General features: G+C 41.4%; 74 protein-coding genes, 2 long non-coding RNA genes and 1 other non-coding gene across 103 annotated transcripts; 41 read left to right on the top strand and 36 right to left on the bottom strand.

The window, feature by feature from the left end:
- Positions 1–15086: 15086 nt before the first annotated feature.
- Positions 15087–18269, top strand: LOC129597736 (corticotropin-releasing factor-binding protein-like). The gene is made up of 7 exons (XM_055495399.1): positions 15087–15397; positions 16130–16205; positions 16278–16435; positions 16599–16806; positions 17041–17228; positions 17441–17564; positions 17715–18269. Exons 1-7 carry the CDS (start codon positions 15323–15325, stop codon positions 17858–17860), a joined length of 975 nt encoding a protein of 324 aa, XP_055351374.1. The 5' UTR covers positions 15087–15322; the 3' UTR covers positions 17861–18269.
- A 428-nt stretch (positions 18270–18697) lies between these two features.
- Positions 18698–21321, top strand: LOC129597735 (hydroxysteroid 11-beta-dehydrogenase 1-like protein). The gene is made up of 7 exons (XM_055495398.1): positions 18698–18742; positions 18796–18802; positions 19013–19104; positions 19455–19493; positions 19832–20144; positions 20293–20430; positions 20914–21321. Exons 1-7 carry the CDS (start codon positions 18698–18700, stop codon positions 21141–21143), a joined length of 864 nt encoding a protein of 287 aa, XP_055351373.1. The 3' UTR covers positions 21144–21321.
- Positions 21322–25368: 4047 nt separating this feature from the next.
- LOC129597729 (protein phosphatase 1 regulatory subunit 3B-like) lies at positions 25369–29007 on the top strand. The gene is made up of 2 exons (XM_055495391.1): positions 25369–25961; positions 27334–29007. Exons 1-2 carry the CDS (start codon positions 25851–25853, stop codon positions 28312–28314), a joined length of 1092 nt encoding a protein of 363 aa, XP_055351366.1. The 5' UTR covers positions 25369–25850; the 3' UTR covers positions 28315–29007.
- A 939-nt stretch (positions 29008–29946) lies between these two features.
- On the bottom strand, positions 29947–33600 carry LOC129597732 (trans-1,2-dihydrobenzene-1,2-diol dehydrogenase-like). The gene is made up of 7 exons (XM_055495396.1): positions 33205–33600; positions 32813–32924; positions 32405–32568; positions 31927–32179; positions 31496–31623; positions 30450–30606; positions 29947–30307 (listed from the first exon to the last, which is right to left on the bottom strand). Exons 1-7 carry the CDS (start codon positions 33310–33312, stop codon positions 30210–30212), a joined length of 1020 nt encoding a protein of 339 aa, XP_055351371.1. The 5' UTR covers positions 33313–33600; the 3' UTR covers positions 29947–30209.
- Positions 33601–33946: 346 nt separating this feature from the next.
- LOC129597750 (protein transport protein Sec61 subunit alpha) lies at positions 33947–37005 on the top strand. Its single transcript, XM_055495417.1, has 11 exons — positions 33947–34105; positions 34180–34247; positions 34432–34497; positions 34595–34673; positions 34851–35092; positions 35158–35311; positions 35399–35559; positions 35687–35884; positions 36051–36242; positions 36316–36463; positions 36527–37005. The coding sequence occupies exons 1-11, from the start codon at positions 34099–34101 to the stop codon at positions 36640–36642; spliced, it is 1431 nt and encodes a 476-aa protein (XP_055351392.1). The 5' UTR covers positions 33947–34098; the 3' UTR covers positions 36643–37005.
- On the bottom strand, positions 36579–39468 carry LOC129597751 (ruvB-like 1). The gene is made up of 9 exons (XM_055495418.1): positions 39015–39468; positions 38768–38854; positions 38440–38572; positions 38259–38339; positions 37939–38096; positions 37732–37881; positions 37406–37668; positions 37142–37336; positions 36579–36974 (listed from the first exon to the last, which is right to left on the bottom strand). The coding sequence occupies exons 1-9, from the start codon at positions 39153–39155 to the stop codon at positions 36815–36817; spliced, it is 1368 nt and encodes a 455-aa protein (XP_055351393.1). The 5' UTR covers positions 39156–39468; the 3' UTR covers positions 36579–36814.
- Positions 39469–40679: 1211 nt separating this feature from the next.
- LOC129597731 (sodium-independent sulfate anion transporter-like) lies at positions 40680–44144 on the top strand. Of its 2 annotated transcripts, none has more exons than XM_055495394.1 (5): positions 40680–41587; positions 41668–41878; positions 42012–42174; positions 42406–43007; positions 43134–44144. In XM_055495394.1, exons 1-5 carry the CDS (start codon positions 40907–40909, stop codon positions 43823–43825), a joined length of 2349 nt encoding a protein of 782 aa, XP_055351369.1. In that variant the 5' UTR covers positions 40680–40906; the 3' UTR covers positions 43826–44144. The 2 variants fall into 2 exon arrangements, with proteins under 2 accessions (XP_055351369.1, XP_055351370.1); XM_055495395.1 differs by having other exon boundaries at positions 42406–43002; positions 43134–43336.
- Positions 44145–44776: 632 nt separating this feature from the next.
- On the top strand, positions 44777–65133 carry LOC129597687 (ras-related protein Rab-11B-like). Its single transcript, XM_055495333.1, has 6 exons — positions 44777–44988; positions 63546–63608; positions 63778–63921; positions 64024–64076; positions 64276–64469; positions 64591–65133. Exons 2-6 carry the CDS (start codon positions 63585–63587, stop codon positions 64806–64808), a joined length of 633 nt encoding a protein of 210 aa, XP_055351308.1. The 5' UTR covers positions 44777–44988; positions 63546–63584; the 3' UTR covers positions 64809–65133.
- LOC129597686 (uncharacterized) lies at positions 48544–50094 on the top strand. Its single transcript, XM_055495332.1, has 2 exons — positions 48544–49985; positions 50049–50094. The coding sequence occupies exons 1-2, from the start codon at positions 48583–48585 to the stop codon at positions 50050–50052; spliced, it is 1407 nt and encodes a 468-aa protein (XP_055351307.1). The 5' UTR covers positions 48544–48582; the 3' UTR covers positions 50053–50094.
- On the bottom strand, positions 58372–62261 carry LOC129597685 (uncharacterized). Its single transcript, XM_055495331.1, has 2 exons — positions 58541–62261; positions 58372–58476 (listed from the first exon to the last, which is right to left on the bottom strand). Exons 1-2 carry the CDS (start codon positions 62167–62169, stop codon positions 58473–58475), a joined length of 3633 nt encoding a protein of 1210 aa, XP_055351306.1. The 5' UTR covers positions 62170–62261; the 3' UTR covers positions 58372–58472.
- A 1070-nt stretch (positions 65134–66203) lies between the features above and the next one.
- Positions 66204–67505, top strand: LOC129597756 (ubiquitin-60S ribosomal protein L40). The gene is made up of 4 exons (XM_055495424.1): positions 66204–66399; positions 66499–66585; positions 66836–66938; positions 67312–67505. The coding sequence occupies exons 1-4, from the start codon at positions 66297–66299 to the stop codon at positions 67403–67405; spliced, it is 387 nt and encodes a 128-aa protein (XP_055351399.1). The 5' UTR covers positions 66204–66296; the 3' UTR covers positions 67406–67505.
- Positions 67506–67507: 2 nt separating this feature from the next.
- On the bottom strand, positions 67508–71474 carry LOC129597755 (TOM1-like protein 2). Of its 2 annotated transcripts, none has more exons than XM_055495422.1 (11): positions 71275–71474; positions 70908–71097; positions 70346–70430; positions 70198–70285; positions 69933–70079; positions 69734–69868; positions 69375–69653; positions 69217–69295; positions 68760–68966; positions 68282–68469; positions 67508–68080 (listed from the first exon to the last, which is right to left on the bottom strand). In XM_055495422.1, exons 2-11 carry the CDS (start codon positions 70987–70989, stop codon positions 67904–67906), a joined length of 1467 nt encoding a protein of 488 aa, XP_055351397.1. In that variant the 5' UTR covers positions 70990–71097; positions 71275–71474; the 3' UTR covers positions 67508–67903. The 2 variants fall into 2 exon arrangements, with proteins under 2 accessions (XP_055351397.1, XP_055351396.1); XM_055495421.1 differs by having other exon boundaries at positions 67508–68083; positions 71275–71472.
- A 1413-nt stretch (positions 71475–72887) lies between these two features.
- LOC129597704 (uncharacterized) lies at positions 72888–75239 on the top strand. The gene is made up of 3 exons (XM_055495355.1): positions 72888–73026; positions 73454–74130; positions 74206–75239. Exons 2-3 carry the CDS (start codon positions 73472–73474, stop codon positions 74915–74917), a joined length of 1371 nt encoding a protein of 456 aa, XP_055351330.1. The 5' UTR covers positions 72888–73026; positions 73454–73471; the 3' UTR covers positions 74918–75239.
- Positions 75240–78411: 3172 nt separating this feature from the next.
- On the bottom strand, positions 78412–81212 carry LOC129597722 (uncharacterized). The gene is made up of 4 exons (XR_008691605.1): positions 80777–81212; positions 79617–79713; positions 78778–79546; positions 78412–78676 (listed from the first exon to the last, which is right to left on the bottom strand). It is a non-coding gene; the product is annotated as an uncharacterized LOC129597722 (long non-coding RNA).
- On the top strand, positions 79350–91214 carry LOC129597721 (transcription factor GATA-4-like). 4 transcript variants are annotated; one of them, XM_055495379.1, is made up of 9 exons: positions 79350–79944; positions 82451–82666; positions 83994–84536; positions 85056–85325; positions 85938–86045; positions 86129–86166; positions 86289–86414; positions 90074–90434; positions 90549–91214. In XM_055495379.1, the coding sequence occupies exons 2-9, from the start codon at positions 82474–82476 to the stop codon at positions 90554–90556; spliced, it is 1647 nt and encodes a 548-aa protein (XP_055351354.1). In that variant the 5' UTR covers positions 79350–79944; positions 82451–82473; the 3' UTR covers positions 90557–91214. The 4 variants fall into 4 exon arrangements, with proteins under 4 accessions (XP_055351354.1, XP_055351351.1, XP_055351353.1 ...); XM_055495376.1 differs by having other exon boundaries at positions 79359–79944; positions 90522–91214; XM_055495378.1 differs by having other exon boundaries at positions 79369–79944; positions 82451–82657; positions 90522–91214.
- Positions 91215–95112: 3898 nt separating this feature from the next.
- On the bottom strand, positions 95113–100208 carry LOC129597719 (ATP-binding cassette sub-family F member 2-like). The gene is made up of 10 exons (XM_055495372.1): positions 99747–100208; positions 99283–99678; positions 98912–99126; positions 98116–98168; positions 97898–98060; positions 97807–97842; positions 97454–97600; positions 96820–96932; positions 95787–96207; positions 95113–95489 (listed from the first exon to the last, which is right to left on the bottom strand). The coding sequence occupies exons 1-10, from the start codon at positions 99901–99903 to the stop codon at positions 95415–95417; spliced, it is 1776 nt and encodes a 591-aa protein (XP_055351347.1). The 5' UTR covers positions 99904–100208; the 3' UTR covers positions 95113–95414.
- Positions 100209–100799: 591 nt separating this feature from the next.
- LOC129597718 (exportin-7-like) lies at positions 100800–104868 on the bottom strand. Its single transcript, XM_055495370.1, is given in 14 exon segments — positions 100800–101154; positions 101274–101425; positions 101559–101686; positions 101788–101827; positions 101829–102045; positions 102145–102283; positions 102354–102568; positions 102633–102823; positions 102969–103128; positions 103268–103415; positions 103552–103721; positions 104249–104374; positions 104540–104723; positions 104803–104868. Coding segments are annotated over 13 exon segments (1908 nt in total). The 5' UTR covers positions 104703–104723; positions 104803–104868; the 3' UTR covers positions 100800–101095.
- A 616-nt stretch (positions 104869–105484) lies between these two features.
- On the bottom strand, positions 105485–115337 carry LOC129597717 (uncharacterized). Its single transcript, XM_055495369.1, is given in 16 exon segments — positions 105485–105738; positions 105795–105971; positions 106374–106506; positions 106588–106754; positions 106882–107073; positions 107133–107279; positions 107348–107377; positions 107380–107414; positions 107521–107752; positions 107854–108172; positions 108543–108646; positions 109352–109687; positions 109887–109982; positions 110060–110136; positions 110820–111303; positions 114814–115337. Coding segments are annotated over 16 exon segments (2757 nt in total). The 5' UTR covers positions 114935–115337; the 3' UTR covers positions 105485–105631.
- A 1507-nt stretch (positions 115338–116844) lies between these two features.
- Positions 116845–122497, bottom strand: LOC129597707 (limb region 1 protein homolog). The gene is given in 13 exon segments (XM_055495358.1): positions 116845–117502; positions 118091–118163; positions 118294–118401; positions 118404–118450; positions 119285–119436; positions 119510–119683; positions 119753–119817; positions 120016–120093; positions 120184–120310; positions 120811–120911; positions 120969–121108; positions 121475–121614; positions 121881–122497. Coding segments are annotated over 13 exon segments (1518 nt in total). The 5' UTR covers positions 121965–122497; the 3' UTR covers positions 116845–117273.
- Trnam-cau (transfer RNA methionine (anticodon CAU)) lies at positions 118832–118904 on the bottom strand. The gene has a single exon. It is a non-coding gene; the product is annotated as a tRNA-Met (tRNA).
- Positions 122498–126623: 4126 nt separating the features above from the next.
- Positions 126624–133232, top strand: LOC129597769 (electrogenic sodium bicarbonate cotransporter 1-like). The gene is given in 17 exon segments (XM_055495438.1): positions 126624–126812; positions 126872–127067; positions 127152–127317; positions 127835–127961; positions 127963–128271; positions 128600–128848; positions 128919–129184; positions 129366–129540; positions 129603–129736; positions 130106–130715; positions 131128–131379; positions 131459–131587; positions 131654–131764; positions 131829–132005; positions 132126–132257; positions 132338–132603; positions 132930–133232. Coding segments are annotated over 16 exon segments (3282 nt in total). The 5' UTR covers positions 126624–126812; positions 126872–127024; the 3' UTR covers positions 133066–133232.
- Positions 133233–134404: 1172 nt separating this feature from the next.
- Positions 134405–141096, top strand: LOC129597738 (atrial natriuretic peptide receptor 1-like). Its single transcript, XM_055495402.1, has 23 exons — positions 134405–134989; positions 135167–135208; positions 135402–135426; positions 135508–135827; positions 136159–136202; positions 136310–136348; positions 136420–136503; positions 136602–136742; positions 136840–136890; positions 137007–137192; positions 137419–137557; positions 137822–137915; positions 138061–138175; positions 138265–138411; positions 138476–138652; positions 138960–139314; positions 139471–139792; positions 139855–140074; positions 140251–140398; positions 140492–140540; positions 140619–140668; positions 140767–140887; positions 141026–141096. The coding sequence occupies exons 1-23, from the start codon at positions 134617–134619 to the stop codon at positions 141054–141056; spliced, it is 3273 nt and encodes a 1090-aa protein (XP_055351377.1). The 5' UTR covers positions 134405–134616; the 3' UTR covers positions 141057–141096.
- Positions 141097–141615: 519 nt separating this feature from the next.
- On the bottom strand, positions 141616–147789 carry LOC129597693 (beta-alanine transporter-like). The gene is made up of 3 exons (XM_055495339.1): positions 147018–147789; positions 146271–146880; positions 141616–143661 (listed from the first exon to the last, which is right to left on the bottom strand). Exons 1-3 carry the CDS (start codon positions 147258–147260, stop codon positions 142691–142693), a joined length of 1824 nt encoding a protein of 607 aa, XP_055351314.1. The 5' UTR covers positions 147261–147789; the 3' UTR covers positions 141616–142690.
- Positions 147790–148690: 901 nt separating this feature from the next.
- Positions 148691–152195, top strand: LOC129597694 (transmembrane 9 superfamily member 3-like). Its single transcript, XM_055495341.1, has 4 exons — positions 148691–149456; positions 150155–151171; positions 151263–151373; positions 151683–152195. Exons 1-4 carry the CDS (start codon positions 149073–149075, stop codon positions 151929–151931), a joined length of 1761 nt encoding a protein of 586 aa, XP_055351316.1. The 5' UTR covers positions 148691–149072; the 3' UTR covers positions 151932–152195.
- Positions 152196–153289: 1094 nt separating this feature from the next.
- Positions 153290–158449, top strand: LOC129597720 (uncharacterized). Of its 3 annotated transcripts, none has more exons than XM_055495373.1 (4): positions 153290–153620; positions 154033–155839; positions 156508–156660; positions 157775–158449. In XM_055495373.1, exons 2-4 carry the CDS (start codon positions 155014–155016, stop codon positions 158080–158082), a joined length of 1287 nt encoding a protein of 428 aa, XP_055351348.1. In that variant the 5' UTR covers positions 153290–153620; positions 154033–155013; the 3' UTR covers positions 158083–158449. The 3 variants fall into 3 exon arrangements, with proteins under 3 accessions (XP_055351348.1, XP_055351350.1, XP_055351349.1); XM_055495375.1 differs by having other exon boundaries at positions 153290–154150; positions 154416–155839; XM_055495374.1 differs by having other exon boundaries at positions 153290–154258; positions 154416–155839.
- Positions 158450–160168: 1719 nt separating this feature from the next.
- LOC129597689 (serine/threonine-protein kinase 4-like) lies at positions 160169–164069 on the bottom strand. The gene is made up of 5 exons (XM_055495335.1): positions 163827–164069; positions 163654–163756; positions 162503–162994; positions 161650–161729; positions 160169–161455 (listed from the first exon to the last, which is right to left on the bottom strand). Exons 3-5 carry the CDS (start codon positions 162981–162983, stop codon positions 160529–160531), a joined length of 1488 nt encoding a protein of 495 aa, XP_055351310.1. The 5' UTR covers positions 162984–162994; positions 163654–163756; positions 163827–164069; the 3' UTR covers positions 160169–160528.
- An 8558-nt stretch (positions 164070–172627) lies between these two features.
- Positions 172628–184822, top strand: LOC129597695 (serine/threonine-protein kinase D1-like). The gene is made up of 4 exons (XM_055495342.1): positions 172628–174100; positions 178865–179442; positions 182388–182925; positions 183992–184822. Exons 1-4 carry the CDS (start codon positions 173038–173040, stop codon positions 184348–184350), a joined length of 2538 nt encoding a protein of 845 aa, XP_055351317.1. The 5' UTR covers positions 172628–173037; the 3' UTR covers positions 184351–184822.
- Positions 184823–185124: 302 nt separating this feature from the next.
- On the bottom strand, positions 185125–188562 carry LOC129597692 (terpene synthase-like). 2 transcript variants are annotated; one of them, XM_055495338.1, is made up of 9 exons: positions 188242–188562; positions 187987–188055; positions 186874–186959; positions 186757–186803; positions 186439–186657; positions 186097–186239; positions 185925–186030; positions 185623–185737; positions 185125–185535 (listed from the first exon to the last, which is right to left on the bottom strand). In XM_055495338.1, the coding sequence occupies exons 1-9, from the start codon at positions 188338–188340 to the stop codon at positions 185505–185507; spliced, it is 915 nt and encodes a 304-aa protein (XP_055351313.1). In that variant the 5' UTR covers positions 188341–188562; the 3' UTR covers positions 185125–185504. The 2 variants fall into 2 exon arrangements, with proteins under 2 accessions (XP_055351313.1, XP_055351312.1); XM_055495337.1 differs by having other exon boundaries at positions 185125–185504.
- Positions 188563–188764: 202 nt separating this feature from the next.
- LOC129597691 (uncharacterized) lies at positions 188765–190484 on the top strand. Its single transcript, XM_055495336.1, has 4 exons — positions 188765–189050; positions 189157–189335; positions 189639–189743; positions 190303–190484. Exons 2-4 carry the CDS (start codon positions 189159–189161, stop codon positions 190306–190308), a joined length of 288 nt encoding a protein of 95 aa, XP_055351311.1. The 5' UTR covers positions 188765–189050; positions 189157–189158; the 3' UTR covers positions 190309–190484.
- A 1066-nt stretch (positions 190485–191550) lies between these two features.
- On the top strand, positions 191551–193845 carry LOC129597724 (trimethyllysine dioxygenase, mitochondrial-like). Its single transcript, XM_055495384.1, has 2 exons — positions 191551–192422; positions 192756–193845. Exons 1-2 carry the CDS (start codon positions 191853–191855, stop codon positions 193575–193577), a joined length of 1392 nt encoding a protein of 463 aa, XP_055351359.1. The 5' UTR covers positions 191551–191852; the 3' UTR covers positions 193578–193845.
- On the bottom strand, positions 193708–195470 carry LOC129597726 (6-pyruvoyl tetrahydrobiopterin synthase-like). Of its 2 annotated transcripts, none has more exons than XM_055495387.1 (5): positions 195239–195470; positions 195051–195130; positions 194580–194659; positions 194309–194379; positions 193708–194165 (listed from the first exon to the last, which is right to left on the bottom strand). In XM_055495387.1, exons 1-5 carry the CDS (start codon positions 195298–195300, stop codon positions 194066–194068), a joined length of 393 nt encoding a protein of 130 aa, XP_055351362.1. In that variant the 5' UTR covers positions 195301–195470; the 3' UTR covers positions 193708–194065. The 2 variants fall into 2 exon arrangements, with proteins under 2 accessions (XP_055351362.1, XP_055351361.1); XM_055495386.1 differs by having other exon boundaries at positions 193708–194130.
- Positions 195471–195500: 30 nt separating this feature from the next.
- LOC129597725 (RNA exonuclease 4-like) lies at positions 195501–197863 on the top strand. Its single transcript, XM_055495385.1, has 4 exons — positions 195501–195952; positions 196044–196585; positions 197032–197225; positions 197311–197863. Exons 1-4 carry the CDS (start codon positions 195767–195769, stop codon positions 197661–197663), a joined length of 1275 nt encoding a protein of 424 aa, XP_055351360.1. The 5' UTR covers positions 195501–195766; the 3' UTR covers positions 197664–197863.
- A 457-nt stretch (positions 197864–198320) lies between these two features.
- On the top strand, positions 198321–201980 carry LOC129597710 (adapter molecule Crk-like). The gene is given in 6 exon segments (XM_055495360.1): positions 198321–198541; positions 199278–199391; positions 199984–200158; positions 200628–200681; positions 200684–201139; positions 201505–201980. Coding segments are annotated over 4 exon segments (801 nt in total). The 5' UTR covers positions 198321–198541; positions 199278–199391; positions 199984–199996; the 3' UTR covers positions 201634–201980.
- Positions 201981–204404: 2424 nt separating this feature from the next.
- Positions 204405–212310, top strand: LOC129597705 (protein Wnt-5b-like). Its single transcript, XM_055495356.1, has 9 exons — positions 204405–205265; positions 206002–206121; positions 206378–206652; positions 209083–209121; positions 209202–209455; positions 211202–211260; positions 211361–211572; positions 211919–212007; positions 212099–212310. The coding sequence occupies exons 2-9, from the start codon at positions 206024–206026 to the stop codon at positions 212195–212197; spliced, it is 1125 nt and encodes a 374-aa protein (XP_055351331.1). The 5' UTR covers positions 204405–205265; positions 206002–206023; the 3' UTR covers positions 212198–212310.
- Positions 212311–213708: 1398 nt separating this feature from the next.
- Positions 213709–238393, top strand: LOC129597752 (unconventional myosin-XV-like). The gene is given in 56 exon segments (XM_055495419.1): positions 213709–214360; positions 216425–216544; positions 216629–216792; positions 217014–217077; positions 217203–217318; positions 217527–217601; positions 217731–217934; positions 217999–218062; positions 218128–218241; positions 218405–218683; positions 219128–219186; positions 219333–219459; positions 219554–219736; positions 219900–219944; positions 220045–220248; positions 220517–220674; positions 221582–221752; positions 222699–222772; positions 222775–223033; positions 224021–224105; positions 224238–224397; positions 224765–224898; positions 224961–225059; positions 225129–225203; positions 225441–225652; positions 225810–226052; positions 226325–226605; positions 226930–227282; positions 227489–227695; positions 227769–227931; positions 228063–228242; positions 228904–228992; positions 229076–229454; positions 229717–230402; positions 230639–230774; positions 230840–230967; positions 231030–231275; positions 231429–231479; positions 231591–231726; positions 232936–233054; positions 233610–233666; positions 234003–234169; positions 234338–234429; positions 234634–234683; positions 234743–234815; positions 234883–234959; positions 235207–235289; positions 235648–235873; positions 236135–236212; positions 236290–236386; positions 236493–236668; positions 236746–236814; positions 236924–236988; positions 237053–237242; positions 237301–237585; positions 237945–238393. Coding segments are annotated over 56 exon segments (8577 nt in total). The 5' UTR covers positions 213709–214345; the 3' UTR covers positions 238080–238393.
- On the bottom strand, positions 238389–239819 carry LOC129597754 (AN1-type zinc finger protein 1-like). The gene has a single exon (XM_055495420.1). It carries the CDS (start codon positions 239570–239572, stop codon positions 238817–238819), a length of 756 nt encoding a protein of 251 aa, XP_055351395.1. The 5' UTR covers positions 239573–239819; the 3' UTR covers positions 238389–238816.
- Positions 239820–239986: 167 nt separating this feature from the next.
- On the bottom strand, positions 239987–241758 carry LOC129597757 (polyubiquitin-B). The gene is made up of 2 exons (XM_055495425.1): positions 241262–241758; positions 239987–240996 (listed from the first exon to the last, which is right to left on the bottom strand). The coding sequence occupies exons 1-2, from the start codon at positions 241626–241628 to the stop codon at positions 240221–240223; spliced, it is 1143 nt and encodes a 380-aa protein (XP_055351400.1). The 5' UTR covers positions 241629–241758; the 3' UTR covers positions 239987–240220.
- A 1038-nt stretch (positions 241759–242796) lies between these two features.
- Positions 242797–256962, bottom strand: LOC129597758 (laminin subunit beta-1-like). Its single transcript, XM_055495426.1, has 22 exons — positions 256824–256962; positions 256046–256601; positions 251987–252510; positions 251613–251875; positions 251233–251496; positions 251018–251138; positions 250753–250941; positions 250382–250561; positions 250266–250315; positions 249748–250023; positions 249145–249552; positions 248900–249086; positions 247804–248397; positions 247021–247488; positions 246628–246819; positions 246372–246552; positions 246073–246257; positions 245753–245988; positions 245512–245694; positions 245044–245396; positions 244125–244443; positions 242797–243428 (listed from the first exon to the last, which is right to left on the bottom strand). Exons 3-22 carry the CDS (start codon positions 252321–252323, stop codon positions 243129–243131), a joined length of 5286 nt encoding a protein of 1761 aa, XP_055351401.1. The 5' UTR covers positions 252324–252510; positions 256046–256601; positions 256824–256962; the 3' UTR covers positions 242797–243128.
- LOC129597760 (WD repeat-containing protein 6-like) lies at positions 256598–262215 on the top strand. Its single transcript, XM_055495428.1, has 9 exons — positions 256598–256953; positions 257662–257750; positions 257888–258096; positions 258196–258357; positions 258632–258785; positions 258852–260565; positions 260699–261265; positions 261799–261890; positions 261966–262215. Exons 1-9 carry the CDS (start codon positions 256830–256832, stop codon positions 262203–262205), a joined length of 3351 nt encoding a protein of 1116 aa, XP_055351403.1. The 5' UTR covers positions 256598–256829; the 3' UTR covers positions 262206–262215.
- Positions 261708–264135, bottom strand: LOC129597761 (PRA1 family protein 2-like). The gene is made up of 3 exons (XM_055495429.1): positions 263402–264135; positions 262866–263083; positions 261708–262550 (listed from the first exon to the last, which is right to left on the bottom strand). Exons 1-3 carry the CDS (start codon positions 263590–263592, stop codon positions 262384–262386), a joined length of 576 nt encoding a protein of 191 aa, XP_055351404.1. The 5' UTR covers positions 263593–264135; the 3' UTR covers positions 261708–262383.
- Positions 262297–274555, top strand: LOC129597734 (uncharacterized). Its single transcript, XM_055495397.1, is given in 10 exon segments — positions 262297–262438; positions 264312–264846; positions 269822–270388; positions 270756–270803; positions 270897–271054; positions 271425–271703; positions 271706–272554; positions 272610–273184; positions 273250–273291; positions 273350–274555. Coding segments are annotated over 8 exon segments (2997 nt in total). The 5' UTR covers positions 262297–262438; positions 264312–264846; positions 269822–269855; the 3' UTR covers positions 273863–274555.
- On the bottom strand, positions 274403–281167 carry LOC129597759 (DNA-directed RNA polymerase II subunit RPB2-like). Its single transcript, XM_055495427.1, has 13 exons — positions 280820–281167; positions 279947–280200; positions 279427–279759; positions 279210–279368; positions 278291–278959; positions 277758–278041; positions 277416–277682; positions 276487–277183; positions 276200–276418; positions 275738–275845; positions 275377–275651; positions 274929–275124; positions 274403–274842 (listed from the first exon to the last, which is right to left on the bottom strand). Exons 1-13 carry the CDS (start codon positions 280833–280835, stop codon positions 274753–274755), a joined length of 3567 nt encoding a protein of 1188 aa, XP_055351402.1. The 5' UTR covers positions 280836–281167; the 3' UTR covers positions 274403–274752.
- A 1421-nt stretch (positions 281168–282588) lies between these two features.
- LOC129597702 (uncharacterized PE-PGRS family protein PE_PGRS54-like) lies at positions 282589–287028 on the top strand. The gene is made up of 3 exons (XM_055495352.1): positions 282589–282914; positions 284025–285106; positions 285174–287028. The coding sequence occupies exons 1-3, from the start codon at positions 282784–282786 to the stop codon at positions 286859–286861; spliced, it is 2901 nt and encodes a 966-aa protein (XP_055351327.1). The 5' UTR covers positions 282589–282783; the 3' UTR covers positions 286862–287028.
- A 219-nt stretch (positions 287029–287247) lies between these two features.
- Positions 287248–288737, bottom strand: LOC129597748 (dolichol kinase-like). Its single transcript, XM_055495415.1, has 2 exons — positions 288270–288737; positions 287248–288053 (listed from the first exon to the last, which is right to left on the bottom strand). The coding sequence occupies exons 1-2, from the start codon at positions 288555–288557 to the stop codon at positions 287556–287558; spliced, it is 786 nt and encodes a 261-aa protein (XP_055351390.1). The 5' UTR covers positions 288558–288737; the 3' UTR covers positions 287248–287555.
- Positions 288738–289427: 690 nt separating this feature from the next.
- On the bottom strand, positions 289428–290436 carry LOC129597728 (ubiquitin-fold modifier-conjugating enzyme 1-like). The gene has a single exon (XM_055495390.1). It carries the CDS (start codon positions 290186–290188, stop codon positions 289682–289684), a length of 507 nt encoding a protein of 168 aa, XP_055351365.1. The 5' UTR covers positions 290189–290436; the 3' UTR covers positions 289428–289681.
- A 146-nt stretch (positions 290437–290582) lies between these two features.
- Positions 290583–292684, top strand: LOC129597711 (haloacid dehalogenase-like hydrolase domain-containing protein 3). Its single transcript, XM_055495361.1, has 3 exons — positions 290583–291212; positions 291416–291616; positions 292246–292684. Exons 1-3 carry the CDS (start codon positions 290853–290855, stop codon positions 292525–292527), a joined length of 843 nt encoding a protein of 280 aa, XP_055351336.1. The 5' UTR covers positions 290583–290852; the 3' UTR covers positions 292528–292684.
- A 14905-nt stretch (positions 292685–307589) lies between these two features.
- On the top strand, positions 307590–311464 carry LOC129597706 (nicotinate phosphoribosyltransferase-like). Its single transcript, XM_055495357.1, has 11 exons — positions 307590–308080; positions 308184–308354; positions 308648–308858; positions 309061–309191; positions 309308–309423; positions 309486–309691; positions 309750–309890; positions 309995–310160; positions 310534–310725; positions 310816–310998; positions 311118–311464. Exons 1-11 carry the CDS (start codon positions 307912–307914, stop codon positions 311193–311195), a joined length of 1764 nt encoding a protein of 587 aa, XP_055351332.1. The 5' UTR covers positions 307590–307911; the 3' UTR covers positions 311196–311464.
- A 512-nt stretch (positions 311465–311976) lies between these two features.
- On the top strand, positions 311977–313473 carry LOC129597697 (uncharacterized). Its single transcript, XM_055495344.1, has 3 exons — positions 311977–312422; positions 312620–312893; positions 313043–313473. The coding sequence occupies exons 1-3, from the start codon at positions 312076–312078 to the stop codon at positions 313247–313249; spliced, it is 828 nt and encodes a 275-aa protein (XP_055351319.1). The 5' UTR covers positions 311977–312075; the 3' UTR covers positions 313250–313473.
- LOC129597698 (uncharacterized) lies at positions 313394–316388 on the bottom strand. 2 transcript variants are annotated; one of them, XR_008691603.1, is made up of 5 exons: positions 316040–316388; positions 314881–315091; positions 314012–314136; positions 313516–313733; positions 313398–313454 (listed from the first exon to the last, which is right to left on the bottom strand). XR_008691603.1 is itself a non-coding variant. In XM_055495345.1 (4 exons), exons 1-3 carry the CDS (start codon positions 316080–316082, stop codon positions 314013–314015), a joined length of 378 nt encoding a protein of 125 aa, XP_055351320.1. In that variant the 5' UTR covers positions 316083–316388; the 3' UTR covers positions 313394–313733; position 314012. The 2 variants fall into 2 exon arrangements, 1 of the variants encoding a protein (XP_055351320.1); XM_055495345.1 differs by having other exon boundaries at positions 313394–313733.
- Positions 315706–317846, top strand: LOC129597699 (uncharacterized). The gene is made up of 4 exons (XR_008691604.1): positions 315706–315801; positions 315942–315997; positions 316453–316602; positions 316832–317846. It is a non-coding gene; the product is annotated as an uncharacterized LOC129597699 (long non-coding RNA).
- Positions 317847–320315: 2469 nt separating this feature from the next.
- On the top strand, positions 320316–323123 carry LOC129597696 (uncharacterized). The gene is made up of 3 exons (XM_055495343.1): positions 320316–321504; positions 321591–321727; positions 322288–323123. Exons 1-3 carry the CDS (start codon positions 320701–320703, stop codon positions 322637–322639), a joined length of 1293 nt encoding a protein of 430 aa, XP_055351318.1. The 5' UTR covers positions 320316–320700; the 3' UTR covers positions 322640–323123.
- Positions 323124–323294: 171 nt separating this feature from the next.
- On the bottom strand, positions 323295–332796 carry LOC129597723 (uncharacterized). 3 transcript variants are annotated; one of them, XM_055495383.1, is made up of 17 exons: positions 332479–332796; positions 331325–331731; positions 328451–328732; positions 328153–328231; positions 327687–328030; positions 327133–327408; positions 326222–326362; positions 325843–326131; positions 325539–325728; positions 325214–325412; positions 324963–325062; positions 324757–324896; positions 324467–324684; positions 324112–324213; positions 323963–324050; positions 323672–323818; positions 323295–323586 (listed from the first exon to the last, which is right to left on the bottom strand). In XM_055495383.1, the coding sequence occupies exons 2-17, from the start codon at positions 331565–331567 to the stop codon at positions 323482–323484; spliced, it is 2943 nt and encodes a 980-aa protein (XP_055351358.1). In that variant the 5' UTR covers positions 331568–331731; positions 332479–332796; the 3' UTR covers positions 323295–323481. The 3 variants fall into 3 exon arrangements, with proteins under 3 accessions (XP_055351358.1, XP_055351356.1, XP_055351357.1); XM_055495381.1 differs by lacking the exon at positions 332479–332796 and adding an exon at positions 331908–332108; XM_055495382.1 differs by lacking the exon at positions 332479–332796 and adding an exon at positions 332001–332063.
- A 2304-nt stretch (positions 332797–335100) lies between these two features.
- Positions 335101–336156, bottom strand: LOC129597749 (uncharacterized). Its single transcript, XM_055495416.1, has one exon. It carries the CDS (start codon positions 335995–335997, stop codon positions 335170–335172), a length of 828 nt encoding a protein of 275 aa, XP_055351391.1. The 5' UTR covers positions 335998–336156; the 3' UTR covers positions 335101–335169.
- Positions 336157–337156: 1000 nt separating this feature from the next.
- Positions 337157–341300, bottom strand: LOC129597764 (beta-alanine transporter-like). Of its 2 annotated transcripts, none has more exons than XM_055495432.1 (7): positions 340921–341300; positions 340231–340758; positions 338941–339298; positions 338530–338693; positions 338435–338468; positions 337582–338360; positions 337157–337368 (listed from the first exon to the last, which is right to left on the bottom strand). In XM_055495432.1, exons 2-7 carry the CDS (start codon positions 340501–340503, stop codon positions 337315–337317), a joined length of 1662 nt encoding a protein of 553 aa, XP_055351407.1. In that variant the 5' UTR covers positions 340504–340758; positions 340921–341300; the 3' UTR covers positions 337157–337314. The 2 variants fall into 2 exon arrangements, with proteins under 2 accessions (XP_055351407.1, XP_055351406.1); XM_055495431.1 differs by having other exon boundaries at positions 340949–341300.
- Positions 341301–342063: 763 nt separating this feature from the next.
- LOC129597762 (proteoglycan 4-like) lies at positions 342064–349826 on the bottom strand. Its single transcript, XM_055495430.1, has 16 exons — positions 349567–349826; positions 347417–347529; positions 347283–347334; positions 347049–347196; positions 346941–346969; positions 346809–346880; positions 346474–346551; positions 346338–346405; positions 346183–346266; positions 345867–346115; positions 345617–345723; positions 345385–345562; positions 345227–345325; positions 345039–345138; positions 342987–344929; positions 342064–342832 (listed from the first exon to the last, which is right to left on the bottom strand). The coding sequence occupies exons 2-16, from the start codon at positions 347514–347516 to the stop codon at positions 342369–342371; spliced, it is 3771 nt and encodes a 1256-aa protein (XP_055351405.1). The 5' UTR covers positions 347517–347529; positions 349567–349826; the 3' UTR covers positions 342064–342368.
- A 96-nt stretch (positions 349827–349922) lies between these two features.
- Positions 349923–351630, bottom strand: LOC129597768 (pre-mRNA-splicing factor 38A-like). Its single transcript, XM_055495437.1, has 3 exons — positions 351326–351630; positions 350854–351268; positions 349923–350763 (listed from the first exon to the last, which is right to left on the bottom strand). Exons 2-3 carry the CDS (start codon positions 351250–351252, stop codon positions 350236–350238), a joined length of 927 nt encoding a protein of 308 aa, XP_055351412.1. The 5' UTR covers positions 351253–351268; positions 351326–351630; the 3' UTR covers positions 349923–350235.
- Positions 351631–352005: 375 nt separating this feature from the next.
- Positions 352006–354895, bottom strand: LOC129597767 (uncharacterized). Of its 2 annotated transcripts, none has more exons than XM_055495435.1 (7): positions 354406–354895; positions 354061–354197; positions 353632–353741; positions 353422–353563; positions 352854–353342; positions 352536–352787; positions 352006–352415 (listed from the first exon to the last, which is right to left on the bottom strand). In XM_055495435.1, exons 1-7 carry the CDS (start codon positions 354537–354539, stop codon positions 352246–352248), a joined length of 1434 nt encoding a protein of 477 aa, XP_055351410.1. In that variant the 5' UTR covers positions 354540–354895; the 3' UTR covers positions 352006–352245. The 2 variants fall into 2 exon arrangements, with proteins under 2 accessions (XP_055351410.1, XP_055351411.1); XM_055495436.1 differs by having other exon boundaries at positions 352007–352468; positions 354406–354891.
- Positions 354896–356032: 1137 nt separating this feature from the next.
- On the top strand, positions 356033–359679 carry LOC129597766 (uncharacterized). The gene is made up of 2 exons (XM_055495434.1): positions 356033–357754; positions 358336–359679. The coding sequence occupies exons 1-2, from the start codon at positions 356460–356462 to the stop codon at positions 359360–359362; spliced, it is 2322 nt and encodes a 773-aa protein (XP_055351409.1). The 5' UTR covers positions 356033–356459; the 3' UTR covers positions 359363–359679.
- Positions 359680–362177: 2498 nt separating this feature from the next.
- LOC129597765 (mucin-5AC-like) lies at positions 362178–366384 on the top strand. Its single transcript, XM_055495433.1, has 5 exons — positions 362178–363242; positions 364091–364223; positions 364335–364748; positions 364815–365664; positions 365922–366384. The coding sequence occupies exons 1-5, from the start codon at positions 362307–362309 to the stop codon at positions 366382–366384; spliced, it is 2796 nt and encodes a 931-aa protein (XP_055351408.1). The 5' UTR covers positions 362178–362306.
- A 385-nt stretch (positions 366385–366769) lies between these two features.
- LOC129597700 (protein monoglycylase TTLL8-like) lies at positions 366770–371841 on the bottom strand. Of its 5 annotated transcripts, XM_055495346.1 has the most exons (10): positions 371442–371841; positions 371200–371369; positions 370980–371120; positions 370382–370616; positions 369878–370284; positions 369724–369797; positions 369363–369631; positions 368905–369275; positions 368647–368797; positions 366770–368360 (listed from the first exon to the last, which is right to left on the bottom strand). In XM_055495346.1, the coding sequence occupies exons 2-10, from the start codon at positions 371245–371247 to the stop codon at positions 367084–367086; spliced, it is 2973 nt and encodes a 990-aa protein (XP_055351321.1). In that variant the 5' UTR covers positions 371248–371369; positions 371442–371841; the 3' UTR covers positions 366770–367083. The 5 variants fall into 5 exon arrangements, with proteins under 5 accessions (XP_055351321.1, XP_055351324.1, XP_055351322.1 ...); XM_055495349.1 differs by having other exon boundaries at positions 370967–371120; positions 371250–371841; XM_055495347.1 differs by having other exon boundaries at positions 371250–371841.
- Positions 371842–373955: 2114 nt separating this feature from the next.
- On the top strand, positions 373956–381241 carry LOC129597703 (histamine H1 receptor-like). 2 transcript variants are annotated; one of them, XM_055495353.1, is made up of 6 exons: positions 373956–374569; positions 375508–376199; positions 376265–376303; positions 377570–377752; positions 379192–379453; positions 379885–381241. In XM_055495353.1, exons 2-6 carry the CDS (start codon positions 376014–376016, stop codon positions 381012–381014), a joined length of 1800 nt encoding a protein of 599 aa, XP_055351328.1. In that variant the 5' UTR covers positions 373956–374569; positions 375508–376013; the 3' UTR covers positions 381015–381241. The 2 variants fall into 2 exon arrangements, with proteins under 2 accessions (XP_055351328.1, XP_055351329.1); XM_055495354.1 differs by lacking the exon at positions 373956–374569 and having other exon boundaries at positions 375229–376199.
- Positions 381242–382531: 1290 nt separating this feature from the next.
- Positions 382532–385191, bottom strand: LOC129597730 (uncharacterized aarF domain-containing protein kinase 5-like). 2 transcript variants are annotated; one of them, XM_055495392.1, is made up of 6 exons: positions 385047–385191; positions 384584–384864; positions 384413–384476; positions 383837–384344; positions 383187–383612; positions 382532–383067 (listed from the first exon to the last, which is right to left on the bottom strand). In XM_055495392.1, exons 2-6 carry the CDS (start codon positions 384829–384831, stop codon positions 382580–382582), a joined length of 1734 nt encoding a protein of 577 aa, XP_055351367.1. In that variant the 5' UTR covers positions 384832–384864; positions 385047–385191; the 3' UTR covers positions 382532–382579. The 2 variants fall into 2 exon arrangements, with proteins under 2 accessions (XP_055351367.1, XP_055351368.1); XM_055495393.1 differs by lacking the exon at positions 385047–385191 and having other exon boundaries at positions 384413–384496; positions 384584–384722.
- A 263-nt stretch (positions 385192–385454) lies between these two features.
- Positions 385455–387612, top strand: LOC129597709 (vacuolar protein sorting-associated protein 26B-like). The gene is made up of 2 exons (XM_055495359.1): positions 385455–386142; positions 386522–387612. The coding sequence occupies exons 1-2, from the start codon at positions 385842–385844 to the stop codon at positions 387226–387228; spliced, it is 1008 nt and encodes a 335-aa protein (XP_055351334.1). The 5' UTR covers positions 385455–385841; the 3' UTR covers positions 387229–387612.
- Positions 387613–388723: 1111 nt separating this feature from the next.
- Positions 388724–398409, top strand: LOC129597716 (protein dispatched homolog 1-like). 2 transcript variants are annotated; one of them, XM_055495368.1, is made up of 9 exons: positions 388724–389037; positions 389184–389558; positions 393411–393486; positions 393579–393610; positions 393752–394064; positions 394762–395541; positions 395604–395680; positions 395783–396530; positions 396699–398409. In XM_055495368.1, the coding sequence occupies exons 5-9, from the start codon at positions 393788–393790 to the stop codon at positions 398108–398110; spliced, it is 3294 nt and encodes a 1097-aa protein (XP_055351343.1). In that variant the 5' UTR covers positions 388724–389037; positions 389184–389558; positions 393411–393486; positions 393579–393610; positions 393752–393787; the 3' UTR covers positions 398111–398409. The 2 variants fall into 2 exon arrangements, with proteins under 2 accessions (XP_055351343.1, XP_055351342.1); XM_055495367.1 differs by lacking the exon at positions 393411–393486 and having other exon boundaries at positions 393487–393610.
- Positions 398410–398579: 170 nt separating this feature from the next.
- Positions 398580–401848, top strand: LOC129597712 (uncharacterized). The gene is made up of 3 exons (XM_055495363.1): positions 398580–399180; positions 399564–400114; positions 400753–401848. The coding sequence occupies exons 1-3, from the start codon at positions 398761–398763 to the stop codon at positions 401504–401506; spliced, it is 1725 nt and encodes a 574-aa protein (XP_055351338.1). The 5' UTR covers positions 398580–398760; the 3' UTR covers positions 401507–401848.
- A 598-nt stretch (positions 401849–402446) lies between these two features.
- Positions 402447–404186, bottom strand: LOC129597714 (uncharacterized). Its single transcript, XM_055495366.1, has 5 exons — positions 404019–404186; positions 403388–403594; positions 403251–403301; positions 403059–403175; positions 402447–402829 (listed from the first exon to the last, which is right to left on the bottom strand). The coding sequence occupies exons 1-5, from the start codon at positions 404050–404052 to the stop codon at positions 402711–402713; spliced, it is 528 nt and encodes a 175-aa protein (XP_055351341.1). The 5' UTR covers positions 404053–404186; the 3' UTR covers positions 402447–402710.
- Positions 404187–405481: 1295 nt separating this feature from the next.
- LOC129597713 (uncharacterized) lies at positions 405482–408386 on the top strand. Of its 2 annotated transcripts, XM_055495365.1 has the most exons (4): positions 405737–405882; positions 406193–406296; positions 406374–406436; positions 406902–408386. In XM_055495365.1, exons 1-4 carry the CDS (start codon positions 405870–405872, stop codon positions 408231–408233), a joined length of 1512 nt encoding a protein of 503 aa, XP_055351340.1. In that variant the 5' UTR covers positions 405737–405869; the 3' UTR covers positions 408234–408386. The 2 variants fall into 2 exon arrangements, with proteins under 2 accessions (XP_055351339.1, XP_055351340.1); XM_055495364.1 differs by having other exon boundaries at positions 405482–405882; positions 406193–406436; positions 406902–408384.
- Positions 408387–423167: 14781 nt separating this feature from the next.
- Positions 423168–426612, bottom strand: LOC129597737 (homeobox protein Hox-B7-B-like). The gene is made up of 4 exons (XM_055495401.1): positions 425326–426612; positions 423894–423956; positions 423699–423792; positions 423168–423621 (listed from the first exon to the last, which is right to left on the bottom strand). The coding sequence occupies exons 1-4, from the start codon at positions 425957–425959 to the stop codon at positions 423495–423497; spliced, it is 918 nt and encodes a 305-aa protein (XP_055351376.1). The 5' UTR covers positions 425960–426612; the 3' UTR covers positions 423168–423494.
- Positions 426613–430210: 3598 nt separating this feature from the next.
- LOC129597747 (vitamin K-dependent gamma-carboxylase-like) lies at positions 430211–435400 on the top strand. 3 transcript variants are annotated; one of them, XM_055495414.1, is made up of 9 exons: positions 430211–430302; positions 431120–431259; positions 432275–432390; positions 432560–432976; positions 433144–433225; positions 433293–433456; positions 433721–434004; positions 434103–434595; positions 434967–435400. In XM_055495414.1, exons 3-9 carry the CDS (start codon positions 432384–432386, stop codon positions 435182–435184), a joined length of 1665 nt encoding a protein of 554 aa, XP_055351389.1. In that variant the 5' UTR covers positions 430211–430302; positions 431120–431259; positions 432275–432383; the 3' UTR covers positions 435185–435400. The 3 variants fall into 3 exon arrangements, with proteins under 3 accessions (XP_055351389.1, XP_055351388.1, XP_055351387.1); XM_055495413.1 differs by lacking the exons at positions 430211–430302; positions 431120–431259 and having other exon boundaries at positions 431938–432327; XM_055495412.1 differs by lacking the exons at positions 430211–430302; positions 431120–431259 and having other exon boundaries at positions 431938–432390.
- Positions 435401–435949: 549 nt separating this feature from the next.
- Positions 435950–438577, top strand: LOC129597727 (protein DENND6A-like). Its single transcript, XM_055495389.1, is given in 5 exon segments — positions 435950–436186; positions 436309–436797; positions 436799–437227; positions 437376–437855; positions 438088–438577. Coding segments are annotated over 5 exon segments (1716 nt in total). The 5' UTR covers positions 435950–436087; the 3' UTR covers positions 438307–438577.
- A 313-nt stretch (positions 438578–438890) lies between these two features.
- LOC129597740 (U3 small nucleolar RNA-interacting protein 2-like) lies at positions 438891–441016 on the top strand. Its single transcript, XM_055495404.1, has 2 exons — positions 438891–439845; positions 439992–441016. Exons 1-2 carry the CDS (start codon positions 439284–439286, stop codon positions 440891–440893), a joined length of 1464 nt encoding a protein of 487 aa, XP_055351379.1. The 5' UTR covers positions 438891–439283; the 3' UTR covers positions 440894–441016.
- A 253-nt stretch (positions 441017–441269) lies between these two features.
- Positions 441270–442680, bottom strand: LOC129597746 (28S ribosomal protein S34, mitochondrial-like). Its single transcript, XM_055495410.1, has 3 exons — positions 442198–442680; positions 441888–441930; positions 441270–441769 (listed from the first exon to the last, which is right to left on the bottom strand). The coding sequence occupies exons 1-3, from the start codon at positions 442369–442371 to the stop codon at positions 441381–441383; spliced, it is 606 nt and encodes a 201-aa protein (XP_055351385.1). The 5' UTR covers positions 442372–442680; the 3' UTR covers positions 441270–441380.
- Positions 442681–442859: 179 nt separating this feature from the next.
- On the top strand, positions 442860–445579 carry LOC129597741 (succinate--CoA ligase [ADP/GDP-forming] subunit alpha, mitochondrial-like). Its single transcript, XM_055495405.1, has 8 exons — positions 442860–442931; positions 443138–443226; positions 443680–443789; positions 443977–444093; positions 444269–444481; positions 444542–444835; positions 445093–445281; positions 445357–445579. The coding sequence occupies exons 2-8, from the start codon at positions 443181–443183 to the stop codon at positions 445381–445383; spliced, it is 996 nt and encodes a 331-aa protein (XP_055351380.1). The 5' UTR covers positions 442860–442931; positions 443138–443180; the 3' UTR covers positions 445384–445579.
- LOC129597742 (polyglutamine-binding protein 1-like) lies at positions 445491–447348 on the bottom strand. Of its 2 annotated transcripts, XM_055495407.1 has the most exons (4): positions 447212–447348; positions 446985–447115; positions 446674–446917; positions 445491–446359 (listed from the first exon to the last, which is right to left on the bottom strand). In XM_055495407.1, exons 2-4 carry the CDS (start codon positions 447040–447042, stop codon positions 445825–445827), a joined length of 837 nt encoding a protein of 278 aa, XP_055351382.1. In that variant the 5' UTR covers positions 447043–447115; positions 447212–447348; the 3' UTR covers positions 445491–445824. The 2 variants fall into 2 exon arrangements, with proteins under 2 accessions (XP_055351382.1, XP_055351381.1); XM_055495406.1 differs by having other exon boundaries at positions 446985–447256.
- Positions 447349–450368: 3020 nt separating this feature from the next.
- Positions 450369–452739, bottom strand: LOC129597745 (charged multivesicular body protein 6-A-like). 2 transcript variants are annotated; one of them, XM_055495409.1, is made up of 9 exons: positions 452532–452739; positions 452310–452423; positions 451718–451827; positions 451563–451650; positions 451416–451502; positions 451257–451322; positions 450841–450921; positions 450690–450753; positions 450369–450622 (listed from the first exon to the last, which is right to left on the bottom strand). In XM_055495409.1, exons 2-9 carry the CDS (start codon positions 452373–452375, stop codon positions 450570–450572), a joined length of 615 nt encoding a protein of 204 aa, XP_055351384.1. In that variant the 5' UTR covers positions 452376–452423; positions 452532–452739; the 3' UTR covers positions 450369–450569. The 2 variants fall into 2 exon arrangements, with proteins under 2 accessions (XP_055351384.1, XP_055351383.1); XM_055495408.1 differs by having other exon boundaries at positions 452310–452440; positions 452532–452736.
- Positions 452740–452807: 68 nt separating this feature from the next.
- On the top strand, positions 452808–457685 carry LOC129597739 (sarcolemmal membrane-associated protein-like). The gene is made up of 10 exons (XM_055495403.1): positions 452808–453029; positions 453683–454058; positions 454351–454558; positions 454621–454805; positions 455137–455519; positions 455636–455861; positions 456018–456128; positions 456209–456266; positions 456326–456769; positions 457032–457685. The coding sequence occupies exons 2-10, from the start codon at positions 453873–453875 to the stop codon at positions 457400–457402; spliced, it is 2172 nt and encodes a 723-aa protein (XP_055351378.1). The 5' UTR covers positions 452808–453029; positions 453683–453872; the 3' UTR covers positions 457403–457685.
- On the bottom strand, positions 457591–459979 carry LOC129597688 (ATP-binding cassette sub-family F member 3-like; the record flags this gene model as incomplete). The annotated part of the gene is made up of 8 exons (XM_055495334.1): positions 457591–457819; positions 457893–457952; positions 458296–458640; positions 458699–458873; positions 458937–459013; positions 459258–459458; positions 459611–459746; positions 459888–459979. Coding segments are annotated over 8 exons (1242 nt in total), but the record flags the coding sequence as incomplete, so codon positions are not given.
- Positions 459980–459984: the final 5 nt, after the last annotated feature.

Below are 459984 nucleotides of genomic sequence, written 5' to 3'. Positions count from 1 at the left end.
GTCCCCAGCTCAGGTATCATGCAATGGCACTTCAGATTGGACAGGATGACCAGACGACAGAAGTCTGGAAAACCATCCTCGACGGCAAAAGAAACCCTCCAAGCCATCTATGGACGGATAGCCAATGGAATCAGAATCCCACCGACTTAGATCCAGTTCGGAAAATTAACGATCTCATAGCTCACATAGGGCTAACTGAAGATCTTACTCGGTACGGTTTGCCCACCAGGGTGGACAAACACCGACTCCGAACAGCCATGGATCAGGTGAAGACGGCTGTCTTAATGGAAAAAATCTCCGACCTCACGACGGATAACGTCAACCAGACGACATTACCAGGGAGCCATGGGACTTCACCAATATCGTCGCCTCCCCACTACCACGGGTCGATGGCGACTCAACCGCCGAATACACAAGTGTTCGACCCGGCGTCTGCGGACGCTCGAAACACTGGAACGGAGACGGGACGAAGCGGTTAAACAGTCCAACACAATTAGGGAACGGATGCAGAACCTCCCAACAAGCGGGCCGACCATCCCCAGAAGTTCCAAGTTCTGCTGAATCAGTACAAACAAGTGTCTGACATAGCCTTACGGAACTCGATAAACTAATTCAGGTTGAACAACACATGATTCAACTAACCGCTACACCGCGATCGGCGAACCACACAGGCCTTAGCCACACCAGCTGTAGACGGCGAAAGACATTCGCTGACGCAAAAGCCGCCGTGGAGGAGGCCAAGCAAATTCTGACAAAGGTATACGAACGTTCCCGACAAGGCTTGGAACGCTTCGCCTTGCAGAAGATAAACGACTTCACAACTCACATAGAGTTAGTCGAAAATCTGATCGAAGCGGGATGCCACAGACGTTGGCGCACCAACAGCTGGTACAGCCAGGAGTCAATTATTGTCGAAACTTAATGCCGACAACCGGGCATTCTAACCTTACCGTCGACGACGACCACACAGGCCGCAACGTCGACATTACCAATAAACGAAGCCAACGCCGACCAGCCGACTCCGACACGGAGACTTCGGACGCATTACCGTCGACCTCATCGGCCATGGAAATGCACTCGGCAATGCGGAAAAGCCGCAGGGAAAAGATGGCTGGAATAATAACCGACGGGTGGAATCTACTGGAACACCTCCAGCGATCCTTTGTCAACGAGACACCGTCCGATCCTGAAACTCTTAAAGTGGCGAGACAGAAAATGAACGACCTGATGGCCTACCTGAAAAGGCGGACATCCTCATGGGTAAAGTGAACCAACCGAGGCCGACGAACGGCAACTCAGGTCGGTAGTCGAACGGATCACAGAGATCCTCGACGCGGAACCGGCATACTCTAAGCGGATTCGACTCCATCGCCCACCTCGCCGAGCAGCACCGACTACGACAGCGGTGATGACTCTAGTCGGCACGACACCGATGGAAAACCCAATCGCCAACATGGACATAATCACCCAAGCGGGACAGGATTTAGCCGATATCTTCTTTCACCGACTCAGTGGAACCTTAACGGAACAAGAGGAAACCGACCTCACCCGGATCGACCGAGCATTACGACTCGAGTTGGATTGGGCCGATACTCTAGGCTCATGGGAAATTCCACCGCCAGGTCCGAACCGAGACCGGCTTATCGAGGCACTTCAGTCGGTGATCGACTACGTCAAACAGTACTTGGCTAACCCGAACAAAGCGGGAGCACCAGTACCAGCTCGGGAGAGAACACCTTCCCCAGTCCCATCAGTTGGACTCGACGTCGAACTTCCATTCACCGAAGTAGTTGAACAAAAAGAAGTCAACATCGGTGAAGTCGAAGATCAATACCGAGAAGCGGTCGAAGTTATGGAGAAGCTCGGAAAACAACTCCGGGAGCTCGACCCTAACAACGCTACGGAGAAACAGATGCGTGACGCCTTGGACCAGCAGTATACTATCTGCTCAAGGCGGGTCGAAGATTTGTGGAAAGTCCTGAAGCTAACCCACAAGGGTTCAGCCGACCTCCACTCAGTCACAGCCGACTACTTCACAGCAACCGCCCGAGCCCACAATGGTCGAACAGCGGGCAGAACTTGATCAGAGGTTGGCTCGTGCTAAGAAGATTGCTGCCGACTTACAACGACAAGTCGACAGTATGGACGGAACAGATCCGACCATCCGCAACATACGGACAGCAATCGGAGATCAACTTAAGATTTCCCAGATGCGTCCAAGACATAGAGGCGGAGTACGACATGCTCCGACGCAAATGGATGACGGATAAGACACGTCAGGAACGACTTGAGATACCGGAAGGAAACGCAACAAGGCGCATCCGGTTCACCAGCCGAACACTTCGAGTCAGCCGACCTCGACAGCAGCTCGGATTCAGCTCCAGCCGACCTCAACAATGAGTTTGGCTCAGCGAAACCGATGGAAATGGCCGACCGGCCCATGTCTCCGGCTACAGAAGCTCGGATCATGGAAGCCATACCGGACACGGACGAGTTGCCGAGTACGGTCGCGCCACATATAGTCAAATTGTTGGCTCCAGTAGCGGAACTCATCACAGAGATGAGAGCCCGCAGAAATTTTTGCGTCGACAACAGTCAGGAAGCAAACGACTTGGATCGAGACATCCTGGCCTGGGAAATAACGCTCGGTTCATACGACGACTTTGTCATCCGGACGCCCCAAACGACCAGGACTCGACAACACCTGATTCGTACTACATCATGGTTGGAAACCAGGGTGAACGAGTACGAGGAAGAGAAGAACGGGACGAACAGAGTCGACCAGCGTGGCAACAAACGCCATGGCTGAAGGTCGGTCGTCTCGGATCACAAAGATCGGTTCGACTCAGTCCGACTTCCACCTCCAGCCCCACCAGCCAAACCCGACCTTGAATGGATAAAAGCAGTCAACACACAGTTACTGCGAGCGGACGCTGTTATAGTCGAACTCCGAAAAATGATGGACGAAACCGACCAGCAGGTCCACAGTATTGTCAGATCGACATCAACCTCGGACACTTGGAGAACAACACCAAGGAAGCCCGATTTATCCTTCGACCAACAACAGTGTGGTCGGCTAAGAATCAGGAACGGCTGCAAACATTGGTAGCCATGATTCAGTCTTTCGTAGACGACTTCTACAAACGGAAGGAAGCGGAAGAACAGAAGAAATCGAAGAGACCGCCATCCGCCAAAAGCCAAAGGTACAATCGGTCAAACCGACACAGGTAGTCCCACCGGTGAGTCACCAAGACGAGCCGATGGACGAAATACCAGTACCACCACTTGAAGGCGACGATGAACCGATGGATACTTCGGAGGAAGTCGGAACAACAGAAGTAATCCGACCTAAGCCCTGGAACGACCTACGACGTTACCTGGGCTCTCACAAAGAGAACCACAGAGTGAACGAACACCAGATGGTCGGCTTATCCTCCAACCAGGCGGATCGAACTCACCAAAGTTTGCACGGAAGCCAAAACAGACGGATAACGTCGAAGAGCATGGACCACGCAGGCGGCTCTTCCCGTCGAAGTCGCCATCACCAGTCCCAGTCAGGACCAAGGAACAACTCTTGGAAATCCTGAAGGCGACTCCGTCTTCCCTACCACCGGCCGAAGAGAAGCCGAGCCCGTCGCGGAAAGTGATGGGAGCAAAAGCCTTGTTTACTCCGGCCGTCCATAAGAAGCTAGTCGGCCAAGCCAAAACGCTGGACCTTCAACGGATACTCTACGAAGCACAACTTCAAGGAGGTATCCGAGATCGGACCATGACAGAAGAGCAACAGACTCAAATGGCCCAGAAGATCCATGCTACCATCCAGGATAGAGACAAAGTCCTGAGAAGGTTGGTTACTCTGAGATGCGGAAAGCAGGAGTTACGACAACTCCGCTGGATACGAACATGATCCAGACGATTCAGCGGCTCCGCAACGAGCATCAACCCGGGCGCTACACATTGGAGATTCAACCTCGGCCTGGAGAAGAGGTTACCGAGAAGATTCCGATAACAATGTCGGATAGCAGCGAAGATGAGGAGAACGCGGACAACATCGACTCCGACGACTCCATGCACCAAAGGCAGCGGCACCTACGAAGGGATCTATACCGAAACGAGGGTAGATCGCCGGTAAAGCAGATTTCGCCGACTCGATCAGCATCCCAGCCGACTAAGCTGCCAAGTCAACCGACGACTGAGAAACCACCTAGGTTCTCACCTCGGAACACCCCAACGAAACCAAGAAAACCGAAGAAGCGATGGATACAACATCCCCTTCGGAAGCGCGAGTCGGAATTACGGTCGAAACGTCACCACAAGGGACGAACCGACCTCCGTTCACTCTGGTCCACGTCTAACAATAGACGAGTCTCGAACGAACGAGTCGACGACCGAGTCGGGTAACATACCGACCAAACGGAGTACGGCCAAGGAGAAACCACCTCAAGACTCGTCGCGGGAATTTCATGACGACCTAGCCTTACAACACGTAAAGGACTTGACGAGGTTGGAACAGGACGTCTGCATCGACATGGCGTACCCAGAGGATAGGGAACTCTGGCATTCGCTGAGAATCCGACGTGCCAGTATAGTCGGAAACACCACGGAAGCTCGGCGTGACCACGACCGACTTACCGAGAAGATGGCCGACGTGATGAAACGAATGGGAGAACACTACCGGGCGGAAGAGTCGACCTAAAGCCCTACAAGAGGCTACGCCGACTCAGCGTAAAGTCACCGCCCGGAACCCAAGTCGACTAAGAAGACGGTACAACCACCCGTCGTCAAAATAAAAGTTCCCCCTCCGATTAGACAACCTTCTGTCCAAATTGACGATGATCTCGACGCAAGGGTCATCAACTCGGCTAATTCCGCGAAATCCCACAAGGATAAACGGAAGGCTAAGAAGGAAGCAGCAAAACAGTCTGCCAAGCCGCAGCCGACGGAAACCCAAAAGAAACCAGTCAAGTCGGAAACCAAGGAGCCGGCCAAACCGAAGTCGGACTCCACGGTTAAGACGCCGAAGCCCAATCCGGCCAAGCGGCATAAGTCATCCGACGACTTGGATATTTCGGATGCCGGCCCACAAAGGACCGAGCAGAAGGAGAAGGCTCAAGAACCGCACGACAAGGAGGCGGTCGAACGGAAATTTAAGGAAGTCATGGAACGAACCGGCACAAAGCCGGCTAAGACTTCAGGAGGTCGGCTACGAAACCCACCAAACCACCGACTCCGCCTGAACAATCTCAGCCTTCAACATCCAAGCAACAGTCCGATGTAGAATCCGACCAGGCCTCGGACATTGAAGATAAGGATTCAATCTCCGACCACGGAGATGGGGATCCCTATGAAGGATTTAAAGGCGACATGAAAGAAATGTTTAACCATGGAGCGGACACCGACGAATCCCAGTGGCCAGCTCCAGACGATGTACGCGAGCGTCTTCCGGACGAACAGCCGGAGGACCCGGTCGACACATTAATCCGCACAGTCCGCGTACATGTCGAAGTCGTCCGTAGTATTCGGAGTGCCAAGGAAAATGGCAGGGACATCTACCAATCCCTGGTACAAGACTTGTCGAATAACATACAAGTCGAAGGCGAAACCGGAAAGTGGTTAACGCATCAACTCATGATGCAAATCGTCGCCTGGACCCTCGATTACGGATTAGCAGTCGCCGTCCACCGACAATGGGGACGGATGGCCGAAATTATCCAACCGGACCTCATCAAATCACTTAAAGTGCAGCGGCAAGAACGCAGACGACACACCGACTAGAATTGCGCGGTGTATCGGATACATTCGGAACCCCGCGGATCGACTCTGGTCCAAATTGCCCGTGTATACAACGTGATGTACATGGACAAGAAGGGAACATCGATGAAATTATCACGTATAGGATAGGCGAACGAATCGCGCTCCTGGTTCGAGCAACATACTCTCCAGACGACTAACGCAGAACGCGACGTGCCAGTTCGGTATACCGTGCCAAACTTCATACCGGAACAACATCGGCGTGAATTTAACCTCCGGATGTCTTACGTCAACACAGACAAGCCTCCGGCGGGCACGGAACCGACCGAAGAATACAGTGAATCCAACGAACAACCGTCGGCTGACGCAGCCACTTTGCTGCATATAGCTCGTACGGCTGCACAGTCGTCACAAAGACGAGTACAAGCCTTAACCCGACCTCGAGCACCGCACGAACCGACAACATATGTCGGCACGGCATCGGCTCCGGCGGGACGAGCAAGCACAGCCAAACCAACTAGGAGTGCGAAGGGACGGTTCATACCGAAGGACGTACAGTCACTTCCACCGTCCTCGCCTATGGAAATTTCGCCGGAACCAGAAGACTCGACCCAACAGAAGGGAAAGTCGAAGTCGACTAAAACGAAGTCGACTAAGCCGGCTAAGAAAAAGGAACCGAAGTCATCCGAGCTGATCTCGTCATCCGAGGAAGAAACCGAAGACGATGACGACGACGACGAAGATTTCCGAACACCCGGAAATGGATCGCCGAAGGATGACGACGACGACGACGATGGAAACGGTAAACCTCCACCACCGTCGAGCTCGGCACCTCAACAGCAGGCCGAACCGGAGATACCGGCTAAACAACCTGAAGAGAAGGATAGCGGCGACAAGGCCGACGACTCCAAGAGTAACGAAGACGATGGCGGAGTATACGTCCCTCGTCAGTACGGTAAACGAGTACCACTGACGCCCGACTCCGACCACCAACCACTTCGCTCGGACTTTCCATGAGGATATGATAGAAGTCCTACCAGACGACATTCCCCACTGGTCAACGTTAGGTTGAAGTATACCGGCATTAAATCGGCTGAAACCCAAGCCGAGTGTCTCGGAATATGACGCCGGATGGATGTACACATTCGCCGCTCTGAAGGCCTTGGCCACACGTGGACCAAAGTTCGCCACACCAAGAATCGCCTTCAAACTCCTCCAACACTGGAAGGTAGATGAGACGGGCGATTGGCGACAACTTAGCCAGAAAAACGTGCGACATTACTGCGACCTCAGGATACCATGCAGGGAAGCTGATACGTACATACACCAGCGGAAAGCGGATGTACTACGAGTTCCCACCGGCTAAGAAAGACCCGGCTCCTTCAACATATGAAGGATGGATACACGCTATCCAAGCGTGCATGGAAATGTCCTGGCACCCCGACGGACTTACCCGCGGAGAAATACTCCACCAACTCATAGCGCGGTTTGAGTTCCAATGGACATCAACGGAACCGCAGCTGGTCGATCCCAAATACAAGCCCAAACCGGACACAATTGCCGGACGGAAAAAGTACTCCCTGGACGACGAACTAGAATTCGTCATATCGAAGGCACTCTACCAACAACAATTTGCCACGAATACCGATAAAACCCAGGGCGGTCAACGGTTTATCGCCTTAAATCCATCAAATCATCGACATGGACATTTACCGAAGGAACGACCGACCTCGGCACAATCGACCGAGTTGGCCGACTCGCACCAAGCAAGTCGGCTCGGGTCGCCAGAAGTGCCTACACGGGAATGAGGAAACGCAGAACGCGTTGGGGGAAAGGCATAACCGACCTCCTCCCATTGACACCACACAGGCGTCATCGACCAACAGAAGTCGACTTACCTCATTAGACGACCACAAAGGCGTCTTGGACCAGTTCGAGAACCGACCTGGCCCGACCGTAGTAATCATAGGGTGTAAATTATAGGATGCAACCGAGAAACGGTTTGCTGACTTTTGTTTTAACAGACTCGTACGGAAGAGCCCCGAACGGAAGCCTTTACGGTGGACTGCCAACAGTGCATGGATAATGCGACGAGGGACAACAACAGAATGCCCTGCGCGCTGTGCATCGTATCCTTCACGAACGAACGAATTTCCGGCACCGGAGCGCAACACCGAGCTCAGGCGGCGGCACTTTACTTAAATGTTGTCGCTGGCAATTTGAGCGCATACCGGTACTTGGCCGGCAGAGAATACCTGATTAATCAACTGGAGTCATATGAACAGGACAATCTGGCTACAATTCAGCGACAACGAGCTCGCGACCCGAGATGGGAAGAAACTCGACCACCAGTCCTAACAAATAGGCTGTTCGAGTACCGTCAGATGTTGGACCTGCAACGTCAACTTGACGACCAGAAGAAGATAAAGGAGGTCGATAGGAAGATCGCCACAATGCGAGTCCATCCACCACCGACCGATTTCGAACCGGAAATAAAGATTCGGGTACAGACACCCACACAGGGTCTCCCGACAGTCGGAGAATTAACTCCTACAATACGCGATGTCTTCGTCGGAGATCCGAACCGACCGATGACCGGCGCATCTATAACGATGATGATGAATATGCCGGACGGAACTCAACAGCCAGTTACCTTCACACCGGCAACTCAGGAACAGTTGATGGCAATCCCACACAGGGCAACGCCAGTGGTCACACAGGCCCGTCCAACTGTTTCTCAGCAGATTCCTCAATCCGGAATCCCTGGAAATCGCGCTCAACAGCAGCGCCGACCGAGCAAAAACCTTGCGGGACATGATCTTAGACACCGGATCGGCCCAGTTGACCTTCGAGACAGAATCGAAGCGCAACGAGCCGTTATCCATGAAGCGGGAAAGGAGCCAACCAGAGCTCCACCAGGGAAACGTACTGGATCTGGAGAAACAGGGATCGGACTTACGGTCGACTTAACAAATAAGTCGAAACGTAACGTCATCCCACCTGAACAACGGCCGGAAGCTCAACAAGCAGAACCACCGGCCGAAGTCCAAGCTGAACTGGCAGCTCAACAGGAGCAGATGGACGTCGACGTAGCCGACCAGATGGCACAACTGCCACAAGTGGAAGTGCCGATCCGAGAAGACCCTCGCTATGACCGAGCTCGACAACAAGGAATCGAGGTCGTCATGCCACCCTACCGAAAGGACGAACCACATTATGAACGTCATGAATTACGAGGAACGGTTACCGACCACAAATCTGGCGGATGGTGAAAACCTTCGTCAATTCCTCGTCCGATCCGGATATCAGGCGCTGTTCGAACAGCATCAATGGCGGTCTGACTTCAACATGAACGCGCACACAGCGCCGAATGTTGAACACCCGTACACCAGATCGAATGCGTTGCCGTCGATGACCGACCAGTCTTGCTGAATGTGCCATTGTACAGGACAGGAACACGATGCGAGCCAACTAGGAGCTCAGGAATACTCCATGACGAGTTGGAGAGTGTTGCCCAGTTCGTCATCACGGACGCACACCCAGCCTTTGTAATCACCGCGGCTCAGGCAGCACTGGATTTAACCCAGCATCTTCCGGAAGGAGAAGTCGACATGGCCCAGGACGGAGCCACGGCATTCCTGCGATTCATTCGCAGCTCGACTCGGCAATTACTTTTGCCATTACACCCTGTACGGACTGTACCACAATGAAGCGATACCAGCGGCTGTGGAGACCCTCGTAGCCCAACTCGGCACACCGATGAGAAGTGTTATCTAGCTGTCTGGATGCGTGACTTGCTGTACACCCACGAACGGTATGCGACAAAGTATGCCTTTCGTGAGGATCACATAGATCCCAGCGACGACGCAACCGATTCATCAGCTGGTACCGCGAGAAAGACGCGCCTAGCGGATTTAACTCGTCGCCCTGAACCTTGGATGTCGGATGACATAGCACCCGGCGCACGACCGTATGCGCTGCGGCTCCGCAAACAAGCGGCCAAGGAATCGAGGAAGAGCAGGGCGGAGCGCCCAGGCCAAAACAGATGAGACTGACGAGATGTCTCAGCGGAGTGGCCCGCTTGCAAACCAAGGGACCCGAATATACGGCCACATAACCGACCTGGCGGACGACGATGAAGAAGAAGATTACTTCGGCGGCAAACTGTCAGTTCCACTCAGTTAAGATCGAGTTCCCACTGGAACTCGATCCCCCATTGGAATAACTTCAAGGAGGCATGGCCGAGAAACGGCACGGTCGAGAACCGACCTTCCGACTGAAACAGTCAGCTGAGAAACAGCGCCGCGACCGACTTCGGAATGGACACTTCTCTTTAGTTCTTTTTTTGGAAGATGACTAACCATGTACGCGGACGTCAACGATTTTTGCCAGAAAGCCGACTACACAAGTCGGCCGGATTCTTTGGTCGGACGGAAACGCGTGGTTAGACCGGGTATTTCGGCTCTTTCACCGTACCGGTACGTCCCCAAAGTCCTGGAACGAGACGCAACGACCCCAGTTCCCAGCTTGCAAAGACAGATCGTAACCACATCTGCTAACAAAGCAGATCGTCAACCACGTTCTGCGACCATCGGAGCCAACAGAAGCCCCAATCCGTTACATGGAGTTACTCGGCCAACCGACTCGGAGAAGAAACCGAGAGGATTACGCTAACATGGCGCGGAACACGTCGCTGCGCGTTCCGCCATGTTTGCCAAGCACCGTGGCCAACTTCGGAACCGGGTAGCCGAGCAGCCTTCACCATTGTAAACAGCGGAAATCCTCGGCCGAGCCGCCAACAGCGCAGGAAGACTCGGATTTGACTAGGTACGGGAGCCGACCACAAAGGTCGACTTCGTACTTTGCCCATAACTTGGAACATAACGGATACTGCCGCGCAAGTCGACCACAAAGGTCGGTTGTGCAAGCCGATACAAAGATCGGTTTTGGAGACTGACAGTTCGAACCGCAACGATGCAGATCGTTAAAACCACGATTCGCACCTCTGGTCGACCACAAGATCGACTGAGTATGGTAGCCGACCAACAGAAGTCGATTATGGAGAATGGATGGAAGCTGGCAGTAGTCGCGTAATAATTCAACGGATTCTCCGTTTGAATCCAGACCTACAGGCTCTGTACCTGGAGATCAACCGCAGTCTCCCGGACGACATCAGGTAAACCAGCCGATTAACCGGTGACCACGACTACGCGCGCCTTGAACGTGCTGCCATTCCTGAAGAGGAACAGCGACGGTGATTTGGATACTGGTGTACCAACGACTCCGCCGCGACCTGCTTCCCCATGTCTCCAATGGAACATCCTAGGCAGACCGTGATCATGCGGCCGCAACAAAGTAGCAATCAGCGGCAAAGATCGTGAGTCGCAGCGGCTAGCGTTGTAAGCGAGGCGCAGTGCATGATAAGACGCAGTGCAGCCAACCGGCCAACAGATGCCAGAAACTCTACCTCACAGGACTTGGCGACCCAGAAGCAAGCAATTCGGATTGACCGACCTCAACAGTAGCTCGGATCCGACCTGGAGTTCACGTCAGAAATCACAGAAGGAACGGAGTTGTGTTGCCGAACATCCCTCTGCCAGTCCGAACTGACCGAAGGATGTCCTGACACCAAGGACCCGGCCAACTGTAGCCGAACGCACAGAACTCCTAAAATGAAGTCGACAACCATCAGATGGAGGTCGGAAGTAGGCGACAACAAGTCGGAAAATCAACCAGAAGTACGAAATCGACCTCCTAGTGGAAGAATTTAGCCTTTCGTCGGATAAAACACCAAGTTTTTCCGACTTGAGGAAGTCGGAAAATAGCCGACCTCCGAACTTGGACATGGATATCCGACCTCAAGCTGAAGTCGGAAGTGACCGCACAGAAGCTGGAAGGATACGACAACAGGTCGGCAAAGGCATTTAGAAGTCGAGAATCGACCTCCTAACGGAAAAATCCGACCTTCGAACGGATGAAGACTCAGTTCATCCGACCTTCCGAAGTCGACCACAACCAAATACAAGTCGGAAATCGGCAACTTATTCAACATGACGGAAGAAGAATGACAACTGTCTGCGGTGGATGAATTCGACTTGAAGGAACTGTTTAGCCCCACATGGGCATGTTATTGCAGGTTAACCCTAGTCGACCAATGACGGATAGGACAACCGACCTCGACAGAAGGTCGGATAACAACGGAACAGACTGGATGGAAGTCGACTGGACACTTCCATCGCTGAAACTCATAAATTCCGACCGGACCTTCGAGCCAGTTCGACTCGGATAGCCCCAAACTAGGCTCGTGGTAGCAGATTGAACGGTTGTAACCGACCACTTTTGAACGGAACCGCTGTACATGACGACCACACAGGCCGCATGACTTACATACAGCTTTCTCCGACCTGGACTTTAAGAATTCGGAACATAGCCGAATTTCCCCAGCCGCCGGTCGACTTACCGGTAGGCCGACCTTGGTCAAACCGACCTCGGTCCTATTCCCCATTCAGAGAGGATGCCTCGGCATTTGCAATTGCAACAGTGCCTCTCTATCCCTGACGGACGGATACGAGTCGGAAGTAAGTGTTTAACCGTGCTTATCCGACCTCGGTGAATGTAACCGGTCACAACGGGTAACCCGGGAACCGATGCCCCGGACCCAACTTACCGGATGAGAGTGGACAGGAGACCCCGTGGACGTCATCCTAGTCGGAATAGGACCCCCGGACAGATTTTTGCATTTTTTTTTAGCATTTTTTCCTAACAAACGGAATTGTATTTTTCTAGTTCGATCTCTTTGACAGATCTGTTTTGTAACCCCTTTTGCTCACTGGAATTGTGATTAAACTTTATTTCATACTTTCTTTCGCGCTGTATACAACTTTCATTACACTTTTCTTTCACATTGTTCTCCGTTGCCAACAGAAGCAAGAAGCCAGCCAACAGAAGCAACACCGGTCCAACGAAACGCCCGAGCGGCTTCCGGATTTTTCGGCCGTGAGTGGCTTCCACTCATGGGTTCGGAAGTGAAGAAGGGACGGTCGACCAGACACCGGACTCCCACTGACAGAGGACGCGTACCAGCGACCCACATTGGGTCCGACTGGAGAGTTGTGCGGTACTGGTGCGGTACCGAGTCGGAGCATCGTTCGCAGGAGCTCGGACTCCCGCCCAGAGAGGCATGTCAGAGGCACATGACTGCGCCTGGTGCATACGGCCCACCATGGACGTACTTGCACTCATGCTTGCCATATCGCCTCTCTCGCTGTACGTACGTGTGCTGCTGCACTGCACTCATATCCGCTGAAGCGGATATATGCGGCGCACACGCTGAGCATACTTGCTCTCTCGTCCCTCTCTCGCTGTATGACTCAGCGTACGCTCGCGTTGGATTGAGTCCAGTCTGCGCATCATCACACAGCTGATGGCACACAGCACGTGCTTGCCGCCAGTTGCTTCTTTCACGCCTTGACGGACGCTCAAGAGCCTTTTTAGCATTCACTTGCTTGCTTAGCCATCGGTGCTTGGTCTTGCTTTCCCTGCTATTACGCAGCATTGCTCCCTTTATTTGTCAGTAAAGCACACTCGTGATCTCCTCGCGCTTGCCTGTTACATTGGCCAAGATACAGATGAAAATGAATAAACAAATAAAAAAAGTTGCTCCAGTGTCTTGGACTACGCGTACGCAAGTTTTTTTAAAGTAATGTTTGCACATAACACACTGAATGAAATGGATAATACAAGGAAAACTTTAGTAGCGTGAACAGCAGAGACGTTTTTACGAGCTACTTGCGTGACAAAATAAAGCAAGACGTGAAACATGTGCCACATAAAAGATTAATAAAAAACGTCCAGTTTTACGCAGGTTAACAAATTTTATTACGAGTATACATGCACGGGAAGCATATACAGAAGTGTGCTGTCAGCCTGTCATAGAATAATGTCTTCGCCAAAACGGCACTTTCACATGTTTATCTTTGCAAAGAAATATTGTGTTACATGGCTCCACTAAATTAAATAATCTCTTCATTCATCCAGAAATACGAGCGGATCACGATTAACACTTGCGCACGCGCACAAAAATGTAACGGCGACTCTTGGTAACCAAACCCAGAGTGCTGTTTAGGCGCATTTTGTAGTCCGAACCGGCGGTAGTTATCGATAGTTAAGCCGCTTTCCAATAGGATATCGTTTCTTAAATGTCGTTATAATTTGATCACATAATTACACTTTAAAGCCCGTAATCCTCCAAAGGATTCACATTTCTATTTACAGTGAGAATACTTAATGAGCCACGGGATTGCATCATTTCCCAGTTTAGTCATACACAATATAGTGAATGTTTTGGGAATTCTTGCGCACGCTATTGCTTCAGTTGTTTTATGCCAACGCGCTCGTAATATTGTTTGTTGTCAACATTGTATTTTACACAGTTGATGATTACTACTTTGTTTAAAATTAAATGACGGGTAACCCAAATCACAATTCCAATATATACCGCCTGCATTAGTGCACCTGTACAATATTGTGACAAATTTATATGCATTTGAGGCAATCGATTTACCGAGACTTGGCATTGTTGAATTAACATTTCTGCTTTGGTAGTGCATTAGAACTTTTGAATATTTAATTTTGCTTGCATAAATGATTATGTCTGCAATCTGTTGTAGGGATAGCTACAATATAGTCTATGGTAAAAACCAAAGGTATACAATATGTACATATGTATCGCACGGGCACGCCCGGTTCAGCAAGATCGAGAAAGTATGCAAATATTAAAAAGCGGTATAACTTTAGATGGAAATATAATAACAATCAAGTTGCATAATTTATCAGTAATCAGTTTCGAACGTCATCGTAAAAAGACAAACTTTAAGTTATTCTGGAAGCCGTGAATGATCTCAGCATCAAGTGGCTGTCCATATACAGTTTTTTTTGGCAAATTCAGCTTGTTTGTCTTTGTTTTCATAACTTCGGATTAATTTGTGTCGCATGTGTGTTTTACAACCTCAATCGGAAATAGTTATGAGAAATATTTGCCGAGAAAATTTGTTGTATGAGATAATGCATACAATGGCCATTCACGATCACATTTTCGATACGAGTTATGCAATATTGCAAAAAGGTCACCACTTTAACCAACTCATCTGCACTTTGTAAATCGGCTGAATAGTACGTAGTAGTGGGACTATAGTGGATGATGACGTGAGTTGAAAGGGAGAAATCAGACAAGGGGCGTCATACATATCGCCTATCCAGCCAAAAGTGGGATGAACCCGGATATCAATGGACCGCGTTCGCCGGCTGTTTCCCATATATAGTGTCGTCCTGATTACAAGTTGCATGGTTTTAGTGGCTAATATGCACGGAGTTTTGATTTCGAACAAGTGTGCACAGTTTTTCGAATAATGTTGCCGCAAAGTGACACAGGCTAGTCTGAAATATTAATTGTAATGTGAAAGATTGGTTTTCTAATAGACATTCATAAAAAAATTGGTTTTGCTCTTGTACTGCTTGTGCTACCGTTGCGGTGAAAATTTAAGATCGAGATAGTATCCTCGATTTTTAAAGGATGGTAGCAAGTTCGTGCAGTTTGTTGTTATGCTTTGTGGGAGGAATATTGCAATATGGGTACAGTTCTGCAGTGGTAAGTTCTCTTATAATTACTTTGTCACATTAATGTAATCAGCAAAATTAATACTAAGTTTTTACATTTAATTCTTACTAATACAATTAATATTTATGGTATTTTGTATTTGAACGCTTACTTAATGAACGCGTTATCGTAATTACGTATTTTTAAATGTTTTCGACAATGCATACAGCGGAAGCAGGAGCGGTAAACTTAACTGCACTTACCTTATATACAGAGTAGTTTTAATTAAAACACGTTCTGATAATTTATTTCTGGACAGAGTTTTAAATAGCGGTGATAACGAAAATTCGCAAGAAACATTTCTTTCCATTGTGGCGTCAAACTACTGAAAAGCACTTTGTGCGCTTTTCGGATGCATTTGAATGTTAAAGTACGATATAACCAGCTCTCTTTTGATTTAAATGACCCGTAGTTCAAAATCGTATATTTTATTATGATTAATCACAAATAAAAAATTGTGCCAGCCCTTTTTAAATATTACAGCGATTTGTTTCCACGTAAAACTGTTTCAACTTAAATATATATTAAACTCTTTCGGCGATTGATATTGCAGTTAATAAAAACATATATCTGCGAATTGCCGTTCGTATTGTGGTCGCTATAAATCATCCGCATTACCTCATACATACAAATCAATCTCACTCATTACTGCAGACTTGCAGTTCTCCAGATGTTTATACAGACATATCAACTGCTAAAACGGAATATTTTTCGCTATTGTAGTTGTTGAATTTTTACAATCCTGAAAGAAATGCGGCTGACTTGGACAAGCTTTTGGTACTTAAAGAAGCCCTAACAGGTGAGGTAACAATAGTTAATCGCTTGGACCATCCTCCAATTTGATTGTTGACAATTTCTTCTAAATCATCAGAATGTGTGGAGATGAAGAGCGAACCCGGCGTGTACAAGGTAACGAGTACCGGCGAACAGTTGGCCTGCGGGATTTTTCTGGTGGGTGCCTTGGATGCTCAGGTGGCGATAGAATTTCTCGAATTTGACGTGGACTGCAAAGATGATGCTGTGGTGGGGGTAAGTTACCAATACCAAGAGAGGCACCAATGCGTTTAAAAATAATAATACCAGGAAAGGCAACGTACCATGCGTAAAGCGATACGAACCGATACAGAGAATCTTCGAAAAATTACCGGAGCAATTAATCTCACAAGTATATAATAAACTTGACCTTTCCCAGATCCTGGACGGATGGGAACAGAACGGGGCGATTTTCCCGCCGGTGGAAGATTTGGGAGCGGATGGGCCGCGTTACCTTAAACATTGCGGATCGGATCAACCAAAGTCCATCTTCCGATCTTCCGGCAATATGGCATTGGTGCAGTATCGCCTACCTTATCCAGGATCCACTTTCACTATCCGTGTATCTTACTCAAAAAATCCACGCCGTATGTTGGAAATTAACTTGAGATAGAGCAAGATTGATATACGTAACATGGTCATTTGAAGTACCGCGACAGCTACAAACATACTAGCATGTTGACACGTTCTGTTTTTATTATTTTCTATTAGTGTGTACATAGAACGATTACTACAATATTATTTATAGCATACGTACAAAATTTTAATTTTGTATGACCAAATTGTTTTTTATGCTAATCTTTTTTTTATGGACATTGCAGCTTGCAACGCCATCGTAGTGTCGCCGGAAGGAAAGGCTGCGATTTCCAATCGAGGTTTAGCGGAAAACTGCAGTGTCCTTTCCATATATCCTCAACGATTCGCTTTCGAATATATGGACATTGGAGTCAGTCCTGTGCTGAAGAATTTGAAAGAAATTATCATGGAGCCCGAATTACGTAGCGCAAAGGTACATAGACTATTTTGTTCACTTGCAACAAATGCTGGAGAAATTATCAATTATGCAGTCATATATGTTATGTATAATTTACAAACATATAAATATTCGTATATCCTGCATATGAAAATAATTGCTGGAAAATGTAAAATGCTTTTCTTTGACAGATTAAGATTTTAATAGGTACATCCAAAAGTTGTTATTCAATATACAGTAAATTTTAGTGCTCCATAAAATCCATTGCGGTGAGCGAAAAACGGGATTACGTGGAAATTCGAGGTGGACCCAGTTTCGACCTGACACATATGGTGCCTTTTAAGGCGCAGTGTGGATTCAGCCTCAACACCGGTACGCATATGAACTGTAAACGTTAATATAAAAAGGTGCATGTCGAATTCGAAACGGAAACGGAAAAGAGAAATTCCATACTGATCGTTAAGTTGCGCAGCAAAGTTACCAAACATATATCTGGCACATGCAACTTATACGCTTTTACAGCCAAAGAGAGCACTTCCATAATGTGCGGAACAACAATGGTGCGGCTGGTTTCCAGTGGCCAGTATTACAATAACGTGCTGTTTGTTCATGAATTACTGGAAGAAGACAAAATTGATCCCGACACCTTTATTTGTGCTGCGCTATGATACTGCTCCGCTTTCCTGTTGTCTCCGGAACTGTGCGCGTCTGTGACGTCACTGGATAAATGTGTTTTGATCGCGCGATATGCGTCACATCTGGGCTGCAGTATAGTCAACGCGGCGAATGGTCGGAGTGGCAACACTGGATCTGTGGACATTGCTAAAGAAATTTTTTAGTCCCTTTTGTTTAATCTGCTTTATAATTTTGCTTTTCGATAAAAATGCGGGAATAATTGTGCAGTCCATGACAAGTACTAAGATGTTATTCGGGGCAAATGAAGTGCGCATGGGAATCGATATCCGGCATACACCTATAATAAGTGCTAATGAAAAAAATTTTTCTTGTTGCTGGAAGTATATAGATATAACGTGTACATGTGTATTGTACAAAAGATCAGCGCTTACTGTACAGTTTTGTATCCGAGCACTGTAAATAATGTTAATGTAAAGTTGTAAACAGCTCCTTGCAAACAAAATATAAGACAAACAGAACATATTTTTGACATTTTATATTAACAGTAACATTATAGCATCTTTTTTAATGCATGGGAAACATTCCAGTGAAACCGTCACCAACAGGACTAGAAATAGTCGTAGTCGTCTTGTATCTGGCCATGGCATGGCATATTCGGTTTTGCCGAATGCCGAAGCATCGCAAAGCTGAACCGGTTTAGTACTTGTACAATGATCATAATTACACAACATACAGTACTTTATGGACAGTACTATGCATTTAGGTAGGTGTAAACTGCAGTTACCCAAATTCAAATTTCAATATTAATTTTTGGTTTGCAAAATCATCGTTGACTCGTGAGCGGGGAGTGATATGTTCGAGGCTCAAAGATGTTCAAGAACTGCACAAGTGCTTTTATAGCCGCAGCCGTTATTGTATGCGGAATCGGTTACTTTCTCGTTCTTGATGCTCCACTCGAAAAAGGTAGCTGATCGGTAAGTTACTGCAGTGTTAAACTTTCGCATTGTGCATCTGGATGTTCTCTACGATTCTACCATAAATTTTCACGAACTTCGATTACTTGACTTGTAATTTTGAAAACCTTAACGATTCAAAAGAACGCCATGAGACTGCAAGTTTTAAATGAGGTATGGTAAGAGGTTTAAATGAGGTATTTATACCGGTGTATTTGCACTTTTTTGTAGAAGAGCTCGCGAATAAAGTCGCCATTGTTACTGGAGCATCGACGGGAATAGGCGAAGAAATTGCTTATCTGTATTGCCAGTCTGGAGCATCGGTACGATGATCATTGTAGAATTTACAAGAATTGTAACGATCGGTACGGTGTTGATGCACCGATCACTTAATTTGTACATCAATTTGGAGATACCCCAAAAACCGGCTGCCCCAAACCCCATAAACTGATGGAATAACGGTTTGTTATAAGTAGCAATTTTGCTGTTCCAGAACAAAAACTATTTCGACCCGAATCGGTATCAGTTAAAGATAGTATTACATTTGTAATTTAATATCAAGTTATCGCATAATTATTGCTCTTCGTGCCACCTTGCCTGGGTGCATACTCTGACTGTTATAATGTTATGCATTTACTTGTCTGAGTACAATTAGTGCGACTGTTTTTTACAGGTATTCATTATTTCCAGAAGGCAACATGTGCTGGAAAAGGTTGGCATCATTAAATTTTCTGATATACTGTTAAGCATCATAGCATCATAATGAATAAGTATCATGGATTGAAGAAGTTCTGTTGGAAGGAAAAGATATAGAGTAGACACGAAAAATAATAGCGCATCGAGGAAACCTGCTCCACGTAACTCACATAATTATTTCTAAAGTGGACTAAGCGGAAATAAAAACAAACAGCATTTCACAACATACAGGGTTCCGTATATATTTTTAAAATGTTGGTCTATATGACCATAGGCCATTGCGTAAACAATTCTTTAAAATTTCGGCTTATAAACTATAAAAAATTGAACTGCATTACTTTTTTATGTTAATAGGTGGCGAAGCGATGTCTGGAGCTGGGCGGGAGACAAGTGGCAGTGTACGCAGCCGACATGGGAGTTGACGAAGACATCCAAGCAATACCTCAAGTTTTCAAGAAGCACTTTCCCGAATCTCTCGTCGATCATTTGATACTTAATCATAAATTAGAAAACCAGATCGGCAGTTGGAGGGGAACAGCGGAAAACTTGACCCAGCTTTATAATATTATCAATGTAAACTTTTACGGATACGTCAAAATTGCTTCTCTGATGCGACCATTTCTGGAGCAGTCGGCGGGCAGTATTGGTGTTGTGTCTTCCGCTAGCGGTAAACAGTGATAACGTAACAGTTTTCTGCGATTCGGAAGTCATAAATATTTTTAATATTTGACCGACATGCCCTTTAAACGGCCTCTTTGATAAAAATACTTTAGGTCAAGACTTTTGAATGTAAATTCTGATTTTGTTTTTAACAGGTCGCTCTAATTCGCCTTACATAATTTCTTATTCCTCATCCAAACATGCGCTGGATGGATTTTTTGCCGGCTGGCGCTTGGAGTTGGAGGCCGAGCGATCAAATGTTTCGATAACATACTGCACACTGGGGCTAATAGGTATGCATATTTATATTTTATTGACTAAAAGTATAAAACGCTGTTAAAGCAATTAATAACATTTGCGTATTAATTTGAAACTTCGCTATATTAAACAAGTTTAATATTTGTAAAATAGTTATCGCACAACGCCCAAAAGCAGCTTAACAATAAGTTGTATTGTCCAAAATGAGCAAAGCGTGCAAAGTTCTTATGTATAATAAATATATCAAAATAATAATAATGCATGAGTATTATACAGAATTCTGTTCTGTGCGTATAAGTACTTATGAGATGAATGTTGCATTAATCTTGCTGATTATAATAATTAATACTGTCTTGCGCTTGCCCTGATTTCAACCATTTCGTTGCAATATTAGTCTGGTTGTTTAAGAACTGGAAACGTGTCTGTAATATTGTAATATTTGTTAAGTTTTGTTCGCATGAATGGAAACAAGTACCTGTACGATAGTGTACTAATGCAGATGTTACTGTACGTTGCAGAAACTGAAAACATGCGAAAGGAAATCAACAACTTCCGGTTCGAGAACTTCAACCTGATGAGTGCCGTCAGTGCCAAAGACACCGCAACAGCCATAGTTATGGCCACTGTTCGTAGATATCGTGAACTATATTTCCCATGGTTCGAGACCAAAATACCGCTATTATTCCGTTACTGGTTCCCCGTTACGCTTGATAAGATAACGGCGTTTTTATTAAAAGCAAAACAGTAGCCTGTTCATACGGATCTTGAACGTTTTTCAAACTTCATGTATTTGTACTCGTATTGTAACTTGCAAGACTGGTTGGCGCTGTAACAGTGTTAATTGTTACCACTTTGCAGCCATTCTTCGTACGTTAATTTGATCCAAAATATTTCTCTCTTGTGATTATACGAGTATCAATACGCTGCAGTGGTCCCAACGACGGCGTCCATCCATCACTTTCATAATTATTTTCACGTAATCAATGCATAACATATCAAAATTTGGCATGATAAGAAAATTTGCATTCTTTATTTTTTTATCAATATCAAACGCACAAAAACAGTTTTGTTACTGTATTATGGTACAGTAGTTGAAAAATTCACGTCAACGGAAATACAAACGCTTTGCAGAAACAGGCATACATTTGACTGTACTTCCAAAAAATGGAAAAATTGTAATAATGCATAAAGACCGTATTGTGTCATTATAGTGATCTAATCTGGCACCAGGAAGTATAAAACATGTTTACCTTTTATATATCAACACTTCCATCAGCCGGAAGTGCTGATAGCATAGAGCGGACTAGCTGATTGGGATCTCCTAACTGTCGTACTTTTTCACTGTTTGCCGGCATTACTGGCGCAATTGTGGTCTGATTCATACCATCGTTGTTAACGTTGATGCTGGCTGCGGCATTATTCGCCACGACTGCCGTTGACCCCGATACCGGCGTCAGTGACCCCGTAGAACCGCTTTTGTGGACGCTGGTACCATTAATCGGCACTCCAAGCCGAACTAAGACAACGGAGCCTTGCGTTAATGCACGCGAACCCAGTGAGACACCCATACGGCGCAGTGTACCATGGGAAACCGCCCGCGGTACGGCAGACCGGACAGGACTCATTGGCAGCATCGACGGCATGGATCCCGCAAACGGTGAATTATTCATACCGGTCATATTCGGGTGAGGAATAAATGGCATCGGCGGCATGCCGGCCATGTGAAACGGAGGATGTCCGAATCCGTTTCCCATGGGAGGCACGCCTGGGAAAGGGTGGTGACCATAGAATGGTGGAAGAAATCCCGGCCAGTGCATCGGTGCACCGAACCCCGGACCCTGAGGAATGTCGTGGTTTTCTTCGATGTTGTCAGTATGTGATGAAGACTCAGGAGCGCCTTCGTGCGGTGTTCCTTCCACGATGTTGTGACCGGATATTGGAGCATCTACATTAATATTACTACTGGAGACCATCGGCACGTGGATTGGCGTGCCGGTTCCGGGAGGCAGTGGGTTGGGTGGCTTCACCGGAAAGGTCGCATTGAGTATCGCAGCCGGAATATTGGTTGGCGTCGGATTAGATAAAACTAGATCCGTTGGCTCCGTGACCAGCATCAACGTGGTTTCCGGTGATGTGTGTGAGCCAGAATCAGATGTATTAGCCACGAAAAGATGACCAGGCATGTTGCCGGTGAAGGGCGGTGTCGGCATTGGGGGTGCTTGTTGCGCCAAGACAAAACTCCCAGATAAGAATAGGACAAGAAATTTGGGTAGAATACCGATGATGTCCAACATTCTGCCTAATGAAAGTGTGCTAGCGCTGGTGCCGAATTTGCAGAACCAACTTTTTATCAACGCCAATTTAGTACTTACTGTAGACTTACAGCTACGGATAAGGTGGTCGCAAAAGAAAACTGACCTTTCGCAGTTATAATTATGAAGAATTATATGTCACTCACAATCAGTGGCCGTTTGCCTTACATTTTAATAGTCTAACAGAATGGAGTTGCACCTTACCGTAATGTGCATAAGTCATTTGCATAACTTTTGCAGAGTTTTCGAAGTAATCTTAAGTTTATGCTGATTAACAACAACATGTGTTTCCAGTTGGCACTGTTTTTTTGAGTATTTTCGGAAGACGACAAGTGCGTTGCACAATTCTTTGCTGTTAGGACAATTTGCAATTCTACCTAAAATATTTTGTGTGTCCAGTTACAGAATTGTGCAGCTGTGTTTATAAACATTAAGCTACATTATTACCTGCTCATTATTACCTGCTTGTGTAGAAGCAACGAGCAATGACAATAACTAATCCTGATGCTGCTTGTCAGAGACATGCTAACATGCCATAACAGGAGGGATTGAGTACTTTATTATGTAGTAAAAATATGCAAAGAAATTTATTTCAAGCTGCGGGCATGCAAGCTAAATTAACATGGAACATTCATTCATATAATAAACCATATTATAACATACAGGCATAGCATAGCCTACTTTTCGTTGGAACTACAACTTTTAACTTTTCATTCTCGACGTTTTTTGGTTGAGGGCTTTATTCGGTGTGCAATGCCGGAATAACAAAGCGCAAGGAATTTAACGTTGATAATTGCTGTAGAATCGTAGATTCATCGAGCAGTGAAGTTAATCGTGGCAACGGGCACGTGCACGTGCATCAGTATATACAATACACTATGTACAGTAGTCGAACACAGTGGCACGTTAACACATTTTTTTTGCGATAAAAGTATTTGCTAGTCTTTTGCTGACCGCAAACGCCATGGTTAAACAAATTCTTGAACATACAACCATTCAACATATTGTGTATTAACATATTGTGTATATGTTAATATATTGTGTATATGTTAATATATGTTAATATATTGTGTATATGTTAATATATGTTAATATATTGTGTTAACATATTGTGTATATTGTGTATTAACATACATTTAACATATTGTATATATTGTGTATTAACATACATTTAACATATTGTGTATATGTATTGCATGTACGTCACACGGTCCACACCCCACATTTACTAATTCCACCAAATCAGATAATTATGGTTCCATGACATAATACTATGCACTTCTTGCGTACGAATACTCGTGTGATCTGCTTCCTAAAACGCAAGGCAAGATTAAACAGCGTATATAACTATATATAATGCGCAGTTTATTCTAAATTTTATTATGGTTTTTTTAGCTGTATACCATTGCCCCTCGTAGTAGTTTTATTTTTTCCATTGATTGAATTTTCATTTAAATATTAGAAGTAGTAATTTTGTCCCGGTCCGTGTTATCAGATCTCTGCAGAACACCGTGATTGCTCTAAAGACCCCATAACAACATTTCAAGTTTTTAACCTAAAACCAAGCAGACAAAATTAAGATAAACTGCTGTAGATCTTATGTTGGTAACTTATTTACATAGATAATTTATGATCCAGGGCTGGTATAAATGCAATATTTCCCTGCACTACTGCTAAAACGATGATGCTGCTTAAAAAAACTAGCCACTTTTAAGTAATTTTAAGCACTGCATTTGCTTACCATTAGTTCACTTTTCCGTCTGTTTATCAAAGTTGCGGCGAACACTGATAACGGTTTCGGAAGTACAATAGACAGGGTAAACCAGACTCGCTAAACAACCTCAACCACAATTTAATGGTATTACCGTATTACTGTACTCGTATCATACATACTACAGATATTTCTAGCAAAAAATACCTCTGTTAGCATTCACCTGTGTTAGTATTGACAGCTTGGTACTCGAATTTCAAGATTCTATGTTCATCTGCCATTTATTCATTTTTTTATTGATGCATAATTAAAGTGGTTGAATACATTTCAGGATTTTTATTAATTATAATGATGCAGCATGCACTGCAGCACTGAAGTGCTTACTACTTACGTGCTTACTGTAAAAGGTAGCACGCAAGCCGTATCACGGAAACAACGTTAACAAGATAGCAAAAATATTTCCCTGGTTTTGAAAGCAGCAAACAAGTAATTAAGACTTTATCCGCAAAAAAGGGTTTAATTATTAGATAAACTACATAACTGATAAATACACATGGTTCCCATCAGTCCACGCCCAGGATGCAACCAGCCCGTACATGTATTCCTACGAGTAGTGTACTGACTACTGATTGTAGCGTGACCCCATCTTGTAACGTACAACAAAGTGGCGTCAGGTTATTGAAAACTTCAAATTTTCATTAGAGACGGGAAACATTACTTTATTGACTAACACAAATCATTTCAGGACACCATTTCTAATCAGGAAGCTGAACCCGCAGAACACGCGCAATGAATCTTGGCCATAACAGCGTATCACGCCCGGTCAGTTTACTGCTGAAATGTCCCGGCCACACTTCAGTGACACTGCCATACCAAACAGCATCACGATGCATGCACGATCGTTTCACGTGCGCAATATGCAGTCCGCAGCAGTCGACACAACAAAACTGCTTATTGGTGGGCGCCTATATGGTGATGAGAATCCGCTAAAGGGATTTTTATTATGACGAGAGACGAGTCAAACCATTCGTTTCAACTGTGGCATAAACTTGTACAATATGCGGACACATTGAAAAGACCGTGTTCCTCGAAACGGATTCTTTAATCTATCATTTGTCTGCGACTTTCTTAATTTTGAACCCTTGGCCTATGCCTGTGAATATCCTTATCTTTGACTTTTATTTATTCCACACGGCATGATTTTCTCTCAGTGTATCCAAGAAGCCTTCTACTTGTTTTATCGTGGTTTTAATTTTTAGTTAAAAACGTTTTCAATTTAAAGATAAGTGTGTCTATAAACGGCATGCGGTGTTGTTGCCTGATTACATAATTTGGGCGCTAAAAGCGTAGTGGCATTTGTGCACTGCACTTGCTCAGGGACTGGTGGTGTTGAAATTTCCGTGCCAAGTCTACCGTTTTTCGGGTAACGGGAATGCCATTCCCTGCAACGGGTTACGATATTTACATGGTCGGTCCTCTAAAATCATCTACTGCTGCTCAGTTTCCTCCGTCGCACCACTACAACTACATGCTCGATTTCCAGGTATTGGCAAAAAGCACTTTTATTAATGAAAACCTACTCAGTAATTGTAATCATATTTCTGCATAATTGATGTGTGTCAGTCATTTTTTTCGTTATTCTGTATTCGTGCAATAGGCACATATCTGTATTACATAGGCACGTGCATATCTACGCTGCTGTGCATTTTACAGTTTGTAAACTATTACATTTTAAATGTAAGTTAGTAAGCAGGTAAATCTTGTAGAAAACCGTTGGCGATATATGACAACACTTTACATTTAGTTTCAGGTTTTTTTTGTAAAACGTAAGTAGTTTTGTGTGGCTTTGTATAATTTATTATGGTAAGGTGATTTCCAAAATTCCTTTCAAAATTCATAGTTGCAAAAGTTGAAAAATATTGTGACAATTCGTCAGAATGGTAATCCCTGAATACGTAGCTGAAAATATAATTGTAACCATCGATTACGTAGCTTAAAAGTAAGAACATTCTGTTTGATTCTGGATTTTACATGATGTGGGATTCTGCTTACTACTGCATTCTCTAGCCTATTTATTGATCACGATTTTAGCATAAGTCATGAAGTGCTTCAAGATCAGTTATTGCCTTTTCAGCGTGTTAAGAGGTCGTAGCTAGAACAACCTTGTGGCTTGTAGCAAGCAGCTTGCACTGGCCATGGGCTGTCTGGTTCGTCACAAAACTGCTAGTTAACCAGTTCTCATTGATGTACGCGCAAAAGCGGCGTGAGCTTGCACGTGATGGTCACTGGTCACTGGTCAGCCACTGCACCGTTTGCATTTGATATCGTCGGCGCCGGCAAACACATACTGTACGCGTCGACTTCGAGCGAAAGTTGCTACGTAGTACGTACCAATGTACCATACATGAGTCTATGATTACCGGCTTTTTTTCTCTGGAATTGCACCGGAATGACCGGACATCCGCGCGGGATCTGATTTTAGCGACCGGAAGGAACGCCGGTTAACCGTACTGGTTAATGGCTTGAATTTGCTGACATAGGCGTAGGCTGTAGAGTGCAGGCTTCGGAGTCGTAAATAACGATCACGCTCCGAATGAATGATGCGGTATTTTTCCCTGTACTGTACATATTGGCAGCCGCAATCAAGTTTAAACCGGCAGCGTCACTGTAGTGTACTAGGGGGTGTCTAAACAACAGTTGGGGAATCCCCGAACAGGGCCAGGCTGGATAGCGCATCGGGGATACGGAACTGCAGATGTTGGTACTTGTTAGCTTCTAACTCACCCCGTTTTTAAAAAAATAAACGTCTATTTTTTATCCGCTGCTTGTATTAATCTTCTTGACTGAATGTTAAAAGCGAAACACTGCTTAATGCAATTATGCAAGTTCAAGAAAACATTGATTTTCTAATTTAGGTTGGATCTGCAAATGCCCGGAATCCTTACCCACTTCGCTCGCAAACCGGGGAGAAATCTCCCGTAGTCGCCCAGTCGAACAACAGCACCCAGTCGATCCTCAGTGGCCGGAGGAGCCCGCGTGTCGAACGTCTGGACCGGCTGGATTCGTTGGAGGACGGTTTGACATCCGGGGAGTCCGACGATAATGAGGTGCCCCCCATAACCCTCATCCTCAGGGAGCCCCCGCGACGGGGTTTCCGGCGGAAGAACCTCACCACCACCAGCACGCCCATCCTCAAAAACTACGAAAACAAGAACAGAGCGAGGAAGACGGTGCGCTTCGCCGATGATGTCGGGCTGGATCTGACTAACACGTTTGAATTCGCTGAAGAGGAGGATGATGGTTACTGGGAACCGGAAGCGGAGCCCCGTGTTGACCTGTTCGGCTCGTCTGCCAAACCACAAAATGCTGATGATCTGGTGGTGGAGATATCCGAATGGCAGGTGAATTTCAGCCAGCCGGCCGCTGATTATATGGGCTTTCGGGAGAAACTGGAGAGTAATGTTGTCGCGCTGGAGAATGTGATAATCAAGCAGAAGTCAGAGAGTTTTCTGGGCACCATCAAGGTGAAGAATGTGTCCTTCAAGAAGGATGTCTTTGTGCGATGCACATTCAACGGCTGGCAAACATACTCCGATTTCCCGGCGAAATATTGCAGTAGTAGCACGGACATCTACGATACGTTTAGCTTCGAGATTGCAATTCCGGAAGAGGCCGAGCAGCGTCATTTAATTGAATTTTGTGTGGCATTGCGAACAGATGGAAAGGAGTACTGGGATAGCAATCAGGGAAAAAATTATCAGTTGATTACGGGACACATGAAGCACAAACGCACACTGGAAAAGCATACAGATGCGTACAGGATTGAATCGCCCAGCAAATCTTGGGGCGAATTCGCCAGCTGGAACCAGTTGGAAAACCATCAACCGTATTGGTGATTTTCTGTTTATGTGCGCATTTGGAGCTGGAGCGGAATAGAAATGCCGGCATTGATTTTCGGTGATCAGATCGTAATTTATTCTTTATATCGGCCAAGGATGTGTTTTGGATGTTTTGTACAGTTTTCAAGTTGTACTCGTTTAATTGTTCGGATCTTTCAAACACTGACGTATTTATCGTTTTACATAATATGATTGGCATTGCAACTCAAACAGCAGGAATGAGTTTGCTGTGTGGCAAAGACCGTTCTTGCTCATCGGATGTTCTCTTTCATGGAATCTGCAGAAATTATTTGGCTCAAAACGGTTACAGTATTTCCTCCCGGGGGTGGATCCGTGTGTAATGGATGCGTTCTGCTTTCGGCACATCGCAGATGCAAACTAATGGTGCTGTCCTCGCTGGCAATACTGTACAGTAATAGTGCGAATAACCTTTTGTCCTTCACAAGGTCTTTGCTCTTTAAGACTTTTAGCTGTATAAAATTCTTGATTTTTGGCACTTTTTGCGGATGTGTTTTCGCGATTGGATGCTCTGTGATATACCGAACGTTTTCATGCTTCTTTGGCTGATTGTACCACTATTTAATATAACGTTTGTGCGTTTTTAATATGTGACTCTGTTTTAACGTTATTATGTTCTAATAATAACTCACCATGAGCATTATTGGATGAATCAAAAGACATCGTCAATTGGCTTGGTGTTCTGTGCAAATTGTGGATGAGCGTCAAAAAATGTTTACCGAACTTCTTTCATAATCGCATGATCATGCAGCGTTCAGGCTGGCGAGGCGTGGGAGACCCAGATATAATTTTAGCGTTTTGAATTACGCCAGCAATTACTGTTTGTGTTCTGGAACAAGTTTCGAGTAGCCGACACGAATATGTGCATTTGGCAAAAATATGGCACGACTACGCAGAATAGTTTTATTGCACATGCGGTAGACTGTCGGCGCTGATCAGCAGTGAAACACTCGTCGTGCTGGCTGCCATCGAGCCGGCTCGACGACAACTTTTGTACCGGCGACATTGCTCCGATCACGCCGTACACTGGTGTCGGAAGTACACCGTATCACGTTGCGGGCAAGGAGCCTTCACCTTACAAGTAAATTTTCAGACAGCTTGAAACGTGTGGTGTAATGTCTTAAGTAATGGTTCGCATACGACGAAAGAAGTCGTCGTAAACAGCGGCAGGTCCACGAGGCAAGTTCACCTTGTTGCCGACAAGATAAAATGAACGATAACAAAGGGCACCTTATCAGGCTGTGGTCGAGTGAATTGAGCCATTTTGTAACAGATTCTTCACCCCTACATTGGCACGACTCCATTATCAAAAGCTAACGTGCAAGTAACGCCATGCTATTTCCAAGGAATGAACTAAATTATGCTCCCATAATCCACATTCCATGGTGTAACGCAAAGCGGAAAATTTACTGTATAAGTTATTAAAGCTTTAAGCAGAACAAAAAAGGCCATAGCGCTTCTCTGCTCTGTTGTCATCTTTGTAAGTTTCTTAATTTAATATGCTCAGAACTGCAGTATCTGAATACGATGTTAAAAATCGAAAGAAAAACTGTATATATATGTATAAAGCCTACTCGGCAGTATCTCTGATAAGCCGCTAACACCATTACGTCACCATTTAATATTTTAATGTAACTAAATCTTTAACGCACAGTACTGTATGTGGTCACATCAAATTTACCAATCGCAATCAAATAAAAATGCAGAAAAATCAGTTCTATAAAAACAAATCAAGAATACACAGTCTGCAACCCAATCCGATTTCCCAAAAAAATCAGAAAACAAATTCTGCAAATAAAAAATCAGTCCGCTTTTATAGAAAATATTCCGGATTCTGTGTGTGCTCTAAGGAAGGCAAGAATGGAGCAAGTTCATTAATCATAATTCAACCTTATCTCTTTGCAAATGGCATCAATAATTTCGGCACTCAATAAGGAATCAGCTTCGGACATGAGAGGACTTTCTGTTTTGCCTGCAAACAAGTCGGATTAACAGGAGAATAAAACTGAAAACGGTATCGCTCTTCAGTAATGAGCCCGCTAGGAAAAACCAAAAACTATTACACAGCAGATGAAATCTTGCCGATTGATTGGCCAAACCGCTCAACACTTTACCTGCTAAAATGCACCGACGAACTTCATCAGCTTCAAATGCCAAACCCGACGAATTGATGAAATTAAGCGGAAACTTCTCATCCACAAAAGGAAGTTTGTAGTGAAATTCTTCTGATGGTGTTTTAAGTTGTGTTGGAGCCAGAAAAGGAGCGCCAATCTGCAACAGGAATTGGAAATTTAATTATACAATTAAGCAGATAGCAAATTAGCTTCATTTCAAGAAACGTGCTACAATCGGTTTACAACTGAAATGAACGAGCACTGGTGTTCAAATGGGAGCGTACAGGAAAATAATTTTTGTTTGCAGCTTCCAGTTAATAACACATCCTCAGTTATACTCAAAATCAAACAATATCAGATTTGCGCTAGTTTGAAATGGAACATGCTTATCGCATGTTTGCCTTATTATACTATGCAATAGAGAGAACTCTGCGGGTTCGACTGCCGGTTCTGACTTTTACAGTGATAATATTTTTATTCTGCAGTTTCAACCGCCATCGTCTTTCTTGTTTACACTTCATCCGAAAAAATAATAAAACAAATACAGGCAGATAGTTAAAAAATCTACTCAGTCACAACATCAAGCAAAACAAAACTATTACCCGACGTGTATTTGACGATCATGGCAGTGTTTTCTTAGAAATAGCGACAAAATACACAATTATAACTTCTAAAGCACAGATTGTTCGAACCAGTAAGCCGATTACCTCCGGGGAAATTTAACAGCATTTTCCAAAGTAAATTTCGTGCCGGAACGAAAAGCTGTCATATATCTTGCTCAAAGTAATCATCCACAGGCTATTTTTTACCAGTGGATATTTTTTTGCAGTTTCTGTGCCATCAGAAACAAAATACATCTACGATCAACATGTCTTAAAAAAATTTACGCTAAAGTTTCTGAAGGCAAAGCAGATAAAAGTGGACCGATGGCACGAAACATCCCTCTTACAGCAACTCCGCATCTAGTTTTATAAAAGTGCAAAATAAACCTAATGGCTCAACAGCGGTCTGCGAGCCCGAACAATGTGCACTGGTTACTTACGCACCTCAATAACTAAACCCTCCTTTCCAACTATTCTTGCAGTGGACTCCAAGTCCGTCAGCATCGACACCAAAAACTGAGCGATTGCGCCATCATCGTACTGGAGCGTGATGGCTGTAGTGTGATCCACGCCTGCAATCATACCGTATATTATGAATGGTCATTTATTTCATGTAATTACAGTTCCTGAATCAACATTTTATGGAGAGCGTTATTTTATGGCGTCATTTTATGGTGACGAGAGTGCACGAAAACTGTGACGAAATCAAGTTTCTTGCTGCCCAAAGAATAACGTCATTTTATTGCAATACGTTAAAATGACTACTAGAAGCATATATCCAGCGAAATATTTTCGATAGCAAAATGTATTACAACTATTAAAGCATGAATTAACTCTCTGAAAATCGATATATATGCGGTAAAGACGTCGCTCACCCGACTCGTTAAAGGTCGCCACTGCTTTTACGGTAGCTGGTTTCCGGTCTTGAAAAACTAAATTAGCCAGCTGCACGACGTAGCAGCCGACATTCAACAGAATTCCTCCGCCAAGGTCGCGTTCTGCCAGGTTCGGGACGTTTGGAGCATGAAATCCAAAGTTAGCCGTCAATAACTGGACAGGACCGATAGACTGTTTCAAGATTTCTTCACGCAGCTGCTTGTAGGCGGGAAAACACCTTGTCCAAATCGCCTACCATATAAACGGGAATGAGTGTTTTGTGCAGACAGAACTGATAAATTCTTGTTTAGAAACAACAAAGAAAATTCAGTATAAAATGTAACAAAAAACGATATGCCGCTTCCTGCAAGTTTTGTTATGAGCGCAGAACAAAAAGGAGAGTACTTACCGCATACATATCTCCACAGTACATTTACCAAATTCAAGTACCACTGCACCAGTGCTATTTTTTCATACCTCCATTAGAAATTTGCCCTTTTTCCGTGCATAATCAAAAAGCTCTTTGCTTTCAGCCAATCTCAAAGTCAACGGCTTTTCACACAGCACATGCTTGTCATGCTGCAGCATCATCAGGCATAACTTCTTGTGTTCCGTGTTAATGGCGCCGATATAAACAACATCTGCGAAGAAAAAATAAAAATACAGTCAATAGACATAGGTACAACATGGGTACTGACTGCACAGCTCCAAAAACCAAAAATTAATTTTATCAAGGGGAGAACACGATCGACACGGTCCATTTTATTAGTCAGAATAAAATCTGTTGTATGAGCTATAAAACAAGACTAAATCTTTACAGGTGCAAGTGTATGCGCCAACCGCAAACTTGAAAATTCCAAATCTAACCAAACAGAACGAACATACCGACTTCCGGATCTTTTGCCAACGCTTCATATGAACCATAAAATTTTCGAATACTCAATCTAGATGCGAATTCTTGCGCTTTGAATTCATGCCGCGAGGCTACCGCAACGACCTAAAAAGATAAACAAAATAGATGAGCAAAACAAGAACACCAGTGCCCAGTGGCCCACCACGCAAACATGCTATTTTGTATCCTTAATTACTGCTATCCAGAATACTCTCAAAACCTCGCAAACAGGCGTTAATTACTTGTAAAGAAGCTCAGGACAAAATTTTTTTATTCAGCTTGAACAACTCCAGTGTTACCGGAAAAGAACTGCAAATTGTTAATCCAACAAATGGACTCGAAACTGCAGCACACACCGATTAGAGACGATCAAACCTTTACCTACCTCGTGCTCATCCTTAGGAAGTGTCATCATCGCCACCACAAAATCATTGCAAATGCGTCCAGAACCAGCTATACCCCAACGCAGTGTCTTATTTGGAACGGGAGACATCTCTTCTTTGCTGCGACTTACTGTCTTACAGCATTAGCAAAACAAAAACAGGAAACCGCGAAAACTTTCTAATATCAGGGCTCAGACAGAAACTGGTTTACAGTTTACTGTTCAATGACTAAGGACAGCCACAAGATTCAAGCTCAATTCCTGCAAAAGTAAAACAAGAAGAATCGAAAAGATCCGTTAGGGTAAACCAATATAATGACAATATTATGATTTTTGAATAAATTTTACAGCTGTACTAAAAAATAAAAATATTTTTAAAAGTCAAACGCAAAAATTGGTTTTGCAAACAGCAAACTGCAAAATGCAAAATTGTAATACAACGCCGGAAGTTGCGTCGAAATTGTCGTTTCGCTTCGCTCTGCGGGCGGTTGCCTAGGATTGTTTCACCTTCCGTTCCTACTCATCCACCTAGGCGGTCGGAATAGCAACAACATGACAGCACCCGACAAATCAGTTCCGCAATGCGCGTGTCTTTCAGGGCAAAGTCTACCCTTGAAGGCGTGGTTACCAGTTGAACAAGCAGCCACTAGAGGATTTAGTTTCTTTCTTCTCAGCCAATCGGCTATCGATGCTGACATCGGCCACGTAAATGTGAGTTGGAAATACGCAGGCCGGCTAAGCTGCCGCAGTCAAGGTATGTTTACCAAAAAATGGCCATGCTTTGAGTTTGAATTATTTTATAGCGATCTTTTTTACGAAACTTTAGGAGAGCTCGATCCTCCTGTTTTAAATTAATATTTACACCTTTCATTCCACTGCTGCATACACGACAACAAAATGCCAAGTAAGTACTTCGATCATATGGAGGGAACATATGCGTCTGCTGGTGCATCTCTTGATTGCACGCTGTCCTTGCAGTCAAATTTCTGGAGATTATCAAGCCGCTTTGCGGGATCCTTCCTGAAATTGCAAAGCCCGAGCGCAAAGTAAGTTATTTTTTTCATCCGAAACTTAATCATAGGAAGAAATTAGGTTAACAGGAATCCATAAGGGTAATCAGTGCTATTCACTCGTAACCATGCCTGTCTCAAAGTGTTCCGTTCCGGGCGGTTTGCGTTTTGTCCGTGTGTTCATTGAATCCTTCCTAATTTTGAATTTGTCGTTTTGTAGATCCAATTCAGGGAGAAAGTACTATGGACGGCAATTACGCTCTTTATTTTCCTTGTCTGCTGTCAGGTTGGTATTTGTTTGAAACATAATACAAAAATACGATGCAACATACTTTAGCGTACGCCATACTGTATTTAGTGTATTACATTTACTTTTTACGCAGATTCCTCTGTTTGGAATCATGTCATCAGAGTCCGCGGATCCTTTCTACTGGATTCGTGTCATTCTCGCTTCCAACAGAGGTATATTTGCAGTTGCTAAATTTACTTTCATATGTTAAGAATACTCTGATTTGTCTCTCAATTATAACTTATGTAAAATTATCGCAGTCCAAGAAGTTAGACGTTGTAATTTGTCGTCTGACGCTTCACTTATTGCGGTTCTGGTGTCCGGTCTTAGTATTCTGCACACTTTTTAAGGTACACTGATGGAGCTGGGTATCTCGCCTATCGTGACATCGGGTTTAATTATGCAACTGCTGGCCGGTGCTAAGATCATCGAAGTGGGCGACACTCCGAAAGATCGCGCACTCTTTAACGGAGCGCAGAAGCTGTTTGGCATGGTAATCACCATCGGTCAGGCCATTGTCTATGTGATGACGGGAATGTACGGTGAGCCCAGTGATCTCGGAGCGGGTATCTGCTTGCTGATTGTCATACAGGTACGGAAGTCTACATGTCCACGAGTGCGCACTTCGCACAAATAATCATATTCCTCCTCTCACAGTTATTTATCGCCGGTCTGATCGTGCTCTTGCTGGACGAGTTGCTGCAGAAAGGCTACGGTCTCGGGTCGGGTATTTCTCTGTTTATTGCCACCAACATCTGCGAGACGATTGTGTGGAAGGCATTCAGTCCCACAACTGTTAACACCGGACGCGGTAAGTTGAAACTGGCGCCCATACGCTGCATATTTGTGCGTAGTAAGTTCTCCGCCAGAGTTTGACAAAATCCGATGAATTCTGCAGGAACTGAATTCGAGGGTGCCATCATTGCTCTGTTCCACCTCCTGGCCACCCGCAATGACAAGATCCGTGCTCTGCGTGAAGCATTTTACCGTCAGAATCTTCCCAACCTGATGAATCTTTTAGCCACTATTGTCGTCTTCGCGGTAGTGATATACTTCCAGGCAAGTACTCTTTGCTTCGAATTTTGCCGTAGCAGTGTAAATGATGCAGCTCGAGCTTGAAATGATGCGAAATCATAAATCGAGGGGAATAGTTAACAAGTTTACTAATACATTGGACCGCTTGCAGGGTTTCCGTGTGGATCTTCCCATCAAATCGGCTAAATACCGTGGCCAATACAGTTCCTATCCCATTAAGCTTTTCTATACCTCCAATATTCCTATCATCCTTCAGAGTGCGTTGGTGTCCAATTTGTATGTGATCTCGCAAATGTTGTCCAGCAAATTCGGGCAGAATTTCTTCGTCAGTCTTCTTGGAGTGTGGGCCGTAAGTACTTTCTGATTTGACGTTGACTTACTCCTGCGATTTTTTAACATGTAATTTTGAGAAAATACCTATCCCAATCTGATTTTTCCATCATTTATTTTGCGTTTAATTTTCTTTTTTATTTCCGAACATTCGATACAGATGTGTTAGCTACGTGGTTTTACAGGACGTTGGCGATAGTGGTCCAGCAAGAAGTTATCCTATTGGAGGATTATGTTATTACTTCTCTCCACCAGAAAGTCTTGGTCATATCGTAACGGACCCGGTGCATGCAGTGATCTACATCATCTTTATGTTGGGATCTTGTGCTTTCTTCTCCAAGACCTGGATTGACGTTTCCGGTTCGAGCGCGAAGGATGTAAGTTATTTATTCTCGGTTTTTAGATTGTGTAGGCATCAAGAATCTGATAGTATGATAATCTCACTTACAGGTGGCCAAACAGCTGAAAGAACAGCAGATGGTGATGCGAGGACATCGTGAAAAATCTATGATTCACGAACTGAATCGATACATCCCTACGGCTGCTGCATTCGGTGGTCTGTGTATTGGAGCTTTGTCCGTCATGGCTGACTTCCTGGGTACGTCGACTGCTGTTACTGTTTAATTTCGGACTAGTCCAAATACATGTTTGGTCTTTTTAGGTGCAATCGGAAGCGGCACTGGAATCCTCTTAGCCGTGACTATTATTTATCAATATTTCGAAATTTTTGTCAAAGAACAGAGCGAAATGGGTGGCATGGGCGCTTTACTGTTTTAAACTTGAACATTGTATGCTGGCTATTTTTTAGCAGAAAAAAACATTTTGTTCTTTTAATATGTAACCAGTTTGACAATTCCCGCTGTAAAAAAAGTTAATTTTTAAATGCCACGGCCCACAATTTACTTGGAGCTGATAATGGTTTTCTATTGTACGTATTTATGCAACTTCGCTACATCATATATTTTTCCTTCTTCTCGGCCAAAATACGGGCAGACGTTTTGGCGTCCAGGAACAAGCTGGCAACAGTTTGAATGCTCTCCCGTCCGATGGTGTCGACTCCCTGCACCTGGGCATGCAGTTTTGCAGGAGTAATAAGCTGAACGGCATATCTAAGGAAAACAAAATTATGAGAAACATTAACGGACAGTTAGTTTCAAGTACTGCGCCTAAATTTCCGATATGAAGTTCCAAACTCTCCACAAAATGAAGTACACAGAACGTACTACACGGTTTAATACACAGTGAGGAATAGATATAGTACCACTGCCGAACTTACCGCAAAGAAGCAGTCGTTCCGATTTCTTTCAAATAACTCAAAGCATCATCCGTTATATTGGCAGCTTCAACGTTAGCGCGAATACGAAGAATCTGTGCTGTCTCGTCCGGACTGTAGGCTGTCGTGCGGATAATCAAGATACGATTCAGAAGATCCAGTGGAAGCCCATGAGGAGAGACAACACCATCAGTACCCCTACAATTTTTTAAAAATTACCCGGTATGTGACCACTGGTCAGAACAAACTGCTGAATGCATCACTTACCGCACTTCACATTTGCCGCGGTTGCTAGCAAAAACAACAATAGGAGAGATCTGAGATTCCAGTGCACGATGGAGATAAGTGAAGCATTCCAAATCTAACATGTGGATTTCATCAATGAACAACACCCCGGGAATTAACTCAGCAATTCCTTGCTCGATGTAACGATCGACCATTTTGTCAATTTCACGACGGAGTTTCTCGGTGATTTCTGTCTTTTTGGGCTTGCTCAATGCACCCAACATAGCGACAATATCATTCCCGCCCTAGAAGAGCACGGTGTATTACCTTACTGCATTCCAGCACCGTTATAAAAACCATGCACCGACCTGCGGTCGCGCATTTGCAGCGTCGAGATCATGCAGCGTGACGTCCTGTACAACTTCCTTGCGCTTGTGGACATCGCCTTTTGGTAAAGGAACATATTCTTCCGCTTCCAAGTCGAATTCAGTGGCGTAGACATCGCATCGACCCATGCGCTAAACATAATACAGGATAAATTTTACTCTGCGATGCAAGAAACGCTATTGCATTACCCTAACAGCGCCAGTGTTGGACTCAATATATATGACATCCCCAATGGAAACTCGCTCTTTTTGAATACTTTCATAAATGGAGGGATCCAATTTCAGCTTTTTCACACCTTTGGCGGTCTTCAGGCTGACTTCCACATGCTGCACAGTCTTTGCATAGCCTACAAGCAGAAAAATATTCCCATATTTTGTTGAAATAGCAGTTTACGACTCCCTATTAACTAATTCTGTGGAGTTTAGCAGCAAGACCAAAACCGTTTAAGTTAGCAAAAAAAAGCAAGGCAAGAGAGAGCGAAACTAAATTTCCGCTGTAAAACACATACCCACGGGATTATCGCCTTCAAAAGGTACCAGCTCCGTAACTTCACCTTCGTAGACCTCTTTCACTTCTTTAATTCGCAGCCCTGAAGAATAAATCGTTACAACATAAGACAGCATATCGAGAAAAACAAAACGATGCACGCTTGATCTCCCATCGTGAAGCAAATTGCAAGTCCAACCTACCGATAGCTCTACGAAAGTTCTCCATGAGAACCTCTGTTTTCTTCACTTCTGACGAGAATACTTCACTGCCAACCATTGGACAAAATGGCACGCGAGAGCCAAGTTCTTGGGCGATGGCCAAAGCAATGGCCGTCTAAAGAACACAGCCCGAATAAATTAGGTGAATAAAGAGTTATAAAATCACAGAGCCACATTTTATGTGATTACATTTATTACAAGCCCACACTGGTATACGCACAAGTATATCAAAACATTCCCGACGACTGCAAGCGAATAACCAAGATTTCTAAAAATCTTTCTGGTATTTCACGAGCATAACAAAACCTACCTTGCCAGATCCCGGAGGACCAGCCAAGAGAACAGCACGCCCGGCTAACTTTTTCAATTTGATCAACTCCACGACGATGCCAGCAGCCTGTAGGAATAACGAGCAGAATTACAGTACAGCGATGTTGACTACTGTTACGACCATACCATTATTGAATATTGATTAAGTGCAATATTCATATAAGTCTCGCAAAATGAAACCACAATAAACAGAAACCACTCGCAAACAGAAAGCACAATAAAATTACTTCTCTAGCTTTCAGCTGACCCACGAGACCTCCGCCGCTTTCTTTGGGGATCCCGTTCTCATCCAATCCAAGTCCCTTGACATGGCTGTGAGCCGCAACCCGCTGTGCTTTAGTTGTACTGGTCACTTCTTCGATCCTCATGGCTTGGCTAACAACTTAACAAGCAGCACGACGGAGCTCGGCTCGCCACTAAGTGATCAGAAAGTGACTGAAAGTCTAAAATGGAAACCGATTTGAACTTCGCCTATAGAGAAGTACTGCTGGACTGCTGATTCGCTCCAATCCTGCAAGAGAGCTGCAACAATCAATCGGAGAGCGGTCACAGACTAACAAACTGAAAAGCGGCAAATGTTGCCAAAAATTATGCACTAAAACACGCAAAACATCTGAAATCCCGATGTTCCAAATCTAAAGCCAATCGAAGTTTTGGAAAAAGTAAAACAGATGTACATCTGTTCGAATCCAAAAACGACGGGTTCCAGAAAAAGTTCTTAACAGCGGACAATACTGGTACGTAATCTACACCCGGGGGTGACAAGCGGGCAATGAAAACTTACTGTATTCTTAAAGTTTTATACTTACAGTAAGTACTCGTTACTGTTGAATTTTACTAGTACCTACCGACCTGACCTACGTATAGAACTGTAACATAAATAAAAAAAATGAAGAATTCAAATAAAAGTTCGTATAAAAATTTAATTTGTATCTGGAAAGCTGGAAATATTGTCATTTGTTAATGTCATCTTTCCGCAGCAAGCGCCGCTGCGGCACAGCACAGCGTTTGTTAAAAACGACGTTGCTAGAACCCACAACACGCCTTTACTATTAAACGTCTGTAATCATGTTGCGAACTCTCGAACAGAACATTGTGCGTTAAAAAGAAACGAAAGTATCTGCACAGCTCGATATTGTAGCTGATGATTACTTTTTAGTTTTTGGGTTACATGCATCCCTCTTGCGAAGTTTTCGGCACCTACGCGTAATTGATGTGATGTTCATCATGCGGCTTTTAATTCGCTGCATCAGGTATTGGAAGAAGCATAGTCGAAGTTGGAACAGTAGCGAGAGCCGCTTCACTTATTTTTGATTTCCTAAATACTTTATGTAATTTAAGATGCCCGTATAACTGGTACAGTTCGCATGCACGCGTACATCAGTATGCAGTCAGGCGATTGTGCGACTCAAGTACATACTAAAATAATAATACTGTTGAACAAAACAACAGTAATACTGCTCAATCACAATATTTTATGTCCGGAGACAAAGTTTTAATTTGTTTCTAATCCTTTAATTGTTGGATTTAATAGCGACGCTTTGTTAGCCTCATGACAGGATAAGATCCGCCAAATGACAATCATCTACATTTTTGGACAAACTTTACCGGTAACGCGATAAGCAAAATAGCGCATAGCTCCAAGGGACAACTTGTAGTGTCATTAAGCAGTAATAGGCTTTTCTACCTGTGCAGTACGTATGCGAATTTAGTGTCGTTTTTATATAGAATTTCTTGCACTGCAAGCCATACAGTCAAATAATAAAGTCTGTAACCTGTAATCAGAAACCGATGAATGGTTTAGTGAATGACACCTTCTAACAATTAGGTGTATCAAACTACTGATGAGTGCGCTCTAAAATGCCATTTGTATTCGTACCGGAATCGAAGGTTTTAGCGTTAATGCTAGAAATGTTGTTTGACATTTATTTTTGCAAAAATCCTATGTTCAGATGTTCCTATGACCGCTACCGGCGCCATAACTAAGAAAGCCGTGTAGTGTAAACAATCTTTTTTGGCTGCTTTTTGTCTGCTTTTGTCTTTTTTGGCTGCTTAAAGATAAATCTTCATTTGCGATAAAATATTCAGCACGCATAAATCAAGTCGCTGCAACTAGTTGATGCTCTACGCGTACAGTAAGTTTTTGGCTTCAGATTCTATCAGGCTACAAAAAAATTTTGCCACCAGGACCGCAATATCTTGCGCATATGCGCGTGATTACGGATCAGTAAACGACATAATGTTTTCGGTCGTCGGTGACCCTGCTACTGCGAACCAGCGAGACGTCCATGTTGATAAACAAGCCGGAAGCGTCCCTTTTCGAGAAATCTGCCGAGCGCTTTCTCTGTCATCTTTGAACATAGATGATGCGAATGAACCGGATCGTACTAGAACCGATGAAAAAGCAGATAATTCATTCGGTGGAGGAACGCCGTGCGAAAATACCATAGTCGTCCTGGAGAGTGCAGGCACTAGTGCCAGTTCAACGGCAGAACTCGAATCCGTGAGACGTCGATCGTCACATTCAGATAATCCCAGCGCCGAACTGGAATGGACCCTGAAGAGCACAGAAGAACTTGTCATCTCCGCTGGTGATCCCCTGACATTCGCGGCTATTAAAGCCATTCTGTTGAGGAAGTGTAATATGAAAGCATGGCGACGGCGTTTTCCCATAACACTGTGGTTACCGAAGTACTCTTTGCGAGACTTCAGTGGTGATATCATTGCTGGCGTGACCCTTGGGTTGTGCGTTGTGCCAATGTCATTGGCGTATGCTGCCATCGCCGATGTTCCTTTAGAAGTACGTACGTTAGTTAGTAAAATGAACATTATTTGCGCTTTAATGCAAAACAAAACGCAGAAAACAAAACGTCGTTTTAGTATGGATTAAATGCGGCTTTCATCGGGTGTTTTATGTATACCATCTTCGGGACGGCGAAGGACGTATCTCTTGGACCAACCAGTCTCCTAGCACTAGTGACAGGTGTTTCGATGCCGGCTGGCATTACGATTTCGGAGCGAGCACGATATTCCATTCTGTTCTGCTTTTTTGGAGGATTATTTCAGCTTATTCTAGGCTTTCTTAATCTCGGTAAATTATAAACACATCGTGGGCTTTGGGTAAATTACAGTGTAAGCAGATTACACGACGTTGATGACCCCAGTGCGAGCGCCGTTTGCGTTTGGAGCATATAAGTAATGTTTTTAAAAATTCTTCATTCCAGGGTTCCTCATAAATTACATTTCTGATCCTGTCATAAGCGGATTTACTACGGCCTCAGCCTTCCTCGTAGTTTTTAGCCAAGTCAGAACTATTACAGGATTTCGGTCTGTGTCGTCGGATAACCTTCTTGGAATGTCGACAGATTTCACTGTCAGCAAAATCAAGTACGTAAGCTGCATGGACTCTATCGACCTTACCAGTCGATTTAATTTTGTCCTCGTACTTTTACCGCGTCGGCAAAACAGATTGATTTCGGACCGCTGATATTTGTTCAGTTGGTGGCTTCAAATTTTTTTTACAGTTTTAATATCGCAAAGTGTAACCTGCATTTAATTACAAATATCGGAAGTGTCGCTTGAATATGGAAACAAACTTTCTGTTTTTTATTGTTTTAGCGGATGGGATGTCCTCGTCGGGGTGATTTCATTGAGCTGGTTGCTATTGTGTAGTCAAGGTTCACGGCTTCCTCGCACTCCACAATGGAAGATTTCATATCGCACATGGCAAATTGTTCGTAAAGCAATACGGATAATTGCCGAGACGCGTTACGTTCAAGTAATTGTGATAGCCACCGGCGTTAGTTATCTTCTCAGTGTAAATGGCCGCAACGTTCTCAGTGTAACCCGGGAAGTTCGCGGTGGCGTGCCCATGCTGAAAATGCCCGAATTCGCTTGGGGGAATCACACCGTCATGGAGACGTTCTTAACCGCTTTGCCCGGCATCCCGATGATCGTCCTAGTAGGCAGCCTGGAATGCATTGCGGTAGCCAGAGCACTGGCACTGCATTTTCACTACCGAATCGATTCCACGCAGGAATTCGTTGCACTGGGCGCGTCTAATATGTGCTGTGCATTTTTTCATGGAATGCCGGTGTCGGGAAGTTTCGCTCGGTCAGCCTTCAAAGCGCAGTTGGGTGTTCGGACAACCATGGGAAGCACTTGGACCGGCGTATGTGTACTGTTTACCATAACACTATTTTCGCCGGCTCTAAAGTATGGTAAAGCAAAAAAAGAATTTAATTACTTAACATTTACAAGTTAGTAAATGTGTACGTATACTATAATCTCTCAAAATGTTTAACCTTACCTCTTACTGCTCACGCTTATTTTTCCGTTTCATCTAGTACCACGCGCATCATTATCGGCTATGCTCATTGCCAGTATTTTGGTTTTATTTGACTTCAAAATATTCAAGGATTTATGGCTATATCGGAAAGCGGAACTATTCCCGTTAATAACCACCATCAGTGTCTGCTGTTTTGTCAGCCTGGGATTCGGTATACTTTGTGGGGTAGCAGCGTCTTTTCTGGTTCTGTTTTATCCCATGGCTCGTCCACGCGTGTTAGCGCACGTGGTAAAATCGCGATATGGCTGGCCCATGACCTCGCGGGAAAAGCAGTACCTGAATGTGGACATCGCCATTAAAAGTCCAGTTTTGTTTCCGGGTGCTGACACTCTCTGCGATTTTATTCAGAATGATGTCTTTAAAGTAAACCGGACCGAGCCAAAAATGTTCCGACGAGGAAGACCACAGCGGACAGGTTCTTCGGAACAATCTTCGTACATTAACGAAGTGGTAATAGACGGAGCCCACCTGAAAGATTCTGATTATTCAACGTTGAAAGCAATGCAGTTTGCCGTCACCGGTTGCTGCAAAGAGCCCAATACCATTGTTCGATTCGTCAATACACCCGCCAAAGAATTAGCTTTCATTTTCCCGAACGAACTCCGGGAATTATCAGAATGGAGACAGAAATATGCACATGTTCGTCGGGGTGCACTGGAAAGCGATGCGAAAGACGCGGCGCCGGTTTAAAACGGTAGTGAACACGCTATTGTGGTCCGTCACGGCGTCACCAAAGAACTGCAAAACGGATATACCTATAAAGTATTCAAATTTAAAAGAGAGTACATAACTGAAGGCAAAACATCTAGAGTCGGTATTACTTTTTGTGTTTGTGCGGTTAATGGCTTGTTGTCATATATTATAATATGCTTGCATTTTCTTAATACGCAACCACGTACTTCTGTATCATATATAGCTTTGAGGTGATATGTATTTGTAAAAATTAATAATTTAATGCTTAAAACAGACAGAAGTTGACTCATTGACTTGATAGAAGTCGATGATGAAATATACAGAGGCTGTAAAGGTCAACTGGTTGCTGTTTTTTATGCGTACTAACGGGTTAAGCTGCTTTTGTACTCCTCGAGACAGCATGAACCATACATAATATAGATATAACAACCGCTACAAAAAAAACCAAAACAGCCAAACAACAGGACCTAAAACAATCTTCGTATTACAACTTCCTTTTAGCCTCCTGTAGACATGCAGTGATAATTATACGAGTATAATTACAACACGCATTTCGACATGCACGAGTTTTTTTGGCATCGTATACCTAGTGCTAACGATCTTATAGTTATGTGGATACAGTATGTGTTACCTAACTCAACAAATACGCATCGTGCCGCCACAATTAGTAAATGTGCGATATACCATAATTACCAGTGATTCAACGACAAACGTCATAGCTGTTCGTCTAATCGCCATACGCAGTATCTGTTTATGATGAGCGAGTTAGCAGCTCAAGAGCTCACATCGAACTCCTTTGGCCGATTGGAAAAATCCTTATCTTATCATTTTTTCGTGTAATCAGTAAAAACACTGTTCTTTAAACTACCGACGTCTGCAGCAAATAACCTTGCGTAGTAATGCGTACAGTCTAATTAGAATGCATCTGTCTGTACGGTCTACCAAATTTTCTAAGTGCAGAAACTGATTTACAGATAATTGCCTTCTTGGTTGAAAATGTACATTAAAGGATAACAAATACATGGCTTGTGCTTGTTGTAATAAAGTAATTTTATACTCAACAGACACTGGCTAGTGCAGTGTCCAGAGTCAAATTACTGCAGCTGATGGGTTTTTACTAAAGCAGAATTGCAAACACGTTCTGCGTTTTATTTAAACAGGTCAGAAGAGTAACGGGTGATATGGAATAAAATCTATTTTACATATTTTATCTAATTTTTATATTTATTACGTAAAATAACTATCTAACTTATATTTTATTACTACTTTTGCTCTTCTCTGAGTTAAGATTGTGTTTTAATATGAATGCTCGTGATTTGACATATGTCTTTTACATAGGCATCTCATTATGCGCAAGTTTGGGTGAAGATTGTGTTTTAATGATTCTCGTACACATGTTTCCTTGGCGTCTGATCTGTCAAAACATGCTCATTCCTTAATAACTCACAACACACAGTTTCTTTAGATATCTAACTGCTGGTATACTCTCATGTCGTATCCTAGGGGGTACAGATTACTTACAAACATCTGAACATTTTGTTTCTACCTACTCATATTATTCGTACAGTTCTGCAACATACTCATTTCTAAGATACATCTGACTGTTGTATGTATGCCAGTTTCCATAAACATCTCATTGTCCGCAAGTGTGTAAGGCCCAAAACGTTTTTACAGTGCGTATCTTTCACAAACATCTGACGAGCTGCGTGCACTTTTGTTGCACGTTATTTGTTTGATTGTGCACAATTTTCATGAACTTTGCGATTTTAGCACACGTATCGCAATTGTCATCTGTGATCTGTCAGTTTCTGTAGACATTTAACCACGCACACGTCCATACGCTATTCTTCGTGCCTCTAAGTCTCGACATTTCTGTCGACAACTGCATTTCTATCTGAACGGGCGTCGTACAATTGCCATATTAAACAGTACACTTGCACTGAAGACTCTAAAACCATCCATCAAACTGCATGTTCTGCCCTTTGGCAACTTAGACTACACAATTTTTCATAGGAAACTGTAAAAAAGTTGCAGTAGATGTGAAGCTGCATAGCTTATAGTAAAAGGTATTTAGCACGCTTTGTATTCCATTCTCGTCTCATTGATTGTTTTGTTCCTAAAGGTTTTCTTTTTTTGTTTTCGAGCTAAGCATTTATGTGTTAACTGGATTACTGGCCGTTACCCGCCATTTGCTATTGTTGTGCTTGCGGATTACTAATCGCAGGTAAGCAGAAACCATGTTTAACTTGGATGAAGTTTTGCGCTTTTATGCCGAGTTTCTGCAACAATGGTTGCATGAAAACTGGCCAGAAAAGGCAGAAGGGCTGTTTTCTCTCGATGCAATTGCCAATCTGTACGGGAAACAAAAGCTCATTCGTGAATACCGGGAAGCTAACGCCATACAGAGCGGTGGATCAAGGGGACTGGAATCCACAGACTGGACAAAGTACTTTACTCTGGAAAAGATCAACGAAAAGCAAACAAAGAAATTTTCAACATCGGAAATCACGTATCGCGTTAAAATCGAAAACCTCAATATGAAATTCGATCCTGTCACCTCAATGGAAGCAATGCCCAAAGTGTTCGAAGCTATATTCAGTGTCATTACGAAAGAATTCGGACCAGACGACAGAATCGTCATCCTTCTCTCCAGTCATACACTCAACCGCAAAGCTGATCTTCATATGAAAAGGTTACAAGATTTCAAGATTGACGACCTTATGGATATGATGGTCATGATTAATTCAAGCAACTCATTCTGCATCGACGAAAGTTTTCAAATTACAATTGTTCGGACCGTAATACCGGCTGGTGGAAGAAGAAGAAAACATATCCATACTACGGTTGACCGAAAACGATTCAGCTCGTCTATTGTTACAGTGACAACAGGAAACAACCTTTGCTTACCTGCAGCATTGGCGCTCGGTCATTTCAGAAACACTCATGATGTCAGCGGCAAAGACAAGATGAAATGGAAAGCTTTAACTAATCCTAGAGGGCGTAAGTTGGAAAAAAACTCGCGTGTCAGTTGGTCCAAGATGCGGGTCTCACTATTGGAAAAATGTTTGGGTTGGAAGATTTGCCGGCTTTTCAACGCGTTTTAAAGTGTCAAGTCAAGGTTATTTCTGTGCAGGAAGGAAACACTCTTATCGCTCAAGTGCCGGAGAAGAAGAAACCGGGAATGAAGCAGATTTACTTAATGTACGATAAAAATCATTTCGATCTGATAACTAAACCATCTGGATACCACATGCAGAGTTATTATTGCACAAACTGCGATCAAGGATACGGCCGAAAGACAGATCATCGCTGTGAACAGAGATGCAACATGTGTTATCGCAGTAAAAGCGATTGCAAGGCCAGTGACCCAAAGTTATGCCCCGATTGTGGACGAACTTTCACCAACAAAGAGTGCTTTGATGTGCACAAGACTTTACGAAAAAATGGAAGGACGCTTTGCGAGGATCTTTTCATCTGCTCCAAGTGCAACAAGTTTGTGAATATGCTCAATCGCCCGGATCAGGTTCATAACTGTGACGAAATGTACTGCTCAACCTGCAAAGACTGGGTGCCTCAAAATTCGCATAAATGTTACTTCCAACCTCTTGAACCAGAAGAATTGGATGCTAATCCGAAGTACATTTTCTTTGATTTCGAAACTTACACGTCGGTCGATGGTACTCACATTCCAAACTACGTCGTCGCGCAGTATTGCTGCGGAAAGGAATATCGTTTTCCTCCTGATGGTACTCCTCTAGCCGGTTATGATGTCATCGCAAACTTTTGCAAATGGCTTTTCCGTGAAGAGCATCGTGGCTACACGATAATTGCGCACAATCTGCGAGGATACGATGGACATTTCATTTTGGCCCACATGATAGACAATAACTTGAAGCCGGACATTCTTTGCCGTGGTAGTCAGCTGCTGAATATTCGCTACAAAGCTTTGGACATGAACGCCGTGGATACGCTTAACTTTGTGCAGCTGGCTTTGTCTAAATTTCCTAAAGCGGTCGGTCTTAAATCTGATGAGAAGAAAGGTGACTTCCCTCACAAAATTAATCAGCCGGAAAATTGGGATAAAATTATTCCCTTCCCAAACCCGTCTTCTTACGGTATCGAAGCAATGTGTGCCGCCAAGCAGGTCGAATTCTTTAAATGGTATACAGGCGAAAAAACAAGAAGCAAGGACGTTTTGACTTTCGGCAGCAGTTAACCAGCTACTGTTCAATGGACGTGTCAGTTTTGCGGAAATGTGCCTTAAAATTCCGAGATGATTTTATGGCTCTAGCGTGCATTGATCCCTTTAAATCCGTAACCATTGCTTCAGCTTGTTTGAAATTTTTCGAACTTTTAATCTCCGGAAGGAAGAAATCAGGAGTCATTTCAGCTCACGGTTACCAAACCAACAGAATAACCAGCATGGAAGCAACTCAGTGGCTGACCTGGGTTAACAAAACAGAAGCTGATTGGCGAATCGAGCATGGGCGAAATGGAAAAGAGAAACGTATTAATGATTATTTTGTGGACGGCTACGATCAAGTTACCAACACGGTTTACGAATACAACGGATGCGTTTTTCATGGACATCCGGACTGCACCAACGCAAATGACCGTTCACCTTTTTCAAACAAGACTATGCAAGAAGTTTACGAAGAATACCGGATCAAAGTTTGTTCTATAAAAACAACTTTGTGGAAATGTGGTCATGCCAGTGGCGCGAGCAGTTAAAAGATCCAAGCATTCGGCAGTATATGAACGATATGTCCCTCCGCAGTCCTCTTCAACCAAAAGAAGCATTTAAAGGCGGCCGTACTAACGCAAACAGGCTACTTTACGAATGCGGTCCGAATGAGAAGATCCATCACTATGATATCGTCTCTTTGTATTCTTATGTCAACAAGAATTGTGTGTATCCAATCGGGCATCCGAAAATTATAACAGCAGACTTTAAGGATATAAGCGAATATTTTGGATTTGTAAAGTGTACAGTGCTTGCGCCGGGACAGTGCTTATTTCCTGTTTTGCCTGCAACTATAAATGGAAAGTTAATCTTCGCACTCTGCAGTAAATGTGCAGAGCTTCGGCAAAACGATTTTTGCACGCATGGCGACAAGGAGCGATTGCTGGAAGGTGTGTGGACTACTCCCGAACTGCATCATGCGATTTTACGTGGGTACAAAGTTGTTGCTGTTCATGAAGTCTGGCATTGGGAAATACGGAAAGAAAAATTGTTTGAAGACTTTGTTAACACATTCCTCAAAGAAAAAATTCAGGCAAGTGGATGGCCAAGTAACTGCACCACTGAAGCGGAACGGTTGGAGTTTGTCATAAAAGTGAAGGACGTGGAGGGTATTGAACTGGATTCCTCGCAAATCGAAGACAATCCAGGCCGAAAAGCAGTTGCAAAGTTGATGCTGAACTCATTCTGGGGCAAATTCGGACAAAATGACAATCTTCATCAGACGAAAATTTTCTTCAAGCCGAAAGATTACTATGACTTCCTCGTATCAAAATCTACCTGGATCCACAATGTCCATATCTTCAGTCCTGAATGTGTCATGGCAACTATTTCCAAAATCGACGACTATCTAGAAGGATCGTACACCGCCAATATCCCTATCGCAGCCTTTACGACGAGTTATGCCCGGCTGAAACTTTTGGATATGCTTGAGAAGTTAGGTGAACGAGTACTTTATTTTGACACAGATTCCGTTATTTTTGTTCAGCGGTCAGGCGAGTGGCAGCCACCAACAGGTACGATGCTTGGAGAATGGAGCAATCAGTTAGAATCGGGAGAGAGTCATATTGTCAAGTTTATTTCTCTGGGGCCCAAAGTTTATTATTACGAAACAGATACAGGAAGGATAGAAAGTAAAATTAAAGGCTTTACTCAAAATGGATATACGGAGAATATCCTAGCCGATTCTGGGGAAGGGCTGGTTCAAACAGGCCAGAGTATGGACTACAACCTTTGGAAATCGCTCTTGAAGAATGATGGCCAAACGGTGCGCGTTGTCTATCCCGAAACCATCAAAAGAAATGTCAACACTCATGAAATCAGCACCGTTCAACTGACGAAAACTCTCAGGCGAGTATACGATAAACGGATGCTGTTGGATGATTATAGTACTTTACCGTTTGGAACTCGCATGGAGTAAGTTAGAGTGTTCTTTCTGTACTTGTACAAAAAAAAATTCGCACTATTTTTTTTTGCCAGCTAGCGCGCCATATTCGAAGGGATGCGCAGGGACATGATGTCGTTGGAGCAAGTGTCGTAGTTTTCGATTTTGCAGTTTGTAACTGTTAGCATATAATAGGAAGCCAAAAAAAAAACATTTACATAAAAAAAGCAAAAAAAAAGAGGGCGAATGCCCCAAATCTGTACCGGCTTTAGCTTGTCTGCGGCCAGGTTGAAATCGTTATGGCTTTGGGCTTCGTCGCTGAAACAAAAGCCGCTAGCGGTAATATTTGGTGCTGCTGTATTATGGTGTTATATAACTGCATGGAAGCAACCACAAAATATGATGAAACGGGGAGTAAATTGGCAGTGCAAGGTACTGCATCGAATATACTAGAAGAATAATGTGAGATACCAAAATCGGAAGAATGGTTAGCAAATGCGACCAGATGATGCGCGTTCCGTTCATTGAGCTTGTATTCAAATCGAAACATATGTAAAAATCTACGGGAAACTCATATGAAAAACTTCCGTTTTGCAACATTTCGCTGCAAAAACTTGTAGTTTTCCGTAGTCAAAAAAAACGGAGGCTTTCGTTTTGGGATTCTCATTGACTTAACATACATTTTCGTAACTTTTAGGGAGTTTTTCGTTTTCACTTTTGGGAGTTTTTTGCTTCAGTTTCTTTGTTTTGTAAAACTTCCATTTCCGCACTAGCAAAGAAATAAATATATTGACTTACTTTCACGCTTTTTGAAGAACGACAATCCATCTTACGCACATGTTCAAAGTGACATTTCTAACTTGCATGTTTGCCGTGACATTTTCCAACTTCGTTGCATGTTTGCCGTTACATTTCCAACTTTGTTGCATGTTTGACATGACATTTTCAACTTTCTTGCATGTTTGACGTGACGTTTCAACTTTATTGCATGTTTGCCGTGACATTTCCAACTTTCTTGTATGTTTCACGTGACAGTTCTAACTTCCCTGCATATTTGCCGTGACATTCCTAACTTTCTTAGATGTTTCACGTGACATTTCTAACTTTGTTTCATATTTGACATGACAATCCCAACTTTCTTGCATGTTTGCCGTGACATTTCCAACTTTTCTGCATGTTTCCCGTGACATTTCTAACTTCACTGCATGTTTGCCGTGACATTCCTAAATTTTCTGCATGTTTGGCGTGACATTTCTAACTTCACTGCATGTTTGCCGTGACATTCCTAAATTTTCTGCATGTTTGGCGTGACATTTCTAACTTCACTGCATGTTTGCCGTGACATTTCTAACTTCACTGCATGTTTGCCGTGACATTCCTAAATTTTCTGCATGTTTGGCGTGACATTCCCAAATTTTCTGCATGTTTGGCGTTGCATTTCTAACTTTTGTTGCATATTTGACATGACAATCCCAACTTTCTTGCATGTTTACCGTTACATTTCCAACATTGTTGCATGTTTGCCGTGATATTTCCAACTTTGTTGCATGTTTGGCATGACATTTCCAACTATGTAGCACTTGTGACGTGACATTCCCAAGTCCCTTGCATATGTGACACGACATTTTATGCTTTCCCACAAGTCAAGTATAATATTTTTGGCTTCTTTAAATGTTTTGGTACGGCACTCTGAACTTCCAACAGGTTTAGTGTGATATGCTCAAGTTTTGCAATCGTTTCTTTTTTCGATATGAATTAAATGCATGTTTGGCGCAAGTCAGCTGATTACACATCAGTAGGTTACACTAATGATGGGAACGGAATGCACACCTGGCGTCAGTTAGACGTTGGAATGCGGTGATTATCGCAAATGTAAGGGGACACCGACAGTAATCATGGGAACGGAATGCATGTTTGGCGCAAGTCAGCTAATTACACATCAGTAGGTTACACTAATGATGGGAACGGAATGCACACTGGCGCCAGTTAGAAGTTGGAATGTGGTAATTATCGCAAATGTAAGGGGGCACCGACAGTAATCATGGGAACGGAATGCACGTTTGGCGTCAGTCAGACAATTACACATCGTTAAGTTACACTAATGATGGGAACAGAATGCACACCTGGCGTCAGTTAGACGTTGGAATGCGGTGTTTATCGCAAATGTAAGGGGACACCGACAGTAATCATGGGAACGGAATGCATGTTTGGCGCAAGTCAGCTAATTACACATCAGTAGGTTACACTAATGATGGGAACGGAATGCACACTTGGCGCCAGTTAGAAGTTGGAATGTGGTAATTATCGCAAATGTAAGGGGGGCACCGACAGTAATCATGGGAACGGAATGCACGGTTGGCGTCAGTCAGACAATTACACATCGTTAAGTTACACTAATGATGGGAACGGAATGCACACCTGGCGTCAGTTAGACGTTGGAATGCGGTGATTATCGCAAATGTAAGGGGACACCGACAGTAATCATGGGAACGGAATGCACGGTTGGCGTCAGTCAGATAATTACACATCGTTAAGTTACACTAATGATGGGAACGGAATGCACACCTGGCGTCAGTTAGACGTTGGAATGCGGTGATTATCGTAAATGTAAGGGGGGCACCGACAATAAACATGAGAACGCAATGCATGTTTGGCGCAAGTCAGCTAATTATACATCAGCAGGTTACACTAATGATGGGAACGGAATGCACACCTGGCGTCAGTTAGAAGTTGGAATGTGGTAATTATCGCAGTTGTATGGTTACACCGACATTAATCATGGGAACGGAATGCATGTTTGGCGCCAGTCATATAATTGCACATCGTTAAGTTACACTAATCATGGGAACGGAATGCACACCTGGCGTCAGTTAGACGTTAGAATCTGGTAATTATCGCAAATGTAAGAAGACACCGACAGTAATCATGGAAACGGAATGCTTGTTTTGCGCAAGTCAGGTGCATTCCGCTCACTTTTCCTTATGCCTGATGCGACATTTTAGACTTTCTTACAAGTTTGGCGTGACATTCTCAAGAGTTTCGAAGTTATGCTATCATGTCTGGCACCAGTGCAGGTGCACTCCCATTCTCTTGCTTATGCTTGACAAAGCTTTCTTAACTTTCTTACGTGGTCGACGCGACATTCACAACTCTCGTACATGTTTGACGTGGCACTCCCAACTTTCTTACATGATTGATTGCTTTCTTGCATGTTTGACAAGGCATTCACCACTTTCTTGCTTTTGACATGGCATTCTTAATAATTTTGTTATACATGACGCCAGCGTAGTTACATCCACAACTTTCCCGCATGATTGACGCGACATTCTCGGGAATTTCGTTGCTATGTCAACATCCCAGTAAAGGCATTCCCACTCACTTTTCTTTATGCCTGGCGCGTCTCCACAAGAGTGGCGCGACAGCTTGAAGTCTTTTGTCGTTATGTCAATAAGCTTGGCGTTAGTTCAGATGCATTCCCACTGTCTTTGTTATGTCTGACGCGGCATTCTCAGCTTTATCATAGGCTTGACGCAACATTAATAAATTTCTCACACGTTTTCGCGCGTTATTCTCGACTTTCTTATCACTGTGACGCGATATTCTAATCTTTATACATGTATGACTCGACATTCTCAATTTTATCTCGTGCTGGGCACTGCAATTTCACATGTTTTGCCACGACATTCAACTTTCCAGTTTGTGCATTATGTTTTGGAAACGTTCATGATGATGCATACTGTGTACAACTTTGCCATTCCTGTAGCAAATTTTTTTTTTTGACCTTTCATGACCCTTTTTGCATGATGTCTGAAGTCGCAACCGATTGAGCATTTGGCACAACTTTGCATCCTCAACATTTCTACACAAAAATGTATAGGTGACCTTTCCGTGACCTTTCTGCATGGTGCCTGAAGTCGGAACCCATTGGGTATTTGGCACAACTTTGCATCCTCAACCTTTCTACACACAATTTATAGGTGACCTTTTTGTGACCTTTCTGCATGATGTCTGAAGTCGGAACCCATTGGACAATTGGCACAACTTTGCATCCTAAACATTTCTACACAAAAATCCACAGGTGACCTTTCCGTGACCTTTGAACATGGTTTCTGAAGTCGCAACCGATTAGGCATTGGTACAACTTTGCATCCAGAAAATTTTTATGCAGAACTTTTTTTTTTGTGACCTTTTTTTAACCTTTCTGCATTGTGTCTGAAGTCGGTTTTGTTTGTGCATTCAGTATAATTTTGCCTCCTCGACAATCCTGTAGTAAAATTTTTGTGCGACCTTTCCTAAATTTTTTTTTTCATGTCTGAAGTCGGTTTTGTTGGGGTATTCAGTACAACTTTGCATCTTGAACAAGCCAAAGTAACACTCTCAAACCAAATTATTTGCGTTTTTTATTATTTTCAATTCGAACTTTGTTCAAAATTTGCCTCTGGTCATAATTATCAAAAAGATCGAGAGGCCAGCACTGAATCGAAACAATGGATGATTACGGCAACGTCAAAGTCTGCGATGCTATGGGCCAGGAAGATGTTGACACTAAAGCATGTGAGTTAACTCTTTGTTCAAAAGGATTCAGACGTTGCCGTAATCATCCATTGCTTCCATTCAGTACTGTCCTGCTGAAAACGCGACAGTACTGAATGGAAGCAATGGATGATTACGACAACGTCTGAATCCTTTTGAACAAAGAGTTAACTCACATGCAAAGTTGTGCCAAATACCCAATGGGTTCCGACTTCAGGCACCATGCAGAAAGGTCACGGAAAGGTCACCTATACATTTTTGTGTAGAAATGTTGAGAATGCAAAGTTGTGCCAAATGCTCAATCGGTTGCGACTTCAGACATCATGCAAAAAAGGTCATGAAAGGTCAAAAAAAAAAATTTGCTTCAGGAATGGCAAAGTTGTACACAGTATGCATCATCCTGAACGTTTCCGAAACATAATGCACAAACTGGAAAGTTGAATGTCGTGTCAAAACATGTGAAATTGCAGTGCCCAGCACGAGATAAAATTGAGAATGTCGAGTCATACATGTATAAAGATTAGAATATCGCGTCACAGTGATAAGAAAGTCGAGAATAACGCGCGAAAACGTGTGAGAAATTTATTAATGTTGCGTCAAGCCTATGATAAAGCTGAGAATGCCGCGTCAGACATAACAAAGACAGTGGGAATGCATCTGAACTAACGCCAAGCTTATTGACATAACGACAAAAGACTTCAAGCTGTCGCGCCACTCTTGTGGAGACGCGCCAGGCATAAAGAAAAGTGAGTGGGAATGCCTTTACTGGGATGTTGACATAGCAACGAAATTCCCGAGAATGTCGCGTCAATCATGCGGGAAAGTTGTGGATGTAACTACGCTGGCGTCATGTATAACAAAATTATTAAGAATGCCATGTCAAAAAGCAAGAAAGTGGTGAATGCCTTGTCAAACATGCAAGAAAGCAATCAATCATGTAAGAAAGTTGGGAGTGCCACGTCAAACATGTACGAGAGTTGTGAATGTCGCGTCGACCACGTAAGAAAGTTAAGAAAGCTTTGTCAAGCATAAGCAAGAGAATGGGAGTGCACCTGCACTGGTGCCAGACATGATAGCATAACTTCGAAACTCTTGAGAATGTCACGCCAAACTTGTAAGAAAGTCTAAAATGTCGCATCAGGCATAAGGAAAAGTGAGCGGGAATGCACCTGACTTGCGCAAAACAAGCATTCCGTTTCCATGATTACTGTCGGTGTCTTCTTACATTTGCGATAATTACCAGATTCTAACGTCTAACTGACGCCAGGTGTGCATTCCGTTCCCATGATTAGTGTAACTTAACGATGTGCAATTATATGACTGGCGCCAAACATGCATTCCGTTCCCATGATTAATGTCGGTGTAACCATACAACTGCGATAATTACCACATTCCAACTTCTAACTGACGCCAGGTGTGCATTCCGTTCCCATCATTAGTGTAACCTGCTGATGTATAATTAGCTGACTTGCGCCAAACATGCATTGCGTTCTCATGTTTATTGTCGGTGCCCCCCTTACATTTACGATAATCACCGCATTCCAACGTCTAACTGACGCCAGGTGTGCATTCCGTTCCCATCATTAGTGTAACTTAACGATGTGTAATTATCTGACTGACGCCAAACATGCATTCCGTTCCCATGATTACTGTCGGTGTCCCCTTACATTTGCGATAATCACCGCATTCCAACGTCTAACTGACGCCAGGTGTGCATTCCGTTCCCATCATTAGTGTAACTTAACGATGTGTAATTGTCTGACTGACGCCAAACGTGCATTCCGTTCCCATGATTACTGTCGGTGCCCCCTTACATTTGCGATAATTACCACATTCCAACTTCTAACTGGCGCCAAGTGTGCATTCCGTTCCCATCATTAGTGTAACCTACTGATGTGTAATTAGCTGACTTGCGCCAAACATGCATTCCGTTCCCATGATTACTGTCGGTGTCCCCTTACATTTGCGATAAACACCGCATTCCAACGTCTAACTGACGCCAGGTGTGCATTCTGTTCCCATCATTAGTGTAACTTAACGATGTGTAATTGTCTGACTGACGCCAAACGTGCATTCCGTTCCCATGATTACTGTCGGTGCCCCCTTACATTTGCGATAATTACCACATTCCAACTTCTAACTGGCGCCAAGTGTGCATTCCGTTCCCATCATTAGTGTAACCTACTGATGTGTAATTAGCTGACTTGCGCCAAACATGCATTCCGTTCCCATGATTACTGTCGGTGTCCCCTTACATTTGCGATAATCACCGCATTCCAACGTCTAACTGACGCCAGGTGTGCATTCCGTTCCCATCATTAGTGTAACCTACTGATGTGTAATCAGCTGACTTGCGCCAAACATGCATTTAATTCATATCGAAAAAAGAAACGATTGCAAAACTTGAGCATATCACACTAAACCTGTTGGAAGTTCAGAGTGCCGTACCAAAACATTTAAAGAAGCCAAAAATATTATACTTGACTTGTGGGAAAGCATAAAATGTCGTGTCACATATGCAAGGGACTTGGGAATGTCACGTCACAAGTGCTACATAGTTGGAAATGTCATGGCAAACATGCAACAAAGTTGGAAATTTCACGGCAAACATGCAACAATGTTGGGAATGTCACGGCAAATATGCAAAAAAGTTGGGAATGTCACGTCAAACATGCAACAAAGTTGAAATGCAACGCGAAAGTTAGAAATGCCAAACATGCAGAAAATTTAGGAATGTCACGGCAAACATGCAGTGAAGTTAGAAATGTCACGGCAAACATGCAGTGAAGTTAGAAATGTCACGGCAAACGCAAACATGCAGTGAAGTTAGAAATGTCACGCCAAATATGCAGAAAATTTAGGAATGTCACGGCAAACATGCAGTGAAGTTAGAAATGTCACGGGAAACATGCAGAAAAGTTGGAAATGTCACGGCAAACATGCAAGAAAGTTGGGATTGTCATGTCAAATATGAAACAAAGTTAGAAATGTCACGTGAAACATCTAAGAAAGTTAGGAATGTCACGGCAAATATGCAGGGAAGTTAGAACTGTCACGTGAAACATACAAGAAAGTTGGAAATGTCACGGCAAACATGCAATAAAGTTAGAAACGTCACGTCAAACATGCAAGAAAGTTGAAAATGTCATGTCAAACATGCAACAAAGTTGGAAATGTAACGGCAAACATGCAACGAAGTTGGAAAATGTCACGGCAAACATGCAAGTTAGAAATGCCACTTTGAACATGTGCGTAAGATGGATTGTCGTTCTTCAAAAAGCGTGAAAGTAAGTCAATATATTTATTTCTTTTGCTAGTGCGGAAATGGAAGTTTTACAAAACAAAGAAACTGAAGCAAAAAACTCCCAAAAGTGAAAACGAAAAACTCCCTAAAAGTTACGAAAATGTATGTTAAGTCAATGAGAATCCCAAAACGAAAGCCTCCGTTTTTTTTGACTACGGAAAACTACAAGTTTTTGCAGCGAAATGTTGCAAAACGGAAGTTTTTCATATGAGTTTCCGTAGATTTTTACATATGTTTCGATTTGAATACAAGCTCAATGAACGGAACGCGCATCATCTGGTCGCATTTGCTAACCATTCTTCCGATTTTGGTATCTCACATTATTCTTCTAGTATATTCGATGCAGTACCTTGCACTGCCAATTTACTCCCCGTTTCATCATATTTTGTGGTTGCTTCCATGCAGTTATATAACACCATAATACAGCAGCACCAAATATTACCGCTAGCGGCTTTTGTTTCAGCGACGAAGCCCAAAGCCATAACGATTTCAACCTGGCCGCAGACAAGCTAAAGCCGGTACAGATTTGGGGCATTCGCCCTCTTTTTTTTTTGCTTTTTTTATGTAAATGTTTTTTTTTTGGCTTCTATTATATGCTAACAGTTACAAACTGCAAAATCGAAAACTACGACACTTGCTCCAACGACATCATGTCCCTGCGCATCCCTTCGAATATGGCGCGCTAGCTGGCAAAAAAAAATAGTGCGAATTTTTTTTTTGTACAAGTACAGAAAGAACACTCTAACTTACTCCATGCGAGTTCCAAACGGTAAAGTACTATAATCATCCAACAGCATCCGTTTATCGTATACTCGCCTGAGAGTTTTCGTCAGTTGAACGGTGCTGATTTCATGAGTGTTGACATTTCTTTTGATGGTTTCGGGATAGACAACGCGCACCGTTTGGCCATCATTCTTCAAGAGCGATTTCCAAAGGTTGTAGTCCATACTCTGGCCTGTTTGAACCAGCCCTTCCCCAGAATCGGCTAGGATATTCTCCGTATATCCATTTTGAGTAAAGCCTTTAATTTTACTTTCTATCCTTCCTGTATCTGTTTCGTAATAATAAACTTTGGGCCCCAGAGAAATAAACTTGACAATATGACTCTCTCCCGATTCTAACTGATTGCTCCATTCTCCAAGCATCGTACCTGTTGGTGGCTGCCACTCGCCTGACCGCTGAACAAAAATAACGGAATCTGTGTCAAAATAAAGTACTCGTTCACCTAACTTCTCAAGCATATCCAAAAGTTTCAGCCGGGCATAACTCGTCGTAAAGGCTGCGATAGGGATATTGGCGGTGTACGATCCTTCTAGATAGTCGTCGATTTTGGAAATAGTTGCCATGACACATTCAGGACTGAAGATATGGACATTGTGGATCCAGGTAGATTTTGATACGAGGAAGTCATAGTAATCTTTCGGCTTGAAGAAAATTTTCGTCTGATGAAGATTGTCATTTTGTCCGAATTTGCCCCAGAATGAGTTCAGCATCAACTTTGCAACTGCTTTTCGGCCTGGATTGTCTTCGATTTGCGAGGAATCCAGTTCAATACCTTCCACGTCCTTCACTTTTATGACAAACTCCAACCGTTCCGCTTCAGTGGTGCAGTTACTTGGCCATCCACTTGCCTGAATTTTTTCTTTGAGGAATGTGTTAACAAAGTCTTCAAACAATTTTTCTTTCCGTATTTCCCAATGCCAGACTTCATGAACAGCAACAACTTTGTACCCACGTAAAATCGCATGATGCAGTTCGGGAGTAGTCCACACACCTTCCAGCAATCGCTCCTTGTCGCCATGCGTGCAAAAATCGTTTTGCCGAAGCTCTGCACATTTACTGCAGAGTGCGAAGATTAACTTTCCATTTATAGTTGCAGGCAAAACAGGAAATAAGCACTGTCCCGGCGCAAGCACTGTACACTTTACAAATCCAAAATATTCGCTTATATCCTTAAAGTCTGCTGTTATAATTTTCGGATGCCCGATTGGATACACACAATTCTTGTTGACATAAGAATACAAAGAGACGATATCATAGTGATGGATCTTCTCATTCGGACCGCATTCGTAAAGTAGCCTGTTTGCGTTAGTACGGCCGCCTTTAAATGCTTCTTTTGGTTGAAGAGGACTGCGGAGGGACATATCGTTCATATACTGCCGAATGCTTGGATCTTTTAACTGCTCGCGCCACTGGCATGACCACATTTCCACAAAGTTGAAGCCCCGAGCTTTTATAGAACAAACTTTGATCCGGTATTCTTCGTAAACTTCTTGCATAGTCTTGTTTGAAAAAGGTGAACGGTCATTTGCGTTGGTGCAGTCCGGATGTCCATGAAAAACGCATCCGTTGTATTCGTAAACCGTGTTGGTAACTTGATCGTAGCCGTCCACAAAATAATCATTAATACGTTTCTCTTTTCCATTTCGCCCATGCTCGATTCGCCAATCAGCTTCTGTTTTGTTAACCCAGGTCAGCCACTGAGTTGCTTCCATGCTGGTTATTCTGTTGGTTTGGTAACCGTGAGCTGAAATGACTCCGATTTCTTCCTTCCGGAGATTAAAAGTTCGAAAAAATTTCAAACAAGCTGAAGCAATGGTTACGGATTTAAAGGGATCAATGCACGCTAGAGCCATAAAATCATCTCGGAATTTTAAGGCACATTTCCGCAAAACTGACACGTCCATTGAACAGTAGCTGGTTAACTGCTGCCGAAAGTCAAAAACGTCCTTGCTTCTTGTTTTTTCGCCTGTATACCATTTAAAGAATTCGACCTGCTTGGCGGCACACATTGCTTCGATACCGTAAGAAGACGGGTTTGGGAAGGGAATAATTTTATCCCAATTTTCCGGCTGATTAATTTTGTGAGGGAAGTCACCTTTCTTCTCATCAGATTTAAGACCGACCGCTTTAGGAAATTTAGACAAAGCCAGCTGCACAAAGTTAAGCGTATCCACGGCGTTCATGTCCAAAGCTTTGTAGCGAATATTCAGCAGCTGACTACCACGGCAAAGAATGTCCGGCTTCAAGTTATTGTCTATCATGTGGGCCAAAATGAAATGTCCATCGTATCCTCGCAGATTGTGCGCAATTATCGTGTAGCCACGATGCTCTTCACGGAAAAGCCATTTGCAAAAGTTTGCGATGACATCATAACCGGCTAGAGGAGTACCATCAGGAGGAAAACGATATTCCTTTCCGCAGCAATACTGCGCGACGACGTAGTTTGGAATGTGAGTACCATCGACCGACGTGTAAGTTTCGAAATCAAAGAAAATGTACTTCGGATTAGCATCCAATTCTTCTGGTTCAAGAGGTTGGAAGTAACATTTATGCGAATTTTGAGGCACCCAGTCTTTGCAGGTTGAGCAGTACATTTCGTCACAGTTATGAACCTGATCCGGGCGATTGAGCATATTCACAAACTTGTTGCACTTGGAGCAGATGAAAAGATCCTCGCAAAGCGTCCTTCCATTTTTTCGTAAAGTCTTGTGCACATCAAAGCACTCTTTGTTGGTGAAAGTTCGTCCACAATCGGGGCATAACTTTGGGTCACTGGCCTTGCAATCGCTTTTACTGCGATAACACATGTTGCATCTCTGTTCACAGCGATGATCTGTCTTTCGGCCGTATCCTTGATCGCAGTTTGTGCAATAATAACTCTGCATGTGGTATCCAGATGGTTTAGTTATCAGATCGAAATGATTTTTATCGTACATTAAGTAAATCTGCTTCATTCCCGGTTTCTTCTTCTCCGGCACTTGAGCGATAAGAGTGTTTCCTTCCTGCACAGAAATAACCTTGACTTGACACTTTAAAACGCGTTGAAAAGCCGGCAAATCTTCCAACCCAAACATTTTTCCAATAGTGAGACCCGCATCTTGGACCAACTGACACGCGAGTTTTTCCAACTTACGCCCTCTAGGATTAGTTAAAGCTTTCCATTTCATCTTGTCTTTGCCGCTGACATCATGAGTGTTTCTGAAATGACCGAGCGCCAATGCTGCAGGTAAGCAAAGGTTGTTTCCTGTTGTCACTGTAACAATAGACGAGCTGAATCGTTTTCGGTCAACCGTAGTATGGATATGTTTTCTTCTTCTTCCACCAGCCGGTATTACGGTCCGAACAATTGTAATTTGAAAACTTTCGTCGATGCAGAATGAGTTGCTTGAATTAATCATGACCATCATATCCATAAGGTCGTCAATCTTGAAATCTTGTAACCTTTTCATATGAAGATCAGCTTTGCGGTTGAGTGTATGACTGGAGAGAAGGATGACGATTCTGTCGTCTGGTCCGAATTCTTTCGTAATGACACTGAATATAGCTTCGAACACTTTGGGCATTGCTTCCATTGAGGTGACAGGATCGAATTTCATATTGAGGTTTTCGATTTTAACGCGATACGTGATTTCCGATGTTGAAAATTTCTTTGTTTGCTTTTCGTTGATCTTTTCCAGAGTAAAGTACTTTGTCCAGTCTGTGGATTCCAGTCCCTTGATCCACCGCTCTGTATGGCGTTAGCTTCCCGGTATTCACGAATGAGCTTTTGTTTCCCGTACAGATTGGCAATTGCATCGAGAGAAAACAGCCCTTCTGCCTTTTCTGGCCAGTTTTCATGCAACCATTGTTGCAGAAACTCGGCATAAAAGCGCAAAACTTCATCCAAGTTAAACATGGTTTCTGCTTACCTGCGATTAGTAATCCGCAAGCACAACAATAGCAAATGGCGGGTAACGGCCAGTAATCCAGTTAACACATAAATGCTTAGCTCGAAAACAAAAAAAGAAAACCTTTAGGAACAAAACAATCAATGAGACGAGAATGGAATACAAAGCGTGCTAAATACCTTTTACTATAAGCTATGCAGCTTCACATCTACTGCAACTTTTTTACAGTTTCCTATGAAAAATTGTGTAGTCTAAGTTGCCAAAGGGCAGAACATGCAGTTTGATGGATGGTTTTAGAGTCTTCAGTGCAAGTGTACTGTTTAATATGGCAATTGTACGACGCCCGTTCAGATAGAAATGCAGTTGTCGACAGAAATGTCGAGACTTAGAGGCACGAAGAATAGCGTATGGACGTGTGCGTGGTTAAATGTCTACAGAAACTGACAGATCACAGATGACAATTGCGATACGTGTGCTAAAATCGCAAAGTTCATGAAAATTGTGCACAATCAAACAAATAACGTGCAACAAAAGTGCACGCAGCTCGTCAGATGTTTGTGAAAGATACGCACTGTAAAAACGTTTTGGGCCTTACACACTTGCGGACAATGAGATGTTTATGGAAACTGGCATACATACAACAGTCAGATGTATCTTAGAAATGAGTATGTTGCAGAACTGTACGAATAATATGAGTAGGTAGAAACAAAATGTTCAGATGTTTGTAAGTAATCTGTACCCCCTAGGATACGACATGAGAGTATACCAGCAGTTAGATATCTAAAGAAACTGTGTGTTGTGAGTTATTAAGGAATGAGCATGTTTTGACAGATCAGACGCCAAGGAAACATGTGTACGAGAATCATTAAAACACAATCTTCACCCAAACTTGCGCATAATGAGATGCCTATGTAAAAGACATATGTCAAATCACGAGCATTCATATTAAAACACAATCTTAACTCAGAGAAGAGCAAAAGTAGTAATAAAATATAAGTTAGATAGTTATTTTACGTAATAAATATAAAAATTAGATAAAATATGTAAAATAGATTTTATTCCATATCACCCGTTACTCTTCTCAGGTCGAATCAGTTTTCCCGTAAATATGAACAGAGAAGAGGATGGACATGATTTTATTTTTAAAGGTTAGTGCGCGAAAACTCAACATGCAACATTTAACGTTAATGCAAGAAAGGCTTATAAATCAGAAGATTTTTGATTCCTTTCAAGAAGTTCCATTTGAGATACTTACAGACAGTTACAGTTAAAAAGGAGAAGCAACGGTATTTGTGTAACATATTTCATTTATTGCAGTTGTACTCGTCGGGGGATTCCGGGGTGGGGAAAACGAATCTGTTATCGCGGTTTAGCCATAACGAATTCAATCATGATAGCAAAGTTACTATTGGTGTGGAGTTCTCAATACGATCCCTTAAAATCGCCGGGAAATCCGTCCAGGTGATAAAGGCATTTTTCATCAGTTACTTGCTGGCCTTGTCCACGTTGAATCATTAATAATGTAATAAAGCTGTGTACTACGGCGATTTTCTGGATATATAGGCGCAGATTTGGGATACTGCCGGTCAAGAACGCTTTCGAGCAGTTATCAATGCGTAAGTAAGATCCGGTATAAAAGGAACTGTTGCAATGCACGCACGAAATTACGCTGGTATGGAAAAATTTTATGGAACAGTGTAACTGCTATTAAATTCACCTGGGTTGGTGTCATTGTAATATACTTATCGGTTAGTCGGCACAATTTGTCGTGTACCTAATACTATAATTATAATATCGATTTTTCTGTTTCTTTAGCTATTATCGAGGTGCAGCTGGAGCGCTGCTAGTGTATGATATTACAAAACGCACAAGCTTTGAAAGCGTAGAGCGATGGTTAAAGGAGGTTTGGGACAATGCGGATCAAAATGTCGCCATTATGTTGGTCGGAAATAAAAGTGATTTGCGACACCTTAGAGCTGTACAACAGGAAGAAGGGAAACAGCTTGCTGGTGAGACTTTAATTTCCCACCTTCATAAACCAACTGACTTAGTACTGTAAATTTACCAGAGCTTTACGACTGCTTTGTCCATAATTTAATAGCACTATAAACATGAAAACGAATATTGCAGAAAGGCACAAACTCTCCTTCATTGAGACTTCGGCGTTGGATTCGACAAATGTTGAAAACGCATTTCTGAACACCGTGACAGACATTTATAACAGGATGGTATCGGGCCAGATCCATCCGAAAAATGGAAACCGGAAGTCCGTTGGGAGCGATCCCAACAATAGTTTCATTTCTCCACAAGACGGCCCAATAAAAAACAGTCAACAGTGCGGCTGCTAAAGTGTTAACATCAGCGTGGAATTTTTTATGAATGCTTGAAAAGGTCGTTCTAAATTTGTTGGAAGGGTATGTAATAGTACTATGTATACTTCAAACATCAACGTTGACGTTTGAGCGTTAACGCTCACCGTAGGTCCGTTACACAAGTCTTACTACTACATACTAAGTCTTAACGTTTCTTAACATTCAGTTTTCAACCCGGAACTGCGAAAATGTCAGGATTAGCCAACCATGTGTAGTTTTTACTTGTCTACAAAATATTTTGTACTGTCTTAGGCACCGGTATACGGTTACATTAAAGTCCAAACTCTCCGCGCTGCAGTTTCATTGGTCACTTCGGTTCGGTGGTCTTGATGTTGTCGTGTTGGTGATCTAATATTCTTTAAATAAAAAAACCATAAGAAATTAGATTTTTTATAGTAATATCGACAAGTCAACCCATCAGAAAGTAATATTATTTTGACCAGAATTGACCAGTAGACTTAGGTATGACTTCTTCAGTACTGCATAAATACAGTACCCCATCACAATCTGCACAATATTATGATGCTTTATTAATAATAATATAATACATTTTTACTTTTTTAATAATCTCGTTCGTTTTCTTACGTACGACACAAATGTTTTTTTTAATAATTTTTTAATAATTTCAATTTTTAATAATTTTTACTTTTTTAATAATATTTTTTAAGTTTTAATTTTTTAAATTAATAATCTCGGCTCTAAAACGTATTAAAGAACGGTACTAACAACTAACAAGTAGAAACGATATTATTTTTATTGATACCGGTACTGTACGATACTACGCACGACGCACGTAGTACGATGGGTACAACGGATATTGACGATTCTCGCCCGGATGGCGCCCTGTGGCGGTTGGGAGCCGTGCGCCTAAGGCGCGCCGGGAAGTCATCGTAGGCCCATAACAACAAGTGCTTATCCCGGCACTTTTTAAACAGCGCGCTTTCGCAAACTATGATGTTTGTTAATTGGGCAGGTACATGAAAATTTACAGTAAACTATCCTCTTCAAACGAGAAAAAAACGTGTGATAAAAATATTTACGATATTCTTAAATTAAGCGACAGTGCTATTACCACGGTATCACACCACCGCTCATATGACAGCACACGAACAGAAACAGAGCGAATGCGTAGTTCTCCTGTTGGCGCACCGTAAAATCCCTGTATGTTAGTGACGTCAAAATGACACACTGCCAGTCTGCATTCTCGGCGAGAATCACGAATTAATCGCACAGTGGTGTAGCGCAGCGCGACATACGCTCTGACCGGCTCGGCTCGTGACCAGCACGAGGTCACGTGGCTGTCAACACAAGCATTACGTTAAGCGGTACCACGTGATCGCTAACGAAATACGATCTCACTTCTCGTGCCGGAAAATTATTTACGTAGTTTCTCAGAGCCTCTTTGGCTGATTAGCGGAGAATCCAGAATCTGTATTCAATTTTGGTTTTGTAGATTCTTTTAAAATGCAGATTTTCGTGAAGACCTTAACGGGGAAGACCATTACGTTAGAGGTCGAACCCTCAGATACAATTGAAAATGTGAAAGCGAAGATCCAGGATAAAGAAGGTAGGTAGCGGACCATGGGTTCCACATCAAAGGGCTAATGGAGTACCTCAGTATTCCGCATACGCTACGGCCTACCCGAGTATTGTAATGATTATGCAGGAATTCCTCCGGATCAGCAGCGACTGATTTTTGCTGGTAAACAGCTGGAAGATGGGCGAACATTGTCGGATTATAACATCCAAAAAGGTAGATTGCGATTCATGCAGACCTTGCGCCTGAAATCAGATTACCTGTGTCACTTCTAGCTTCACCCACTAATTTCTCGACAGGCTTAAAGTAATAAAATAATATAACCCACTCTCGTGCCGTATAATATAAATATCGAAAATATTCTTTTATTGCATGTCGTGTTCTGGCGGAACTCGGACTGTGTAGTGCGTACACTTACAGCATTACCAAATGTAAAATGTTTACAACTTGATTTTCTTCTCTATAGAATCAACCCTCCATTTGGTTCTCCGTCTTCGTGGAGGAATTATCGAACCAAGTCTGAGAATGTTGGCACAAAAGTACAACTGCGACAAAATGGTTTGCCGAAAGTAAGTTGTTAGATCTAGTCTGTCGGTAGACAAACTCTAATCATTGCGCATAACGCTATAATTATTAGATTTGACTAAAGTGCGCTATTGCGGTCGCTCTCGTAGGGCACTGTGCATTATGGATGTTTTTTTTTGTTTCTTCAATTTGCTCATACAATTCGCATTGCGGAAGTTGTTTATGGTTTGAAAATTGTTAGACCTGACTAGCGTGAGTGGCTGTCACCCTGAGAATGTGAAATTTGTGGATATCAGAATGCCACGATGTTGGTTTTAATGATTCCATATCGATTTTACTCTAGTTGTGCAATAAATTTTTTATTGTTTGGTTTGGTTTATGTTTAAGCATTTTGATATAATGCCTTCTGTATCTTAGGTGTTATGCGCGTCTCCATCCTCGCGCAACCAACTGCAGGAAAAAGAAGTGTGGTCACACCAACAATATCCGCCCAAAGAAGAAGCTGAAGTAGACTTTTGGTTTTGCATCGGGACCGCTAATGTTGTATCCTGCTACGGGCAAAATTGTAACATCTGATTAACAGAACACAAAAATAAATGGTGAACACGTTCGGTAGTGCAAGCTTGTTTTATTGGTATTCACAATCGCGATAGCGTAGGTAAAAGAATCATCTAGGATGCATGGTGCAGTAGAGAAATCGGAAAACCGGAATTTAGCAAGAATTAGGAATAAAAAACATCTACATTTTCTTCAGTCACGAGCCAGAAATTCAGAGCTGCCAATGTGCAAACGATAAAAAGGGAAGAGCAGTGAAATGTCTAGACCAAGTTGTCAAAATAATTAAAACATGGTAAAAATTGAAGATAATTAATCTACCAAGCGGCAACGGGCAAAACTGAAAGATATCGAGCAAAACACACATACGGGTCATCAAATTAATTACAGAAATAGAACTGATACTTGAATAATTACTGCAACCAGAGTCAGACTCGCTGATCCAATATTTGAATTACGAATCCAAAAGGTGGGAGGTTTCGTGCTTCGGGGCTTGTTCACTCGTGGCTCTGTTATTTGTATTAATGCTGGGAAGTTGTTCAGCCGCGGCCACACGGGACTCAAGGAATCGGTCAAACTCCGCACTGGTCAAAGTTGGGCGTTCTGGAGCTTGTGAAGGACCGCGAGCTGCCTGCTATAAAATTTTAGTTTGCCCGGGCCTTCCAAAAAGCGTACAAAAATGAATCCATTGTTCATGAAAGATCGGTTAATACAGAATTACGTACATATTACGCGAAAACAACAACGCGATTATACGCGCTTTGGTCCCTTTGACTGTCGCCTGTCGGCAACTACAAAACTGCTTCTGTAGTTGGCTAGAGTTTAGGTTTACCTCGGGCTGTGATTTTAGCCAGTGTTCCATTTCTTCCAACTCAGTGTCTTTAGGCAACTCGGACGTTGGTGTGGGTGTTGTGGCTTGTTGGGAATGAACAGCAACTCGGCTCTGAGCGAAAGCACCAAAATCAGCAGCCGGATCTTGATCTGTTGCCGGCGGTTGCGGCTGTGGTTTTCTTCCAATCGCTAAAAACGCAAGAACCTACTGATTGCTTATAAAATTTATAAAATAAAAAGGCATCGTGAGCTTAACACCAGTTTTACCTTTGCCTAACCGACTTAACTTAACATAAGCATACCATATTACTGACATTCTCTGTTATTACTTAATCGCATTCAAACTGAAGTATTATCCAAGATTTTGATTATCAAAACATAACAAATGCACATTTTGTTTCTGATCATAAAACAACTGTCTAACTGATCGTAAAGCAACTGTCTAACGCTGTTCGCGAGAAAGTACTTCTTCTCCTCACCCATTGAGCTCATCTGGTTCTGCATGTCATTCAACTGGCTCCTGTTGCCTTCCGCAAAGTCAATAAGCGTGGATGGTTCAAAAGACTGCTGCGGAGGCTGCGGCAACGCACGGGACTGCACAGAGGATGCTCCTTTGCGCTGGCGTTCGTAGCGCTCATACCGCATGAATAAAGCATTCATCTCGTCGTTCACGACCAGCAACTCTCCTAGACAAACAAACATATGATACCAAATAAGCGTCTCAAGTGGCGCAGTCAAGTATAAAAGCGATAGCACTAATGCATAAAAAGCCTAAAAAGCAAAATTTTTTAAGCAGAAGGAAATCGGATTACCAATAAGGTAAACAGTACCAAATAGTTTTACTGTACTTAATTTACAACATTGTGATAAAAAGGAAAACAGCTGCAGTCCCTACAAACTCCCAAAACTGGTAAGTACAGTATGTACTATCTTTACCGGTCACTTCCTCGTTGCTAACCGAAGTCAGCAACTGGACGACGCGATCCTGCATAGAACGCAATGTCGTATGGAGATCCTAAACAATATTAAAGTTGGTCAACATCCATAAACACAAAACGCAGAACTAAACAAAAACACAAAATCAAAAATAATACCATAAGTAACTGCAGATCCTCGGGTTCTTCTTGGCCTGGTTTCATTTCACCCAACATTTCCGAAAAGACCTGCATGTTGCTTTTAACAATATCCACTTCTCCTCGCAGTTTAGCCAGTTGTTCGGGCGTCATATTGACCGGTCCAGCACTGAACGATACTGCTGCACTTTCTTGGAGTCGGGTTTGCTGCGGGCCTTGCGGTTGCATTTGTTGTTGCTGTTGCGTATTGAGCGACGTCCTGCGCGGTGTTTGAACGGTCTGTGGTTGTGGGGCAACGGTCTGACAAAAACACAAGTGGTTAAAGCGCAGTTTCTGCGGCAATTATTATAGTGGAAAGAGACTGATAGAAAATTATTTACCCGCTGTGGCGTAATTATCGGGGCCATGGTTTCCAGATCTAACACCGGGAATTCCACGCCTTTACCTTTCAACTCGTTATACACTTCAGTAACACCATGCAGGTCTGGAGAATTGCGAAAAGTCTCTGCCCAGTTCTAAAACAATAGGGAATTCTTGCAGATAACGTCCAAAAGGCAGAAAACAGCCTCACTTCCAAACCTGTATTAATCCCAGCACCCGCTCCTGCAGAATCACCGGTGGCTCGAATTTTGGCCCAATAAGTTTGACAATCTCCGAAATGTAGTCTTTGCTGCAGATAAGAACATGGAAACGCTTTCCACAGTTTTTGACACACGTTTCCAACACCTAGTAAGATAAAGACGGGTTACTGCTAAAAAAATATGGCATTTTTCAAATCTAACTACTTATAGAAGTATAACTAATAACATAAAGCTTTATAAATGGGTAGACATGTTATGTTTACCGTTAAAGTTAGCAGAGTCGCCTCGAAATCCTTGGTTTGCACAGTATTGTTAAGTCTCTTTTTAATGGCTCTGGCAGCATCTTTTGCCCTGGTTAAATTGGAAAAAAGGTCAAATAAAGAAGAAAGCGAATTAAAAAATAATGCTCACGATTCTTCGTTTTCGTTGACAAGGTCGCATATTTCCATAAAGAGGGCCCAGTTTTCGGCTCCCAATTTTGGATCTGTCGCTTGTTCTGCAAGAGCATCCCAATAGATCGAACGTTTGCCGATCGCGAATCGGTGCGCTCAAAATATTTGAATTCATTTTTGGTTACACGCAAACCGGTAACGGATTAACCTTATTTTTAAGATTTAAATACTTAAATCGATACCGTACGTTATTTTTCAAATAAATAAATAAGCATTTAAAACATACTGTATACCAATGTTCAAAGGTACGTATTCCAGTACACAGTAGCTGAACAATGTATTTACACGTTGTTAAGAGTAAATTTTAAGAGTAAATTTTGAGGATGAAACAACATAGAAGTACCAGCGAATACACTAATGAACAACAAATGAAAACACAAGTATTGTGAAACTCAATATTCAAAATCGACGACGACAGTTTAGATGTAACAAAAGCGACGCTGAAAGTTCGATGCTAACCCAGACAGTATACTGAGTACAGAGTTATCCATTACGAGACAACACAACTGAAAGTTTCTTACCGATCCTATGTCCCACTTCGGTGGCAAATGGGTTCCCCGAGAAGAGGTCTGTAACTGTATCTTTCAAACCAGCAACAGACATGATGCTAGCAGCTAGTTGTAATGCTGTGATTCGCTAAAAGCTGTAGCCAAGTGTTGTCTCTTCGAGTTTCCCACAAACACACAGCCAACACAATCCAGCTAAGAAGCTCTAAAACAACCAGAGAACTGTCAAAAGAAAACACCCACAACGAATTCAATATTACACAAGTCCAAAGCCCAAGATGTTCAGCGAAAGAGTATGGATTCCGGATTAGTAGTTTCTGGTAATCGCACGGGCCTTGTTTTATCATTTATATCACACTATAAACCACATATTACGACTCACCTAACCGTATTACTGTAAGGACACTAAGGGTAACGAATGATAAAAGGTCGCAGAATTGTTTTAAACGGTTTTATGATTTTGGAAGAAATTAAGACGGAGAAAAACAACAAGGTAAACAATCAAACTTTCTAAAACAGCAAACTGCACTACGAGTACAGTAATCTTGAATCGATCATCCATGAGACTGTATTTTGTTGCCTCTGCGTAGCCAGTGTGCTACGGTCTGCTGCCTCTTCATAAACCGTCCGCTGTAGCATGGAAATACCGTAATTTGTTATTTCCTTGACTGTCGACTCTGAGGCGTTTGTCAAGTTATTTACCTGTACTTGTGGCAACCGCCATTGAATTTTTGTGGAATCATTAAATTTTGTAACGAGTACTCAGCTGTACTCAAATCAAATCTTTACTGATAGGAAAAGCTTAAAAAGCCACCACAGCTGACCAAATGACCTTTACACGTGGATTAATTATAAATGTTCGTTCAAACACACTAAGAATTTTCATACTTCCTCTTAGTCAACCATGCTTCGTAGTGTGAATCCTTTGTGTTAAAACTTAAAACACATTGTTGTCACTGCACCAATATATATAACGTGGTTTTGAACAAAACAGAGGATAATGCTCGAAGTACAAAGTAGTATGTACAAGTACCCATTTTGAGCATGCGCAGTGCCTCTTATTTTCCCTCCATCCAAGAAGATTCAGAAAAATAACTATGTTCCTGAGCCCCAGGTACGTACGTAGAAACAATAGTTCTCGCTCGAGAAAACTTTTCGTATTTCGCCGCTTGCACGCTTCATATTTTGCTCGCGCAACCGGCTTTAACCTTTCAGTCGGCAGACTGCCGGCTATAAAGTACGTGTTAAGTACCAGTCCAGATAGCCGGATATGTTTTGCACAACGTACGGACGCCGGACAGCCTCCGTGCGATGACATGCAAGTTGTAGCAATTCAAGCTATCCAGTTCTTGCAAGTCAGTCGCTTCTCGCTTCTCAACTAATTTCAACTTTTCAGTTGCGGTCTTGTTTTCATCGCTTGAATTATAGCTATTAATTTCAGTTAATTCTGAGTTTTAGCATTTTTGTTCGTATTTTCGTTTGCAGTGTATACGACGTTGGCCTGATATTATTTTTATTGATTTCGCCAAAATGGATGCGGATGGCATGAAGACCAAAAAGCTGAAGACATCGCATCAGGAAGGGGAGAATCCAACGGAAATCCAGCTGCAGCTGCGAATCGGTGGCACAACACTGTCCGTGGACAAAGATGCCCTCATCGAAGGATCACCCTACTTCGCCGCCATGTTGGGAAGAAATTTTCAGGAGAGCGACTCTTCCAGTATCGAGCTACGGCAACCTGAGAACGTCCATCTAGAAACGCTGGTCAAATTGGTGAAACACCTGAGCAGTGGACGCCACATTTACCATTTGCCCATTGAACGCAAAGACGCCCTCAAAATGTGGATCGCCGCCAAATATCTGCAGATGGATGAAGCCGTCGCCAAGGCGGAGACGATCCTGCGCGAGATAATGGCCCTACCGGAGAACGTGTACCGTCTGTGGCGTCTGGCTCGTCGTGACAAGCTCCCGGATGTGGAGAGACTGGCCTTTGAAGGGATTCTCCAGCAGCTTCCCCGTCGCTCCGAGTTTGCCAATTCCGAGATGTTTCTCCAAAGCACTGTGGAAGAGCTAGGTCACTGACATTTTAACACATGAAGCGTACACTCCACAATCAGAAACCGCGGTTTATCAGGTTGGTGCGTTTTCTTTCTAACAAGAAGCAAATCTTCGAAGCAGCCACCTGTCCGAATTCGTACTACTCATTATTTTTATTGAATGATCATCTGCTTAATATTGTAATATTTGATTGAATTATTATCTGCTTAAATTTGATATCTTTATTGAATTATTATATATTTAAATAGTAACATTGTTTTTTATTTGTGGATCATTAGCTGTTTAACGTGAATTATTTGGTTTAATAATTTACAATGACCAGTTTCCTAATAATATCAATAAAATTAATAATATTGAAGTTTAATAATAACTACTCCCGTTGAGGAAAATTTGACAGGATGAAGTAGTGTTGTATGTAATACTGAAAGGATGGCTAATGGTAGCAATATCGTCATAATCACCCTCCACTCGTATATAATTTTATAATTTTCTTTTTTTTGCAGGCGGTAGTGCGCTGGTATATGCACGCTGAAACCGAACGCAAGCAGCACCTACAACAACTGTTGGATCGATGCGTGGTTTGGGGTTCCATTGACATTGAAGCGTTGATAACTTCCAGTTCCACTACTGGGCCTTTGCATGAGGAATTAACTCAGATTCTGGACGATCGACGTATCGGCTTGACGGGCGGTGGAGCGTTGCTGAAGCGTGCGATTCCCAAAGACACTATTTTTTACCATATGCGCGAAGGACACCCGCATCTGCTCCTCCGCTTCGACTTCACCCGTAACGAACTGACCAAGTTGGATTCCCCGCTGCAGGCGACGCTGGCCAAGTGTTGGTGGAAGATCAAAGCCAGCGGATTTGCAGTGGCCGTCGGCCGGGAGCTGATCGTCGGTACCACGGATGCGGATAAGAATACTGATACGGAGCCGGATACGGATAAGAATGAGATGATTGCCATGGACTGCACCAATGGCGCCACCCGCACTCTCATGGTGAACTCACCTTTCAACGGCTGCATCTGTGTGGTGGCGGTGGGCAGCGAAGTGTACGGGGCTGCGGGTAATCATCCTTTCAACTGGTACTGCTTGGATGTCGCCTCCGGAAGAATTCACCGAGCTTCCCAGTTGCCCTTACACAGTTTTGAGAAATATACCATGACAAGTCATTACAACCGGTAAGATTGTGTGCAGCAAAGTTTGTTCCAGTTTTGTACATTTTAAGTGTTCTTATGCTGAGTTTCGGTTTACAGCGCGTCGATGGAGGCCTACCCCCTTCCTCACGGCAGGATCTGGTTCCAGTCCGTCGGCTCCTATTTTCGAAAGCACGATCATCATACGGTGAGCATGGTGGAGATGTACGACATCCACACGAACAAATGGAGGGAGCTTACGCAGTGGATGGATGAAGGAAGGTTCCATCATCGCTGCGGTACGGTTGTATTCCAAGGAGATCTGTACTACACGGGTGGATGCGTGGATACTAAGGATCCGCACGACTGGGAGGAAAATGGAAAGGCAGTGACTGCTTGCTATCGCGTCCCGCTAGACCGCTCCTGGGAACATGAGCGCATCGCGGACCTGAACGTCGCCCGTTATAATCATTGTGTTTTCATCAAGGACGGCCAGATTTGGGTGTACGGTGGAACGACCCACGTCGGCGGGAACAATCAGCGGAAACGGGCGTTGACGTCTTTTGAAGCGTACAATATCGAGGATAACGAGTGGAAAGTGGTGGAGGTGGCCATGTCGAAGGAGCTGCAGACGGAAGTGGCCGGAGGGAATTTCGCACAGAAAACCGTGTGTTTGCCACTGCAGTATCACACTCCTAAGGTGTGCGACGGCCGTGAGTGCCAGCGTCGTTACGAGGGCGACGAGTATGAATATTATTATGGGGAATCCGACGATCCTGACGACCCCCCGTACACTGGCAGAAGCACATGGCCGGCCGGTTTGGATGAGTAATTGTTGTGCTTTAGACGGCTTATTTCGTTTCTCGAAGCTGATATTGTTCTCTACGTCATATTGACATAGTGTTATCTGCGGAACGTTTTGCACTTTATTGTACATACTTACCGCCGTACGCGGGTTTGTTTTTCATATTTTTAGTTTATACAGTTTATATGATTTAGATAATCTACATTTTGGTATATGTGCGCGAATCGGACCGTTCATACGTACGACCGCGGAACCTACCGAGTACTGTGCATGCGGATTGCATGCAACTGACCACTGGGTGCATTGAAAATATTTTACGGCACATTCTATACAAACTTCACGCTATAAAAACCGTCGTGACGTTAATTTACCTTTGATGAACTGTAAGAACTTGGACAGCATGCACAGAGAACTGCAGCACCCAGAAATGCAGAGAAAATCGATCCACCATAATTTGCGGCTTGTAAGTCGTGTATGGAATCAGTGAAGAGTCCACCCGCGGATCGAAAACTAACGGTTTCCCAGCCAGAATGGGGCCTAGGAATGGCTTGTCTATGAGGAGTAGCAAGATGCCGGACGTTATCACACTCGTGTCCGGGGAGCTAGGGAAGCCACAGTAGCTGCGGACGTTAACAATGTGGACAGTGGACACTTAATTTGGCGACTCCATAACTTGGCCTCACCACGGTGAACGCCGGGTCTCCAGCGGAACAGGCCGAAAGGGGCAAGTTAACATAACATAGCTGGCTGCAGCCCAGATATAACCTTGTCGCCGCAGCATTTGAAAGTTATGGACCTTAGGGAGACGGGACCAAGAAGCTCGTGGAAAAGAAGCGGCATCACAGCCGCAACTGACCAAAAGCGCGCAAATGATTTTTCTTCGCCAGCCGAATCCAACGAGGAAACGCTGTTTGTCTTATATGGGAACTCTACCCGACCAAGATAGCATCGAAGACGTGTTTTTATTGTAGGGTTTTTTTGGGTGATGTGGTGATGTTTTTAATAATCATGTAACGATGTTTTCGATTTCGTTCGATTTGCCGTTACCAGGGTATTGCGAGTTGTCTTGACTCCAATTTCCAACAGCATCAAGATGGTAAACTTCGTATAAGTTCGTTCGTTTTAAATCTGGCCTAAACAACCTGGCGCTAAACAACTGGCCTAAACAACCTGAGTGTCACGAATTCGATATCTACCTACTGGAGAGTGGCAACAGCAATATTTATGCCAGAAATTGCTAACTGACTCTGAGACTGCAAAATTGCTGATGTGCTTTTGTGTATTCATAAACCAAATTATTTGGTTATAAATTGTAAGCTACGAATCGAAAAGGCAGCCGTATATACCGCATACATAAAAACATAACTTTATAATTATAGATGTATTGTTTATTGTTAAAGCTGAAATGTCGACGTCGTTGATATTTCACGGTAACAAATAAAATAAATAAAGAAAGATAAAGTAAAATAAGTGAAGTAAAGTCAAGTAGTGTAATTATGACTAGTAACAGTGCGGTTTCCTAGCAGACGTTTTATGAATTTAGCATGGCCAAAACCGAATTCTAGCTAGCGCCTGACGCTTCGACTGGATATAATAATAATAGTATAATAGGTGAAAAATAAGTATATAGGAAATAGAAAGTTGAATGCCCCGATCGTCCGTAGCGAATACAAAAAATAGAGATAAAAACTAATAAACTTGACACTGAATGAAATAAAATTAGTATAATTGGTTCTGATTCCATAGAAAATTTTGTACTTATATCAGTTGTACTTTATATATATCAGTAAATTGTTGCTACGGCGTACATGTACAAGTACATATTTACGCTTGACATAATTATTACACGGACTTAGTCCGAATGAATTCGCTTACATTAAGGAGGAATGCTTTTGCCTACAGCAAACTACAGTATTCATATATCTGGTAAAGACAGTATCTGGTAAAAACAGTATTCGTATATCTGGCAGACACTTGGCATAGCCATTTTCGAGGCTTCAAAAGGTTTTTCGTCTACAGCATTATAAATTACTGAAATTCTTTTACAAACAGCACGAAACTTTGCATCTAATTACGCCGAAGAAAGTTGGCGAGCTCAATTAAATACGAAAATACTACAACTTAACAGCATTTATGGACCAATAAAGCATACCAAACCAGCACTGGTTGCATGAACATGTACAATGTACACTGCATCAGCTGATAGAATAATGCTTTTATGAAGATGACTTCACGATTATTTTTTATGCACGGCACTTCTTGTAGTGGTTATTAACAATGCTTATCATAGGTCATTAACGATGATAAAGGAGCAACGTGTCGCAGTAGTGTAGTGGCGAAATGGCAAGTGGCCTTCCCTCCAAACGAGCATCGCGCTGTCGCGTGCCGCATGGTTCATCTTTAATCTGCGTATCCAGATAAATATTGGGCTGATTGTGAGTCAAGAAGGATCCTTTACATCCGAATGCGATTCCGCTGTTGTTATACAAACACCGCCAACAAAGTCAATGAAAGTGTCATCGATTAATCCATTCTCATAAGAGTCAAAAGAATCGAGCAGAATATGTTACTGCTGAATGAAAAGAAAGATTATAATGCTGTACAGTTCGCTTTATTCCCCTGTCGAAATGTCGAGCAAAATAAGCGTCGCTCGGTCATGTATTCCCGATTCATCTGATCCACTTAGAATATGCTTCAGCTGTTCGGCTGCTAAGATCCCATAGACTAACGCAGTGAATCCGACTGAAATGGCTGTCGTGATTTACATTTGGGCAATGCAAACTTCTGTGTCCCACAATTTTCATGGACGATTTATCCAAATTGCCTGATTTTATGATACCACAATTTCTATGGAATGGCTATCAATGACTTTATAATGCCCTATGATATCGTAATGAGAATCAGAATGTGGAACGCTGTACAAGCCAGATAAAACCGCAACTTTTGATCGGCGCGCGTTTCTTTGTAACATTCATAATGTTATTGCTTTGTGGTGATCGGGGTGAACGCTAAGCAGTCGCCATCAGGATGCAGAGATGTAGATATGAAAACTTCCAGACACAAAGCTGCTGATATCATTATCTGCTGATATTCGACACATTGATTCACGAATTGCGGGATGCACGTTGTGTATTAGATATTTACAGATACCTATATACGTAGTATGGGCGTTTCCGGCTGTAGTCCTGTTTATGTAAATCAAGTCAGAGCGACTTTTCTACCCGCAAAGGTCACGTTCATTAAATCATCTATCTTTGATAGTATACAAAAAAAACAGTACATGTATGTGCCTTTAATCGAGATTTTTTCAAATATGAAAAACTGTTCATGTTGCTGTAGTATAATATTTTTGTTTATTCAAACAGCCCTTCATACGTATTTCAGAATCCCTTTTAAATTATGCACGTAACCGTAAGCTGAAGCTTGCTTTGATTGTCTTGCCTACGGAACGCGTGGAAACTCGATCCGTGCAGAGCGAGATAGGTCCTCAATGCTGAATATTTTTATTTTCTGCACTGGTCAGTTTTTTGTCCACTATTTGCAGTGTCCTGCGTCCTTAGTACAAATCAACTTTTGTATAGGTTCTCAAGTATTTTTTTAACTGTCGTATATCACAAAAATTTTAAAAAATATTTAAACCGGTACAATGGCATTCGTCGGTACAAACTATCAATTGACTGATAAGTTATTAGTATTTGAATTATGACGCACGCCGTGCTTAATCACTTCGGGCAACCGAAATCTTTATTTTTATTCTTTGTCCGGGGTGCTGTGGCTGTTGCATTGCTGTTGGTAAGTGAATAAAAGAGCAAATTTTAGATTCCCACATCGATAGTGAAAGCAAAAAAGGAATTTGACGCAGATATTTGTGCCTCGATGTTACTCACGTTAGCAGCGCCGGAAATGTTGGTCAGCTGATTACTTATTAGTCGATAGGTTATTACGCGGGCATCACTCTGGTGTTTAACGCTTATCCGGAGCTTCCCGAAAACCGCTAACTGCCAATTTCGGCATCGTCAATGCATGTAAAATGTCAGATCGATTTCTGTTTTGTTGTTCGTTATTACTGCAAAATAATCACATGCGCGATTGCGAGAATATTTTTGTAGTTAAATTGTATTTAGTAAGTTGTTATCATCACCATTAACCATTGGCCAGACGTAACTTGGCCAACGTTAACTTTTGCCAGACTAACTACAAAGCGGACCAATTTGTGTGATATATGCTGCAAGAGATATCCAGATGAATTTTCCAGATAGTACAGAAAGGAAGCGCAGACTTAATCAACCGATCTCTTTTTCGAAATCTGTGGCTCAAATCAGAAAAGCATTTTATCGTGCACAACAAGTGGCGGAAAGTTAGCACAAAAATGCGGCGAAAACAAAGTACAATTTCCGTTAGTGTTGTGTACTGTAGCTTGTGGACCGCATGTACAGGCTGCTTCGCAGTAATGACGAATCAGAAAATGGTCACGATTTACTGCTCTCCCTTATTCACAGAGTAGACCACTCCTTATTCCGGTCATGTGCCGGGTTACTCAATATACGCAGCGGACACATATTCCCGGTCCGGCGTTGCGCGTGGGCGTAATCTAAAACGGTAGCGGATCCGCCAAACGGCAGCCGTGGCCGACGTACGCGTTTCTTATTCGTCCATCTGTATTTACGAAATCAGAAATGTTTTGTTATACTTTGGGGTGAGATATAGTGTTAGATGAATTAAGTACTGCGCTATCTTTCGTCGCTCATCCAAATCTCATCACATCTCGTCCAGCCATAACGAACAACAGTTAAGATCCGATCGCATCGCCGTCGAATATCGTGCTACAACATTCTTTCTGCCTTTAAAATTAACGGGAGATCTAGCAATTTTACAGCTTGCAATCTGTATATATTCATCTTGCCGTATATTTGGCTTCGCCGGCTACGCGTAACGACCTCCATATCTCTACGAGGTTATTTTAATCATATGGTATCTGGTTCGGCACGCAAATTTTACTGGCAATCAAGTATCCTATCTCAATCTTCACAAGATCCGCGATAGCATATTATCAGGTAAGATGAAGGCGGAGATTGCCGCCATCAGCAGAATCTCAGCTTATTTTTACTAATCAGCTAATTATCTAGTTAGCACGCCTACGTAGCTAATAAAATCCATAGAGACAAATCTGGTAGCAATTCACTACTAACTTGTAATTACCGTTAATAAGTAACGTACGGTAATATTGAATGCTGCTGTATAGCGCATTATATGCTATTTGACTTATGCTGTATTCTATGTATGTTTATGAATCCACATATATAATTATACTTCTATGCCCAATTGCCCAATTGCCCAATGCTGTGTATACAAGAACGGCTCAAAAAACATAGCACGCAGTGATACTAAAGCAATCCCCAAAGTTTCTTGAGCAATATTTCCAAAGTGAAAGTTCGTAACTCAGGACCAAGATATTTGTCTTGATGCTTCATCCTTTATAGAAACATACCGGTACAACAATGTTGATCCGAAACCCAATTGCCAGTTATACGTAATAAAAATATTATGATACCGTTACAGTATCATACGTCATAAGCTTTATGACAAAAAGACGGGCTACGATTTATCATGCCGAACTTGAACTGTAAGTTTGTAGCCTTGCGGTACTTCAACAGTTTAGCTCTATAATAGTTATCTTCGTGATACAATACATCAAAACCATGACCTTTGAAAATAATACGGTTTACTAGCCAATTCAGCAGGCAAGCGCACCGTCAAGAACTCATAACATTGCGTATCGAAATCATGCTTATGGCCATCATGCAAATCTGGCTACGCAAACAAAATTTACTCTCTACACAGCAGAATTTTAGTGCATCAGTCTGCAATTTTATATTATTAGTATACCTGCGATTCCGGCAAACATCTGACAATTCCCTAACCATACTTCGTCACACAGCAGGCCTTATGTTATCCATGGCCGTTGCTTACTGGTACATCAGTGAAAGGTCATTAGCTTTTTCGGCCGCTTTGTATGTGTTCCTCTAAAATAAAAATGGGTATTAGTTCACTTTATCTACAAAAGTAGTGAGGTTTCTTAAAATAAACACGAACGATGTGTACACATGGTAAGCACAGGTATTATATAGATATAAATGGGATTACGAAAGGCTATATAGTGGCTTCAGATAATTGCTGGCGACGTGTTGCTTGCAATTCGTAATAGGAATAAAGGTCATGTGAAGCACGTAATTTTTATTAGCATACTAAGTCGATCCATGCTGTTAAAAAGTGTTAAAGTGTTTAGCATGTACATGGTCGATGTATTTTTTTCAACTTATGATTAAAAGAACACACGGATGCAGTAATTTATGCCACAGTATCGGTACGCGTATGGGTTTGATCAATTTTTTGCAACTTCTTTGTTCTGAAATTAAGTCGCCATTCTGATCTAATTTGCTACTACTCAGTTTTTATATCGTGTTTTATGTTTGCAAAATTTAGTCAGCTCTATAAGCATATTTTAATAAAAACTTTCCACTGAAAAATCAAGGAATTATTAGAAGTATTTAATTAAATAATTACAAAACTGACAGCAGATACATACAATTTCATGTGCGTACAGTACGTACTGTGCTTAATAAGTTTGTACGTGATTCGTTACGATTAGTCACAAACATAAGTCTAGGCCTACCAGAGTGATGATAAGAGTCGCATCTGTGTACCTATTCGTACAGGCTGCCAGCTACAGTTGCAAGTTGATGCAGCGCGCATGCAAGCAATATTCAGGCCAAAGATCCTTTTATTCGTAGACGCTACAGCAGATGCCGCACATCATTTGTTAAGTTTGATTTTGCACTGAACACGGAACCCGACCTTATTTTCAGTGTGACTGGAGCGTTCTCCCTTTTTTTTTAAAGAATCTATTTATTTTGATTTTTTTGCAAATTTATAATATTTATTGTTGATGGACTGATGATATCAGTTGATACTTTTTGCAGGATGTTTATTGATCGGTAAGATTGATCGCATTCACTAGATGCGTTACTGTATCTTTTTTAAAATGTTCCTAAGGACGTTTGTTACTACGTGTTTTTTTCACGCTTTTAACTTAACTACTTAAGCACTCTTTTGCCAGCGTACATTCACCACGATATTTTCATTATTCCTAATAAGAATCCAACAAACTTCGTCTAACTTTGTACATTTTATTAATGAATCCTTGGGCGATAAGATTGATAAGAAATGGGTTCTTGCAATGATTCATGAAGCCATATTGTACGCGATTCGGAACAGCGCGATCTTAACTGCTCCGAATTACGTCTGTACGATAAAAGGCGCTAATAGTAAATCTTGATATTTTTATTGCTGATGGTATGATTATCATTGATCATTTGATGGATAATTGATTAACCACAGGTATCATTCATAAAAGAATAAATAGGTGATGGCAATCTGTGCCATAATCGACAAACGACCGCATCTTGCCGCTGATTCATCCATGATCGTTTTGCACGATTCAACATGAGGGCATAGAAAATCTTAATGGCGTATTTTTATTTACTTTTTGCTGTTCTACAGAAAACACTGCTCTTCCTGGTGAAATGGATCGTTGGTACGCGGACAACTATCAGCAGAGCGGTATGTCAATGCATGGCGCGCCGCTGAACATGGACCCCGACCTGATGAGCGAAATGTACTCCTTTTCCCATCCCGGTTTGGATCAGAATTATCTGCGCTTCAACACACACGCCATGCATTCTGCCGGTTATCGCTCTTGCGTTCCGAGTGAGTCATGTACGAGTTGTACCGCACCAGTATTGCACCGTACACGCTGTACACTAGATACCCATAGGTCACCGCTTTTTTTTGTACGTACTTTACGGTTTTGTGTACGACTGTATTTAACCGCCGTACGTACCGCCGACACTGACGCTAGTACTCGCTGCGCCGTTACGCAAACTTTAAAAGCTGAACATGGTATTGTACTTAAAATTAATTAAAAAATCACTTGCTTTGTTTTTTGTACTCTACGTAGGCTCTGTAATCACAAGATAGATACGTATTTGGAGAGCTAGAATCGCACACGTTTGCTGCAGGTTGTTTACATGTCAGATTCTTCACAATTATCATGACTGAATTTTTTCCAGCACAAAATTAATGCAAAACAAGTCTGTCGCGCGTCGCGACTTGATTTCATCGAATCGATGTTACTTTAGCGAGAAGGTGAGAAACGATAGCGTGCTGTTGCTGGTCGCGCTGATTAGGTAGTCTTTTGTGTTGTGCATAATTATTTTGACCCTGTCAGTTGTGCAGCAGTCTTGGTAGACTTGAGCACAGACAACCGTTTTCCTTATTATTCCGTTTTGTTTGACAAAGTCAGAGAAGATCGTGTGGCCAGGAGAAGTATCTGTCAATTAAAGAAAACAGTTTTTAGCTGTTTTGCTTTTACAATGCGCACTGGGCAGCTGATGCCTGCATAATCAGTGTAGGTTATGTTAATAGCAGTGTCAGATTCTGTAAACGATATTTGATATGGCGCAGATTCCGCCAGATCTGTGTCAAAACTATCTAAAGGGTGGGCTGCACGAGATTGTGAATGTGTCGAAATTATAGACACCGCTCTCGATAATAACACGGCGCTGCAAGTGCATTAACCATTTAACTGAAATATTGTTCTTCTTATTAATTCTGTTAGTAAAATCAAAGTGCAAGGTGTATTATTATTTTTAGTGTTTACCTGTCATGGTATTCACACGAAAGTCTGGCTTGTACATGTAGATTATGGGCAGTTGGGCACTATGTTACAGTACAGTCATAGGTTTTATCAGACAATCCATGTGGATTTATTTTGTTGCAGCTAAAAATGGCGAAGAAAATTTAATATTTACAACGCCAGCATGATTACAGTTGCTGTTTGAATTTTCTTTGAAGTAATTCAGGGGGCTGTAAAATTACTTAATAGTTAATTATTAGACCATGCTTCTGCAAGTGAAATTACAGTACGTATCTGCATACGTAAAAGCTAATCAAAATTCGTCGTTGTTACGATAGAATGGGATAAACAGTGTAACCCTGTGGTTTGCCTATCAGGATAAACAGTGTTTGTTGCCTATCTGTGCAGATCAAGCCTTTTCAACAACCCATCATGTATATCCCACTTCATTCCATTCCCCGGCGTCCACCTTGAATCCATATTTTTCCCCGGACAGCAAGCCCACGTATCCCAACACTTCGTGCATGATGTCGGCTGCCGGCACTTCGGTGTGGGCCTGTCCCAGTGTAGGTTACGCCACCAAACCTCATTCCTCCCCCACCCACATCAGCCCGCAGACCTCGGTTATCCAGACGGCCGGTACCGTGCCGAAACTGCACACCCACAAGACCGCCAGCGATATTCCATCCCGTGCGGACGATGCCAAAGTGAAGAGCGAAGACGAGCCCAATTCCGGGGACATTGACCGCCACAAAGAGGGCAGTCCCCTTCTCGACAAGATGCCGGAATCCCAGGAGGATGACGCTGAGCAGGTTAGCCGGCTGGCGCCGATGGATGCCGGCACAGCAGCGGACACGGGCCTGTCGCCGGCGGAGCAGCAAGACACAACATCAACACAGGGATCGAATATCCTCGCAGCATCCCTGCAGGCGGCTGAAGGAGGGCTTGTAGGTAAGGAAGACTAATTAAAGTCAGCGCGGTTTAGTGCACTTGGCGCCTCATTTATGAATTAATCGCTTACCCAGGCCGGTACATGCCGCATTGTGTATATTGCTAATTTAATGAGGCGCGCAGCGACGTTGGTGCGGCTTGTGTTGGGTTTCCGCCCGAAGAAACCATATCGGACAAATTAGCAATCAAGTTGGATGGCAGGTCTATCTAGGTTGACGCGGCAGCTGCTATGCTCAAAATGCCGCATACACTCCAACTGTCAGAACGGAGTTCCGCTGGCAGGCATCATAAAAAAACATTTAACGAGCCCAATCGGCGTGAGATCTGCGCCGCCAAACAACCACTATTTTATGATCTGTGCGATATGCCGATTGGCCGTTTGTTATTTGTTGCATCCTGCGACAGTAGCAATCAGCTGTCTGTCTGCTTTTAGTGTTACATAAGCTCAGCGACTTCCACTAATTGGTGGCCGTTACGATTACCTAAAAGTTTGTACCTGATCAGGGTAATAATTTGCAGTTGTCGGCGGATCAGAAGACGAACAAGGTGGTATACCGGTGGCCGCGTCGGATGAGGCCAGTATGTCCTACGAGCACGATAATGTCCAGTCACATTCCCAGCGGATTTCGCATATTCCATTGCGACATTCACCTTATGCGGCACAATCGGCCAGTTCACTGCGCTACATGCCCAATTATCCTACCCCTGAGAGCAATAATGCCGTACCGACGCCAAACATCAACTCAACCAGTCAAAATAGTCGCCGAGGTCGTGGCAGGACAGTATCGGGTAAATAATTGTCGCTTGCGTTAACGTTAGCATCGGCGCTCTCGAATTACCCAGAGTAGCCGTACAATGGACGGTGCTCGTATATAGATCGGATCAGGCTTAGCGCGAGATAGACTGATATAATTATTGCACCAGAATACATGATTAGCTTCATTATTGCCAAATTAGCAGAATCCTTATGCAGTATCTGTATAATAATGTCTTTTGGAGAAGCCGTGCTTGGTTCCTGCCTTTTCAGTTTACATACGCGGTTCTGTTTTCATTCAGATGCTTCAGATAGCCGCAGGTGGAGACGACTGTAATTTTGCCACGGTTTTTATAAGGGCATATAAAAGTATCATTAAAAGTCGATTAACGCTAATGGACTGTTAATTGATGCATTGATTAATTTCTCGTTTAGGAAATTACCAATCGTAACTTCTCTGCCTATTTATTCTTGACATCTTAACATTTTTTGGTTTTGAAAACCTGTGTAAAGCTTATACTCCATCCACAAAAATTTCTGTTAGCAGCGAGGTCAGCCGTAGAATAATGACTTTACACGTTTTGATCCGCTTATTTAGAATAAATCCATAAATCTCCTGCTGTAATAATGATTTGTGCTGTTCATAGAAGGCCGACAATGTGTCAATTGTGGTTGCGAGCAGACACCGCTTTGGCGTCGCGACGGGAATGGACAATACTTGTGTAATGCATGTGGACTTTACCATAAAATGAATGGTAGGCATCATATGTATTATCGTCATAATACTTGAGCTGACTAAATGCCAAAATCCATAATTTGACGCACGTTTCCCCTGCAGGCTCAAGTCGGCCGTTGATCAAGCCGAAACGTCGCTTGGTAAGTTTACCCGGGCCATCATGAGTGAGCCAAGGAAATAAGTCGCCATAGCGTTTTGTGCGCGAGATATGCGGTAACCTTTTATGCGCTTTGCTTTGACAGTCTGCCGGTCTGCATTTCAGGTGGCATCCAAACGCACAGGAACGGCGTGCGCCAACTGCAAAACCGACAAAACCACCTTGTGGCGCAGAGATTCCAAAGGCAATCCGGTCTGCAATGCTTGTGGTCTCTACTTCAAACTGCATGGGGTAAGTTGTTTTTCCATCCATCAACACACGGGGTTGACGGTGTAGTTAGTGCAGTAGTCGCCAATAAGGACGTCAGCCACCGACTGGCAAATGTCGCTTTGTGTATTCGGCACGCTGCGTTGTGTCTGGGTGGGCGCGTATCTGTTAGAAAAAGCTGTCAGTTTTCCTCTATTTGAAAAAAAACGCAGCGGTGCTATTGTGCACCTTTTTGTTATGTCTGCTACGTAAATTTTTTTATACTTTTTGTTAAGAATTTTTTTACCCCCTTATTTAATCATTTCACAAAGCAAAGTAATAATGTTGACGTAATGTTTATACAAGTGGCTGAATATTTGTGGTTGAGATAAGATGATTTAAAACGTCTGATTCAGTCGATTAATTTTTATGACCAGTTTTACTCCGATGTAACTGTCGCGTAAAATTTTCTGGTTTGGTAAGAGATTTTAAGTTGCCGGTTGTGGGGAAAGTATTTATTCGGCATAATTGATTTATGGTATTGACTCGGATCTCCTCGCTCTGACTGCAGTGGTAATGGTGACGATAATTTAGGGTTTAATGATCGCCGGGGTCGGACTTGACCAGCTGTGCTTATTCGGCGCAGTGTCTGTGTAGTTTTAATCAGGGACAGTGTGCAACTGCATGCAGGAATGGAAAGTCAGAGATAATGAGGCGAATTAAAAAAGCACTAGGCATGACGTACTGTGTCGGAGGGAAAATGTGGTCGGAAAAGGAAAATCTGGTGGGCAGACAGCTCTCGCGGCTGGGCTGTCTTATTGTTGCTCATTTGTCTGGCGACAGCTGAATTGTTATCCCCGCAAAGTTGTGGTACCTGTCGAGTGGCGGCTCAGCATGTGGCCGCATCAATTGGCTATCATTAGACAGCAGGCACAGCTTGTACTAACGATCTGGGTGGGGTACCGTCGTCGCCCCTTGTGTGCGAGCCGGGCGACTTTCCGCCTGACTTTTAGCGGGTATGTGTGTGCGTGCGTATTTCTGGCCGCCACTGTCAGCCGATAATATAATTCGTCCCCATCTCGGATTCCCTGTACTTGTCAGTTTTGTCTGTCTCCCGGTTTGAAAATGCTGGACATGAAACGGCGATTCATTCCCGTGATGAATGACTCAATGTGCAAGCAGGCAGAAGGGTATGCGATGCACTTTTGTAGTCTTGCGGCACAAACTGTTGTAATTATGGAGGAGGGTAGTAATAGTTTTGTGGCTGGCGAAATGCATTAAATTTTAAAATGGCCAGATTGACGCTTCCGCATACTGGCAGCTAATGATTCGGAAAATCCATTATGCGATAGAAAGCCACAAGTTTTCGCTTGATGATCAGATGGTTGTTGGGACGATACCTATGAAGTAATGGTGGTTCAATCCATTCAACAGGCTTTCTTTTCGTTCGCAAAAATAAATCACTGTTATGACTAATAAACGAAAACGTGTTTTATCCGCGATGAAGTGCTCTACGTACCAGTTTAGCGCACTGCACTGAAAATCGTTTCAAATTTCTGATGTATTGTGTACGATGTGCATTAAATTTTGTGTTACTTGATTGTATTGTGGAGCAGCGAAGCAGATTTCATAGCAGCTCAGGTTGGCTTTTCACGTATCTTGTCAAAAGAGGCGTTGCAGCCAGCCCCGCATTATTTTCTAATTAGTCGTTTTCCGTACCTAATTATCGGTTTGTCCGTGCTGTTCATTAGGATTAAAAATGGCGGAACAACTTTTGTGAAAACTGACCCCAAAGTAGATTATTCATCTGAGAGTTCACGGAGATTACCGTACGTTCATATATTTGACAATTCTGATTTTGTGCACTAAAGGTGACGGTCTGTTTTATGTGTGTGTGCAAAACTTGTAGCATGACGTACCCGCAGTAATTTAATTTCCATTATGGATACTTTTAAACTGCCTTTGGTTGTCTTTTCGTGGCGTTAAATATTGAGGTCTTTTCGAATTAAAATCTGTATATCTCGTACGGGAAATAATAATGTTTTAATGTTTTAGTAAGGGTCTGATGCGGCTGATATTATGTTTTGATTGTTCCAACTTCTAAGATAAATTCGGCGATGATCTGTTTATAGCGTCAACACAGCGACTACCGCGTGCACGAGATCCGATAACCAGTCTGCCGGTAAACACTGTTATCGTTTTGAGAAGTTTCTGTAAATTAATGATCTGTGGTAGTTCATCCGTTTGTCGTGTTATCTGATGTGCATGAATGGTAATGTGCTGATGGATCCTTCGGTCAGCAGCCAGCCAGTGTGGATGTCCTCCAGTGTTGCTAATTATGTCTGGTCACTGTTTCGAGTTTCTCTGCTTGTGACAATTATCTGGCCACAAACAGTGTAGCCATATCTGGCCTTCGTCAGATGACTTCCGATTGAAATTGAGCAGCAGTTTATTTACTACCGGCAGCATCGCAGACTGGACTATGGCTCATTGCCAGTATTCGGACTTTCAATACTATGCGCCGGCCTTTTTATTAGTGAAGAAGTTATATTGGGTTATTCACAATATTTTTTATATATTTAATTTTTCCTTCGTTCGTTCTGTTAAATGGCTACGATTGAGGAAGCCCATTTTACTATGGCTTTCGCATTAAAATGTTTTATATATTTTAACTTGCATCGTCTTATAAAATTTCTTTGCTTTTTTGCACGCTAATCAGACTGCAGTTTATTGCAATAGCTTACCATAACTGTCCATAAGTAAGTCTTGTGGACAAGTAAAATCTGGTACAAAATACATATTCCATACCGAAACAGCTTACAGCTATACGCAATTACGGAATGATTAGTAGTGAAATCGTTATCGAATTCCAATCGCTGGTTAGAAAGTGCCTGTAGCGAAGAGTCTTGTCGTAATGCAAGCCGGAAAATACGCATCCAGGCAGTTCAGTACTGTGAGTCTGAGGACTACTCCAAATGGAAGAGCGATTATCATCCATCTCGCTTATCACGACCATAGGAGCAAGTAAAATATTTGGCAATGATGTTATTAATACAGAGAAGATGGACGGCAGAAATGTAGAATGCAGTCAGCTCATAATGTATGCACTTTTCTTCGACGCCCGGAATTTTCTCTAAAGTCAAGCGTAGCTATTCGGTAATTATGGACTGTCTGTCCGAAGCGTCAGCCGGATGAATTAGAAAAGATACTCTGAAAAATGCAGTTAAGTCTCTGGCGGAAAAGCTTTGCTAATTTAAGCGATACGTCGAAGACGGTGATTGAAATTATTGTCTACTACAGACTAAATACTGCAGCATAGTAATTTCCAGCTTTACAAACGCGTCAGAAAGCCAGGTTTTCAAAACATAGTTGTGACTTGTGTGTACACTCTGTAATTGCGCTACCTTTAAGTTACCGGCATTGTATATGTGTTAGGAACTTGCGAAAGGAATCTGTGAAATGCAGTGAACTGTTTTAAGTTTTACAGTTTTTCGAGTTTTCTTAATTTGTTTTAAGAAATTAAACTTTCGTCGTACTATTAAATCTAATGCAATTACGATTGTAGTGCATGCTGAAATTATTTATAGTATCTGTATGCAAAAATCGAAGTACGAAAAATTACAGTTGGTGTAAATATTTCCAAAATTGCTTGGTATGATCTTTTCCAATCTGATTTCCTCCTACAGCTGCTTAATCCATTGCAGGTGAGCCGACCAATTACCATGAAGAAAGACGGCATCCAGACCCGTAACCGGAAATTGTCGTCGAAGAGCAAGAAGGGATTAGTGCGGAGTGGAATGAATATTGAGCTAATGAAGCCGTTGCACGCGTTTGACAAGTCACAGTTCCGCTTCTCCGCCGTGCCGACTCTCAGTCATACCGCGCCGCATTCCATGATGGCCTATCCGGGCAATATGCCGACCTATCCCTACGGCATCCACGGTCTGACCCATGTGCAGCATCCCAGCCAGATCCAGAGCAATTTGGACCATTTAAGCGCCCAGACCAGCATGCTACAGAATCCGCAGGCCACCTTCTCCGGTTTTGCTGGACAGAATATGACAGGTAACTAAAAAATCTCTGTTTCTTCTGATTTTTCCCGGCCTTGACCTTTTCTCTGCATGCCCTGACCTTTTTTTCTTTCTTTTCTAGTTTTAACCTCGGACCATTTCCTTGCAGGCCTCTAAATGTGTGTTCCTAATGGTAATCGCACATCCCATGACACATGAGATTTTTGCTCAATCCTGAACGACAATGACGACGTAAATTGTCTCGCTGTGTGTGCTTCCCGTTTTCCCGTGGGGATGCGTTATTCTCTGACCGGTTCCTATCTGTTTGGATGCCGCCGTGGTGTCGGCAGTGTATCCCGCTTTCGTTTTTTCCGGGGTTTTTGTTTCCACGTTGATTGACATGGACGAAGTGCGCAAAGCCGGAAACAAGACTGCAGGCCGTTGATTATTGGTGGTTAGATTCGTTATATATGTGGGTGTGTTTTCTCTTTGTTCGCAATACTCTTGCCTAGATAGTTGTTAATATGGCACATTTGCTCTATATCGACGATGGGTTATAGATTTCTTTTTTCACTTTGTTTTTAACCTGATTTTATACCTTATTGGAGTGTAGTTTTCTATGTCGATTGTTGATGTTGTAAAGTCCACTTCGTTGGTTGGTGAACTTGCACAGTGGACCGTTTTGCAAAAAGACGGATAGTGTTTTTTAGTGTTTTCCTATTGTCTTCCAAAGTGTTTGACGATGGTTATATTTTTTGGCTTTCACTGTACGGGTTAGTTGTTCTATTCCTGCTGTTGATATATATTTACACTGTTAAATTTTGGGACAAATCTGTGTTCACGACAACATTGTTGTATCCTTATTTTTCCCTTATTCCACGGCGTAGGAAATCTGTACAGCTAGTCTACATCAGTTCTAAATCGATGTTTAATGTGTAAATGTATAACAACAAATAGAATTAGACACCAACATATGTACTGCAGAAGAGATCGTAAAATTGATAATATCAAACAAGTTGACTTATTAAGATCATAACGTGTTCAGTTTTTTTTAAAAATTTCAAAAAAATAAAATACACAGAAATGTAAATGAGGCCAAAATCAGAAAACAGTTTTGAGGAAAGGAAAGTAGTTATTTCAGAAGTAAATAATTAAAGCAAATTTGGTTGTGCAAGGCGCAGTAACAGTTGGCATCGACCGCAGCCTTCGAAAAAACCCAGAAAATAGATAAATTCTTTAATTTAGTGCCATATGACATGGGAAGATGCAGGGTGACGCATATATTTGTATGAGCGTTTCTTCGCACAATAACTTTTTCAATAACTTTATAACTTGATACTACCGTGAGCACTGTCGATTACATATAACCAACAAAATTAAAGATTTCGTGTCTTAACTTTAGAATTAAACATAAACTGATTTTTGAATCTTTGGCCGTGGCAGCAGTTGCAACTTTCAACAACTGCGCTTCCTTTCAAATTAAGTGAAAGGCCATCGTTCATTACATAACCTCAGCCGACAACGGAAGTAGGTACTAGGTAGCCTAATCACACAGAACGTTTCACCTAAATTGTGAAATTGTTCTCTGTGTGGCAGGAGTCGCGCTTCGGCGTTAGATTTCCATGCTGATCCGCTGCCACAGATCTGACCAGTTCCGTGTCGTATCTTCTTCCTGAGTTCGGAGATCAACGAGAGGCTTCCGATCCGCAAATCCAAATGTCTCGAGCCTAATGGACAGGGCATAATATGATAGTCATTACTCAAGACCATCAAGTTCAAGACTCCTGAGTATTGCTCCAACATTTCATCACTTTATTTTGCACTGCGCGCGTGCCACCTAGCGTCGCTTGTGCCGCGCTATGTGATAAACGTATCGCTATTCGCTAGCTACCGTGGAAATGTACCTGACGCCCCATACTAAATTCTTTTCTCTCCCACGGTACCAATGTAACCCTTCGGGGCGTTTGTCATCGGTTTGGGATACACTAGTAGGCTCTAGGTTCGTTTCAATGCCGACTGCAGCAAAGCCGCGCGCGTATGACGGTGGCTTAAAACAGTGCTATGTCCGCTCTTTCGGCCTCGACTGTTTAATTATGCAATCAACTGACAGTTAAGCCATAATAACCCAGATATCCCGACTAGTAAAGGTTCTTTTTTTACCCATAGCGTTACTTATAATAAGTTCCAAACAGGCAGCTGGTAAGTATCATACAAGGTTTACGCAACCGGTGGTCTTAGTAAAAGAGTTTTGTACTTATCTATATTTGGCTTAGTGTTATTTATGCTATATATTTATTACGCGTAGCATTTGTATATATTTTCGTTGCCGCAGTGTAGTTATTAGCCAGTGGTCCCTTATGGTTAGGTCGAGATGTGTTCGTCGTACTTTCATGTTCCTTTCGTGATATTAACGATACTACGAATAGTACAGCGCATCTTTATTGCTTTCTGTTTTTCCTAAACAAAATCCGAAACAAAAAAACAATATCTCCTTCTTCCATCACTTGGAGTGCGGCATAAATAAACCCATTGCTTAACTGCACCATTTACAAAACCAAACTATACCATTCACGCGTTAAACTGCTTGTGAATATTTAACATCCCAAATGAAATCAAAACAAAAGAATAACAACAAAGATATTCTGTACACAATTATAAGCAAATAAAGTTTATCCGTACACAAATCACAGTCAATACAGAAACTGCGAGCAACCATGCTGCTCGATGGGAATTTTGGAATATTGAGCTGGAGCTGGAAGCTGCAATGAGAAAACAAAACTGCAACTCATTGTCAACTGGTACATATACCGCTACAAAGAAATTCCTCAACGTACCGCTCTTGGTAAATGCATTTGAAATTGCATTAAAATCATCGTCGGTTTCGTTGCTCCATCCATTATGCCGTAGTTTTAGGGGGTGATAAAGACCGTACAATGTGCTAGGAATTTCATTGGAAGCAGTATCGTTGATCAACACGTTTATTACATAGTAATGTTGTTGAATATTCTCTTAAAATGACTCAAACTTTTATTCAGCAGCGTTCACAAGAGCTAGCTTATTATAATTATCTGTTCAAATCGGTTAGATTTAAAACTCTACGGATACGAATACTTACGATTAAAACAAGCATGTACAATAAATCATGCAAGATACTAATGCACACGTATTGCATGTGCGGTAGATGTATTTACGTTTTGTCATCATTACTTTACAAGTCCATTATAAAATTTCTTCTCTGTCTGTTGTTCAAGGCTTATTTAAACAGTGACGCATTTTCTACAGCTGAGAATAACTTCGTTGTCGTTTTTCGGTCGTATTTTACCTGTTAGAGTAAACGTTAATCCAGTGTGATAAAAGCTGGTCCCACTCGGATTCTTCCACGCTAACGTGCCGACACTTGGAATTCAACGATGCTATCACATATCCATGTTCATCTGGTACAGCCTTCATTAGTTGTGTAACATAAAATGCGAGTAATACGAGTAGTATAACGAGTAATACTAAAAATATATACGAGTATATACTGTACTGTGGCAGCCTACTCGCACCCTCCGACTTACGAAACACTGTGTTTGGATATTGTTAGATCCAAAATTGCTACTTCTGGAATTGTTCCTTCGAGCTGCGGAGACCACAGATGATTCCAGATCTTCTGGTTTTAACAGCTCCGTTAAGAACAAGATGTAACCGTTGCTGTTCCATGTTGACACGCATCGAAAATGCCGCTCTAAAAAAAAACACCACAAACCTTTAATAATCTGCATATTCGTACTTCAAAGAAAACATTAACGGAATGAATTGTAATTCGTGCTAGCCTTTATAAGCACAACACATTATTACTCGAAATGTCTTACCATCATAAATAACGACATCTTTTGGACTGGAATTCTGTTTACAGGTACGCAGCTTGTATTCAAAGACATCCGGCGTGCCGCAATGGGAGGAAAACGCGGTGCATTTCTCGCCATTTCCCATGTATGCTTCCAGTTCACCGGAAAACGGACACGTCGACGTTTCAATCTTCTCATTTACACCGTTATCCAGATCTGCAAATGAAAGTCATTACATAATTTGTTCACATTTTCGCCGGACAACAGGTACGCACTGATTTGGGTGTTCCATGCTGATCAAAGGAAGAATGACTCTTCGCAGACGCATAAATAATAAGCGTCGCTGTAGTTAGTGAGTACGTTTGAAAAGCTTAACAGCATGGCGCTGCTTTTACTTGAACAATTATTCCAGTATAACAGAAACAAAACATGAGACTGTTTGATGCTACTTGTTCGAGAACTGTGCGGGATGCGTCTAACGTCTGTGCATTCTGTCTGCTTTCCTCGCAATTCAGAAAGATAAGATTTTCCATTAGAACAACAAAATGTAACATCGTTGGACAGTAATTGCTACGGATCCGGTAAAGTGGAAGAGGTTACATGTTACCCGTCTGTGTGCGCGAGTTCGCAACGCTTTATTTCGTCATTTCAGTCCACTTCGCCTTGCACAGTGGGCTGTTTTGCAGAAAGAAGGATAGGCTGTTGTTCCATTCCTGCTGTTGATTTATATTGTACACTGTTAAATTTTGAGACAAATCTGTACTCACGACAAACGGCATTCTCTATATAATCAAGTCTTGACTAAGTACAATAGCTGCATATCGATCTTTAACTTTATGTGTTATTCCGATAATTAAAGTTCAATAAATTATTGTTAAAATTATTATACGAGTAAAGAATAGATGGAGTAGGTATTTACAAGTTTGCTCTTTCCCAAAGAATTTTGTGGTTTTAACAAAACACTCCACAGAGAAGCCAGACTGCTTAAAAAAACATTGCAATAATTAGCGTAAATTCTAACAAGTGTACACAAACGGGCTGTAATGCCAGAAAGCTGAGACTGAATTGCAGATAACTTCATGTCGAAATGTCACAATTTCAGCAGAACTATTCCTAAAAATTTCAGAGCTGTTGTTTTAAAAAGCAGCGAATTTACACGCCAGACTTCCAGAGAATTTAGACCAACAAGTTTCCAATTCCGTATCCTAACAAAATGGATAATCCTTGGCATCGGACATGGAACGGCGACGTCCAATTTGCTTCCGAATACGCTCTTGACGCTAAGAAGCGAAAAACAGTCTGAATGTCACGTCTGAGACTCTGACAACAATACCGACTGGAAAACTAGTAACCGTCACATAATAACTGTTAATTTCAAAATGCCGCAATATTGAAAACTATACCGCTGCATGTTAAAAGTAAGTTCTCATCAGTGAAACATAAAATCACGCAGTAAATCACTTTACTACGTAATACACTTCGTCCATCCTCTGTTAAAGTGGGTTACGTAAAACCATAATCAGATTTTTACAACAGCAATGAGTCAAAACTTTATGACTATCACTCCTGCTACTTACGGTTTTTTTGTCAACAATCACCGGTGGATTCCAGCTAGCCGCATTGGTTTCATCCAGCTCGGGCCGGTATGCCAGTAAATCATCTAACTGCTCTTGTATACGCACCGCGCGCTTGAAGTCCTTAGATTGAACAGCTTTTAGCTTCCGCATAGGCAACAAATCGTGCAATTCACGGATGGACAATGTCCAGGGATATGAAAGGCATTTCCGTTGATTCGCTAAGAATTCCTGAAAATCTTCGTCAGTTGTCGGGCGGCCGACGATCTCGTCCAGCTCATTCATCTTGCTTTCCATTTTTCGATGGTCAGTGATAACAAAACCGTCTCTTTCCAAAGAATCGAGATAAGCGGCAACTTCTTGCCCGGTGCCCTTTTGTCTTGACACGTCATCCAATAAAAAGTCACTTTTTCCATCAGCAAATCTAAAGTTAAACCAAAAAATTCATGCAAATGCTGCAAAATGGGCGTAACACTTAAGGGAAGTGGGCCGGTACATGGTACCAAATTCGTGTACATGCACGAAAACTTATACTTTCGCGCACTCCCAAACACATTTTTGTTTCGGTTTATGACTTTCTGCAGCCCGAAGATTTGTATACACTGGCGTGAAAACCGTTTGTGCGCGCAACATCCGGTTCCGGAGTTATGGCTGTTAGAAAATTCCAAAAAGTTTAAATCGGTGTAAAAACGATCTTCATGGACATGCGCATTTAAGTACAAAATTTGAGGAAGATCGGTCCATAATGAGACTTTTGGTACAACTGAATGCATTTAAACTTTTTGGAATTTTCTAAAAGCCATAACTCCCGAACCGGATGTTGCGCGCACAAACGGTTTTCACACCAGTGTATACAAATCTTCGGGCCTACAGAAAGTCATAAACCGAAACAAAAATGTGTTTGGGAGTGCGCGAAAGTGTAAGTTTTCGTGCAGGTACACGAATTCTGTACCTTGTACCGGCCCACTTCCCTTAAATTCACTTAAAAGTCGATTCCTTAGTGAAACGTAAATTCGCATTTTGTTCCTTCGCTCACCTAACCACAAGATTCCAATTTGTCCTAGTATCTGATGGTGGCCCTCCAGGTGACAAGCTAGTAGTTATCCAATACGGTGATTTTAGTTCGCTTATTCCCACAATTCGGCCAATCTATAGTTGTAATCAGGAAGTGAATTACTAGGTTACAATTGCTACGATTTCGATTCCCGTCTTTCTTCACGTACGAATGTACGATTACGCAAATATGGATAACTAACAACTTTCTGACTGCTTAACCCAGTTCTTGCGCAGTTGGCAAAAATAGTAACACAATTTGATCAAAAACATTTACTGTACTTATTCTGATTACGCTGAATTTATATTTTTCTATTTTCTCCGAAGCAGGCAAAACAGTGGAAACATGTGGAAAAGTATGAGGACAAGGGAAGAAGTTTTTCTATGGGCGTACACACAGGAAGTATGAACACACCCAAGGTGCAGAACAGTTATTATTTTTTTAATGCATCATCTGTTTGACCCAATGTTTTGAAAAATCAAATGCTTTATACAGAAAAAAAGTGTACACAATCAAAATAGAAGAAATGTTTTTTTGGGAAAACAGAAAAACTTTTCTGTCAAGAACAGAACTTTTTCTGTCAAGTGGAAAACAGACACTATAAATCCACTATTACCTGATAAGTGGGCCGAACACTTTCGAAATCCACGCCATACTTCTGCACATCAACTTTTACGAAACAGCCGAGCACAAGTTTTGGAAAAAAGTTTTGATAGCACCAGCTGACCAGGGTAGCTTTGTCCAGACTCATCTTTTCCAAAGCCTGTCAATCAACATACTTCTATAGTTGCAAGCTGTTAAAAAGTTGCATTTCGACGAAATTTCTCATCAATGCGTTAAACAGCTTAATTAAAGAACAGTGCATTGAGTGCAATGCAAGCAAGTCTGGTCAATGCAGCGAACTTTTAACATCCACATCGCATTATACAGATTTCAAAAACCATTTTATCTCAGTGGTAATAACCAAACCTTCATATGATCGATTTGTTCATCTTCCCATTTGCGCTACAAACAACATAAGGTTATAAAATTAACACAATACCAAATAAGTTTGGCTAACCGGTTTGAGTAGGCTTCTCACTTCGTCTGCCCGTGTTCGCGCGAAAAATTCATAATTACCGCCGTAGTATCTCAGCTGCTTTTGATCCAGATTAATAGTGTGGGTACATACGCTGTTTAGGAAGTTTTGCGAATGAGAAATCACAACAAGAATTTTCTTATACCTGCAAAATTATTAAATAGTCGCCACGACAAGGTGACAGCCAGACTCATGCATACGATTTCAGCTCCTCTTCTAACCATGCGCAGGCATTCAGATCCAGATGGTTTGTCTGAAAACCAGCACAAGGAAATCAACTGAGAACATAGACACAAAAAGCTACAGGACTTCGTCTGCCCGTTCATATTCATATAAGTTCATAAAAAACGTGAAATATTTCAAATACGATGGGCTAAAAAATCGGATGACAATTAAAAGAAACGTTCAGAAGATCGAAAACTGAGATACCCAAACTGGCTGCAAAACTACCAACGCAAACCGCGACGACGGTATCAGTAAGTATGTACTTCGACTTTTCTCAACAACGGATCAGTCTGACATACATTTCGAACAACGAATCACCTGCGCATTCAGATTTCCTGATTGTAAAAAGATTTCAAAAAATTAACGATTTCACATTGTGACATATACATCTGACTTGTGCACATAAATTTCCAAATTCCAAACAACAAGTACTGGTCTCATACTGCAAACAAAATCTTTTGGCTAAAAACTCTGTGCAAGCCACACAAAGGAACGTTATTGGCATTGTAATCAGCCCTTAGCAGTTCATTACGCGAAAGTATGTGAGATCGCGACTTATTGTCTGCATATTTATTGGCAAAGGTAAGCTAGTGACTGCTGAGAAAATTTTATACTTTATCTTGAAATTATTGTATTATCAGAAAATTTGAATACGGAATAGTAATTATTATAATAAGTACTTACATAACTCTTCCCATGCTTATGAAAAAATACTACTAAAATAAATGTAAATGGTATTACCGAGAAAAACGAACAATTAACCAACCATACCGGTTCATCTAAAAGTAGAATAGCAGGTTTAAGATACAGGGCGCGGGCCAGGGTAAGGCGCGTACGCCAGCCGACAGAAAATTCCTTGACTTTGGTCTGCTGCATCTGTTTGGTGAAGCCTAAACCATGCAAGATATCCGCTGCACGAGTTTCTGCACCTTTTTCTCCAATTTCGTCCAGGCGCTCATAAAAATCCATCAATTTATCGTGCGAGGCTACAGAAATTCAAATAGGACAATTACCGGAACGCAACAAAAGAATTAAATACATTAATACCGTAAATACGTATTAGCTGATTAGCAAAAAAAAAACAACTTAAAAATAGCTGTGCACGAAACACTGATCTTATTTTCATACGACAATGAGCGTACCTTCAGGATAAGCGTGCGCGAGCTCCTCTGCCTCTTTCTCCAGTCGCATCCTTTCCTCATTGATCTCCATCACACACTGTAGCGCAGTCTTATCCACGGGGGCCATCTCGCGGTGCAGATGGAAGATATCCAGTCCCGCGGGGATGGGTATCTCGCGGTGAGCGATAACCGCCAGCAGCGTACTCTTCCCGCAGCCGCTCAGTCCGATCAGACCATACCGATTGCCGGCGTTCAACTCCAGATGCGTGTCGCCCAACAACTCAAACCCGTGGCAATTCACGGAGAAATTGTGGATTTTCAGATCGCGCGACTGCGACGGGCTGGCCAGGACCCCGGTACACGTGCGAGACAGGCTGGCCATATCTTGTTCCTTAAGTTCAACTTCCACTTTCGTCACTAAATAAAGCCATTGGCCGATTGCGCTCTTTATTAGTTTAATGGGAACTGAGATGGAATTCTCTTACCTGGTTTGCTATCGCCGACTGTCGCGATTTCACTGCCAGTGGGAGCATGGCCATTAATAATTCCTGATCCCTGCGATTCCATCATCTTGATCTTCTTAGGCGCAGTAGCAGTCGCGGCCGTGTTCTCGGCCTCGCGCTTCTTGGAAACGCTAGACATTGTGGTTGCGGTAAGTTACCAAAAGCTCAGAAGGACCACGAGAATTTTGCTTTTCATAACACCACGTTTAACGTTATCCCAGGGTAAAGCCTTTACGGTAAAGGAGAAAAACAATAATTATAATATTATAACTTTAACAGACGCTTTGGGCAAGACTAAAAAGACACCATACTGTCCTGTCCATATCCATAGCTTAAGGGAAACGGGTTTCGGAACAATGTATACAAATCATTTAGCTTTAAAATGACATGAAGTTTTACAAAAAAGTGATTCGTAGTGTGCGAAAGCGAAAGTTTTTGTGCGTGTATCCCATTCTTGACGCTATGTACCGGGCCATTTCCCTTATGGATTAACCATCTCTTATCGAGCCATGGTAGGCCGCCATGGAGTGGCAGTGTATGACATTATAAACTAAAGCGCGCTGCTTGAGTACTTCTAGTTCTGGCCCAGAAGTTCGCCAGACTAGCACTGCGCATTGAATTTTCAGATTTTGATTTTTGTTTTACGCCTCGTGATAGGATATCGACTAAGAAAATAAAATTTACATCAAACAATATTTTCTGTGTTTGAAAAGTTCACATTTAGTGAAATTCAATTCTACAGTTACTGTATTAGTCATTACTGATTAGCTGTAAATAAATATACAAGTATCTTTTTTCGGCAACAGCCAGTACACGTGACAATACGCTTGCGCAGATTAAAGCTAATTATAATGATCAAATATCCTTTGTAAATCTTCTTCTGAAAAGTATAATACCAGATAGTGTTAGTTTCACATCAGCGCATAGCGCAGTGCTGGTAATTATTACGTACTCGTAAAATAAATTAAACGAGATGAACAAAACCGATGTGTAAGAACCGACATGGAAGCATTGTATAAAGCAACGGAACCGTCGTTTTTGTTGTAGATTCACAGATATCAACTCGAAATAACCAGCCCCCCGTCTCGCAGTACATCGAACATAAAAATTCAGTAGTATATTCGTTTCCGAGAGCTGCACTGTGAGCAGGTTCATCCTATACAAAAACCGAAAGGCCTGAACCGCATGCCACTGCAAGTGGGTGCAGCCTGCAACAAATGACAAATAAAGCGTAAAAACTAAGAAAAATTCTGTAGTCCACAAAAATGCCCGCCAAAAACGACAAACAATTAATATAAACTGGGAATGGCCGTGTCCAGTGCCACAGCATGTCACATGAGAAAACTCACAGTCTTGCTGGATGGTGGTTCGTAAATCAGAACCAATTCACCTGCGTAATACACCGAATATATATCCCGTTAAGCATCAAGCAAACAGAAGTCAACATCTTACTAACATCGCATGCGCCATTCAATCCATTGTTTTTTCATTTAAAATCGACGAACACACCTCCACTGCCGGTGAACTCGGAGTTCAGACGCAGCCAAAATTTATCCAGCTCTTCACGCACAGCAATCCAGTCCAGCATGGGATTACTACTGTCCAGCCCTTTCTGCGTCTCGTTTAATTCGCGACGGAATAAAGATAAATTCTGTGTAAATCTGTAAGCAAGTGTTCACATCATTACCCAAACGGTAATGTGTAAGCCTTCGGTTACTACGTAAAATAATCAAAAATAAATCTTTACAAATTACAAACGGGGGATAACACTTGTTCTATTCAAGATAATTGTACCTGTCGCGAGTCTTATTCGATAAATTCCGCTCCACCCCATCCATCAAGATGATAAAGCAGTTGGCAACCTGACCCCGTTTGTCTTCGGGAAATGATTGTATAATGCGCGGTTGCAATTCTTGGAAATGCTAAATGAAAACTTTATCAATATCTGAGAGTACTTTCACTATAATAAAAAAAATACTGCAGATGGTTTAAAATCATAAGCTTGCAAATCTGTCAGTTATACCTGATCGCAGAGAAGGACCAGACCCAATAACGGTCGTGAAAGACCAGTGATTGCGTCCTTCTTCGAACACAGCAATGCGTAAGATTGTTGTCATCAGCTGCTGGAAAAGCTGCGGCTGCACTTCGTAGATGCGCAACACAGAGGAACGATTTTCCGTGGCAGCCAATTCAGGATGCTTGTGGCGACGCTGAATTTCCCTATATAAAGCCGTGATGATGTTGTCCAACGAGGAGCAGCTGGCTGAATTCACAACAGTTTCTAAAACAGCACACATGTGCATTTTCACGGTGCTTTTGAACGCTTGAAACTGTCTGGCAACGGTAAAGATATTAAAAATTACATGCACAATTAACCTACCGAGAGAATTTATCCCTTCGGAAATACTGGTAAGAATGTATAAAAACACTGGGGGATCCACATTGATCAGGAAGTCAATGTGGTTCAGAGAGACAACGTCGAGTAAAGAGTAATATGCCTGACCGAGTTTTGGATATTCCTACCAAATACAACAGGCAAATTGAATGAATATCCAATTAGTGCAACAGGCAGGGAAAAGCACGTCATACCAGGAGATCAGAGTGGGAAACTGAAGTGATCAGTTTAATGAGAACTTGTAGCGCCTCGTCCAGCGTGCGATCACCGTAGAGCAGAAAAACACCAAAATTGCAGTAATTGCCCATGAGAGCGTATTTGAACATGGTGAGGGCCACGGCGACGCCCTTCAACTTGCGGGGATATAAATCCTGCTTTGGAATGTCACTAATGGTCAGCATACGCGTACCTAGGATAGAATCCCTTAGAATTCGTAGTCAGGTTAAAGATGAGCAGAGCAGACAACCTCATACCGTAGACGGTGAACATCTTGCTAATTTCTTTAAAGAGCAAGATCCCGTTTGGAGACGAGATATCAAATTGTATCCGCTGCGAGCGATTCTGTGCCAATTCCGCCATGAATTTCAACATAGGTGTCGTCACAGCGGGGTCCGAATACCAATATTCAACAACGCGCTGGCACACGTTAAGGTACTTGGGATATCTGCAAAATACCGAACAACACTGTAAAATGGTAATATATCATCATCATTCTGTTAAATACAAAACTATTTAAAATTTTCTTAGTTAATCGAAAGCGACATATCGTTTCATCCGACAAATCGATAAATTAAAGAAACATCACTTACATCCAGTCAAAGAATAAAATATACGATGTACGGTTCAGCAAAGCGGATGAAATTCCTCGGAGATCTCTCGCGATGCCGATTGCCGCCAGTTTTGCTTCGCGCTCGTTAAACATGGCAGTAGCGGCGTGTGTCATAAGTCTGCCCAGTTCCTCAAACTCCACTGCAAAATTAGAAATTAAGCAAATCCCTGAAGTTCGATGTTCTGATATTCTCTGATCAAGCTATCCTTTAAGTATACTGTACTGTCAGTGCCCTACCAATATCATTTGCCAAAAGGAGCGCAGAGAAATACACCGTACCTCCGATTGGCCGCATGAACTCATCCAGTTTATCCTCATCCTCTGCCAGTTCAATGATTAACAGCCGCGTTAAGGAGGCGTAGAATGCAGTACGGCATTTCAAATCACCCAATGTAGAATTAGCGCCCAAAAACGAGAAATGTTCACTCTGAAATCGGAAAACTAGTTAGCAGCAACTAGCTAGCACGTTAGCAGCACCCACTCTAGGAGTAGGCACATGCAAGTTCAATACAAAATAACCGGCCAAGTATACGGATTTGCGTTTTGATAAACCAGTCGCTAACCGTATGATTTTTCAGCAAAAACTGAACTTCATCCAGCTTGACCATACGTCGAATACTGCTGTATCCCATAGAAAGATCGTTGAGAAGCTGCAGACTACGGGATACGACGCTGTCGCTGTTCCCCCAAAATTTTAAGCTATAGTGGGGGAACACCTGTGACTCCCCGAAATCTGCGAAGAAAAAGATAACACAAAAAATACAGAACAAACTCAAACAGAACTACACGAAAACACACATCAAAATCGACCGACGAGCTGTTATACTCAGCTTTGAAGTACAAGTAACCGCCTTGCGGAAACGGTAACTCTTGCAAACTCTAATGGCAACGGACAAAGAGAAACAATTACTGTGGCTTTCCGCATAAGAAATACGTAAGTCGGTTAGACTTTCAAAGTCAGTCGTCCATACAATTGCAAGATTATTATCACCGTAAGCTGTGCCAGATTCCTAATTTGGTAGATTTGTTTGTCAAAAAATAAAAGACCAGTTCCCATTCAGAATTTTAGTATTTATTAACGCTTCAAAGTTCAAAATACAATAAACAATAATACTCACAATCCAGCGAAAATCAAGGAAAAAATACGAACGAATGGTAATTTCAGGTGGCGGCAGCAGATAATATAAACAGCAGCTGCAGCTTACCCCGATAAAAACACAGACGAAGCAAAACCAATGATTTCCGTAAAGCAGTTCGTACCAGTTTCGATAAGATCTTTGGGGGCCATTTCGAAATTCCTCGACAGAGATCGGCTATGGAATCTGGATGCCGAGATTCCATCCTCCTTCCCAGCCGACGTCCACCCAAGATAGGAGCAGACGCGGACTGTAATTCAAGGTTAACTGATATCGATTAATCAAAGTCCATATTACGTTAAAGTGCTTATTTAATTTTCTTTGAACATTCATTTCGTTTCAAGCATTGTCAGAGTTTCTTAATGCTTGTTTTCTAACACTAATTTCTCACAAATCAGTGAAATATTAGTCATACCGCAGAGATGGGGCCATAATTCTGTTGATATATTGTATGCTCCTGTCGCTGACTGGTGTAAGAAAAATTCGGTCACCATCAATTTCCAGAGCGGGCTGGAAATGATGTTGCAAATCCGTGATGAGTAGAGATTCCAGCAAATAAATGTAGTCTTCCGCGCCATCCCTAACAAAAACTTGGAAACCTATGCAAGGGAATTAATGTTCAAAAATATTTAACCCGGAAATAAAAGTAGAGAAACTCATTGTCGATGAATGTAGTACCTGGAGGAAACCGAAGAATCAATCTTTCCATCAGAACCTAGCAAAGGGCGTAAAAATATAAAAAATTTAAAATTTAAAGATTTTCAATACACCGTCAAATTAAAAAATTCAAATGGAGAATACCGACTATCTATTCAAGCAATCGCCAGTACTTCTGATGGCCGCAGATACCGTATACCTAGCACTGCTCAATGCTCACGCTATGGTCAAACACAATATTAACTGCTGCTCGTGGTCAGTTATACAGTACGCTGCCCAAGATCGTATACGAGTAGCTAACAATAGTACTAGCGAGTAGCAATAGAAATTAAAGTATACAATACATATTGTGCTTATACCTGTACTTGTACAATACAGTGGGTTTTACTAACTGCTTATTCCCGTCGCCGATCCAGCTGATGGATGATTCAAGTTCTGTTTTGTTTTTTGGAGAATCGGAAAGCAGTAAAGGTACATTGATATATTCTTGGGATCCTTGGGATTAGCATTTACACTACTTTCAGATTCATTTCTGCAATATATGTATGCACTGCGTGCGCGACTAAACTGGATTGAAAAGTGTTGATTAAGCTACGGAAATAATTATGCATATTGATAAACGTTAACTATAATAATAATGTTTTTAATTAATATGTATTAATATGTACTGCCAGATTTTAGAAATACACGATTAAATGCGCACCTTTATGTAATACCATTGTTAACCACACAATTACTGCACCATTCAAGAAGGCCAGACTCTTCAATTCACGTGTCAAATTGATTGTGAATTTAACATCCCCAATGAAATCAAAACAAAAGAACAACAACAAAGATATTTTGTACACAATTATAAGTAAATAAAGTCTTTCCGTAAACAAATCACAGTCAATACAACAACTGCCAGCAACCTTGCTGCTCGTTGGGAATTTTGGAATATTGAGTTGGAGCTGGACGCTGCAACGAGAAAACCCAGCTATAACTCAACTGGTTAAAGAAATGTCTCAACGTACCGCTCTTGGTAATTGCGTTTGAAATTGCATTAAAATCATCGTCAGTTTCGTTATTCCATCCATTATGCCGTAATTTCGGAGGGTGATAACGACCGTATAGTGTGCTTGGAATTTCATTGGAAGCATTATCGTTACTCAAAACGTTCATTTGGCTTGCCGGTGATGAGGAACAATTTGCTGTAAAAATAGACAAATTAGAAGTTTAGAAGAGGTGATCATAGTACAGACACATACATGATACGACATAGTAATGTTGTTCAAGATCAAAATTCTCTTAAAATGACTCGAACGTGTACTCAGCAGCGTCAAAGAGCTGGCTTATTATAACTGTTTAAGTCGGTTAAATTTAAATCTATCCGGATAGGAATGTTTAAAATAAGCATATATTGTACTGTAAATCATGAAGATACTAATACACACATATAAGATCGTATATATGTGCGGTAGATTACTAGATGTACAGAGTACTTTACAAGTCCATTGTAAATTTTCTTCTCCGTCTGTTCTTCAGTGCTTATTTAAACAGTGACGTATTTACACTGACAATAACTTCGTTGTCGTTTTTTAGCCGTATTTCACCTGTTAGAGTAAACTTCAATCCAGATTGTGATAAAAGCTGATCCCACTCGGATTCTTCCACGCTAACGTGCCGACAATTGGAATTCAACGATGCTATCACATATCCGTGTTCATCGGGTAGCGCCTTCATTACCTGTGTAATAAAATTGTATAATAAATGTACGGGTACAGAGTACTGTAATGTGGCAACCTACTCGCAAGCTCGTCGACTTACGAAACACTGTGTCTGGATATTGTTAGATCCAAAATTGCTACTTCTGGAATTGTTCCTTCGAGCTGCGGAGACCACAGATGTTTCCAGATCTTCTGGTTTTAACAGCTCCGTTAAGAACAAGATGTAACCGTTGCTGTTCCATGTTGACACGCATCGAAAATGTCGCTCTAAGAAGAAAGCACCACAAACCTTTAATAATCTGCATATTCGTACTTCAAAGAAAAAATTGACGGAATGATTGTAATTCATGCTACTCTTTATCAGCACAACACATTATTACTCGAAATGTCTTACCATCATAAATTACGACATCTTTCGGACTGGAATTCTGTTTACAGGTACGCAGCTTATATTCAAAGACATCCGGCGTGCCACAATGGGAGGAAAATGCGGTGCATTTCTCGCCATTTCCCATGTACGCCTCCAGTTCACCGGAAAACGGACACGTGGACGTCTCAATCTTCTCATTTACACCGCTGTCCAGATCTGTAAATGAAAGTCATTACCATAATTTGTTCGCTTCTCGCCAGACAACCGGCACGCACTGATTTGAGTGTTCCATGCGGATCCAAGGAAGAAAGATTCTTCACAGACGTCAAAAGGCGGAAATACCGACGGCCCAGATGAACCGTCGGTTGCCACACCGGTGTGACGCTTTAGCACAGTGGCATCGGCAAATGGTATTGGATGACCTATGCGAAACGCACAATCTTTACCACATAATCATTTTGCAAAAAAAAAACATATCGTAATTACTTACCTTTTCGAAATTCCATGGTGCCGGTGCCCTTTTACGCACCCATAAGCAAGCAATGCTTTCTTCACCGCTGCAAACAGCAAAATATTTAAAGATTTGATTTGATTTGATTTTTTGATTTCTTTATACAGGTTTCGTGATCTTTTTCGTTGAGGTGATAGTTAAAGAATATTTACCAGCTTGTTTGCGAGTACAGTACAATGCTCTCATCCTGGCCGAATGCTTTAACGTCTCGTCCAACACAGAGATATCGCTGTTTGCCGGTATCACTGTACATGTACGCATCCGCACTATCCAGTGCTTCTTTGGTATACAGATCATCGTTTTGTACAGAGAAATACTGCCAGTTTCCTTGCATCCATTCTGGAAAGCGGCATGTCACATTTTCTTCCATGTTGTCCATTCCATCTGAAAATAAAGATCATTTTAAATTTTCACTATGTCGGAGATATACGGAAATACAATTTGAACAACCGCGACAATTTACGAATAACGCCTCTATCCCGTACATTTTGGTGGTCGACCAAACATAGGATTTTTGCCACCCGCAAAAAGCAAACGACCCAGCGGTTTATTAGTTCCATGCTCATCGTTCCCGCTCGACAACGAATTCTCCATGGCTAATCGACGTTTCAGTTCCCACAGTTTGGCTTTGATCTTTCGTTTGTTAAATTTCTGTACGGGAAACAAGGAAAGGGTTTCGTATCCAACCGTGGCATTATACAATTCATTGTTGCAGCTTGAGTCCGGTGAGAGAGAAACATGGAAGACGGAACTTGTTAGTGGTACTCCGTTGGTCACAGAGTGGATCTTTTCCTCCTTGAACAACTGCAATAATTCAACATTTTTCGTACATAACGAGTGCAAAAAATGTTAAAAATAACATAATAAAAAATAAACTCAAAATTTCGACGTTTATATAAAGCAAATCGTTGCAAACGACTAACGCAGTATGAAGCTGGTCAGCGCGCCGAATCCAAGATTTATTTGTAGATATCGTATTTTATTGTAAACGTTTCCCGGTACTAAATTAAACGCGACTGCATGGTCGTAATTTCGACATTTATAACGTAAAAACGTAAAAGCCCACAAATGCATAGACTAGACCGGAGCAGTAAGTAATTTGCTTTACGGAATATGTCTTTATAAAATCCAGCATACGTTATTACTTGTAATTTATTAGAAATTGGTTGCTTACTGCGCAACGATATTTAGCATATGAATCGTCGTAGAAATCCATTAGACCGATGTACGATTGCCCATCTTCGCCAGGCCATGTTCCCAAACATTTGAAGTTCGTTTCTGCAAATTAAAAATTCATTCTACGTATGCATTTGCATAAATAATGAGCGTCGCTGTAATTAGATGAGTATCTTTGAAAAGGTCACTTAACAGCATGGCATTGATTTTACATGGGCACTTAATCCAACATAACGGAAACAAAGAATCAGACAGTTTGATGGTACTTGTTCGAGAATTGTGCGGAATGGGTTTAATGTCTGTGCATTTTGTTTGCTTTCCTGTTCATTTTCAGAAAGATTTTCCATTAGAACAACAAAAAGTAACGTCGTTGGATAGCAATTTGCTGCAGATCCGGTTAAGTGGCATTTAAAGATGTTACATGTTACACCGTCTGTGTGCGCGAGTTCGCAACGCTTCATTTCCGGCACAACAAGTTCAGGCGCCCATGCAGATCTTCCATCTCTAATTAGTCGTTAGCCGTTAACCAGTTACAACTTTCGCAGCATTTAAAAGGTTCATTACTCTAAAGTGCGTTTGTCTGTCGAAAGCGCATGTGGATTAATTCTAATGCTAAGAGATGTGAAAGATTCAAACTGATTGTGAGAAAATTAAAGTTGGAACTATGAAATCTGAACAGAATTATATTGTTTATTAAATATTTTATCGTCGATGTTCCTATATGGTTACGTATGTATGTATTTTAACATTCCTTGTACATTTGTACGTAGATATGACGATGGTTACGCAGCATACGCTTTATATTACCTCGGTCAGTAATGTCGCACGTCCGAAATGTAGCGTGCAAAATGTCCCTGGATGGACATGTGCTAATGAAGGATAATGGCTGTTCGAAATCACTTTGTTCCAGATTTGCAGCACTGCGCTGGCTAATAGTTGGCGCTGCGGCATTATGCGGCTGCTGTGGAGTATTTGTGCTCCATTCCGGACCGTCCAGAATATTGACTGGCGCATTTCCGGTTTCGCACAGCGGCCGGCCATTCAGATAATATTTAAACGTGAACTCCCCTTCCAATGGACAAAGCGTTCGGTAAATATTTTGCCCCGTTACCAAAGTCGCCGGTTCAATGGAACCTGATTTTCCTGTTCAAATACGAGGCCCCTCATGAAACGAATATTTGGACTGGAACCATGTGCACGATAAATTAAATAGGGTGTATCAATAATCTTTGCTACACAGAAGACGGCTTTTTCATGGAAAACCCAATCGTTTTGTCTGTTTAACTTTGCGTTTTCCATTCTTCAAAATACAGTCTCAATGTACAATCAGTCAATAACTTACGCCAAAGAAAAATACCATCGCCCGGTCGGAGAGAAGCGAGCTGGGGACACTTTGATCGAGCAGCTTCTTCGTTTGTATAACATTTATCTTGCAAACCTATAAAGTGAAATCAACATTGAAATTACGGTCTGTAAGATACGCACACACAGTATTTAATAAAACCATAACATTACCTTCGGGAAAGACCTGCAGCACTGATGGAGTTTTCATGGACAGATGAATGCACCGGAAACAGTCACCGGCTTCTCCCCTGAAAAAAAAACATCATGAGCCATCATTAAGGCATAATTCCGAATCCTTACGAAGAACGATGTTGAAGTTGCAGACACTAATATAAAAATTGTAAGTTACATGATAAAACAGTGGTAAGTTACATGATAAATATCTTCAGAAAACATTTCGAATACAGCAATAAATAATCTACAGATGTATATTTTAGTATAAAATATGTGGTTCTCATGAGTATACAGTATGAATCATGAGACCATTGTACAGAAGAGCAATATACGAGTAATACATAAGTACCCAATATAAATCGCCAGAAATGTCACAGGTTTTTTTAAAAATGAGGGGTACATAATATTTATCAAATGTTTGCACTTCACTGCCTGATTCTGCATAATTATGCACAACTCGCATTCACGACTGACAGGTCGTGATTGAACCGCTTAATTAGCAATCGTTAGTAATCGGCTTAAATAATCCGATTCATTAAGTGAGAACAACTCTCCACCAGAAAAGGAGTGTAGAAAGGGAGGAAATTTAAGGAAGGGTCAAAATAGCATGTTGATCTTACAAAGTGTGCAATGAAATGAATAATGGGATTTGTCACCGCCTATTTCTTTAGCGCTCCTGAGACGATAAGGAAGCGTAATGATCAGCCAGTCGTTGTCCACTGTACTAAACCGCTCACCATACAGTGACCGTACATACCCGATATGCAGCAGAACATGTTGGCCGACCAGGGAGTGGCAGGTGCCCCAGACGGAGATGTCTTGTGGTCCAATTTCTACCTGATCATATTGCACGCGGCCTTGCGGATCAATGGATGATTGCACCTGATAAATGCCCTGATATTCCGAGGGGAAGTAACAATTGCTGCCATTCTTCCGCTGCTGAACAGTACTGGGACTGGCCGTGACCGTCATATTCGGACGGGGTGGGGCCGCTTGATCTGCACCGCTAAATGGAAGATGGACTGTCAACGGTACTGTCGTGCTAGCATTCCCGGACCATGCTGAATATGGACTTAATAATGAGCCTGATGTAGATAATGGGGCCGCATCATCACGGGCGAAAGTTAACGATGTGTTGCGGCGCTGATCATCGGTGGCGTTGACAAGAGACCGGATAGCATCTGCCGCTACCTGACTAGCTCCCGCGGCCGGGAGGATATCCGCATCCGATCCACTTATACCTGTGTGAACACAAAGTCAACAATAAATATTTCGGGAACAAAACATGACGTGACCATAAAGCGCGGCGTTCCGTAATGTTGGGTGCATGGTTGGAAAAGCAGCTGCTGCAATGGCTGCTGCCGGTCAGCGTGGCTACCACCGGCATTGCATTATTGATGACAAAAATGACCACCAGCATGCACGGTATCAAATTACATTCAAATAGGATATTGCCCGGCTGTATCAGCCTATTTAGCTATCACACCGTGAATGATGAAATCATATTGTCAAATGTGTACTCCGTCATATTTCCCCCAAATTACCCGGTCAGCTTTGAGAATGCACGTGTGCCTCTAATCGATATATGTGAAGTGGTACTGCTGCTGCTACCTCTGTAACTTTATGACGGCCAGGTGCGAGGAAGAATTTGGCGAGATGAACACACAGGAAATTCCATTCTGGCCGCTGGTTTGCAATTTCATCAACAAATAAAATGGAAATAAGACACCGCCAACATCTCATTCAGTTGCAGAATTATGAATGCATTATGTGCGACTTCAGGTAATAAAGGGCATGCAGAGAGTTAAAAATTTCGTATAACTACTTTGGTGCACTTTCCGTGAAGTACTTCGAAGTAGTCGAAATTTGTAACAAAAATATGCTATACTACCAAAATATAACAACATATTTGCCTTAAATATTCAGTCGTATTTCGTAGCTGAATGTTTATTTCATAGCTGTTCAGGTAAACTTGGCTTGTTTGGCGCGTATTTTATACAAATAAATTTGCTTCAGTGTCTAATAACTGTTATATATCATAAATATGACATCAAGAATTTATTGACGTAAGAAATTTCTTGTATACGTACATACGCTTTAATGCGTCATACAAAATGTACGGTATCTATCCTGCTGTTAGCTTTTACAATCCCGTAGTTTAGTGGCTGTTGATCGTAAAGTGGCAGCTAGATTGCTTTGTTATGCTGGATGCTGAATGAGCGATGTGGTGCGCTACCGAATGCGCAATAGACGAGTATGTCGAAGAGCGACGTACCATTATCGTAAAATCTAACTGCCCTTCATTCACTTTTCTCCGCGCAGTGACCCGTGATTTCAATATTTTCATTGGATTCCGTATATAATGGTGGAGGCCAAAAAGAGTAATTATCGGAGCAAAAATATAGACGTCTAACTGGACAACCAGGGGAGGGGCGGTGGAAAGGGCCCTGCGGTGGCCGGCGCATTGGCAGTCCATTGTGATCAAAAGAGGCACCCTTCGCACTGCATGTGCACACACACAGCAGCAGCAGCCGTAAGCAGCACGCCACGCTGGTCAGTTCAAGTGGCAAGGAGGTGTGTAGGAAAGAACAATACCGTGCTGGCCCGGCTTGATGAATTACATTAATAATTAAATACGTGTAATACATTTCACAGCATGGAATTATGGTCCATGGATTGCATGCTGAATTACCCCGGCCCAGCCATTGTCCGCCCGAGCATAGTGTTCCAACGCACCTGATCATGATTTTTCCATACATATTCATGCGCACTTTGCATGGCTTTACGAATTATTAATGGCAATTTCCCTCCGATGAAAGGATCTAATTCGCTTCAGTGGGCATACAGCATTTACAAAACATCAACAACTTATGTGTGTTCATTGCTCATATTGTACTTACATTGCCCGGTAAAAGCAGCTGATCGACCAGCGTTGTACTGGCAAAAGCAAATAAACTCCGGAAATTCATACTTTATAAACATTTTATTTAATATTTTCGCAAGCAACGAAATTACCGCAGTAAGAATTTTGATATTCGAAAAAATATAATTATATCCAGCTAGTAAACCATACTACATACTTTGATGAGAGCAAATTTATTATTTCGAGCCAATTCATTTCGAAATGTTTATTATCAGTATGATTATTATCTGTTTATTGTATGACTATACGTGTGTTAACCACAGCACCGCACTGTTTTAATCAAATCATCGATAGCATCACCTGCGCCGGTTAGCGATAGTGCAGGCTCTGCAGCATCAGCAATGCAATAATAATGCAGCCCAGCATAAAGTGACCGTGGGCCGCTTGGTAAACGATCCGTAGATAAGGCTACGTATACGTGTGGTTGACGGATTAGAATAAGCGGGATGCAGCTGCAACTCCTACAACTCTTAAGCTGAAACACTATTATGTTTAGTGGCAGATTCCTTTAATTTTATCTTTTATAATCTGTATAATTCCCTCGTCCATATGATGGATAAGAAGGGGGCTCTACACAAACACTGCCGTGTTAATAAAGCCGGGTTATAAACCGGCGGGGCTTGTTTTGCAATCGGCCCGTAGTAGTACACCTAGCCTAGTAGGGGAGCATGTTGTTAGGCACTTTATCATAAGACGGAATTGTTTATCAAGTAGACAGATAACGATACTATTCATCTTCCCTCGTCATACTCACACACCGCCACTTTATTATTGAGCAAACCTCTTGAGTAGCCCAAAGAAATCTATCCCGAGCCACTTAACAGAGCGGTCACTCTTTTGCACTATGACCATAAAATATATAATCAACAAAATTGAACTCCGGCCCATGGTGGAATTCGGCAAAATGTAACTTTTATCAAATTCATACCCACAACGCACACGCCCCGTCAGGCCCACCATTTTGCGCTACAACATGCACTTAATCAGAAGTCGAAGATATCAAAACCTGCATTTTCCCGGTAAGTGTGCAAATTGGCTGCGTTTGATGAAATGATGCATTAGTGAGAGCGACGTTCGTCTAGTGGAAAGCATTTTTATTGGAGGGAAATTAACAGCGTAAAACGCGCTAAAATGTAGATATATCAAGATGTTAAGCAGTCGCTGGGCAGTGTCCAGACAGGGACATTGGCAAGATTTTATGGCTGTAAGTCCGGCAATATACAGCTACCGGAAGCAAGGTAAACGGCTGTACATTATGACAGACACGCTTTGCATAATGACTAACTTCTTGATCAGGTAAATCCGTAAATGCATCTTTCATTAGGCTCACAACGCTCTGTCCGAGTTTAGCACATTAAATAAACATTTTCGCACAACTGCAGATAGAATGTAGTGATAAACAGAACCCGTAGATCAAGAGCACAGGATACTTATATATGTGCAAAACAAATTACAAATTCAGAAATCAAAATGTTGTCACAGCAGACACTGCTATCAGTGGCATCTCGGCTGCTGATAGCTGCTCTCGAAATGCCTAATTCATATAATTCGATCAGGATGATCTCAGTTCTGCATTTCTACTGCTTCATGATAAGTGAAAATATAATTATATCACATGTACGTATCCCAAAATTTTACTTTTTATCTGTTGTCGTTTTTTTCTGCTAAAATGCCTATGAAGGAAGCAATATGCGTGGTTAAAACTGTTTTCCTTATACAAGGCCACCGGTAAGATTGTTAACGTTTTGTGGTTCATAAATAACGTAATTAGTCATTATACTGACCACAAACATTAAGCACAATCTACAAAACAAATAGTCTGTCTTACCTCTGGCATCGGCATAACGTGGACACGTTATGCAAAAAATCACAATCACTTTGGATAGAAGACCGGAAACGAACGGCAGCTGCATACCGGGACAGTCCAGCAGCGACTTCCAGTGCGGCATTTTGGTAATCCTTGTGAAGCGTCAGAAAGATGCCGGATTTCACACGATATTTCGTATAGGATCACTGAAAATCATTTTAAGGCCATAGAATTGGCTTAATCCGCTCTGCATACCCACAACCGACGCAGTGTACGGTAGTGATCTTTGTCAAACTGACCAAATTAACTCGTTGAACTTGGTTGGGGGAAATGAATATTCAAGCAGCTCGTGTTACCGCTATCTAACCAACTGTTGGCTTTCACCAAATAACAGTGTAGAAAAGTGGCTGCCAGCAAGTAGCAGCAGCCGCAGTATAATACAGAGAATTGCCGGCCACTGTGCAGAGTAACGATGCAGGCAGGTAAGTGTAACATGAAACCAACTCCTTCGCTCGTAACATTAACGTTAACATTTTGATTGTTCAATTGAGGGGCTTCGCGATGGACAGAAACGATCGAGCGGATGGGGACGGCCGTCGCGGACTGATGGCTACAAAGTGCTGCTGCTGCCTGCCTGATACAGCTACAACGCCGGGCGGAGAGATAGATACAGGAATACAGGGCTAATTTCGCAACATGTCCGAGCCCGAACGACCAGCCAAACTAGAGTAGCCCACGCCGATCGATTTCTACCTACCGGCATCAGCACTCTTCCGGCCCATGTCCATATCAGCGTGAGAGATTTCGCAACGTTTTAAAATCAAAACTTTAATTGTGCAGAACAGAACAAGATGAGCTCTACCACATCCAGTTTAAAATTATTCTGAAAATAAGCAAATGCATTTTCATACAATTACAGATACATGGTGGCGGTGCGGTATCATTTTTTTACAAAATAGATTTATTCTGCCCCATAAGCAACAACTTTTTTAGACTTCTTATAAAAAAATTAATTATTTGGCATTTGCCGTCCATAGTATGTGTTATAACACAACATGTCTCCAGCCGATAACGGCCACTGACGATAACTTAATTTTTTCAAGAAAAGACAGAATTTAACTGTGGTAATCAATTTATTTGCACAAAAATCAATAGTATAAGAAAAATAATTATGTTGTGAAATAATGAAAAAGTAACCTTTGAGATAAGCGTGTAAAAAGTAACCTATTTCAACAAGAAATGCGTAATTAGAGTACCACTTTTGAACGAATGTAGGAAGGGATCAATGGTGGCTGTGAAGTGCAGCAATGGATTTTGTATGAATTAGATCTGGAATAGTCAAGTGGTCAGCACTACAATAAGCTGTTCAAACATTCCTTTACTGCAATTAATTTCTCTATCAGGCGTCCCTGAATGCCCGGTAACGTCCGAACAGTAGTCAGTGCTCTCCTGAATAGACCTCATTATGGTAGCGAAGAACAAATACGAACACTAATAAAGTCGTATGCTACTGAATGGACGCATGTATCCAAAGAGAAATGTAGTGCTTGTGCAGCAGAATGAAATTCGACCTCCGAAAGACAAAACACATACCTCAGCCGTTTAACAAAGACGGTTAGAGGCCATTAAGAGACCCGCCAAGGAACACAGCCACATTAATTAGGCTCCTCCGCTAACCGGAGGGTCCAAGATTAATTCCTCAGATAAAAACATCGATCACGCATTATTCATCACACATCGGCTTTATGGGACGACTGATGTGATGACAATAACTCAAGGTCTGTATAACAATACTGTCAATACATGCGTAAACCATCTTGCATATCTATTGTCATCGTACGAATAGCGCGGCTACAAACAAGAGAACTTGATAATATATATTTTATCATAAAGAAAACGGTTCACTGACATTACTTTTTTTAAGTTTTATGCGCTTTTTTTGTTAACCATCGAGCAGACCGTAATTATTTTACCGGATGCGCAGCCAAGTATTTCTTCCTGCACATGTGTACTGCACTAATACAGCATACGATACATAACAACATTTCATTTCGTATTTTTTTATTGAGCCATCCACTGCTTTCTTTCCGTCGAATCAGACGTATCTGTATAATCGGCAGTAAACTTAAGTACAATTAATAACTTAAAAATGCATAATATAAAAATAAGCAAAAACTTTGGCAAAGAGAAATCAAAACTGATCCGTCCAAAGAACAATAACCAACACGAGTATGAGAAAAATATCCACAACATGTATTGCGCGTGAAACGGTCAATACTCAATACATCGACCTTGGTCGGTAAGAAACGTAATAACCGCTATTTTGCAGGTTGTAAAAGCATAAAATCTCCAAGAAGGTACAAAACTTAAAACCATACAATATGTCCTGGCCGTCGTAACGCTACACCGCGCCCGTCCAATTGTACAGCGATCAAAACAAACCTGCCAGCAAATTACATCCATCCTTTTGAAATCGATGGTCTAGCTGTGCTTCTTCAGGTATCCATTTTTTGTTGACAGCTGCAATAGCTTGGACGTAACTGGCTCGATTAGACACTCCTTAAAGGCCGAATTGCCCGATCGCCGGGCAGCAACTTTTTTTATACCGTTGGTACCAATTTTCAGTCGTTCACAGATCGCTTGCCAAACAGCTCGGGTGGCATGGGCGGTCAATACCAGTACGGATGCCACAAGATATAAAATATTATACCTGCAATACATGGGAATCCTGATCGTGAATCAAAACAACAACGAATTAACAACAACGAATTAAATGACGGTTTATTAACAGGTTAAAATTTATATATAGCAGATAGATATAAAAAATCAGTTTTCATAGATTAATGGACAAACGCTTAACTGTTTGTGAATTCATTTTTAGAAGTTTAACATAGATGCATACTATGGAAACTCTAACCAAAAACTTTCAAAGCAGTGCAATTAAATTTTCAAAATAATTTCTGCGTATTCAAAGTTAAGGCTATTATACCACTTCATCTGGCCGGAAATAAATATTTTTGAAATAAATTAGAAAACATTAAAAGATGCACTGTCTTCAGAATTCTAATTACGTAGGCAACATAATACCCAAATCGTATGGAACTGTACTTTATCATTTATACGAATTTTTCGCTGTTAATTTGCTAGAGCCACTTCGACAAGCGTGCTGCAACGCTACTGGTAGTAAAGGTTTCGTAATAAAAAGCGAAAGTTGATTCGACCGCCGTCCATAAATAATCTTATGGCAGATTGTAAAGCGCGTCGGCTTTCATTGTGATTCATGTGCAATGATGCTTACCCAACAATAACACGCAAATTTCGAAGCCAGCTGACATGGACAAAGCTGCCCAGCAGATCGAAATTCGTAATACCTGCCAAAGATTCCCGCTAGGATTAAGCAGTTCAAATTTCTCTTGATTGTCAAGCATATCGAGTTAATGCGACATATTTCAGTCAAAAAGAAAAACAGATAGCCCGACCGTTGCAGTAGTGGCTGCTTACCTAGGACGCGGACAAACAACGGCAAAGATGAACTAAGAAGCAGAATTATAGTGCAGTTGGCAACTATCTGTGGCAAGGATGTATCGCGCAAACGCGGTCGGATGCCCCGATCCAAGGCAGAGAATAAAATCCCACAAAGAATGCAAGAACTATATATCTGCAAACAAAATGCAAACTGTGTAACCATATAAGTAACTACTCTGTAATCCTAAAAACAATTACCTATCCCGTAAGCCAGCTACCGATATTTAATTACCGTAATAAGCTGCAATATGTGCGCCAGCTAAAATTAATTGTGATTCACGCCAGTCAGACAGAAACTTAAGTAAACAGAGTACAAGTAAGTATTAAGATACTGATTTTGTGAGGTTAGTACATGCGCGGTATCTCCTTATACCGATATGCATTTCTGAAACTGCACAAATTACAACTGAGAATAAAAAGTTTCCTAAAAGCTGAATAAATAATGATTGAATGCAACTTAAACCTATACAAGAGTTTCTGTAGACTGTTAAAAAAAGTGAAAAAGAGAAAAAAATGCCCCGTGACAGGATCGAACTGTCGACCTCAGGATTATGAGACCTGCGCTCTACCAACTGAGCCAACGGGGCTTCGAATTGAATGCTATTCCTGTTCCGTATAGCATGTCTAAGTACGGCTTCGTTATTCATATCAGCTGATTCACATTTCACACAGCTTATTTTGATCTCATTATCGATCCAAGCGGCCTTCCACATTACTGGTTTTTAATTTAAATATCAAAGCCAGTTGAAAATATTAAAACCAGCTTTGCTTATAGTGCCCAACATTTGAAGAACATGAAGTTATCGTATTTCCTAATGTTGGGCTCCACCGGAAAGTACTAGTAGTAAGTTCTGTACTTACGTAAGCTGTGAAATTCATACTAATTTGGAAAACCGTTCCTTTATGCGGGTTGGACACATTTTTAACCCTGAATACAGAATAACAAAAAATGGTATGGCAAACTCACCCAATGATAAGTATTTCCAGAAATGCTCCGACTAATCCGAGACTAGAAAGCGAGGTGATTCCAACGTCAGCCAACCGGGAAACACCAGGGAGATCGCGAAATCCTAACGTCATTTTCACCAGATTCCAAAAGCAGACCAGAATACAAAAACTCTAAAAAAGTAAATCTTTTAATAATATTCCCAAGTAGTACGGAATACGGATCAGCGAAGCACCAGTATATTACCGTCCATAACAGCATCAGAAGCATGAGGACCGGATACAGTAGAGTCCGGCGAAAGAACGAAGGATTCAAATGCTCTTCGAAGTGCTCTTCCAGAATAGTGAGATCTTCGTGTGCATTGCCAAAACCACTGGAACGTTCGGAACTAATATTCAGATCCGACGCATCCGCAGCCAGCTGTCATTAAAATTTTCTAGGTGTAGCTGCGACGTGTAAGGAATTTATGCTGCTGTCAACCGCGCTTACCAAGGGACGCTTCACGAGTTTTCCAACTACGGTGAACATTCTGGCGTATCCACAAGGCGTTGATACTATCACGAAAAACATCTAGTTAATGTGTACGTACAAAGAACTAAGAAGTAATTGTAAGTCTTATCGTGTTGCCTTTATGTAGTGAACGAATTGATTTTTTCTGATGTTTTTGAAGTCTTTTGCACGAAGAAATTCAAAAATCTTCTAACGCTTCCATAATTTACGCCTTTTCAGGATGAAATAATCCACTGACGTACTCAACAAAATGACGGCTCCCAGGAAAGACAAGCAGGTATGAAACCACGGAAGGACGAGTTTATGCAGATTCATCAATTCTGCAGTGCAACAAAAGGTGTTACTGGTCAAGGCTCACCAGGCCAACGGGTTATCATCCTCTGAAAAGCCACGATAACACGAACACTTACTGTCGAGTGACAAGAAATCCCACGTGTCGTAATTCAAAAAGTGGTACAGCAATATCAGCACTCCCGAAACGAACACCAAGGCATAAAGAATGGTAACAAGAGCTTCTTTCACGCGACTAGATAGGCCCTGTAAAAATAACACGTCTACCTTTGACCTTTCGAATGTCGTCCCAATATTACATAGAACAGGAATGCATAAATACTGTACTCTGAACGACATCTCACCAAACGTTTCCATAAAAACCCTTTTACAAGTTACACCGAAATCCAAAGCAAAGAGGCATATAATGGTAAAATGAGATCCTAAAAATAACTTACACTTACAACATTAAAAGCTATTCCAAAAATTTGCGTAATCGTATTAATTTTATCAAACGACCGATTATAACGAACGATCATATCAAATAATTTTATCAATTTTCCTACCACGAGAATAAACAATAAAAATTTTACAGTTAGCCGACGACAGGGACTTCTTACTAACTTGTACTAGCAACTTAGTTACTTACCACAAACTGGTGCAACAAACACCACAGAAATACAGTACCTTGCATAAAATTAAGCACTCAGTTTCAATTAAACAAATTACAAACTGACCAATTAAAAGTCATTAATTAACAGCCTTACTTTTCGAGAACCGTCAAAGCCTTCAGATTCGGAAAGGAAATACCCATAGATAAGCGTGACCAATGAAATATTTGATAAAGTTGTGATGAGATTCCATAAATCTGAAAGAAATCGTCCTTTTGGTCACTAAAACCAAAAATAAAACCAAATAGACAAACCATGAATAACGGATGTGTTCAGCCACTGAAAATAAAAGTTATCCGGAAAGGAATGTATAATTTCGTTGGCCAGGACAGAGCATGGTAACAACAGAATCGCTCCCTGAGAAACCGTCAATCCAATGGTACTGGCAAGTATCCTAGAAAAGTACATCCTACACAAAGTGGTACCAATCAATCAAACAATAATTATATTAAATTGCCTCCAAGCAAGCAACTGTACCACATACAAAAAATCGTATGGGTGCGGCACTACCGTCCGCATTAGATGGTCCAAATGAACGCAAATAAAATTTTAGTAAAACACCCGTAAGCAAAACTAGAAATTGTTCAGTCTGATTTAATTTTGGCAAATTATCGAAATTCAGGAGCTCACAAAGTTAATGTTTGCAACAAAACATGCAGTACCAGACAAAATGCAGACAATATCCGTACACCGGCAAAACCTTTTTTCATTCTCCAAAAACAGGAATTCATTTTACAGCAAAGTGCGAATTTTAGCTTACACAAATCTGCTTGCGAAGGCGTCATCGTCCACAATGTGCACACTGTGTGACACCTCCAGTTCCACATCCTGACGTCGTCTGTATTTGCATATCAAAAAATACGCGATGCATCCCAGCGGCAACAGAAATGTAAATATGACCTACACGCAGATCAAAAGCATGTCATAACCATCAGACATATTAAAAGGACAACAACTGACAACATCTAAAATCAGCCCGCTGCAGCACGCAAAAATCTTCGTATACTGATGCAGAAAACTAAAATATCTACCACCGAACATTAACACACAAAAACCGCAAAAAATAAAATAATTTAACGGTGCTAATGTTCATCTTTCGAGCATGCGTTAGGCATGTAGACTAATAACCAAGTAAAGCCACAACTAATACTAAAAAGCAAGCTTACTGTAATATCTCTCGTGGTATCGTGAAATTTGTCGATATCGTTTGGATTAAAGCGGTTCCCTCGAAAATTTCGCTGTCCATCCATTGTCGAGTACACTTGATTATGATAAACAAACGCTGTCTCCAAAAACAAAATTATTGTTATCCAGATTCCAGAAACCAGATGAAGCACGCCTGGAATCTCAGATCTTCGCTAAAATGACTCCAGTGAAAGTTACAGCTACTCATCGACATGCTTTCGGGACTTTGCGTCTCCAGGTAGTCCGAGATAAATTTTGTCCACCAGCTAAATGCCACTGAAAAGCGAAATTTAAGCAAAAAACCAATTAATGCGCGTTTTCTCCTCAGGCAACATAAGTTATTTCTCAATGATCAACAACGTTGAAATCCATCCATCGAAGTCGGACCCGTTTGCTGACATGTGCGCATTTAAATTCACCAATATTCAATCCTCAAAATTGCATAAGGAGTCTTATTATAAGTTGGCAGTGGAAACATGGATCACACATGATTTCGTCCACGCGTGGATGAAAATTTTGATGTTCCGCACTTCCGTCGATCTTTTGTGGATGGGGAAAGATCGTGACGCACGTTGATCTGCAACACTGGACTGCACGCTTGCCAAAATGTGGAATAACGGCATTGGGCCAACTAAACCACGTGCGCTTGTTATGGCAAAGTCACGTGATCTAATTTTATGCGCACTCCCCCCTGCAGGCTGCTGCCACAATCGCTGCGAAACATAAGGCACAAAGGGGTGGTAGTAAATGGCTACCGGAAGTGTCTGTTAAAAGACGTTTCCAACATCGGATTCCAATCGAAAGAAAGCAGTTCAGTTTTTAAATACAAATAGCAAATCTAAATATTAAAAGAGAAAACTTTTTCCGGGGAAATGCCGGTGTTCATTTGTTTAGCACAACCCAGAAGCGCATGTCCATATTGTAGCGATAGTATTTGTACGAACGATAAGACCGCCCAGTTATGATTCATTCCATCGCGTTATGAATTTGTGTCCACTTTACCGGCTAGTTTCCTTTCTCATGAATTTCTAGAATTCAGTCTTGTGCTCAGCTTGCTACAGCTTGCATCTACTTGATTGTTCCTCTTGCAGAAACCCTTGCTTACAACCTTGCTGTGTTCTTGATTCCCTTGTCATTAAACATGCCTTGAGTTACGTTGTTGCGTTTGACCGCTTGGGATGAACTAGCGTCATCCCAATCGGAGCCACCTGTGTAATTGTGTACATCAGTAAGAGCGTCCTCGGCCAGCATCGTTGCCGGCCGTGCCACCTTTCACACCAACAGCCGTTTAATCGTGGTAAAGGCTGATCGCCACCCCACTAGAACAGTAGCCAGATAGGCCACTGTTACAATATGCATAGCCGCGTTGTCAGTTACAACGCCTTGCATACTTCTTGGTCAGTTACTTATTGAGAAGAAGATCTTGCGAGCACTGAAAATACGAGTAACGACTTTATCAAGAATTTCGAGTATTACAAAATACAAATTCGAAATTATGAAGCATACAAATTTCATTTCGAAAGCAAGAAGTAACTGGCCACACAACTTCGAAGTTTCAAACTGACGTGAAGCGGTCCAGCGATCACATCACGCGTATCTGCATGTGTACGTCCTTATGTGTAAGTACTGTATAACATGTTGGTATCAACAAAAAATGGATATTTTTATGGTACAACTTTTTCACTGTTTCAGTGCGCTTAGGGTGCGCATGCGGGCAGGCGTCGGCTACTTCGGTATTGTTTTAATTCCCAATATTTTAGAATCCTTTCTACGTCATTTTTATGGATTTTCAGGTACCAGGTAGTTAAAACAAAAATAATGCAAAATTCGACAAAAAATGTTGGAGCAATGCGGAGACTGGCGTGCGTTTGAGTTATTTTCGCAAACCTCGTTCTTCCTTTCTCGTATGGAAAAATGTTGCTACTGGAAGGTAAAATATTTGTATTATTTATATAACGTAGTTAATATATTATCTATATTCTGTTGCAGTACACATGAAAACACAGTCGACATACAAGTGCACTGTTGACTACTCGTAAGTTGCCGGTGATTGTGTTGATTTTTTTCGTCTTGTCTTCGTGCTGCATGATTAAAAGACAAGTAAGTTAATATATGCCAATTGGTTAATAACTTAAGACCAAACAGCTATCGAAACCACAACTGCTGCACAACGGACAATTATGATAATTTTTAACGGAAGTTGGTACATGCAGATAGTTTCTTTTGAAGTATGCGTGGAATACTTTACAAAATCCACCAGTTTAGGGCAAGTAAACAATCGTTTGCAAATCATCACCGCGCTAATTGTAGCAGTTAACATTTAACCGATGATGAACCGTAACGAGTCTTCCTGAACCGTAAATAGCATCGTCCATGAAAAACTTATTTTTAGGCTTTTTTGTGTCAGTTTTCGCAGCAGATGTTTGCTAGTTGCTTACAGAACATCATCACACACATGCACAGTATTCGTATAGCGCGTGGTTCTAATGATTAATTTTTCTGACCATTGACGTAAGCAGTTTTAGTGTAGTATAGCGCATCTATCGTGTACGATCAATGCAGTGTTTTATTTTGCTTATGACACGATGATCATATAATCCAGCTCTAGATCTATAATTACAAAGTGGTACATGGTCCACGCCGAAACCAGCTGTAAGCCGCTGTTTACGAACCACTCGTTTTGCCGGAACGGCAACAATCTTAACGTACGCAATAAACTTTCTCCTGAAACCACTTATAACTTTTTGTTTTCAGCAAAAAAATCAGGAAGTATCGGCGTTTACGAATTAGTCGATCAGCTCAAGAAAGCAGGGAATTTTTTGCGGACGACGGTAAATGTTAATCGCGGTCGTCATGCCAAACTTAGATGGTGACTTTGTTTATTTATACGTTTGGCACGGCGAATATTGTTACACCCGATATCTGTGTGCAGCAGCCATATTATTTCTCCAGGACTACACATCGTACTTCTGCTCTTCACCAAAGTATTTTCCGCGAGTTAACTGGATCTGGTTTTTCTCCATTTGGATAACTAAGTGCAATACGCTTAACCGGGCTGTGCAATGTATATTTATTGTGATCTGCCTATTATGTGGATAATGGGCACAATTTTGCGCTAATGCCGGCATCATTCCATGATCCACACTGAAGGTACGAGTACGATACGGAGCTTACAGTATCTGACTATTACATATAGATATTCGATAAAAATTCATTGGATTTCTTACAATGTTGTAACGAAATATAGAGCACTGTGACCAAACGGTTGCGGTTGTTGAGTGTCGCTAAAAAAAGTGTTATTATCAAAATCATTAACAAATAACTCCAAATTAATGAGGCAAGGTTGCAGTACCAGCCATGAATTATATGGGTTTAAATTTAAAATCTGCGGTATTTGCTGTTGTGCAAGTGTTTAACAAAATCATGACATTAAATGATCAAACTAGATCTTTGAATAAGCAAGCCCTTTGTAGTTTGTAGTGTTTGTTTGTCACTTTGTACCTATAAAGTATAAAACTCAATATTTTTTGTATATCCATCAATCATACATGGTATCCCACATTGGACCCACAAACATAGCTGACCTGAATATTTTGTTACGTCTACGTCGATTAACGGCATAAGCGCAAACGGAGAACGATTATTGAAATGGGATTTCGCCAAACACACGGAAATATCTCTGCAGTGCCATATCAGACACTGATCTGGCTGTTCCTACTATTTACTAGTGTGTGGCTCAGGTATAAAGGTCACTAATATTTCGAAGATCAGTTGCAAGCCAGTATAGTACAGCCACTACTCGTAGATACAGAAAATTCCGGGGACGTCACCTGCAGCCGCATAGGATAGTCTTATTTAATTTCAGATTGCAGAATGAAAAGCACTTCGAAGTATAGCACTTGGAACGTAATGAGGCAGATTTCTCAATAATTAACTGATTTAGTACAGACTTACATGTACAGTTAATACGGCAATTAATTACAGCGTATTAGGATAATAGTCTAATGTTTCTCTTAATGCAGTTTCAGCCGCATATGCTACCATAAATAAATACTATTAATGATTACAAAGTTTCATTTTAATCCGTCCAGAATGGTAATTGGCAGATGTGAATAGTTGAGAGCTGCATTGTTGTGATTATACATTGTATTATTGTAGCTTTGTACTCAGTATTATGTGTTACATTGTTGTTTTATACGGTCAAATGAGTTTCGGGCAACAAATAAGTAATAAACGCCATTTTCGGCAGACAAGATCAATAAATAATTCGTCTTTTTTTGTCGCAGTGTACGGATATAATTCTGTTCTTTTTATCAGCTCAGCTCATGAATTGCAAATGAAGTTATAGATTTCCGCACTACCGGTACCTTTCGACCTCCATTATCGACAGGTAACGATAGATCCCGGTCCCACATTGGCTGCATAGTACTGTACACATTGCAGCCACTTGAGAGAGCAGTTGGCTCGGGTTCCGCTGCGTGTACTTGCATTGTCACAACCGAGAAAAATGCGGCAAAATTGGCGTTTTAAGTGGCTTTTCGCGCTTTGTGCAAATGTGTGGTAACTGATTTAGGATTAGTACCTGTGATACTGTATGCCGTATGGCACTATGTGGCGGATTTGCCAATATTATATCGAATAGAACTTATGAATGTTTAATCAAGTTATCAGCGCGGCAGACTCCGCTGAAGCCTACAAATGATTCCGTTCGTACTCAACAATCATCCATAAATTACTACCTTATCAATGTTGTCGTCTTTGCACGGATCTGCTTGTGCTAACAGTTACAGTACTTACCTAATAATTAGCGTTCACGAATTATTACCGCAGATACTACTCTAAAATACTGGCGATCTGCAGAAAGAAATATTTACTATTTTGCATTCGAGCCTAACATGAATTTGCACAGACTCGTGAGTGGGAATAACTGCATAATTATCGTCTTTCTAAGAAAGCCTCTTTCTTAAAACAGGAAGCTTGGCTGACATCGTATTATCCGCGCAGAAGCCGACAACGTTAATGACGGAAAAAGCCGCTGCGGAATACACTACTTCCGTTTGCCACCGGATCGCTGACTGGAGTGATTTTCTCTAAAAAAAAGCCAGGAACACGAACACCAAGAACAATGGAACCGAATTTCGGAAAGGACCGATCGAGAACGAATTCCAGTATGTGTACATATTAATAAATGTGAAAACCTACGCTTTTGGCTATAATGATGAATGATGTTACGCACGAACATCGCTTATTAGCCATTACCACGCACGGAATCAAGTTCAAGCTCGGTGATGACACCGGGCAGGATGCCGAGGATCACCTCCATAAGGACAAACACACCTTGTTCTGCGAAATGACCGAACTGAAATTCAATAAGAAGCGCGGAGCCGGTGGCGAGCCGGAGTGGCGCGAAACAGCCAGGTAACATAGAGATATACATGGACGTGGGCAGTTGATATAATTACTTTGCTCGATACTGATCATTCAGTATTCACTTTGTTGGATTTCCGCTCTCCGATGTTCCGCTCGGTGTTGGCAAGCTAACGGTTTTAAAGTTTTTATGATCATAAATGCTTTGGTACCACGCTGGTTGCTTTTTTAAATGCCCTTTATTTACGGTGTTTATAATGATTACAAGCCAGGAAGCGACGCACATAAAATCATGCAACATGACGTTTTTAATTACCGGATTATATCGCAGCGGTTTCTACAGAATTAATTATTGTACTGTACTAGATCGAATTAGTTAAAAGCGTTATTACTTAACTTTTAGCAGGTTAATACTTGCTGAATGCTCGTTTTGAAAATGTGACAGCAATTTTATATTTTTTATCGAATCTCCAGACAAGCGAGACAGGTGACATGTGAAATTCTTAACAAACAACGGGTAACAATAACAATGACCATGCAGTGTTTATCCGTTACTGATTGACTGAAGGTGGGTGAAGTTTGAAGAGGATGTGGAAGAGGGCGGCAATCGATGGTCGAAGCCCTTTGTTGCCAGTCTGTCGTTGCACTCCTTACTGGAACTGCGCAATCACTTCACCACCGGCTTGATACTACTCGGATTTGGACGCGTCCAACCTGCACGAACTGTGGACGGAAGTGATACAGCAGTGGGTCAATAGCGGCTGTCTGCCGGATAATTATCGGGACGCGGTGCTCGGGACACTGCTGCAACGGCCGAAGCATCTCAACCAACGGCGCATGCGCAAAATCGGCAGTAAAGATCAGGACAGTACCAAGACGCGATCGTTTTCCCAGCTGCTGCGTAACAGCAGCAGTAATCTGTTGGAACGTAACGACAGCGGAAAGGATAGCGGTGGACTGCCGAGTAATGCGAATCTGGAAGGGTTGACGCGGGAAGAAAGCCGAGTATGTGTCTACCGGAAGCTGAATGTGTAATTGAATCCTTAATGGAGAACGAAGTTTAATTACTGTACATCCACTGTAACGCGCGGTTTCATAGACAGTGCACCGTGTGCGTACATACGACGTTGTGAAAATAACTATGTTTTATACGATGCGTACGAGTTAACTATTAGGAGATTAAAGAGACATAATATTTATTTCAAAATATGGCAGGCATATACATACAGTCTGTACATATAGAAAACTTGCCGGTAATGTATAGTTTCGTGCAGCCATAATAAGATGTACCTATGTGGCTTTATTAGATGAACAAAAAACCTCGTTTTTTTAGGCCAATATACACTTTTTGAAAAAGTTACCAACGGGAACCGAAGCCGCCAATATATTAGTAGCCGAACTGGATTTCCTGCCGCCCTTTCCGCTTTGTGCGTTCGTTCGGCTAAGCCGTCCCACCTTCCTGGGCAGTCTAACGGAAGTGCCGGTTCCCACGCGCTACTTGTTCGTGCTACTGGGCCCCAAAGCGGTGGGTGACCGCTATCATCAAATCGGCCGAACGATGGGAACCCTCTTTTCGGACGAGGTAGCTAAGTGTTTCCACTGTTTTGCATGATCGGCATCTCTTCATTTATGTTTAATTTGATCTTCTTTAGCTTTTTCAACAAGTCATTTACAAAGCAAAAGACCGGGAAGATATTTTATCAGCTACGGACGATTTTTTGGGCGCCTCCACGGTGCTACCGCCCGGGGAGTGGGATCCCAAAATTCGTATTGAACCACCGGCTTGTGTCCAGTCGCAGGAGTCGCGCATGATTGATAAACTTAGACGAACGGGCAGTACCGATGTGCTGCAGGCACTGGAGAGCAGTGAACACAGTGGTAAATCCGATCATGGCGCCGGAATTCGTCGGACAGGGAGGTAAACTTAATATCTCTTCATTTTTCTTATAAAATTATTTTTACCATTTGGAGTGTCCAGTCGAAAATTTACCAAATGGAGTGTACAGATAATGGCTATGCCTAGCTTAATCAAACACTAATTATAATTTATGATTGATAAAATTATTCAACAAACTTCAGCAAGTTTTGCGTGCGTTTAGATTGTTTGGAGGATTCGTGGATGACATTAAAAGGAAAATACCCTTCTATGTCAGTGATTTCAAAGATGCCTTACATATTCAGTGCCTTGCCTCTTTTATCTTTCTGTATTTCGCATCGATGACGCCACTTATAACATTTGGCGGTCTTATGAGCGATCTTCTGAAACGAAGAATGGTAAGTTGATTCCCACGTTTTCTGGATTTAAAACATTTGCTAATGCAGAAAATGAATTGCAGGGCGCTGTTGAAACGATCCTGGCGCGTGCCTTTTCCGGTATCGCATGGGGCTTGACCGCGGGTCAGCCGATGGTCATTCTGGGCAGCACTGGACCGATTCTTGTATTCGAGCTTATCAGTTTCAACATGTGCGAGTAAGTCATCTTTTAATTTACCTTGAAGTTTTATCGTTAAAAGTTTAGTACATTATAACCCAAAAGCAAGCTACAGTAAATCCGCGCTTTACTATTTTTCAAGATTGATTTTTGCATGGTTAAATTATTTGGTTAGTTACAGGTACTTGGAATCAAATTCTACGAATTAATTAAATGCATAGGTTGTTTAGTTTTCCATTTTTCTAGGTGGATAATTATTTAATTTAACCTAGCGTTACTTTATAGCTTGAAAATTCGAAAATTATGTTGAAACTGAACATTCTAAATTGAAGTACTTCATAAATGGTCAGTACTCAGTTACAGACGTTTTGCCGCTATTTTGTTTCGAAGTATCACATTTTATTACAGATCAATGGACATAGACTATCTACCAATGAGGTTATGGATAGGCATTTGGGCAACTATTCTACTGCTGCTGATGGTAGTATTTGATCTCAGTTCGCTGGTGAGCTACATCACCCGGTTTACAGAAGAAAGCTTTGCCGCACTAGTCTCCGCAATATTTGTTTACGAGGCCTTTAAAAAATTATTCCATATCGCCGAAGAAGAGCCTTTACGTACTAATCCCGGTATCATATCCAATACGAGTGATATCTGTGATTGTGTGATAAAGTCACCGGTGAACAATTATTCCGTCCACATTCCAATAGACGCAAATTTTTCCAAGGAGGACTGTACCAAGGAAAAGAACGCAACAGCCGGAATCGGCACTGCGTTCTTTGGTGATGGTTGCACGCACTATGTTCCGGATGCCTTTTTATTGTCTGTGGTATTATTTTTTGGAACGTATTTTATGGCCAGAACTTTAAAAGACTTCAAGGTTTCTCCGTTTTTCACCAACAAATTACGCCAGTTCGTCAGTGACTTTGCGGTGATTATTTCGATTGGCGTTTTTGTTGGAGTGGACTACGCCTTGGGTATCCCTACTCCCAAACTGGGCGTGCCCGATCAGCTTGAGGTGAAGTGTAAAATGCACATGCAGTATTATCAACACTTTTTTTCGATATTTCGTTAGAAGACTTAATCAAATGTTACCGGAACTGTATGTCATGCAACTAAAATGCTGAGTGCGTTAACTGCAACAATTACTTGATTCATTTTGTACTAACCATAAGGTAACCTAATGTACCTAATACCCGTATAAAAAACGGTTTCACACCAGTCTAGCATAGACGCACTGCGCTCACATGAAATATTCTCCTAAATCTTAAAAATAGCCAAACCATTACAAGTGTATAACTTACTGATATTTTATTGTTCATCTACGATTACTGAGTGGGTGATAATTTTGGTTTTCGGCAAATTGCAGTTTATAAAGGATGATGTGTAGTTGTTAATGTGGAAAGTTAACAGTATCTTTACATTTCTAGCCGACATATACGCCACGAGGTGGTTCATGGATTGTGCCTTTTTTCGGCGACAGAAATCAATGGTGGACTGCCATTGCCGCCGTGCTTCCCGGGATCCTTGTGACTATTCTGATATTCATGGACCAACAGATAACCACTGTGATTATTAATCGCAAGGAAAATCGCTTCCGTAAAGGAATCGGCTATCATCTGGACTTATTCGTTGTCTCTGTGTTGACATTAATTTCGTCCTTTTTGGGAATGCCTTGGATGGTGAGTCAGTTAAGGCGCTATAATATATATTCCTTCGCTTGCATAATGTTGCTCTTTTGAGAATTAAAATCTTGTGCAGGTAGCCGATACGGTGCTCTCGCTCACCCATGTTGCCAGTTTGAGAATGGAATCGGAAGTGGCTGCGCCGGGGGAAAGACCGACCTTCCTAGGCGTTAGAGAACAACGGATAACGAACATCGCCATTTCCGTAATTACACTTTATTATGCAAAACAAGTTGTTAAAAATAAAGGTTAACGGTTCTAATCGTGACAGATTGTTATTGGTGCATCGATATTCATGACAAGTTTCCTTCGCATCATTCCTATGCCGGTTCTGTTCGGTGTTTTCTTGTTTATGGGACTGAATGCCTTAAACGGCCTCCAAGTAAGTGTTACTGAAGCAATGTAAAAGAACAATAATAATCGTTTTCTTCTTTTTCGACCTGTAGTTTACCGACCGACTGAAGTTGGCCTTTATGCCCCTTAAATACCAGCCCGATTACGCATACCTCCGGCACGTGAAGATCAAGCGCGTCCACCTTTACACGTTTATTCAGCTACTGTGCTTGGTTTTTCTGTGGCTGCTAAAGAGTTTTCTGGAAACCGCTATGCTGTTCCCCTTGATGGTATGCATAGCAACAAGTACCTACTCTGTACATCAGCTTACTTTCTTCGTAACGTTTATAGAAAGCACTTGTTTTGTTTTGTAATAATATAGGCAAACTTTTTTATTGTTTTACGATTAGGTTGGTGCACTGGTTGGAGTAAGGAAACTCATGGATTATGTTTTCACGCAATATGAACTCAGTTTCTTGGATGACATAATGCCGGAAAATGTCAAACGAAAGAAAGAAGACGTTCAAAAGGATGACGATGAGGTATTTCGGTTGCCGATATGTCCAACTGAAATGACGATTTTTCTGGTTTAGCATATCCATGCTGAAAACATTTATTTTAGAAAACAATAACCACACCAACAACTGTCGATGAAAACTTCATGAAGATATGTTTACCAAACGGCAACGTCCTGTCTATTCCTGTAAAGAAAAACCACAGTTCTGTATCACAAAGCTCCGAAGCTCTGGATTTTACCAGTGCAGTCAATAAAACCGGCTTATGGAAAAACATCTCTTCGGCAAATTTATTGAGTCAGGTTAATGAAATGGAGGAATACAGGAGCCGGGAGACGTCGAACACCAACACACTGGAGCTGCCAAAAAGCCGGTATATTCTATATGTAAAAACATATTATTTAACGCAGTAGGATCCCTGCAAAATTCATACTGTATGCATGTCTAGACTTGCAGCTGTAGTCGAAAATGCGCGTACGGACGAAAAGACAAGTCGAATACTGCAAATCGACCTATAGACTGATTTTTGGTTTTGGAAAGCATGTAAATTATGCAGTTCCAGTAAACATTTGACCAGCTGTAATTTTCATAACCGTAGTACATAACAGTAGTCATGCAATAAGTACCGATATATAATATTCCTGTCACATCGTACCGTGTCAGTAAATAATAATGACATTGTGACTGTATATATTGTAGCAAGCGGCGTACGGAATCCACCCGGACCGGTGACCAGGATGGACTCAGTCCTGTACCTGACGGTTCCGACGTGGAATCTGATCCCATGCTGCAAATGGAAGTGCCACCGCCTTACAAAGAGCACCGTAGTACTTGACGTTGTTAATCTAACTTCACGTCTCTATCTACTGATAACGGTTTAGCTCACAAATGCTCTAGTAGTGTGCTCACTTGAATTTATTTATTTGTACAGAATTGCCTAAAAAATAACGGCAAATATAACCACAATAACAGCCACAAAATGAATTCGATAAAAAATAAAAACTGCTGATTTAGCCTTGCCTGGTCTGCAGCTAAATACGTCTGACCAAGTCACTCAGAAAATTCAGCTTGTTGGGTCCACATTAACTGTTCAACTGATGATATGAATCTATGTAAAACAGGAGCGACCACTGACCGATGCATACTTCTCGGTTTTTCCCTTGCTCCGCGGCTTTTGCTGTGGCATCTGCTACAGGACCAGTGTCTGCCCAATGCCTCATAAGCTAGCGCAAAGTTATACGCAAACCACAGCGGGATTATCCTGTACCAAAGCTTTGCCGTTAGTACAAGCTGAAGGATGCGTTGCCATTTCGCCATTTTTTTCAGCCCCGGTGTATCGCGAATAAAAGGATTTTTTGCAAATTAAAGCCCGCACTGTGCATAATGTGCATAAAGCTCGCACTGTGCATAAAGCCCGCACTGTGCATAATGGTTCACGGCATTGCGCCGGTTCACGGCATTGTGCGTTAGGCCGGACGCATTTGTGAAGAAAATTATTTCGTTGTAAATTTAGCAAAACATTTATTTACTGTAATAGTAATTTTTTTGCCAGATTTATTCACAGTCAGGTAGAATCTCCACTACGGTGCGGTACGAACGAAAAAACATTCACCTTGGGCAGGTGGGGTGCTGTAATTCCTAACTGTTTTTTTACTTGATAGATGCAGCCTTCCTTAACTTGTAACAACTCGAGTTTTACGGATATTTTTGCCTGTTTGGCACCCACAAGATTGTTGGTGGCATTAAATATTAATGGTTTTCTGAGATGCTGTTGACTTATTTCCTTTTAGATTCTCTTTATTGACGGGTTTGATATACTTTAGTGCACATACGTCTACGCTATGTGTACATACGCGTACTATCGATGAATTCCTGGACCTGCTACTCACTAATACCGGCCTATTCCTTCTACAGAAGTGGGCGGTTCTTTGCATACCTTTCGCAGGGATCGAGCGGTGGTTTGCCGGGAAAAAAGACGCAAGTTGTCGGAAGCTCGTAACGATTAAACACCAGAAGCAATATCGAGCTAATTGCCGGTACGATGTACGATCGCAAGTGTTCTTTTCCAACCCTTCTCTATGTTGCCCTTCGGTGCGGGTGTAGGCTGCAAAGGCGTAATTATTAATTTGGATGACTTGTCTTTCCTCCATACCGCCAAGGTAGTCAACCGAAGTCATAGAACCGGATGCGGAATAAATATGGCTTTCATAATCTCTGCCACCCAAGTTTATTTTTATTGTTCTGGTTTTTTGGGGTTAAGTTGACCTTTCCGTATCTGCAAGTGTCACCGTTCTATAGATCTACATGAGCGGAAAGATTGCAGATTCAATTTTCTCCATAAGCATAATGTGTTGGGCACAATAAAAATAAGATTGACTGCTTTGGGATGTTGTTATACTTATTTCGCTTCCATGAGATCCATCGCCGCCAGCTGATCTTATGCGTCGGATTGTGGCAAGGATTACAACAAGTACTAACGAAGCCTACCGCGACCATTCATGCTGTTTCCCACACTAACAGCTCAATTACAAAGTATCGCGTAATTGTGTTGGCCATGCTGGTTTACAATCCGGAAGTAATTGTTCCCGCATTAAAACTTGCGTGGAATGACTTAAATAATACGTCCGATGTGCAGTTCACCTTGGCTATCGCACAAATTCCAGGCTGTCAAACGTTTGAGCCCGATATTAGTGGAACTCTGACAAAGTTCTATTATGAACAAGCGGTTAAATATGATTATTTCATTTTGCTAGGCGCAGGTAAGGTTCCTATCTTAACTTAATTAACCATTTACTACGGGGAAAGTAAAAAAGTTGAGCGACTGTACATGTAACTACGTATGACGTTTTTATCCATGTTGTTTGCATCAAGGAGAAAATCCAACTTAATATTAAAAACTTTTGTATTACTTTGAACTTGAAATGAACACCTTGCAGGGTGCAGCAACTACATTGAAATCCAGGCCGATTTTGCCAGAGGTAAGCACCTAACTGTACGATGCACGGTACTAAAATATTGATGTGGAAAAATGCGGATGATACACAAGATCTAGAACATGTTATTATTTATATATAGCTACAGACACGCTTATTGTCAATAATTTCCTCCAGATCTCTTCCAGAAATTTTTATCCTAGAAAATAAATTTTATTTCATATCGCGGTATTTTTAGAATGGAATGTGCCATTGATAACAAGGTATGAGTTTTTACAGTATTGGTACGCACACTACACAATACTTTGTAAATTATTCTTATTCCAAATTTTCGTATTTATTAGCGCGGGAACTGATAGCAAACTGCAGAATAAACGCCGTTTCCCCACGCTGGTTCGGTTGCTACCATCTCAGATTGCAGAATACTCTAAATGTTTTGCCCGGCTACTGCGACATTACCGATGGCGTAGAATAGCCATTATTTGTGACCCCGCATCCAGCTACGATCCATTTTTTCAACAGACGTGTGGTGACTTTGAGAAAGTGCTAATTGCGTCACTTGGTCAACAAAGACAGCCTGACGTGACCTATACCATCAATGCCAATCTATCCATAGATTCTCAGCGCGTTAAAGCTCTGGAAGATGCCCGTTCACGCAGTCGAGGTAATTTATGTGCCATAATTACCACCTTTAAACAGTGAATGCAGTTCCACGAATTTATCCATTGCAGTATTCCGTGCTTTCCAAAAAGAGTCACAATCATGAATTACCGTGCTTTTACCGTGGCAGATTTTGTCACACTTATGCAAAGTCATTTTAAAAATTAAATTTCGACAGCGGCTAACTCAGATATTTTATTTTATAGCCTGTACTTTACACTTCAAAGTAAATACACATTATTGTGCATCTGCACGTACAATTTATAGAAACCATTATCAAAAAATGTTATAAATCATATTTTCGTGCGTATGTAAATATTTCGCTCTGTTTACAGTTATTGTCGTCATTGCTCATTTGGACCGTGTCCGAGAGACATTAGTAAGCTGAAGAAGTTATTAATTTGCTTGTTAACTTTGTTAATAGCCATATGTACTCGTAGTTGTTAGTAGTGTGAATGTACAGTATAACTTTATGTCATATCACAGATAACAGCATGGAAGATTGGAATGAACAACAGTGCCTACGTAAGAATTTGTCTTGTCAATGTTATATTTTTTTCTGAGCAGAAGCAGAGGTTATAACTTCTCTGCTGTAGGTATACATTGCAACTTTGAATTACAACTACGATACTCCTCTTCGAGGATCTTTGCACTGGATGCGCAATGATTCCGATGACGAGGTAAACACTAACCGGTTAAAACAGTTCTGTGTTATCATTAGCATGTCCTGCTTAATATGCACAGTTTAAAGTACATTAGCAAATAAGTGTTTCTACAGATTGCTCAAACCCAGCTCAAATCTCTCCTGGTCATTTCACTTGCTCATCCGGTCCAAAGTCCCAAATATATCCAGTTTTTACAAATCATTAATCAGACCGCCAGCCAAGAATACAATGTTAGCAATGCAATAACAGAGGAGGTAAACCCATTTACACGTCTGCAATTTGTTGCAGTTAATTATGTACTGCAATTAATTTTCATGAGTTAAAAATTAAAAAAAGCTACAACTGTTGCAGACCCAGCTGATGGCCGTTTGTATGCACACCGCCGTTCACGCATTTGCTGAAGTATGAAATTTACCTTAACATGGTTTTCCTAGAACATCGTAGTACATTAAAATAAATACTTTCAGCATATCTACGAGATGTTGGCAAAATTTCCATGTTTATTTTTTTCTGGACAGATAATCAATGAAAACTCTGTCAATGGCAATCTAACCGAACTTCCGAACGGAAGTGCCTTCAGTCGCCTGATGTACAACCGTTCCTTTGACGCGGTATCCGGTTTGCCCTTTAAGATGGATGGCAACGGTGATCGTGATGCGGTGTACACCGTATTAGCTGTTACAACAAATGGCACTGAACTGGAGGTATTCAGTTTTTTTTTTCGGCATAGAGTAACAGATTTTTGGCAACCGGATGATTAATTAATTACAATAGCACTGTTTTCTTGCATTGCCTAATTTAGTACAAAGATTTCACGAGTAAGGGAAATCACAAAATCCATCTGCGCTTGTCTTTGCAGCGCGTGCAATTTCATATAAAAATTACTTAAAATATTAAAATTTGGTTAACCGTTCATGGTTCTTGTTGCAGGAATATTTATATTACGACTCGTATGATGGATCTCGTGCTCTCTATTACGCAGAAGGAAATATAACTTGGTACCGCGAATATAGTCTTCCTCCAGATTTTCCAGAATGCCAGTATTCAGCTACCCAGGAAGGATGTGAAAGTAACGCAGATTAAAAATATTTTCACGCATAGGATCTGAATTGCTGATTGCATGTCTTCCACTTAAACCGGAATGTTTTGTCACAAAATGACGTAAAAGAACGGTATATTTTCCCCACTCGTTTTTGTGTCACATATTTTTTACATCCACTCTTGTGCAAAGCGCGTTCGACAGATAGCATAAGATCACCATTTCGGCATGCGTTAAATCGACCAAAAAATCGATACTATATTCTTTTTATAAAAGACTTATGCTCATCTATAGATAAACAGGATCTTAGACGTCTGTTGCCCATTTACATCGTTACGCCGATCGTGATTCTGCTGTTTCTTCTTGGATGGATTTTCCTGCATATCCGGTAAGGTATTGGATTTATAGAATTATAGAAACTTTCTCCACCTGCTGTGAAAAATATGACAACAGCGGAGTATATGCAATGATAAGGCCAGTATTGGATAATTATACAGTCATCCTGTGTAAAGCAAGATCTGGTTCACAAATAGCAATCGAAGGAACAAAGAAGCAGATGCTTGGCTAATACAAGCTACCGACGTGGAGAATTTAGCAAGATCTCATTTTGCCAAGACATTATCCGTGTCCAGGTCGAGATTATTCAAAGTAACTACGAACTGAACCGGCTTTCTGACATTGTCAAAGAAACATACCCGCATTTCTTTATAAACATGTTAATTTTTGTCGATCTTCAGGCCGCCGAGCAGCACAGTATTTCCATTGTTTCACAAGGGAAAGGTCATCTTGTGCGGTGGAAGGCGAAGTTTGCATGGTCCAAGCTGTACCACACTACAGTGGATAAGTTTCAATTTTCGAAGAATGAGCAGCAGCTTGTGCTCGCGGTATGCGATTCAATTTAGGAACCATTGTCAAAATTATACTAATTATATTGTACGCGTCTTTCAGAGAATGAGAATGGAACACCTCAACATCGCATGGTTTTATGGAATCGTCGTTAATGGCACAGAATTGAATATTATATCGGAATTTGCTCGTAAAGGATCTTTAGATGATATCTTGGAAGCTGCCACTCTTAATCAAACACCCGAACTGACGTATTCGTTCCTCAAAGGAATAGTTGAGGTGAGGCTAAAATTAAAATTTTAAAACAGTAGCGTCTGGTTGTAGTCGAGAGAATTATGAATAAAACTATTAAGTATGGTTTATAAATTAAAACTGCAGACTGCCGGGTGAACTTATATTCTATGCTGTTACTCTACATAGATCTGCATACTTTCCAGGAAAAATATTTACATAATTATTTATAATGCTTGAAAGCTAAACATTATATTTAAGCATGTACACTGTTTTCCGAGTCTGGTTAAGTCTTAACCGTTAAGGCGCATTTCCGAGTTTGGTAATTATATACATACGCATGTAATATTTTCAGGGAATGTGTTTTATCCAAGCCTCTTCCGTTGCATATCATGGCAGGCTCAAACCCAGCAACTGCTTGGTCGACCAACGTTTGTCCATTCGTTTGACAGATTTTGGGTTGAAACCAATTTTGGATCGCACAATAAAAGAAAATGTGAGTGACGCCAGCAACGATACGGTTGTCAACACGTACGACAGATCTGCACTGTACTTGGCCCCGGAAGTCCTACGAAGTGGCGCGTTACCGGAAACAGCCGCTAAATATTACAAAGTGGATATTTATGCCTTTGGGATAATACTGCATCAAATTCTTTTTCGTTGTGGACCGTTTTGGATTGGAAATGATAAATGGATGATAGAGTTAGATGGTATGTAAGCTGTCTTTTACAGATAAGCACATGCAAATCAGTGCCGGTAAAATACTGCTTAATATATTTGAAGTACAGATATATTATGTCCTTTAAAAATGATGGTTTTGAAATATTAAAGCGCATAAATTTATAGCTTCTACTATATTTTTGTAGAAGCTGTCGACATGGTAAAGCAGGCAAACATTTCTCCTTATCGTCCATTAATTCCACCAAACCATAAAGTTGACCTCGGCTTTATATCGCTGATGAAGGAGTGTTGGGCCGAAAATCCCGACACTCGGTTGGGTTTCTATCAAGTGCGGCAGAGGCTGGCTTTTGTTCCCGGTGTCGATTCTAATGCCTCACTAGTCGACTCCATAATGGAGCGCCTGGAACTGTTTGCGAAGAAGTTGGAAGCGGATGTCGCAACTCGAACAGCGGAATACGAACAAGAAAAGGAGCGGACTGATGCGATCCTCTGTCAAATTTATCCCAGGTCAGTTTTCTCCTATTTTAAGGAGTTGGTTACTGATCGCTTCCTGTTATTCGTTTCTGCAGATCCATAGTGAGCAAACTCCAGCGTGGTGTCAACGTACCGCCGGAAGAGTTTGAAGAGGTCACGGTGTGCTTCACCTCAATTTCCGATTTTGCCATCATTATTGGTCACGATTCGCCGCTTTCGGTTGTGGCTTATTTGAACGATGCCTTCACTATGCTGGATAAAATTATCGAGCAGTATGCGGTTTACAAAGTGGAAACTGTTGGTGATTCATATTTGGTACGGAAACAAAATAATTAACAACTTACAGCGAAAAAACCTTAAGCGAGTATTAACTTCCTGGTACGCAACAACTGAATAAAATTAGGGATAAATAGCCATAGAGTATTTTTGCGCAACTGAACGAATATAATTATTTTACCAACGAAATATCACACTAAATGCCGTGTGAATAGGTTGTGAGCGGTTTACCTGAACGCAACGACAACGCCCATGTGAGCGAAATCGGGAAAATGTCTGTTGTCATGATAGACGAATCAAAAGAATTGACCTTTCGAGGAAACCGATTCGGACAGTTGCAGCTGCGCATAGGAATTGCCACAGGTTATACGCATTATGCAAACTCATCAAGATTAGGAACTGGATAGCAATGATAAAAAGAGCTATAAAATTACGAGCTACATTTGTTGTTTTTAGGGCCATGTGCCGCTGCAATCGTTGGTCATACAAATCCAAGATTTTGTCTGTAATTACTCGTACTACTACACCAAGCACACTAATCGAAACCACTTATGCTTTCACTTGATCGTCTGTTTTTGTGTAGATTTGGTGATACCGTAAACACTGCTTCCAGGATGAATTCTTTTGGCGAAGGTGCGGTTGTGCGAACTGCCTACACCAAACTTCTCCATCATAATTAAGAATAAGTTTTCTGCAAATTAAATTTTAATGACAATTGCGTTTGTTTTTAGCTCTGCGTATACACATTTCGGAAGCGACAGCACGGTGCATTACGAAAAACTTGCCTAGTCACGACTTCCAGTTGACACACCGGGGTCAAGTTCCGATCAAGGTGTTTATGGTTTATTCGAAGTAAAAAAATCATAGTAATATTTTTAAGTAAGACTTCTTTTCTATTGGTAAAATGATTTCAGACCGACGCTTGCGATTAAATGCATTATTTTTTTAAATATGGATGATAAATGTGGAATTTTATTTTTTACTACTTAGGGAAAAGGGAACATGGATACATACTGGCTAAGTCTTTCCGAATTGCAACCGGCACGATAATATTACCTACCTGACCAAATTAAACACTTGAATCCAGTTGCCGATAAGCACTTCCTGTCCGTCGCAGACATGCAGTCTGTGAAAAAGCACAAAAACTAATTTTCCGAAGTCTTGTGGACAAGGATCATGGAGGAGATGCGCGCACACAATGATAATTTGCGAGTATTTATTTTTGGAACCACAAAGTAGAAGTATATTATATATCTCGTATTTATACGCTTATGGAAAGTTGTGTGCCACAATAATAATTCGCTAACATGTACGAGCAACACACTGACAAGTGTAATAGCACTGTAATTGTTCCGCATACCGCGGGCTGGGATTGAAAGGAAGATACCTTGTACAAGAACGTCTTTTGTTTGTAAAGCATGTACGAGCGTTGTCTTTGTTTTTTAACATTATAAAATCCTTGTAAAAATAGCATTACCCCTTCATAAAAGATACAAGAAACAACCTCGGCTTCGCCTCCGCATTTCTTGTGGTCCATGGCCATTTTATTTGAATTTGAATGACTATTTATTAGAATTACATCTATATTTCGTCGAAACATGATCGGTACATGCAATAGGGCAAACACGAATTTTATATGAAAATCAGTTCATGATTCTCTCAACCTTGAAAGCATTCCCTTTGGCTGTACATGCAGATAATTTTTACGATATCCCCTACTCGAAAAAGAAAGCCGAAATAGCAGTCTATAAGGTATGAAATTCGAAACAGTGATAGTGCACTGGATCACTAGTTCGGTGACTCGTCACTTCACTGGTTCTTTTCACTGGAAAGTGGTGGGTGCCCGATAGTGTAGATCCGGATCATTAGTGGTACCTCGAATACTTGCTTACCTAACCGGTTCCTTTCGAAGGACAGTAGTGGTAGCTCGGTCGGCAACTCACCTAACGGATCTGGGCACTCAACAGTAATGGTAGCTCGGTCACTCGTATCACCTAACGGGCTTTCTGCGCCGGACAGCAGTGGTAATTCGGTCACTCATATACACTGTACAATAATGACAGCTCGGTCACCCGCTTACCTACCGGACTCTGTGCACGAACGGTAGTGGTAGCTCAGTCACTCGTTCTCACGGGCTTTGTACACTGAACGTTAGTGACATCTCGGTCACCCGCTCACCTACCGGGGTCTCTGCACCGGACAGTAGTGACACCGCGATCCCCCGCTAACCTACCGATGTCGCACTATCGCACTGCAACTGATTGCACTATCGCTGTTGTACGTATCTGTCACTAATGTCCCGAAGTGTGCCTACCCTCAGAATATGATGGTATTTCTTTCACTTGCTCAACTTAATTAGTGGAAAATACTTTCATTTTTTAACTATATTTTACTTGGTTTACATGGTTTACATAGTTGGTTTTCGACTACGGGCTTTCAGAATATAATATTGGTGTTGGTCAGTCTTTTCTTGTTTGCCGGCTTTGGTGTATCCCATTCGTGGCAATATAGATCTGAATCTGGATATGGAAAAAATAAAGAACGATTTAAATTTTCAGTCATATACAGTATGTGGAATCTCGATCTCGACAAATACTGAGTAGTCATTGAAGCTAGCACATGATAACTGGCCCATTTTCTACATTTGAGTGCTTTCTACAATGAAAACAGTAGAAGCATTCCTGTTTGTGCCCTCTTTCTGAATTTTGAAATCAAAAGCGATTTTAACGTAACAGGACGTCCTCGGCGCTCACACTCTTCGATTGTATCGGGTAAATTGGTATTATGCGTTTCCGGTACAAACAGTACACTCACTATCCCAACCAAGGAAATCGCTCCGAATACAACAAAGGGCAATACCGGCTCACTGAAACGCAGATATACAATCACCGGACCCAGGTTGGACGCCACATAGGAAACCGTTGTAACAAAGGCCACGCCCTCAGCGCGAATCTCCGTGGGAAAGGCTTCATACAACATCAGTTCCTGTGTCATAAATCCGCTGGTAACCAGCATCTTGGCCAGCAGAAACACACCTAGGAGGCCCCAGTAGTTATCACTAACACCTAGAATACCAAAGCACCCGGCCGAACTGCCGATAAAACACAGCACCGTGGTTAAACGCCGGCCCAGGCGGTCGGCAACGAAGCCGGTGAATATCGAGCCGGGCAGTTCAATTAGCGAGGATAGGAAGAAACTCAAATAAGGATCATCACCTAAGGAGGGTGCATAATAATTTAGACCGCTGTAGCAAATCTGCACGGCGCAGCTTAAATACGATAGAATTATTGTCTGCCGGCGTAGGAAGCGGCCACGAAATAATCCCAGCCACTTGAAGCGGTTGCGGGCGCGGTGTTTGGCGTTTTGCGTAGCCTGGTGGTACTTTTTGATGCTCTGGATGTTCAGTATTGCGTCGGGGAGGAAATTTTCCGCTTTGTTAATTTTTGCCATTTTGCGTAAGAGTGTTTCTAGAGTATCCAGACGATTTTGTGTTAGAAGCCAATGCGGAGATTCCGGCATGATAAACCAGAAGAGGAAGAATATGGCAAAAGGAACCGTTCCAGCGATGGTCAACATCCGCCACGATCGGATGAAATACGCCAAACCCGCCAATCCGAGTCCTCCAGCTGAAATTCGAAAGGCTCTGAATTACTTTTGACCCTTCAAGAAAAATGATTGTATTTGCGAAAACTCTGCTGTGAGCTGGATTTTATTGCAGCCAGAAATTTTATAGAATTGTTATAAATATATGTTCTCATATAAACTGACTGCATAAATTGACTGTATCTGTACTACAGGGTAGGTAAAAACTAAAAACCTAACAAAATAACATATCAAGGAAATATCAAGGAAATAGATCTATATTATGATCGGCCGCCCCGTGGAACTTGGCTAGAAAAAACCGCTAAGCAAATTCAAAAACCGATTTCACCAATAAACTGAGCATGTTCCAAAAGGGTCCCACATGCATTTTGTTTTCAAAAATATCTGCCCCGGGACCATCGCTCGAATGCCGGTACCGGTACAGGCATCAATTCAAGGTGACCTTGAAAGGCCTTTAACATAAAACACTATTGCTTGGAGCAGCTAATATTCAAATACAGAGTTAAAAGTATGTAGTGTAATAAAAAACTGAATTTTTTCAAATAAACTTCGAAAACTTTTTCACTTTGTCACGCTTCTACAAAATGTTTTAAAGCAAAGAAATTCGCTTTAGAGCTAGCAACAAATACTGTAAATATTAACTATAAAAAGGACTCTAAATAAAGAACTCTAAATGTTCACTGAATACAGTTCATTTCATTAATTTCATGTAGTACCAAAAAGGCCAAATTATTCAAAATTTTTTCGCCCGGAAGCCTTCATAAACAGACTTAAGTTTGTCGGTACATGGAACCAAATTGATGCACGTGTCATTACGTACTTACCATTAGGCACATGCACCGGAACTTTTTAGCTTTCGCGAGTTACATACATTATACTCAGTACATTTTAAAACACATAAATTTATGTGTATATTTTATACAAATTTTGCATGTAAGCGCATGAGTAAGAGTATTAATATGTCGTTTTACACCGAACCAGACATTCCCAACTTTTTTGGTATTTAAGGTAATTTCAAGGTTTAGATTTTTTGTATATTTAAATATACATACGTTAATCTAATCAACCACGAGAGTACTACATTACAAACTAAAAGGAAGCTCAGACTTGGACACTGGTGCCAGTTTGATCACAAACTAACAACTTAGCGAGCTCTGTACTATTTTTTCAGTAATTGCAGTTTGGTTATACGTTCACCTAACGGGCTCTATGAACTGGACAGTGGACAGTATTGGTAGCTCGGTCACCCATCTATCTAATGGGCTCCGTGCACTGGACATTAGTGGTAGCTCGGTCACGCGTTCACTTAATGGGCTGTGTGCACTGGACTGTAGTGGTAGCTCGGTCACTAGTTCACCTAACGGGCTCTGTGCACTGGACATTATTGGTATCTCGGTCACCCATCTACCTAACGGGATCTAAGCACTGGACAGTAATGGTAGTTCAGTCACTCGGTCTCCTTAAGGGTTGTTTGCACTGGACAGTAGTGGTATCTCGGTCACCCATCTACCTAACGGGATCTAAGCATTGGACAGTAATTGTAGCTCAGTCACTCGTTCCACTAAAGGGCTGTGCGCACTGGACTGTAGTGGTAGCTCGAATTACTGTCCAATGCTTAGATCCCGTTAGGTGAACTAGTGACCGAGCTACCGCTACTGTCCAGTGCACAGAGCCCGTTAGGTGAACTAGTGACCGAGCTACAACTACTGTCCAGTGCACACAACCCTTAAGGGGAACGAGTGACTGAGCTACCATTACTGTCCAGTGCTTAGATCCCGTTAGTTAGATGGGTGACCGAGCTACAAATTAGTTTATGTTAAGTATTGTATTGTATCCAAGCAAATTTTTTCTAAGTCCCAAGGTCACCTTGAAAGCGGGTTAGATCGCTTTCGGCATCGTGCCGGCACGATTCTGGTCGAACGAATTTAAAAAAGAAAATCATGTCGGCCAGTTCTAGACCAAGGCCGATCTACTGGCGTTGTCAGTTTTTCAAAAAAACGGTTTGGTTATGGAGATCTGAAAACTATGGGGCGCCGCGCGTAGTATAGATCTTGTACTTAATATATATAAACAGTAAACGGCACAAAAATAATGTGGTGCTATGCTCCAGAATGCTGCTCGCAAGGTTGTGAAATTGCAAATACCGGTATCTACTGTGTTCTTTTTCAACAGAACAGGATTGTTTGAAAAATGACGGATTGTTTGATGCGAAGTTTTTTGAAAAATGACAGCCCCCTCCGAAAAATACTGTTTGAAAAATAGTACCACCCCCCGAAATTGCGTCCCTCCCCCAAATATGCTCCCCTCCTCCGGAACGTTTGAACTTTTGCACCCCAGGGGTGCAAATTTGGTAATTACTGTAAAAACGTTCACTCAAATCAGACTTAAAGGATAAATGATAAAGAATTACTTTTCAAAGGAATTGACTTTAGACCACAAGAGCATCTGAGGCGAAGCCGAAGATGACTCTTGTATGATTATACAGAGCGAACACAAACGACTACTTTTGAGGAAGATTTTTGTTGCAAACTTATGATGTGAGCACATTTTGAAAATGGGAGAGTATTGGTACGATTGTGTATTTGTGTACAATATAAAAGTTCAAACCCGATGTAACAATACAGTACTGCACCTGCAAATGCAACGGTGACCCCGACGGAAAATCCCGATCGGTGTTTCGGCGCCAGAATTTCCACTCCGATGGTGTACGGCACTTGGTAGAATGAATTGCTTCCGGTAGCCAACAATGTTGTTAATACAACATAGACCTCGTATGACGACGAGAAGGCCGTGGCAGTACCAAACGATACAATGATCAGCAGAGCCAGGAAATACGTGTTTTTTCTCCCATAATGATCGGCAAAGTAGCCGCCAGCCGCAATGCCCAGTCCGCCGCCGATAGATGTCAGAATGTAGGCTAGTGTCGGCAAAAATGTTCGTCCGCATACCAAGTCCCATTCGGTGACAATAGTGCTTTCGTAGATGGACGTATCGTAGATCCATCCATGTTGACAACGTACGGTGGAAAGATTTCCTTTGAAATGTTGCAGATATTCTGACAGCGCTGTTTCGTTTAGCGTGCTGTTCACCGTATACTGACCGTAGTCCACATCGTACATTTCACACTGGGAATTTGACGTAGCATTGTCAACGGAAGGTGGAAGCAAGGCATAACCGGATTTAAAACCATTTTGATTTGGTAGTCGGCACCGATAATCATTGGGAATCGGGATCACAAAGTACTGCAAAATGTTTGTAAAGTTTTCGACCGTGACCTTTATATTCCGTTAAAAGATAAGCACTCATGGAAAAAGTGCGAAGGCTTAATTATATTAGTTTTAAAACTGATGTCATAGGAAATAAATAGCTGACTGCTTACCACAAGCGATTGTATGAAGGATAATCCAAAGAAAGATGGAAATATGATTATCCAAGCGATTAAACGCTGATAGCGTCCATTGCCGTGTATTGGTGTTAGGAGGTCTTCGAGCAGTTCTCCCGGATCATCCGGGAGCAATTCCGATCCCGTCTGGGAAGTGGAGCCCGAAGATACGTCTGACGCGTCCTGGGCATTATTTGTCTGACCATTCCGTGCACCGTCTACCTCAAGTAACACGGGCATTCCATCTCATCAGTGTTTTAATTTGCATTAAGAATGGATGAACTTCCTAATCGTGCTCTGAACATCACCCATGCCAGCGCGTGGTAGCAAAATGATGGAAATACTTGTACTGCACTACGAGTATAGAACGTAAAATTTAATAATGAAACACGAGTATCTCTACCAAACAAGTCTAATGAATAATTTCCCAGCACACTGTTAACAATGCTATCCATTTTTGTTGTTAACATTCATTGATAATGATTAATGTAAGATAATATTGTTCCACAGACTGCACGACAGAGCATTCCAGCTTGTGGCGAGGCATGCTTTAGTCCATTATAAATCAGTGCACGTAAATAATCTTGTTTTCGTGTAGTAAAGGCATAAAATCGTTAATTACTGATCTTGGACAGATCGGTTAATAATGGTTTAACAATGCATGCAGTAGGAACATAGACAAACTGACAATAAGGTTTAATGTTAATCACAGTTCAGACCATCTAAAAAATACCAACTTTCTGCACATAATGTGTTGTACAATAGTTTATGGTAAATCGCGCGCGAGCGTTTTTGCGATTGCAGTAATTTTTGCAGTAAACCTGTCAAATTATTTGCATGCTGCAGTTGGGTTTTACGAAAATAATGCGTATTGTCTTACAGCGTTTTTTTGCGCTCATTTAACGCGAGAAATCGCCAACAAAAACAAAACAGAGAAACGAACAGGAATTTGACAATTAACCATTTTCCATTGGTATTTAAATGAAGTTACTTACCGTAAAGTTGTATTATATAGTTCCGAATTTTTCTAATGCTTGGTGTTTTTCGAAAAACGACGAACAATTCAGCAATTGCATATCCAGCAAGTCTCTTAGTAACTTGATGTATTTTATTATGTTCTTCATACCAGCTTACACAGTTTTGTTATAAAGTTAAGTTTATTACAGACTTTTAGTAATGTTTCATTACAAATCAAATCAACAAAACTAATTAAAACTAATTAAAGGACTCTGTACATTGTGCAGTACATGCTTATTCGTCAATGCAACTGCGAGGACTAGAGATATATGATTTTAGACAGTATCGGTAGAATTTTGAGTGAATATCATGTTATGTAGCTTTGATGTTCCTAATTTAAGTATTAGCTTGTGGTAAAAATTAATTGAATAAAATTATTATCAAATCATAATGATGCTATTATCGGTTTTTTGAGTTTGTTACTAAAATAAAGTTTACTCACTGGTAAGTTTTGAACATTATTTCAGCTTTTATTATTCATTAAGAACTATACGATAAATGGTGAAAGAACATACATATTTCATATGTTAATCCATTAGGTAAATACTTTCCACTTTCCAGGATGCTTCTTTCTTTTTGAAAAATTCTGAGATTTACAGGAGTATAAGGCGAAATAACAAAGCGGCATCGTTGAAGCGACTGCAGAGGAGAATTCCCTGTACTATCCAATGCGTGTTGCTTTTCTCGGCCTGCAACTGTGAACTGTGTACAGAACTTCGCAGATCGCGATCGACACGTGGCCAAAAACGTACGCTTCGTCCATTACCATATCCACGTAGTGCATTTGTGCTGCCTACTACGAGTAGCATTTGTTTTCTTTACAAAATTTACCTTGATGATCTATCTGCGAATATTTAGCCGATGTATGATTATATTTCGCGAATGTTGTGACCGGTCTTACATGAATCTCCGCCGTCGTATCATCGACCTTGAACTTGCGCATCGACGGCATGGTTTGTTGTTGAATCTGTAGACGCTTGGGAGCTTCTCCTCTGGTTCATTTGGGAGGGTTTTCTGCTCGGGGATTTCACAGCCATGAAATCCTTTAAGCCGTCATTCTTTTTTATATCTGTGTTAATTTTTATCCAGTGTTTTCGAAGTTTAGCCGATGAGCACAGTCATACGTATGATGATAAGGAAGAAGTGATCTTATGGATGAACACAGTGGGCCCATATGCCAATCGGCAGGAAACCTATTCCTTCTTCTCCCTGCACTTCTGTCAGGGCGACAAGCACAAACTGGAGCATTACCATGAGTCCATGGCCGAGGACCTGCAGGGGATTGATCTGGAGAACAGCGGGCTGGACATCAAATTCAAAACGACACAGACCAAGTTGGAGTTCTGCAAGATTGATAATTTAGACAAGGATATGTTGAATTCCTTCATGTACGCCATAAAGAACAACTACTGGTTCCAGGTACGTAAACCCTCATGGCCAGCCACATCGGCATATTAGGCAAATCCGAATAGAATTGCAGAAGGTAGACTGTACCTGCAAAAGCATTGTCTGCGGTAATGTTCGCTCTTTTTTTAAATAGTTTTTGGTATTGCGTGGAAAAAGGGTTGTATAAAAAGGGGATCGTGGCATTCGCGTGTCTGATTCTGATGATATTTAACGAGTAAGGGTTCAGCTAGAGTTCTATACTGGATTTGCCTTTAAATATTTTCTGGGTTTTTATTTCGAGGATGTGAAAAACGTCATTGAAATTTGAACTAGAATGTGCAGACCTTTTATGAAAAAAACTTTGAAATATTAAAACGCCAATTCCGAAATTCTTCGGCGCTTGAGAATGGGTGGAATATATTTTCGGGGCTAAAATCACGGTGAGCGAAGCAAGCAGCCGTAAATTAATTTGGCTTATGCATCCAGGGATCGTCGGTAGTAGGTACTGCGCCCTTACACCGCTTGCAATGGACCACTACTCTAGTGGTTATTGATTTCGTTGAGTAATTTGGTTAGGAAGAACTGGCAGTAATAACGGTGCAATTTCTCAGTTACCAGCTTTTCATTGTCGTTGCATTTTAAGTGGAAAATGTGAACGGTGGCATTAGCAGTGTAATTTCTCCGTTTTTTAATGGTGTTACATTGGTGTTTTTGTTTGCTTCCTTATCTAGGCATATCTGGATGATTTACCGTTGTGGGGTACAGTTGGCGAGTTCGACGAAGCGAGCAACTCGTACTACCTGTACACTCACCGTAAAATCGACATTGGCTATAATGGGAATCGCATCGTGGACGTTAACTTGACCAACGAAGGCAAAGTGAAATTGGAAATGAACGGCAAGATCCCCTTCTCGTACGAAGTGACATGGAAACCCTCGTCCGTGAAATTCCACGATCGCTTCGACAAGTACCTCGATCCATCGTTCTTTCAGCATCGTATCCATTGGTTCTCCATCTTCAATTCCTTTATGATGGTCATCTTCCTTGTCGGTTTGGTATCGATGATCCTGATGCGAACGCTGCGGAAGGATTATGCCCGGTACAGTAAAGAGGAGGATATGGAGGATTTAGAGCGGGATTTGGGCGATGAGTACGGATGGAAACAGGTGCACGGCGATGTATTTCGCTCTCCATCCAAAGTCACCATTTTCTCCAGTCTTATCGGCTCCGGTTATCAGCTGGCTGTGGTAACCATTTTTGTGATTGTGTTGGCTATTTTTGGCGATTTGTACACAGAACGCAGTTCGTTGTTGGGAGCGGCTATCTTTGTGTATGCCGCCACATCCCCGGTGAATGGGTTTTTTGGAGGTTCGTTGTATTCGCGCTTTGGAGGGAAGCAGTGGATACGGCAGATGCTAATTAGCTCCTTTTTGTTTCCTTCTCTGGTCTGCGGTGTGGCATTCCTGATCAACTTCATTGCGATCTATTATCACGCCTCTCGGGCTATTCCTTTCTTGACGATGCTGGCTGTGGCAGCTATTTGTTTATTCATCATTCTACCGTTGAATCTGGTGGGTACCATTCTGGGACGCAATCTGGCGGGACAGGCCGATAATCCGTGCCGGGTGAACGCTGTACCACGTCCGATACCGGAGAAAAAGTGGTACATGGAACCTTATGTCATCGCCTTGATTGGGGGTATTTTGCCGTTTGGGTCGATTTTCATCGAGATGTACTTTATTTTTACGGTAAGTTCTTGTTGCTCTGCTATATGAACAGGGAATAATAAACAAGTACGAGATAGTGTGCACTGTGGATCTCTTATGGTTCTGTTTGCAGTCATTTTGGGCGTACAAAATCTATTACGTCTATGGATTTATGCTGCTGGTGTACATCATCCTCGCTGTGGTGACCATTTGTGTCACAATCGTTTGCACCTACTTCCTTCTGGTAAGGACAATCAGAGTTTTTATCAGCCTCAAAATACATCTGAAGAGACGTTACTTGATAAAGCATAGTGTTTTCTGCGATAGAAAGTGCGCAGTTGAAAGCGACTGTGTTTATGGATTGTGGTCTTAGCAAATTCCTAAAATTACGAATTCATTCATGTCTGTTAGTTAGTATGACTTTTTCAGTTAATTTTTGCTTTGATTTTTGCTGCAATTTTGCAGTTTTCGTTTTCTAATTTTTTTTGTGTATTACTTGTTTTCGAAAGAGCAACAGCATTTTATTTAACTTAAGTGTTTTATTTTTTTGCAGAACGCCGAAGACTATCGCTGGCAGTGGACAAGTTTTCTGGCCGGCGCATCGACAGCCCTTTACGTTTTCCTTTATTCGTATTACTACTTCATGTTCAAAACGAAGATGTATGGCTTGTTCCAGACCGCATTCTATTTCGGCTACATGGGCGTGCTCAGTATTGGCCTGGGAATTGTGTGCGGTACATTCGGCTTCTTCGGTACCAGTGTGTTTGTGCGCAAGATCTACTCCACGGTCAAGATCGACTAAGAGTTCTCTCAAAATTACTGTAATTTGTTGTTATGGAATGATATTTAAGCTTCTCTACGGCGGTCTGCGAGTATGTTTTGGCCAATGTTTATTTGTTCAACACTGTGCTGCTTTGATGTCAGTTTTAAGCTCTTTCCGGTAGATATTTCCGTACAACGCTGTAATAAAAAAAGTTTTTATACCGAACATTTCCTGCTGCGCCATTTTGAAACGTTTCTTAATCACTTGCAAAGGTGGTGTTTGCAAATAAATTCACTGAACGTGTGTGTTTTCAGAACAAAAATGGTGATAAAAAATTTGTTAGTTAATTTTTCATGTTCCTGCACACCAGCAAGATATGCATACAAAGTAGTACACAATCGTACTGTAGACGTACTGGTACTTGTACCTCCGAAGTTTTCCGAAAACAACACAAGATGGTCGCGCTGAAGCGCATACCGAGTAATATGACATTTTCTGTCAGTGATACTTCTACTTAATTAATCATAAACTTGAATGCTGTCTCATTACGCAGCTATCATAAATAAAAAACAACATGCAGGGTTTATAAATGCGTAATGATTTTTGATTGCTTAAAGATAGAAAATGAATCGTCAGACAGTACAGCATTGAATTGTATATATATCTATAGAAGTATAAAACATAGATTTTAACTCTAAGCGAAGCCGAAATGTATGTTTTTATTCGTCGTGAGTCACGGTAAGTGTACGTGTGAGTGGCCGCAGAATGGTTTTGCTCCCTTGTACTGTTATTTCCGCTAAGCGCAGCTGGAAGAGAACGCGGATTTGTATTCTGTACCAAATCAGGGTTGCATCGTGCAGCCCTGAGCCGGGCAGTAATGACCGGTCTCCATTGTATTGTAAGAATCGCATGATAATAACAACTAGCCGAAAGCATTGGGGAAAACAATCTTTGATTGATCTACGGTATTACGCAAAGGGACGTCTTTGGCAGCGGAAGGCCGATACACTAGGTTGTGCGTATCTATCAGGAAGTTCACTGGGCTGCAAATTTGTCCGTGCTGTGCTGTTTTGCGGCACGCCTGGTCGATCTGCCAAACGGGATGTTAAGGACGGCGCAAGTAGTTCCTTACCCGTCGTCTGTATGTATCCCTGAGTAAACTACTCATAAAGTCACGCGTTTTCGTGAAATGACATACAAGCGGCATTGCAGGTGCACTATATAATTGTGAGACCTTTGCGTGATGCGATCAAACAAAACCGTCCTTACTTTTCTAACACTCTTCCCAGTTGCTACAAACTTGTCAATGAGATAAAGCCAGTCTGCATCAGGCCATGAGGCAATCATTTTTGTCGCTGTCATGACATATCGCCTGGCGAGTATAGCTAATAGTTATTTTATCGGTATCCTTTACATAAAAGCAAACGTTTATGTGTAAAGTGCGTGGCACTTGGGTATATCTGCCATATATAAATTTGCGCTTCAGTACCTACTGGTAGCTTATATAGAGACCATTTATACAAAACGTTTCCGTATCTTTACGCGCTCAACGCTTGATTGTTGCAGTCTCCACTGAATTCGCTGGCAGTGCCGGTTCCCACAGGAGGCAGCAGGATGTCGTCATTGGATATGCAGCAGCAGGACCAGCCGGCTTAGTCGATGGATGTAGAACGGACATCCTCCATAATTTTCTTGCCGGATGTCGTCCTTTTCAACACTTTTTGAATAGTAATTAAGTAACCATTGATTTTCTTAACGCGTAGTAAACAGTCAGCGAGACATCTAATGTTACACCATCCAGCTTATCATTTGCCTATCGATCCCGGTGTTGGCCTGGCGCGGTATTACGGTTGCTGCTGATCCCGCGCCAACCAATGTGCTTATTTATTATATTATCCCGCGCTGTGGAAAACCGGCTAATAATACTATGTAATGAATCTCCAGTGGGCCGGACAGAATAGGATCAAAAATTTCCGGAATGCCTACCCGGCGTCCGCATCCGCGCTGTATCTGAAGTCATAGTATAAAGCGCTGAGCTGCAAGAATATATATATTGTATTAGATTCCCGCAATTTACTCAACGGTCGGCATTTGTTGAGCGCCGTCGACGGTTCCTGACGTTTTTCCTACTTGTTTCCAGATCATTATCCAGCTTGATCCTGCCACAAATGTCAGCTGCACATTGATCACACATCATCTATCCTGGCCGGCTGGCGTTGAAGAGCGTTTTTCATAGTTGGAATCGCACCTCGTCATCGGTATGCAGAAATTTATGGCATAAGTGTGCTGTGGCGCTAGAAATGCATTTATATTGACTGATTTCCATTTTTCCGCTGGCCACGAGAAGTATTGTTTAAGTTCAGCGGGTATGTTGGTAAATTTACATCTCTCTCTTTCATCGCGTTTTTATATCTGACACGATTAATCGATCTTCTATTATGGACACTGTCAAGTGCTGACAAGATACCCACGTATGCAATTGGTCATTAAGTGCCAACAACTTAAAGCGGGGCATTTTTACAGGCGAGCTGACATCGCTGGCAATTGACGCTATAGACTCCCATAACCGAAAATGGCATTGCATTATTAAGCGGATTTCTTCCATCGCAGTTGACTGCTCCCTAATCGAATGTCATGTTTCATTAATTACACACTAAGGAATCCCATTGCGTTTTGATGCATGCTGGATGCGTGGATGGTGGATGCGTACCGGACTGCCGACGCCGATTTCCCCGGCCATATAATCGTGATCAACTGGTTGCATATTGTTGTGTGGGCCAGTTGAATTGTACATTTGTGTGTACGCATCCACTCAGCTGGGCAGCACGATAACATCTTTGCCGCGTTTTTAAAACTCTGTCGGGATCTGCATATTAAACGAATGAAACCGCTCGATTATTTTACTGAATCAATATTGTACCAACTACTACCCAGCATTATTATTTGATACGCCGATATAGCCGCTTATAAGCGTATTGTATTGCACACACGGCCATTACGCATCTCGGCTTTCGCTCTCTCGCCCGATCCCTTTTGAAATTCTCCCCGGGTTCCCTTTTGGGCACACGTTTCTTTCGAGCGACACAAGTACTATTTGATTATCGCTTGTACGATTGTTATAATGGCTGCTCGAAATCGAAGAATCCATAATTTCGGCCAGCAGAATCGCTTGCCCAGTATCGAAGTTTATTCCACATCACCGACGGCGTACGATGCGGATGAGCGTCGCTACAATAATGTCATAAACGGTACAAGTAGTAGTACACATACGGGACGTAATAGTCCGCGTGGAATAAGAACATCGGCGCGTAATATCGCGGCCGCAGCGGCTAAGCAGACGTTGTCGACAACGGCAACGACCACCACGCCAACATCCGATTTTCGCATTTTAACCTCCACTCTAACACCATCCCACGGTCGGTCGGTGTACTCGTCCCAGGGGAGGATGAGCAATAGTAAGTCGACAGGAAACTTATCGGTGGAAGGCACTAATGATCAGAATTCTATGCAATCCCAGCCGGTGCATCATGCCAGTTCATATGGACGACTGACGACACATACCGGCGCCCATCACAATTCCTCCAATTCACCCAGTCCCGTCAATTCCGCGCGGCACAACAACATTCGCCACAGTCGCAGTCCGAATAGATTTATCAGGATGCAGTCAGCGCAGAATTCCCGCTTAGTGCAGGGTGGTCGCGATTCGCCGTTTGAGAGTTTCGATGAGGTGAATACCGGCGATGATGACCTGGATGATTACCCCGTCGTGGCTCAGGAAACCAAACAACTACCATCGATGACCTTTAATAGTGAGCCCATTACCTTATTAGGACATGTGATTAAGCCGGTTACCCATGAAGCATCCAATCGCAAAGTGGAAATTCGATATTCAGCCAGGAATGACAAATACAAACGGCCTACGCACCCCAACCGGCTAAAAATCAACGGTAAGATACGCCTTCTTATTACTCGAAAGAGTGCTGCTTTGTAACACACGTATACGTGAAACCGAAAAAAAATCATTAGGGGCTGTTTCAAATGATTTTTCAGTGGTCACGTGTATATTATACTTTTGCTTTATTCAGATGCGTGCAAGTATTTAGCAAGTTTAGGAAGAAATCGATTACAGCTATTAGTCCGCCATTGGTATACAACATGCTTCTGAAAATGATGGCGTGCTTAGAACTCCAAGTGAAAATTATAGTTTTAAATAATTTTGTTATTAAAGTGTGGGATATTATACATCAGCAGCATATCTAAAAGAGTGTGGCTGAGAACATACGCCAGCCGATTTCGTGTCATGTCGTGACCTTTAAACTCAAACTGGCATATATGTGATAACAACGATGGCAAATATTATTCTGGAGATGTGCAAACGCGTGAAAGCGTTAGCGTGGTATTGCAGTTTTTTTGCCCTTTTCGAGCGTCATGTTTCATGGAATATCAGGCTCAGTTATGTTACCTAATTTATCGAAAATAACTGAGCTATTTTGAAATAAGCACTGTTTCAAATCATGCAAGCAAAAGCATTCATTATCGTGGCTAATACGTGTGCAATGATTTTATTATTAAATCACTATGCCAAGCACAAATTTAGAACGTGGAAAACTTTCAGGATGGAGTTCGCTCGTTTACGCCGAGAGGAACATGGAGTGGGTTACAGAACACTGTCACATTGGTGATGACGAGGAAATTATGACTTATCTGTCCAGGAAACCCGGAGCTACAAATGGGTATATTGAATGGAGATTCGATTTCACCGAATGCGGTAAGCACGGGATGAAGTATTCGGCCTACGTGTGCCGTTAACAAACATGTCAGAATTTAGAGTCCCTTACTCGAAGCTCGAGTTACGGATCTAATCTGGACGATAAAATAGTTTCATCTTCTCTGAATATGCATATTTGTCGATCTACTCGTCTAAGGATCATTTTTCCCTTTCTATAGCCCGCACCTTACGTAGTGTTATGCGTGTTGATTCAGAATTAAGTATTGCTATAGGCTGTATTGATTGGTCACTCCTTGTGCGGAAACCGTCTTTACGTATACTCCCGTCTGTATTCGAATAGCACACTCAGTTTCCTTTAAAGTCACGCTTAATAAAATTTTAATTGGAGTTAATCATCACTAACTAATAATAAAAAATATGTACGTTAACTTGTGCACAGCAAATGTTTTTATGCACTCAGCACAGAAGACATCCAGTTGGCGTCGGTATACGTTAGAAAGTTCAAAAACCTTTATTAATTCTTAAGTGCATCGTCATATCGCATTAAAAGTATGTAGTACTTGTTTCCCGCTGGTGCTTACTCCAATCTCGCTTCATTTCACATTTGCTTAAGTAAGGTGCGAAATGCTAACCCCATGGGATAGCGGGAATGACGTACGCACCCTGGGAATTAGTGAACTTTCATAACACTGTAAAAGCCTTGTTAGTCGCGCCGTCGGAGTTTTGCCAGGCGGCTGTTCCTGCAACCCCAAACTCTGCCTTCCGCCGCTTCATTGTTTCATTTTTACGGAAAAATCCGCAAGTGTTTCCCTTGCCGGCTGCTGGCAGTCGAAGCCCTGCAAGCAAAGTGGGATGATCACAAATTGTAGGAAATTTAAGATAATATAAGGATCCTTCCCAGTAATTAATACAATTCATTGTAAGGCGAGTACAGTACATCTTAGACGTAGTCTTTACCGCGCCCAGTATCCACTGCATATATGATTGCGATTGTTACTTTGCCATGTCTGTCTGAACAAGGAAAACCAACACATGTACGAAATTTAAAAAAAAAGTATTTATCAACGCACTTAATAAGACTAACGCTGATTTAGATGGCAACATTCTGCACAGATAAATACGAGAATAAAATAAAAAAGCACTAAATTTTTAGGGCTGCGCATAAAACGGATTTCGCTCAAGTTTCCGTTCGAAACATTCGAAGACGGCCACGTCCGTGCCTATTTGAAAAGTGATTCCGACGAAGTGCCCATCTATACTTCGTTATCCCCGCAGCCTATTAGCCAGCCGGTCTACGGATGGGAGAAGTTCTCATTAATCGCCGAACTTTCCTGTCAGCGAGAGGTGTGCAGCTTTCAACATGCTCAGCTTTTTCGTCAGACGTTGAAGGCCGGATTCTTTGACAAACAAGAAGAAAAGTACCAGTTCAGGATTGAAATTGAATTATACAGCAAGTATTGATCTGGCGGCCGGATTCTCTCATTTGACCGAGGTGGATGAAGTTTGTTGCTTTCTGTGACTTATATACGACATATTGGAACAGTCGGTATGGAATACTATACTGGATTTATATTGTACTCGATTTATATTACCATGTTAAAGGAAATATATATGTTTTGCACTGTATACAGTAGCATACGATCATCCAAATTGTGGAATTTGCAATGCAGTTGTATGGATATAGCGCTTACTAAATTGTTGTTGGCTGCTCCATCAACATTCGTGAATCCAGTAAGATTGTTAAATTGCACAGCTGTTGACGAAAATACAGTACCAAAAACATATTTCCTTAAAATGACAAGAATGATTGATTATCAAAACAAGAATATTTACGTTTTATCGCTTTTCTTGGTCTCACATATTATTAACTTTTTTCAGTAATATAATGTGTATTTGTGCAGTTTGATTCGTACATTCATATTAAACCGCTGAGAATTGATAAAATTATATTATATTACCGCTGAACTGAGTTGATAGTGGTAGAGCGTAAATGCCGGTACTGCTGTGTATTTCACGGCTACCCCACTAATGCGATTTTTCCGGTCACACTTATCGTTATCTCCTGAATGCGGGTAAAGCCGTCATAAAAACATACGCGGTCATCTCCCGGTAATTCTTTAAATATTCATGATTACCACCGAAGCAGAGCCTCCCCGGCTTTTTGCCGTAGAGATCCCGGACGTCGGAAGCAATGGCTCTCGAATGGCCATTATGCTCCATTAAGACCGAGTCGGCAAACAAGAACTATTCTTCAGTGGTTGCTATTTTGGAACAATTGCAGCAAACGTTTTATCCAATAACGTCGGCATCCCTGCCGATCGATTAACAGTTTGTGATGCGGTGTTTCCGAATTCCGAGTGATCACTGCTACTGACTATGAAATCAAGGAGACTGCACACATTTGATACCACTTATAATTGAATACAAGTTTCGCGTCCTGGCACTGAGATGGTGTCCCGCAAAAGCGAAAGGCGGCACAGAAGAATGCAAAGAGACATCCAAGTAACAGAGGTGTGCCGGCTCTGATGATTATGTTTGTAGAACTGGACGACCTACGCGTACACGGGGTAATTCAAGATCAGATTTTCAGTTAGTACCGCAGCTACCGGCATTTGAAGGACAACGTACAGATATTAACATGATTCAAAAATACATTGCACTGAACGGACTGCTTCTGGTCATTTTGATCGTTTCCGTTCTTTTACAGAGCAAATGTAATCATAAAACCGGCACTATCTACAGAAAAGTACATACAGATTTTCAGATTAACTACAATAATCTGACTGAATACGCAGTAATAAGTAATATGAACGAGTGATCTCGTATTATAGAAGTATTCCTACAATAGCTTTGACGTTTAATCAAAACTTACCGCATTAAAACGTTTTCAACTTGAAAACACTCAAAGTGACAGTGACGGTGGTCGGTCGGTCATCACTTAATGAGTGACCAGTTAACAGAAATTCGTAATAAAATTAATATGAAAGAAACAATGTGAATTTCAAACTTCCAGTAACGGTGTTATTTCGCGTATTGTTTTCGAAAAGTTGGAAATTTCGCAGCAGTGTAAAGTATTAATTTTTGTCAATGTGTAAATGCGTACTTCTATCTATAGTCTTTGCGCTGTAAAAACGCAGCGGTAGCGGTGTATGGACGAATCAAATTTGAAGTCGATTTCCCGTTTTACAAGTTTTCATTCATCAAACGGTTTAGCTTTGGGAGGATACAATAGAATGTTGCTCTATCCTTCTTTTTCTTCGTCAATTGGATTGAAAAATTTCTTCATTCAGGCTTTAGTCCCGCTGAACGAGGCTAGAACACGGAGGCCATGCAGTGAAATAACGACAGGAAGTGCTTGTTTGATTCTAACAGCACTCTGTTTGAAGGTGCATATTCATCCGCACTATGGCAGAAAATTGTCAAAACTCTCACTGGCCTAGCTTGGAGCGCTTTTGGATATGCGCGCTCTTCTGCACACGCTAGTGCATTAAAAGTGATCGATTTATGGAAAATATTCAGGAATTAATTGGCTACAGTTTTGTAAACGCAGCTGGCTGAGTATTTTCCCAGAACGTCATTGGCTGGCAGGAAAAACAGACGTGCTTTCACACAAAGGCAAAACAATTTTTCGTAAAAGCTAAAAAAGAGAAAAACACGGCACCGGCTTGACTGAGATACTAAAGCGAGTTTGGAACAGGCTAACCAGACAGAGAATAAAAAATAAAAGATCACCAGTTAACAAACAGTAAAAACCGCAAGGTACTACGCACTGTCACTGCTGTGACTGAACCATAATGCCGAAGCAGTGTGGCAGCGCCATTAAACAGGAAGTTCCCTTAAAAGCCATTAAGAATGCCGAATTCCTAATCCGGACATCCGTTCACAAGGGGGTAAAGAAGGAACGTTTCTAGAAATTCAATTGCCGCTGCTTTTTAGAATCAATGGCCTCGAGAATCGGCTGGCGTTTACTCTGATAGCGCTGACGAAGTTCTTCAATTTCCTGCTCCATCTCCTTCTCCAAATTGTCCATACGCATGTGCAGCTCATCATAACTGAGCAGTTTAAGGAAATCAAAATCACTGTCCATGAACGGGCGTGGTGCTGCGTTGGCACGGATTGGTTGATATGTGCGGGATGATGCGGGCGGATTATTTACGGGCTTCTCTGGATTGCTGGCTGGTCCATTACTATTATTTTTCTTGTCTTTCGCATCGAAATGGTCCAAATACATGGGCCGATAGGAACTTTCATCCGACGAGACCACCGCTGTGTCATGACGTTTCATGGTCGCGTCACTGTCCTCTTCGTCGTTGTTGATGATCATCGTGGAAAACTTGTTATTAACATTATCTGGATGCAGCGGCTGGGTATCCTGCGACTGTACGAGCAACGTCTTGTCGTTATTGTCCATCACGTGCAGCGTTCCATCCTGGAGGACAATGGTGCCGGGATCTTGGTCCTCCTCGGCAAAAAATACTCCTTTACCGCTTTTCTTCAGAGCGTCCGTTTCACGAATTACTTTGGCTTCCTCGATCATGTCAGTGAGGATGGATATTGGTTTACAGTTTCGGATAAATTCGTGTTCCAATAAATCCATTGCGGTGGCACGCTCTTCCGGGTCTTTCACCAGGCATTTTGATACAAAATCAATGAACTCAGCCGACCACTGATCAGGTTCGCGGAATGTAGGCGGAGGTTTACTAGGTATCATGAAAATAGCACGCATAGGATGGATGTCACCATACGGTGGCTTCCCTTCAGCCATTTCTAAGGCTGTGATTCCCAGACTCCAGATATCAGCCATTGTGTCGTATCCGATTTCTTGAATCACTTCCTGTAGTAGAAGTATAGTAATTAAAGATATTCTGTTATGAAATGGTGAGAACTTCATTTGCAAAGCATTCAAAAGCTGCACTCTTCCGGTCGTGTCTTTAAATCTTCCGAAACTGTATCCTAAGTGTTCTAAGCACCCACTAACATGATGTTGATTTGTCAAATAAAATGCAACTATTCTAAATGCAGCATTACCGGTGCCATCCAGAACGGTGTTCCGATAACCGTATTTCTTTTCGCCATTGTATCGGTAAGCTGACCAGCAACGCCAAAATCTATACAAAGCAAAAACCATTTAGTTCCATCTAGAAGTATTTGAAGAGCCCTTTTAAAACAGAATCTGGGACAGATTCGTTCGACCATGGCTGCGCAGTGGTAACTTATTGGCCACTGGTCATGCACCCTATGGAATTACAGCCAACATGAGCCAAACCAAAACAAAAACATTTTTATTTAATGGGGTATTTTGTTGAGCGGATAAAAACGCACAATTGCAAGAGAAGAATCAAATGCACTTTAACGCGATCTGTTCGACGACCTCGCAAATGCTTTTTAAAATTACTAACTGATATTGTTTATTTTTGCCCTATAAGTGCAATAGTGGCTTTCTGCTAGAACCCATACACCAGTTGTAGAGAAACAGAAACCCATCAAAAACTAACCATAAGTTAGAACTGAAGATATTTAACGAAACTGGGTTATTAACTTATTATGCAAAAATGATATTATTATAAACTAACGCTTGTCATTATTATCAATACGAGTACCGATAAGTTTAGACCCTTAGTACAGTACAGTATTTCGTTTTCGTACCTAGAACTTCCTACGAGTTTCTCATATCCAGCGCAATACGGAAATACAATAAATAAAGACAAGCTATTCGTTACTTCATAATGCGGGTAGGTTAAATAGTTTCTAGTGAGTTTAATGCGATGCGTTATCAGCCACCTCAAATTCTGCACGTAGGCCAGCGGAAAAAATAAAAAAAATAAGACCACTTTAAAGGACGTACAAATTTCAATTCGGACATCTGCTGGAAAAACAATACCTGCAAGTTTGGCGTTTCCGTCTGTGTTGAGCAGAATATTCCCAGCCTTTATGTCTCTGTGAATTTTTCTGATTTCGTGCAAATACTGCAATCCCTTCAAGGTGTCCCTCAGAATTGTTGCGATTTCATCTTCGGCTAAGGTTTTCTTACGCAGACGCATAATGTCAGACACCGAACCGCCGTCGCAAAATTCCATAACGATGAGCAATTCGCTGTCGCGGAAATAACTGCCATAATACTTGACAACATGCGGACTATCGCACTGCTGCATAATGGAGATTTCTTGAATGATGTCTTGCAAGCTGGCATCCAGTGACACCTGCTTGATCGCCACAACCATTCCGGATTCCTTCTCAATGGCTTTGTAGACGCTTCCGTAAGATCCTTCTCCGAGCTTGCAGATGATGTCAAAAACATCTTCCGGCTTTCTCTTCAAATGATCTTCGCTGAGACGTTTAATTTCGGACTTTTTAACCGCCATCTTCGAACAATCTGCAAACCCAGAAAATCGGTAAAGGGAGCAGAAATGATGAATTAAACTCACATCACTGTACATTGTCAAAGTAAATCTTCATGCTCAAGGAGAACATCATTATGTACCATTAAAAATTAACAAGCAGCTTAACCTTCTATAAGTTTTAATAATTCGATTATAAATCAATCATCTAACAAACGAGTGCATGAGCGGATGATGCCAGGAATTCTCGAAGCATTATAAATTTTATTCAACCTTATGATCTGTATCACTCCCTTTTCCATTTCGCAACGCACAAAATTCGGCAACGATTGAGGATGTTTTCTAACTTTTCAGTTTTCATGAGATGAAAATATTTCAGAAATTTTAACAAGACAACGTTGCAAATGTGTTAAATACTGTACGATACAATCATACATGTAATTTTATTATAGAATGTCAGATTATTTCCACATATCAGAATCTGAATATGTATAAATTTGCAAATACTCTACTAATCTGCTACCACAGAAATCATGATATTTTGTTAGTAGTAATAATAATACTGCAAAAATACTCTAACTTCTATCTTTGGTGTCCGAGTGTAGCGTAATCGCTAAATGTATGAAGCCTATGAAGTTTTCCATTTCTACGACAGTTCCAGATTCCTGTAATGTGTAATCTATCTTAAACATACCTCCAGGCTCCACGGACCAAACTCAAGAGGCTCCTCCAATATCAAATGATTTTAGTTGGAACTTTAAAAGACGTCCTCCGATTCCCTGAATCTTCTAATTCTTCTATATAAATAAGTAGGAGTTGTTTTACCGTATACTGCCGTTACTGCATAATGCGAATACATTCACTTACAATTTCAAGGAAACCAACAACGGTAAGTGGCAGGTGGCAATGCTACTCATATGCAGACCGTAGACAAAACCCCAAGTCACATGATAATGAAACTGTTTGCCCCAAGTTACATGATTATCATAAGTGGCAAAGAACCACTTTGTGAAAATTAAAATAACTAGCAAGAGTCTGCAAGACAAATAAGAAAAAAATGCAGAAAAGTCAAAACGACGCTTCTTTGTTGATCTATAATACTGTAGGGCCTACTGTCTAGTGTCTACTGTCTACGGTACATGAGTGTCTAGACTAGAGATGGCAACGGCTTAGCCGAGGCCGGCTAAGCCGCGGCTTAGCCGGCTATTGGCCAGCCGGCTGACGGTTTTTGCAAGCCGTAGCCGACGTCAGGCCGGCTGCTTAAGCCGGCTGAGACTTCAGCCAGCCGCGGCTTAGCCGGCGGCCGACTCGGCTGAAGCGGCTTGAACGGCGGCATCGTTGTGCAATTTTTGGCGGTAAAGATGGCGCCACTGAGTCACTTTGCGTCAGGTTTTCTTCGGCTTGCGCCTAATTTCTGTCGCTTTCGCTAGTGATATTGTTTAACTTGGTCGTCATGATGCCATTTCAGTAGCAATGACGCCATTAATTATTCAATATTATGGAATTTTAACTCGTTCAGACTCGGAATTCCCGAATAATCGCTGTTTTTTTGCTTCAAATGTGTTCGAAAACCGTGTTTTCACAACATAAACGGAACAACTTGTAGTTTTTGGTGATTTAACTGCACTTTGATACGTTATTTTCAAAATTTTGCGAATTTTTTTTAAAGCGAGAATATAAACGGCTTAGCCGGCCGCCAGCCGGCTAAGCCGGCTGGAAAATTTGGTCAGCCTTTCTAGCCGGCTGAGACTTCCAGCCGGGTTGAGTTAGCCGGCTAAGGGCTTCAGCCGGCCGTCAGCCGAAAGGTCAGCCGTTTAGCCGGCCGTTGCCATCTCTAGTCTAGACTCTCCAAACGATGCTCGTCCAGGTGGTCTGTAAAAAGTTGTACTGAACTATCGTACAACAGTATTGCATAATACAAGCTGCCAGACTAGGTGGGCGGCCGTGCGCGAAATAAAATGGCTAGCAACCCCAGTCGGCAGCAGTTGGGCAGGCGGAAGTCCGAATTCCGGAATCGCCATGGTCGAGGAGCTCTGTCGAGTGTTGACCCTTTAACCCTGTCCAACAAAAATGATACTCTTATCAAGAATTTCGATACACTTATTAAGACAAAAACTTTCGGTAATTACGCATATAACTATCGCTTAGAATTGTGACTCATATAAGAAATTGTCTCAGTTAATGAAAGACAAGACGTACCTTTCACTCAGGTGCTCAAAACGCACATCGCATTCCCCGTATTATTTCCGAATTTAAACATTGAAATAAAAACATACTTGTATTAACAACTTTCTCCTTTTATAATAAACGATTTCTTCCGATCTCCTTTAACAAAATTACCGCGGCTTTGCATTACGTCCCCAGAGCTCACATGCAAGTGGTCAACTGCAATATTACATCGCAATCACTAACTTGTAAACTGACAGGTGAGCGCTTGTGCAGTGTGCACAAAGATCTTCGAACAAGCTTCTCCCGTTGATCTCCAATTTGCGCTGCTGTAAATATTTTGTCATTTCGGGAGAACCTGCAGATTTCTTTGAACTGACACGACCAGGCACTGACGTGAGAATTGGCAGCCTCGGTGAGCTTAAACACTCGCTCAAATAATATTAAACTGACTATCATCGTTGTTAAATTGTAGTGGTAGCCGTGGATTATAAGAGTTTATTTGAATATCACAAAGGTATTACCTATCTGAACTTTCAAGAAGAAAACAGATGATTAATAACAAAATTATATATAAAGATATCACACTGTACAGATATTGTCTACTTCGAAGTATAAATATATATGAACATTCCCAAACTGCATTTACGTATCTGAAATTATAAGTTAAAATTTCGCCGCACAGGTCCACAATCCAACGCATGATCTCTAAATTAAATTACAAAGTACATCAAAGATAAATAGGTTTGTATTGTAACTTTGTAATTACCGGTGTGTACCATATGAGACATGGCGATATAGCCAACCACAGAAACAAAATGCCGTTCTAGCATAAAAAATGCCGTTCTGAAACAGCGTCTCCGACCGCTCTTCCGGTAAAATTCTTTGAAAAAGAATGCTGTTGTTTGGTTTGTTTGCAGGCCGCAACTGGGAAGAATATGTTTGTTGTCTTTCACGAGCTTTTGTTCAGAGTTAGTACTTTAAAGTAAGTACTGCAAATTTGTACTGTACTGTCGGTCAAATTTGTACTCTAAAGTACTGTACTGTTTAACTGCAAATTTGCAGTTACGTTACTTACGTATGTTATATCTATATCAACACCTACTGTATACAGTAGGTACTGATTATATTTATACTATATCTATACTTCGTATACGTTATTTGATCACCGCTTCGACCTTATGCATAAACCGATACATGTAGACTTGTAGATCATGAACCGATGTAATTTTCCATATCTTAACGCAATAGAAAATTGACAGACTAGGTGTTATCTGAAATTTGTTTCTAGTCATTGCAGACTACATGCATCCGGCGGGAAGAAGGCAAACTGGAAGATACCAAAAAATTCCGGGAAAACAAATTTGCAGGCGCTACGTGCTATCTGTACACGATTGCAAGTATACCATGGGAACGCGATTCCTGTGTGGCTGTACTTGAGCAAGATTTTACTCGATCAAATACAGCAGCTTTGTTTTCGGTGTACAGTGGAACCTCCCGACCCTGAACACCTTCGGCACGCAGTTTCTTGTTCAGGGTTCAGAGGTGTTCATGATTCAGAGGTACTGCCCCTAGGGGCGGTGACTTTCTTACGGGGGCCCCTGGCTTAATATTTAGCTAGCTAATAAGCATAATGTATGATTTGTATCGTCTTTTATTGAATAATTCTTTAAAACGTAAAAAAACAGGTTAAACGACAATTACAATTAAAAAAAAATAAAAAATTGATATTCGTCGGCCGAAAAATTATCGTATTACAGCCTTTTGCTATTAAAATATGCAGTGGTTAACGAGTCGACTGTGTTAAGCGACTGTGCAACGTGTTGCTTGTGCGACGTTCGTTCAGAAAATAAAAATTTGTTCAATAAGTACATAAAAATACTAAGCGGCAAACGAATGGTTACGATTGATCTACGTGAACACGCTGAACGCCGGATCTTCCCGGATGTTTTGCTGAATTGCTGTGTTCATGGTTGGAGGTCCGGTTTGCTCATAAAACATACTGTGGTACCTAACACAGTGTTCACGGTTCAGAGTTCAGAGGTGTTCAGGGTTCAGAGGTCCCCCCTAATGTTATACATTACGAGCAGCGCCGGTACGAAAAAAGCTGTTCAACGTTCAGAGGTGTTCAGCATTCGGGGGTGTTCAAAGTCGGACGTTCTACTGTACAATATGTAAGGTACTTTGCTTGGTAAGACAAAAATACAATACACGTACTATCTCGCTTTGGATCGGACAATTCGCTTGCAAAACTTTTGGCCAGTGAGGAAATGACCGAACATCGTATGGGAAAGTTCGACCGAAAAGCATATGTTCAAGAAAACGGGATTTTTGTCGGTCACGTTCGTTACGCACAAGTGCTAAAAAATTGATTTGATTTATATTATTTCCCAAACTTTGTTTGCTTTGACAATATAATTCAAATATATTTTCAAAAAGAATATTTTTCAATATATATATTTTTTTCAAAATTGTTATTATTTTTAGCTATTCTTGTGCAATTAATCTGATTGCAAAGTTCGAAAGATCACAGTACCGTCTTGCTTCGCTCCTTTCTTTTAGTGCTAGTCTATAGCGGTGCCGGTGCACTTTCCTAGTATGGAATGGGCGAAAAGGCTCATAAATAATTATTATATCTAAATTTGCATATCACGAGTTTAATTTCTACCGGCAGCAGTTCAATCGTTCGTAATTCTATGCCTGTATTGCAACGGACTTGGACGTATACCGTGGTTGCGGAACTGGCTGGCGTTTTAATAGCCTTACCACTATGGTCTTGCATACCAAGTAATGTAGTACAGTAAATTACTACTCTTTTTTACTTCTTCTGCATATCTGTATAGCGTGGCACTGGAAAAAATGATCTACAATAAGAAACAGTCGAAAAATATTTGAACCATATTTTATCATATCTTATCGATCTTTGCATAACAATTTTAGTCTTGACCAGATGAAAATTCCACAACAAACTACAACTATTTTCACAGTAAAGTTTTAATACTTGAAGTATACGTTGACCGTTGTTAACGTTTATTTTACCTTAGTGCATTCTACTGATACGTAACACATTAACACTCATAAAACAATGCTAATCATAATACAACAATCACAAAATAATCATAAAATAACACAGACAATCGCAAAATCATCTTAATTGTCAGTTGTTTTCATATATGTTGTTTGAAAATGTCCTGCTCAGTTATCAACACAACAATACTTATAAATACTTATTGTCTATTATTAAAAAAGTGTGCGAGTCGTATCTACATAGTGACAAACTATTTGGATAAGGCAAAGTTAAAGTGTGGCGTTAATATTGTCAGGCGTAGTCAAAAAGCTTTAGCCGGAAATCACCAACTGCAGAACAATTCAGTGGCTAACGTTCTTGGGAATAAATCCTTCTTCACCCGAAACCGACCAAGTAAATCTCGTACTAATTAAGAACGTCAACAAGTTTGTCGAATAGTCGCCCCTCAATTTCGCTTGGCCAAATGGCGTTCCGCGGAATTCTGGAACCTAGCTCGAAAGCTTGGCTGGAATGAAATTGTTCTGCACAAGAAAAATTTCGATCAACATGTATATACATGTTGATCGAGGTATGAACGGTATCCGCACTCCAGTGAACGGTATCCGCACTCGTATATATACGAGTGCGGATACCGTTCACTGGAGCAGAATGACCTTTGTTCAACATTTTTGCAATACTGCAGCTGACTTGTTTAGGAATGCACTGGCATGGTTATAAAATGTCAATGGGTTTTATTAAATAATTACTGCGCATAATACGGTTGCGATTTAGTTGAACAGTACAGAAACGCGATTACGTGCGTAAGTGTCCTTGCATCTTTTCCCCACGGTTTCTCCGAGAATTTTTCTGAAAATTTAATCAAATTAACTTTACGTGGGTTTTGGTTTTATGCATCGACCCAAGCGCGATCTCCCTCCCATTTTTGTTTTCCACAATAAAAATGTTTATTTCCGTCTTTAAGCAGCCTTATATCAATACTGCTGACCAATTTGGACTGATTGTTGTTGTTTATTCTTACATTTTTCAGTGTTTTCTGTTGTTTTAGACTTCTGTTGACCGTAGCCTAGAGGGAGCAACTGCTCCGTGCAAAGGACAATAAACATTAAGCGGTGTATTTGCACGATACGCCGGACGGGTATGGTAATGCAGTATTTTACTGCGCTTCATAATTGTCTGCAAAACCGCTCTCGAGCGACTCGTAGCTCATGCAGTGACCAAAGCGCCATGGGATAAGATGGTCATATGGACAACAATGGCACAGCACAAGGGAATTCGTTGTTGGCGGTGAGCAAAGAGGAAGCTTTGGATGGATTCGAAAAACCTTTCTTATAGTAAGTGATATATATCGGAGTAATCTTGGTTAATTGGCTGATATTACTTTAATACTATAGCGACATCCCGGTGAAGACAGCAAATCTTTCTATCACTCTTGTACTACAGTGACCTTTCTGCAGATAATGCATTACGTAATAAATAATGTTTAATAATCCTTACGAATTTTACTGCGTTGTTTAGTTTATTGCTGGAGAGGCTTGGATTTTGCGTCTTATAATACTATTATCATGGTTGCTTTAGAAAATAAAACGCTTAATTAATGGCTTATACGTACTGAAGTTCATACGTACTACAAAGGACATTCCAAAAGTTTCTTTCCCTATTTTGCCTGCGTGCCATTTCAAGTGATATGCAAACGATATATTTTTTATTACGTAACATGTTCTCTGAGTTATCGAAGAAAATAAAACTTGCAACTGTCGATGAAGAACTGCCCAGGTGAAAAATCATTTAGCCGGTGGTACTTCTGGCAGCCTAACCACTGTCCTTCCAAAATTTAAGCTGTAATGTTGTCACTTCTCTCCTTCTCGGTGGTTTTGAATCTAATTTATAATAGTGAAGGCTTACAGTACTATGTCCTTGTTATTATCATGATCATGAATCGTTTCCAAACTTTCACAAATTAAAATAATAAATTTGTTTCTACAGACATCTGTTTTTTTTTGGTTTTCCGCTTTCCTGCTATTCCGAACTTCCAGTTCTTTTCCACAATAAAAACGTTATCTTTGACCCACCCCAGCACATATTGGCTATGATTCAATTTATCGCTAGCCTGTTTGCTGTAAATTATTTTCCGGATTTTTTAATATTTTTGCCGTCTGGAAACTGGCAAGCCTCGTGTTTTGACAACTGGTCACTAACACTTCCGATTTTCTTCTAAAAGTAGAAAGGGCCGAATCTTTTCGATCTTGATTTACACTGCAAGAGGGAAGACTTCTGAACATAAAAACGTTTTGTGCTTCTTGAAGTTCGAACGGGGAGAATGTTAAAAATGTTACAATGTTGCGAGAAACCCAGAAGATAGGCTGCCAGACACCGGTGAAAGTCTTTTTGGCGAATTTTCCCCATCCTCTTTGAACAGGAACTAGTTTAAATTTTTTAATAATCAGTTAGTAAGTGGCATTAGTAAAAATATGGGTGAAAAGGGCTAAGTAAGTTTGTGGGGGAAGATAAAAAATAGGGAAAGAAACTTTTGGAATCGCCTTTGTATATATGCAAGCACTAATCGACGTAAGTAGCGGCCTCTACAGATTGTACACGCATCAGAAAAAAAGGGGCAGTCCAAGTACACTATGAATCAGTAATCTAATAACGCATCGCCAAATGTTGGGACTGTACTTATACGTTATCAAAACCACAACGCACTTCATCTGCTGGAGGAAACGGATGCGTCCATGGAACCATGGAACGCCTTCGAATTGCGATCACCACCTTTCAGCGCCAGAACATAACTACGTAGTTTTCTTGAAATTAGTGACCGCTTTCTACTGTATATACATACCACCTGTACATGTATTTACCTACACTACAAAATATTCTAAATATGCCGTCAGCCAGTTAGTATGTATGCCCTTTATCTTACCTAGTCATTTATTCAATAATATGCTTGTTTTCATGAAAATAATTACTCGTTTAATTACACAGGCACACAGGTTCGTATGAAAAGCTTTACAATTAGTATCGGGCCGATCGGTAGATACGAGTACATACTATCGATGTACTTACTCAACAGATCTAGATGCAGCTGCATGAATATCGTATCAAACAACTTTAATTTAAACGTTTAAGTGCGAAGGGGAAAAAACCAAATAACTAAAATTACAGTATCCGATCATGTTTATACAATACGTTCAAAAATCTAGACACGCCTGAACTACAGAAGCAAACATGAGAACCTAATCAACTGCATTGCCTCCTTGAAGCAACTTGACAAGTTTCCATCTTGACTGACAAAAGGTCCATGTAACTGAAGTGTAGTATATCCAACCACTTGGTGAACCAAACTAGGTGCAACTCAAACAAAACGGGATAACTTGACAAAAGGAAAATGGTTAAAGTATAGGCGTTTTATGACCGGAAATGAGTTAAATAATACGCTGAAGTAAGGAAGTATCTTATCTTGGGAACCATAACAGCTTTTTGTAAACTGGCGATGGTAGACGAATTAAAAAACATCAAAAACATACCCTCCAGCGTTATATGATTGTGCTTTTTCTTTATTTATTTTTGGTATTCCGTACAAGTACTACGCAGGACATCGTAGATGATTATTTATTTAACACGAATTAGGCTTTTTGGTAGTGTCCAACAGGGTATGGATAGGACAATACCGCATTTCTGCAAGAAGTTATTATTAATTTAATATTGTGCAATATAATTTTGTGCTACAGGACATATTCCCATAACACATATCTATATCACTAAATATTAGTGATATTTTGAATACAACTGTACCTATGGTTAGTTTATTATGATGCTCTACAGTTGTACGAGTACGGAGTAGTGTGTACTGTATCTTCGCCAGCGAATCAGCATAGAAATCCAGCGCGGGAACGCGGCCTCCGTGCAGGGAACAGCTCCACCGGGAGTAAATTTAGATCAGTTGTTCTCTGTTTTTAGACCTCCCGAGGCTGTTTTTTGCTGATTGAGTGTACTGCGTTGTGATTTTATTTGTTTTCTATAAGCGGAATGGGTATAATAAAATTATAAACAGGATCTACAACGATACAGAATGTATCGTTGCAGATTCTACCTAGCTTTTGGTGTAGATTGCAGAAGACAGCTGTCTGGTCTGTGATCGTCCGCTACAACATCTGAATTCTGAGGTAATGGAGAACATGCACTTTTGTCTTTTTGGTTAAAAGCAAGTAGCCTCGAAAACTTGTTTTTTTGGTCTTCGTCGTTTCCGATAGTGCACTCATCTCAAACTTGTTTTTGCTGTCCCTTTTACACGCAGAATTCGTGGTTTCTGCAACATTACATAGGTGGTACAGGAGGTCTACAATTGGGCGTCGTAGCAGAGACTTCCCAGTGCGACTGTTAAATTTTGTACGTAGTGTACAACAGCCCCGGTGCCAAGGCGCATCTGGCGCAGCCATAAAATGCAATCATATCGTACGAATATGTCAATGGCGCTGACGTTTCATGTCTCTCTTGTATGCCTGCTCGTACTGTACTTACTCGTATAGATTACTACTGTAGACTGTATGTAGAGCGCAATTTTAAAATAATTTGAATCGCGCAATTTTTCCTCAGCTGCAGCATCACAAAGCTGCGAAACACGACTCCTCAATTTGCATCGCTCGCGCTGGTGTATCGTTCCGGATTTCTTTTCGGATGTTTTTACAGCGTCGGAGCCTCCATAATTGCGTTATGTAGCTCGCCCAACTGGAGTTTGTGTGCTATCTGACACGATAAGCGGATTCTGGAAGGAAATTGTGGACATTGTTGATGTTGTTGTTGTTGATTATGGTGTAAACTGACAGTCTAATTGTACATGAGCAACGAAATGGTGTAGCTGCTTATTCTCAGCCAAGGATCTATGTGAAAATGGTGGAGGACAGCGATCCGTCAGCGTTAACCATCCACCTGCAGTGTGGATTGGTGCGGGAACAGGTGACAACCAAGATTTCCGAATTAACTTTGCAGACGCTGAAGGAGCTGGCCTGTTTGTTTGTCAATCGCAAATTCCAGAACCATGGTCTGGGCAGTTTACAGTCCCGTCTGTTGTTATTCCGACATGATCATTCCACGGAGAATATCCTGCAGCGAATTCACGGCATTAACGAAATCAGCGACGGATGTTTGATCGAGGTACTGGTGTCCGCCAATCCCCCTGCGGCGGCCGACGGGGTGGAAATTCGGCCTCACAGCTTGCTAATTCATTCGTACAAATCTCCGACATTTTGCGACCATTGTGGCGTGATGCTGTTCGGTCTTGTACGCCAAGGATTAAAGTGCGAGGGCTGCGGGTTGAATTGTCATAAAAAATGCGCCTACCGAATTCCCAACAACTGCTCGTATTCGCGCAAAAAGCCCCTGAATCCCACGATCAGCTTTATTTTTCCGCCCACTATGCCACGCTCATCCTCAGATTCTGGAGATATCCGGGCGAAAGAGGAGCCCAACGGGAATCTAAAAACCACCGTATCGTCATTTCCGCAGATGGTCTCCAGTCCGTCCGCCCCGGGCAGTCCGAGTTTGGGGGGTGGACTGGCGCCAGGTGGGACGCGGAAAGAGCGCTCGCCGTCCATCACCGGTCGGCCGTCCATTATCGACATTATCATGTCCAGTCGGATACAGGTGCCGCACACCTTCCTCATACATTCCTACACGAAGCCGACTGTGTGTAAACATTGCGAGAAGTTGTTACGGGGACTGTTCAAACAGGGTTATCAGTGTAAGGATTGTAAAATCAATGTCCATAAAAAGTGTGTCCCCCTTGTGGGGCACGACTGCAAGGGTGAGCCCCCGTACATCGATCCCGAAGCGGAGGATAACAGCGTCGACGCCGATTCGGATCAAGAAAATAACAGTGTTTTTAGAGACGTGGCACCGCCAAGTCCCGATGTTAATCCGCTGATGCGAACGCCGTCCAATGAAGTTAATCATGGTAAGTGCTCGATTTCATGTTTCTGTTATAAGCTGCAGCTATGGTGCTGTACTTTATACTTCTTCGCCTCATTATTGAAAAATGCGAATTTTTTATGCAGCCTTTTTTCTGTGATGAAATGTGTTACAAAGTTGATGTGAAAGATTCTCTTTCACACGAAATGGACATCGAAATTGAAAAATTAATTTGAAGCTAAAAATGCCTCAGTGATAATTATTTATGTAAGACCGGATCTGCGGTGGCACTTCCTGTGTGCGTCATCGCATAGTTCGTGAGGAGAAAGATAGATAAGCTTTGCTAAGCCAGGATATGTAAATAGGTTGTACTGTACTTTTTGCGTTAATACCGGTTTACGAAATATACTGCACATAGGTTGACCCAATTCTACGTGAAACGGTGAAAGTTAGTGTTGCACGCTAGAATAATTGGTAAGCGTAAATCGAACGATTGCTACAAAAAGCACGAAAAATGGAAGTAATAATGCAAGTAGATTTCGCTGTCCGAATTTTGCAGTAGCCCAGTACCTCTCTTTTCCAGTAAAATACGGGAAAAAAGGGTTTCGTCAAGTCAACATAGTTCTGCTTATTGTTAGTTCTGTATCGTATCATGAAACTGCACGTGTAATGTGTATCTATATATTCATTCGAAACGCTTTTCAGTTTTGAGCGTGAAAACATCGAATGTTGTTTTCGTGCATGTGTGACAAAAATTAAAAATCTGAATATCGTCACGGCAGACTGCAGGTAATTCTCTCGTGAGCGCAGATGTTGCTCAGAAGCGAGATTGGAATTACAGATTTTTGATATACGTTGATGATATCTGCCAGAATGTTAAGAAGTTGCTGGCTTAAGTCAGTCATGTACTTACTGTAAGTGCTAAACGTTTTATTGTATAAGAGCATTCGTATAGGTACTATAGGATCACTCAATCATACGGTTTATTATAAAATAGACTGTAGACAATAATTTTTCCTGATAAAATGTGTTGCTGTTCGAAATACGGTACTCATACTGTCATACACAAATTTCTTGCAGGGATTAATAACTGATGGCGCCCACTACATTTTTTGAATTTTCTGAATGCTTTTGTTTGTAACATAACGTATACATAGTATAGTGTATCTATATGTGTACTGTATTTGTTTAAAACTTACCGAAAATAAAGGTTGCAGGTAGATTCACATCGGTAATGACATGCTGGTGTTTTGTCATCAGACAACTGACAAGGTACTCGTACCGGCATTTTCTACTTTTATAAGCGGATATGTATCGGTGAATTTTTCGAAAATTTGTCTTGACTCATTCCTTGTATTGCTTTTCATTGATACCAGGTTCATTCACACCTACCGGTGCTTGTTTATATAACAAGTTCCTAGCATCAATTTGATTGCGAACTGAATCGTTCCGTGTTCTTTAGCACTAGATTACGGTTACCCCAATTTTTTTGAAAGTTCTTGGAAAATATGATTTCTTCAGTCTGTCCGAAGAACATTCAAGTAGTGATTCAGCAGATTTTACCCGTAGACTAAAAATCGTAGTTAACTTGTAAAACGTTAACTTACTGTTACTGTCACGCGGAATGTTCATGCAAATTTGGATGTTGCACTTGTCTGTATGATTTTGTCGTAGTGATTGACGTTCCATCAAAGATAATCTCGGAATGTCGGATGGCAGCATTCCTGGTAGCTGCGATAATTAATTGTGCTGTATGTAACATTTTCTGTCATGCCATACTGGGAGTTGGGACAACAATATTTAATTTTTTATGATGAATGTAACTAATGCAGGAGTAAATTAATTCGCTAAATTTGTGTAAAGTATATTAATTCGCTATTGTTTATTAAAAATACGGGCTGTAAAATTTTTTAATTTACGAAACTTTTACGGAATTGGAAACGCAATGTGTTTACGAAATCGATGGAGGTATGTATATCATAAAATCAATGTGTCTGCATTTGTTTGCGAGTAGCAAAAATTGCGCCCGTCAACATTGCGGTGATCATTGCCTCTAATACTTATCGGGCAGTAGTGATTCGAGTTGAAAAGATGAAAATGCAGATATGTGGCATGCGTCATAAAACTCATAACTGTTTGCTTATACTTGGTTAAGCCGGGTTTGACGTCCTGAGAGATTTGCCTGATTGAGGTCATGATCGCACACAACTTCCACTCCAACGTAATATGGATCGCTAGTTGGGTAACCGGAAGACTCTGAATATCATCCATTTGGTTGCATTTTGTTGCAGTCAAGTAAACATTGCTGACCGACCAGACGTTTATACGGAATCATACTTAGAATGTTTTCGCTTAACGATCAGTGCTAATGCTTTATGTGACATGTACAATTGTGCATCACCTGGTGTTGTTCAGGGTCATCGTTTTGTTCGACGGTTTATGGTTGTTTGTGTAGTAAATCCAGCTTATTCCAGCATATGGGAAAACAGCTATAAAAATTTTTGTAAAATTCAACGGCTTTTTCACACACCTGATTTCATTATCCAGTTCACAAAAATTAATATTTTGTTCGATTATATGTGGGCCGTTACAATTAATGAGCTGCTGTTTAAAAGTGTCTTCCAATCAGCATTTGTGCTTCTGCCTCAAGCAACAGAGCTCGCGATCAATCACTTTTATTGTTTTAGATGGGATCTGTCCTTGATTACAGTACTGTAGTGTAAGAGAGGCGCTTAACGCTTTTAAAATGGTTTTCTTCCAGGACAAAGCTGTGTTCCTCAGTTTAGTATGTACAGTAGGTTTTTGTGGCTTTTAGTTGGCGTTGTGAGTAGAATCCTGAAGATCGAGTTAGTTTATGTTTCTTGATTGCGTGCAGCTTTATTTGTTAATGAAACTCTTTTTGATGATATGCATATGTAAATACGATGGCAACAAAATCACAGCAACTCAAAAAGTATGCCATAATACGCTTCGCTTTTGCAAGTTATTAATTGTAGCACACGATCCTTGATCGTGCGAGCAAGTTCTGTACGATTGTATTTGACATTTGCAATAATGTTTCGTCACTTAACCAAAACCGCCCGGGAATGGAGGTGTATCAGTTGGAAACTGCTTCCTCGGTGTTGCGACTCTGTGGTGACTGCGTCACAAATCGCGAGTTCCGTATCCGGTTTCCCGAGCACTTGAGGCCAAGCTAGTGTTAATGTTAGGATTTCTGTTAGATTTTTCATTTTGACATTTTGTGTATCCGTGGTTAACTTGTAATGTTATACTTTTTTTGTATCGCAGTTTAATATAAATAGATAAAATGCTAGCGTAGTTTATACCGTGCCTTTAAAAAACTATTGCAGCTTTTCAACCCAGAATCAAAATTCACGATTTGCAGGTGACGGAAATCAACACGTTTTCATAATTAGCTAATATTGAAAGAATTCCAAAAGCTGTGGTAGCGTTTGAAATTATGGATAGAGTTAATTTTACCATTTACCAGCTGTAGAATACATGAAAATTTTACTGACGAACATGAACACGTTTCTGATATCAAACGCTAAGCTTGACATGACGATAATGAAATGACGAACAAGGAGACAGAATAAAAAAGTAGGAAATGAAGTTTGTGTTACTGTAATTTTATTTTCCACGACCGGTCTTAATTCTATTGCGTTAACCGATTTTTTTAAAAACGTACTGAACACAAGAAAAATCTAGATAAAAAAGCAGAAGCGGTTTTTTGGTGATTATAATTGTGATTCTAGCTATAGAGATTGTGCGGGGCGTCATCCGATCCGTTCTGTCAACACATCCTCGGACAAAAAGGCCGTAGTGCTGCATATTGATTGCTTAGTCAAAAGCACAATGGAATCCATTTGCGGGATGAATCTCGCATATAGCGTTGCATGCAAGATAGATAAACAGACGGAAAGGATGGTGTAACCATCCGGTTGCTACGTCAATGGCGGAGAGGGTCGCAACATTTTATATGTGGAAAATAATGTGAAAACATGGTGGAGAATTAATTCCCCAGCAAGTCAAGTCCACTTGGATGAGTGTGGCAGCGGTTGCCGCTGGATGCATTTAATAGGAATAGGCTACACTCTTTTTGTCGAGAACATGTTTGTACCCCTGGGGAAGATTGTCGGTGGATTGGGGGTGGTGTAATTTGTTCCGCTGTTGTGCGCGCGGCCACGTTAAAAGGATCGATTTGCTCTTTGATCCGCTTCATCAACTGAATCATGACTTCTGGCTGAATGCTGAGAAATGTGTCGAGGAAAAGGAATGTAGTTTCAAAAACGCGTAAATCGTTTATAATTGCTACGTCAAGCGCTAAAGGGTAATTCCTTCAATGCGAAATGCCAACAGGCTTTAGGTTAAAGGTATTTTCACTTCTTAGGGTACTAATTTACATTAAGATGCAAAATATTAACATGCAGTAGTGAAATATTGAGTCTATCTAAACGAACACTGAAGTTGTATGGATATCTCATTTGGAAAATAATTATTGTACTGTTAAGAAACGTCATAAAAATAATAGCCAGAAGATTTTATGTTTTGCTGTTATTGTCGACAATTTTGTGAAAGTTTGTTTTCCTTAGTTCTCCCCGTGTAGCCGCACTGGGTGGGTCAACCGTTAGCCTGATGGTAAAGCATTTTAATGATTTTATGTATCCGTAATTCCGCATTTTGTTGTTGGCCTGGTATGGACACTGGAATTTAGACAGACCTGCTGTCTTGTAGAACATATGGTTTGATTTTACAAATGTAGTGAAGTAAAGAAGTGCAACATCGCATCAAAACTTTCACGTTTTTGTAGTTACCCAGTCGACCAACATTCCCGTCCAACGTGTGGTTCAGTCCATCCGTCACACTAAACGGCAGGATCAAACGCCGCTGAAGGAGGGTTGGCTGATCCACTTTACGAACAAAGATACTATGCGGAAACGCCACTACTGGCAGCTGGACAGCAAAACGATTACTCTTTTCAAATCGGAACATGATTCGAAGTTCTACAAGGAACTGCCTCTCTCGGATATTCTGGGTATTGAGTTCGGGAGTCAAACGCCGGCGCCTCATACGTTTCAGCTGCGGACGGAGAAACTAGTATATTATGTGGGGGAAAACAGCAGCTCGGAAGGTGCCTTGGAATGGGCTCGGGCGATTAACAAAGCCTTCATGCCGGTGGCCGCATCCTCTAGCGGGAACAACATGGCTACGGGTCCCGGTGTGCCACGGGTGGTTGTCAATGATGCCACGGAGGTCGGAGTTGGAAGTGTTGGAGGCGACACAACGGAAGACATCCATATGCTCTACCAAATCTTTCCAGATGAAGTTCTTGGAAGCGGGCAGTTTGGTGTAGTGTATGGCGGTGTTCAGCGGCAAACATCCAGACAGGTATATTTTTTGCTTAAAATTTTGCGTTGTTGAACATTCTTACAAATTTAATACAGTTAAATTTCATAATATGCCTACAGACAGTTTCGTGTAGCATATTCACAGCTGATTTAAAAACACTACTACAGTATGTATATTGTAGAATATGCTGGTATTAACTGTTTATGCTGACAGTGCCATTCCGCCATTAATTACGAAGGTTTCGAAATAATAGGCAGCGTTGCAGTTACTATGGGTTATAGCCGCGATGTAACTTATATTTAATTAATGCTTGAGCTAAGTAGATTTAGTGACGGTGTTGTACAAGTTTAAAAAGGAAGCGGATCGAAAGGCAGGATGGGATGAGATAATTAGTTTGATTTATGCCGTTGACATTTTGCGGCTGTTACGCGGGGGCGTCCATGAATGACATGCCGGCACTTACGTTTCTGGGTCTGCTTTATACAGTAAGCTTGTTTCCAGCATAGTATCGCAGCGTGAAAATATTTTTATGATATTATTAACGATTGGGTAAATACGTTAAAGCATTAAATAGAAAATGATGTGGAGGGAAATTCTCTGATGGATTTTATTCTGTGAAGCGTGATTTAAGTGGCAAAAACACTGCGACATTAGCACCTGGGCGGAAGCAATAAATGGTCAGTCAATCGAGTTATTTTTGGGCAGGATCTGTGATCGATGAGTGACAGTAAAATACATACAGCGAAGCTGACAGTTTTAATCGACTTCCACATTTAGTCAGCTTGCTTCTGCTTTCGAAAGACTTCTGGTTTTGGCGCGGTTGTACATATGGCGTTTGAGGCAGATGTACGCTTTATTACTAATGAGTAGGATTTACACTCTTGATGGAACCACATACTATTAGATTTTTATTTATAAAAAAGTTAACTTATTTGCGGCAATACTTATTATTTTTGTGTAAGTGTTACTAGTGGTGAGATCGAGCATGTATATTTCTGTGGGGTTTTATCTGCTAAAATGTCCATAAACTGGGCTTTTCTTTTGCTTTGCGCATAAAAAATAGCCACAATTTCAGTAAACTACCGAGGGTTTTATGCGAGGGTAGCCATTTTTCTGAATTTGTCCACAATTTTTCTTTCTGATTTGGTTATTCCGTAGGATAGCCCGATGGCTATTCCGCGAACCGATCGTCAGTGAGCTAATTAATCGAGTTAATCTTCCGTGACTTATTTAAATGGTGGTAGCATATGAGAAAATCAAGCATCAGACGGTTATGTTACATAACCGTAACTTATGTATACATAACTTATGTGTGTAGTTGAATTGGACTATACATTCTAATATTTTCTCATGCTTTATGGTTTGCGCCTTGCGGATGTGGTCTTCCGCGGCATTTTGATTTATGCTGTGAAAACGTATTTGATCGATTTTAACAAGAAGAACATTAATGTCAATTATGGTCAGGTGGAGTGGTTGATGAATTTCTCCATAACATTTTGTCGTGGTGACGTATGGAGTAGCCCTTGTGGTACTGCCGCAATTCTCAAGGCATTTAAACGATTGTCTCTAGTCAATAATGGTTTCCGTTTACATTGAGAGGGTAAATAGGCTTTCGTTTTTATGTTATAAGGCTTAGCGTGATGTAGGTATTTATGGGGATAATTATGTTGCCAGCACTTTGCTGGCATCCAATTGGTCACGCAAACTTGAAGCTTTTCAATTTTTTCCGTAGCGGGATGCGCATTGAAGGTTCCGCTTTCTTCTTTTGCGCTGAAAGAGTCCCATCAGCTGATAATGAGGCCAGGATGTTCATGCTCTTCTAAATATACACCTGCCATTTATACAGTTAGAAGTTTAGGACATTAAAGATGTTTACCTGCCACATTCTTCGTAATATTAGTTTTATATTGCGAATTTGTTAGCCGATCACAACTTTAACCCGTTTTCGCACGGGAGGGTCTAATAATTACGAACAGCTGCTCTAACAATGTCATAAGGTTTTTGGTACTTTATACTAGTATTTTATAGAAGTTATCCAGTATTGCGTATATTGTATAAAATATAACAGTCTTGGGTACGAGAATACTCCAAATACGTCACTTGGATGGCACTGTATCTATCTGTATATCAATTACAGTACCTTCTTTGTAACCGTTTTTCTTTTATTTGTGTTGTATTGTGTTTATTATTTGTAGTTTGCACAATGATGAAAAGGGTTTACGGTGGTCGGGCTGTGGCTCATCAGCATCGTAAGCTATGGGTTGCTAGCCGTAAGGGAATACAGTTCGATGTGTTGGCGGTTTGAGAGGTAATTACAAGCCGCGTTAAAAAATCTGATCGGTGCTTGGTGAGGAGTTGGTTGATTAGTGTAAATCCCAGTTGGGTAGTGTTTGTATTGTGTATCCGCAAATATCAGCAGGAATGCCTGGGAGGGTTGTATTTGGTAGAGATTATGTCATACAGATATTCCAGTGACGGCCGGGACGCACGGTGTAATCAGGATGAATGACGCTGTTGGCAGTGTGAGAGAATTAAGCCAGACAAATCTTCGCACCGCCTAGATGACATGTCCCTTTGGCCAAATTTACGCTTTCGTTGCATCCTCATTAACTACTCTCGTCCTTATGGTTGTGGTTACACTTTCATCGTATTGGTGCCCCAACACTGGCAAATTAAACGAAATTCAATAACCGCGAACACACCTGGGTTTTTAAAGCTTAAATGTAAATGGCATTGGCTTGTACAAGTTGACAATAAAGTTATTTTTGTACTCACCTGTATCATCAAAAATGTAAGACTACGAATAGGTGCAATAATTGGCAATCTGGGATAAATTTTAGTATGCAGTAGATGGAACAGTAACCAGCAGTCACTAACACGGTATTTACTATGCCGGTTGGTACCGCCGGCATTTATGTTTTAATGACAGTTGTAATTTTTAAAACTGCCTGATGGTATAATAAAACCTGTCTTGTTGCGTATAGGTAGCGATTAAGGTAATCGAGAAGCAGCGTTTTCCAAACAAACAAGAAGAACAGTTGAAAACCGAAGTGGCCATTTTGCGCTCTTTGCGGCATCCCGGCATCGTCCTGTTGGATCGGATGTTTGAGAACAATGAGCGCATTTTTGTGGTCATGGAAAAGCTGCGAGGCGACATGCTGGAGCTGATTCTGAGCAGCGAGAAGGGCCGTCTGAATGAGCGTATTACGCGTTTCCTCATCTTCCAGATTTTGGGCGCCCTACGCTACTTACATTCCAAGAAGATTGCCCATTGTGATCTGAAACCGGAAAACGTTCTACTGGCGTCGGACTCGGATTTCCCACAGACCAAACTGTGTGATTTTGGGTTTGCCAAGATTATTGGTGAAAAGAGTTTCCGTCGGAGTGTTGTCGGTACACCGGCCTATCTGGCGCCAGAGGTCATCCGGAACAAACGGTATAACAGGAGTTTGGATATGTGGTCGGTCGGAGTCATCATATATGTCAGCCTGTCAGGAACTTTCCCCTTTAACGAAGACGAAGGTAAGCCCATGTGCACGATCGAAATTACTTAATTAATTCCTTGTCAGTTGTCACCCATAGTAGCACAATGCAAGGGTACGCGAAGGTTCCTCGATTCAGTCTTGATTCCTCGATAAAGGCGTCGGTCAGTGTTTTGTCGTGCTAGGCTATAGAATTTTTCGTTATATACAGTTTTTTATGTGAGCCACAAATCAATCATTAAATGGACTAGAAGTATTGTGGTCGGCTTAAGGCTTGCATGTTCTTGAATACTTTTCGTATCTCTTCGTGTAAAACAATTTCTTGACATAATGGGCGTGTATTATTAACAGCAATATGTCGTTATGTTTTTCCAGTTTTTATGCAGTCGTGGAGCTCTAGAATACTCAGTGCGTTGAATTAGAAAACTAACCGTAAGATCGGTTTGTACTCAGAGTTTTCAAAACATGTTGTACAAGAATGAAACGAGATTTGCAGTAATCGTGAGGCTGAAGACAGGAAATGATTAAAATTGATTGCGTAGAAATGAGACAGCGCCGCAGGCCTAAGAACACTTTTCCGCGCTTTGTGCCGTAATTTCTTGTTTAAATGGTTGATACTTCTTTGAGAGCGGGCAGGCGATTGGGGAACTATCCACCTCGGCTGCAATTAATGGGGTACTTTAGTGATGTAATTTATCAAGCCTCATCTTTACACATGCATTTCTTTACAACGGACAGCCCACTGTAACAAATAAACTGTTTGGTGTATGTTTAAATAGCCTAGTCTGTGAAAACATAGTCGCTAAATACTGGTGAATTTTGTTAGTTTTTAGGCAGCGGCACTAAATTAGAAATGTGTGTAATTGATTGATCGAAGATCATGATGATAAACAGTTTGTAGGATCTGTTGCCTGAATAATTGTTGTATTCTACTTCAATTATTCGTTACTGTTTTCTGTCGTATTTGCAGCGTTCCCTAAACCTGTTGTACCATATTTAGTATTTTGCTAAGCTTTGCTAGTCTGTGTTAGCGTACCGTCGCCCTCGATTAACGCAGGACGTGTTATGCTTGTTATATTACCACGATGGTGTAATCTTATTTTCAGATATTAACGACCAGATTCAGAACGCGTCGTTCATGTATCCCGCCAATCCTTGGTCGGAAGTAAGCAAAGAAGCAGTGGAACTCATCAAACACCTGCTGGTCATTAAGATTAAGGATCGCTTCACGGTCAGCAAGGCCATGGAACACATATGGCTTCACGATTATCAGTTGTACTGCGATTTGCGCCAGTTAGAAAGCGACGTCGGCTCGCGGTATTTGACACATGAGAGCGACGACACGCGCTGGGAAGCATACCGCATCAGCCGCAACTTACCGCTCCCGGCGCCAGCGCAGCCCGATTTCTTCATGCGCAGCTACGAAAACGACGACACAGTCCCGGAGGAAGAAGATCGTTTGTAGATGGAATTTCTGCTAAGCATGTTTGTTGCAGGTTGTGGTTTTGAAGTTTTTACAATTTCCATGTTTTCTTGTCCAGAATGTTCCGGTTATATTTTTACCGAAAAGTTTATTTGTTTTAACCTGGGTTGCGATATCGGTCGAGCCGTTTTCCCACTTGTCTTTGTCACGCCGTTTCCAGAAATGAATCTTAAGTGGCGGGATATGAATACTGCAGCCTTCGTCTTGTTGGAGGATTTTATCTGTTATATTCTCTGGTTGTTGATCCGCGCTGTTTTAAGTGGTCCAATTGGAAATTCCAGTCCGTTCTTTTTTCTGACTGATTTAAAATGCGATTTTTTGTGCACTGAATGTATAGCGAAAGAAACGTGAATTATTTTTATTTTAACCTGGATATATTTATCAAAATCTGTTGTAAGGAACGCTTTGTCAAAGTTTCAAAATTTGTACCGTTGTAACAGGGCGTTGTATCTCATTTAAGTTGGTGCTTGGTATTTGTGAGCTTTTATCTCTCATTTTTTGTGCATCTATGTTTTCGGCAGCTGATCTGAAGATCCAATAAAGACATTAAATGCTTATAAATTGGTTTGTGAACTAACAATGCAACGCGATTCGTTTGTCGAACGAAGATGCTAGTTCAAATACATTGAAACAGTCTAACAACTACTGCGCGATGTGTCATAGCCTTATAGTTTGTTTGTACTTTGTAGATGCCTTATATGTAGTTTGTACTTTGTAGTATGAGAAGATTACGAGAAATGTTTCTGCTGAATAAAGCAATCCTCAGTATTTAACAATTCATTCGTGCGTTTGCTCACTTGATGTGATTCATGCCATGGGTTTACAATTCAAGGAGCATTCAACAAAATTTCGCTTGTATGGCTACGGTAGCCGGTGGGACAGGAACACAAAAGAAAGACATGCATTGAATAAAAATAACAGCAGAAAGTAAAAAAACTTGTTTTCATCATCAAGTTACACTGCGAAGCACCGACTAACATATAACCGGCGGAATACTTACTTAACAACTAAGATCACACTGTCTAAAAACTGGCACCAGTTACATCTGAACAGGATCCACAAAAATCGCTCTGAATTCGTCCAACAATCCCAAAAACGCAACATTTCCACCCAAATTTTCGACAATATCCCGAGCTCTATAAAAAGGTCAAATAATTCTTTGACATCCTGCAAGAAACACTAACAATTCAGAAGCAAAAGCAGCGCTTGCAGGAAACAAAGATCCGTTCCACTGTTCCGACGTTATAAACTTACTGTTTATCCAGTTTCAGTAATGTCTGACGCGTGTACTCCAAAGAACCAAGTTCGCACATCTGCTGAACACATCTTTTTTTCACATCCACATCGAGTGTTCTTCGGCGAAGGACGGCTGTAATAAAGATACACAATAAAGCAAACGAGTCCAAAGCGGCAAGAAAATATAAATTCAGAAACGCAGTTTTATGCATCTGATCAATATATACCGTAATACAGAGTACATATATAACCGTTGACAATACTTTCTACGAGTAGTGAGGTCCGTAATTCTTCTCTAGGTAACAGTAATCGCCACTCACACATCACCAATCCGTCTGGATCGTTGCGCACGCGGACAGCATGGACGATTGGAAAAGAAAATTTTCCTTCGGTAAAATCTTCACAGTAAGTTTTGTTGTGACTATACTGCAAACAATCACACACCCATTTACAGGACACGATCTCTTAGTATTTTTTTTATTGTTCCCTTACGGACTGATCAATGAGGTTGCAGTAATCATCTCGTATCTGAAACAGCAGGCCCAACGTTTCCGTCAGAGGGCGGAAGTCGGTCGTTTGGTCAGCCGAGAACAGCTGCATCAGCCGGACAGCCAGCATGAATAATCCACCTGTCTCTAGAAATTAAAAGTCAAATTACCACAGAGCTACGAACAAACAAAACAATAACTGGAATACTAACAATTCTAATCTTTTTGTCGTTGCCCCAAAATAGTTCAGAACTAACACAAAAAATCAATTGACCACTGAAGTCCGTACACCATAGACACCCAACATGTTTTTAACACCAATCAGGCAGCATCTATCTAAACTCACTTTGAATAACCATTGTCCTGTACTGGTCTTCGCTGGGGCATTGGTACGAATCTCTCCAGTAAATCTCCATGCCCTGGCCACGGTGAAGGTCCAGTAGTTGCTGGCTAAAAATCTGCGGGGCATCGGGGTGTTGCAGGGATAACGCTCGTTCCAGCGCCAGAAAGTACACATAATTAGCCGCGTTAATTGTACTGGGAATGCCGTATATCAAATGCGCCACTAAAAAAATTTAATTATTTTATTATATAGCATTTATCTTTCACTAACTTATAGGTTATATGAACACCTCGACAGGGTTTCGGAAATTGTTGTAAATACCTGGCACTCCGCGTCGTAGCGTAGAACTATCCTCGATATCGTCAATGCTATATTCAAATTTATGAAAAAACTAGTAAGTGTCGTGTTCCGTGTAATTCATTAGGACACAGCACTTACAGAAGGCTAGCATTATGCAGCATATCCATGAGCTCCGTAATCACTTGTAATTTATCGTTGCTAATTTTCATCCATATGTTAAACGCCTGTAGCATATAAAATATCGAATATCTATAATCACTGTACCAGTGTACCGTCTGCATTTACGATTCTATAGTATCTGAGCCTTCTACAAAGGGCGTACCAAAAGTAAGTTTCCCTATTTTGTATCTCCCGGCCTGAACGCTTGTAACTCTTATGAACCATATTTTTAGAAACGTCCTTTATTAATGTACCGAAATAAAATATAACTGTACTTAACTACAATTAAATGGAGAAGGACTGCCAAGAAAACCGTCCGAGGTTATCCGCACCTTGCCACGTGTTTTACCCAGACAGTTTTGATTTTTTTCTCAGTCTTCCTGCTCATTTTCGTAAAGCACCAAATTCCATCAGATTAGGAATTCTTTTCTGTCCTAATTCCAAGTACGAAACAAAATAACGTTTTCATACTGCTGTTCCAGAAAATCAAAAACTCTCGATGACTAGGTGGGAAAACCACAAAGCTGCTCAAGGTTCCAGACGGTAAAAAACTGAAAATTTCTTGTAAAAACATTATTACTGTCGGTAAAACTTGGAAGTGATTGGTGTCTAAGATGCGCATAACTGCTCATAAAACTTCCTTTTTATTGATGCAAAGAACTCTGGATTCATATCAGCAGGAAGGCTGAAAAGGGGAATTCTGGTGTCTCGGAGAAAAAATGTTTGCTCTACTCTGTCAATTTTTCAAAACATTCTGCCATCGCAGTAATATCGAGAATAGTTTCTCAAGCTGTTACTTTAAATCTGCTGTCGAAATTGTAAGAGGGACGGAAGTGGCAATAAAAAGAACGAGCTCCGAAAAAACCCGTGGAAAATGTTTCAAAAGTAGCACTCGCTATTCTATTTTTCGTTTTCCCATTTCTTCACTGAATCTTTTGATTCTTATTTCTTTAGTTAGCTTACATAATTGCTTATACAACAAAAAAATATCAGATGCATATTACTTCAAATGGCAGAGAGGCAAAAAAAGGGAAACTTACTTTTGGTACGCCCTTTGTAATTCTGTACAATACACAAATTAAAAAAACTTACCTGCGCCAGCTTTCCTCGGATCTGTTTTCCAGGGACTTTCTGGATATAATGAAATGGTTGGAGCAAAACCTATTGTAATCGTAGCCAAAAGATAATAAGAATGCAATCTGACAGGCACATCTGGATGATAAATCATAAATTTGCGAACAAGTTAAACATCTAAAAAATTGGAAAAGCCTTCAGCACACCGAAGACGCAGCATCAGATGCCACTATGTAAGCACTACTTCTGTCACCTTCGCTTTTTTGGACTTACGGAATCATTTTCCGAACCATCACCAGCACAGCCATTAATACCCACACAATCACGCTGAGGCGTCTTTGGTTTTCCTTCCATCCCGTTCTGTGCCTCCATATTTCTGAGCCTTACCTCGTACTTAGTACGCAAATAACACAGGTGCGACAAGGTGGGACTTAAAGGATCTCAACATTCTAGTAGTTTGCTAAGAAACAGAACTTAGGAGGTAGGGTTTATCAGAAAGGTTTACTAACCTTGCACGTTTGACTCATCAGTACAATGTACGTAATCGTTGCTTGTATAAAACTAATAAAAGTGTTTTTTTGTTTTAGACTTTGATTGTGGTCACAATGTGGTGGTTGTCTCATCCTATGAAGGCAAAAAGGGATGACTCATGTACACCGCCGCTTGGGGTAGGTTGCCCCTTGCACAACAGGTAGCGGGGCTGACCCGCACACCAAAAGTTAGGCGAGCCCTAGGCTGCTCGCCTCGGAACGCCTCCATGCAAGTGTCCTCGCTCAAACGTATGCCATACCTCCAACAACGACTACTTCCTTTTAAAAGCTCAACCGAAACAAAAAGAAAACGTCTCCAAGGTTTGTTTACTGTGTTAACAGTCGCCATTACCGGTATCGCGCACGGAAAAACCATTTAGTTTTTCTTTTCATGCAAAACGAAAGTGTGGCAGAGCACAACTGGCGACCAGTGTCGGGATCGTTGGTCGTTGGAACTTGGATAAAAAGTTGGATTACTTTCGTCTGGGATCTGCAAGGATATCTTGACTCCATGGTCCAGACTGTCCAACAGTGCAGTTTTTGATAACACAGGTAATCTTGGACATCGGGTCAAATCCTAGTTGTTGCCTTGTAAATTGACAACTTCTCGTCTGCTGTACATTGCCCCAAGTTTTTTTAACTGCTGCGTCCATTGCAGAGATGAGTGCGCAAGTGGACCTGGAAAGCTTGGGAATCAATACGGAGCCCGAATGGTGGGAGACCGTTCTGAAGTACGGAATGATATTCGCTGCAATCTTCCAGATAGCATGCATTGCGTACGCCGTTTTTGGTCGCGAAAAAGACAGTGATACCAGTCACCACCGAGCGTACAACATTGTGAGTTATTACCAACACTTCCTTAAAATGACGGTTTCGTACGCTCTTGAAAATAACAGGGCCCGATACATTTCAAAATTTCTTGGTGATTTTTTCCATTTACGCTTTACACACCGTTGGCCGTTGGGTGTTTAAATTGTGTTATTACAAAATTTTAGTTTTTTTACTTTTTTATAATAGTTCTATCTATATTGCGGAGGTACTACAAACGCTTTACGCAATTTGTTTTGCTTTATTAATTTTTGATGTATAAACATGAATAACCCAGAAAATCTGCGAGTAAATTAAATTATTGTTTTACAGAATGGAACACAGCGTCTGCAAAAAAATAGCAAAGCAGTCCAAGAGTCGAGTAATGCAGGCAGTAGGAAGCGGCCAAAACAGGATAAAAGCGGCATTAGCCATTGGGTAAGTGGAAAATATCAAGAGCTCATTAGGTATAAGATCTGCAGGAGGTGTGAATAAAATACACGGTGTTGCCGTCCATATGCCAGTGATATACGATGTTTGTAAATTTTTATGTATTTTGATTTAAATAAAAATGGTAATATAACTTCCTTGACCCATTGATTCTGAAAAAAATTACCAAGAATTTTTCAATCTTGTGAAAATAACTTACAATTGCGAAATATTTCGTTGCATTTCTGGCTTGCCCACGGATCTTTTGTCCACTTTTTACTTGCTGACTTTGATTATGAATTATTTACTTTGGTGCCAGATTGACACTTTTAATAGAAAACAGTTCTGGGATTGGGGTTATAAAACTGACCCCTTGTGCTTAGATGCTAGTACGATACAAACCAGACAACAGTATTATTTACACATTGTTACAGTTGCTTGTCATCAGACATTAACTTGTACAGTGAGGACTGATTGCGATATTCATTTTGGTTTTCATTTTCATAAGCCTGAAAACTTCATCTGTGTACTTACAAAACATACTCGTTTCTCATCTTTTTATTTACAGGGTTGACTTTAGCCACCTGGTCAGTGTTTGTTTGTGTAAGGTCGAAATCCGTTCAAGTTTCTTCATATCGCCGTTTTTTATTACCGGACTTCGGCTCCTACCGTGTGGCAAACTTAATTCCCCCTTGTCCTTTGGAACGGACGCAAAGGTTGGTCTCGTGAGCAGAAAGCAATGCAACTACAAATCTTGTGTGTGCTGTGTCATCTCTACCTCAAGTTCCTCTGCAAATGCTCTTTTTTGTTTTTACTGTTTTACTAGTCTTTCCTTTGTCGAAGGTTTGTGATGCTGTCATGATTTCTTGGATCTGAATAATCGTGTATGTCGTGCCGGTTTGATGTATTATTTATGTGCTATCTAATCGTTTGAAATTCACATGTCAGCACAACTGAAGGATGAAGTTTCAGTTGACTTTAAAGGATGGACATGCAATAAAAAAATTTTTTCTTGTTTTAGTTTTGGTGTATTTGAGGTAACAATCAGTTTAATACTGTAAACCGATTACTTATCTTCCGCATTAGATTGCAAGGGTTTGAAATATTTATGCAGGCATCAGTTTTTGTGCGATAATCCCTAAACAAGGATTCCAACAATGCGGGTTTTATGACTGGCATACAACCTTAAAATCAATTACACCACACCATTTAACAGCAAAATCACAAAAAAGAAACAATAGAGAAAATAACAACCGGGCAACATTACAAACTTTCCAAATGATAAAAAAACAATTAACGGTTTTAAAGTTTCTCTGATGGGCAAACATTGTGATGTATCGTTTTTGGGGTTTACTGATACAAAGTAACCTACCGTTCTGGCTGTTCGGACAAAAAAATGCAGGCTAGCAGTACTTACTAGTACAGAACTACTAAGTCTTATTTAGGTAAGTCTAATGATACGATTAAACCGGTGAAGGTTATTTAAATGGGTGCAGTGCAGTAATTTTTTTATGAGACTGCAAATTCTGGAATGATAGTAAATACCTACAAAGTATAAAGTACATGTAGCGAGTACTTATTGTGCGTGCGTGTACGTATTACCAGAAGAACACCAGTGTGTGGTTTCAAGAAACAACCGGTTTGTTAGAACATTACGACATTCAGAAATGGATTTTTACCGGACTTCGTCGTGGACTTTGGTCGTTCTGCACTGGACCAGCGCAACACGGACATGCGCTGATGGACCGCGATAAGGGCGTGTAAATTATCGGAAATCTCACACATTTTTATTTACGGTTAGTGTCCTCGTCGGAACATCATATTATTTAATTTACTGTACAAGTGCGCGACAGTACATAAATCGTTTCTTCCTTTTATCAAGAAGTTTTGTTGACCGCTGATTACCGTTGTCTGTTCGTACATTAATAAAGCATAAACATTGAGCTGTGAACTGTCTCGATGCCAGTGCACGGCAGTCAAATTTCGTTCTGTATTTGGGGTCGGTGTTTTAGTGTAATATTTCCCGACAAATAATTTGGTCTGTATACAAAGTAGTATTATTCGGGGTTCCATCACAGGGTGTCATAAGCTGCCTAATCGTTTGTAATTAAGTACCAAATGGCCGGCATTCGCTGCTCAAGTGCAGCGTCGCTCGTCGCCTCCTGGCTGCGGCGAGAAACTTCGTCCAGCTTCAGTCTCTTCAGCCTTGGGAATGATATGTCGCTGCCGAACATAACTGGGCGCAGTAAAGTGTTCCGGCGATTTTCCCAAGCACAACTGCAACCCCGGAAAGAGGAGAAAGTGACTACACCGCTTTTGGAAGCGTACGAATCGAATCCTATTCTCGGTTTGCGAAAAAGCCCAGAATTCGTTCCAGCCAAGTTGCCGGTCAGTCTTCCTTTATTGTCCATCTCATCGGAAGCGGTTACCATAAAAGAGGATAGGACGTCCATAGCGGTGCCTTTACTTTGGCTGCGTGATAGCTGCACGTGTGAGCAGTGCGTAAACCAAGGCGCATATCAGCGCAACAGCTGGACACTGGTTACAGATGCGCAGATAAAGCGAGCGGAAGTGAACAACGGCTTCCTGCACGCGGTATGGACCGATGGGCACGCTTCGCATTATGATTTATCAGCAATCAAAAACCACTTCACCGCTGCACTACCGAAGAAGTCAAGTGACAAGCAGGTACTCTACCATATGTCATAAAGTATTCCACGTAAATCCAAACACTCTTGCACTCGTTTTAAATGTTATTTTGACAATGCGCAACCTATGTCAAGGTTTTAAAAAATCCTTCGAAATTATTTATAGTTCTAGAAGTTTCACTTTGGCAAATTAAACAATCTAGAAAACAATTTATCATTTATTTAGCTGGGTGGTCTAATATAAATAATTCGATTTCTTCCGATCTGTTACAGTGAGTAGAGAACCGAACTCGTAATAAACGCATTAATTTTGGCAGAAAATTTAGTTGTCAGCGTGTGAAATTAATTAATTGCAAAGTTGAATCTGTTCCAGGTTGCCAAATTCTTATGGGACCGGCAACGGCTCGGACCAGCTTCCGTTGTTCCTATTTCTCACGATGCAGTATTTACGGATAGTGGACTGGGTGACCTTTTGACTAATATCCAACGTTTTGGTTTCGGGTTGGTCGATTGTTGCCCACCAACGGAGGCCGCCACCGAAAAACTGGTTAAGCGCGTTGCCCCGCCCATGCCGACGACCTTTAGTCCGGGCATGTGGACTTTCACCTCCAATATGGAGCGCAACGATACGGCCTATTCCAACGTCTATCTAGCGCCGCACACCGACACCACCTACTTTAGTAACCCCGCGCGTATTCAAGTTTTTCACTGTCTGGAGCGGGACGGGTGCACTGGCGGTGAGAATCTTCTGGTTGACGCCTTCCACTGCGCAGATGTACTGCAACAAACCGATGCCGCCGCTTATGAACGTCTGTGTTCCACTGCACAAAATTGTGTCTACATGGAGCCAGATGTGTGCTACAAATGGACCGATGTAGTCTTGACCCGTAACACTGACCGGAAGTCGTTGCAACGAGTGCGTTTCAATATGTATGATCGCTCCACAGCGCCTCCGCTTTGCGCGCCCAGTGAAATGAATGCCTTTTATCGATCGCTGAGAACATTTGCGGACCTGACCCAGAGTGCCGTCAATCAGCACGTTTTGACGCTAACTCCGGGACTCGTCATATTTATTGATAACTGGCGGGTTCTGCATGGACGAAATGCTTTTAACGGGAAGCGCGTGCTGACCGGATGCTACATGAGCAATGATGAATTTGAGCATAACTGTCGTCGATTTTCTTTGATCCCATAATAGAATTGTTGAAATTTTTCTATGGGTTTTGTTGTAAATATAATACCTTTTTTCTCATGCATTGTTAAGCATACAGAAATATATAACTGTATTATGTAATTATAATTTGCGAGAGAACAGACATGCAGATTTGTGTTTTATTCGTCTGATTTACAAGCATTTACTTTAGCACAGAAACTCTGTGGCTCATAATATGCCAAAATTAAAGTTTTGTTATGCCGCCTTGGTAGTGGGCATAAAGTGAGTATTTTTAACAATTGCAAAAAGAGATTCTACGAGCTCATCGTCCGTTTCAGTGCTAAAAAAATTTACAGCACACCCGCCATGCTTATTAATCGTAATAGGAGAAAAGATCAAAAACAGATTCAATACTACAACACGGAAGAAAGTTCATGTTTGCATCTTTTTGGCTGTTAACGTTTATGCCTCTTCACCCCGGTAAAACGCCACATTTTTGTCAGTTTCGAATAGCTTAACTTCGTGCAGTTTCACAGTTGGTGGCAACTCGTCCACGATTCGGTCCCAAATAAATATGCAGATATTTTCTGCTGTGCTGGAAAGTCAAAATTGGTTGTTTCTTTTTTTGTCCTATATGTCATATAATAGCGAAACATCAAAAACGCCCTTGTAAACACTTATGAGTTACGACCAAATGAAATGGTGAAATATGACAATAAATGTCACATAATATAAATTCATACGTTTAACTTGTCAGTTGCACAACCTCTTACCTAACGACAGTCTGGAAGAATGGTACATCTTTGTCCAGATTTTTATGATCCATAGCTTCCAAAATTGCTTCCTGCATCAAATTAACCATAAGCCATATTTCTTCGGTAGACGTTATGCAAGAGAAGCACATAAAATCAAAATATTTTAGCAGCTAATACTACTCTGTATCGAGTCATCGACAAACGTCCGTAGACTCCGTACAAGAAGTGCCTGATGCTGCAAACCGATGTTAATTTCGCCAGTCAAAAGGACATGAAAAACGACAAGTACCTGCATGATCTTTTTTAGTCCAACCAAGTTGATAACCATTCCAGTTTTCGGATCCACTGCACCTTTTACGGTGACATCCACTATAATGCAAAAACAGCTGCACAATTCATTTTGAAAAGTACAACGAAACGATAACCCGTAGTTCCGTACCAGTGCAGCACGGTTATCGATAATAAAAAGCTCGTTTGCATTACGAGAAACAGGAGCGAAAATCGCAAAACTGACTTCAAGAACATGAAAACAAGCCGGACAGCAAACTGTAAAATTCAAGAGATAAAGCTATATAAAGAAAAAAGGAACGGGTGTTAGTTAACTTACCTGCAAACATTAACTTGTAAGTACAATTATTTCCGCGAAATCATACTTTATGCAAAACTGCAAAAGCTGTATCATGCTGCAAACTGCAGTTTGCTGAAAAGTAAGTTAATTGTACTGTTACTGTATTTGGCATGCTGCACTGTATCATCTTACCTTTATAATTGTGACCGTGACCATTTGGGTTGTTGCATTTTCCGAATATTTCAGCATTCTCTTCGTCTGACAAATGGATACTAAAATAAATCAAGAACTGATTATAAAGTAAGCTTCTTAAATCAGATAACAGTTTCGTAAGAACGTATCCTATCGTGCTCGTTCAGAATCCAGATGTTGTACGATACCTATGCAAACGATGGGAAGCGCTGAAATGTTCCGTTCTAGTAACAAAGACTATGCGCGGCATTCTCTTTAGATGATTGATAGACAAACGAAAGAAACCAATATCTCACTGAAACTTAAAAGTTTTTCAGTTCCGTCTCATATTATAATAAGAACATTCTGCTTTTGGCTCTCTTATAGTAAGGCCGCAGTAGCAGCATTTGATTCTAATCGATTCCAAATTTCCAATCGTACACCAATGTGGCAATGCCACTAGTGGGCTGTAGCGATTAGTAAGCCTGGAGACTCGCGACCACTGTATCTGTACCATGGGCTGTGCCGCTTCCGGTTGAATGCTAGACCAGTATCCTTGCAAAACAGCTGCCGCTTTGCTGGTTAAACTTGGGGACGTACTTGTTCATAATTAATTTTATCAGTATCAAGAATTTAGTGAATTTAATGAAGTTTTAGCAGTTTTTTGTTGTTTTTCATTTTTAGTTTCCAGTTAAAATTGTCACGCGAAATGCTGTCTGAGCACTGATTGGATTACAATGGATACTGGACCAGTGATTCATATCGTTTCCACCAAGAGCTCGAATTCGCAATCCTTCAGAGCGAAACCTGGCCAACAACCGAACAGGAATCGAGTCATTCCGGCGATTGCTGCCGAAAGCGTGTCGGATCTGAAGCACGACAGGAATCGTGTAGCTCCGTGGAAATCTCCGAATAGTTTTCAGGTAATCATCTTGAATTGTTTTCGTATGCGATCTTGCAGCCTGCTAGACGATTACAGCTTTGGAGACCCTGTCCAGTGTTTATACTTTACAGGAGCCCAACCCATCGCAAAACTATCCGCGGATTCCCGCAGCCAACTCCTACGCTGATAGCAACCACCGAAGTCATTCCAGTGGAAAACGCCGCGATGCCGAGGGGTTCGCACCAAGTAGCAAGAGAACACTTCGCGAAGAACGTCACAGCGATCTCGCTAAGCCTTATGCCAGAGACTCAACGGTGATTTCTGAAAGTGGCGGGGCTTTGGCAAGTCCTCTGCTTTCTGAGAATTCGGCTTTCGCTCAAGATCCAGCAGCTTCTGACGATGTAGACTCACTGCCCAGGAAAAAGAAGAAGCCCCTGTTGACTGTGCCGACAAGAGCTACCATTGATGTTTCAAAAAACTGGACACAGTTGAAAACGGCGATTGGTGCAGGCAGGCGGCCGAAGCGGATAGTGCAGCCTGCGACAGCTGCGAGCACTCAATCAGATCCAAACAGTGCGGAGACCGCTAGCGTTGCCAATCCTGCGGTAGGCGAAATTGCCGAGATACCTGAAGCCACCGCTGAGACATTCGTCAAAACCAAATCCTTTAATGGGTAAGAAGATTTATCAAACTGTAATAAAAGTATTAGCTCGGAATGATGCTTGGCTGTTTTTCGTAAATATTTTATCTTGTATTCGTCTGTTTTCGTGTAACCTGATTATCTTAATAATTCGCGTTTGGTTACTTGTATGCACTTAATACGAGCGTACTCATAGTGGATTAGGTAAGTAGGTACGATACGTACTTCAGTCGAGTCTGTTCTAATAGTATTAAATCAATTTTTTGTTCTGTGATACTTACTTCAGTTGAGTCTCTCTTAATCATTTTTTTGTTCTGTCACAAGAAGCTGCTGCTTTTTGTTTCTAGTGTTTGGCGATTCGCATTTTAACTGTAATTAGGAACGAAATTCAAGGTTTTGATAATGATTAATTAATCGATAATTTGGGAATACAGCACGATATTTGCAGACATATTTTCTTTATCGAGCGGCTTTTGCAGACTAACGAAAGCTGTGGCAATGGACTGCGAGTTTGTTGGTGTTGGTCCTGGTGGGCAAGAGAACATGCTGGCGCGAGTATCGCTTGTAAACCTGTTCGGACATTGCTTATATGATACCTTCGTCAAGCCTACGGAGCTTGTAAAAGATTACCGCACCCACGTGAGTGGCGTTCGACCACAAGATTTGAAAAAAGGTGATACCTTGTGCTTCACTGGACAATGGACATCTCATATTTTCCTCTCACGTTTCACATTGCAAATTAGTTTTTTTCTTTACAGGTGAGGAATTTAAAGTCGTGCAAGCGAAGGTTGCCGAGATTTTACGAGGTCGCATCCTTATTGGTCATGCGGTCAGTAATGATCTGGAAGCTCTGTTGTTGAGCCATCCCAAGGGCGATATTCGGGACACCTCGAAATACAAACCCTTCCGCATTTTGATGAAAGGCGGTACTCCGTCGCTGAAGAAGCTGACGGCTAAGGTGCTGGGTGTTGCCGTCCAGACCGGTGAACATGATTCCATACAGGATGCCCAAGCTACGATGAGGCTGTATACCATGCATAAAAGAACATGGGAATCGACGGTGTCCTTTCGAGCAAAGAAAGCAAAATTAAACGCAACTAAAAGATCTTAGGCGCTTTTAAATCTGACACGCAGAAGTGTGGTTTTTGTGCTTTCGGATTTTATTCAGTGGACTGGAGATGCAAATCTGCGTTTATTAAAAAGCTGAATGTTTCGTTTGTGGGTCAGTCATCGTTTACTCCTGCTCGTGCGACTGTTATGTGTCGATGTACGGGCACTTAATAATTATTCGTTAAATGTCAGTAAATACTACAGCCCATGAAAGTAATTAATTATCTAAATTGAACGCTCGGCATAGCGCATAAATTCATAATTTATGTAGTAAAGTTACGTGCTCATACACAAGCTATGCGAGAACTGTAAGCTCATAAAATTAATGCTTTCTCATTTTTGTTTTACACCTGAAATTGCAGTCACAATAATACTGACCCATTACCTAACGTGAAAGTTGAAACAAGCAAATCTTAATCATATTTAGCCAGCGAAACTAATCGTTAGCGTTTAAAATAAAAAATGTTGCTGCGCGAAAAATCAGTCAAATAATGAGCCTCAATAATCAGGAAAGGTTGCAAGCGAAAGGCTTTTTTCGGTTAATATTCGTACTTTGTATTTTTGATGTCATAGCCGTGTGCCATCTGCAGCTTGCTTCGGCCAGCCCGTTCATCGCCCGCCTGTGTGTAAGTACCACTGAATTTTTGTTGCTCGAAGCCACACAACTCACTTAAAGGCAACGACGTTATCTTCTAAGCTGGAAGAAACAACTTCTTGTTGTTGTTTTTCGTGTTATTATGTGACGTACACGCTTGTATAAAAAAGTTGGAAATAATTGCCTTTTCCCTTAGGACTGTAATCTTCCCCCATGAGGTTACATTCTGATGGGATTAAGAGCTTAGGCTTATCAGGATTTTAGTTCTTCGGAGTGCCTGTCTGGTGAGTTCGCAAGTCGCAATATGTAATACGTAATCAAATTCTAAATCCGTCGAGGTAGTTTGAAGTTTCACAGACTGTTACTTTCGCTGGCTGTTATTTGATGGTAAAACATCGTTTCTGTCAGCTGCTGTAATGCCAAAACTGGTTTTTATCAGCTTTAATGGTGTAGAGCAATTCGAAATTTTTAGAAACGGAAATTTGTGATGGACATACCGAAACGGTAGTTTTGCCTCGTTAAGATGTTATATTGTTATGATTGGTATTGGTTATTTTGTTTACGTGTGATTCGTTATGAAGACTGCGCATCTGCTCTAATTTTCATGTTCCATAGAAATTTATTTTTTCCTCGTGGTGTTTATCGTCTATGGTCTGGTTAAATAGGAGCTGAAACTGCCAGAGGCAGGCTTTCGCTAAGGGTGTGCTGCAGTTGTGAGGATTGTGATTAATCTGGGAATCACTTGTTAAAACAAATTAATCATGGCCATATGCGAGACCGAGATAGAGTTCTTCATTTGATGTAATGCATGTGCAAGATAAGATCATCACGGGTGCCCCAAGTGCTGCTGCACAGTGCAGATTTCCAGCTGCTTGATTCTTGGACTTGCCATAGCTGTAAAAACGTTTACTTGTTTATGAATTTATGGTTGTAACTCTGTGTACGACGTGCTCCGAAAATTTAATGGTTGTTCGCAGAAATATTGTAAGATGTAATTTAATTATGTAGTTTATTTTATAGATTCGCTGGACTTTGTCTTAATTGGCGCTGATTGGGGTCGGCTAAAAGACTGGATTGTGATGTCTGGAAAGGCTGTCGCTACCAACTAGGAACGAATTTTCCGTTTTATTTCGGGTATGTATAAATTAGAAACGATAGCATTACTATAACCACTATCAGTTATGTCAAAGTTTGAATTATTGCTTATTTTTGTCTGAATTTAATAATTTAATGAACAGTTAGTTGTTTACAATTTGGTATTTGTCATTGTTTATTCGTCTTGGTAGCCATTTGGTGCTCGAAACATCGGATCGTATTGCTAAATGGTTGTCGACGATTCATACAATTAAATTATGATTATCTCAATATATACAACAGTTAAAACATTGTCGTAACGGAAAAACCATGGTGCACTCAAAAATTCTCTATGCGAGTGGAATCTTTTATTTTGTGTGTCGAATGGTACAGGAAAAAAGTCGAAAGAGGGTGCTCATAAAGCTTGTTGTTATTGTTTTCTAAGCTGCAGTATCATTTTTGCCAATAAGGTACGGCTGTGTTTTGCTCTGGAAACGCACGATAATAAATCATAATATTCAGACGTGTCAGAGTTGACGCAACTCCCAGTAATTTTGCAGTGTTTGTTATGTAAGTAATTTAATTAACGCGTGGTACTGTTACTGGTTGTCTTCAGTTTGCACTCACGGTTAGAATCGCCTTGTATTCGTAGAGGCCTGCACAGGATGGCTGCGGATTTTGATCCCCTGGATCGTGATGCTTGGTATTTCGGATTGATCTCTCGTGAAGAATCAGTACAGATCTTGAAGGATGAACGCGAGTCTGGGGTATTTTTGGTTCGTGACAGCACGTCCAGTCCCGGCGACTATGTTCTCTGTGTTAAAGAGGTGCGTTAGTATTTGTATTTGTATTTTGTAACAGACACGCTTCGGTAACAGCGTAAACATTTCGCTTGTCTGCCGTCTTCCAACTGGCAATTATCTAAATTGTTTTGCTTGAGTGCAGCCGATGAGCTTTTGCCTTCGTACGTTATTTGCATATTCACTCAGTAATTCAACTTTTTTGATAGGGGATCTTTCTTACACGCACACCTTTGTGCAGTTTCTCATATGTGTACAAAATTGAATTGCTGGCTTGCTTAAGGTTTAATTTAACATCGTTAGACAGCTTTAAACTCTGTAATAATTGGGAAATTATTTGGAATAGGATAGTTAAAAAGCTTTAATACTTGCTCGTTGTGGTTTTTTTTATTTTAATGTCGGCTTTTCAGTCATTGGTATTAGAGACTCTACTAGAGTTTGACATACCTGCTTTGCAGTCAGCCAGGCTTGATTCCATTGTTGTGTTTCTTTTTAGGATAACAAAGTCAGCCATTACATCATTAATAAAACAATAACTGACGATGATGCTCAAAACTGACGTTCCGCATTGGCGAACAAGATTTTTCCAATCTCTCCGAGCTGTTGAGCTTTTACAAATACCACTACCTCGATACTACTCCTCTTATTCGTCCTGCCAAAAGGAAGCTGGAACAGGTTATTACGAAGTACGATTTTGCTGGACGGGATCCTGATGATTTGCCTTTCAAGCGCAACGAGATCTTAACAATTATTCGCAAGGATGAAGAACAGTGGTGGACAGCGAAAAATGCCGATGGCAATACCGGGTCGATTCCCGTAACCTATGTGCAGAAGTATGATGCTAGGAATGCCTTGGTCAGCTCTCCACAGAACGGTAGTCGAAGTGCGCCAAGGCCTTCATCCACAGAAAATCCCACGAGAGTGCCTGTACCTCGAACTCTTCCCGCCTTCGCGAAGGCTATTAAAGACAGACAGAATATCCATGATGACACCCAGCTTTCTATTAAGGTATGCCTACGATGGTGCTGGGCAAACGTCGAAAGTAGTGAATTTGAAAATCATGCTTGCGAAATGGTAATATAATATGGAATGGTAATTGGCCCTTTCTGAAATAAGCTCATTTTGCTTCCTTGAAAAAGAATTATATTTGTACGATAGATGGCACGCTATATGCTCCAGTTTGTTCCCGTTCGCTGTGGTGGTGTTTCGGATAGGTTGCGAACCTGTAGGATGGCGTAAAAATCTGCTTTCCGAATACAAGAAAAAATGTCCGCGTGCAGTGCTGTAAAATAACGAATTTTCATTATTAAGGAAAATTATCCTACTGCTTCGTAATGAATAATACAGTTTGTTAGCTGATTTCTTACAAATAGGTTGGTGATGTCATTGAAGTTACCAATATGAATGCCAATGGCTGGTGGGATGGCAGTCTGAATGGGAAAACAGGGCGATTTCCGGCTACTTATGTGGAATGGGTGGAGGACGCCAACGGCACGCACTGATGTAATGTGACAATACGTGGAATACATCCCTTCGTTTTTCCTGACTGGGCAGTGATTTTTGAAAAAGTTTTAATGGTTTGTGGTGGCTTGCTGTTTTTAAGGTATGTTCACTTACCCGTTTTTAATGTTTTTAATTTTTAACTTGTTAATGTTCGAAGGATTTTAATTTTAAGGTCGTACTATGAAAGATTTTTGACTTGTTTTCATGGCCTATCAGGCATCATTGGTTTGCTTCTAGATTTATTTTGCTGTAATTTTGTGGTCGGTATATGGATGAGAATTGCTTCAACCGTTGTTTTTCTGTTTTGGATTGATGGGTTAATTTAATAACAATCTCACTTAGTTTACGTTTTCTCGCGAAATTTGTTCCTCATTGATACCATGCTGATGCGAACTACTTGTATACGTGGAACTACATGGGCAATCGCCCAATGCCAGCTATTATCGTCCGCGTTTTACTTTTAATACATTTTATTTTTGAAATAGCAAACTGATGCAGAGTACAGACTGATGCAGGCCTGTAGATTCCATTTGCTGAAAAAAATTTGCACTGTTTTGCGCTGTGCTTTATGGATTTACTAGTGCAGGCAGTTGATATTCTCATTTCTAACAGCGCTCTCAAGTGTCTGCATTGAAAGACATCATGAAGTATGGCAGCGTGTAATACTTCTGCAAATTGCATAAACTGAACTGGCCAAGTGGCGAAGCGGAATGTTAGTTTAACGGCGCGGGAATCGTCAACAATTGCTAAATGTATTTTACATTAAATCCAAGCGAATCTGGGTAATGTCTGTCAGATGAGTATATCCTGATAAATACATCATCCTCTACAAGAGCCAGATGAGAATGACAGCATCCGCGGAGCAAGCCTGATGTCATAATCACCTGCTGACCAATCAATATTCTAATTAGATTCATACAGACAATTCTGTTTGATTTTCCATCGCTGAAAGAGCGAGCGTTGACAAAGAAGCAGGCGAAATATTTTGGAGATTAAAAGTACTCGCCGGTGTACATATTGAATCAGTATTTTTGTTTCAGTGGTCTGAGAAGAAATTTTGACTTTGACTGCAAAGTGTTAAAGATTTTTTCAAGTTTTTATCAGCATGATTTCAGAGCGTTTTTTAGGCATATAGAAAAAAATAGCTTGGATTGATCCATTAGTATACGTACCGTACGGAGCTAAATCTTGTCACTAGTATAATTATTAATAAATAAAATTTTATAATGAGATTTTGTCCAATTATCTCCCAGCGAATTTTTACAGAACCTTTGGAATTAAGTTTTCTTTTCACGCTACTTACGGAGCAGTTCATAACTGTACGGGCAAAATATTGTATCAGTTTTGTCAGCTGCATTACTTTACTACTTGAAATATAAATAGTTTTACAAAATTTGTAGTGGATATTGTACCACCAAATTACCAATCAATCACGAAATCCATTAGCTGTCTGACTTTCGGAATTACTGTCTGTAATGACTTGGTTCAGAATTTCGAAAAGTTAGAACCGAAGCAGAAAATTCAATGGAATGCAATTTTAGTGTCGGTATGTTTAAACTCTGAACACTATTTGTACGGTACACAAGTGCCACATAATAATTATTTTTATAGATATACGTACTTGTAATACTTGTACATATGTATTGTACAGTACTACCGGTACTTCTGGTAAGCTACGTAATACACAGTGACCATATTGTACACATGCTGTATAAAATATGTATTAACTTAGTTAGTGGAGCTTTCAGCTTATTATAGGTACAACAAACCGTGGACCCTTTGCCCAGCTCGAATATGGTGTACAAAAATCAAGACAGCTTTCTGTACATATACGAACTTATTTCATCGATTATATAATACTAATTGTACGCAAAAAAATGTCTTGCTAATTATGTATAATTATATTTTATCAGTTATGCCAATTACAGTGCTTATCAGATTATTAGAAAATCTGTATATACCAGGCATGAATAGGTTAGCTTGTATATATTCCTGGATAAAAATTAATCTCAGGTAGTATATTCCCATGTTTTTTTCCTAATTTCCAGTTTCCTCTACTTGAGTAGAAAATAATAGCAGGTCTCTTTAATTGTGCTGTGTATATATTATTATTCTGTATATAAATATACTGCGTGCAGAGGTGCAATTTTTTTAGTAAGCACATGTACAATACCAACCTATGCAGATATATCTATATCTATATATGCATAATTCATACATGGTATCTATATGTATGCTTTGCATAATGCATGTTTAGTATATATTATCGCATACATATTGCAGTAGTACTGTAACAACAGTTATGCTTACTAAACTGATGTATTGGAACCTGTTAACTTTTATTACCGTGTACAATGCTGTATTATAATTATGTTAATGGATGAGGTTTTGTCCTCAGCTAATAATTTAATGGCGCCGAATATAGTAGGTTCGAATGCTAAGTCGCTACAAAACAGTCATGTCATTTCAAACAGCCTGATTATCTGCAAGAATCGGACTTAGTTGTGCTAATAAATTAGTTGATCTACTAATAAACCGGCGACGATTGATGGTTTGGTCACCTTGGTTTGGTTACCGTAGCTGCATGAAACTTGATCGATTCACGGAATTAGAAACAATGAATTTCGCTCAATTATTGTTAATATTGCACCAAGTGATCATGGCAGGAAAAGTATAAAGACTGTTTGCACTGAGCTTTGCGTACTTTTCTTTATCTGAAACCGCAACAAACACACAGCATGATTAAGTCACTTAAATGCAATAATTCTGCAGATGCCGGACGATTCATCATAGTGCCGCCTTTCTGTCGCAATGTTGCGGTGATGGTTGGTCATTGCTTGTAACACGGAGTCACGCCGACCGTTTATGTATAAGCATAATTGAAAGGATGTTTTGCCAAACATTTGCTTGTGCCTGTTACTGTACATTGGATTTAATGAAAAGGACACAATTCGCTGTACACGTAAAAGGATTGCAGTAAAGCCGAGATATCTTAAGAATATTTGCCATCTTTTATACTAACGTTTGCATCCAAGTGTGCCTGCTTTGTTGTCGGCTGTGTTCAAAGTGCCAATCTCCCACAGGTCCAAGTGGAGATTAGCGGGCGGAAGATCACGCCTATGGTGCTCCGCATTACAACTGCCGTATACGCATCGTGCCGCATTTTGTTGTGGTCAGTTCGATGGTTATTACACATGTACCCGACTACCCTCGCAGTGCACACCGGTATTAACGCTACGTGTGACTGGTTTGCGCGCCCTCTTGTGTAGCTTTTTGATGAAAACCTGCGGGCATTTTGATTCGTTATATTTCACTGGAATAGGATGGATGCATGACTGAATCTATATTCAGTCAAAATTCTATCGGAGAGACATACTCATTTGTGACATTGATAGCTGCCTTTTAATACCTTACAAACTAATCTTCTGATCATTAGTCGGCGGATACTGACCATATCAAAGCGCAAATATATCATCTTCTACAAGTATCGGCAACGGACACACAGCAACAGTCAAACTTCCGGCCGCACGCCTGTTTGTCTGTCCGATCCGGATTTTACGACGCGTTCTGGATGGAATATCGAAGCGCTTAAGATGTAGACATCCCGCGGCCAAGCAGGGTATTAATACCGGTGAGTGAGAAATCATTTAGGTTTCCGGGATTAGTCATCAGTTACGCTCCGTGTTACCATTTTAGCGCTCACTTTTATAAACTATTACGCACCATATTCTGCACTGTTACTTTTTAGTTCTTGCATATTCAGTTATGTAGATATATAATTTATATGATTACCCATTGCTACACTTTTTGGACAACTTACAGGAAAAAATTAAGAAAACGCTCGTTTTTGTATTTTGTAACGTGGTTCCTGTTGTAGAAAATCTTTCCGTTAATCCTAAATACAACCCGCAGTATTCAAAAATAAAGGGCAAGCTCAGTGTTACGCTTTTTCTTTTCCAGTTCGTTTCGCTGTATTGCCGCCAGTAGCTGATCACTTCGTACATTCATTACTTACTTTACAATTTTTCTGAATGTTTTGCTTTTCAATAGATTGCCAGCATATAATTATAGCAACATAAACGTCCATGATATGACATGATATGAGATATATATCATCAATTGCAATTTTTCAATTCATCTCGTCGGTGAGAGCGAATAATTCTATTTGTAAAATTAATAATGCCAGAATTTTCATATTGTTTATCATTTTTGCATATTGTTTGTTTATATCCGTACATCGTCATGCCAGGAATAGCTGTATTACTGTTTATCTTTTGGGATTTGTGCACAATGGCGCATCATTGCAGTGAATGGTTAGAGAGTAAGTCAATACGTACTTGAAAATATTTCCTTTTGTTTTGCTGCAGGTAAACACGGAATGGATTAAAAATGAATTTCCCGAGCATTCGAATCTTTTCGCTCCAAGTGTTTTTGCTCTCTTGGGTGATTACACCGCCATACTGCGAGGCGCAGTTAGGAAGCTGGTGGTAAGCTGCATGTAATCATTGCATATTTGGCGCTCTGGCTGACAATAATCTCACGCATATCTATCTGTCTTTTCCGATGGTGAGGCGCTGCACTGGGGAAAAGGAATAATATTTTCTTATCCCCCAGCACATTATGCTTCATTGAATTCTCTCAATAGTTTCTTGATTGATCAAGCGATTGTTTTGCACGGTTTTGTCATATACATACAGATACAATATATATGCGTATATATACACATGTGCTCTTTCATTGCAGGAGCCTGGCCAGCCGCACAGAATTATTGGGCGCCCATTCGCCCGAACTGCTCCTACTGAGCGCTGCTCCCAATTTCTGCTCCCATTTGGAGGCCGGATTAAGTAAAGGACAAGAGAGATTATGTACACTATATCAGGACCATATGTCCAGTATTGCGCACGGGGCCGATGCCGGCATTACCGAGTGTCAGTACCAATTTCGTAATCGCCGATGGAATTGCACGGGGACGATGGACAATAAGACCGATCGGATCTTTGGTCCGCTAATGAAAATAGGTATGTCAATTGTCATAAGCCATTACACAGAGTCATACCGCGGCTGCCGGCCTGTCGCAAGCATTCGCCACTCCAAATCTCGAGTGGGGGGCTTTCAAATCCGCGCTTTTCATTACAGAAAGGGCTTTGTTTTTTCACTTTAGCCGCCTTCGCTTGCGGCACTGCGGCCACATGTAAACCACAAAAGTGAATGGTGTCTGTGCTGGTAAACAATCTAATACTAATACCTGCTATTGTATTTGCATAACTGCCACCGGATCGGTTTAATTTACCAAAATCTACATTTTTCGTACTAATTTTACCAACGAAGTAATGAGAAGACCGTTTACGTTATCCTGCAGTGGTAGCACGTACAAATAATTGATGTATGTAAAAACACTTTCAATACTAAATAATATATACGAGTATATAAATATTAGACGACGACTTGCAGTTAGAAAAATAGAAAATTTCTGAAGACATGAAGCTAAGTGTGGACAACTAAATAATTCATGCTATTGCTCTGAATTATTTGAAGTATAAGCACAGTGATTATGACTGTCCAGATCTGGAGTCTGGACTCTGGAGCTCGTAAAATTGGCTTTTGTTCGGGCTTGTACACTATACTGCATGTGCAAACGAAAGGTCCCGATAAGTCACCAAGCTGTAAAGTTAACGCTCTTATATCCGCTGAGTTTAATCTTCTTACTTGGCGCTTGGTCACTTATCAACTGTTGTTGCATGTTTGTCAAAATGCTGAAGCCTTGTTGGTACAATATATATCATTATTTACATGGTTATTGGTCAGTATATACCGAGTGTATTGAGCGGCGAATTGATTCGGGATTTGGCTTTATTTTTAATCCGGCGGCTTCACGTGCTGACCATATGCAAACCGACTGGGCCATGGAGGCCCTTCACCCTTCCATCTGTAGCAGCATATATTTTACTGTGTCGCCTGACCGCAGTCGTGCGTGTAAATGGTAGCGGAAAGAGTGTGATACCGGTATTGTATTCAAGGACAGGATAAAATATTCATACTTACTGTATCTCCAATCCCCAGCATCCTGCTTTACGCTAATAACCGCATATTATAATTGCGCTTTCATCATGCCAAGCAAATTGGGCTGTTAACAGTTGACGAGTGTGTAACTGCATACATCATTGTATGGCTAATAAGAGATTTACTGTTTTACTACCCTAAATGAATATTGACAGCAGGGGTTTATGATAGCCGCTGTTAGCGCTGTAATGAAAGAGAAAGAGAGAGAGAGAGACATGAGATCGATGATGGTGTTAAGTATGTATACGAATTTACGACGTTACGCCACTTAATGGGCTTGATATTGCGATAAAATTATCTCTTATGTTTTATATATCGCGGTCAGCTTTCTCTTGTCTGCGGAGGGGAAAAAAGTGTATAATTTCATTTTGTTGCGTGAACTATGCAGCGGCAAAGTGGTGGCCACTGATAGGGATGAGGAGAAAAAGACAAGTAAAGTAGGCCAAGTGAGAAATTCGTCAAGAAAATGAGGTTTAATCTAATATAGCTCTCGCCGTCTGGCGTCGAAACTGTGTTTTAAAGTAATCAAACCCAAAGAAAAGGCTATTCGTGATAAGCCGTCCAGTGACTGAAATCTCTAATAGGGGAATGGAAAGAAAATACCAAACAAAATTGTCAGTAAAAATAGTCAGTGCTCTCTTTGCCGGCTTAGAGCGGTAACCCTGTTGTAATCCAATTCAAACGCCGTTGTAGTATATTGTCCGAAAGTTCAGAAGACATTATTGCAAAACTTGCGCAAAAGCGGTTTGGCGCGTCATCCACGATGATGGATGTAAGTACAAGATAGCCAACTACCACTTTAACATGTACCATTGCCTGAGAGATGTGAAATTACCGTTAACATTATGTGATTTCATGAAAGAAAATATATATTTCAGTACCGGATTTGCTCCGATCAAAACCGACAAAGGACCATTTGTTTTGCAAACTGTCAAATCAAAGGTGATCGGGCAGTTTGTTTATGCCGGCCGTGGTCATTTTGTCAGGGTGGCATTATCTGCCAGACATTCTCGATACTTATCGTGCCGCATAGGAATGCTGTTATCAAATCGCTACTGGTTAAGTATATCAAAACTACAAATAAGCGCACCATTTAAGCCGGCGGGGATATACGCAGATCCTGAGCCATTTATGCAACTGGCAATTAGAAATGTATATTCCTTATTTCATTATAAATATTACTGAAGGAAACTTGCATATAAAAAAAATCAACTATTTCTAGTATATACGGCTGGCGTAATCTGTTGTGCGTGCTGACAGATAATTGTTCAACCGTAAAGGTGACAAGCGCTTCACTAAACCTCCTTAATGTAATGCAGCCCGGTATGAGCTTTTTAATGCAAAAAAATCACATTCCATTCTTGTGTTAAAGCAAATTTTTATTACAGGGAGCCGAGAGTCGGCATTCGTTAGCGCTGTTCTAGCAGGTTAGTTATCAACGTGGCACGAAAACGGTACCAACATTTTCAATTAACGTAAAGGAGTTATGAAAGATTTTAAATTTTAGCCGGCGTAACGCATGCAGTCAGTCGAAGTTGTCGAGAAGGCGAGCTCAGTACATGCGGATGCTCCAAACAGCCTCGTCCGAAAATCCTAAAAGAAGCCTGGCACTGGGGAGGATGCGGGGATAACGTGCAGTACGGCTACAAGTTTGCAGAAGGCTTCATCGATGTTAGGGAAAAGGAGAAGAATTACAAGCGTAATTCGCCGGAACAAGCGCGGGCTTTCATGAACCTCCATAATAATCAAGCCGGACGAAGGGTAAGCGATTTTGACCTTTTACATGACTTTAGGATTTACATTCTGGAACGATATTATGCAAAGCGATCTTAACCCAGCGAAATTGTTTGGTTTTGGTGTAACTGACCCCCTAAAATGAATTTTTTTGAGGTTTGATTAATCAAATCGTTATATTTTACATTATAAATTCTGGCTGACGGGCTTACTGACGGGACGGAGATCCTGTTGACAGCCGCCAAAGCAAGCACATGCATTGTAGATTACTGTTACCAATTTTATGCGCTCCCGCGAAATCGGCAAAAGTTATGCTGTCTGCATAAAGATGCTGTTGAGTAGAACTACAGTACGCTTAAACTTTCGTCATGCATATAAATGATGTTTAAACTCAGAAAACTAAGCGCGATTGCATAGCGTTTCTCCCTCCTTCCAAGTGCATTTTTGCTCGAGCGAAACATCTCAAGTGCTGCAAACAGTATTTTTGTATGCGATATGAAATTTCCATATCTATTTACGTATTGGTATTGCTAACTTGGCTTTGTATGTAAGTGAAGCCAGGTGGAAAGATACCTTGCACTGTTGCACCACTCTTAAATCATTGAAAACTACAGCTTGTAAGCGAATACCGGTACGGTATAACTGACTATAACAGCATAAGCATCAGTAGAAGATCAGCAAAAGCTGTGTAAAAATTAGGTCTTCAGCATTTAATTTCACATGTACTAGTACTACGAGTTTTGCAATAGATTTACATGTAAGGAACACTGAATTTAATGATACTCATTCAAATAAATAGCGTTAAATCCAAGCCACAGCTACTGCGCAAATTATCTATTTGTAATTTGTAGTAAGTGTTTTTTTTCAATCAAGCAATCATTGTCGATAACATTATTTTATAAACAACCATTTCAAAGCGAATCGCATCTTAAATTAAGTATATTTATGTGCTTCTTATCCTTCGTTCTGTTAACGCAAATTAACTCTTTGCTCATGACTAGTATACAAGCTGTTTAGTAATTTTCTAATTACCGTACAATTTTTCTAAAAATTGTACGCTGGTCTCGTAGGCATCAAAGTATGGCAACATGTGATTACTTTGCTTACGATAATAACATATGTCCGCACTGTACAGGCGTTCATTTTCCACGCTTAAAGGTTAAATTAATTCATACCGAGCAGTATAAATTTTACGGCCATACGCTGCTGTCGTGCATTCAACATGGTAATACCAATTGTAGTTGTAATTTGTGACATTTTGCGTGCCTGCAAAAATGGAATAATACGGTGAACACGTTTATTACAACGTGTCAGACTTGCTGTGCGCGTCAAACCGTTAAATTGCTATTTGTATCCTCAGGTGTGAAGTTTATGATTATCGGTTTCCGTTTTTAGCGCCAGTCATAGGTGTGAAATTAACCTAAATTGCAATTTGATTGCTATTGAGTCGGCAGTTTACAACTTTTATATCGTAGCTTTGTTGTTACAGTTCGACTTCAGTGGAATTATCGATATAATTTCCCCTCTAAAACAGCTGCGAATTTTTATGAACATAGAAAGTAATACCTTTAAATTATCGTCTCTTCGATAACTGCGCTACTGCCTGTTGTACAAATCAATGCGGTTACGTTAATTCATCTACAGTTTATTTGAAACCCTTATTATATTATATTAAATATCATATCCTGTGTCTACATGAAAGCAGTTCTGAATCAAACGACTTTTTACGAATTGACTGGATATGCTACTCAACTGTATTAATTTTTATTTCAGGCGGTGTACAGAGCAGCCAAAATCGCTTGCAAATGCCATGGCGTTAGCGGGAGTTGTAGGTTGGTCATTTTATTTACAATTAACTGACAATTGTAATACGTCTTTTTATTGGATTAGTTAGGACGGGCACTGGGCAATGGTTTATTTTGTATGTTGCAGCTTGAAAACGTGCTGGCATCAGTTACCGCCGTTCCGGGATATCGGGATGAAAATAAAGTCGAAGTACGATGCAGCAGCGAAAGTCCAGTTGAACCGTAAAGGCCGACTGCAGGCGGTGGATGCCGGATTCGTGACACCCACAGCAGAAGATTTGGTCTACCTTGTAGACAGTCCCGATTACTGTCTGTTTAACAGGAAAACTGGTAGTCAAGGTACATAATCTGGTTTTTTCATTACTCTTTTATCCAGAGAATGGTTTTAAATTTACTGTGAAGCGATTTTATTGGCTAAACTCTAACCTGAACAAAGCTGCAAAACTTCTACTATGTACAATGCATGTAGTACAAAATATAGTTGTATTGCCCAATAAGCGCAGTCAAAAGTTGATGACTATAAAACTATAGTTGTAAGGGGACAAATTAATATATCTCTAAAATACTTGATGGCGAGAATTTTTGCGCTGACTATGAAATAAAGTAAAACATCCATATCATATGTATGGTTTCCTTGAAGATTCTACAGAACATCACTGCATCAGTTTCGTTGTTGTTATGGCAGGGACGAAAGACCGCAAGTGCGATCCACTTTCCCAAGGCACCGACGGATGTGACATAATGTGTTGTGGTCGTGGGTTTAACACGCGAAAGGTATTCAAATTTAAAAACGGACTTACGATAATAATTTTACAGTTCTATGATTGTTTGGCATTCTACATATATCGTGTTTGCCTATTTGCAGGAAGTAATTCGCGAACGATGTGAGTGCAAATTCCAGTGGTGCTGTTACGTTGCTTGCAAGACTTGTGAACGCATAGCCGAGGTGCACACATGCAAATAAATGGTTTATCAGCGTTAAATGACTGTAATTGTGCATTGCGGAGACAAAAATGTAATTGTTTTATTTGTGGTTGTGCTGACAAAACTTGCCTTTTTGTTGCCGCCTCTGTTTGTAAAGCTATGTTTTGAAATAAAAACCTTTAATTTATTCTTTAGCATCTTTGTGAACAGTTTATACTTAAATACGTGTAATAATCACCTATGTAAAACGCATCTCATGAGATCACTCATTCATTTTCCGCCATAATTTTTGCGGTGCGAATACTTTATATTACTCTTGTGGGAGCCCCCCTTTTATATGGAATCCGATTGCGCGCATAGACGTTCCAAATATAATTGTTTTACAGACGGCGCAACCTAGTAGCAAATTCATAATAAAGTATTTTGTACTCTGATACGTTTTTTAGTTTGATGCGAAGAAAATGGTAATCCGCACTAAAATTTGCTGTGCTGTCCTCGGCCGGCCATTCGATATGTATAAGAAATAAAAATTTTTACATTATTTTATTATATGTAAAGCTAAACCTAATCTAATTAAAACGTTTCTGAACCCGATCATCGTGTCTAAATAGTTACAAAGTATTACTACAAATATAAAATTTCGATGGTACGTTTTCCAGTTGATGTGTCGTTATTCAAAGAAACCCGACATCACTCTGCATGATACTGGAAAAAACCATGCTACAATATGCCCGTTTTACAGCGGATACTGATGTAGGTATCGTCTGTTGGCCGAAGACAACGTTAATTTAATTAGGGACTAATTAAACGTTTCTGAACCTGATCATCATGCCAGCTCACTCATAGGCAAGCGAGTGAATTTTTCTCCAATAAAAAATCATTTATACGGTATATGGCGGCATTGCTTCGTAAGTGCGTACGAGATTTCAGTATGTAAAACACATTCATTCGTAAACTGTCAATATTGTGAACGTAATTCTTTCCGCGGTAAAGACAAAAGTGCTCAGCTCGTTAAGGTCAATGCACATAGCGGTGCTGTTGTTTTAATGTGGTAACGACGATATACTGCAGTTAAGAGAGCCTGAAACGAATCCGCAACAGTCGCCTCAGCTCGCCTGCATCACCTTCCACGCAGATTTATTAAATATAAATCAATACCTATTAGGTATGCCAAAACTTGTACAAACAATGAAACTCAAGTCTGCACACGCGGCTGTGGAAGCGCCGCTACATTGTATGACTGTACCTAAACGTAAACCCAAGAAGTCATATTTACCGGTAACAATTGTTGGACACAGAAGGAAATCGATTAAACGCTCGTCAGAAGTCTCCTTTTTTATGCATATCAAATTTGGTTTTTTATTACTGCCATACATTCGATGACGTGCGGAGAAAATTTCCCAACAAATAACAATGTCAATCGTTTGTCCACCATTATCAGGGGAATGTAATCATATCGCTGCCGCTAACGACAATTTATTTTCCATGCGCCCGTATGTTATCAGTTGTGTGACGCTGTAATCGAATGTATGTACTCAAGATGGATTCCAATACAAGCGTCTTATGCGTATATGCTGCAAGTTCGCTCGGGGTTTACACTGCCTGTAGTATTGTGGCTGTCCACCTTGAACCACTTTTTCTCTCGTGGCTCTCAGGCATACCTGCGATGAACGTCCGCGCCCCTGTTTAAAGTACCCCGCATTTAAATACACCGATTCTTATTATTGATACGGCCTTGTTATTGTTGACGTTATAGACATTTTTCTTTTCTCCGTCGTCGTCTGTGGCTGTGGCTCGTGAGTATATGGCGCTTAGATGAAGTACCGAGAGGATTAAGATATCACGTTGAGCTATACTCCGCTATATCGTATTAGACAAGGTTCCGTTCCAGCTCGCTCGAGCAGCGGACGACGAAGACGCGCTCGTGAGTGGGCAGTGTACACTGTGCAGTACAGCGCCGTGGATGGGGATTTTACCGGCGCACATCATAATCGCTGTCTGTCCATGGCTCGGCACTTCCGGCAATACGAGAATGTGTGATATTTTCAGGATTATGCAATCGGAAATGTATATCCGATAATCGATCGCTCCGGAAATTTTTACGTTTTTGGAATTCTGCGGATTAAATTATCAGCCGGCGCCGGCTGTAAGAGGTGGACTTATTGTATTATGTGAGAATTATTTCACAATGAAATTCGTGAAGGTATGATTAGAAATTAACGGACTACTCTGCATTAAGACTTTATGACGACTTACTATAACTGTAAGGTGCAGTGCGGTATTAATGGTCTAACTGACAAAAGCATTCTTACTACAGTTAGGTACATCTATAAAATATTGGAATTTTTTCGTTGCGTATTTTATAAATGAATAACTTTAGACACACAGAATTTTTTGGCGTTACCCGCTATGATAGGACTGATCGTGAGTTGTAAATCCGTTGTTTTGTATAATAAATATGGAGGAGGTCAGAATGAAGAAACTGCAACAACTGGACTTTCTTAATTTTTCATTGCTAATTTTCTTTTTCTTATGTGCAGCCTATAAAACGAATATACCGTGAAAACAGCATTTCATTAGATTTGAATGCTTTCTGGATACTTTCAAAACGAACATGCAGATAGGTGATATTATATAAAAAAGCAGAAGCTGAAGTTAACATAGCTGGCAGCACAGGTGTACGTATTTTAACAACTGCAATGCCTCTATACCGGCATGTTGTGACACTGAATGTTGATTGAAATCGTAATTTATTAGAACTTAGAAGTGTTTATGATAATATTAGGAGCGACCACTTCCCGTAAAAAATTTAGCCAGTGAAGGAGTTGGTTCGAATATTACCAAAAGAATGTTGGAACTTTTGCAGCAATATTAAGTTTAATCATTTGACTGGCTTCTGTAATGCTAAAAACTGGCATTCTTCTTCCTGATTCAAGAATCATGTAATTTGATAAGGAACAAGTAAATATTTAAGGAAGCGAGATAACTTATTAATACAGGAGAGTTGAGGACAGAATCTGCAGTACGCAATTGCAGTTTCAGGAAAACAATGAATCTCTGAATCAATTAAAATGGTTTGATTTTGTAACTTTTTGTTGGCAATTTAGGTGCAGTTATATAACAAGAAAGTCCAAAGTCAAGCAATGGCAGGTTCGCAATTTAATTTTTCTGTCAAAATTGAGGCTATATATAGTCTCTCTCAAGTGATGAGTATTAAAGGCGGTACTTATTGTTAATTGTTTCTTGGCCACTTCTAACCATAAGTGTGAACAATACGTATAGAACACTAAAAATTCCAAAATTCTTTAGAAACTGGTTAATAAAATAGTATTTTTTAAAAAAAATTATTCAAATATAAAAAAGTTTTTTCTAAAATCAAAAGACATTAGTTATGACAGTTAAACTTCATTAAATTAAGAAACCTATTAACGACGATTAAGCGCCATTACGTTAACCTTTGATTTTTAATGCTGGATAAGTGAATGCAGTATGCGAAAGGTCGATATGATCCAAGTTCATCATCATCCAACATACACTCCATATAATCCAACAGATGGTGTCAGAGCTTTCGTTGAGCGTCAACAAAAATTATTTTCATTTTTGTGTTGTTACTTTTGTTCGTTGTAAACGTAATCTAGTTCAATCCCAATTGGTATTTCCTTACCACTAGTTGGAGGCATCCTGCATGGTTGAATTTGGATGTATAAATACGTCTGTGCATGTTTGCACCACCATGCGTAATGCACATTACAAGCGTCTGCATCGCATGAGATGTGGCCCTAAAAGTTACAAACAGTGCCACAGTGCTAACGCTTTGTATTATACCGCCCATAATTCATTGACACTTTTTTACAACCACGAAAAACTCTGATACAAATAAATGATTTCAGAAAAACACGGCAGGACGATATGCATGAAATCATAACAGTTACAGTGACATTGACCATCAAAATACTTGTGTGCAATATTTACCACCAAGTGACCGACTGTAATAAAGGCTATAATGTTAACTCGCATACAGATAGTTAATAGCTGACAAATTTTTGTACGTGCACTTCTATCTACTGCATCTTGTGGATTCGCAATTCCTTGGAGTTGCCTGTTCCTGTTCGCATATCGAAAACATTTTATCTGCATTAACAAAAAATTGTATGTGCGAATTCATATTACTTTTCTCCGATCCAGTATTTAATTCGTTTAGAAAAAATTTAACTGCTACTTAAGCCACATTTTTTAACGAATGTACAGTATATGCATATCTTTTCAGGGAGAGCTGGTGTGGTTTGACGTCGGCGGCGGTCAAGAGCCGGGCGTCATCGTGGACGTGTCCACTACGAAGAAACACGTTACCGTACAGCAGACAAATGCCGTAACACCCGGTGGAATGGTATGTACACTTTTTGCGTCGGACAAAATTGCAAATGTTCTGAAACTCTACGGGCGCGAAAGTCATTGGATGGGGTTTTTTTAGCGGAAAACCTTCCAGATAGAAGACATGTCCAGAATTAGACACCGTGCGGTGCATTCGGGACGGTCGAACAGCAACAACGATGCCGCATCCAGCGGGCGCATTGCTCCCGGACACCGGACGTGGTTCGACGAGGAAGCCGGAATTAACGACATGATCCAACTTAGGTAAACTTGAACTTATTCGTAAGCAGCCATGCTATTTTGCCCTTTTATTTAAAGCAAATGCATATATATATACTAATTTATAATTTGTATATGCGAATATTTTAGAACACTTATAATATTTTAACAAGCAAGCAAGACATTGAGTTTTAATTGAACTTTATTTATACACAATTGACCTTTATTTATACACGTGGATGATGTGATCAACCACTCTTCTGCAGTGAGCTGAGTGAGGAAAGCATTTTGCAAAATTTGCGGATTCGTTTCACAAGAAACATTATTTACGTAAGTTCATTTGCATACTTGTTACGTATCCACAGTGCGAATAATTGTGAGCGCTTGCATAAACAGCATAATTTAATCTCGCAAAATTAGCTATCTGTATTATAATTTTACTTGTTTCCGCACAGACATCAATCGGGAGCATCCTTGTAGCTGTCAATCCATACAAAATGTTCCCCGATTTGTACAGTCTGGATACAGTTAAAGCCTATGAAAATGTGCCAAATTTGATTGATCTTCCGCCGTAAGTGCCCTAAAACGCATAGTACAATATACAGATATTACGTTTATATTACATACACAAACGCATATTTCAACGTATAAATTATTAAAACTGTGATACGTTATGCTTTGATCACCGTTTTCATTTACGTTTCCATTGCCAGCTTGACCCATGTAAATATGAGCATAGAACTATACTACAATTCCGAAAAACTGTGTTGCGTTTTTAGCCACTTGTTTGCCATTGGAAGCGCGGCGTTTCACCAGATCGTCAGAGAACAAGAAGACCAAGTGATCATAATCAGGTATATAAGTGCACTTGTTACGAACAAGGGCAACTTCTTGTTGCGTTCGTAACTATTTCTTCCACGCTGTAAAATCAGTACGTAAGAAACCTGTTAATTTGCATTTGTGAATATACTGTATTCATTTAGTGGTGAAAGTGGCGCCGGAAAAACCGAAAGTACGAAGTTGATCATGCGCTACCTGGCCGCGGTTAACAAATCGGCGAGCAATTTGGTTACGGAACAGATATTAGAAGCCAACCCGCTGCTCGAATCATTCGGGAATGCGAAAACCATTCGCAACGATAATTCCAGTCGTTTCGGCAAATATCTGTCCATTTTCTTTAGCAAAGAGTACGTGTGCTAAAGACTTCCCGGCATCTTTCGTTTCTCTATAATGCTCTGATGTCGTGTGTAGAGGAACAATAACCGGCGCCAAAATTACCGAATATTTGTTGGAGAAAAGTCGAATCTGCACGCACGTAAGTTTGATAGACAAGCCACATAGGTGCATGGGTTTCCGTTGTGCAAAAACTATTTACAACAGGGAGAAGACGAAAGGAACTATCATGTTTTTTATGAGCTATTGGCTGGCCTGAACAAAGAAGAAAAGTCTGCTTACGGACTTCAAGAAGAAAAAAATTATTACTACCTGAACCAGGTAAGTAAGAGTGATCATTACTAATTTTTAATGATTTATCCAAAACAAATATTAGCATGTTGCGTTATATTTTTTGGAAGCGTAAACAAACGATTCTTATATTGCTCAAGAAGCTGCGCTGCACTTGATCCGCTATACATACAAGGTCACCATCTGATGCTAGGGCGGCGACCACAAAATGACAACAAAAAACGATGCCCACGACTTCCAGGCGCTCAAATCGGCCATGCAAGTGCTGAATTTCAGTCAAACCGAATGTGATACCATGTGGAAGTTATTAGCTGCGGTACTGCATTTTGGCAATATTCGCTTCAAAGCCAAGCAGGTGGAATATCAAGCGGAAGGGGTAGTTGTGGAGCGCGACTCGGAAATTCGGTGGATTGCGCATTTGCTGCAGATTCCGGACACCGGCATCACTTCCGCTCTAACCAGCCGCACAACGGTACAAAGTTAAATTCTAGTCTACTTAAAAGTTAATCCACACACTTCTGAATTTTTCTTTTTCTGTTATTGTTATTATTCATAAGGAGCAGATAGCCCACTTCCGGCTAGTTTGACATTCTCGCGCGGATTTTAAATATGGCAGCAGAAAGAAGGCAGTTTTTAAAAAAAAACCTAAGATAATAAAAAAACTCAGTAAGTAAAGTTAATGCTAAAGGATGTCCTTAGGTACCTTTATATGCATATTCCGTGCTGACCTCGCAAAAAACAGGTCTTCTTAAGGTACAGATAGTAACTGAAAAATTAGATGACACTGTTTGATACACAAATTGGAGAAATAATTACAGAGTATTTGTTAATTCAGGGACCATAATATATATGCTGCATGCAAGCTTGTTATGGAATGTTTTCGGCAAACAAAAATAAATTGTAGTGTAATTTGTAGGAAGCACGGAACGAGAGACTGTTAACGCCACTCAACCGTGACCAGGCCTTCGACGCGAGGTATTTACCAACATCGCTTATCTTGAGTACTTGTACAGACCTGATGATGTAATTTTGTTGTTAACATGTCAGTTGACGCGGAGCGACAAGATGGTTCGAGAAACTATGTTTTACAGTTGTTGAATTTTATATTTTATGTATTTTAGAGATGCCATCGCCAAAGCATTGTATTCACGATTATTTACGTGGCTGGTGGATCGAATTAATTATATTGTTGCTCAAAACCAAAACCGTACTACATCTATTGCACTTCTTGATATTTTTGGCTTCGAAGTAAGTACTTTAACGTTTTGAGTGAGCACTTTGATATGTTCGCTCTACAGATGCTGCACGCCGAACATATATGCTAACGCACTTGTCTTTTCAGGATTTTAAAGAAAACAGTTTCGAGCAGCTCTGCATTAATTATGCAAATGAAACCCTACAATTTTACTTTAATCAACACATTTTCAAACTGGAACAACAAGAATATGCTAAGGAGAAAATTATATGGCAGCAAATCGAATTCGCGGACAATCAACCGGTTTTGGATCTTATTGCTAAAAAGCCGGTAATTAACCCGAAATCCATCCTGTCGTAATTGTAATGAAGCAGTGCAAAGGTGGAAAAAAATCTCTCATCAATCACGGATGAGCATTACAAATATACTTAAGAAAAGTTTTAATCACAAAAATTTTTGTAGCTTAATAGCTGAAAAAACAATGCTGTTTTAGGTGGGAATTTTGCATTTGCTCGATGATGAGAGCAGCTTTCCAAAGGTAACTTTTGATGGGCATTCATTTTAAATTAACCATCCGTTTTCCGTTGGTTGTTTTATTTAATAATTTTTGTATTTAAATTTGCATCTGATTATGGTAGGCGACTGATCAATCATTTCTGGAGAAATGTCACTACAACCATGGAACAAATGCACTGTACCAACGACCTAGAACTCTCCATCCATCATTCGCTATTAAGCATTACGCCGGTCAAGTGTCTTACAATGTTAACGGATTTCTCGACAAAAATCGAGACACACTTCGTGCGGATGTTATTGAGCTGTTTATCGGTAGCGGTCTGCAGGTAATAATACTGGCGAAAATGATTTAATTACACCAACCAAACGGATTTTATTTTCTACGAGTACATTCGCTTTAATACAAGATTATTAATCGGAACGCTGTAAATTTTTGCATTGCATTATTATTCTTGCATTGCATTATTATTTTTGCATTGCATTTTGAGTGCTCCAAAAAATATGGGATAATATGAAGGTTTAAATATATAAACTAAACTAGAAAAAATCAGTGCAGAAACGGTACACTACTAAACCAATTTTATTATTTTATAGCTTGTGTCAAAGATGTTCCAGGAATGGAAAGACAGTTCCGATTTTGTCAAGACTGTCAAACGAGGCGCCGGTCGGTTCGTAACAATGAAACCGCGAACACCAACCGTTTCCGCCCGATTCCAGGAATCGCTGCTTTTGCTTGTTGAAAACATGTCGAAGTGAGTTTTCTATCATTCGAAGTAATAGTTTGAATTGAACTGAATATTGGCAGTGGCACAACATCGTCGCAGGTACGAATGGGCTTTAAGAGTACGTAGGGATTTTGATTATTTTCGATAGTTCCCGCAAAAAATGGCTTGCAGAAGTTTTGATAAAGTGTTTAAGTTACCAGATTAATAGCCAATTAGCCAATAGTAGATGGTCTAACATTTTGAATTTCAATAATGAAAACTGACTCAATGAACCAAAGATTTGCAAAGTAAAATCAATGTGGGCGTTAAGTACTGTATTGCGGCAACTAAGTAATGTAGTACATAATTTCCGTAATGTAGTACAATTAACGCCCACACTGATTTTACTTTGTAAATCATTTGTTCATTGAGTCACATATTATACAAATTTCATTACTCTCGTACATAAGCTGGCGAAGTGCAGTACGATTTAGAAATATCTTCAATTTGAGCACGATATTGCAGCTGTTATTATGCAGCAAAACTTTTTGCACTTTTCATGCTGATATTATGTGAATGAAAGGAAAATGTTATAAATGCCTTGGGGGAAAAACAGATCGTGAACCAGTTCGTTTCTCACAGTAGAGAGTGTGTTCAGCACGAGATACGCTACCTGCATTTACAGAAGCACTCAGACAAAATTACTTGTTCATTATCGCCGTCGCTTCAGTTAGTATAGTGCCTATTGTACTGAAAGGGCCAGACAAAATGTGGTCTGGCCGAAAGAATTAGTTTACTTCGGAATATTTCGAACTGCTAATTGTCTGCAAAATCGCGATAACCGTATGAAGGATTTCGCTAATAACACTGGGGGAATACTATCCATAATTCGAAATTAAATTTATCCAGTATCGATATATGCTGTATATTACGGACAATATGGATATTTTAATAGATGCCGACCACATTTTATCCGCTGCATAAAACCTAATAACAATAAGGCGCCGATGGTTTTTGAGAGTCCTATTGTGCTCGATCAGCTGAAATATACCGGGATGTTGGAAACAATTCGGATTCGTATGCTGGGATATCCCGTGCGGATTAAATATACGCATTTCGTCAAACAGTAAGTGCCTCATCATAAATCATAACACTTGCAGTATTGTTTCCTTATTGTAAGTCAGACCAACGAAATACCCGGTATTTGTTAATTAATTGTCAAGATATATGTTCGATTTCATTTGATTGCCGCACTACTTTCGGTTTTATTCACTTTCCCTATTGGCCTAAATTTCCGATGTAGAAGGTTCTGCAGTGTGCTACTGACTACTTACTGTACCGACGAAAGCCACGGCAACAAATTATTTATGTAACAATAGCTTTTACTGCCCACATTACTTAAAGTTGTTCCCAAAAACATCGTTTTTTCCTTTACAAGCTGCGCTGTAATGACTATCGATAAAAGATTATTATTAACTACCGTTTGTATTTTTTACTTATAGATTTGTGCGGGGCGCGCTATTAACTTATTCAGAAGGTTAACAAAACAATATGTGATTGTGATGCAGATCGTTTATTTATTCAACCTTACACGAAGTTTTAAAAAACAATTGAAAATCATTGTTGCTTCCAGTGACATATTTTGCTTCTCAAATTTACTCATTGCATATGGAAGTAGTGTGTGAAAAACTTGTTGCTGTACTACAAATGATTCTTGTGGTATTTAACTTCCGGTGAATGTGGTCGGTCATGCGCGAAAACCGTTCTCATGCCGTATAATCATTCGCAGCAGCGAAAGTTAAAGTAAAAGCGCTTAGTAAAAGCGCCAGAGTCAAGCGTACGTAGACGGTAGTCTGGAATTACAAATTTGTACACTTTGGAGTGCTAAGCGAAGAGCACCGCCAACAAGGGCCGTATTCCTGCATGCATGTTCATAAAAATCTCACCATCCTAACTATGCAACACAATCGCGGCATTTCTGTTTCCGAACAATAAATCTTTTTATATATATTAATTTAATTTTTTATCTCGTGGATATTTTGGCCTTGTTAGAGAAATCTAACTTTTTGCAGATACCGATGTCTTTTACGCGGCAAGCGGATTCCTACGGCATTAGCGGCAAAAGATGCGTGCCAGATGATTTTTGACGCTTTTTTGAGCGGCATGGTGAATCGCAACCAAAGGGCATTAAGAGCCGCTCTTTGCCTGGATACCAGTTAGGAGAATCAAAAGTGTTTATTCGGGAATCCCTGCACAGTAAACTCGAAGCGCAACGCGGTCTGGTGACGGAGGAAGCGGCAGTTATCATTCAAAAGCATGTTCGAGGATATATGCAGCGCAAGAAATACCGAGAGACAAAGCGCGCAGCCGCAAAAATTAAAGCTGTTTTACGAGGGAATTACCAAAGGTTCGACAATTACGCTCTAAAATTAAACGCCTTCCGGGTGGTACTTTTTTACAAATCACGGTAATCTTACTAATCTAATTTTTATAATTTTTCTATATAAAAAAAACTTATTTTTACAATAATCTGCACAAAGTGCAATTTTTTTACCATTACACAATTAATTATACATAGAATTATGCACAGGAGTGCATCAAAATATAGTTGCAACTGCTACCGGCCAAAAACGCGCAAAAGAGTTTTTTAGGCAGCGGCATATAATATTGCAACTGCTACCGGCCAAAAACGCGCAAAAGAGTTTTTTAGGCAGCGGCTATCTATTCAAATGCAACGGGGAAACGCGATATGCGTGATGGGTACAATCCCCGAACAGGATAGCATCGAAGAAGTGTTTTTATTATAAATTATATTCTGCTTTGGTACTCAGTTTTGTACTAGCACTGTGATACTTATTAAAGGTCTTAATATAGTTTAGCAAGCTGGCTTTTTCCAGTTTTTTTTGGACTATGTATAATAGCTTTCAATTTGAATTTACAGAGCATTTATAGCTATTCTTCCTGCAAAGTTTTTGATCGACATAATTAGACCACTGAGATCATAATCACTGCCTCGACACAATGAACAGGAGCGATATTAATTGTCGGGTATTATTAATCGTACGTTAAATTATGGTATCGCGTAAGAACTGAGGGCTTTATTAACGGAGGGCAAAACACTATAATCATGCGGTGTTGGTCCAAACTTTTGGTATCTGTAATTCAAGTGCAAAAGTTTCCCTGAGGCCATTTTTAACTGGATAAACTTGGTAACAATTTTTGTTATTTGACGAAATCAGCGGTGCTATTGAAAGTTAACTGATTTTAGGAGAGCAAAATTTTGTCGGCTTTGGCGCGGTCAGGCGTTGGCCCATATTTTTGTGCGGCTGCACTATGACATACCAAGTTCATTGCCGTGTGCTAATTGCTAGTGATTTTTGTTTGTGCCTTGCAGGAAAAAGTATGAAAAAATTCGAAAGGGCATCGTGCGAGCACAGGCAAATATTCGGATGCGAAAACAACGGAAATCGTATCTGGAGGTAGGTGCAGTGCAAAACCGAAATACAAACAACACTGGCAGCCGATCCCAGTAAAAAGAATTAACGCAAGAATCTGTCATAAATTTTAAACCGCATAAGCAAGAAGCTTCGCACGACTACTTTTTATTACAGACCACTAACCGCACAAAAGAGTTAGGTGCGATGAACGATGTGCATCGCAGGACGGCGTGGAAAAAAGTTGAAGATCAACAGAGAGCCCACGTGGCTACGGACGGCATTAAGAATCCTGAACTGCCGGCGGAACTATCTTTCGTCTTTAACAAACTAAACGGTATTAAACTGTCGCTGTCCTATAGAGCAGTAGCAGTAAAAGAGCCGACAGCTCAAAATATCAGAAAACTTTGAGATTTGAAAGAAAGGATACAGAATATTTCCATAGTTATCTGTACATAACTTGCAAAACGTATTTTAACTGGTAACTTATAATTTATTACTTAAGCACTGTCTACAATTTCGAAAAAACATTAGTACCTGTCAGCTGACTATTTATAGTACACATATTTCAGAACTGAAGACTGTTTATCGTTTTTATGTAATTTGTCTCCGTAAAATATTCGTTTTAAAATTAATTTTGAATGATGACGATGACCACAAAGTAGGTAAAGTTTCCTAATTAGTGAGAATGAGATGTCTTGCAGAATGGCATACACCGCATACCGAACGCAACGTTGTCAAAGTGGTTGGGCACGTGCAGTCGGAAAACGAAGCTTATCCGTGGCCGAGAGATGTTGATATGCACCCTTTTTCCAAATTCTCCGGAATATACTGCAAAGTATGGTTATAACGGGATTTCTGGCTCAATTTACTAGAAATAAAATATGATGTTAATTTTAGGATCGAGTCTGGGGTGTTCGCCGAGAGCCAGTCCATGAGTCCTTTCTTACCAGTCTTAATCCTGGAGAAAGAAAAGAGGCAGTAGAAATATTCAGATTGGTAAACGGGTTAAGCCTAAGGTTAAGGTTATTTCGTTCTGTGCTTATTAAACTATGTTCGTCTTAATAGATATTGAAATTCATGTTCGATGCAAATCTTAATGAGAAACAAGAAAAGGCTCTGGCTGATTATATTGTCCTTAAGGTAAGGTCACCAATCTTTAACCGTTCTGATACGCATAGCATCACTACTAATACATGTAAAGTACATTTCCATGGATGATGCACCCAATAATTACTAAAAATGTTGTAATTTCATACAAAGAGTATTTATTTAATTTTGTTAACATGATAACGAAATTCCGAGAAGAACTGCAGCTTTAGAAGCGTGAGGTTTGTTGTGCATACATTAATGATTAACGTCTGTTGTTTTCCTGTGCAGGGCATACGAAATGAACGCCTGCGGGATGAAATATACTGCCAGTTATGTAATCAAACTTGGCCAACGGAGCTGATTGTGCGGCATTCTAACGGCAAGACCTCGCCTTCACCCGCGCCCGTCTCCAACGACAGTGTAGAACGAGCGTGGTTTTTGATGGCGCATTGTTTGGGAGCGTTTCAGCCTTCGCGTTTCATGTACAAGTACCTGTTGAAGTAAGTGAGCGATTACTTCACAACGCTACTCACCTCGTGAAAATGCTATGTAGAGTACGATTTATTCACTCAGTCTGCGAGGAAGTTCCGGATTAAGATATACCTAAATCAGGCAGGAAGAATACAGGGTTGTAGAAAATTACGTATTTTATGCTAGGTACGTGTCGGACAACGCAACGAATAACTACAAATACGCTTGTCAGTCACGGTTGCTGGAGTCGCATGAAATCACCCCGAACCTCTGCCGAGTTTATCCACCCTCCATCTTGGAAATGAAAAGTGCTAGAAAACACGGCAGGATGGCAGTAAAGACAGAATTCGTCGACGGCGAGTGTCGAATGGGTGCACTCACTTCTTGGACGACAGCGTCCGAATTCGCCAGTTTCTTATTGAATCAAAGGTTAGTGTTATTCAGTGGTTTTGTTTTTGTGGCTGTCGGGCGTGTTGAAATACTGATTAACACGGAAATAAAATATAAATAAAGATATTTTCGTATGGATGAATTGTTGTAACACTGTACACGTAAATGGTGAATTGCATTGTACGTACATAATGTACAACGCACATAGAGTTACAATCATATAAATTTGTTATATATAAATAATATAATCTGCACTGACAATGAGCACAGCGTAATGAATATTAAGTCCGGTACTGTATGTATACTTACAGAGATATCGTAGCTGATTCGCAAGGATGGACTTTGATGCTGGTCAACGAAGACGATGACGAGTTGGTTGAGTTGAATGGCAGTGATTACGTTCTGGATCTGATATCGGAAATGGAACTGGCTCCGTCTTTCCCGGCTATCAAACCCTCCTTCCTGCGATCCCGGCGGAAGACCGCCAAACGCCGACCGGAATCGGAATTGGTGGCCAGAATGGATTTCGGTCCGGAAGACGATGCCCAGTCCGAAGCCGGTAAACCTGCCAAATCCCACTCGATGGCACACGGTACGGGTTTATTCTAGAGAAGCCTTATAAAAGTAAACTGGTCTTCTCGCTAAGTTTGTAAATTAGATTTAAATTTAAAAATAGCGTAATATCCAGCATGATAAGCTAGTAAGAGTTATTGGAATATATACTGAGCAACAGACACTCAAAACACGAATTTTTCTGTTTGTTTCGCCGTTGCAAAAACACTAAAGATAAATTTGCCTATTTTATCGTACGTATCTTTCAAGTCTTTGTGTTAACTGCAAGCACAACAGAAAATGCGCACCAACCTTAACTCTGTACGCTAAGACAAATTTTATAAGCAGCAGCTTTATTTTCTAGACAATTCCCCATCCCGACCGGGACACTCTGATCAAAAATTGACCCGTCTTGGTTTGGCCAAATCGAGTAAACTTAACCAGCGCTACGAAATGGACAAACAAGATCTTGCCAAGACCAGCGCACTCAACCGGCGGTACATCTTGACGGAAGCCGATGTTGTTGTGGGTGGCAGCAATGCACCTTCGCACAATCAACAACCTGCTAAAGAACATCCAGGATTATCCAATTCGGAGCTGAACAAGCGATACCGCTCGAATCCCTCCGTGGGCAATTTTGCAATCACCGGCAACATGCCAGGGCAGTCGCCGCCGGCAACGGACTACCGGGAGCGGATGACATCCGTCAGTTCAGACGTAAGCTTTACCGGTCTACCCTACCCTCTACCCGGTCACCCTTCAATTTATTCTTCTTATTTAGAAGCAAATATTTTGCCTTAAAAAACGATATTATTTTTTTTCATGTAATAAACGTATTAGCTTAATGCAAAATGAAAGACTGGTATCTTGTACGGCAAAATTATCTTGTACGGCTGGTCAGCTTATTAATTCTGCATCTACAGACGCCCTCGTTAACATCACATCTACAACGGGTGCGAGTGCCATCGACGAACAACACGCATGACATTGACAACTACCTGGATCAAATCTTCGATCCCGTTCTGCGCACCGCCATTGAAGACGACGATGTTCCTCGTCTGGATGCCAAGAAACTGGCCGCTTCTATCAAGGGCGGTGGTTCCAAACCTGCCAAAAATGCCGCTGATATGGTGCGCATTGCGCTTATTATATACGTATTGGCATGTACCGGCCGTAACAAATTACAACTCGTCGCGTTTTCAGAAAATGCGTCAGCCGACCAGTGCCAATCCCTCTGCTCACCCTGATTACGCGTATCCTAACGGCGGTCCGCCGCTGATACCTGCTCAAATTCCGCCATACAGTATTCCCGTCAACGCCCTTGGACCGGCCGTTGCACCGCCTGTCGGATACTTTCCGCCCATAGGTACGTCGCGATGCTTGCACTTCGATTTCTCTGTACTCCCTTGTGCATGCTTTTGAGTTCTGTTTTTGCGCTGCATGTTCTCCCGTTGGCCGAATAAAATTGCATGTCTTCTTGTGTTGGCGTTTGTGCAGTAGAAAATGACGTGATGTATCCCTTTGTTCCTGCTTATCCTTCTGTTGTGAACCATCGTATTGCACGCTCGGTGGACGGTAGTGCGCATAATCGCCTGTCGGTTCATATGGCTGCATCCAACGAAAGGCAAGCTTCCAGCAGACCGGGAAGTCCTGTGCCGGCTTCTTATTCGTATCACGGTACGATCATTGTGTCAATATATGCGTTGCGCTATTCGTTTTTTCGGTTGACCTTTTGCTACGCTTAATAACTGGCGCATATTGTATTCTTGGAATGATAAATGGCTGATGCATAATAATTTGACATACAAAACCATAAGTGCTTACTTTGCTTGAAAATCGAAGCTTGCTTTATTTGCCATGAATTCACTAAATCAGGTACATAGCTTTCATGTATTATATTACTTATAGTACATGTGCTAGCAAATGAAAAAGCTAGTTGGTACAGCGTGTAAATTTGCATATTGTTGGTAATTAACCGATTGATTGGTTATCGTTGATTCGTGATCAATTACTAACAAACGCTCCGCACGTAAATCAATCTGGTACAGAAAACAAACGAGATGCTAACGAGCGAGCGAGAGATATCCCGGCAATTTTCTAGCGATGATCGCTGCATAACGGCGATACAATACCGGATTCTAATTACACGATGCGGTAAACTGTTAGCGCAATTTCCGGTTTTGCATGTCGTATAGCGTTGCAGATGGTAAATTAAACGTGTTGATCAGCTGTCCATTGTATCCATCAGGCGGTTTTTTTCTCTTGATACGTCACATGTACCCCGCGTTCCTCTCTGTGCTGCGCCGTGTGTGTGACCATTTATCGTGCTCGCTCGTAGGGTACAGTCCATTTCTCATTCCAGCTGCCGGTCCGCCCGCGGCCGTAGACCCAGTTCTTCAGCACTACTTGCAGCAGCAAAGTTACGTGGTATGTCGAATTCTTCATTACCACTATCTCATTCACACTTTTAATTACTGACAAGCTACAACTATGCCACTTTGTACGTTTAGACGCAAGTCCAACTACAACATCAGCTTAATCATGCGCTCCAGCAGAATATTGAACTGCAACAAAAACTACTGCAGACGCAACAGGAGATGATGTCCATTCATCAGCAGTCGCATGAGCATTCCGACGGTATTAGCAGTCCCGGTGGATCCCCCGATTCTTTGCCGCCGACGCCGGTCGGAAGTAACGGAGAATCGTATATGGCGTACGCTAAAACCAGTCATCCCGTTCAGCCCAGTGCGGCACATTTACGAGTGCCAGTGAGAACGACGACACCCCTACCGACGACATCTATGGTCCGGGGACATCCGGAACCTCCTTTACCACCCCGGCAGTACGAGCCGCCCCCTAAAAAACCTATGCATGCAAAGTCTCCATCAGGTAAGACGATTTACGTGCAGATCAGTTAATCTTTTGCAAAGGTCACTTGAAATAATTAACAGATTATTGTTGAACACCCTACTAATGTCGTAATGGGGATGTCCACTGGCTGGTGTTTCCGTTACTGTTTATTACTTATTTGTAAGATAGAGAAAGGGTTATGTGTTTATAGGTCGCTTACATTATTATTTATTATTTTATAAATAGTCAAGCCGGTTACTTATTGAAAGTCGTACTTAATAATGCGGATGTCCGTTGGCAGGTGTTTCCGTTGCTCCACCACCACCACCCCCTCCTCCGCCACCGCCTCCCATTCCTCCCAAACCGGCCATGTCACCGGGACCGAACCGCAACCGTGGCGTGCAGAACTTTGCCGAACAAATCGCCGGCCGCGCCAGAACAGTGCGCATCGCCAATGTCCGCTGGCCGCCTCCTGTTCCATCGCCGCCGCATGATCCGGAAGCACGCACCCCACCACCTCCGCCCCCGTCGCAACGCTTTGCGGTCACGGGTGATCACAGTGTAAGCGAGCCCGTGCGGCCACCGGAAGCGCACACTCCAAACAAGCTGCTCAACCGCCTCGATATGGCTACAATTAACCGGCTGGAAAGTGTTATCAGCGGTCAGACGGTCAAGCAGAAGAACAGCAGTGCGGCAACCAACAAAACATCACCACATACTGCAGCGGAACAAGCACGAGCTAAGTCGCCTGCGAAACTGATTGTCGACGCCAAGGGCGTGCCCTTTCCTCCACCCCCACCACCGGGAGCGGGAATGTCTAGTCCGCCCCAGCTGCCGCTTCGCAATGGGGGCGGGAAAGTGACCGGAAGTGCTCAACAGCCGGGAAAATTTCCCATCGCATCAGATGGACACCCGGTTATGGCTCAACCTCCTTCCACGTATTATGCGTACAATCGCACGCACTGGAACATGACACTACGCAAAGAGGTTAAATTTCTACACATTAAAGTGATGTTTGTAAAAATTTTTATCAAAATTTGTTTTTAAATCCATTAAAAATCTTTCAAATAAAATATAGTAAACAACTTAATTTTTATTTGAGTTGGACAGCACTCACAATCCGCAAGAGCGAACAATATTAACGCTTTTCTGCGACCTTTTTTGTCCTAATAATGAGCAGTCATACTTCTGGCTCAAATATTAATTCAGACTATTTTTTGCAGTACTTTACCCCAATGGAGAAGATTGACAATCCGTTGTCCGTCAGCCTGGTCTTTGGCCAGATCCTCCATGACACATTCCAAGATACCTGCGTTCGCATGAGTCGTGAAGAACAACAAAGAATGCGCTCTCTTTTTGGTACCATCTCAAACAGACAACTTAGCTATAGCATATTACTGAATAAATATGACTGTGATACCTAGAATCACATGGCATCACCGGTACTGAATCTGGAACATCAGCATCCCAGGTCAAGTTCACGGTTAAGAAGAATATTATCGACGCTGCTAAGGAGCTACCGCTTTATTTTTGCCGTCTATACCCTGTCGCGGTAAGAAAATAGTTTTGACTACAAAATCTAAATGCAAAAATGATGTGGAATTTTCACTGCAGCAGAGCGATAATATAAGCAGCGCTTCCTTCCGTCGTCAATATTTGGGCATCTCACACAGTGGATTACGTTTGGTCAGTCTGACAAAAGATCACCATGATCAGGAGATGTTAACAGTGCGCGAGCATCACCGATATGAAGACGTACTGGATACCAACATTCCAAAAAATTCATCTGTATACATTTCCTTTCTGAAAACTAAAGCACAGCCTGATAATGCTAGCTCATCGACATTTTACACGCACAAGGTAAATAAAAATGATATGAACAGGTAAATTTGTGACGGCATATGTTAAAAAAAACAAGAAACCAATTTCTGCAGTTTAACTACCTATGCTGGCTTGAATTATCGTTATTTTATGAAAGATAACAGTGTACGTAATTCTTTGGTGTTATTTCAGGCGAACCAGATAAAAGACTTAATTGATCAGATGTGCAGTGAAGCAGATCAGGTGTGTATATGCTCAATTGTCAATAAAATAATCTTGCTTTTTTACCTTTGTGGGAGACCTGTGACAATAAACCAACACAAACATGCCGTAATCGGCGATTTTACTGTACAGATTTCCGACAATGCTATGTCCGGCGAGTTCGTGCGAGCAGTCGCGGACTATCGCACAAAAGACCCCACCCTGCTAAGCTTCCGTCGAGGAGATATCATTCGACTTGGAAACCGCAACCAGTCTTATCTCGATAAAGGTACGTTGACGACACTTTTTCTACAAAATGTAGTAAATATCAGGCAGTACGCAAGGAACTTTGCAGAAAGGTCACCGTTCGTTAGAACGGTGACCCTAAGACTTATTGTTAGTGGTGCTTGCAGTGCCTTGTTGTGCTTACGTATCTGTTTAACTTGCGATACAATATGTAGTTGTTATAAGAAGAAATGCTAAAGTTTCTAATTACGTTAGCAGGCAGCCGCCATAAGCGGTTTAATAAATGGAAAATCTGATATGAATCTGGTTATATTTGCCATTCGCTTACTTTTTTGAAAATAATTAAACCGGTGTACTCTACCCTTATAGTGTTTTAGTTTTTGCTACTGGGCCTGTAATGTTGGAAACTGAATAGTCAGAAGTAACTGTTGAGTTCGTCTCCAGTTTTGTGCCCGGAATCAAAAGCAAACAGCCACCTTATATTCGGTGAAGCGCGCAATTAGAAACAAATTCACTAAGCGAGTACACATAGCTGCGGCAAATTTCCAGTAAGGATTTAATAAAGAATCGGTGCTTGCAAAACACTGTACATGACCCCACTTTGGGGCGAACAGTTTCAAGTGCTGCTTTTAGGCTTCATGTAGAAGATTCTATAATAACGTCCGAAGCCTAATTCCTCTGTTTACATTTTATTTACTGATCATTCGATGTTTACAAGATGTTTGTGATGTCCATCTACCTAATACCAGCCTGCCTCCGAGCCGAGTAAACACATATACATGCACATTATACGGTATGCGCTACGACAGCAATATCCTATCCGGTAGCAAATGCAGCATGCCGGTGTTGGTCGTAAAAACAGCCAATTAGGTTGTTTTATCATGTAATCAGAATGGACAAGCAGAAGCTACCAGCGCGATGAATTATTTATGATGGATTTCGTTTGCCATTTCAACGGCCATGAAACAGACCTTTAACAATTACGTGATGTTATACATTTTGTGTATACCGTGTGTAGTTTGGTGTAACTTACACCGTTTCTCACATGCATCAGATGCTGTGCAGTGTGCAGTATACCTGTGCAGTGTCATCAATCATTTTTGACAAGTTGAAGTGGTTACGGTCTTTGCAGCATCACTGAGCATCCGTAAAAAAAGGCCAAATGCCGGCTTTCAGTGCGCAGCTTGACTAGCTACAGCTCGTGTGTGGTCTGATCGTGATGACAACTGTTGCATATCTTTACGTTTTTTAGGGTGGTTGCATGGTACAATTGACAATCAGTGGGGCATATTTCCTCAGGAATACGTTGAGCCAATCGGCCGACAAGAAGCCCTAAACCTGAAATCTGGGACAACTTTGGTCAGCGCTTCGGTAAGATTCTTCTAACTAACTGCTGTTTTAATTAATATCGAAATTCGAAGCCAGATTAGTGGCCATTACTTGTAAACTGCCTCGTTTTATAATATGGGAATTGTAACTAACCGTAAGTCGGCTGAATGGTTGCAAGTTCACCAGCCTTTGAAGATATTCGTTTATGTAAAAGCTCACTTAAGTTAGCATCGAATTTGAATTGTAGTTTTTTTAATTTCATGCAACGTTTTAATGATACATGCAACATGAGCTGGCAAGTGGCAAGGATATCTGGTCAGAGCAATTGTAGTACTGGTTCAGAATAATCATTGTTTTTGCTCATTGAAAATTTTTGTTGCTCACTCTGGCCGTCTGTTTTTAAATACGAGAATGAGGGTAACAGAGAAGCCTTGAAGTAAACTTAATAACAGTAACAACTACAAAGTAATTAATTGGCTTGCAAAACTTCTTCTAGCCGCTGTAGCATAAATTACATTTTAAAAGGGCCCATCTCAAATTCATACTCATAGTGCAAATTATTCTCGTACGTCATAAGCGTAATTTTTGTCGACATAGGGGCTGCTGCAAAAGGACGGCCACCGAAAGGTGATAAACAACGACGTCAAAATGAAGGTCAGTACAGAGTTAACTGGAATAGAAATTTCGATATCTTTCTAAGCTGCCGTGTGGTGATTACCCAAGGAAAAAATAACACAACAGTAGAACGCATAGGCATATGCTATGATTTGTACCCGATGAAGTTGTTTTTCTTGGCCGCTTTGCTGCGGTCTTGTTTATATGATTAAAACAGTATGCTATGAATCTATGATTAAGTATCACCTTTTTTAAAGAGCAAAAGCGTGGCATGATGGCGGTGTTCTGATTAGACGTCATGTTGTATGTTTTGTGTTCACAAGTTTTGCGTGTTATTTACACTGAACCTGAAATTAGCTTGACAAAATTTCGTAGATTGGTATTCAGAGTTCAAATGGTCATGATTCGCCTCGCGAAACCTCCTCGTCGGCATCGTCGCAACGCTCGGACACTTCACCAACTTCTGCCAAAATCCGAGCCCACGATGGGAAGCTCTCCATGTTGGAGTTTGCATTACTTAATTTCCGGCAGTGTGTTGACAAGTAAGTGTAATGACACGGTTATAGCGTCAGATTAGCGGTGCTAGTCATCATTTTTCGACAGATTAAGTATGTAATCCATATTGTTGTTGGGCACATCTTGACCGGATAAATCAACCTGTTGCAAATCCATAACTGTCGGCTTACTTCTCATATGCAATATTCTCGTAGGTACGGAGTTGTTAATCGCGATCGGCGAGAATCCACTAGCTCGTCCATACAAGGATCAATCAAGCAGATAGAAAAACTTAAAGACGCTACTGGTTGGTATATGCATGAGTTAATGCGTTTAAAATTAAACTACAACTGCATTTTTTATCTTCAAAAGATTTTACACTAACTTTTGTAATGCATAACTGAAAAACCATTTCATATTGTGAGTACCTCAAGATTTGACTTGCATTTGTCGCGAATAATTATAATAAAAAAATATGCTGACAACTGTGTAAAAATGCGTTTGTTCTTAGGTAAAGACTGGACTTGGAAAGAGCAAGCAGAATTGGTTAAATTTTCGAAAGTAAGTGCTTCTTAATTTTAAAGCGTGTGCTGTGGTAACGTATTTCCTCCGTTTTACAGTCACCAATTCATCATTCCCTTCTGAAATTTGACGATGCAGAAATGGACAAACACGCAGTGGAAGCATTTATAGGTGAGGCGATATTCCTTCAAAAATTTTAAAAATCGAACTACTTTACTAATTTTAAAAATTTTTGCAGCTGTAATGAAGTTCATGGGAGATTATCCAATGTCAAAAAACAGCAACGAATTTGAATGCGTATACATGATACTCATGGTAAGCAACATCTTAGTTCTGCTTATGTTGCATGCAAATTAAAATTAAAATAAAAGGCCGATTTTATGTTATTGTCGACTTTGACCTAGGATCTGAAACCGAATTATGCCGGCTTTTATTTTTTGGTCATTGCAATTTGATACACGAGTGGTCCAACATAAGTAATAACAGCGGTGGTCGATCCAAAGCGGTTTCAGTGCTTTGTCATGCATGTTGTTGCGGGAAATTTATATAGATTTCTCCGTAGGTGTGCCACAGATATCCAATTCTGCGTGACGAAATCTACTGCCAAATCATAAAGCAAACAACTAACAACAAAAGCGCAAAGCCGTAGGTGTCCACTGTCCATTTCGTTTAGCAAGTGAAAATGTTGGGCAAATGCTACCCCAAGCAAACTACTGATTTTACTTTGACTTTGCTAATTTGGTAATTTTGTTTCTCATCAAAAGATAATCTTTTATAATTTGTATTGTAGATCGAGGAGCTTTTTTTAGAACGCACCTACTTTAATATTATAGGTTTTGTTGAAAGCTTACCAATGCAAGATAATACGTGATTATTTATAATTAACGGTGTTGGATTCTTAACATGTACATAAACGTTTTTGAAAAGAATCAATTATAAGCGCTTTTTGTCGACAAACAGTAACAAAGGATGTAGTTTGAGAAAGAGACAATTGTTATTGCAGTGACAGCTGTCAGCGCGGATGGCGTCTTCTGTCAATTATCGCAGCCTATTTCGACTGTAGCGAAAATCTGCGACCGTATATTTTCAAATATCTGGAAACCGCAGCATACGATAAACGTCGCCCTAATCATGGGACGGCACTGATCTGTTTGCAAAATCTTCGGAAAACGTTTAAGTTTGGAGGTCGCAAAAATGTTCCATCTCCAGAAGAAATTGTTGCCATTTCGGTACGCGTAGTACAGATACATGGTTGAGAGTTATAATAATCTAGAACACATTATAAAATATGCCTTATTTGGTTTATTTACCTGTTGATGCCCTAAATAATATGTAACTTTACGATTTAGTATATTCAGCCAGTTTACGAGAAATGTGTTCGTTATTAAGTTATCATTTTGTACGGTTTGTTTAAGTATATTAGATACTAAGTATGTTTACATACCAAAGAAGTACGCTGCGATTCATTACATAACCTCATTTGCATCCAGGCTGGTCGCAGCTCCAAGCGGCAAATCTATTTGCTGCCAGGTGGAACCGAGAAGGTGGTCAATACGAAATCGACAACCGTAAGTGACCTTGTTTAGGAAACATGAAATTTCACCGCAAACAGCTGGTGTCTTCATCAACACTTACCATTCAATAGGTTGTCGAGGACGTGATAATGGAGCTATGTCATCAATTAAAAATCGATTCGGCATCGGAAATGGATGAGTATTCGGTTTATGCGCTCCGTGACAAAGGTATACACCACGGCAACTATGTTGAGTGCGGCCCGCAATGGTCACCACTTAACCTCAATGACAATTCTATTCAGTTGTAATTAGTTGGGTTTTTTATGTGTGTCAGATGATCTATACGGTTATCCGCTACAATACGAAGACTACATACTGGATGTGACAACGGAACTATCCAAAACCGGTCAAAACTTTATACTGCTCTTCCGGCGGTCGGTGTGGTACTTTCCCTTGAGAACATCCGAACCAGCCAGCAATTCCGTCTACATCGATATGATGTTTCATCAGGTACTTACATAGTCACAGTACCGCAAGCTAAGCGCATCAACACCTAATTACTAAATACATAAATTTGGGATATTTAGATTGTGCCTGATTACCTCGATGGTTTACTTTTGGTATCGCCACCCGGAGGTTTGAACGGACAGGAAATAGTAAGAAAATACCTTCACAATATCAAGGGAATCAATTCATAATCACTAAAAACAGCAGAAAATATTAGATAGAAGCATCTTCCAAAATAAAAGTCAAAATTTTTTTCAGACTGAAATCGGGAAAATTGCTGCTATTCTGCATCGTTCAACAAACAAACTACAACCCCCGGAAACGTGAGTTCACCGTAATCATCGTACTTCGCACGAGCGCCATAAAGATTGTGTACCGTAATTACAGAAAAGAAATAAAATACCTCTTGCCGAAACCCGCCCTGGTCTTGAAAGATCCGCGTCCCACGCAGTGGTTACAGATTGTTAGTGACAGCTTCCAGTCGGCACTCAAGTATACGCCCACGGAAGCCAAAGCCGAATTCCTTAATATGCTACAACGCTGGATCCTGTTCGGCTCCAGCTTCTTCTTTGTCAACGTAAGTAAAATGACCACCACGTGGCGATTTCATCGCTTATATTATTTTCACGGTATAGCGCATTGTATCGCCGATATCGGACACCGTCAATCCGAGCAGCTCGGATCGCATGTCGGAAGTGTCACGGCGCACCGACCGGCAAATGGTGGAGAATATTCTGGCGATTAACAAAAACGGTGTCTACTTCCTGGATGTGCTGTCCCGCGAGACCATTATGCACCATCCCTTCTCGGAAATCATATCGACACGACGGATTAAGAGCAACGACAGCGGAGCACTGTATTTGGATATGAAGTGCGGCACATTGGTGTCCCAGCGGATTACTCGGATGCAAACGGATCAGGTAATTACAACTTGCAGACTACCACGCGCATTGATCTTCTGGATATACGATATGAATGAAAGCAGACGTAAAGCCTACTTTAAATTCTGCAAAGGCCGTGTTATCCATTATTACGTGCTAATTCTTGATAACACTGCATGTGTACGTTGTAGGTATGCATTTTAAATACAATGGAAGCGCCAATTAGTAATGATAAACATACATACAACTGCCGTAACAAAATTTAAAGCTATTATTTCTGATTTCTGCCAGTTTAGATTTATAACCAGATACCTCAAAACAAACTGCCGGTAGTACTCAAGCAATTTTACTTTAGACCACATGGAAAACGTGCGCTTTAATAAGATGCATTATTTTAGGCGCATGAAATCGCTCGATTGATTGGCCACTACATCCACATCGAAAATTCCCTTTTAGCCTCGAAAGTTGCTAAAACACCGATGCTGGCCGAACTGCAGGCTGTGGACAGCAGCAGGCTTGCTGAAAGTGATTAATACGCACTAAAAGGAAGGATTATCTGTGCTGCTTATGGTGAATTTCCGAATTTCAAGGGCGACAAACCCGCCATCCAAGAGACCAGGAATTTTCACGACTTCAGTAAATGACCGGTGTCCGGTACAGTTTTGTTTGTTGTACCGGAGAGTTTTAAAATGATGTTTTTTTGTTTCGATTTCATGCCACAGTGGGATGGTTCTGCAGCGCTGAAGTGATTGCGATTTGTTGTGATTCAAGTAATGCTGGCATGAAAATCATGTTTTCGATTTTTATAACTTTTACAAATTCAAGAAATAAAAAGGCTGTACAATTCGACGAATCTATTTATTTCTGACTAAAAAAACCTTGAAATAATCGGATCACAGGCCGGACGGTGCACCGGTCCCATTCGCTCGTAGGAATTTCGAAAAATTATTAGCCACGCACAGTGGTTCAAGAAACGCGCATCTCGATCGGATCGGAGATTTTCGGAAATCATAAACACATACGTATCTGTAAACAGTGCAAATCGGTTGTAAAAAAAGTTGATCAATAGCTGAATAGCAGCCTTAACAAACTTCCCGGCAAAAACTCTTCGCACTCGCTCTACGAGTGCTACAGTCAGGGTGAATTGTTTTATCGTGCGTTTATGATTTTCATCCAATCTGCTACAGTCCAGGAGCAGGAAGACATCACCCTCTTGAAAGCCCATTTCAGTAATTCACAGTGTTAATGGTGAGAACTGTGAATTTTAAAATCAGTTCGAAGTCTTCCGATACAACTCCAATGTCATGCCATCGGAGACGGCTTCCGCAACAACGGTCGAAGACAAAATTTCGAAGTCTGCATCTTTCTGACGGATCCCTGTTTCGTCATACTTCGCGTCCAACCCCAGACATCGCTTTAACCCATCCACAGCCCGTCCGACCGACCACTGTTTGTGGAGATAAACAGGCCGTGATGTTCCGTCGAGCAGAAACACCTCCACAAACACTCGCTCATCTTCCGGGATGCCTTTCTCCCCCGTAGCACTGGCTTTGAGTTTCATCCGTCGTAATTTAATGGCGGTGGGGTTTTGTGCCTTAATTGCTCTGGCGGCAGGAGGCTGAACAGGTTTGATGACGGTTTCAGGCAAATGAAACGGCACAGCGTTGGTCTTCGTCAGATGCGCCCTTGAGCCAGGGCAGTTATGGTCTTCACCATGACGATGGGGCAGGCAGAAAGTCTGCTGGCACTGCTCGCACTGGGTTCGCATGATACCCGAGTCCGCACATGTCGCAAGTGAACACGGAGGCACGGGTGGAAGGGAAGGAGATTCCTCGGCAGTGGCAACACTGACGGCGGTGCAGTTGTGAGACGAAGGCAGTCGGTGATCGAGACAAAATGTCTCATGGCATTTATCACATGGAAAGGGAAGGAAATCCAGTTTTGTGCATTGTTCCAAGAAGCAATGAGACCCCACTAGGAATTCGTTGTTGGTTGGAATCGCGGAAGGTCTTTTATTGCTAGCCATTGCACATATGACATAATATACGTATCCAAAATAACTTGGTCTCTGCAGTCCCAGTCAACAATGAGAACAATTCCGTAGCTTGAGTAATACTAAAACTAATTAAAAAATCTCAACAAATACCCGTAGAATGTAAAAGATCGTGCTGGATTAAGGATTTTCAGGTTTCAGACTGTAGCAAGGAATTCAGAAAAATAAAAATGTAAAGCAATATGGTGCATTTATAGTGCAATATTTGCGTCAGGAACGATAAGGAAGCTAACTTGCCAAACGCAAATCTATTTGGGAATACTCTCTTCAGTTTTTTTATGTAAAATTTTTCCTTGCGAACATTCTGTTTTCCATTTTATAAAATTTTTGAAGTAATGGCCGGAGCTGTTGCATCTTAGTTAAAAAAACCCAAGCGTAAATATAATATCATTGTATGTATTTTATTTGAAGTTCTATCATTTTGAACAGTACTGTGGGTCAGTCAGGTTTACCTCAACCTGCTCAACACGGCTTTCGATTCACATTTTCAGATTACGCTATACAGCAACAAGGAATATGAAGCGCTCAAAGAAAAGCCAACATCACACCAACTACTTCAAAGAAACGAATGTTCCAGATCATAAAACAGAAAGCAAAAATTAGAAATCAGATGCGCAATAGTTAACCTCCACGCAGACGAAGGACCAAGTGAAGGGTGGACTCCTTCTGAATGTTATAGTCAGAAAGGGTTCGGCCATCTTCCAGTTGCTTGCCAGCGAAAATCAGACGCTGCTGATCGGGAGGAATTCCTTCCTTGTCCTGAATCTTTGCCTTCACGTTCTCAATAGTGTCCGAAGGTTCTACTTCCAGGGTGATTGTCTTTCCAGTCAGCGTCTTGACAAAGATCTGCATTCCTCCACGCAGACGCAGGACAAGGTGGAGCGTCGACTCCTTTTGGATATTGTAATCCGACAGAGTACGACCGTCTTCCAGCTGTTTTCCGGCGAAAATCAGGCGCTGTTGATCGGGAGGAATTCCCTCCTTGTCCTGAATTTTCGCTTTCACATTCTCGATGGTGTCCGACGGTTCCACTTCCAAGGTGATAGTCTTACCCGTCAGCGTTTTCACGAAGATTTGCATTCCACCGCGGAGGCGAAGGACGAGATGCAGAGTGGACTCTTTTTGAATGTTGTAGTCAGACAGAGTGCGGCCGTCCTCCAACTGCTTACCAGCGAAGATCAGACGCTGCTGATCAGGAGGAATTCCTTCCTTGTCCTGAATCTTGGCTTTCACATTTTCAATGGTGTCTGAGGGTTCCACTTCAAGGGTAATGGTCTTTCCTGTGAGGGTTTTGACGAAAATCTGCATACCACCTCGCAGACGGAGCACCAAGTGGAGCGTTGATTCTTTTTGGATATTGTAATCGGACAGAGTGCGACCATCCTCCAGTTGTTTACCTGCCAAACAAAAAATTCGATTAGAGATCACTTACGATGGAAGAAATAATAAGTAAGATTAAATGATGTACAATTTTTCAGTATTATAACTTTCAGTCAGCTATTAAACCTAGTAACCTTATTTTTACTGTAGCAAATACCTAATCGGCTAATCCGATTTTGATTTTAAGTAATAAATAAAGGCCGAAGAGGCCTCCAGGCGAACTGAAAATTCTAAGTCATGTATATCGTTGAGTCATCACTTAATAGTTAAAATATTGCTTACCAGCAAAAATCAGACGCTGCTGATCAGGGGGAATTCCCTCCTTGTCCTGGATTTTCGCCTTGACATTCTCGATAGTGTCAGATGGCTCCACTTCCAGGGTGATCGTCTTTCCCGTGAGGGTTTTCACGAAAATCTGCATTCCACCACGGAGACGCAGGACGAGATGCAGAGTGGACTCTTTCTGAATGTTATAGTCAGACAGGGTTCGACCGTCCTCCAGTTGCTTTCCAGCGAAGATCAGACGTTGCTGGTCCGGAGGAATTCCCTCTTTGTCCTGGATTTTGGTCTTCACATTTTCGATGGTATCCGAAGGTTCCACCTCGAGGGTGATGGTTTTGCCCGTCAAAGTCTTCACGAAAATCTGCATGGTAAAGAATTAAAAGGTCACCAATAAGGCAATCTACTGCAATTTCAATGCAAAAGCACAAATGCGGAAAGAGTCGGATCGATTATAAAATCCTTGGCAACAGCACGAAAATTTTCTGTTTCGTAAAGAGCGTTGCACGGATCTTTTATAGTCAGCCATCCAAGCCGAAGTCGCGCCACCTAGCGTTTGGGCTACGTCAATCCAATCACAGTGCTTCATATGAGCACTAGGGCGGAGTAACATGCCGAATGATTCAGAATGAATGACCTCAAACGAGAACTTGTGGACGGAAATTGATATCATTCGAATGTCCTGTGACTCTGGTAGTTTCCGGAAGGCTAAAATAAAACTCTCGTTCGGTTTTGTTTCGTATTTTTGTTTTCAGTAGTATCCAAAGCTGCCGGGCACCATTATCATTTATGGTGTCATGTGAGTAATGGGTGGTGGGTACCGTTACATTAGGTAAGTACATATAAATACTACGTGAACGTGCCGTATTAAAACGAATCAAAAGACGCCGATACACAAAACACTGAAAACAGTACGTACTGTACTAGACTTCTAGTAACCCAATGAGAAAATTTAATAAAATACATATAGTACTACTTGACTTGATTACAAACTACGTACTTGATTACAAAATGAACTAAATGTAGTTTGGACATAAAATCATTTCGCCGGTAACATATAGCATCCAATCTCAAACATGCTGAGAAAATGTGACATGGTTTTACTAAAGTGGAAGATTACCAGTATATCTAGATTTTACAACAGCTTCCGGAGGTAGTGCTTGGAAAGTTTGTTTTGGTCGCTCTGAACTTCTTCAAATCCTAGGATCGCCCAAATTTCCTTCCTTTTCTGACCACTCAAAATCCCTTCTTTCAGTACTATTAATCACTTTCGTTCTTCATAAATTTGAACTGGTTGTAGAACTTGTGTTAGATCAACTCAAATCGTAGAAAACATAATATTGTCAGTCTGTCAGATACAGTTAATACTCGCAGCGACGCAGTAACTTACGTAATTACGAAAGTGTTTGTCATTTTTTTTAAACTGGGCTTCCAGTTAGATTACCCGCGGGCCGCGGCATAGGTTTTTCACTTTACCTGCTACTACAGTACAAGTACTCAGCCAACGGTTTGCTACTGTCAGTAATGTGACTGATGTCCTTTGTATCGCTATTAATAAGTCTACGTGAATTTCATCTTTTAACCAATTTGAAATACAAGGCAACTAAACCTATCAGATGGAAGTGCATAGAAGATAAAAACAAATCAAGTACAGGCCATGAGCAGATTTTCAGAAATGCATCAACTGAGTCACTGACGAAAAATGAGTACATTACAACAAATACGGTAAGAGAAGACGTAAAAAATCAAACAGTAAAAGGAACACAGAAACTAGTTATTCTTTTCCTTTGGGTCACTTGCAATCGTTGTACAAACAGCAGATAAACAGTTTGTGCCGCCAAGACACACTTAGCAGTTTCGCATGATCCAACTAGCTGGCGCATGTCCGGTAGTGCTTTTCGCGTGCATCGATTACGCTGTAAGCATCATTCATCCTCCGTAATAATTCATCTATTTCACTGCTGAGCTGTTGGATTTTTTGCTCATTTTGCGGCAGCTGAGTCTCCAGATCGCTCAGTGTACGGATCTGACTCTGCGTCTCTTGCCGGAGCCGGTTGGCTTTCTCGCGTAAAGTGGTAGCGCGCGTTTGGACTTCGCCGCCGAGCGAGCTGGTCTTTTTTCCCAGTTCCGTCTGCGCAGTTTTGTAGCGAGCGTCCAACTGGGTGGCTTTCTGCATGACACATACATAGATCATCGTAATCTGATCACATTCAAAGTGCACAGATAGATAATTTTATTCCGTTAGGTAATTAAATGATGATTTTCAATTTCAAAGTACAACTAGATAACCAATTACGTATCTGGCAGGTATTATACAGTAACACGATTTAATAATACACACATGGTTGTCCGCTTAAAGTATTAACGGTGCAGTAAAATAGCCGCGCTTTACAGTTGTTTATCTTTTATTACTTTGTTAAATTATCATTACGCATTTAAAACGGTCCACCCCGGAAATAGACTTGCGACTGTGTATCCGTATTACAGATATGTGCGGACAGTCGTGTCATAAATCGTCAGCATTTCCGGGAGCACAGTACCGCCAGCAAAATTTTAATGAACGATCAACATTTGCATGGTCTAAAAGGAATCACCAGGAATACCACTTCGATACGTTTAACTCAAGAAGTGAAAATAAAAAGTTTACTATTAGCAAAATATTAACCGCAACGAATTGTACGTTCGGATTGGCTTTTGCTACTGGGCGTAATAAACAGACATTTATTCATACACTTTCACTGAATTAATCGCTGCGCGGCGCTCCGGTCCATGTAAATAAAACATTGGCTGCAGCAGTTTGTAGAGAAAACAGTCCTAACAAGGCGAATTTACTCTTAAAGTTCTAAACATTCATATATTTTCTTACCCGGTCAACAGCATCTGCCAGATTTTGCGCATTACGCGTTTCCGTCTCCGCCTTTTGCAGTCTAAGCCGGTTCTCAGTAAAGTTCCTCTCAATGTCCCTCAAGCGAATTTGAAGAGACAGGGCACCTTCCAGTGAAGTGGCTGCAGTGGCTTCAGCATTGTCCGTTCCATTGGAGGTTTCCGCCAAATCTTTTCCGGCTTCGGCGATATCCAGAGTGGCATTGCTGATTGCTGCTTGAGCCACGTTTTGAGCTGCTTTGGCTGCTTGGAGTGCATCGCGCACTTCTTGTGCCACTTTCAGGACATTCTTTGTTTTATTTCTACAGCAATTTCATAAACTTATTCAAAGTTAGGTAATTAATAAAATATGAGAAGATTTTTAACCTAACGACGATTCCAACGTATTTTCACTAACGCCGAATGCAGTCATAATCTGGAAGCTCTGTTTCTTATTTTTACTTTGTTAGAGACGTTAGCCTGTTCATTAATCGTAAGTATACTCTGTACAGTAGTGCATTTGCTCTAATTTAAAGCGGCTGTTAAACGTCAAAAGTACAGTACAAGACTACGAGTACTTACGTTCACCATTCTCATACGCAAAACGTCCGTAGTATATTACTAATACGACATCAATAATATTATAATCATAACACTGTATTTTTAAAAGCTGGATATTTCAGTGGGTAATCGTAACAGGTCAATAGGAAATACGCATTGTTCACATAACATCTGCAATTCTGAATGCTAAAACAAAATAAAAATTATATACAACACAATCTGTTCGAATAATTTACGTCAGCCACACTTTTCTCTGTCACGTTACTGTAGCTACGCATAACAAGCTATACTTCCACATATAATGTAAAACTAATACGATATTTTTTAAATATTTTGATCGACAATGCACAGGGATACAATACCTGATATCTTCGGCCCGCCGTTTAACGTTTTCTGCGGTTTGTGCGTCCACTGCTGTTTCTCTAATAATTGCATCAATATTGGTCAGTCCGAGAATGGTTTGGTTGATCTGCAGTGCAAGCTGCATGACCTCGCTTTCCGACAAAGAAATGCTCATGTTTTTGATTTCATCTGCAAGTCGTCTGATATCAGACGGCTTTGCACGGTCTTCTGTCGTGAATTTTTCGATTTCCACGAGTAGACTTTCCAGGTCTTTTTTGAGATCATTAGACACGTTCTTTGCATTCGCAGCCGACACGGCAGCATCCTCGGTTATAGTCAAGGCTTGCAGGGATTGCGCTTGAGCCTTATTAACCTTTGAACGATCAGCACAACATTAATGATGGATGCAGATCGCCGTAACAAAATTCTAACTACCCATTTTTGAAGAACAACGTAAATGTACGGTAAGACTGAGAACTATAACATACCTCTTCGAGCAATCTTCCGGCTTTTATTTCGACCGTTTCTAGCTTTTCTTCTGCCTTCTTGGACAGATCCAAAGCGTTTTTTGATTTCTGTAAAGCGCCTTGATCGCAACTTAATCCTCCGCACCGGCCACAACCAGCTCCACCACAAACATCGTCGCATGGATTTCCTGCTCGGTCGCACACCTGCGAAACCAAAGCAACTGTACAAGCAAGTGGTGAAGCACATTTTCCGAATACGTACCATGCTGTTTAAACTAGGAATGTTAGCGTTTAACTCCACGACTTTTCGATCCAGTTCCTGTAGGAGATCTTCGTTCTCTTGCTGCGCTAAATTCAGAGCTTCTTCTTCCATTTTCAACTGCTCTTCCGCATTTTTCCTTATCTTCTCCGCAACACTTAGCGTATGCGTGGACTGCAATACACGGTTCAAGGCGTCTTGGGAGCGGCCCTGAGCTTCCTTTGTCAGATTGAGGGCACCTGTAAATCACCAATACGAGTTTGCCGGCATTGTTATACGCACTTGAAAATGCAAGGATCAGCAGTTGCTGCATTACAAGAGACCTTCGACATTGGCTTCCTGCAGCGCTGTGGCATTGTCTTTGAGGTTCATAGCATCTTCGGTTAATGACTGAAGGCTCGCTTGCAAAACGCCTATATCGGTATTAACAGTTTGTACTCTGAGGGTTGCATTGGTTATCTTGTCCTGAACTTCTCGCAGCTTCTTTTCACTGGATGTCAGATTCTTTCTGTAAAGTTATCGTTACTGCATTGTCACATGTCAATGCCGTTGACTTAATAATTTTAATAAGCCTAAAGTTACTTTCACCACGGTTATCGCATTTTTGTGTTGAAATTCTTACTTGAGCGCTTTCAGGACGTTCTGAATATTGGCGACTTGGGCAGCGCTGATATTCGTACTGGAGACAATATTATCCACTTGATTCAGCTTTTTCTCCATAGCCTTGAATTCTGACTCGTAAGCGCCCCCGACTCCCTGCTCTTTCACCTGGTTGGCGCGGTCAATAAGAGAGGCACTTTCTCCTAAAAGAGAAAAAGTCACGAAATGCCCCCACGATTTCATCAGAAATGCATGCACAGTTATTGCTGAGAACTTACGTTTTAAATCGGTAAGGATTTCATCCCAATTATTGAAGCACTCGCCACATGGCTGGCAGTTCGGAACTTCACCGCGCCATCCTCGGGTGCATTTGTCACACTGGTATCCCATCACACCAGGCAGACACACACAAGACCCATCCTTTTTGTTGCACTGTCGAGATTCTGATCCCTCCAAATTGCACTGACATACTAAAAAAGCCATCAATAGCAAATCGAAACGTTTTGTTAAGCTAGACATTATGTCAAAAATAACAGCATAAAAGACTGACCAGATTAAGTCAAACGAATCAGTATAAAACTTCCAGCACACAAATTCGATAGCTGTACTGCAACCTTTACCTTCACATCAAAGCAATAGTACAGTTATAGAAGACGAGCAGAATAACTTACATTCACACTTCTTTTCCGGATCGCCCCAGTAATTAGTTTCGCAGTCCGAACATGTGCGGCCTCCGCGACCGCGTTGACAACGACACATTCCCATATATAAATCACACTGCGCCGATATGGCTCCTTTCGGATCGCACCCGCACGGGTCACAGCCCTTGCCACTGGCTAGTTTCCAGTGGTTTTCCTTACAGTGATCACACGTTAGACCAAGGACATTAGGCAGACATGGACACTGTCCGGTTGTGCGATCGCAGTCGCCACCGATGGGATCGGTGCCCAGGACATCGCACACACAGCGCCGACAATTCTGTCGACGTGCATCACCAAAGTAGCCAGCTTTGCACCGCTCACAGTGGAAGCCTTCAGTATTGAATAAACATTTAAGGCACTGCCCGGTATTCGGATCACAGCTACCAGGAGCCAATGGTTCGATGTTGCCTCTGCACTGGCACGGAGAACATGTTCCCCCTAAAACCGTCCAAAATAAACGCAATTCAAATTTTGCCGGAACGTGTCACTCATTTAGGCTAAACTGCACACAAAGCATTATTCAAATTTCAAACATTAGCCACTGACTACGTATTTTATCGTCTTTTCTAAGAAAACTATCGAATTTTATCAGATAAATAATGGTTGCGCGTTCATATTTTTGGAGAAAAAAAAATGTGACAGCTATCGAACAACCAGCAATAATTTCGCCTTCACTTTTCCTGCGACATACAAGTATATACGTCTGTACCAAAATGTTGTTATTAGCATTTCTATGCTATGCGATGACCGTACCAGGAACCAATGGATTTCCAAAAAATCCCTCGTCACACCGCTCGCATTTCGACCCAGTATAGCCGACATCACACCGACATACCACATCCTGTGTGGTCGGATCCAAATAGCACGATGTGGCATGTTGGAAACCGCTGTCGATTCCTCCGGGACAAGGGCATGGGCGACACGGTACACCGCCACCCGGCTGCGGATCGCCATAATAGCCATCCAAGCAGCGTTCGCAGTTGTGTCCCGTGGTATTATCCCGACAACTGATACACGCTCCCGTTCTAGGATCACAGATGTCGGCACGCCCACTGCACTGACATCGTTCGCACACCGGGTAGTTGTAAAAACCCGCTTGGCACTCGTCACAGCGTCGGCCAAAAGTATTCGGCCGGCACTTGCATTGTCCAGAAGTGACGTCGCATGAGTTATCCTCGCTGCCGATACTATTGCATTCGCATTCAGCACAACCCCGAGGTCCAAAGCCAAATGTGCCGGGAGCGCAGCGATCACAAGTTCGACCAGCCACATTAGGTTTGCATTTGCACTGTCCACCCAGGGCACCGCACACTATGCTATGTGATCCAGTATTGTCGCATTCACAAGCTACAAAAAAAGCAGCCGACAAATTAAAAGGAGTGTATGTGCGAGCACATATACCGGTAGTCAGTACATTAAACGCGTAGTAACTGTTTTTTGTATGTAATACAAAAAGGTCCTACGGTATTGGTTGTACCAAGAACTTACTACAGGTAGTAAGTTATAGTAAGTACTTGGTTGTACACTATAAACATTACACTACTCTTAAATCGACCGAAGCGCAGCGAGGGTCCTCTATGTTCAAGAAAACACGAATTTTGTCGGTCATGTCGGTCACGCATTAATAATCTTAAATAAAACATGGAAGAAAACACCAGAAAATATTAAATAAAAAATAAAAATTTTTTTTAGATATAAAACATCTGTTTTTAAAATAGTTTAAAATAAACTCAGCAAACACTTTATTTAAACTTGGTTTCCGGCTTCGCTTCGGTCTTTTAGTGCAAGCCAACAGCGGTGCACTTTCCTAATAAAGTCTGTTTGGCTACCTAAGCATATAAGCACTCACGTAGCGCTTCTCCTTCTATCAGTAACGATATGGAATTTAGGTACTTCCGGCAAACTTCATGAAGGTCAGATTTCACCGCACTCAGCTGGGAATCCAAACAACGATAGCGATCAAACTCAGCTTTATGATATTCGCCTTCCCTTCCTTGGAAAAATGGAATACTGTTCATGTTGGGAATGATAGCCACCTAAAAAAACCGATTTGTTTCAACAAGCTAGCCAGACACAACTGATTTCTCTACACACCGAATCGATCATGACTGCACTTGCGGCTGAGCCACCCGGATCGCCTTGTCGGCCAAAGTCCAACTTCAAAGTGTAGGTCTGCCCACGTTCCAAGCAAACCGGGGGATTGACGAACTGGTACCGCTGTCCAGCCGGAAGAGACGTGATCATATAACCCGGTTGTTGAATTTCGTTGGCACACGGTCCGGAAGGGTCTCCAGTCGGCGGGCGTATAAGCTCCATGCCGATCTCTCGCCAGTCACGATTGCCAGTGGAATCATAGCGCACAAGGATGTGATATTCGGTGGAATAAGGAACATTATCCAAGGTGAACTCCAGAGTAGCGCCCTCCGATACTTGCACGAAACCGGGTCCGGTCCACGTAGCACCACGATCAGCATGGCGTTCACGGATAATTAGCCGGGTATTCTGTACAAACATTTTAACGGTCTATCAAATTCGCAATACATAATCCTTATTTTATTCTATGCAACCGGAAAACACTGAATGAGTTAAAAATTTACCAATTTAAGCGTGCAACCTCGCCAAATTTAAGAAAATCTAACCTATCAGAATTGTATCGAATAAGCACATTCACAGATGCGAATCGTTTCATTTCTTTACCGGTGATCCTCTTGCATCCTCGGCTTCGAACACATGATAATCCAAATATGGCGCAAAAAAGCCGTTGCTTGGTTGTTCGCACCTTCTACCCGCAACGTTAGGGCGACAACGGCACTGTCCGGTCTGTAGGTCGCAGTTATTGTCATAACTTCCGCCCAAATCACAATCACATGCTTTACATCCATCGCGGTCTGCGCTCATTCCCCAGTAGCCTTCCGCACATTGGTCACAATTTTCCCCCGTGACAAATCGCTTGCAAGTACACTGGCCGGTTACCTAAAGACACATAACGAAATGCGCTATGCAGGCAAGCAACGTGCCTATTACCCTGCTCTCGCATTCACAATAAAAATAATTTTTTAATTACAGTTAATTGATTTGCTTATGCGCTGCCCAGTACTGTATTGCATTACTACTGATTAAAATAAAAGATTAACATGCAAAGCATATGTATTCGTACGGAATGTAATCGTTAATGTTATCGACAAAACACATCTGTCGCACATGGTCATACATACTTTGTCACATCCGGTGTTGCCGATAGTTCCCAAGAGATTACAGGAACACGCTATGAGAAAACGATAGACTCAAGTGTGTTTACTAGGGCAAATATTAGGACAAAACAGCATCTTACCGAGACAGCCTTCTGTGTTGTTTTCGTTCAGGTCATAGTAGCCATCCATACACCCATCACAGCGACGTCCAGTTACCCAGCGCTTACAATGGCACCGACCGGCTTCCAGATCGTTAATGGCATCTTGTTTGGAATCACAGAGCCCATCGTTAAGGGATCCTCGAGGATCGCAGTCGCACGCTGAGAAAACATTATCCGATTAGCAATTTATCCACCCATCTGTACTTGTTTTTGCTTCTAATACGGCAGATTAAAATAGTTTAAACCTTGAAAAAGCTATTTTATTACTGTACATAAAAGTTGTTAATAAAAAGTAACTGAAATAATTTCACTTCAATTATCTTCGGGTTAAATAGCAAAAAAATGCATACGCTGGCAGGCTTCCGAGTCTGTGATGTCTCGGGATGGGTCATGATAAAAGTAATTCTTGCACATCTCGCAATTTCGGCCCATAGTGTTGTGCTGGCAATCATCGCAAATGCCGCCGCTCGTTCTTCCGGTGGCCTCGAAAAGCGCAGGATCAAAGTGACAGCGGGTGGCGTGGCTATTACATTCGCAACCTAAATTTCATGTTACAACTTATTTATCAGTAGACTGGTGTCCGTGATCACAATCAAATATGGATCACACGCGTACGTTTGCAGGCGTTCGTATCTAAGCCAACGGCTGGCTTCCACGGGAGATCATTAAAGAAATCTTCACACTGCTCGCAGTTAAGACCTTTGGTATTGTGAGTGCATTCACATCTTCCATGAACCTGGCAACACATGTACCCAAGTTTAGCGGCAAACACAAAACAAAATCTATGTAGGTGAAAATTAAATATGCTAAGCTGACACAGTTCTACTAACCATGTCAGGATTCGGGATAACTCCTGGGATTGCGATACAACGTGCTGCGTGGCCGTAGCACGAGCAACTTCCACGAACGACCATCTCATGAATAGCGTAATAATACTTTTCTCTGATTTCCGGTCGATTGTCCAACAAGTTGTCACCCAGGGTATGGAGCTTCGTAAAGTTAATTCGCAGATTGGTCATTTTAAGCAAATTCTGCACCTCCATACTGTAGGGATCTCGGATGTCAATATTCGAAGGCAGTACACGAAAGACAACCTACAACAATTACAAGGATTACACCGACAACTCGGTGAATGAAAGTAGTTAAACAGAACATCAGCAGGTAGGCTAAAATTTTTCGATTTCTTTAATACTGATATATCAGCATCTACCTCGCCGTCCGTTGATGGCGCTTGCGCAGAGTAACGCGACTCGCAAATCACATCGGTAATTTGCCTGGGAAGACCTGTTGGTACACCGGGGAAAGATTCTCCGCAGTCATATGCGAAATATCGGTACACATGCCAAGTACGCCCAAAATCATGCGAGCGCTCAATTAGCATGGCAGATGGACGGAAAGTCTTGAAAGTTAAAACTAAATGCGTGAAGTGGAATTCCGCTTCCAAATCCAGACGGATGGACACGTTAGACAGTCCTATAAAATCACAGGAAAAATAAAGACAGCATTTTCATTAGGATAAGGAAAATTTTAATTAAGGGAAAATTAAATAAAAAAATTTCAAAACACCAGATAAATCATAATCACCATTTTGGGCTTGCCACCACGTCCGTTTTCGCTGAGGTGTCAGCTTATACACAACATTCTCGATCCTGTGGCTGTTCTCGTTTAAGCCCGGCACATAAGGCTGTCGCGAGTCGCACCGGAAGCACTTTTTCTCATCCTCTAAATGACTAACAATACAATAACGCTCCGGTCTTCCTAAGCCGCATGTTGACGTAGCGGATAACTTGTCTTCTCGGCCGATTAATAAATCTCCAGTGGCGGGATAACAGCTGCTCTGGGAACAAGCGTCTTGGGAGAATACTGACGGGAAAAAGGCAAGGGATAAATGGAATAATATCTGCCGCCAAATTAGCGCCATCCTTTCACCTTTGGCGTGCCCGCCGCGCCAACTAGCTGTGAAGCCTGCTATGCGGGCTTAGATCAAGTTCTGGTATCCATGTGAGGCCCGCTACCGCTAAACATTTTGATACGAGACTGTCCACTCAACCAGAATAAATATTTTGCTGTTTTAATCCAGATAATATTCAGCGCTGCATTCCGGGTACCTGAAAAGGCAACAAAATTACATGTATCCCTTTATACATGTAATTTGTCTGATTATTCTAAAAACGTAATATACGCTGTGCACTAACTCTACGAATTTTTGCAACTATTCACTACGCATAAAACTTTGCACATTTACGATCAAGTTATGGTGAACTAGATTCCAGACAAATATCAGCACTAGACGTTTAAATCAAAGTGTGAAAGGTACAGCATGACCTTATGTAAATAGAATCATCGAGAAACACCGCAAAACACAATAAAGTGCGCACTTGACTGCGAATATGTTATACACCAAATTCAAGCGCTACATTGGTCAGCAAACGGGTCAGTCTGATTCGGAATCGCCGAATGCGAAATGCTTTCTGAAGTCTTACTACAAAACGTGTTTAAAAAAAAACTACAAAATAATAATCTTAATACAACTTATACTTACCTTCCAGCTTACAGACAGAGCTACTAGTATAGAAAATGAGCGAAGCTATAATTATTATGCAAGCATGAATTTTATGCATGAATTACCTAGTTTTGGTGATTCGTATGAGCAGTTACATCTTCACCTACCACAATTTTTTTATGGGAAAGAGATTTTCAAAAAGGGCACGACGCTGTGTATGATTACGTCATGACGGTATATACAATAGACAGAGCATAATCAAAACTCAAACACAAACCATACACAGAATAAAACGTATGAATTAAATCTGCAAGTCATTACAGCTCGGAAATGGTTCACTCTTTTTGTGAAACAATATACAATACTTACACTATTACTATAATAACTATATGACAGCATGTGCATTCCTAGTTGAAAGTCTTCAACGGACTATGAACTCGAGCCACCAATTATCACTAAATATCTGCCGAATGAAATCTGATCACTTTAGTGTTTACGGCCCATCCCTATTAACGGTAACCCTGTGGAGGGTAATAGACTTTGCAGATAAGCAAACATTAATTTGACGAACCGAAAAAACCTTTCCCACGTTCTAAATCTTCTTCCCATTCGTGTTGTAAAGGAATATAAAAAAAGATCTGAGGGAGAGAATCGACAAAAGCACATTTTTCTGGATACGGATATTATCTAAACTCGATATGCCTTCGGAGTTGCGGATACTACCGTCTACCGGCACTATATTACACACAAGCTGACAGTGTTAAAACAGTGAGCCAATTAAATAATAATTTTATTTTCAGTTGTAGTTGTAGCTAACTGTATTTTCCATGGAAATGGCATCTCTTGTTTACTGAGATCCGCGTACAACTGCCAGCAGCAACAGCAGATCAAGTACTTACTTTAAAACTAAAGCTGCCGTGACCAAAACGGGAAACATGCCAGTACGTCCATTATCCATACTTCGTACAGTAATAAGATACGATTCTCGATTACAGTAATTAATATTGCTAGTGTGAGAAGGCATGCTATAATATAAACACTATAAAATCAAAAAGGTTGATTTACTGGATTTTGTAAGTACGCACTCCGGTTAAGAAGGAATTGCATTAATATTGAAATTGTTGCATAAAATAATAGAAGTGACCGGAAACGATAGTGCCCAGCTGATATGGTGACTGGTGAGCGACTTATAAAATCGTTTACAGTACGAGTTAGCTTATTGCGGCATTTAGCGGTTTTTGTCAGCTGGGGTTTTGCTGACGCAGTTCAACTTTCCCAGGATTGCTTAGGAAACATTAAACCGACTAAACAGAGAAAACATAAACAGCCAAGATCAAGTCCCGGAGTATTTTGACAAGATGTCCAAACAAATTGTCAAAGTATGCAATAACATCGATCTGCAAGCACTTGCCGGCCTCTTTGGATAAATCACTCGCGGACAAAAAATTCAATAATTGCAGTGGCACCAACTCCTGCACTGTGTTTCAGGAGAGTATGAGCATTCCACAGGACACTCTAAACCGCTATTATCCGTTTTGTTTTAATGCTGCATTTTATAATTTAGAACTACAATCAGAAATTCACAATTGCAATTTCTTCATAGGGGATAGGAAGGAAGACTGCTGCTTCAAGCTGGAAGTTAGAATATAAATTCTAATTTTATTACAGCAGTTTTATTTTTTTAATGTACAGATAGTGTATTTGATATGCGAAATATGTAATTGTGACTTGTACTGCTGCCTAGAGCATTAATGTTCCATAGGTACCTCAAATTTTGCGCTACGGTTTAACTTCTCTAATTTTATTCGCAGTGTTTCATAAAATCAAAAGTGATATCACCATTAGACTGAACGATCTTATTACATGGTAATAATTTGGCCTCCCGCAACGTTTGCACTTTACTTCAGCTTGTATGACAACTTCCGGCTTTTGATACATGGCTGTTCGTCTCAGGAAATAGCAGGCTTGGAGCCGACATTTTGACATATCATTACTGCAACCACATTTTCTCCGACCACAGATTCAGAGGGATTTGCTACGTAATCCATCACGTCTACAATCTGCAGACATCACATCCTTGTGGTCAGTTGAAGTACTTTGAATTCTGCGATTAAAAGAACTCTTTTCTCGAGAACGGAGAATACGGTTCGGAGAGACCACCATGTTCAGCAAAACAGCATAACTTTTCGAGGTGCAGCAATAAACTATTCTACGCCCGAGGAGGAGGTTGATTTAACCCGAAATCACAGGCGATATATGTAAGACAAGCGGTCGCAGCCAGTCAGAGGGATCAAATTCAGCACAAGAGCATTTAACTGTATCAAAGCAATCAATCGCAGAAATTGTTCAAATACACATATCTCGAGATTTCTCATAAAGTATAACCTCGTTGCTTGCATATTTCGCTGTTGAGTACGAATATCAACACGGCGAAGAAATACGCATTTCGTTTATCACGACACACAGAAAGGAATCGCGCCTAATAAGCTGCATAAAACAACTTCGATACAGCCGAGTTTCTACAATTCATTATGCATTATGCATGGAAAGAATTGCGTACCTCTAGTGCAAAACTGTATGGGCGTAACTGCGCAAGCAATCATTCCCGAAAACCGCTAAAAAGTTTTGAAGTTATGCACTCACGCTCGCGCTTTTTGATATCTAACTGCATACATGTATGTCATACAAAAATTATTTACTAACTCTGTTAAGATTTCTACAAGTATCTTCCTATAATGCTTACCGGAATGCTAACTGCTACGGGTAATGCACAATAACAGCAAAGCTTATCAAAGGTGAAAATCGAATATCTGTTCCTATCACTTATTTCATTTAGCTTTTAAATTGCTAATGCAAAAACTTAGTCTGCAAAATAAATCAGTTTGTGCCGTTCACTCTCGACCAGCATTTTACTCACATGTGCGAAATCGCCGAAATGTCAGTACAAAGTGCTACAATTCGAATTTCAGAGTCTCGCTCAGTTTGTAATACTGCACAAGTATTACATACTACATATACAGTATATATTTGGGCAGATAGTTCAGTGATTTGGTGACTATCACATAATAATAATAAGATCTTAAACACAAAACAAAATCATACAGCTCAGCTGCTGCGGTTTCTGCAGGTTCAGTGCTTACCTGTTATCCGCAATGATTTCGTTGGTATTAATTGCTGTTAACGAAATTTAATTGGATAATGCTGTTAAAAGCGAAACAATCCACTTTGCAGCGCCACTATGACCATCCAGCACGCTCAAACACCGGAGGAGAAAGCGAATGGATGGCTGAGCGTAGATAAATTAACTTCGCGGATAACTTTCTGAACCAGTCGTTCATTCAACCGTTCCACTCTCCCCGTCTCAAACATGCATCCCACAGCCTCTTTCCGCTCTCTTCCTGGCTGCTTTCTCTAGATTTGAGACATTTCTCGGTCATGTGTTTTCCAATTCCTTATATCTTCTGTCTTGGGGAGTCCGATTGACCACTCCTTCGGCATTCCGATACTGGTGCGGCACGACAGCCAATCAAGCAGACCGTTGTAAATGATGCGCCTCTTTTTGGCCGCAGATCAATGGCTGCATATCCATTCATTAGTCGCTCCATATCGGTTCTGCACGCTGCGGGTTAGGTCTGCCAAGGCCCGAAAGCGGCTTAACCAGCCGAACCAACCGAGCCGTCAGCTGCGATCTTTTGACTACAAAATAATTTCGAAGATGTTCTCAGGATTTTCTTTCAGTTTTATTGCTTTTACCATTACTCGTAGTCGTACCAGAACACAGACGAAAACGGATATCTATATTTCTTTTAAACAGTGCGAAACTAGTTTAAAGTTCTGATTGTATACTATATAATTAATATCCTATGAGTATTCTAGTTAACGGTGAAAGTTTCTCGCCACCGAAACTTCGAAACTTACTTTGCGATGGCTGATCACTGGCACCAACACTCAGGATCGTTGTGGGCTTCAACGGTTTTGCAAAGCAACAGGATCTTGGCATTGCAAGCGTTTGAACTGGGATCGTCAGATTCGTACGGCATTTTATTCGGTAAAGATAAGAAACAGTTTGCAGTCTTTTGTGTTAACGCACATAATTGTAATCAGAAACTCGCAGTACTTACACGAACTCTTACGGTCTTACCATTAGATAAGCCATCATAAGCCTTCAACAAGTCACCGAAGTGCGATAATGATACGAGTAATATGCGGATCAAGAATAAAAAAAACAGCTCTAGAAATTTGTACGAATGACCGTAGTAAGTAATTGTTAAGTGTTAAGCGATCGGTAATTCAGTCTGAAATTCAAGTTATTACTTGTTAATGCTAATTTTTTAACTCGTGCATTGTTTTATGCCCTTGAGGACGATGGACATTTCCGTCACTTAATTATTCAAGAATTTTATTACACTTTAATAAAGTGTAGTCTTTATACTTTATAGTCTACACTGGTGCATTATACGTTTGTACAGATACAGATCGGTAGTTACAACGTAGTGTGCCATTTTTATTCTTTTCTAGTACGTTTTGTTACTGTAACCAATTGATGTTTACGTGAAAACGTAGGTGCAAACTAGGAACGGATTGCCTGTAATAAACAGGATGCGACAATATGTGGCTTTGGCTGGCTGTCTATGTAGTGGGTAATATAAACTGGGAAAACAGGAGAATTTTTATGTCCTTTCTCCAGCGCTAGAGTAGCTGGATGAGCCCGTTTAGGGTGTGCTAGAGTGTACTTACGTATATACGTTCTTTTTAGGAGAAGCGAATTGGCTGTTTGTGGATGTTGTCAAACGGCCCTCTAAAACTGAAGCAGTTTTGCAAAATGGAAACCTCATCCCGGACAGTGTAAGCTGGCAGAAGTATAATACTAGTATTATGTTGTAGCCTTGTGGGCACTGGGCACCTTTGGAAAATATTCAAATTATTTTCATAAAGGAATTGCCTTACATATGCGATGGCTGATGTTATGAACTGTTTTGTAGCACGATGTTGGCTCGGAGCGTTTCGGCAAAAAAAGAACAGCACTTCGCGTGTTCTCAAAAGCAGCGGTCCATGGAATCGATGTGTCGAGTCATGGAATCTCTGGCAAGGAAGCCGCATGCAGATCCGTATGCGTTTTTGGGGATCATTCTGTTCGAGTGGTTGCCTTGGACAGCCTTGATCACGACAGTCACGAGCCAGGGGTTTTGAGGTAATTTTGTTTTCTTGTAAGGTTCTCGATAACTTATTGATACTTATTTGCTTTCGTTCCGTTTTTGAAATAAAATCAGATTGTGATTAAAATTTGTAGTTTTGTATCTGACGAAAAGATCCTGCCGGATTTGATAGTCAATGTGTGTTTTTTGAATAAAGAGCGAATCGCTGCGGTTTTGGCTCACAATGTTGTGATGATTTTGTCGGCATCGCGTTTGGATACGCTATATTCGCTTTCCTGCCAAGATAACAGCCTTCTGTAAGTTAATCAATTAGTTAGTCTTATTCTGTGAATACGATATATATCATCATAGACTGTACTGCAAACTCTACGTAATGCATGTATTTTTATTTTAATTAACACTGCGCGCAACAGGTGTTACACGTATGCAGTGTCTCCGTTTTTCCTTAGTTTATGATTTCATTTTGCTGGCTGCTGTGGCATTCCTTTTATATACCTTATTCGTACAGTATTTAGGAATTTACACCTAACAAGTTATCTTTTGGTAGAATAGTGTGGTTGTGCTTTATAGATATACTGCAAAAATTATTACAAGTTCTTTTAAGCGTGAAGCCGCTGAATTCGTTGTGATAGGAGGAACAGCATTCGGGTTTCTGACTGCCTGGATTGCATCAGAAACGGAGTCCCCCAACCCGCTTCCCGTCTACCAGTGTCAGCAGCATACCGTATGTTATTACGCTGCCCTTGTCCGGTCGTTTTTAGTGTTATACGAAAGGTTCTGTTTTTCTTAGGGTGCGATATTTTCTCTTGACTTCTGTGACAAAAGAAGTCTGCTTTGCTCTACGTCGGACGACCGGTCGTGTAAAGTTTACACTGTCAGGACTTCTTGTGATAAAGAAGAGATTACTAAGTGGAGATCGGCAGAATTGGAAGTACTGTTCGTGTTGTTTGGACACGAAGCTCGCGTGTGGCGAGGAAAAATCTTGCAATCGGGAGATATTGTTACAGGCGGCGAAGATTGTCGCTGTTGCATATGGAATTCGAAGGGACAGCTGATTAACAGCTGGAATCGGCATAGCGGTATTAATCTTTGGAGTCTGGATGTTTTGAAATATGGAGACCGTATTGCGATCTTTACCGGTGGAGCCGACGGTGCCATAATTCTGACGGAATTTGACTTGAATCAAAATAGATCAGATGTACTCCAGCTGGAAGTGAAAAGCGTGTCTCCTACCACTGTTAAACGTGTAAAACAATTCGTAATGTGGGATTATCATCATTTTTTGATAATCTTGGAAAGTGGAGAATTGTATCTTACTTCTAACAACAACGCCTGGGAGCTTTTGTGGGAAAATCAGGAGTTGTTGCAGTGTGTGGCTATAGTCCCGTTTCCTCCACTGAACTATTTCGCGCTGGTAACATGCAGCGGAAAAATTTTGGTGTCGACCTTGTCAGATAGGAGTGAGCGGTCGTGGCAGTGCGACTTGAAATCTAGTTGCATGGCAGCCCATTATGCTACGGATGGAACCACTCATGTTATGGTGATTTCTGGCCCTTCTGGTGTGATGAGGATTTTTGCAGTTGACACCAAGAGTGATAACTTTTCTTGCTTGAAGTTATTGGGGGATATCTCGCTGTATTCGAAAAATTCCTGGATCACCGCAGTAGCCGTTCGTATGGATATTTTGGTTTGTGGCGACCGAGGAGGATCGCTGCACGGGATATTGTCGAAAGAGGAAAAAGTCGAGAAAATCTTTACTATTCCTCATGCTCATGGTTGTGCAGAAGTGTCGCAGATTACCTTTGCTAGCGACGATCGTCTTTATACGTCTGGACGAAGCGGGCAGGTTTTTTATTGGGAAGTCGCTAATGCTTGCAGCGGAGAAAAATTGAATCTGTTGAAAAGCTTTCAAGTCTCAAAGCGAATTATCGAATGGGTTTGCGGTTTTTCGTTTTCATTACCTTACCCTCCAAATGATTTCTGTAATATTGTGGCTTTCGGGTTTCGGGCATCAAAATTTGTGGCGGTTGACATGCTCAAAGGTGCAAAATTTGTTGATACTGAATGTGGGGGAGGAAACCGTTGTTCTGCAGTTGCTGCCTTTCCTGACCGAAGGGATGTCCGGTTTGCCTTTGTGCGGGCCAACAGCGTTTGTTGGATTGATTTTTGCCCTTTTCGTATTGGAGAGAGGTCGATATACGCTAAGGACGCATTGTCGTCTAGCCCTGTTTGGGCCGTTGACGTCCTTGGCTTTCATCGCGCCACAGATCAGAAACAGCGCTTGGCGTACGCTCTGGCACGCGAGGACACCTCGGTTACTGTGATTGAAGCACCATTAGAAGGTCATTTTTGGCCGACGGATCCTCAGATCGTTGCGGTCTGCAAAGGCCACCTGAGTTCCGTCCGCGCTGTAAGATCTTCTTCCTTATTTCGGGATTATTTTTATTCCGCAGGAGGAAGGAATCAGCTGATTTGCTGGAATATCGTCAACGACGTTTCATTAGGTATGAGTAATGAGTATAGAATAATTATGTGATTATACAATATGCATGTACATCGTACAGTATCCGGTGGTTCGCATTGTTTTAAATGGTTAAGACTCAGAACATGAAAGTGGTTTTCGTTTCTGAATTGTAGGAAACATCGTCAAAGCCTCCGATTACACTCCTTTTCCTGTAGTTCGCAAACGATGGTCAGACAAAACGGCATTGGATCCCGATGCAAGAATTATGGATGTGTATTCGTGCGCCTTGGATACTACTGTTGATCTTATTGCTGCCGGCACAAGTGACGGCCAGGTGAAACTGTTCCGGAATAGCGGGACACGTAATTTGCATCACTGCGGCACCGTGGGACCGCTGAAGCACTGTATTTTACATGTACATCTAGTGAAAATGAGAGAAAGGATGGCCTTACTTGCCGGCTTGACATCCGGTCGGATAGCCATTTTCGACCTGTCGAATTACTTAGATTCGCTGGAATTTCATATTAGTGAAAGTCAACAGAATGGTAGTTTCTCCTGCCACCAGTCAGGAGTGGACGCTGTGGATGTGGGGTGTGACCGAAACCGCTGCTACAGAATCGCTTCCGGCGCGGACGATGGTTCAATATGCGTACTGTGTTTTCCGGGATGCGATGTTTTGGATAACCCGGACACCGTAATACGTATTACCAAACAAGATGCTCACGCTGCGCAGATTACTGGTAAGGTGATCAGAAAGAGTTATAAGTAACTGTATTTGTAGTCGTGAACTTTGAAGGATTACGAGTTAACGATACTTCTATCGATAGAAATGTGTGTTCGTTGACATTTGTGAATATCACGTTTCCCACAATTCGTAATTGCGTCGGTGTTTTCTCTTGATATTGCAATATCAAACGTATTTAAACATTTGGAATACATTATTGTTTGTCTTCAACGTCTGTGGATCTGGGGGGGGGTGAATCATAGTTCCCTACCCTACGTATTGAGGTGTATACAGAAAATAACACGCCCACAACGTCATGTATTACAGAGAAAGATTCAATCAAATAATAAACCGTTACTTCTGGATTTCTGTTTTTGTTGTGAAATTAATTACTTGTTTTTGCAAACGGTACACCCATTCTTGGTCATTATTTCAATATATAATATAGCAGGGTATTACTTTTTTGCATTCCAGGTAATGTATTTATGTCAGCGCGGTTTCACAACATTACTAGTAAGTAGTCAACCGAAATTTGTTTGTTTGTTGCAGGAGTACACATTCTCGAACAATCAAATCGGATTTTAACAGCCTCCAAAGACCAGACAATAAAATTATGGGCCATTAAATATGAGGACGCTGCAGTAAGGACAGATAACTGCGATGGTACAAATACGCAATAAAACTTTTAAAGTATAATCGGATATTTACATTTACAGATCGAAAACCTTGGAGTTGTGTACACATCAGTTGCCGATGTTGCTGCTTTCCATTGTCACTCTCTGCGCTGCAGCGCTCTGAGTTCTGCGCTGCAAACATTTCCACGAATTCAATCCATGAGCGCTGCAGATTATTACCAGGATGCAGCTAATAATGGGGAAGTTTATTATGTTGCGGTTGTGGGTGCGGGATTTGAGCTGATGAAACTGCGCGTCACATCGGACACTGCGATTACTTAGCAACGTCGAACATGGAGCGGCAGCGGGAACGGTGCATAGGAACTACGGGTATATCACAATAATGCAGACTAGAAAGGCCTGAGATATGGAGCGGAAGTCCTGTAGCGAAATCTTAACTCCAGTTTTCCATGATATCATGCAGCAGCCGACGGATGCGGAATGGCAATTCCGTTAGCAGTCACATGGTGGCGTCCTCAGCCGCTGTGAAAAGTCGCATTTGGATTTCATAGCCGGTCAGTTCAATCAGCATTCCCATTGGGCTTCGTTTCAGGCCCATCTGCTCCATTTTGTTGTTGAAACGATTCTTAATGTTCCTCGTCCTCAAAGACGCATGGATGTAGATCACTAGACAATAGAAGCGTTTCAATACCAGAGAGCGTGGGCAGCTGATATTATGTTGCAATGCAATTTGACATTTAGGAATCTGATCGAGCACATGCTAGAGTAAGGGTATATTTGCAATTTGTCAGGATGTGGGCTCGGTTAAATGTCTGACTTGTCCGAAAACCGTTTTACGAGTGTCTTAATTGCCCTTGAACATTCAAAATCTGGTTTATCGGACAACAGTTTTTAAGTGTTTATAAAACGTTTTCGATTTTTTAGATATAACAATTATAGTATTGCTGCAGCTGCATGCGTGTTTGAGTTTACAGTACTTACATAAAACTGAAAAAGCAAAGGGAAATGCGAAGACTGCAATATCACGGAGTTCAGTGACGACCACGAAGCCCAGAACAGCTACAATGGCCAGTGCTGCCCAGGGATAGGATCCCCTGAGTTGTCTCATTAAATGGTGCTTCGATAACAAAACAACCGCTGTCAGAATTGCACAAAGGGTTCCCACTATCCCGTACAAAAATTCCGCGGGGAAGATTAAACTGCAAATCACAAAGTACTGGTTATCATTCCTAAATGCGTATATTATTATAATATTATTTGACAAATAATATAGCCATCTCAGTAACATTAATGATTTCATATTTCAAAAATTTTAGTTATGCATTAAAAAAGTTTTAACGGTCGCAGTGTCATCACATATGTAAAAGCATTAGTAAGTAACACTCCAGTAGCATTTCAAGAGTAACATCTTCACAGTGTAAAGTGGCATTAATTTTAAATTTTCTCCCACATATTAACGCTTAATTTTTGGCGGAGAATTCGAGGATTATTTAGGATTTTGCCGCTCAAGCACTTACCCTATTAGGGCAATGGCCAGCAGTACCACCGCGAAATAATTTGCCTGGTAGTACAGCAGATTATTTAATACACGATTTGCCCAGCGTGACTGATCATTGAAACTCGGCAGCTGAAAGCGTGAATCCAACAAAAAATCCTGCAACCCTCGAAAGGGTGGAAACTGAACGTTTTGTCCTTCGCTTGATGCCATAAGGAAGTATTTTGTGTATAATAGTGTAAAACTACAAATAATGCACAAGCAAGAAACCTCTCGTCAGATCAGGCGCACAAGGGCAAAAACACAAGCTTGCAGAAAAAGCACTGGTAAGAAATTTCGCTGCAAGTGGTTTAACAGGGCGGAACGTATTTTGCAAACACAAAGTGCTTGGCTGGCATTAGTTACTACTAGTACCATTTCCTTTTGAAATAACGTGATGACGATTGAATTCATATCGTTTGCTTTGCACAAGCTTCCAACTGTGTTTGCCGCACAGCCGCAGTCTACAATCTCTTGGCAGTTGGCATAGCAGAGCCTGTGCGTGAACTCTTTCAGCCGGACACGTATAGAACGTGCGTTTTCGAAGAATTTAATTTGAAAGCTGGATGACTCATGCGAATGCTTTCCGCTTAGGATCTCGTATGCGTAGTGTGCATTTATGAGACCTCAGTAATGGCGATAGGGCGATCCGACTTGGCTGTTAGCCGTGGTAAACTGGTGATCGATAAAACAGGCATTCAAATCGATACGATACAAGTACAACATAGAATACGAGGTCTGAAATGCAAGTTGAAAGAAAACTAATAATATTTATAGAATTTTAGGTAACTGTTGGAGTGCATAACTTCGACGTCCAAATTATTATTGAATTGTCGACGGAAAAGTGCGCCTCAATAAAAAAAAACTACATGTTCGTTTGTATTAATTTTCAGAGATTTGTTGCAATGTTAAAAGAATACACGTCAATACTTCCCGGTATTTACTGCTGGCTTACCCTCCGGCCATCACTGACACAAAGGCGTTCTGGTGCAGCTCCGATTGGTGAATTCTGAATGGTGAAACGCCAGCGTAGAGCAGCCGCGAGTTGTTGCACGGCTGCAAGTTGATGCGAGGCACCTGGACTGACGAAACCGATCGCTGGCAGTAACGAAGTTTGGAACTTTGGCATGGAAATTATCAGCAATTCCGTAATGAGATTGTATATCGCTATCTTGAATTGTTATCACCTCACCAGTCAGTTGTCGGAAAGTACTGCTGGAGAATTTTTCAAGGCGCTAAAATTGTTGAGGATGTTTTAGAATTGTACATCGGCCTACTGTTCAGTGTGTTAATTCGCGCAAACGTGAATGTGAGCGCAATTCCGCCGTGGAACAGGAATAACATAACAGAAACTGAATACTGACCTGCATTTATTTACTGGAATTTGGGAGTAATAAGGATTTTTGACCCACGAATCTGCGATGGTAGGTAAGTCGCTCTCACATAATTTTTTCATTTTTTTTATTAATTCTATTGTTCTGTGATTGTTTTACTACGCGATTAATGATTATGAGCACGGGGTTCTTGACGCAGTAGGAACCGTTTGTTTGAACAGTTGGGCGAGTGAATTGTTAAGTTTTTAACAGTGTAAGAAACTAACAGTAATCACTATCATCATTCTAACAAAGAACCAAGATTGGCCAAACAGGGCAGATTTTCAAGAGCGGCGTCTTAAGGAATTTATGGCAGCAGCGAGTACAGTACTGTATTTGTGGCGTGGATATGGTGGTTTTATTAAGTATCACAGTGAGTAACCTATATTGAAATCAGGAAATGGTCGAAATTAATGTGAATTAATTACTGCTACGAGTACCAAAATAATATGTTAATTCGAAACTTGAGTAATAGCGAGCAGGGTTTGAAATCTTATTTAGCCGACAACAATCTGAGAACCCTTTTGCGTGAAGTTTGCTTACGATTAGGCTCCCACACTAAAACAGTACAGTAACCGTATTATTAGCAATCTCGTCATGTTCATGTGGCATCGTTTTCAGTGATCAAAGAGCATGGAGTAGAATTGTTAAGAGTTAGAAACACGGCTATCGAAAATATCTTGTTTTTGCTAATTTTTTTATTAAAGCATCTCTTGCAATTTCGACAGGCAAAGCCGCAAAGTGGCAACAAGTTACAAATACGATTTGGTTTTTTTCAACATTTATCTGATTTATTTCACATGACAGGCCATAACCGGGCTATAAGAAAGATCTTCTTGGGGCAACCGTTCCTGGTTTTCAAAACTGGCGTGATCCAGATCCGCCAGCTTTGACAGCTGGTTTTTCGTATCCTCCATACTGCATAGAATTTATCGTGGTATTTTGCTTGGTTAATTCGAGAATGTAGTGTTAGTTTTGTTGTTAACACAGACAAAAATCTCATAGTTAATTCTGATACTCATTTCTGAAGCGGTAAGTTACGACGGGAATGGAATAGGTGCATCAGCGAGCACCGCCATACGGCATACAGCATACGGTCGGAGGCATTCGGCGTGTTGTTTCCGTGATCATTAGAATTTCTCTGCGTCATGAAATTATTTCCACGTGACCGAACCGAATCAGAATAATATAGTAACCGTTCTAGCGATTATTATTAGCTTTTTTGTTACCTTGTGATAATTGTCTACCGGTAAAATGAATTGGTTCGCCGTTCCCGAACTGCGGAACGCAATGGGAGGCTTTCCGAGTTGTCGCTTTAATGACTGGATTTCTGTAACCATCCTGATGTTGCGCCTTCGCTGTAAAATTGTGAAATGAAAAATGAAAAAAAACCCGTAGATTTTAGTTGTCTAAGTCTTTGTCTGCAGACTCTGCATTCGAAGTACTGGTTTAATTCAGAGCACTGCAGCTGGAAAGCTTTCTGGTTATTTCTTGCCCGGCAATAGTTTCAGTAGCGTTGATATTAGCCAGATATCTCTTTATTGTGCTTAAATAAACCTTCAACAGGCTTTCAGAAAAGGATAAGTTTTATGCAACTGACGTGGCAGTCGATTAGCATAATTTCTGCCTATTCTTCTGGGGGCCGTGTTTACCGGTATGGACTTGTTTCGCAGTGCGTTAGCGGATAATCTTTGAGACGTATATTTTTACAATTGGGCTGATGGTGATAGTTGAAGATAGCACCTGTGAAAAGCACAGCGATAACAAGGATAAAATAACTTATGGTCTGGCAGCGGTTTGTACGGTGGTACTCGGTTTTAATTTCGGTGAAAATGTTAAAATCGACAAACTAGCCTTATACAAGGGAGCCGTGATAAAGAGGCAACAGAATTCAACAGTTCATTTGCCGGTTGATTTATTAGCTTTCGTATACTAGTACCATATACCGTAAGTTGGCGTTCTGTAATAATTAACCATTTGGAGCATATTCCTAATGGTGATGTACAGAAAAGGAAATTGACTTAATTAATTAGGTTAGAAAAAACCTGACAGTGTTTTCGAGGCTAATTTTACGGGCTGCATTTAAACAAGGAACCAAACCGGTTTCCACTATACGCTAGCGGACATGTCGAGTGATGTTATTACTCAGAAATCAAAAAGCGCAGGAATAAATACCCAAAAGGATTTCTCCAAACAGCCTGCATGCTAGCTCACTCACAAACTGGTTTCACGCAGGCTTTCACTTGTCAGTCTAACTAGGAGAGACCTATAATATGCCGCTACGGCGCTGTCAGCCGCATACTCGAGCATGGTGCACTGTGATGTGGCACAGGAACTCATATCGATTTGCTTCTGCTAATCTGGCATCGATGTGGATTTCGTGTGCGCATTTCCTTCTGCTTGGACTCCAATCACTTGCAATTTTGCAGTACAAAACCCTTGTAATGGGTTTTCTCACTATCTCCTGACAAGTTCTTGGTTGTAGTTGTTCTCGCTTCGCTTTTTTATTCCAGTGGTTTAAATTCTGAATTGTTTTAAAACTTTGTTCACTGGGGTTCGGCAAAATTTTCCTGGGCTAGCGATTTCCTTAACGTGTGAAATACGCAAGACGGCTGAAGTTGTTGACGTTGATTTCTGATTTTTTTTAATACTTACATTTCTGTAAATACATTAATATTACGTGGATTGATTTTGGTGTGATTGCGATGAACTGTTTGGTATAATGTTTTACTGGATGGTTTTCAGATTAGTATTAGTTTCGGTTAACAAACGATCCCAGAAGCAGATGAAATTAAGATGTGAATTCTTTTGTCGATTATTTGCCGTATGTCTGCTGTTTAATAATAAAATTTATAAATATGAACAGCTGCGTCACGATTACGTGTTAAATTCTGGAAACTGTTTGACCAGATAGAGATACTTGCTGGCCGTATCTGGAGATTCTGTACATGTCACTAGTCGTTGACCATTTTCTGAAATTATGAAAGCTACGAAAAATGTAAATTGGTTTATTATTACACGGAAACTGGAAATATACTGTAGCTAAATGTACTTATTGATTGGCATAATGCCTAAAAGGTCTTGAGAGAAGGCTGCACCTATGGATAGGAGCAACACATCACTTGACAGGATATTTTGGAGAATCGATCGATTTTCCGCGAGATCCAAACATGAGACCGTGCCTGGAGTTGCGTCAGTGCACAGTTTACTTCGATGTGGCATAAGCAGTGTAGTTGATAGCCACAGAATCTGGTTATCGGAGTGCGTAGGCCTCCGTGGATCCTACCGCCTGATAAGCGCGTTTTGCATTCTTTGGTTTTCAAAGGCCGACGGAGGGCAGTTCATGGTGGAAATGAGTGTACTCGCTTTTCCAGTTTTTCCGTATTCTTCCAAAATTTAAAAAAAAACTGAAATATATGTCTATGGTTCGAACGCGCATAAATCTGCCCAAAATGATAATGCGTGTAAATTGGCCATATAAATGGAATGTATTTTTTCAGTACGAGTAAGTACTCGTACCTGAAGTATTCGTACCTGGTGGCTGGTGTGCTCTGTAGCACTGTCGTTAGTCAGTGGTCACACTGTTTTTGTTGCTTTGTTGGCTTGCATTTCGCAGATGCCTAAAGATAACTAACAATCCCGATGATTTTAAGAAATTAGACGTCAAGTCAATCATGCTGTTTGGTAGGGAACAGGATTTATCATTTGCGTATTGCTGAGCTTGAGCTTGATCTGAATAACATGGTTATATACTTTAGTCCGATCGATCGGTCGTTAAATTGTATTGGTTCCATAGCTTGCTGAGCATGTTTTCTTTCGATGAAAAATACTTGAGTTGGCTGAGACTGTCCTATTTATAAGTGTGGCAAGCTGCAAGAGACATTCGTATCCGAGCATGAACCCAACTTGCTGGCCTACGTCGGCCTAACGAAAATTCAAAATTTACCCTGTGGTTTGATTGTTGATTTGGGTACTGTACTGTTGTTCATAGAGATAGGTCGTGCTGGTGTAGGACTTGCAGTTAACTTGAAAATTTAGGTTTACGCCTTTGCAGTGGTCAAATTTAAATTCTACAAACAGATGAATTGCGGAACATGATTTATGCATTTAATTGTTGCACACGCTTTGGTGAAATTTCCCGGTACGAAATGAGACACAGATGGGCTTAAATGCTGTGGAAAAATGGTTTTCATAAACGAGACAACCTACGGTAGCGAGACTAGCGATCGCTTCGAGTGTCAGTAAGCGTAACCAGATGGTACGATATAACCGTTTGGTTTTCTGACTTTGCTTATGCGAAACTACTATGAATCATTTCATTCTTTGTACGTATCTGCGAACAAACGCCACGACAAAAAACAACAGGCTAGTTTTGCTGGCGGCGTTATGAAATGCGTGAATTATCTTGATGCTTGTGTGTTGGTTACCGATCGTTTTTGTTGGAGTTGGCAACTCGAAAGTTTTTTACATACACAAAGCTGCATATCTATGACGATTATTATCCATTTGGCGCTGCTGTAGGACACGTATACAATAAAACTGCCTTACTTCGAATTCGCTTTTCGGCGAACCATAAACATCGGCCATGGTAAACATAAGGGGGTAGATTGACCGAATTAGTGGGATTGTGAGGCTGACAATTTCATTTCAAGTGCGCTGCATAAGGGAGTCTCACGGAATGACAGAAAATAACATAGCCTGCATAACGCAGAGTTACAAAACTTTGTATGTATGTCAGTCGGGTTTCCTTCTCGAATTTAATGGGAAATTTAGGTATGTCTCTGAATTCACGGCGACGACGCCTACAGTAAATTAGGCGCGCCGTAAACGAGGAATCAAAAATTGCAAGGCCAGTGCAAAGGCCCTTGAACAAAATGTAGAATATGGTGGCATTTTTTTGATATTTCGGTTGATTTTACAAAAGAGACTGGTAAAATCCTATGCTAGTTGATAATTAGTAGCTGGTTCACTTTGTGTAGCAAAGAAAATCATTTTTAGTGTTGTATGCATTTCTCGTGTTCTTTATATAGATGATTCGTGGATGCTGCGGAGGCTACTCTCATCATGGGTGAAACATACGATGCCGTCAGGGATCGTGATGAAAACAACAAACCAGAAGCACTTGACACTGTTACTATAAGCAAATTTCACGATCATAATCCCATCGTCGGTGCCCTGAACGCATCTTTATCGCTATCGACATCGCTGAACTCTGATTCGAATTCATCGTCAAAGTCCAGTAGTCCAGATCACGTGGTCCCGTCGCAGAAAGCCGTCAACTCTCCGCATCGCCTGTCCACATCGTCGGGCGCATCGTCACCGCAGACTGACGGGAGCATTAGCATTAGCTACCGACGGCCGGTCGGCAGTAGTCATTTGAGTCCCGATGCATCTCATAACGGACTCTGCGCTGCTGAGGCAGCATCCGACCATGGACGTAATGTGGTCACTGCGATTAGTACGAAACGGAAAGTGGGTAGCGCAAGGAAGACCAAGAAAGTCAGGTCGAAAATTGGGAGAACAAAGAAAGCAACCAAGAGCCGTGAGCAGGATATCGAGGAAGATTCGGATACCGACTACGTTATCAGATGTATTTGGTAAGTTTTTCGAAGTTTTACTAAATGATGTATAGCTGTAGGTGAGCTTCCAAATGGCTTATAAGCATTTTGTAGCTTATTTGTGATGATTTTGATTGGATTTGTCCATACGCTGTTTGGCAAATTGTCAAATCGGTCAAACGCGGCTCTGGTTGTCATTCGAGTCCACTTGCACTTACCATTAAGTGCAAGCAATTTCTGCGTGGCAGTTACCGAAAAGTTGCTGACGTTGTCGGTTTACTAAGTTGTTTTTTGTGGATCGAAGATGAACGTTGAATGCGACGTAGACACGTAGTGGATGGCTGTTATTCAGCAAATCTTACTCCTCTGTCCGGGTAATAAATACGATGTTGTTTTGTCTTTCCAGCGGATTCAGCGATATGTTCGACAAGCAGATCCAGTGTGAACAATGCGAGTAAGTCTCACAAAATTTGATAGTGTCATGGAATCGTTGCGTTGGACGTACTTGTGAGCTCTATTTTTAAATGCGCTGTTTGTGCTTGTCCAGGGTGTGGCAGCATTTTGGCTGTATGGGCATTGAGCCGGCCACCGTGCCAGACTGCTACCTGTGCGAAGTTTGCGATCCCCTCACATTTCGACCCCTGCGGCATGATGAGGCCAGAGAACTGCATCGAAGTCTGATGCCACGCGATAATCAACTCTCAGGTAGGAACACTGTTTGGATAGAAGTGTCGTTTTTTAGGTAATTTTTCTGTAACTTTATCGCACTCGGTTTTTTCCCATAATCGATGATTTTCCCTGTTTAGCGGATCTGTTTAATATTGCTCAACCTGTGACACTTGTGCGTATTTCGAACTCCGAAATGACGTATGATACAGAGCAGGAATAGTAAAAAGTAGTTTCCGTGCTGCTGATCAGTATGTGATCATCCAGCTCCGTATGCTTCTGACATTATCCTTTTTTCAAGCGTATTTACTATGGTGTCCCGGAGTATTCTTTGCGGTTTTTATATTCTGACGTGCTTTTATTTGCCTTGAGATGTTTTCACAGCTGTGTTTTTGTTGATTAATGGTAGGGTCTACAGAAATTCCCAAAAATAAGAACGCACGCCGTAAGAAGTCGGCGGACACCACCAGTATACCCCCCACCACCCCCACTCCTCGCCAGCCTGATCTCATTCAGTCCGATAAGAAACGCGTTACGACCAGCGAAACCCGCTCTCGTCAGTCTTCAGTCGAAGCGGTGCTGAAATCCACTCATCGCACCGATGATTGTGGTGAATTATCCCGAGATGATAGGAAAATTCTTCAATATGAGCAAATGTTCAAGCGGATGGAAGAGCGTCGCGATAAAAGGAAAAACGTAAACGGACTCACGATGAGAATTCTCTCGGCTCACCGACGCGTGAGTCCACGAAAGAACGGGAACACCTCGACGACGAGAGCCACCAGAGCCATGGCGAGAGCACAAATCCTCCTCCGTCACCACCTTTTGCCAGTATTATTGATTTTCCGCCTCCCCTGCCCACTAGCAGTGATCCGATCGTTATTAGTGAACAGTTTGCGGCGCCGGCATCGACCAGTGCACCGATCAGCACCCCGGTAAAGATTTCACTGAAAGCCAAACGTTTTGCATACCGTGCGAAATCGGTAGTGGAAAGGTATGTGGAAAAAGATTCGCCATTACCGCTTCCGGAGAGTCCATCCAGTTTATCCGAAAAAGTGGAGTCGCCGACGAATGTGGAAACGCCGACAACAGCTGTACCAACCGCTGAGCAGAAGTCACGGTTTTCCTTGCGGTTGCGTAATAACGCCGTCAGCAGGTCGACAGAAAACGGTGAAGAGAATAATGCACGGATTGAGTTGAATAGCATGAAGAAGCGGAAGAAGGAGGGAGAATTGATGGATGACATTGAAATGGGTCTACCCATGGTGATGCTGCCGTTGAATAAGCGGAAGATACGAACAGTGAGCTTCATCGACGCGTACTATAGTTCCATGGCGGATATGCAAACGGAAACGGATATGCAGAAGGCCACGCGAAGGAATCGGGCGTACAGCGCCAGTGAAGAATTCGAGCAGATCAAATTCACGGCGGAACGATGCCGGCTGTATCGGTTGTACGGATTGAAGAAGGCTGTTTTGCGCGGTACAAGGAAGAAGATGAGCCAACACGTATGTTGTCTTCATGATGTTTTTTTTAACCGTAATGAATAGATTTCCGTTTTTATTAAGTTAATGATTTATTTGGTGTTTTTCAGTAATACCATCCACATCAGAGTGTTCGTCGATAGCGGATGAATCCGCTGCGCAGTTGAAGGATTTGGAAAGTACAGCGAGGCCACTGACGCAGTCCTGTTTGGCGCGATATGGAGGCATACTGCCGTTGAAACGATCGAGAACGGTGCGGGCTATGATCGAGGAAAGTATGCAGAAGAATCGGGACGAAGAGCGCGCTCATCACAACAGTCAAACACTCCGCAAGGAGTGCATGGCCTCTGTGAAGATGGAGTCGGATATTCCTAAAAGTGACGTGCTGCAACGAATGATGGGCCAGGAGACAGCGAAAAACACCGCCAGACTGCCACGATCCGAGAAAAAGTCGGAGAATGTACGCTTGTCGGTGCCAGATGGCAGCGGCCTTGGAGCCGCCAAATCAGCTGATGTGTTGAGCAAGTCAGCCAGTAAGACCGTGCAGTCAAGCGGCGGGGAAGTGATCGCAACGTCACAGTCGACGGCACAGTCAGCCGTGCCGAACGAACACACTGCCCCGGCGACAAAAAAACCCGACGAGAAGCTGAAGGAATCCAGTGTACCGGCAGTACCATCACCAACGGTAAGTCAACGCAGCAAGGTGTGTTTTTTAGCGAAATTAGTTATAGTGTGTCGGTCTGTTTGTAGGTGAATTCCCGGAATTCTCTGCCGGTTACTCCTACTAAAAAGGTATTCAGAAGTACGCAAGTTTAGAAGGGCTAAAGTACTAATGATTATTTTGTTGCAGTTATCATTGGCTGAATACCGGCAGTGGAAAGCAGAGATGAACCGACCCGTTAACAGTGCCGCATCGGTTGCGGTGCCAGCTGTGAAAGTTGCCCTGCCTGCCACATTGCCCCCGCCATCCCAACCGGTTTCCTCATCACCGGCGCCAGCGATACCGCCAGCGCGGACTTCGGTCATACACCGCATCGGCAGCGTTACCCCTAGTAACGAACCGCGCACAGAGCTGCCGGCGAGTCGCGTGGACAAGCCACCTCCTCTGCCGCCGCCCACGAAACCGGAGAAGCCCATACCCCAGCGGCACACGGTGAAGGTCAGCATTCCCCATCACGCAGCGTTGGTGGGCCGGCTAAAACCGGATGACAAAACTGCTGGGGGAAAGGTGAATGATGGGGCGTTTATGCCACCGCCTGTTCCCTATGTACAGACGCATTTCCGTCCGGCGCCCATGTTGGCCGCGCGCAATAGCGCCAGCAGCATGGCTGACAGTATGAAATCACAGTTGAATATGGTGTGAGCGACATGGAGTGAAATGTGGGGAGGGGTCGAGGGGGACCTGGAGGATGGGAGGGATTTTGCACATTTCGTTGTATTATAGTGGCTTTGTTTCTAACCGTTTACAAAATGGAGAACAGCCTAGGGTTTATATGTCGTCGCTTTTTTGATTGTATTAATCGACGTGTTTTATTCCGTTTGTCTATTTGTGGAAAATTCCGATCATCTTCTTTGATTTTGGCATTATGTTCGACTACTTTCGTTTTTGTGCTGGCTCTGGAGTGTGAGAGAGACGTCGTCAGATTCGTAAATGCAATGCACATCGATGCACGAAACAGTAATGGCCTATTGTGGACGGTTACAAGAGTTATACGGAAAGAAGTTATTGGACTGCACACGCTAATTCGGGAACCCCGGCTGAAGCTCGTCTTCTTTGGTGGCTAATATATGGCTGATTTCATTTGCGCGGTTATGTGTGTTCACTGTTGGCTGGTAGTTTTGGTTGTCTTGATTGACGCACCTCTACATGCTACGGCTGTATTAGTATGTTTCTTTTGGAAATCAGAGTTTATTTTGTTGTTGTTGTTTATTTCATACAGTATTTCCTGTTTTTTTTCAATAACAGTTCACGTTTTTATGCTATTTGGCGATCAGCAGTCGCTTTGTAACCACAAGCATATAAAAATTACGCCCTATTAAACTGGCATGTCCTTGGCCGTAATAACGTGAACGTCGTCAACAATGAGAGGAATTATCATACATACTCGTACCTACATAGATGCTTCAAAGCAGCCATCAATGACAAAAAAATTTAAAACAATCGCATCGATAAACTGGTAAAAGTAGCGGTAGATTAACCCGAAGCGCGTTGAAGACAAAGCCATTTTCCACAACTAAAATCACATGGATGGATTACTGAAGCATCATCCGAGGAGCGATACTCATCGACATCAATTCTTGAAACAATAATTTACATGCATACGGGACACAAACTTGCGATATCTGCAAAACGGAAACCATAAAGATTCACGGCATCATGAAAAATACAATAATGAATCATATGATGTAGAAGTACCACAAATACATACCTGAGTTTTATTCCTGCATCCTTTGCATTCAAATGTTTGGTTGCGAAGATTCGCAACCGCTATGAGTCCGCACGTGTTGCAAATGTGAACACGATAAGGATCGGATACTTCAAACAAACGCTCACGAAGGAACTGTGCGGCTCCATGGCTGATCATGCAGTCGCGTTCCATTTCTCCGAAACGCAAACCCCCATCCCTAGAAAACAACTCGATAATTACAAAAATTGCTATCTGCACACTTTCGGTATTGATTAATTACGTCAAAAAGCTATGAGCGCCTGACGGGAAACTAAAATAAAACATACCGCATGTACGACAACTGCAAAAACAAATCACCGTAGTACAAAACAGGCCTTTTAGAACAAGCGGAATAACACAATTAAACAATTATACTACAACTTCATGAAAAGGATGGATATTTTGGAACCAATTGGAACTGCGCATTCACCTTGCACGACCTTCCATAGGCTGCCTAACCAAAATCTGCACCGGGCCACGCGCACGACTGTGGATTTTATCATCGACCATATGTTTGAGACGCTGATAGAATGTGGGTCCAATAAACACCTGGGAATTAATTTTCCGTCCCGTGAAGCCATTGTACAGGACCTCATTACCACGCAGATGATATCCGTAATCCTGCAGCAGTGTGGAGATCTTCTGCACGTTGACTGTGTCGTTGAATGGCGTCGCATCGCCAATTTCGCCCTTATTGGCTGAAACCTACAAGCAAGTAAGTAATAACAGTCATGCGCTTATCGATTAGGCGCTCAAGACGGCACACAAGATGGATAAACAAGCCAGCGCACCTTTCCCTGAAGACATTCAATTAAATGCCCGATAGTCATGCGTGAAGGAATGGCGTGTGGATTAATAATAATATCGGGCGCAACACCTTCCGCCGTGAAAGGCATATCCTAAAATAGGACCCATTTAGACAAACAGACTTCATAATATGCGGTAATAAGTCGAGCCTCTCAAGCACATATCTACCGCAAATGCGCAGTGATCAATACCTATTCAATCAGTTCCTTGTAAAGACTTGCATAACGAAACCTTAAGTAATGATGCTTACCTGACACACATGCGAGGTATCTAATAAATTATATGCACGTTTCATCAGATTTGCCAATTTACTAATGGTGCGCGTCCAATAGGCGACCTTACAGTTAGTACTATTATTCTCCAACTCTTCATTCTCATAGGGGCAGTCACAGCCCAATTCTCCAATACGATTTTAGGTCAACAGACGTCAACAAATTATCACATACCTCCATACGATAGGTCACACCGCAAGTGCCCTTTTGCCCGTGCCGACTGGCGAACTTATCACCCATCTGCGGTATCCGGATGGATCTCACGCGGATTTTGCAGAATTTCTGCCCCTCAGAATTCACCGTCAGCAAGACCTGGTCAATAATTCCTGTTTCGCTGGCACGTAGGAAGGTGCTCGAGTCCTTTTTCGTATAATGCTTTTGACCGGCGCTTGCCTACAATCATCACCGTCAAAAATGCTCGTCACTACACCACTCTCTAGCCATAAATAAACCGATCGTACATCATCGTCCGAAGCGGGCAATGTCATAGTTTTGCCAATGATAACATCATCCCCCGATACACGTGTGCCCGGTTCCACAATCCCATCGTCGTCCAATTTCTCGTACACCGCATTTCGCATCCCGCTGCACGTGGACCGATTCGGTCGCTCAAACGTCTCCGCATTATCGTTCATCCGCTTCCCCTCGCTGTCCCGATAGGCGCGGTAGAAACACGATCGAAACAGCCCCCGATCAATGGCCGATGCGTTCATGATGATGGAGTCCTCCTGGTTGTAGCCCGTGTACGAGGCAATGGCTACTACCGCGTTGATCCCGGCAGGCAGTTCCCGGAAACGCAGATACTCCATGGATCGTGTTGTGACCAGTGGCGATTGCGGATAGTACAGAACATTGGCCAAGGTATCCATGCGCACGTTGAAGTTACTGATGTACACTCCCATGGCCTGCTTACCCATGGCGGATTGATAGGTGTTACGGGGCGACTGATTGTGATCGGGGAAGGGAATAATGGAGGCGCATACGCCGAGGATCATGGCGGGATGGATTTCGCAGTGGGTATAGGTGGAGCAGTACGCCTGGCGGTCACCGCTGACGGATCGGTCAACTAGATCGAAGGGCGTCATGGCGCACATGATGGTCTCTTCTTCTTGAATATCAATGAACTCCACCACACCACTAGCAATCAAATCTTGCCATCTGTGTAATAAACCATATTTTCAGAATAAGTCAAGCTCTACATTTTCCAAGTTTGTAAAAATAATGTTACCTCCAATGAGCGCAGTCGGATATAATGCACATGGTTTAAAAATTAAACTAACAGACGAAATTTGGGAAAATCCTAGAACTGAAACTTAGATGCTGTTGGATGTAAGCTAGAGAAAATTCGCAACAGTGCTCAAGACTTTCAAAACAAGTCGATTAAATATACCTATAGCTCGTGTTTGCCCGGTCTCCCAACAATTCGATGTGTTGCTTCTTAAGAAGCATCTTCTGGTTTTCTACAATCAAAAGCGGCCGACAAATTCGTCCGGCATCGGTTGAAATACGAATTTCTCTGTCCCGAATGTCGCGGACCATGGACACTTCAGATACGATGATATCCATCTGCCGTCTTAGTTTCCGCAAAGTGGCCATTAATTGCTCGGGATCCCGATGGATACCCACCCAAGAGCCATTTACAAAGATCTTTGTGGCACTGCAGCACCAAAAGCAGACATACAACCACGCAACAACCAAATATCTACAACACATGAAGAAAACACTTGTTCACCCTAGAATTGCGGATGGGGCGATTTCTTCCAAATTTTCCATGCTCCATTCTTCCAAGAATTCCAAAATCGGGGCTGGTTGTGAGCCGACAGAGATGTAGGACATCAAAGCGAGATTTTTTACAAGACCCACCGCTTGACCTTCGGGTGTTTCCGCAGGGCAGATCATTCCCCATAAAGTGTTGTGCAGCTGACGAGGTTTGGCTAGCTTGCCTTCACGGCCAATTGGTGAATTTAGGCGTCGCAAATGAGATAACGAAGAGCAATAAGTCAGCCGATTTAACACCTGAAACAACAAATTTGACATAATGACGATCAGTACCGATTTCGTTACAGTTTGTGCAGTGCATTTCTACCATACTTTCTCACTTAACAGCTTCGGTCACGGCGTTCAGTTGAGAAAATACGGTACCAAAGTAAGCCAGAAACGCTCAAACAGAACATAATAATTCCGAATTATTAAATAATCGCACTGGCAAAAAGTCAGGACCAATAAATGTATTACTCCATTAGAGTACCTAGTGTAATTTCTCACCTGAGATACTCCAGCACGGGTTTGGTGAGCCTTTCTTTGGTCTCCCCAGTTTCCTGTGGCCAAAGAATATCGCAACCCGTCGGTAATAATTTTCGTTTTGATAGACAGTTCCAAGTTAAAATCTCTCCCACGGTCGATATACTTTTGCGCGTTGATTTTCAGTTCTTTTAACAAATTTTTAAACAATCCTCGAAACAAAAACGCCAACAACGGACCGGCTAAGTCCAACCGTTTATTTCCGTAGTGGTCACGATCGTCTAACTCGCGACGTCCAAGCGCGGCCAGTAACAAGCGATGTACCATGTATCCAAGAAAATAGGCTTTTTTTGTTTCGCAAAATTCGTGTGTTCCAACATGAGGTAACATTTCCTTTTGGAGAATTTCCTTGGCATATTTAATACGTTTTTCTCTAGTAACACCCGGTTTTGCACCACGAGCGCCGATGAAATTTAAAGCCACATCCTGCTCCTGGATGACGAAAGCTTCGTCCAAGGAAGGCTTGATCATTTCCATCATTTCCTGGTCTTCAAAATCATAGACGATATGCTCCAGAATATCCCGATCGGCGACGAAACCAAGAGCCCGAAAGACGATTATTATAGGAATTTCCTGCTTTATGTAAGGCAAAATGGCCACTATACGCTGCCCAAGGGCGGATTTCCGTACATTCTGTTGACAAATAACATAGCTAGCTCTACAGTGGATCTCAAAACAAATCCCTAAACCTTTACAAAATTATTAAGAGCACGGTACCTAATGCCTTTGCGGTAATAACAGAAAGCTATAATATACAGCCAAAAGCTAAAGCCTTAACAGCAGACTATAATCCCTGCGCAATACAAATAAACGAAGATAATAATTGTACAGATTAACATCATTACAGAATATTTCAGGCGCGTTTTAAGACATTTTGTCTTACTTTGCCTCCTCGCGCAAGCATGTTAACCCAAATTGTGCTAGCTGGGCGGCTTGAGTTTTCCATGACAGATCGGCATTCAGCTTTAAAGGCATACTTAGAATCTTTCATGCTGAAAACGTAAACGATATTCGTAGCCATTTTTTCCTGCGCAATGATAACCTGCAAAAGAGCAAACGTCATGTCTTCAGCAAAATATTGCGTTAACAATTTAAAACACCTTCTCCGATCCGTTGATGATAAAATACCCGCCAGGATCCAATGGGCACTCGTTCAATTCAGCTAAATCACGTTCATTCATCCCACTGAGCAAGCAGTACGTCGATCGTAACATGATGGGAATTTTGCCCAAAAATACTTTCGGGTATAGCGTTTCTTCCGGTTCTTTGCCAGCCTTTGTTACGGTTTTCCTGATATCCACGTACAGCGGTGCCGAATAGGTGAGATTACGTAGGCGTGCCTCGTTGGGCATCAGCGGGACAGGTGCACCGTCTTTTTCCCAATGTGTTGGTTTCGACAGATAAATCTGCTCGAATTTTAAGCTGTGCTTGGTCTGCAAAATCAGTCCTCTTTCACAAGAGAAGAGAGAAACATTACAGTATTTAACTACTCTAGTCATGACTGAAAACATAACAAACAATTCCCATCAAACTCAAAAAAAATTTTCAAACACCAACGACTTCAAAAGTTGTGTAATCGTTGTTATAAATTCAGTCAGTTATACTGTTTACGGTCTTTACCGGTTGTTCGAGTTGACCGTCCATATGTTGCGCTTCCGCTTCCATTTCCACTGCGGGAGCGTCTTCGACAATCCTTTGGACAGACATTTGTATGAACTCGTCGAAGGAATCCAGCTGTTGCCGCACCAAACCTTTTTCATCGAAATACGATGAAATTACCAGCCAACAAGCATCCTGCCACAGATTTGGGTCGATTTCCTCGGCAACATTGCTCTGGTCGGCGTCGAACCCGTCCTGGGCTTCCATATCGATGTCTACAAATAACATTACGATTTTTATTGTTAGACATAAGTAGCTTCATGCCACCGACATAACCGCTAATGCTCACAGCTGGAGCGAAGCATTTTGTAGTTGATTCGTAAGCCATGGTAAGTGGTAAATAATTAAAAATGTCGATGTACCACAGTTCCAGGCAGCGTACGCTATTTTAACCACACTGCGAGCTTGTTCATCACATTTTCAACTGGCATTAGGGGTAATTATTGTATAATCACTGAACGATTCAACTATTTATTTTGCTGTTCCAACCCATTTGAATTACTTTTTCGTTGGGCGTTGTAGAGTTTGAAAGAAAAATCAAAAATGAGAAAATTCTTCGGAATTTCAATGACTCTATTAATATTTCAAATAAGAATGTTATCAACACTGTTCGGTTAATTTTGCACATTCTTTGCAAATTGAAGTTTGCTTGTAAAGTATTTCACATAATTTTTAAAAGAATAAACGGTTCAATGCTCCGCACAAAAAATCTACCATCGACGACTTTGTTAGCAGCACTAATCAGAGTACTGAGTACGAACGGAAAACGAGAAAGCCCAGTAAATTCTGATTTTTAAAAAAACTGAAAATGTTTAAGTTCATTTATCTCCTGACCGTTGTCAAAATCCATTGCTCTAATTGATGCAGTCGTGAGAAATAGTTAACCACGACTACTTCGGGAATAAAACACAAACAGTAAACTGATAAACGAAACAGATTCCGACGGATTTCTAAGGTGGGTTTCTGGAGCCTATCATTGGTGAAGGTTTTCAGATTCGCCCTTTATCGGAGAGCTCATGCGGCATCCGCGGATGAGTACAAATTCACTACAAATTTTAAAAAATAATAAAATTCGTTGATTTCGTATAATGATCCAGATAAAATCAAAATGATCTTGAAACATAAAAAAATGTCCTCAAATGTATCGCACACGTTCGCGCACTGAGCGCAGAACGCCAGCCAAAAGGCTGACGAATAAAATGATGGAATGGCTGCGCTTGGTTTTCTGCTCAGAGTTTCTGTCGGTCGGCTCCTCAAAATCGAACCGACCTGCAGCTCGGTTTCAGCGCCGCGGCTGACAACGGTCTGACTGCGGTTCAGTTATAAAAGCACTGAGCCACCCGTACCGAGGTGGCAGTTTTTGATATCGGTAGCCTTCCTTCGCAACATCATGCAGGCGTGGGGGAATCCGAATTATTGCAAGTAAACGCTATGGTCATTTTTAAATCTAAAGATTAACGCTTTCTAAATCTAGCGAGTAGCGACATTACAATTTTTTTTAGACTTTTGTAATAAGTAATAAGTACTTCAAAGCAACTAGTGTAAACATACTTTGGATTTTTAACGATGTCACTCGTCATAAGACTGCATGTCTTTTTCGGGTAAAGTTTACTGTACTTATGTTAGCTTATCAAGACTCTTCCTCACACACGTAAGATTTTGTAGCAGTATCTGTACAGTGCACGGACGATTTGACGACGTACCCACTACCTACAGTAGCGCGAATTATTCTATCTGGCTTGTGAGTTCGTTTTTCGGTTTATATAAAGTAGTAAACTGTTGTTAAAAGGACTTGAGATCAACCAATTAGCGTCGCTTTACAAAGATATGAATGAGGCGCCCGGTTAAGATTTGGTCATACGCAGCGTTACCGGAAGTTGTACTCAAGGAATGTCCATGAACATGAGAGCTGAGGAACGCATAGACGGGAAACTCCTAGTCAACGGCCGGGCCGTTGTTTCGTCGGCTGTGTTTTCGCATTACCGATACAGACCCTATTACAGTACTGTAATTAAATACTGTATACCTACATGCATATGCTAAAAGACTTGAATAATGTCGCAGCGTCATGTCGTACGATTTCCAAATGTATTAGCGGCATACAGAAGTACGGCAAGAGATTTATTCAAATGTTGAGGATTTTCCATTCGTGATCTGACAGTTGCCGATCAAAGACGACGATGACAATGTCTGAACACTATACTGTCAAGACCGGGTATTTATGCGCATGAACTTTGACAAAGCATGTGGAAAAACAAACAAAAACACCAACGGAACGCAGAGAGACGTTGGTCAACAAATAACAAGATACATCCTTTCTGGTGGATGGTGTCGAGCGAGCGACGGTCGCCAATCAATTTGTTTAAATCTTGACATGGAGGGGACTTGGGTCAGTTGGGAAGTAACACCCTTCTCAGCCGCGGCGGTACTGTACGGATTTGGAGAGAGTGCGAGCGCACACGTGCGTTGTGTATAGAACCTGTCAACAAAGATCGATTCGTCACTTGGTAATAGCATGGGCTTTGTCATGCCATACAAAACGGTTGTGTTTTTATTTAAACGGCTACCGATGCTGCCAGTGTATATAATGTTCAGTTGACAGTTTTAATTTGGCGCAAAAACATTTCGTAATATTGTATACCGCTTCGACCGTTGCACGCATCAGCCTCAAGACGTTTATTTAAGCCTGTTTTCTTGACAAGCGCATACAGCGCTACCGTAAAAAGCCGTCCAGCGGTCATTTTAGGATTCGTGTGTTATCCGCGTATCAGGATTGACTTCCCATCTTGATTGCCGCTATGACGCTCACTGTGTTTAGCCTGTGCTACGTGCTTGTCAGTGCAGCTGGAATTGCGCATGTCGTTGCGCTTGCTGCTCAGTCGGGATCCTATGGCGGATCTTCCGGTATTGGCAGCTTGGGACAATCCAGGTACGCAAGTACTCGCCTACCGTATGTCCGGTTCATATGGACTGCGTCTACGGGTAGTGGGGCTGGATGAATCCCTTATTTAAATGTACTCTGCTGCTGGTCACACTGGCGAAAGGCAGGCGTATACATATAGATATTATGCTTGTGCTTCTTTGTAAAGGTCAGCTTGTAATCGCTTTTTCAGTTGCTCCAACAGATTTAGTATTCTGCTGATTTTAATATCCTACGTTGTACTCAGTTGTCATATATATAACTCAATGTTTTAAAACAAGATTTTAAAAGGAATACGAAGATGGAATACGTAGATGGTTGAAATAATTCAGAGCGGCAGCTCAGAATGTTCAGATTAGATCCTCAAATAATTGAATTAGGTAGTATCAGCATTTATCCTGGTCGTAATAAATTTATTCAGTTATTGTTAATAGTACAACTAAAAAGAATAAAATCGACGGAACCCGGATTTATGTTTTTAACTGTCATATTTGTCCGATTTCGAGCTACTACATAATTCTTCAGATTAGCAATGTTTTGATGCGAACGAGTTGCTGGATTGACTGGACTAACAGTAAGCTTATTTCGGTTTTAATCCCTAATATTTATTGAGACTGTAGTTCGCACTTTGTCTGACGCTATCTTTAATTTTGCCGGTCTTTTTCGCGCCTAAAGAAGTATGCAAATAAATATTAATCTAAATCGATCATATTGAGCAATTCCTCTTGAAAATCCTTCATTGCAACAGCAGTATTTAGTACTGCCTACTGAACACGCTAACTAGTCCCTTACATAACCGTGATTGCATTATTTCGTTTGCTCTATAAACTGCTTGAAAATGAAAAATGATTACCATAGACTGCGGCACGTGCGTGCTTTTAACATTTGTCTTTGAATCCCGACGTTCTTATTCAGTCGCGTTGGCAGGTAGCCTGCTGAATTTACATACCAAAGTTCCGGTCATTCAACCAACAGTGAAGCCTAAAAAAACCTTATAAACTCGCTTAAAACCTGGCCAAAAATTGTACATACACACAGGAAATTTTTTTACTGTAATCAGCAAAACGAGTAAATTTCTTTCAAGACGATTAACTTCTCTGATAATTGTTTTCATTGCAGCTACGGCAGTGGTGGATTGAGTCCAGGTGGCGGATCATATGGTAGCACCATTGGTAATCAAGGCAGTTATTCCAGCGGTAACCAATTGAGCGTGGATCGTGGTGGTTTCGGCGGGAGCGGACAGGGTGGATCGTACGGCTCCGGAGGCCAAAGCGGAGGTAGCTACGGAAGCGGCCAACAAGGCCTGGTCACTAGTCTGATCGGCGGCAGTGGAAACGCTTACGGCGGCACCGGCACGGGCAGCAGCGGATCCGGTTCATACGGCAGCTCGGGAAATATCGGCACCGGAAGTGGCAGCTATGGTGGTACGGGCGGTATTGGATCCGGAGGTTCGTATGGCAGTTCCGGAAATCTGATTGGCACCGGAAGTGGATCATACGGTGGTAGCGGATCGCACGGTATATCCAGCGGTATTGGCAGCGGCAGCTACGGAAACCAGGGAATTGGTGGAATTGGCGGCGGTTCATATAGCGGACAAAGCGGACTAGGCAGCAGCGGTTCGTACGGAGGTCAAGGAGGCCTCAGCGGTGGAATTGGATCGGGATCTTACGGCGGCGGTCTGAACAGCGGTTCGCACGGAATTTCCGGAGGAATTGGAGGTATTGGTGGCGGGTCATACGGTGGTCAGGGATCTCTGGGTGGTGGATTTGGCACGGGGTCATTCGGTAACTCGGGTCATGGTGTGTCGGGCGGTTTGGGCGGTATCGGTGGCGGTTCGTATGGTGGTCAAAACTTGATAAGCGGTGGATTAGGTGCGGGATCGTATGGCGGCACAGGCTCTGGCTCGTATGGAAGCTCTGGAAACCTTATCGGTAGCAGCGGAAACTATGGCGGAAGCAGCGGTCTGGGTGGATTCCAAGGTTCTGGAAACCTTATCGGAGGCCTGGGTGGCTCGTCTTACGGTGGAAACAGCGGAACTGGTGGGATTGGTGGCGGAAACTACGGCTCCACTGGGGGCATCGGGCAACAAGGAGGATCGTACGGCGGCTCCGGGAGTTCTGGAGGATCCTACAGCGGGTCCAGCTTGGGAGGAAATTTGGGAGGAATTGGTGGCATCGGAAGTGGCTCATATGGCAGCACCGGTAAAGAAATAATATAAAATAAATTGTTGTTATGGTAAATGAATAACAACCCGCATGTATTTGTCAGGCGGCGGACACGGTACCGGTACCGGCAGCGGCTCATACGGTGGATCCAGTGGACAGAATCTGATCAGCAGTGGACTGTTCGACGGTATCCGCGGCGGTTCAGGAAGCTTCCTTGGCGGTCAGACAGGCGGTTCCTATGGTGGACAGGGTTCCCAGGGCGGTCTCATTGGTGGCCAGTCGGGAGGCTCTTATGGCGGTCAAAGCGGTCAAGGAAGCTCTGGATACAGCGGACAGTCCGGTATCGGCGGTATCGGTGGTCTGGGATCATATGGAACCAATGGTATCGGTAACGCCGGCTCGTACAGCGGTCAGTCTGGACTGGGGAACATCGGTGGCATCTTCAGCTCGTACGGAGTCCAGCCGACCCTTGTCGGCACCGGCATCAGTTCCATCAGCGGTCAACCTGGCTCGTACCAGACCTTTGGATTGCAGAGTGGTGTCGGCAACCTTCCCACTACGTACACCAGCACCAGCACAACGTATGGTAGCGGCCAGGGTCTGGGATCGGGATCCTCCTACGGCGGTAGTGGAACTTCCGGTCTGTTTGGTAACACCGGCAGCCATGGCGGCCAAGGAAGCGGATCGTTTGGTAACCTTTTGTCCGGTAACACACAAGGTGGTTCGTACGGAGGACAAGGTCTTGGACAGGGTTTCGGCAACCAAGGCAGTCTAGGAGTGTCATACAGCGGCAACAATCTGGGAAGCAATTTCGGACAAAACGGACTGGGTTCCTCATTCTTCAGCGGGCAAAGCGGTTTGGGATCGTACGGCGGGTCATCGGGTTCCGGTAATTACGGGGGTCAAGGTGGACTGAACAGTGGTGGACTCCACGGTAACCAAGGTATCGGCAGCTCGGGAAGTTATGGCGGCAGCATCGGTGGTGGATTGCAGGGTGGAAATTACGGCGGTAGCAGCCAGATGGGATCTGGACTGGGCGGGCAGTACGGAGGAGGTCAAGGAACAATCGGCGGCATCGGTGGCACCGGAAGTTATGGCGGCAACACCGGTATCGGCATCGGTCAACAAGGAAGTTACGGATCCGGTCAAAGCGGTCTCGGGTTAAATTCACACGGTAATCAAGGAATCTCCGGGCAAGGATCATACAGTAACCAGGGTCAAGGTAACCAAGGCTTTTTCGGTTCCCAAGGATCATACGGTGGGAATCAGGGCATTAGCGGGCAAGGGTCATACGGAAACCAAGGAAGTTTCGGGAATATCGGCTTCGGTAACAGCGTAAGCGGTGGTTCTTACGGCAGCGGACAGGGCATCGGATCCGGCGGACACGGAATCGGGTCGGGAAGCGGAAGTTATGGAGGCAGCCAGGGCGGTCTGACCGGCGGGCAGGGCAGCTATTCGGGCCAGTCGACGGGGTTTGGGCAAGGGCTCGGTGGATTCGGAAACCAGCCACTATCCGGCACTGGCGGCAGTTATGGCGGCAGCTCTGGCCAGCTCGGACTGGGAAATGGCAGTATACAGTACGCAACCCAAGGCCATGGGAGTGGCGCTTCCTACGGCATGAACGTTGGACAAGGTGGTAACTACGGCAGCGTTGGTCTCCAGGGCGGTAACTATGGGAGCGGCTCGAGCGGCGGTGGCGCGCAGTATCGCTCCGCTTTGGGCCTTCCAGCGAAACTTACCTCACGTCCCGTGCAAAGCGGCACCACAAAAGCCACATCAATTAACAATTAATAATATCGATGTGTAAAGCGATTGCGAATTTCATAACCACCGCAGCCGCTTGTGAATGAATATCAAATTTCTGGATGTTCCGGCAATGTTAACGTTATCGCTTAATGTTATGTTCACTGCCTGTTTATGAAATCAAGTGTATAGTACGATGTAATTAAAACTAAATAAGAATCATGTTCATGAAGTAACGAAATCTAAACGCTAACACTATCGTATCATTTATAAGATAAAAATTACAGTGCACAAAACATACAGATACAATGCCGCACTGCAACCATATATTTCCATGCAAAGTTGGGCGGGTGCCGTATTGTAAAACTGTTTTGAAATATCTATTTCACAAATTCGGTTTGTACGGAATATCAGATTTATTCAGATAACAGCGATTTATTCTTCTTTCGATTTAGAAATTCAAACCAAGAGGTCAAGGACGGTCATGAGAAATTATAAAGGAAACAGTGTCATAAGGAAACACAGACTGGCGCGTAAGCATGCCACCAAAACGCCAGTAAACAATAATAACAATAATAACAACATTTCCGCACTTTTTAATACAATAAACTACTGTACTTATCCAGAGAGTAGAACAAATACTAGTACATAAATATAAAATACAATACTTTTGCTCTGTACCGGTAGCATCACATCCACACTGGGAGTCGATACACAAAGCAGTTTAAATTTTCTTTTCTCTTTATGATCTCAATGGCCACACTAACATCACAGACAATAAAGGAATGAAAACATTATCTGAACCATGCAGCAGCGCTTCTGCAGCTGTGGTGCAGACACAGTGCACGATGAAGGCCAGTCTTCTCTGCAGGGCGCTATTCAAAAATATCACAGGATCCACCAGTCCAATAAATTCCAAAAATAAAATCTGAGAAATCAACATTGCCGCGCTGCCTTCCACCGTTCGATTGCGGCCTTTCCAGGGAATCCGGCCGAAGTAGCTGCCGATTATAGCGGCAAAACTATCCCCGATTCCAATAGTAACCACGCCAGCGTACGATACTACTGAATGCATGCGGAACTGGTAAGCCATCAAATCCAACCAGAGCGGCATCGACAAACCCAGAAGCAAAAATATATGCGACCATATTACAATTCCCTGATCTTTGGAGTCCAAGAAAGGCGCAATGGCCATCGAAATGGCATCGGAAATTTTTCGAGGTCCGGAAATGCGAACACCCTAAAATCATTAATTGTAAGACACGTGAACAGCACACGATTGCTGCTAACAATAAATAACTTATTATAAATGCAAAGATGCTAAAAATGAGCGTTCAATCGGAAATAAAATAATTATGGTACAGTAATAGTGTAGTACCATCAAGAAAAACGTTTCGCACGCTATAATACTGCAAAAAAAATAAATTTACTAACTACGACAACCAGGCATCATTACCTCCGACGTGAAAAACAAGGACAACGCAGCCACTGAGGCTAAGCAGAGGAACGAAGGATCGTACTGAATTCCCGTGATAAATATCACAGAGGCTATAAAATGGAAAAACTTCCTCTTCACACAAACAGGAATCCGAAATCTGTCAGCGACAAAACACCAGCCAACGCAACACAGTACCAGAAATGACCAAAAAAGCGCAAGGAGCAATCGCTCTGGTTTCAAAAGATACTGCAACAACGAGGGAATCAGATCACAAATGCTATCGAGGAACCGCATGACATAAGCCATTGATGATGGAAACACTTTATTATTGTGATCAGATTACATTGCACAATGCGACAGTGGTTTCATTTGCTCTATCCGGCAGAATAAAAAGTCACTCAAAGCGATAACATTCATAAAACATTCATAACAGTCCTAAAAAAGCTGTCAAAGAGTTGACAATGGAATTTGGGATAAATTGGAATAAGCACGATAATGACCGTAATGTGTGATGCAATCGTGCCGATGTGGACCAGCTGTGAAAGTCGGGACAAATTGTTACGCAGGTAACACACAAAAGTGGGCGGTTGCATGTGGAACGGAAACGGATGCCGGACGAATGACCAACTTCCGTCGTCTACTTTATTCATGTTAAACACCTTTATTGGGCTGACCTTGGTGAAAAAACGGAAGAAAAAGGCAATAATCGGCATGAACGAGTGCAGAAAGGGAGGCAAGATTTGCGGGATCAGATTCGCGATTTCGCGGTCATAGATCCCGGTAATGGCTGTTTTGGATGATCATGAAGGTCAATGACGATGTCCATTCTCCTGTCAAATTTAAATGCATTTACCAATAATGATTTAAAATTGTATTTTCATAACCTTGTCGTCATTTGTACGAGCTCTACACGCTACACAGTGCACACCTTTTGCCTATTTATGAACGCGTTCCTTTAGTAATTAGTACTCGTAGTAATACGAATGATGCAGTATTCATTTTACCGAGAGGCAAGAGTCGCAGGACTCACTAAAAATTATTTATATAGACAGTGAATAATGTTTATTCATAATTATTGTGTTTTGTGAATTAAGCCCTATCGGAATCACGTTATCCAGTTTAATTTGGTAAGTATTTCTATTTCCAGTCTATTATACACTTGACAGTTGACATAACTCAGCTGTGAGAGCGCACTTTAATCGTTTCGTTTCTGGAGTCTCCTGAGTCGGATGTAAAAGATTTCAACAGACCTACACAAAATGTTTACCATTAAAATCAGATATTTTTATCGCTGCAGCATTCATGCGACAGCAGCATAAATATCTTCAGAAGGTGACAAAGATCTCAAAACAGAAAAATAAAAATAACTATCCCGAATCCTGATATGTCGCCATAAATTGATAAACAGATGCATCCCTGATAAACAGATGCTATTCCGCATCTCCTCCTTCTTTATTCTTGATGACCTGACGCTCTATGAGTTCCGGAACTTCCACGGCTAGCCAGGGGCCCAATCCCAGCGCCAGTGCGTGAGCAATGCCAAACTTTGGAACGTTCTTGGCCCAAAGCGGCTTAAAATGATCCGTCAGACAAATCTTCCCTCCGCGATACATTTTCGCTGTCTTCCCATCCAGCTCAGGAATGGCAATCTCGGGCGCAGTGCCAGGATAAGTTACTGGAATGTCAAATTCGATCTCGAATTCGTATTTAAGCAGCTGATGGATGTACCAGCACTTTCCAAACCATTTGGTGCCTTCTTTGTTAGACTCCAAACGAAACCAGTCGTTGTCCGCAGCTTTATTATTCTCCACGTATTTGATAAGCGATAGCAACTCTTCCTTCATCCGCTGTGGCCATAAATCCTTTTCCCGAGGTCCTGCATTGGTCTTTAACAATGGAATTTGGCTGAGGGTCTTTTTAGTTGCTTCGTCGACCATTTTGTCACCGTATGGCGTACGCGTTCAGGTTCCCCGTTCCAGATGGTAAAAACACAATCGGGTAGTTCAGTGACAGCGAGCGACGCGTGCAAGCGAATACGTAATATTGCACGTAGTCTGTCCAGCGTCAATGTAACAAATAACACAATAAACAATTTAATTTAAGTACAGCACGCGAATCAAAAAATAAGTTTTCAGCTTTTCATAATTCTAACGAGAAAGCTGAAAGTAGCTTTTAAAGACTCTGAGATTCCAACACGTCTCGGCTGTCGAGTGTGCTGGCGCACTGGGCGGAGCCGCTGTTACGTCACCGCGACGGGTTAATCACTTCGGTGTGTGCACATGCAGCTTTGCCGTTTTGGCGAAAAAAAACTTTTTTATTTGAGTCAGTTTGCCTACTTAAGAGTTACGACTACTTATTTTTAATGCATAATATTTATGTATTTACAAGTTATCGTGAACTGCTTTGCGGTTCGCGTGCGGTTTAAGTGAACATTAGTAACCACTTCGCGTGAAGGTTTACGGTTTGCAAATCAGAAATAATAATGAGAAATATATTTTTTTAGTTTTGTCACTTTTGTGTCTGTGTTTGGATCTGTTCCGACTGTACATATTGCCATTGCTATAATTTGATTCTTTCGTTTCCGCTGTTTCAATTTCCGTAATGAGTCGGACCAGGCCTACAGGTGCTGTGAGGTTGATCACATTTGACATCATGGGAACGCTGATGAAGCCTAAACTAAACATTGGGAAAATGTATCTGACCGAAGCCAAGAAATTGGAGAATGTTAAGTCATTCCGTGCATGTACACCAGCTGCTCTCGACATGGAATTTCGCAAAGCCTTTAAACACCATTGGGCTAACCATCCTAACTTCGGATTCAACGAAGGCTTCACCTCCATGGCATGGTGGCGAAACGTCGTGCGAGACACTTTTCTGGGTGCGTTGGAACGAACTGGGCAAGGTGGCATGCGAAGAGAGGCCGAATTTTACCTACCTGTGTTAGCGGACAATCTTTTCGGAGTACGTGTTTTCTGAGATTTTGGTGAAATTTATATAGCTGTAATTTGTCTGAGCTGTTTTTTTTTGTTTCCAGTTCAGTACTTTTATGCATTGCCATGTTTTTTGGCGCTGTAGCACTTATCGATTCATTTACTTACTGTTTGCAGTTATTTTTGCCGACAGTCATAGACATTTATATTTTGGATTGTTACTTATTATTTCAGACCTTCAGCCATTCGAGATCGTGGGCTTTTTCTAAAGGAGATGCGGATGTTCTGAAAAAGCTACGGCAGCGTTTTACCCTTGGCGTGATCAGTAATTTCGATGAGCGGCTAATCCAGATTTTGAACGGTTTCAAAATTGCTGATGTGTTCAGTTTCATCGTAATCTCCAAGGAAGTTGGCGTGTGCAAGCCAGATGCCGAGGTATCTTTTACAAACTTACTTTACATGACGGATGGAAGCCCTGAGGCCTGAATCCTTCGCCAGTTTTATTCCTAGAATACTTTGTTTTTGTGATTTCGTTATCGGTTATCGGCTATATTCCACTGTAATATTCTTTTGCTGAAAGCGAACAGGCTGCTTTTAAGCTACATGAAATGTACATATATTTTTCATGTAAGTACATTTTCAAATGCACATTCTATAAAGATATACATTTTTCCCATAATTAATGAGCCTGCTTGAAATTGTTTAATGTCACTGCGTGTGACGGTACTAAATATTTACTGGAGCAGGCAGGCTACTTGTGGAAAGTACAGCTGAACGAAAATAAGTATAGCGCTCTTATTATTTTGTCATACTTCGTGCGAAAATATTTGACAGTTTCACTATTTTTAAAACTTTGTTGATTTGCGTTAAGCTTGCTGTTAATACGTATTATCGCAGTTGTGCACGCTTTTTTCCCATTTCTGTGCACCGAGAACGCGTTTTCTCTAATTGTAAGTAAAGCAAATGTACTCGTATACTCTTGCATACTGTACTTACCTGTTGGTTATCTATAAGAGTGGAATCGATCGGTTATCATCGGTGTGACCGTGCTATTACGGTTGCAGATATTTGATATTGCTTTGCACCGCGCTGGTTTGCGTGATCCCGCTGACGCATTACACGTGGGCGACAATTTGGAGTTGGATTACTTGGCCGCTCAACGAGCCGGATGGCGATCGGTATGGTTTCATCCCGTTCAGCAGCCGAACGACGCAGCACAGGTCCAGTTACCGATGAGCGACGTAATTTCCACTATGGACGAACTACTCACTTTACCGGCAAAATGGAGCACACCACCAGATCAGCTGCCTAGCCATCGGAATGTTTCATTTTCATCAAATAGTTAATAATTTTTACTCCGGTGTGATACAAGCGTGAAATGAAACAGAGTTTGATGTAACAGTATTTTTGCGGTTTTGCATGGAGTATCAGAATGAATTTTCAACCTTGCTCTCCCGAACTTGAATAATATGCATAAAACCTGAAAATTGTTGGATGCATAATGTCAATTATTAAGAGTGTATCTAGTAACACATCTGGAAAACGGTTTCCGGTGATTGTTACACATCGGCGGCAACGGTGGTTCGTAGTGGACTTATTAGTTGTATAACATCGTTAATTGCATTTGATCTGTATAGCACCACAGATTCGTAAGTATGTTTTTTTATTTATGATCAGCAGAGTGTACAGCATTGCAAAAAACGAAAATCAATTCACGAAGTATTCCATAATGACAGAACCAGGCGCAGCGGCGCCGGTCTTGCGTATGTATTGTACAGTAGCTGCTTAATTTTTACTTAATAATGCGCTATTATGGTAAATACAGGATAGATGACCATTAATGCAACTCAAAATCACAACGGACGGTTTGCTTAGATTGGGCTCCACATTTCATGGAGGAAATATATATAAGCACAATTCACCCAAACGCACGTACAAATTATAAACCATAATTAAAGCACGAAAAAATGAATATCGTTTGGCTTAAAACTAATATCGAAGCAGAATTCGTCCTGCAGGTGCGATGGCATCCACTCGACTCAGAACACGGAAAGGACAAATACATTAGTATGAGCAAGCACATATCCGATACTCGAAGTCGTCCACAATAATATCCTAGAATGCTGCAACAATAAATATGGGATAACATCCATATCATCCACTTGCACGATTTTCACTTCCCCATCACATCGAATTTACACCGAGCACATTAAAAATATTATTATCCATAGGAATGCGTTATTGTTGTCGCCGCTCGAGTAGCAGCAGTAGATCAGGCTGCATACAGGTAACCACAAGGAAGGAGATTTGCTGAATGCAAAACATAACTTCCAGGCGGTTGGTCCCAATCTCCAGCATTAATTCTGAGAATTCCCGGTCATTTGGATGTAGTGTACGTACAGAATTGCTACCGGTCTGATGAATGAAGCTTCGGCCTGCGAAGGATTTACTGATCGGTCATATAAGCAATAAAAATCAAGTCCTTCGTTTTGGCTGTGATGCAGTTTTAAGTACACAGACGACAGATAAACACCGGAGAATTCACAAAAATCGCAAGTACTAAAAGTTTATTTATATGTGATTATTTTGTCGCTGGCACCAGGAGCATAATTATTATAGAAAATAGAAAAACACTTGCACATTAAAGGATGATAAATTCCATACTCAGTTCAAATAATAATTGCGTTGTACTGGAAACTTGCGGTGTAATGCTGGAACTGTTATTGGGAATGATAAAATTAACCACATCCCGAATAATTAAGTAAAACTAATACGATCGAAAACAAAAAGAGAACAACACGCTGCTACATGTACATAATTATTATACAATTTTTGCGTGTTGTTAGATTAAACGCCAATTTTTAAGTAATACTTGTTTGATATAAAGCACTCGTTATCCCATTTTATGCTGAATACTGAAAACCGAAACATAAGCGGCACCTCCATGAAGTGGAAACAGTTGGGGAAACTCACACATTAAAATTTAACCCGTCCTCCACTGGGCGAAAAGCAATTATCGTGGTAATGACCGCACTGTAACACCGTGCACTGTGCAGACGGAATACGACCTGCATCCTTCCATAAAAACGGTGGTTTCATCCCGTTGTCAGCGCGGTCAGATACACGATATTGCTATCCATAAATAACATCACATTGGAAAGGTCATCCGGTAACTACATATCACTCTTGCTCTACTTGAGGCGGGGAGGTCGCATACTACGGTATATCAGCGAAGGCAAAAACATCGTCAGCCCAGAATGAATGGCGAGACCATTTTCCATCAGGTCGATTAGGGTACATTCTCCGGGAAATGATGCACTTGAGGAAGAAGGCTGTTGGCGTTGTAACGCAGCTAACTACCTGATCCCAGCGTGTGCACGGTGTGTGTGCCGTGCTGGATGATCGCATCCCGTGCGATCTCGGCACTGTGCAGCCGCTGTGTACAGTGCACTCGGCTGCACAAGCAGGACGCCCTTTTAATCTTACCGTATTGATTGCTCCCTAATTCATCGGGATTGGCAGGTACGGTTCTGGTTATATTATAATCTAATATTGACTCACATAACTCCTGTTAACCATCTTGTCGCTGTCAGCTCCGCAGCGTTCATCATGAATGAAATTTAAGGAATCTGATCAGACAAATCGATTTATGGTACGGTTAATGCACTGGATTGGCTACTCACCATCAGGTAACTCGGGCGCCAGGATGAAGTGTCGGTTCAACAATTACTTGCTCTGTTGCCATTATGTCACTCCCAACCGGAAAGGGATTGCTTTTTGCTGATTATCAGAACTATCTCTACATGCTCTACTGTATGGAGAATAGTATATATACCAAAAATAAATAGCAGCTATACTGAGGTGATGCATTTTCTCCGCGGTTTGATAAATGCCTACAATATTGTACTGTAATGAGTGTGATCTACCCGTAAGCAAATGCGCTATTTTATCATGGCATTACACTGCACTACACACACAGTATACTTTGTATTAGCAGTTACAGTCGCTAGCTACTCGTATGTATTGTCCTGTCCATGGCCGAAATATAAAGCGCAGATCTAAAACAACTCGCATAAAATAATATAAGTAACTGCAATTTCACGTATGTTCTAATGTGTCATATCGAAACAAGCTCGGGTAATTTTGAGTTTTTGTCCCAAAGCAGCTGGTCGCAAGAACTGAGCATTCCTGATTTGAATTGCTATATTTTGGCCAGTATTCTACTAGATTCTGTGTACGAAACTCATATGCGTTAATGTCGGCAGTATTAAAGCATCTACAATGAAATTCAACGGCATATATATGCCTTACTTTTTTGGCGTACTTCTACATAAGGTAAACTGTACATAACAAAAGGTTAAGGCTGTTTATTCATTTCTCTGGAAGCCGCGAAATTCTAAGTTAATTGCGGTAAATAATAACAACAATTCGGTTAGCGCTCGATATTCACGTATAAAGCCATAACTTTGCGTACTTCTATCTATCTTCTATCGATCTATCTGCATTATTTGTTTTATTGCATTACGTAATATAGATATAATGCATTTTTCCAGCTACAATAGTAGTGCGTCTCATTGTGACTACGTATACGAATAGTGTATAACGATACTGATGACGAATGATCGATAGCAAAATTTAATAATATTATTCGAGATAACGCCGTTTTCTTATATTCTTGAGGACAAAGAGAATATGTGGCATATGTGTTAATCTATATTCCATAACAATATGAGAAGATAAAATGCACATGCTCCCAAAAAAGGCAATGTAGTGAGACCTGCTGCAGGTCTCACTACAAATAGAGTAAGCTATAACAAGTAATCAGGATATGCCACAAAAAACCCAACATCTATTTATTGTACCACTGACAATTAATACCGTTACGTAGGGTTTATAACCGGCAACCTTAAATCTCACAACTTAATGGTAGAATGTACAATATAGAACAGCAAAAACGCAAACATATAATATGCTGAAAATTTTGCCATTTTTTTAGGGTAGTGTTACTCAAAACGTAATAATTATTGTTATGGTAATAAAATAATAAGTAATAAAGTAACAAGCTTTAACCTAGGTAGTAATTATTGGAAAGTTTATGTACTATATTTATTGTCACATACCGTTAATTAATTAGGGTATGCCGTACAGGTTGCTTTATTGGGTTATTCGAGTGAACATTGGATAGAATTAAAACAAAATTACGCGTCACATCATTTCAGCACATAATATAGCTACAATCTGACTAAATGAGGAGGCTACGGTCTATGTTAAAAAGCCTGCGAACAGCCTTTTTTGCCCGCTGAGGCTGATTGATCAATGCAGCCTCTCTGCTGTGACTATAGACAGCGGATTCCAGTGCTGCTAAAAAGCGCAAGCTGAATGCTGCCTCGCTGTATCGATCCATCGGCACATGTGCGTGTGAGTGGGTTAATCCGCTCGCATTCACTTACACACGTATGAGTGTGGCTGTCTGTGCGCGTACGAGCTGTACAAACCGGTTTTCGCTGTCTTCGCTAGAACGCACACCCTAAACCCGTAGCTTCCTTTCTTGCTCGCATTGTATATAACACTTCGTCCAATCACTTACCAATGCAGAACGTTTCCTGAACACAAGCAGCATTACCCCGCATCAAAGCTATACTGATTCTCTGCTTCAGGAATAGAGTGGACCGTTTCTCCTGTGTCCTCTCAAAAAGCATCTTACCGAGCGTAGACATCTTACATTTATTGTTAGATTCTTTACTCCACACGCCCATTGTTTCAAAAACCAAAGCAGAGAAAATAAAGTTAGCCCGTAGATATGCGTGCTTATTGTTTTTCTTTGCCTCTGCCATCGTGGCGGCCGCGCCGGCTCCCTGACATTTCGGCCGCCCGACATTTCGGCCGCATGACATTTCGGCCGCATGACAATTCGGCCGCCCGTTCAGTTCGGGCGTTAGAAAACCTAAGAAACCCTAGAAAGCTAAGAATCCTAAGAAAACATAAGAAAACCAAAAAAATCTAAGAAGATCTACGAAAACCAAAAACCTGAGAAAATTTAAGAAACCTAAGAAAACCAAAAAAACCTTCAGTTCGGGTGTAAGAAAACCTAAGAAACCTAAGAAAAGCTAAAAAAGCTTTGGAAACCTAAGAAAAACCTAAAAAATATCAGGCGGCCGAAATGTCAGGCTGCCGAAGTGTCATGCGGCCGAAATGTCCTGCGGCCGAAATGGCAGGATACCGCCGCGCCGGCTTCCTGGGACGTCTTGGCAATGTAGGAAGTGGCCATGGTGTCCGGGCACGTTACATCCCAAACCCAAGATTTGCCCTGGCTGAAGGGGACTGAGGTCATACCGTCCGGTCGTTTCAGGGTATCGCGGTACAGTCCTGGCGGCTCCAGAACTGACAGTACTGTATAGTTTAAGGCAACTGTACAGTACTGCCGTACAGTACAGTACTGACACAAAAATTTTGGGCACCCAGTGCACCGTAGACTATGGTGTAAGAAAAACCGCCCTAGAAAGCGGCTACCCAATCCTGCTCACTACCCACCATCCAATCCGAATTGCGCACAGTGGTCAGTGCTCCAGATTATTAATTGCTCTAGTTGCTTTAATTCTAGTATTTATTAACTGTGACTATCAATTAAAATGAATTCCAAATAATTTATAGAAAAGAACCTAATCTTTCTAAGCAGAGATAAAATATCAGCCACAACTGCTTTCACATTCTCCATTACTTACAAGCTAAAAGCGACGAGGAATGCGAATTAATTAATTAGACACTACGTTCCATGTATCCTGATAAATTTTATTACGCTGTGCAGGAAAATAACGACAGTATTCTATGCGACTACGAAAGCAGCCTATGTATTCCAGTCACAAAAAGCAAAGTTTTTACTACAGGCCATACATTGAAGTGGACTGTAGGCTGTACATTAAGCAGTACTGCAAGCTAAATATTAGACTGTACCACAGGCATTCCAACTTACTAAACGCACTGCACTACAGGTTAAACTACAGGTAGTACATCAGGCAAACGGGCAAAGAAAACGAGCACGCCGGACTATGGTCATAATGCAGAAGATATCAGCTAAGCATCCTGAATATTTTCTTAATTATATTTTATTCACATTAAAAATAATGCAAAACGTTAAAATGAAATTCGGTGAACCGAAAGCCCGGATACATGTTTGGTGCACAAAATCCGACTTTTAAAAAATTTAAGCACTTTATCATATTGATTGATGATTGTTGTTTGTTAATGATACTGGTTTGTAAGTTTGTTTAAAGAGAAACACCTTAATTTTTAATGTACATCTCTTTGCAAAATACAAAATAACGTATTAACAATTTTTGCAAAAACAAAACAAAGCGAGACCGTTTTTTAAAACTGAACTCTACAGGTTGTATTATTCTCTGCATTTACGACTTTGTTATAGCGATTACTTTGGTTAAGCGCTTACTACTTGTAGCATTCAAAACAATTAAAATGAAATCAAAATAATAAATATTTGTCTGAATAAAAACTTAATGTTTCATTAGCTGAGATGAAATATCAGCCATAATTGTTTTCGCATTTCCCAGTAACTCATAAAAAAAGCAAAGATAAGAAATGTGGATACTAACTGAAAAATTATGAATTTTTTTAGTGGTATACGTGAATGATTTGTTGGAAAACATTAGATTTTAATTGTTTTTAGTAAATAAACTTACAAACCAGTATCATAAACTACCAACAAACATTAATCAATTTGACGTTCTGCTTAAACTTTTAAGACCCTAAATTAAATTTTGTGAACCAAATATATATGTATCCAGGCTTTCGGTTTACCGAATTCATTTTTACGCTTTGCATTATTACTAATGTGAATAAAATATAATTAACAAATATTCAGGATGCTTAGCTGATAACTTTTGACCATAGTCCAGGGCGCTCGTTTTCTTTGCTCGTTTGCCTGATGTACTGCCTGTAGTACAACCTGTAGTACAGCCCATAGTACAACATGGTGTACGGCCTGTAGTTTATCCTGTGTAATCTGTAGTGCAGTAAGTTTAGTAAGTTGGAACGCCTGTAGTAGAGCCTAATGTATAGCTTTAGTACTGCTTAATGTACAGCCTACAGTGCACGTCAATGTATGGCCTACAGTAAAAACTTTGCTTTTTGTGACTGGAATACATAGGGTGTTTTCGTAGTCGCATAGAATACTGTCGTTATTTTCCTGCACGGCATAATGAAATTTATCAGGAGACATGGAATGGAGTGTTTAATTGTTTTTCACCGAGTTATCAAAAATCTGATGTTCTTCAAGTTATCATCACCTCTGTACACGTACATCACTACCTATGTATATCACTAAACAAAAGAATTATGCTACAAAAAAATTCATAATTTTTTTGAATTAATATGCATATTCCTTCTCGTCGCTTTGTAGCTTGTAAGCTAACGGAAAATGTGAAAGCAGTTGTGGCTGATATTTTATCTTTGCTTAGGAAATATTAGATTCTTATCCATAAAAAAATGTATTATTTGGAATACATTTTAATTGATAGTCACAGTTAATAAATACTAGAATTAAAGCAACTAGAGCAATTAATAATCTGGAGCACTGACCACTGTGCGCAATTCGGATTGGATGGTGGGTAGTGAGCAGGATTGGGTAGCCGCTTTCTAGGGCGGTTTTTTCTTACACCATAGTCTACGGTGCACTGGGTGCCCAAAATTTTTGTGTGTACAGTACTGACGCGAAAATTTTGGGCACCCGGTGCTCCGTAGAGTCTATAGTATAAGAAAAACCGCCCTATAAAGAGTCTACCCAATCCTGCTTTCTTACACCCAACCAATCCGAATTGCGAACAGACCCGCAGCTGGTCAGTACTTCAGATTACATTTGTTTGCTTTAATTTTACCGATTATTTATTACTTGTGACATCCAGCTAGTTAAATAACAAATAATAAATTAATCATTTTCGTAATAAAAATCTAGCATTTCATTATTACCGATAAAAAAATTTCATAATTCAAAAAACTCTATATCGCATTTACCATTAAATGACAAAATGAAAAACCGACAATATGCACAATATAAGCTGACGAGGTTCTGCAATTTTTAGAGCGGCATAAACGGAGTGGCATACATAAGTGCAAGCACTACATATCATTACTGTAATTATTAATTACAAACTACGCTCAATATATCTTACAAAATTTTATAATTTTGTGCAAGAAAATGACAGCACCCTGTACGACTGCAAAAGTACCACATGCATTTCATTAAAAAAGCAGTTTTTACTATAGGCCGTACGTTAAGGTGTACTGCAGGATGTATGTTAAGTCAACTTACTACAGGATGTACTACTACAGGATGTACTACAAGCTGTACACCAAGTTGTACTACGGGATGTACTGCAGGCTGTACATGTGCAAACAAATGCTGTACACGCCGGATTATACTCATAACGCAGAAGACATCTAGACATATTGTATATTTTCTTGCACACATCTGGATATCTTGAAAATTTTTATTGATATTTAATTACATTAAGAATAATTTGCACAAATAAATAAAAACCGGAGGCTTGATTACAAGAAACCGGAAGTCTTGATACATACTAAGCGTAAAAAATTAAGTTTAAATGAGCTTAAGCAGCGCATCTGACTTCAGTACAAACTGGACAGTGGACAGTACATTAGACTACACGGCAGGCTGTCCTACCGGACTGTACTACAGGCTGGAACAGGCAGCTAATGTGCAGACAAATTATATCAGTGTAGCATATATTTTGAGATATGGCACTGATTGTTTAGGTTGAAAACGCGCGACAGTTTATAGTTACTGTAACTGACGGAACTGTACGGAACTCTACGGAACCTAATGGAACTCAATGGAACTGTACGGAACTCTACGGAACTTGACGGAACTGTACGGAACTCTACGGAACCTAATGGAACTCAATGGAACTGTACGGAACTCTACGGAACTTGACGGAACTCTACGGAACCCGACGGAACTTGACGGAACCTGTTGGAACTCTACGGAACCCGACGGAACTTGATGGAACCTAATGGAACTCTACGGAACCCAATGGAACTTGACGGAACCTTATGGAACTTGACGGAACTGTACGGAACCTAACGGAACCTAACGGAACCTGATGGAACTCTACGGAACCTAACGGAACTCTATGGAACTTGACGGAACTCAATGGAACCTAACGGAACTCTACGGAACCCGACGGAACTTGATGGAACCTAATGGAACTCTACGGAACCCAATGGAACTTGACGGAACCTTATGGAACTCTACGGAACTCTACGGAACCTTACGAAACCTAATGAAACCTGACGGAACCTAAGGGAACTCTACGGAACTTGACGGAACCTAATGGAACTGTACGGAACTGGATGGAACTTAATGGAACTCTACGGAACCTAACGGAACCTAACGGAACCTGATGGAACTCAATGGAACTGTACGGAACTCTACGGAACTGTACGGAACTCTACGAAACCTAATGAAACCTGACGGAACCTAAGGGAACTCTACGGAGCTTGACGGAACCTAATGGAACTGTACGGAACTGGATGGAACTTAATGGAACTCTACGGAACCTAACGGAACCTAACGGAACCTGATGGAACTCAATGGAACTGTACGGAACTCTACGGAACTGTACGGAACTGTACGGAACCTAACGGAACCTGATGGAACACCACGGAACCTAACGGAACTCTATGGAACTTGACGGAACTCAATGGAACTATACGGAACTTGACGGAACCTGTTGGAACTCTACGGAACCCGACGGAACTTGACGGAACCTAATGGAACTCTACGAAACCCGATGGAACTTGACGGAACCTGTTGGAACTCTACGGAACCCGACGGAACTTGATGGAACCTAATGGAACTCCACGAAACCTAATGAAACCTGACGGAACCTAAGGGAACTCTACGGAACTTGACGGAACCTAATGGAACTCTACGGAACTCTACGGAACTTGACGGAACCTAATGGAACTCTACGAAACCCGATGGAACTTGACGGAACCTAATGGAACTCTACGGAACTCTACGGAACTTGATGGAACCTAATGGAACTCTACGAAACCTAATGAAACCTGACGGAACCTAAGGGAACTCTACGGAACTTGACGGAACCTAATGGAACTCTACGGAACTCTACGGAACCTGACTGAACCTAATGGAACCCGACGGAACCTAACGGAACTCTACGGAACTTGACGTAACCCGATAGAACTCTTGCAGGAACTGTACGGAAGTTTATGTGAATCTAAGAAACATGATGGACCTCAGCGGAACATAATGAACCTAAATGAAGGCAACTGTAACTCTAAGGAACCTTTACCCTACCGCTGCAAAAAGAAAAGTGGAAAAGCTACCACTGCAGATCAATCAAGCCTTCGCTGCTAGTAGGATAATGAAATTTTTTCAACTGGAATAGGTGAACTTTTTCTAATCTTTAAAAATGAATTTTAGTGATGGTGACAACTTGGCGTGGCCGACCGGTATGAACGAACAACGAAAAGGTCAAAATTGTACATAACTCACATCACTAGAAATTGTCATGAGTTTAACGCGCAGTTACATTAATTTGTCCTGCAGTACAGAGATTTATTTTTATGCATATAAAAGGCTCGTTCGCAATGTTCGAAGAACTCGCCAAGAGCACAACAAAGAAAAACAGTATTGCTTCATTAATATTCAGTGCAATACAGCTGTTTTCTGGCCTAAAGTATCAGTACTGTAGGCTACATTGAGTCAACCTATGACTTAGGCCCTGGCAAATACTAATTTTTTTAACCTTTTCAGTCTTCTTTGTAACAGATTTTAGTACTTATTGTTACCTTACGTCGTAATTACCTTACTGATTGTTTTCTTAGGTCCGGGGATCAAAGTTTGGATTATATTTCCAGTTGCCCAGATTGCTAAAGTTGTAAAAATGTATGGCGGACTGTTTGGCTGCAAACCCCATGCTTACTCTTCTGGTAGGTGAAACGGCGCATCAGACCACATTAACATTACCTAAACGCAAACTCTGTGTGTTTCGCATGAAGGAATCACAGGAACTGCCATGTGTTACACTATAGTTACTACCAGACCTGGGCAGTTATGTAAAATGCAACCATCGTTAGAGTTACGAGTTACAAGTAGCGTGTGAGTTACGCTACGAGTTAAGTTATTTATGCAAGTAGAACCGAGTTTTCAGTTATACCGCGAGTTACGCTATCATAGACAATATGTCCAAATTTTGGGCGAGTTACGTTAGAGTTAAGTTTTCTGGGTAGCGAGTTACGCTACACAGTTACTTTAAAACTCGATAACTCGCAAATAACTCGCGTTAAGTTATATAGTTAAGTTACAACAGCCCATGTCTGGTTACTACTGGATTTGAAAATCACTTACCGCGTCGACCGCTCTAGTACTTAATACGAATAATTTAAGCTTTACATTATTAAGTAAAATTGCATGCTGTTTTATTAATAGTAACAACACGCGATAACTCTATTGCAGCCATGGTAGCAGGCTTTTGAATGACCACTGGACCTCACAAATTTGGGTTGTATAAGCCAAAAGGTTACCAGTTAGAAATTACCCGCAGTACTGGAAGAAATCTGCCGCAACTCAAAAATCAAAAACTTGATCGGCACAAGTTGAAATAATAGGAAAATGAGAGGAGAATCCAAAAACCTGCATGAGATGTCTAGTAATTTTCGTATTGCAGGATTGCTGTTCCTTTGCTGCATAAATCCTGTTTATCAAACGTTATTTTTTGTTGGAATGAATAGTGAACGAGAGTGGTTTTGCTGGAATTTATGCAGTGCGATCATTTAATTTTCAGTTATTTATCGCCAGCACTAGTTTAAAAATGGACATAAGTAGACAATGGTACGTAGACAACATAGACATACTTGCGGAAAAAGAACGATTATTGCTACAGGAAATACGAAAAACGGTTTTTTTTATACAGCACATGTTAACATTACTTAACGCTTGATTTGGGTACATTTTAAATAAAGCTTGCGGACATCAATTCTTTTTTAAAAAGATTGCCACCACACCTTCGCTATGGGAAGTTTTTGGCCTGACTCCTATTTGTTATGTGCAGGAGCCGGGCACCGTTATATATCTCGGGCCCGGCGTCCTTCATTCCGTAATTAATATCGGTGGAAATGTGAGCCAAGCACGAAACTTTATTGACGAACGTTGGATTACAGTCATTGACACCGTTGTACTATTTCGTCAAAAGGTTAGTCTATAGCAATTTACCTTGAGTGCCTCCGATTTATTATGTCTTTAATTAATCACAGTGCATCAAGTTGCGCAACAACTCTAATTTGGAAATACTGCATAAGTGGACGCTGCTGCTTAGAGAACGGTTACTCGCCCGCACTGCAGCTGCTATACAGCAAGTCAATCGACGCCGTTTTCCTGTGCGATATAAAAAGAAATATGGAAAATTTTTGGGAGCGACTAATTCATTTTCAAAAAATTTCCCAAATGCTCTGGGTGAAATTGACGTTTTGGACATCAGCTGTCTGCCACCTTCTGTATTCCCGGCAAATTTAATCTTTGACGATGATGCCAACTGCTTCCTTGCCCCACCAACAACTAGCATCTCGTTAAATGCGCCGTTGGTAAACGGTCAATTTCTCGCAGAACGGGCATTACTGAATTCCGGAAAAGCTTTTATGTGCCAGTATGCGAAGTGTACAAGATCTTACAACAGTGCTACTGCACTCAATCTCCACATCCGCGGAAAACATAAAAAGAAATATGTGTGCGATTTATGCAAAGCTGCATACTGCTCTCTACATTGGTTCAAGTTTCACCAATCTACCCACCATGGTAACAATAAATAAACTTAAACAATAAACTTAAACAATACTCGGTTTCTTAAGTTAATAGTTCTGTTACCTATAATAAATTTTCGAAAAACCTGCTGTCATTCAGAATATATCTGTACATATTAAATCTATTTGATCTAAAAGCTTCCGCTTGCAGTCTTAAAAATAATACTGGAATTATTTAGGTAATCAAGATGAATCTTCGCGCAAGAAGTCCAAGTGCGGTCGGCGACCAATGAGTATCACTCCTGATGTTTTCTAGATTTGTGTTCCGTTATTTTAAACTACGCATTAGTAACTTGCAGAGGTTAACAACAAATTTACGTTGGTTGACGTTGGTTCCACTTTGTTGGACATAAACTAATCGGTGTTTTACACAGGTTAACAGCGAATTTACGTTGGATTACGTTGATTGCACTTTGCCGAACATAACCTTAACGGTGACTTACGCAAGTTACCAGCAAATTTATATGATTTACGTTACTTTACGTTGGTTTCACTTTGCCGACACGGACGTAACGTGCGTTTACATACATGGCACGAAAATCTTACATAGCATTTACGTTGATTTACGTATGTTTACTGTAACGAAAACACATGCCCGTTTTTTTCTTTAGAATAAATCGTGCACTATCTGTTAGGTCTAGATCACTGCAAATTCCGTCGGGTTCCATTAGGTTCCGTAGAGTTCCATTAGGTTCCGTTAGGTTCCGTCAAGTTCCATAGAGTTCCCTTAGGTTCCGTCGGGTTCCATTAGGTTGCGTTAGGTTCCGTCAGGTTCCGTACAGTTCCATTGAGTTCCATTAGGTTCCGTTAGGTTCCGTACAGTTCCATTGAGTTCCATTAGGTTCCGTTAGGTTCCATAAGGTTACGTCAGGTTCCGTAAGGTTCCGTACGGTTCCGTAGAGTTCCATTAGGTTCCGTTAGGTTCCATTAGGTTACGTCAGGTTCCATTAGGTTACGTCAGGTTCCGTAAGGTTCCGTCAAGTTCCGTAGAGTTCCATTAGGTTCCGTTAGGTTCCATTAGGTTACGTCAGGTTCCATTAGGTTACGTCAGGTTCCGTAAGGTTCCGTCAAGTTCCGTAGAGTTCCATTACGTTCCGTACAGTTCCGTTAGGTACGTGCTCAGATTAACGTTGCCGTTTTTCCGCCTAAACAATCTGTGCCATATGTGTATATTTTGGCGGATACTGCGGACCATACTTCGAGTATTTTGGGTATCTCAATTTTTTAATACGTTGTTATGAAGGAAACAGCAAAAGCTCACATCAAGCTGTCAAGATTTTGTTTGATTCTTTCTTCACTTTGCCCCCAAGTATGATTTGACCAAAAAAGTGCGGAAAAACAGTACCAGTCGTGCGAGTCTCAAATTTTTAAATTTTTTACAGCTTTTATTTGTACCCTCCTATGTTGTTTTACCAGCGATACTTAACAAATTGTTTAACGTTGCAGAATTAAAATTATAATCATAATGTTTGAAATTACCTGCTTGCAGCAGTTAATAAAGTTAGCCATTGATACAGCACATGCCTACGATAACACAGTAAAGGTGTTTTCGGCAAAAAGATACGCCATATAGCACAGGCTAATCGTTCTTAAGATAGATATTTTTGTTTAGATACTTTTTTTTTGCAATAATATGAATACCGCGCGGCATGTACTAGTACATGTGTGCCTAATGTACAGCCCGTAGTACAGCCCGTAGTACAGCCCGTAGTACAGCCCGTAGTACAGCCCGTGGTACAGCCCGTAGTACAGCCCGTAGTACAGATTGTAGTACAGACTGTAGTAAGCCCGTAGTGCAGGATGTAGTAAAGTAAGTATAGTGTGTATCACAATCTGAATTGTACGGTCTTCGGGTATAACCTAGCGTACAGCTTGTAGTACACCTTCACGTACACACTGTAGTCAAAACTTTGTGTTTTTTTCTGACTGGAATGTATATGTAACTTGTGTAGTAGTACAGAGTGCTGTCAATATTTGTTGTGCAGCATTATAAATTTTTCAAGGATATATTGAACGGAGTTCTTAATACTTCATATGCCTTCTTCAACAAAATTTAATCTAAAGTATTTTGTTTTTTGTATATTACTCTGAAAATTTCAGATCTCGTTCAACCGTAAGCATAATTAGCATAATATGACAGTTTTTTTTCGTCGTTCTTGTAATTTAATGGAAAATGTGAAAAGAGTTGTGGACTTATGGCAGATATTTTATCACTGCTAATGGATTGTTAGATTCTTATCCTAAAAAAAGATGTAATATTCTGGTTTCATATTGCTTAATATCACAAGTAATAAACAATAGAATAAATTGCAGCCAGCGTTTAATAATCTGTAGTCCTGGAGGTGTATAACGTCTTTGCGCAATTCGGATTGGTTGGGCGGGATTGGGTAGACGCTTTATGGGGCGGTTTTTCTTATACCATAGACCCTACGGTGCACCGGGTGCCCAAAAATTTTGTGTTACAGTACTGTATAGTTTAAGGCAACCGCCATAAGGCAGTGGTTACGACAGCTGATCTGATGGATCATTGCAAAATGCAAACTGTAAACATGCCTTGGCAGGAAGAAAACTCGCTGTGATTCGTTTTCAGTCATTTTAAATTGTGCGTTCATGTCGTTTAAATCAGTACGAACTTGACCGATAAAATCTTGCCAGACGTTCGAGTAATGTACAGTAATCCAGAATGCCTCGCTCAGACTGCTTTTACAGCTGATAAGCTCCCCCGTTAGCGGCCTATCTTGGCGTGCAGACGGAAATTCCTTCGCTAAAAATTGCGTGTGTTGTTGTTTGATATTGGAAGTGATCGCATATTTTGGAATTCTGATTTGATCCAGGCCATCGGGGAATTTTTATTATCCACACTGACCATACATCAAATGGCGTCGGCTCCCAGTGTCTCCTCCGAGTCCGACGACCCAGTCGCAGAGCTCAAAGAGTCCATGAAGCGCGCTGATCTTATTCCCGGAACGCGGGAATACCATGAGAACTTCCACGGAGATGGAGCGTTTCGCCCCACAAACTGCCTTGTGCAGCCATTATTAACAGGTTAGAAAATATTTGCGATTAGGGTAACTGGTTACGCTTGCAAACGCAGTCAGACAATTAAGGGGAAGTGTATGTACATGTAGCTTACAAGCTAATTTTGTAGATCTGTACCAAATCACCATGACGTATGCTTATTGGAAATCAGGGAAGAAGGACTGCTACGCCGTTTTTGATTTATTCTTCCGCAAAAACCCATTCGATGGAGAATTTACAATTTTTTGTGGTTTGGAAGAATGTCTGCGATATATATCCAGTTTCCACTTTTCCGTTGAAGGTATGCACTACAATTTTTGAACTGTAATTTTTGCAATGAACATTTTGTAGTTGTTGAACGTGTGTCAAGTGTGTTAAACGTATTAATCAAATTATTACATTAAACAGATTACTGTAAAATTTAAGCGGTACAGGGTTGTTGGTAAAGAAATTAAGAAATTCTGATACTTAATATATATGGTAAGGATTATTTGTGTCACTGCATATCGTATTTATCAAACGGAGAAGACTTTAATAGGTAAGACAGAATGCAAAGGTTTCTATATGCTTTTGAAACTGTTTTTATTGCGGTAGATATTGAGTACATAAAGTCTATCATGCCGGCCACAATCGAACCGGAATTCTTCCACTACCTGTCTGAGATCACAACCAAAGATATAAAGATTTATGCTGTTCCCGAAGGAAGTGTGGTGTTTCCAAGAGAGCCCTTAATTCGCGTGGAGGGGCCACTTCCGGTTGCGCAGCTTCTGGAAACCACCTTGCTCACGCTGGTCAATTATCCAAGGTAGTTTTTTTCGCGCACTGGATGCACGGTATTCTTTTCCTGTGTTATTAATATTACCACTGTGGGATTTACAAATTTGAAATTAACGCTTAACAGTTTTTTAATAATTTTGAATTCTGCACGTCGTTTGTCAAATTTTATAAAAATATTGTCATGGGCAAAAATAGTCAGTGTTTTGTTATGTAAATGTTGTCAAATTTAGTTTGGTGGCAACTTGTGCCGCGAGAATCCGCTTGGCCGCCGGTCCGAAAAAGGAGCTTTTGGAATTTGGACTGCGGCGTGCTCAGGGCCCGGATGGTGGAATTTCGGCGACAAAATACGTTTATATGGGAGGTAATAGCCCGTGAAGCTAACTCCTGTTTTGCACGTCCGCTTAAATTGAATATTGCTTCTACGAAATTAGCCGAATTTACTCCTGATGTTGTAAGCTAATTTTTTACGGTTCTCAGGTTTTGACGGCACGAGTAATGCGCTAGCAGGAAAGCTTTTCAACATTCCGGTTCGCGGCACGCATGCTCATTCGTTCGTGGCGGCCTTCCAAAGCATGAGCGAAGTCAAGAATCGAGTAAGACCGTGCACAAACCAGCTGTTGGATTAACTAAACGAATTAAATGTGGTGTGTTTTAGATGCTAAAACACAAGAAGACTGGGGCGGAAGTGGATTTCATCACGCTATGCCAGAATTATCGCGCTGAAATGGCGCATTTATTTCACGTGATCGATAACGAGGAAGGCAGTACGGCCAATAATGGGGAACTGGCGGCATTTGCTCAATACGCCATTGCTTTTCCTGACAGATTCTTAGCTCTTGTGGATACCTACGATACACTGAGGTAACGCGACGTTGAATTGTTAATTTCTGAATGATTTAATAGTTTTTGGTGAATTTAGAAGCGGAGTTCTGAACTTCTGTGCCGTTGCTAAAGCTTTATGGGATTTGGAATACAAGGCTGTTGGAATACGACTTGACTCCGGTGATTTGGCCTATCTTTCTCGTGAAGCACGGAAGCACTTTCGCCAGATTGCTTCGCGGTAAGACTGGGAACAAAAGGATTAATTATGTATTTGGTGCCATGTTTTGAATTGGCAAAAGAAAACAAATCAGAAAAAAAACAGAAAGATTGTGTCTGCTTTAGATACGAAATGCCTTGGTTCGCCAGTGTTACAATTGTGGCCAGCAATGATCTGAACGAGGAAACGATTTACTCACTAAATGAACAACAACATCAGATTGATTGTTTTGGAGTGGGCACTCATCTTGTAACCTGTCGCAAACAACCAGCACTGGGTTGTGTCTTTAAGGTCAGTTTGGATTGTAACCAAATGTGGAAACTGCTTTTACTGTGCAAATAGACGCCCGCTGTAAGCAGGGAATTTAAAATACGTTCCTGTCAGCAGTTACTGCAGAGGCAGTTTCATAGCGTAATGTTACGCACTTCGATTTTTTGCCTGCATAGTGCATGCACACTTTAACGTTTGACCTTATTGTGCTGTAATCTGAAAAGCTCATTATGGAACAATTATTGGCAGCATACGTATGCAGTATTCTGCGCTGATGGCTAAACGCTTTGAAACAACTCTGGCGCATATTGCGAAGCTGGACCAGTGTTGTCATAATAATCTTCGCATTTATGGTTTGGAAAATAAGTACAGCAGCTGTTTTAAAACTATTCAGTTGGTCGAGCTGGATAACGAACCGCGAATCAAGCTGAGTCAGGATGTCGGTAAGGTGACCATTCCGGGACGGAAGACTTTCTATCGCTTGGTGGGCGGCAGCGGCAATGAAGCTTTGGTGGATATTGTTCAAGGCGTAGACGAAGCCCCACCAGAACCGGGTAAAAGAATTTTGTGTCGCCATCCTTTTGAGGTATGAAATTTGCATCGCTTTATGATATGTGAGTGCCGAAGCAGACAGTTCTTTTGGATTTACAGTAAAGCATTTTTATATGCGTTTCAGGAATCTAAACGGGCCAATGTGTTGCCGGTGAGCGTGGAGTGTATGCACGAACTGTATTTTGATAATGGACAAGTACTGCGTGAAAAATTACCCACGATGCAACAGATTCGGGAGAACGTAAAGCGTCACTTGGAACTGCTGAGAGATGACCATAAGCGTCGACTTAATCCAACCCCGTTTAAGGCACGTGGATGGCTTCGAAATTCTGTTATGATAGGTTTAAACGTTTATGTGATCCTGTAACTAACTTCTAATGAAGGGCCTTGTGTTTCTTTTTTGCGTAAAGTGATATCGTTTTGCAGGTATCTGTATCTCCGGAGCTTTACACATACCTCCATGATTTGTGGATGGCAAATGCGCCAATCGGGGAGTTGTATTAATTATTTTAGTTTGAATCAGTGATGGTTTTTTGTGGCGATTGGGGATTTTATTTGGTTTTAAAATGTTCTGTGGTGGTGGTTTCCTATGAAGCACAATTTGGTGATAACTGGTGAAGAGGCGGTTTAGCGTTGTGAATGTACTGTATTGTATTGTGGTACGTTTTGTCGTTTCTTTTTAATTGCCGCTTTTTTGGTTTGAATTGTTATTATTATAATAATGCTTTAATATCCAGGTTGCTGATGGAAGTATTTAAATTGCGGTAGTGCTGCATCGGTGGTGATTGGTGATTAATTAATCATGGGTGCTATGGACTATGGTCAAGACGCGCTTACGGAATATAGATATGCGTATGCGGGATAGGTAAATCGCACAAATCCTTTAACCGAAGTGACGATCAGTCCGGTCACTTTGCAGAAACGCGCAAAGAGCGAATGCAGTACTCTTTCGACTACAAAACGCATACCGGGAATTTTATGTAAGTAAGTGTCGCAGGAGTTTCATTCTGGAAGAAGAACAGAAGCTTAGGTCCTGATTCATGATCCCATATATCCCGGAAGTTCGCGGGAACGTGTGCATTTCATAACCATGCATAAACTCGTTCAGCAGAAATTCTGCATTTTCGGTCTGGATGCGATACATAGAATAACTTTTTTATCAACAGGGATAGCTATTTTGGTTATTAGTGATTCTAAAAGCTTTCCTGTGGGCAAAAAATTCTCAAACAGAAACATGGATTTTTGACGAAGCCGTGTATAGTGCAATGGTTTGCTACCAAGCAACAACAGGAGTTAGCACAAATTGCGAGCTTTGACAGCGATCTTTCGCGTACTCTCGACTGTTCTGCTTTTGCGATTTCGCACCCGCCGCTGATGCTCGGCTATGGCTGTGCCTGTTCTGCCAATTTTCGACGAAGACGACGATCCGGGAAACAGCTCATCATTTGGGATTTCGGCTGGCAAAATTCTTTTTTTCATTGCGGCTGTCCGAATGTCACGATATGTTAAACAAAAGGTCTGGTCGGATGACCTTTATGCGATACGACGACTCTGGTTGGATTGTCCACACGAGCTGGGCTCATCATCCGTACTAGCTGGGCTATGTTTGGTGGTGAATATTGCTATGGCTGCGTGTATGGGCACACGTTTGGTCTCTACTGGCCAAAAGTATCCCATAAATTTATGCTCAGGGTCATCGCTTTGGATTATAACTGTTTTCTTCGTTGTATCGTAAGTCAGCTGTATTTTTTGTTGAATAAGTTGTCATTTAAATTTTATTATTTTCCAAAGAGTAGTGTGAATTCTTCTGCAAATATATTCCGCATTTCAAATTTGATATAACGAGTCCTACACAATATTTATTGTGCCATAAGTTTACAACGCATACTGTCCATTACAGTTGATTTGGTTTACTGCTTTTTTCGTAGACAGATGACAGCTGCAATTATTCGAATTCCTCCAACAAATTTTAGTAGGATACATTCGTTACTTCCTGTAATGCCGGCATCTTCCACCAAGTTTGTACTGCACTTGGATTTCTTAGCCGTCCTCTGTGTACTTCCGGTGATCGTCACCATGTTGTATTGTGGAGTGCAAGACGTCGCCAGTGTTGGTGCAACGAAGCTTACAATAGCTTTCTTACTGTCGTCACTTTCTGTTATGACACCATCTTTGCAAGCAGACGAAGGCATCGACAACGAGGTATTATTCAATGCGCAAATTAAATCGCGCAGCGACTTACCATTAGGTTAATCGGTTTTATATGGTTATTTATGTACGGCTAGTTCATAGCACACGCGTTTATTCCTGCATTGTGTATTGAATGCGTTTGCTGATGCGATAACTTGTAGGTTATAATGGAACCAGCTAGGAAGCATTTTCTGGGAGCCGGTGACAACATCGATCCCGATGTATGTCGAGCTCAAAGGTTAAGCCAGACGATTACAATTAAGGCAAATGGTTGCAGCCCAAGTCTTCTCCTGCGCATCCAACAAATGCAGGGTCAACAAGAAGAAATTGAGCAACAACTGCACAAGAGAAGGCATAAACGTTCTTAAATCCCATTTTTTGCGTTAATTTACTAGAGCGTTAATTTTTCTGTCGAAAAGCTCTGGTTCTGTAATTGTTTTGGCCAGCAGAGATCAAATGTGTGCCCATACATGCACCCATAATCCTCAAAAAAATGCAACCTTTATTGCGATTTCATCCCTATCCAGGCGTGCATGCCTGACATTTACTTACATAGCAAGGATCCTATAGCCGCTAAAAATGACAGGACAGGGTATTATTACCTATACTTACGTATGTAGATTTCTTTACTTACGGGCGTTTCGTCTCCCGGCATTAAAACCCAAAACCTCCGATACGAGTATACAGTTAAGTTTAGAAAAACCCATCACCCATCACCGGCTCAAACAGTACTTCAAACCGGCTCAAACAGTACAGAAGTATAACTAACACCTAATACAACTCTCTGATCGGCGCACTCGTTATCCATAAACTAAAAACAGGTTTATAAAACTCCGGACATGCAGATGTGCCCTGCAACATGAGATCAATGTACAGTTAATAATAATATATAGATTCTATAATTGAGGATAGCTTAAACCTTTATACGTACAACTGCGACAAACACAAGCCTATACGAGTGTAACTGTACAACTTTTCCGCTTATGCTGTCTTATATGCAAAGGTTTTCGTTTTGCTACAAAACACTCGGTATCTCCACAAGTTACAGTTAATTATAAATCAGTCAACAAACATTTTACGAGGGCTCTGAGTTTATCCTTTCTCATGAAGAAATGCTTACAATTAAGTACCTTAGTTGTTGCCCGTGTTGGTGTGAATTGTAGCAAGGGCGCGGTGGCTACTCACGTAAGGTACATGGTCCACATCTTCGAAATACACTTGCAACAGACCATTCATATTTTGATGAGCAATTTCACTAAAAAAAACATAAGTCAGAAGAGGATATCATGACAAAATGTTGATCTATACGTAGTCTAAAGTAGCGGAATGTATCACGGAATGTAGCATTGTGCTCAAAAAAACGTCCTGCAATGTGTGTGTCTCCCGGCAATCTTCCCGGAAGACGCGACTTGCTAAATGACTAGATATGCCGAAAACGATGATGTTTGCCAGATGTTCCTAGTAAGGACATTTACTATCCTTCTGACTGATCCCAGAAACAGCTCTTCTTGTTCCAGTGCCTTAACTGGAACAGTAATCGTATCGAATTACATTAACAAATTGTCTGTTCTGCCTACGGACGAATCCTTCCAGGATGCTATCTGTAATCTAATATTTACGGGCACGGCCCTCAAGTCTGGTTTTGTGGAAAGCAGCAAAACTATTGTACATGCAGACGTGCACTTTACATGATGCAGCGCACTTTAATAACCGTAATTTAAGGCTCTACAACCATGGCATGCCGTGTTTGTTAATCATGAGTGTTACGAATTTATTGTGTATCGACCAAGTACGTTATGCCGCAAGCTGAACTATGACCCACTTGTACTGTAACTAAAACACATTTGGCGTAATTTGAGTGTACAGCGCACGGGCTGTGTCAGTGAAAAACAGAAGTAGTAGTACTCATATTATTATAAAAAATTTTAATATGTCCGCATTTGCACTACGGATTTGCATTTATGGATTTGGATGGCTGTTGCCTTTAAACTTTGCTTACTCAATTTGATCGAGCTCTTCTTCCAGTACCAACAGATGATCATGATTCAATGGAGTTAACTTGGTGGTAAAATTTTCTTGATAATAATCATAATCGGTTTTAAAGCGATTCTCGTATCCCTCCAGATGAAGAGCCTGCAAAAACTGGAGGGTCTGCGTCTGCCCTGCTTGGCCTTGGTTGTGGAGGGCGCCAATGCTTTGTTTCCATGCTTCTGTAAACGCAGTGCGTTAAACAAGGGATACGCTGTACAAGTCCTGATAAGAACTACGCTGTATATTTAGCAACAACAACGAATAAGTGTTGTTCCGTAAGAACTTTCATTTACACTTTGCATCGAGTTACAGTTTTCTTGGGATCGTGGTATAATTATCGCGCTTGGGATCGTGATATGGTTATGTTAATAAAGAAGGCATTAAAAACAAAAGCTCGAAATACCAGTGCTGCATCGAGCATTCGTTCGTTCATGTATACGTACGTGGCCCGGTACAAGTACCAAATTCTTGTATCTGCGCGAAAATTTTCACTTTCGCGTACTCCCACATACTTTTTGACTTTGTTTTATGACATTCTCTAGCCAGATAATTTCTATACATAGGCGTGAAAACCGTTTGTACCAGGGCGGTATCATTTTTTTCAAATTTTTAGCATGCATTTACGGGGTACGTAGCGTAATAACAATAAGAAAACGTGGGCTTTTTTCGTTTTGTCGCCATCATAACATCACAAGTACAGTATGGTTAACCACCCAGAGGAGGCAGTAAACAACAAGCTAACTTAAATTAAAGCCGGTGCACTACAAAACACGAAAGCCGAAATTTTTTGCTGTTTTAGTTTAATGACAAGAATCTATTATCGGGGAGAAGGTTTTATACGGTTTGTTCGTTTTTGTATGCAAATGATGATTACGATTACTTTACCCAGGTATTGATTATGCCATCATTATGGGATCATACGAGTAACGCAATGGCAGAAAAGCTTTTCAACATTCCGGTTCTCAGCAAGCATGCTTATTCGCTGTAATTTTAGTTGGACCATGTAATTTTAAACAGTTTGAGTTCTAGGAAAGTTTACAGTCCGAGAGTTGCTCCTACGGTATGATAGGATCATATGACTTCAGGTAAGTTGTAAACGACTAAATTAGAACAAGCGTTCGTTCTACCTTCCGAAAACTCGAAGACCAATCGTGGAATATGATGTTCCATGATGCTGGGAATAAGACGTTGAATAAAGTTAAACAAAAGCTTGCGTTTATTGTAGCTATCCCAGTGAAGCCAAAGTGGTTGTATAACGAAGAGCAACTGGTATTTAAGAAGTTAAATTTGTGCAAACAGCAATTAGCCATTGCCCGTTATTGAATGGTTGATTACGTGGCATATCACAATAATATGCACTGATAAACCGGAAGCGTCCTACAAAGTACAAACTATAACACCTTCAATTTTCCTCGATCTCGGGTGGTGCAGGTTACTTACGGTCTTTTAACTTGAATTACATATATCACAGCAATATTAATTAGTTTATCTTTTGGTGTATAATGTCCAGTTTAGTTTAATTTGATTACACGTTGCGTAGCGAGGATTCCCTTGCCTGTTGTTGCCTGTTGCCTATTTGAAAGAGTTTTTTCTAACTGGACTGCAGCGCGCGAAAACCAGGAGGTTTGTCAACATGCTAAAGCGTTGTGGGATCTGGCTTACAAGGCTGTTGGGATACGACTTGATTCAGGTGATTTGACATATCTTTTACGTGAAGCACGCAACCAACTTTGCCAGACTGCTTCTTGCGGCAAGAGTGCGACGAAAAGGACTGATGATTTTAATTTTTCTGTTAAATTGTTAGTGCCATGTTCTGGATTGAACAAGCATAAATCAAAAGTTCAGTGGCGCTGTGTAAATTTGTATTTTCAGTTCTTCGTTAATTGCATAAAACAACACTTTAACGTTTTGCTTTATAGTTTTTTCACTATTCACTAAAGGACCGTCAGTTAGACTGAGCCAAGACGTCGGTAAGGTGACCATTCCTGGACGGAAGACATTCTATCGCCTTGTGGGTGACAGTGGAAATGAAACTTTGGTGGATATTGTCCGAGGCGTAGACGAAGCCCAACCAGAACCGGGAAAAGAATTACATGTCGCCTTCCTTTGGAGCAGGAATTTGTCTGTTTACTACATTTTATATCAGCATATATTGTTTTATCAGGCTGCAGTAATTATTTAATCAGAGATTCGTTCGTAGGTGAAAGCTTCACTCATCAGACCGGTAGCAATGCCATGTAGGTAAACTGCATCCAAATGATCGGGAATTCTCAGAATTAATGCTGGAGATTGGGACCAACCGCCTGGAAGCTATGTTTTGCATTCACCGGATCTCCTTCCTTGTGGTTACCTCAACGTACTTGTATGCAGCCTGACCTACTGCTGCTACTCGAACGACGACAACATAACAATAACGCGTGTACGACTACGAGTATCGGATATGTGCTTGCTCTTCATACTGATGTATTTGTCCTTTTTCCGTGTTCTGAATCGAGCGGATGTCATCGCACCAGCAGGACGATTTTTCCTTCAATTCTAGTTTTAAGACAAGCGATATTCGTTTCTTCGTGTTTTAGTTACGGTTTATCATGTGCACGTGAGTTTGGGTAATCGTGCTTACAAATATTTCTTCCATGAAATGTGGAGCCCAATCTAATGGTAAGCAAACCGTCCGTTGTGATTTTGAGTTGCATTAATGGTCATCTATCCTGTATTTAACCTGTAATCAGCTAGGTATTGTAGCGATAGTATTTGTACGAACGATAAGACCGCCCAGTTATGATTCATTCCATCGCGTTATGAATTAATGTGTCCACTTTACCGGCTAGTTTCCCTTCTCATGAATTTCTAGAATTCAGTCTTGACACTCGCTTGCTACAGCTTGCATCTACTTGATTGTGCCTCTTGCTGAAACCCTTGCTTACAACCTTGCTCCGTTTCTTGAACGCCTTGTCATTAAACATGCCTTGAGTTACGTTGTCGTGTTTGACCGCTTGGGATGAACCTGTGTCATCCCAATCGGAGCCACCTGTGTAATTGCGTTACATCTGTAAGAGGCCAGCATCGTTGCCGGCCGTGCCACCTTTCACACCAACAGCCGTTTAATCGTGGTAAAGGCTGATCGCCACCCCACTAGAACAGTAGCCAGATAGGCCACTGTTACAGTATTATACATACGCAAGACTTGCGTCTGGTGCTGTCTTCATAAAATACTTCGTGAATTGATTTTCGTTTTTTGTAATGCTGTACATTCTACTGATCATAAAATAAAAAAAACCGACTCTGGAATCTGTAGTGTTACTACTGTTTATACAGACCAAATGCAATTAACGATGTTATACATTTAATAAATCCACTACAAAGTTGCGAACCTCCGTTGCCGCCGATGTGTAGGAAACCGTTATCGTTATCGAAATGTATTACCAGAGTAACCAGACACAGTGTTTATAATTGACATTTTGCATCCAACATTTTCAGGTTTCGCTGGCTGCTGGAGCACAAGCACGGAATGACTTCACATTCGCCAATTTCTTAGCTTCGGACAGATGCATTTTCCCAGTGTTTGGTTTAGGTTTCATCGGCGTTCCCATAATGTCAAATGTTATCAACCTCACAGCACCTGCAGGCCTGGTCCGACTCACTGCGGAAACTGAAATAGCGGAAACAAAAGAATCAAAATGATAGCAATGGCAATGCGCACAGTCGGGACTCGGAACAGATCCAAACAGAGACAAAAAAGTCGATAGTTTCTGATAAGTACAAATAAAAAAATCTGTAAAAAGAGATCTGTAAAAAATACTCGTATTTCTGATTTGTAAAACTTCATGCAAACTCCCAAGTGGTTACTAATGTCTACTTAAAATGCACACGAACCGCAAAACAGTTTAGAATAATCTGTAAATTAAAAACATAAAATATCATGCATTAAGAAAAGAAGTCGTAACCTGTAAGAAGTTAAACTGACTCAAACAAAAAGTTTTTTCGCCAAAACTGCAAAGGTGCAAACGCACGCAATGAAATGATTACTGCTCGCGGTGACGTAACAGCGGCTCCGCCCAGTGCGCCAGCATGCTCGACACTGCAGACCTGGGCAGTTAATTTTAACTATTTAACTTAACGCGAGTTTTTTTCGAGTTAACGAGTTATAACTTAACTTTGAAGCTTAACTCGCCAGGATGAAAACTTAACTCTAGCGCAACTCAAAAATAATATAGCGCAACTCGAGTTTAACGTAACTCTGGAGGTTTCAGTTGAAAGCAAAAATGAAATTAAAAAATAGAAAATATCAGAAAAAATGTTATTTTAACCGGGGATCGCATAAATTGCCATAATTACAAAAGTATCTGTACAAAATTTCTCGAGCAGACGTACACTACAACCGCCCAAGGCTTTGACTAGACTAGGAAAAATGCACGTTGGCGTGCATTTGACAGACCGGAGCGCAGCATTTCCTTTGAGTACAGTATACTACATTTTATATTACAAACTGTTTAAGTATTTTAATACTATTTTTATATGTTGAATAATGAAATTTTATATTATTTTGCAAAACGACTTAGGAACATAAGCATAGACTTCCAGTTACTCGTTGGAAATGGCTTTCGTAACGACCTTTCGTAACGGACACAAATCAACGAAAGTATGTATTAATCTACCTTCGCTACGCTTCGGTCGATGAATATGCATCGGAGAGTCCATGCTGACAGTGAGTGTGATCGTTCAATTTGAGCTCAATTAACAGCGTGCAGAGAACGTAATTTTTTGCGGAGCAAAATTTTGTCAACGAGAGGACAAATCATGTTCCGCACCAAAATCACACGGGAACTGATCGTCTGTGCGCTACCTGCTACCTGTAATTGTTCGCTACCTGCCCATTAGGGAAGCGTAATAATGCGGTCAACGCTGTCAAACAGCTACACTAACTTCGGTAGCCATGTGAAGCGAAATCTTAGTAAAAAAGTTCAGCGTTGCCGGCGCTCGGCCCCAAAAGCCAGGGTCAAAAAGAGGGAGGAATTTTGAGAGGCAGGAATTTTTATGTGGTTAAAAAGAGGGAGGAGTTTTGTCAGATAAGAACTTCTTATGTTTGATTTTTTCTTGAGGGTGAGAGAAAACAGGCAGGAAAAACAATAAGAACAAAACACAAGCATGTTTTCTTTACGTATATGTTTCATTCTTTTGTTTCGTTCTTATTCTTTCTTATGTTTCATTTATATTTTATCTTCCTCCCTCAAGAAAAATGTGTCTCTCGCTCTCTCCCTCAGGAAAAACATGAAAAAGGAACATTAGAAAAAGCATGAATTTTAAAAATCAGATTTAAGAAAAAAATTAAATAATTGGTCTGTGTCTCAAATCTGGTAAAAGTGATATCGGTATGCATAAAAGACTACTTGAAGTTGATTAATAAAATCATGATTTTTTTTATTAGAAGTTAACTCCAGTTAACTCTAGTAATTGCGGCTAACTTAACTCGTAGCGTAACTCGCGAGCTGCGATTAACTCTTAACTCTAACTATGAGTCGAAATCTCGTAACTGCCCAGGTCTGCTCGACAGCTGTTGGAACTTGGAATCTCGGAGCCTTTCAAGTTTAAAACTTTATCTAAAAGCTGAAAACTTATTTTTTGATTCACAACTTTCACATGCTGTACTTTAATTATATATTTTATTTAGTGTGTTATAATGTTATTTGTTACATTGACGCTGCGTATTACGTATTCGCTTGCACGTGTCGCTGGCTGTCACTGAACTCAGTGAACTGGTAGATTCTGTTTTACCATCTGGAACCTGAACATGCACGGTGACAAAATGGTCGACGAAGCAACGAAAAAGACACTCAGCCAAATTCCATTGTTGATGACCAATGCAGGACCTCGGGAAAAGGATTTATGGCCGCAGCGGATGAAGGAAGAGTCGCTGTCGCTTATCAAATACGTGGAGAATAATAAAGCTGCGGACAACGACTGGTTTCGTTTGGAGTCTAACAAAGAAGGCACCAAATGGTTTGGAAAGTGTTGGTACATCCATCAGCTGCTTAAGTACGAATTCGAGATCGAATTCGACATTCCAGTAACATATCCTGGCACTGCGCCCGAGATTGCCATTCCTGAACTGGATGGGAAGACAGCGAAGATGTATCGAGGAGGGAAGATTTGTCTGACGGATCATTTTAAGCCGCTTTGGGCCAAAAACGTTCCGAAGTTTGGAATTGCTCACGCACTAGCGCTGGGGTTGGGCCCCTGGCTAGCCGTGGAAGTTCCGGAGCTCATAGAGCGTCAGGTCATTAAGAATAAAGAAGGAGGAGATGACGGCTTATCCGGTATGCAACGGAAAAGTGCTGAACTCTGCTCCATGGATAGCTTCTCGGGTGGCTACTCTGCTACCTCCGACGACTTGCTTGTGAAAACGAATAGTGATGATCAGGATTTAAAGGATGTTTTTATTGGTCGAAATCGTTTGATTGGTTGGCTCTACTATCCTTTTTTTGAGATTGCAGTGAAAGGCTGCTTCGTTAGATTGTCTTATTCCAAATCAGATATCGCGACATATTGTGACAATATTCGGGATGAAGAAAAGGAGACGGAGTTGACTTACAAGGTATGTCAAGAAGCCCTGATATCGTATTTGATTGTTTGCTTTATTATTTGTCAACAGATTTCACCGTGTCCGTGTTCACCTTTTAGATCGGGAAGATTCTTAGCGTTGTGGAGACTCGGTCACCGTATTCCTTTTTTCTTTATATTCGAACCAAGATTCCGGATCAGCCAAAACCGATTCAAAAACCCGTGATGCATTTCACATCAGTCTATCTCCAAGTGGAGTAAGTTGTAGATTTATTATTACTAGAGCATTATTACTAGAAATGCACTTTAGCCCGCCTTGGTTTACAGGAACGAATTTATAAAAGTTTTTTCAAGCAAAAAGTTTATTTTGATTATTAACAGTTTTTTTATTGTTTTCGGTTTCTTCTATGGTAAAATATTTAAAATGAATTTCACACTTGCACGGGCAGTTTCGTTGACACGAAAACTCAAATATTTAAAAACTAGAGTAGAATATGTTAACGGTAAAATATTGCTGCATAATTATATGACCATCGAAGCGTTATAAGAGAAGCAGCTAAAGTTATTAATAAAGGCCCTTTAACTGGTAGCATCAAACAATAGGGAGCATTGCACTAGTTGCATATGCGTCATCATTATTATTGTATGCTTAATTTCTGTTGTCACACCCGAAACTCACCCCATTGTTAATTTACGCTCTAATTAATATCATATTGTTCTTAATGACTCTTAATATTTAATATGGTTGTTCACAGATAAAATTTGTACGAATTTTCTTAGGTTTGAATCACTGTTTAAATTTTTTTTGTTTCCACAGAATGCCTAACGGCGAGCAGGAGAAGCTGCCCCTGCGGAATGTCTCCAGTGTCGCGCCGAAGGATAGCGAACTACAGCTTTGCGGTATGCCCTGGCCCAGTTCTTCCGTCTTAAAGAAAAAGGCAGCAGATTTGCAAATGTGGAAGAGTTACAGAGTGACAAAGGACGATGTCGAACATAAGGACAAATATATCGAAAAACTCGATCAGGGATCTGCTCGATGGGTTTCACTACCAGAGATGAAGAGCGATTTAATGAAACTGAAAAAGGACGCCATGGCAGCGGGTGACCAAAAAGCTGCTGAACGGTTTCAGCATGAGTTTGACGTATTCAATAACGTTTGTATCGGTTGACGATCGTGTCAGCCTTTCCCGCATTAACAGCCGACAGATCATGAGAAGGTGGATTAACCAAACCACTGGAACAGAGAAAAGCTGTTGTTAATTTTTTGCTGTACTATGTTCTTATATTTCTCTATAGTAGCGCTTTATCATGGTCTGTATATATATACAGACCATGGCTTTATATTTTATCGCATCTGTAACAAATTATCAGTTGAGGAGCAGAGCGGTGTTTGTTTGGGTTGTTAATGGTTATTATCGCTACTTTATGTGCGGTAATTATGGGTGTTATGATTTATTAACAAGAAAATTTTTGTACTGAACTTTAATTGCCCGCGGAATGTTACAAGTCTCTTTCTTCACTCCAATGTGCACTAATACAGCTTTAGCGAACATTGTAATGGAATGGTGTTTGTGAATATTTTTGAGTTTACTATTTTTGTCCGTTTGTAATCAGTTGTATGCGTGCCATCTTGTCCTATGCGTAAGGGGATTATCCCCGTAGTAGAAGACATTAAATTCATTATTATTAAAAAATTTTAGTGGTGCAAGTACAATTACGTTAACCAGTTTCTGATTCTGCAACAAATTACGAATTGTAAACGTTTTGTACCTTTTTGTGAATTTACCACGCACAGAGTATGTATGTTACCGAACCTCATTTAGGTTATTATGTATATAATTTGTACATACAGATATGGATGCAGTAACTTTACAGTTTACCGGGCAGTGATAAAAATATAAAAAGCTTTGTAAATGAGCATTTGTAAGTCAAGACAGATTTAAATCTTTGGTCCATTTGGAAAAGGCATCGAAGAAAAGGTAGAGAGACGGAATCACATTTATGTATCAGATCAATCAGCGCAAGCATTGCGCAGAACTTGCCGCGAATACAACGCATTAATCGGTCCCTTGAGTAGGAATCTGCTATTCTGCCCATTGCTATCGTTCTGCTCAACCTGCAAAGTTTTCGTGTTTATCAAAACTTGTAAAGAGTTTTCTTACTGGATAGCTTTTATACGATGGCGTTATTATTGAACATACCGAATGAAAGTGACAGCTACATCGACCAGGATGGAATTCGTTATAACGCGATACAGTCATGGCTAGAGTATCCACGAAAGAATAACTAAGGCGTTTTGCTTCTTCTTTTAATTCGTCGTTATGTTTCACAAGTGTTCCCAAATCGTCCTCAATGCAAAAAATAAAATACATTGTGGTTTTATAAAAATGAAAATTAAATTGACTATATAATTTGTATGAACATGCCTGTAGGTGGGCTTAACTGCAGTTGCACACTAATATTGCTTAGACTCGGTCATCAGATTTGCTTACTTGCGTTACAAACGGAATGCCAGGTATACGAATGAAAAAGCCGGCACCAAGAGTTTTTACCACGACGCGACTTCGCTTCAGATTTTTTCTGGAAGTCAGTATTTAGGAATTAGCTCACAACCATGTGTGCAGAAACCAAGTATCCTTACCTTCGTAAAATTTTGTCAAGTTCTCTTAAATGAAAAGGGCGCAAAAATTGCACGCCTCCTATCACAAACACCACATCTTTGCTGTCATCCAGGTTATCGATCCTGTTAAAGTCAACAAAATATCAGTCAGTGTACATCATTTCGACCATTGTATTAACGATCAGCACTTTGTTAAATCAGCAAGACAGTTTTAAAAAACGAGAACACTTCACCAGTCGTCTATTCGTCAAGCTACGTACAACTGTGCAAAAAATACGTAAAGATATTCATATTTGCAAATATCATATATGCATTTTTTCATTGAAGATACAAATCTGCTAAATAGTTGTGCATATACGATCTAGTAAAGCCTTACGCTTTCGTCGCTTGCAACACAGTCTTTTTAAACGTTGGTCGGAGGTTTTTTGGTATCCAAAACTGTGGATAGTAGGCAAAGGAAAAGGAAACGTTCTGCTCCGGGAATGTGTACACTTTGATGGAATGAATTTTCTCATCACTCCATAGCGAGCCGTTCAACAACTGCAGCGCATATGCCAGTATACCGCGGTTTGTGGAGTCTCCAAGGAAGATAAACTATAAGTTTAATGTCACCGTTACCTATTTAGGCGCACATATGTGGTTGCCTATTTTATTTTCAACACTTACCCGTTTATTTTTTAGACATTCCGCAGAAAGGTCAACATAATCTGACTGCCTATATGCGCAGGCTTCTGCTGACCACGTGGCACCGTCCCAGTTGCACGAAGCCTCATTGCTGCAATCGCGACATGGCACAATCCAGTAATCTGATAGAAAACGCAGTCAGTCTATTTCCGGTTTGTAATTAACGGGTAACACTATTACAAACTAACCAGCTTTCGCTGTGCACTGTGATTCTCTGCCGTGTCTTTTAATGTTGATTTCCGGTTGCAATCCGCATGATTCGTTGGGATAAAGCCGCATTTCACAAGCCTAAAAATCAGAAAGCATGTTGTTGCTCTAACATGCAGTAATTACGAAACAGTGCATCAACTTCATTGTACCCACATTAGAGTAGTAGGTGCTCATTTTATTTATCGTACCTCGTATTACCACAATTACTGAGTATATGCTATAATTATACCTGGAGTAGACGGCAGTTTTGCAGTATCTCCAAATTTTTATTTTTCTCAACGGTCACTGGAGTGCTGTGCCGGGGCTCTCGTGTTATTTTAATGGTGTAGATTTTCAGTGTTTCGAAACTATTTTCCGCTGAAAGGTTTTGTTTAACCACGTGAATGTGCATCACGTTCAAGCCAACTCCTAACGTGAAACTAGAGTGCCTGAAAATGCGAGCCCACAATAAGATAGATAATATGTAATCATACAGGTTTGGGTACATGTGAACACCGGCAAAAATTATTATTGCCTACAAATAAAAAAAACAATTCAAACAAAAAGCGTCGTACTTAGCTGGATACGTGTTTCCCAGTATTGACACGAAATTACTGCAGTCCGCTGGTTCGAACGAAACTTCGACGGACATGACATCAAATGGCACAGCGGCGCTGTACAGTGTCGTCAAAGGATGGAACAGCGGATTCAGTTGGAGAGCGGGACGAAATGCCACGGAAAAAAGCAACGAGTGGAACAGGGAATCTGCACGGTAAGCATACAGATCAAATGTCAATAATTTATAAACAGTTAATATTTAATTAACTACGGTAATGTCAAACTAGGAGTGACATATGTTGGACAGTTGCAAAACTTTACTTTGCTGACACGAGCGCCTGGCAGTACTGGTATCCGCGTCATAACCGGCATCGAATTCTGTCAGATCCCATCCGGCAGAATCCATAGATTTAGGATGACATGTCAGGAAATTTTCAATCGCTTTGGTAAATGTGGATTGAGTAAAGGAATGTAGTGCGATGTATTCCATTCCTGCACTGCCAGAAATGCGAAATAACTCGACAATTTCCAAGGCATTCCGTAAGTCCGCAGTGGAAAGGCAGTCCGGTTTCAGGACAGTGTTCTCAAGATCAATCTCTTTACATTCAATCTAATAAGACACCATATAAAAGTGATTTATAAAAATAATTTCAGGAGTAATACATTATTCCGATGATGGCAAGCTACTTTATGGTTTTACCGATTCGACACTTCGTAGCAAATCCAAATGACCAGACTTTGTTGATTCTTGAAAACCATGTGTCAGAAAATCAAACTGCAGAAGATCTATTAGAAGACTGTTAGGTAGAAACTGTGCGTCGGTATGTGGATAAGGAGCCACCTGTAGCAAATGCGAAAGGTCACCCATATGGTCAGTGATCGGATGTTTAGCACTACTTTTGCTTGCTAGCAGGGGCTATTCGACACCCCCATCGACCATGTACTATTTTTTTAAGCCAAATCTGACCACGTATTATTAATTAGCGAATTTTTCTAATCTAGAAAGTATTTTTCAAAATTTTTTTCGGAACAAAAAAATTCTGACTGCCAGCCCCCTAGGTCCCCCACAGTATCATGGGCGGTAGCAATGGGATCAGGGGCAAAAATTTTATTTTTATGTTTTTTCACTGTTTCTAGGTAAATAAATAACGCTGAATTCAAATTTGATGATAAAAAATTGATATAAGCAGTGTGGAAGAACTTTATGTTGAGAAGGGTTTCGATAATCGTTGTTAGATCAGTTGTGAGAATCCTTGTTTTTTTTTTAAGTAAATCTTTTTATCCTCAGCCCATATCACATTTTTAATGTCAAATTCGAATTCAGCGTTATCGATTTACCTAGAAACAGTGAAAAAACATAAAAATAAAATTTTTGCCCCTGATCCCATTGCTACCGCCCATGATACTGTGGGGGACCTAGGGGGCTGGCAGTCAGAATTTTTTTGTTCCGAAAAAAATTTTGAAAAATACTTTGAGATCAGAAAAATTCGGTGATTATTAATACGTTGTCAGATTTGGTTTAAAAAAATAGTACATGGTCGATGGGGGTCTCGAATAGCCCCTGCTTGCTAGTGTTTGATAGTATTACTAACAATGTGCAACAGCACTCACAGATACAACATGAGGGGTCAGCGCTTTTGTTATGAATATCGTAAACTGTGCAATATGAATCTGGTGTAGCCTTGGCCAGTTTTCTTCAGCACGTGGTGATTCAGTGGCCAAAGGCGCGGGTTGTTTGTGTCGTGCGGCTAATTTGCAGTGCGCAAGGAAAACATCAACAGCCGTTCTAACATCTTGAAAAAACCTTTCAATTTCCAGTGAGGTGTATTTTGATAGCAAATATTTTCGGAACTGCTGGATGCTCCATGTCAACTGTGAACTGCTGCCCTACAAACACAAGAAAATCAACTAACAACTAGCACAGTTTTTTGGCTATTATTTTTGTTACACTAACAATTGCTGCCATTTTTACAAAAACTAAGCACATTTCCACTTTTAATGATATTTTAACCTTTCCAACCGCTTATTCAAAAAGCACTTTAAAATAATAAGTTGGAAGATTGTTCAAAGCGCAGTTCGTTTTTAATAATGACAGTTTATAACTGCTGCTACAGAATAACATCGAACACAATAAGGAAGCTCAGTTAATTTAACGAAATACTTGCCTGATAAGGACTGCCTAACATTGGATATTCACCAATTTGAATTAAACCGGATTTATGCAGGAAATACACAACAGGGTCTTTTCCAACTGCTACCACATAAACGGACAACCAAGCTGGGCGATCCAAAACTGTGAAGGATTCTTGCAGTAACATTTTCCCGGTTATAGTTTGAGTTTTGTGCATTTCGCCCAGAAAATACGGCAAGGAGATAGCCGGTACAGTCACAAACGACGGGCTACCATCTTCCTGAGTGACAATCCAGTTGGTCGATGCGTTAGATGCAAAATTCACCGGCATGCTTTCTGCTGTGTTCAAATGGCGATAAACATTTTGGTTGAAAAGTCCTGCAGTTTTCGAGAGAATAATTATTAGTTATGCATCCATATAAGTCTAGTAGCTTTACCGGAAATTTACTTATCGTATTGAAAAACCATTGGAAATTTTACATGATTACTTTAGTATTTACCTGGAATTTCCGCAAAAACTGTATTGAGTAGCTCCCGCTCCAAAATCAGCGCAGGTAGCTTTTCGGAGATGTAAACAACCTGGACAAAAAAATTTATGTATGCGCAAGCTAATTCACGTAAGCGGAATTGATGCTAATGAACAAATAAATGGACCTGCATTATAATATTTGAAATGTTCGGCAGTTAATTTGATCACCCTCCTTGAATCGTCGACTTCAAAAAATTTTCCTCAGCAGTATATGTGCAATGATTGGTTCACATTATAAGTTCACGTTGGTAGTTGCACAATTTTTATACCTTGCCGGCATCGTAATCAATCATTTCCGTCGAGCACGGAGTAAACAAGCACAGCGTCAAGTCCGAGCGCTCCTTAATAAGCGGTTGTGGATTAATAACCGGCAACGCTGTATGGACATCCACCACATAGCCCAGCGTGTGCAGTGTCCGTATGCAGTGTTCATTGTACACATCCATGCCCAGCGTGGAAGACAGGAATATTGTCACAGTTCTCTGTTTGGTTTCCGGTCGCACAGTGCCGGCGCTCCGCATCACTCCCGTCCTCTCCATTGATCCAATGACCTGGATTGATGGGGAATAAGGCAAACAGATTATACGTAAATTTATCTCATTACATTGTAAATACACTTTTTATGCATGTATAATTGGCATTAGTGGTCAATGTGTGCTGCGTTATAATACACAGGGAGATATTGTTCGTGCTCGATTGTACGTGGGATGTTGGCCGGTCAGTCGATGGATGTCGTGCCAATGTGGCTTTCTGGCTGACATGCGGGTATATATTGCGTTGCGCATGTGTACACACATGCCGGTTGTAATGGTGGATTAGTAGCCTTATTTGCGTAAACGAGATCTAATTTTCACCACTTTCGCTTCACTTGGCAGAATGGCTATTTACTTCTGTTTTTCACTAACGTAGCCCACGCGCTATACACTCGGACGTAGGTCAATTACACTGCCAATTGAGTATTTCGTGCCACTAGTGGAAATTGCTGTGGATATCCGTTAGCGAGTGATCGATGATCATAAACAAGTAAATGTATGCACCATATGCATTTGCTCCGGAAATAATATAATTTACTGTCGAATAAATTATGCTACCTCACATTTGAAATCAACTAACTTTCTTAAGTGTATCCCTTGTAGACTGCAGCAGCAGTAAAATTGCTGTAAAAAAATTTTATGGCAAATTTTCCCTGAGACGTGCAGTGAAAACCTGCTTGTATTTTTGATATGATTTGGCGAGCATTTTGCCTGACCACGTTTCGATAATACAATTTAACCAAGAGAAGAAGAGATTCCATAGGAACATTCTAAACGAGGGCTCATATGCGGTTATAAAAATTCTAATCGAGTATGGAGAAGGCTGTGCAACCTGGCAGTCAGTAATAATTGGTAATGATTAAAAGCTCATAAAGGTACAGAAATTGTCCGGAGTTATTATTGATATGGTGAATTAATATCTCCCCGGGGATATGAATACCTCAGAAACTTAATTACGCCAAATGTGTTTTAGTTAACAAGTGGGTCACAGCTCAACTTGTGGCATGGCGTATTTGGTCGATATATATATCACAAGTGCTTCTTTGAGATCTGCGAAAACCGTCGGATAATGTGCTTTCGACGTAAATATAAATGACATGTACTGCACAATATTCTGCTGCTTACAGAAATATATTACTCTACACTTCTAAAATACGAACACGATAAAAATTTATTTAACGTTACATGATTTAATGAATGTTGATTTACGAAGGCTGAAGAAATTTTAGTAATTTGAAATTCGTAGTAAAACTGTTTTGATAAGGAATGTGAAGCCTGGTTGGGTGTTGTCACATGGGAAATTCGTAACACTCATGATTAACAAACACGGCATGCTATGGTTGTAGAGCCTTAAATTACGGTTAGTAAGTTGTACTGCATGTACAATAGTTTTGCCATGGCAAACTGCTTTCCACAAGATGAGACTTAACGGTCGTGCCCGTAATATTAGATTACTGATAGCATCCTGGAAGGATTTGTCCGCAGACAGAGCAGACAATTTATTAATGTAATTCGATACGACTACTGTTCCAATTAAGGCACTGTGAACAAGAAGAGCTGTCTCTGGGATCAATCAGAAGGATAGTAAATGTCCTTACCAGGAACATCTGGCAAACATCGTCGTTTTCGGCATTTCTAGTCATTTAGCAAGTCGCGTCTTCCGGGAAGATTGCCGGGAGACACACACATTGCAGGACGTTATTTCGAGCACACTGACTGATATATTCCGCTACTTTAGACTAGATTAACACTTCATGATATCCTCATATTGTGAAGTGCACTTTACCAACGCTGACGACAGAATGCTTGGCCATAACGCTACATTTTATCACTACCGCTTTTAAGCAGTAACGGGCAGAGGATTAATCTGAAAGGGACAAATTCCGGTGCTTTATTTGCTGCTGCCACCATATTGTTTATGGTGCAATAATCTCGCAGTGCAGTTTACATTGTTGGTTGTTAAACAAAGAAATAACCCAATATTCACACTGGACATTTATCAATAAAATTCTTTTTAAAGCCGGATTGTTAATAACAGATCTTCGCACGCATTTAGCCTATCTGAATATTTTTAAACTGAAATAAAAATTTTAAAAGAGAAGTGTGTGATTTGCTCAGCTGGATGGGTAAGTTGCAGCACATTGATGTACAGATATTATTGTGCAGGTTTAACATATTATTGCCACTCCTCAGCGTGGCTACAGTTTTCAACATGCAAACATATTTCACTTGTTAAATATCCTAGACAGTTGTTGAATTGCAAACCATATATTATTAGGAAGCGCGATTTTTAAGCCAGCAGCAAATTATCTGAAAATTGGTATGCTTGTATTGCATAAGTGCATCATAATTTACCGCATAGTTTCCCGTAACCAGTTATCAATGGAGAAAAATATGTCAGAGCGATGACTGCCGAAAAACTAGCGAGGATCACAAGCCTTTGCCGGCTGTCATCATTCAGCCGCGTACACACACTAAACTCTGCGATGCGAGAAGTCTGTGTGATTTTTGCTAATCGATCCATTTGCTCGGTCAAGTCTCAGCTACATACTTTTTAAAACACATGAAAGATGTGATACAAAAAATGAGAATAGCCATTTAATAGCCCACCTTGTACAGTGCCAAAATCCATTTGCTGACAGAGGAATTGTTTATTTGATCGTTTTTTCCGCCACATGCCACTCCATCCGGCGTTTGATCACGGCTGTTTTTCTCCTGCTCAGCTGTATTCTCCACATCATACTGGCCAGGATACTGCGTCAGATAACAGGCCAGAAAAAACAGCGTGATAATTAGCAATTTGATTGGTATTTTATCCCGGCGCCACAGATTAGAAAATCGAATAAGTGGCATTGTGCGGACAGCATTCAGTCAACGTTGTTGGTCATCAAGCCATTTTTACATCGCTGAATGGGACCGGCTGCTCAGGATCAACTGGCGCTTTTTAACTTGACAAACGGATGAGCTGAGGGCAATTTAGACAATTTGCATTTTTCTTGTATGCCATTTCCACTCATCTGGAAATCAACGACATATATATAAAAGGCGGCCAGTGCGGCACTGCTTTTCATAGGATTCCGCCACAGTTATTTTTGCGAATCATTCTACCATAACTAGCGCAGTTTGGACAGCTGCACACATGTTGCACAATAATTACCGACTATGTCAAATCGCAAAAATTCGATTTCCTTACATCGATATAATGTTCCCGTATAAGAGCGTCGGCCGGCATAAACATTCAGAGCGCGTATACACCGTTACAATCTAACTGTTCAAATTTATTCACCTAGAATATCAAGCTACTTATTCCACACGAAAAAACTCTCAAGCATGCACAAGTAAACTTGAAACTTCCTAACGGCAAAAAGCATTTTTCAATTGTCGAGTATGTTGGATCGTGTCAAACAAGTTTAGTTGGCTATCGGATTATGTTGGTTGCTTCTTAATTTTAACGACACTATGTGTCGGTATGAATTAACCAGCGTACTACACCCAATTGTACGATCGTACGCTTGAACAAACACTACGTAGCGATAGCAGTATATACAGTAGATATACAACACTGTGATACAACGCCCAGTTTTGATATCTGCATTCTCGAACACATACAACTCAGATATTATACGGAAAGTAAATTACTGCAATAATGATGAATGAATTTACCAATATTACTCTATCACGATCGGTTAGTTATTATACATACGTATTTTCATAATATGACGTAAAACTCAAGAGAACCTTTGACAAATTGACAAACGGCTTACCGGTAGAGCGCTGACTGCTTTACTTATACAAGCATAACAACGTATAAACAGTGGCACGACGCAGCCGATTTGCAAACAAAAAACAGCAACACAATCCAAGTAAACCGGCTACCGGAATAAAGGAAAAACGACGAAAGTAAAGTGTGCCGGTTTCGAAGTGCAACGTATATTTGGTAGGATCACTTAAGCGCTGTGTGCCTATTTAACGTCAATCTTCTCATCATTCACACACCTTGGTGTTGACACTGCCAGAACATTGGGCAGTTGTTTATGTGTGACTCGGAATCTGATGAAGTGCACCAACCGCTTTTCTGACGCTTCCCTGTGACAGGGGCTCAGAACTTTGCTCTGGACAACAAGACTAAATGTTATAAACTGGTATCAATGCGCCGCTCTGCAGTTAGGATCGTTTCTTTTCCGTGTGTATATAAAACTCGCATTGCAGCCACGAAAGCGCTATATCGCACCATCAATAAATCATCATGGTGTGAGTCGGCTAGTTTGACTTCTTCGTCCGCCAAAATCATTAGTACAGCAGAAAGCGGCAGAATACGTGGTAATTTGTGAAATCTTGTAAATTACTAAAACAAATACTTTCTGTAGCGCATTTTAATACCCATATCTACGTATATGAGGCTGTCGGTATTAATGTGCAGCCAACGAAACCCTGAGGATTTTTTGCCCAGGCATGTATCGTACAACTCTACTGGACAACCAACCGGCAACCATCCGGATCGGAAATGCAATACCAATCATCACGGCACCCGGTTTAATAATTGCTGCACTGTGCACATCAAGTTTTTATATTTTTAATTAATTACAGATTGGCTCACGTTTCACAATTGTGCACAGCTGATCACTTTTTGTACAGATAAACTATAAATGGTCTTAAAGCTGCAACTACTAAACACATGGCCAGAAATTCAATCAATTTGATTAAAACTACATTTTTATAAATTTTACAAATTTTGGGGTAATCATTAAATCAGCCAAAAGCAATACGCTCGACCTATCTGAAAACACCATTACCATGTTATGGAGTAAAACATTCTTTGGTGTTTTATGTTCGATCGATTCAGCCTATCTAGCGCCGAGCCGCTCGGTGGAAATTGCTTTGCAGTCAAAGATAAATATGGTATAAAGTTTGATTAAAAGGATCGAACAAATAGGCTAAAGATTTTGAAAGTAAGTAATTGACGCGTGAATGATTTTGCTTTTCGTGTCAAAATTCGAAAATCATAAGCCGGAGATGGGGTGTGGATGTGGATATATGGCCACTGCAAGGCTGTATTGACAATGAAGTAGCCGTGATGAAGCCGCCCTGCCGGCCAACACGGCAGGGATTATTCCTGACCAAGCTGTGTTTAAAAGAGGTCGTTTACAGATTCCGGAGGCTCATTCAGTTGCGTTATGGCAAACAATCCACATCGACAGTATTGCTATCACATTATACACGCTCTCAAAAAGAGTCAATTCGCCGACGAATGCCAAAAATGATGCGGTACAATTTACGATCAGGAGTCTCTAGTAATTTCAAGTGTTTACCTAACTACACTTGAATACACAGGTGCTGTTAAATTCTTAAAATGGGTTAGGTATCATCGTTTTGAGATTACAGTCGTGCGACCAAACACAGCAAAGTGTGAATGCCATCTTGTAAATGTACAGGGTGTACTACCGTACTCCCTTGCTCGCATGGCATAATGAAACAAAAACACCGGCGTCAAATGAAATTTAAAACAGCAAAGGACTGTTTGTTAATCGAAATCGCATAAAAATGGCTAAATGTGCTACTGCAATAAAACATTCAGCGGATTCTCGAAAGTAGCTAGTGACTTCCAAGAACTGTCTCATTTGTAGTACCTATTCGTTCTATAAAATTAATGTTCTACATTTATAGATGCGTACAAGTACTCATATACGTACCCTGTTAACAGAAGAAGAAATAACGGAAAAAATTTTTTCTGTGTTACTAGTTAAATTTACTGTATTGTGCACTAGTTCATAATAACTTGTAAAAAACAATGCGGCAGCGAAAGCTGGCCTGCATATTTAAAGGTCTGATGGCTTTACCGGGTCCCAGTCCACTTATCACTCTGTATCGTACTGACCTTTTGGCTGAAGGTCTGGAACTGCACTTTGTTATCGACCGGCATCATATGGATCCGGTATCAGATACTGCACATACCGCAGTTCGCTACGTATTATGGTAAGGGGGGCACTGTATATTCAGAAATATTTGTAGTATTTGATGATAAAATATCGCAACCCCAGACAAATAGTTTTTGTAAGTCAGGTTGCGGTCTTACCAATAAGATACTATTTACTGCTATAGTTTGAACCGTTTTTTGTATTATATATGTATGTATAAATTAAATAATAAAATTGTGTTAGGTAAGGCCCACCTAACAGGGCTCGTGCTGGCATAACGTCGCGTACATTTACAATTTTTGCATTTTACTCCAGGGTCGTAGCAGCATTAATCGTAATACGAACACATTAATTTAGCAATAATAATTTAATAACCACGGTGAAAACGGTACCGGTGAACGTATGACTGCAGCTGTATGCAGAAGTATTTATTGCAGGCGTATTTACAACACATGCACACAGTAATGGCCATTCATCTTTACCAGCGCCCAGTGTTGCCCAACAAACTGACAGCAACTGTGTTATATTATTGACAATGCGTCACAGTCTTGAGGAATACGTTGGCCTCATAACAACATTAAAATTTCTAATCTTATAACAAATAACCAGTACCAGCCCAGTAATCTGCAGTAAGAGTGTGCCGCCAACAATGCTACTATAGAAAACATACATTATGACATTGAGCTGGGTTTCGTGCTCGGCTTGCTTAACATAACATCCTGTGTCATAGGCTTCCAGCAAGCCAAATTGGGTCGCATTGGGCGACTGCTGCTGGAGCGATTGCGCTCCCAGATGGCCGCAGCGTTCGGTATCGTTCCCGTATTTACAGCACGATAACGGAATATATCCTCCGGCCACTAGCCAGTCACTGGCCGACATTGAGCCACAACAGCGCAGACTCTGCTGTGTTTCGTCGAAGTAGTGCATGCTACTGGGATCCTGGGAGTATCCGCTCTGCAGTACAATGAAATCGTAACTCTGCCGGTAGCTGTTCAAGCGACTACGCTGATGGAGCATGACATTGTAGATAACGAATGCCAACAAACAGAAGCATCCCAGAGAAACGATGACGCTGAGGATGTACAGGACTATAAAACAGGTCCGTGTTCGCCAGAAGTACACGGCGGATAAGCCGAACAGTCCACAGCAGAATAATGCACTAGACAGAATAAAATAGCCACAGGATACCAGCGTGTAGTTGTGTTGCGGCTCCGTTCCGAACAGTGACTCCGATGTATAGTAGCCTTCGATGAAAATGTTTTCAATCCAAACAAAAAATATGTTGAGGGTGAACAATGCTATGCCGGCACATATCTGGAGTATGCATATAATGATGAACGTCCACTCTATACAGGAAAATACCCTCATTTTGTAGATAACCAGTGCAATGGCAAAGTTTATTGTATTAGAAAAATGGTACTCAAACGCAGCGCCAAGCTCTTACATGTCGTAATGTAAAACAACATGGATCATGTAAATTCTGGCACTGCAGAATGGTGATAGCATTATATGTGTGTTCCAGCATGGAATAAGTCGCCGGAAGTGCAGTGATGAGCTAAAAATACAGTGAGTCAATGGACTAAAAATTAGGTTGAACTGTTTCTAAAATCCAGATGTTGATATGTAATGCTTACGCACTATGTCACACAAGTTACATTACGTAATCGTCGGCCAAATTTAATCTAGCGGACTATCCATGATGGAATCCATGATGCAGTCTAAATATTGCAATTGTATGCTACAAATTACATATGTACTATAAAGCTATGTATATTATACGTTTTTAGAAATGCAACGATCTGCTGATGTCCATTTGACGATAACATACGAAGAGCGGTAAGATACACATAATTTCCCCAACTTTACCTGTGCAATTAAGCGCATGACTCGTTTCCGGAAATATTTTGCTCTCAACTACTTGACCGGGATCGTCTGCTTGGATACGGAGTTCTCTCTACATTCAACATCTGAATTACCATCATAACAATAATATGACACTAACCACTGCGACTCTGAAGACCACAACGAACAACGGAGACATTTGCGTTTGTGCTCTTTTAGCACTACATATGTCCAAATTCATACGAAATTCTAATACAAAATTAGAAACGAAACAGGAAACGAAATTTTAGTGTCATACAAATATTTTAATCTGAACAGTTGTGTACAGCGGCGTTACCGGACGTTTTGGAGCTAACCTAAGGAAATACGAGTAATATCGTGATTCTAGTCAAACTCAAACTTCACACCAAGCAAGAAATCAACACGCAACTTACGAGCAAATTTACACAAACATTAAACACAGGTTTTCATTATAACAGAGATGCAAGCAAAAAAGGGAAAGCATATGGAATCGGGAAAAAAGACTGATCACAATATACGAAAGAAAGGCACGCTAATTCCACGCTAAATCATGCGGGTTGCTTATCTTTCTCGAACGTCACCACTTCATCGTCCAATACAGCCGAAACAGCCACATCCGAGACCGAACCTTCACAGCTTTCAGGGCTTGTACGGCGCGGGAGCAGAGTGAATACATCCTTCCATGTCATATCTTTGCCAAAGTCCTCCGTTTCTTGCACTGTTTCCGGCAACGAAACACCACCTGTTTCCGGCAGCAGAAGAACGAAAAAGCTTCCGAATATCGTGATACATCCGTAAATGGCCAGCGGCAATGCGAAACTTTTAAATCTGAAAGTACGCGATAACTGGTCCCAGGTTAGACACAATAGAGGATACCTAAACAAAAGATCACCAAATTAATAGTTCAGTACTGAAAATGAGCAGTAAATTTGATCGCTTATGAAAATGTAGTACAAGAACAAACTGTTCTACAAGAACAAGAATGTAGTACTTTACAAAACTTAACATGAATTAATGATTCATTAAAAAAGCTGTCCAATTAAGGTTACAACTGCAGGGGATCTTCGCCAAGAAACATTCATGTTTTACCATATTTGTAATTCCTACGCCTTCTCCGCGTACAACTGTAGGCAATAATTCACAGACCATCAGTTCCTGAACAGTATAGGCCGTGGTGTTAAACATCCGAGCAATTAAAAACAAGCTTAACACAGCAATATAATGATCAGTTTCCGAGGGAAATGCCAGAGTTGCCAGACAGCAAATTCCGCCCAGAATTAAACAAGCAAAAGTCGTCAATCGGCGACCCAGTCGATCAGCCACTGTTTGAGTTAACAAGGATCCTGGGAGTTCAACAAGATTAGATAAAAGGAAACTTAAATGGGGATCTTTTCCCAATGAAGGAGCGTAGTAGTTCAGCCCACAATACACAATGGTCACATTGGCGGACAGATACATTAAGAGCAGCGTTTTTCGTCGAATATTCGGTTTGCTAAACAGTTCCGTAAATGGGAAGGATGTCTCATCCATACTTTTCTTTTCCTCGTATTCTTCAAAATTCTCCACAAGTTTTATGAATTTAGTTTGTAACTTCTCGTCATATTCCTTCCCATTCCATTTCGCAGCACGACGAAGAAAATTCTCCACTTCTGCGTAGCGCTTTTGTGTCAAGAGAAAACGCGGACTTTCCGGCAAGAACCACCAGTATGCCGCAAAGATGACAAAGGGAAACGTGCATATCAACGCGATAGATCGCCAGGCGCGGACAAAATAAGCTACACCGATGAAACCAATATCGCCTACGGCCAGGAATACAGTGATGAATACTGTGAAAGTCGCTCGGTAGTCTGGTGAGATAATTTCCAGACCTGTCCAAATCAAATCACATAATCAAGCAAAATTATACTGAGCATCCGCGCTTTGATAACTGATAACCACTTACCCAAAGTAAAAGGAACTGCATATAAAGGATTAACCTGCAAACATTATCGTTATATATTCTACCGGTCAATTAGAAGCAAAGATGAAAACGCTTACCGCGAGCATTTGAATCGCCGTAAGAATCAAGAACGTCCAATAATTAGGAGAGAATGCCGCTGCTCCGCCAAAAACAATTTGTATGAACAGAAAAACAAAAAACGTTTTCTTGCGCCCATAGTGGTCGCAAAAGTATCCTCCTACAGGAATTCCAATAAGCATTCCTAAAAGAAACAACAGCAATAAGTAAAACCAGGCTTGTTTTTACATAATTTCAAGAGAATATTCACTTATGTGAAGAATTTTCTGTAGTAGAACTTTAACAGACACACAAATCACATTACCACATAAAACGCGAAAAGATTTGCATATACAAAATCTCCATAATTTAACACTGTTCAGTATAAAGGCAATTTACATAATTTGATAACGATACACAGGAGTATAATATCTAGACGACTAGAACCATACCTAAGCAGCCAACCATGTACGCCACCGTGCTTAAAAAATCCGCTCCACAAACCAAATTCCAATCCGTGACTATGGTCGAGTGGTACGAAGTGCGTTCGAATTCCCATTCCTCACACACTGTAGTGCTAATATTGCCCAACCGAGAAGCATTGTTCAAAAAGTACTCCGCCGCCTCAACCGAAACATGATCGTTCAACAATGCTGAATAATTCACATCGTACATGGAGCAGTACGCACGCTGAGCGTCGGAAGGAGACTTGCTATCCGGAGGCGGAAGCAGCCTTTTCACATCTGACTCCGAGACGTTATTCACCGGCAACACGCAGCCGTAAACATCGGGAGTCTGGATCAGGAAGATCTGTAAAAGTGTTAAAACACATCGGTAAATTATTCCAACTGCAAAATTATCCATTACTGTCGTTATAATCAACTGGCTATCAAGGTTAAAAAAACTTATTAAAGACATCTTAAGTTACATCATATTGTTTGGTAGTTTAATTTTAATTTTTCGTTTTAGCTAGTAATACGTATGTAGTTTCGTGTGTTTTACCAGCAATCTGACAACAGGCTTCGCTAACTGGGTCGTAGCGTTTAAAATAAAGTATACAAAAGCTTTTTTAACAATAACTAAGCAAGTAATATGTTAATTGTTAACTGGAAACTAATAATTATTTGCAAAACTGGTCGAGCCAGGCCAAGAATAAAGCGAATTATGACTAGCCATATAGCATATTCATATGACACCAATAATCAACTTTTTCTGATTGCATTCCACAAAGTCCAGTAAACCTTTTGCCTCCCGCCGCATAGAACGTTTTCGTCACTACAGTACTTGAAATCTTAAACAGTTGAGCGAAAACATTTTGCTATCTCGCCCTCTTTGCAGAAATACACACCAAATTACCACACGTCAAACTTGCACCACTCGCCGAAAACATCTGCACAAGCTCGGAACTCGGAAGCAATTGCATCGACAACAGGAAATTACTAGCGTGACCACAAGTATCTTGGCACAGCCGCATACACATGCTTGTCAGCCAAACCCAAGAAAATCACGCAATCTTATCAGATACACTCGAGTTTCGAATAAATGAATACTTCCTATTATCATCCATTGCGAGTGTAAAACAAATTTATTTCTAAACTGTTAATGGGCAGCAAAACAATCCTGAAATTAGTGAAATATAAAAAGCCAAACTCAAGTCACTCAAATGGCAAAAAACTCTGAATACCACGCTAAGTATGCACATTTCACAGAAAATTCCAATTACTTCCATCGTTACCACTCACCCAAGCAGATGAGGAGGCGAAATTCAGCGTCATAGGCAGTAGGACGCAGAAGATGAGAATCTTCTGATATCTGCCGAAATTCCCAATGCCCTCCAGCAGCTCATCGAACTGCGCCCCGAAATCTACGGCCCCGGGGCGGCTGGCGTTGTCGTCGGCAGCGTCGTGATCGGCCAGCAGCCGCTTCTCCGTCTCGGCCCCGGGACTTCTTCCCTGGCCGTCTGCCTCGAGCATTCCGTCGCCCACATGTAATTCGGCCGTCTCAAGGGAGCGCATGGCGTACAGAACGGACGCATTGGTTAATGCGATGGGAGATTCCCGCAGCTGATCAGCCCAACACGCACGCTGTCGGGCGAACCAAAGTTTTAAATTATCCACACACCACCCGACAACAAGGCACAGCTACAGATGCAGCTGGCGACGGGCTGCCAAAATGTCCCACACAGATGGGTAACTCAATTCCTCCTTCCTTCTCTGCCAGACGGACAAATGGTGGGCAGGTATTTTAGGATTTCTGACGTACGTACACCTCTGGAATGTCAACAAATGTGACCAGAAATAAGACAGACAGTAACCACAGCGTCAGTTCTAATTATAGTGCCCGATAATATTGGACCAATATTAGCACTTCTACAAGACTAAGAAGACTAATGACTAATCCTGAATCTTAAATGCATCAGGATAAGTAAGTACCTATGTGTATCAGAAGAAACTTATTTACTTCAAAACTGAGTTTAGCAAGATCGCGAAGAAGTCACCAGGAAACTTCCAAAACTGAAGAACGGATGAGATCAATGAACTGAAGTGTCTACTTCAAAAGTGGATTGCAGTCCTGATCGAGTCTTGACAATGACGAATGATGTGTACACTGTACAGTACTCGTATCAACCATAAACCAGTAAACCCAAGCAATGCTTAATATTGTTCCAGCCCTGGAAAATCGAAAACGTCCAGGAAACAAGAAACAGGAAAACTTCTTAGCACGAAAAGAAGCAAATGTGCTCAGTGGAATGCAGCAAGTCAAAATCGAGGGTAAACGAAAATGCAACCAACAACAACTCGAACAAAAAATCGCACGAGGTTTGAGATTGAATTAAGCTGACAGGTTCAACGTGATCCAGTGAGTCACCCAGACTCGTGCTGCTTTAAACTGTACTCGTACGTACAGTAGGAGTCGGTATGGCCATTTTCAAAGTTTCTTACATTAATCGCTAAGTACTATCTATAACTTTCTCCACCAAAACTTTTACAGTAACTAACAAAACAATCACTTATTAAGCATCAATCGAGAGGGGTGGCCTAATCACAGATGAAATTTGATCTAAATTTGCTCCCATCACCCCATCGGCGCTGTCCCCATGATCGATGCCGCATTTCCTCGTTGGATTTCAATGCTGATCCGCTGGCGAAGATATTGAGTGGCTCGTTTTTCGCCGGTTTCCAAATTTAAAGTAAAAAAAACCGAAAACTTGTGCAGTATTAAACCAGTAAGTATTTAAAATTTTACAAATTTGGAAGTACCGAAAATATTTACAGATGGTACATTTTCGTAAAGCATAGCATGGTCTGATAATTGATATGTAATAATATATTTGTGACATATAGCAAGTTATTGCTACTTACTATTTCATAAAAATTAATTATAATAATTTTATATCTAAGCAATCGTGCGGTACGGGTGTGTATACGTATCTGGCAGTTAATTTACTACGAATTACTTTATTTGATATTTTAGTACATTTCGTTGTTCTACCAGGTCACATTGAGATAATATGACTGCTTGCTGGTCTGCAGTTGTTGTTATTTTAACAGTACAGTACTCAAGTAAGTACTGTACAATACAACTAGTCAGTGGGTGGTCACACATTAATTTTGTCACTTGAAGTGATCACCAAAACTCAATACAAAGGTGGAAACATTTTTAATGCGACGTAAATATTGTCGATGAAACATGATCAAACAATAAGATACTCAAAACATACAATGAGAAAAATAACTCACACTTACGTTAGGTAACCAAACAGGCAATGATTTACAAATAATAAAACATTCAAATTAAAAACAAAACAGAGTTGTTTTAGCAGTCCACAAAATAAATTAAAAGTACCGGTAAACTGCAGTCCTTAAGTTACCCAAGCAATTTAGTCTCTGTCCTCGGTAGAGAAAAACGCAGCATCCAACATGACATCGTCCAGAATCAAGGGACTTGTCCGCTCTTCACCTGGACTGCGAGCCAAAATCGACTGGATGCTCGGCTCCGTTGGAACGTCCATATGCGCTGTGTCCAGTTTCGACAGCGTTAATGGCGCTGGCACATGGGGACGTTCCAAGATTTCCGGGCTCCCATCCAGAGGAATATCCGCTCGCCGCGATGTCGAAGCGTTACTGCCGGAAGGAATTTTATCTTCCTCACTGTCGCTGGATGAATCTCCGCTGGAGTACGGCACTAGCAGCCTCTTCGTTTTATCGAGTGCAGCAATTTCCGTGGTATGCACTTGTTGGCGCATGACACTTTCCAGTTTCTTTGTGGCATCTTCAACTGTCATGGAATCATAAATTATAGAAGCACTAATATCCAACGGCTTTGTCGCCGCTGTCAGTGGACCTGAAAGAAGTCAAAAATCAACCTGCAAATTCTGCCAAATTTTTCTAGTTACAAACAGTGGTCAAATTTTTGTTTTTTGTTGCAAATTTAACCTCGAATGAATATTATACGAACTGTTTTTTCCAACTCCATCTAAAAATTAGGCAGTCGGTACCTGGATTAAGCGGTTCCGAGATTCCAGCATCTCTGTCTCTCGTCCCATCAGGTTGACTGGCAAATACCGAAGGTGACGATAAACTGGCATCTGGCAAACTCGCATCATGAGTCCCATCAGAGGATTCCACTCTACTCTTTAATTTATCCAGAACTGCCGAGAGTGATTTAGTCCGCACCTTTCCAGCTTGGGTTGCAATCGCTGGATTCTCACCCAAAATATTAGCTCGCTTGTCGGCCTCATCAGGAGCCGGTTCCTCCATAACGATAACACTTAGCGGTCTTTCCTTTTCCGGCAATTTCGGTGGCGGAATGCCAAACGGGAAATATGACGGTGGAGGCATGAACCGGTGCATCAGGGAAGGGCCAATCAATTTGCTTTCCTCCCTTTCCTCCACTATGGGCAAGGGCTCCATATCAGGAGTCGGAAGAAGAGGCGGTCGTGGCGTAGGAGCGGGCTGATTTAACAGCAGAGCAGCAATCGTACTTCCTTCGCCGCCGCTGGTGGTGACGACAGGAGGCGGCATCATGGTCATTGTGGATACCGGAAGAGAGTCTGCTTTCACTGGTGGCGCAACAGCAGCAGCAGTTTTCTTAGGAATACGCGGCAACGTACTGAGGGAGGGTGTTTTCGGAATGCTAAACAGCGGAGCAGCGGCTGGAACAGGAGGTGGCAATGGTGATTTGGAAGATTTACCCGGTGAATTTTTCTCTCTGGATTTAGGAGCGCCGGCCATGCCCGACTTTTTGGATGGCGGTTCGCTGTAGTATGAGGGTTGCTTTGGAGACGCGGAAAGAGGAGATTTAGCAGCCGCCGGCGCTGGTGATTTTGGTGGCGCTGGAGATTTGGGAACGCCGAACGATACCGGAGCAGCTAATGAGGACTTGGTGCCAGCCGGTGACGCTGCTGAATTGGGAGCTTTTGGAAAACTACCGGGCGCCCCAAACGGTACGCCGGATTTCTGTTGTACAAGTGAAAACACAGTTGGTGAGGAAATCTTAGCAGAAAAAGAGGAAGTCACCGGTATAGTCGGAGCCGTGTACTTGGCAGCCACGGAGCTCGGAACATGGTATTTTGCCGTGGTTTTCGGCGGGGACGTCGTGAAACCTCCACCTTTCTTTAAAAGAGTTTCCAATTCCGTATCCTTTTTGGTCTTTTTTGGTTCGGCATAGCGTACTTCCGGCGGCGACGGTTCGGCAAGTTTAGACCGCTTTTTCTCCTTCTTGGATTCTCGATCCTTACTTAGTATTAATGATTGCAAAATAGGAGCGTCCGATGAATGCGACGGCTTATTAACTGGTAATTTAATCGTTATCGTGGGAGAACCATGAGGCGAATCTTCGGAGACATTTCGAATCTTTATGACACCCGGCTCCTGGCGAATGACCTCTGTAGTCTCCATGGAATCGCCTTTCCCACTGGAGAAAACGAATGGCGAGTTATACAGGGGCGACTCTAACGACAGTTTACGCTTTTTCTTAGTAGGGGGTGCTGGCTCCATTAGCAGGTCATCGTCGTATTGTCGATTCGCTCGCGATTTTTTATTTTTTTCATACAACTGCTTCATCTTCATAGAATGAATGTCCGCATCCATCGGCAAATCCTTAGCCCGGTGCTTAGGCCCCGATGATAATAGCTGATCAAATGTCGAACGAGGCTTCGGCAATTTCATGGACAAAGGTGGATTGGGCGACGGCGGTGTCAACGTCGGAAGAAGCGGGCTTACAGTTTTTTCTGGGAAAAATTCCACTTCCGGTATCACCGGTGGAGTGGTGACAACCGGCAATGATTCCACCGGGGCAACTGGAGAATTTTCCAGTGACGACGCATGCTCAGCGGCCATTTCAACGACACTCTCGTCTAAAAGACGAGGCACGACCGGGACATAGTTTCTAACGAAATGCTCCATCATAGCACGAAACATCACGGGAATCGAAAAACTTCTGAAATTGCAAGCGATATACTGCACAAAAAATCGGGCAAACTCTTTACCTAGAAATTTTTCTTGCTCCAGATTTTTTTATAAGCGTTCTACAGCATAACCGACCGTACCGTTTCAACCACGAAGACATCAAAATATTTGGACACAAGGCCATAGCAATATCGCTGAAAGAGCATGTCGGAGATGTTGGGTCCACCAAACTGATGAAGACTGTCAACACAACCACTCATAAAATCGCTGAACGTATACGAGTAATTTTACTCAGGATCAATCACGCAAACTTAACACGCAGACTAACCTTGGCAGACAGAAGTGTTGTCTATCGGATGAAGGAAACGAACCTGAATTCCGCTATCCGAAAGGATAAGCATGTGAAATTCAAACGGAGCCACAATGCCTGCCAATCAAAATCATATGGTATTCCCGTAAGTAGAACAAAAATTTCACTGGCTAAACCTTTTTGATTTGCATGGCGTATACAAGTAGAGATCAGTTTATTAAGCGCTGCCTGCCGACGAAGAAGACGTATGCATCCTTCCACTTGCGTCGGGTGCGTAAAAGGAATTTCTTGAACAGCTTCTGCCAGAACATCCGCCGAAGACAGGACATATTTGTGATGATGATCGGCAACAATCTACGTGAAATTCAATTGTGGAAAATGTTAAGGTAATGCCCAAGCATCTCTTACAGCATAATAACTGTGAGATTCGCTGAAGTTGTCACGGAGAATAGCTTTTTCCAATACTTCCAACAGCAAGGCAGGCCGACTGTCACTTTTAACGGGAACCTCCAGCCCTAAAAATAGCATGAGTAAGTCACTGCATTAATGCTTCTTAAGCTTTAATTGTTGTACATACATACAGGTCTTTCGCGAGTTATTACTTCAAGAAACATACCTTAAAATAAAGGCAACAAAACTAACCAGTTAGCTTTCTCACCTGTTTCTTGCGCAAGCTCTTCCTTAATACTTCTGCATATATACATTGGCTTGTCCAATTCCAGTGTGAAATGCGCATTTATCTTTGCCGTGGTTTCTCGACCACTTTCATTTGTGTAATCAAAAAGCAAGACTCCATCGGCTGACTGTAGAAACTGTCGCGCCAACAGACAATTCGGTAAAACATGCACAGAGGGTGATTCCTTAATATTGATAGATGCCCACAGTCCAATGCGCCTTCCGGAAATCACTAGCAAATGTTAACAGTATGGCAAAGACACTCTCAGCAGACGTCAACCGTATTGACCTCTACCTACCACAAAACGATGACTCGAGCATTTTATTGTTATGGTCCAAAAAATCCGATGACGTGATAAAAAAGCACAAACTCATAGGTATTCCTGAAAAACAAAAGAAAACCTGTAACAACACTAAGCCAAGACATTGAAGATCCGGGTGATCTAAACGTTACCGTCTCTTCGTGGTGAAAGAAGGCCCCACTGCCCCTTAAGTATCTGAGGCAAACAGTCCAAATTCAACCTAATTGTACGTTTCAAGATTCAACAATTGCAAGCAGCAGCAAAGTAGTATGAAAAACCAGAACTCACTTTACAAACTGCTGATAAGCACTTGTCAAATCCGTTTCCAGCTTCGATAAACAACTGAAGAATTTCGACCGCTGTGACCTGGAAAGATGCAAATGCACGAATAATTCGTTAAAATGATTTCATAACTACAGCGGACATTCCGAAACACTTCGCAACTTTTCTTCATAACTGTCGTTGTTATGTGTGAAAAGCAGCAACACTGCATATCTTCAAACCAGTCACCAGATTAAATGCGCACCAGCAAAAAGGAACAAAAGTACAAAACGTTCATGCAAACGAATCGATTTCAATCACGCAAAAAACGAACAAATATCGAATTCAAAGCCAATACTTACTTATCCTGAACTGAACCATACATCCTCAAAAATCCAGTCATATGCTTATCCAATTCCGACAAACTTTTCGACCTAAGAACCCGGCAAAGTTGTATTATGATAATCATAACTGAGAAAAGAAATACTAGTTACCTCAGCGCCCTGGCAATATGTGGACAGGGCTGAAAAAGTCAAGCCAGTATAAACACCATAACATTGTAATGCAAGTGAAGTAGCGGAAATATCAAGTTTGAAATTTACTTCTAAATGGCCGCCGCCGAACTGATGGAACACCCACACGTCGCCGATAATGCCATGAAGAATATGAACGTCCACTCGGAAGTAGTCTCCATGCACATGATAAACGATCCGCGTGCAATTTTCGCTGACTTCTCGGTTCCATCGCAGGCTAAAAGTAAATATTTTCTTGTTCGATGTATAAATCCATTCTGCCTCTGACAACGCATCAAGCTCAATAAGAAATATTTATCCCACCTTTTGGTAGCACAGTAATTTTCCAGTACCGTCTCATAATTCTCCCTTGGAGCTAAAAGCAGTGACATTAATATAACAAATTAGACGTGAACACGCGGCATTTTTACTGTCACTGTGCACAGTCAAGCACTCACGAATCCTAGCTGATGTATTTCTAGGACGAACATCCTGAAAAACCTTCAACGAATTCTTGAAGGCTTGCAGGATATGCGGAACGTCAGCCGGGGATGCCATGGTAGCTCACCACCTGCAAATAAAAACTTAATATTTACTGACATTAGAATGAGGCAACGCAGATGTCTTTTTTATCGTAAGCGCTAAGCAGTTTACACACAGTCATCCACATCGACAAAATGTAAATGCAGTCATGTAGTTCGCATTACAAAGGCGGGAATAAACAGCAACAGCCATGAGCTATCAACTGACTGTAAATGAAATATAAAACTCCACTGACAGCAAGTGCCTTTAATCTGTTTCAGCCAATGCACCACCTAGTACAGTCAATGAAAACTAAATTCTACGAAGTACAAACACCAAAAGTTTCTTATTACTGTATTACAAAATCACATGCATAGACCGATAAATGCATAACTGCAAAGCCGTGCTATGCAGAAAAATCTATAAACATTTTCAAAGGGAAATGCAATTAAAATCCCAATTTTTGCAGCCCAGTATCAATACTTTTTACCGCTTCTGCTATCCACTCTTTCACTTGACCACTTTCTTTGTCGGCAACATCCGTAAGATACCAAGGAGCAACGCTGTCCTTTAATGCATTCAGCGCTCTGCGCTGTTCTATGTAGGGAAGGTTTTCAGGAGCAACCAGGCCCGACTTGCCAAGAACGCTGAAGAAAACATTCCGAAGCTTTTCGTTTACTGCTTGGTCGTCCATCGTCTCTTCCATTTTCAAAAAATCACAATTGCCAAACTCCTCCTCCGGTAAATGCGGCCCGCACCACTCCCAGTCCAAGATCCCGTTGATGACGATTGAATTATTGGTCTCGTTTGGAGCAGATACAATGACATTAGCCATGGTAAAATCTCCATGAAAGAACAGGAAATCATGTGACGAAGTGTCCGCAACAACAAATTCGGAGTTTGCTGTAGCCTTTAAAAAATTCTCCAGTCTGGGAAGAAATTGTTGTTGACTTGTGAAAATACCCTGCACGTCAGCCTTCACCGTTTGAATGTTTTTCGATAGAGTTTGCACATAATAATCCACAAACGAGCAAAACGGTCCAATACCGGATTCGTGAAGCGGCACAATATGACAAGATGCAAGCACATCACTCGGATCGTCAATCTGAAAATTCCCAATACAATTGCCTTTTCCGTGCAGAAAATTTTTTATCGAAGGCGACGTTTTCATTTGCACGATGACGTCCGCCAACTGTCGAACAACATCCTCCTTTTGGGCCGATGACAATAATAACCACATGGAATCCAGCGGCACACCGTCCACTTTGCTCATGATGATGTACTCCGCGCCGACTTCTGTCTTGTCGGAATTCCAAGCCAGAACATCTGGCACGGGAATGTGCGTGAAGGTTTTAGCTAAAATTAAGCCTACCACCTCCGTATCGGTTTTGGTGCGCTGCCAGTAACGCCCACACACTTTGAGAATGTACTCTTTACCATTATCAGCGGAGATGGAGAAGACGCGATTGTTGTAGCCTCGTCGGATGTATTGGATGTGCTTAACGCTCACATGGAGATGTCGGGCAAAAAGATCGCATATCTGCTCCAGTGAGATGGTGATGCCCTGTTTAGGTCCATTGCGTTGCAGAGCGTCTTCTTCAAACTGATCGTCAAAGTCCGCGCAGGGATTTCGTATATTCATCTCCGTCTTCAGAGCGTCACAATACAGTTTCGAGACTACTCGCAACCTCCCAGTTATGGAACAACCCACAGCGATGTCAGAATTTTTCCACAAACTTGAACAAGGTTAGCGCTACAACACTATCAGCCTATCGCACGCAAACAAATAGGATTTCAAAAAAGATAACTCACATTTAACACATCAACACGGACGACACTGCAGCAATTTACCGTACTCTGTACTTGTAGTATCACGAAGCAAAAAGGACGGGCTATTAAACCACTAACCCGTGGTGCACCGCAGCCGTAGCAGCGCGTATTTAATTATTGCACTTACAGACGACTAGAGCTGGTACGTTTCTGCAAGGTTTTTACGGTAAATTTACCAAATAAAGCCCTTAGAACAATAAATACCCTACTATTAGTGAAAAAACTAGAAAGGAACATAAATGAAATAAATGCTTACCCAAGTTGCCCAACCCAAGAGCAGTGAAAATACTTCCAGTACGGGTAGAGCTCCTCGATAAGTATTCAGGTCCCAATCCTCTCCAGATTCATAACTCAGTTTGACGTGCTATTCAACCACATTACCGCTTTATCAATAGATTTCGGCGCAGAGATTCCAGTGAACACGAAAAATTAACATACAGAAGGAGAACTAAAAGCTTTTGTTTTGTTTCTGCTCATTGCAGAAACTGGAGATAAAAATAATAATAATTAAACTCATACAGTACTGGACTGTGTGCTACAAGGCTACAAGCTACTCGTGAAACAATATTCAGCCTATTCCGCAGTACAGGCAGCTGTCTCCTGATGGCCGGATGAGGATTTATTCGTAAGTACAAGTAATAATCGTAAGTACACAATTCTGCAATGCAATAAAATTGCAAGAAAGTAGAAACCAAAATTATTACTGTACTCTTGTTATTCGTGAATCTACTAATTACATAGTAGTAGTTATTACATAGTTATTCGCGAATCTACTAATTACATAAAGTCAAACTAGAGTAGTATAGATACAACGTATAAGAGTAACAAAGAACAACAGATGCATGACAAGCGCGTTTACATCTAAAGCATTCGTGCAAATGTGAGAAAAGAAATATGAACGTCCAGAAAACCTAGTGAAAACAATTCAGTATTTATTTCGCCTATCAGGACTACGCTTTCTGTTGTCCCGTCCGTCTCGACGATATCTGTCCCTGGAATGCGACCTGGAACGTCGCCGTTCGTGACCCTGTCGGTCGCGTCCGCGTCCGGGCGACTCGCGCCGGCGTGGTAGTGGCGATCGACTTCGGCTGCGCCGCCGAACGGTTACTGTTGGTTTTTTCCGGCGTTTGTCGTCTTCACTAGAACTGGAAGAAGAGCTGGACGAACTGGAAGAGGAGGACGATGAGCGAGCGCGTAACGGCAGGGGTCCGACGATGGGAGGCTTTTTGGGAATGGGCGGCCGCTCCAGATCATCGAAGCGCTGCTCCCGCTGTGCCTGCAGCCCGTGCAGCTCATCGTCCAGAGCGCTGGCCCGCGGTTCTATTAAGTTGTTCTCTTCCAACACGATGCGCTTCTGCATTACGGGAAGGATTACGTCGCAATAGCGCTCCATGTGCAAGAGATTATCAATTAGTTCGTCCATATGTACAACCTCGAACTTCCCCATTTTGTCCTACAAAATAATAGGGAAAACTTAATTCTTACAAAGATAACAAAAATAAGAGACCGACATCGTACAACTGATTATTAGATATATACTTACCATGTATAACAGTTTTCTGTAGTCTTTGTAAATCGGTTCCAGTTCTTCGTAGACTTCCTTCGAAACTCCCACAAGTCTCCAGTAAAATACTCCCAGGGCGCGCACATACTTGAATTCCTCATTCTGTATGAATTCATGGATGATTTCCTTTTCGGGCTGGATTTGCAGCAGTTTTAGGACCAGGCAAAGGAACGGTGTTGGCTTGGCGTTTCCCGAATACATACCACCGATGTATTGCAGCGCCATAGCCTTGTCCACAATTAACTCCGCAGTTAAGGCAAAGCATTCCTCCTTCCAGTAAACTGAATCATAGATTCGCGTACGGATAATGTGATCGATCAGTTTCTGCGGATCAGTTCCACGAATTGACACCGCTTCTTTGGCTGTCTTGTTTGCCATGGCCAGCTATCACCTCCTAAAGCGAGGGCTAGTACAAAAATGCGTGGACACTCGTCATGCAAAGCCTACTAACTCGCATCGGTGGACGAGGGAACCCACTGCTAGCCACCAGGACCAGATGATCGTCTGCGACGAGTCGACGGCAGCTCCGAAAACACTGAGTGAGGCTCATGTGAGTCCCCTCAACCACCATAGATAGGAAGTCGAAACAGAATAACCGGTCCACCCCACCGTGCGTTCTCTCGGCTTACCAGGTTAGATTACAAACTCTGAGAAACTGTTTAATCTTCTAAAAATAAGTTGAATCAAAAGATCCCGAAAAAATTCTAAAAATTTTTTCTAATTTTTTCTATGGTACTGCCAGAGTGCCAGTAGGCATCGTAGACTGCCAGTGCCTGTTAGTGTTGGCTGTTAGACTGTTAGTTAACATAGGAAACACCTCAGGGCGGTATGCCTTTGAGACTGCTTAACAATCAGAACAAAGCTACGGTATCACCGTATCAGTACTGTACTTTTAATAAGTTCTACGGAAGATTCCTGTTTGGATGCAATAATAAAACACGTTTCAGTCTGGTACAAGCCCGCCATAAAGGGAACGGGAAGGGGTGCACCGGCACTCGTCCCTTTCGAGAATTTTCGACCGGCGAAGATTCTGAACGGTCGCAGGCAGTAGACAACTAACTTGTCTTGGTAGCTTTTCGGAAAATTTTAAGTGATACTGGATAAAAATATGCCCAAATTCCCAGATGTTACTAGAAACACACAGAAGCCGTTTTGCTGACACCATGAATTTTTGCCATCACAATTCACAAGCATCTCCAACCATAACAATCAATCAGCTCATAAATCAATCATTCAACCAAAAGTAAATACGTGCTAACAAACAACAACAAAAGTATCAAAACTAAAGCTCTGTACAATTTTCGAGATCATCATTACCAAATTTGGAGCATTTGACAAGGCCAAGGAGATATCAACAAATACAGATTCGTCTCAAATACTGCAACAAATGATGAAATCAACTAAAGGTGCTACTGTCCTGGAGGTAGGAGCCAGTTTAGCCAAAATCACAATCATTTCAGTCACCCAACTGAGCCATCCTGACGGTCGTTCGGCGCTTGTGGATCGTCCAAGAGCAGACTTTTGCGTGCGATTTCGACCTGCTGTTTCAACTGTTTGTTATGGTTGATGTTGGTTTCCAAATCACTGATGCTTACTATGAAATGACCAAGTATCTTCGAAAGCTATACCAGGGCAACATTAAAAGCCGCAAAGACACTCACGCTCCGGGCACTGCTCCAGAAACTTCCGAACATCGTCCGCCGAATCTGGATTGGCCATTATACTTTCAAACGTAACCGAGTCCTCAACAACACATTCAGCGGTTGTTTCCTGAAGAGACACAAGGGCGACAGCGACATTATCCACAAATACCATTTCCGACGCGACAACACGCACTTCCCCGCTGGAAGCAGGGCTGGACGATGGACGAGTCGGAACAGCAACTTCTTCCAAGAAAACACTATCATCCATGTCTGTAAATATTTCCATCGTCGTACGCTAACAAAACTATTTCCATGCGTGGGAAATGCAATACGAACCTGATTTACCGGCCGTGCTGCATTCACCAGAATCCATGGAGGATATTTCAGGTCCACCAGTACCATTGACCGAACTCTCTCGGGAAACGGCTCTTTTCAGCTGCCTAGAGTGGGAAGCCAATTTGCCTCTTGCTCGCACGAACTTTGTATGAGGTGCCGAGCTAGCTGTGGATGAACATGGCTCCTCAACCTTCATCTCCCCAGAAATTTTAGGGGACGGGAAACTGACCAATCGTTCCTCATTCGGATCCGCCACTTTCTCTTTGACAGTACAATCCTCAGTCTTTTCCATCGGTGAATCCGAATCCATACGCGCTTTTTTAACGGTATCATCGTGATCGTCTTCTTCGTCGCTACTATCCGATGAGATAAACCCAATGACTTTCTCAACGTCCTCTCGCGATAACCGCCGACTGTACAGAGAAGGATCAACAGATGGTGGCCGAGTCGTTTGTGAGCGATTTGCCGGATCCATTTTAACGCTTTCCGCTGGAACACGTAACAAAACTATTCATCATCATAATTATATTGTTCATCGGCCCCTTGCCACCAAGCATCGCTGACTTACCACCTGAGGTCACAATATCGGTTTTTTGATAATCTGCACTGGATTCCCCAACACTTGCGATCACCTCCTGAGTGGATACGGAAATTCCGGCCTGTGTTGAAATCGTGTCTTTTGGCACATGAACCACCGAACAGACACCATCCTACAAAGTCCGATTTAGTTAATTTTTGCACTCACAGATTGAGATCATCATTATCCAAGACAGCATACCGCAGAAGACGCGCCAAACGGCTGGGAAGCAGAAGGACTGCTTTTCACAGCTGGAACTGATGAACTCTGAAACTCGCTGCTTGGCAGTGGCGCGATTTGTGCCTTAATGTCTACACATGCAAATAAAAAATTATGAGAGCACACACACACAGCATCTTTACTACTCGTACTTAAAAAAGCAACGCTTTTCCTAATGAAGAAGTAATCGAATCACATTATCGGATTATCCAAAGTTTCGCAACCAAACAGAGTTTCAAAATATTTCTTGTTTTAAATTCAATACATAAAATAAATTTCTTCCAATCCAAAGCCCATACATGATACACTCTAATATACTGTTAGTCATTAGTGCTCCATAAAGTCAAATCATTTTACTTTATTTGTACAGAGAAAGATTCAAGAAGACGGATTTAAATAAAAAATATTTACCTCGACAAAGCGGACAAAAATGCGGAGGAGCCAGGTTTATTTCTTGCACTGTATGGAGATTAATACAGCGCGCATGCACCCAGCCACTTCTAGCGTATGACCCAGGTTTACCTTTACAGAGAGGTCCTTCACATAATCTGTAAAAAAATTCTGTCAAAACAACTGTAAGCAACTTTACGAAAAGCTTTACGCGCATACGAAGACTGTCTTACTGAATCGTCCATCTGCCTACTTACGACTGCACTCTTTGGGATACGATTTTGAATTAAGTACAGTACGCCATTACACTGAGTACACTGTAAACTAGACAACAGAAGTCAGAATGAATGGAACGCAGCAACGTACACCATCAGGTCCGACGTTCCAGATGAATTCCGAGTTGGATTCTGGCCACATACTGAACAAGTATTTACGTTTGGGACGTTTTTGTTCCAGCTACCGCGTTTATGTCGAACATCGGGCTTCTGACTTTGAGACATGAGGCTTCAGCAGCATTTTAAGAAAGCAATGCAAAAGCGTCGACAGTCGACGGTTCCATTTTGGTAAACACAATTCTTATTATCCAACATCCATTCCTATCCTGATGGCCATCAACAGGTACGGTATTTTAACGATTGACGCGGATCCAGTAGACAAAATAAAACTTATCTTCACTCCAATCTGCCGCTATTTTCACTATTTTCCAGTACCAGAAAGCCCAGCTGCAGAATATGAAAAATTCAGTCCCTGAATTTTAAAGTTTGAAGTCACAAACAATAGAGAAGTTTCTACAGTGTATTGTACACGGACAAGCTGACACAGCTGACAGGTAGGTCCAGAACAGGGAAGTCGTGCATATCGGTATGGCTTCCAAACTACATACCAGAATTTGCTTTTAAAGATTATTAATTTTTATCTTAAACTTAAACTTATTTTAACCTAAATAGTTAAAACGTGTTTCTACGTCTTTGTTAGTAAAAATGGCACCATCCACTATTTTTTGAACATGGAAGTTTAGCTGTTGCGGGCCGCGGCTTGCGGAGATAGTGCAGGCTGAATAAAAATACCTTAACGAAAAATGAATAAAAATATTTTAAAATACGAGTACAGGTAGTCAGGTACCTTAACTATTGTAAGAATACAGAATACAATAGAATAGTTAGCGTACATACTTACTCGTGTGCATTTCATGTACAGTACAACATAGTCAACAATTCAACATACAGTTACATACTCTACTACACATAGTCTAGAATAATTTTGGATGCGTGTTTGTTACATAAACAAAAAGTGAAATATTTGCGCAGAACACATAAATCTTTTCCCACCAACTTATTTTCTAATCTATTTCAGAATGTGTATTCAGCCCGCGCATTTCTGGCATCCCACATCATAAATCACGCATCCCGTGTGCGTGCTGGCGTTATTTATTACAGTAAAACAAGCAGATCCAAGGTTGTCAAATATCTGTACACTTTAAGTATCCGTAATACGGCTAAAACCTTACACACTACGAAACCGTGTTGCAGTTTACCATAATCGTCATACGCTTACTATATATGTATTGTATAAAATGTGTATCCACAGTCTTTAACGTTTGTAATACCGATAAAATATAGATATATAGATATTGCATACGAGTATACCTAAAAATTAAAAAAAAACACTGTATAACAAATGAAATTACCCTATCAGGTTTTTCATGTTTCGCCTTTTGATTTTGGCTGGCGCGAAACTCTTTGTTGGCAGCACTCCAAAAGACCTAGACGACACTGAATAATCGTCAGCCTAAGGGCACGATGATTTTCGGTACGATGTTGGGAATTCAGCACGTGGTATACTTGGTACGCACCAGAACTTTAGTTATTTAATAGTATACTAATCCAGTCGTTAATAATTATAGTATACACGTGTTTTGTCGACATGATCATGGCAAGTACAAGTACCGTACAGACGATGCGTTACACTAATGCGTGTTTCTCTTCCGCTGTGTACTTCCCACGGCGCACTACAGTGCGTCTACTGGCGGGGTTTCCTCTAGGATAAACTGTTTAAACACGGGATAACTAACCATAAGCGCTGTACTCACAATATGAATCACAAGCAGTATAAATAGTGAACTTGGCACATTTCGTTGTCTTAATCTGCCGACTACAGCTGTCCCGAGTCAGCTTAATCGACACTTTTTTGAGTGCAAGGTTAATGCTTAGAAATTACCGGAGCGACTTTACAACATCGCCATTATGTTTCGGCTTGACTATGCATCGTTGTTTTCATACTTTACATCCAAAAGCTACTTTTATTAACTCAAGCTTAACTCATATTCATAACTCTTAATCCGAATCCTTATAGTTATTAATGGTCGAATTTGTGGTCTTCTAAAATCGCATTTATTATTTGCCGCTACGTTTATAAGAAATATGGACCAGCCTTCGTTATATTTATTGTTTTCATATGGCTGCATATTTTGGGTTTCCTTCTCATCCGCTCAGCTGGATTATCACTGCTCGATCATTGAATCCAGCTGCGAAGAAGAGCAGCTCCTGGACAATCTTACGGACCGTGCCATGAATGGTCGGCGTTGCTTCTGTGACGAGAAATGTGCTTTGTTTGGGGATTGTTGTGATACACCCTTGCAGCCGATTGTAACCGTCGTCAACACCACTCCGGCTACATGCATTAGCGTACCGTTCTCCACCAATAGCCATGTAGGAATGTACGTGCGTGACCTTTGTTCCGATGGAACGCAGTGTGCAGCTAGCGACACTGACCTTTTCACGGTTATCCCGGCATTAAGCAAACGCAGTCGGCTGGCATATCGCAATATCTTGTGTGCTTTGTGTAACGATGAAAACATGAAGGATTTGCAGTTTGGTCAAATTGACCTAAGGTGCAGTAAAGATTTGAGCGGACTGAACATAACTGTAACCAATCCTCTGCCATTTTTTGCTCCGGATTATCCCGATCCTCTCGTGCGAAAGAGCTGCCGGTTGACCTACAGCTTTTCGTCGAAGGCGAATATTACAAAATGTGTGCCGTCGGTCGATGCATGTCCAGATGGGACAAACGCGACTGCCGCAGCCCAGTGTCGGTCGTATATGCGGACCGTGACTTACAATGAAACTGTCTACAAAAACCCAACTTGTGCTGCTTGTAATGGCGTGGACATCAAAACACTACAATTCAATAACTGCATGTCCCCGCTATTACTTGACGTTGAGATTGATATTCCTCCGATTACGGTCAACGGCACCGATCTCATCGCCACGGATGTCTTCAAAATACCAACACTGGGCTATTCCATGACGATGCTGCTGGATCTGAATTTGGACGATGGGAATGTGGTGGGCGCCAAACGGAAGTGTGCGGAAGGATGGGTATTTGATCCTTGGCAAGAGCGTTGCCGTAAGATCTTCTGTCCTAATCAGCAAGTCTATGAAGATGGATTGTGCAAATTCAAGACCACAGCGCCGTCAACGTCCACTGACGGGAATCCTGGCACAGTATTTCCGTCTTCGAATCAACCGATCACACTTCCCAGCGACAAGAATAATAAGTTTCCCGCGGATGCCGTTTATTGTCCACGGATCGAGTTCCTTCCCAACGAGTATCACGTTATCGGGAACACTCTCTATGTAAATTCATCAGGACACTCCTACAATTTGACGGATGTAATTTTCAACAACTCCGTTGTCGCCGTTTGCATTTCTGATGAGTAAGTGATTTACTATATAGGGTTATCGGTATATTCAATATCGGCAATCACTTTTTCATAAGCGAATCATAATGTATGATAAACAAAAGCAAAACTGCATATGCACAACATTTTTTTTGTGTCTCGGTTGATATCAGTTTTGTAATTACATACAGTAGTAGGTAGTACTCCTTACAATTAGGCTGGTATTATTACCCATTAGCTGCCTATATAGATTAGATCTGTAGAAGATTATACTTTATGAAATTCCGAATCCAGGTGAAACCACCTGCGGACTTGTTTTGTAGTCTTGTGAATGTGCGGAAATGGTTAACAAAGGATTTATAAAGATAATTTTAATAAACGGAAGACATACAGTAATGCGCATGCATTGCGCATTTCTTATTGCGCTTTGTAATTGTGTACTAATATTTTCACTTTTATGCTGCGTGCGCATTTTGCACACTAAAAATTAATATCTGTGTACTATTAAAACCGCATAGCGAGTCGAGTGCTCAGATAGTTCTATTATGAATATTAACAGTACAAAATATTATATTAACTGTACATTCCTAAAATTAAAGGGTTTGTTTGTTTTATAGGTATGACGCGTACGTCGCTGCGTTCTCAAATTCGGAGATTATCCTTTCTATTGTCTGTTTTGCCTTGTCGTTATTTTGTTTGATTCTCCATTTTGCAATGTACATTTTGGCCGGAAAAACCAAACTAGTCCCGGACTTAAACATGTTGAGTATAAGCGCCACAATATTTACCGTGCATTTACTGCTATTGTTGGCGCCATTAGTGCAGTATGCTCTTTCCTTGAATTCCGTTCCTTGCACGGTTATCGGCGTAGTTCTGCATTACATGGCACTGGCGTCCTTTTCCTGGTCAACGGTGATTGCCTTCGACATTACAAAGACGGTGTTGTCACTGGAGAATCCTTCCATTAACTCAACAACGTATGCCAATTACATCCGCTACAGCCTGTTTGCTTGGCTGGTGCCCTTAATATCCCTGATTCCTGCCATTGTGCTGGATCAAGTCCTGCCGGAAAGTGATTACAGTCCTATTTACGGCCGGAATATTTGTTGGATTAACCGTCGAAAGAGTTTGTGGATATTCTTCGGCGCACCCGTTGTACTCATCGTGTTCTGCAATGTGATTTTTTACGGCACAACTAGCACGGCGTTGTGGAAGAATCACAAAAACAAAACCTTACTAACCAATCTGGGGCCAAAATCTTCTACTGCCTCCAGCAAAAAAACTCAGTTCACACTGTACCTGAAATTGGCAATGATTATGAGTATTGCCTGGATAACTGGTTTCTTTGCGGTCGCCGTGTCGCCATTGCGCTACGTGAGCATCATTATGAATGGCCTGCAAGGGATGTACATATTTTTAGCGTTTTCCTGTAAAAAAAGCATGATTCAGCTGATCGTTAATCGCCGCAAGAGGATCGGCACATATATACTGCGAATCAACAGTTTGAAACCTACTCTGTCCGGAAAATCTACCGCGTCGACTGGATTTTCGCATGATAAATCGCCGGTCACAAAATCCCTTTCGGGAGTCACTGTCACAACGAAGCTATCTTCTTCCTCGCAGAAAACCAATAAGCGTCTATAAAGATATTAGCTTTCTGGTGTTTAATGTTTCTAAACGCGGATCTCACTTTCAAGCTGCACGTGACGAAAATCAGTTGTTATTAGTGTCTTGTTCCTTCTAAATCCTGTGATTATTTCGAACCGTACATAATTGAACATAACTATCTCCGCACGATAATTAAAGGTCACTTTGTAACTTTTATGTATATAGTCGTTACTGGTTAGTGGTGCTTGGCTCGCTGGTCAGGATCCATTAATTATTTCATTGGATGTCTCAGTACCTACATCAGCACTGTTGCTTACGTTGATGAACATAATACGAGTACTATCGAAAACGATTCACGCAATAACAATAAACAATTGCAACCGTTAATTCAGTATGTTCTTATGGATTGTGTAAAACTATCTATTCATGTAAAAGTGTAAACTATTGTGTTGCAAAACAGTATACGATACACAAATCTGATTGTTTTTGGGGCGATGCGCGCCTATATACACGGATCTCTTTAAAGTACTGAGTAAAATTATTTGATATTCTCGCATAGTACAGTAGTATATTAGTCGTTAGTACATAAAATAATTTATATTCTGTGCACTACGAAGTCGTCTTAAGCTGCAGTGTTTTATACAGGTTGCATGAACAAAGCCGAAATGTATAAATTCACAATGCAGAAAAAAAGGGTTGTTGATACACAATGTGCAGAAATCAGTATATCTACAATTTAGTCAAATACAGATAAGGAGACGAAGAATAAGTCTGCATAACCATTGACTGATATTTGCAAAATTTAGGGAAAAGGAAGCACATACAAATGGTACTGGGCAGATTAAGGATACTCAGATTCATGAGATCTTACATTATACGTGTGGGTAGATTTATAACGAATTTATGGTGGTGCTAAACAATCTTTTTGCAACGGCATCAGGCAGCAATAAAGTGATGGTCAAGCAATCACCGCCTTAAAAGCTGTCAAAGCTGGCTTTATTTACGAGTTCCTGTCCAAGATCGAAGAACGGGAAACGGATTAGGTAAATCGGCAATCGCTGACACGGTTCGTTCAATGTCCACATCAACATTGGTTGATACTGATTTGACAGAGCGTGGCTTGTAAGGTATAATTATATCGAATGTTGCTTCCTGTGCCACTGGGATTTCACACGGGTCACAGGGATGGGCAATTACTGCCGGCAGTGCGCGCTCAACTATTACCTCGATTTCCTTCTCCTCCAAAACGGGTTCTGCTTTAATGTATTCGGGATATGACGGACTCCTGTAAGATTCATGGCGCGGGTAGTCGATATAGCTTCCAGAAGTTAAAGGATAACCGTAGGGATTAGAGTTCACGGTTGGCGCAGCAATAAAGGTTGCCATAATGCAAGCAAAAATAAGATTTACAAAGGAATGCATATTAGCTTGTCTGTTAAATGTGATTGGTACCAAGTGACAGCGCCGAAAATCGGGATTAATTTGTAAATCGAAACGTTCATATGCTAATTACATATCCGCGGCAGTATCATCGATACACACGACTACTAAATTGAAGACGGTCATCCGAGCCGGCTTATATGCAAAAAACAAAAATACCATTTCTTAATTCACGGTGCAGTCAAATTTGAACGCATGTGGTAAAAAGCTTGTCACCTAATGAATAAGAATACGACAATCTACGTTAAGGAACTAAATAGTCAAAAACGTTTGCTAATATTGATGTCGATGTGCGAATTTTGCATGTACTGTATACGGGGTGCTGCAATTGAGTTAAACGAGCCATCCAACACGTACTCACTTAAAAATCCAATAAGATTATAAGATGTCATTTATCAATTGTATCTTGCATGCATTTAGCATTACGGAGCCCGCAAAATGCGTAAATCTGCAGTCAGAGCGTAAGACTATAAGCTTATTTATTTTATTTTTCTGTAATATATTGCATAAGATTCGCAGTAGGTACTGCACATTTTCGACACTCAAGATACGCTTGCTAGTTGGCTTGATGCACAAAACTGTAACTTATCGTGTTGATTTTGTCTTGGATCATTAGTAAGAAAACTGTAGCAGCTCTTTTTAATCCCAACAAACCAATGAATCACTTGTGAAAAAACAAATGCGATTATGCGGCATGATATGGTAATAAGTAATAGACGTTACACATACACGATGTTTATTGACGTTACGTGCACATAGGCAAGTATCGTAACTGCAGGTCGCTATAGCTAGCACCACTCGCATATTATACATGTAACCATAATTATAAAAAAATGTAAGGGTGCGCTATAGCCTTAGTATAGAGTCTAGACTGTAGCGCATAGACTTCTGCGCAGATTTTTTTAATGTCTGGCATTTTTAATGTTTTAACATGAAGTCACAATATTCGCAAACTTATCAAACGTTAAAACACGATGAAAATAGGGATAAAATCTGGACACTCGACCGTTTAGAGTTACAAAGACTAAACATGTGACGTATGTAACGTACACTGGGCTGTGTCAAGACATCGCATAAAGTGGCTACAAGTAACAGACTATACCCGGGCCGAGCGTATCGGCAACCTTTCGTCTTTAAAATCGAGAATAATTATTGCAGACTGTAGATGATCATGGGTTGCTAAATGTCTTTTTTTGCGATCTGTAATATTATGATTGTAATACATATACATTATTATTTTTCCTGGACTGGCAAATGGACACACTGCGATGCAGTGATGTCCTTGTTTCCGTGACGGAATTCTCTTTGCAGCTATATTGTGCCCACACCACTAAATATTCGTAATCTCTTAAAAGCGCGCCACTAAATGATTCAGTGTATGAGCTTGTTCTAAACAATTAAGTAGATATAATGAAAAGAAATATGGGCCATCGGTGCTGCATGTGACACGAAAAACTGTAAGGTTGGTGGTGTCAGTGAGAGTAATTGTTTTGTTAGGTTTTTGTAACAACACAATCATATTTACCATTATGCGACAGCAATGGTTTGGTTTCACCCGATTTTCTGTGTGATTTACACGTTATTGGAACTTTGTCAGTTGCACGAAGCGGTAGATGCCTCAGTTTTAGCCAATACCTTACTGTATCCCGTATCTGTGGCTGCGGCCAATTATTCCAGTGTAAATTCTGGATATATTAATGGACTACCAAGTATATTTTTCGGGCCGGTGAAGAATGTCAGCGTTAATCTAGCATACAATCCCGCCGGAAGCGGTGTGATCTCCGTAACGAATTCCTCCAGTGGTGTCAGCATAACATTCCCTTTACCGCCCAATACACTATCCAACGTCTCACGGGTGCCCGTATACGGATTCCCGCCATACGCTCCTGCACCCACGTCTTCCTATTCGAATTACGGCTATCCCGGATATGCTGTCGCTGCGGACTCCAGCTATGGCTCACCGTCGTACAACGGATACAATTCAGCCTCGCCAAATACAAATGCTAATAACATACCACAGATTAAGTATGTATACGGACCGGTTAACTTACAGTACCAAGCGCCGATTTTTCCTGCTCTGGATTACTCACGGCCACAACAACCGGCTCCACCATATTCTTTGCCAGTGTACGAAACTTCATTCCCGAAGGGAGATCAGTACATAGCGCCGATGCCGGAAACCAATCGGCCGTACAGCAGCAACTCCGCATATAACCAGTATCCGCCTCCGAGCTACGACAGAGGGACGATTTACGACACCAAGTACCCACTACCGCCGCAAGTTAGTCCGTACTATCCAAATGCCCCAGCACCGTATTATCCAGGAGGAAATTATAATACAGGAAATAATCCCTATGCAACTCCTGCGTATTCTTGGAAATACAGGACAACGTACGGGCCGTACCCTGTATCCAATACAACGGTGCTGGCAGTTACAACAACTGCTGCCAGCAAAGTGAAAGTGGAACCTGCCACGGTAAATTATTTGTAACAACGCGGAAAATTAGAATTTCCACAGCTTCAAAAAGACTGATCGTAAATGCAAATTTTGGTTGTGGTGCAGTAATCTAAAAGTACTCTACGAGTAAAAGTACGAGTATTTTAGTAGTACGTAAATATAACAATAAAACTAGTTAGATATTAATTAATAAAACAGTATGTGCGGCAATCGAAGTTTGAAATTTTTTCTGAATAAATATCTCTGAAATAACTAATCACTCATAAAATCCAAAAAGAAATAAACCGTTTGTTTCCGGTTAGTCTACGCGTGTAAAGGAGCAGTTTTAACATTTTCAGTTTTCACCACTAGAAGCAGCCCGAAAAGTGAATTTGGGCGTACCATTCGAAATTCTACCAACACTAACTACCGCCTACAGTAGCATAATACTAATATCTCAGTATGAGCCGATGCTCTTCAAATTTTGCACGAAAACGCACATTACTATGAAGATCGTTTTGGTACCAAACCAGCTTTCTACCATTTTTTTAAAATTTTAAAATGAATTTCAAAAATTGTGCGTTTTCGTGCAAATTTGATGAGCATCGATTCATAATGAGACTTTTGGTACAAATCCGCGCGTTTGAACTTTTGAAATTTTATATCACTAATGACTCCCGAACCGGATGTTGCGCGCACAAACGGTTTTTTTGCCAATGTATACGAATCCTTTGGCTACAAACTATAAAGCAGTGCAAAAAAGTGTTTGGGAGTGCGCGATAGCGAAAGTTGCCGTGGATGTATATGAATTCGGTGCTATGTACCGGGCCAAATCCCTTAAGTAGAGATGTGGTCTTCGTAACATAATCGAGTACAATGTTTCGAAGGTTTCTCCTCCACCAACCGCAAATCCTGGTACCACAACACCTACAACGAAGCCAACCGAAAAGACCACAAGTGCGGTAGTCGAAGCCAACCCTCCGCTTTCGAGCAAAATTGGTGCTATCAACACCACAGAAGGTACAGTAGATTACAAAACCTGCATGGCAAAGCGACTGATTATATTATTTTTATTTCGGTAGAACCAGTTTCTAATTTCTGTTGCTTTTAATTCCCCCTTTTGCCCTGTAGAAGTTGTTGAGGACGAACTGACTGACATCGAAGGACTGAATGACACATTGTCAGAAGACGCCAACTCAAGTGACGACTCACTGGTGGATATAACGCTGCCACCCGAACCAATAGTAGAAATTACTCTCCCACCGGTGAAAGTTCCCATCACGACAACGACCCGAAAACCAGCCGCTACGACAGCTAAAAGCACCTCTCGCCCTACAACCGGTGCTGTAATTTTTAAATTTGCTGCTGCAGTCGTTACCACCCGGACGACTCCGCGACCAACGACAGCTGCAAAAACTACAGCGCGGGTGACCTTTCCCCCGGCCAAACGATTCCTAATTCTTGGAAAAACGCTCTCACAAAATTCAACTCTATCTTCGGATACGATTGAGACTACAGAAAACAAATCCGAGGCAGAGAAAACAGGTAGAGTAACTAAATTTTCCATGTCACATAAAATATCAGGAATGTGTTGTTTTATTGGCAATTTAGATAGCAGCCTTAGCGAGATGGCCACCGAAGAGGCGGTGCCAGCTGAACTGTTCGAAGATGATGTAACCGAAGCAACTACGACGACACCGACAACCCGTCATAAGAAATTCCATCGGAGAAAAACCACAACTCGGCCGAAAGCGGAAGAAGATGATTATCCGGAAGATGACGCGGATACCGTTGATGAAATTACTGAAGGACCCCGACGAAGACGGAAAAATAAACGCCGCCGGCTGGTGCTGATTAGCACAGCTGTTGATGTGGATGAAGGAGCGCTAACAGGATTTGATTACGAAGATAACGATGAAGACGAGCGCCCACGCCGTAAGAAATCCAAAAGAAAATCTCGCAAAACCACGACCACCGCTCCCTTGGAAAATGACACCGATAATGGGCCAGAGGGCGATGATTTGTCGGAGGAAAAAATTACGGATACGACGATTTTGCCAGTTGTTACCAGCAAACGAAGACGTACATTTGCCAGAAAAGTCCCGAGGTCTACTGTAACAGCAACAGGAGTAACCGGAGAACCCCTCACCTCAACCACGACTACGACCTCAAAGGTCACACAACAAATTACGGCGACAAAGGGCACGGTGGCCAGTACCATGGCCACTGTACGCAAAGCTACTGCAAATTTTAAAGCAAAACCAGCTATAACCACAACGTCGGCATCCTTGGTTGGGGCGTTAAAGAATACTTCAGGTTTTTCTGGAACAACGCCAACCACACCTGCTAGTACACGCACAACAAAGGAAATGTCCACGGCGATCACTGCCGGCAGCACACTGAATATGAGTAATATTGCCACCCCCGCGCCAAGTGCGGCAACGCCAGTATCCGGCGCCGCGTAAGTTATTTAATGCTGATGTCATATCTTCAAAAGTTCAATTGAATAAAAAACAAAAGCTTTCTTTTCGATTTAGGGTAACGTAACGTTATTGCAGTTTGTTTAATTTATATTGGCCGTACGGCAATACGGTCGTAAAAAAGGTAACTATGCTTTTAAAATTTGCGCTTTATTAAGCTATTCGGCGGATGCTTTTTCCGTGCCAGTTTCTGTTTTCGAACTCGAAAAATTTTAAAACTCGACTGGTTTCATTTTAGTGCAGCAACACAAGCTAGCAATTCAAATGGAGCGCTGACATTGACGACGAGTTCCGATCGCATTAACACAAACACTGAATCTCCTTTGCCTTCGATAACTGTAACCGCCCAATCCTTCCAGTCTACTACCGCAGCAACGCAGTCGAACGGTAATCAAAACGTAACGGTAACTGCTGGAGCGTCCACCAACGGCAGCATAACCAGTAATGCAACCGGCGGCGCACAACAGGAATCAGACGTGATTTCCCCAAAAACGGTAGCTCTGCAGGACGCGCTGATACAAGTAGACCAGACTACGAGTACTGTACGACCACCTTTAAATCCCGCTTACTTTGGTCCTAGTAGCTTGATAAGCATGTTTAATGAACCGACAAATTTTAATGCCCCCCATCGTTTTGTACGCCCGGCGGAATGGGGTATAACTCCAGCGAGCACCGGAAGACTGATGTTGTCCGCTTTATAAGTAGCGAAAAAGTACAAATTATTAAAGAAATTGCATCTGCATGCTTTTGTACACCGGATCGGTGTTACGAGTAAGTACGGTACAAACAATAACCGGAATAATCGGTAGGTATTGTAACAGTGGCCTATCTGGCTACTGTTCTAGTGGGGTGGCGATCAGCCTTTACCACGATTAAACGGCTGTTGGTGTGAAAGGTGGCACGGCCGGCAACGATGCTGGCCGAGGACGCTCTTACTGATGTACACAATTACACAGGTGGCTCCGATTGGGATGACACAGGTTCATCCCAAGCGGTCAAACACAACAACGTCACTCAAGGCATGTTTAATGACAAGGCGTTCAAGAAACGGAGCAAGGTTGTAAGCAAGGGTTTCGGCAAGAGGAACAATCAAGTAGATGCAAGCTGTAGCAAGCTGAGCACAAGACTGAATTCTAGAAGTCCATGAGAAAGGAAACTAGCCGGTAAAGTGGACAAATTCATAACGCGATGGAATGATTCATCATAACTGGGCGGTCTTATCGTTCGTACAAATACTATCGCTACAGTATAGTAAATTTACTTTCGTTAAAAAGGTTTTCACGGCGCATAATACTGTAAGAAGGCGTAACACCGAAGACAAAGTCCACATAGTCGATAATGACTCGATACTCGATATCATGATAAGTCTGATTGCAAAAGATACATAAGTTTCTTTTCCTTCAGCTGGTTTTTGTTTGGCTGACTGCCAGTTTTTCGAACGTACGAAAAATTTCCGAAGGTGTAACAAACATTTGGTTCATCATAATAGAATGCATTAAATTTCTTGTCTGGGCTTTCAACGTGTTATTGTTGGGATTCCGTATAAACCCATCAATTAACTTAATCCAGTGTCCAGACTTCGGCAAATACCGTCTCAGTGCATTTCGCAAGGTCATGTGCAATCGCAGATTTTGTGCTGGCTCGCTGACGTACTGATCAATTTCACGTTGCACCGCAGCGGAGATATAGTATTTGGATAACGATCCTGTAGAAACATCACCATGTCCAGCGTTGCGCGAAGCGAGCGATAAATTGGGCAGTGCGGCATGCGAATATTCCAGAGTCTGTGGTAGCTGCGTATCACGGATTTGTCCATTCTGACACGTCATATCATTGTCACCGAGCACCTGTTTGCCCTGAACTAGTTGCTGTGAATCTTTTGGAATTAGCAAACCAGAATATAATTTTTTCTTTCGGCTGATCCGCCCGCTTTCCCAGCGCCTGATCAGCGTTATGGATTTCGGTTGCGCTAATTCGTCCAGACGCAGCTTGTCAACCGCACGGGGAACCGGTGGCGAGGGTGCTTTCTGAACTGCAACGGTACTAGAAATCATTCGTAGCATTGTTCTTTTTCGCAGAGTCATGTTTTGCAGTCGCTGTGCCTCCACCCGGTCCTTTTCTGATTTTTCGTTATCCAGATTCGATTCCAGCGATTCGGAATCTGGTGCAGCCGTGGTATCTGTCGCACTGTCCTTGGATGTCGAAGTGGACGAACTGTCATGGTCAGTGCTTGTCGAGCTGGACCGTCTGACACACGCATTGCTTTTTCTCTTCCGTGTTTCGGTCGAACCTTCCTTTGTCCCAATTTGCATTTTGACCAAAGCTCTTTTCCTAAATCTCCGCATGGCTTTTATTCTTCTCAAATTTTTAACAGATTCGCGAATGAAATTGTAGGTAGAATAGTGTTCAAATGGAAGAGGTTTTGCAGCAGATTCTTTTGGCTTCGGCTTATTCATTTCAACCAGCGTTCGAAGGATGAAATTTCCTGGCTTGGTGATTTGGAATAGCATTCTTGATTTGGCTATGCGCTGGCGGTGGCCACGAATTGGTTTTAGCGCCTCCAGAGGAAATGACCTTACTCGAAATGCTTTGCCATGACGGCGACTGTAGTTGAGCTGAAAAGCCAAACGAAACTTGCCGGTGTCTGGAGAGCGATTTCGCAGATTATCAATTACCACTACAAAAGCACAAATTGGTCAAATTGCACATAAACACAGAACAGGTTATTATCTTTTATGATCATCCCGTTAATCCTTTTTTGTATTTGCTTCTAACTACATTTTTCAGTTAACTTTTCCGATGAAAAATTTTGTTTTTGCAACGACAGAAGAGAACTGACACTAAAGGTACGGTACTCGTATTGTGATTATTCAGTAGTAATTTAGTTTACATACGAGTACTTATATGAAATTGTAAACTAGAAGTTGTAGGCTTGTAGCCAATTTGCCGCTGTTAATTTTTACCTTTTATGCAATCTATAATCACTTCCGGGCACAGCGTCGCGGTAACACTGGTTGTGGGATGCAAATCTGGTCCTGAATTAATCTCGATGAGCCAAGGTTTTAAATCTTCGGTCACTATAAAATCGGCTCCAAATAACTCGTACCCGTTGATCTAAAATATCGATAACCATGTACTTGGTGAAAACTAATTTACGAGCTGATGTAAAGTAGCATCAAGGTACGACTCGTATTTAATGCGAACTGCGAAATACTCCTTACAGCTTTTTTGTCCATCTGAACTGCAGAAGTGACGAGCGCTAGCGTTAGCAACCGTGTAATTTCTGGGAATATTTTTTCGTCCCATACGGTGTGTCCATCTAAACCTTGCTCGCTCAAATACGTTAAGAATTCATCTTTTCGCCACATGCATTCCTTCGGTATTTTGGATTCTGGGGATATCGCGTCAAAGTACTTCCCTTGAACGGCATTATTGGTTAAGTGGATTTTCTCATTGAAATCAGTTAAGGAAAATTCGGATGAGCCGAAGCGAAGGTAACAATCCTGATACATCCACAATTTTAGGGGATGCCATGTGACCAAAAACCACTGCCGAATATCGAATTTCGTATTGTAACACAGGAAAGGCCTTTCTATGAGAAATAATTCACAATTAATTACTGATATTAAATTTGTTACCATTGTATTAGTGAAAATATTGTTGTGTTCAGACAGCTTACCGATGTACTTTTGCACGATGAAATTTCTCATATCTGGGTAACCTTGATGATTATAACAAATTTCGGTGATTTCTTCAATTAAATCGGAAACGGTTATTTCCATGCCTCGGCTTTTGCTACCCGGTTTGATAATCCAAATATTTTTCTGGCCTTCGAACTGGCACTGAGGATTAACGACGTACAGGCAATCCAACAGCCTCCGGCAGTATTTTATTTTTTGTGCCGTGTGCTCTATCTCTTCCAGTTTGATGGATGTGTTACTTGAATTTCTGAACAAAACGGATAAGTAAAGATAAACTAAATGTTAAGTTAATTGCTTTATTCGTGCACAATAAAATAAAACTTATCGAAACTCACTCACTGTCTTAACTTCATTAAATAGGTCCAATGGATGAAACTATTCCAACAGTCATCATCAGGTGCAACAACGAAAACCTGGTTATTAAAGAGGTCATTAGAGCAAAGCAAACAATTTGCAAATTCTTTCAGCTACTAATTTCCACGCAGTAACCCACCATTTTATCCAAGCGATCGGCATAAAGTATTTCATCCTCTACTTCCAAATAGCAGACTACATGGCAAGCTGCCATGCGAACAACCTCGTCCGGTAAAATCATGCTGGTTTCTAAGTGACCTTTCTCCAGATCCTTCACTGGCGGTATGTCAAAACTCGTTCGCGTTAACCAGCTGGTAATTTCACTTGAAAATACATCTGGATGACAGCTGTAGCATTCTGAATTCGGATCGAAATTTTGTAATTCGGGTTTTTGCAGTCTGGAGGAAAGCGGAAACTTCCGCGGTATCCCACGTCGTCTTCTGCAAGTCCATGTTAACGGGGACAGGACACTGGGCTCGTTCGCCAGCTGTCCGGATGATGTGACAGTTTTTAGCAAACTGCAGCAAGCGGTGAAGAGGTAATCTCCTACAATTTGGAAATTAATGATGCCAGATCCTGCATAAATCTATTTTTGCTTGTAATAACAGTAGTTAGAAAATATTGACAATGAATAATGATTTACGGTAGAAGAGATTGGCTTCTTTATCACGGTGCATCCGATACGTTCTCGGAGAGACGGTATCAGGATCCGCTGCGCATATTTTTGGTATGTTCTGGACTACTTGGGCCAAACAGCTTTTTGTATTAAAGTTCAAATAAGCCGGTGATGCCATTATGTGCTGCGCATTGTCAAAAGGTCTTTTCTGACGTGACACCCGCCACACAAAATCCGGTGCCTTGTGACGGACCAACCTCGACTGCAGATGAAAATAATTTACAGAAGACAAAAGCAGACGTTATATTATGGAAGAGATGACGCATATTTAAAGTAAACGTAATATGTTATTGTATATATGTATTATAGTAAAGCAGTACTAATAAGTCAAGGAAGGCGTACTGTTAGTTAGAAGAAACCCTATGTACCGTACAGTATGTGAGTACTTCAGTACGAAAGTCGATACAATGCGTCAGAGAAATATTTTTATCAACTGCATGCGCACTTTATGCTTACTTAAACGTACATATACTTAAGCTGAAAGAATGCTATTAACGAAATTAAAAGTAACTAGGCTGAATGCTGGAATTATTTCGGGTTATTAAAATTTGCCTTTTGAGCTTACAACGATACCCCATAGACCGTTGTCGGAAGCTGCCAGTTTGTCTCGCTGTGGATTGTTTTCCAAATTCTCCACCCATCCTCGAGCTAATAATTCGGATCTGACCAGTGGAAAAGTTCCTTCAATGGCAAAAACCTTTCTATGCTAATAATGAAACAGTAGTCAGAAGTTTGCTGATGTTAAAGGAAGTGGCAGATTTATTTCATTCTTGTTCATGACCAACTTGTTTGGCGTCGGACGCCAAGCTGCGTGCGCGTATTAGTTGCTCCATACTTGGCTTTAAAACTGGTTTGGATGAGTTTTCTGGCTAGTCCAGCGTCGCGCGCTGGCCAGTTCCTTATGTAGGGAACAAATGCAGGATCAAGGATTTTGACGAAATACTGGTGGGATCAACTGGTGTGCGACGAGAAAAATTCGCTTAGCAATGTACGTGCAGATCCTTCATACAAGAAAGGTCGCACTCACTTTCTAATTACTATCATCGGAGCATGTACCCCTTAATAAGCAATCGGTTTGAATCAGACTGTAGCGAGCAGGCATCATTTTGTTTGCCAGTTGGTTCAACATCCGACGTACAAATAAATTGCGCACAGTTTATGCTACACGTCATACACCTGAAGAGAATTTTTCAGACCTTCTCTTTATCAACAACAACGCTGGCTTGCCTGTGTCATGCTTTTCGCTTTGGAAAATACTCGTAGCATAAACGCAGAAGATGAGAAGTCAAAATAGTATTCGGCTGTTCGGACATTCAAGATAGTGGCAGTGTCACAACGAAGCTAAACAATTTTCCCGATCAGATTATTTTGATTTAGTTCATTTGACTTATAGGTACACGAATTTGTAGCAAAATTTTGTCTAGGGGCCATTGGTAGATACAGTTTAGTTGTAGTAGCAGGGAGACAGTTTGTTGCGTTCTCGTACGCGAATGTTGCTAGGTCATAGACTGCTAAGTACAATACGAGTACAAGAAGTACGTACTACTGAATGCAGTTGAATGCCTCAAAATTTCGATTTAAACATCTCTGTAAAGCTTTTACATTCCGCAATTTGGAAATTACAGCTCTATTTTCCCAGTAGGGAGCCCGTAGTATGGCGAATGAAAGTTCGTGATTGGGCCATCTATATAAATATGCGCGCGGTTTACAAATTTACTTACGTAACTTGTCTTTCTTAGTTTTTGAAACAATAATTTAGTGGAATTAATAGCTACGCCAGTATTGTAAATTTGGTCGCACCATATTTTATGTGCCCAGAACTTGTTTTGCTTGTGCCTTTTCAATGACAGTGGTGACCTTTTTCATGACAAATGTAAATTTTACTAAAAGAATCGATACTTTTTCCGCAGGTCAGCTATCTTTAATATTTTTCCATTCGTTTTGCAACTTTTCTGTAAGCCGGCGCACCAACACTGCATGTCATTTAGTTATGGTATTCGCTAACTCGAAAGACAGAATTTGATGCTAGTGTGCGCAAGAACTTGCGATTTTCAATTTTCAACCGACAGCACTTTTCCAGTACTTCAGTACGATCGAGTATCCATAAAGTTTTATTGTACGGTTGCACGCTAAGAATAAAAACGTTTTCCATTTTCCACTTTCAGTCTTTAAGATCAAGTTTTTTGTAATTGTTTAGTACACAAAAGTTACTTTGAAGTTGAAGCCACTGTAGCAGCGGGTAGGAACCCAAGGTTTTTACCGTTTTTAATATGGGAAATGGAAATCGTTAAAGTTAGATCGCCTGCACGCAAAATTTCGATCATGCGTACGGCAGATTCTGTGGCGATTGTATTACTTCGCTCTAATCGATCAATCCTTATAAAAATCTATAAATAACCATATACAAAGGCGGTGCAGCGTAGTACTGTATGTGAGAGGAAGATTCATTTTATAATAGACAATAGTTTGGTGCGCACTAATTAGAGACGGTTAAAATTGTGACAGGCTTAAAATGGTGCATGTGCATTTTTGTTAAAAATACTGAAATTCACCTTTTAGTTTTGCGTGAGAATCGCAGACTGTGATTTCGATTTTAATTCCCCGTGAAGTACTGATAGTACCAGTTCTGAGCGCTCCTTTTGTAAAATACGGCGACTCTGTTGAGGCTGTTGCAATCGACTCAATCGTTAGGCTACCCAGAACGAGTAAAATAATAGTTGTTTTTGTGTCAAGTATACACTGACACTGGACACTATAAATTCACCTAGCTGACATATGGTTTAATTAGATGGTACTGCTCTCGAAGGAAAAAGACACTACTCAGTGACTTACTAATATTATATTTAGCATAATTATTATTTTCAAAATTATTTATGAAGCAGTTCTGAATATTAGGGCAAAAGTTGAACACTGGTTTGGTGTAATTAGGAAATGCGTTACGTTATTGTCGACTGGTAAATCCAGACATTGTATTTTAACAGTAAGTATGCCATCGAAAAGGTATCCGTTTATTTAGAAAATAGTCGCAAAAAATCGCGAGAATTCTTTTCGCAAACCATGCACCACAAAGAGAACTTTGTAATTGTAGCGAAGACCTAGCATCGCAACGGTGACTGGTGAACCCGGATCGGACACTCTGAAGATCCCAAAGTCAGGTTAAGGACCGGACGCGGAATGGGTTCGAGTTAATGGGAAAGTTTCAGTTAGCCTGAGCCAATAGGCTTATCACTTATTTTGCGGTAAAGTCAATGTGACATATCAGGAAGAGTATTTGGAAATGACTTGATTGCTTGACGAAAGGCCATTAGGACTGCCGGGAGGCGGCATAGAAAATGAGACCATCATTTTTAACTGAGGAGGTTGAAGTGGTTAACAAGCTGAAGTGGCTTATTTGACTAGCTTTCTTTCTTACGCCTTATACACTTCCCCCCTATCGATTGTTTTTCCCAAAGAAACGAACGGTCCCTAAGCCTTCCTGGGTAGTGAGTACCTTAATTATTTATCGACGGAAAAGATGAAATATGGTAACAAGTTTCAAAGTGATCTGATGTCATGCCCCACTGGCTTAACATTGGCTCCCACTGTGCTTCCATGAATTGGTCGGCTAACTAGGCAGTTATGCCTGCTATTCGGCGCCTGCTGCTGCACCGGCAACAAACGCATCAGCCAACGGGATCAAGCGAGTGGACATAGTATAGGGGGAACCGCCTTTCGTATCAACAAAAGAGCCCCTTATGTACATGCTCAGCCCAACGTCCCGGACACATTACTCGCTTGATCGCGGAAGTTGTCTACATGAACTATGGTACACTTAACACTTTGTCGGCGGGCTCGCAAGGTTATCCTTAGTGGAGCCCTTTTGTCATCGCTATCCATTTTTGATTTATTGCCTCAATATGGACCGGGCGGCCTTATAATTCACAAGGATTAATGTTGTTGCCATTTGCATAATTGACGCCGATACCGTAAACAGAAATGATGTGATATCCGATACTCCGGTATCCGGTAGTTTGGCATACTTTCGCTATTGGTCAGCCATACTTATCGTTACCGGCACAACCTGTCGGCAAAACTTGACCACAGGGAGCATCAAGTTGTGCTGTGGTTGTGCATCAGGTTTGCGACGCGGTGCTGTTATGATTACAGAACATTCAGGTATGGATGCCGAATTGTGCCTCTATATCTTGAGAAGATCGTTTAATTTTAAATAATTCTCTCCCGCTCACAAAGATTCTCAACCTCACAGACAGTAGCTTTGGGTGTTTACCGATTTTATTTTCTGATGGCTTATTGCTTATTGATATTCCATAAAAGTCAATATTTTTGAATTAGTAACTATCCCGATCGCTCCTATTATAGTTTTTCTATAAAATCTATAACTGCAGTTCTATGTTTCAAATAGTGCAGGGAAACTATAACACTGCCGCTTTTCGAAGGAAATTATAGTCGCAAGTGTGTCTTCCATAGTATGAACTAACTCCCTACTGCAAATTATTGGATTTATCATGAGATAAGCGTGTCGTTATATTATACATACCCGTCTGTCTGTCCAATTCGCGGTTATCATTTCAAACGACCAGCGGCCTAATGTTTTAATACATTAACAATTCCGCCAAATTGTAAACAAAATATGTTACATGCATTCCACTTAAACTTTTAGATTGTACAGTGAACACCGATATCGGTACTTACTTCTGTTAACTGTATTAATCACGGTTTCAGTTTAGACCTGTTCAGTGTTTCTTTGGTAAAACCGTTTGTATATATAACTATTTGTCGCGGTTGTGGCTAATTTGTTTTGTTTCAACAAAATTAATAAAGCGTTTTTTAGTATCGAGTAATGTTCTTGTCAAGATTTTTTATGTTGCGCATACTTGTCACTCGAACTGCAGTAAATCTCTACGGGTGAATGCGATTACGACACGGCAGCGTCCATACGCGCATAGTCTGTTCGCTAACTGTTAGAATAGACGAAATGCATAATATGTGCCACAAACTATTTAGTAAGCTAATCCCGGGAGAGTGTCGAAAACGAAATGGCCAATTTGTTGACGCGATTCAGGGTCAGTATTTACCGATGTTTTATGTTCCAGTCACTTGCAACCCCATCCCATGCATACCGTATGTGGAACGAACAAAACGACCATTATTAGCACTTGCTAATTAGTAATCCCTATGGATAGTCTAAACTCCGGCTGAGTTTATTTAAGACCACACAGTGTGGAGATATCCTGTTACTTCGATCCACTATGCTTGCACCATTCTTCCGTGCATTCCACTCTCGGATGTACGGGCTGCAAAGTTATACACTCCTGGTTCGCAGTTTCTCGTCCAACATGCACAATCATAAAATAAGAAAGTGAACAAATTTGCCTGTTGGAATATCACCCATACTTCTATTTATGCATCAATTCCGTGACAATTGACTTGGTTAATTATATTTTATTGTGCAACTGTGGATTACATGGCATTTTGCTGTGGTGCTCCGTTTGTGGTGGACATGCGTAACCGGCTGGGATGTGTGCTGTATGACTGAGATATGCGTTATTCGTTGTGACAATCGTCGTCCGTAATTGATAAAGTGGCGCAGTCTTTTGTAATGGAATTCCGTGATACTGAATTCACTCAGAGCATTTGGAATAACTTATCAGCCAATAGCAATTGTTGTGTTCTCAAAAATACCGGAAATACCTCTGACACTGATAATTTGGACCTAACCCTTATTATTCCACTTGGAGTATTCTTGGGTGTTTTATCTCTCATAACTTTTGTTGGAAACGTAATGGTATGTATAGCAATCGTAAGCCGTGTTGGAAACGCTTGGAAACACAAATTATCACAATTTTGCAGGTGCTCCATGCAATTCGAACTGAGAAAAAACTGCAAACGGTAAGTTTTGAATACCCTTATAGTAAACCTCTAATTATTCGTATGCCAGTACTTTAAAAAGGCTGGAAATATTATATTTTGCAGGCGACTTGTTGCGTGTTCGAAAAATAATTGAAGCGTGTATGCAGATTGCAAGACGTATCTGAAAAAATAATATAAACAACTAAGAATAAGAAGATAAAAACAGAAATAAGGATTTTAGACGTTTCCAAAGAAAACCGGTTATCCAACAGAGTAAACAGTCAAATCACACTATAATTAGCGTATTCGGTTTTAACTGAGGCGTTTCGCATAATAGAGTTTGCGAATACTTCTACGTAATGGCAAGCAAAAGTAGCCAGTTTAGTTACTTTACGTTCGATACCGAACGTGAACGAACATTTTGATCTATCTGTAATTATGTACTACTATCTGTAAATAATTGTAAGTCTCTAACCGTAGACACACTTTCTACTTGTAAGATTCGTGGATTCGCAGGCTGTGTTGCAATATACAGCATTAGCAAAAAATGTTTATATATATTTAATGACATAGTGCCTTTTTGTGGATCTTTAAATACTGTATACAAAAGCTAAAATTCAAACATATCGAGCGGTATCTACTGAAAATATATTTTTAGTACATCACAATCCATAGTTCAGCCTTCAAAGCAAAAAGTCTTCGTTGTGAATTTCATTTTTATGTACAGTATGTCTAGTTCTTCAACTTTGTAAAAATAACTAAATGTCCACGGACCCACTCTTATAATAGAATAGAATTGCATAGAATTGCATAGAACTACACCGGAAGGAATCGAAAATTGACTGAAGCATTCCGATACATGGAATCATACATGTAAACCTAATTAGGGATATTCGTGCCGGTTGCACATGTATAATGTTTAGCTCATTGACCGTACTTTTTTCACAACGTGGAATTATCGATTTTGAATTTACAGCTTATTATTTTCTGGTAAACTATCATGGGAAAACGTCTAATTGTGTAAAAACGGCGAAATAACGATCTATCTAATGGACAGCTTATAGTGATAGCAGCCTCAGCATGTGTATATAATTGGATCTTCAGCAAAAATTTTCGGTTATTTGGGAACAGGCGGTGGATATTTCCAAATACTTATTTCAATCATTGTTAAGATTCTCAAATAAATTCTGTTTTTCTGTTGTATTTTAACGGTAATTAACCTATAGCTACGTGAATGTACGCTGCATGTGTGGGTCCCGTAACACACACGCTGTCATTAATTTTTATTTTTGTTCGTGTTTAAAGGTCAGCAATATCTTTATTATGTCGTTGGCGATTGCGGACTGCAGCGTTGGGTTGTTTGTAATGCCGATCAGCGCGGTGTATGCATTGCTGGGATTCTGGCCATTTGGACTGATTGTGTGCAACGTGTGGTTATCGATGGACTACGTAGCATCCACAGCCAGCATCTTCAACTTATTTGCACTGGTAAGCCGGAAGCATCCTATGGCCTGCATGGTTTTTTTATCGGGATGGTGTAAACGATGTGTCAACTCTATCTTCATTTTGTTCGATCTTGTCAGCATTAAATCCACAAATCTCCTGGCCCAATGTGTACGCAACACCCCAGTTCGGACTGTGTGTACATTAAAGTACTCCACGAACAGAAGGGTGCGCGCCCAAATAAGCAATTGTGCTAACCGGCGACCTTTTAAGGGTGCTCTCTTTTCAGCCGAGGTTAGATGGTAAAGTACCTTCGCCTGGCATCTGGCTATTTGATCCAATCAGCCAAATAGCAATCTGCTGTTATCCATGTTTGTACTATGTCTGAAGCTTAGCAATGCCGATTCCCATTAGAGTTACAGAGTTACTAAGTGCTGGCTCTTGTGAATCATGTAAACGTAACACTAACTTAACACTCCTGTTTTTTAGACAATTTGGTATTTGATAATGTAGTTAGTTTTTAACGCGTTTTCCAGTTTGGCATGGCGCCATATCATTGCAACATACAAAAGTGCTTCTCGCTTTAACTTTTATAGCCCATAATTTTTAAACCGTTAATTTTTCTTTATTTTGTGCTCCAAGAGAAGTTCTGAAATAAGCAAATATGCAGTTTTTTGGCTTAAAATTTTGCTGAGAAGTCTGGCATGTTGATTGGCTCAACTGGGCAAAAACGTTATAGTTTAATTACCTAAATACTTGTATTTTTATTATCGCTTCTGAAAGTTAATTAGCTGTAAAAGGGTCGTTATATTGCGGCGTAGCAACTTTTCTAATGCTCTGAAAAACAAACATACTGCTCAAAAGAGATGAAATATGGAAAATGAAATTTTTTCAGCACTAGACGCATGTCGGAGTGAATCAACGCATGTGCGAAATAAGTGTGCCCATCCCAAGTCATTCTGACGTCTCATGGGTTTGGCCATCTACAGAAATATTAACAAGCACGGAAAAAACTGCTGTAATGATAAGCTATTATAGATGCTAACAAAATCAGAAGCTGCGCATGCCAACTACCTCAGTCGTAATGATAATTGACGATTGTCGAATAATACGTTTGTGTGCACGATGCGAGCAATCAGTGGTGGTGAACGTCGGGAAAAGCCGGTGATTTGATTTGGCCAGGAGTAGTCCAGCTGTCAAACTGGATTAATCAATATGGCTAAAAGGAGCATCATACATTTTCCCCTATCATACATCTACACACAACCATGGAGAAAATTTTCGTAAATCGATTGTCGCCTGCGTTAAGTTTACTTTAGAGAAAGCTTTTGCTGTAGCCAGCTCCATATACCGAAAATACGCAAAACTTGGACGCTGCTGTTTACTTTCGATTTGCATTTTGGCCCGTAGCGGTATTAATACTGTATGGCAGCTGTAGTCGCGTGCACATATCCAAAACTTTGTTCCTGTTTTCCCATTTACAGAGTCTTGATCGGTTTTGGTCGATCATTTCGCCACTAAAATATCTCAAGAAACGAACACGCAAGCGGGCCTTTATTATGTGCTCATCGGTGTGGCTGGCATCCTTCCTCTGGATTATCCCCGTTGTTGGTTGGCATCGCTTCTACAAAGACGGGAGGCGTGATTTGCCGCTCAATGCCTGTGATACAGAATTTGCCGATGAAGAAATCTTCAAAGTTTTAACTGCCACATTTAATTTTTATGTGCCCATGTTGGCAATGATAGGTAAATTAATCTAAAAAGCAAATAGGAAAGCGACATATCATAAAATAACAAATTATAGACGGGCTCATGCCATATGAGAGTAACCTTTTGACCTTATTGTAATTCGTATACTCTTTGTACAAACACCAAATATTTCCGCGTCAAAATCAATATAAAAACCGCAGTATTTACATGCTTACTTTACAAATTTATGCGTAAAAGATTGAGTGACCAAAGATTTACAGTTCCAAATTGATTTGGTTGTACCTTTTGTTAGTTGTTTTATCAACATAATCTTTCCCTGTGTTGGTAATTCGGTATGTTGGCTCTAGCCGGGTCAAATCGAGTTTGAGTGGTCACTAATATAAATCTAATCAAAGAGGAAGATGGTTTTATTAGCTGTAAAACCAGCAAGCAAAATTATTAATTTCTGCTATTCCTATTTTTTTTAGCTTTATATGGCCGTATATTTCACGAAATCAAAGTCCGCGCCAAAACCTTCGAGGCAGCCGGCAACGCCGTGTCACGTCCAGATGACGCTCTGACATCCTCCACGAAGCACAAGCGCCCACTCGCCGACACCGCCAACAACGTACTCCACACACCGGACTACGCCGTCAATGGCACACTCAAAGCCCCGGCCAACGAAGTGGTCCAGCTCCCGCAGATCATCGTGGAGGACGCCGATGATTCGCCCAACACGCGGCGGCGTCGTCGCATCATTGAGTACGACGGCATCACCCTGGTGCATCTGACTGTCAGCACGGAGAACATTATGAAGGAACAATACGAGCATGTCGATGTCAGTGTGGAGTTTGACTCGGAGAGTGATCGAGTGGAGACACTGCAGTTGCCGGAGCGCTCCATCGATGACGACTGCATTTCGCTGTCCGAGTTCAACGAGGATGAGCTGGACGAGGAACGCGTCGTGCCGGCACCCCGACCGGCGGCGGCCAAGAAGCGCCATTCCAAGACGCGCTTCCCGCGGCTGAGTAATCGCCGCAATTCCTCCCGTAAACCCTCAGTGGCCGAGCCGCTGTCCGGTCGCAGCGAAACGCCGCGACTGAGCGACACGGCGGTGCACAGTCCATCGTCCCGCAAGCGACTGACCAGTCTGCTGCAGAAACAAACGAAGCCAAAAACCGCCCCGCCCAAAACCATGCAGCCGACGAATAAATTTAAGCGGGAAAAGAAAGCAGCCTTCCAATTGGGTGTTATTCTGGGAGCGTTTTGTCTGTGTTTTATGCCGTATTTTGTCAGCTTCATCATATCCGCCTTTTGTCCGGGATGTGTGGATCAGCGTGTCCATTTGGCTTTCACATGGTTGGGATATCTAAACAGCACCGTCAATCCATTCCTGTATCCTTGGACTAACGCCAACTTCCGGTCATCCTTCCGGAAGATGTTTTGTATGGAGGAGAAAAAGCCGCCCGTGATTAATTATTTATTGCACAAAATGCCGGCTGTGCTGCCATCGTATCGGCGGCCGTTGAATGCCAAGAAGCAGGACGGCCATGAGACTGTCCCGGTACAGGCAGCTGGGCGCAACTGCAATCGGAGAAAGAGTGACATCGGAATATAAACTGTTTATTTTGTGCCTTTTTGAGCTTGACCACTGTTCCAGTTAAATTCAAACTAAATTAAGACTGCTTGGATTTAAAAACTGCGGCTAGTTACAGACCGGTACCGACCATGAAATGGTCGCTGCAATGTGAATTGAATCAGATTTTTATCCACGCACTTCTCGCACGTCTTGAGTCAGTATTCCTTTTCCGTGGCCGTGATCGATGTCGTCGGTATTAATAAACTAATCAGAACTTCTAAAAAAAATCTCGGTACGTTAGCAGTCTCTTTAAGCATGCATAATTTTCAAATTTTCGGCGCTCAGCAGTTGTTGCACTTCAACGATACTTCTATACATGTATGGAGACAACATAATGTGCAATACTGATATACAATATGCAGCTGTTGGAAATAAGAGCAGCTATAATTGTGATTTTTATAAATCTTAACAATATCAGCATTCATTCGTTCATACGTGCATAGTCCGTACATTTTAAATAATCACTAACGTTTAGGTGTAGTACTACGTAGTTCTATGGTTCAACCTCTCCCTTAGACTTTTAATTGATTTGATTTTATTTGATTTGGGTCCACAAATCGCAGTTACTGTATATACTATTAAGTAAATGTATATCTAAAACTGTTAAACGCCAATCAGTGCTGCCAGAATTGTGCAGCATAAACTTTTGTTGATAGTGCACGTTGATAGGGTGAAAAACGTAACAACGTGTATACTCGTACAACACTGTATACTACGGTGATACCGTATAGAACCTTATAAAGATTGAATTAATAATGCAATACTGTAGTAATACCAGGTAATGTGCAGTTCTTCAATGCAGTGTTGCACAGCGTTCTATTAATGTAATTATCCATTATTCAACTCTATTTCACTGGCAGCTGAATCAACAAATGTGTTACAGGTTTCCAATGGTGCAATCGAAGAAAAATTAATGACTAATTACCAATCGAAAATCCATAAAAAGCCTACTTGCACGTTATCAACTTTTTCCACAGATCACTTTCCGTTTTTAAGTACTGAAGAAGGAACTTGTAAGTGTGACCAATTCGTGCCAAAAATGTTGTCCCGGATGGCGTGACAGACAGCATTCTTTTGCATAGCGCCGTGCGTGAAAGATTTCCAAAATTTATGAGACAGATGTAGGAGATTTCCAGGGGATCGAAACTCATAACTACTTTTGTGTACGATTTTCCGCATAACAAGCTTGCCCACAAAAGGTGTTAAAAAATACGGCCTTGTCACATTGTAAATCGCACTAATTCAATTTGTTCTCGCATTGGCACATGTCGAATTTCGCAGGCAGAAAATACAAGTGACTCAGCTTCTACGCGGCAAATAAATACAATAATACTTTCCAATAGAATGGGCAAGTTGAAAGCATATTCTATGCGATATTATGGGATCCTGCCATAATGCATGGACAGTAGCAATGATTAATTGTGTGACCTTTTCTATTATCATTTAGAATACCTATACCAAACATTTTCATTTTTTAAACACACTACCCATGTACATTTTTCCAGTATTCAATTTATTCAATAAGCGCAACCCATAAATACTGTTCAAATTTCACCAGGCTTTCCGAAATTTCCAGGTGGTCCAAAACCGGAAGAAAACGGCCCAACGCCCAAAACAGTCAAAATTTTAACAATAAATAAAAACATTCTCCCATAAACGTAATGCATTAAAAGCTTCCATTCAAAATGCAATCGCTCCGATATCGCAGCGGCAGAATTCTTAAGCGACGGGGTTCTGACACCAGTATCGTCCATAACAGCCTGCGCTGCCAATCGCGCAAACATCGTATACCGATCGTGGGGGTTCCCATGGACAACACAAATGGCTCGCACAAGATTCATATTTCGCATCACTAAAAATAGCGACTTCGGCATCGCCTTTACGGTTGCTTGGATTTTATCCACCATTCCCTCCATTTCGGCCCGAAACGCCTCCATGTCAGCTTTGCTGAATTCCTTCTTAAGACCAAGTAAAACTTTTTTGCCCTGTCCTATGGGGCGACCGACCAGTATGGACGCAAACAGTTTGTAATCTAGGACAAAGGAAAGGGAAATTAAAGATAAGCGCAATAATTTCACGATTCGGGGCACAACGATTCTAAAGCAAAGCCGCAAAAATAAGCGATAATTTGCCGCATGAACTACTACAAACCTGGCATGCCAATCTTATCGCTGTATAACTGCATTTCCGTGTGATCCGCCAGAACTGTCGCTTTAAATATGTGACAAATACTTATGCGAACATCTTCAGGGATTGTTTCATATAGACCATGATCGAGTAGGACGATCTGTGCGTGGCCAGATTTATCCGGTCGGATAAATATGTTTCCGGGGTGTGGATCGGCATGCACAAATCCGGATCGGAAGACTTGCTCACCGAAAATGGTTAGGAAATTTTTATTCACATCCGCGACGGACAATCCCATTTTGCGTATTTTATCAACTTCCGTTATCTTAGCAGCATGATCAATAAACTCCGTAGTCAATACACGATCGCTGGTGAGCTGCCATAAAACTTTAGGAACATAAAGAAAAGGAAGATGCGAGAGATCTCTTGCACACTTTTCAGAATTCCTTCCTACGACACAAAAACCTCAAATAATGCCCACTACGAAATCATCGTTTGCTATTATCCCGCAAAATCGAAACTGCAGTGAGCTTTAATTTATTCCCTAGAATTATATCTACATAAATCCCTCCCTGTAAGCAGGCGATATGTAAGATAAAGACGCTCACTGATATTAATCTTTTATAAGACCGAATCTGCACAAAATATTTATAATTTTTATTAATTTTGAGTACCTTCGTTAACGAAGTCTAGCTCCATCGCTAATGTCCCTTTGACTTCGCCAAATATCCAGTGACCCATGAACTGCGGGAACAACCAGTGCAGAACATTGAACACCATTTCCACCGTGCGAATATCGCCGTCATAGCGATCGCGCAGATCCAAATACTGACATTTAACAGCCACATCCATGCCGTCCTTCGTCGTTGCTCGAAATACTTGCGCTAGACTGGCAGCGGCGATGGGTGTGCGGTTGAGAGAGGAAAACAAGTCCTCTGGCGCGGCGCCGAAATCCTCCAGGAATAAATCGTCCAGCTCGTCGGGACGCATAACGAGCGCTTGATCCTGCAGCACTTGCAGCTTTGTGGCGAACTCCTTCGGAACCATATTAGCCATTCCGGCGGCGCTGACAGCCTGGCCCATTTTAATATACAATCCGCCATTTCTTAGCAATGTGGCCAGAACTCTATCTGCAGCTCGCTCATGGCAACCGGCTATCGCTTTGTTATAAACTTCGTCATCCTAAAGCGGTAAAACCCAATGCTATTCTTTCGAGGCATAGAATTAGTACAACGAAGCGATCAGCGCACCTCTTTTAAACCCCACAAATTCCATTTATAGTCAATGGCGGTCAGGCTTCCCGTCCAAACGGTCCTATATAATCAGACTTCACGCTACAATAAAATTCAATCCTTGCAGCGAAACGTACAATTCCAGCAAATGCACAATGGCGAATACAGCAGCACAACAAATTACTACACCTGAAAAATCTCCGAAACCCGTCAAACGTTCCCCGCAGCTTTCGCTGGGTACGGGGATCCAATGAAGAATAATATAACGCACCACCAAGCGCAAGGGATGATATTACAAGATATTTCCCATAGCGATCGGCAACTTTCCCTGATGGTTGGGTGGAGAATTTCGAAACTCCCAGCCATTTCTCGGTCGTGGGTCTTTTCAGGCATTGTTGATCAAATAGGCGTCGGATTGTGATTGCATTCCGGTTCATTGCGGTTAAACCACATTTAAATGACAGTTATATCTGATAATAGAAGACAATGTATGGATTCTCTTGTGAAGTTCGTAATTATCGATCGAGTTATAAATAAATTTTTATGTTGTATCAAGAACTTGCTATAGGTAGAAGGACTGGGAAGCGGCTCTGCAACGGTCGACTACGTCATCACTGTCGCATACAGAATGCACTGCTGTGCTATTGCTTACCATAGGCCCACAGTTTTTCTTGTCCCTTTCTAAAGATATTCTCAGTTCCTTTCTGCTCTAAAGCTTTCTGATATTTTAACAGATCATACTGAATTTAGAAACCCAAACATGAGGGGCTAGAAATAGAACAGAAAAGAAATATGCTGAGAAAACTGACAAAAACAGTAAAAAACGCGCATCTGTCACCGTGGCAGCCGCCCTCCCGTGTATGCGAGAGTGATGACGTCAAACGGTAGGTTACCAGTCCTCTCACACTATAGTAAGTACTTGGTTGTATAAAAATTTTGTTATGAAGTGTCAAACAGTCAAAGAACAGAAATGGACTCAAAAAAGGGGCGGAAGTCAGACGTGATAAAATGAACCGGTATCCCCTGCCGGTTGCGGTATTTATGAGAGTAGGTTACTTACTTCCCACCCCACGGTTCCACAAACTATGAGCAGTTATCGTGCTGTCGTTTGCTGCGGTTTGCAGTGGCTTATTGTTGTTTATTTCGAATTTTTGTCCAATTTTTTTTTACACGAAACAAGACTGCCGTAATTTCTTTAGCTAAGTGAAATGTAGTGAATCGTGGAATTCTGGAAAAACTGTGGTAGTGAGCTTCGTCGTTGCTGTAAAAAGCATTTTCTGCCTGCTACACAAGCTGGGAACGTCTTACCAGTCGCGACTACGGAGCTACGAGATCTGTCCTGAACTATAAAGCACTTACGTGCAGCATATGACTGCGCATTGTTAGCGGGAACTAAGAAGTTGAAGCCGCGCTCCAGTCTTCCGGACGAACGTAATCATCGACCAAAATGAATTTTCTTGGATTTGGGCAGTCTGCGGAGATCGACATCCAGTTGGATGGCGCGGATACCCGGAAAACGGGCGAAATACGCGTCGATGAAAACAGGAAAGAAAAGCTGCTGTTGTACTACGACGGAGAGAATGTCTCTGGGAAGATTGTGATCACCCTTAAGAAGCAAGGCCAAAAACTGGAACACCATGGGATTAAAGTGGAATTTGTGGGCCAAATAGAGCTTTTCTATGATCGTGGCAACCATTTGGAGTTCATATCGTTAACTAAAGATTTGGCAAGACCCGGAGAACTTACAGGTGGGACGTGTTGTTTACTCGAGAATCGTAAAATATGTGACAAAATTCAGCGCAGATCTGAGAACTAAGAAACTTAAAAAGATGGGCCTGCAAATACTTGTGTATTTTACCTTTTTATAAATATGCTGTATGTTTGCCATCGTCATAGATATTAGGGTCATTTAAGACACTGAATTATCTGGTGATACAGTAATCTGTAATTCTGAAATTTTGTGTCTATAAGATTATTGCAATATTTCTGGTTGCATTTTACGGTGTCATGGAAAGTTTGAAAGTTAAAACGTCCTTGGGAGAAAATTGTGGCTGCTCTATTATAAATACTGATTTAGAATTTTAAACATGTTTTAAAATTAATTAATTATTGTGTTTATTATTTCAGAAAATACGTCGTACAATTTTGAGTTTGCCCAAGTGGAAAAGCCTTATGAAAGCTACACAGGAAACAACGTGAAGCTGCGATATTTTGTTCGAGTGGTAATTAGTCGACGGATGTCGGACGTTGTGAAAGAGCAAGATATCCTCGTACATACGCTTTCTTCCTATCCGGATATTAATAACAGCATCAAAATGGAAGTGGGGATTGAAGATTGTCTACACATTGAATTTGAGTACAACAAAAGTAAATATCACTTAAAAGACACGATTGTGGGCAAGATTTACTTCCTTTTGGTGCGCATTAAGATCAAGCACATGGAGCTGGCTATTATTAAACGGGAACTGAGCGGCAACACTCCCTCACTCTTCCAGGATTCCGAAACCATTGCCAAATTCGAAATCATGGACGGCGCTCCGGTGCGCGGTGAAAGCATTCCTATTCGGTTGTTTTTAGCGGGATACGATTTGACGCCGACCATGAAGGATGTGAATAAAAAGTTTTCCGTACGATACTTTCTGAATTTAGTGTTGGTGGACGAAGAGGAGCGTCGGTATTTTAAACAGCAGGAGATTATCCTGTGGAGAAAGGGTGAAAAACTGCGGAAAGGCCAAATCGCACAGCCTACCAACGCCATGCAGCAGTATAAAGCCACGGAAGTGGTGCGCGGGAGCCCTCAAGAGGATGAGGACAGCGAAGATGAGGATTCTTGAATTCCGTATCCTGCGGTCATCCGTAGTCCGCTTTGCTCGGAGGCCCTGCTGTTTAGATGTCTAATGCTTCTTGCTCAGAACTAGAGTTCATATTATTCCGGCTGATTGGAAAAATGTGGGCCTTAATTAATTATTCCCTTTATGTTAATTTCCGTTCAACTCCCGACCTTCGATTTTGTTAATTTTTTAATGGTTACAGCATGCTTTCTTGTTAATTTATTGTAATTTGAAAACCTTGTTCGATGTTACATGACGTCGTTGTTGACAACGTGCATGGAAATGGATTTGTAGTTTGTGCTGTTTCATTTGCTTTTAACCACAGTTTTATCGCACCTTATCAAGGCTATCGTGATTTCGTTATAAACCAAATAAAAAATATTGGGTACCTCAAATTTGGGCTTACTTTGAAATTGGCGATTGTCTCGACCTGCCGCGGCAATAAGACGTAATGATTTTATCGTAGAAAGAGATGGTGAGGTCATCTATACAAATGTTTCTGCTTAAATTACTACCGTAGTAAGTAGTAAGTACTTCGCTCATTTTTAAACAACCTCTTTGCTACGAAATTTTAATTATTTTAGTGCGGACTGATTTTATGAGCATGCCTAACTGACCCCAGCTGGTCGTTGTAAATAACGAGTACCTACTACCTACTGTACCTAGTACTACATACCTACCCAGTACCACTTCCCAGAAATATGTAATATCTATACATTGCGCTTGCGCAGTTGCACTACTTTGTACGTAAATGTGATATTGCCATTGTTTGCATGCAGTTCTGTGCTTTTTTACGGGTTTGCCTATTTCGCTTTTGCCTGACGACATGTTTTAGTTCGAATAATGAGGATTTGAAATAATTACAACTATAAAGCTTATTTGTATCACGGTTAATATACTGATTAGTCTAATTAATTAGTTACCTAATACAGGATCCGCGTGATGGTGCTAAAGTAACGAGCAACGGATTCAAAAACAATTTGGCTGCGACAATATCAATGTGGCATTTCTCTGTCGGTGGTGGTGGTCAGTGCATTTCGGAAACCGGTTAAACCAAACCGTGTCCTTTTCCAGTACACATGTCAAAATGTGTTAAATTTTTTTATGTACTGACTTGTGAGTGACAGTGCCCTCTTCATAATTTTTCGTGCAAGAAATCTGTTTTTACGCTGCTTCAGTGAAATGTTGTAAACATCAGAATTTATTACGGCATATGGCGATTATTGCTGATTTATAGGTAACACCCCGGTAGGATCACTCATGCTCGATGTTTTCTGGAGCAAGACGGCACACAGCACCACCCCTCGCGTACCATACGTAGTCTGCTGCGCTTTTTCCTTCTTTTATCGTACTACCGTAGTACTACGGCGCGGTGATATTCATATCCTGCATTGCGGCCTGCGGCACGCACTGGAAAAATACAAAATAGCGCGACTGGTCGACCCAGTGGTATGCTATGCGCTGCCAGGACTGTGGGTGATCAAGAGCTGCACAGGATAGGAGGCAGAAAAACTTATCCATCATTCTGTAACCTGCCAGAATAAAGTCAACTTGAAAACAAAGTTGCAATTGCAGTTGTATGGCATCTTAAAACGCGACATTATTCCAGCGTCTGCGCTCCACATGCAGTGGTACGAGTCGCCGCTGCTGGAGTAGCACTTCCGTTAGTGCACGCTACCGGCCGATGGGCAGCGGTTGGTAATATTAGCTTGCGCACCACCGGGCTGCAGCAACGTGGGAGTTTCGATTTGTTTTTTTTTTAATTATGACAGTCACTACCGGACAGATATCCAGCCGATTATCCTGGCTTTGGTGAGTTTATTGTTAAGCCGCGACTACAGTGACAAAGTACTGTACTTACTTATAGGCTATAGCGATCTTTAAAAGTACAGCATACACATGAATTGTGGGTCCAGGAATAAAATACGACCGCAGCTAACGACCAATTTGTCTTGCAGAGCCGATTGTAAGCACGTCGCTAAAATTAGCCGCTGTTATGTCTCAATGCATGTCAGGCTAATGGCAGAGCGCACTATTCAAATATTATAACGGTTGACCTGTGGACCACCCCGAGCTATTCCGCTGCGCTGGAGTAGGCATTGCGCAGCTCCAGTGGCTCCGATCACAACTACCAGGCCAGCTTGTTTACATCCGTGCCAGTATTGCCAATATACTGTACGAGCTGTGCACACTGGGAAAATATCAAATTTGACAGTTTATCCTGCCGTTACGGATGAGAAGCTGGCCCGGGATCATCGTTGTTAACGTGGGCCAATTATCTGATGCTGAATGCCGAGACAAGTTGTGCGTCGCAGGACGTCAGTTATGCAACGGTAAGCGTTAATCTTGTCCTCTTGCGTTTGTACCCACTCTGTTTTCTTTTATCGCCGAGTGCCGAGTGGCAAGCGTCAACTGTGGTCCCCGTCTGTGGGAGTTTTCTCAAATTATCCCAACAGAGCCCATTCCATGGGCGCTTGTTATTCGTAACTTGCAGTCACGTTTTGTCTTTTTCGGCACTATTTTACTCGTCAACTCAGGCGTTCATATCATCTAAATGCAAATATCTATGCACTTGTTCGTTTTGCGGATGTGCATTTTACTGCCAGTTATTTTCTCTCACATAAAATTAATACACTTTTGCAGCTTAATAAATGAGAACATCTGCATATACGTCCGTTCTGGTATCGGTAATTGTAAAAAAGTAAACCATACGTGAACACCGCGATAACGGAAAAAAATATTATACTGTTTATGAATATAACTCTGAACTTGTAAATATGCCTTCTAAATATCGTAAAACTATAATCATGCATTGACATGCATTCATTAGAATGGTTTAACTTTATACGTTCAAATATGGCTTTGTAGCGAGTAAAATATGGCTTATACAAAACGTCATGGAAATTTACCCGTGAATCGTGATTTCACGTGTATGTTTGCATTGTACCCTTCGTTCGACTGTAGGTTTTTATTAGCATTGTGAATTCTGAATGTATGGTAGAACCTATGGCATTACCAGATGAACTTGAAAGTGAGATTAGATGCTGGATATATTATTTGAAAAATCTTGTCATCATCCAGGAAGTTCAGATTTTTTCTCCCAACAATCGATAAAGTGCTAATAAACGAGAATGCGCCATTCAGCAGATCTATTGTAATTTGTTTCGTGATGGTAAAAACTCTCACGGTAATCATAAAATTGTACGCGAAATCCATATTAGACTAGTTTGATAAATGGTGGGAACACAAAGAGGGACTTTCCCGGAAAGTCGAAAATGAACACGACCTGAAAGCGATCTTAAGTGGATTATTGCGATGGTAAATTGACTTCCAGTTGGTACAATTCGATCGAAGTAATAAAGATGCGGCAGCTGTCTTTCACGTATTTTTCTGGACGACTAAACAATAGTGACAAATAGTGCTTTTTGATCATTGCTGTTTCTCGTTAAATTCTCCCATCAAGTGAGCAACCTGAAACTGTCCAGTTAATGTATCCCAACTTATAAAACTTGTGCAAACAGATAGTCTTTAAATCATTTTTTGTGTGTACCCGCGCAGTGTGTGCAATGCATGCGGTTGTGCTTCCGGCAAAGTTTTTTTTACAAAATGCAACAATTCACTGCAGCGACGACTACAAAAACTAAACAATAACGATATAAATTGTTAAACCATTCTATCAAAGTCGTTACTTTGTTATTCCGTTATTCCGTTTTTCATACGTTACATAAATAAGCAGTAAAATATTATTAAGTCTGCGTCTGGATTTCGGAGGTGCTACTTACGGCTAATGGAGCCTTTAAATTTTAAATGAAGGCTTCGTTCGATACTTTGATTGTGCATTAATGACTGTCATTAATTTTTTCCATGCCCTTCAAAACTTCCTCATGTTGCATGATTGGTAATAATTATCATATTCTAGCTTTATATACTTTCGTTCGTAATAAACTGAATAAACTGTCGATTTATGGTAGATATTAATTAGCTGCTAACAAGTAGGCCTGCTCTAGTCATTCTAACATTAAAACAGTTGGCAACTGACTAAAACTTTATTCGAAAGCCTGAATCTGAACGTGCTGTACTGACCAAGTACTCTGTAGGGCCTTTAAGCGTACAATCGCTTATACGCCACATTATTTCGAAAACGCCGGGATGCAGTTGGTCTGTGCAATACCAATACTGATGATTGCGATGGGAGACCAACACTGAGTAAATGAGAAATTCGAACTTGTCCAATTTGTTCCCTTGATAGACGTTAAGTATAATAATCAACGATAACGCCCATCTTTTTTCCCGTGAGAGTATGGATGTAACAGCGGAAGGCGAGTCTAGTGCTTTATTTAAGTCCAGCTCTCTTCTGTCTGCCCTGATCCGATTTGGCGGGTCTGTTTTTCTCTGGAAGCTAGCCCGTAACCTCTTCTTTTCGATATTTCGACTGTTTTTAATCTGGCTACTCAAACAATATCGTTCCTTTGTGGTGGCTTTTGAACTTAATCGAGTTTGAAACGCCGTTCTGAAGGATGAATCCACAGCGATCTTGTTGTTTTACATTCGCTTGTACTGTAAACAACTTAACAGTCGAAGGAAATGTTTCGATTACGAAAAATTAATTAGGAAATTAAGTTAAGTACAGTACGATCGTGAGTACGATCGTAAAACACATAATATTCGTATACTTAATTAAGTTGCGCTTTCTCCTTTCTCATTGCATAACAAATTAACAAATGCTACAAACTGGAGATGCTCGATATGAAGCGGTGTACTAACGATAAATACTGTATATGAACGCAACATGCCGGCACACTGGGTGAAATGATGTACTGCGTATTTTGCAATTATGTGCACAAATTACAGCTTTCCGGTATTCGTACTGGTTATTATTTTTAATGAAGGGATCGATTTTTGCGGACGACGCTACATACTGTAACTCCCAGCGGATATAAAAGAGGATGCTGTTTGTGTTCAAAGTTGGGTGTGAGCTTCGAGCAAGTGGGATTTGAAATTTTTGTTTTGGAGAAATAAATAAACTTGTTAAAATATGACGAATAATGGTTGCGCTTGTGTGTTGCGCACGCAAAGAGGATTACCTCTGCTTGGTGTGCGAAGTGGTTGTAGAGAGCACCTACTCGCTTTAATCCTATCGCGGGAGTATGCTGTTTTGTCCGTATGATTGGTACCAAAGTGTCATGAAACTAATGGAGCATGGAGACATCGCGTATAATAAAAAAGAAAAGTTAGTGAGCGATTCTTTCGATAGTATTATTGATTGCTCCCAAACATGTCGCCGTTTGGACCGCTCCATGAGAAAAATTCTAAACTCGGGATGCCTCCTGTGCTACTGCAATAATTCGATCACTGACTATTGATTTACGGTTGTGAATAAACTGCGGGATGAACTTGGGCCGCGGTAGCATATTGATGCGCTACTTATTTACCCATGTATTGTACTTACCAAAGAGAGATATGCCGTGGCAGTCACTATCGGCAAAAAATGAGAATAATGATATGTGCGAGCTTGTGAAAAGGATCTCCCGGCTGCAGATAAATCGCGTATTTAATAAAAGAAAAGTAAACCTAAAAGTGTTGGCGAATACACAGCGTGTTGTTCAGCAATACTAATTTTAAAGACAGTTTTATATATTTCTTTATTGTATTTTCAGCTTTTTTCTGCATCTGTACTATTTATATGTATAGCCACAACGCTTATACTCGTAGAACAGCCTCAGTAGACGATAGAAAACTAGCTAGCATGGCATCGGTTAACGTGATCTAAATAGAATACAAAAAATCGATACTTGTACTATTGGTAAGTAATTAGGGTATCTCTCCTCATACGGCCATATTCCACCTAGCAGCAACTATGTCATAATAAGTTTTCATCACAGTTATTAAGTATCTGCAAAACTTGAAATGCCATAACTGTAATACAGCACAAATATATGCATATGGGTAAAACATGCATAGATGTGCTACAAAGTGTATTTGTGTGTATGTTTATCCTCATGAAGCGAGATTGTGCATGTACCCACCGGCTACGGACTTACATAAAGCTTTTATAATTAATAATTTATGGGTTGTTGCCTTATTTATCACGGTATCCCGGGGCGGCCAGTTTACTACCAATCGAAATCCTGTAGGAAAATCATGCGTCATTAATAAATGTAGCATACAATTTTTTCCTTTTGCAGCTCTGCTTTCAGTTCTTGTACTTATTGTCTTAGCAGAAGGAAGCCACTAGCAGCACCATATTGTATACTTTTGCAGGTACGCCCAGTTCCTTGCTAACCATCCGTTCGTTGTGTTGTCAGCGATATTTGCCGGCAATATTATTGTTTTACTGGTGGTTATTTGCACAGACAACATCCCATCGTTCGACGATCCTCAAGCGGTACGATAAACTTCTCCGTAATTCCACTCAGAATGTGCATACTATATTACAAAGGAACGGAATCTAAGCCCCCCAGTATAAAGCCTTTGACGTCACCGCTATGCCTGCCAATATTGAAACTGCTTAATGATTTATTTTCAGGGATTCGTTGCGCGCGGAACTGCGATCGGTCAACGGATGTTGGCTTTTGAGAATCTGCTTTCTGAGCTGCTACTGGAGGACAAGACTTCAGATAATGTTATTGGCAATAGTCGTATTCCGGCGGCTGTGCATTCCCACAGCGGAGGTCAAGAGATCATCGCGGGATATCGCCGAAATAATACTATTGAGAGCCACCCAGCGGTGACACCAGACGATGATGATGATGATGGCCAATTGGCCAGCCGGAACAGACGCAGCACCATTACGTCTGATATGTCTCCAGTTGATGCTGGGTTTTTTTGCTCAAATCCAGGTACTTAATGACGGGGATTTGTGCGGTGTTATCCATTCGTTCAAGCCTCTTAGGAGCTATTTCAAGCCGATTACATCAGACCGTTTCAATCGAAGTTGGGAAATTGTTTCACATAGAATGACAACTTAGGACGCTTGGCGGAAATTAGACAGCAAGTAGTGCCGAGCGGAAGTAGCAGGGCGCATTAATCATAACCCGCAAGATGGACAGGAAGAACTCACAACTTTTATTTGGTCGTTGAGTACTTCCGTGACAGTAACACCTGTCGGACGTCTTTCCCATGTGTAGGATACGTTTCGCCTACATACGCACGAGTGCAGCACTTGCTTGAAGACTGTACAATTTACAGAAATTAACTGCACAGCTGTCTCAATATCGCTTGAGAAAAGTTTGGCATTTTGTTTGTATTGTAGGGCGTATTGTGTTTCAGCTATATATAAATAATAAGCATTAATTATGAGGAGCATCTTGGTAATTCTCAAAAATCTACACAGAAGGGTCATGTTTTGCAGCTGTCGGATAATTATTCCTTTCTTAAAGGAAAGCAAAAAATTAGGCGCAGAAAAGTAGAACAAACTAATACTTAGCCTACTGCAGCTGTTCTGCAGGATGCTAATAACTGTAAAACCCCTTGGTAAAATTTTGCCAGCAAATGTTTGTTATGAAAGACTTCTAACGAGATGTGTTTGACGGTTAGAAAGGAATCGCGCACGGCTGGTTATTTGCACCACATCTGGAGATAATCTAATCAACGAAGGAAAATTACGTGCAATTTGCGAGCTGGATAGGACTATTCGCGGCTTGCCGGAATTCCTTTCGCTGGCGGAGCGCGATGCTAATCAAAAGTATTGTCCTAGTTGGACGCTGACGAACTATCTGATGGCCCTCACCAACCGGAAATCATGCCACCACTTATCACACAACGACGTCAGCGAGTTGCGCAACATGAGCGCGGTGTGTGTGCCCTTCTACCGCGCGGGTCAACTGCACCGGCATTGCTGGGACGGTCACAACCTGTGTCCAGATGTGCCGGACATGTGCTGCCGCGAGAATTGGTTCTATCATGTACTGCATTACATCACAGATGACGACGCGCGTATGAGCAATTTTACCCGCTCCCAGTGTTCCTTGATGCTGCTTCCGGTATGGAGCGGGCAGGTGGCGTTGCCATTGTACAAGGCCCTCCACCAGCACAATCTGACAGTGGAAGGAGCGGGCGTGGTGGGCATCGAAATGGGCTTGAAGGATTCCTACCTCGATGTTCGATTGTGGGAAGATAGTGTGCTGATGTTGTTGGCACTGGGAGCGGTTCTGATTATATTGTGGATTTACGTGGCTTCCCTGTTTGTGACGATTATGAATGCTCTGGCTGTGTTCTTTCCGATATTGCTATCCTATTCGCTCTACAGTTTTATATTTCGGTTGACTTTCTTTCCGTTCATGAACCTTCTAACGTGCGTTATCATGATAGCAGTCGGTAAGTCATATTTATTCTTGAGGCGTTGAGTTTGCTTTTAAATCTTGGTATGTTTAATGCAGGAGCGGATGCGCTGGTGATTTATGCAAGACTATGGACACTGGCAAAATCTGAGAAAAACGATGGAAAATTTGAGAAAGTAAGGTTGATGACAGCAAAACAACAATATCATTGTCTTCTCCTAATTGTTTAGTGTATGATCAGACTTCCAAATCCATCTGAAACTATGTATTTTATTTAGGTGGTGTACGAAACGATGCGGCATGGATTCCAAACCATTATGATCAGCAGTCTGACTGCGGCCAGTGCGCTTTTCGCCGACGCTGCTAATCCCATCGTAGCGATTCGGTGTTTCAGTATTTTTTCTGGACTGACCGTTCTGGTCCACTATATTTTTGTTGTTACGTGGCTGCCGGCCACGGTCATCGTTGCCGACAAATGGGGCTCAAGCTTGTACAGTTGTCGTCAGGTTTTTCTGCAAAAATTCTGTGATAGTAAAGTGCCTTTATGCCAGTGGCTGTTTCATTGCCACTACATTGTGCTACCTTTTCGTCAGTTCGCAGAATATTTTCGAATATTTTTCGAGAAACTATTACCTTGCATCATTATTCGGTTGAAATGGATTTGGATTGCTCTGTTTGTTGTTATGACGGCTGCTGCGTGCATCAACGTATTCTATTTTCCACGGTTACAGTTGTCAACTAGCCGGTGGCTACATTTGTGGGATAAACGCCATCCTTTCGAACAGTATGGTATGCTGAAGGAAAGGTTTGACTTCGAAAGGGAGATCACGGATATCCAGCGCAGGTTGCCCATAAGATTTGTCTGGGGAGTCATACCTGGCAACACAGCGGCCATGCTGGATCCGTATGATAAAGGACTCCTGGAATATGACCACGAAGTTGATTTCCTTTCGGAAGAAAGCCAGTCATGGATGCTGCAATTCTGTGATGGTCTTAAACAGCAGCCATTTGTGTCCCAGAATACCGGTACGGGTGAATAGCACTCCTGCAGTTTTCTGTACACAAGAACAATGTTTTGTTCGCCTTGCTGTACTGCTCGTGCAGCCACACTAATAAAGTATTATAAATGCGGAAGAAAATTAGCGTTAATGAGTATTGAAAAACGACCGCGGCTTATTTCCGTATTGTTTTCAGATTCTTTTTGCTATATGGCGGCATTCAAGCGATGGCTGGAGAATGTGGAATGCTCCATTGCTCCGATTTGCTGCGGAAATCTGTCATTTCCGCTGAATCCGCTCACGTTCCATCAGTGTTCCCAGATTTTCCACCGCACGTTTCTCCATGACAGCACCGGGACCAAACTCTCCCATGGACCAAATTTCGATTCTCAGGGACGTTTTCAGTCGCTGATAGTCGCCACCGAAAGCGCACAATCGTTCTCCTACATCTATCAGGAGATAAAAACATTTTACGACAGTGTCGACAGTTGGTTCCAGTCACAGTTATCCTCCGCACCGGTCGGTCTTAAGAACGGATGGTTTACCAGTGAACTGGAATATTTTGACCTTCAAGATTCCTTAATTAGCGGGACCACTAGCGCATTGGTTATCGCGTTTATTGTTGCTCTCCTCGTGATGTTTCTCACAACGTTAAATGTCTGCGTCAGCATTCTGGCCATTGTGACCATCGCATGCATTATGGTGACCAGCGTAGCTGTGCTTGTTGTGATGGAGTGGAAACTGAATGTCCTAGAGTCGACTATTATCACGCTGGGGATTGGTTTATCTGTAGACTTTACGTTACACTATTCCGTGGCTTACTGTTGCAGTGAAGCCGACGAACGCGAATTAAAGACCAACCACCTTATCACGGAGATGGCCAGTCCGGTGACTGTGTCGGCTTTGACGACCTTTCTAGCCGGTGCCTTCATGGCGCCTTCAGACATACTCATCTACCGACAGATTGGCCTCTTTATCATGATCGTTATCAGTATTAGCTGGGTGTATTCCACTGTCTTCTTCTCAGCACTGTTGGCTGCCATCGGACCCCAAGCGGACTTCCTGCAGCTGCACTATCCGTCCTGCCCGCTCCTGTGCTGCCGTACGGATCCCTCTAAACTGGTGGAGAAATCCCTGCAGTCCTCCATTGAATTTACCACCCACATGATCTCGCCCCGCTCAGAGAACGATCTGCCGCGGCGGGCCGTCCATGTTCCACCGCTGCCGCAGCCGTTGTCGGTCGCCTCGGTCACATCGGTGGCCGAGACGCCGGAACCGGCGCCCAAAGTCCTGTTGACCCTGCATGTTGATCCACAGGAGGCCGAGGAGGATCTGGATTCCGTCGGGGAGTTGGGCTCGCTGCCCACCTCGCGGGGACCATCGCGTGGCGCATCGTTAGTACGGAAGCACAGTCGTGGATTGTTTTCCTGGGATTATGTCATGCAGAAACTGCCGCTGACCCGGCACTTCTCCGTGACCAACAGTAGTGTCATGTACATTGATGCCGATGTGCGGAGTAATGTCTCCGATAATAATCCTGATATGCCCGCTGTGATGCCCAACCTACGACCGGATGTCCCGGAAGTCTGGGTTAGAAGGACTGATTGAGTGTTTAAGTTATTACTCCAAATTTGACCAGTTGTTTTTTTACATGAACATACGGTGTTGTGGACCGGATTGGCGTATTGCGTTATCACTACCTTTCGCAACTGTTTGTATTAATTAGGTCACAACTTTAACATAATAATGGCTGTTTTAGTTGGTTTTGATGAACACTTTTACTTTGTACATTACAGTACATACAACTAAAATTATTTCCATTCTGTTGCGAAATTTAGTTAGATGAAATACGGGAGTGTTGCGACCCTTTTTGTTTCTTTGATATGCTAATAAAATCAAAGCGTTGAGCGTTTGTTGTTTGGGGTATCGTAAACCTGTTTGTTCGTCATGTTGGTTAAGCGTTTCATCGTTTCACCAGGTAGATACAGTAAATAGAAAACGTATGACTCAACGCATTTCGTAGACGGAATGCAACAATGATTTTCGACATAATGCATTATCATCGAATAAGTAGCAAGCGCCACTTGATGCATTAAAGATTTCCACGTTTGTATTCCTCCATATCCATTCAGCAGCTGCAGGTAGCGCGGGAGTTCGGTTTTGTTTTTATCGGCATTCCATCTTTCAACCGAATGTCCTTGAGGATACCAATGGCTAGCGGTGATGATCGCTGCTAAGAGAAAATTCCCTGATAATTAATGATTATGGGAAACAGATTTCTCGCTTGCGCCGAAAATGTTGCCATATATACCAGTAAGAGAACATGTTTCGGGAAATTTTGGCTACTTCTCTTCCTGATCTGCGTAAGCGTGTCTCGAACGTCAGTTAATGGTCATAGTATCCCTGTGGGGGCGGCATACGTGGGAAGTGGGTATGACATTTTAACGGGAAATCCAGAGGGAGCCAGTTTCACCAGTGGTGGCCTGGATCCGGGATTGAAGGCGGCCAAATTTGTTCTGGAAAAGACATTTGGCCAGGCGTCGGGTTATTGTCCAGATGAAGCCACCTGTGTCGAACTGGGAGGCACAATTTCGCAGGAAACCTTCACACTAACTGCAGACCTGCAACAATATAAAAGCGAATTCTCAGCTTTATGGGATATAGACAACGATGCGAACGTGAGGTCCTAACTGGCCATAATAATTCATAACATTTCATGCGAAGGTGTAAACCGTTTTGCAGTTTTATTTTTATTGCACTTTTATCGATGCAGTTTTAAAAATGCATTTCTACGAAGTTTACAAATTAACAGGAATTTGATAGTTTTACAACATGCGTTTCAAATTGCTGTAATACAGACGTCGCATACGAGCTTACATTATTTTTCTGAACGTACCGTTAAAAATTAATAAAGTTATTATAGTTAATGCATAAGCATAGTTATTATAGTTAATGCATAGTGTTAATACATAATGTATACGCTACAACTATTCAGAAATTTTCATGCCTGAGCAAAAATTTAAGAACAGTTTATTATTATTCTATCTGCATGATATTGTAGATACTCATTGCGTCATTTGGAGGCACGTTAAGCGCATCGTATAAAGAAGCGAAAAATCTTATTAAAGCCCAAGAAAAAGTTATCCTAAATGCTCATCGCATATCCATTGCCGGTGACATCACATATAATGTGCGCAGTTATCGGAAATTGGGATCGGAATTCCTGGATGCGCTGTGCGAGCTCCCATCCAACTACTCGCGGAATGATTACATAAATTTTCTTAAGGAATGGGGCACGCATGTGATCATTGGCGCCAAAATTGGCATCCGCGAATCAGTACGACAGGAATTTACAAAAAATGTCGTAATCAACCATCTGCAAAAAAACCAGAGTTATACAATCAGCAGTCGCGGAGGCGTGCTATCGTTTATCACATCCTCTTTGACCGGAACTGTGTCGGATCAAATTATTGACGATCTACGGTCCGGAAAGGAATCGCTCAAACGCTGGATTACGGCAATGGGATCGCCGGCTAATCCCGCGCCAATTTCACTAATGCTCCGCGGCATCGAAAAGTTCATCGTTGCCGGAAGTGTACTTAACGATTCAAGGTTACTAAATTAATGTAGAAATTCAAAGCAGAGTACAATGTAACGTCATAAATATATACGAAGTATGCAAACTTAGAAATAGTAATACATAGGACTACTCGGTATTATAAATTTATAATTGTAAATTTGTAATTGCCATAATAAGGTGCATGTTGCGCGCTGTGTATAGGTTATCATAATGCATTACTGTGTATTTCTGAGGCGTGTGCTGAACTTCTAACGGCAATCTAAACTTTGTAGTTGCAGTACGATACGAATAACTTATTTATCGAAAAAAATTATGCAAAATTTGAACGATACCGGAAGTGATACCTACAGTCAAAATGCAAGTGTAACGGAGCTTGTTGAGATATGGGTACACCGTACATCAGCCGTGCCTGGGATGTGTAAGAACTGATTGTAAGGACAATTATGCAGCAGAACACCGGCGTTATGGACAGGATGCGCAACTACCTGATATGTATGCGTGTTGCACATATCCCGTATATAATGTATGTGTAATACTTGCTTGTTAAATGCACAGTTACGCGTCAGTATAATATAGGTATATTTCTATCCACAATAAATAATAAATAATTCTGCTTTTGCGCAAGATAATATATCTCGTTAGCGCGTAATAATGGGCATTAAACCGATAGAAATGGGTGCCCCCGGCTGCAGACGGATGCGGATATTGCGCTATTCCGTGCCAACATCCAGCACGCTCTGACCGAGTATCCCGTTGTTACGGGGGCGGAGATTCCGGCGCCTGTCGTGCGCACAATGAAGCTGACGTGGCCGCGGGGTAACTATGCGCTGTTCATGGCTAACACCGGCTGTCCGGAAGGCTATTGGGCCGACGGATCACGCTACCACGACACCGTCGACCGGTTTCCCAATAACCAGTGGTCAGCACAGTTCGATACGCTGACCAGCAGTTCCTTCTGGTCCAACAACCTGAATCTGCAGTTTTGTACTAAACTGATAGATTTCGACGAGAATAGTCTGGACTGGCCGCAAGGCGCTTATTGCTTCTTTAAGAAAGGCGAATGTCCGGCCGGCTTTGACCTGGGCAGCTACTATGTGGACGATGAATTCTTCTTCAACCGCAATAGTTATTCAGGGACACTACCGGATGGGGAATATTACAGGAAGACCAAGTATTTTTTCTGCTGTCGGGATGATGGAGCGCTGAATAAGCCTATGATCTTACCCACGCAGAAACCGTTCTTTTTGTTCCCAGTTGGTCCGGCGTGTCAGACAGTGAACGGCATGACGTCATCGCTGCACTGGCTGAAGATACACACGATGTGGAAAGGTTGGACTACGATGACCGGAAAGCATCCGTTTGCCACAGCCGACACCAAGACTAGATGGACATGGTACTTCTGCTATTACACAGCTACAGAGTAATTGTTAAACTGTAGTCACGTTCAGAGTTTTTATGGCTTGCTGTACTTCTACTGGGAATGGGTAATACTGCAACAGTGTGATCCCGACTGAACTGAGACATATCTGTATAAAATAATTACCATACACGGCAGTGACGGCACAGTTCCCATCCGCACATTTCCTCGTACCAAATTTCAGCAAACACATGCAAACATCACTCCACGTTTAACAACATCGAAGGTGTTTTACGTGTATGCGCACACTTGATGTTTACGCACCTGCCTTTCTACTTCAGCATATAGAAGTCCTTCGACCCTTTTACTTTTGATTGCATCTTCATCAGTTTGTTTTACCAGATTTGCATAACAGATGACCGATAATTATAAAAAATGTACTCAGCAGCTTGGTCGATTTGATTCCACTGCCCGTATTGTGTACAAGCAATCATCACAACACATTATTCACATACTCAATTTTTCTTTGGCGCCCCATATTAACAACGTAATAGAATTTCGTAACTGTTTCTAAAGGTTAACCAAAGCAAATGCCAAACAATAATAGGATGATGTACATATAATTTAATCATGCATTAAAAAGCTGTATTTCTATTGTTCAAAAGAAACAGAACCGGCAGGCACTACACCTTACCGAATCGATCGATCGATTTTAGCAATTGGTCACACTATATATGTACCAGTAGGTGCAAGCTGCTAATTTAGCACTAAAATGCGGTGCGCCAGAATGCTCAAGCTGTCTGGATGGGCAATTTGATTGTTATTAATTAACCTATGTAACAACAAAAATTTCTTCTGGAGGCATACACTAAGGCAGGCATCTATAATTAACCACCGAAGTTGAGAACAGAAAATCTAAACGATAGCTGCAGTTTTTTGTCCACATAAAAACATGGTTTTATGCATAAAAATATCGGCAACACCTGCATAAGAATGACGTATACAACTTTGCTAATCGGAATTTATATTCTTACGGAACGGAATGCATATTCTTCGCACTGAATGTCTATGTGTATCATTGCGAGTAGATATTTCAACAGCAACATTTCAAACCATTCGTATTTGTTGTTAGATCCTTTTACAGGTGCAAACTTTAACATATAAAACTAATTACAGCTGTCAGTACTGCTCCTAAGCCCGTAAAAAAATGCAGAGAAAACTGGCAATCATCGTAGCAACTGGATTATGGGCGTGAATCCGATAGCTTACAGTTAGGTCACCGGATCCACAACATCACCTTCGTCACCTTTGAACGGTATATTCACATGACATTGGTTTATGCAGAGTCTCTCATTTTCACATGGCGCTCCGGAGCAGCGAACTCCTAAGTCTGTAAGTAAAGAATCATTTACAAATTAAATTTATCGCTTTACATTGTTAATTCACAAACCAGGATTTGTTTAACAGCAATTTGTACTATTAATTACAGAAAACTGACTGAAAACTGAAACTGAGTTACTGAAAACTACAGTAAATTGTTACTGAAATTGTACTATTAATAACAGAGAGAGAGTTGTTCGGCGTTTGAGATAAGTAGATTAAGATAAGTACAAACATACTTGGAAAGCGATTAAGGTAAGTGGCCAAGTCCACCCCAGAACCGGAGAAACTTTCCGTGTTTCCGTTTGTTCCGTCCACAAGGCAGGAAGAAAGCAGTCTCGGTCTTCCCGAGAACGCTAAAACGTTAAAATAATAAGTGGGAATTAAAAACATTTTTGACACAGATATTTTATGTAAAGTTAGCAACATACATTGCAGTTTCTGGATTGCCGCATTGCAGTCACACGGGCGCGCTCCGGTAGCTGAAACCAGATAGAATTTTTGTGTGGAATTAAGGCCGGTGTGGATTAATATAGTGAAATAGAGAAATAGCCAGGAAGGTACTAACTATTGTCATAGAAAATCTTGTTGGCTAAACTGGCGACATCGGGATATCTGAGCCCTTTGTTATCGCATCGCTCCCGAGGCTTTCCAGGAGGACATTGTGGCGGTACCGGTACCTGTCCGGGATAGCCAGGCGGAATCGGAGGAATGTTGCCAGGTTGGCTGTTGGGATCCTGAACGGGTTGTGCGAGGCTTATTGAGCAGACAAATCCTGTAGCAAATTTCAATTTGTTCGACACAGGATATTTCAACAATTGTGCATGCAACTAAATCAATCGGCAGAATAAAGCTTTAAGGCAGTAAAGAGTGGTACACAACAAATACGATTCAATACGAGTGTAAGGAGACTAGAGTATATTCCCTTGGAAGAACGTTTATTTAACACTAATCTATACCGCATTTTCTACCAGTAGCATGTATGGTCATTGTCGTCCTTATTAGTGTCAATTTTAGTGCAAATCTTAGTTAAAATTAATGTGCTGACCATCTAGTTTACAGGTAAAGGTTAAATAATGGCTTTTAAAGGTTAAGCTTTAAATGTGTTCTGCTGGTAAAGCATACCCGCATAGTTACAGCACTTTAACAATAAGTTTCTACAAAATATTTTATACGCTTATTAGGTAATTGGTACATACCGATCACCAGAAGCGCAGAGTACCGCGGAATCATTGTTAATTACTGAAATCCTAACAGAGACGTTGAATAAAAATTAGTATTCTGAAATGGTCAAATGAATAGTTTGGAACACTCGTTACTGATGCGTTTAATCACAACACAAGTGAAAATCACCGAGTATTTAGTAGTACACGACCATAACCTTAAATAAACAATTACTTAGTGTCAAAAAAATTATGGAGATAACGTCGTGATTAAGATAACCAATGGATTGTATCTGTTAAGTCGAGTTTTTGTATTACGCAACAGCTTAGAGTGTGCTCCACAGGCTTAGGCATCCGTAACAAGTAGTGCAAAGGTCACTAGTGTTAAATAAGTAAAAAATTAAATGCGCGATCATTCAGCGCGTTATCACATTTTAGTATAAATGTCGAACGATCCTGCACGACGATGTAGGGCAAAAAATGTGGTACAGTGATTTGCATAAATTCGGAGTAATTCCCATAGACTGGCATACTATAATATTTATTTTGTAAATCTAACTTTCTAAACTTCAGGTCATAATATCATATTTCATTATTTATAATGCATTTATTAATTAAGTTGCTGAATATTAGTACTGCAAGCAGTACGTAACTGGTAAACTGCCACAAGTAGGGCAATGCATATCGCCAAGGATACAAGGACAATCAGGTTAATTAAAAATTTGTGGTTTACACTTTTTACTACTAAGTAATTGAATAAAGGGCCATTATACCGCGTTTTCGATGTTTTTGAATTCTCATGTTAATATATTTTTACATTTTCTGTCAGTTGATAACGGACCACCTGTAATGCTCACCTAAAAAATACTGACAATACATGACCCGACGATCCATTTACATTGATGCAGCCAGCCAACGCACAGCTAGCAGAAATCTGTTCTTTCGAACTATGTAATCATTGTTATGTTGTGGTCGGTGTAGTGGTGTACTATGTTTTTTACTTACAGTATTAGCATTTGAACAGTATTACCAGTATTAGCAATGAAATATATTTATTTGCATTACCGCACCTGAAAATCTGCTTTAAAGTAAGTACTGTATACAATTGTATAATATTGACATCAGGCTTACTAATCAATATGAAAATTAATGATGATTGTTGCGTTGCATGTTCAAAAGACAGTATAAAGGATGTAGTCATGCATTGTAAAATTATTGTTAAGTGAGTCAGGTCACTCAGGTGTATACCAGATACCAGATGTACTGTATACCAGAATAATGTAAGAGTATACCAGATTCAAAATCTGTACGTACCGGACCGTCACTTCAAACGAGAAACAACCGAGAAAGATTAGCTGACGACTGCGTTAAATGTAGTCATACTGCAAAAATGCAATTGTTTGAGCCATGAATACCTGTGCCATATATTAGTCATAGTTATTAAAAATAATAATACCCGTCATTTCTCAGAGCGTTCCTCATTTTTATGGTGAGGAACGCACATGAAACAGGTACGCAGGTTCGGTTTGAACTATCTGCATACTAAAAACAAGCTATTGATAGGCACCTTGCTAACTGCGGTGCTACAAGTTTATTTGAGCGCAAAACATTTTCTGACTTCGTTTTGGAAAATGTGCAATACATTTGTTGCTTCGGACTGAAAACACCGCGCTGATGTGCTAACCGGAAAAATTAGAGTAGTCTCTCTTTGATTTTTGTCCATATTGATTCCAACGCTTCTCTCGAAAACATTAACTATGGCTCGACTTTTACTCCTAGTTAAATCAATAAAGTGGTATTCATTTGCCATGTTAAACTGGAATATACTCGTAACATTTGGAATTTATAAAGCCATTACAGGACAAAGTGTTCCTGCAGGAGGAGCGTATGTGGGATGCGGGTAAGTTGTGCAATGAGCACCAGTTACAGTTTTATATTTTGGATAAACGACCGTTGATAAAAAAGAAGTTGGCAACGTGTTTACAACTTGTTTTTTATCTCCGGTCGCTAACTACAATGCCCGCAATATACGAGTACAGTATTTGGGTATTGTCCTTATTCACACAGTAACTTTTTCAGTTTTCGCTAACCGGTTTTAAAAATTAATGCTGTATCGTCCTGAAATTACATATGTGCGTACAATATTGTGATACCTTTGTAGTCAGTACATACAGACTACAGAGTATTTAGTTATATACCTAATTACACAGGTACGATGTTCTCTTTGGAAATCCCGATGGGGCCAGTTTTACTAATGGTGGGGCGGATCCTGGCATACGAGCAACGAAATTTATTTTACAAAAGTCGTTTTCCGGTAAAGATTTCTGCCCTTTTGAAGCAACTTGTGTCGGGATCGGAGGAACTTTCTCTGAAGAAGTTTTCACTCTGCAGGCAGACATGCAGCAGTACAAGCAGGACTATACAGCTTCGCTAACTAGTGACAGCCAAGCAAATGTAAGAAAGGGATTCACATCAGCATTTCACCGGCACTAGCGTTGATCTTGAAAAGAATGCCGCCTCAAAAAGTATATATATACGAGACAAGAAGCACTTGAAATTATAAAGAAATTTCTGACCGATTATTCATAACACGTTTATTAACATTTATGCTTATAATTAATTTATAATCATAATCGGCTTTTTTGCCTCGTAAGGCGGTAATTCATTTTATTGCATCTGTCGAAGGAAGTGCTAACAATTGTAAATGACTTCGCTCGTGCCTGTCCTTTAATGCTTTTTTAATTATTCGTTTTGCAACTACAGATCCATATGCTTTTATGTTACTTCGATGGTTGTTGCTTAAAGTAATTTTGTGTAGATTTAAGGAATTTATACGAGTAGTTTCATTAAATAATCTCATTACCTTTACTTTTCAATGCGGTTATTCGTATCGCTTCAGTTGTTCGGTTGTCGTTTCAGATACTGCTTGCGTCCTATGGCGGCGTTCTAAGCTACTGTTCAAAAGAAGCCAAGGAAATTATTGAAGGTCAAGAGAAAATTATCCTAACCAAACGGCGTGTGACGCTTTCAGCAGAAGCCAGCTATCGCTACCGCGAAAACAAGGAACTGAATACGGAATTTCTTCGATCCCTGTGCGAGCTGCCAACGGAGTACACCGTGACGGACTACAGTAACTTCCTAATGGAATGGGGCACGCACGTCATCATCGCCGCCAAACTCGGGATTCGCGAGTCCGTACGCGAAGAGCATTCCAAGCAGACCATTATCAATTATCTGCAGCGCAATCAGAGTGGTGTTCTCACCAGTAAGGCGAATGTCTTGTCCGTGCTCAGTACGTCCCTCACCGGCTCGATTTCGTCCACGGTCATCAGCGATCTGCGCAACGATAACATTGCTGCGCGCCGCTGGACATCCGCAACCGGTTCGCCCATCTCACCGGCACCGCTGGCTCTGACGCTACGTGGCATGGAAAAATTCATCACCGCTGACTACATCAACAGTAGCCTATGCCCGGCAGTGCAGGGGAAAAGCAACATTGAACAGCTGCAGAAACGCATCATGCAGGCTCTCAATGATTATGCGGCGGTTAACGGCGCAAAATCTCCCGAAGCAATGGTACGCTCCGTACCGCTCGTGTGGCCCAAAGGCAACTACGGTCTACTAATGGCTCGTGCCGGCTGCCCGGCTGGCCCGTGGTCCACCGGCAGCCGCTATCATGACACACAGGATAATCGACCAAATAACGGCTGGTCCGACGGATTTGAGACGATAACCGCCAGCGATCTGTGGAAAAACAACCTCAGATTGAAGTTTTGCGTCAAGCAAATTGAGTTTGACGAAAATGCGCTGGATCTGCCACAAGGATCCTACTGTTTGTTTAAGAAAGGCACGTGTCCGTTTGGATTCACTGTTTCTGATGCGTACATTGATGATGAAGATTTTGCCAATCAGAACGATTACGACGGGACACTGCCCGATGGTCAGTATGACCGCAATACCAAATATTATTTCTGCTGCCGAAATGACGGTGCGGTTAGAAAGCCGTTGTATCTGCCGACTGATCGGCCATTTTTCCTAATGCCCATGGGACCGGCGTGCCAGACTGTTGCCGATATGACATCTGCACTGCACTGGCTGAGGATCGATGGAATGGGCAAAGGATACAGCAAAGTCTCGGAGAAAGGACCGTATTATACGGAAGATAAAAAGAATAACTTGACGTTTTACTTTTGTTATTACGCGAGGTCAAACCAAACTGAAGTGCCAAGTACTAATGCAACTATTCCATAGAAAACGTTAGACCACTTAAATTTTAATATTTATTTTAAATTTTCTGGTAAATATTTTAGTTTGAAAACAGATTGCTAAAATGAATGTCTCTCCCCATTAACAATGTTTACGTGAAACCAAAAATCTGTGTGTTTCGGGTGAGCGAATCACAAAAAACGGCATGTGATACACAAGAGTGCTCGTCGATTCATTCAAATCACTTTCGCGCCGACTGATAACGTCTGCGCAGTTAGATTTTATCTGGTGCAGCACGAAAGCTGTCGTGATAGAACATAAATTATTTCTTTCGGAAAACACAAGAACCGATTTCAGCTGACAAACACTAGCCGGCAATTGAGCTTTCTCATTGCCACTGTCCAAACCTGCATAACATGTCTTGCATTATGTGCTGTTTCATTATTTTATTTTTGCTTGTACAGAAGCAAAAATGCTCAAGTTCATACACCTTTATTGTAAAAAACAATTTTAATTACCGTTGCACGTTCACGTGGCATGAGCGTACAACGATGATTAAGCTATATGTACATTAATTAATGCATATGCATAAGAGCCTGATATGCACTTTACGTTTGCAAATGGCCCCTCTGCACTAATTAGAATGCATGGCGCAGAAGTGTTTATAAAGGATGAATTGTTAAAGACCGAACACAAAACTGTCAATTGCAAAATTGCTAATGGGGCGTTGCGACTGTTATTATAATCATTACAGCGAGCGATTAACTTACTACTTTACGAAAAGCATTGGCTACAAAGTTTCTTTTTCTTGATATAGAAAGGCCATGTACTTACTAATAATTAATTAGCGCATATGCTGCTGATATTCGTGTAAAGCCATGCGGCATGCAGTAATTGAGGGTGCAGTTTTTACGTAGGTGCGGTATATACTGTACGTTGCGACCGTGTACCTTGAAGATTAAGGTTTTATTATTCTTGAATATTTAAGTATTTTTACCTATTAATAATTGACTACAAAATCTGTTCTACTTGTTTTTCGTATTCCGGATAATTTAAAAATATCGATTTGCGTACTGGACAAAGCATTTTCCATGTTGTTCCACTTGACAAATAATTATCAAAAACTGAAGATGTATTATATATTAATTATTATTTTATGCAAGCTTGTTCATGAGATTGATAAAACCCCTTATCACGCTTTCTAATGTGGAAACAATAAAGGGATGCCGTATCTGTAGTGTCCGGTTCGCAAATCATATTCTCAAAGTGTCCGGAATGCGAAAAACATCGATTAGCTACAGAGTGCACCGAGTACAATATAATTATGAAAAAAATGCAAATTTCATGACCTTTGTTCCTAGCATCAAGCATGATAGCCAGAACCGCAACGATCATAATGGCTGTTTCACTATATTTTCCAGTAGTAGTGGCAGCACATAAAACTAAAATCACCATTTATTACTAATTAAGTTATTAACCTTCGAAAAGTGATGCGCACAATATTGCTTTTAACAAGCACCACTTAAAAGACGGCATAATTATCGCAGGCGCGCACGTACGCGTAAGTAATACTGATGCGAAAAAGCATCTTATCAGTAATTCACACAGAGTCGCGGCATAACGGCTGCGGATTCCATGCGCTGCTCCAATGCGCGCGGAAAACTTGTCAGTGGAACACCAAGTTCAACTTGACTTTTCAGTCGAACGCAATCTGCACCGCATTGCACCATATAAAATATTTTGTTAATCCGCTGCTTTGTATTCAGAATTTAACGATCCTGCAGCTAATAATTAATATGAGCTGATGTATTGGCAAATTCGCAACATTCTCTCCGACATTCAGTCAAAGATATTTACAATTTACTTCGTTTCAACCGTTCTTTCTGGGCAGTGGTAGTCGCAGTGCTGCTGTATCCCCTTGCTTTAACTTTTGATTGTCGATAAGTGCAATGCGCTTTTATTGCCTAATTGCATCATAATCCAAGTGCAGCTGTAGTGCTACCAAGTAAGGTTGTGCTGGATGCGGATGGATTGTTACCGGCCTAACGCACAGAAAACTGGGAGTTTGTTAAGTTTCAGGAGGAGTATTCCGTTGAAAATGAAATCAGCTGTATAATACAGTATGTTAATCATGTACACGTTCGTTACCGTTAATTTATCAATCGCGACTAGTAATTCGCTCAGACACAAGTAGGCAACAATCACACCTGCACTCAAATCGTCATTAAAAACTTTGACTTACCACAAAACAAATGCAAAAAATCATAATTAGTACTAAATCATGAGTAGTAATACACATACTTAGAAGACAGTCCCAACATTTTCTGTGCGACCAGGATTTATGTAATTTCTACCGGTATACTTCATGTCCGACTTCGACAAAATTTGTATCGTTACAAAATTTGTTTTTTCCACCAAAAGTGCTGATTTAAGGGGTACTGTGACCCACGCGAACTACGGGTGACTACACATATGGATACAAGTACCGAAATAAATATTAATCACCTATTTACTTTTAATGGGGTCTGACACTTCCAGTTCTGCGAATCGACGACCATAAGTGTTGGCATTCGATCGTCAGCTTCAATGCTTCATAGTTTTTTTAATAAAAGAAATCTTCTAAAAATATGCGCTTCGCTCATCGACTCAATGTCTTAGTACTTTTTTTACGATCATAGAACTGTTTAATCGGAATTGGAAACGGTTAAATTGCTAATACAAAAATCACCAAAAATATTATCAAATAATGCGAATGAAATTCGATCAAAACATTCCGAATCTATGTACATACATACACAAATAACAAAAACAGTAAAACAATAAACGACCATTCCGCAACAGCTACACTGCTACAGCCAGACCATAACATTAAGTAAGTACTGCAAATTTGCATTTACCTGTACATAGACCAAAAGCAGCCACGGAGCACATGATGCAAATGTTCTCGAAACTGGTTGATCACATTTTAATTACTGCTCGTCTGAACAGAACTAGGGAGCTTACACTTTACACTTAAAATGTTCAGTTTTAACGGTGAAATGTGCAAGGTTTGTAGCGGCCCAAACAACACGGCATTATGTAAACTTAAAGGAAAGGTCAGCCATGGATAGGTATGGTCGTGTCTTCTATTATCAATTTGGACCTCGCGTTCTGCCACTTGTGAAACTTTTATTGCAGAATGGGACTGGATTTCACTCGCAGCCTTTTGTGAACACACATTTTTAAATATGTACGCGGTCTCAACTAAACGGTCGTAATATAGTAGCATCTACCGTTCAGTTAAGTAAATTTTCGAAGAATGTATTTGTCTAATGCAGTTTTAAATTAGCAAAATGCCCCATACTTCGTTTTTGTATACGACACGGCAAATTTATCGACAGCGAGGAGCACATATGGACTCCTTCGTGCCGGTAAAAAAAGGGGTGCGTAACCTTCCGACCTCTGTATTTTTAGCCTAATAATTAGTAGCGCCTTCACAAGAAAAAACAACGTACATGTGTGTATTGCATTGCAGTTCAGTGATATACTGTATTTACGGTAAGCCCTAAAGCCCTTGCTCCAGTATTTCTCTCGTTGGTGAATACTACTGAATAGTAACTAGTTAAAACATTTTTATACCATTAAACACACTGACAACCAGTTCGCTGTGTTTTTTTGGGCAATCATATTGCCACTACGTACATTTACATAACAATTATAAGACATGTTCAAACATTGTTTTTATATCTACGCGGTGTTGCAACAGCGTGTGGCCATGGAACTTGTAAAAAACTTTTAATAAAACTTTAATGGGCGTTTACAATCAAATGAAGCGTGAATTTTGGTTTTTCGAAAAATCATACGCATCTACAGCGATATACGTAGTTCAGATCTTGTAACAATTAATAAATATTCATTCGACATGCATAAACATCACATACTTACGGATCGGAGTATTCCTGTGTGCACCGGCCGGTCAGTCGTATTTTCGTCCGGTAATCATCAAATGATCGTGCAAAATCTCATGTAGAAGAATAAACTGATGTGGAGCGAATATTTTGGCGAACACTATCTCTTGCGTGAACTTTAAGATATTGATACTAAAAACGTAGGCAGAAAGTTTTCCAAAATAATGCCAACATAGTAATTAATGTGGTTCCAAAACAACCATACAACCCGCATACGATGGAGATAAAATAATGCAAAATATGATCCTCGTGTCCGATATGATGAATGAGAATAATAATACGAATTTTTATGGCTAAATTATGAAAACGAAGACCATTAAAAGCCAGAATCTGAGCAATAACCCTGCATTTCACGCGAATTGGCAAACTGCAAGTGAGTAATGTCAAAGCTGCCAAAGATAGATTGTTTCCGTACGCAAATGAAGAGATGCACCAGAAGATGTCTATTGTTGCTACCAATGGTTTGCAATTAAGGTCACCAAGACAATTAACGCTTTTTGCACCGCTCGTACATTATCCCGAAAGACCATTAGCGGTTGCTTTTACACAAACCACTGTACTATTTATTTTCATCCTTCTATGCAGTGTGTACACTGTGCAGTGATCAGGGAAACATGTCGTAATGGAGCAATTTGGCTTTCTCGGTAAATTAAGTCTGAACTATCAATCTATGTCGAATACTTTATGACGGCTTTATTGAGACGACAAGCCATACAACTACAAGTACGGTAATAACCCAACAGAGCTATTCACTTGCTACAATGCGTACTTTTCTGCCACAGTGATCTGATTAATTAATACAGATAATCTTGGCATAAAATATACGTAGTTCAAATACGCACTCCACAATATTGTTTGCAGGAATAAAGTGGAGCGTAGTTAATTCCCGGTTTCAGCATAACTTAATACTAATTATCAAGTCGACGGGAAATTTAGCAACGCAAGATATGTTTGACACGGATATCCGCAGCTGTTTTCTGAAGATAAAAAAATATCAAAAATCCGCGGCGATGCAGTAGCGGCCGTATATACGTGCATAAGGGTCACCTGTATACACCTTTACCTGTCCAACAGATAATAACTGGTCAAATGCCATATAATATCAGACCATTAGCGATTGTGCATGAGCAGATGGACCTGGCCATGGGTTGGTAGCCCGGACCGGATCATGCAGAACAAGGTTTCGTATTGGTCGACGGCAGCAAGGAGCGGCGCTGCCCGTCATTCATTGATGACCGTTGCCCGTATCGTATGCGAGTGCCGTGCTGCCGGCGGCCTTTGCAACAGGTCAAACAGCGTTTCAGGAACATTAATTTCTTCTGTAGACACATTAATATTCTCGTGTCCTGAAATGCACTGATCGCAGGCAATTATCCCGTATTACACGATAATATTTACGTCCTTACTTGTCATTAAACATGTCTGGAGCGATCTCCGGTTTCCGATATGACCGACAACACTCAAAAGCGGATTAGAAAGAAGGGTCAGAAAGGAACCAAATGTCAATAATTTGTCCAGTAACTGTAAATTGTAACAATTCAAAGCAAATCAAGCCCTTCAACATAAGATACTTCAATCTCCAAACGTTTTACAGTTTTTTGTGATATTTTTTGATTGCTAGCCAATTTCTACAATTGTATGCTGATGTGATTGGTACCGAATAGCAGCTGGTGACCTGGTAGCTGCAATATTTTTTGTTACCGTTCGCCAAAATCTTCAATGGTTAGCCGCAATTACTTAGATGCAAAAGGAACGACTGCGGCGCAACCGAATAATTTTTATTTGCGACAAGGCTTTGCGGTTGTTCTACTGCATTAGTTTTGCTGGGTTATATTTGCAATATACGGGCAGGGTATAACGTGTTTCCGGATGAATATTTATGCATTGAATCTTTTCCATGTGTAAAAAATTTCATTTGAATTGATAATGGAAACTATATACTCGTATAGAAGAATAGCATATGTATACATAGCACAGTTAATTAGGCAACTGTTATTATTTTCTAGAGCAAATCGGAATTTCGAAATAAACCCATTTACAGCATTTACTGTATGTGGCCAGTTTAGCTTTTTTTAAATATCATCCTTGCCGAAAAATTACCCAACCTAACGAAAATTTTCGGAAAACGTTTTGCAGAATCACTTCACGTTGATAACCTTATTATTTTATCTTGTTAACACCAGGAAGGAAACCATGTGCAGATCATTAGTTCGAAATGTGTTTGGATTCCGGCATTCGTTTGTCCTTTTCAAGTGTGTTTAATGGTGGAAACAACGACAAGAGGACAAGCAGAAAGTCTTCGTGATCACAATTCGTGTAAGCAGCATGTGATATTTGCTGACTGATCATCGCATATAAAGAGCAAGCGGAAACACCGCGCGCGTTCATGAAAATGAATTATGCGTCTGTACAAAGAGCAATTTGCAACTACGATGGTGGTGGAAAATGGTCCATAAAAGGCCAGAATAGTAGTAATTATTGTCAGGAGGTTCATCTTTAAGTACATTTCAAACTCCATGAAACTGCCGGCCTCTTCCTCGGGAAATCTATATATTCGGTGTTGATACTGGACATGTGAACCGTAACGGCTGCGAATTTGCACGGTATATCGCTTGTTCTTGTGAGACATTCTTTCGGCAGTTTACAACCGGGTTCAAATGATCAGTTGACAAACCTTTCGATTTCACTTAACCATCATACCACTTCATGCCCACCGTTTACGCCGATTGCAAATATTTTTCATTTGTGACAAGTCTTCTGCCGGCATTATTACTTCTGTACGTAAACAGAAACCCGATTGACCACTTCGTGGTGATCCTATTACGTACTGATGGCCAGCATACGTTTGTTACAGTGGATATTGGTGCTTATGCTTGATATGCAACTTGTATGTGTATGTACACCATGGTGCATAATGATGAACGTTGCTCTTTTGTATTGTATGTGATACAAGAGACCCTCCAAAGCCATATTTGTTGGTTAATTCATGCAGGATATCTACTTAACAGTTTGTACTAAACTGTGTAAGGTCAGCATCCCATCACGCCAGCTAGCATTATGCTGTCCATCAGGTTTTGAACGATTCCTCCTAAATAGCTACTCTTTAAAAGCATCCTACAAAGCCATGGCGACAAATTACCTGGTTGCCGCCACATCGATCGCCATCACCGTTGACCTTCCCGTGAGGTCTCCGTGCGTCATATGCTCTAACTATGGATTTGTGTACGAATTTTGGGCTGACGTTGGCATTTCGGATAAGTTATCTGTAAATTGGGAAGACATATACGGATTACACAGGATTTCGCGATATATATTACATTATAATCATTATTAACCGGAAGTGCCAGCGCCTTCCTTGGTGCCAATGAAGGGAAACCTTCAGAAGACGTAAGTAAAAATCTCGTTCTTTGACCCATAAAAAACATGAGTTATGCATATGACATTATATATTGCTTGAAGTTGAGGATAACTGTATCGGCTGACACGGTGGTCCAGTTGACCACTGTCTAATGAAATTTGTAATTACAGCGTAATTATATTTTTCCAGAACTTGTCAATAAATTCCATTAAGTAAATTAAAAGATCTCTTTGTAACAAGGTTTTTGCAACGCATCATCGATCACGTCATGAAGACGATTTTATTTATTTGACAGAATAGCAAAATGATCTCGATATAATGAGCCAGTTTCTTCCAGTTTCGCACAGCATGAGCACGGCTACTTATGAACACGTACTTAAGTTAACACAAGCTAACTGTTACAAGAACCTTTTAGCTATTTTCGTTTTTCCTTTAAGAAATATTTGCAACATGCCAATATCAAGTTTTCAATGCGCATTCGATCCAGCTGACAAGTGACGACGTATATACGTGAGATCGGCCTACTGGGAGCTAGTAAAGAAGCTTGGGAGTGGCGGGCTGGGATAGTGCAGGATGTATTTGTACTGGATCGATGCAAAATGTTTTTGAAACTTTTGTGTTGCTTTGTCCAGCGAAAACTTATTCATAAAAAGCCTTTTAAAAGGAAGTTTTGAAATTAAGTTCATCTTTGTTTGAACTTTGAATTATAAGTATACTCGTATTAATATTAACCTTTAGTAGCCCACAAGTTGGTTTCACGAATACGCACATGGTAGCCGAATACAGTAATCTGCAGAGCTTTTTTGTTATGATTCGGTATGATTAATTTGTTGAGTTTTTTTGCGTATTATTGCACTGTATTTAAGACTTTCAAGCAGCAGTACAACCCAACGCGGTACTAATTGAAGCGATCTTCAAAGAGTATTTCGAATATTTCTTTCGTGTTGGTTGGCGGCGCTTACTTGCTACTACTCAAAAGAAAATTGTCAGACGTCGCGCTTAGACCTGACAAAAATCTTCCCGCTGATGATCAAGCCAAACGCCAGAGAAACATTTAAAAAAATTTAATATGAAGTCAGTCGTTAACCGATTAACAAGATGCTAAGAAGGCTTATTAGAAAGTAAAGAAGATAGTTGATATTCCGTGATTTTAAGTTTTGTAAACGTTACAAAGCCCACGTAACGGCAATCTCGATCTTCTCGAAAAGAATCCTGGCTTTCAGACCTGGGCAGTTATGGAAAATTCACCCATCATCAAAGTTACGAGTTACCGGAAGCGTGTGAGTTACGTCGCTCCGAGTTACGTGATTCATGCAAGTAACCGAATTGTGAGTTATACTGCGAGTTACGCTACACAACGGTGACAATGTATATAACGTTTATGCGAGTTACGTTAGTTAAGTAAGAGTTTACGCTTCAAAGTTATGTTAAAACTCAATAACTCGAAAACTCGCGTTACGCTAAATAGCTGAAAATAACTGCCCACGTCTGCTGGGTTTTTATGTTTTTAGAATACTGTGTGCACTATACCAAAATTCCGGTGTCAACAAACATGAGGGGATTTAGGGAAGTACCAGTCTCTTACGGCTTTCAGTTTAAGAGAAAACGATTTCATGCAAAACCACGAAAACTTGATGACGTCAAAGCGAGCGAATGACGGTCCTTGCCCACTTGAAGCTGGCACAAACTATAGATGGCGCACTTGTATTAAGTACAGGATGCAAGTCGTCCAGTTTGGCCCGGGTGGACAGCTGTCGAGCTACCCGTATCACCCGTTGTACCGTATATACTTGCTATCTACGTAAACTACATTATTAGAACTGTACGACCGCATACGAATTATTCTTTTAGCTTTTAGTACTAAGTAAACTAGGAAGTTGCTTTATTCAATTCAACGTTGAACTTCGGTAACCGGAACAACGTACAAGTACGGTACTTGGTGGAATTCTAACAAAGCTATTAAACGGCTCACGAACCCAGAAGTTGGTTCAAAGCTAGTTGGTGGAGCTGTTTCCATCAGGTCTTAACGTTTCCTGTGTTTCCTCTCTCACCGATGCAAGCGGACTCCAGAAACAAGACAAAAGACTCACCATTCCACAATTAAGGAGGGCTTCACCAAGATCTGCTTGTCGTACATAGTGTTTCTCCCACGTATTCGTGCAAAATGCTGACATTCAGTCTGGTAGCTCACATCAGTAAGTACATGTAAATTATTGTTGACCTGTTATTTTTTGGGGGGTAGCCTGTTCCTGGAATTTTGCTATATTGCTCCAGACACCACTTCATTGCACTTCGAATTTCAGTAACGTATCTTGCTAGGCCACACTTCCAATGCAAAGCCGAAATCTTCCAAATTCTTGGCTTCACACAGTTTGAAGTTTATTTTCGCATTGAGCAGCTGTGCGAAGGATGCCATGCAAAAAAACCTTTAAAGAAAAATCTTCTAAAACTTTCGCACGCATGTTTTATCAAACGTTCTAAGGAGATAAATTATGTTTACTTTTATGTACATACTACGCTTCCATGCACAGTAAAAAACAAAAACATATGCTGAAATAGACCGTTGGTCCGTTATGGTACGCCCATAACAGCTTATTACTTGTAACTTATCATGCGTAATGGCTGGCAACTAACGACGATTTCTTGGGTACTCGATGATCGTATTCACAGGACTGCAACCATGCATATAACACTGCCGATTATACTGCCGGCGGTACTCATTGTCAGGTGGTTTCCTACTGTTCCTTTTTACACCATACCGCCTACCATGTGTTTCAAACGGCACTCCGACATTCCGGCCAAACGCCAGCTACCGGAAAACAGTCGCGAAATCTAGTTTCTCTACTATCCCGGCACTCCGGCCGAACGCCGGGTGCTTGCGGTTGTTGCGTTTGACACAGGCTACCGGTCACTTGTTTATAACCGTCTGCCTAGTTAGGACTTAGAAATTGGTATGGTACTACAGCCCTGGTCCAGGAATATTCGATAGGAGACAGGACGAAAAGTACATTTACTGAATTAGTGGTGTTTATATTATGCCGGACATACTGCAAACCTACAGAGTACGTAGGTACTGCATTACGACTTACCTAAAAACGCCCTTATATCTATCTATCTGATGATTAGTACCGTATTATATGTATACGAGTACTAGAGTAAGTATGAATTATGGATTGTGCGAACTCAGTTGTCGTTATCTACCGATGCAAGCACATATATAATTTAATGCTGTGTCGACCGTGATTGCTCTTTATAGTTTATGGAAAGTTGGGCACAACAAATTGCCAATGTAAGTGCAGATGTTTTCTAAATTTTCGTGTTTGGCCACATTGGAATTAATTTCCTCTAAATTCCACGCTAGTGACGCTACTCTAGGATACTAAGGTCACGCTGACCGGTTGTGCAACTCACCTCGATGAGTTGCACTTCACTCACAGGTACGAGTATACAATAAAAAGGGCGGTAAACGTTCGGGTTAGCAATTTTCGTTTTACGTGTCGTGTGCGGTACGACTATGTACCTACTTCCATGATTCCATCTCAGACTTCGCAAGCCGCATTTCGACAAATATATTTAATTGCGTGCGGGTTGCTAGCACTTCCGTTACTTGAATTAGTTGCAATGCGGAAAACGCGCTTCGTCCCACAAAATTCGCTTGTACAACCATCTCCATGGTCTCTGGACACTCTAACTAGAGTAGGCGGAGAAGGCATACAATGTGACAGGCAAAAAAACAGACAGCTGCAGCTGTAATATCTGCAGACATCATTAGCTTAATAAATGAAGAGTTAATATTAATGTAAAGAGTTTAACATTAATTAATGTGAATAGTTCAGCAGCTTTAAGCCTATTCCATTTAATTTTCTTGAGGGCGTGTCGGGAAAAAGGTTAAGGAAGTCAATGTTGCGGAAGGAAGCGTTAGCATTCGTGTTACAACGAAGAGAGATGCTCCATATTTCATCCGTTAACATATTTTAGTTTCAGTTGTTCCCGCAAACGATGTCGATCTGTGTGCCAGTTACTGTAAATTTTGAGCAACTCCAAACTGCAGTAAATTAAGCGAGGCAACTCCTTTCAGCCCCGCTCACTATAGGCACCCCGCACCCCCATTTACTCATTTTCATTTATTTTAATGCTTTCATCCTTTTTCGTTGGCTATGGGAACTACCGTACCTATAGTGCCTATAATATATAGTGCCTATAATATCTGTAAACCACTTTTATCCGACCTGGTCAAATATTCTTGACCTAAGAAAATTTTTTCGAAAAGCGCAGCAGTACCGGTGTCGTAAGTATTTGTGTAATTTCATAATGTTGGAGAAATGCAGTAAAATCTGATTAATTTTGTAGTAATTATAACAATGTCAGTTGAGACTTCTGCTTACAATAAACAAGTAATCTTTCCAAAGAAAATGCACGGTCAGAAAATAGCTTTCTTGTGGAGCGTTTTGGTACGCATCAGTCTATCTCCAAAAAAATTATACTGCACTAAATCTTCCGATTTTGACAACAGGTAAGTATTAATCCGTACCAAAAAACATTACAGGCTGTGGTTGTGAATGTGTAGAATAATTGGATGAGTGCGTAGCACCCTTGTCTCAAATTTCTAGTATTGTTACCTTAAATTTCGTTCTCAAGTGTTGGAAATGCAGCGCGGACTGAGCGAAAAAAATTGTCAAAATAATCGGTTTTAAATATATGGCTATAAAAAGGTGCCTATAGTAGGCGAGAAAACGGGGTGCCGGTCTTAAGTAATTGAAAAGGAGTGTCTGTAATAAAACGGGGTGCAAAAAGGGATGCTGGTAGTAAACGGAAGTGCAGGGCCAGGGCCAATTTCTCCTCGCGGTGTTTGGCCGGGCAGATGCACACGGTGCTCGTGGGCAGTTCCGCGATGACGGCGTTCCAGTGGGCGCACACGAGCCGGCAGGCGATGCGCTCGTCCACGTCCAGGCAGGTGAAGATGTTCCGTTTAGATGTTCCTAGGTGCCAACAGTGTCATCCTTATAGAAAAGGCAATAATTAATATGCTGTGGTCAGTGGTCAGAAGGCCCAGAACCAGCGTAAAAAAGAACTGCTGCGGTGCTTTCGTTTCATGCATGTGCTGCCATCTATCGACTGAATAGAATATTCCAAAAGTGCAAACATAAGTAGATGCATGGTTATGTATTTAACTATTTTAGTCTATTTATGTACTCATCCCAAAAAACGTTACCTATGCTTCCGGCCCTACGATTACCATGCGCTGTTACTAACCATCAAAGAATCAAAGAAACAAGTGACAAGTCTATTTATGAAGGGTGCTGCAGGAGTTATTTATCTTGACTAATACAATCTAACCAAGTTACCAAGCGGCGCACAAGATACCAGCAATCTTTACTCCTAACTTCCTAAGTGATGTTGCGGTTATGGAATTTACTTCGAAGTTTGGAACTTCTTGTCAAACTATTCACAATAACACTCTTCACCAGTAAATTTAATTTCCATGTACACTTTCTTGAACGCATGATCCGACAAAGCTCATTGTCAGGTGACAGCAGATCCACAGCTTTTTCGTAGAAACGTTTAAATTTAAGTAATCAATGAAAGATAAAACTGATGGGCCATCTTGGGCAAGTTCATGAGCAAAAGAAATTTCTGAGTGGTAACTTGTATGCGATTTTAATATTATTGGCAAGGATACAGAACTTCCAATAACGCATAATGGACAAAATCATATGCCGGCTTTCGCACTTTTTGTTGTATGATGGCTATTGTCTATTAGAATGTCAACAATATTACTTATATTGATTAACGAGTGCAATGAAAGTAGCATGAGTACATACTTGTACATATACAATAAGGGTTCAAATATATACGTACCGTTTACTAAAAATGGTATGCGCAAATTGGAACGCAAGCAATGTCATCACTGAATTAATTTAAAATTAAAGTTTCAGCCCAAGTCCACTAATTTTGAGTATCCTAATACCCAGGGATAAATAAAGTAAGTGCAAAATCTTCGCTGCCTCTTATGGTGTTTATGGGTGCAACTTTAATTAATACAAAACAGCCGCGCCTGGAGATTTGGGCATGCAGTATGTAATTACCGTAGTTTATTTTTTGTCTGCACTATATATCTTGTCATGTTTTTTTCGTTTGTTGTAGTGGACTATTCCATTGCACTTTAGTATAAAGAGCTAGCGAGCTTTTTTATTAACCAGTTAGTTCAAATGGTCATCAGCGAGGGAGCTGGCTTTCCGTCATTACCTGTAAACAACTTACCATCTGAGAAAGCAAGAAAAAAGAGTTTTAAAGGCAGTCGAAGAAAACGACGTCTCATGCCTGCAAAAAGACGCTGTCCTATGTAATGCTGCTTCGTGACCTTTGCGTAATGCGGCTGTTCCGCAATCTGTATCAGGCTTACCGGTCTACATATCTGCAAACCAACAGAACAGTGCACCGCACTTTCAACGCTGCACTGGTGGTGTGTTTCTTGGGAAGCAGCTAGTGGTATCCGAAAAACGAGATTTGAGCTTGTTATGCTACATACTGCATAGCAGACTGGTTTGGGGAAATTTGGTTTCGGAAATCGATTTGACTTTCATTCCTGCCAAGCTAACGTTTGTCACGCTGCGTGCTCGCCTATCCTCTCCCTCTGGTATTTGCTTTCAACATTGGCATGTGCAGCTGATCTGCTCGCTGTCCCTGGTGCGCGTCTTGATCCCTTTCAGCCCAGCTACACTCGCTGCAGCCCAAATATCCGTTCCAAAAAGAACCGTTATAAATTATGTTTGTCTCTTGGCTGCACAGCTCCGGCACGGTCACACATAAATCAAACCAATTGCACATCACTCGGCAGGGCATGGCTGTAACCGGTTGGACATTTATGGCTTTCCTGCTCATCTGAGCTGGAGATATCTATCCATAAATGAGCCCCGGCCATATTCAACTCCTAAACCACCATCAAGAAAGCTCCTCTAACTATACCCTGAGGAGCGCAAAATGTGGGCTACAGTCTTTCTATCTTTCCTGTGGCGCATGATTTTCTTCCATTCCATTAATTTCTCTATGAAATTTCCTACGCGCTCAGCGTGGATCGTGCGACCTAAGACGGCATACGTGTTTGTGCGATTGTATTGTACCAAACTACTTGTATCACAAATTCTGTTATGTAGCGATATACAGCTATGTAGTATACTTAGCACAATGTGTTGTACAATATGATGCAACGCATTACGTAGTATGTTCTGTACATTACTGTGTCGCGTACCACTCAAGCTTCCATTAGTTTTATTAAGTGGAGAACCGAAAACTCGAATGTTTCCACATGTAAAGTCCACACCAGCTGCATCCAATACGCAGAATGGTTGTTAATCAAAAGCTGAAGTCGTAAATGTTTGTTGGTGGCTGATACAGCTGTTAATAGTAACTTATGACAGCCCTGCTTGCCAATATGTTAATACTGGAAGCAGTAAAAAGTGCTTGCAGCAGCCTGCGTTCATAATTTCGTGTGTATCAAATTTACAATATATAATACATGTTAAAAAATTAACTTTATTGTTGGTCCTAACCATAATTGCAAAACGTAAGAGAAAAATACTGAGATGGCAAACCAATAATCAATAAAGGTCAGTTTCGTATCTGAATTATCGTCATTATTTGACAATTCCGGATTCCCATATATTTTATGAAATCATGTATTCGGGTTGATTTAATCCAAATGTATCAGCAAATTTTGTGCAATATCAGTAATAAGCACTCAACATTTGAACTCTAGTTACGTAACAGTTATGCAACAGTAACAATTAAGGTCAAGCCAAACGAAACCGGAAATTCCAGTTAATACTACGAATATTAATCGCAAAGGTTACAAAACTTAAACAACTGACATGCAGGAGATAAAAAAATAATAAAACGGAGACCAAAAGATGCACTAGACAAGTTCGTTGTGTGGCAGCAGAACAAGGGAGATAACTGGTATGATGTGACGTACAACTGTGGCAATCAGTGCGGAGCATGTGACTACTTGGGCTCTGTCTTGGTTGCCGTGGAGGAAGCGGCCGCTCCTGATCCGTCGGGACTGTCGGGCTGCTGATTGAGGCTGGTCAATTTTTGCTCTTTCTTCCATTTCATACGGCGATTTTGGAACCTGTTAATTACCGAATGTTTCATAATCGATCAAATTGCCAGTTATACAGTGAACTCGCTTGTATTGTTTAAACTTACCAAATTTTTATTTGCCGCTCTGTCAAGCCTAACGAATGGGCAATCTCGATTCGCCGCCGGCGAGTCAGGTATCGGTTATAATGGAATTCTTTTTCTGTTTAAGACACAGACGGTTAAAAAAATATCTAATGCACTGCTAAATATCTCGGCGATATTTTTCAAGCCGCTATGATTTATTGACTGCTCAGTGCTCACCGAGCTCCAGAGTCTGATAACGGGTGTACGTCTGACGCGTGCGCTTGTTGCCAAATCCGCCGTCTAGAAAAAAACCGGTCATAAAGTAATCTCCAAATGGTTCATTAAAGTGCTGAATTCATAAGCAAGAAATTTATGAAGTATCAAAATAAGGAAGAGCCCTGTTTGCAGTAATAAAATCTAAGTACTAGGTTTTACTGGCCTTCAAATGCTGATTTTATTGGCAATTAGCCTGTCATGACGATTACACCTGCCACATAACCATAAATTTAAAGCATTACAGAGATAACTTGTTCTCTTTTTGCTGAAATGCATTTCTTTGACTTTTCAAAGTGCTTGTCTTAATGATAATCGTTCACCTACCAATAAAAATGTCATTAATTATTGTTTACAGTTTTTTTGCGGCGGCTATGCACGTATGAACGGCATTTGCCTCAACTCTCGAATTTTAGCATAAACAGCAATCCTTGCCGTTCGTTCAAGACGTTAGCGCGCCCACAATTTTTGCATTTGTTTTATAAAGAATATTTCAATAAGATGATTAAGAACGATTAATAAGTAAAGCAAACAACGATAACAGTAAGATCAGTATATCAAAACTGCCAAAAAATCTCTTTCTGACATCATTTGAATTTCGAGTATTCATTTGCAGGGTGCTCTTGCAGACTGTTTGAAAATCATTCCTCTTTGACACTTTCAATGTTATATAGTTTTCTGCTTTACCTACATATATACAACCATCCTTTCCAATAATTATCGAATTTTACGATATGATATAGCTGACATTACATTGCGTTTTCGATAACCGTAATCAGATGTTCAAGAATTTATTCAAAGGTCATCGATTTCTGGTCGTCTCTATAGATATGCGGTTTCATTTGACTTTGCTTTTCTCACAATATTATTTACTGATTTGTTTAGCTCATCGCATTATTAGCTATAAACCATAAACATAACCATAGCCCTTACTTACTTTAATACATTTCCAGTTGAGATATACTAGGCATGAGATATTTTCTAACTTAAGTAGATGCATGTACTTTATCGCAAGGTAATTAATTATCATTTTAGATTTTATAAATAACCTGCATAAATATACAAAGATGCTGCTGTTTATGTCAAATAGTTGCAAAAATAGCGAAGAAAATCAAATCCCATTATCTCATGAAATCCCATTATCAAATCCCATCAAATCCCATTATTATACGGGTGTTAGCAATCATGCTCTCACTAAACCAGAAATTAATTTTAAAACCTAACTGAAGATTCCACTAAACTGCGCTTATATCTGTAAATACATGGTAGTGCAAACTTTATTTGGCTTTCAACGAAAATAATGGTAACTGTCAACATATTTTAAATAAAATTTATAACAAAAATGTATTCTAATTGTTGCTGCATTTTCCGGCTTTTCCCAGAACTTTATGATTACCTGCATAGGTGCGCATCCAAGGGTATAAAGGAACTTTTTGGCTAAAACCAAGCGAAGCCGCTACGGAATTCGGAGATTCGGCGCCCATCTGCAGATGATTTGTTGGGAGCGTAGGTGAGATGGGATTAGCGTGGTGGTGTGCATGCGCATGATATGCAGCCATATTGGCCGCCACCATGGCCATATTGGCGGCCATGGTGTTTCCGGGATAACCCATTCCAGTGTGACTGTGATGAGTATCGGCGTGCTGTGGAGAGAAACCTCTGGGATCTTGATAGTAACAATTAGACGTTGAATCCGATGCCGCTGCAGCTGACGATTTGCCGCTGGCGTTGACTTGCGAATGCGGTGACCTTAACCCAGCATAGGGCGAAACGGCGAATGAGCCCCCGTAGGCTGTCGCCGTCGGATTGGGATTGCCGAAATACGAATCACTGGTCACGGTGTTGGCGGCATTTCCGAATGCACCCGCATTAGAATATTTGTAGGAAGAATAGTGATCCTGTAGTGTAGCGGCGGTACTGCCGGTAACTGCCGCGGGATACTGTGCCGCCGCGGCGGCAGCGGCATCGGTGGCCGCGGCGGACGACGAGGATTGCCACATTGACGGATTAGGAAAATAAGAGCCGATCATTTTTTCTGGAAAAGTGTCGTTTTGAAAGGCCAAATAGGAACGTTTGGATGGGTATTATCAGGATATAACAGCAGGAGATGATGACAGACGAAAACAGCTAGATGCGCTTGGATATATCACAGTGGCAATGGACAATAAGCTTAACGATTATGACACAATAAAAGTCTAAATTATTATTTAGAGAAGAATTTATACTGCTCATTATTGTCCATCATAAATGGGGACTTCGCGTGGCACACCAATTACAATTTTATGAAAACTCCCTGTTTCCGTGATAGGTTTTGCGCGCCCAATGAGATCAGATGTGCACACTAACTTCCAGTAAAACCACAATCGCGAATGATCCACTCATATGGATTTTATCGCTTGCTCTCCTATCACTCTTAACAGCACATCAAACTGGTCCTCCCTGTGCAACGCAACCGGCCAAACGGCATCTGCGCCAAGTGCTTATATGCAACTGTGCAAAGCATCCGTAAAACTTGAACAGTTTACTGGGCGAATATTGCGACGAAATTGTCGAATGTCAAATTTCGTCCGCATGCACTGTTTATTATCCACTAAACGAGATTAATGCCGGTTTCTATTTGGCGCACCGACTTCGTATCAATCTAAGCACAGTGCACGCATACGCATACGCTACATAAAGAACGCAATACGGACTATAACGCCGCTGATGGTCTAGGAAATCAATGACAAACCTCCTAACGAAACGAGACTGTACGGACTGGTGTGTAAGTGGCCAGGCAAGAAGCTAAGAAATCCTATCTAGCAGTTGTCGAGACAAGCGAAAATCAACGAATCAGATCGCGCCAGCCATAAATTGAGGTTTTTTGCATCGTATAAACTGGTCGAATTGAAGTAAGTAAAAGTATGCTGAACAGTGAACAGCGATCACTGATGTGCGCAAGCATGTCCAGTTTTAAAATGTCGAGGAATTGATTCTGCGCATAACAAGCAAAAGGGCATGAAGGCACAATTTTTAAGAGATCCAGTTATTGTTTTAGCAAATACATTCGTACTGAGTACGAATACACAAATAATTTTTGATTACATAGGATCCAATGACCGATTTTTCTTTTGTATATCGATATCATTAAGCAACATGCGTTTCTATCCAATATCTGCATTCTGCATGCATAATCAAAGGAGGTAAAGTTTCTTTGATCAGCGCAGGAACATTGCATTGCATGGGTGGTTTGTGAACACCTTTTTTTACTCCATTTATCACAAGGTCTGTCGCTTTTAATTAAAATTTTGTAAACCACACATCAACGGACATTATCAAGTAATATTTATAATAGCTTATTGGCAATACAATCATGAATAATTTCTTTATTCTACATTAATCAACTTTTTGACATTATAAACTAGCGAACTCGTTAGGTCGCATTCGACGCCTCGAGATAACTCATTATTTTTGCCGCACGAAAACCAGTTAATGCCCTTTTGAATCACGTCGGCTCGTGCTTTCATGTTGCCGAAAGGCGAAAGCTATATATAAACATTTTTGAGCAGAGATAACAGCTGTTGCTCCTTAGTACGCATGGTTCGCAGATTAAAACAGGCGAACTGTATTTTAAAATTTTAATTTGTTATTACATAGCCAATAATTCTTCCAGAGTCGGCTAGCACGGGGTTAAACTGAACTGCAAATCGGACAAAGCAGCTGGTGTTTGTAATTAGCGTTGCTGTTGGGAAATAAGATATCTTCATACCACCGGCATCGAAACTCCCTTGTAAAATATCTTTTACGTTCGTGAAATGAAGACAATTTGCCATTGAACTAACAAGATTGGTCGTAAAAGCCATTACGTTCCGCGTAGAAATTGGCACTAGAATCGGACAAATGACCCGTTAAAATTTCATGGTGATGCTTAAATGTTCTCTTTCCTTCAAAGGCGCGCGTGCGCCTAGTTTTATTTGCCAGAATATCTAGCTACTCACAGCTTCCACGTAATCAATTTGAATTCAGTCCCATTTGCAGATAAATTGTTGTGATGCGCGAAAAATCAATGGCGGAAACAATTCCAGCGGTCAATGTTAATATTTTTGCATAATTTTATACAGAAGTCACGACTAAGGTACTGTGCTTGCTATTGATGTTTTCGAACCTGAATTTTAAATGACTGTACGCTATTAATTTTTGTATAGGTCACTTTCGTATTTTAGTGGCGCCTTACGCAGATTTAGTCTGTCTCAAACAGTCTGTGAATTCTGGAAATTTCAAAAGTATTTGTTAGAGGATCAACGTATAGCTAATAGCTGTAACTGGTACTCTGGAATTTAAATGCCCCAATACTGAGCGATCGGTCGGTTTCGATCATAAACATTATTAATAAGGGTTTATATGGTTACGATAATTTGTATATATTGCACACCTCCTTGAAATTATTTCTTATTGTGAACACATAATTTTACAGTCGACGGCAACACAGCTGACACATCCGAACAACAGATTAAGATGTTTATCGGCTCCATGGTTAAATGAAAATGCACAGCAGACACTAGCAAAATTTATTGCATCTTGGATTTGTGGCTTGGCTAGATCTACAGCTATTAATATCTATGTAGTTTGACGACAATTTTACTGTCATACATTTCCCGAGGTTGTGCACTTCCACCAGCAGTCCGACGCAGACACAGTCAACCGCTGAATTATTTATATTTTTATGCCACGCCAACTAGTTGAAATTTTGCCGTTATGTACATACAATATATGATCGGCTTTTTCTTAATCATGCATATGACCAGGCTGTGCAGCGTGGCTGTTTGATTTACAGTTAAGAATTATTATATAAATTTCTTAAGAATGTGCATTTGGAACTTCACTGCAGTCTAAAGTTATTTGTTCACAAGGCGTAGCATACAACTTCAAAAACTCACACCAACCGAGGAGTCACCGAAAGACGAAATTTTATCGCCAACAGTTTTAATGGAAAACCATATTTATGGTTAATGTGCTTCTTTATATTAGCTGAATGCAAAAATATAGGCAGTGTCAGTAGTCAGCTTAAGGAAAATTAACAGCACAATTACTTGCAGTTGCATATCATGTATGTGGATGTTCAGGCATTACCAGGAACACATTTTATAGTCTACCAGACTCTACCTCACTCTTTTTCTTTATGTAAAGTGCATTATTATATCTAAAACATATAGGAGAAACGTAATTTTATACTAGATTCCCTAACATATGCTTACCATTAATTACAGGTTAGTTACGCTACAGATACCATTATTGCGCTATGAAGTTGAAACTGCTGCATTGGATCAGCTAGTCTATCCTTGCATACCATCATCAATATAATTATTATGAATATTAAGAATGCTTGTTACTTATAAAATAATTACTTAACTAATTTGTAATATGTAGAATAGCGCAAGCAATTCACCAACAACTGTACGCATTCAGGATGAATATAAATCACATTCAGCATAATAACAATTTTTCTTGGTGAAATCATGTGCCGACAAGAACCCACCTGAGGCGACCAAGCGGAAGCGTGACGTAAATTAAATACGCTTCCGCTATGTGTTGCCGACTACATTAACGTTTAGGCGAGACCTTGACAAAAACGCCAAGCTTGAGAGCTTTGTATTCATTACACATGGGCGAACGAAGACATTTTTCATATATCTTTATACTGCGCTGGTGCATGTCCACATTTGTCGGTCTAGCGATACAGGTATCCTAACAGAAATGCGCTTTTCAGGTGACAAACATATTTTTCGATCGCAAATAGAGACTATGGCGACTATGCAAAATGGCTGCTGAACAGTTAACACCCACTGCTACACAAAAGGACGGTACATTTCAGTATAAATCATGTGGTAATGATAAAAGGTTTCAATACGACAATGAAAGCCATTTAAAAAATTTATGTCTGACACTAATGTGACAGTAAAATTTCCCGTAAGAATCGAAGTATTGTTAACCACCGCAGAGGTTGGACGTGCGTATATGTACTGCAGTCGTTTTAGGTTATCCTGTGTCAGTCGGGATTTAAGGATCGTTCATTTCTTGTGGGCATAATATATTATACGTACTCGTACCTCTAAAGAAGTGGTCAGGCTATTAAAACGTGCCGACATGTCCTGACAGAGACGTACCGGGATCGTAAACCCATAATCGTAAAGCTACCTAAATGTGTCTGTGGAGTGGTGGTCAACCCAGGACACGGACGACATTAGCCACCACAGAGATGCACCGGTGCTTTATGATTTGTGCGAGACTGTTTGTTTGTCTTCGACATTAATAAGACCATACAGATGTATGCCACCGCGAGTAACTGCGCGACCATACGCGGCGCTGGCGATAAATATCGGCTGAGCGGCATCCTGTAAGAATTTGCCTTAATTGACGATAAAACTTTTTATGTTTCTCCAAATGGTCACCATACATTTGAAGAACAATTGCAATGGTTTGCAGAAGTGGTGCTTGCCCTTATCCCATCACAACAACCCTTACAGGCAGAATGATTCCGAGTCTGCTTTAATGCAGACGCGGAACCTTATATTCGTGGTCATTTTGATCGAAATGTGGGTTGCACATAATTATAAGCGCAGTGGAATTTTGTTTGTGATGTTTTAAAAATGATTGATAGTACAGCATATATGCAAAAGCTGTATTCTGTCTACAAGCAATTAATGAATATTTTTACAGGGTTGAAGAGTACTGAATGTTATGTACCCTATAAAATATGTTACAGATCAACTGCTCAAAATGGTTAAAAAAAGTGAAAGTGCCATTTCCTTTAAATTACAAATTAAATCGAATGTTTTCTGTTAGGAGAATAATTCGAGGGAACCTCGGATTTCACATTTACAGTCGATAGTCTTGCCTTAGACTTTATACAGATAATTTTTGAATAGAACTTATAGGTTTCTACATTCAGGTTTCTACATTCAATTGCTGTAAATCCGAAACAGAAGGCGCACAGTGCAAAGTACTTGCATTAGGTGAACGCCAAAACCATACCGCACCGCTATTGTCCTTAAAGGACAACAGCGGTGCGGTATGGTTTTACAACACGGCGGCATCGGATCCAATTTAGATGACTGGGCAAACACCGCTCTTCTTGCGCCAGCGTCTTACTAATTGTCATATTATTCAGACTTGGTATAGTTTCATTGATGGTCTAATTGTTGGCTAATTAGGTCTGAATCAAGCAGGATCGCTTCGGCTGGCAGTTGCCGTAAATACGGAGTGTTTTGCTGCTCGGACACCTTAACTACCAGGACACATGGGGTCAAACGAGCCACATTGTCGGACACGATCGGATACACATACAGTACTAGTAAGTACTACCCTAGTAGCAAGGGCAAACTACACACAATTCCATTGCGTTCACAGAACATAATAATACTTATTGATGATGCGAGTCCTTTTCTCTGCGTACGATTAAAATGTTTTTCCATGTTGCCGTATGGGTAAAAATTATCAGAGTATGATTAACTACGTACGTAGCTTATTAATGTCATACTTACAGTGTGCACTGAGTGGCGTGCAGATATTGCATATAAATACGATACGCATACATTTCAAAATTCCGCATCTTAAAAAATACGCGGTTGTAGCCGTTCTTTGGCTTTTGAAAATCCCATTAATAAAGACGTGATTTTAAACGGATATTCACTTTATTGTTAAAACAGAGGAGTGCAGCCAATATGGACGGGCTTGAACATATTGAAGACCGACGAGCATGAGATTTTGTTATATCTACGGACATACGCATGTACTGCAAAGTGTACAATACGTTCATTATTACTCCACATGCATGCTTGTTGGAACGCATATTCGATGCGCTCTATTGATTGAAATGTGGATAAAACTGAAGAGCGCTACCGCATATCTTTGGGTTTAATTAAACTAAGTTAAATAAAAACAGTGATTCATGTCATGGCAGAAAAATGATCCTGCTTTTGAACGTTTGTACGTGAAATCTTGATACATGCAAAGTATTTTCGCGCCAGCTGAGGCAAACTGACTTTGTCATAATTTTCGATTTTTACTTCACTGTTCTAGGCTTCTAGCCTATCGGAATGTTATAGCTTTCGATCGCAATGAGCACTGCAGATAATCTAGTTTTTCCAATATGTTGTATTTATAGTATTGCACTTTTGTCTAAAGTGGATGCTAAATACAATAACTGCAATAATCTACATATCACGCAAATGCATATCTGCATGTACAACGGTATCAGATCCAGGCCACTGTTTGCACTCTAACAATGCAGAGCACAAAAAGATGCGATTTGGTTTAATTCACTGCAGAACAAATCGTCTGTCCATAAGGGAATTATTTATTCGTAGTTTGTTCCAAGCTTGCCCGGAAGCAAGTCTGCGATGGATCCGAAGATCTTTTGGTACGACGTCAATCGTTAACCTACACTTTTATCCTATAACTTATTACCAGAAACAAATGTTTGGTAGGCAGATAACAGATATCGACAACATTGGTAATTGTAAACCTTGTGTAAAACCATATACACAGCAACATTCGAAACCGTCTTTTGTACCAGTAGCCAACTATTTGAACAACATTTCTATCTATTATTGTTTATTAGTTACAAAATTAATTTATTTTGAAATATACAGGCCTGTTAATGGTTGGCGACACATTAACCGAGCGCGGAATGCTTAATCCCAGCGCATTATGGGGTCCACAAGTACGCTGTCATTTTCCTCTTTTGCCATTCATGCCATTTCCTACGCTTAATGGATTTAAGGCGTTATACAGCGTAATGCTTTTAAGCACTCTGGGTATTACGGTTGAGTTTAAAACAAGCGTATGCACGACGTTGTACTGCTTGACCTTTTGGTATGTGTATTGCTTGGACATCAGCTTGTGGAATCATCATTCATATCTCTTTGGACTGATAGCATTTCTTTTCGTCCTGAGTGCAAACCTTAGAGAAAAATTACCCTTTCCGGTTGATGGTGAACACTATACTGTGCCTAACTGGATTTATCACCTGCTACGTTTTCAAGTTTTCATAGTGTACTTCTTTGCCGGTACGTGGGTTTATTATGTGAAATGCCGGATGCGTCACATTTTAGTAAACATAAAAACTTCCATACTATTTATTGCACAATCATGATTTAGCAAAGTAAGTAATAGCCAGCAACAACACGATAAGTGCCAAATATACACAACGTTAACGATTTGATTTAATGTGTAGGTTTGAAGAAATGGGATGTGGACTGGTTGAAAGGGTATTCGGTTTCCGGTATGAGCGAGAACTGGGCATTTTTTCCCTTGAGGTACGGAATGAAACCAATTTCATTTAAGCTATTCTTGATTAGTCTTATTCCTGTATTCAATCTGCAGGCTAATGTTGGGGAAAGCTTCAGTAGACCTTTATTTTATCCACTGGATAGGATTTGCTTTCGATCTATCTGTGGGATTCTTTCTCTTTTGGAGACGAACGCGTGCTTATGCGTACGCTGTATGCTGCGCATTTCATTTCCTCAACTGCACGGTATTCGAAATAGGTGAGCTGTATAACAGTGTGACATCATTCAAAGAATAACAGAAATAAAAACGTATAATATTGGTTATATTACTTATAATTCTGTACAGAACGTAGCTTAAATTATGCTCACACGCACGGGCTGCTCTGTACATGTTCTGCACAGAAATCGCTGTTTAGTTACATTACAAAGTCAGCGAATTTCCACCTATTAATACTTTATTCATATTTGAAATTTTTCCAGTTTTGCTTCCAGTTAGCCATAGCTGAATATTATTTTTTGTAGGGATGTTTCCTTACGCCATGATAGTGCTTTCTTTGATATTTTTTCCACCCTGCTGGCCGGTTGATTTACATGTACGCTTAAGAAGATGGCTCGAAATATTGATACCAATGCACCTGTTATGGGGAAAGATTCCAGTGATGCGGTATCAAGTTTTCTGTCGGAAACCTATTGAAAGGTTACAGAAACCATCATGCAAGCCGGTTAGGAAATATGCACTGGGACTGATAATCTCTTCTTATGTATGTATCCAAATATTTCTGCCTTTCTCACACATTGTATTCCAGGTACGCAAACATTCGCTCGTTGACCATTGCCCTACGAATTCTTGTAAAACATTAAAGTTTGGAACATCGTTAAGTTAAATCCATGTCAGGCATTATAGGGTTGTAATACATGGACAAATTCACTGTACGGATATTCGTGGGATATGATGGTGCAGCAGTGGCAAATTCAACATGTGAAAATCACCCTGGAAGACCGATCATCGGCGCATTCTATCCAGAGAAGGAGCCTCAAACCGGATATTTGGACAGCAAATAATAGATTTTCGTATCAGGCATATCTGGCCAAACAACTTGCTGAATGCATTGCGAAGAGATTAACTGCGTCTCCGAAAGCGAATACGTCCTCTCATTCACAAACACTGGCTGTGTATTTTGATGTATGGATCGCCATGAACGGAGGATTCAAACAAAGAATCTTTCGACCGGATGTCGATTTGGTTACAGCTCCATGGTCACTGTTCTCACCGGTGGACTGGGTTCTTCCGCAGATTATGAACCGTACTGCTTTTGACCGTTTGACGAATGAGTTAACAGCAAGCAAACGCACAATTCATCCTAACGTAACACTTGTATACGTGGCCGATTTCCCAGGTATGACGAACGGGAAAGCAGTTTACCATACAGATGGACAACTTCCTTAAACGAAGCACCGAAGATCTTCACTGCTCTAAAATTATAGAGAAACAATAGTGCAATAGTTTAAAGCTCAAGTGTAGGCTCACACTGTAAAAACTTATAAAGCAGCATACTTGGCTAATATTATTATGATGTTTAATGGCCATGATCGTTGTGCTGCAAGATTTGCAATTGTCAGTTTGTTAATCGGTCAACTGCAAATCTTGCGACGCAGAATTGTAGGTATGTGTGCGTGCCTGTAATTTTGTGTTGCAAGACAGTTTTTAGTTTTGTCGTCTGCATTTGCATGCGCATTAGCATCAGTTTATGTACTCCGTATTCTACAGGTTATTCCCTGCAACAGTACATCCCAGAGAATTTTGGAAGAGTAACACTGGATGTACTGAAGGGTACGGTTAATGTTACGGTGCCATCCAGTTCCATTGTATCGGGTTCGACCACAAATATTTCACCAAACGGAAGTGCTTTTTTGCCGGATAACGCTACATCTGTTGTTACGGTCGCCGGAAGCGAGCCAGCGATTTACTTATTGTCCTCTATTTGACAATTTTTCGGCAAAAGCTTTTTTACGGATATTGCCGGTTGCTGCGAGAAACTGTAAAACCACTTTCCTGTTTTTCTTGGACCGGTTAAAGTTTTATTGTGATTAGTTTTCTCAGCGACATCTTGCGTGCGGCGTTTTGTATCGGTTATTTTGTAATACACGATTTGCATAGACTTTCTGTTTTGGTACTGCATGGTGCATGTAGAATATCGCAGTTCTGATGTACATACACTAATTGATAAATACAGCAAAAAAAATATTCTGCTGATGGTGAGTTGCTAACTTGCTATTCTAAAAGTCTTTTTTATCACTCATCCCGTTAAGACGCAGTTATGACAAAAGTTCTGAACTGTGAGAAATGATAAAGAAAACTTGTCATGTTAACTTAACCACAACTGTTTTCGCGCTGCTACGCAGATGCGTGAATCAATTAATCATAAAATGGTAAGTAATAAATAACTTTTAAAAAATGGTATCATGGCTCGTGCAGTAATCAATAAGGCTAATAGACTGTGTAATGTAATGTAATTATCAGATAAGGTAAGCGGGTGTAATCAGTAAAGATCTTTCTTTTTCAAAAAGTTGTAAATGATTTTTACCGCTAGAATACAATAAACTGAATAAAGTAAAAAGGTGGTAAAGCAAAATTAATGCGATAAACATAGTACGAGTAGATCACTCAAGTCATTTCTGCACTCTGTGTGAGTGCAGCAATACTTTCTTTACCATTGACAGTTGGCCATAACTAATGGCATGGCGTAGTGGTACCGTATCTTGTGACGATGAGTCGAGATGTAAGAATTTTCCATTGTGCATCGATTCTATAGCAAGTAGCCACTAGCTGCTAACTTTTGTTTTCCTGTTTACTCGTCTTATTAAGAGATTACTCGCGTCTGGAATAAGATGACGAAAAATCAAGCTTTGTTATTTGATCGGCTTTCGGAATGGATGCAATGCTTCTGTGTAGTCACGTTCGATTTGGAGCTAGGACAGTCCATGGAGGTTTGTAATGCATGTCTTACATAATGTACTGGAATCTAGAAAGTGGAAAGTCAGTGTTGTCGCTCGAAGAACTAGGATGAATTCATCAGCGCCTCCATTGCATTGTTTGATACAATTTGCAGGTCGTTTGTCCGGGGACCGTGCAGTTGACAGAGCAGGACAAGAGCAACATATGCTACCTCGCTTTTCCCGATTCCAACTCGGGATGCCTGGGCGATACATCCTTCCATTTCCGCATTCATCTGATATTCGAATCCCCCAGTGGCTCCTACTTTGACCGACGGAAATCCCTGGTCAACTACAACCGCAGCTGTGCTCCCAGCCTGCAAACGGATCTCGGAATGCATTTTGGTTATGTCTGCTTTCGCCAGGTGAAGGATCGCTCCGTGCGCCGTGGCTACTTCCAGAAATCCGTCGTCCTCATCACCAAACTCCCCTTCCTGAATATATTCCGCGAAGTGCTGCAGTTGGTGGCCCCGGAGTTCTTTGAGAACGGGGTGCAGGCGTTGGAGTTCGCCTGCAAAGAGATGGATCGCTGGCCCAGTTTGCAGGTGGGAGTGCCGCTCAGTCTGCCCCTGTTTGGACATACTCTCAATGTGACGATTCCCTCCCTTGCTGGATGGGGCGCTGCCCGGGGCATCGTATCCTTCCAATTTATCAGCATTCTCATCCTCACTTAATATTCCCATCACTTCGATTCATGATTTGGATTTTGCCAAGACATTCCATGGATTTTTATCGCATTTGCATATTTTTTGGGAGTTGGTGCTGTGCAATGAACCCCTGGCGGTTATCGCACCCAGTCCCACAGTCTGCTCAGAAATTGTACAGGGGCTGATATGGATTATTTGGCCGTTAAAATATGCGACCGATTACCGACCGTTTTTCACCATTCATGATCAGGATTTTAAAGACTACACGACGCGAACGCAGTCCCCTCCTCGCAATATTTTGGGAGTTACGAATCCCTTTTTTGTCAAAACACTGCAACATTGGCCGCATGTCATACGCGTCGGAGAGGACGATAAAAACAAGGCAGATGTGCGTGGATTGTTTATTTTGATTCATTTTTTGCTTTTCTTTCCTATAAAAAATTTCCATTCGTTAATACGTAGTAATTACGGCCACCACTCGTTAATAATATGTTAGTGACTCAGTGCTTATTTTAATATTTGCATTGTCTTTTTAGGACAGCGCCAAAACAAAAACTCCGTTTAAGTTGTCATCAACTGTGGATTTCAAGCAAGGGTTATACAGCGAATATAAACCATATTTAAACAAAGATAAAGCCCTTATCAAGCGATTGCAGAAGGGTATTCAATCAAAACGTCCTACTGAAGCGCAGTCGTCACTGATTAAAAAGTATTATTACGAGTTAACCCGAAGTTTTCTGATACCCCTGGAACGTTATGTGTCAACACTTATGCCATTATTGCGCGATATATCGCCTTTTCGGATGCCGCCGACATTACGGGATTTTAATGTTGAGGAGTTTCTTGAAACGGTCGAAGTTGCCGGTCCTCAGCTCACATCCGGTACGAAAGGTGATTGGCAAGGATTGTACACCTCATTCTTGAAAAGCGAAAATTTCGGACACTGGTTTCAAATGCGGAAAGCCGAAATCAATCAGAAACTGCGATTAATACACCTGGAAGCGGTTGCAAATGCGGTAAGCGGATCCAGCTCGCACAGACTGATAATAAGCTATGGGAAAGTTTACATTGTAACTAGGAAGTCTGAATCAACTTAATCAGGTTGTAGCAATATTTGTTTGGGAGTTTGCATTTGGTTTGATTTCATTGACCGGCTTAGAAAGAAAGTAAAGTCGCATAGCGTTCACTGCACACTGCGGTAAATTCCGGGATTAGTGCATTGCTTGTATTGTTGACATCCTTTTGCAGGACTTAGAAGCTTGGAGTACTGCAAAGTCGGAAGTGGAGTTGGTGGATATGATACTGCAGATCCGGTCCCGCGTCCATAATGTTCGTAACGATGGAACGGTAATCGCCCCTGATCTTCATGCGAAGTTGCGGCAGTCGCTGGAGACAGTCATGGGGAAACTTCCTCCCGATCTCAACGCCGCTATAAAAAATAATCAAAGAAGCGGGTCATTTGTCTAAAAATACTTGAGCAGTCTTACTGATCTGGTGATTTGCAAGTTGCAACTTGTCTGAACTTTGAATTTGTTTCCTGATTTTATCTTTTACAAAAAAGTATCTTGAGTTGAAGTTAAGTTCTTGCTTTTATGGTCAAACGATTTCTAATACGTTTTGTTGTTATACTGTCTGCGCCTTTTTCAGACTTGTAAATGGTAATATGTACTTGGTGAAATAATAAGGATACTGAATGTGTAAATTATATGGGTATGAAAATAGTTCTGGATGCCACGATTTCTGGTGAATGGAAAATTATCAATTTCGCAGTGGACCTCAGTGGTCACTATAGCCTGCAGGTGATCTTGTAGTAACTGATGGTTTATTTGGCAACAACCAATCAAATAACAAAAATCATATACTTGCGTATATTACGTGCCGCGGTTTCCCTATTGAATAGTCGAAGATTGGAAACATCCTCCAATGTGTCAACTTCTTATTTGTATTAGTTGTTAGTACACTACTTCTTCTTTAACTACAGTAATAGTAGTTTTTCTCTGATACTACATACACAAATTTTTTTTAAATAAGTACTGTTACCCAAGCTGCCGACCGCCCTGGCTAGTTGTTCAAACAGTCATAGCCGTATAAATCAGTCGTTTTGTGACTTGTCCGTTTTTTTATTACTTATGCCGCTTTTATGAGTTTTATCAAACTTCTAACTGTCCGAGGTTTGTACAGATTTTACTCGTTTTTTGTTAGGCTTGAAGGATTGATTTCTGAATTTTCCGAAATTACGGTCAGCAAGTTTGTTTACCAGCTGCGAAGTTTGTATAATCTCTAAACCCGAGTCACGACTGTTACCCGCGCCGGGCCGCGCGCGCTAACTACAGAGTCCTACTGCACTGTGCGGTCGTGGACCATAGCCTAATGGATATGGAGTGATTCTGGACTACTAGTATTGATTAACCAGAGCAAGTGTCGGTATCGGATCGCAGACAGATATGGATGGGTTTTTTGTTAAACCTGGAGGCCATAAATCTGCAAAGGTTGACAGGAATCAGAAACGCGGAGCGGCTGCCAATGGATCTCGAGGAGGAACCCGCGGTTCGCGGAGACCTGGTAGGGGTTTCCGCGGACGAGGAGGCGCGCGAGGGCAGCCGCCAAATGGCCTTACGAATGGCACACGCATGCAGCAAAGCCGGAAGCGGTTTAGGCCGGAAGACGAAGAGATTTCCAGCGGCGAATCTGAAGAAGAGCAGGAACAACAGATCACGCTACAGGCTGAGCATTCCGAGTCAGAAGAAGAAACTGAGCAGGAAAAGCGGTTGCGGCTGACGAAGGACTATCTTCAGCAGTTAGAGGACCAGAGCGATATTAAACCAGTTGATGAGAAACTCCGTGAAGAGGTTCTCGAAGCGGCGGGGAAATTGCGGCGAGCGATTGCGCAACAGCTGGTGCAGCCTGATGTCGCCGCTGAAGGCACACTTCTTATGCTACGCGGGCATAGCGGACATAAATTGTCAGCCACCTGTGTTACCTCCGATGGGAAGTTCATTTTTTCAGGTATTGTTGCAATGTTGAAAAAATAGGTGTGCCGTCATTTGATAATTAGTATAGCCATTTGTTTATGATTTTATTCGGAGAATTTCAGTGCGTTGATTTTAAGATAGGCGCTAATCGAAATTTATATCCTTAATGTTTATTCGCAGGAGGTAAAGAGGGATCACTAATAAAATGGAGCATGGAAGCAAAGAAAGTACTGCTCAGAATCCTCCGCGATAAAAGTGAAGCGTTGGGGCATTCCGGTGCCATAACGTCATTATCTTTGTCATCTGATAGCAAATTTTTGGCCAGTGCGGCTACGGACAAACTGATAAAAATCTGGCTAACCGCTGGTTTTGAGCTGTACCACACGTTCAAAGGACACCGGGATATTGTGTCCGGCGTAGCATTCCGCATGGGAACTCATCAGCTGTTCAGCTGCAGTCATGATCGGAATGTCAAAGTGTGGAATGCCGCTGAGAAATCTTACGTGGAGACGCTGTTCGGCCATCAGCATGCGGTAACCGGTATCGACAGTTTCCATAAAGAGCGCTGCGTGACATCTGGCGGGCAGGATGCATCGGTGCGGATATGGAAAATTCTGGAGGAATCACAGCTGGTCTTCCAGTTGCCTTCCGGCTCAATTGACTGTATTTCCCTGGTGGATGACGAGCACTTTGTGACGGGGGATGACGGTGGGAATGTGGCATTGTGGGGTGCACACAAGAAAAAGCCCATATATACCGCATATGCTGCTCACAAAAGCGCCGACGGATCCCCGTGCTGGGTGACCTGTGTGGATGCATTGAAAAACACAGATGTCTTCGCTTCGGGATCGAATTCGGGTGCAATTAAAATGTGGAGGATTCAGGAAGGATACAGGAGTATAAGCCTATTGTTTGATATTCCAGTTGCCGGGTTCGTGAATGCCCTTCGAATCGTTAATGATGGAATGACTGTGGTGGCGGCAGTCGGTCAAGAACACCGGCTGGGTAGATGGTGGCGCGACAGCGCTGCTAAGAATTCTGTTTGTGTTATTTCGTTGAAGCGGAAGGAAAGCGTAGTATGATGCAACGGTCGCCGTACCATATAAAGTGCCTTATACTGTGCAGTTTTGCCTGCATTAAGATTTGTTATAAAAACGGTACTAGGACTTAATTAAATTTTGTTACTAAACAAATTTTGATGAACCGTAAACGAACACTAAATGAGCGTTGGCCCTGCACCCTCTGCTTACAGATACCTGAGCTGAAAGCCTGCTCTAGCCAATAAAATTTTATCCCCTTCCCAAACGAAAACACGTGAAATGGTAGGCAATCACCACGAAGGCACTGGTGCACTATGCTACGGGGTACGCACATGTGTATGTGCAAGGTGCAACTGTCGGTATTCGGTTTAAAGGCACTACTACGAGAACCATACAAATAAGTTTCGACCATCGACGACCACAAACAATATTTTTTTGGTTTCAGCAAATGACTGACGACCAGGAACGCAGCACTTCGAGAAAACAAGTAGCAAACAACTTAGAAGAAATAAAATTTTGTATTCATAGTTTACTTCTTCGTTTTTTTAAGACTGCTTAAATGCAGCCGATGAGCGATGCTTTGCGGCAACACTGAGTTAGGCCTTTGATTCGTCGTGACTTCAGCAGATCCCAACGGCACTTCAACACCTTCTTGTATGGGAACGCGAACAGCATCGCGGAAGATTAGCAAAGGAACCGACAATTCCCCCACTGGTTTACCGGATCTCCGTTTCTCGTCAATGTGCATCATTTTTAAGAGCGGGGGTAACGGCATCGTCGCCGGCACCACCGCTTTTGGCGGCAGATCTGCGACGGTGGGCTTTACGTATTTCCTGTAGGCTTCTTCGTCTTCTTTGGGAATTAAACGCCAATCTGGCCGATCACAATACTGCGCTTTTTGCAAACCCAAATCACGCCCTAAAATAAATTTTCATAAATCAATCTTCAAAACGACATTAATGCTGGCAGATTTCGGGTTAGTAATAACTAATAACTACCGGAACATTAAAACAACTGCACGCTACTGAAAGCATACCTCGAAAAACGACATCCGCCATCATCTCTCCATTTTTTCCTTCCTAAAATGGTTGAATAATTCAAAGCGCACCTTACGCACGCTTCGCGACAATCGTCAATATGTCATTAATAGTATGACGAGAGTATGTGACCACAAAATTTAAAAAATAACGTCAAAAATCAAAATTATTTAAAACTGTTAAAAATTTCGGCGGTCGAGCAGAGACGTTTGGGAACCCGTAACTGCATTCACCTTGCTGCATTACAGCCTCCATATAATAAAGAAGTACAGCAACCATAAGTTACCAAACTAGAAATGGTTAACTCACGGGATCCATTGCGGGCTTCACCTCCCGAACTATGTAGTAACACGGTTCCGGATACCGTTCGTAACTACTGCGGACAACCATTCTTCCAACTCCAAAGTTCTTCAGATTCCGCAAGATCTCAAATAAAAACTTTCCGTTCAGGACTGAGTTGGGGCCCACATATCGCACAGGCATTCTTGCAACAATTAAGCGCAATCCAGGGAGACTGTCAGAATCAAGATCCACCACTCGACGTCCCAAAATAATGCCCAATTACAATGAATTATTTATTATTTGTGAAGAAATTTAAACAACAAGGCCAGGAAAACCAAAACACGGAAAGTCCTAGTGAGAAACCTTTTCTCTTCCTTATGATTAAATTTTAACTCTCAAATTACTAGATGGTTTTCAACAAAAACACAAGTTTTCAATTTCCTGAGCGGAATTTTTAACGGATTGTGAGAAGTAAACTTCTAAAATAGTCAAAAGCGAATAAACAACAAAATTTTGTCGGTGAACAGGAAAAGAAACTCCAAAATCAGAAAAACTGAATGTTGCCGACCTCCCAGGCCACCCCAAGCGCACGGCGGCCAGAGTCACTTTTGCGGGAGTCGCCATTAGCGACTACACGTACGGCGATTACATCGAGAAACGTTACCTCCCGCAGCAGCAGAGGAACGCGAAGGAGGTTCAGGACATCCAGTGGGGTTTTCAGTTTATTGCCAGCGAGAAGGAACGTCGAAGCTTTGAATCTGGTAAGCTATTAGGAGCTGCTTAGTGTTCATTCTTTTTTTAATTGCAATAGAAATATTGCAAGTTCTGTATCAGTTGCAGTTTGATAACTACAGAATAGGCCCACAGACCGTGCAGTGCAGTCGTTTAGATTTCTGTAACCCGAAAAGTTATGTCTGCGTGGTAATGTGATTGATGATTTGTACGTAATCGGTAATAATATCTACAGAGGTCGTCCAGAAATAACGATACCTGAAGGAACAACCACAAACATGGCTTCGATGGCAAGCAAAATTGGAAAAGGAGTATCCGATGCAGGTGCGTATTTGTGGAGCAGCTGACAAAGCTGCAATTCTGCATTTTATAATTTTTATTCTATTAATAATTAATTTTTATAAAAATAAGTAATAAGTTGTAAGTATAAGCAGCTAGCCAGTAAGCTTCGTCACTGGATTTATCGAACTTTAAAGTTCTCGCTGAATACTTTGCTGGTCTAATTTTAATTTTTTGAATATTTTTCAAAATAGTAAACTTTGTACACTGGCGACTGGCAGTTACTCTTCAGTTGGAATTTTACATTCTTACCACATTGATTCGTACGGTTCGTATGATTGCCTGGTTTACGGTGTTTCTTTCCGATCGTGCGAACTGCGAATGCTCCGGTTATCTTTCGTATTTTAGTAAATGACAAACTGCCGAATTGAAACTGGTTGTGCTATCATATTGTCTTCCACCATAGGTTATGGCTTATTAATGATAGTGTTCTTCTAGTGAAAACCCTGGGATTGAGGCAGTCGGCCAATGTTTATGATGCAACACGCAAGAATTTGAAGATCAATAAAAACACGAAGGTTATTTGTCAGGGATTTACAGGAAAGCAGGTACGCATTGCAAGCTGCGATAACTCAATTTTTGAATACTATTCAATTATTTGAATTTTTAGTATTATTTTTTTGTCACTTCTATGCGCCCAAAAAATTTAAGGCGCATAGATAATTTGATAATTTGCTATGCGCCCCAAAAATTTAAGGCGCATAGCACTTTCGTTATTTTTTTTCGTGGACGTAGGGTACATTCCACAGCAAGCAGGCGATCGAATATGGAACGAAAGTTGTCGGCGGTGTTGCGCCGGGTAAAGGCGGCACCATGCATCTCGAGCGCCCGGTGTTCAACACTGTTAAAGAGGTATTTACGATATTACAACTCAGAGTTTTGTTCATGCCATGTCTGGTATCTATACGGTCACATTTTACGCGTCGTTTTGGAACGTGTGTTTTGAAAAAAATTCGTAATGTCAGATGTAAATATGTAACGATTTAATTTTTAATTTTAGTAACAGCGTTTTCTGTTCGTATTTCAGGCTGTCCAGGCCTTGCAAGCCGATGCCACTGTTATCTACGTCCCTGCACCTCGGGCTGCTGCCGCTGTTATAGAAGCTATCGATGCGGAAGTGCCTCTCGTAGTCTGTATTACCGAAGGTATACCACAGCAGGATATGGTGCGCGTCAAGAACCGGCTGCTGCAACAGAGCAAAACTCGTCTTGTTGGGCCCAATTGCCCTGGAATAATTAAGGTTATTAATAAGACTTGCTGTCCGAATTTTCGGTAAATAATGGTTTACTCTATGGTGCAGCCAGGGGAGTGCAAAATCGGAATCATGCCGGGTCACATCCACAAGCCGGGCAAGATTGGCATCGTTTCGCGTTCGGGAACGCTGACCTATGAAGCAGTCTACCAGACCACGCAGACACACTTAGGACAGACCTTGTGTGTGGGAATAGGAGGAGATCCTTTCAACGGAACCAACTTTATTGATTGCTTGGACATCTTCTTGAATGACCCGCAGACCGAAGGTATCATTTTGATCGGTGAAATCGGTGGATCAGCGGAAGAAGCGGCTGCGCAGTATCTTCAGGAAAACAACACGGTAGGTGTGTTGCGTATTTGCGTATTTTTTACTTCCATCTCACTGTCTCACATGCTGGACGATATTGATACCGATACGATGGCGATATCCAGGCTTACTGGGTAGACACTAGACAGTACTATACATGAAAAATAAAGGAAGAATGCAGAAGAGTGCTGCATGTGGTGCTAAATGTAACTTAACGCTGGATAGTGAAATTAACTGTTAGGTAGTCGGACAGATGCGACAAACGACCGACACCCAGTGTTTCTTTTTAGGGACCTGATGCTAAACCGGTAGTGGGATTTATTGCCGGTCGAACGGCGCCACCCGGAAGACGCATGGGCCATGCTGGAGCTATCATTGCGGGAGGCAAAGGTGGAGCAAATGCTAAGATTGCTGCGCTTAGAGAAGCCGGTGTTACGGTTGTCGACAGCCCGGCTCAGATGGGTGCAGCGATGTTAGAGGTAAGGGATTGTGCATGCAAAAATTTATCTGCCCTGCCCATGAGCGAAATTGTGTGAAAACGCGAATGTTTTTAGGAAATGAAACGCGCTGGACGAGCATAATCGGACGCATTGGATCGTATTTATGCCGTGATTAGTCGTTATTTCTTATGATTACTGTCGGCGTTTAGTTGAAGTCGTGTGTTGTTACTTACTTTCTGTTCTACGTTCTACACTACTAGTACTTTTAGAGATTTTATTAGTGTTCTTAAGTGTAGCGAGCTGCTTTAGGAATCGAGGGTAAAAAGAACCAAATTTGCAGTGCCAGTCAGTAATCGTAATCGGTTAAACAACAAAATTGACAGCCATAAGTCTTAAAAGTTTCACGGATACGCCGATTCTGTACGTAACCCGAAAACAGAAACGCATAAATAAACGCACAAACAACTGCAAACTTTATCAGAGTGAATGGTAAATGCTGGTTCATGTAGGTTTGATCAACGACTTCCCATCATCCAACAAATCAGCCCCCTTTTTACGGTTACTCGTCGTTAGCACGAAGAATCATTTCTTTTTCTTGTCAACTATGCCAGCATTTCTCCTGAGAATAGCTCCGGGACTCGGATAAGGTCGGCTTTGAAAGAGCGGCCCGCTCGCCGTGACATCCACTCCAGTTTTGGCTTCACCGCCGGTTTCCAAACCAGAACTCCATCCCCCGCGCGGGATATCCGAGTACGAGGCCGGATCCATCGGATCGAGGGGTTCATTTTGTGCTTTGGGCTTATATCGACCCATCTTTCCTCCACCACCGCGGCCTCGCGTTCCATGTAGATCACTTTCATCCAGATTACTCCGCCGAAATTCTCCCTCTGTGTCTTCTTCGTTGGTGACGCCTTCATTGGAATAATCACTGACCAACGTTGTCACACCACTGGGGTTTTTGTACAGATATCTAGCCACTTCCGGTGTCTGTCGAAAACTGGTCTTCATCAAAATGGCTCGCAGTTTGTTGGCCGACACAGTAACACTGGCTTTGGGATGCTCCGGTGGGAACCAGGAAACTTCGTCCGTATCGACGTTCCAATAGTAATGCCGACCGCTAAAAGTTAAAAAGAAAAATAAAACATATAATTTAAAAACGCATTAACGATTTATCCAACAAAGATAGAAGAAGAACACCCAGAGAAAATATCCCAAAAACAAGGAGGTTGCAAATTCAAAATTAAAATTGCATTCAATCTTTTTCATCAACTATGAAACTGAAAACTGGGAAACAAAATGCGCTGGAAAAATCGTGAATGTCTTACGGCATGATAAGTAGTTAATCAAGGGATTCTTAAAATCGTGTAAGATAAAAAATACTGCAAGGAGCAACTGTGAAACAGTCAAAGCTGTACTTAAGGCATCACTCACGTTCCGGGATCATAAATTTCTTTCCAACCAGTGGGTTTAGGATACTTCAGCAACATCAGTTGGCGCTTCTTTTCGGTAACTTTTTCCGGTTCCGCAAACCCGTTCGCCCAGAATAAACGACAAAACTCTCCACATACATGATAGGGATTACATTTATTGGGGCATCCCAGCCACGATCTGGAATAGTCTGTGTCTGTCTGAAGAAAGGGTGTGCTTTTCGAGGACGAAGCAGGTTGGCTGAGATCTACAAAGAGATAGTCCGGTGTAGGCCATAAATAATACGGCTGATACAAACACACTCGTATTAATACCTTCTTTGATTATTCCTCTTTTCTTTAGACGCTCCTGCAGAGCTGGAGGAAGAGGCATCTCTGAATACTAGAGATGAGTGAAAGGTACGATTCTCCAAAGGACGGTACGCCAGGCTGGAAAGAATGGAATCCTACGCCGTCACGGACAAATTTTTCGATACAAACACGGTTCAAAAATTCAAATATTTACTTGACCAAACAAAAATTATCAAGCCACTACCAGCTACCTTTCAAATTCCAAGCTTAAGAATTTCCATTCATATGGTCCATATGGATATGGTTTTCATAAAGTTTACCTATATACTCGTATAGAACTATTCCAACACACGTAGTCGCAGCCCGAAACAGTTCGTCACTAGCGCTAATAACTAGTTGCTCCACCTGTAACAGCAAGGCACGGATTACTGTGAAGTGTATGAATAGTAGTATTTCAGAATCAAGAAATAAAAATTCAAATAAAAAAAAAGAAAAATCAGAGAATAAAGGAGAAAACTGGAAAAGGTAAAGAAACTGAAAATATGAGAAACTCTTATGTGAAAAACCGAAGCGGATTAAAAATATTGGTCCAGCCGCACGAACCGGCGCTCACACTCTACAGTAACAACATCACAATATTGTATAATTACGTACAGAAGTATTCATATGAAATGAATAATTAAAAAAATCAGCATTTCCGTCATGATATTATTAAGAAATAAATACGATATAGTCAATCTCATAACCCGTCTTGATCCTTTAGCCGTTTTTTGTGCCGTGCTGTACGGTAGGTAAGTACACATTTCTTAATTATGTACTTATTGTACTACTACTGAAAAAGTTACTTTCAATTGCAAGTCAAGATCAATTGTTAATGAAAGCCAAAAGCCATAGAATATTGTACAACTAAAATTTTAGAATAAGGAACCTTTTACAAATACAAACATTTTGACACAAACGGCACTTGCACTTTCCCATGTCTGGCATGGTGGATTTTGTTACCATCGAGCTACCGGCTCGTAAGCTATGTTTTAAAAACACAATATATGGAAAGGCGGTATTGTACATACTCATTTTTAACAGCCCATGTGAATCGTTAATTTCTCTTCATTAAACATAAAATTAACGATACCGAATTCCGGCAACGAATAGCTAGCAATGAACTGATACAATATATGGCCGTTCATACGCTCAGGTTTGCGAAGTTTTAAAACCGCTGCGTATCGGTGTAAATATCGTTTGAGCTACACCTGATCACATAATTAAATTTATTATTATACCAGTACACGAAAGAAATTTATTTGCACGCCTGTGAAGTCCACTTATATCTGCCGTAAATGTCCATTACAGATGCATTGTTAAATAATAAATATAATTTAAACAAACCAAACAGTCAAACGAGTGTTCTACGCAACAAGACATCTAAAAGCAAATCTGCGGAAAACAGAGCTACGTAACCGTTATTTGATTGATCCTTGCGCCGCTTCGGTGTATTTGGTTTGCTGCTTTTGATATGATCGCAAACGTGACATTATGTCATCTAAGCGCGGATTATGGTGACAGTTGTGCTGCTTGTGGTCCTAAGAGTCTCTATCGTCTTCGAACTTTTAATTTCAAGTAGGTGTGAGTTATAAGTACTAACAGCTGACCATTTGAAAATGTTGAAACTAGGGCAGCAAAAGAATATCTGCGCAGGTAGATGAACTACGAATGCTGCTTTTTCATCGTGAAACCGTAATCTGCATCCATAAGTTGCATGGCACTTCAAATGGATGTCCTTACGTTGCTGACTAATGAATCGCGCACATCTACGATTTGAGTAATTCTAAAGAACTGAGAATCTGTATGGTTGTTTCTGGATGCCAGAACTCTGCTAGTTTTTATTGGCTGGTGCTTGACCGGGATCGATACACTACATAGTGTTCTTAATTACCTAAATTACACTTCTGTACCGGGACGGAATAATGTTGACCTTTCGCAACTGTGCTATCTTAGCGGTCGTTCTGATAGCTTTAACGGTATTATCGTCAATCCGAAATGGTAAGTGTCAAAAAACTCTCAAATACCCACGCTGCTGAGGAGAAAACGCGTAAGCACGGCATAGGCCAGGTTCAAATCCCAAGCTAAAACGTGACCCTAGAGCCGGAAAATAATCAAATATATAAAATATTTGTATCCAACTATGGTTCGGGTCGACGGAATGGATCATCGCTGTACTCAAGTGGTTTTAGCTTTCTGTATACTGCAAGCATGCAAAAAAAACCCTTTGAGTATGGGCTTTGGGTGGATCAGACGTCTGTGAGGCAGCAGTCAATTAAAATCATTAATAACTTCGCGAAGTTGCAAATCTGCCAGCAATAAAAAATACAAATGTCTTTGTAGAGTTACTTACTTGTTCAGTTTTTCTAGCCAATATGGACAACAGTTCTGTTGCAAGTGAGGAAAGCACCCACTTAACAGTAATGTTTTATTGTTTAAAATTTAAATGTTCATACTTATCTGCAGTGTAATAATAGAAGCACGTACATAATAATTATTATCTTTGTAAGCAAGAAATGAGGAACGCCACTCAATTTGGAAAAACGAAAGCACCTCGGCTGACAGTTATTGCTACAGATACTTACTTCTTAAAGTCGTGCCATTATTAGGAAGACTTGTTAAAAAATTTTGTGCTCTGCACTCTGTAGTTGCTGCGATAAGCTGCTACATCTGCAATTCAAGAACGGATGGTGGCTGCGCACTGGCTGACAGGATAAGCAACGATTACCGGGAATGCAACTCGTTACAAGACCGGTGCTTAAAGGTCGTCGGACCCGGTGGTATGTGTTTTATGTTTGGGTATCAATGCAGGTGGCTTATTAAAATAAAAAGCAAGATATATCATTTTTATTGAAGCTTCCATGCAAAGCTCTGGGACTGGGCGTGGTATCATAAAGACCATTGGTGGCATTGTGTTTATCACTAATATAACACTACCATGCTCTCATTGCTCTGAAAATTCTGATCTAAAAGGTCAAGGCTTGTTTTTTTGCAGATTTGGTTGTGCGGTCTTGTGCTGGTTCAAAGGCGCCCGGCGACGCAGGCTGTATTATTAACGGCGATATTAAAACATGTGTTTGCTATGATAATTACTGCAACACCGCGGACACCGTCCGTTCGTCGGTAACGCTGTTCAGTATAGTCATCACAGTGTGTTTATGTTATCTTATATGAAGTGAAGTTTGTACTTTTTCTAAATGTGTGATCACGTTTTAAGTTTTAGAGCTGCATTTTATATTACCCATACTGGGTGTCGAAAGGTGATACTGTAATTCATTTATTTCACATGTCGTTTTTATTTTCACATTTCACACGTTATTTTCATTTATTCCGTTTGTTCCACATGTGATTTTGGTGTAATGGTTGTCATGTTTGCGCCGCTTTTATTATTACCTATCGACCTATCGAAACTCAGATAAATTCAACCCCATTAAAATCTGCACTTCGAAACTCTGAAAAAACTAGCAGCTAGTATAGCGTAATGACAAGAATCAACCGAATGCGCAACTCAGAAAGACAAACAACATACGATTTACAAAACAGAAATAAAATCACAGATCCAATCCTCCTCTAACTGGCGGGCAAAGCTTCTCGGGTACGTTGGGCTCTAGCTGGAACTTTATCTGAAAATGTAAAATGTAAGGGTCAAGACAAAAACGGAAGAGCGCAATACATAGATACTTGTGCTACCTCGTCGCGCATCTCCAATTTCCTGAGACACAGGAATGTCTTGAGGCACATCTGGTAACTGATTCTGTAAAATTGGTAAAACAGGCAATATACAGCTACAGTATATACTGCACAGTGTGCATACGACAAAAAAAGCAACACCAATACTTACCGCAAAAAGCTGCTCGAATTCTTCTTCCACTGCTTCGTCATCTTCCGCTGATATTGAACCGCTTAATAAAGAATCAATTTCCTATAATCACAGCGAAATCATAGTAAAAGCTACAAATACCACTGGACCAATTTCCCGCTATAAAAAGTACAGAACTGCACAAACATTGATACAGTTACTTACGACATTACAAGATAAATGTGCACTGGAACCACACAGTTACGCACTACACCCTAATTATTGCACAGATAGCAGAAGCCTATACTAAATAACAGCGGGATTTATGTCAAAATCACCAACAGATCACAATAACGGAAAAAGTAGGACTATGCCGTGCGATCACTACTATTGGTTTATAACCGCTGCACAGATAAAGCGTGTGCATGATCTGGGTAATAACTCTCGCACCACCTTACCTGTTGGTATTCTACGCCTGCCCTAGACTCGTCCAGTATTTTTTCCACATCTTCGAGTCTAAACGTCTAGAAAACAATACCGGTATTTATCAATATTCAATAAAACATTAGTCGAACGGTCAACAATCCACTGTAACCACGTCTTAAGTCATCGCATACCTCGTGCAGCTTCTTTAAGCAGTCGTTGCCAACTTTGAGACCATGGATTACTTGCTGCTCAATTTGTGTAAACTCCAAATTCATCAACTGAAAACCGTAATTAATAATAAACTTATTAACGCATTCTCGGTAGACAACCGCGTTTACCAACTGGTCCAAATTTTCTAGTTGTTGCTCCACTTTGGCAAGCATTGACTCTTCAAATCGCTTTTTCCGTAGCATTAATTTTGCTCGACTGCGAAGCGGAAATTTTGAAATACGAAACGAAACCTTCGATATGTCAAGCCTCTCAAAATGCTCACTCTCGTTTTCCATCCTGAATTAGTCGTTTGGCTAACTGGCGCTCCTTTTCCATCGTAATTTCGATTCGTCTCTGATACTGCCGCACTTTATCTCGCTGGACCTTCAGTTGCTGCATTAAATCAAAATATTACAATCTACTATACTTACTTTTACAATCTACGAGTAGTCCGTGATGTTCGTTGCTTTTGCAAGCTATGGGTAGAATTCTTTAGAGATAACAAAGTTAATCTGAACCAAAACAAACCATGTTATAATTACGAATATACCATATACCGACAAAACTAGTTTATTGCCTATCAGGCTGCAAAGTAAGTAATGTGAGTTATGTCATAATATAAACTGCGAACCAAAAGCTGCCTCATAGTAAGCTGAAGTTCCAAACGTTTAACATGCAACAATGAACTTATCGTTCCATGCATAGTTCCCAAAAAAAATGCGTTTAAAAAATTAAAACAAACCTCCTGATAGAGGACGGATAAATGGCTAGTAAGCCAGAATCAATTATAAGAAAACGATACTATTTAAGTAAGTAATACTCTGTAATACGTATTTAAATATCTATACAGATATACTGGTCAATATTGCACGCACCAGGACAGCCTTGTCGTGTTCCGTAACTCGCGACTCCGATTTGGATTTTCCGAAAAGGTTGCCCATTTCACAAATAAACTTGTGGGACGCTGATTCCAACCAACAACCAAAATTCTTCAAAACACATATACCTGTTTAAAATTGCAACCCATTAGAAATGGACGTAAGAATCTACGTAAGAACTATGTTGAGCTTTGAGGCTCAGTACCACTTTGCGCTTACCCTCTTCCTATCGCAACGATGCCCGACGAGAAAGCGTAAACGGATCACATATTATGCACTTAACCATAATCCGGGGAAATCGTTTAGTTTTGTTTCAAACCATTCAGAAAAATGCAAAAGTTTCAAAAAATGCCATTATACCGTAATCGTAAAAAAGAGAATTAATTTTGTTCGACGAGCATTCAGTTGTGAGTTGTCGCAATGCGACCCTCCAAGGAGATGCGTCAACCAGTTGGTCGAGTTGTGTTATCAACATGAAATCTGGGAACACGATTTTATGCGAGCGGAGTACGCTGTATACGGGACATTTGCATGTGCATTGTGGATCGGAGTTTAGAAAACCTTTCTCAATGTTCATAGCGACTTCTTAGTTCTTACCAACCTTATAATTCACCTCGGTTAAAAGTTTTAATTTGTCTGTGAGTTATCTTCGAGGAACATAACCATAGTTGTTATCGTGTGTTCGCTGGACGAGAGATGAGTTATGGATTTGGAATGGTATGTTTTGTACGTGTAACGTGCCTGCTTGACTCTGTTATCAGTTATGGTGGTGTTATAAATAATTCGTAGCTATAGGTTGGCAGTAGAGGAACTAACAGTAACTCGCAGGTGTGCTAGAAGAATCAGCTACGGCCCTACGAGTAAATAAACGGGGGCTAGCTCGACAAGCTTTGTTCTGTAAGGGGCTCATGTGCCTCGGGGAAGGTTTTGACTTGGGTCTGTGTTTTACTATGAGAGAAGGGTTGGTCAAACATTTGTGGTTTTAAACAGGCATGGGCCAAAGGTTGACGTAGCAGCTAAACATCCATTGTTTCCACTGTTGTGTGGATAGCGACGTTAGTGTTAGTGAACAATTCAGAGAATTGACAAAACTAGCAGGACGAACGCTCATATTGGGATCGGGACAGTAAATCAAAATGTGAAAGAAAAGCATTTATTTCCTGGTTCCGCTCTTCCTGGTGTTTGTTGTTGATTGTTTGTTTTTTTTTGTATTTAAATTAAGCACATTTTTCCGAATACGGCATACAGATGATCCTCATGAAATTATTAACTTCCGTATGAACGTCAAGAATGTTCTGTAAGCTTGTATAAGCTTGTGATAAGTGTTGATATTATATTCCGTAATGTAAGGTTCCCGTTATAATTTACAGGAACCGGGATTTTTCGCCTGTGGATCGGTGACGCCTGCGTGAAGATAAAAATATTTGCAGCCTGCGTTCATTTCCTCTCGCTTCCGCTTCAGGCATATCGGCCACATGTGATTAATTGGCACAGTGGATCTCGCCCACCTTCTGAACTTTTTGGGTGTTTCCTCATCTTCGCGGCTGTGATTTGTCACAAATGGCGAAAGTTATCCTGCAATGCCGTCAGCAATCGCATCAGTTCACCGATCGCGAAATTCCCTTGGCTCAGCCTGTAAAAATTGGTCGAGCCGTCGCCAACTGCAAACCCAATGTGGACAATGGATTTTTTAATTGTAAAGTGCTCAGCCGGAATCACGCTCTCCTGTGGTACGAAGATGGAAAGGTAAATCTGGGCTACATTTTTCGCAGCTTGCGACTGTACTCTTGCAGAATGCTTTCTTACTTCAGACATCGTAGCATGTATTTGTTTTTCATATTTCGTATTATTTTATGTATTCTAATTTATGCACTTATTAATACTTATACGACGATTTATAAGGCTTTTATATCTGCATAATACCTGCACAGTGGATACTTTACAAGCGGTTCCGAAGTTAAGTACTGAAAGGATCAGAGTACGATGTGCGCAGTATGTGTACGATAACGAAGATTCGAAGTATATGATGTTTATGCAGTTCTACCTTCAAGACACGCAGAGCTCAAATGGGACGTTCGTAAACACTCAAAAACTCCCAGCTACCCCTGCTCCGCCCACAGACACGGCGAGTCAGAACACTTTGAAAACGGAAATACCTGTGGATACACGAAGAGAACTCTTCTCCGGAGATCTTATACAGTTCGGTGTGGAAGTCCAGGAACAAGCGAAGAAAGGCGTCCCGCCCGGTACGCCTCAATCTGAGCCGAATATATTTGCGACTGCTCGGTCTAATGGGATAATATTTTAGTAACGCATGGGTGCATCATAGCCACCGCGAGACTGTTCCATCCCGATGGCGTAGAAGCGAAAACTACGACATCGAAATTTGCGATGGCGCCCGGTGTCCAGTATGAGGGAGTAAAGCGGGAAGACCAAGTCGAGGCGCCGAAATTGACGGTGCAGGAAGTGTATGAACTGCAGTCGATTTTACAGGTGAGAATTGTACCGAGACTGTTGGTTCGGCTTGGAAAATATTCAGAATACGTATGTAGAATCACAGAACGCTGAAACAGCGGTAAACATTTGGCTGTTACGCAACTGCGTGGTGGAAAAATTTTATGATGTGTTATAAATAAACTGCATTTATTTATAGCTAGAGAAAGGGCTGCGTTGTTTGATGAGATAATTAGCCTTCAACGCTGAAGAATTAGTCTACGAATCATGATTTGTTATACTGACATACGCCGTGGAATTGCTTCATAATTTTATTTTTTGATATTTATATTGTGTAACAATTAGCTAGTTTATTTTTTGCTTTGCTCAGGAAGCGCATCATCGAGAACATGTACTGGAATCCAAGCTTGTAGCACTCAATAGAATTCTCGTGGCCATGGAACGAAAAGATACCTGGTCTGCAATGTTTCGAGAAGACTTGCTCCTGTCGAAAATCCAGTTTCTCCAGACCCAGCTACAAGCCTGTGAAATGCAGCTCAAAGGAAGATCTATCCCGATGCACGTTCTTGCGGAACAAAATTCTGTGATGGGTGAAACATTTTCTGCTCCATCGTCGGATGGCAGCCAAGATGTCGCTGGCAGTGATAATGAACCCCGGAAATCATTCCTCCCTACAGTTTGTGATAACAATGCCGCGCTGGACGAGCCTAAAGAAGCGTTTACGATTGATTGGAAGAAAATGCTCGATGAAAGGTTTCTGTTCTTTATTAATTATTTCTTCTGGTCTTTGAAAACAAATGTGTATTGGAGAGTTGTAAGTCGCTTAATATAAGTTTTGATTGCGTAAATTTACTTTAGTTGTCTGACAGGTCGGAATTCGAGGCATCAACGAAGAAGACACTCCACAATGCATACACCGAAAAGCTGGAAGCCGTGAAAGCTTTAGCAGTTGCCGAAGAGAAACTGGCTCATGCACAGAACGAATGTGATGATCTGACAGCCATTTGCGAAAGTACGAGAAAGGATCTGCTGGAGCTGGTGGACAGATTTGAAGCGCAGACGCAGGATCTCGATGCGCTTACGAAAACTTATCAAGTAGGTTTCGTGCGTAACAAGATAAAGATTGGCATATACATCATTCGTGTAATTGCGTAATGCGTGTTACACTGTTACGGTATCTTATGCACTGGCAGAGTTCGTAAAGGGGCCATAGACCTGTAGCGTAAGAATAATTTTTTTTTCTTATTTCAGGACGCCGAACGAATCAAAATCGAATGTTTGACTGAGATCAAAGCGGAAAAGTCTGATTTGGAAGAACAGCTGAAAGATTTACATCGTAAATACAGCGTGCAGCTATCACTGGTTAGTTTTCAAAACAAAATTACCTGCTTATGTGGGAATGCTTTTCATTGTTCCATGAATAAAATTTTTCGGTTACACAGTGTGACGATTTAGTTGATCAAAATCGCCGTCTTCGAGACAAGCTGGATGAAACCAAAGGTTTGAGATGGTGGACATGTCTAAGTGGATTTTCTTTCCCATATGCTCCGTTTTTGCAGAAAATAGATTTGCCGTGCCCAACCACTATGATCGGATTACCGGTGACGTAACGAGAAATAACGGGTATTCTGGGGGAAGTGAAGATGAAGATGGGCTTGCCGCAGAGGAATATGAACAACATAATCAGCCGGCCATGGATAACATCTTCCACGGGAAAAATGTGGCGCAGTTGTTGCAGGAATTTGGTGGCAAATTCAGTCCTGCAAAACCGCAAAAGGAAATGCCAGTGATGAGAATGGAAAATCAGAGGCAGGGCGATGGCGGAACATCGGTGGTTCATGATATGGAATTTAGTCGCGGTTCCGGTTATATGCAGCAGCATTCCGGTCCTCCCCCATACGAAGCAGCCACAAATGAGCCGATGGATGGGGATTACGCTAAAGCGTCGTCTCACGAAGATAACGACGTGGAGCAGTTGATTTCTGCGAATGAGAATCTGACCGGTAAGTTTATCTTAATTTGACATATACCGATATACGGCCACTGTAAGTAGTTTGTTCCATAAATAACATTTGAAACTGGGATCAGTGGGATGCATAGCTGTTGAGCGATCAGCTTCGAATTTATCGGAATACCTTGCAGGGGCTTTTATTTTAAATTATCACTTTTCAGAAAAAACCCTACTTTATTACTGTTCTGCCTTTTGTAGCGTTGCAATTGTGGAAAACAGCTCAGCATTAAATGTTTTCTTTTATTTGTTTGCAGAAATTGTGATTAAACTTCAAGCGGAACTTGCTCAACGGAACAACGAACGGGAAGACGGGCATGCTATGAAAGGCACTGCAGTCGGTGTCAACACTGCTGATACAGCAACATCGACAGATGGTGTCAGTGGAGAGGCTTCCTTCCTGTACCAAGGGGAATTGTCAGAGTGTGTTTTGCGGCGACGAAATTACTCAGAGTCTCAGCTATCGGAAGTTTTGGACGAACTGAACAGTACGGCGACTTTAGCGCAATCCGCTGCTGATGGTGTGTATGACGGTGTTTCGACTGTTTGGAATTGTCGGGATCCCGGCGCTATTGTGGCCTTGATGCTTCTAGTTTTGTGGCTGATCTTTCTTATAGTCTTTGCCTAATAGTTGACCAATTTCTGTTGGGAGATCGTTTTTATAAACAGCATTGCCTATGTTTTTAGTCGAGTATATGCGCTGTGGATTTCTTATATTGTTATGTTTGTTACGGTATAATTTCTACATTTTTCAGTATTCGGTCAAGATTTTTGGGCCGGTTAGCTGCCATGGTATGGAGACGATATAATGACCGTTTGAGGATCTTTTATTGCCATTATGAAAATTTTGTTGTATAACAGAAAGTCTCTATAAAACCGGAAATTCAAATCAAGCAGTTCTTTGACCAAGTTCTGTTTGAATAATCTTCTTGTATTCCGGAAATCCGTTGGGCAGAATCTTGATGGTTTGATTTGTGACCAGCCACATTTCTTTGCAAACCATGTTAATGAGGTGCTGATCGTGGGAAACCAGAATAACGCCACCCTGAATTAATACATTTTGTAATATAAGCCAATCGATAGTCAATGTTACCAATCATAAAGTTTTCAAACCTTACCTCAAACTGCGTCAAGGCTCTCGCAAGGGCCTCTACCGTCTGGATGTCCAAATGATTTGTCTACAACAAAACATATGCCGGTCGATACCCCGTACCAAAATTTCATAAAAACGCGCGCGCAACATTGATAATGAGCGCTGTTTGGAGTGTTAAAATTAATGTTATGTAGATGAATTCCAAACCAAACAGAAGAGATAGTGCTTCGGGTTTCGTCGCCTCAGAATCAAAAATTTAACCAAATCTAAGTTCACCAAATGCTTAATCACTGACTAGTAGCACAAACTCGAATCTGACAAAACCACACGAAGACTGTACGATATACTGTACTGATGAAACAACTGATATCGGAATCGAAAAAAGCGTTCGGGAAATTAAAAAAACTTCCGTGAACAAATCAACTTACAGGTTCGTCCAGAATTAGAAAATTCGGTTTGTTGAACGCCATAACAGCAAAGGCTACCCGGCATTTCTGTCCACCAGAAAACGTTTGCAGTGGTTGTAAAACGGCCATATCACCGCTGACTTCGAATCGCCCGAGACATTTTCGATATTCTTCTATTGGCTGGCCAGGATACCTTTTCTGCATCAACTGAACTGCTGTCATATCCAAATCCAACATATCCACGTGGTGTTGAGCGAAATATCCGATCTTCAAATGACGATGGGCGCTACGAAAACCTTTCTTAGGTTCAAGATCACCAAGAAGAATTTTCAACAACGTGGATTTTCCGGCTCCGTTATCACCAACCTACGAATCAAGAATCCAGCTCGGTAATCAACTTAGTCGTCGCGTGAACGCCACTTACAATCACAACTCGACTGTCAGCGTTTGTTGAGATATCCACATTCCTGAATATGGGATGGGCCTGGTCATACCAAAAACTGACTTCGTCTAATCGCAGACCACAACCACTCAATGGTTCTACTTCGGGAAATCTTAAATGTACATCTGGCTCCATTTCCACGGGGTTCAGTTTGGGACTATCGGACAAAACTTTCTTTGCAAAACATTAACACGTAAGAAACGAACATCTTGACACTTACAGCTTTTCCAGCATCTTAAGTTTGCTCTGCACCAAAGATGCCCTTTTGGCATTGTATCGGAATTTATTTACAAATTCCTGCGAAAAGAACGGACAGCAGTTAGCCTGATACAGTTTAAGTATAAAAGTTTATCTTCAATCCGTGCGTTATGATAGTAATTATGACTGTCCAGCTGCACCAAAAGCCGATGCCGTTTTACTGCCGATTAATACATGTTTTGAGATTTGTCCAACGATTTCTTGTCACAAATAAATAATCAACACGACGATCATAATTTCAAAATCCGTACAGCGTAAAATAATATGCAGCTATTTAGCTTACCATGCTATGTTCGATGAAAAGCTTCTGTGATTCATATTCCTTTTGTTGATTTTTTAACTTTTCATCCTTTGTTTTCAGAAAAACAGAATAATCTCCCTTATAGTATTCCAACCGTCTGGAATGTAAATGCATGATGTCAGTGGCAACGTTGTCAAGAAAACTCCGGTCGTGGGAAACGAATAAAAGCGTGGACGCCCATGTCTGTAAAATTCAACGAGCACAGCTACAGTAGAAATAAACGTTAAAAAAAGGATAAGACCGTTCACTTTTTTTAAGGTATACCTAACGGTACATAAATTCTATTCAGTACTCTTGCAGAAAACCGCCGCTTTACTTAATAAAATCTAAATTACCTGAAGATAATCTTCCAGCCATAGTATAGCTTTCATGTCTAACATGTTTGTAGGTTCATCCAAAAGCAGCAAATCAGGCTTTGCGAAGAGCGCTCGAGCCAAAGCTAAACGCATCCTCCAACCACCAGAAAACACCCTGCATGATTCGGAATGTTATCGCCTATATATCACGATTAGAATATGAACACGACAGAGGACCCACAAATACGGTAAAGTTCATATTAAACTCACACCAAAACTAAAAACCAGTTATGCAAAGCGGATAAAAACATCTAACCTTGTTGGCTGATCTTGCATTTCAGCAGTAAATCCCAGACCGAAAAGGATAGCCCCTGCGCGCGCTGGGGCCTTATCAGCTTCGATCGCTTCCAGCT

Source organism: Paramacrobiotus metropolitanus, unplaced genomic scaffold (assembly GCF_019649055.1).
Source record: "Paramacrobiotus metropolitanus isolate TYO unplaced genomic scaffold, Prichtersi_v1.0 Parri_scaffold0000108, whole genome shotgun sequence".
NCBI classification, from domain to species: Eukaryota; Metazoa; Tardigrada; class Eutardigrada; order Parachela; family Macrobiotidae; genus Paramacrobiotus; species Paramacrobiotus metropolitanus.
This window is presented reverse-complemented; position numbering and strand designations above follow the sequence as displayed.

Coding starts and splice junctions, on each gene's coding strand:
- LOC129597736 (XM_055495399.1), top strand. CDS start 15,323: ATGGTAGCAAGTTCGTGCAGTTTGTTGTTATGCTTTGTGGGAGGAATA. Junction 17,229..17,440: donor CCGAATTACGTAGCGCAAAG/GTACATAGACTA, acceptor AGTAAATTTTAG/TGCTCCATAAAATCCATTGC. Junction 17,565..17,714: donor TGGATTCAGCCTCAACACCG/GTACGCATATGA, acceptor ACGCTTTTACAG/CCAAAGAGAGCACTTCCATA.
- LOC129597735 (XM_055495398.1), top strand. CDS start 18,698: ATGTTCAAGAACTGCACAAGTGCTTTTATAGCCGCAGCCGTTATT. Junction 19,494..19,831: donor GGCAACATGTGCTGGAAAAG/GTTGGCATCATT, acceptor TTATGTTAATAG/GTGGCGAAGCGATGTCTGGA. Junction 20,145..20,292: donor TGTTGTGTCTTCCGCTAGCG/GTAAACAGTGAT, acceptor TGTTTTTAACAG/GTCGCTCTAATTCGCCTTAC.
- LOC129597729 (XM_055495391.1), top strand. CDS start 25,851: ATGCCATTCCCTGCAACGGGTTACGATATTTACATGGTCGGTCCTCTA. Junction 25,962..27,333: donor ACTACATGCTCGATTTCCAG/GTATTGGCAAAA, acceptor TTTCTAATTTAG/GTTGGATCTGCAAATGCCCG.
- LOC129597732 (XM_055495396.1), bottom strand. CDS start 33,312: ATGTCTCCCGTTCCAAATAAGACACTGCGTTGGGGTATAGCTGGTTCT. Junction 32,569..32,812: donor GGCAAAAGATCCGGAAGTCG/GTATGTTCGTTC, acceptor TTTTCTTCGCAG/ATGTTGTTTATATCGGCGCC. Junction 31,624..31,926: donor GGCGACCTTTAACGAGTCGG/GTGAGCGACGTC, acceptor GTATGATTGCAG/GCGTGGATCACACTACAGCC.
- LOC129597750 (XM_055495417.1), top strand. Junction 34,674..34,850: donor CATTCTCGCTTCCAACAGAG/GTATATTTGCAG, acceptor ACACTTTTTAAG/GTACACTGATGGAGCTGGGT. Junction 36,243..36,315: donor CCGGTTCGAGCGCGAAGGAT/GTAAGTTATTTA, acceptor TCTCACTTACAG/GTGGCCAAACAGCTGAAAGA.
- LOC129597751 (XM_055495418.1), bottom strand. CDS start 39,155: ATGAGGATCGAAGAAGTGACCAGTACAACTAAAGCACAGCGGGTTGCG. Junction 38,855..39,014: donor GTCAGCTGAAAGCTAGAGAA/GTAATTTTATTG, acceptor TTATTCCTACAG/GCTGCTGGCATCGTCGTGGA. Junction 37,669..37,731: donor CTGCAAATGCGCGACCGCAG/GTCGGTGCATGG, acceptor GTGCTCTTCTAG/GGCGGGAATGATATTGTCGC.
- LOC129597731 (XM_055495394.1), top strand. CDS start 40,907: ATGCTCTACGCGTACAGTAAGTTTTTGGCTTCAGATTCTATCAGGCTA. Junction 41,588..41,667: donor TCGCCGATGTTCCTTTAGAA/GTACGTACGTTA, acceptor ACGTCGTTTTAG/TATGGATTAAATGCGGCTTT. Junction 42,175..42,405: donor TTCACTGTCAGCAAAATCAA/GTACGTAAGCTG, acceptor TTATTGTTTTAG/CGGATGGGATGTCCTCGTCG.
- LOC129597686 (XM_055495332.1), top strand. CDS start 48,583: ATGAACGATATGTCCCTCCGCAGTCCTCTTCAACCAAAAGAAGCATTT.
- LOC129597685 (XM_055495331.1), bottom strand. CDS start 62,169: ATGAAATTCGATCCTGTCACCTCAATGGAAGCAATGCCCAAAGTGTTC.
- LOC129597687 (XM_055495333.1), top strand. CDS start 63,585: ATGGACATGATTTTATTTTTAAAG. Junction 63,609..63,777: donor ACATGATTTTATTTTTAAAG/GTTAGTGCGCGA, acceptor CATTTATTGCAG/TTGTACTCGTCGGGGGATTC. Junction 64,077..64,275: donor TTTCGAGCAGTTATCAATGC/GTAAGTAAGATC, acceptor CTGTTTCTTTAG/CTATTATCGAGGTGCAGCTG.
- LOC129597756 (XM_055495424.1), top strand. CDS start 66,297: ATGCAGATTTTCGTGAAGACCTTAACGGGGAAGACCATTACGTTAGAG. Junction 66,400..66,498: donor GAAGATCCAGGATAAAGAAG/GTAGGTAGCGGA, acceptor ATGATTATGCAG/GAATTCCTCCGGATCAGCAG. Junction 66,939..67,311: donor GACAAAATGGTTTGCCGAAA/GTAAGTTGTTAG, acceptor TCTGTATCTTAG/GTGTTATGCGCGTCTCCATC.
- LOC129597755 (XM_055495421.1), bottom strand. CDS start 70,989: ATGTCTGTTGCTGGTTTGAAAGATACAGTTACAGACCTCTTCTCGGGG. Junction 68,967..69,216: donor TAGCAACGAGGAAGTGACCG/GTAAAGATAGTA, acceptor TTGTTTGTCTAG/GAGAGTTGCTGGTCGTGAAC. Junction 68,084..68,281: donor GGCTAAAATCACAGCCCGAG/GTAAACCTAAAC, acceptor AAAATTTTATAG/CAGGCAGCTCGCGGTCCTTC.
- LOC129597704 (XM_055495355.1), top strand. CDS start 73,472: ATGCACGCTGAAACCGAACGCAAGCAGCACCTACAACAACTGTTGGAT. Junction 74,131..74,205: donor ATGACAAGTCATTACAACCG/GTAAGATTGTGT, acceptor TTCGGTTTACAG/CGCGTCGATGGAGGCCTACC.
- LOC129597721 (XM_055495376.1), top strand. CDS start 82,474: ATGGATCGTTGGTACGCGGACAACTATCAGCAGAGCGGTATGTCAATG. Junction 85,326..85,937: donor TCGTGGCAGGACAGTATCGG/GTAAATAATTGT, acceptor TGCTGTTCATAG/AAGGCCGACAATGTGTCAAT. Junction 86,415..90,073: donor TCTACTTCAAACTGCATGGG/GTAAGTTGTTTT, acceptor AATCCATTGCAG/GTGAGCCGACCAATTACCAT.
- LOC129597719 (XM_055495372.1), bottom strand. CDS start 99,903: ATGTCTAGCGTTTCCAAGAAGCGCGAGGCCGAGAACACGGCCGCGACT. Junction 97,843..97,897: donor TGAGAAGCCTACTCAAACCG/GTTAGCCAAACT, acceptor TGTTGTTTGTAG/CGCAAATGGGAAGATGAACA. Junction 97,601..97,806: donor AACAAATCGATCATATGAAG/GTTTGGTTATTA, acceptor GTTGATTGACAG/GCTTTGGAAAAGATGAGTCT.
- LOC129597738 (XM_055495402.1), top strand. CDS start 134,617: ATGTTGTTATACTTATTTCGCTTCCATGAGATCCATCGCCGCCAGCTG. Junction 137,916..138,060: donor TGGATTTTCCTGCATATCCG/GTAAGGTATTGG, acceptor GTTCACAAATAG/CAATCGAAGGAACAAAGAAG. Junction 138,176..138,264: donor CCAGGTCGAGATTATTCAAA/GTAACTACGAAC, acceptor GTCGATCTTCAG/GCCGCCGAGCAGCACAGTAT.
- LOC129597693 (XM_055495339.1), bottom strand. CDS start 147,260: ATGCCCGTGTTACTTGAGGTAGACGGTGCACGGAATGGTCAGACAAAT. Junction 146,881..147,017: donor CCTTCATACAATCGCTTGTG/GTAAGCAGTCAG, acceptor AACATTTTGCAG/TACTTTGTGATCCCGATTCC. Junction 143,662..146,270: donor GGTCACCGTTGCATTTGCAG/GTGCAGTACTGT, acceptor TTCGAATTTCAG/CTGGAGGACTCGGATTGGCG.
- LOC129597694 (XM_055495341.1), top strand. CDS start 149,073: ATGAAATCCTTTAAGCCGTCATTCTTTTTTATATCTGTGTTAATTTTT. Junction 149,457..150,154: donor AGAACAACTACTGGTTCCAG/GTACGTAAACCC, acceptor TTCCTTATCTAG/GCATATCTGGATGATTTACC. Junction 151,374..151,682: donor TTTGCACCTACTTCCTTCTG/GTAAGGACAATC, acceptor ATTTTTTTGCAG/AACGCCGAAGACTATCGCTG.
- LOC129597720 (XM_055495373.1), top strand. CDS start 155,014: ATGGCTGCTCGAAATCGAAGAATCCATAATTTCGGCCAGCAGAATCGC. Junction 155,840..156,507: donor CAACCGGCTAAAAATCAACG/GTAAGATACGCC, acceptor GAAAACTTTCAG/GATGGAGTTCGCTCGTTTAC. Junction 156,661..157,774: donor ATTCGATTTCACCGAATGCG/GTAAGCACGGGA, acceptor CTAAATTTTTAG/GGCTGCGCATAAAACGGATT.
- LOC129597689 (XM_055495335.1), bottom strand. CDS start 162,983: ATGGCGGTTAAAAAGTCCGAAATTAAACGTCTCAGCGAAGATCATTTG. Junction 161,730..162,502: donor CGGAAACGCCAAACTTGCAG/GTATTGTTTTTC, acceptor TGCTTTGTATAG/ATTTTGGCGTTGCTGGTCAG. Junction 161,456..161,649: donor CACCGTTCTGGATGGCACCG/GTAATGCTGCAT, acceptor CTTCTACTACAG/GAAGTGATTCAAGAAATCGG.
- LOC129597695 (XM_055495342.1), top strand. CDS start 173,038: ATGGTGGAGGACAGCGATCCGTCAGCGTTAACCATCCACCTGCAGTGT. Junction 174,101..178,864: donor GTCCAATGAAGTTAATCATG/GTAAGTGCTCGA, acceptor ACGTTTTTGTAG/TTACCCAGTCGACCAACATT. Junction 179,443..182,387: donor AGCGGCAAACATCCAGACAG/GTATATTTTTTG, acceptor TGTTGCGTATAG/GTAGCGATTAAGGTAATCGA.
- LOC129597692 (XM_055495337.1), bottom strand. CDS start 188,340: ATGGAGGCACAGAACGGGATGGAAGGAAAACCAAAGACGCCTCAGCGT. Junction 188,056..188,241: donor ATGGTTCGGAAAATGATTCC/GTAAGTCCAAAA, acceptor CGATTACAATAG/GTTTTGCTCCAACCATTTCA. Junction 186,031..186,096: donor GCAACCTCATTGATCAGTCC/GTAAGGGAACAA, acceptor GATTGTTTGCAG/TATAGTCACAACAAAACTTA.
- LOC129597691 (XM_055495336.1), top strand. CDS start 189,159: ATGAGTGCGCAAGTGGACCTGGAAAGCTTGGGAATCAATACGGAGCCC. Junction 189,336..189,638: donor ACCACCGAGCGTACAACATT/GTGAGTTATTAC, acceptor ATTGTTTTACAG/AATGGAACACAGCGTCTGCA.
- LOC129597724 (XM_055495384.1), top strand. CDS start 191,853: ATGGCCGGCATTCGCTGCTCAAGTGCAGCGTCGCTCGTCGCCTCCTGG. Junction 192,423..192,755: donor AGAAGTCAAGTGACAAGCAG/GTACTCTACCAT, acceptor AATCTGTTCCAG/GTTGCCAAATTCTTATGGGA.
- LOC129597726 (XM_055495386.1), bottom strand. CDS start 195,300: ATGCCGCGCATAGTCTTTGTTACTAGAACGGAACATTTCAGCGCTTCC. Junction 194,660..195,050: donor TCACGGTCACAATTATAAAG/GTAAGATGATAC, acceptor TTTGCATTATAG/TGGATGTCACCGTAAAAGGT. Junction 194,131..194,308: donor TTCTTCCAGACTGTCGTTAG/GTAAGAGGTTGT, acceptor TTGACTTTCCAG/CACAGCAGAAAATATCTGCA.
- LOC129597725 (XM_055495385.1), top strand. CDS start 195,767: ATGGATACTGGACCAGTGATTCATATCGTTTCCACCAAGAGCTCGAAT. Junction 195,953..196,043: donor AATCTCCGAATAGTTTTCAG/GTAATCATCTTG, acceptor TATACTTTACAG/GAGCCCAACCCATCGCAAAA. Junction 197,226..197,310: donor ACCACAAGATTTGAAAAAAG/GTGATACCTTGT, acceptor TTTTCTTTACAG/GTGAGGAATTTAAAGTCGTG.
- LOC129597705 (XM_055495356.1), top strand. CDS start 206,024: ATGAATTTCCCGAGCATTCGAATCTTTTCGCTCCAAGTGTTTTTGCTC. Junction 209,456..211,201: donor ATAATCAAGCCGGACGAAGG/GTAAGCGATTTT, acceptor TTTTTATTTCAG/GCGGTGTACAGAGCAGCCAA. Junction 211,573..211,918: donor CAGGAAAACTGGTAGTCAAG/GTACATAATCTG, acceptor TTGTTATGGCAG/GGACGAAAGACCGCAAGTGC.
- LOC129597754 (XM_055495420.1), bottom strand. CDS start 239,572: ATGGCTAGCAATAAAAGACCTTCCGCGATTCCAACCAACAACGAATTC.
- LOC129597757 (XM_055495425.1), bottom strand. CDS start 241,628: ATGCAGATTTTCGTGAAGACTTTGACGGGCAAAACCATCACCCTCGAG. Junction 240,997..241,261: donor GCAGCGTCTGATTTTTGCTG/GTAAGCAATATT, acceptor TTTGTTTGGCAG/GTAAACAACTGGAGGATGGT.
- LOC129597758 (XM_055495426.1), bottom strand. CDS start 252,323: ATGGCGCTAATTTGGCGGCAGATATTATTCCATTTATCCCTTGCCTTT. Junction 246,820..247,020: donor TCCGGAAAAGAAGTGTGAAT/GTAAGTTATTCT, acceptor TGGCTTTTTTAG/TATGTCAGTGCAATTTGGAG. Junction 244,444..245,043: donor CGGCGGGCCGAAGATATCAG/GTATTGTATCCC, acceptor AAATTGCTGTAG/AAATAAAACAAAGAATGTCC.
- LOC129597760 (XM_055495428.1), top strand. CDS start 256,830: ATGGCTGATCACTGGCACCAACACTCAGGATCGTTGTGGGCTTCAACG. Junction 257,751..257,887: donor GAAACCTCATCCCGGACAGT/GTAAGCTGGCAG, acceptor ACTGTTTTGTAG/CACGATGTTGGCTCGGAGCG. Junction 258,786..258,851: donor ACCAGTGTCAGCAGCATACC/GTATGTTATTAC, acceptor TGTTTTTCTTAG/GGTGCGATATTTTCTCTTGA.
- LOC129597761 (XM_055495429.1), bottom strand. CDS start 263,592: ATGGCATCAAGCGAAGGACAAAACGTTCAGTTTCCACCCTTTCGAGGG. Junction 263,084..263,401: donor CTGGCCATTGCCCTAATAGG/GTAAGTGCTTGA, acceptor TGTGATTTGCAG/TTTAATCTTCCCCGCGGAAT. Junction 262,551..262,865: donor CTTTGCTTTTTCAGTTTTAT/GTAAGTACTGTA, acceptor TCTATTGTCTAG/TGATCTACATCCATGCGTCT.
- LOC129597759 (XM_055495427.1), bottom strand. Junction 277,184..277,415: donor CGGGCAAACACGAGCTATAG/GTATATTTAATC, acceptor TTTATTACACAG/ATGGCAAGATTTGATTGCTA. Junction 274,843..274,928: donor GATGCAGGAATAAAACTCAG/GTATGTATTTGT, acceptor TCCGTTTTGCAG/ATATCGCAAGTTTGTGTCCC.
- LOC129597702 (XM_055495352.1), top strand. CDS start 282,784: ATGACGCTCACTGTGTTTAGCCTGTGCTACGTGCTTGTCAGTGCAGCT. Junction 282,915..284,024: donor GGCAGCTTGGGACAATCCAG/GTACGCAAGTAC, acceptor TTTTCATTGCAG/CTACGGCAGTGGTGGATTGA. Junction 285,107..285,173: donor TGGCTCATATGGCAGCACCG/GTAAAGAAATAA, acceptor TGTATTTGTCAG/GCGGCGGACACGGTACCGGT.
- LOC129597748 (XM_055495415.1), bottom strand. CDS start 288,557: ATGGCTTATGTCATGCGGTTCCTCGATAGCATTTGTGATCTGATTCCC. Junction 288,054..288,269: donor CCTTGTTTTTCACGTCGGAG/GTAATGATGCCT, acceptor TAATGATTTTAG/GGTGTTCGCATTTCCGGACC.
- LOC129597728 (XM_055495390.1), bottom strand. CDS start 290,188: ATGGTCGACGAAGCAACTAAAAAGACCCTCAGCCAAATTCCATTGTTA.
- LOC129597711 (XM_055495361.1), top strand. CDS start 290,853: ATGAGTCGGACCAGGCCTACAGGTGCTGTGAGGTTGATCACATTTGAC. Junction 291,213..291,415: donor TAGCGGACAATCTTTTCGGA/GTACGTGTTTTC, acceptor TTATTATTTCAG/ACCTTCAGCCATTCGAGATC. Junction 291,617..292,245: donor TGTGCAAGCCAGATGCCGAG/GTATCTTTTACA, acceptor TTACGGTTGCAG/ATATTTGATATTGCTTTGCA.
- LOC129597706 (XM_055495357.1), top strand. CDS start 307,912: ATGGCGTCGGCTCCCAGTGTCTCCTCCGAGTCCGACGACCCAGTCGCA. Junction 308,859..309,060: donor ACGCTGGTCAATTATCCAAG/GTAGTTTTTTTC, acceptor TGTCAAATTTAG/TTTGGTGGCAACTTGTGCCG. Junction 310,999..311,117: donor TTAATCCAACCCCGTTTAAG/GCACGTGGATGG, acceptor ATCGTTTTGCAG/GTATCTGTATCTCCGGAGCT.
- LOC129597697 (XM_055495344.1), top strand. CDS start 312,076: ATGGCTGTGCCTGTTCTGCCAATTTTCGACGAAGACGACGATCCGGGA. Junction 312,423..312,619: donor ACTGTTTTCTTCGTTGTATC/GTAAGTCAGCTG, acceptor CTTTTTTCGTAG/ACAGATGACAGCTGCAATTA. Junction 312,894..313,042: donor ACGAAGGCATCGACAACGAG/GTATTATTCAAT, acceptor GATAACTTGTAG/GTTATAATGGAACCAGCTAG.
- LOC129597698 (XM_055495345.1), bottom strand. CDS start 316,082: ATGGAACATCATATTCCACGATTGGTCTTCGAGTTTTCGGAAG. Junction 315,092..316,039: donor GGTCTTCGAGTTTTCGGAAG/GTAGAACGAACG, acceptor CTGCGTTTACAG/AAGCATGGAAACAAAGCATT. Junction 314,137..314,880: donor GAAGAGCTCGATCAAATTGA/GTAAGCAAAGTT, acceptor TGTTTTTTTTAG/TGAAATTGCTCATCAAAATA.
- LOC129597696 (XM_055495343.1), top strand. CDS start 320,701: ATGCACGGTGACAAAATGGTCGACGAAGCAACGAAAAAGACACTCAGC. Junction 321,505..321,590: donor AGACGGAGTTGACTTACAAG/GTATGTCAAGAA, acceptor TTCACCTTTTAG/ATCGGGAAGATTCTTAGCGT. Junction 321,728..322,287: donor TCAGTCTATCTCCAAGTGGA/GTAAGTTGTAGA, acceptor TTGTTTCCACAG/AATGCCTAACGGCGAGCAGG.
- LOC129597723 (XM_055495383.1), bottom strand. CDS start 331,567: ATGCCACTTATTCGATTTTCTAATCTGTGGCGCCGGGATAAAATACCA. Junction 325,413..325,538: donor GGAAACACGTATCCAGCTAA/GTACGACGCTTT, acceptor TCGCATTTTCAG/GCACTCTAGTTTCACGTTAG. Junction 323,819..323,962: donor GCATTCCGTTTGTAACGCAA/GTAAGCAAATCT, acceptor TTTTGCATTGAG/GACGATTTGGGAACACTTGT.
- LOC129597749 (XM_055495416.1), bottom strand. CDS start 335,997: ATGAGGGTATTTTCCTGTATAGAGTGGACGTTCATCATTATATGCATA.
- LOC129597764 (XM_055495432.1), bottom strand. CDS start 340,503: ATGCGCTCCCTTGAGACGGCCGAATTACATGTGGGCGACGGAATGCTC. Junction 339,299..340,230: donor TCGCCTCCTCATCTGCTTGG/GTGAGTGGTAAC, acceptor ACACTTTTACAG/ATCTTCCTGATCCAGACTCC. Junction 338,469..338,529: donor CGGCGATTCAAATGCTCGCG/GTAAGCGTTTTC, acceptor TAATGTTTGCAG/GTTAATCCTTTATATGCAGT.
- LOC129597762 (XM_055495430.1), bottom strand. CDS start 347,516: ATGGCATCCCCGGCTGACGTTCCGCATATCCTGCAAGCCTTCAAGAAT. Junction 347,335..347,416: donor AAATACATCAGCTAGGATTC/GTGAGTGCTTGA, acceptor CACTGCTTTTAG/CTCCAAGGGAGAATTATGAG. Junction 346,267..346,337: donor TCTTTCACCACGAAGAGACG/GTAACGTTTAGA, acceptor TTTGTTTTTCAG/GAATACCTATGAGTTTGTGC.
- LOC129597768 (XM_055495437.1), bottom strand. CDS start 351,252: ATGGCAAACAAGACAGCCAAAGAAGCGGTGTCAATTCGTGGAACTGAT. Junction 350,764..350,853: donor ACAGAAAACTGTTATACATG/GTAAGTATATAT, acceptor ATTATTTTGTAG/GACAAAATGGGGAAGTTCGA.
- LOC129597767 (XM_055495435.1), bottom strand. CDS start 354,539: ATGTCTCAAAGTCAGAAGCCCGATGTTCGACATAAACGCGGTAGCTGG. Junction 354,198..354,405: donor GGAACGTCGGACCTGATGGT/GTACGTTGCTGC, acceptor ATTTTTTTACAG/ATTATGTGAAGGACCTCTCT. Junction 353,564..353,631: donor CGTTTGGCGCGTCTTCTGCG/GTATGCTGTCTT, acceptor CGGACTTTGTAG/GATGGTGTCTGTTCGGTGGT.
- LOC129597766 (XM_055495434.1), top strand. CDS start 356,460: ATGGACCAGCCTTCGTTATATTTATTGTTTTCATATGGCTGCATATTT. Junction 357,755..358,335: donor GCCGTTTGCATTTCTGATGA/GTAAGTGATTTA, acceptor TTTGTTTTATAG/GTATGACGCGTACGTCGCTG.
- LOC129597765 (XM_055495433.1), top strand. CDS start 362,307: ATGGTTTGGTTTCACCCGATTTTCTGTGTGATTTACACGTTATTGGAA. Junction 363,243..364,090: donor TGAAAGTGGAACCTGCCACG/GTAAATTATTTG, acceptor AATGTTTCGAAG/GTTTCTCCTCCACCAACCGC. Junction 364,749..364,814: donor ATCCGAGGCAGAGAAAACAG/GTAGAGTAACTA, acceptor TTGGCAATTTAG/ATAGCAGCCTTAGCGAGATG.
- LOC129597700 (XM_055495346.1), bottom strand. CDS start 371,247: ATGGAGCAACTAATACGCGCACGCAGCTTGGCGTCCGACGCCAAACAA. Junction 369,798..369,877: donor CCGATCGCTTGGATAAAATG/GTGGGTTACTGC, acceptor TTTAATAACCAG/GTTTTCGTTGTTGCACCTGA. Junction 368,361..368,646: donor GATTATAGATTGCATAAAAG/GTAAAAATTAAC, acceptor GTGCTTTTGTAG/TGGTAATTGATAATCTGCGA.
- LOC129597703 (XM_055495353.1), top strand. CDS start 376,014: ATGGAATTCCGTGATACTGAATTCACTCAGAGCATTTGGAATAACTTA. Junction 376,304..377,569: donor CTGAGAAAAAACTGCAAACG/GTAAGTTTTGAA, acceptor TCGTGTTTAAAG/GTCAGCAATATCTTTATTAT. Junction 379,454..379,884: donor GCCCATGTTGGCAATGATAG/GTAAATTAATCT, acceptor TATTTTTTTTAG/CTTTATATGGCCGTATATTT.
- LOC129597730 (XM_055495392.1), bottom strand. CDS start 384,831: ATGAACCGGAATGCAATCACAATCCGACGCCTATTTGATCAACAATGC. Junction 383,613..383,836: donor GCTAGACTTCGTTAACGAAG/GTACTCAAAATT, acceptor TTTGTGTCGTAG/GAAGGAATTCTGAAAAGTGT. Junction 383,068..383,186: donor CGATAAGATTGGCATGCCAG/GTTTGTAGTAGT, acceptor CCTTTGTCCTAG/ATTACAAACTGTTTGCGTCC.
- LOC129597709 (XM_055495359.1), top strand. CDS start 385,842: ATGAATTTTCTTGGATTTGGGCAGTCTGCGGAGATCGACATCCAGTTG. Junction 386,143..386,521: donor AAGACCCGGAGAACTTACAG/GTGGGACGTGTT, acceptor TTATTATTTCAG/AAAATACGTCGTACAATTTT.
- LOC129597716 (XM_055495367.1), top strand. CDS start 389,515: ATGCCGAGACAAGTTGTGCGTCGCAGGACGTCAGTTATGCAACG. Junction 394,065..394,761: donor GTTTTTTTGCTCAAATCCAG/GTACTTAATGAC, acceptor TTTGACGGTTAG/AAAGGAATCGCGCACGGCTG. Junction 396,531..396,698: donor ATTTGTGTCCCAGAATACCG/GTACGGGTGAAT, acceptor TATTGTTTTCAG/ATTCTTTTTGCTATATGGCG.
- LOC129597712 (XM_055495363.1), top strand. CDS start 398,761: ATGATTATGGGAAACAGATTTCTCGCTTGCGCCGAAAATGTTGCCATA. Junction 399,181..399,563: donor ATATAGACAACGATGCGAAC/GTGAGGTCCTAA, acceptor ATGATATTGTAG/ATACTCATTGCGTCATTTGG. Junction 400,115..400,752: donor AGTGTACTTAACGATTCAAG/GTTACTAAATTA, acceptor TTAAACCGATAG/AAATGGGTGCCCCCGGCTGC.
- LOC129597714 (XM_055495366.1), bottom strand. CDS start 404,052: ATGATTCCGCGGTACTCTGCGCTTCTGGTGATCG. Junction 403,595..404,018: donor CTCTGCGCTTCTGGTGATCG/GTATGTACCAAT, acceptor AATTTGCTACAG/GATTTGTCTGCTCAATAAGC. Junction 403,302..403,387: donor CAAGATTTTCTATGACAATA/GTTAGTACCTTC, acceptor ATCTGGTTTCAG/CTACCGGAGCGCGCCCGTGT.
- LOC129597713 (XM_055495364.1), top strand. CDS start 405,740: ATGGCTCGACTTTTACTCCTAGTTAAATCAATAAAGTGGTATTCATTT. Junction 405,883..406,192: donor GGAGCGTATGTGGGATGCGG/GTAAGTTGTGCA, acceptor CTAATTACACAG/GTACGATGTTCTCTTTGGAA. Junction 406,437..406,901: donor CTAGTGACAGCCAAGCAAAT/GTAAGAAAGGGA, acceptor TTGTCGTTTCAG/ATACTGCTTGCGTCCTATGG.
- LOC129597737 (XM_055495401.1), bottom strand. CDS start 425,959: ATGATCGGCTCTTATTTTCCTAATCCGTCAATGTGGCAATCCTCGTCG. Junction 423,957..425,325: donor TTGGATGCGCACCTATGCAG/GTAATCATAAAG, acceptor GTTTTTTTCTAG/ACGGCGGATTTGGCAACAAG. Junction 423,622..423,698: donor GAGCGGCAAATAAAAATTTG/GTAAGTTTAAAC, acceptor GGTAATTAACAG/GTTCCAAAATCGCCGTATGA.
- LOC129597747 (XM_055495412.1), top strand. CDS start 432,096: ATGCTAAATACAATAACTGCAATAATCTACATATCACGCAAATGCATA. Junction 432,977..433,143: donor CATAGTGTACTTCTTTGCCG/GTACGTGGGTTT, acceptor TTTAATGTGTAG/GTTTGAAGAAATGGGATGTG. Junction 433,226..433,292: donor TGGGCATTTTTTCCCTTGAG/GTACGGAATGAA, acceptor TTCAATCTGCAG/GCTAATGTTGGGGAAAGCTT.
- LOC129597740 (XM_055495404.1), top strand. CDS start 439,284: ATGGATGGGTTTTTTGTTAAACCTGGAGGCCATAAATCTGCAAAGGTT. Junction 439,846..439,991: donor TGGGAAGTTCATTTTTTCAG/GTATTGTTGCAA, acceptor GTTTATTCGCAG/GAGGTAAAGAGGGATCACTA.
- LOC129597746 (XM_055495410.1), bottom strand. CDS start 442,371: ATGCCTGTGCGATATGTGGGCCCCAACTCAGTCCTGAACGGAAAGTTT. Junction 441,931..442,197: donor TGAAGCCCGCAATGGATCCC/GTGAGTTAACCA, acceptor CAACCATTTTAG/GAAGGAAAAAATGGAGAGAT. Junction 441,770..441,887: donor GGCGGATGTCGTTTTTCGAG/GTATGCTTTCAG, acceptor AATTTATTTTAG/GGCGTGATTTGGGTTTGCAA.
- LOC129597741 (XM_055495405.1), top strand. CDS start 443,181: ATGGCTTCGATGGCAAGCAAAATTGGAAAAGGAGTATCCGATGCAG. Junction 443,227..443,679: donor AAAAGGAGTATCCGATGCAG/GTGCGTATTTGT, acceptor GTGTTCTTCTAG/TGAAAACCCTGGGATTGAGG. Junction 445,282..445,356: donor TGGGTGCAGCGATGTTAGAG/GTAAGGGATTGT, acceptor GAATGTTTTTAG/GAAATGAAACGCGCTGGACG.
- LOC129597742 (XM_055495407.1), bottom strand. CDS start 447,042: ATGCCTCTTCCTCCAGCTCTGCAGGAGCGTCTAAAGAAAAGAGGAATA. Junction 446,918..446,984: donor AAGAGGAATAATCAAAGAAG/GTATTAATACGA, acceptor ATCTCTTTGTAG/ATCTCAGCCAACCTGCTTCG. Junction 446,360..446,673: donor GAAATTTATGATCCCGGAAC/GTGAGTGATGCC, acceptor TTTAACTTTTAG/CGGTCGGCATTACTATTGGA.
- LOC129597745 (XM_055495409.1), bottom strand. CDS start 452,375: ATGGGCAACCTTTTCGGAAAATCCAAATCGGAGTCGCGAGTTACGGAA. Junction 451,828..452,309: donor AACACGACAAGGCTGTCCTG/GTGCGTGCAATA, acceptor GATTTAATGCAG/CAACTGAAGGTCCAGCGAGA. Junction 451,651..451,717: donor ATTCAGGATGGAAAACGAGA/GTGAGCATTTTG, acceptor TCCGCTTCGCAG/TCGAGCAAAATTAATGCTAC.
- LOC129597739 (XM_055495403.1), top strand. CDS start 453,873: ATGGCGAAAGTTATCCTGCAATGCCGTCAGCAATCGCATCAGTTCACC. Junction 454,059..454,350: donor TGTGGTACGAAGATGGAAAG/GTAAATCTGGGC, acceptor ATGTTTATGCAG/TTCTACCTTCAAGACACGCA. Junction 455,520..455,635: donor AAGAAAATGCTCGATGAAAG/GTTTCTGTTCTT, acceptor GTTGTCTGACAG/GTCGGAATTCGAGGCATCAA.